At 46.2% G+C, this 571637-nt stretch overlaps 5 protein-coding genes and 3 long non-coding RNA genes across 12 annotated transcripts; 4 read left to right on the top strand and 4 right to left on the bottom strand.

Annotated features, from left to right (window-relative positions):
• Nucleotides 1–81371: 81371 nt before the first annotated feature.
• Nucleotides 81372–151728, bottom strand: LOC311524783. 2 transcript variants are annotated; one of them, XR_014712618.1, is made up of 4 exons: nt 151619–151728; nt 145568–145774; nt 89929–90076; nt 81372–81742 (listed from the first exon to the last, which is right to left on the bottom strand). It is a non-coding gene; the product is annotated as an uncharacterized lncRNA (long non-coding RNA). The 2 variants fall into 2 exon arrangements; XR_014712619.1 differs by lacking the exon at nt 89929–90076.
• An 11039-nt stretch (nt 151729–162767) lies between these two features.
• Nucleotides 162768–164050, bottom strand: IER5 (immediate early response 5). The gene has a single exon (XM_084636071.1). It carries the CDS (start codon nt 164001–164003, stop codon nt 163449–163451), a length of 555 nt encoding a protein of 184 aa, XP_084492197.1. The 5' UTR covers nt 164004–164050; the 3' UTR covers nt 162768–163448.
• Nucleotides 164051–181014: 16964 nt separating this feature from the next.
• Nucleotides 181015–205764, top strand: STX6 (syntaxin 6). The gene is made up of 8 exons (XM_084637767.1): nt 181015–181175; nt 185669–185838; nt 186527–186621; nt 189813–189875; nt 191883–192005; nt 194601–194707; nt 195463–195557; nt 198257–205764. The coding sequence occupies exons 1-8, from the start codon at nt 181141–181143 to the stop codon at nt 198331–198333; spliced, it is 765 nt and encodes a 254-aa protein (XP_084493893.1). The 5' UTR covers nt 181015–181140; the 3' UTR covers nt 198334–205764.
• An 8972-nt stretch (nt 205765–214736) lies between these two features.
• On the bottom strand, nt 214737–252062 carry KIAA1614. 3 transcript variants are annotated; one of them, XM_084636562.1, is made up of 10 exons: nt 251731–252041; nt 245183–246202; nt 244424–244487; nt 234055–234198; nt 229930–231662; nt 228965–229133; nt 222951–223218; nt 220725–220849; nt 218822–219006; nt 214737–216006 (listed from the first exon to the last, which is right to left on the bottom strand). In XM_084636562.1, the coding sequence occupies exons 1-10, from the start codon at nt 251897–251899 to the stop codon at nt 215813–215815; spliced, it is 4071 nt and encodes a 1356-aa protein (XP_084492688.1). In that variant the 5' UTR covers nt 251900–252041; the 3' UTR covers nt 214737–215812. The 3 variants fall into 3 exon arrangements, with proteins under 3 accessions (XP_084492688.1, XP_084492689.1, XP_084492690.1); XM_084636563.1 differs by lacking the exon at nt 251731–252041 and adding an exon at nt 249768–249892; XM_084636564.1 differs by lacking the exon at nt 220725–220849 and having other exon boundaries at nt 215871–216006; nt 251731–252062.
• Nucleotides 252063–252225: 163 nt separating this feature from the next.
• Nucleotides 252226–261933, top strand: LOC311524916. The gene is made up of 4 exons (XR_014712645.1): nt 252226–252746; nt 253190–254260; nt 257851–259335; nt 260311–261933. It is a non-coding gene; the product is annotated as an uncharacterized lncRNA (long non-coding RNA).
• A 7409-nt stretch (nt 261934–269342) lies between these two features.
• Nucleotides 269343–507516, bottom strand: XPR1 (xenotropic and polytropic retrovirus receptor 1). Of its 2 annotated transcripts, none has more exons than XM_084637868.1 (15): nt 507224–507516; nt 495219–495270; nt 363017–363118; nt 351145–351368; nt 345384–345533; nt 344943–345026; nt 344275–344356; nt 332330–332517; nt 329658–329837; nt 325319–325484; nt 323221–323415; nt 294604–294770; nt 282215–282354; nt 281076–281244; nt 269343–280012 (listed from the first exon to the last, which is right to left on the bottom strand). In XM_084637868.1, the coding sequence occupies exons 1-15, from the start codon at nt 507290–507292 to the stop codon at nt 279998–280000; spliced, it is 1983 nt and encodes a 660-aa protein (XP_084493994.1). In that variant the 5' UTR covers nt 507293–507516; the 3' UTR covers nt 269343–279997. The 2 variants fall into 2 exon arrangements, with proteins under 2 accessions (XP_084493994.1, XP_084493993.1); XM_084637867.1 differs by having other exon boundaries at nt 281023–281244; nt 507224–507514.
• On the top strand, nt 384542–392775 carry LOC311524636 (endogenous retrovirus group V member 2 Env polyprotein-like). The gene is made up of 2 exons (XM_084635932.1): nt 384542–385093; nt 390316–392775. Exon 2 carries the CDS (start codon nt 391089–391091, stop codon nt 391989–391991), a length of 903 nt encoding a protein of 300 aa, XP_084492058.1. The 5' UTR covers nt 384542–385093; nt 390316–391088; the 3' UTR covers nt 391992–392775.
• Nucleotides 450229–461297, top strand: LOC311525107. The gene is made up of 3 exons (XR_014712684.1): nt 450229–450303; nt 451424–451542; nt 460742–461297. It is a non-coding gene; the product is annotated as an uncharacterized lncRNA (long non-coding RNA).
• Nucleotides 507517–571637: the final 64121 nt, after the last annotated feature.

The raw sequence follows: 571637 nt of genomic DNA, 5'->3' as shown, positions 1-571637 counted from the left end.
TTCACAGAAATCTCATGAAAGGGGGAGAGAGAGAGAGAGAACGAACTCAGGGCTATTTCCAGGGGGAAAGAGGCCCATTTCTTAATGGTTGAAGGTATAGACCCATAATTGGTAAATTCAGTCTGTAGTTTCGATGTACTCCTGGATTCCTCACTGATGCTAAGCTCTTGCTTAGGAAGTATTACTTGCAGATGCTGCTGTCATCTCTAGTTGGCTAGGAGACTCGGTCCCATCCTGGCAGACAACAGATCTGGCCTCAATGATTCACACTTCCATCACCTCTCAGCTGGATTACAGCGATGCAGTATACGTGAGCATGAAGCCTTCAGTGCCTAGAAACTCCAACTAGTCCAGAACACAGCAGAATGTTCCCTGAACAACACTGGCTACCATGAGCACATCAGACCTGTCCTCTGCTCCCTACGCTGGCTTCCCACAGAATAATCTAATCAAGTTCAAGGTATCGGTCCTTATCTTCGAGGCCTGGGCTCAGGGCATCTAAAAGACCATCTAGATCTCTGGGATGAAGATAGTGGTCAACTACACTCCTCTAGCACAATGGAACTCTCTACAATAAGGGTAAAGCTCATCTGTGTAGGAGACAGGTCCTTCTCGGGAGCTGGCCTCAGACCGTGGAATAAACTCCCCCAGGAACTAAGGACTATCACAAACCTTATCACCTTCCACTCCAAGCGCAAGGTACATTTCCTTGACCTTGCCTTCTCTAACATAAATACAGAGCAATGTATCTAAAAAACCTCTACTGTAACAAGACAACTCCACTGCACACACTTTCCCCTGAGGGAGGGAGAGAGAACAAACAGCACATGACAGATGATAGTCACGATGCTTAAAGCGGTACTGGAAGGTGCCCAGATACTATGGTGATGAGTGCGGCGTAAGACCCTATATAGAAATCAGAGACAGCTCTCATCCAAACAATGTGACTGTTCGCATTTCCAAAGCAAAGATAGACGCATCTAGACCGGACGCCTTTTGAAAAGAGATGCTGAAGCTCAAACAGAAGGGATGGGTTTGCTGCAGGAATCCCTAGGGGAGATCTCCGGCCTGTGTTATGCAGGTCAGACTCTATGACCACAATGGTCCCGTCTGGCCTTGGAATCTATTAATTTTGTTCAAATTGCAAATACACTAAATGTGAGGTGGGAGAGGCAGAAAGGGTGTGAAACGCACAAAACGGCACCAGGTTCTTCTGGGTGAAGTTCTGTGCCACATTGTCAGTTTTGCTCAGCCTTGGGAAATGATGCGAATATTCCACCCTCCTCCCTTTCTGAGCCACATGCAGGCTGCTCCCACACACCATCCCCAGGCTGATTCCCTATGTTTTCCCAAGGCTATTCTCCCACACCCCTACTGGGGCAACCCAGGCCTCTGCCCCATGCCCTTCCTGGGCCACTCGCTACTCCAGCTCTTTTCCATGATCACTCTGCTCCCCAATACTCCCTTCTCCAGCTGCTCCAAACCTACCCCAAATAGCATCTAGATTCCCATGTCCCCTCCTCCTCAACTGCCCCTGTTCTCTCCAATGCCCTTCCCCAAGTGATCGGAGACTCTGCCCTCCCCCTCTCAGAGACGGAGGATAGAAGACAGCTCTCTCCGTAATACATACCAAGCTCCAGATTCAAGAGAATCAATGTTAAGAATATCAAAACATGAAATTATCTCATCTTTCTTTTAAGAATAACTGTTAAACAACCCCACTATTATTTATACAAATGTATGTCAAGGAAATCAGCCCTCCACCTCAGGCACAGTACCACGGGGAGAGCAGGCGGCTGCAAGGAACCAGGCCTTTCTCTTCAGCAAAGCAATTACTGGAGCAGACAGGGATGGCTGCAGGGAGATTAACCCTCAGCCACCTTCTCAAGTCAGAGTTGAAATGATCCCTGTGAGGCTGTTGGAGGAGACACAGGGACAGTCTGGGTTGCATTGTCCTATGTGCAGGACACATCGATCAAGGACTCCTTATCCTCAGGCCCGGATGGTGAGGTGTCTCAGCGCCTGACTGGGCTTGGGATGCGGCTGAAGGTGAATGCAGACAAGAGGAAGGGGGTCAAGGAACGTTCTTGAAGACGGCTCCTGCCCTGGCGATGGACGGGGTCTGTCCACCCTTTGTCCAAGAGGTTGGTATCTTGAGGGTGCTTTGTAATCCCCTTCTGCTGCTGGAATCTCCGGTGGCATTATTGGCTGTAAGAGCCAATTGGCACACGGCAAGAAAGCTGCAGGTATCTATCTCAGCACAGCTCTCCATGTCTGTGCGACTCTTAGAATGTATTACTGCTCTGTCCAGGGCCACCCTTCATTTAATAGCCCCAGCTTTTGCAGAATGTGGCTGCCTGACGGTCCTCAGCACTTACTTTGGCTTCCTATTTGGCTTTGGGTACAATTCCAGGCTTAGGCATTGATCTACAAACCCTTCTTCATGGCTGGGGTCCTGGATGTCTGAGACACCTCTTGGCATGACCTGGCCCAGTGCTGCCCTGTACGGACACCGCTGTGTTGAGATTGGACCCAACAACTTCTGTGGGTCCCACGTGCTTCTAAGCCAACTGGGGCTGGGTAGAGTGTAGTCACTGTTCCTAGCTCTGGGACTTTAGGGTGCACGCTCAGACTCAGACCTCTCGAGACATGGGACGCCACGATCCAGCTGTCCTAGAATCCAAAACCAGTGCCTCAGGCCTCCCAAGCCCCACAGTCACTTACACAAGCTCCCCTAGCGTACCACTCAGCTGTGGGCACTCTGGCTTCTACTTTAACCTCTTCAGCATTAACATGGCAGGAAAGCAAGGAACATAAGCTTAACAAAAGGGTTTCTTAACCACAGTCACTTTACTCTTAACAAGCACTAGAGAGTTTCAGACCTTAGAGTTGCACCCAACCCTACTCTGAACTCACTACTTCTATGAATCCAAGGTTTGTCAGACATACTCTGGGCAAGGTGGGCTGGTGCCAAAATAGGGATCTGCGTTCCATCTATCAATCCACCACAGTTCAGGAACCCCATTGCTGCAAATCCATCCACTATGTCCCGCATATTGCAGAGAGTCGCAGTCCTGCGTAGCAAGAAACGATTAACAGCCCTGCATATTTGCATGACAACGGCTGCCACAGTGGATTTTCCAACTCCAAAATGATTTCTCACTGGACCAGTTGCAATCCAGTGTTGTAAGTTTCCACAGTGTGATCGCCACTCGCTTCTCCACTGTCAGTGCAGCTCTCATTCTGGTATCCTGGCACTGGAGGGCTGGGGTGAGCTCAGTGCACAGAACCAGGAATGTGGCCTTCCACATCCAAAAGTTCAGCAGCCACTGCTTATCAGCCCCAACCTGCATTACAATGTGATCCCACCAATCAGTGCTCATTCCTCGGGCCCAGAAGCAGCTTTCCACCATCTGCAGCTGCCCGGTGAATGCCACGAATCACCTTGAATTGGTTCTCACTATCTCCCACAGCAATCTATCATCCTCCAAGAAATAGTCATGTTCCCTGCTGATGCGATTCTTCTTCCAGCTCTGCAAATACCAGAGAACGATGAGTCCTGTGCTTGAAATGCTCATGACAATGGTGCAGAGCTGTGCAGGCTCCATGCTTCTGTCAGAAATGGTGGACCGCATGGGTTCATGAGATTTTTTTAAAAAGGCATAAAAATAATAGGATACGGATGACATTATGGGATGGAGAAAGTTGCATGCTGGGAACTTGACCTCTTGCTCCCAGTCACCCCTAAGCAACTCGCTTCCACCCCATCATGCATTGTTAAAACTTCCCAAAGGACAGTGCACTGGACGGTGGTGGGTTGCACACTTGGATACCTACCCATAGTGCACCGCACTGTGCATTGACCCAAGCATGACTGATAGATACGTGCAGCACTGATGCAAGGAGCTAAGTATGCACACGCACAGGCGATATACTAACTGCATCGGCTTTATGCTGATGTAACTTGTGTTGGACAAAGTTTGTAGTGTAGACATGGGCCATGACAGATACAGGGAAGCAGAAAAGAAGGATTGTTCTCCCTGTTTTACGGAGGGAGAACTGAGGCATAAAGAATCATTGCCCAAGGTATGTCAGAGCCAGAAATTGAACCCAGATCCTGAGTCCCAGTCCGGTGCCATGAGCCACAAGACCAGCCTTCCTCTCTATCTTTCAGAAAGAATGTCATGATCTCGAGAAATAAAAGTCAGCTCCAGCAGGGGTGGAGTACCAAGACAGAGATAGCTCCATCAGAGGCAGGGAAATCCCCCTCCCACTCCCTTCAGCTTGAGTTTTAACAAGGTTCTCCCTGGAGCCCCTCCAGCATGTCACTGGAGATGCAAGTGTTATTCAGATCACAAGCTCTTCACTGGACCATCTGTGCCTTGTCCTGTGCCATGCAGACTGCGGACACTTTAATAACGTGCCATGTATGTAAACACCTGCCCAAAATAGCCCTGCATCTTCCCAAGCTGCTCCCGTAACCATTTGCACTGGGAGAGGGAGCTCCACTGTGGGACAGCCTGCAATTCCCTGTGAAGTCTTAGCTCTGCACTCCAAGCTGACAGCTTGCACATGTAGGATATAGAATATGGAACATCATTTTACATGCAGCGGCAATGAGGAGAGCAGAAATTCATGGTTTAATAAAGCAGTACGTGACAGAGCATGTTCTTCACATTTCACATCCTGAGTACTGTTCCTCCTGGCTGCTCTAAATCCATCTTAACATCTTCGCCCACTGCTGCTGGAAGCAGCTGGGCCTGGCATAGAGGCAAGCTTCTCCATAGCAGTGCTCCTGCACCATTCCCCACAGTGACTCCTGCTGGAAGAAGCTGGGACTGCAATAGGGATGAGCTCCTACAGAGTCAGTGCTCCTGCACTGTTCCCAGCCGCGACTCCTGCTGGAAGAGACTGGGGCTGTAGTTGCTGTGACCTACTCTCCTTTAGATTGCAATACATTTGCGGAAAGAGCTATTGATCTTGGGTGGGATCTTCAAAAGTGCCTCAGTGACTTTCAGCGATAATGGGACTTGTGCTCCTATGTTAGTCACCTGCCTCATCCCAGGAGCAACAGCAGAAACGGAAAAGAGCCAGAAGAAGAAGAAAAAAAGACATGACTGGAGGCATGTTTTTGTAGGAGGAGCTTCCGTGCAAGGAGTGTAAGAGTAAGACTAAGAGTATTTCATTTGGAAAGGAGAAAACAAAAATAGATAAAAGACATAATAGTTAATGAACAGCCTAGAACAGGGGCTCTCAACCTTTTTCTTTCTGAGCCCACCCCCACCCCAACATGCTATAAAAACACCACCACCCACCTGTGCCACAACTGGTTTTTCTGCATACCCGGTAGAGAAAAAGCCAGGGCTGGTCTTAGCGGGGAGCGCACAGGGCAATTGCCCAGGGCTCCATGCCGTGAGAGGTCCCATGAAGCTAAATTGCTTGGGCTTCAGCTTCAGCCCCAGGCGACGGGACTCAGGCTCCAGCTTTCTGCCCTGGGATCCAGTGAATCTAACTGCCCTGCTTGCTGCTTTATTTTGGCAGAACCCCTGAAACCTGATCGCGGCCTCCAAGGGTTCCCTGGATCCCTGGTTGAGAACCACTGGCATAGAGAAACCCAGTCAGGAGTTACTGTTTACACTTTCCCATAATATGTAAACAAGAGAGGCATTCAGAAAGCAGCTAATTTCTATAAGGAACTTACATTTCATATATGACCTGTGGAACTCACTGCCATATGATATTATTGAGGCAAAGAGCTTAATAAAACTTTGGTTATAAAGTATAGTTATAGCCATGTTGGTCCCAAGATATTAGTGAGACCAGGTAGGTGAGGTAATACCTTTTATTGGACCAGCTTGGTGAGTGAGACAAGCTTTCAAGCCACACAGAGCTCTTCTTCAGGTCTGGGAAAGGTACTGCGAGCCTCACAGCTAAGTGCAAAGTGGAACAGATTTTTTAGCATAAGTAGTTAGCACATAGCATAGATGCTGACTCCATGGGTGCTCTGGGGCTGGAGCACCTACGCGGAAAGTCACCTAGTAGGTGGTGTCGGAGAGTTGTCAATTGGCCTGGTTAATTGGCCTGGTTAAGGTAATCATCACGGTTAAGGACTACAATGGCACCTCCTTTATTGCTGATTCAATCACTATCTGGTGGTTTGATTTCAGGGCAGTGAAGAGATTATGGTGGATGTGATGTTTGTTAAGGATTTTTCAGTCAGTTTTCTTCCCAAAGCAGTCAGTGTAATGATCAAGGGTGTGGTTTCATCCACTAACCCTCTCCTTTTGTCCTATGACTTCAGAGATGTTAACAGGCCACTCTGCCTTGAATAGTCTCTTATGCTATGTGCTAACTACTTATGCTAAACAGTTTATTCCACTTTGCATTTAGCTATGACACTCAGAGTACCTTTCTTGGGCCTTGTCTACACTGGCAAGTTTCTGCAGAGTAAAGCAGCTTTCTGTGTTGTAACTCCCAAGGTGTACACACGGCCAAGCCACTTAGTGCGCAGAAACTGCACAGTTGCTGCGCTGTAAAAACCCACTCCGATGAGAGGCGTCGAGCTTTCTGTGCCGGGACTACACGCCGCGGTGTCAGTGTAAACACCATGGTCAATTACAGCGCTGCGACTGGCCTCCAGGAGGTGTCCCACAATGCCTGTTCTTGCTGCTGCACCTAATTTGCATTTGGGGAGAGGAGGCTGTCCAGTCCCAGCTGCGCTCCAGACGTAGGAATTATGATACCTACAAACAGATTTCACAATGCAGGACAGAAAGTGGTGATGACCGGGACACACTGCAGTGCAGAATCAAAGTGAAGGAGCTGCGGAACGCCTACCACAAGGTGCAGGAGGCAAACGGCCGTTCTGGTGCTGCGCCCACGAGCTGCCAGTTCTACAAAGAGCTGGCCGTGCTACTCAGTGGTGACCCCAACTCCACTGCCAAGGCCACTGTGGATATTTTGGTGGCTCACATGCCAGTCGAGAGTGGACCAAGCCAAGAGGAGGAAATCTTGGATGAGGAGTGGGAGGGAGACCCAGAGGCAGAGGATGACTTGGAGTCAGAGATGCATGCAGCCAGGAGCTCTTTTCTACCCTGAGGAGCCTAGCCAGGCACAGCAAGTGGATACTGGCGAAGCGCAAACAGGAGAGGAGGCCCCTGGTAAGTGGATTTGATTTTGGGAATCACTGAAGCGAGCTGTTGGGGGCAGGAGGGTTGCAGGAAGCAGGCTTGTCTCCCACCACATGCCTAGTCTGAGTGGCGGATCAGGCTGTTGATTGATTCCCTCACTTCACGAGAATCTGCCTCAGAGATCTCCAGGAAACTCTCGTGGAGATACAGGGCAATCCGCTGCCACAGGTTCTTTGGCAGAGCTGCTTTGTTTCTTGCCCCATTAATGGTAACTTTCCTGCACCACTGTGCTGTCATGGGTGTGTGTGTGGACCAGGGGAGGGCGAAGGGGAACCATTGCTGCACACAGGCAAGCCGCATAAGGGCCAGGGCAGAAGCTGCAGTCTTGGAGATTCCCTGCTCACCCTCAGCAGCAAGATATGTCCATAATGAACACAGCCTGTGGAAAATGTAGGGATGGGAATGATTACCAGACCCCACCTACACCCCCAAGAGCCACGTGCCCAATGTACGGTAGGGCCCGGGAAGACTGATTTACTCTGCCCCAGAGACTACTCACCATTTGGGGGGTCTTGTGGCTCATGTGTGCTTCCCTGGGGTCAGCCAATTAGTGACAAGTGTGTGAATACTGGCTGTGTTTTAAATCACTGAATCAATGTTATGTGTATTGCAAACAATTCTGCTTATGTAAAATGTTGCGTTTTGGCTTCACAGAGATGACCTTGGGAGCCCAACCTCCCTCTTTGTTATCGCCAGCTGAATGGCTGCGCAGAATTCGAAAGCGGCCAAGAAGGAGGACTTTGTGTGTGATGTAATGATGCACTCTGTGGCCAAAAAACAGGAATTGAAGGAGTGGCAGGACAGCAAGAAGAGGGACCGAAAGGAGAATGCAGCACGCCAGAATGAAGCCACAGAGCAGCTCTTCAGCATTATGGAGTGCCAAGTGGACACGCTCCAGCCGATACTAGCACTGCAAACCGAGCAGCTCCACACCCGCCCTCCCCTGCAGCCGCTGTCGCAAAACTCTTTCCCATGTGCCCCCCAGACACCGCCAACACATTCTTATCAACCTCCTGGCTCCAGTCTGTACCTGCGGCATTCCAGTCCTCCCCCCGTCACAGTCCAGCACTATGGACTCCCACTACCCACTGCACTCAACACCCATCCCTCTGCAGTTTAGCCCTACTGAAGTACAGCACCCGCTGCACTGTATTCCAAAGGAGAAGGTGGGATATGACTGTGACGGGTTCAGTCACAAAGATCCCGTTGGGACTGTCACCTGATGTGCTGAAATTACCTCCGAGCCTGTTTTCCCTGCCAGCTTGGGACTGCCAGAACCCTGTCTTGTTGAGCCAAACATGCTAGCCTGCTGCAACACAGACCCAGGGTCCAGTCCACGCCCCCAAAGCTGCAGACTTAACTGAAAACAGCTCAGCAGGTTACCTCTTCAGCACCCAGACACCCAGTTCCCAATGGGATCCAAACCCCAAATAAATCTGTTTTATTCTGTATGAAGCTTATACAGGGTAAATTCATAAATTGTCCACCCTGTATAACACTGATAGAGAGATATGCACAGCTGTTTGCTCCCCCAAGTATTAATCAGTTGCTTTGGTTTTATTAATAAACAAAAATGGTTTTATTAAGTATAAAAAGTAGGATTTAAGTGCTTTCAAGTAATAACAGACAGAACAAAGTAAGTCACCAAACAAATAAAGCAAAAACACGCAAATTTAAGCCTAATACATTAAGAAACTGATTACAGGTAATATCTCACCCTCAGAGATGTTCGAATAAGCTTTTTTCACAGACTAGACTCCTTTCTAGTCTGGGCCCAATCCTTTCCCCGGTACAGTCCTTGTTAGTTCCAGCAGACATCTCAGGTGGTAAGCAGGGGTTTTCTCATGAGTGGTTGCCCCCTTTGTCCTGCTCCACCCCCTTTTATAGCTCTGGCACAAGACAGGAATCTTTTGTCCCTCTGGGACCCCACCCTTCCTTCTAAATGGAAAAGTACCAGATTTAAGATGGATTCCAGTATCATATGACAGGTTCACGTCCTGTAAGACCCCCATCCTCCATTCTTCCTGGGCTGGCCCACACATACACAGGAAGGTTTGCAAGTAAAACAGAGCCATTTACAGCTGATTGATTCTGAAGCACCCTTAATGGCTTCCACTTAATATGTTTACATCAGTGATACAAGTTTATATCTTACTCTCCTAACTCCAGACATAGAACTAATACATGCAAACAAATAGGATGACCACACTCAGTAGATTATAAGCTTTGTAATGATACCTTACGAGAGACCTTTTGCATAAAACATATTCCAGTTACATCATATTCATAAGCATATTTTCACAAAGCATATGGAGTGCAACATCACAATGATCCCTGGACATTCACAAATCTTTAGCCGTGCCGGGACCTCACCTCCTCCTGGGACCTTCCCTTCCCCCCAACCCTCAGTGCTGATGTGTTTGTTTGTCTCTCTCCTCGGGTTGTTGTTTTTAAATAAAAGAATTGTGCTGTGTCAAGGTTCCTCCCCCACTCTGAACTCTAGGGTACAGATGTGGGGACCTGCATGAAAAACCTCCTAAGCTTATCTTTACCAGCTTAGGTCAAAACTTCCCCAAGGTACAAAATATTACCCCCGTTATCCTTGGAATGGCCGCTACCACCACCAAACTAATACTGGTTACTGGGGAAGAGCTGTTTGGACGCGTCCTTCCCCCCAAAATACTTCCCAAAACCTTGCACCCCACTTCCTGGACAAGGTTTGGTAAAAAGCCTCACCAATTTGTCTAGGTGACTACAGACCCAGACCCTTGGATCTTAAGAACAATGAACAATCCTCCCAACACTTGCACCCCCCCTTTCCTGGGAAATGTTGGATAAAAAGCCTCACCAATTTGCATAGGTGACCACAAACCCAAACCCTTGGATCTGAGAACAATGAAAAAGCATTCAGTGTTTTACAAGAAGACTTTTAATAAAAAATAGAAGTAAATAGAAATAAAGAAATCCCCCCTGTAAAATCAGGATGGTATATATCTTACAGGGTAATTAGATTCAAAAACATAGAGAACCCCTCTAGGCAAAACCTTAAGTTACAAAAAAGATACACAGACAGAAATAGTTATTCTATTCAGCACAATTCTTTTCTCAGCCATTTAAAGAAATCATAATCTAACACATACCTAGCTAGATTACTTACTAAAAGTTCTAAGACTCCATTCCTGTTCTGTCCCCGGCCAAGACGACTACAGACAGACACACAAACCCTTTGTTTCTCTCCCTCCTCCCAGCTTTTGAAAGTATCTTGTCTCCTCATTGGTCATTTTGGTCAGGTGCCAGCGAGGTTACCTTTAGCTTCTTAACCCTTTACAGGTGAGAGGAGCTTTCCCCTGGCCAGGAGGGATTTCAAAGGGGTTTACCCTTCCCTTTATATTTATGACACGCCCCCCAAATCTCAGCTAGGGTGAAACACTGGCTGGGATTTCTTCCTGGAGCTCTAGAAAAAACAGAGTTAATAAGACACATGCATCTCTAAATATACTACCAAGTACATAAAGACTAACAATATTTTCCACATCTCAAGGACGATTTTAACCAGTTGATTCTGGGAAACTTTCACGGGAGAGTGCATCAGCCACTTTGTTAGAAGCTCCTGAGATGTGTTGGATGTCGAAATCAAAATCTTGGAGAGCTAAACTCCACCGAAGAAGTTTTTTGTTAGTTTCTTTGAGGGTGTGAAGCCACTTTAGTGCAGCATGGTCGGTTTGCAGGTGGAAACGCCGTCCCCAAACATATGGGCGTAGCTTTTCCAGAGCGTAGACAATGGCATAACATTCTTTTTCAGTGACTGACCAGTTGCTTTCCCTCTCAGACAGTTTTTTGCTGAGAAACACTACAGGGTGGAATTCTTGATCAGGTCCTTTCTGCATTAAAACTGCTCCCACACCACGCTCGGATGCATCTGTGGTTACTAGGAACGGTTTGTCAAAGTCTGGGGCCCTTAGTACAGGGTCAGACATGAGTGTCGCTTTAAGCTTGTTAAAGGCCTTCTGACACTTTCCGGTCCACTGAACAGCATTTGGCTGTTTCTTTTTGGTTAGGTCTGTCAGTGGGGCAGCAATTTGGCTGTAGTGCGGTACAAATCATCTGTAATAACCGGCCAAGCCTAAGAAGGATTGAACCTGTTTCTTTGACCTTGGGACAGGCCACTTTTGGATAGCATCCACTTTGGCCTGTAGGGGGCTGATAGTTCCTTGACCCACCTGGTGTCCAAGGTAAGTCACTCTGTTTAGGCCTATTTGACACTTCTTAGCCTTAACAGTTAGTCCTGCCTCCCTTATGCGCTCAAGGACTTTTTGTAGATGTTCCAGGTGGTCTGCCCAGGAATCCGAAAATATGGCCACATCGTCAAGGTAGGCGACTGCATATTCTCCTAATCCCGCTAGGAGACTATCTACAAGTCTTTGGAAAGTGGCGGGTGCATTTCGCAGCCCGAAAGGGAGTACATTAAATTCATACAGCCCGAGATGTGTGATGAAGGCTGACCTTTCCTTGGCAGATTCATCTAGCGGTACCTGCCAGTACCCCTTGGTTAAGTCCAAGGTAGAGATGAACTGGGCCCGTCCCAGTTTCTCTAATAGTTCATCAGTGCGTGGCATTGGATAGTTGTCTGGGCGAGTTACAGCATTTAGCTTACGGTAGTCCACGCAAAAACGTATTTCCCCATCTGGTTTGGGAACTAGAACCACTGGAGATGCCCATGCACTTTCAGAGGGGCGGATTACACCCATCTGTAACATATCCTGGATCTCCCGTTCTATAGCAGTTTTAGCTTGAGGAGACACCCGGTAAGGTTGGACCCTAATTGGGTGAGCATTACCTGTGTCAATGGAGTGGTATGCCCGTTCAGTCAGTCCTGGGGTGGCTGAGAACGTTGGCGCGTAGCTAGTGCACAGCTCCTGGATCTGCTGTCGCTGCATACGCCCAAGGGTCATGGAGAGGTTCACCTCTTCCACACCACCAGCACATTTCCCTTCGTAGTAGACACCTTCAGGCCACTCAGCGTCGTCTCCTCCCTGGGCTGTAAACTGACAAACCTTTAATTCTCTGGAATAAAAGGGCTTTAGAGAATTAATATGATACACCTTAGGTTTTCGGTTGGAGGTGGGGAATGCTATGAGATAATTAACAGCTCCCAGGCGCTCCTGGACCACGAATGGCCCTTCCCACGATGCTTCCATTTTATGGGCCTGGAGCGCCTTTAAGACCATGACCTGGTCTCCTACTTTGAAGGAACGCTCTCTGGCATGTTTATCATACCAGGCTTTTTGCTCTTTTTGAGCATCCTGTAAGTTTTCTCTAGCAAGGGCTAAAGAGGTTCGGAGGGTGTTTTGTAGGTTGGTTACAAAGTCCAGAATGTTAGTTCCTGGAGAAGGTGTAAATCCCTCCCATTGCTGCTTCACCAACTGCAATGGCCCCTTAACCTCACGGCCATATACAAGTTCAAATGGGGAAAACCCTAAACTGGGATGTGGTACAGCTCTGTAGGCAAAGAGCAACTGCTGCAATACTAGGTCCCAATCATTGGAGTGCTCATTTACGAATTTACGTATCATGGCCCCCAAAGTTCCATTAAACTTCTCCACCATGCCATTTGTTTGATGATGGTAAGGAGTGGCAACCAAGTGATTTACCCCATGAGCTTCCCAAAGGTTTTTCATAGTTCCTGCCAGGAAATTAGTCCCTGCATCTGTGAGGATGTCGGAGGGCCAACCTACCCTGGCAAAAATGTCTGCTAGTGCCTGGCACACACTTTTAGCCCTGGTGTTGCTTAGAGCTACTGCTTCCGGCCATCGGGTGGCAAAATCCATGAAAGTCAGTATGTACTGCTTTCCTCTGGGTGTCTTTTTCGGAAAAGGACCCAGAATATCCACAGCTACTCGCTGAAATGGAACTTCAATGATGGGGAGTGGCTGGAGAGGAGCTTTGACCTGGTCTTGGGGTTTTCCCACTCTTTGGCACACCTCACAAGACTGGACATAGGTAGAAACATCCTTGCCCATTCCCTCCCAGTGGAATGACCCCCCCAAACGGTCTTTGGTCCTGTTCACCCCAGCATGGCCACTAGGGTGATCATGGGCTAAGCTCAAGAGCTTGGCCCGGTATTTAGTTGGAACTACCAACTGTCTCTGAGGATGCCAGTCTTCCTGGTGTCCCCCAGAAAGAGTTTCCTTGTATAAAAGTCCTCTTTCTACAACAAACCTGGATCGATTAGAAGAGCTGAGAGGCGGTGGGTTGCTCCGTGCCGCCGTCCAAGCTCTCTGGAGGCTTTCATCTGCTTCCTGTTCGGTCTGGAACTGTTCCCTTGATGCTGGAGACATCAGTTCCTCATGGGATTGTGGACCTAGGCTTGGTCCCTCTGGAAGCGATATAGGGGATGGAGCTGTTTCTGTTGACTGTGAACCGCTCTCCGCTGGTGTACTATGTTGGGATTCAGGCTCCGGCTGAGCCTCTTGTGTAGGGTTATCGGCTGCTGCCAGTTCAGGTTCGGTGGGGCCCTCTGGTGTTGAGGTTGCAAGTACTGGATTCAGTGCTGACACGGGGTCTGGTGTTGGTTGTTCGGCTGGTTCCGGTTCTGGGACTGGTTCCATCTGGGTGTCTGGGACTGGATCCACTACTGCTGTTGCAGACATTGGCCTGGGGTCCAGGTCCATCACCTCTGACTGGGTCCTGATAGAAGTTTCCGGAACAGAGCTAGGCCTCACGGCTTGTTTAGCCTGGTTGCGGGTGACCATTCCCACCCTCTTGGCCTGCTTCACATGATTGGCCAAGTCTTCCCCCAACAGCATGGGGATGGGATAATCATCATAGACTGCAAAAGTCCACATTCCTGACCAGCCCTTGTACTGGACAGGCAACTTGGCTGTAGGCAAATTGAAAGAGTTGGACTTGAAGGGTTGAATCGTCACTTGGATCTCTGGGTTGATTAAATTGGGGTCCACTAAGGAAGCATGGATAGCTGACACTTGTGCTCCGGTGTCCCTCCACGCGGTGACCTTCTTCCCACCCACACTCACAGTTTCCCTCCGCTCCAAGGGTATCTGGGAGGTATCTGGGCCTGTGGACCTCTGGTGTGATTCCGGTGCAATGAACTGTAATCTGTTGGGGTTCTTGGGGCAGTTGGCCTTTACATGCCCCAGCTCGTTACACTTAAAACATCGTCCAGCTGACGGGTCACTGGGGCGAGGAGGGTTGCTGGAGAACGGGGTGGTGGGACGATAAGGGGTCTGGAGGGTTCTTTGGGAGGTAGGTGGGGCTTTGGGCGGCCCCCGGTAATAGGGTGTGGTCTGGGGTGGTCCCTTCTGGTCTCCGCTCCAACTGCGACCAGTTTTCTTCTTCTCTGCCACCTCCACCCATCTGGCTCCAATCTCTCCTGCCTCAATTACAGTTTTGGGTTTCCCATCTAGGATGTATCTTTCTATTTCCTCAGGAACACCCTCTAAGAATTGTTCCATTTGCATTAGGAAGGGCAAATTTACTGGAGATTCAACATTTGCTCCTGATATCCAGGCATCCCAATGTTTTACAATGTGGTAGGCATGTCGGGTAAATGACATGTCTGGTTTCCACCTTAGGGCTCTGAACCTCCGACGAGACTGCTCGGGTGTTATCCCCATTCTGACTCTCGCCTTGGATTTAAACAGTTCATACTTGTTCATGTGTTCTTTAGGCATTTCAGCTGCCACCTCAGCTAAGGGTCCACTGAGCTGCGGCCTCAGCTCTACCATGTATTGGTCAGTAGAGATGTTGTACCCAAGGCAGGCCCTTTCGAAGTTTTCTAAGAAGGCCTCAGTATCATCACCTGCCTTGTAGGTGGGGAACTTTCTGGGATGGGAAGTGGTACCTGGAGAAGGATTGCTAGGGTTTGTTGGTATATTCTGCTGGGCCTTTATCCTCTCCATCTCCTCCACATGCTTCCTCTCTTTTTCCCTCTCCTCCTCCACATGCTTCCTTGCCTCCATTTCCCTCTTGTGGGCAGCCTCTTGGTGTTGTTCTGCCTCCCTTTCTTGTTCCTTCTTCAGCTGCATGAGTTCTATCTGTCTTTCATGTTCCCTTTGTTTTTCCTCAGCCTGAAATTTGGCTAATTCCAGCTGTAGTCGAGCTGAGGATTTGGCCATTCTAACCTCTCTGTTTTTAACTAACTTTACACCCGAGGTTTAGAAATAAACAAACAAAACTTGGCTGTAAAATTTTGCTGTGCTGGAATAGAATACCTAGTCTCTGATAGTGATTGTCAGCCTACAGAAAAAGACAATTCCCTTGTCTCTGCTCTGGGCCCAAATTAAAGCAAAAAACCTCCAACTACTTGGAAACCTGCTTACCCAGCCCAAAGAAGAAAAAAATTTCTTTTCAAACCTGTGCTCCTTGTAAAACAAAAAAACAAAAAAAAAATCAAAATCCTAAAAAAAAACCCTGCCACTTTTGTCTCCAGGCAAATGGGTAGAGCACACACCCCCTATTTACTTTTAGGAAGAAAAGAAAAAAAAAAAAAACCTCTGGGTTGGAAGACTGTGAATTTCCCTGCAGGAGTTAAGTACCCTGCCTCCAGGCAAGAAAACCTGCAATTCACAAGATAATCCCCTTTTGTCTCTGCTTGGCCACAAAGCAGAGAGAAACCAAGCTGCTTTCAGTTTCAAAGCTGCCTTCTGGACTTCCTAAAAATTCCTTTTTAAAATCTGTATTTCTAGTTCAAAAAATCTCAACTGGATCTCAAAATGATTTCAGGTTAATCCCACCACTGTGCCACCATGTCAAGGTTCCTCCCCCACTCTGAACTCTAGGGTACAGATGTGGGGACCTGCATGAAAAACCTCCTAAGCTTATCTTTACCAGCTTAGGTCAAAACTTCCCCAAGGTACAAAATATTACCCCCGTTATCCTTGGAATGGCCGCTACCACCACCAAACTAATACTGGTTACTGGGGAAGAGCTGTTTGGACGCGTCCTTCCCCCCAAAATACTTCCCAAAACCTTGCACCCCACTTCCTGGACAAGGTTTGGTAAAAAGCCTCACCAATTTGTCTAGGTGACTACAGACCCAGACCCTTGGATCTTAAGAACAATGAACAATCCTCCCAACACTTGCACCCCCCCTTTCCTGGGAAATGTTGGATAAAAAGCCTCACCAATTTGCATAGGTGACCACAAACCCAAACCCTTGGATCTGAGAACAATGAAAAAGCATTCAGTGTTTTACAAGAAGACTTTTAATAAAAAATAGAAGTAAATAGAAATAAAGAAATCCCCCCTGTAAAATCAGGATGGTATATATCTTACAGGGTAATTAGATTCAAAAACATAGAGAACCCCTCTAGGCAAAACCTTAAGTTACAAAAAAGATACACAGACAGAAATAGTTATTCTATTCAGCACAATTCTTTTCTCAGCCATTTAAAGAAATCATAATCTAACACATACCTAGCTAGATTACTTACTAAAAGTTCTAAGACTCCATTCCTGTTCTGTCCCCGGCCAAGACGACTACAGACAGACACACAAACCCTTTGTTTCTCTCCCTCCTCCCAGCTTTTGAAAGTATCTTGTCTCCTCATTGGTCATTTTGGTCAGGTGCCAGCGAGGTTACCTTTAGCTTCTTAACCCTTTACAGGTGAGAGGAGCTTTCCCCTGGCCAGGAGGGATTTCAAAGGGGTTTACCCTTCCCTTTATATTTATGACATGCTGGTTTGGAAGCAATCTTTATTCTATTAATTGAAAGCAAACAAAGCTTTGCAAAGCAACAGACAATTATCTTAAACCTTCATATTGCATCGTCTGCACCAATCACAATCACCTCCTAGCATTACAACCACTGCACTCCCAAGCAACAAATATTAGTGGCTTTCAGCTTCAAATTGCTGCCTCAAGGCATCCCTGATCCTTATGGCCCCAGGCTGTGCCCCTCTAATAGCCCTGGTCTCTGGCTGTTCAAATTCAGCCTCCAGGCACTGAACCTCAATGGTCCAGCCCTGAGTGAAGCTTTCACCCTTCCCTTTACAAATATTATGGAATGTACAGGACCTTGGTTGCAACAATGATCTATACGGTCACAGATCATGTCAATAACATTAGAATGTGTGTGTCATGCACCTTTCCAGACCAGCCTGTGTTAATGTCAGTGAAACGCCACGGTGATCCACAAGCACCTGGAGAACCATTGAGAAATACCCCTTCCGAGTAATGTACTTCGTGATTAGGGGGTGTGGTGCCAGAATTGGAATGTGTGTGCCATCTATCGCCCCTCCGCAGTTAGGGAAGCCCATTTGTGCAAAGCCATCCACAACGTCACGCAAGTTGCCCAGAGTCACAGTCTTTCGGAGCAGGATGCAATTAATGGCCCTGCACACTTCTGCCAACACAAGTCCAACGGTCGACTTTCCCACTGCAAACTGGTTAGCGACCGATCAGTAGCAGTCTGAAGTAGCCAGCTTCCACAGTGCAATTGCCACGTGCTTCTCTAGTGACAGGGCAGCTCTCATTCTCGTGTCCTTGTGCCACAGGGCTGGGGCGAGCTCATCACACATTCCCATGAATGTGGCTTCTTTCCTTATCCAAAAGTTCTGCAGCCACTGCTCATCATCCCAGACGTGCATGACGATGTGCTTGTTTCCTGAGCCCAAAAGTGGCCTTCCACTGTGGTCAGCACCTCCGTGAATGCCACAAGCAATCTCGTGTCGTAGCTACTATGCGTGGCGAGATCAATGTAGCACTCCTCTTGCCTTTGTAGTTTAAGGAATAACTCCACTGCCGTTCGTGAGGTGTTGGTCAGAGCGAGCAGCATAGTGGTCAGCAGTTCGGGATCCATTCCCGCAGCCCAAAAGAGGCAGGGTGTGCAGTACACAAACCGTTGAAAGATGGTGCCAAATGCGGACGGAAGCACAGGGATTGCTGGGATGTGAAGCAATGCATCACGGGGCATTGGCACAGGACCCAGGATGCCCCATGTCCCCCTCAGCCTTCCCACAACTCTTAGCGGCAGAAGAGGTAGAGAGGCTCTGTGGGATAGCTGCCCAGAGTGCACAGCTCCGAATACCACTGCAAGTGCTGCAAGTGTGAACACGCTATTGCACAGGCAGCTGACAGGGTGAACACACAACAGTGGTTTCCCTTCAGCGCTCTCTGAGCGGTGCTGTAACTGCCAGCACTGTAACTCTGCCAGTGTAGACATGCCCTTAGACCTGAAGAAGAGCTGTGTGTGGCTTGAAAGCTGGTCTCTCTCACCAAAGTGAAAGCTGTCCATTAAAAAGATATTACCTCCCCCACTTTGCATCTCTGAAGTTTTGGGTGGTGTTATTGTTGGGGGGTGTTTGTAGAATAAAAGGGAAAGATGGGATGAGGAGCATGAGGAAAAGAATCTAGCAGTGCCTTCCAACCATGCAGGCCTGCTCACCAGTCACCAAGGTAGGATGGCAGAAGGTACATGGTCTCGATTCCCAATTCTGAACATGTAGACGCAGGCTCTGATCCAGTGTGATCTTCAGGGCAGGGGCTGTGTTGGGGTGTGTATGGACAGCACCTAACAGGGTGAGCACTACCAGAATACCCCCACTACTAATAATCCCTCCTAATGGCACTCGTTCAAGATGGTTTCACTCTGTTGTATTTCCCCAGCCTCTGTGTTCAAGACAACAGTCATCAGCAAGACCTCCCATCTGGCAACATACTCATACTCCACAATCCCTCTGTGCTACTAGCTGCTGAGGTCCTGCCGATCCAGAGCTGACTACCCTCCCACACCAGACATGTACTGTATTTATTTTAAAGCCGCTACACCCCCTGCTAGATTCATTTCTAGGAAGATCCAAGCAAAAACCCACAAAATTAAAAAAGAACACCTGCCCCATGGAATTACTACCTAGCTATAACACCCCTAAGGAACTGGGCAGGGAGGGTATTTGTAATACTTTGCACTAGTATAGTACTTTCCAGAGGATCAATTTTTACACATCAGTGAATCGAGCCTTGAAACTTCTATGTATTGTAGCTACTATTATCCACATTTCACCAAGGGGGGAAACTGGGGCACAGATCTGTTAAGTAGCTTGCCCAAGGGCACAAAACAGAGCCAGGAGAAACCAGATTTTCTGTCTGATAGCCCTCTGCCTTAAGCACAAGGCCAACCTTCCTCTCCCATTGTGATCCACAAGCCAAGAGGAGGTGGGATGTATACGCTTCAAGAACTTTGACAACATAAGACAGGGGCCCAGAGAACTGTAGGTTCTAATCCACGCTAAAATAATACTTTATCATGTGATCTTTGGTAAGTCTGTGAAGTCCCCCTGATATCCCCAAATACAATAGCTCCCTGCAAACAGACAACAATGTTTTAGGCCTTTCTTTCTGGCTTTTCCTACTCACGGTTCATACCCATTGAGCTTGCTCACTGCTCTTTTCACTTTGTTTTCCTCTCCTGCAGTTTGCTGTATCGTTACCAAAATAATCAATCATAATAATGATGAAACCCTTATTTAACCTGGGGGAAGCCATTGAGAATGAGTCCTCCTTGCCATTAGTGCCTTGGCCAAGGTGACTCACAAGCCACAATGTGCATCTCTCATTACTCAATAGACCTATGAAGGCAATTATAAGATCTTGCAAACATCAAATTCAAAGCATAGGGAGTCATAGCACCCCAGAGAGGTTAAAACAATGGGATCCTTTAAAGATAAATTACAAAGGAAGACATGGTTTTGCCCTTTAATCCTCCTTTATTATGCACAAAGGCTGGCTCAAAGGGTCTTATTGTCTGCTCCCAATTATTTTTTTTAATTTGCATTAGAAACAACAGATCCTTATTTCTCCTTTTCTGGAGACCCTTGGTCACAGCTGTAGGACCCAATTCATGATGTCACACCCGGCTGCAACCTACATTACCTAGAAAGCGTCGTATCTTACACTTCCTGGAGGCTTTACTCGCCGGCACAGGGAGGATAGGTTGATTCCTTCCCCTTCCCCCCCGCACTGCCCCCTGCAGCCCTGGGCCCTTCCAGTGGGGTGGAGACAGAAGGAGCTGCAGCTTCATGAGGCAGGATTAATCATGGCCTCCAAATCTTGCAAGGCATCTGCCTCCTCCAGCAGAGAGAGAGAGACATGAGGATCAGCTGGTTTTAATGTACAAGCCAAACCATTTCTTTTTAAACACCGAGGCCACCTTTATACATCATTAAACAGCAACTAAAGGGAAGAACAACAAGCTGGCTTAATTTTGTAGTTTGCCTTTAAGCTTTTCCTTAACTTTTAGGTTGTGGCTCAAAAGGCGCTTGCTCCTGTTAATTCTCCCAACAACTTTTCCCAGTTCTCACTCATGCTAAGGCCCCTTCACACAACTCCGGCAGCACAAAGGGGCCTTAAAGTGAATGTAACTATAATTGACACTGGCCAGAATGGTGTAAATGGGCCCTAGTATCAATGTGAATCTGGCTTGATACCATCCCTCCTAAAATGCTATTCCCAGTGCTGCCCAGCACTTGGGTGACTTTCATGCGCTTTGGCCCAGTGCTGACCATTGGCTGCTCAGCCTTTACTCACTGCCCAGCTCTAGCATTCTGCAGTTCCCTAACCTGTCACCTCCAGCAGCCTTCTCCTAGAATCCCCCACGCTTCCAAACACTTGGGTGACCTCTGAACACAGGACAGCCCCCTTACTTCCAGCACTCACGGCCAAGGTGAGGCTGTACTGGTTGCACTGTACCCAGTTTCATTGCACGATTGAACTGTTGTGGGCTGTTCGGCACTTTTGTTTGTTCATTCTGCACTTTCAGAATGCTGGGAGGCTGGGAGGCCTGCAATGGTTTTCTAATGTTATTTCACTGCTCCTTTGTCTAGGAAGAGATTGGTTTGGTTGCAATCAATGTCAGTGTTTGAATGCACAGGAAAACGGGGTGAGTCAAAGTTGTAGCTAAAGGCTTTTAAAAAACAACAAATCCCATATAAAAGCAGTAGCAAATAAACTTCTGTGTCTACTACAACACAACACAGCATCACATTTCCCCATGCAGGTCACCATGCAATGCAAGGATGTGGGTGCATACAGCATCCTTTATTTCCCTTGCTCACCTAGACCTGGACGCGGTGATGCCAGCTGCACTTTCTGGGTGCCTGTACCAAGCCCAACAGCATCCTGAGCCACTCCATGCAAAACTTCTCAGTCTTATCCTTGCAGATGTTGTGCAGCACCACAATCATATGGACAGCATTGACCCTGCTGGCATCTTTCAGCCTGCCAAATGCACGCTCCACCAACATCCTGCAACTGCTAACCATGCACTGCAGTGCCTTCTTCCAGGCTTGTGAGCTCAGGGTACAGTTTCACGAGTCACAGAAGGAGAGGGTAAACACTGTCACCGAAAATAAAGCAGGCAGAGATACACCATTGATAACCATGTCATTTAGAGGGAATACCATTCCTATTTGTCCAAACAGGTAAACACCACTTCTCCTCAGCTCAGCACCCTAGTGTCCTGCACCTGGCCAGGACTTTTCACATCGGTGTTGCCGGCACCCAGTGCCGAGAGGCTGAACAACAGCTTGAGTGGTTCGTTACCCGGTGTGCTACACCCAATAATCACAACGGGGTGGAGAAGCAGAAAAGTTTATTTGCAGCTGCAAAAAGGTACAGGGAGAATAAAATCTCAAATCCTGCACAACAGAACAGGAAGTTACACAGGCTTTTATACATCCTTTTTCCTAGCATATTTATCCAATAGCAAGCTGCCCCAAGTATCCATATAGCCAGCCAATCCAGTTCCCAGCTAGTTCCCTGATTCTCTGTAGCATTTGTTAAACTATACATAAAGCTGCTTTATTCAGCATTGTTCTTCCATATCTCCCCTGTTTGGCCTTGCTTAGTTTCAGGCAGTCTGACTCTGCAACATACTGTTGCAGATTCTCAGCATAACTGCTGTGTGTGCCTCCAGGCGGGGGGGCCAAGGACACTTGGGCCTAGTACGCAGAGCTGCTGCGAATGCCTCCAGGCAGGAGGGGGGGCCAAGGACACCTGGGCCTAGTGCGAGGGGGCTTCATCGACACTCGTGGTCTTCCATCCCCTCGAGTTACCTAGTGGCCATGCCCCAGTGTCCCCAACATCGGTGTTCATGAATCTGTCCCTGAGCTCTGAGCAAGACCTGCAGAACCATCAAGCAGTATCCACTGCACTCCATATATTCACGTGTGCCTTATGGCAGGCAAGCTATGGGCATTTGAGTGCCTTCAATGGGCCACAGTGCAGTCTGGGAAGGCCATTCCCTCAAAGCCAGCTGTTGTTTCAGGCACATTAATTATGTCCACCACTTGTGGGCAAATCACAGTATTAATTGTCTCACAAACCCTCCCTACCCCAGCGCCAACAGGTGATTTGCTAACACTAAATTGTTTAGCCGCAGCCCTATAGCAATCTAAAGTTGCCCACTTCCCAATGGCAATAACATTCCGCTGTTCACACCCTACACACTACTGTAATAATCTTTGTGCAAAATGTGCCTTGTAAGGTATCATTTGAAAACGTATAATTTGTTGGTCAGTGTCGTCCCGATAAAATGTGTGTGGCGGCAATGGTGAAGTTGCAAGATTCCCCGGCATATTAAGAATCTACATTCAAAATTGATGTAGCACCAAACTGGTCAGACAGGCCTGTCTTGAACAAAGGAGTGTATGTTTGCCTTAATTTGCATTTAAGCAGTAAAACAAACAAAGGAAAAACAAAGGAAGCTCAAACAGGTGGGGGGGGGGGGAAAAACAGCAGGGAAAATCCTTCCACATAGACTCTGTATCTCTTCTTTCCCAGCTGGAAATGTTTTTGAAGAGCAGGACTAAAACGATGAAAAGCAGAGGCAAACACCCCAAGACACCCTCACCTGCTTCCCCAATCTGTCTCTGGCATCACACCTAACTAAGACAACAAAGGAAAACAGCCATTGGACTTTGGGGGAAGGGTCCTGACCTCCAGGAGTTCTGGAGCCACTGCTGAGCATGCCAGGTCTGCAGGACGATGCGATGCCACACTGCTGGGCTTTCTCTCCTGCATCAGAAGCACCGGTCTACATCTGGGAAATCTGCAGCTATGGCAACAAGTATCAGGTGTTTCAATTGTACTAGGGATGAGCTCCCCTCCGAGACCCACCACGGGCTTCCAAAGGATGAAAACTGTCACAGAAACGTCTGCCACTGTTTCTCAGACCCTCTAGCTGTATCCTGTAAAACAGGAACAGCTCTTCCACTGGCACTGGATCCATGGTTTGGCTCCAACTGGATGGACAGAAGCCAGGAGTGTGCAAAGCCTGAAGTTCCTCAGCTAGAGGCATTGGAGGACTAAGAACACTTCTACACAGGGGCTTCAGAAGGACAGACAAGTTTTCCCACAATACATGCTGAAAACCCCACTACAGCAGCTCCAGCTAGTAAGACCCAGAGAACCCTGGCATACACCCTCAGAAATCCTACCAGCAGACATGTGTCACTGCAGCTCCAGTGTGGACGTGGCTACAGGTCATACATGACTCTGCAACATGGATGCTGTGAGGTTGCCTTGGCAAGCATGGGTTTGTATGCACAGGAGCATGGACACAGGTATGCTCTGCGGTGCAGATATGCCCAAAGTCAGAGACTCCCTGTTTATTTGTATTAGGGTAGTGCCTAAAGAAGCAAAGATGAGATCAAGGCCCAAGTGTGCTAGAAACAAGTAGTATGAGATTGTCTCTGCCCTGACAACATTACAGCCTAAGTACACAAGGCCAAGGGGAAATACAGGCTCAGAGAGATGAAGTGATTTGCTCAAGCCTCAAGGTCACCCAGGAGGCTAGTGTCAGAGCCAAATTAGAACCTGGATCTCCTGAGCCCCTGCCCAGTGCCCTGTGCACTAGACCACACTGCCTCTCTCCTTACCGACTTTTCTGTCATCCCCACCCCTGCCATTTCTCTCTCTCTCTCTCACTGTAACTCCCCATCTTCCCTGCTTGTGCCATTTAACAGGTATGAATAGGGAATTCTTCTTGGCTGTCACACAAACACAAAGAGTTCAGCCTCTGAAAGAGTTTCCCTGATCCCACTTCATCGCTCAGCTGTACTCAGTATGAAAGGGGAAGAAAATAACTATAAATAACTATTTAAGAGGTGCTAAAAGGAACATTTTGACAACCCTGTTTTATCTGCAAATATGAACAAATGAGCTAAGTTCAACGTCTAATATGAAGAGACCGCAGCTGGCTCTGTATCCATCTATGGCACCATCTACCCGCATTTGACCTGGGCCAGGAATTCTAGTCAGAGTAGCTTCTAGAGTCCTAGGACCTTTGCTCCCATTACACAGCGGCACGAAGTGGCCGAGCCCTTTTGAAAACGCACCCACTTCATGCAGGTGCCTAAATGGGAACAGAGCTCTTCAGAAAACCATTAGGAGCGGAGGGGTGTTGAGACCTTTTTGAAAATCTGGCTTCATTTAGGTAGCTAAATGGGATTGCAGCTCTTCTGAGACCCATTGGGAGCTGCTGGACACTGCTGAGCCCTTCTGAGCATCTGGCTACTTCATTTAGGTAGCTAAATGGCATTGGAGCTCTTCAGAAAAAGGTGCTGACCACGCAGACACAACCTGCTGCAGGAGGTGGCAGTCGGGGATGACCATGCAAGCAGGAAGACTGGCATTTGCAGACAGAGAGGGGGCGGGGATGATTGTATTTCCCAGATGAACACGTTGATTTTTACTGCTCCAGAACACAGAACAGTTGGACTCTGTGCAGCGTGAATACAGAAAGCATGCCACTTACATGCTTACAGTCACAGCCATGGTTCATTAGGATCATGAAGACTGGGACAGGAATGACACTATAGTTATTGCAGACTGCACTGACTATTCCCATTAAAAAGGTCCGAATGTGTGTTCATTAGAGTAAATGTCTATAGAAGGAACAAGAGCTTGATCTCCCTCTGCCCCCCATGTGCATTTCATGCTGCACCTAAGACATAACATCAAAGTTTCAATTTCATAGAGTTTAAGGCCAGAAGGGACCATTAGATAATCTAGTCTGATCGATCTCCTGTGTATCACAGGCCATTAAATTTCACACAGTGGCTCCTGTACTGAGCCCAATCACTTGGGCTGGACTAAAGCATTTCAGTCCTCAGGAGACTAACTTGTTGTGTGCCAAAGAAAAAGAACAGGAGAGACCAAAGTGCCACCAATGCCCATGTCAGTGCAATGGCAGGGAATTGATTAGTTGGCACATTCCCAGATGATCCCAGCAGGCCAATCATGCCCCATGCTGCAGAGGAGAAAAGCCCAAAGGTCCCTGCTAATCTGACCTGGGGGAAAATAGCTGAGTCTCTTAGTTACAGGAACTTCTACCAAACAAAAAGGACTGTTTCCTGAACGGCCCACATGCACGTCTGCTCCATCACTGTCCAGCCAATTCCCCTTCCCCAACGTGTGGAAAGAACAGAGCCCAGACGACATGCTAAGTCTTCCTGGGTATTTTGTGGACATCTGAGTTTCTCCGGCATTAGACTGCTCCATACATATGCAAATCACTGCACACAGGTCTACACGCTGCCCTCACAGCACCATCAACAAAAAGCTTACCACAGAGATCATGAACTGAGGGTAGCAGAGGTTACTACACACCAATTAGAGGACCAGACAAGAGTGCTTAGTGAAAGCACAGACTCTGCCCACTGCCCGCTTAATGCCTCGGTGCCTGGGCACCAACAAATAGACATATTTTCTAGGGAAAGACAAGTGACTAGATATCCCAGTTTCCCCATCCCCACCCCTCAGAAAAGAGGCATGACCCTTCAGACCTGACTAATCCATGTGGACACACACAACACCACAACACCCACGGGACCCGCAGTTCTGTACACCAGTGGAGCTAGGCAGCCTCCCTGGGTGCCCAGGGTTCTGGGGCTTCCTGTGCCCTGTGTTATACTGAACAGGTGGTTGGTTAGTGCCCTGGCACTGTTTATGACAGGAGCTCACGCTAATTGCAAGTGGATCCATTCGTCTCAGCCTGTCAAGGCTGTCAAAGGCAGACTGGCACCCAGCCCTCCTCTGATGAGCCCTCCCAATCATTCCTCTGATGAAAAGCCCTGTATTTACTCATGATGGTCTTTCCCAAACACGTTACCTATGCCATGACCACAGCCCACTACTCACCATTTACATCTGTTCCCCTCCACGCACACACCCCAATCTTCTCTTGGTGGTTTCCCGGGGCTTGCACCACAGAAGGCATGTGAGGCTGTGCTTCCGTAGCTGAAAGGAGCAGGCAGTGTGGTCTAGTGATTAGAGCAAGAGACCAGGGGACCAAGATCCCTGGGTTTTATTTGCCATTGTTTTCTCTGGTTTGCTGTGCAACTTTGGGTAAGTCACATAACTGCTCTGTGCGACTGTTTCCCCATCTACAAAGTGGGGATGACAACACTCACCCCACCTGCGCGAAGGCATGGAAGGTGCTAAGCATTAGTTACTGTTATTAAAACTGTGGACAAATATTGATGTCATCACATGCCTCAAGACTATTTGGTGCTTTTCTTAAAGCTCCAGCTGTTGGAATTAGAAGAATCTCAACTTTCTTTTAAACCAAAAGTTTCTAGCCCTCTTGGTTGCAGAGAAAAGCTGGAAAATATGATCTGAGAGTTCTCTCGAAGCCCAGAAACCAAAGGAGATGAACCCACTCTTTAATATTTTTATCTCATGACTTTTTGACCCCTGGGATTGGTGACAGCTATTACTTTTCTAGCACAGAACAAGCTTTAACAAGTCCCTCATTTGTCCATTCCCTCTCTGCTGGGTGGTAACTTCTCTGGCCTCTCCTCCACCCTTACATTTGATCTGTAACCTGAAGACTGGAGGGTGCAACTCACAGTCCTACATTCATTAGCAGGCTATAGGAAATGCCTTGGAGTATTCAGCTTTCAGATGAGGTCTTTTTTGTGGGTTGCTTGGCTCTTACAGCCTAGCATCACTTCTTCTACCAGTTCACTGGTGTGAAGCCCTAACATACAGGTCACAAGGGAGGTAGCTGAGTACGGGACACCAGCTAGTGTGTCAGCAAAATCTGTGTTGGCACCATGTGTAACAAGTGATTTCAAAAGGGGGTGGTCATTAGACCATAGTTAATTTGCTATGGACTAGATAATAGCAGAGCAGAGGAATAATGCTCCTGCTCAGCCTACCTAGATATTAGGCACAGAACTAGCCTGGTGTGAAGCCCCTGTGCTCGAGGTCTTCTCCGAATAAGCAATCAGCTAGGGATGGGACAAAGCCTGTGACAATCAGTGAGAATTTTATGTTTTCTTCTAGGTCATTGATAAATATGTTAAAAAGCGTAGGGCCAAAAATCAAGCCCTGAAAGACCCCACTGGAAAAAAACACCCACTCGATGATTCCCCTTTTACAGTTACATTTTGAGACCAGTCAGCTAGCTAGTTTTTAAATCCATTTAATGTGTGCCATGTTGATTTTTACATAGTTCTAGTTTACTAATCAAAATGTTATGCGGCACTAAGTCATAAATGCCTTACGGCATAAGTCTAAGCATACTACATCAACACTATTAACTTCATCAACCAACTTGTAGTCTCATCAAAGAAGATATCAAGTTAGACAAGAGCTATTTTCTATAAACCCATGTTGATTTGTATTAATTATTTTACACTCCCTTAATTCTTTATTAATCAAGTGCTATATCAGATATTCCATTATTTTGCTGAGAATAAATGTTACACTGAGAGGCCTATAATTACCCAGGTCATCATTAGCACAACATTAGCTTTCTTCCAGTCCTCTGTAATTTCCCCCATGTTCCAAGACTTAGTGAAAATCAACACTAACCATACAGAGAGCTCTTTGGCTAGTTCTTAAAACTTTGGTATGTCAGTTATCTGGATCTGCTGATTTTAAAATGTCTAACTTTATTAGCTGTTTAATATCCTCCTGGGTGAGTAATGGAATGGGAAGTATTCAATGTCATCAGACTTTTTTCTAATTACAGAACAGAAATATTTATTGCCTTAACTCCGCTCTCTATAGATTTCTCCTTGTGTCCTTTTACTTCCCTCATCAATTTTCTACAGTTCCTAGCTTCTAATTCATAATCATTATCTACTATCCCTTTTCCCCATTTGTTTATATATAAACATTTTATAGCTGTTTCTACATTCCCCTCTAATCCAAGTAGGGTTTTTAATCAGTGTAGCCTTTTCTCACTTGTGACTTTTGGGGCATCTAGTAAAATATTCTTAAATAGTTCCCAATTATCATTAACATTTTTCTGTTTAAATTCTCTCTCTCCGCTGATTTGACTCATAATTGTTTCCATCTTTGTGAAACTGGCCCTTTTAAAACACCATGTATACAAATTACTGGTTTGGACTTTATTCTGATAGTATACAACAAACATCGTAAAGTAATGACCAATTGCATCTAAGCTACCACTAATTTCTGGTTCTGTGGTCAACTCCTATTTACCTGTCAAGACAAGGCCTAACGTAGAATGCCTCCATGCTGGAAGCAAAACTTTTTGACTTATGAAATTGTCATATATAATGTTTAGAAATTCTAAGGATGTTTTAGTACAGGCAACATGAGACCTCTGGCATGTCACTCAAATTGAAGCACCCCATAATAATTCAGCTTTTTTTACTACACATTATGGATAGGTGCGTTAGGAGCTGATTATCCTTGTCTCTTGTGCAATTTGGGGTTCTGCAGCAGACACCAACTAGCACCCCATCTTGCCCTTTAAGTGTTAGGACACCAATCCATAAATATTCAAGATAATTTGCTTCTGAGTTGTCAATGACTTGGAACCACGTAATGTCATTTTTGACAGCGTGCCACTCTCCCTCGCCTTTTGCCTTGCTCTAACCACTGATTTTAACATTCTAGTCATGCAAATCTTCCCACTAGGTTTCAGTAATATCAACTAGGTTGTATTTATGCTCATTATGAGCAATTTCAGTTCCTCTTGTTTATTACCAGGCTCCTCACATTGGTGCAGGCGATTAAAGAATTTCTTCTCTTCACATCTCTGATTTGAGTAAATGATCACATTTACTAATTTTGTTCTCAATATCTTGGCTTTGTGCTAAATGAGCACTCATCTGATTCCCCTTTTCACCCTCCCCTTTCGTTGTTAATTTAATGTCCTCTTGACTAGTCTAGCCAGCCTGTCCCCTACACGATTTGTTCCCCTTCTACTGAGATGGAGGCTGTGCATTTTACGGCTGGAAGTTGAAGCTAGACAAATTCAGACTCAAAATAAGACACAAATGCTTAACAGTGAAAGAACTTAACCCTTGGAACAACTGACAGGTTTATAGATATTCTCTAGTTCAACCAGGAATTAATTTAGAGAAGATGGATGGCCTGCGTTATGCAGGAGGTCAGACTAGATGATCACAAAGGTCCCCTTCTGGCCTTGGAATCTACAAATCTGTCTTGGCTAAAAAGCGGCAAACAACATACAAATGTGAATCTTGTTCAGCTCCCCTTGCACAGTATGGCACATGGCAGGCACAATACAACTGATGCATGCAGGCCAAGCCCAGCAGCTGAAAGAGAGCGGGTCATTTGGAGATGTGGCAACGGGAAATGTACCTGCCTGGCCTCCCCGATTAGTGTTCAAGAAGCACCTGGCAATTGTAAAGTAAAACTGGCCCAAGCAATGGGACATGAAGCCCAGAAAGCCAGGTCACAGCTGGCTGAGCACAATGGGTGTGCATGCCTCACGGATCTAGCAGTGCCTCAACACTGTATCACAAACCTGGCAGCTTGGTCTTGGCTGTCTGTGTTTGTGGGCTGTACTCATCTCATACTGCTGCATGAGGCACTGCTTTGTACTACGCATCTGAATCCATTGCTATGCTAAGAAAGGTATGCAGTACGTAATCATCAACAGCTGGAGGAAGAAAATGGCGCATTCCCTGTAGAGCTGTGTACTCTACCCTATTATCCTCACTACCTACTGGACACTTGCTTGTCATAGGCTGTGGACCAGCAAGACCAGCATGCTACTGGCATAAGATTTGTTATGACCCACATGGTGCTGTATTAAGCTGCCCTCTGTGCAAATTCACCCTCCTTTATGAGTCTCTTACACCAACCCTTGCCTCTTACCTTCCATATACAGACCGAAGATCTGTCCCTCTCTTGTCTTCCATTTCCCACCATGGTGAAGATGCTACAACACTTGCACATCTCACCCTCTTCACAAGGTCCCCAAACATCCGCCACTACTAACTATGCCACTATCAGCCACAAAGGCAAGGCTGTCAAGCAGAACTGATTCAATTGACCCTGGCCACACTTCTCGATTAGAGCTGGTCAAAATTTGCCACATCCTGAGCATAATGTTTTTCCCTGGAAAAAATAAAAATAAATCAAATTTGATAGAATCCCTCCCCCATTCCCTCCAAAAATAGGATATTCTGGTTTTCCAACCAGCTAGAAAGTTGGTCAAAAAATTTTGACAATAAAACTTTGATGAAGCTTCAGAGCGTCAACAATTATTTCAATTTTATGGGAGGAAAGAGTGATACATTTTGAAAAATTCCCACAATTTTTATCCTTTCCCCCCTGACCAGCTCAACTCTCTATACATACAAAATCACCCCTAGTCTGCCTTCCAGTGTGGGTCTGAGCCTAAGGCATCCAGGCAGAACCAGGTATCTACCCTACTTCCCTCCACTCTGTGAATATTAGCCACAGATCAAAGATTCAACCAGCTTCCCACTCTGTAAGCTGCACACTCTGACCTTACCAGCTGCACACGCAGGATAAGAGGGACTTGACCTGCTGGCAGCATATGCCTTCTGAATTGTTCACTTTTTCAGACATTTGCGAGGTAGCTGTAATGATAATCCTGGACACAAAGCAATCTCACATGCTACAAAGGCAGCCTGGTACGCCAGAATACAGGGGGAGAGCAAAGGTTGTTTATGAAACTTTAACTTTTGAGTTCTACATGTTATGACTTTGCGCTTATTATAAATATGAATATTTTTATGAGTTAATTGATGTATTTAAAACTTAACTCTGCTTTGCTAAGGTTTTTGAGTGAGAGCCTAGTTATCTAAGATACTTATCTAGCCCCCATCAGCGCAGTATCTGAGCACCTTGTAATACTTACTGCCTTTGTCCTCACAACAGGTAGGGAAGCATTAGCTCTATTTTGCAGATGGGGAACCAAGGCACAGAGAGATTTGCCCAAGGATGTGGCAGAGCAAGGTCTCCTAAGTCCCAGGTGAGCACTCTAACCACTAGGCCATCCTTCCTCTGCTCCTGAGCCTGCAAAGCTTCTGTTCATAGTTCTCCCATTGAAATCGATGCCCCTTTCCCAACATGGAGAGTTCACAGAAACAGGCCCTAGGATTCTACATACAGCACAAGTGGGTTTTTCAAAAGCATTCAGCTTTGGCCAAACTCTGCTTCTATGGAAGTCAATGGGAATTTTACCATGGGAACAAGGTTAGGCCAGTGCGGAGTGCTTTTGAAAACCCACCCTGCACTCTCCCGGGAGACAAAGATTACATATGTGCAGCCTGCTGGGAACCGGTGACAAATCTCCTTTATTCCACCCTGGGCTACTGGCGTACGCAAATGAAAAATAAAAAGTCAAAAAGCAGAGACGAGATAATAAAGCATTTCCTATCATTTCCATTGCTATTTAAGTAGGAAAAGAGCCTCTGCTGGGAAACCATCATGCCATCTTTAAGAAAACCCATGCTTCTGAGAGTGCCACTCACACAGGAGTTAGAAGAAAAACTTATAATAGCGGATTATCAACATGCTTCCTTTACAAAGAACACCACTAGCTGAGTTTCCTTGCTGCTGCATTCATATGTAGCATTTATTTTAGCAACTAGTTATTTTAACAGCCAAGAAGTAAAATACGTTACATACATTTCTTTGGTCAGAACAGAGGTACAAGACTCAGTGCGAACATGAAACCCTCCCAGACTGCAGTCAAACAGAGCACTGACAGGACACAAGCATGCCACACAAGCATCAAACATCAAACAGTGAAGGGGTACGGAGACCGCTTGCTATGATTGCTGTGCATTGAGCCCCCGGGGCACCCATCCAGCTGTTTCATTTGGAAGGAATGTTGTGGTGGTAGCTTTAGGGAGACAAGTGTCCCAGCTAAATTCTAACTGTTCCACCTGCATTCGCTGGTCATTGTAGCGGTGGGGTGAAAGAGCACGCTCCACTTCTTGACCTGAACTGTTGTGTAGTGTTGCTGTTAAACATCTGCTGTGCCTCACCCCAGAGATGGCTGCATATTACTTGGCGGTAAGGTGATCCCTTTAAATCAGACACAGTTCATCCTTAACTACGGAGCCATGATCACTATCTCTGTGACACTCTACAAATCCACTTGTCAAGTGCATGGGGATTTTTTAGGAGAAAGGCACTAAAATAATGACTGACGGACTATTATTAAGGACAAAGGGCTGAGAGCTCCAAGCTCCAACTGACATCGGCATCTTGTAGGATCAGGCTCTAGGGAGCTTTACATATCCAAGGTACCACATAAGAGAAGCTGACAGAGGCAGCATGGGGGTGACACAGCAGTAACCATGAAAGAAGTAAAGTGGGTGCCATTAAGAAATGAGTGCTATTCACATGGCAGTACTCATCTCTACTGCGGAAGTTGGAGGATCCTCTATATATAGAATGGAAATGCTACAAATCCCAGAAATAAATTTTGCTTCTGCAGGTGGTAACTATCAAAGAGCCAGTTCTCCCGTGCATTCTGGCCCCGGCAGAAAGGGGGTTGGAACAACCCCCAGAGAGCACCCCCAATGTAACGGGGTTACCAGAGCAGTGAAGAGCTGGAAGAACAGCACTCCTCTGCCGCTCCACCCAGTCTCCATCACATGGGGTGCTTCAGATGTGGGCATAGAGAGGGGGAACTTGGCTGGAGCCCAGTGTTTCTTGCCGCAATTACCATGAAAGGGGCTGTTGCAGCAGAGCATAAGTTAGAGCAGCCCAGAGGCACCTTTAATTTACTCCAAGGGTCCATCAGCCCTTTGATGGCTCTGGGTATCTCACATCTCAGTATTACTGCACTGTCCTCTTCTCTGGCCTTGACTAATGCCCTCTTGCCCACACTTGTATGTAGAGCCCCGTGTTTTCTGCAAACGTGAAATAGCATGAAACAAAACAAAGCAGAACGTAAAAACCAACACAAAATGAAAAACGCCGCCAGGCACCACAGCAACTGCCTCTACTGCCCCCCAGGACTGCCTGGGCTCAGCTCCCCGCTCTGAGCCATACCACCTCAGAATGGCAGCGCTGCTCAGGTTTGGCCCACCCACCCCTCTGTCCTGATGGTGAGTGGTGGCTAGGCCCACGCTGAGCAGCTCCGCGACCCAATGTGCCAAGTCGTAACACCTACTGCAAGAAGCAGAGTCCAGCCAATTCCTCGGGACAGGAGCCACATGCACCGCTGCTGCAGGGTGAGTGCAGAGAGGACTTGCTCTGCACACCCAAGGCCTACAACCCCATGGAGAAAGGACCCAACCCACCCCCCCGGGGTGTTGAACTAGTGGGGGGGTTGGGGTCCAGTGAGGGAGGGGGAATATATAAGGGGTGTTAGGATATAGATATTCAGGCCTGTCTGTAAAGGCCTGTACTCTAAGAATTTAGGTGTATTCTTATCACTTGGCTAGTGATAGAGGTATAAAAGAAAGAATCAAAACCACTGTCTGCCGGTGTAAGGGCCTTCTCTTACTGTGACAGTTTGTGGCCCTGTGCTTAGGCTCAGGCCTTTGGCTAAGCAGCAGAGGCAGCCATAAGCTGGGAAGCGAACGGTCACATCCTCACATTCCAAACTAGTCACATTGAAATAAGGTGCTATTGGGCTGTCAGGCACTATCAGGACAGGATTGTATTCCTATCACCTCCAGAGAAAGGGAAGTGCCTAGAAAATGTAAAAGGAAACTTAGTTTGATAGCATCCTGTCTGGCAAGAACTCACTTATCAATAGCTGGGATGTGAAATCCTCACTTCTGTATTGTTTTGTCATTATAGTTCCCACTTTGCTGTTGTTTGTCTGTATAATCTCTGTCTGGTTCTGTGATTGTTCCTGTCTGCTGTATAATTAATTTTGCTGGGTGTAAACTAATTGAGGTGGTGGGATATAATTGGTTACATAATCATGTTACAATATGTTAGGATTGGTTAGTTAAATTTCAGGAAAATGATTGGTTAAGGTATAGCTAAGCAGAACTCAAGTTTTACTATATAATCTGTAGTCAATGAGGAAGTGACTGGGTGTGGGTGGGGGTGGGCATGTGGGTATGTGAGATGGGAACAGGGAATGGGGGTAAGAAAATTGGAATCATGTTTTGCTAAAGGGGGAGATGGGAACAGGGAATGGGGGTAAGAAAATTGGAATCATGTTTTGCTAAAGGGGGAAATGGGAACAGGGAATGGGAGTAAGGAAGTTGGAATCATGTTTGGCTAAAGGGGGAAATGGGAACAGGGACACAGGTGTAAGGCTCTGTGGTGTCAGAGCTGGAAAGGAGGATACTAAGGAAGGAAACTGGAATCATGCTTGCTGGAAGTTCACCCCAATAAACATCGAATTGTTTGCACCTTTGGACTTCGGGTATTGTTGCTCTCTGTTCATGCGAGAAGGACTAGGGAAGTAAGTGGGTGAAGGAATAAGCCCCCTAACAAGGGGTATAGAGGTGTCGTCCCTTGGACTAGTGGTATGGCTGGGGCACTGGAGCTCAATGGGGAGGGAATATTTAAGGGAGGGAGGGGAAGGGGAGACGTTTCTTGGGCTAATTGGGGCTGGGGACTCAGTGGAAGAGGGGGGAATACATAAATGGGGTGGGAGCATCAGGAAGGGGCCCCTGGGGATATAGAGCGGGGAGACTGGGGGGGGGGGGGACAAGAGGACGAAGCAGAAGGGGTTGGGAAGATCCGTGGTATCCCATGGGGTTTGTATCACTGAGTGGGCATGGAGAAGTGCAGGGTTTTTAAATTATTAATATCAATGGTATAAAAAGAAATAAAAACATTTTAGTGGATTCAATGAAACAAACGATTCCTGGAGAATAAAGTGACAAACTGTTAAAAGAAAAATCAGAAGAATTCCCTGGGGTTCTATTCAGATTCATCCAACATGCTGCTGCAATGGTCATTTTCCTGGTCTGTCGTTTTGATCACGTCACCTTTGCAGTCTATAGAGATGATGCTTGCTTACGTTAAATAGAAATGTGCTGAAATACAAGTAGAGAGCCGGCCTTTAGGCCTAAAGTTTAGGCTTCATATTAATTGCAGTTAAATTATTAGCATGAGTAAATAGAGGTATCAATAGAAGTGACTCAAGGCATAACCTTGGGTCATATAGTAAATAATAATAATAAGGCCAAATAAAATATGGGTGGAGTAAAGTGAGATCATTTAGAAGCAAGTTGGAGATAAGTTGGGACACAACCCCAGGCCATGTTGTAAACATGCTTTGGTTTCCACTGCTTTTAGAAAGCATTGGGGGGGAATTTTTGGATGTTCTGAAATACTGGTAATTGCAGAATTTGTATTGATGCTAATGATAATCAGAATGATGTTTGATGTTAATAGCCAATAAAGAAGTAGAAGATATTAGGGTCTGGGAATACAGAAGATGAAGTATGGTAGCAGAAATACAGATATGGTAAAAAGGTAGGCTAAATGCTAAGAGGAATTATAATTGATTGTCAAAGGGTAGAATGCTTATTTTAGATTAGCACACTTACCCACCATCAAGATACTGTTAGGGAAAGGACTGTATACCCATTCTTCTCATCCAGGAACTGAGCACCCTGGATGCAACATTTCCTCTTGGACCATGAATACAAATGCAGAGTGTGGCTATGCTGTAATCCCTGTTGTCTTTACCTTATTATTTTATTTTAAATAAAAGTCGTTAATGCTATCATTCATTGGGACATTCACCGTCCTCCACAAAATTAGATGATCAGTAACCACCTTGGAGACTTGGTTCTATTCCTTATCTTTAAACTATGACTAGGGACACATGAATCTAGGTTACCCCTTCTCTTTGCATCCCTTCGCTGGCTCCCTCACCTCTGTTGCACCAAACGTAAACTACTTGCCTTCACTTTCAAGGCTCTTCAAGGCCTATCCCTGCCCCACCTATCGTCTCTCACTCAAATGTCGACTCCCACCTCTGATCGGCCCATGATACGAGCCTCCATCGCCCACTTGCTAAATTTTCAAACTATCTTTGTGCTTTCTCCTGCCCCCCAATTCTTGTACTGAGCACGGCTTGGCTGGAACGGTGAACCTGGATCTTTAAGTGGTACTCACTGTATTATGTGATGTTCACTCTCCATTGCTCACCGACAGTAATAAACCCTTTGAGTTACCTACACCTCCCCAGCAATGTCCTCCCAGCTCCACCTAGAATCATCATCATAGACCCCAATGAGCGATTAACCCTCAAGCTCCTAGATCATCCCAACTACCCCGGTAAAAGTCTGAAGGAACATTTACAAGTGACACACAGGGTATGTCTGTACTGCAATCACAGGCTGCAACTGCAGCTCAAGCTGACTTACCTGAGCTAGCTTTAATCTGGCTGGGGTACCAGCACTTGTGAAGTTCTGGCAGTGCACGCTTCAGGGCGGGCTGTGCAAACCCACCTGGACCCCAGGGTAATTATTCCTGGGGCAAGCCCCAGCTGAAGCTCACACTGCCGGGAGCTAGATTAAAGCTAGCTTGGGGATGACAGGATAGACACATCCGAACTGGCATTGCAGGAGCTAGCTGCGCTCCAGTAAAGAATTTCCACCCCACAATAACGCTGCCTGGTGGCCATCATCACTTCACCTTCGCACACAACTCAATTTGGCATCTGGCATTTCCAGACACAGCCAGGAAGCTACTCTTGCCACTCGCTCCCCGCCGGGCAGAGTTAGGTTAGGAAAGGAAAATGTTCCATCTTGTGAAACCAAAGGACTGCTCGTCACTTGCACAATCCTTCTTCATCACGGACAAAATCATCACAGCCTCCGTGGTGGCCACATCATTCAGATTCTCTCAAGCCCTGTGGAGAGACTGGCTTTCCTGGGATCAGCAAACAGGAACTGCAGCCACGTGGGGGAGTTCAAGGGCACTTGGACTTATTGTTGGAGGTCTGCAAAACTAGCCAAGTCTGGGAGCCCTTTGCACCGCATAATTTAAACCATTTTGTAATAAATCCTAATTCAAGGGAAGCCAACCCTATTCTCCACAGATTCTTATACAGCTGTCATTCCCACAGCATCTGAGAGCCTTCCAGTAGCACTGTGACGTGACTAACACCTGTCACATACGATTAACATCCTGCACCATGTATAAGAGGAATCAGACACACACACACACCCTCAGCAGTCTAGGCAGACAGGAGTGAGTGGCCTACCTATAGCATTCATACTGTAGCTATTTTTTCCATTAGAATTTCTCTTCCCCTCTCTGCTCCCTCACACCTGCTTGCCACAGTCTCTCCTAAGCATATCCACAGGGACCTGATTCGCAGTTACTCCCTTCCTGCTCTGGGGTCAGGAGGATTAAGGTGGCTTTGAAAACCACTTTTGCACTCTTCATACTCTGGGGCAGTGCAGGGGCCTACCCAGCCCCAGTGTAAGTTAGAGCAGCCTTAAGACTGCTCTAACTTTCTACTCAAGGTTGTGGGACGCAGAGTGTGACTTGCCATAGTGCGCTGCACTCAAGTCATGTCCCCAACACACCCTGATGTGCCCCCATGCCAGGACCTTGGTGGAGGTCTGGTTTAGAACTGGCCAGGAGGTATTCTCTGGAAGCTACTTACACCCATTTTAAAGCCCCTTTATGCTACCAACTCTCAGAACTTTACTTCAAGTCTCACAATGTTCAACATGCTTCTTAAAGCCCCAGCTTCTGGAGTCAGGTGACTGGGTGAGCATCTCTGCTTTCATTAAAAAAAATTTTTTTTAAAGTTACTAGCCCTCCTGGTTTGTGGCGAAGAGATTGAAAGCATGACCCAAACACATTCTAAAGGCTCAGAAACCAGAAAGCAAAGCAAGAGCGTTGTTAGTTTGAAAGAATATCAGATTTCAGGGGGGCCTGACTCAGGATTTTTGAACACTAGGAGTTAGCAATACTGGGAGTGTAACTGTGAATTGGCCCCTTAATGTTGAAACTTTGAACTCACATAATAAGGGGGTGTTGAAATCAGGTGTTAACCCATTCCCCATCAACAAGCAAGGAGACTAGCCCAAACTGTGTAGATAACCCAGCCCTCCAGAAACGCACTCAACACGCTTAGAGACAGCTTCTTATAAATAATAGTGCTGGGAATCAGCCCCGGCTTATGGGAGGTTATTTGTCTTCTTCTCCCTATAGTACACACTAATAGGCTGTGGCGGGCCTGGTGATTTAGCGGCAGTGGTACAGTAGAGGATGGGGGACAGTTAGAGTTTCATGCTTGAGCCAGTGCTGTGAAGGTGGCAGCTTCAGGGCTCTGCATGGGAGAAGGCTGGGGTCCTCGCTCCCTCCTACTGTTTGTTACATTCATGGTGTCCTGTTGCAGGTAGATGGTAACCACTTCAGGGCAGTGACCATCTCTCTCTATATATATGTTTGCACGGCACCTTCTAACACAATAGAGTCCTGATCCAGTCTGGGGCCTTAGGATGCTATGTAATACAAACGTTAACAAGGTAATGCTCTGAGAAGCTGCCGCTCATCCCTGAGGAAGAGAAGGTGGGGAAGGATTGGCTGCGTAGGGGAACGAGGCTCTGGCTGGAGAACTAGAGAATGAAGCCAAAAAAAGTCAGTTACTTGAAAGGCTTTGTGGAGTTCAAGCCGCTTTGTCCCAGGAGATTGGCTTACTTAAGGAGCTGGTAATAGGGTATGAAAGCTTTCAACTGCTCTTAAACTCCTACAAGGTCAGTGGTGACAGAAAGCAGCCGTTCCTCATCTGGTCTCTGTGAAAGGAGTTGGCAACTTCAGTACAGCTTCACCTCAGAACAAAAAAGCAACAAGTCCAATTGGCAGAGACTCCCTTGCTGTCAGCCTCCACAGAGAGGCTAGGGGTTGACTGAATGTGGAGTCTTAACTGTTATGTTCACAGCACACACAGAGAAATTAGATAAAAAGAGAAACACTTTTGCGGGCAGTGGCAACGTAACATGATTTTATTTCTGAGAATTCGGACCACCACCACACAAGAACCCAAAAACAGAAAGAGAGAGAAAACAGGCTGCTCCCTAAAGCAACAAGCCACAACTCACCCCACCTGGCTTTAAGCTGGTTCTTTTCACAATGACTCTGATATCACACTTTGCTACAGAGCTCCTAGCCTGCAAACAGGACCGCCCCCTTCCCCCGCCCCATACACACGAGCAATTCCAAAACACTCCTCAACATACCACATTAAGCTGCCCTCTCCACCACAACACATGGTACCTCAGTCCAGGACAAGGTCGAAGCCCACTGGCAAAGGGTAGGAAATTTGTCCTGTGGCTGCCAGCCAGATCATACCTGCCTTGTGCAGAGAGGACATTGGCTTCAGTGGCCCTCAGTCTGACACCTTTCAAAATACAACCTTCTCTCCTGGTCTGGACAGCATAAGAGAAGCCATATTCTAGGGCTGATGGCTTGCAAACTACAGAGAAACCAGTTTAACTTAAACCAGTGCAAAACTCTACATAGATACTCTTATTTCGGGTTAGATTAAGCTTGTAAGGAATCAATTTAAGCTAAATCAACATGAGCCACTCAAATTGAAGTAATGGTGTGTACACAGGGCTACACACTGGTTTCCCCAAATCACTGTAAGAACACACTTTTATGTAATGGGACTGTTGCCCCCTTACTAACATTCAGTGGGGGTGTTTTGGTTGGCTAGCTCCCAGTACTAAAAGGGGAAGGGTCTATGGGAAACCAGGACCCTGAGACTGACAGTCCCCAGGAACAATGGGGACAGTCCAATGCTCTGGGTCAGCCTGAATGACAGGGTGGGCAGGCTAATCAGAGAGTCAGGAGACCAGGGAGTTTCTGTCCTCCATGTGAGCTGGATTTCCCTGGGTCAGACAGAGTGGGGCCGAGCTAATGAGAAAGGCGGGGCCCAAACTAAGCTGGGGAGCAGAGCTGTGCCAGATCCAGAGGGACCAGAAAAGCAGCCCAGAGAGAGCAGACCCTGTCCTGGGAGCAGAGCTGCGGCCCCAAAGCCAGAGGCACAGCCCAGAGAGAGCAGACTTGCCCTGGGAGGAGAGCTGCAGCAACCAGAGCCAGAGGGGCCAGAAAAGCAGCCCAGGAAGCAGGTCAGTGCTGGGAACAGAGTCACAGAAGCAGCCTGCAGAGCAGACTTGCCCTGGGAGGAGAGCTGCAGCAACCAGAGCCAGAGGGGCCAGAAAAGCAGCCCAGGAAGCAGGCCAGTGCTGGGAGCAGAGTCACAGAAGCAGCCTGCAGAGCAGACCTGTGCTGGGAGCAGAGCTACAGCAACCAGAGCCAGAGGGGCCAAAGAAGCAGCCCAGAGAGCTGGAGGCAGAGCAGCAGCAGCAGCGCAGAGACCAAGTGGTGCAGCTGGGGCTGGAGCAGCCCGGAGCTGGGTGCAGTGAGCAGCTGGGGAGACCGAGGGGGACCCTGGGCAGCAGGCCCAGCACAGGGAGACGCCTCAGCCAAGAGGCTCTGCAGGCCAGGCTTGGATCGTAACCCCGACAGGGCGTGGGTGATACTGGGAAGAAGGGTCCTACCACTTAGAGCCTGAGAGCGTGTGGCCACCACCAGAGCAAGTGTCCAACCCCACAGCATCCCTGCAGCACAGCCAGGGCCTGAGAAGGCGGCCTGGGACTTACAAGGAACAGACTGTGAACTGCCCGGATGTTCCAGAGACACTGTTTGTGATGTTCCCTGCCACCGAGCGGGTTGATGTGTTTCCTTTAACCGTTCCCATTTTTCCTTATTCTTTTTAAAATTAATTGTTGATTAAATAACTTGCATTTGCTTTAACTTGTATGTAATGGTCAGTGGGTCAGAGAAGTGCCCAGTGCAGAGAGAGTACCCCAGAGTGGGGACACCCTAGCCCCTGTCCTAGGTGACCACAGCAGGGTTGGGGGTTGAGCCCCCCAGGAATCCTGGGCCCAGCCTTGTTGGGGTTACGAGGACTCTGCCAGACGGGAGAGTGGAAGGGGAGTCCTCAAGGGCAGGGAGGCCACTGGGTAAAGGAAGTGGGAGCGAGGACACAGATCCTTTCGCTAGCCCACTTCACCGGGGTAGTGCAGAAGCCGGGAAAGTTCCCCGCAATAGCAGGACTATTCCCCCGCTTACATTTAGTTACACCAGCGTAAGTCTGTGTATTAGACAAGGCCTTAATCTCCTTGTACCTCAGCTTCACCTATCCATAAAATGGGCACATTAATACTTCCCAATCTGCCAGGGTGGCAGGAGGCTCTCTTCACTTTGGAGAGTGCTCAGAGATCCTTGGAGGGAAAATACCCTGGAAGTGCCATCTATTACAGAACAAGGGGGTGGGGGACTCCCTGTCTGGTCTAGTCTACACAGAATTTGTTGCCCTGCATGTTAGGCCTAGGGCCAGATTTTCAGAAGTTCCCAAGCAGGTTAGGATGCCTAAATCCCAATGGCAGTCAGACACCTAGCCTGCTTAGGTACTTTCAAAAATCCCACTGGGCACCCATCTACATCTTTAGGCATTGAAATACCTTTGTAAATGTGGCCCTAAGTTCTTCGCCCCTCTGAATCAAGGCACCAGCCCCCCCTTTCATTGACAAGGGCTCTATGCTGCACTAAAACGCTGGGCATGGCTCTGCAAGCACGCTCAGCTGTTACAGACAGTTTCATGCAGGGAAGTTGTTTGTGTCCCAGTCATGCTCCCTGGGGGATGCTTTCAGCATTATAGATGACAGGATCAGGAGAAGAAAGATCCTGCGTATGAGAAACGTCTAAAATTAAAATGGAGAATGTGGCCTTTGGGGAAAGATTCCTAGATAATTAAAGCATTAATTCAGACTTCAGCTTTGCTTAGACAAGGCTAGTGCCAAGAAATTCCACCTGAAAAAATCTGCAATTCTAAGCAAGGCTACGGACGCTGAACAGCAGCTCCACACACTGTGGGATAGGCCGAATCCAGCATCCCCCCACCACATTGATAGCTATGGGAAATTCCTGCCAGTTCAGAACTGAGGTCCCCCAGAGGGGCAGTGTGGGAAAAGCTCAGACTGAATGAGTCTGGAGAATGGATTTCCCTTCCCCCCCAGGAGAAAGGCTCTGTTGGATTGCTGTCTGTTGATACAACAGCAAGAAGAGCAGACGGGATGAAGGGAAATGGGGAACGTATGAATCCCATGCTCCACAGCCCCGCCCACACTCTACTAGCTTCAGCATATACAGCGCGGTTTGTGACCACATGACAATTCCAAAACCATGTTTCAGCCGTGCCATACGCTGAGTGAGTCGTGCTGAGTGCTGGAGAAGTAGCGTCTCAGATATTCTTTGACACGCCATGTGTCTAACCCACTGCTCAGAGTGCATTATGAATATCCCTCTGAGCGTGCTCCACAGAAGATACAAATCTGCTACAGCCACTAGCTTGGGGATTCGGTCCTTTAGCCCAAGCTGTAGAGGCTCACTCTTTAGCTCTGGAAATCCTGGGCTCAGACCCTGGGAATGACCAAGGATATGGCCTTCAGATGTCCACCCACAAAAAGGCTCCCAATGGCATTCAGCCGATCACAGCTCCTGCGAGCCTAATGACCAGGTGGTCTTCCATTATGGCAAGTTCCACATGGTGCATCCATCACAGCCTGTCGTAACACGGACGAGGCTTGAGAGAGTGATCCTTTCAGGTCCTAGTGACAAAACAGACTGGGAAGCTCAGTACTTAATGAACATTGGGCAGTAGGCTCCCTTGTTTGAGAAGAGGTAATGTTTACTGTACAAGAGCTATTGGAGAGCAGGGATCTAGCACAGAGCTAATGTCCAGGACTGTCCTTTGTGACTGAATGCATCTACAACCCAGTGCATTAACTTAACCAACTAGGATACCAAAGAAAACAGGTGACAGTTTTCAACTTAATAATCCCCCTGATGACACGAATATTTTTCTGCATGAGTAAAACATAAAAATGGCAAAAACTAAGTCACGACACTCACAAATAAGTCAAATGAGATATGCACATAGCTACGTTTCGTCAATTAGCTGTAAGCAACCACTAGAATAAAAATCACTGAGCGTCGAAGTTCCAAACCCTGGGGAGCCAGCCCCAGGCCTACAAATAACCACCCTGTATGAATGTGTGACTTTTTTTTGGAAAGAGTCTGCGTTCTTCTTAATGCGCCTGAACAGAACAGCCACAATTGCGCCACGCTCTTCTAGGACTGAGAAAAGCAATACTATGGGACTGTTACATCTGCAGAGATAGAACGCCCATGGGTTGCATGGACGTGGCACGAGCACAGAATCAGACACATTACAGATAGGAAAAGCATCAGGCTATAGTAATCAGAGCTGGCATTTACTGACCTCAAAGCCACTGCTGAGTCCCCCTGCTACAGAGAAGCAGAAGGGTAAAGGAGAAGACTAGCTTTCACTTAAAAATCACAGCGATGGGCTTGAATTTCAAAGGTTCTGTGCACCCACAAGGCCAGGGGCAGCTCTAGCCCCTTTCCTTGTGAGGGCAGCCCTGGAAACCAATGGATCACTAGGGCTGAAAGCCCCATATTGATTTTTCTTGGTAATCACAGGTTATCCAATCTCCCCTCCAGCAGCCTCAGATGGAATTTAGCATCCATTGCACCTATGGTCAGAGGTCTCTCGATATTTGGGAGGACTCATGATCAGTTGCTGGCTGACAGAGGCGATTCTGTAGACCGATTCTGAAGGTGGCTCCTCTACTAAGTGGCCATTGACCTCTGGCCAGAAGGAGGGCCCAATACAATAGTAGGGTCCAGTGAAGTAACCACAGGACTGAGAACAAGGTCCCCTGCATTCCAGTCTTTATTCCAATGCAGACTCCCTCTGGAGCCTTGGTAAAGTCACTGATCCTTTCTGCCTTAGTTTTCCCATCCTGTAAGAATAGTTCCTTTCCGCTACAGGGAGCGGTGATGAGCTGTTAGTATCAGTAAAGTGCTGTAATTCACTGGAACATGCTCAAAACCCTACACTGCCTGTAGGCCTTGTGTCCCCATTCGTAAAGCGAGGAGCATGATACACACCTCCTTTGTAAAGCACTTTGACATCTGAAGAGGAGACACTATAATAAAAGCTAGGTATTACCGTCGTCCCTGAGTTTAATTGGACAATGCTCCCTTGCAATGCTTTTATAACGTTGGCAATTGCATATAGGCCCTCATAAGATATAAGCAATAGAGCTGTGCAGAGGATGGAAATCCTGTTTTGTGGAGGGTTTCAAAATTTCGACATTATGAGGAGGAACAAAACTTTGTAAAATTCTAAATTCTCTGCAAAAGAAATTGCTTGGGGTTGACTGAAACATTTAGTTTCAACAAACTGAAGCATTTCATTTCAATTTCAGTTTATTTCATAAGAAAATATAAAAAATTCTGAACGCAGAGTCATTTCAAAATGAAATCAAAATGGAAATTTTCAGTGTTGTCAGAACGTTTTTCTCCTGATTTCTCTTCCCAACAAAATTTCAGCAAAACTGACAATTTCACAGAGCATTTTGATTTTGATAGAACCACATTCTGCAAAGGAAAATGGTTCCATCAAAGATCTTTGGACCTGCTCAAAGCATAACCTAAAGATTAGAACTGGTTGAGCATTCCACAAAATGAAATTTTGCCAAAATATGCTGTTTCCTCTAAATGGAAACATTTTGCAGAGATGTATTATTTCAATGAAGTTTGGTTCAATCCCTGCTCTGCCCGATTCAAGCGATCAGAGATGAATCGGTCAGAGCAAGGACTTGAACCTGGGTCTCCCATAGCCTAGGCAAGTGGCCTAACCACCAGTGCTAAATACCCACACACAAGAAACCCAGATTTTGAACCGAAAATGGACATTTTGACACAATTTTGTTGTTGCAAAAATGTTCAAAAGCTTCCAGTTTTATTCCAATGAGAAACAAACACATTTCGAAACTTCAAAAATTGCCACAAAATAGAATTCTTGTCCTCCCCTCATCTCTAAAGATCTCCAGCACTCCGCACTTTGCAGTCAAGCATGGGGTGCATCCCAAAGGATCATCTCACTAGCCCCCCTTAGGCTGGCCCCAGGCATACTGATGCAATAAGGAAGGAATCAGTTCTCTCCAAGGAAGGAGGGACAAAAAATGACTTTGCAGCCCTACCCAAAATAGGCTAGGGCCAGTCCTGATCATTATGCTCTGGGAACATCCCCTCTGGACTGCTGTCTTGGGCTTTGAAACAACCTCAGTAGAGACAGCCCCTAGGAAATCCATCTCAAGTCAAATGCAAAGGCCAGTGCCTTAGCCTAACTCTGCTCCCACTGAGAACAGTGTGGCTCACACTGATTTCCTCAGGAGCAGAGTTAGGCCAACATGGCATGTTCCTAAAAATCCCACCCTTACAAGAGTTTAGGGCCTCACTCAAAGCCCAAGACTCCCGTTGACTTCAGTGGGTTTTGGATCAGGCTCTCGTGAGTGCTGCGTAGCTAGGATATCCACGCAGTGCAGACATGACCAATAAAGCTGCTAGCAACATTACTATTCAATCTACGCACTTTGATTTAAGGAGCTCCCAGTATGACTGGGGACACAGTCATTCAGTCCATCCCTCGGGGGCCAGAATCACTCCTTTACTAAACCTCTTCCCCAGGGCTTTGCCCAATCGATTTGTAAGTGGCTCAGACGATGGGGCTTGCACCACTGCCTTTGCAGAGCCTATTTCACAGTCTAATAGGTTTCACCATTAAGAAATACTTCAGCCTACATTTGTTTCACTCAATTGCATCCCACTAGATGGAGAGGGGTTGAAAGAAATTCCCGCTCCCAGCCACAGGAATTACACTGTTATTCCATAATCACAGATACACACAGAATAGAGCAGCAGCATTTTCAATGTCATCGAGAGAGGAATTTTCAAGAATGCCCAGCACCAATCCAACTCTGCTCCCACTGAAGTCAATGGGAATTTTCCTATTGTTGCAAATTTTCCCATTGACTCCAATGGGAGCAGCTGATGCTGAATGCTTTGGAAATTCCCACCCCGAAAGGGCCATGGACCATGCCCCAAGGATCTCACAATCTAAAGGAGACAAACCTAGAACACTCAGGCAGGCAAGGCATGGTGATATGGGACAGAAGGAGGAGGATTAACGCAAGTGACACTGCAGCATTAATAGAGTCAGAATATTGTAGGCTAGGTGCTAATGATTTTTAGCGTAGACTAAGGCAGGGTGAGAGGGGAGGACTATGTCGCCCAGGATCGGACATCAGCCGTGGAAAGGAAGGTGACAGAAATGCGTTTGCAGGAGGAGAGCAAGGCCGTTGGGTGCCCAGCCAGAGAGATGTCAACCCAGCCACAGCGTGCAGCATGAAAAGAAAGGCACAAAGGCAACAGCAAGAGGAGACAAAGGGAGCAAAGGTGAGATCAGACAGAGCGCAAGGTGGGAGAGTAACTGGAGAGGAGAGAAGAGAGACAGCACTGAGCAGAGCATCAAAGACCAGGATGTCAGGCAGAAAGAGACAAGGAGCCAGTTCAGGAACTGGAGGTAGGGTGATGTTGTTGGAGCTCAGGGCAAGTCTACACCACAGCACTGTGCCAGAGCAGCTGCACCAATGCACCTGTGCCACTATGGCACGTCCGGTGAAGACACACTGTGCCGATGGGACAGCACTCTCCCGTCAGCGTAATTACTCCACCTCCACGAGAGGCAGAAGCTATGCCGACAGGAGAGTGTCTCCTGCTGACATAGCACCAGTGTGGACAGTGCTTAGGTTGCTGTAAGCTGAGTCGCTCCGGGGAGTGTCTTTTTCACACCTCCGAGCGATGGAAGTTACATCGATTTAAGCGGTAATGTTGACCTGCCCTCTGAGATACTAGTTCAACTGCTGGAAGTTGCATGGGCTGAAGAGGCTGAGCCAAGGAGGCTCCCCGGGAACTGGTTACTCAAGCCCAGGCAAGAGAGGACTATGGGAAAGGACAGGGACAAATCAAAGTTAACCACAAGGTTGGAGGTTTTCATGGCAGAGGAGGATACTGGCCACAATCTTGCAGTGGTGGAGGTGATGGTGGAAAGAAGGGCTGCAGGTAGCATGTGGATGCTGAACTAGGCACTGTGGAAGAGCCCACGCAGTGCCTGTGTTTCAAAACTAAACTCTAAAAGCAACTTTCGGAGCAAATGACACATTTGCAAATAGCTGAAGAAAGCGGCAGAACACAGAGCTAGACATTAGCGTGCATCACCGGAGCTGTGTTTTGTAAACATTTTTCAGGCTGCTTAGTAAGTCGCTAAACTTCAAACACAAGCAGCGCTCTTCTGATGTGTCTGAGATAAAAAGGGGGGGCTAATAGGAGACAAAATGCAGAGTGGCACTATGAAAACCATACAAAGACACTGCTTGCCCACTCACTGGGGGCACGGAAGGGTGTGGCGCTAACCCAGCGGCTCCTGAAAAACCTAAGCTTTTATTTTTAAATGAAGTTTCCCACCCTGTCTCTGCTCCACTGAGACAGCAAGATCTTTGGGGCAGGGTGTATCATGCACAGCAGCACCCTCCACTCTGAGTTCATTCCCCATTTCTCTCTTGGCTGCATGGGTTGGGGGACCATATGCCCCATTGTGGATGGGACAGTCCCTTTTTTAAGCCCCGTCCCAGCTGTCCTGACTTTTGGCAAAAGTGGGCATTTGTCCTGTTTGCTCTTGCCCACTTGCTCTGCCCGTCCTCACCACTGCCTGCCCCCCTCCCTGACTTCCTGCATAGGAGAGTCGCTAAAGGCTCTACAGATGCTGCTCTGTTCCTTTGTGGCCTGCAATCCAGGTCTCTGCCCAGAGATATAAAGGTACTCGATGTCCACTTACTTCCCTGCACAGCTCCTTCCCTGCATCGCCTACCATGATGGGCCTCAATTGGAACCTCCAGGCACTACTGTAGTACAACTAATGACTAGTCCGAGCCCTTTGGGTTGTTTGGAAGGATTCCTGCAGGTGACCTGGCATGACACTGCCTTATGAAGTCTTCAGGCAGCTGGAAATAACAGTGAGGTACAATCTGCCTCCAGGCATCTCTGGGGTACATTAAACATGTATTTCTGCAGCCTCCCATCGCCATAATATCTGTAGCCGGAGCAAAAAGACCCAGCTCTGCAAGCTCAAAGGCTGCAGTGGAACATTCAGCTTCTATGTGGCTCAGCCAGTGGAGGGTGACAGAGCCGGGCTGAGTACCACAGGGCCCACCGCACTGAGCAGCAGGTGACATTGGGAAACAAATGTTACCGACAGTCTTTTCCGTCTTGGAGGCAGAGCAGATGGTTGGATTCATTCAAACACACGCGTGCATCCTGGAAGTGCCAGCAGCCCTTAGGCCACCTGACAATGGCCTTCAAATATAACTCTCAGCACTTGGTGACCGACAGGGCAGTGCAGATTACCGCCATTAGAAGAGCCAGGCTTGTTATCCAACCCAAACCCCTTGTGCAGCCAGGGTGCTCTGCTGAGCGGGGGAATGTGCCACGAGCAGCAATTCCTTAAGCTGGCTGAGGCGTGGCATTGGCAAGTTTGCCCTGATGATAGTATCCAATCCTGGGCTACTAGAGTGCTTGGTGGGAGCAAAACGACAATGGGGTATAAAGTGGTGGGGTGGAGTGGTGGGACTCAGAGCGCTGACAAAGAAAGCCTTCCCACCATGGGGGAATTGGGTGGCTTTTAACCTTACATGACTTACAGTCTTGGCTAATTAGATCTGGGCTGTAGCTGCAGAGCAGAGCACAGATGGTTGGTGGGGACAGCTTAGTCATTTTAGCTGAACATGAATTACAGACCAGTCAGCCTAACTTTGATACCTGGAGAGACACTGGAACAAATTATTAAACAATCAGTTTGTGAAGTCCTGGAGGACACTAGGGTTCTAAGGAATAACCAGCATGGACCTGTCCCAAACAAATCTTGCCAAACCAACCTAATTTCCTTCTTTGACAGGGTTATTGACCTAATGGATGGATGGGGGGGGGGGAGCAGCAGATGTGATACATCTCAATTTTAGAAAGGCTTTTGACAGTGTCCCACATGTTATTCTCATAAACAAACTAGGGAAATGTGGTCTTGATGAAATTACTATAAAATGGGTGCACAACTGGTTGAAAAACTGTACTCAAAAGGTAATCATCAATGGTTTGCTGTCAGACTGGCAGGATGTATCTAGTGCAGTTCCCAGGGGTCAGTCCTGGATCTGGTACTATTCTATATTTTCATTAATGACTTGGATAATGGAGTGGAGAACATTTTTATAAAATTTGCAGATGACACCCAGCTGGGAGGGGTTACAAGCACTTTGGAGGACAGGATTAGAATTCAAAATGACCTTGACAAACTGGAGAATTAGTATAAAATGAACAAGATGAAATTCAATACAGACAAGAGCAAAGTACTTCATTTAAGAAGGAAAAAAATCAAATGCACAACTACAAAATGGGGAAGAACTGGCTAGGATTTTAGTGCTGCTGAAAAGGATGTGGGGTTTATAGTGGATCACAAATTGAATATAAGTCATCAATGTGGTGCAGTTGCAAAAAAGGTTAATATTCTGGGGTGTATTAACAGGAGTGTCATATGTAAGGCAAAGGAGGTAATTGTCCTGCTCTTGTCAGCACTGGTGTGGCCTCAGCTGGAGTACTGTGTCCAGTTCTAGGCACCACACTTTAAGAAAGACATGGCAAATTGAAGAGAGTCCAGAGGAGAGCAACAAAAATGATAAAAGGTTTAGAAAACATGACCTATGAGGAAAGGTTTAAAAAAACTGGCATGTTTAGTCTTAAGAAAAGATGACTGAGGAGGGGAACCTGATAACAATCTTCAAATTTGTTAAGTGCTGCTATAAAGAGGACAGTGAACAATTGTTCTCCATGTCCACTGAAGGTAGGACAAGAAATAATGGGTTTCATCTGCAGCAAGGGAGGTTTAGGTTACATATTAGGAAAACCTTGCTAACTAGAAGGGTGGTTAAGCTCTGAACTAGGTTTCCAAGGGAGGTTGTGGAATCCCCATCGTTGGCGGTTTTTAAGAGGAAGTTGTACAAACCCCTGTCAGGGATGGTCTAGGTTTACTTGGTCCTGCCTCAGCGCAGAGGGCTGGACTAGATAAACTCTTACGGTCCTTTCCAGCCCTACATTTCTATGATTCTGTGGGGAAGCAGATGGTGGGAAAATCCACAGATCTAAAGAGAAAAAAAAAATCACATGGCAAGGAAAATATAGACTATACACAAGTGACGACAAGCCAGTGAATGAACTCTGAGTTACACGCGAAACAGGCAGCCTCAGAAGTTGGGAAAGATACATGCACAGTGCAACCAGGTTTAAAAACGGGTTGCGGTGGGAGGGGGGTGGTTGGCAGGATCATGAAAATTAGGGACAATAGCACCTTGGTATATAAACTAGAAGTCACAGTGGTTGGTGGGTGGGTGGGTGGGGGTATCTGTCCCAGCTGGTGCAGTTACCTTTACATGGCAAATATAAACCCCCATGAGGAGAGGTGAAGCAAGACCTTGGGGGTGGAAAGAGGGGGAGAGGGCAAAAAGGTAGGTAATAGGAAAGAGACAAGAGAAAAAGAGGGCTCAGAGGAAACGCAGATGCAAAGGATCGCTGACATCAGCAAGATTGTGAGATGGTAACTGGGGGCAGGATTTGATCCCAAACTGGACAAACAGAAGAGAGAGAGAGAGGAGCGGTGGCAGTGAAGTGGGGGCAGGGCTGCAAATGTCCTCGTTTAGCTCATGGGAAGCACTCGGATACCATGATGATGAGGGCCAGGGAAGTACCAGGAAAGACAAAGTCAGAGAAAGCTAAGAGAAGATATTCCTCAACAGAGCCAAATATGGGCTTACCCAAGGGTGGAGCACAATGAAGCTCAAGAGAAATGGAGAGTGAATGGCTGAGCAAGAGGAGGAGAGAGACAGAGATGAGCCCTGCAGTGAGGGAAAGAGGCCAGGTGCCTGGGCTATGGCAGAGGATTTCCTACACCTGTCTGAACTGTTGAGTATGGTAGAAGCTGAGATAGGAGAAGCTACAGACGCAGCTCTTTTTACACTAACCTCTACCCGCTTGGGGTAAGGAGGGAATTTCCCCCAGGAACGTGTTATTGCACAATGGCCCATGCGGAGGATTTTACAGCTTTCTCTGAAGCATCTAGTACAGAGACAATTTACCATTTGCACAGCAATTCCCATATTCTTAACCTCCAGCAGAGGGCAACCATCTAGAGCTAGCAACTGCCCTCATGCTCCACTAAATGCCAGCTCAGGCAGGGGTAACAGGTGCCATAGGCCATAAGGTTCCATGTCCTCCTTTCCAAAGCAGCCGAGTCTGTCCAATACAAATAATATTCACATCCAAGCTAACATGATCCATTAAGATGGAGGCAAGGTTGAGAGTCCATACAGTAACTTAAGAGTAAAAACCATCACAGGGAAGTTGAAATTATCCCCAAACCGAACATTAGGGAAAAAAATCCAGAAATTCAGAGTTCAGGTTACACTTAAAAGAAATCCAAGCACGTTCATATAAGAAATGCACAATGAAGGCACCCAGATAACCCTCCCGCTGTCCTGTAGCTGTGCCAGGGACTCACAATACAATTGTGATTAAGACATTTTAGAATTTGTGGCTTCTGTGCATGGTTTTTTCCCTTGGGATTTCCTCGTTTATTAAAGTTATTAAACGTTGCAGACATGAACACTGAAGAAGAAACCTAGAGTGAAAACTGCTATCTGATACTTCTAATGAAGACTTATAACATTAACTTTCAATCAACTTTTAACTTTTAAGGCCAGATTCATCACTGACACCTGAGCAGTCCAAAGCAGCCCAAGCAACTGGTGAATCTGGCCCCGCCTTTGCAGCTGACTGATTGGCTGAGAGGGCTGTATTAATGAAACAGGCAAAATGTGAAGGGAGGTGTGGGGGGGGCGGCCCACTCCCTGAGTCCCAATCTTTCTGTGCTGTGAGGGTTCCTTATGTGCCCCTGCCTCAGTCCCTCAAAGAGTGCTCCCTTGATGTACAGGGGAGCTAAACCAGCAGTGGTATGGCAAGTCTCTCATGCACTGATCCCCAGACTAGCATGCAGCCATACAACCTGTAAAGAGCATGGACAGCTGGGCCAAGCAGTCGACCAATGAGAATTCTGGACATGTGTCCAATCTCCCTCCCACCAATGAGTCACTACAACCAACGGAATCAGTCATGCAACATAGTTGTAGAGGAAGAGTAATGATGGTTGCGTTATCTCTGATTTCACAATGCCCCCACTTAAGAACTATCTGAATTGCTGAGCTGAGCTTGTCTGTAGCCTATTAATCATAGCAATTAGATCCAACAATCATTAATAACTTCACTTAATTACAACCTAAATTTCTTCAAATATAGTCTGTGCACAAGATTTCAATTAACTCTAACTATATGGAAAGTGAAGGGTCTGCATTCGTCCCTTGTTAAGATCATTCTGGATAAAGAAAAGACTGGCAAATGTTAAATTTCTTCAGGGATCGAAATCCATTAATTTTAACTCAAACTAATTGCAGGATTTACCACAAAATTCATTCTGGACTCAAAGGGCAAGCACTGTAAATTTGAGGCAACACTGTAGTTTTCATGCATAACAAAGAGATTGAATCCCTGATTTGAATGCAAAACAGAACTCATTCTTAACTCTGGAGTTGTGACCAACACCTCCATATTATCACATGGAGGGGCATCTCTCAGTTAACCCATGCTCATGTCACTTTCACCTCACACAGGGCACCAGGCCCAGCTGTTACAAGGTCACAGACCCAGGGTAGCGAACACACTTGCTTTAACTGCCACAGCTCATATTTCCTTCTCAACTTTCGGCTACAAGGGAGCAGCCAGCCTGCTGTTTCTTTCCTTATTGGGAATGGGCCATCCCTGAACCCCCAGACATGCAAATTTCCCAGGGCTGCTTGCAGATCACTGGGTGACAGGGCCTGCTGCAATGTAACTGAGTGCTCCGCTGGCTAGGATTTAGTTGATTATCCTTCACAAATGAAATCTGGAGCCGTCACCATTAGTCTCTTTCCGTTGCCTCACACGTTTATCAGTTTCACAAAGCTATCTGACCAGGCACCCTGGTAAGGAAGGTTGCACTGGCATTAATAGGGAGCTTTGTTCCAGACACGATGCAGGGAGACTACTCAAAGTGCTGGAGATTTCAACTGGCACCCAGGACTGGATTAACCTTTTGTGGGCCCGGCGCCAAACATATTTTGTGGGCCCCCATGGAGGCAATGGAGCATGGCGCAGGGAGGTCAGTCCCCGGAGCGAGGGGCCAGCCAGAGGCAATGGGGCATGGCATGGCATGGCAGGGGTGGTCCTGCTCCACCCAATGCGAGGGCACTATTTACAAACCGGCAGTTGTCAGACACACAGTGGCCCACCCGGCCCTGTGCTGCCAGCATGCCCCTTCCCTCGGGAGTGGACTTATGCCACACCACACAGCTCCCCCCCCCCCACACACACACACCCAACACCCCCCGACTCCCTATGGCCAGAGGCCCCCTGGACCCACTATGCCCAGCACCCCCCCAGACCCACCCACAAATGCACAGCGCCCTGCACGACACCACCCCTGCCCTGCACGCCTCTGCTCACAGCCCCACCACAACTGCCCAGCACCCCCCACAGAACCCGCCCTCCCTAGTTCCCCAACATACAGAGATCCTCCCCGCCCCTTCACAGCCCAGCACACCCCCATACTCCCCACAGACCCACTCCTGCAAGCCCTGCCTCCCGGCCGTACTCACCAGCCATGCTGGGAGGCGACTGTGTCTGCCGGACTAAGCCGGCAGCGCAGCCGGGGCTGGTCCCAGGGCCAGGAATCGCTCCGTCCCCTCAGGAGTGGCACGATCAGCCAGGCCAGGACCTGCCCCGGCTGGGGTCCCTCAAGACGCACTTGCCTGGAAGGGCCCAGCCAAGCCCTCCACACTATTCCCTCCCCCCTGCACCCCCCTCCTCACACACACACACTCGCTGAGACAGACCAGGCTTCTGCACCAGTCCGAGGCAGCTCAGCTCCGGGGAGACAGGTGGGGCCCCACAGGTGGCGGGAAGCAGAGACTGCCTGGAGCCGGAGGTGCACTGGAGTCCGGCCGGGGGCTGAGAGGAGCACAGGGTGGGGCCAGGGGGTGAAGAGGAGTTCTCAGCCAGCCAGCAGGCAGGCTGAGAGGAGCAAGTGGTGGGTGGGGGAAGCCAGTAGGATCTCGGGGTACAGTACAAGCGGAGCAGGCCGGGGCCCCTTCTGAGTATGGGCCCGGCTCCATGGAGCCACTGTAAACCCGGCACTGCTGTCACCACCAGGGGACTACAGTGATGAAGCACAAGCTGCTAGCAACCCATTGGCACTGCCAGGACACTGCTGTGAGGAAGCTCACACAATGTCTCAGCTATCCCTGGATAATAAAAGCATGCAGACAGCATTGGTGACAATGAGCTCTCTTTTTCCCTGCAGTGTAGTGACAACACCGAGAAGAGGGGACACAGGGCAACACAAAATATTTTGCTGAACCAAAAGACTTCCTTAGAAATATTAGCCTTGGCTTAATTAGCTTTCCCTGTGCACTCATCTGAGAGGGAGAAGTCTCATTATCTGCCCAGTGCTGCCTACATCTCAGCACTTTAAGGAACCCCTTCTGGCTGGTTTCAGACTTATTTATAGGCACCAATCCTCTGTGACCTCTGAGAAGAGATTAAGCCCAAGCCCTTCAAAGGATTTAGACAATCTTGAGTTTTCTTGCCACCTTGCCAAGTTAGGAGAAAGGGAAACCAGCCTTATCGGGGGGCAGAATTAAAGTTACACAGGCTACCTTAATTCTGACCAAGCCTAACTTCGGAGCACTTGGACTCCACAGCCTTAATGACATCCTTTTCCTGAATATTTTGTGTGTGTGTTTTAAGGGGAATTTCTAAGGTATGCTCATTTAAAAAAAAAAATTCCATGTGCCTCTATTTACTAGACAGCAATAGACGGCTGAAGCTCAGGACTCCTTGGTCCTGTTTTGGACAGGGAGTGGTCTAGTCAGGACTCAGCATTGGGCATATTTGTTTAGATGATATTTTGAAAAAAATACAGTATTCAATTTAGACTGCTTTCAGAGGCGGACTGCAGTAACCCAGCAACAGCACCAAAGGTAACACTCTTCCTGCGCTTGGTTAAAGTGTCATGTCAGATTTAATGACCACTCACAATCAGGACTTTGGTTCTAGGTCTCATCTGAAAGAGGGCAGCTCTAGCCTCAGTGGCCCCTGGCACTATGCCGGGGCACCGGCTCAACGCTGACTCAGAGAGTTAGATGCTGAGTCAATCCCCACCTACCCAACACCATGGGCCATATCCTGGAACAACTGAACGATTCCTGAGAACTTTTAGAAGGCGTGCCCTTCTTCCCACACAAGCTGGCACCAGACAACACATGTTCTTATCATCTGGTCCTAAGAATCGGCCTTCAAACCTGCTTCAGGAAATAATCTCAGGCTGTAGCCATGGGCTATCTCCCAGCAAGCTTTCAACCTGGCTCCCATCCTCAGCATCCTGCTGCATGGACACAAGTTACACTCCTCTCCGCCTTTGGGGAAGTTATATTCTTTCACTAACTTAATCAGGGGCAGCTTAGCCGAGGAGGCACCTGTCTGGTCAGCCAGCATCTCAGCATAAAGGGGGGGAAAGACAGCCTTAATCTGCACCAGAGTAATCGTGAACCAGAGGGAAGCAGGTGAAGAGAGTAGAGGGCATGGAGATCCCAAAGCCAGAATCTGGCCTCCGACAGTCCCTTCTCCCCCCACCCTAAATGTACTGCTCCTGCAAACTGTGCTCATTTCTCAGCCTGCCATGGAGCTCAGCGGTTGCTCCCTGGGCAGAAGGCCTCACAGCTGCAACTAATGGTATGTTTTGACATCTCTGAAATACTCCAGCACTTCATTTCAGCCGCAGGGAATAAGGAAGAAGGAGGGACATGATGGTGAGGAGCCAAGCCAGAAATGACAGAGGGGAGGGGTTGCAGCAAGAGCAACGAGCACAACAGAAATAAATGTGCCAGGGATGTAGGGTTTGGCCAAAAGAGAGGAAAGGGCTGGAGGCAGGGGGCTAGGACCCTAATGGCATGTAGGACACTAACTTCACTCTTGCAGATTAAACACACTTCCAGTAATCCACAACTTGTGCAATGCAGCTCCATCCAACTTGGATGAGATCATGGACCCTGGAAACCAGAGCCACGTGGCTGCTGCACTAATTACCAGAGTGAATCCTCTTCCCAGCAGAAAGATCCCTCCAGCATCGAGAAACAGCGCTACCTGGAACAGCCGCCAGCCCCGTTTCTAACACTCAGCCTGGCAGGGAAACGGGGGAAGGGAGGGTGCTAGAAACATCCCTCCAAGCCTGCACCCCTCCATCTCTGCAATGATTCAGAGTTTCTCTCTCAGAAGCGCAGTAGGAATGGAGTGGGAGGGGGGCTGAGGAAGGTAATTAACAAGCATCTTCCCATTGTTAAAACAGTATCTCCGGTTCCAGGGGGCCAGCCACAGCCACAGCCCAGGCCTTCCGCAGAGAAGCAAACCAAGTATCCTGGCCACCTGCTGAGCAGACGACTGCTGCCATCTGTCACACCAGCAGCATGAGGGAGAAGAGCAGAAAGAGCATTCTGAAGGCTCTGGCTCCTGTCAGCCCCTCACGCTGGGGTTAAGATGTTTCTTGTGCACTCAAGGGGCCTGTGGTGGGCAGGAAGGGCTGGGGGAAAGTCACCAGATCTGCAGACTGAGTCTGGTTTCTCTCTGTATTTGCAGCAGGAGTGAATCGGAAGGGACACTGGCAAAGCTACCCATGGAGATGCCTCTCCCCTACTCTCCCCACCACAGTCAGTGGAGCCAGGCCTCCAAACCAGCTCCCTTCCCACCTGCACCCAGGCCGCAGATCAGTTGTTCCAAGCCCCGCCCCCACCCTGCACATGCCCCCAACCGCAGCCCGTGGGCCAGGGGTTCCAAGCTACCCCCATAAACACCCCACCCCAACCACAGCCCCTGGGCAGGGATTCCAAACTCCGCCCCACACGCGCACACACCCCCCTGACGGCAGCTCATTGGCCAGGGTTTCCAAGCCCTCTGCTCACACACACACACACACTCTCACACGTGTCCACAGCGAGGCGTTCCAAGCACCCCACACACACACACACAACACACAACCACAGCCCGTGGGCCAGGCGTTCCAAGGCGCCTGTATATACACACACACACACACACACAAAACCCATGGGTCAGGGGTTCCAATCCCTCCACACATGCACGCACACGCACACACACACACACACCCCGTGGGCCAGGGGTTCCAAGTCTCTCACATATGCACACACGTCCCTGACTGCAGTCCATGGGCAAGGGCTTCTCTGCGCACATAAACACGCACACACCACCACGACCACAGCCCGTGGGCCAGAGGTTCCAAGTCTGTTCCTCTCTCTCTCTCTCTCTCACACACACACACACACACACACACACGACTGCAGTCAGTGGGTCAGGGGTTCCATCCCCTGCTGGTGGAGGCCCCACACCCTAGCTGGTGGATGTCCCCTCAGCCCATAGCCAATAGCCTTAAGGCTAAACTGCTGGATCCTCCTAGACATTAAGCAGTGGGTCCTTGCTGGTAAAGCCCCTGGATACAGATCAGAAGGTGCCTTGGTTCAATCTATGGATGTAGTTCATGGGGACAGAAAAGTGAGGGGAACTTTGGCTCCAGGCACCTGGCCTGAGCCAAAGAGCTTGGTTCGTTGGGGGGGCGGCGGGGGTCATTAATTGTTTTATCTTTTCAGCTGTCACTATAGTCATCATTGTTGCTGTGAGTGAGTGATTCACACCAGTGTATGAAAAGCCTGTGACTCACTGTACTGGATTCAGTGGGTGGGCTGCATTGACTCAACCACTCGGGGGGAGCAGGAGAGAAGAGGGACCACAAAGTCATAATCAATGGAAGAGTTTTATTCACGTTGAATAAGAACTGACACTTGCCCACAGTCTCTGCTGTGCAGGGTTCAATCCACAATGCCTAATGTGTGCCTTCCTTCACAGGGAGCAGAGGGGGGCCAACAGACAGGAAGCAAGGCAGCAGAGACCCATCAACACTACACACAATAGCAGGCTCCAGCTCTTGCTTTTAATAGCACCTGGCCAGGACATAATACAGTTTGGTCTCGTGTGTGGGGATAGGACCCAAATCACATTATAACCAAATTGCTGGACTGTGCTGCACCCCAGACCTTCACCAGGGTTGGAGTCCAATTCCTTAATGTGGAGCATGCTCAGGGCAGAAGAAGAAGAAACCCGCCAATGACAGAAGCAGGGTGATCAGAGTGAGTCAATCACTAGCAGTACGGGACGTAAAGAGCCATGGGAACGTACAACACCCCCCAACATGAAAACAGGAGGAGGCCAGCTTGGAGATGGTGGTAACTGGCATAGCTCTCTCTTCCTCTGCGGAGAGGGTGCAGAGACCAGAGGCAATCACACTCCCTGGGACAGACCCTACTGACCACTCCTTCTGGAGGCCTCCAGCAAGCAACGCATAGTTCTCCCTTTGGCTGGGGGATAAGCAAACTGGCCAAGGAACTTTGGGTATTCATCTCCTGGGCAGTGCTGCCAGGGAGGCCATCCTGCACAGCATCCATGTGGCCAGAAGGCACTATGAGAACAACTGGAGGACTGCAGGTAGCTGGCCTGAAGCTACAGCTGGTTTGGGCAAGATGACAGGTAGCAGATCTAGGCTGCCCTGGCACAGAGCAGCTACTTTGCAACAGGTTTCAGAGTAGCAGCCGTGTTAGTCTGTATCCGCAAAAAGAAAAGGAGTACTTGTGGCACCTTAGAGACTAAAAATTTATTTGAGCATAAGCTTTTGTGAGCTACAGCCCACTTCATCGGCTGCATTCAGTGGAAAATACAGTGGGGAGATTTATATACGCAGAGAACATGAAACAATGGGTGTTACCATACACACAACTCTACACAAAGGATACTAGGAGGCGGCAGTGGAAGGGAATGTCTCTAAAAGAAGCTATGGATTCTGTTAAGGAGAATCATTACTCAGCTGGCAGCCAGTATTCCAAGGATTCAAGAGCCGTAATGCTCCAGATCCTGCCAAAGATGACTCCTGATGGCAAGGCTGCAAGTTCATGTCCCATCCAACAGATAGCACCTTTGGCAGCACAATGCCTCTTTAACCCCATGCTGGAACAATAGTCAGTACCAGCTCAGAGAGTGTCATCCACTTCCTACAGCTCAGAGAGTGTCATCCACTTCCTTCCTAACTTGCTCCAGCTTGTGAACTAGGAGGCAATCACAGCCCCAGGTGGCATGGTGCATCTTGGAATGTAACATAGGCCAAGATCTTACGAACCACAATATCCAACTCCTGCAAGCCAAGAAGAGTCCATTCAGTGTCTTTCAGAAAGGAAAGAATTGGCTTCCTTATAGTGAACGCTGCAGTTGAGCCAGGTCACAGCACTTTAAGGCGGGGACAACATTTGCCAGACACGCACTCAGGATAATGCTCAAGAGCCAAGAGAGCTGCAGAAGCAAGACAAACAACACAGTGCTACAACTTGGAGCCAATCATTCATCACTCTGCAACCAATGAGTCTTGAATGGCCCCAGGCAGAGCTCCATTTGTTAGCTGCAGTAGGACCCAGCCTCACTCAGACCAAACAGAAATGCAAACTCATTTGGCAAGGGAGCAATGTGTATGATGATTACAGGGTCATCGCTCCAAGGGCATGCAGGTGGAGCAGCGAGGGAAGTGACATGTCATAAAGACATGCATTTTATAGGGGGGAAATCAGGGAGGCAAGCTTTCTAAAGGAAAGGAGATACGGTACATTACAGAGGCCTCAGGTGTGGGGAGAAGGACAGAACCAAGACTTGTTTGAGCAAGGCCAGCAGGCTAACCAACCGATGGGCAATGGACATGACCCTGGACAGCTGTGGCCCAAGTAGGCTTTCAAAACACCTTTGGAAGGGGGAACAAGGTTTCCAAGGGCCCCCCATAGGGAGAAGGGGAACACAAATGGAAGCAGCAGTCGTGGGTCACAAGAACACACAGCCACACACTAGCAGGGAACTGAGCCAAGTGGCCAAGCTAGAGAAACAAGGAAGCTGTGGAATATAGAGCAGCATCACTAACGAAGAGTCAAGCTAATGGAGAGAGAGAATCAGTGTGCCAATTGGGTCTGGAGCTGCTTCACTGAAGTGCATCCAAGCCAGAGGAGTAGAGGAGCTGTGCACCAGGAGGGGCCAGAGCTGTACCCTATGGAGCAGCCAAGCCAAAGTAGTAAAGGGAGTTGGGGGGCTGCACTAATAGGGCGCAACCCCAAGTCACCAAAGGGCAGCCAAGAGAGAAGAGCAAGGGTAGGATGGCACAATCCCACTTTGAGACAAGAGCAGGAGTGCTGGAACTAGGGGCACTGCGGCAGCAATCCCTGGCTTGAAGAGGTTTCCATCACAGACAACAGGTTTTACAGTTTTGTTCAATGACTCTCAGCACCCCCACTATAAACACTGGTCCAACACCACTGGACCAGAGGCACCAATGGGTCAAATCTAAGCCTTCAGCATATTAAGACCAACAGCCTCACAAAAGACCCTCGCAGACCCCCACCATATAAACAATGAGGATTCCTTTGCATGGCCATTGGCCCAAGCATGGAGAGAGGTGAATGGAAGCCTCATTTCTGCAGCCCCAATGAATGGGGTCCACAAACATGTAACTAGAAAAGGAGGACTTGTGGCACCTTAGAGACTAACCCATTTATTTGAGCATGAGCTTTCGTGAGCGACGGCTCGCTCCATCGGATGCACGAAAGCTCATGCTCACATAAATGGGTTAGTCGCTCAGGTGCCACAAGTCCGCCTGTTCTCTTTGCGGATACAGACCAACGCGGCTTCTGCTCTGAGCCCTGTACATGAAACCCGAGGAGTTTGGCACCCATAAAGAAGGAGCTAGTACACTCTGCCTGCATGGAAGGGGAGCGACCAGAATTGCTCTGATGGAAATAGCCTCAAATTGCCTTAAAAAAAACAAGCCAAGGCAAGATAAATCCAACAACACAGAGCTCACCACTTTCCCCATCTCCAGCCTCCTTCATCTTGCAGTCCCAATGAATGGCATCTTGCCCCTCTCCTTCTCCTGAGCCTCTGCCCACTTAGTCAAAGCTCATTTAAGGAACGAAAGGATCCACCTTAAAGTAACTGAATAGCCTCAGGATGCACAAAGGCTACCTTAATAAAAACTTTCTTGAGCCAGAGCTTTTCCTGTGCACAGCAAAGCCCCAAAGGTGCAGAGAATTCTCCTGTGAAGAAGTTCCTCTTCCAACTTCAAAGCCACCTAAGTGCAGTGTAAATCCCCTGTAGTGGAATGTGGAGACATTGGTGGGGAGGGAGGAGAGAGAATATACACAAAAACACACACAGACACAGTCGCGTGCAGAAGATCCATCAGAGAGGAGAGTTGTAAGTGACAACACAGTACTTTGCTTTAGACCAGGCTCCCGTCGCATGGTTTGTATTAGGCAGCAACATACAGACCCAGAGCCCAGAGCACTGCCATAAGGACAGATAACACAAAGCCTTGCAAAATTTTCAGCAGAGACTAAATCTCTTCCTGAGATAAAAGCAAAGAGGCACGCATTCTCCAGAGAGGATTTTTTTTTAAGTATATATATAAATATGTTTTTAAAAGGGTGTGGGGTAGTTGGAGAGCAGAACACCAGCAATTCCCCCCCAACAGGTAGCAGCACTTGACAGAGTCTGGCTCCAGTCTAAGGTTCCCTGTGCTAGGTAGGAATGCAAGATGCCAAAAAAAAACCACACAGCATTATCTACTTTTAGAAAGCTACTGAGAAACACCAGCCATACAAACAGCAAGCAAAAGCAAGAGCTTACCTTGTATTAAATGCATGGCTCCTGCACTTAAGCTGGGAGAGGTTATGATACTATTCCAGAGACATTATTTGTAATATGAAGAGAAAAGAAGACAGAGGAGGGGGGAAGAGAAGGGGGGAGGGAGAGACACAAGAAGAGGAGGGGGAGAAGGAGAGAATGAAAAAGAGGAATGAGAAGGAAGGGGGGGGATAAAAGAATGATTTTTTTTAAAGGGGGAAAAATAGAGACAGTTAAAATCTGTCTCCTGCCCACACAGTGGAAAAGAAATTTCTGACAATCAGAAAAAGAACTCACACATATACCAGAGGGGGCAGACGGGGAATAACAAAGCAGAAATAGCGAGTGGAGCTAAATCAAAACAGAAAAAGAAATGTCCAGGCATATCAAACACACACACACGCGCACACACACACACACAAAAGACTGGGGAAAGGCTTGGCCCATTTTGCATAATTAGAGTTGTAAACAGCCACGTGCCTGAGAATTCAGGTCAGCACTGTTGTTAAGAGTTCAGCACCCTGTAACTTACTCTTTAGCTGTAGTCGACAAAAAAACAAACAATTGTAATATTCCAAAACCGCATCTACCTCCCATCTCTGCAGAGAGGAACCAATACACCGCACATGCTCCAGTCTCGCTCTGCCACCTCTGACTGGGATTTGTGACAGGCTGCTGAGTTATTGATCAGGGCACTGCCGGGAGGAAGTTCTCCAGGACGGGGGAGTCGGGATGGGCAACCTGTGTGTGAAGGAGATCATGCATGGCTGCCAAAATTCTCATGTCATTAAATTCTCTTTACAGGCTGGATTTCTTTGCAGTCCAGTTACCTATTGGTTTTTAATGTGCCCATGACCTGGTTTTCAAAGGCACTAAAAATCCACAGCACTGGACACCTCTGTAAATCGAGCCAGTATAGTCACATGCTAAGTGCCACATCATAAATCAGAAAAGCATAATCCCATTCAAATGGCCCACACTTCCCACCCCTCACATGTCTACACCAAGTTTTTTAATGAGAATCCTACCTGATGATCATTTCTACCTCAACCAACCACTGAAGCATGGCTCGGAACCACAAGGCGGAAGGTGGGGAGAATCAGGAGGTCCGTTTTTTGGGCCAATCAGTGAGATCAGCAACGGGGCTGGAAGACACCAGTGATGTTTTGCTTTCACAGCCAAGAATTATCCATATCCCATTTTTCAACAGCCCGGAGTCCAGGAGAAGGAGACAGGGTTGAATAAAAAAACTCCAGGTTGAGTTCAGCCCTAATTAACAATAAAGAGTTATAAGATAAATTAATTAAATGGATTCTTGTGTAAAAGGCTCCTTGAACCTGGGAAATATTCACCCCCAATTTCAGCGGAATCTAGAAGGAAAAAAAAAAAGTGTGGAAGGGTCTATGCAAAGCATTCCAGATTGAAATCCATGTCATTCCATTAGGCATTCCTCTCCCAGTCCCACATGGGACAGGCAGACACACCAAGAGAGAAGCTAAGGGTTATTCCTGGTCTTTTCTCCTCTTTGCTAAAATAAACAATCCTGAAATATCTGAATGTCAGTACAAATAGCATTCCTCTTCTCCTCCCAGGAGATCAAGCACCAATCCAGGCTTAGGGTTCATTAGGGAGAGATATGGAATAATCTATGGTTAAATGAACATGAAACTGAATTCGTCCCTTAGCTCAAGGAAAGGGTGGCCTTCCCAGGTCATGGTCTACTGAAGGAACAGCATGAGGATACTCAGAACTGAGCTACTATAACTCATGGCTTCCCCAGCTCCATCCTTGCCACGCAGCCATCTGGACAAAGGCAGATTTAAGGTATATATTTTTCAAGGGCACAACACCCAGAATGAAGTTTCCATATTAAAAGTTTCCAACTAGAAGCCCAGGCTTGATGCTGTGACTGCATGTAACTGCAATCAATGGTCCATGCTGTGAGGTAGGTCATCAGCAAGTACAGCTGTTAGCAACAATTTTCTGAATGCTGTCACTCAAAGTGAGGGCAGAGAATGGAGAATTTGATGGGTGGACTCAGTCCCACATGCTCTGTTAACTAGAACCTTCATTATGTCCCCTTCAATGGCACCAAGAGAGACAGCCCTGTTTACCCAGGGAGTGAGGGAAGAAAAGGCATCAACAGAGAGTCACTTGGTATCCTGCTTGAGTTGTGCCAGATACATCATGAGGAATTTCAGTCCGGTTCCTAGCAAAAAGGGGTTTTGCCTCTCAAAAACCACTGCTAGATTCTGCCAACTTAGCCAAAGAGGCCAAGGACTTGATGTGCATGGTGGCTGAACTCCCTTCTCACAGTACAGAGGTGAACTGAGTGGGCACCTTGTGGCTGCCCACCCCGTGGGTCCTAGAGAGCTCGGACACAGAGCTGTCAAACCAGCAGCTTTCAGCAATACTAAATTCACTTGAGAAACCAGCTGATTGGAGTGAAGAATTTCAACACTAAGGACATTGGCTTCGAAATCACCAAGAGAACAACAGTCAGGCCTTCCCGCTCCCGCCCAAACAACCAAGCATCTGTCCCATAGGCCCATGCTGGAGCAACAAATCCTCTCCACCTCTAGCCCCATGATAGGATGGTCCCAGGGCATCCCTGCTTGATGGGTATTTGTGGGTGGGTGGGGAGTCCACAGCCCCTATGATACTCATGTGCTCTCCCAAATATGCACAGTTCAGCCACTCACCTCATTCCCTACCACACTCAAAACCCACCAACCAATTAGAGCAAGGTGGAGTCCTTCCAAACAGCACCACACAATATGGGTTTGGTCCTTATCCCTCACACTCCAGCAACGGCTTCTGTCCCTGCCCTTTTCCTCCAGACAGAGGGGCTGGAGCAAGGCGGCTGGGAGGTCCCTTGAAAAGTACCCTTCTTCCCCATGCGCCAGCGTGCATCCCTGAACGCACACGTTTGGAGGGCAGGGGGATTGAAGGAAGGTTCTCTAACTATGTCGAGCTCGCTGGCGAGGCCTTTCCCTGCACTTCTCTGCTGTGTCTGAAGCCACTCCCGATGCCACTCCCGACAGCAAATGCCTTTCAATAGCCTAGCAAATGCTCCATTCCACAGACTGTGCCACCTAAAGTGACTTCTTTAATGGGAGCAGCAGCTCTGAAGAAAAGGCCCGGTTTAATAATTCAGACAGCATGGATTCCATTTAGTAGCCATGGCAACCAGCTTGCTGACATCCAATTGTAAGCAGGACATTATTAGAAGGGGAAAGGGAAAAAAAGAAAGAGCGTGCACACATGCACACACTATCAGGCATCATAAACTTTCCAATGACATATTGGCACAGGCAGCCTCTGCCAGCATTATTAATCCTATTCAGATTTCACACCTTCCTTGTTTTTGCTGATTGCTTGCAACTAATGTCACAAAAGTGCCTCAGCTCCCAGAAGGCATCAGCCTGTGTGACATCCTCTCCTTGTTTGGCTTTTGTCTTGCTTAAAGAAAATAAGAATTGCTTGGAGGAATTTGTACAATCTCAGGAGAGCCACTAGATCCAAATCAAGATCGCTGCCCAGACAAAATGGGGGACAAAGTTGTGCACACGAAGTACGCCCAAATCCACATGCCAGCTAAACATGGTGAGGCATATTGCAAGGCAAAAAAGTCACACATGCATAGCCAGGCATAATAGTGCCTGCATAGAAATGCCCACTGCCCAGGAGGTCACACATCCGTTTGCACATCGATTCACGCAGCAGACCTCTTTGCAGACAATCCGGCAAGTTAGGGATGTTGGGAAGGCTGACAGGCCGACAATATAATTGAGATGTAATTACTGTTTTGTTTTTAAAGATACCCCCGGAGAGTGAAACATCAGCCTTTGTAAATCTGGCAGTCTGACACTTCCTGCTCAGGAGAGCAAAGCGGGCTGGGAAAGTGGTTTGAGCAGGCAAGTGGGCTGTCTAGCTGAAAAGCCAGGATTTTAAACAGTTGAGTTCTTTTAGAGGGATTGTCAGGTTTTGGAGGATCCAGAGGTGGGTTTTTTTTTACCCATAATATTATGGGTATGTTCCATTTTGACACTGTCCCTTTAAAACCTTCAGCTGTAAATCTGAATGAAACTAGGAGAAGGAAAATCCTGTAGACAAGTGTTCTGTTCAAATGCTGCCGTCAGAATTCTGTGTTTCATTCACACACACAAAATGAATATGCTCCCATGCAAATGCAATTCCACTTGTAGGCTTCTCGGAGACATGGCAATCGTACGAAATGAAGAGAGCCACCCATTCAGACAGCAAGCAAATTGAATAAAAGCCCGTATACCCACATTTGGGGCACAACACATGCAAACACTGCACATACCCAGCTCATTAATATTATGACAGATTCATTCAGAAGTACAGTACACAGCACAGTGAATGACTAACAAACCTATACCAAACCATAGAGTCCACACACCCCTTTGGACACACATGAGAAAACAAATAGTGCCCACATATATGCACAAACAAAACCTGATAGGTTCAGACTTTACATGTGTAGCACAGAGGCAGAATTACATACACATCCTATCTGCAGCCATGCATATCAACATAATATGTGGAACAGCACATCCACACACACTTTAATGCGCTTTATTACTACAGTTCACACTTTGCAGACTAAGCCACCAGTTTCCATATATACACACCCAACACTAAGAAGTATGCACAGAGTATGTGAGTATGCACAATTTCAGCATCCTCAGGAAAGTTGGGAACATACACATTCCAACATACACGTACATGCCATAAACCCTACTTATACATACAAGAGGACAGCTGGCACACAAGAATCTTGTACTGCCCCCCTGCCCAAATGGCCTGCCCAATGGCACTGCCTACGCACAACTCAAAGGAACCCCAACATGGCACCCATGCTGTGTGTATACAACACAACCTACTCCCCCTCACTGACATGCTCAGGATTTTTATTTTTTATTTATTTTATTTTTGCTGTTGCTCAGGGACGATGGATGCCTTGGATTATGATGTTTCCATGGTTACCTTTTGTGGTGGGAGCTGGGGTAATTGAGCTCTTGGGGTTCACTATTCAGCACTCTTGCTCTCTCTGCATTTCATCACAGATCAGCTCTGCTCTTCTAGGTATAAGCCATGCCAGTGTGAATTCCAGCCCTTACCTGCTCTATGGGAGCAGAGCAAACCAGGGTTCTTCCCCAGGGCTCCATTAAGAGTATAATTTGCCAACTCCTCAGGGAAGCAGATGTTAATGGGCATTACAGGGAAGGGATTCTATACACACCGAAAGGAAGGTGACTCCACATCCACAGAGAGAGAGGAAAAAAGAGTCTACTCCCACTAACTCAGCTAAGGATAGACTGGAATGAAACACGGGAAGATGTAGTCATATCAGTGCTGACAACTGAGCATTGAGACTGCATTAGTCTCTTGGGAACAAATCACAAAACACACACTCGCCCACATGCTGGAGTCTCTCCACAGCAGTCTGCCAGTCTGGCGTTCCCAGGATTTTAACTAGAGCTTATTTATTATTTGTATTATTGTAGCATCTACAGGCCTTCACCATGCACCAGGACCCCACTGTGCTAAGCACTGTACAGACAAGATGGACTTATGGTGCAAAGTTCAGGTCTCCTCCCTGTTTCCCACATCTGCTCCTTGAGGAACTGGGCTTTTGCCATCTTCTCCTGTATCAACAGGTGGTATTGCAAGTAACCCTTGGTTTCCTTGCGTCCTCCATTTCCAGAACATAAGGTTGTGATTGTGCAACAGGGATAACCATGCTCACTGCTAACAGGCTTCCAGCTGGTGCAGTCAGTTATCAGGTGGACTGACCTGGACAATGGTTAGATAGGTTTATCACAGTGATGGTTTTCCCCATCTCTTCCAGTTTTACCTTGGTTAGTCTTGAGTGACTGAGGTCTTGTGGAAGTAAAGTCTCCATTTTCCCTTTAGCAACTGTGCAGAGAATGCCACACACATCATACTATTGTTCTTGTAAGATCCAGCGTTGTTAGAAATGGGTCGTTATCATCACAAGTCAACGGATTTTATCATCCTATCTTTAAGGGATTTTTCTATGTGGCTCTCTCGGCCATCCCATTACTCTTGGGGTGATTTTGGCAAGGAGATGATGAGCTGTGGTAGGATTTTCTGATGTGCCTCACTTGTGAGGACATCTACCTCTTGCCAATCATGGGAACCTCCTACATTCCGTGCCTTTCAAATCATAATTTGATCCTGGGAAACACCATTCTTCTGCATGTGTTGGGTATTTCTGAAGCCACCATCAATATAGAAATCACCATCAATTAACAATAAATCCATGTCTTTGTCAAATGGAAATCAGTCACCTTCTTGGCTTTGCCAGGGTTACCCTGTGATTTTGTGATCCTGTATATTCTTGTTTGCTCTTTATGGAAACAATTGGATGGATAACAATCAACTACTGATACTGTTCTATCACTTGTCCTAGGCAAGGACAAAATAGCTCTTGCCCGTTGCTTATGTTTTTCAGCACAGAAATCACAACTATGTGTTATAATGAGCATTTCTTTTCTCTGGAACAAGCCTTCTTTCTCCTTTTCATAAAGCATTGCCCCCTCATCAATTTATTTCCAAGATGGATTAAGTTTCTGGCTCTAGCTCTGCTTTTTTTTGAGGGCATCCTTGTAAAATTATTAATTTCAGAATATTCAAAGCAGGATTGTGTCTGTGATTTGAAATGCTGCTAATTTTGAAGTAGCAGCAGGATGAGTTTCACTTCCTGAATTTCATATTCATCAAAGTCTCTTTCAAGGTGATCTATTTGCGGTTGTGCTAAGGGAATCCAGTCTGTTTCCATATATATATTTTAATATCTGAGAGAAAAGATACAGGTAAAAACTGACGACAAGCCATTTGAAAATTTGTTCTTAGGGGAAAAAAAACACATCTATCTTTATCTTTAGCATAGCTTAGAATCCAGTGCACAATGATGATGCTGAAGCTGCAAAGATATGGGGTATGTGATTTTCTTCTCACATCAGTGCAAAACTGTAAAAGAGAAGCAGACCCTGGCACCTGTTATATCCTCCACTGGTGTAAATCACTGTACTTCCATTGGAGAGAGGATCTGGCCCATAATTTCCATAAGTAATATAAATAGGTTAAAGATTTCCATATAGTTTCAACACCTTGTAATGCCTCAGAAACCTGTGAAATTAGTCACTGACTACTCAGGAGCAGAACAAAGAGAATGCCTTTTAGTACAAATGTATATTATCTAAATGCTGTATTCAAATACTTGTTAAAGCTGTGTCTTTTATTGCTATTTGCATTTCATACCACTTGAGTTCATAAAAAAATTATAACAAACATCCTTTGTGGAAAATTTTCATTTTGGTTGAAGTTTTCCAGTTTTCCTCCAAATAAAGCAAACCAACAAAATTTGGGGGTTTGTTCCATTTTTTAAAAATCATTTTGATTTTCAAAAATCAGGAATTTTTACTGAAATGTCTATTTAAAAAAATCCAAAAACAGTTTTAAAAACTAAAGGAGACTTTGCTGTTCTTTTGGGTTTTCATCAAAAAAACAAAAAGTTTTCATGGGAATTATTTTTAAATGAAAGATTTGCCGAGAAAAATTGGTATTTTTGACCAGCTGTAAATCCTAAGGAATATTTTCATTTCTGAAAACTTGGTTGCCACTTCAACAGTTTAGTCAATCAATACTTATATTTTAGGACTTCATTTAAAAATCACCTGGCTCAATGCATATCAATATTTAACTTGGCTTTTGGATTCCAATTGAAAAATTAACCCAGCCTGTAGGATGGTCTTACTTTTCAGTAACTCCCAGCTTTACTGTAATATCAAGTTTAGTTAATTTATCACATATGGCAAATGGAATATTTCTTTTAGTTGATGGATCACAGAAATTACAGATTTGTCTATTTTAATATAGCATTCATCTTTCAGACATCATAGGCCTTGGCAGATATCCAAGAATGTCCCTAATGTACTCTTTATGTGATTCTCTTACATTTACAGCAAACATTCATTTGCTTCATGGCATGGCAATTTTAATTCTAACACAGATAACTTTCCAAACAGCAGATATGCTAAGTCACTGGTTTTGAAAAGGTTGTGCTAGCAAATCCCACTAGGTACTTTACCTTGTACAGTTGGTCTATGTCCTGATTACAAAACAAGCTTTATTTTAGATTTCTGATCTGTTTCCTTAGCCTTAGCATTATATATTTGCCTTGCACTAATTTTGCATTGTGCTCCAGTATCCAGTTTAAAGGCTACAACTCTGCCATTAAGCGTTGAAGCTGCACTTGCCAATTAGACACTGTGACTAGGCCTACAAAGAGATCTGCAACATTGCCTGGCTGTGCTCCAACCACTTTGAAATGCCTGGATTTAAGCATACAACACACCTTTGATTATATTTCTAGCTGCATTTGACATATTTGACCAAATTCTGAGCAATTTCTTGGCTTGCGTCTCCTCCCCGCATCTAGTGCGGGAGAAATTGTTGCCAGAAGCCATTTATTCCTATTCTGATTATTATTTTGTTTTCCATCCTTTCTAGTTTTAGATATTTGAAATGATGCCACATGAAAAATGCACATTATGTATGAGATCACAGAGACCACAACTGCACTTTATTAGTAAATTAGTAATTTCACTCTGTAAAGGTCTCTGGATCAGGTTACATTAGCTTCTTGAAACAGCCTGCCCCTTGCAAAGCCATGTCACATTCCATGTTCTGACAGGATCGGGACAGATGGCTATAGGAGAGTAATTCTTTTTTTATAGGAGAGTAATTTTTTTATTTGCATAACGCACTTACAAAACAAAACAACAGCATATGCAATGTGTAACACAGCAACCAATCACAATTGTTTTCTCATTAGCTTCAGAGGAGGGAAGTGTTTAAGCTTGCCTGGGCCCAGAGCGGGGGGCTTCCTCGACTCTTGTGGTCTTCCACCCTTCCAAGTTACCTGGTGGTCCAGAGCGAGGGGGCTTCATCGACTCTCAAGGTCTGCCACCCCCTAGAGTTACCTGGCACCACGCCCAAGTGTCACCAACAATTCCCTCCTCTGAAAGCACCCAACAAAAGGGGCAGGCTGTGGGGTGGACAACCCGGGAGGGGGGGGGAAAAGGACCCCTCTAAGGTGGTGGTGTCCGCAGTACCCCACGTGTGAAAGGGCCCCTCTAAGGGTGGTGGTGTCCACAGCAGCAATGGCTGGGGTTGGGGTCCCTTACTCTCTCCCCCAATCAAAGGGTCAAAACAAAGGGAGCCGGACGGGGACACCGAGCAAAGAGACTCAGACAGCACTCACTGCTCCTCAAAAGCATCAAGGGAGTCGGTGGACGCCGCCCAGAGGAACTCTGCCCGGATACGTGAACGGACCGAGGATTGGAAAATGGCCCCACAGTCACAGGAAACTCCATCAGCCAACCTCCTCTCTCTGGTTTTATAGATGGCCGTTTTAGCCAGGACCAGGAGGAGGTTAACTAGGAGATCCCGTGACTTTGTGAGGCCACGGATGGGGAGTGCATAAATAAAAAGGTGAGGGGAAAAATGCAACCAAAAACGTAATAAAAGATTTGTGAGGAGCCGGAACAGGGGCTGCAGCCTGGTGCACTCTAAATATACGTGCGCCAGGGTTTCCCTCACACCGCAAAAGGGGCAAGTATCTGGGATGGGGTTGAACCGTGCCAAGTACGTGCCCGTGCTCATAGCTCTGTAAAGGAGCCGCCAACTGATGTCCCCGACAGGCCTCGGAACCAAGGTGGAATATAAGCTGGCCCACCGGGGCTGCTCACCCTCCAAAGGTGGCAGGTCTCGCCACTTTGTGTCGGAGCGGGACACTAGGGTGAGGGTGTGAAGGGTGTGGAGCACGAGAGCGTATAGATGTTTCCTTGGAACGGTTTGGAAGCATACCGGCTGCAGTTCATGCAGCCAGCTCACCATAAAGGGGTGAGCGGGTCGATTGGGTCTACGGGGCAGAGGTCCAATTAAAAGGTCCGGCAGGCATGGGGTAGAGGGTGGGTGGGGCGTGCCCTCGAGCAGGACCCGATCAAGGTAAGCTCTAGCAGTGGGCGGCAAAGCGGCCTTCACCTCCTGAAGTACGCGCCGGGGGGTACGAGGTCTGGAGACCCCCATGCGCCGAGCGAGCATCAGGGGATCCAGCCAGTCTCCCCGGTCAGAGTCCAGGAGGTCTCCGACTCCTGTGACTTCTGCCAGGATCAAGCTCTGACGCACCGAGCGGGACTTCGCCACCTACACAAGGAGCTGAGGGTTGTGTAGCAGGGGCTCCGCGAGGAGATCTGCCCCCTCGGTGGTCGCCACGGACCTGGTCATTAAAAACAGTTTCCAAGTCCAGAGGAGGTCATGGTAGAAGACCAGCAGCCCAGAGTGGTCTCACAGAAGACCTCCCGGACAGAGATAAAAGAGCTGCCGGTCATATCGGAGCCCTCGGATGTGGCGCAGGATGGCGTGTGCCGGTATGCTCCACGCCGAACTGCCTGCACCATAAAGGAGCCTCTGTAGGGCCTGGAGGCGGAAGACGCAGACCTGCGTGTGCAGACACTTCAGGCCCTGTCCTCCTTCCTTCAGGGGTAGATGAAGAACCCCTACAGGGGCCCAGTGCATTCCTGACCAAAAGAACCCCAGAATCGATGTCCGGAGGTTGGTCAGGAAACCCGGGACCAGGACCAGGGTGTTGAGCCGGTACCAGAGCTTGGACAGGACTAGTTGATTAAGCACCAGCGCTCTCCCACGAAGGGAGAGACATCGGAGTAGTCCCGTCCATTTCCGGAGCCACTCTATCACCCCACCCTCTAAATTTTCCCAGTTCTCGGGCGGAGAGGGATGCGTGGCAGAAAGGTAAACGCCGAGGTAGAGCAGCGGACCCGTGCTCCACCGGATGGTCTGAAGCGTGGGTGGGAGGGAGCTTGCCTGCCACCAGTCTCCTACCGCCAAGCCAGAGCTCTTGACCCAGTTGACCTGGGCAGAGGAGGCTGCCGAATAGATGGCCTGTCAAGCCTCCACCCGCGCCAAGTCGCCCGAGTCCTGGACCACAAGAAGCACATCATCAGCGTATGCCGACAAGACCAGCCGCAGCTCCGGCTCTCGCAGCACCAACCCTGTCAACCTCCTGCGGAGGAGGCAGAGGAAGGGCTCGATCGCCAGAGCCTACAGCTGGCCCTAGAGGGGGCACCCCTGCTGTACTCCTCGCCCGAAGCTGACCAGTTCAGTCAGGGTCCAGTTGAGCTGAACCAGATACTCTGCGGAGGCGTACAGCACCCAGAGAAAACCCACAAACTGGGGTCCGAAGCCAAACGCCCGCAGAGTGCTCAGGAGGTACCCGGGTTCCACCCTATCGAACGCCTTCTCCTGATCTAGGGACCGGAGGGCGAATGACAGACGGTCTCTGTGCCTGAGTTCCAAAAGGTCCCAAACCAGAAATAGGTTATCAAAGATACTGCGGTCCGGGATGGTGTAGGTCTGGTCTGGGTGGATCATGTCCACCAGCACAGACCCTAGCCGCAGCGAAATTGCTTTCGCTACGATTTTGTAGTCCATGCTGAGGAGTGAGACGGGACGCCAATTTTGTAAATCACGGAGGTCCCCCTTCTTCGGCAATAAGGCGAGCACAGCTCGCCTGCATGAAAGAGAGAGGAACCCGCTCTGCAGAGACTCGGCCCAGACGGTGACTAGGTCTGGGCCAAGGACGTCCCAAAACATGCGGTACAACTCCACGGTCAGCCCATCCATGCCTGGAGACTTATTAGTGGGCATACGACGGAGGTATTCCGAGAACTCGGCTAGATTGAGAGGCAACTCTAGCCGATCTCGGTTGCTCGCGCTGACCGTAGGGAGCTCCTCCCAAAGCACTCTGCAAGCGCTAGGGTCGGTCGAATCCAGGAAGAAAAGACTTGTGTAGAAGGCTCGGGCCCTACTGCACATCTCCACCGGTTCCATGAGGGGGGTGCCGTCTTCTGCCAGAAGGTAGGTGACGTGTTTCTTGGCCCCCCTCGTTTTCTCCAGGGCATAGAAGAAGCGGGAGCCATGATCCATCTCCCGAAGGAGGCGGATGCAGGATCGAACAAAGGCAACCCGGGTCTGATGGTCCTCAAGGGCCCGGAGCTCCTCCCGCTTCTCCCGGCACGCTCTGCAGAGGAGCAGGTCCTTGGGGCTGGCGGCCAGATGCCTCTCCAGCTCTAAGACCTCCCGTTCCAACTGCTCTATCACCGCATTTCTCCGTCGGCTGGTGCCCCGGGTGTAGTCGCGGCAGAAAAGCCAGGCGCGCACCTTCCCCAGGTCCCACCATCGCCGCACCGAGGGAAAGGCACGCCGCTACCCTCGCCAGGCCAGCCAGAATTCCTGGAAGGACATCACAAAGCCCTCATCCTCCAACAGGCTGTTGTTAAAATGCCAATAGGCCAGCCCCAGCCTCTCCGCACAGAGGGAGGCTGTCATCGTGGCTAGGTGATGGTCAGAAAATGGGGCCAGCCAAATGCTGGAGGAGTGGGCTCGTGAGAGATGGAAGCATGATAAATAAATGCGGTCCAATTGGGAGTGGTTCGACCGATGGGCTTCCACCCAGACAAAGGTGAACATGGAAGTGTCATCCGGGTGGTGGTCACGCCAGATGTCCACTAGGGAGTGATGTTCAACTATCTCCTGGAGGGTGTCCACGGTGGCCAGGCTCTGCTCGGTCCCCGAGAGGTCTCGTTTCTCGAGGGTGGTATTAAAATCCCCTCCCAGGACGAGGCACTCGTGAGAATCTAAGGTGCCGAGGAAGGCGGACGCCTGCTGATAGAATTGCAGCCACTCCGGGCCCAATGTAGGGGCATAGACGTTAATGAGGTTAACCACGAGCCCCTCTATACAGACCCAGAGATGCAGCAGGTGACCCGGCACGGCAACCCCTAGCACCTCGGGCCGTAGGTCGGGGGAGAACAGGGTCGCCGCTCCAGCCTGCCGAACCGTGGAATGGCTAAAGTAGACCCTGTCCCCCCACTCCAGTTGCCAACTGTCTTCGGCGGTTGGATCCGTATGGGTCTCCTGCAGGAAAATCACAGAGTACCCTCCCTCCCGAAGGAAGGAGAGCATCTGGGACCTGCGGAGAGCCATCCTACAACCCCGGGTGTTCAACGTTGCGATGGTGAGAGGTGTCATGGGGAGGGCCGGGGGGGATCCTCACTAGCAGGGACGCTCGTATCCCCCAGTGGGCCGTGCAACAGTCCTTGACCTGTCCCGTAGATGAGTAATTGGTCACGGAAGATGCGGACCCGCCAGTAGGCCATGGCATCCTGTTTCCCCGTCCCTTTACCTTCCCCCATGAGGGCCCTTATGGCCCGGAGGATTTGAAAAAAGTCCCACCATCGCTGGAGAGCAAGCTGTACCTTGTTGCGGGAGCCACGGACATCCTCTAAAAACTTCCACAGCTCTCCTTGCAGCTCATGGGGGGGGGGGGTTACGATTTCCCGGTTGTTCCCCAGCGGGGCCCTTGGTGCAGCCCCGTGGCCCACTAAAATGGGCAAGCAGGGTGCGGACCCCCGACAGGGTGCCTGATGGGCTGGACCTTCTAGGTCCTCCTCAAGCCCTCGGGCGATAGGGGGTGGTGGAGGGAAAATAGCAGCCCCTAATGGGTCGGGGCAGGAGAACGCAAAGGCCGCTCCCTGGGGGTCATCAGTTGGAAAAGGGAAGGAGACAGCTCCGGGGGCGGCGATAACATTGCAGGAGGTAGACTGGATAGGGATAGGGGCAGGGGCAGAGGCGAGGTTCTGGGTTTTGGGAGGCAAGCAGCTGGATGGTGGCACCTCCCGATCAGGCTCGAGGGTTAAGGGGGTGGGGAGGCAGCTCTCAGTGACACCGGGCATGGGCTCTATGGTGGATTTAGCGGCCACAGCATCAGGAGGTGGATTATCTTCTGTTGGGCCCCCCCCCGGGAAGGAAGTCGATTGCTCCGCACCAACAGGGGGTGCCCCTGGCGACTCGTGTCCCGGCCACGGGGCACCGGCTGTCACCTGAGCAGGCTCGGTGGTCGTCAGCGGGGTGCCATCAGCGGCTGGGTCGATGAAGGAGTCTAGGGGCTCTTCAGAGGTGGGAGCAGAAGCAGCAGTTAGGGGGAGGGAGCATGGGGAAAAGAGGGGTGGAGTGATGTCACCCAAATCGAGGTTTGCTGGCAAAAAGTCGTCCTCCCCCTGGGCGACCGGGGTCAGATCTAGGGCCTCGATCTCCTCAAACATGGAGGAGAGGAGACTTTCCATCGCCCCGGGGTTCTCCTCGCTGGCACCCACCACAACGGTTGCCTCGGGGTTCACGGGGGCTTCGGGTAGTGTCAGAACAAGAGGGGCTTCCTTGAGGCTCTTGGAGGGGAGGGTCTCCCGTGGAGGGGAGACACTACCCTCCGGTGCTACCACGTCTTTCCCGGCTGACACCGGTGGATGGGACGCACTCGTGGGCAAATCGGAAGGCTCGGCATCGGTGCCCCCCTTCCTGGTCTTCCGGGGGGCCTCTGCCTTGGGTAGATGAGGCGGAGCTCGAGCCTTACGCTTGCCTTGCTTCCCCTGGACTAGGGCCTAGCCCTCCATGGCATCATCTGGGGGCTGGTTAGCAGGGGTCATGTCAGAGGGTAAAGGCGATGGCTCAGGGACTTGGGGCGGGGGCGGCGGCATAAGGGAGGGAGGATTCTCCCTGGGGCAGGCTCTCTCCTGTGCCTGGTGGTATCTCTGCCACACCCTCCTCCATAGGCCCCGCCAGATTGTCAGCAGCGAGGGCGGGGCTCTCCCGCTCGTCTGGGCATTGTAGGGGAGGTGCCCCTTGGGTCTGAGCAGGAGAAGTGGTGGTCCGAAGAGGAGGGGGGGCGGGTTCGGGTATCGGGCGGCCAGGGGCATTGGCAATGACGAGGCCAATGTCCTGGCAGGTCTCGGGGATCCCAGGTGCCCCTCCTTGCGGGCTAAGGGGCAGTCCCTCCGGACATGCCCTGATGCCTGGCAGAGGTAGCACTGGGCTTCCCCCATGGAGAAATACACCCGGTAACAGGCCCCCTGGTGGGGGACTAGGAAGGACCCCTCGAGCGCCTCTCCGTCACACGCCGCCGACGGCGGTAGAAGTTGCACTTGCCGGCGGAAGGAAAAGATGTGACGGAGGGTGGGGTCCTTGCAGCCCAACGGGAGAGGGCTGATGACAGAAACAGGTTTCTCCAGGGTGGAAAGGGCGGGTAACAGGGCAGCACTGGGGAGAAAAGGAGGGACAGAGGTCAGGACCAGGCGGACACCCAGGTCCTCTAGTGGCTCTAGGGGGACAAACACCCCCCCCAACCGCCAGGCCCCTCTCCACCGCCTCCTGGGCGGCAGCCTCTGATGCTAAGAAGAAGACGACCTTCCCATACATTTTGGAGGCTGCCACAATGGCCGAGGGCCCCACCACCCTCGCCAACGCCTGCACGTAGGTCTCCACGTGGGGCGAGGCGGGCACCAGGAGGCATCGGACACCGTGCTTCCTTGTCATGGTGGAGAAGGGGCCCCGGCCGCTGTTGATGGTGGCGCTGTTGATGGTGTGCAGGAGAGATGACGAGGCGGCAGGCGGGGGGGCTGCTGCCGCCTGGGCATACATCCTGGGGGGTGAGGGAGGGACACCCGCAGAGCTGGTGGATGGGGTAGTGGGGAAGGACACCGTGGTCAGTGGGGGTGGCCCCTGCCATGGAGGGCCTGGTGGTGTTACCGGGGCCCTTCCCCTTCTTCTTGCCCTGGCCTTTCCTGCCGGCTGGGGGGGCTCCCCTAGAGTCTGGGGAGGCGGTGGGCATGGCAGCGACGGAGGTCAGCCTGGTGCCCTCCATTGCCGATGCCCCAGCGGGGGTGGTGGCAGGTGGTTAACAGGAGTTGGGGTCAGGTAAAAAGGGACAGATTGTGGGATGGGCAGTTCAGGGGGGGCATATGAACCACCGTACGCTTGTCCAGAGAGTCCTGTTTGGTTGGCTGGTGCCTCTGGCCCACACGGTGGAATCAGGCCAAGCAGCTAAGTCCAGAGGCAGATGTTAAACAGCCAGCAATGACGATGGAGGGGGCAGTGAGGAAGATCGTAGTGTGAGGGTTGGGAGGACACAGATGGATTGGGGGGCAGCTCCATGCCACACCCCCTGTGTCCCTACAAACACAGTCAAGACACAGTCAAGGCCTCCCCCCAAACAAGAGCACAGTTCAAAAGTTACTCAGTCTTGGACCCCCTCCATGGCGATTTGTAAGTTCCCCGGGTGGTGTTCCTCCGGTAGACAGCTGTTTCTCTTTCTCTCTGTTCTGGGCTTTCTCCATAGCTGTAAAATTCCAGGGATGCCGGAAAAGATGATAAAAGTTCCTGTCAGCCAAATACGGGTCCACAAACAAACAGCAAGCGGCTGGGTCTGGGTCCCTCCACTCCCCCCCTCCAGGGAGCGGGTCAGCAGGCTCCCCCTCTCTCAGGGGGGGTTTCAGCTGGAGCGGCAGCAGCGTCCAAGGGCGGGGGGGGGGCGGCTAACAGCTGGCCAGCACTCTAGCAACAGCAGAGAAAGAAAAAAAACAACAAAAAGAAAAGAAATGGGGGAGAGCATCTGGCCCGGTCAGGGGGGGAAGCCGAAAGCAGGGGCAAAAAGCAAGGAAAGCCCAGGCCAGAGGGCAGCAGCAGGAGAGCAGGCTAAGTAGGTCCCTTTTCCCTGGGTAAGGTAACAGGGAAGGTTCCAGAACAATCAGGAACCTTCTGGAGACAATTAAGACAGGAAGAAAAGGAGTACTTGTGGCACCTTAGAGACTAACCAATTTATTTGAGCATGAGCTTTCGTGAGCCACAGCTCACTTCATCGGATGCATACTGTGGAAACTGCAGAAGACATTATATATGCACAGAGACCATGAAACAATACCTCCTCCCACCCCACTCTCCTGCTGGTAATAGCTTATCTAAAGTGTTCATCAAGTTGGGCCATTTCCAGCACAAATCCAGGTTTCCTCACCCTCCGCCCCCCCGACACAAACTCACTCTCCTGCTGGTAATAGCCCATCCAAAGTGACCACTCTCTTTACAATGTGTATGATAATCAAGGTGGGCCATTTCCACCACAAATCCAGGTTTTCTCACCCCCTCACCCCCCTCCAAAAACCACACACACAAACTCACTCTCCTGCTGGTAATAGCTCATCCAAAGCGACCACTCTCCCTACAATGTGCATGATAATCAAGGTGGGCCATTTCCAGCACAAATACAGGTTTTCTCACCCCCCCACCCCCATACACACACAAACTCACTTGATAATCAAGGTGGGCCATTTCCAGCACAAATACAGGTTTTCTCACCCCCCCACCCCCATACACACACAAACTCACTCTCCTGCTGGTAATAGCTCATCCAAAGTGACCACTCTCCCTACAATGTGCATGATAATCAAGGTGGGCCATTTCCAGCACAAATCCAAGTTTAACCAGAACGTCGGGGGGAGGGGTAGAAAAAAACAAGGGGAAATAGGCTACCTTGCATAATGACTTAGCCACTCCCAGTCTCTATTTAAGTCTAAATTAATAGTATCCAATTTGCAAATGAATTCCAATTCAGCAGTTTCTCGCTGGAGTCTGGATTTGAAGTTTTTTTGTTGTAAGATAGCGACCTTCATGTCTGTGACCAGAGAGATTGAAGTGTTCTCCAACTGGTTTATGAATGTTATAATTCTTGACATCTGATTTGTGTCCATTTATTCTTTTACGTAGAGATTGTCCAGTTTGACCAATGTACATGGCAGAGGGGCATTGCTGGCACATGATGGCATATATCACATTGGTGGATGTGCAGGTGAACGAGCCTCTGATAGTGTGGCTGATGTTATTAGGCCCTTTGATGGTGTCCCCCGAATAGATATGTGGGCACAGTTGGCAACAGGCTTTGTTGCAAGGATAGGTTCCTGGGTTAGTGGTTCTGTTATGTGGTATGTGGTTGTTGGTGAGTATTTGCTTCAGGTTGGGGGGCTGTCTGTAGGCAAGGACTGGCCTGTCTCCCAAGATTTGTGAGAGTGTTGGGTCATCCTTCAGGATAGTTGTAGATCCTTAATATTGTGTTAGAGGGGTTTTAGTTGCGGGCTGAAGGTGACGGCTAGTGGCGTTCTGTTATTTTCTTTGTTAGGCCTGTCCTGTAGTAGGTGACTTCTGGGAACTCTTCTGGCTCTATCAATCTGTTTCTTCACTTCCGCAGGTGGGTATTGTAGTTGTAAGAATGCTTGATAGAGATCTTGTAGGTGTTTCGTCTCTGTCTGAGGGGTTGGAGCAAATGCGGTTGTATCGCAGAGCTTGGCTGTAGACGATGGATCGTGTGGTGTGGTCAGGGTGAAAGATGGAGGCATGTAGGTAGGAATAGCGGTCAGTAGGTTTCCGGTATAGGGTGGTGTTTATGTGACCATTGTTTATTAGCACTGTAGTGTCCAGGAAGTGGATCTCTTGTGTGGACTGGACCAGGCTGAGGTTGATGGTGGGATGGAAATTGTTGAAATCATGGTGGAATTCCTCAAGGGCTTCTTTTCCATGGGTCCAGATGATGAAGATGTCATCAATATAGTGCAAGTAGAGTAGGGGCGTTAGGGGACGAGAGCTGAGGAAGCGTTGTTCTAAGTCAGCCATAAAAATGTTGGCATACTGTGGGGCCATGCGGGTACCCATAGCAGTGCCGCTGATCTGAAGGTATACATTGTTCCCAAATGTAAAATAGTTATGGGTAAGGACAAAGTCACAAAGTTCAGCCACCAGGTTAGCCGTGACATTATCGGGGATAGTGTTCTTGACGGCTTGTAGTCCATCTTTGTGTGGAATGTTGGTGTAGAGGGCTTCTACATCCATAGTGGCCAAGATGGTGTTATCAGGAAGATCACCGATGGATTGTAGTTTCCTCAGGAAGTCAGTGGTGTCTCGAAGGTAGCTGGGAGTGCTGGTAGCGTAGGGCCTGAGGAGGGAGTCTACATAGCCAGACAATCCTGCTGTCAGGGTGCCAATGCCTGAGATGATGGGGCGCCCAGGATTTCCAGGTTTATGGATCTTGGGTAGTAGATAGAATATCCCAGGTCGGGGTTCCAGGGGTGTGTCTGTGCGGATTTGATCTTGTGCTTTTTCAGGAAGTTTCTTGAGCAAATGCTGTAGTTGCTTTTGGTAACTCTCAGTGGGATCATAGGGTAATGGCTTGTAGAAAGTGGTGTTGGAGAGCTGCCGAGCAGCCTCTTGTTCATATTTTGATCTATTCATGATGACAACGGCACCTCCTTTGTCAGCCTTTTTGATTATGATGTCAGAGTTGTTTCTGAGGCTGTGGATGGCATTGTGTTCTGCACGGCTGAGGTTATGGGGCAAGTGATGCTGCTTTTCCACAATTTCAGCCTGTGCACGTTGGCGGAAGCACTCTATGTAGAAGTCCAGTCTGCTGTTTTGACCTTCAGGAAGAGACAGGCTGATTAGAACACCTGCAGCTAATCAAGAAGCTGCTAGAATCAATTAAGGCAGGCTAATCAGAGCACCTGAGTTTTAAAAAGTAGCTCACTTCAGTTTGTGGTGTGCGTGTGAGGACCTGGGAGCAAGAGGCATTAAGAGCTGAGAGTGAGAATGTGGACTGTTGGAGGACTGAGGTGTACAAGCATTATCAGACACCAGGAGGAAGGTCCTGTGGTGAGGATAAAGAAGGTGTTGGGAGGAGGCCATGGAGAAGTAGCCCAGGGAGTTGTAGCTGTTGCACAGCTGTTCCAGGAGGCACTCTAGACAGCTGCATACCACAGGGCCCTGGGCTGGAACCCGGAGTAGAGGGCAGGCCCAGGTTCCCCCCAAACCTCCCAACTCCTGGTCAGACACAGGAGGAGTTGACCTGGACTGTGGGTTCAGAAAAATTGCCAAGCTGAGGGCTGCTGTGAAGCTCCAAGGTGAGCAAATCCGCCAATAAGCGTAAGACCCACCGAGGTAGAGCAGGAACTTTGTCACAGTGTTCACTCAGCTTTTAATAAGATATCTCAAAGTCCTCCCAGATTCAGCAACTGGCTCATATTGCCCTGGCCTATGTGAGTGGGTTTGCTCAGCAGGTGGCCTAGTTACCCTGCTGGTGAGCCTAGCAGGAAGACAGGGAGTCTGCAATCAGGACTCTGGCCCAGAGAGTTGGAGTTGATGGTTCGGGCTGTTTTAATTCTTTAATTCTGAAGGAATCCAACAGAAGCATCTTGACACTAGAAGGGGAGGCCTGTTATGGAATCTTGTTTATTGTTTTTAGGTCTAAATTCTTACAGTCCACTAGGCCATGGGGAAGCCTCTTGACCTGATGTGGCAAGCTGCTCTGCGCAGGCTGACCCCTGCACAGAGCCCTGGAGGAGTGCAGGGGAAAGGCCTGTGCTGACCTACTTGCCACGTTGGGGCCTTTGTTAGCTGGGGCCCAGCATTCAAATACAATGAGCCAGCCAGCACAAAAATCAGGAGATGAAAAACCTGGGTCTGTGCAGCAGCAGGTGTGCATGGGGTTGGGGGGAGCATTACTGGCCTCCCCTTCTGGGGGGAAGCTACTGGCCCCCAACGTGTGTGTGATCGTTTCAGGTTCAAAATTCAACTGAAGGGAAGATGCAACAATGCAGCTTTCCTCGCTGGCTGCTCGGAGAATGCCCCTTCCTTCCCTTCTTGGGGCTGCTACTATTCTGTTCCTCTCCATCCCCCACCACTGTCTTCCTCCCTGCCCACTCTCCTCACCGTTGTCCCTCCACACTCTCCTGCGGCACCATGCTCCGTACATTCATGGTCTCCTACCCTCACATTTGCCCCCTCTGTCCCCCCCCCACAATTACCCTAAAGTCCCTTCGCCTCCCTCAGGCACTCCCCATTTCCCTCTCCCCTGCTCATCTCTCACAGAAGGGAAAGCTCTACATGTTCATGCTCTAGCCATATCATCTAGAAATGTTGTCCCCTGGCAAAGAGTGAGACACACATTAGCCTTCAAATAAATGGAGTCTGTGACTGGATTTTCCTATGATCTTCCAGAAGATCCATTTCCCTGCCTTGAAAAATCCTCCTAAAATCATCATTATTACATAGTTGGGGTAATTTTTTAAGCGTACCTGCCAGGTCACAGTTCTGTAAGCACACGTACAATAAAATCAGCTACAAATCCTTGTCAATCAGCCATTCAAGTACTGAGAACTAGTTGTAATCACCCGGCCACCCAAAGGGTATGTCTACACTGTAATAAACTCCTGGCACTGAGCCTGGGTCAATTGACTCTGATTTGTGGGACTCTGGCTGTGGGGCTAAGAATTGCAGTGTAGACATTGGCGCGCAGGCTGGAGGTAGCTCAGACTCCGATTCACCCTGCTTGCGGGGTTTTACAGCCCAGGCTCCAGCCTGAGCCCGAATGTTCACACACTGCAATTTTTATCCCCCGCAGCTGGAGCCTCATGAGCCCAAGTCAGCTGACCCGGGCCAGCCACAGCCATGTATCTATTGTAGCATTGGTGTACCATTAGGGTCTTTCCTCCCCCTCATAGACTCATAGACTTTAAGGTCTGAAGGGACCATTATGATAGTCTAGTCTGACCTGCACAACGCAGGCCACAGAACCTCATCCTCCCACTCCTGTAATAAACCCCTAACCTAACCCTCTTGACTGCCTGGGGGAATAGATAAACCCTACAGCATGCTCTGAAAGTCAGACTTGGGCATTGCTCGTGTGACAACTAGACCGATGAGGTGAAAAAACAGAGGACTGTGAAGGGCCCTAACACACAGACAAGAAAGGCCCATTCTTCAGACAAGGAAAGGGGCCAAATAAAGGAACTTAAGGTAAAAACTCAGTCTGGAGCAGAAAGCTCAGCATTCGGGATCTATCCGAGAGGCCAAACCACAGCTTTGATTTTGATCGGTTTGGACGTTGTTGTGGTCTGATGCCTGGTCTGCTGAATTATATTAAATGCACACTTTGATCTGTGTCTTTTCTCCCAGTCTTCGTCTGTCTCATCTGCTTAGACTGCAAGTTCTTCAGGATAGGGACTGTCTCTTGCTATTATTATTATAACAGCGCTATGTCTGTGCAGAGCCTACCCCAGTCAGGTCCGTTGTTGGGAGACCACTGGCTGAAGAGGACATCTTGCACTGAATCAACATACAGACTGAATCCCACTTTTTGCCTAGGAGGAGGAGTTCAGTCCAGTTCACGAACTATGTGGGATATTGAAGGAACAGCTTGGGGAAGCTCAGGACTGAGCGAACACAGTCACGGGATTTCTCTACTGTCCACTGGAATTGCCACTTTAACACCACATTCCAACTTCAGTCAGTGGGAGCCCAATTGTATTCCTCTCTTCCCCACACACAAAACCTGTCTCCTCCACTGTTACTACCATAGCTCAGTGCTTTCTGATTTACCCCTAGGTTTCTCCAAGTGCCCTTAGTGTACCTACACCTAAATCCTCCCACGGGAATGCACCTCTGGGGAAGAAATCCTTCAGTTAAAGCACCATGCCCAGGTCCCGCCATGCACTCCAAGGCCCTGCAGTCTGATTCATTAGTCATTCTGTTCAAGTTTGGGCTCTCACACACGGGAAAAGAAAAATTAAACAAATAAGAATTTCTTTTCAATTAATTAGCTTCCTCTTGGAAGCAGTGCACTTTCTATAGCACTCCCCCCAGCCCCTAGCAGCAGGTAGCTTGGAACTTGTTGAAATCATACTAGAGTAAGCCTCTTGAGTGGCTTCATTTGGCTGCTGTGCATTAAAAAGGCCTGATTATTATCTCATAGATTTTTCAGCCAGAACGTGATCATCTAGTCTGATGATCATCTAGTCGTGATCATCTAGTCTGACCTCCTGTATGACACACACCATAGGACTTCCCTGAATTCATTTCTGCTTCAAGCTGCGGTTGAATTCGAGCACATCTTTTTCAAAAACATCCAATCTCGATTTTAAAATTTCCACTGAGGGAAAATCCACCGCAACCCTTGGTAAACGGATCCAATAGTTGATTAACTTTATTGTTAAAAATTTACACCTTACTTCTAGTCTGAATTTGTCTAGCTTCAACTTCCAGCCACTGGAACTTGTTACACCTTTGTGCGCTAGACTGAAGATTCCTCTATAATTAAATTTCTGTTCCCCATGGAGGTACTTATAGCCTGCGATCAAGTCACCCCTTAAACTTTCTCTTTGTTAAGATAACCAGATTGAATTCATTGAGTCTCCCACTAAGATATGTTTTCTAATCCTTTAACCATTCTGTGACTCTTCATTGAAACCTCTCCTACTTATCAACATCCTTCTTGAATTGTGTACAGCAGAACTGAACCCTATCTTCCTGAAGTCAGGGCACTAAAAAGGGGTAAGATAACCTCCTTACCCCTACTCAAGGACTCCATTAGCCCTTTTGGCCACACCGTTACACAGGGAGGGGGGCTCATGTTTAGCTGAGAAGCACCAAGACCTCAAGTCTCTCTTCCCACAATAGAGTCCTTCTGTGATACATGTGGCAATTTCCTGCAATATCTTACTGCATTAAGATTATGTATCATTGTGGGCTGTATGTAATTCCATGGGGGAGGGTCACTACAGCCCTCCAGGAATTAAGAACAATGCAGAGTGATTAGGCAAATTCACTCAGGCTGTAACACCTCCAGTGAAGTACCCCCACCTGGGGATGCTCACCTATACTAATTCAAACTGGGTTTTCCAAAGATCAATAGACAAAGAAAGAAAAGGAGTACTTGTGGCACCTTAGAGACTAACCAATTTATTAGTCTCTAAGGTGCCACAAGTACTCCTTTTCTTTTTGCGAATACAGACTAACACGGCTGTTACTCTGAAACTAGACAAAGAAAGGACATTTGGATAAATAGCCTGAGTTTAAACTGTCTCAGGGCCTTCATTCTGATCCAGCAAACAGACGGGACCTTCTGTCCCCGGGAGGACCCAATCCTTAGAGAAGGGTTGGAAGGACTGACTCCGACCAGAGCCCTTGCTGGAGTTGTGGGGTTCTCTGGTGAGCTTCTTAGCCTACATATAGATACTTTTATTGTTTTTAAATGTGTTTTCTCTGTAATGCTTTTCGCTTAAGAATTAACGTGATTGCTTAGAAAAAGCTATGTGGTAACTTAAAACCGTGACCAATTACCCTTCGAAGAGAAAGCAAAGCACAGACACTGGCCTGTCAAGTCTGTCTGTGTGAGGATATCACAGCCTAGGCAGGGCACTGTGCAACCTGGAAAAACTCCGGTCAGGAGGGAGAGAGACAAGCAACTCCACCCAAGAGAGGTGACAGCTGAGGAGCTAGGAGCCTGAAGCAGGTGCCCTTGCTAGACCACAAGAGGAAAAGATAGGTGCATTTTCCCTGAACTGTGACACCCATCCTGTAAACATGGCCTACCTTTTTTGTTCTTGGCTATCTAACTTTACATTTGGCAGTATTAAAAAACATATTGTTTGCTTGCGCCCAGCTTACCAAGAGATTCAGATTGCTCTGTAACCGTGACCTGTCCTCTTCCTTATTTACTGCTCCCCCAATATGTGTCTCACCTGTACACTTTGCTGGAGATGATTTTGCACTTTCTTTAATAATAAAGAAATAGGACAAAATAGCTAAAGAGCATAGGGCCAAGAACCAATCCCTACAAAATCCCACTTGGTGATTCCTATTTACAATTACATTTTGAGACCTGTCAGCTGGCTTTGAATCCACTTAATGCATGCCACATTGATTTTATATCATTCTAGTTTCTTAATTAAAATGTTGTGCATTACTAAGTCAAATGCCTTACAGAAGTCTAAGTATATTACATCAAACACTATTACCTTTATCAGCAATCAGAGGAGTTTCTTACTCCTTAGACTACAGTCACTCTCCCTCTCTCTCTCTTTGGCCCAATGAATAGTTAAGTATTTGTGCAGAGTGGAGTAGCTTCCACAGGAGAGACAGATGCCCACCCCAGAATAGTCTGGTTGGTAGGGCATTCACCGGGGAAGGGGCAGACTGGGGTTAAAGTCCCTGCTCCAGAGTAGGGGATTCAAACCTAGGTCTCCCATACCCTAGAGGCAGTGCCCTATCCACTGGGCTAAAAGTGAAGCCATGAACCCTGAACCCCCTCTTCAGGCGTTCAAACAAACTCCCCCTGCCCACGCCAGCCTCTCCAAGCCCATCATCAGAAGCAAGCTCCCCACACACCAGGACACACCAACTAAAAGCAGCACCTAATCCTGCCAGAACAGCAGATGCAAAACCTGCAGACATACCTCCACTGCTACAATCAACACCCCCCACAACACACCTTTCAAGATCCATGGGTCCCACACATGCCTATCACAACATGAGGTGTACCTCCTCCAATGCACTAACCACCCCAGTAACAATTATGTGGCTGAAACCAGACAGTCACTGTGCTCTAGTCTAGAATGAACTCACACAGGAAAATAAGACATAAACACCAAATCACCTGTGGGTCAACAGTTGTCACAAAACAATCACTCCATATCCGACCTCTCAGTCCTCATCCTCAAAGGAAACCTGCACACCACCTTCAAAAGACAAGCCTGGGAGCTTAAATTCATAACTTTGCTAGGTACTAAAAATCATGAACTGAACAGAGACACTGGATTTATGGCTTATTACAATAATATATAACCCACTAACAGCCCTTACCTCTGCCCAGCTACCTTCCTCCCCTCTTCTCCCCCCCCCACCTCCCACTTCCTTTCCCCCCTATGACTGGAGGGGTGTTAATGGCCCACTTCTTGAACAGCTCCTTGAAATAGGTGTTGACTACTTATGCAAAACAACCTGTTCCATCTTGCATTTAGCTGACACTCCGAGTAAGTTGTTTCCCAGACCTGAAGAAGAGAAGCTTGGTGTAAGCTTTAAAGCTTGTCTCTCTCGCCAACAGAAGTTGGTCCAATACATGATATTACCTCACTCACATGGCCTCTCTAACATAAATAGCTGCTGTTAACATCCTCTTTAGCTACTGTTGGAATGGAAAAGTATTTCTTCATCATCTGATATTGAACTTTGCTAATCACCTCTCGTGCCATACGAAAGAAGAATAATCTGATACAAATAAATCATCTGGCAATAAATTTTGCAAATATAGAACAGACATTTTTGTTTAACACTTTTACCTTGCCTGCGTTATTAAGAAGTCAGTGGGAGTTATACATGTGCAGCTGATGGGATAACTGGATTCCAAACTTCCCTGTTCTACTGCCAAGTATTGGGGAAGTTCATTTCCATGGGGCTTTTTATTTTTTTAATAATGGCCTGCCATTGCTCACATGCCTATTTCTCCCCTGATAGACTCATAGTTTAAACCTACAAGTGATTTGTGCCCCATGCTGCAGAGGGTCTCTGCCAATCTGATCCTGGGGGAAATTCCTTCCCGACCCCAAAGACACCAGACCAAGATACTGTTGCAAACAACATTCTAGTATGTATTAGCCGGAGTGTTGTAAGCAAGATACAAAAAGTAATTCGTCCGCTCGCCTCTGTGCTGATTAGGCCTTAATTGGAGTATTGTGTCCAGTTCTGGGTGCCACATTTCGGGAAAAATGTGGACAAATTGGAGAAAGTCCAGAGAAGAGCCACAAAAATGATTAAAGATCTAGAAAATATGACCTATGAGGGAAGATTGAAAAAAAATTGGGTTTGTTTAGTCTGGAAAAGAGAAGACTGAGAGGGGACATGATAACAGTTTTCAAGTACATATAAGGTTGTTACAAGGAGAAGGGAGAAAGATGGTTCTTCTTAACCTGTGAGGACAGGACAAGAAGCAATGGGCTTAAATTGCAGCAAAGGAAGTTTAGGTTGGACATTAGGAAAAACTTCCTAACTGTCAGGGTAGTTAAGCACTGAAATAAATTGCCTAGGGAGGTTGTGGAATCTCCATCACTGGAGATTTTTAAGAGCAGGTTAGACAAGCACCTGTCAGGGATGGTCTAGACTCTAGATAATACTTAGTCCTGCCGTGAGTGCAGGGGACTGAACTAGATGACCTCTTGAGGTCCCTTTCAGTCCTATGATTCTATGTGGGCAAGATCCACCAGCCACCTTCTTCTCCTTATCAGCGAACTGGAAGCACCAGCTAAGACTAAAGTATTTATAGGGATTTCACTGGCACTCAGTCACAATATTAAAGCTTCAGCAAGTTCCCTCTGCAAATCAGAGCTTTTCTACCTTCTACTTATAAGCTGATTCCTTGCAGCAGCAAGGCTAGAAGTTGATTCTTTCTGCACTGGGTGTCATTGATAAAGTAATTGAAAAGTAGCTTGGTACCTGACCCTGTCCCACAGAAGTCAATGGGATCTTTACCAATGATTTCAGCCCTTAATGCTGTCCAATAGGTGCAGTCACACAGGAGGAATTGAGGATTAGGAATACTAAAGGCACTGGGCGGGTACCTTAGGGTAATTCAGAAAGCTCTGAATGGTGAGGGTGTTATTACTACATAGTGGCTAGTTCAAACTGGAGCGTGACGAGTCCTGGGCTGGAGCGGTAGTGGAAAGGGAGCCCTCTACGGCGAGTGGGATGGTATTTCTAAACCTGTGGCAGATGGGTTGGGGGAGTGGGCCAGCGAGGGTGAAAAGCAGCATGACCCCACCCAGATCCACCTTCCCACCTCTCTCTCTCCCCAACACACATGGGCTTCTCCTCATCTTCCTTCCCTTTTCCAAGGGAGCTGGCTGTTGGGAGCTGCTCTTGCAGGGCTGCCAGTGCCGCTCATCTGTCGGTGGCGAGCAGCCCAGCCTCCTGGGGAGCGCAGGAACCTAGCCACACAGAGAGAACAATATTTATAAAACAGAAGAATTTTTCTGTTTCAATAGGAATCCCCCGCGCCCCGGAGAGGGGACAACCAGAAGAAGAAAAATGGCAGCGGAGAGGAAAACGGAGAAAATTTGCAATGGTGCTGAGCCATGGAGCGAGGGACACCAACGGGAGGCTGGGGATGGGAGCCACTGCCCTACACACTGTAGAAAGACTCCAGGAGCTACTCAGCAACCTCCCCCATGCAATTAGATCTCTTCCCTCCTGACCCCTGATTCCCATTTTGCCACAGACGTCCCTTATAAATCTGTACATGATCAGCTAACGTGGACAGGTATCAGCATTCACTCCTGGAAAATTTCAGACACTCTACTAGTCTGGCACTCAACTTTCAACACCTGCAGAGCCCATGGAGTTTCAGTGGCTTGAAAGACTCACTTTCTTTCCACAAGCATTCTTCTCACCCTGCCCCAGACCCAGCAGAGCAAGCTAGAGAGGTTGAGCTGAACCTTGCCCCAAGAGAGCAGTGTTTAGGGGCACGTAGCACTATATGCAGCTCAGTAGCCACAGTCTGAGTATCACTGCCCTAAATGCTTCCATTCCTCATTCACACAAGAGACTGCAGTTCAATACGCCCAGGGGTTTAGTGGGCAGTGCCTAATTCACCCCTTTTGATGCCCCTGGGTTTGGCAGTCAGAATTTAATTCATCTGCTTTGATGCTGAAGGATGTAGCAGACAGAATCCTTTCACCCACAATCCTGAACACCAAAGGAGCATGAATCTCATTCCCCTGGTATTGTTGCCTAGGAATTTATGGATAGATCCTTGTTCACTCATGAGATGCTGGCCCAACTGTTTGGGACTTTCCCCATCACTTCATTATAGTTACTGTCTGTGGCAATGAAAGCAGTCTGGCTGTGGAGGACCCTCAGAAGCATTCTCCTTCCCACACTACAGCAGGCAGACTGCAAGCCCTTTATTCTCTGACTGGAGCTTAAATAACTCTGGCCTGCTTCGCACCACTGCATTATTCCAGCTTTATGCTGGCGTAAGATGAAATCAGTGGAGTTTCACTGGCGTAGGTCTGGCATAAGGCAGAGAGGAATCAGGCCCTGGATTCTCAGAATAAGCCGTTTAAAAGAAAAATCGCATGGAAAAGGGTGAACTGAAAAACCATGTGAATGTCAGATACAGACATGGAATCCTCCAGGCATTTGTTCAGCTCAGGGTTCTATATATCACACACACACATGAAGAAGCAAAGCTGCAGCCAGAGGCTCTGGATTCTCTCTTCTTGTTATGTTACCTAGAGCCCGTGTGACCTGGGCAAGTCACTCGTGTCTCAATTTCCTTATGCACAGAATGGGAAGAGTACCGACCTTCCCAGCTGTGCTGTGAGCCTTAACCCATTCATGTTTATAATGTGCTCTGAAATAATCATACGAAGAACATGATGCGCCCTAAAGGGCATTCCAACTGAGGTCTGACTCGACTGCTCATTTCCTCCACTCTGTGCTGAAGCCACCAGAAATGTCTTGGTAATACACACAGCAGTGTGGTGAACATCCAGTGTCACCCCTCTGCAGCTGCTTGGAAATGGCTTGAGTATTAGCCCTGGTCTACACTACGAGTTTAGGTCTAATTTAGCAGCGTTAGATCGATTTAACCCTGTACCCGTCCACATGACGAAGCCATTTTTGTCGACTTAAAGGGCTCTTAAAATCAATTTCTGTACTCCTCCCCAATGAGGGGATTAGCACTGAAATCGACATTGCTGGGTCGAATTTGGGGTAGTGTGGACGCAATTCAATGGTATTGGCCTCCGGAAGCTATCCCAGAGTGCTCCATTGTGAATGCTCTGGACAGCACTGTCAACTCAGATGCATTAGCCAGGTACACAGGAAAAGTACCGGGAAACTTTTGAATTTCATTTCCTGTTTGGCCAGCGTGGCGAGCTCATCCGCAGAGGTGACCATGCAGAGCTCATCAGCACATGTGACCATGCAGTCCCAGAATCACAAACAAGCTCCAGCATGGACCGAACTGGAGGTACTGGATCTGATCAGTGTATGGGGAGACAAATCCGTGCTATCAGAACTCCAAAAGATGAAATGCCAAAATATTTGAAAAAAAATCTCCAAGGGCATGAAGGACAGAGGCTATCACAGGGACCCGCAGCAGTGCTGTGTGAAACTTAAGGAGCTCAGGCAAGCCTACCAAAAATTCAAAGAGGCAAACGACCACTCCAGGTCAGACCGCTAGACATGCCACTTCTATGATGAGCTGCATGCAATTCGAGGGGGTGCCCCTAACACTACCCCACCCCTGTGCATGGACTCCTGCAAGGGGGAAGTCTCACACAATAGGGATAAGGATTTTGGGGAAGAGGAAGATGAGGAGGAGGAGGATGAAACTGTTCTCCCCGACAGCCAGGAACTGTTTATCACCCTGTAGCCAATACCCTCCCAAGGCGGGCTCCTGGTCCTTGAAGGCGGAGAAGACACCTCTGGTGAGTGTACCTTTGTAAATACAATACATGGTTTAAAAGCAAGTGTGTTTAATGATTAATTTGCCCTGAAGACTTGGGATGCATTTGCGGCCAGTACAGCTACTGGAAAAGTCTGTTAACTTGTCTGGGGATGGATCAGAAATCCTCCAGGGACATCTCAATGAAGTTCTCCTGGAGGTACTCCCAAAGCCTTTGCAAAAGGTTTCTGGGGAGGGCAGCCTTATTCCATCCTCCATGGTAGGACACTTTACCACACCGGGCCAGTAGCACATAGTCTGGAATCATTGCATAACAAAGCATGGCAGCATATGGTCCAGGTGTTTGCTGGCATTCAAGCAACATCCGTTCTTTATCTCTGTGTTATCCTCAGGAGAGTGATATCATTCATGTTCACCTGTTGAAATAGGGGAATTTTATTAAGGAGGCATTCAGAGGTGGCCATTCCTGCTGGGCTGTTTGCCTGTGGCTGAAAAGAAATTATCTCCGCTGTTAGCCATACGGTGTGGGGAGGGGTGAAGCGATCATCCCAGAGAATTACGGGGTGGGGTGGGGTGGGAGGGGTGCATGCACAACCTTGTACCGAAAGCACATGTGCTATGTAATGTTAGCAGCTTGGTTCACTGTGAGAGAGTCTACCCATTGTTCTCTAAAATGTGTCTTTTTAAATACCACTCTCCTTTTTTTCCCTCCCGCAGCTGCAAATGTTTCAACGCTCACCCTATCATCTCCGTCCCAGAGGCTAACGCAGATAAGAAGGCGAAAAAAATGCACTCACGATGAAATGTTCTCTGAGCTCATGCACTCCACCCTCCTCCCCAAGTTCCATAGCCTCCTCACCCAGACGCCCAAGAACTTGGGGGCGGTGCCTCTGGGCACCCAACCACTCCACCCCAGGAGGACTGCCCAAGCAACAAAAGGCTAGCATTCAATAAGTTTTGAAGTGCAGTGTGGCCTTGTCCTTCCCTCCTCCCCCACCCCACCCCATGCTTCCCTCCTCCCCCACCCCTCCCGGGCTACCTTGGCAATTATCCCTCTATTTGTGTGACGAATTAATAAAGAATGCATGAATTTGAAACAATGACTTTATTGCCTCTGCAAGTGGTGATTAAAGGGGGAGGTCGTATGGCTTACAGGGAAGTAGAGTGAACCAAGGGGGCAGGTTTTCATCAAGGATAAACAAACAGAACTGTCACACCATAGTCTGGCCACTCATGAAACTGTTTTTCAAAGCTTCTTTGATGTGCAGCGCACCCTGCTGTTCTCTTCTAACTGCCCTGGTGTCTGGCTGTGCATAATCAGCAGCCAGGCAATTTGCATCAACCTCCCACCCCACCATAAACGTCTCCCCCTTACTCTCACAGGTATTGTGGAGCACACAGTAATCAGTAATAACAATGGGAATGTTGGTTGCACTGAGGTCTAACTGAGTCAGTAAACTTCACCAGCATGCTTTTAAACGTCCAAATGCACATTCTACCACCATTTTGCATGTGCTCAGCCTATAGTTGAACAACTCCTGACTACTGTCCAGGGTGCCTGTGTATGGCTTCTTGAGCCATGGCATTAAGGGGTAGGCTGGGTCCCCAAGGAGAACTATAAGCATTTCAACATCCCCAATGGTTATTTTCTGGTCTGGAAAGTAAGTCCCTTCCTGCAGCTGTTCAAACAGACCAGAATTCCTGAAGATGCGAGTGTCATGTACCTTTCCCGGCCATCCCATGCTGATGATGGTGAAATGTCCCTTGTGATCCACCAGTGCTTGCAGCACCATTGAAAGTACCCCTTTCGATTTAATGTACTGGCTGCCAAGGTGGTCTGGTCCCAAGATGGGGCGACAGAAGGAACGCATATCCCTACCACAGTTAGAGAATCCCATTGCAGCAAAGCTGCACTTTCTCACACTATGACCTGCATATTTCCCAGAGTCACTACCCTTGATAGCAGCAGCTCAGTGACTGTGTTGGGTACTTGGATCACAGCAGCCCCACACAGTAGATTTGCCCACTCCAAATTGATTCCCAACTGACCGGTAGCTGTCTGTCGTTGCAAGCTTCCAGAGGGCTATCGCCACTTGCTTATGAACTGTGAGGGCTGCTCTCATCTTGGTATTCCTGCACTTCAGGGCAGAGGAAAGCAAGTCACAAAGTTCCATGAAAGTGCCCTTACGCATGCGAAACTTTTGCAGCCACTGGGAATCATCCCAGACCTGCAACACTATGTGGTCCCACCAGTCTGTGCTTGTTACCCAGGCCCAGAATCGGCATTCCACGGCATGAGCCTGCCCCATTGCCACCAGGATGTCCAAATTGCTGGGGCCTGTACTTTGAGAGAAGTCTGTGTCCGTGTCCTCATCACTCTCGTCACCATGCTGCCGTCACCTCCTCGTCTGCTTTTGCAGGTTCTGGTTCTGAACATACTGCAGGATAACGAGCGAGGTGTTTACAATTCTCATAACTGCCATGGTGATCTGAGCAGGCTCCATGCTTGCCGTGGTATGGCATCTGCAGGAGAGTAGAGTTGCAGCGGAAGCGGTGGCTGACGATGGATGCCACGAGAATAGATATTTATAGAGAACGATGAGAGGATCTGAAAGGTGGATTCAGAAGAGCAGAGTTACAGTGGAAGCAGGAGCCCATGACAGCCAACATGGAGAAATTCACTATTGAGACAAGAGCAGGAGAGCAGAGTTGCAGCGGAAGCGGTGGTTCAATGACGACGGTTAGCAGTCCTACTGCACCGTCTGCAGAAAGCAGTATGGCATCCGCATGGGAAAAAAGGCACAAAACGATTGTCTGCCATTGCTTTCATGGAAGGAGATGCGACTGATGACATGTACCCAAAAATCACCCGTGACAATGTTTTTGCCCCATCAGGCATTGGGAGCTTAACCCAGAATTCCAATGGGTGGCAGAGACTGCAGGAACTGTGGGATAGCTACCCACAGTGCAACGCTCCAAAAGTTGATGCTAGCCACGGTACTGTGGATGCACTCCGCCGACTTAATGTGCTTAGTGGGGACACACACACAATCGACTGTATAAAATAACTTCCTAAAAAATCGACTTCTATAAATTTGACCTCATTTCATAGTGTAGACATTCCCTTAGTGTAAAAAAAATAACCATGCTCTTTTCTGTCTCTCTTACGGTTTCATACTGCAACCTGTTACCATTGCAGCTGAGTGCCTTCCACATACAATGGATAGTAAGAGCAGAGCTTCTAGTGGACTTCATAGAGCCTTTGGCAACACTGTTAGCAGTGAGCTAGACAACACATTCTGACGAGTCTATAACAAGCCTTCTGAACCAGTACAGGAAAGTCTCCTCTCCACTTCACTAGGAACCAAGCCATTTTCAACAGGTAGCTGAGGCCAGTTGCTAGTGGCCCCAGCGTGCTTCAGGCCTTTAGTTATTACTGTAATATTTAATGAACAATAATCCAACATATTATAGTTTAGTTGAGTCCCAAAGTTTATCCTCCTGCTAACACATGAAGGCAGCCTTTAACTAGAAGGATTCAAACGCATCTAGGTGAGAAACAAAAGGAATATTTCTCACAATCAACAGCTTGTTGGGTTTTTTTTTTTAAGAGACTATAAAGCTGAGACAGCTGGGAATTCTGGCCTCTGAGCAGCCTGATCCCTCTGGGGGAGTGTAGGGGATGCCTCTGAGCTGCAGTTAAAGGAAAATGTCTCATACTTAGGGGCTGAACTCAAGTATGTATGCAACCATAGGTGCCGACTCCGTGGGTGCTCTGAGGCTGGAGCACCCACGGGGGGGGGGGTGCAGAGCACCCACCGGCAGCCCCCCTATCAGCACCTCCCCCTTCCCCCTCACAGTGTTTCCTGCCTGCCAGCAGGCCCTGCCAATCAACTCCTCCCCCTCCCTCCCTCCCGCCACAATTAGCTGTTTCGCAGTGTGCAGGAGGCTGCGGGGGCAGAGGGAGGAGCAAGGACACAGCACGCTTGGGGAAGGGGGCAGAACTGGGCAGGAAGAAGCAGGGTGGGGGTGGAACAGGGGCAGGAAGAGGCGGGGCAGGGGTGGAGTGGGGGTGGAAAGAGGTGGGATGGGGCCTAGGGGGAAGGGGTGGAGTGGAGTGGGGGTGGGGATAGGGCAGAGCCGGGGGTCGAGCACCCCCGGCACTTTGGAAAGTTGGCACCTGTGTATGCAACCCCACCCCCCGCCTTCCCAAAGTGCGCTTGACTGGTCTTCAAAAAACAACCTGGACACAGAAAGCCCAGAAGGCGATTGGGGAAGCCAAGTTTTAGTTCCTCCCAAATTAATAGATTCCAAGGCCAGAAGGGACCCCTGTGATCATCTAGCCTGACCTTCTGGATAACACAGGCAACAGAATTTCCCCAAAGTAATTCTTAGAGCAGCTTTTAGAAAAAGCTCCAGTCTTGATTTAAACATTGTCAGTGATGGAGAATCCACCGTGACCCTGGGTAAATTATTCCAATGGTTAATTCCTCTCACTGTTAAAAACGTATGTCCTATTTCTAGTCTGAATTTGTCTAGCTTCAGCTTCCAGCCATTGGATCATGTTAGACCTTTCGCTGCTAGAGCGAGGAGCCCATAATTAAATATTTACTCCCCATGGAGTTACATATAGACTATAATCAAGTTGCTCTTCAACCCTCTCTTAGCTAGGGATAGTTCCTCCAGTAGTGAGGAGACCTGTCACAGAGTCAGGGGTTCCCCATAAGATTAAAGTCTCATTCACTCTTGCAGCACAGAATGGGACCAAACCACACTCCCAAAGCATCAGTGTTCCTGTCTACATTCCAATCATGAACAGTGCTAGCTGTGTCCAGAGACTAGCATGCTGTCATTTATGGGCCATTTGCTTACTTAGAGGAGCAGCGAGGAAAACAATCACCATGACAAGGAGATTGCAGTGATTTTACTGCACAGGCTACATTCCACATTCCCCGCAAAGCAAGAGCGGACGTTCCCAATGCTTAAAACTAATCCTCAAGCCACTCACATTAAACCTCTCCATATCCTAAACCTCAGCTATTCTAAATAGCTCTTATCCTTGTACTTAGCAGAACTATTTATAATGTGATTTAAGCTCTTCCAGAAATGGCTGTCAGGCACCATATCTAGGAGAGCTGGGATATCTCTGAGACAGCTCTTATCAGGTTTAATTCAGTTCACCCAGTATGTCAGTTGAAATGAGATCCCAAGGGGACTGGTAAAGAGCCTTTCCCATCCAGATTGTTGGTTTGAATCCAGTCAGGAGGGAAATTGTTACCTTCAAGGGGCTGTTTGGTGGCATGGGTGAAATGCATGAGTGGTTTCCTCAATCCACTTCCCAGTGGATACAATCAGGACCACCAGTGGCCTCTTTGCTGGTAGTCTTTCAGGTCAAGGACTGAATGGGCATGAGATGACTAAGGCTCACTGGTGGGTGAAGGTTGGGGAAGCTCGCACGGCCAATGCCTATGCTGCTGCACCTGTCTTGTGAATAAGCCACACTACAAAACCCAGAGCTGTCAATCCAGCTCCTTTCATAAATACTCAACAAAAATGAATGCCACTGAGCTGGTGCCTAATGTTCAACGTAAAGAGCCCCCTGGTTCTTCTAGCCACAAGGGCACTGGAAGACCTAAGTGGTCTGAGTCCATGCTCTCGCAGAGGAAATCTTAAGTGTTTTCACTCACATATTGGGAGAGATGATCTCATTCGTAGGCAGTCTGAATGAGAGCCATGAAGCAGGCCCAAGAAAGGCATGACGTAATACACTTCTGAGCCATAATTTAGAAGTGCAGACCTAGCTTGAAAGTTATACTGGCACAGCTATAGTGGTCAGGGGGTGAAAGAAACACACTCCTAAGTAACACAGCTGTGCTGGCAAACCCCCCAGTGTTGACGCAGCTATGCTGGCGAAGAGCGTTTGTGACACAGCTAGTGTCGTTCAGGGAGGTGGTGTTCCTACAGCAACAAAAAGACACCTACTGTCGGTGTTTGCTGTGTCTACACTAGGGGGCTATGCCAGCATAGGCTGTGCAGTGTAAACAGAGCCTCAGTTATGTGTAAGGTCAGATCTAGACTTAGATGGCTGTGTCCCACCCCTGTAAAGTAGCTATCATTCAACTTCCAGAAACATTCAGCTTGTAAGCTAAAGGGTTTCTTCACTGGATTGCTGCTGGAAAGTGGGTATTTTTAAAATATCTGAGCCAACTTCCCTTCAGCTAGTTTGCAGTGATGGGATGATTAAAAAAGCTTCTTCAGTCCAGACAAAAAACAGACAGACCAACCTCTCTTTTCCCCAGCGATAACTTGAGGAGACAGAGCATGTGCCGTAGAGAATCCTGCTAAAGCAGTTACTTACACAAAGAACAAACCAATGCAGAGGTCAACAATAACCCAACTTTATATTACCTTTTATGGGATTGGCCATCTCTTATGGAAACAAATCAAGGGTTGTGTGTTTTATTTAGACTGAATCAAGCAGTCTGTAGGATTAAATGCACAGAAATGAATCATAATCCAGGCCATCTCTCCTCCTCCCTCTCAGCCCCTTCCAGTGTCCTCAAGTGTGTAATCCATCTACTCACTCTTGCTCTGTTCATTTGCCTTAGATAGAACAAAGCAGGTCTGAGCACCATTTTAAATACACGTCACCTCTCATACGGATGTCACCAAAATGGTATCTTGGTAAGTGGAGCACAAAGAGGAGTTTGTTAATGTGCAGCTCTCTCTGAAGTCATGCTTATGAGAAGGCCATGCAAGGCTTTTGATACTGACTCACATTAACTTCTCATAAGCAAACTAGGGAAATATAGCTTAGACAAATTAAGCCTCCAAGTGGGTTGGAGGAGAACAAAAGTCAGTAGCTCCCCTCTTTATGCAGTGAGTGAGGTTCAATATTTTTAAAAAAGCACATACTGCCAGAGCATTCATATTTTAAGAGCCCCTTGGCCCATGCAAATTGTTTGCCTTTGTGCTCAGTGGTACGGAGTGACTAGAACTAATTCTGATTCACCAACTATACTTCACTCATTGCGGTGACTTGTACATGCTATGAACAGGTCTGCAAGAGTATTCCAAGAGAAAGCTGCACTGTACCATTGAGCGCAAAAAGGCCTTGTACGTGTTAGCTAACTAAAACCTGAGAATGCTGCTCTAAGAGGACTTCTTTGCTCATTCCACATTGTTCGAGACAGAAGGATGCTGTCAGGTTCAAAATAGAGTAAGCTTTTTAAAAGAATTGAGACAATACTCCTGTGAATAGCTACTCACCAGTGTAGCAAGGGGTTCACAAACTGGACTCTGGGTAGGAACAGACCATAAGGCTAACAATCCCATAAACTTTATTTTCATTCTCCAAAAGAATGACACACCTGACTTCTGGGTAGGAAAAAGGTAGTTTCTGTACTAAGCAGTACTGTATTTAGAATTACCACTAGTGGGCACTCCACACACCGGGAGCTGGATTCCCCTCTCACAAATTGGTATATAACTCCATGAAGTCAGATTGGAGTGAGATCATGTGTGCACAGGTCCTGATTCTGATAACAGGAGCGTGTGTCCTATTTACAAGGTGATTGATTCTAGGGCTGAACAACATACTCCAGCCTGTGGCTGTGGTATTTTTATCAAGTTCAGAAGATAAATGCCTACAGATTCCTTAGTGAAGGACTTGGTTAGCAACGAGCTGATGAGAACAACTCAAGTTGTTGTAGTGCATATTTTAAGTGAAATTTTCGAATGTTAAATCTAAGAAAGATAATACAAACCCCTAGAGTGGGCCACAAAACTGCAGAAAAATAGACTTGCTTTTAAGAAGTTAACCCATTTTGTGCCCTCCTTTCTCCACCCCTTCATAGGAATTGCTATACTGAATCCATCTAGTCCAGTATCCTGGTTGACAGTGACTAGCACCAGAGAGAAAACTCTGCAGCAGGCAGCTATGAAATGAACCTGCTTCCAGAGAAAATTCCCTCCAATTATTGACTTAAGCCTTGAAGCGTGAGGGTCTAAAGTCCATCTCCAAAACTCTTGGGTGAGTTTTGTTTTTAATTATTGCTGTTCTAACTTGGGTTATTTTTAATCCACATGAATGTCTAACCTCTATCTGAACCTTGCAAAGCTCTCGCCTTCAGGGATGTCTTTTGGCAGTGAGTTCCACAGGCTCCTCTCCCCAGACTGCACTACAGTATATTTGTTTCCGCTGTGTTTCAAAACTAATCTGGAGAGCTGGTTGGAAAACTTCAAACCTTTAGAAATTTTGACAAGGCGAAAAAAGGTTACTGTGCCATTTTTCAACCAGCTTTGATTTCACAGGGAGAGACTGGGATCAACTGATGAAAACACACTGGAGATGGTAATAAAGTCAATAGGAGAATTCCCATCAGATTAAGAGGGAGCCGGAATAAACATGGACACTGGAAGAGAATCAAGGCCAGGGTTGTATTGGGTTGGGGGGTGGGGAGTAGGCTGTAATCTTAACTTTAAGAACATTTTTTCTTTCAATTTCACAGCCTTAATTTTCTGTGCTATTTGGTATTTCCCCCACTTCTCTTGCATGTTAACACTGGTGTCTTGCTTTTGCTGAAGGGAAACAGAAGCTGCAGAGGCATATTTGTTGCTGGGAAACAGTTCAAAAAAATCCTGGCTAGATGAACCAAACAGAACACAGGGATGATGGTAGCCCATCAGCATAGATTTACATGGTTATGGACAAATTGCTCCCTGATTATGCAAACTTCTGCACTCTGATTGGCTGACTACTGTTATTAGCTAGTCCCAGCATAGGAATTTGCATATTCTACATTTAGCATTAAGCATACAGTGATTATGCAAATCAGACCAACAGAACCAATAAACAAATAGGAAATGATAGGTCAAGATCCCTACACTAACCAGGATTTTCACCTTATTAAACACTTTACATAAGAACGGCCATACTGAATCAGACCATCTGGCCATCTAGCCCAGCATCCTTTCTCCCAACAATGGCCAGCACAGATCTTTATTTTAAATTTCACAAATGTTTTGATTCATATTAAGTTTTGTTGGACTTGCTTCCCCCACTATATTTTGGGCCTATCCTTCATGACAGTGTTTGGTTTTGTATGGTTGAGATTAAAAAAAAAATGGGATGAAGTAATGACTAGATCTGTGTGAATAATCATCTTTTTGGTTTGTTAGCAATTCTGAAGTTGGAAAAAAATTCATTTGGGGGCAAACCAAAAATAAGATTTTTTTAAACCTTCTTACAAATCAAAGTAAAAAATGTTTAGTAACTGAACCAAAGTATCTAGCTTTGAGCATTTTTAAAATGTTTGATTAATTTGATTTTAAAACAAAGTACATTTTGAAAGCAAAAGTCCCTTCACATTGGGAAAGAAAAAAAACAGGAAAAAAAACCCAGACATTTTTTAGAAAATGTCCAGACATTCGACCCCTCCCATCCCCCCCCAAAAAACAATTCCGCAAAAACACTAATTCACAAAAGGTTTCAGTGTTGATGAATCTGCATTTTTTATCAAAAAGTTTTGTACTAAGGATACCACCCACCTCTAGCAACGAGCTAAGTAAAACCTCCTAGAAAAATTATTTCTGTCCTTTGGGGTAGAGGAGAATTCAGTGTAGTTCTCAATGTTTTGTAACAAAACATAGTGCAAAACACAGGCTGTTTGTCCCACACAGAAATTTGCTTGTCTCTTTCCTGTCCCTAATGGTGGTGCCCAATGTTCTGACCATTTTGGAATTCATGAAGCTGCATAGTTCTGGAACGTTCTAATCCGCTTCAGTCTCTTCTCAAAGGAATCCAAAAGTCACTATGACCATCAGCTCCAGGTTACCTTCCCCCACCCACTTTGTAGTTAAGGGACTTTTCTCTCTTCCCCATCTGGAGCTCGTGAGGTATCTGTGGAGTCCTGGAATGGCACATGGAGTTGATGCAGTGTCAGCTGCTATCTTTGAGTCACATTTGCACCCTTCATCTGACTTTAAGGTCAGAAGGGACCAGACTAGATGATTACTGTGACTTCCTGCACATTGCAGGCCACAGAACCTCACCCACCCATTCCTGTAACAGGCCCCTAACCTCTGGCTGCGTTACTGAAATCCTCAAATCATGGTTTAAAGATTTCAAATTACAGAGAATCCACCATTGACACTAGTTTATTCCTGCAAGTGACCTGTGCCCCACGCTGCAAAGGAAGGGGAAACCCACAACAGGGTCTCTGCCAATCTGGCCTGGGGGAAAATTCCTTCTGACCCCAAATATGGTGATCAGTTAGATCCTGAGCATGTGGGCAAGACCCACCAGCCAGACACCTGGGAAAGAATTCTCTATAGTAACTCACCCCCCTTCATCCTGGTCATTGGAGATATCTGCAGCTCACACTCGCACATCAGCTACATGCCTTTGTAGTAGTCTCATCATACCATCCCCTCCATAAACTTACCTTGAAATGAAGAGCAGACCACTGGCTGAAAACCATACTTTGCAGGAACAGGGAGACGAAGGAAGTATCATTGCCTGAACGCGTGTTATCTGCAGGACCAGATCCTCTGCATGCCCAGGATGCAGAGTAGAGGCACCAACAACATTCAGCTTTGTCAAATCTCCATTTTATCTATACTACTTCTTAAGTTCATGTAATTTATGTAATTCGGGGTATGAAAATGATACCACCCTGAGCAACATAAGTTACATTGACTTAATGCACTATCCACACCACACTATGTCAGCGGGAGACACTCTCCCATCGGCATAGCGTGTCTTCACCAATGGTGCTGCAGCTGCACTGATGTAGTGTGGTGGTGCAGACATGCCCTGAGTGCCCAACTTGGTGCCTAGTACCCATCAGCATGCCCAAGAATTGCCCTCTGAAAATTCTCCTAGTTGAGTTGTTCAAGATCGCACAGGGAGTTTATGGCAGAGCCAACAATAGTCCCAGTCCAGCACACTAACCATTGGACCATCCTTCCCTTATTCCAAGGCTGTATTCCCTCGGGGACTCAGTGTCCTTTGAGCCACTTGACTGCCTCAATCCTTCCTGGATGCCACAGCTGTTTATGTTACAGTAGGGCAGGTCTCAGATGAGTCGACCCCTCCCTCAGGATAGCCATTTCCTATACTGACTTTTACCTGCCAGTGTAAACTGTCCCTGTGTAATCCTTGTCAGTTTTGCCTACCCACATTCAAAGCATTCCTGCTGGCTGTCTTTTGCCATGGCATGCTACAGTACATACATGCCAAACAGCCAATGGCCTGTTGAGGGGACAGCAACTTATTCTTGAGCCACAGTGTTGATTTTTGGGAAAAAGCTAGTCAGGATCCAGGACTAAGACCTTAAAATGTAGGCCCTGCTGAGACAGGCTGCTGTTTTGCAGAGTAGCTGGGTGTTCTTTCCCTGCCCCCAATCCCTGTGTGGAGCATGTTAGGACCAGATGGGTTTCTGCTGCATCATGTTTTCTGTGTGTTCACCTCAGTTCCTAACCTTCCGTTGAAGAGTTTTTTGTGGAGAGAACTTTCTCCTGACTGTAACTTGTATTATTACCTCATTAAAGCAAGAATCCATCACTGCAGTTTAATAGTTCAGATTGCTAAATAAAGGGTCCAGTGCAAAAGGAAGTTTCAAAAGCACTGGGAACTCTATTTCATTACACTATGTGAAGAGAGCTGGTATCTCCCATTGAGAGCTGCCATCTCACCAATACTTGGCACCAGAGCATTCAGCTGGATGATGGTGTTTTAGAGAAATGAAATGTAGCTCAGCCAAAAGATTTCCAGGGATGGAACTTTCCTGACATCAGCTTTGAAACCATCCTCTCTTAACTAGCCGCATTTCCTGCCCTATAACCCAGGGTATTCAGAGTGATAGACAGGAAATTGACCTGTTTTGTCAGTGCTTTATTGCACATAATATTTGTAGATGATTTGCTTATTATACTTTGTGTAACTACAAACACAAATGAGAACCAAAAACAAAACTAATGAAACCCACACACCAATTGATGCCAGCCAGAGGCGTACTAATTCCAGAAATAAATAATGCGTTTGCATTGAGCCCTACTTAACAGTTACATTATCTCCTTGGAGGAAAATAACTGGACACTCGATTACTCTTTTTAGAGAAAGACAGGCTTCTAGTTAGGCTACAGAGGTGGGCTCAGCTCCTGGCTCTGCTGCAAACTCCTTGTGGGACCCACCCTGGGCAAGTCACCGAGGTGCTTTTGAAAATTTTACCTTTAAACTCTTTGGCTCTCAATTCCCTTCAAAAAAACAAACAAAACACAGGTACTAATTCTTACTCTCTCACCCTTTTTCTATTTGTCTATTTAGATTTCCATGTCTTCAGGGCAGGAACTGTCTGACACTTTGTCTGTACAGCACCTAGCACAGAGCCCCCAGTCTCAGCTGAGATCTCTAGGCATGACCCTAATACAAATAATATTTTTGCAGAAGATGCTAACAGCTCTGATTTGAGCTTACTGTGTGCCAAAGTGGCTAGATTCATTTTTCTTTCACTAAATACGTGAAAAGTCATAATGCAACTTAGTTCAAAATTCTTGGCATTGAAGGATACGTCACCTCCCAGCACAGGCTACCCCAAACATACTGCTACCACACAGCTATCATATGGTTAAATTAGCGTTTTCACCCAGAAGGCATCAGTCTGGTATTGTTTAGCTACTTTCCTTTTCTGTTCTCTTCTGTAAAACTTACTGAAAGCACATGATTCCCTTCTCTCTCACTACTGGCCCAAGGTGACCTATCCAGGACATGATTCCCCTCTCTCCGAGGGGAGGGGGAAACCACACACAACAAGTTAGGTTTCCAAATGTTATTTGTCAGATCAGACCAACACAGTTGTAAAAAAAGCAATCGAGAGATGGAGGTGGGGTGGAGAGAGCAGAAAGCAGTTTATTGTGGACTTTGCCCCAGGGTCACCCAGGGCCAGGCACATCCTCAGCTGGTATACGTTGACATAGCTCCATTGCTCTGAGAATGGAAATACCAGAAACAAAAGTATTTCAGCTTGTCTGAGGCTCCCTAAGGGTGTGGGGGTAAGAGCCAGGGTCTCATGAAAGCTAGGTTCAGTTCCCATTCTGCCACAGACTGACTGTCTTTAGAAAAGACACTTAATCATGCTGTTCCTCAGTTTCCCCTATCTGTACAATGGGGACATCATCTTTTGTCTCTCATCTCCCACTCTGTGTGTGCAGCCCCTAGCACAAGGGGGTCCTGATCCCAGTTGGGGCCTCAAGGTGCTAGCATAATACAAACAAAGGGATGATAATAAGAGAACTGGAGGAAAATGGGAAAGAATATGTACTGAATTGAAGTATGAATCATTCCCTCTGCATTGGCTGCTTCCTATTTTCCCCCCCTTCTCCCCACTCCCCATTAAATTTGGTTCTTCCTTTAGACAAAGCTGAAGAAAATATTCCTTTTCCTTTCTATCTGTCATTTGGTTAACACCAGAGGGTATTTTCCCCTGTGCTTCTGCTGATGTCAGTGAAGCTACTGAAAAGGCACCTATAAGGTAACACTTCTAAAAATCTGACTTAAGTCCCATTTTCTGTAGTGACTCTGGCTACTTAGGCATCGAAGTCTCATTGGAAGTCACCCCTGGATGGCTTTGAAGCTGCAGAGTTTGCATTTAGCTTGGCTCTTTGCTCACCTCCTGGCTGGTGCACCAGCCTCAGTGTCGGACAGCAGCCCAGCTCTAGCTGTAAAAGTTACTAGCTGACAGCAAATGCATTGCACCCGGCTGAACACTGTTGACAGGCTTGTGTGTGTCCCCTTCCTTAGGGCTAGACTGTCTCCCCTATGAGAGGGCGGAGAACATGCTTAAAAACTGGAAGCAGGTCTTTAGTCTGAGATTTGCAGAGCCACCCAAGGCCTGGGCTCTCAGCTAGGGAGTCATGTACCCCCAGAACTCCCCCATACCCTGCCTTTCACATAGGGCTAGATGGGAGGGAGGCCCTGGCTAGATCCCACCCTAGAAGAGGTCGAATGCCACTAGCCATGGGATCTGAATGCCCAGCTCCCATTAGTTTTAATGGGCACTGAGCACCCACTGATCTAGGAAAAATCTCAGCCTTAGAATCCAACAAGACATTCCCGACCTGGCTTATAACCAATCTGGCATCTAAATGCCCTGAAAGCCTCTCTAAAACATCGTGGGGGAGGGCACTGCATCCCTTTAAGAGCCCTTGGGACTCATTTGCACAACCAAGAGCCTCTGCTCTCTTGTGCTGTCTCCTGTCTGTGCAGCCTTTGCGCCCTGGGGAGTGCACATCCCTCTTGACTGCAGGGAGCATCTCGCTGGGCAGAGCTGTAATTATGATTAGTTGAGAGGATTAGGTTGGCCAGCCTCCCAGGGGGTCTCTCGTGTCCCCTTCAGCAGCACATGGCAACTTCTCCCCCGCCCCTCCCGTCTCTCCCCCCACGCACCCCCCCCCATGATTTACCTTGGCTGCAAAATTGACTGCTCAAGCCCAGAGCTAATTAGTTCCTACTAGAAAAAAAAAAACAAAAACCACCAAGCCAAGTGGGACACTCTGGAGCAGCAAAGAGACTGAAACACACACACCATAAAACATGCCATGCTGTAACCAGACAGGCAGCAATGAAACAAGCCCCTCACGCACCACCTACATCCTGGCCTACCCTTAATGATTTTGCCCAGAGCCCAGACAGCGCTACATCAGCTTAGACTCCCTCCAGATTTAACATGCTATGTGGGTATGAGTCTAAGGCCATGTCTACACTACAAAATTAAGTCAGCATACAGCTGCCCCAGTAATTACATTGCTTGTGCATGTCTGTGCTTGGCCTCTTCTGTTGGTGCGCATCCTCGCCAGGAGCGCTTGTATCAATCCTACTGTCAATGTGGGGCACCATGGGACAGCTCCTGAAAGCCAATAACAAATCGGCATAAGCAATGCAGTGTCTATGCTGACACTGCGTTGACCTAACTACAGCAACTGTGTCTCTATGCTGCTCATGGAGGTGGAGTTATTAAGTCAGCACAGTTGGGCACTTACCTTGTCAGGAGTGAAATTTAAGTGTCGACCTAACTACGGAAGCGTCCACACAAGGCAGCTTATGTTGACCCAACTCTGTAGTGTAGGTCAGACCTGAGTAACGGACAACCTCCTCCTCACCCATCACCTCTGACTTTAGTCCACTGGGTGTGAAGGAGTCTATGCCACCAGAAGATTAAACATTAGCAAATGTTGACCATATCTTTAAGAAGAGGCAGTGGGATGATGCTGGTTGCTACAGACCAGTGAGCTGTTTTCAGTGCCAAGGAAATTGGTTGAAATTATAATTAAAATAGAATTTTAAAAGACCTAGAGCAGAGGTTATGAAGAGGTCTTCTAGGGGGTACATCAACTCACCTAGATAGTTGCTTAGTTTTACAACAGGCAACATAAAAAGCACTTGTAAAGTCAGTATAAACAAATTTTGTACGGATAATGACTTATTTACACTACTCTATATACTATACATTTCAGTGTAAATACAATATTTATATTCCAGTTGATTTCATAATTATATGCTAAAAATGAGAAAGTCAACAACTTTTTAGTGAGAGTGTGCTGTGACACTTTTGTAATTTTATGTCTGATTTTGTAAGCAAGTAGTTTTTAAATGAGGTGAAACTTGGGGGTACACAAGACAAATCAGATGCCTGAAAGGGGTACAGTAGTCTGGAAAGGTTGAGAGCCACTGACCTAGAAGAATGTATGGTAGTGATAAACCCACAGGACTTCTGTCAAGGAAATTCATGCCCCACTAATCTACTGGAACATTATAGCATGTCAGCAAGAGAGTGGCTAAAGAACTGGTTGGTATAATTTACTTGATCTTTCTAGAAGCTGTTGATAAAGTCCCCCATGAGAGGCTGTTCAGGAAACCTAGTAGGTATGTAGTGAGAGGTAAGTTACAATCATCGATCAGAAACTGGCTAAGAGACCAAGAACAAAGACTAGGAATAAATGGTCAATTTTCAGCATGATCAGTGTTTAACATTGGGGGGCCCCCCCCAAGGTGCCACACTGCAGCTGGTGTTGTGTCTGTTAAGAATCTGGAAAAGCTGGTGAAAATTAATTGTCCTCTGTAGATTTTTTAGGATAGTCAAAAAGACTGAGAAACTCCAGAGTCAAAGGTAGGTGAAGGGCAGCATGATGGCAGACAAAATTCACTGACAACAAATGCAAGGCAATGCACATCAAAAGAAATAATTTGAATTTGCTGGGTTTTACATTTATTAGAACCATTTAGGAAAGAAATCTGAGTCCCATTGCCGACAGTTCAATGAAAACCCCCTGAGCAGAGTGAAACAGCGATCAAAAAGAAGAGCCAACCAAGCCGTCGGGAGTGGGAAAAGACAAAAGGGTGCGATTCTCAGAAGCGGGTCAGCCTAATTCCGCTCTCACTGAAGCCAATGGGAGCTGGGTTAGGCCAACGCGGAGTCCTTTTGAAAATCCTACTCTTCAAAAATTATTCTGCTGCCATTCTGCAGATCAATGGGATGCCCTCTCCCGGCCCTCTGTGTTCAGGTCTGCTCTTCTCATAAGAGGCTAGTTCAGAAAAGGGGCCGGGGGTGGGCGGGGGTTTCCAGAGACAAGCAACAAATCAATTAGCAGCATGGGAAAAGCTTCCATATGAAGAGAGATTGAATGGGAGGCACTGTTTAGGTTCAGACAGGAGACAAGAGGGGACATGAGAGGTCTACAGAGCTATGAACGATATGGAGAAGGTAAACCAGGCATGCCTGTTTACCCTCTCTCACAATGGGGGGAAAAAAAATCCCACACCCATTCAAAATACTGAAAGGCAATAAATTAAAGACTAATAAAAGGATTTTTTTCAAAACATATAATTAACCTGCAGAGCTCATAGATTGCCACAAGCTATAATTGAGGGCAAGAGCTCCCAAGGATTCAAAAAAAAATTTTATATTCATAATGCAAACACTCCCACTAGATAGTAGAGCCACACTAGACAATAGATTGGATAAAAAAATATGAAGATAAGCTCTCATGTTTCAGGGCACAAGCCAATCACTAGCTGCCAGGGGGAGGAAAAAGTTTCCCCTAGAAGTATATTATTCCATAATTGTTTCTTGTACTTTCCTGTGAAGCATTCAACAGCTACACAGACCACTGGTCTGAGCCCATATGGTAATTCCTTGGCACCCAGCTAGTGGGAGCTGTAAGGCAGAATGGTGGAGGCTAGACCCATTTCAGACCAGTGAGGGGGAAGACTGGCAGACAAGCCATCCAATATCTACATTATTTTATAGGTAAGAAACTGGGTATTTAAAAAAAACAAACAAACCATAAATAAAGACTTGCCTAGTTCAAAATTCAGGTAGTATCGATACAGATCCTCCCCCTTTCTAATGACACTTTCACAGCATTATAGCGACTAGCTGAACTGTACCCTTCAGCACAGGCCTCTACACGTGGAGTTAGAGCACAAATGTCATTAGCGGGTAGCAGTCCTGTTGGGATCCTGGAAGTGGGTGGGCAGAAGTCAGCCCACTGCTAAAGGGCCTCCCCCAGCCTAAGGGGAGGATCCACAAGGTCCAGCCTCTCAGTTAATTACAGGGAGCAACAAAAGATATAACAGGGACAGGAGTGAGGTCACAGGGCTAAACAAAGGGAACCTGACAGGGACACTGAGCAGAGAACCCCAGACAGCACTCACAGCTCCTTAAAGGTGTTAAGGGAGCCAGCGGATGCCACCCAGAGGGACTCTGCCTAGACACATGAGCAGACAGAGTCAGAAATCGGTCCCACAGTCACAGGAAACCCCATCAGCCAACCTCCTCTCCCTGGTCTTGTAGATGGCTGTCACGAGGCAGGACTCACCCCTGCAGTGCCTCCTGCTGGTCTCTCAGGGAATTAGCTCTTCCAGCCTCCAGAGCACCCTCTGCAGGCTGGTGTCTCGCTGCCACTGGCCCCCATGACTCTCCCAGACCCCAGTGCCCCTTTTACCCAGGATACTGCTCCCTGGCAGTACCCCTAGCCTCTGGGTCTCCCCTCCACAGGGAACCCCCACCCACTATCCCCACCTCACCCTTTGGCTACTGCCAGTCACCATTAAGCCCCCACATACTGCAGTGGGTAAGCCAATCATCACAGGCAAGGGGGGTTTGGACCTGCTGCCTCTCCCTACCCGTAGGCTGCCCTGTTACAACCCCAGTACTCTGTCTCAGGCCATCTGCCAGGCCTGCAGCTTTTCCAGTCTGGAGCCTCCCAGCTCCTCTAGCCTTCCCCAGCCCTGTTTCCCCTCAGGTACACTGGTGCACTCCCCAGCAGCCAGACCCATCTCCCCCCACAGCTAGAGGAAACTCTGTCTGCTCCTGGCCCACTGCCCTCTTATAAGGGCCAGCTGAGCCCTGACTGGAGCATGGCCACAGCTGAGCCTGCTTCCCCCAATCTGCCTGGGAACTGCTTGCTCCCAGCCATAGCCGTCTCCTGGGCCGTTTTAAGCCCTTTAAGGCAAGAGCAGGTGACCACCCCGCTACAATGGCCATTTTGGCCAGTGCTAGGAGGAGGTTGACAAGGTGGTCCTGCAACTTTGTGGGGCCAAGGATAGAGAGTGTGCAGATAAGGAGGTGAGAGGAAAAGTGCAGCCAAAAATGCAATAGGCTATCTAAGAGGAGCCGGAACAGGGGCTCCAACCTGGAACACTCCAGATACACATGTGCCAGGGTCTCCCTCACGCCGCAGAAGGGGCAGGTGTCTGGGACGGGGGTAGCAGGTAGTAGTTGTAGGCTGTTATCCTTGAGTGCAGCAATCACTAACTATTCTCAGTCCTGCTAGTTCTCCAATCATTTTAGTCTCTATCAGGACCAACAGGCCAGACATGAGTTGAGATTCTAAGGCAGGGGTGGCCAACCTGTGGCTCCAGAGCTGCATGCGGCTCTTCAGAAGTTAATATGCAGCTCCTTGCATGGGCACCGACTCCGAGGCTGGAGCTACAGCAGCCAACTTTCCAGTGTGCCAGGGGGTGCTCACTGCTCAACCCCTAGCTCTGCCACAGGCCCTGCCCCCACTCCACCTCTTCCTGCCCCCTCCCCTGAGCCTGCCATGCCCTCACTCCTCCCCCTCCGAGCCTCCTGCACGCCACAAAACAGATGATTGGGAGGTGCGGGGAGGGAGGGGAAGGCGCTGATCGGGGGGGGGGGGGGCTGCCAGTGGGCGAAAGGCACTGGGAGTGTGGGGAAGGGGGGGGGCTGCTGACGTATTACTGTGGCTCTTTGGCAATGTACATTGGTAAATTCTGGCTCCTTCTCAGGCTCAGGTTGGCCACCCCTGTTCTAAGGTAAAACCACCCCTTGCAAGTGTTCTTTATCAATCATGAAGCAGGCAAAAAAAGGGCACAGACCCATTTCCTCACTTCACAGATCACCTTTAAAAATAAGCCTTGTTGCATTTATTAACAAAGGGGGAAGGGGAATTGCATACAGCTGGAGGCAGACACATCACAGCAACACACAGCAGGGAGGAGTCTTGGGACAACTTTGTCCCAAATGGAGACTGCCTGTGGCTGTCATTTTCTGTGTATTAGAACAGGCATGTGGCGCCTCACATGGCTCTTTGTAGAACAGAGACATGGGATCTAATTCTCATTTACACTAGAGCCTCTGTGAGCACCCCGGCAGTGTAATGGGACCTTACGCCCATTTTCAGGCCAGAAACACACAAAGGGACCTTACTGCGACCAACAACCAAGAAGCCCCTAGACCCTATAACAACAACACCCTTCCTTCTTCTCCACTGTATTCTGACAGCCCACAGACATTCACCCTGCTGGAGGGATGCACTAGATGGGAGTGCAAGGCCCTCAGAGCAAGGCTATTGCCCCATGTAAACAATTCTCACTCTCTTGGTGTTTTGCAACACACTTCAGCATTCTCCTCTCGGCTCCAGTGGCAGCCTCTGGCTCCTTTTCTCTCCTGTGCTGTAACAGCACTGAAGTTTGTCTGTGTCAGTTCACAGATTCAGGCACCGCTGCATTTTCTCATTCTCCCTTCCTTATTTGGGCTGACTGCAGTTCTCCCTCTTCCTCTTGCCGTGGCGCATTCAGCCTCAGAGCGGCATTGCTTGGCCTGATTCTTTTGGCCTGTCACAGCAGGTCGGACTCACGGACCTACATTAAAGGTCACCTTTCAGACAGTATTATCTCTGAGTGGCTGGAAAAGCATCTGGAGCACTGCTTATTTTCCCCTTTCTCTAGCCACCAGCTAAACGCCTTTGTCCTCGCAGGTGCTACCTGTGTTTCTGTAACTTCCACTCTCCCCTGGAGACCCAGACAATACTTTTAAAAACATGGCACCAACAGATCCCATTGATTCTCTACTAACCTTTAGATGGCTAGGGTTTAACCCCTCACAGTAGGTCACTGAATGATCAGTCTTTGCTCAAAGTCTACATTGCCAAATCCAAACACACTGTCAGGGGCACAGTGAGAGAAAGCTGCCTAAACTATTGTCTGGTGTCTGATCTTAAACCCTCCCCACCACCAACTTCTCACGTCATTTAGCACCCGGGTGAGTAGAAAAACATAGGGAGGAAAATTGTAAAAATCTGTGATACATTTGCTTGATTCTTTGCAAAGCTGAGACTTGGAGACTGGCTAAGCAGAGGGATTGATAATAACCCACTGATATTGTGGGTTTGTATTGGTTAGTCTCTAAGGTGCCACAAGTACTCCTTTTCTTTTAGTCCAGGACTGACGTAGCCAAAAGCTATTACTATTGGCTGTCTGATCTATATGAAATGTAGTCTCAGTTCAGGACCCAGTGGACAAGAATCCACTTCAAACAACCACCACTGTAGTTGGCAGCCTTGTGCTTTGGCAGGGGAGAGATGAATGTGGACAGAGATTCAGATACCCTCTGACTCCTAAAGTCACTTGCCCTGCTAACCAAGTTGAAGCATTCTGGAGGTGCAGCACAAAGAGAACTTCCCCCACAAACCACATTTGCAGTATACTGTGACTGTTATGCACTTCTCAGTACTCAAAGTCCAATTGCTGCAGTGTATTGTGTTTGCTAGAGCTGTGTGTACAGAATTTTTCAGTTTGCTAGCAAATCCAGAACATCTAAAAAAAATTGATTTGTGTAGATCCAAAAAACTGAATTTTTAAAGTTGTTTGGCAAAGTGAAACGTTAAAAAAAATAATTTGGGGAAGATAAAATGTTTCATTTTGATTTTGAGGAGTTTTTATGTTTAATTTTTTTAAAAATTAAACTGAAGGAAATTTCTAAACTAAGAATCATTTTGAAAACATGGAAAGGAAACATTTCAAGTTTGGGGGAAATTTTTTTTTCCCAAACCACAACAATTCAGCCACACAAACACAAATTCTTTAAATGTTTCAGACCACCCAAATCTGCATTTTTCACTGGAAAAAATTTTAGTTGAAAAATTTTGCCCAGATCTAGGTGTTTGCCTTAAAATGTCATAAAAAAGCACACACATACAAAATCAGCTGCAGCCAGGAGTCTCTGTGAAGCTCCTGTACGTCAGACAGTTCAACGGATGGTTAAGCTTAAATCTAGACCAGTGGTTCCCAAACTGGGGTTTGTAAATCCCTGGGGGTTCGTGAAATGTTACAGGGAGTTCTCCGGAAAAAACTCCCTCATGGCAGACAGAGCTGTCCCTGGGGACCCTGGGCAGCACGGCGCCAGCAGCCTGGAGCCCCTGGACTTCCAAGAGCTGGGCGGATCAAAGCAAGCATATCTATCACACTGAGGAGATTTAAACTTCAAGACATCCGATGAAGTGAGCAGTAGCTCACAAAAGCTTATGCTCAAATAAATTGGTTAGTCTCTAAGGTGCCACAAGTACTCCTTTTCTTTTTGCGGATACAGACTAACACGGCTGTTACTCTGAGACTCCTTATAATAAATGGAAAGGGAGGTGGATATTTTTTGCTGTTTTTAAAATTAAATAGGCAACTAGTAGTGTTTTTAAAATTATTATGAAGAGCAAGTTTAAGCTTTGTTGTAACGTGCGTTGTTTGCCTGGACTGCTCAAGACCTGAATGCTTGTGTAGGAGGAACTCTTTGAGTTGGCTTCTTAAATACCTAAATACTGTTTCTCGTCTGATACTCCTTGATGAAACATAGGAGACTTGTCTTATAACAGGCTTATTCTAAGTGATACAAGCTACGAAAGTGAGATCTTGGAAGAATGTTGCTGTTTTCATAATGTAATAAAAATACTGTAATGATAATAATTGATAATAAATAGTGTGTAATAAGCATGTCATAAAAACAAATGTTATATTTCCAAGATCACTGCTTTCATAATTTATACTCAGGTAAAGGAGAAAATCCCTGGAAATATTTATTTTTAGGAGGGGGTTTGCAAGACTTGACATTTTTGTGAAAGGGGTTCACAGGTTGTTAAAGTTTGGGAACCACTGATATAGACCCAGCCTTTCACTTCCCCAGAGGGGCTAGGCAAAGCAGCAATGTCTACTGGGACTCGGTGGGTGAGGAGCAGGCCCTGACACTGCTATGCAAGGCGATGTGTAAAGCTGACTGCAGAAGCAAAGGGGAGCAGGGAGCAGTATGCCTAGCTTCCATTGCACCTGCAGCCGAAGAGGAGAAAAACTCCCAAGCAGAGAGAACCTAGATCTTCTCCTAGCCTAGGCACTGGGGCAGGAATCCCTGCTTCAGGAGTTGCTACATGGGAATAGAAATTATCAGTCATTGTCTCCAGCATGCTGGCTCTGACTCCATGTGCTTCACTACTCCTGAGGGTATTTGGCACCAAAAAATTAAAAATTCTACGCACAATATTTTAAAATTCTGCATATTTTATTTGTCAATAAATAAATGTGGAGGTGCCAGCATGGCATTGGGGTGCACAGACCACTGGCTGCACAGAGGTGGGAGATCACTGTGCAGCTTCCCCACAGAACACGGACTCAGCAGTGAGGCTGCACCCAACCCTGGCACAGCACAAATACCAGGCCTGCCCCAAAAACACCCCACGGCCCTGCCCCTCTCTGCCAAGTGCATCAGGTGTGGGCAGGCAGGCTCAGAAAGGCAGGATACAAGTGAGGAGGGGCTTAGTGTGGGGGGATCCACGTGTGGGGTAAGAAGGTTCTGCATGGGGCAATCTGGGTGTGGGTGGCTCAGTGGGGGATCCAGGTGCAGGGGGGATCTGGATGCACAGGGGCTTGTTGGGGGGTTTCTGGGTGCAACGGTAATGGGACCTGCAGGGGGGTCCAGGTGAAGGTGGTTGGGGCTCAGCGGGGGAATGTCTGGGTGTGGGGGGGATAGAGATCGGCAGGGAGGTTTGGGATTCAGGGTCTCAGTAGTGGGTTCCAGGTGCTGGGAGAGTGGGGCTCAGTAGGGTGGTGATCCAGGTGCAGATGGTTGGGGCTCAGTACAGTGGGAGATCTAGGTGCAGGTGGCTCATTGGGGTGGTCCAGGTGCAGGGGGGAAGGGGGCTTATCGGGGGGGTTCTGGGTGGAGGGGGGGTGAGGCTTGGTGGGAGGGTCCTAGTATGAGGGGGTCTGAATGTGTGGGAGTTGGGCAGATAGGGGAGCAGCTCCCTGTATAGTAATCCCTCCCCCTGCAGCTGAGGAACAATGGGTGCAGGAAGCACAGGGGGATGGAATTTGCAGAGCTTCCTACAGTCGGGGGAGAAATCTGGGGGTGGGTCTGACACAGCCCTGGATGCTGTGCACGGAAAGAGAAAGTCCAGTCCTCCCCAGCCCAACCAGAACTAGCGGCTGAGCCCAGCGCAGGGTAGGAGCCATAAGCTGGGTCTTCCCCAGTCCCTCCCTGTACCCCACAGTGATTTACCTCTCCGTCAGCTGCGCTAGGCACCTGAAATATACTGCTGGGGTCATATGACTGCCCTTGGCTTCCCCATCAGAAAGTCACTTTTCTGTAGGGAAGCAAAAAAATCTGCTGAGGACATAAATTCTGTGCATGCACAGTGGCACAGAATTCCCCCAGGAGTAGCTTCCCAGAAGGGTGTAAGACCTGGGCTAGTGCACAACCCTTTCACATAAAGAGAACACGATTTCATGCCATCCATTCAGGCCAGCCCAAGCCATGTCACCACACAGGCAAGCGGTATGGTGCTTCTACCACTAATGCTTGCAGTGTCAGCATTCATCTGGCCAGCAACAGTGTAAGCTTCCTCCATAGTTACAGTCAACAAGCCAGGCAGGGCTATTATGCCCCCCCTCCCAACCATTGTACAGATGGGGAACTGAGGCCCAGAGAGACTAAATGACTCAAAGTCACAAAGGAAATCTGTGGTGGAGCAGGGAATTGAGCCCTGGTCACCCAGCTCTATACTAGCACCCTAACCACTGGGCCATCCCACCTCTCCTTGCCCCCTGGGGCGTGGCGGGAGGAGAACCTGTGGTGACAGGTTTTGTGATTACACCTGTCCACTAAGAATGGCCTGAGGCCAGTAACTCCTTTCCCATAGTGTCAGTCACTGTGCAGCTATCAGATGCTAACAACGGATTCCTGTCAATCTGGTGGACTCAGTGAACAGTAAGTGAAAGGCAGGGCCCCTGAAGCATCACCCCTGTCCCCCCTCAGAGCAGAACAGTTTTACCCTGGGGACTTCAGAGAAAGAGGAAAGTGGAAAGGAGCTGGAATGATAGTTGGGTGGAATGAGCTATTTGCTGCTTGGAAAGGAGGAGAGAATCATTAATTTCAATAAAATCATTCTAGGTCTGCAGGTTAGTTCTATTACTTAAGAGATGGCAGAGGGTAATTTATTGATCAAAGGAGTAAATGTTGCTGAACAATTACAATTAATTCTTTGCCTCCGTGCTCACAAAAGGGACAGATGGAAAGGGGATGGGAGGGATGCCAGGAAACGGGGATGGAAGAAAAGCTGAAGGACCACAGAACGAACGAGTGAGAAATGAGCCTGAAGAACGATGAGACTCCTGGACCAGAAAGGGCCCATCCCCCAGAGTGGATAAAGGTTACTAGTGAAGCAGTGGTACTGAGGGAGAGCTCGCAGCAGGCATATTTCAGCTTTTCGTGGAAATTGTCCAGGTAGCAATGGACTGTAGAGCATGAGGTGTGACCATAAGCAGAAGAATGGTCAGACCGAGCTCTTGGTTACAGCCAGGCAACAGTATTGAAGGCAGAGGGGATCTGCTTGGGCAAGAGAATTGGACGCACTGAGTTCTGCTGAGGTAAACGTTGATCAGAATATCTAGAACGGTTAATCCCGGGAAAACACAGGTCTTGATCCGAAGGCATTCACTGAACCAGGAAGCTGAAAATCTCTTTACCCAGCTTGGAACTCGGCCAGGAAAACAAGGATTCCACCACCACCTTTCCTCCCGCCAATGCTGTCACGGGCCTTTTGTCTACTCATCAATAACTGACTCATAAGAATTCAGAGCCCAGTTTTTACCCCTGACCTGAAGGGGCGCCCTTTATCAGCACTGCACCCTCTAGTGCAGTGCCTCACAACCTTTCCAGACCACTGTACCCCTTTTCAGGAGTCTGATTTGCCATGCATACCCCCCAAGTTTCACCTCACTTAAAAACTACTTGTTGACAAAATCAGATATAAAAATACAAAAGTGTCACAGCACACACTCACTGAAAAGTTGCTAACTTTCTCATTTTTACCATATAATTATAAAATAAATCAATTGGAATATAAATATGGTATTTACATCTCCATGTATAGTATATAGAGCAGTATAAACAAGTCATTGTCTCTATGAAATTTTAGTTTGTGCTGACTTCACTAGTGCTTTTTCTGTAGCCTGTTGTAAAACTAGGCATATATCTAGATGCGCTGACATACCCCTTGGAAGACCTCTGCGTATCCCCGAGGGCACACGTACCTCTGGTTGAAAATCACTGTTCAAGTGCCACGCTGGGACCCTGGTTCAGCACAGACTCCAGGAGGAGGTGCTAGACCTGCTGAAGCTCTTGGGTTGTTCCTTGGAGGGCTCCCATCCTCCTACTCACCAGGCCCAGCCTTGCAACATCTCACCAGGTCCACAGCCTGGGGGTGGGATATGGGACCTCTAGTCACATGCAACTGCTGACTCTCCTCGGTCTCAGCCCAAAGGTTCCACCCACAAATCACCGGGGGAGCTAAAACATGTGAAGGGCTCTCCCTCCTCTAGGAGGGTGCAGCGTATTCTCCTTTTTCCAAAACCCTGTCCTCCGAACTACTGCCTTATCCAAATCCGCTCCTTGGCCCCCAGCATGAGATGGATAAATGCCCTCTGCAGTCGGTGCTGGGGAACAAGGAGGGGATTGGGCTCATGCAGAGGTTCAGATAATAGAGCACAGGTCCTGGCCAGGACAACGAGGAGGACAAGCCCCCCAGCTGTGGGAGACGCCTCCCCACTCCTGAATGGCTCCTGCAGCAGCACATGGAGCTCTCTGCAGCCCCACTGTCATGGGGTGAGTAAGTGGGACAGTGACCCCTGAACCCTTCAGGCACAAGGTGTGGAGAGGAGGCTGAGGTCCTGGAAAGGCTGAGCAGAAGCCCCCAGCCAGAACTCTGTTCTGCCCTGCAGGGATCGGGAGTCACTGGCCCTGCGGCAGTACAGACCTGTCGTCATGGGAGTGTATGAGAGGGGCAGAGCAGAGACTCCCCGGCCAGGACTGCAAGGAGGAGGATGACCCCCCCCAGCCACTGCTGAATGGTTCCTGCCCTCTCAGTTATCCAAATAAAATCCATGGCCCCCATGCTTTTTGGATAGCCAGCAATATACTGTACAAGTATTTTTACAAAGGAGTATGTTCAGGGTTTGGTGTCCTGTGTCCTGAATGCCCACCTCCCAGCCTGGTTAGTGGGGGAATTCAGCACATAGATCCATGCCACCTTCACAATGGTGAGCACCTTTGTACTTCGCTTTTAAGACCCATGAAGGTGGGCAAGGCCACTAAATCTATGTCTGACGGCAAAAGAAAGCGAGCTCCTCCTGGCCTCTCCCTGCCAAACTGAGCCAGATCTCTACTGGGGCGAGGTGTTGCCACACCTGTTAGTTTTGGTCTCCTACTGGACATGTCCTGTGAGAGATAGGAAGTTTTAAGGAAAAGCTCAGTGAACTAAAAGCTGGAAAGCAGAGAGCCCTGCCTTCCCTGACAGTGTCTTTCACAGAAGCTGGGGCGTTGGGAAAGTTAGGAGCAGATCAGAGGCGGTTCACAGACTGGTAGGAATGGGGATGAATGGCTCTGCCAAGTAAGAGCCACTGCAGGTGGCCAAAGTCCCTGGCAGCAGAAAGCTTCCGCGGGCAGTGAGGGGAGAAGTAATTCCTCAGCACGCAGAGAGAAGATGCTGGTTTTTCAGCAGGCCAGCTGCAGAGGGGCGGGAGAGCGAATGGATTGAAATGACTTCAGTCAATGATGAGATGTGAGCAGAGCAGTTATTTTTCATGCCGTCGCTGTTGCCTGCAGTGTCATGATTCTAGCGCAGGCCCCTTCCCACCAGAGCTGGTGCATGAGCCAGATGGGGGACCCGTCTCCGAAGCAGAGCTCGAGGCTGGTGTCAGGTCTGCATGGCATCGCCATCGAGGAGGAGCAAGCGGTGGCATTGCCTCAGGCACGGCTGACCCAGGATTGGCCGCCAGGGCTTAAGGGACGGGCACTGAATGATTCAGAGACCCACACCAGTGGCAGCCAGACCCCTATTGCCCGGCCGCGCTTTGGCAGATCCCCTGCCTGCTTTGGAGAGGGCCCTGGTGGCACCTCACACACTGACAGCTGTGGCCAGGGCTCTCCAACACCCCACAGCCAGCCGGTCCTGCCTGTTGCTACCAAGCAATGGGCTGTGTATGAAATTTCCTTGTGCCCCTGGCGCAGCCATCACCTTCCTCTCACGTCCCTCCCCCAGGTCCTTGGCACACCCCATCCAGGACTCCTCCTGCCTCCCTTCGGAGCCTGTCAGTGTGGCTCCTTGATCAGCTTGATAGCACTGCACCAGGCAAAGCACCCCCTGCTGCAGCCACTGGGCTCTTAGCCTCTGCTGAGGTGGGGTCTTCAGACTGTGGGCTGCAGCCCCACCTGGTGGCAGTTCGGTGAAACACACATCCCAGTGCTGAAAGCCCAACTCCAGCTGGTCATTGCTAAAATCCACCTGTTCCCATTCACGGTGATGCTTCCAAAAAAACAAACAAACCAACAACACCAAAAAAGCCACCACTGGGCAGAAATCGCTGTACTCTGGGCTGGAGAAGGCTGCACTAGCTGCTGTTACCTGGGAGGGAAGGGTCTAACCTGGCTCCTGGCCCATGCTCCGGATGGCAGGAGGCTGTCTGGAAACAGGCGCGTGACCCAACTCCGGGCATTCAGACTGTTCCCCAGTGTATTCTTCTGCAGCCATGAAGGCGGACCATTTTTAAAAGGCAATATATACAATGGATTAGCCCCCAGGAAGATTGCACCATCCGAGCAGACCTGCAACGGCCTCCTTGTGCATTGTGGGCATTTCCCAACCAGAGATTATTCTGCTCACACCTACTGGGCCTGTTGATGAGCTCATCTACACCAGTTCAGTGCCATGGAGTTACTTCTGGCGTTCACTGCTGTAAGCAAGGAGACTCAGCCCCACGTATTCCATAGGCCCAATGCTCCTGTCTCCTTGGCAGCCGAAGCAGACTAAGGTGGATACAGTTTGGGTGTATATGGGGGATATCAGCTCTACAGCATGTGCCCCATTCCCAATAGCCTGGACCCAATCTGTAGCAAATCTTTGCAGCCAGGGCCCAGCAACGGGGGAGGGAATGTGTCAGGGGAGCAGCCACTCTCCACAGCATACTCCCCCTCAGAACTGCCCAGTACCCTCTGGGGTATAGCTGTGTTGGCTCTCATGCTGCTGTGAAAAGCATTCACTCCGGTCCACAGCTCTAAATCTAGTCAGGAAGCAGCTGGCACAGAACTGGGTAGGCAGGTGTCACAGCAGTGAGAGATGCTGCAGTCACTGGCCAGTGCTAAGCCATCAATGGATTGCAGGGGTGGGAGGGGGCTAGATGCACATCCTTGTACTGGGGTATGGTGTATTGAAATCTGTGTTCAAATTACAAGCCATCACTTTAACTTGTAAGGGGTTCTTGGTCCTGCTTTCAGGTCCAGGAGCTCTGTAGGGCAGCCTATGATCTGGGTCTTGTGCAGTCACTCTGCAAAGAGCCAGCCTCGAGTAAGGTGGGGTGAGTGGCCTTAGGGAGTGGCCTGCTTTGTCACTGTTTTGGTTCTGGATTCTAAGCAGCATTATGGCACAGCCCTCCAGACAGAGCATTTGTGATATCTAACTGCACTGCGTATTTGCCATGAAACAGAACCCTGGGCTCTGTAGGTTCCTGACTGCCAGGCTGGACATGACTTGTCCAGGAGGGCAGCCATAAGGACTCCCTGGAGCATGTCCAGCCTCTCCAAGGTCTCCATCACCTCGGCAGCCAAGCCCCACTGGCATGGGAGCCACACAAGGTCACTTTCCTCCTCCAGGAGATGTCCTGCCAGAGGGGACAATTCCACCTTTGGGTTTCAAACCCCCTGCTTTAACTGGATGCTTGATTGGAGACAGCCTTTACTGTAAGACCTCATGTGCTGCTGCTGTCTCCGCACCCCCATACATCACCCGGTGGGTTGCTGTGGAAGTGGCTGTTACACCGAACTGTCTAGAAGCCACACAAGGGCCGTGTCCCATTAGACAAGGTGCTGTACAGACGCTCAGTGAACGTCGCCACCCCCAAAGAGCTAAATGAAGGAGGGCAGAAAGGGAAACAGATGCATAGAGAGGGGAAGACACTTGCCCAAACAGTTCAGCAGCAGAGCCCGGGCTCCAGGCCTACTGACCCCCAGTCCAATGACCTAGCCACTAGACCATGCTGCCTCCTTCCATTACTGTTACTAGATTATAGTAGCACAACACACAGACACTCACTTTAGTGACCCTGACTTTTGCCTTATATTGGGGTGCCCAATCCTTGCCCCTCAAGGGCCCTCTTAACAGCTTCTCAGTTGCCCCTCATGTCTGCACTGTCAGTCAATCTGAGCCATATTCAGACTATTGGAGATAGGATATTGATAAAATTGAGAGGGGTTTATGCTCTGACCAGAGTGATTTAATTTAAAATGGTAGAGGATGGGGCAGGACAGATAATCTAAGTGGCCAAAGTGGATTGAGTAGAAATCCCTAATGTTTATACATAGGGTCGTCAGAGTTTGATTTTTTTATTGTGTGTAATTTTGATGGATAAAATTTATGTTTATTTTCTCCCTCCCACCCCAATTTTTATTGATTTAATTGTTCCACAGTTTCATACCAAGACATCTGATCTTGGCAGTGCTAAACGCAGGGGAGGCTGTACTTGTCGGGCGAAGAAGAAACCCCCATTTGATTACTGTAGGTGGATTTTTGGGGCCAATTTCTGTGCGTAAGGTGAAACTGACATTTAATGACAGTTAACAATATAAATCGAATCTTACCATGCCTATTTATATTGTTTATATTCAGCCCCCAACTGAGAGGGAGGCAACTGTACAGCTTAAATGCAACCAGCGTGACAATTTTTTTTATACCTGGAAATACAAGAATATTATTTACTACATACCAAATGCAATACATTAAAATGATTTGGGAACCACAAAAATCAAGTACTTTGGTAAGTTCAGATGCTAGAGGGTGGCAATGTAAAAGCACAGCTCCTGTAGCTTGGAAAGGCGGTGCTGGGTTTATTATGAATAAAGCTGCATTTATACTACGGCGCCTTTCATTCTGAAGGAGCCCGTGTTTATAGAGCTACATGAAAGGCTAAGTCGCCCACTGCTGAAATGGAGCCAGCTCTGGGGTTGATCACAGCAGCCAGCTAGTGTCAGCAACAGTTTTTCCTGGAGTAAAAGTAAAGGAACATCTTTGCCAATGAAACTACAGGGGTGTATGGCTGGGAGGGGCAGGGAAAGTATTTTAGTTAGGCAGGATGTAATTACCCAGACTGGAATTAATCCAGGACTCTGGGGCTCGTAATGCAATATTATTTGTAAAATCACCATTAAACAGTGCCTGAAAATAAAAGGCAAATAATCCCTTAGAGCTGTTCATTCCTTGTTCAGAGAGCTGGAATACTGTCTGTTATTAATATAGCACTGCAGGGGGACACAGTAGTATACAATAGATTGCGTGTACCCAACAAATAAAAGAACCCCTGCTCAGAACGTGCTGTGCAATCCAGAGGCACAAGAGGGGTGCAGTGCAATGCAGAGACCGACCATGCAGGCAATATGAATGTCCAAGATGTCCTGGACAAAGTTTAGGTCTCAACAGCCTGGGCCCAACCCTGCCTTCCCTTACCTGGGTGCTGTGCCCATTCACGTCTAAGACCGTTCCACTGATGTCACTGAAATTTGCCAGATATTTACCGTAAGCATCCCAGGCTGCAGACAGCACAAATATCAGTTCACTGCATAAACATGTACAACGCCAACAGGACCAGACCAGACATACTACAGTAGCCCAGCCAGTTGCCTGCCCCAGTTAGTAGCCCTATGCCAGATGCATCAGAGGAATCAGGCAGTAAAGAACCAAGACACACCAACGGGCAGATTTTCCAGAGAGCTTAAGTGCTCAGCGCCCACAGTTGGGTCCACTTGTCCAAAGAGCTCAGCACGTGACGTGCAGCCAAGCATTGCTGAAGATCCAGCCTCTCACTTTGGTGCCTACGTTGATACCAAGGTGTTTTGAAAGACTGGCGACCTCATACACCTAGATGAGCATTCAGTGCTTTCCACGGCCAAGGTATAAAACATCTCTTCCCCCCCACCCAGGTTTGCCTGAGCGTAAGGGTTCTAGTGTAACTGCAGGAGCTATTCCTCAGGTGCTACTTTACATTTACAGAGAGACACCCTGCAACCAGGTTACTCCATTCCCATAGACCCATGAGGAGTTGACTAACAAGGGACTAAAAAGAAAAAAGAAATCTGCAGTCACAGCTTCATGAGCAGACGTGTTAATTGGGTCAGCACAAGAATAGTGCCCTGTCCATGCTCTCAGTAGCTGTGCAGTGATAAAAACAAGGAAAAGCTTATTTCAGTCAGACACGCAGAGACCATTGTGGGGAGCAGCCAGCTGGGCAGAGTAAGAGAGGGTATTTTTCTTCTTTGTGACTTTTCAGAGCAGAGCTGTACTTTCATGTCCCATGGACCACAAACCACCTTGACAAGGCTCAGTCCCCCATCAGTGAAACAGAGCTGGCTCTGGGGTGGAACGCAGCACCACCATATCGGCCCCCCTCCTTTACCCGCAAAATCTGTATATGCCACCTCCATGTTTCCAAAATGATTCCAACCCATCAGCTATTGCACAAGGAACACAGTAAAGAAGACAGGCCACACGGGTCACTTCTCATCACAAAGCAGAGTCCTTGTTCTTAGCTCCAGTTCATACTGGAAATGCCATCAGCTACCAGATTGTTTTCACAGATTTCCTTCCATGGTCAGCCACGCAAGGACCTGCTGACCTGAACACAAACTCTACTAATGATCAGCCAAGATAGAGTGGAGTCCAGAAACGCACCTTATAGCAACCATTCCACCAAGTCAAAGCATCTGATCTACTTCTCTCACCTCCGGAAGAGTCCAGTGAGCTGGCCAGTGTGGATGGAATCCACATTGCTCAGCTGCACGCCGCAAGCCTGGTGCTGTTACAGGCTAAGAGCTTGATCCAGCACAGCGCACTCAAGCATATGCTTTGCTTTAAAGGCCGAAATGACATTCCTCATGTAGTCTCTAAGGTGCCACCAGTACTCCTTTTCTTTTTGCGAATACAGACTAACACAGCTGCTACTCTGAATTCCTCATGTATGTGACTCCAGTCACTGCGCTCCCTGGCATCAGGTTATGGCACTGCAGGGGTCTTCACGTCTAGAGACCTCTGCTGATCACCTCCTTGGCCTATTTCTGTCTAGGACTTAGCCCTACAGTTAAGTCACATCTGGGCCAGGCCCCTTCCATGGCATCAAAAGTCCAGCTAGCAGTCCAGACACCCCCACAGGAGATGTGCTCACCCCTCTCTGACTGCTCTTCAGTCCTATCCTCTAGGCTCTGCCCCATCCTGGGCTCAGCAGTCCTTGGGCTGGAACTCCAGCCGACTGAACTGGCCCCTCTCTCCAGGAATTCCACCCCGACTCTTTCACAGCTGGAGTTACTAATGGTGATTACAGCACCAGAGCAGGCTCAGCTGGGGATTAACTGTTCGGTCACAGGCAAGGCTGAGTCCAAATCCCCTTCTAGGGCCAGACAGGTTGTGCCAGCGCAAGTGAATACACACTGGATCAGGGACCCAGGGCTCAGCACTTGGCAGGACTGAATCCTAACAGGGAGCTTTTCTTTTGGCTCCAAGCAGCCAGAGCTTCTGTTCTGGCAGCAGGAGCAGCTCTATCCCCAAATGCCTTTGTGAATTCTGAGCGCCCCTTCTTTGAGATGTGTTGCTCATGTCCATTCCACAACCCGCCCTCCTTCCCCACTGTCGGTTTCCGGCAAGAAGGAGCTGAGGGGTTTGGGGAGCTGGTGGCGCCCCTTATACTGCGCCATGCGGGCGCTACTCCAGAGGGCGCCACAGCCAGTCCCCTGTGGATACTGCTGAGGAGAAAACATGTGCCGAGCACACACACCTAATATGGAATGGACACGAGCAACACATCTCGAAGAACACCAGTTACGGAAAAGGTTACTTTCTTTTCTTCTTTGAGTGGTTGCTCATGCCCATTCCACATTAGGGGACTCCAAAGCAGTACCCCTGGAGGTGGGTAGGAATTCATGGATATGTAGATTGCAAGACAGCTTTGCTGAACCCAGCGTTGTCTCTGGCCTGCTGAGCGATGGCATAATGAGCGGTAAACGTGCGAACAGAGGACCCCGTTGTGGCTCTGCAGATGTTTTGGATAGGGATGTGCACCAGGAAGGCTGCCAAAGATGCCTGCGCTCTCGTTGAGTGGGCACTGATAATTGGCAGCCATGGAACCCCCGCCAGGTCATAACAGGTCCTTACGCACGAGGTAATCCAATTGGAAATCCTCTGCTAGGACACTGGGTGACCCTTCATCCTATCTGCTGTAGTGATGAAGAGTTGAGTCGATTTTCGGAAAGGCTTGGTACTCTCTAAGTAGAACGTCAAGGCCCTCCGGATGTCCAGGACATGAAGATGCCTCTCCTAACTGGTCTTGTGTGGTTTGGGACAGAACACAGGGAGGAAGATGTCCTAGTTCATATGTAAGGTGGAGACCACCTTTGGCAGGAAGGCCAGGAGAGGCAGCAACTGAATCTTATCTTTGTAGAAGACCATGTATAGAGATTCTGAGGTCAAGACTTTAATTTCAGAGACCCGTCTTGCTGACATCACCACCACCAGGGATGCAACCTTCCATGACAGGTGGGAAAAGGAGCAGGAACCCTGGGGCTCAAAGGGCGGGCTGGTGAGCCTAGAGAGGACCAATTTAAGATCCACTGCAGGACAGGAGTCTGTACCTGCCGGAAGAGTCTCTCAAGCCCTCTCAAGAATCTGACTGTCATGTCATGGGAAAACACAGTCTATCCCTGGATCAGCGGATGAAAAGTGAAGATGGCCACTAGATGCATTCTAATGGAAGAGTGTGCCAGGCCCTGGTTCCTCAAATGGAGCAGGCAGTCCAGGACAGCCTGTATGGAAGAATGCGAGGGAGAGATACCAGGCTCGGATGCTCAGTGGAAAAACCTCATCTACTCGGCCAGGTAAGTCAATCTGGTTGAGGGCTTCCTACTCCCCAGGGGGACCTGTTGGACTCCTTCCAAACAGGTCCATTCTTCTGGGTTCAGCCATGCAGCATCCATGCCGAGAGGTGGAGGGACTCAAGATTGGGGTGTAGGAGCTGGCCATGGTCCTGTGATAGCAGGTCCGGGGGGTTGGGCAGGGGCCAGGGAGGGGCCACTGACAAGCTCATGAGCATACTGAACCAATGTTGGCGAGGGCACACTGGGGCAATCACAACAACCTGTGCTTTGTCTCTCAGTCTTTGCCAGGACCCTGCCAATGAGTGGAATCGGAGGGAACGGGTGTGACGTTGCACTCCATATGCTTTATGGAAATATGCTTATGAATATGACATAACTGGAATATGCTTTACACTAAATACCCCATGTATGGTGTCATTAGAAAGCTTGTAATCTACTAAGTGTGTTCATCCTATTTGTTTGTGCATATTATTTCTATATCTCGAGTTAGGAGAATAAGATATAAACTTGTATCACTGATGTAAACATATTAAGTGGAGGCCATTAAGGGTGCTCCAGAAACAATCAGTTGTAAATGGTCTTAGTTACTTGAAAGCCTTCCCATGTACAGGTGGGCCAGCCCATAGGGAATGGAGACTAGAGGTCTTACAGGGACATGTGACCATGTCACCTGATAATGAAATCCATCTTAAATCTGGTACTTTTTCATTTAGAAGGAGGGGTAGGGACCCGAGAGACACAAGATTCATGCCTTGTGCTAATGCTATAAAAGGGGGTGGAACAGGACAAAAGTGGCTGCCAGTCATGAGAAAACCCCTGCTTACCACCTGAAATATCTGCTGGAACTAACAAGGACTGTACCGGGGGAAAGGATTGGGCCTAGACTAGGAAGGAGTCCAGTCTTCAGGGAGAAGGAGGGAAAGACATTTGGAGAACACAGGAAAGGATGGATCCAGGGAAGAGTCTGGTAGGTCGCCCTCGGGCACACCCTCAAAATGACTGTTTGGCCCCCTGCCTATTACCAATCGAGCCCTTGTAGCCCTTGGCTCGTTTATGGGCTGGTCCTGCCGAGGCTGACTTCTCTGGCCCTCAGGCTGCTGCAGTTTGAACTGTTTACGTGCTGAGGCTGGGATATAGAGACCCAGGCTTTTTAGAGGGGTGCAGGAGTTCTTGAGGCCATGCAATTTGCTGTCTGTTTGCTCCACAAATAGGGCCCAGCCATCAAAGGGTAGGTCCTGAATTGACTGCTGGGCCTCGGTGGACAGCCCAGAGAGGAGCAGCCAAGAGGGTCACCGCATGGAGATAGCAGAAGCCATGGGGTGGGCAGCAGTGTCCACATCGTCTGATGCCAACTGCAGGGCCACCCTGGCCACGGTCATGCCCTCATCAAGGATCGCTCGGAACTCCTTCTTGGAAGCCACGTGGAGTGACCCTCCGAACTTGGCCATGGCTTGCCACAAAGAATCATAGAATCATAGAATATCAGGGTTGGAAGGGACCTCAGGAGGTCATCTAGTCCAACCCCCTGCTCAAAAGCAGGACCAATCCCCAATTAAATCATCCCAGCCAGGGCTTTGTCAAGCCTGACCTTAAAAACTTCTGAGGAAGGAGATTCCACCACCTCCCTAGGTAACGCATTCCAGTGTTTCACCACCCTCCTAGTGAAAAAGTTTTTCCTAATATCCAACCTAAACCTCTCCCACTGCAACTTGAGACCATTACTCCTTGTCCTGTCCTCTTCTACCACTGAGAATAGTCTAGAACCATCCTCTCTGGAACCACCTATCAAATCCCCCCTCATTCTTCTCTTCTGCAGACTAAACAATCCCAGTTCCCTCAGCCTCTCCTCATAAGTCATGTGTTCCAGACCCCTAATCATTTTTGTTGCCCTTCGCTGGACTCTTTCCAATTTATCCACATCCTTCTTGTAGTGTGGGGCCCAAAACTGGACACAGTACTCCACATGAGGCCTCACCAATGTCGAATAGAGGGGGACGATTACATCCCTCAATCTGCTCGCTATGCCCCTACTTATACATCCCAAAATGCCATTGGCCTTCTTGGCAACAAGGGCACACTGCTGACTCATATCCAGCTTCTCGTCCACTGTCACCCCTAGGTCCTTTTCCGCAGAACTGTTGCCTACCCATTCGGTCCCTAGTCTGTAGCTGTGCATTGGGTTCTTCCGTCCTAAGTGCAGGACCCTGCACTTATCCTTATTGAACCTCATCAGATTTCTTTTGGCCCAATCCTCCAATTTGTCTAGGTCCCTCTGTATCCTATCCCTGCCCTCCAGCGTATCTACCACTCCTCCCAGTTTAGTATCATCCGCAAATTTGCTGAAAGTGCAATCCACACCATCCTCCAGATCATTTATGAAGATATTGAACAAAACCAGCCCCAGGACCGACCCCTGGGGCACTCCACTTGACACCGGCTGCCAACTAGACATGGAGCCATTGATCACTACCCGTTGAGCCCGACAATCTAGCCAACTTTCTACCCACCTTATAGTGCATTCATCCAGCCTGTACTTCTTTAACTTGCTGACAAGAATACTGTGGGAATACATATTGAAGTCATACCATCCAAGGAGGGCTTGGTGGTTGGCCACTCTCAGCTGAAGGCTGGAAGACAATATACCTTATGTCATAAATATAAAGGGATGGGTAAACACCTTTAAAATCCCTCCTGGCCAAAGGAAAAACCCTTTCACCTGTAAAGGGTTAAGAAGATAGGATAACCTCGCTGGCACCTGACCAAAATAACCAATGAGGAGACAAGATACTTTCAAAAACTGGAGGGTGGGGAGAAACAAAGGTTCTCTCTGTCTGTGTGATGCTTTTGCTGGGAACAGAAAAGGAATGGAGTCTTAGAACTTAGTAAGTAATCTAGCTAGATATGCGCTAGATTCTGTTTTGTTTAAATGGCTGAGAAAATAAGCTGTGCTGAAGGGAATGCATATTTCTGTTTTTGTGTCTTTTTGTAACTTAAGGTTTTGCCTAGAGGGATTCTCTATGTTTTGAATCTGATTACCCTGTAAGGTATTTACCATCCTGATTTTACAGAGGTGATTCTTTTACTTTTTTTCTTCAATTAAAATTCTTCTTTTAAGAACCTGATTGCTTTTTCATTGTTCTTAAGATCCAAGGGTTTGGGTCTGAGTTCACCTATGCAAATTGGTGAGGATTTTTATTAAGCCTTCCCCAGGAAAGTGGGTGTAGGGTTTGGGAGGATTTTGGGGGGGAAAGAAGTTTCCAAGCGGGCTCTTTCCCGGTTATATATTTGTTAGATGCTTGGTGGTGGCAGCAATAAAGTCCAAGGGCAAAAGGTAAAATAGTTTGTACCTTGGGGAAGTTTTAACCCAAGCTGGTAAAAATAAGCTTAGGGGGTTTTCATGCAGATCCCCACATCTGTACCCTAGAGTTCAGAATGGGGAAGGAACCTTGACACCTTATGTCCGAAAAGATCCACACTCCTCAAGTTTTTATTTTTGGGGGTGGCCCTGGGTTGTCCCTGCCTCTCCTTGTGGTTAACCACCTCGACCACAAGGGAATTGGGGCTGAGTGGGAGTATAAGTACTCATGCCCTTTGGTTGGCACAAAGTACTTGCTTTCAGCCCTTTTAGAGATAGGGGCCAGGGAGGAGGGGGTCTGCCACAGGGCATTAGTGATCTTAGAAACCCCTTCACGAAGGCGTAGAGGGAGCCACCCTGGCAGGAGCCGAGGAACAGAGAACATCAAACAGAGAGTCCGAGAGCTCTTCCGATTCCTCTGCCTGAAGCTCCAGGTTAGAAGCAACCCTCTTCAAAAATTCTTGGTGTGCCTTGGCATCATCCTGAGGAACTGGGTGAGGGGGCCCCGTGATAACTTTGTCTGGCAACGATGAAGATTGTGCCGGTGCCGCAGGAACCTCCATGTTCATTGGTGGTCCATCAGCTTGCGTCTCTGGGCCCTCCGAGACCTGCAGGGTCTTACCCCCCTGAAGTCTCCAGCACCAGAGGGGGACAGGACACCAAGGCCTCTGTCCTCTCCAAGGCTCCCAAAACCAATTGGGCAGCCTGTGAAGGCTGGGTGAACCCCCAAGGGTTTCACGGGTACCATGGCACCAGTCACTGCGCTTCGAGTCATGGGACAGATTTCGGTGCTGATAATGTAGCCGGCACCATCAGTAATGGGGCTTGTCCCACAGTCAGGGAACCTTGCTCTGAGCAGGAGCTACCAGCAGAGTGGTCGGTCCCGAGCAACCAGGATTGGGCTGAGCGGTGGTTCTTATCTGACCTGTGCCGGTTGCTGCGTCCCAAAGCCGACCTGTCCAAAGGAGACTGTCTTGGTTAGGCTCTCAGGCACTGACGGCATTCAGCGGCTCTGCATCGGATACCCAGCAATCTATGCCTCACGCTACTCAACTGGTACCGGGACGTTGAACGGGACCAGGAGCTACTATGAGCCAATTGCAGGGAGGATTGTCCTGAGTAGGGCGACCTCCTTCTTGGAGACGGGTGATGATGGCCCAGCGATTGGCAGTCTCTGGTGCCCGATCAGTCCTGGGCCCTTGAAGATGATCAGGGCCGGTTCTGGAGTTCTTGCTGGTTGGCATGTGTCTCTGCACCAATCTACCAGCGAGGTATACCTCGAGTCCCTTGATAGGTGCCCCTGGTGCGGGGACCAAAGAGGGCTCCACTGAGCCTGCCTCTCCCATTCTGAGGTGTGATGGCTGCGGGCAAGTGAATGCTGGCGGGATGTCCCTCTTGATGGGGAATGGTGCCGCTGAGGTGGGGACACACACATAGGTCCCAACGTGGGTTTTAGGAGAGGGTGAAGGCGGCACCGGGAGCATCAGGATCTCCTGAGCTGCTTGAAGGGCTTCAGGCATCGATGGCACCTGAAGCTGGCCGGGGCCTGCACCACTATCTGGAGTCGCATGCAAGGCATGGGATGGTCTGCACCACTCGACTTGAGCTGGGGCCTGACTTCCTGAGGGAGATGTTGAGATGCCCGACACAGGTCTTGTCTCGCCCACTGCCCTCTCCTTTCCCTTGTGGGAGGTAGGGCATCTTCCCCTCACCGTCTTTTTTGGCTTCTTGACCATAGCCATGGAGGGAGACCAGTGCTGGCACATGGACTGCAGCAGGGGAGCACTGTGCACAGAGTACATACGCAAGTGGCTCACCCATGCCACCCCCCATGCCATGGCTACACAGCTATTGTGACTCGAGCTAGCTTTGATCTAGCTCCATCAAAGCTCATTTGGCTAACCATACAAGAGTTGCAATCACACATCCTGATTGCAGGGTAGACATACCCTCAGTGGCATGAGGAGCACAGCCAGATCTAGACTATGGTTTCTAGGGGCAGAATATTGCCCTGGCCCAGCTCCAGGTTCAGCAAAGGTTTCAGCCATACCCCACAAAGATAAAACAGACCTGGAGGAACCGGGGAGACTCACAAGGGCTCTTTGCTACCACCTGGTCCCCTGCCTAGCTGACTAACCATGAGCTACTGAGACAAAGGACTCCTGGGCAAAAGCTAACACACCACATCTTCTAAGGGAAATGCCAGTGCCATGGATCCATAAGGGGGAGAGGAAGCCAGTGTTTCTATCACTGGTACTTCAGTGTAGCACAAGCCCCATTAACAGACACTGCCTGTCCTGAGAATTTCCCTGGCTCAGGGATCATTACACATCGCTACCGACTGTCTTGCAGTGCCTCCTTCTCAGCTACGCTGCTGCCTATTAGCTGCCATGGCTGGGCTTTACTAGGTTACTGGTACAGAGCATTGTTCTGCATAAAAGGACGATGCTCCCCAACCAGGGCAGAACATACTCCCGACAAGGAGGTAAACAGGAGACCCTGGCTGGCATTCTGGGTGCCATCCATTATTCCATGTACTCAGGCCCCTACCCAATGAGCTAAAAAGGGCAACTCTGTTAGTTCAGCTCTTGGAGCCCTTGGATTAGCTACAGCTTGCAGTTCTGACTAGTGCTCCTGCTGCAGGTAAGGGGACTGAAGCAACTCCAGCCTATCCCTCCTTTCAGGTATTCATAAATAGCTCAACGCTTCACCCCCCAGGGTGAAATTAGCCAGACCTGACCTCTGCCTGCAAGTGATATTTTTTCTGACTGAAAACAGGTCAGCTGTGTCTGAGCCTAGGGAGTCAGAGGGGGAATCAATGTCACTAGTGTGTAGTTATTAACACCTTGGCATCCAAAGTGGCTGGGGTAGCAGTTTAGCAGGGAGATGCCTTTATTAAGGATAAGTGCCAATGAATATCACAGTGAAAATGGGCTGGGATTGATCTGAATTATAAAACAGGCAGGTGAGAGGAGAAGGGAATCCCATTGTGCACACATGCAATACATTTTTAACAGCAGGGTTTTTAAATGTAACCAATATTAAGCCTGCGGGCTCTTTGTTACATAGTGTGGCCTCTAGAGAGGGAACGAAGTTTGTGTGGCTGCTACTGGTCTGTGCTAGCAGCTGTGCTCCTGTTTCTTAAGCAGTAGAGATGAATTCTTTTAGTCATAGCTGGCAGCTTTAGTCCCCATCGCTGACCCAGCCAGGGTCATTGTTACAAGTAATGGCCTGTACAGGGATTTGGAACTGATGTTGACCCCCCATGAGCAGGGGCATCTCCACATAAACAACGTTAGGCAGATAGATCAGCCTACTGTCCTACCTGGCAGCTGGGCCTGGCTCCAGAGAGGCACACACTGACAGAGGCTGGGATCCTTAGGGCTCCGTCTCAATCAGCAGGGTTTTCTAAGGTGTGCATTGAGGATTCAGCCACCAGAAAGTGCCGAGTGCCCTCAATTGGCACAAAACTGTTACTTTTTGGTAATACACAAAGATTCCCAGTGCCAGGTTCTGCAGATTTCTAGGGCCCAGTGCACACAACCAATGTAAGCGGTCAGAGGGAGAACCAAGCCTATTGGCTCGTTTAGAAAATGAGAATGCCATCCATAGTCTAACCACTAAGCAACAAGAAATTACCTGCTCTGCCCACAGAAGCAGAAGATACAAAGATTGCATATGCAGGATGCAACAAATATACAAGAATGTCCTGAACAAGGCCTGATTCTTTTCCAAGTGATCTGTTCCTGTCTTGCATTGTCTACGTATGTTCTTGGCACTGTTGGCAGCAGGGGTGTGGAATGGGGAAAGCTCTATAAATAACCTTGTGTAAGCCAACAAGGAATGTTCTGATGTGGGACTCCTGTCTCCCACCTCTTCTAAGAGAGCGATCCTTGTGTATTACATTATAGCAGATGGCTTTTTATCTGATGCGCCGCTTCAGATGTCCACTAGAGGGCTTTGTTGTACAAGAAAACAAAAGTCTATTATTGGAGCTGAAATTTCAATATGCTTTTGGCTACAGCACCAAGTATCTCATACACTTGCTGTGCATCTCTTTGCATTTAAGGTTTAGTAGGTAAGCAGCAGCTGAAGGGGCCCCCCGAAGCACAAACGCAGCATGGGGCTTAAGAGTGGATAGAAAAAACTAAAAAGCAACTAATTCACCCAAGGAGACAGCATAGAAGATCTAAGAAAAAGACTGAGAAACAAAGAGAGAAAAAAAAAAATCAATGGGCTATTCCCTGCAAACCAGCATCCACCTAATCCAGCATCCTGCCTCAGCTGGTAACCAACACCTTGTGCATGGGGACAGGACACCCACAATGTACTTGGCTAGTTATGAGGTACCAAAGAGGGAAAGTTTCCTCCTGACCCCAGCTGCTGAGATAAGTTTATGCCCTGAAGCATGTGGATTGTTAGTCTTTAGATTTTTATCTTCCCTGGTAACACTAGGTGCTATTCTTCATATAATAGTATTGTTTTTAAGAAGAATAGGTATTTGCCTCAACAACTGCCAATGGCAGCAAGTCCCACATTAACTACACACTGTGTGAAATCTGTTAATTTGAGGTACTGGAGCATCCCTTCCCCACTGGCCAGTCCAGTGCTTAGGCTTTGGAAAAGGATAAATAATGGTATACTATTGCCACTCCCTCATCTGCAGCATTTAAGCTAAGGGTTTCCTGCTATCGCAGTGCTTCAGTGGTATTACCATAAATGGTTTGTTTTTGAAGCATCTGCAAGGTAATTTCAGGGTGACCTACGCCCCAGTGGCCTCAGGAAATCTAGCCAGACTTCCAGCCCCTCTGTGTGCAGCTGCCACACCAGCTGGAGTGGCTCAGAGGACATTCTCAGGCACACGATGAGTCTGCAGCGACAAGCGGCCTTCCCGGTTCTTCCCAGAAGGGGTCAGCATGGTAATGAGTTCAGGGATGAAAACCATTCAGAGTGGCGATAGGTTCCATTCCCAACAGTCACCTTCGACCAAAAGCTACCGTCCAGGGCAATTTAACTGCACAGTCAGCTTGCTCTACTCTCGGGTGCTGGTATTGCTACTTTGATAGCTGAATGGATGTCACCAAGATGCATGGGCACAGCCCAAACAAAACAGGTTGTTACTGCTGGTTCTGTAAAGGTCATGGTGTTTCGGTGCTGCTGATCAAGGGTGGGACCGTTTTCCTTGATATGCAAGGCCTGGAAATTAAAAGAAGCTGTGTTGTTGGTTACCACATCACGCAGAGAGAGAAAACTTTCCTAGCAGCTGGATTTCCCTGCGAGACGCGCTCAGTGTCAACTTTCCAGAAGGAATCTTGCGTAAAACCTGGCTCTCAAGCACAGAACTGGCCCAGGGAAGGATGCAAATGCATCGTGGCTAAGAAGCTCATGCACAACACTCTCCAAGGCTAAAAAAGAAGCATACAAGCTTACCTCCTGCAATCTTATCTGGCCTCCATCTCCGTAGTATCTGAGCATCATGTATTTAGTCTCTCACCACCTTTGGGAGGTGCTAGTATCCTCATTTTACAGATAAGGATTGAGGCACAGACAACTAAGTGACCTGCCCACAGTCACACAGAGAAGCTGTGGTGGAACCAGGAATTGCACCAAGAGCTTCTGAGTCCCAGTGTAGTGCCCTAACCAATACAAAAGCATGTTCTCCCGGTGATATAAGTCATCTGTGCGTCTCCCTCCCCAGGCTCCACAGCATTTTCTTGAGTGACAGCTGCTACCAAGTGGGCTTTTTGAGTCTCTATTCACTGATTTTCTAGGGAGACTAACTGACTGGACCTTTTACACTGCTTTTCATTTACATTCTCTTCAGCGTTTAAAAAGAGATCCAAATCATTCTGAGAGGAGTTTTGGTGGTAAAGTCCTCAGGTCCAGGTTAACCGTCATACATGAAGCCAATGGGGATGCACCTGCTTGTGCCAGCGGCCTCTGTTATTTATATTACAGCAGCACCTAGGCAAATTTAAGTGCATTTGTTTGGGTAACTATCGACTCCCGGGTGGAATGAGCGACTGCTGGAAGCAGAACCTTTAAACCAACCCCCTCCCCCCACACTGCAGTGTTCTCACTATGATGGATCTTTAACCACTCCTGATTTTGGTTTTGTAAGACCCAAAGCACAACCCATCTCCAGTTGGTCCATCCAGGCTGTTATCTTAGGATACCAGCCCTTTACAGACAGGTATCAGCATGCAGCCAGCAGAGGGGACAGGAGCGAGGACAGAGGGGGTCAGATTATGATATAGCAAGAAATGACGACAGGCTGTAGAGCCAGCGAGCTGCAGGAGGAAGTGGTAGCTTCCCTTTCAAAGTCATGCTGCTGTACTTCCCCCTGCAGCTGAACTCCACTGGGCAACCCTGAAGCTGAAGTTAGGCTAAGGAGCCAGACTAGGAGCTGGTGTAAGTATCCCAATTCAGTTCCTTAAGAATGAGGGGGAGAGAGAAGAGGGCCCAGGGGGGCAGCCACAGCCTACTGACTGGCAGTTCTGCTTTCTTTTTCTTGCATTCATTGCAGGTGCCCCCTGACGCTGGGTGAACTGGTGCAGGATATGTGCTCAGCTCAATACCCTCAGAGGATAAGATCTGTCTGTACTTTGCAATCAAGTCAGGTGTCCTCTGGCAGGGACCCCAGATGGAATACCTTGTGGCAAAAGGGGATTCTCCTTCAGACCTTTATTGAGGATTCTCCACCCTTCCACCAAGAAAAGCAGATTCTGCCCCGTCCCCCTCTGCTAGAGCCCCAGCATGCAGACATTCAGACACTCTGGGGAAGGTTTGAGCATAAATTCAGAGCCATCAAAATTCCCCGGCTTTCTAACCTCCCAGGAAGAAAGTCCAGGGGAAATGAAAGCGATCCTCCAACTCGAGCCAAGCATGGGGGATTTCTCAGCTGGCAGCCCTGGTGACCAACTCTGAGGTTAGTGCTGGTGGGAAAGCACCAGCCTAGCTCAGTACCCACATCCTGGTCCTGTATGCTTCTACACTCACTATCTGGATTTGGAGAAGCCATGGTCAGTTCCCAGGTAGTGTCCTCAGCAGCTGCTGCTATCAGTCCTGCCACTTTCTTGACTCCCTGTCTTGTAAGCAGCCTTGGGAACCAGGACATGAGGATCTGACCACAAATGCAGGCAAAGGAAACACAGGCACCAAACAAACAGGAGACACTTCTCTGCTCTGTCAGGGAATTGCTGCTAATACCTCATGGGCCACTAACAAAAACAGGCCAGCCACTAGTAGGGCTCATGCCCACTCCTCCCATCCTCCCCATTTGCCTCTCACCTTCCTGAACTTAGCACCTTTGTTACCATCTTTCAGATGGAACGTAAACCCAAGGTTGTGACTGTGGTATGATTTATGACCCAGGAAGGCTCTTCTGGCGACCCACCCTACTAGCAAAGATAAGAAGCCTGCAAAAAAACTATTAAGTTCTGCCAAGAAGTACTGGCAGATGCAGCTTGTTAATTGCACCGGGATAGGAGAGAGGTAAGGCATGATTCACTGTGCCAGGGAAGTAGGAGCAGAAACAAGGTGATCTTGCAGGATACCCTATGTAAGCTTGGGAAAACTCAGGCTGAAGTTAATATTCTGTTGTTATCTGACTCACCAATCATATCAGCCCCAAGAAAGGGAGCATTTGAACCAACTCATGCACGTTTTATTTAGTCATGTTCACATCTGCCTGATAGGTTTCCCCCTTCCAGTACCACCACCTTACCCCTTTAATTGTCAGCACCTTTCCAGGACCGCTGTGTGGCTTCCTCCTCTGCTTGGCTAGATGAGATATAGGGTCTGTTTTAGGAGAGATCCTGCAGGGGGCAGCAGCATGTGCCTTAAAAATTACTTGGTTTGAATGCCGGAAAGATGCAATCTCAAATCCAGAACATCAATGCCAGTAGGGAGCTGTGGAGGAATATGCACTGTGCAATCCCAGAAACAGAACCTGGTAGATGACAGGAGGACCAAACCAAATGGCAGCAGCATTCATCAACACAACTAGATCTATCACCTAAGTTCATGCCTCCTAAAGCTCAACTCTCCTAGCCCCCTCCTGGGAAAGTGCCCAAGGATTGGAGAAGTCATCCACAGATCCAACAGCTTCTAATGAGAAGCTGGGGTGAGAGAGAGGCCACCAAAGCTTGACATGGGGCAGGGTTGTGAAGAGTCATTCAGGTCACCCCTGAAGGCATGGGACATCTTATTATTGCTGGCTTGACAGCCCTGGAGATCTCAGTCCTCTCTTTAGCCACAGGACAGATAAAACATGGGCAGCAGCTCTGCAAGCATCTCTATCATCACTCAAACCAAACCTACAGGAACCACCTTTAAGCCTTAGAAGATCTTTCACGCCTCAAGACCATGGAGAATTGATCTCCCTGCTGAGAAGCCAGGGCTCCAGCTGGTGCTACTGGTTGCTGGTCAGTGAAGGGGCCACCTGGCTTTCTGAACTGGATCAAGACTCTCAACTCTCAACAACAAGACTCCCACAGGCCATAAAACAACCCATATGCATTGATGACTTTTGCCCACTACTGACCTGGGCTGCTGCTGCTGAACTTTTCTATAGTCCATTACCAATCCCATCAAGACACCTGCAGCTATTACTAATGTCAGGCATCCCTAATGTAAAAGAGGACAGCTGAGATGCTGAAACTTGGATCTTCTGGGCTCTGCTCCCCTCACCCCCGCTACAGCCAGAATAGGCACCAAAAGACTTGCGGCAGAGGACAGCCACACAAAGGGGTTGTTGTATACGTATGAGCATGAGGCTGGTTATAAATGCATGAGACATGTGAAAGATACACGTGACATCATGGCTGTGTGTTCATCTGTCAACTACTATCTAAGGACTCCTGAGAATTCAGCTCCCACTGTCAGGCCATCAACCTTTGGCTCAGCAGTTCTGCATCAGGTGCAGAGACAGCGGCCAATTTGCCCATTCCTGGGCACCTAGGAGCCTGCATTTTATCCTGCGGCCACAGGGGGATGCGTCGAGCACCATCTGGATTCCTGCTTTGTGCTTCTCTTTGCACCCTCTCCCCATCCCCCCTAGTCACACTCTGATGCTGCTAGCAGAAGCTGTCACCCACTCGCCGCCTCCTCACCCCCACCCACCTCGCAGCTGTGTGCAGCAGATTAAAGGGGGCTGGCTCAAGGTTTAATCAGAGTTCATTCCAGGTGGGGACAAGATTTCAGCTCAGGTTCTCCTACCAGGAAATAAACCCACTGCCCTTTCCAAGTGGGGTCAAGAATCCAGTTCTGGCTCCCCGCCTGCTGCTTCCTGGTGTGATTCAGATGCTGTGCAAACACTTGCATCTGAGACAGCCACTGGGAAACCTGCAGATGGGCTCCTTGTCCCTCTCTGGGAAGGGCCTGGAACACGTCCATTTGTGGGCCAGGAGAAAAGAGGGATGGGGAAGATTAGCAAAAGGTTCAAATCTGCCCCCCTGGACCCCAGCTCAAGTGCAGATTCCATAGAAGGATCACAGCATGCACTGGACAGGACCGTCCTGCCGTTGGCAATGCAGTGCTGCCACGAGTCAGGTGTTCCAAAATCAGGAGACGGGGCCTGGCAAAATCATGGGACTGACTTAAAAATCATGAGGTTTGTGGGTTTGTTTTTAAAATGTATTTTGGGTCTTTTCCATCAGTCTTCTGGTGCTGAAGCCTTTAAAGGTGTCCCCTTTTTCAAGCTTTTCTGTGCAACCATGAGTGGTAGAAACTGCCGCCTTTTTAAATAGCTGCAACTCTGACATAATCAGATATTAGCCATTGATTGCAAAGTGCTTTACTCCGGTGAGTAAGGCATCTTATCACCACCCCACAGAGGCACCGACATGGCAGAGCTGTAAACAGAGCCCAGATCTCCTGCGTCCCAGCCCCATGCTCAGTCCCCGAGAGCACAGCTGCCCCATTTAGCCGGAGTACTTTAACACTCACATCTCTCTCCCTAGAGAAGGAGTTGGAGAGATCACATGGCCTGGCATCCCCATGCCTATCAATGGGTGTCTTTTTCACCTCATTATCTATGGGGACTATTTATTTTTACAACCCTTCCCTCCCAGTGTCTGCCATTGAGCCAGCTGCTCCCTCCCCTGGCACATCCTGGACAGCACCTTCAGTCTTGCTGTGACCTCTGACCTACGTGGCAATACCTTCTGGTATTCTCTCTGCACTACTCTGTCTTCTTCTTGATTATTCAAATCAAGACCAGACAGACAGTCACTGCCTGGCCGTCAAACGGGGACAATACATCACAGCCTCTCAGCCAGTGCAAATTAGTGCGGGGACATGGATGAGCTGAGCGCATTGTGCTCAGAGGGGTGAATCCATGCAGCAATGGAGACCAGGGGGAGAGGCTCAGATGATGTCTTCGCTACCAAAAAAGGTGGATTTGCATAGCGAGGTAACTAATGCGCATGAGCTACCTCACCGCAAAATCTTATCAGAGATGACGTGTGGGCAGATTTTACCCCCATGTAGCTAGGAGAGCTCAAAATCCACTTTCTCGTCCCCAGCTCGCCCCAGCTCGCAAGTGGATTTGATGTGAGATTACACCACAGACTGGGCAGGACTGGCCTGAATTGTTACCATAGCGCCAACCACAAGTGATCCACAATGAGGGCCGGAAAATCATGAAATTGGCTGCAGTATGAACTCCACCCTAACTACAGTGCAGTAAAAGCTACAGATGCCTGGTCTCCACATGGCTTTGACAGTAAGGTAGCTAATGGGTGTTAGTTATCCGACTGTAAACTCCACCTTTTTTTTGGCCTTGAAGCCATAGCCCAAGAAGGAATCCTTTCACCAGTGTGTTGGCGGGTGGGTAGATCCCACTGCACTCTAAGGCTTCCTAGCGTTGTCCTATGGAAGCCAAGGGGTAAAATGCTAGAGTGGCTCTTGAATCTTCTCAGGCAGCAGTATCTAATGAAGAAAGAGCTGCAGGGGAAGAGCAGTGTCAGCAGTCAGGCTGGGGAGGCTGTATCCTAGAAATGGGGATCAAACCCATCCTGGGGGAAGTGAACAGAGAGGGTTGGTGCCTCGGCTATCCAGCTTCTCAGAGGAGCCATTACCACAATGAAAGGTCTTTGAGTGGGGAGAGATGCTGCTTCCACATCTCCATTTCCAGCATGTGTAATATCCAAGGGGCAAAGGAAACACAGATTAAAATGCGGGAAGGATCCCAAGGACGTGGACACAAAATCTCTGTGTCCCCACATACTGCTTTCTGTACAGAGTGATGGAGGAGATTCTGTGACTCTCTAGTGGAGTTTTTAACCAAGTCTCTTTGGATGCGATTTCTGCCCCTTTGATGTTTGTTTTCCATGAATATACAAGTGGAGCAGCAAGACTGCCCACTGACTGCAGAAATTAAGTAAATGGCACGAGATATTTGCAGCTATTTATAATCACACATTCACAGAAATGATCTGATTCCCAGATATATGCCCCTCCCTTAAGGAAGAGGAACACAACCCTGTGGCCCACAAGTCCAATCAAAACAAAACACATTTTAAAAAAAACAAAAAACCAGCACACATTCAATTTGAGCTACAGCCCAAGGATTAGTCTCAAAAAATATGCCAATTAATGTCATTAATTCAAAAGTCATAATTCACACCCACAAAGAACTGTGATGTGCAAAGACCACCCAGGTCAGCAACAGCAGCAGCAGCTGATGGAAATAAGCTTTCAAGAAGAGTTAGATAACTATGCTACCAGCACTCCCAGCTACCTTCGAGACACCACTGACTTCCTGAGGAAACTACAATCCATCGGTGATCTTCCAGGAAACACCATCCTGGCCACTATGGATGTAGAAGCCCTTTACACCAACATTCCACACAAAGATGGACTACAAGCCGTCAGGAACAGTATCCCCGATAATGTCACGGCAAACCTGGTGGCTGAAGTTTGTGACTTTGTCCTCACCCATAACTATTTCACATTTGGGGACAACGTATACCTTCAAATGAGCGGCACTGCTATGGGTACCCGCATGGCCCCACAGTATGCCAACATTTTTATGGCTGACTTAGAACAACGCTTCCTCAGCTCTCGTCCCCTAACGCCCCTACTCTACTTGCACTATATTGATGACATCTTCATCATCTGGACCCATGGAAAAGAAGCCTTGAGGAATTCCACCATGATTTCAACAATTTCCATCCCACCATCAACCTCAGCCTGGTCCAGTCCACACAAGAGATCCACTTCCTGGACACTACGGTGCTAATAAGCGATGGTCACATAAACACCACCCTATACCAGAAACCTACTGACCGCTATTCCTACCTACATGCCTCCAGCTTTCACCCAGATCACACCACACGATCCGTTGTCTACAGCCAAGCTCTATGATACAACCGCATTTGCTCCAACCCCTCAGACAGAGACAAACACCTACAAGATCTCTATTAAGCATTCTTACAACTACAATACCCACCTGCTGAAGTGAAGAAACAGATTGACAGAGCAGGAAGAGTACCCAGAAGTCACCTACTACAGGACAGGCCCAACAAAGAAAATAACAGAACGCCACTAGCCATCACCTTCAGCCCCCAACTAAAACCTCTCCAACGCATCATCAGGGATCTACAACCTATCCTGAAGGACGACCCATCACTCTCACAGATCTTGGGAGACAGGCCAGTCCTTGCTTACAGACAGCCCCCCAACCTGAAGCAAATACTCACCAGCAACCACATACCACACAACAGAACCACTAACCTGGGAACCAATCCTTGCAACAAAGCCCATTGCCAACTGTGTCCACATATCTATTCAGTGAACACCATCATAGGCCCTAATCACATCAGCCACACTACCAGGGGCTCGTTCACCTGCACATCTACCAATGTGATATATGCCATCATGTGCCAGCAAAGCCCCTCTACCGTGTACTTTGGCCAAACCGGACAGTCTCTACGCAAAAGAATAAATGGACACAAATCAGATGTCAAGAATTATAACATTCATAAACCAGTTGGAGAACACTTCAATCTCTCCGGTCACTCAATTACAGACCTAAAAGTCACAATATTACAACAAAAAGACTTCAAAAACAGACTCCAACAAGAGACTGCTGAATTGGAATTAATTTGCAAAGTGGATACAATTAACTTAGGCTTGAATAGAGACTGGGAGTGGATGGGTCATTACACAAAGTAAAACTATTTCCCCCTGTTTATTACCACCACCACCATCATCTCCCCCCCCCCCCGCCACTGTTCCTCAGACGTTCTTGTCAACTGCTGGAAATGGCCCACCTTGATTATCACTACAAAAGGTTTTCTTCCCCCCTCCCCGCTCTCCTGCTGGTATTAGCTCATCTTAAGTGATCACTCTCCTTACAGTTTTCAGAGTAACAGCCATGTTAGTCTGTATTCGCAAAAAAAAAGGAGTACTTGTGGCACCTTAGAGACTAACCAATTTATTTGAGCATAAGCTTTCGTGAGCTACAGCTCACTTCATCGGATGCATACTGTGGAAACACAACACTCCTTACAGTGTTTATGATAACACCCATTGTTTCATGTTCTCTGTGTATATAAATCTCCCCACTGTATTTTCCACTGAATGCATCCAATGAAGTGAGCTGTAGCTCACAAAAGCTTATGCTCAAATAAATTTGTTAGTCTCTAAGGGGCCACAAGTACTCCTTTTCTTTTTAGATAACTGTGTAAGCAGAGTCAGGATGAGCTCTACCCTGACATCTGGTGGCAAGTCATGGTGGGTTGTGGAAAAGAACTTCAGGGGCTGATCTCATTTGCATAGGCACACCCACCCTGCCTAGATGGTCACTTTGGCTGCTGTAGGATCCCCAGTTTCTCTGTTATTGGGGCAGGAATAAACTTATTATCCTGATTATGTGAATCAAGGACAGTGGAACTGTACTTGGCCTCTTGTTACAATGGGATGACTCACCATCAACTAAGCAGCACTTGCTAGGCAAGGGTCATGGGTTCCAAAACCTAAAGAATAGAGAGAGAGGCTGGGAACAGGTATTAATACTTGGTGGTATGGGCCTCCTGGTGAGGGTCTTACATGCTGATTGCACTTTCTCCACTTTGGAATATCAGAGATAATTTTGATTCCGTTAGGAGTCTAGTTACAGGCTGCTGAGCTGAATTCACTTTGGACCAATGATGCACCAGCACTGATGCTCCCCTGCTACGAGCTGAAATCACAAAAGAGCTAAACTTACTAAGAGCTGAAATCACTGAGTGTTGTGTTAAGTAGTGGGGGAGCCTGAAGATATATTGCGGAGCAGTTTGCGGGACAGCTGGCAGAGCAGAGCGATTCGTGGGATGGCTAGCGGAGTAGAGTCCCATGGAGAGGTGGGGCAATCAGCTTTGGACCACGTAAGGTGCCCCTTAACCCCCCCCCCCCCATCTCCACGCAGATTGGGAGGTAAAACTCTGCAGATAAACTTTTGAACTCTGGGGCTGCCCTGACCAGGGACAGAGACTTTTGGGTTGTTGGACTTTTGGGACTTTGGGTTGCTGGACTCAAGAACCAAAGGGAAAGGATACGCCCTGATTTGCTTGGGGTGGGGTTTTTGCTCAGGGGTTGTGTTATGAATCCTGTTGGTGGTGTTTCCCCAACATATTGATTGATTGATTCTCTCTTATTAAAAGGCTTTTGCTACACTCAGACTCTGTGCTTGCGAGAGGGGAAGTATTGCCTCTTGGAGGCGCCCAGCGGCGGTGGTATATATTTGTCCCAGGTCACTGGGTGGGGGCTCAAGCCGGTTTTGCATTGTGTTATTGGAATGGAACCCCTAGATACTGAACCTGGCCCTTGTTGCTGCCAACTCTGATGGGCAGAAGGGTTACAACAGTATGAAGGAAGTATAAATGCTTATCAAAGGGAGATGGCCCCGCAGTGGTATTACCTCTGTCTGTGGGCCTGTCTCCTCACCAGAGCTAAGCAGAGCCAGGCTAAGCTTCGCTGGTAGATGGATTGGGCAGGGGCCACTTGAGAAAACCCAGGCTGCTGCAGGAAGCTGTGTTGGTGATTCAATAGGTGGTACTCTTCCTTCTGTGTCAGAACAGATCCATGGTGGAAGAGTACACTGTGCTGCAAACCGCAGTCCTGGCTCCTGCAGCGAGAACAAGGAAAAGGGTTAAGATACCATGAAAGGTCCTGCAGCAGTTTTTTCAGCTGTACAGGTGTTAGGCTTTCCCTCCCCATACACACACTACCCCATCTTCTAACAAAATGCCAGCATGGGTAATTTACAGCTCTCTGGATTCCCCCTGCAGTTTCAATGGGATGCAATATCCCTTTTTCACTTCCTGTCCTAAACTGTTGAATAGTTGCTGCCTTCCATCCCCGAGGTGGCTGCATTTCACAGACTGTTGAATCCCTTGGGACATGATTTGGGGTGAAAGTGCTATCTCAATATAAGGCTTCTTAGGAGGGATACCTCATCCCTCATTGTGTATGATCTTCAGCACTGGATCAGTGTGTGTGGGCAAGCCAAGCCAGCCAGAGGTCTGGTGACAAGAGGAACAACTGCTATAGGAGATACAAATGGAGATAAACAATGAGTCAATAGCCTGGAGGTTTCTGGAGCACTGACCTCAGAGACTGGGACCTCACCCCTAGCAGCCTGGACAGTTATCCCAAAACCAAAATGTCACACTGCAAGAGAAACAAATCTCAGTGCCCCTTTCAAATGACTGGGGTTTGAAAAAGGAGGAAGGGAGCAGTTCACAAAAAGGAGATACTGACAGAGTCTAAGCTGAAAGGTACGCAAAGTGAGGGATGGGGAAGAAAGCCAGAGAGAAGGGATACAGAAAACAGATCCAGACTGAGACAGACAGGGAAGACTGTCTGAACTTTACCCTGTAGGCTCATATCAGCCCAAGCAGCTAGTGGCTGGGAATAAAGCCATATGACAGCTGCGTCCTGTCCTGTGTAAAATGAACTAGTCTCACTCCGGTTCCTAATGGACAGGTGTCCATACTCCACGTGGCACTAATTGGCCCCCTAGTTGACATTCTCAGCAGAAGTGGCTATGCAATCAATGGGACACAGAGAGGGAACCAGTCCCTAGAACAGGTCCCTCCACTTGGAACAGGAAGGAGACAGGTTGTGGGGGAAGCTGCTGCTGCTGCCCATGCTGTCCCTTGCTCTGTGGATAAGGAACTGCAGGGCTTTCAATTCGGCCCCTTTCATCAGCAGCGATTTCACCAACGTGAGCATGACACTTACAAATTGTCCTATAGGTGATGTCACTGTGAATAAATCACACTGCAGACATCACTGTGCCTTGGCTCAGCATGGCCTGGCCACTCAGTTCCACTTGGGACCAGTCACAGTCTCCACCGGCCACATGAAAACAGGCCGCTCAGGGGCCTCCCTGCACCCATGTCCATATTTAAAGAGCCAGCGGCTCAAGCAGCCTTGGCTGCAGGGCCTGTTACCGAGTGGACAGCCAGCTGGGGCTAGACTTTGGCTCTGCATGAGGCCAGTTTGAGGTTTGACTTTCAGTCACAAGGAAAAATAAATTCCCCACTCCTACTCCTCCTCTTGCTGCTGCTAGACCCTTCCTTCCTTCCCTCGCGCCCTCCCTTCCTGCAGAAATTGCTCTGCGGGGCCTTCCTGCGGACGCAGCTCCTCCCAGCTTCTCTGCGGCCAAGGGCATCCACGGTCAAATATTCCCTTTCTGAACAAACAGCATGATTGGGTGGAGGAGGTGGGACAGGAGAACAGAGAGCAGCTCTTCAGAGCAGTGCAAGCCAGAACTCAGCCTCAGGGGTGCAGAGCAGCCGGGGAATAGCTCTTCTCATTAGTGTCTTGCTGAGCCAGGGGGCCAGCAGCCACCTCCTCCGAGGCACCAGATGTACCCTAGGAAGCTTAGCTCGCTAGCACAGCCCTTTCCGCCCCGGGATGGGCCGCTGGCATAGTATGAGGGAGATTAGCCTGCTGTGGCTTTAATTGCTTTCTCTCTGCATTCTGTGCTCTTCTCACTGCAGTAAGTGGGGATCACTGAGAGACAGACAGTTCTGGCAGGGGGCAAGAGATGGAGCTCAGGAATGAGGGGAGAGACAGAGCTGACTGTGGGGAAGGGGGAGTCTAGAAATGAGACAGAGGGGGAGGAAGGGTTCTGGAAGGACTAAACAAAGAAAGTAGTAGTATATGGGAGAGGGCAACAGCAGTAATGGGACCAAGAGGAGAGAGCCCTGGAAGAAGAGAATTTCAAGGAGCATGAGAATAAGCGTGTCACCAGAAAGACAGCAAGGAATCAGTATGGGTTACCAAAACCTCACCCATATTCACTGCCAACTCAGCCACCTTGGGCTGAGAGTCTCCTATCCCAGGATCAGGGCACCAGCTGCAGCCACTCTTTTGAGCTGTCTTAGCTCCTCCCCCCCCCCCCCCGCATTGTGCCTAGCAGGGAAACAGTCACTTGTTTATGTTTTGCTTCGCAGCCGCTTGCTCCTGGCCTGCGATAGAATTTCACCCTGGGAGGGTGCCATTGGAATCTCCCCTGAATTGAAAATAGCAGCACCGTTACCATGGAAACAAAACAGCTACTCCTTCCCCAGGCCTGGTCTCTCCCTCCCTCCTGCCAGCACAGCAGGCTGCTTTCTTCTCCAGCTGTCACACAAGTTAGTCTCTAAGGTGCCACAAGTACTCCTTTTCTTTTTGCAAGTTACCCTGGTAACACATGGCAGGCAAGGGCTGCTCATAAACCCAACCAGTGACTCCTCTGGCTGCAGGTCCGGCTGCACTCCCATGTTCTGGATATGACAGCCCAAGGTTGATGTCAGCATGCTGCTCAGAGCCGCAAGGGCGGCTGCATGGAGAGCCCAGGCTAGGGAAGGGCACGGCGCTGCATGGGCATATGCAGGAAATCCTCTGTTCAGCCTTGGCCCTGAGCTCTCAAAAGTGGAAGGGAGTTAACACCGTGATAATATTTCCACCGGCTCCACCTAATCCTCCCTTTCTGCCTGGCGTGGGAACAAGGCAAGGAGAGTCCTGTCCAGGGTGCCGCTAGCAATACAAAATGTGCACACAAGCTAGCAAATCTCTGTCGGCCTGCCCCCTCCAGCAGCGACCCCACACACTCCCAGGGCCAGCATAGTCATGGCACTAACCCAACGAGAGCAGCGAGAGACTTAGAGGTGTGGTCTGTGCCCAGACACGAGAGTCTGAAACTCACAAGCTCTACTCCTTACTGACACTACTTCCCGCTGTGGCCTTGGCCAAGTCACCTAACCCAGCCCCATCTGCGTCTCCATCCGTAGACTAGGGATAATGGGCCAAATTCCCTTCCACTGTAATGGAGGTACAGCAGGGATCATCTTGGCCCAGTAACACCTCCCTCCCCATGGCAGATCACCCCCGTCTGCCCCTAGCACTTTCACACTTTATCCCATGCTGTTCCAGCAAGAGAGAAGAGCACCCAAACTCCACGTAGCCACCCCCTTATCCTCATTCAAATCCTTCTTCCAAACTCATCTCTTCCATACAATGCATTCCAGAAACTGCAATTGGCTAATAGCCAGGCAGGGGTGAATTGTGACAGTTGCTCCTAATTGTGACAGTTACTAGCACCCTATTAGTCCTTTGTAATATTGTCTCCCTCGTACCCTTTTCCCGCTCCCAATCCAGCCTGCTTGTTTGTTGCATCCACCTATAATGTCTTGTCTTTTAGATTATAAAAATCTTTGGGATAGGGAGAGACGATCATCTAGTACAATGGGGCCCTGCTCTGGCTGGCCTCTGGTCACTACTGCAATCTCAATGTAAAATCATCACATTTTGCTCTTACATAACACCTTCCAGCAGAACATCGCGCAGTGCTTTGCAAAGGGGAATCATTGTTATTGTCATTTGGTAGATAAATGGGGACAGAAGAAAACAAAGTGACGATCCCAAGGTCACAGTGAGTTGGGGTGAAACTTACAACTACTGACTTCTGGTCAGTCCCTTGCTCCAGCTACTAGACTTTGTGCCTCTAACTAGCGCAGCGTTAAGTCCAAAGACCAAAAATAAGTGCTCCTGACAACCATAACAACTACCGCCCTCAGCAAACAAAGTATGCATCAAGAACTAGGATCTGTGCACCTGGGTCCAGAGCCTCAAAAGGTATTTAGGCACCTAATTCCCATTGAAATCAATGGGAGTTAAGCACATCAGTACCACTGAGGCCCAGGATCCCTGTCTACACTAATGTGTGCTGTGATTATTGGAGCTACACAATTATCCTAAGATCAATTTTAAAAGGAAGTGAAAGTTCATATGTTACAATAATCTTGAAAAACAAGTCCAGCTGTTTATAATGATGAAGTTTGTAATAGGTGCAAAAACCAATCAGACAGAGAAATCGTATTAGTCTGAACAAAGTGGCCTAGTGATATAAATCGAGGACTGTGGTGAAATTATAGTTGGTAAACAAGAAAATGTGGGAAGCAAGTTAACTATGCTAAGTTTGGCCTTACAAAAATGGGTTTAATTGATGGACAATATAATGAAGATAAAATATCCCACCCACTTTTACTCCTTTTGGGGGCTTTTGAAAAAAGAAAAAAAAAAAGACTTTAAGAAAAAAAAATCTTCCCCCCAGCTCTGCAACTCATCTAAAGGACTTTCTTCCTAAGAGGAACTTTGTTTTCACCTACGAGTGCTGAAAGTCATCACATTATCGTGACATCCAGTCTTCAGCCCACCAGTGGGGACGACTAATTACCAGCACCACAAAGGCAGGTAAGATTTTATTCCCTTCCCGTGCTGTGTTATTTCCTGACCCACTGTTTCTTTCCTCTTATCCTCTCACTCTCTTCGCTTTCCATCAAATCCTGATGTCGTTTATTCTGCATTCATCCAAACCTGCCCTGTCTAAGGAGAATGGATCCAACCAGATGACAGCCCTGACCAGATCGTAACTAACCAGGGTCCAAGCAGCAAGTCCTGTGGTTGACTTCCAAGCCAAAGCATCCTCTCATAACTAACCAGCGGTACAGTATGCCAAAAACATCAACAAAAGCCACATTTCATCTATCTTATCTCTCTTCCACCTTGTGTCTGTCTGTTAAGAATAGGATAAGTTGAAAGCTCTCCACACAGCAGGACTGAGAGTAAAATTAACTTTTTCCTTTTCATCAAAAAAGGTTGTTCCGAAAATAAGAGACCTGATATCAAAGTCTCCTTTTGGAGTCAAACTAAGCTCTGACTGTGCAAAACAATCATTCAATCACAGTTTCAATAGAAACGCTTCTTTTTATATCTTGTTATTTCTTGTGTTTAATCAATAATCTTTCAATTTGAATTCATACTTGTGTTTACCAAGTAATGGAGTAAAGCAAGGGCTTGTTCAAAAATAACCCCCAACCCATCTGTCAAGACGGATTCCCCACTCTGGCACTTTGAGTGCAGAAGGTGGGGGCCCGCAAGGATTCTAAAAATTAATACTGGCTACTCCAGGCTTGTATTAAACTCCCGAGGTTACAGCTTTTCTCTGACCTTGGATGGATAGATGCTGCCACCCCCCCACCCCCCAAGTGCAAAAACCCCTGTTAGAACCAGGAAGGCACACTTGGGAATTCCTTCCTGTGGGATACCCTCAAGCCCTTTCACCCCTCCTCCAGGAAATAGCAGAGAAAGAAAACAAAGGAAATCAGCTGTTGCCACCAGCTAATTAAACAACATGTACACACTTCTTAGGGACACAAAAATCCAATTCTGTTCTTAAAAAAACAGTCAATTTTATAAAAAACAAAAAGAAAAAATACATCTGGAATTTAGGTTTTCTGCTAGGTTTAAAAAACACCCAATTACAGGGATTAAGTATCCAGGTAGCTTCTTGAGGTCCCGCTTAAAGGTTACAAGTGAAACAAAAGCACCTGGGATTAGCACAGAGGAGTCCACAAGCCATAAAGAAATGAGAGAGAAACCTAATCACATCTTCCTAGACATTTCCTGATCTACTTACATCTCTGGGGATTTAAATTAGTAGTTTTTAGGTATGATCTGATGATTTCCATACATGTCCCAAAGCTTTTTACAGCATAGTTCCAGCCCTGTCTTTGCTCTCTGGGAGAACACCACAGACAGATAAAGGGGAAAGTCCACCCCCCCCCCCCCGCCATTTTAAAAGGTTCTAGCCTTCCCATTGGTTTTTTTGGTCAGGTGCCCACTCCCTTCCTTTTACCAATGGACTTTTTTTAACTCTTTACAGATAAAGCAAGTAGAGAACAGCTACAAACAGGGATTTTATAGCTAACCAGCTGGCTGGGTGTCCATAAAAGGGAGCCCCATCCCCTTCATTTATCACACCATCTATCGCTGTTTAATGTTGGACAGAGAAAGTTAGTTTATAAACACCCTTAACTCTTTAACCTTTGAGATCAATAACCATACAACATGTCTCAGATCAGTGCTGCTTATATGAATACTAGCTGAGTATACAACTGTATACCACAGTTGTATACTCAGAAGTAAGCTGCACCATAAACAAACTAAGACCAGAGAAAAACTTCTTACTAGTGCGCTATGGCAAGGAGATACAGCCCCGACTCCTGACAGTTTCCCAGAACATCTGAACTGGGATCCCAGGGTTCCCAAACTCCAAAAACTTGAAGGGGACCCTTCCCTCACTCTGAACAAAGTGCCATATATACTGAAACATACCAAAGCAGCAAGGTATCTAAGGGTATGTCTACACTTACATTTTATAGCACTCTAACTTGCTGGCTTAGGGGGGTGAAAAATCACCCCCCTGAGCACAGCAAGCCTGAGGGCTTTGAAGCACTAGCGTAGACAGGCTCTGAGTGCTGGCAGCCGCGCTCCCAGCACTCGGAGCTGATCCCCTCGTGGAGGTGGGTTACCAGGGGCGCTGGGGGAGCTCTCTCCCAGTGCTCATGCACGACCACTTGCACTTCAAAGAGCTGCTGTGGGAGCGTTCCCATGGCAGCGCTTTGAAGTTTCCAGTGTAGACCTACCCTAAGGGTAAAAGTAAAAGGATCATGGAAAAGTAAGTTAACCTGGGGAAAGGCTACACTGTCTATGCACCACCAAACCAAATACCCACCAAACAGCAGTAGAGGATTTGTAAATCAATATCAGCTAGGCTGGGGGATTAGGGCTGTTATACAAGGAGACATTTTCCATGCAGCAAAAATAAGACTTTAGCAGAGATCAGAGAATCACAGTGGTGATTTGAACCAAGTCAGAAGAAGAGAACTACATTCTAGTTACTAATACCACAATGGCATTTAGGCTCCTAACTTTTTTCAGTGGGATCTGGGCTTAAGAGCAAATGAGGCCTGAGCTCTGCACAAGTTGGGGTTTTCTTCCTTTTACAGTTGTGAGTGACTTGCTAGTCAAGTACTGGGTTACCAAACATCTCTGCCACTGCACCCACATCCTCACCCATATCATCTCCAGGGCTGGGTCCCCATTCAGCCTTTGTCAACAAACAGCAGAAACCCCTACTGTTCCAGTCATAGACAGACGGCTTTGCATTTGCTCAGACCATGGGAGGGATAGAAGAAATTGTGCGCTGGGAATATGTCCCCAAACTCCTGGCAGTTTAAAGGAAAACTCCCCAACTGGCTAGGGAGCATTTGAGAGAGAAAACTGTCAGATACTAAGAAACATTGGCAAAAGCGACCAAGTCACTTGGGAGCCTAATTCCCATTTTCAGACATGACTTAGTCACTTCAAAGGCCGGGTTTCCTGAAAGTCAATGGGACTTCAGCTCCTAAGCCACTTTGGCACTTTCAAAAATGGCACCCAATGTTCCTACTAGATCCCCAGGACAGCCATCTAAACCAGTGGTGGGAATTTTCTGAAAGAACCACCACCACTCACACTTGTGCTACATCTGGTTTGGTGATACAGCTCCGTGTCCACTCAGGATGAGGACAAGACCTAAACTGGGCTTTGAACTATCGTCGTCTGCAGACCACCACCACCCTGAAACTAGCAAGCTTAACACAGTCGGAAAGCACAGTAACTCGCGATCAGCAGGAGCCCAGTGGCAGAGAACTGGATGACACATACATTTAGAGAAAGGGCAGATACAGGGAGGGTGGGGGGTTGGCAGGGAGATAACAGGTTTAAAGGGCATACGAAAATTTGTTCCCAAATTTGGTGACTGAAGATTGATTGGGTTTTCCCCTCTAAGAAAGTCAGTCACTTTCTACCCTGTCTTTAGTGGCTGCTGAATGTGAAGCAAGTTTGCGAGAGGGGGGTGTGGAAGTCTGCATTCTCCCTGGCCTGCCTTGCTCTGTTGTCTGGAGCTTTTTATTTGTGTGGTAGGGAAGGAGCGGGAAACTGCAGCAAGCCCTCAAACCCAGGAGGAAGGAGGTGGTCAGGAGAGGAGGTGTCCTCTGAGCCTTTGCTTCTTATTTCTGGGAAGTTGAAGAGGGAACTGTCCCTGGCTGCAGGGAAACAAACTGCACATTCCAAACTCTGTTCAAGCGCAGGGAGGCTATTGGCTCAGTCTTCCCACTTTCTCTGCGCCTACTCTTTCCTGTCCTTATGTGCCTCTGATTGTTAATCCTTTCAGGCTGCTCTCCAGATTTCTGTGAGTGATACTCTGCCCTGTTCTCCCCATCTTACTCTGATTGGCTACACTTCCTCTCCTATTTCATCTGCCTCTACATCTCTTTCTTTTCTATTCTCTTCCCAGCTCTCTGTTCAGGGCCTTGTGCTTCCCCTTGCTCACTATTCACCTTATCTGCATCTCTGCCCTCCCTCTTCCTACACAACTGTTGTCTCACTCTTTGAGATTAACTCAGTCATTTTGTTGATGTGACTTTAATGTAAGCCTCACCAAAACAAAACAAAAAAACAGAGGACCAGGAAGAACTGCTGAACTTACAAGAGGAAAAGACCAGAATCCATTACAATCTTACTGACTGCACTCCCCACCACTCTGGTATTACATTAAGACAGCAGTTATGGACTTGAGGAAGAGATTACTGGGGAAGTTCTGACCTGTGTTATGCAGGAGGACAGACTAGACTAACAAAACAGTCTCTTCTGGCCTTAAAGTCTATGAATTATGGTGATAGAGACCCTAGAAAATACTGGGTAGAGCTATTAGAGATGGGCCCAATCTGCACATGTCAGAGCCTTGGGTCCCCTGGATCCTGGACACCCGGCTGTCCACAGATGTTCAGCTCTAGGGTTTGGGCTCAGCTTGGAGAGAGGAGTCATTTCCAACATTCAGATCCAGATCTCAGTGTGGATTAAGAACTACTTGGAGCAGTGGGGAAATGAATCTGGGACTCAGGTCCATCTTTAGCTATTTATAGAAGCATTTCTTCCTTCTGCTTTGCTCAGCTGCCTTGCTGAGTGGAATAGAATGCTTCATTGTCCTCCTCCCCATTGCTGCGTGCAAAGCTCTCTTGTGCATTGGACACGCCTGAACCTGTCCTGAGGCTTGGATTAATCCCCTACAACCTCAGAGAGGACAGCACAGGTCAGACACAGTCGGCTGAGGGAAGGAGGAGGTGGAGGAAGTTTTTTTCCCCCAGGAAACCACACAGGTTCCTAACCAGAACCCTGAATGTGAACAACAGACGGCCATGCCTGTTTCTCTTAGACTGTTAATACTGCTGGCAAAAGCCCAAAGCCTGCACAGCCTCAACATGCTAATGAGTCCATAGGAAGGGGAGGAAACTTACAGTCCTTATGACACAGCTATAACCTTCCCCATGGGGAGACTCTAATCAGCTTCATTCAGTAGGGAGACAATTCTATTATTCTCTCCAGTGTTACAGGGCACCCTGATAAACAGCACAGAGGCAAATGACACTAGCGTCCCAGCTGGCTGTGCTGGGAGGCAGCCTTTGCTGCTGGCACTAACTGCCAAGGCTCCTGGAGAGATGTAGCACATCTCAGGGCTATTTCTGCAGCATAAAGGAGAGGGTTAAATGGTTTAGGGAGAGGGTTAATTGTCTCAAAAATAAAGATGTCAATGTAGAGACAAGGCTGAGTCAAGGAAATCTGGTGCCCTAGACTCATCGTGACTTGGGGATCCTCTGTAGCTCCCCACACCACACCCATTCCCCTCCCCTAGACAGGAGCAGGTATCTTTTCCCCCACCCCACCCCACCCTGCAAAGAGGCAAGTGTGCACACCCAGGGGGCCCACCAGAACTCACTCCAGCAACGTGGGTTGGCCCACTGCTTGCCTCTCCAGCTGTCCATATAGCTCCTGCTGCAGTGGCATTGGCAGCCCCCATGCCCCATTAGCAGGCCTTAGAGATAACACCCCATTGAGATATATGGGCAAATTTCCCCAGCCCAGCTACTGTTCCAGGCTGCCTGCAGACTCAGGCATCTGAAGCTACGCAAGTCATGTTTTCAGGCTTTTCTCCATCATGGCAGCTGGATTTTTGTTTTTAAATGAAAGCTGAGAGTCTGCCTTTATCATAACTCCAGGGGCTGGAGCCCTAGGCATGAGTCTAGAATACCCACCTCTTGATCAAGCCTTGGATAGAGGTAGAAATAGAAGATGTTCTAGCTATGCATTGGGCAGCATGGATGCACTCATTCTGCTCCACCCTCACACTGTTGAAAGACCTGCACCATCCTGCCACCTATTCTACACACCTGTAGCTGTAAAGATGGAGACAAAGCAGGGCAGAAGACCAGGAGCAGTAACTTTACAAGAGCAGGTACCCTGTGTATTTCCACTATACAGGGAGGGACCCATCCAGTTTTCCATTCCAAAACCTTTATTTTCTGCAGTTTCTACCACAGCTGTAGAAAATATTCACTCCAGACTGGAACTTGGCACCTTGCAAAAAGAAAAGGGAGGCGCTGTTCTGGTTTCCCCAAGGGTGTTACATTTTTTTTTTAAACAAACACCTGCCTAAACACAAGTCAAAACAGCTCCCTCCGTCTGGTCCAAATCAAAAAATAGTTTGGAAGTGAAGTGATCCATGTTGTGACCCAGATTGACAATAGCCAGGAAATTCCAAATTAAGGCCAAGCGTGTCTGCCCTGAACTCACCCCACGTATGTTGAGACTAAATATCTTGGAAGCCGTGAATTCGTTCTAAGTGGGAGGCCTGGAAAACTCCCCTTCCTCCCCCCGAGCTATCTATTCACTGTCCTTTCTTCCATGACTTCTTGGGCAAGGAATGCACTTTTTCGTCCTCCTCGTTCTCCCTGAAGTTTGCATTACTATTTGGGAAATACATTAGCACAGTTTCAGACTACAGCTCCAAGACTCGTCTACAGTTGTCCCTCTCCGAGAAGTAACAAAATCACACCCCACACCAAAAAAAAAACCAAAACAAAAACAAAACAAAAAAACCACACACCACCACCACCGCAGACTTTGGATAGGAGAGGTCAGCAGAAACGTGAAGTAAGAGACCCAGAACTCAACTGGAGTTTTTTGGATTTGCTAACCAGAGAAGTGTGTCATTTCATTCTCTCTCTGCTCACCCAAAGCCAGTTTATCTACTTCTAGCTCCGCAGTGATGGTGGTCACATCTTCTTGCTGGTCTGGATCTGACCCCAACTTCTAGGGTTTACTGGCCCAGTTCAGTCTAGCACTAGTACTCCCAGGACTAGGTCCCTCACCCCCTTGAACAGCTGGGTCCCCTAAATGGCTGATGACACTTCCAAGGTAGAGTCTGCCATCTCACCTGCTTACGGTCATGTCAAAAGTGAGGAACTCCCAGGTCAGGTGCCACTTCTGCTTCCAAAACAGGGCTCTTTCCACCCAATGCTCATGGCCCCACTGCTGAGCTTCCTGTACCCCAACTGGCAGTAGCCTTTCCATGACTGCAGAGTCTGTGCATGTCCTTCAGAGAAAAGAGAATCTCACCCTAGTCTTCTGAAAGCCCTGTCAGCAAACCGAACCCTACCCCTCCCTGCCTACTTTCCCCTCTTTCCATTAGCAACCCTCCCTGTACCATCAGATTCTTTCCCAATGAGCTTGTGTGTCCCCCTCAGAGCATCAGCAAGAGCCTGAGGCCAAGGCTGGGGAGGAGAAGAGCTCTCTCCTCTCTGCCCTAAAGAGCTCCAGGAGCCAGCAGGGAAAGTATTAGCCAGCTCTATTGCCAGGGTGGTTTCAGGCAAACAACATACCCCAACATAACACAGGGCTTAAAAGGAGGGTGTAAATATTTGAGAGAGAGGAAATTCTCCCCTCTACCCAGGTTAACTAACATCTCTATAGCATCAGAGGGATACACAGTACCATACAGTCAGGCAAGCCTGACAGAGCTGGGAGAGATCAGGTCCTTCCCCTACAGTCAACCCTTAGAATCTATACAGGGGTCGTATGGAAGGTTTTTATAAAGCACCAGCAGCTCCTCTTCCCCTCTCCCTCCCCCCCAAAATGCAGGGAACTTTTTCAAGCCCCTCCGCACATGCTTTTTCCCCCCTTCTCCATTAAGGCACCAGCCTGCTATTTAAACCTCTCTAGTGTTTTCCTCTCAATGCCCAAGTGTTACTGCCTCTCCAGCTCTCCCTGAAGTGGGCAACAACCAGCTGCTGCTCTCTAGGCAAGGGAGTGGCTGCATCAAGAATGCAGCCCCTGGAGGTTTCTCTCCCTCCCTCCGAGCAGCTCTCTAGATTCCAGAGTGCTGAGACATGTCCCAAGGAGATGCTGCAGCAATGAGTCTAGGCTCTCTGGGGCAGCAAAAAGGATGTGTAAGCAGGGTCATCTTGGGGCATGTTCTTCCAGGGAACCCCTGGAGTGTGCCAAATGGGAGAACACACATTAAAAGCCAAATCCAGTGTCCCTTTTCACCTCCCCTCCACCCAGGCCTGTTTTGTCCACTGTCTTGGATGGGAACACTGTCTGGCATCCGCTGAGATACATCTTTATCTTTAAAGGATGAGATGATTCACAGTATTAATGCTCCCTTACCATTAAATGCATTTTTAAATGATTTCCTCTCTCCTAAAGGCATCCGTATTTAGAGCAATAGCTCATACACCAGGGTGGATAATTCATTAACAATTACTGTATAGGAAAGGTGAAAGCAAATGCATTCCCCCTTCTCTCAGGATTCATCTCCTCCATAGGAGGATGACTTCACACCCCATTCCAGCACAGTTTTCTCAAGTTATTACCACCCTCTTCTCACCTTAAGTGAAAGGATTTGAAAAGCACCTTCCACTCAGGCCCTCAAAGCCTTTAAAAACACTGATTAAACCTCATAGCAGCTCTGCCAGGTCAGTACTACAGCTAGGGAAACTGAGACAGGGTGCTGAAAAGGTCACATACAAGTCCATGCAGAGATGGGAACAGAACAGATCTCCTGATGCCCTGCCCTGCTTTAGCTAGTCTTCATTCTTCTTAATAGTTCAACGTTCATTGCTATTATAGGAAGGCAAGGATTCTGCCATATTACTATTATGTCATACCATTCTAGGCCTTGTTAAGTACTTTCCATAAGACTCTTGCTATCTTTCAAGTGATGGAAGATTTTATTTGTATCTGGTTTACCTATGTACTTCTTTCCTCAATGGGCATTTGCACAGAAGTCATGTTTCTTCTTCTCCAGCCTCAATTCTGTTTGAGCCATCACCTTCACCTCTAGTGCAAACTAAATTCATTGCCATCAACAGAAGTAAGTGTCAAGAAGAAGAATCAGAACAGATGAATTAAGGAACATAGGCCCAGAGCCTCAGATTTCAATGGGAGTTTGGCACCTAAATAACTTGAAAGGCCTAGGCCACAGTTCCTTTTTATATGCCAGCATCCACAGTAACAAGAAAATAAAAGGTATCGGAAAATCTGATGTAGAGGGGTTTCTAGATACAGTGGACTATTTGCCATGAGGCTTCAGTGAGTCTTTAATATCTCTTCGACATGGGCCTGCTGTTTCCTAGACCATCACTATTCTTATTGTTTGCACCAGTTTCCATAGAAGTGAGCTGATGCTTTAGGAAGGTGCAAAGGATTTGCTAGAGAAGTTTGTACATTGCTGCATAGATCACAAGTCCAGCAGTAACAGGAAGCTTAAGTTCTCTGGGGGGGGGGGGGGGGCGGCGAAGAGAGAAAGAGTTACACTTCTCCAGAAGCTATATAAAGCTAGTCTTTAAATATCCTTGAACTGAAACATTCACTGAAAATACATGGCTTCACGCTTGAGGCAGTGCTATGTGTCAGAGTGCACCAACAGCACGACGAGCAACTATAGTTTATCTGACCCCTCCAGAGCCATAACTAAAGAACAGCCTCTCTTTCACTAGGATGTCCCACTCTTATGGTTTTGTCTAACAAGCACAGCCATTAAATAAACCTCACCAAGAAAAACAATCTCTGCTGCACTCAGGCTTCCTGGTACATTTGTTTCCAGGCACTGGTGAAACAAACTTCACTTGTAAATACACTGTCTTGTTTCCCTTATACCACTAAGTTCAACTATTCTTCCTACTCACATCCTGGTTGGTGGGGATGCTGGTTAGCTGCTGCCCCTTGCCCCACATGTGGATGCATTTAATTATGCTTGGATTAGCCAAATGCTCAGTCACATCTATGAAACCCCACTGAAGTCAGTTAGTTGCATGGTATAACCCAGGAGATAGTTCTGGGAGCAGCTTGTGAAGTTGGATTGTGCCCTTTTTCCATAAGGAGACCACTCGTCACTTGATAAAGGAGAAATCACACATTCAGATGTGAACTGGATGGCTCACTGCAGTCAGAAGCAGATTTGTGATATATACCAGAATGGCCTTTAGTGCTGGTATTTCAGATGCTGCCAACCACCAAGCTATTTTGTTGGACACCAATTACACAACTCCTCTTTGGACATTAGCTATACAACCAATGCCAAGCACTCTGTTGAAAGGATGTTATGGCTTCTCTACAATGTAGACAGGCATTCAGTGCCTTCTGCCCAGCTGTAACATCAGACCTTCCTTCCTTCACTGGCTTTTAAATACAGAAACCCCCCACCCCTTGGGTGATGTGATTTTTTCCTGATTAACTCCATGTGTGGATGCTTATTCCAGAGTAGGAGTATCCACAGAGAGTTAAGCAGGAACAGCTCCGTGCCTACACAGGACAATATTTTAGAGATGCTCCAAGCTGTTTGGGAACAGCTTTCCAAAGAGCAGAATCAGGAAGTAGGCGGACTGAAATCTACTCATTCAAGATTTGAATAGAATCCTGACTGGAGAGACAATGATCATCTTATGATCCACCCTTCTGCTCAAGAACAGGGCCCTCTCTCAGCCCAAAACTTTCCTCAGTGAAACCATGGGAAGGGAGCAGCAAGAGAGGGTTCTCATGGGCACATCCCCAAAAAAGTGTCATAAATTAAAGGATTAAAGTCTCCCTGAATCCAGCTCTCTTCTCCCCACCAAGCTCAGTTCTTTTTTCACCTCTGCTAGTTGGTAGCCCTTTTCAATAGAGGACTGAAGACTTTGATTGAAGGTGAACTGAAAAGGGAAAGGTGTGGGGGAGGAAGGGAGGGCCTTGGACCTTTTTTCTGGACGCAAGACGTTGTGAAAGGTTTCCCCCTCCCCAAAAAAAGTTAGTTATATTAAGAATTGAGTTTGTATCTATCAGCCTGTGTAGTTCAAGCCATACATAACAAAGTATCACAACAGTGAAACTATATTGAGATTAAAGTTAAAAAGTACTTGACCCAGAAAACAGTTGGAGAAAATCTGTCATTGTTAAAGGTAACATGCAAAGTCGGTGTTGTGTTTTGAAACCAGAGCAAGATGGGCCCCAATGGTTTTTTCTCCCCAAAGGCAAGAATTTTCCCTCTCCTGGTTGTCTAATACCCTAGAAGTGCCAAGTCTGGTCCTTACATGGTTTTGCTAGAGGACTTGGGGGCTTCAGGGCTTTTTTTTTTTTAAGTCTCAAAACAGTGAGTCTTTATCAGATGCATCACTTATCCAAAACATTAAGGAATGTCTATTTAACTACATCCACACAAAAAGTAATTATCTAGACGGCCACAAAAATCCCTTCTCTTAATTGCTCAACTTTCACTCGTGATATCAATTCACTAGTTGTCCAGTCTTCCCAGACAGACAAGAACTTACTTTGTATTTTTAAAAGAGGGGAGATAAAAAGATGTTTCAGGCTGTTTTGATATAAACCAGCAGCAAAACAGGAAGGCAAACTCATTTCCACCCACATTTGCATGTTATTTTTAAGTATTAAATCTTCATTTATCAATTACAGGCTGAAAAGACTCCCATTACTAAGACCAACAAATCTTCCAGCAAAACAGGACTTTCTTTTGAAAAATTCTCTATGCATTATGAAATAAGGTTACACACCCATTTTCTCCCTCTGCAAGTCACCTTTAATTGTAACCTGAACATACTTTAGCTATACATTTTAAGGGCTTTTGTTATTTCCATTTTAAGTAGTACTGAAGCAGTACTCAGAACTATAGAGAAGGGCTGTTCTACAGAAGTACTGTAAGCACTCACAATTGGTGTCTACCACAGAAGTGGGTGAGCATGTTCTGAGGAATAGGAACCAGGGGCGGGGGCGGAGGAGAGAGAAAGAGGAGGAAACGATTACTTGAGTAGGTTAAGTCAGATATCCCTACCGAACACTAAGAACTGACAGCAAAATTTGACAGCTATATAGAACGTTATGTGAGAAAATTCAAGTTTGGGAGTAGTCGTCTAAGCACCGTTTTGGCATAGAGCAACTGTTCTCAATGCAGTGAGGTAGGAGGTGCTAAGTAACAATTTTGCACATTGACTATTTTCTGAATAAGAGCTCAAACTGCTCCAGCCCCATCCCATTCACGAGTACATTACTAAAAGTCTCTGGACCAATAAGCATATATTATATATAAGAAGAACTCGAGATCCATTCAGCACTTCCTCCTCAAACCTCACTAAAGTCAGGGGGCAGTTTGCCTAAGTACAGCGCTGAACAGGGAACAGAATGCAGCAAGAGGTAATTCAAATGACTCAGTCAACTCTTGGGAGGGGTTTTCATCATCTTCCCGTAACAGAAGGTTCCTTTATACACAGTTCACAGAGGAGTTGGAACCAAAACCACCCCTCTAGCTGTGCAGGGTGGATACAGGCCACAGCCACATAACCACACCCATTCCATTGCTATCTACCCAGCCCTCAACCTCCCTCTCCAGCCAAGCGGCTACAGAAATAGGACTACACTTAAACAGCTGCAAAATATTTAATACGTGTTACACACGTAGAGTTACAGTTATACAAAAACAAAACACATCAGTGGAGGAGAGAATACTGTACAAGAGCCCCAGCACATCCCCAAGCCTTTATAAAACAAAGGCCAGGAGTGACCAAGCCTCCTCCAAAAGGAACAATGACTGTCAGTCTGTAAACTTTTTGTTCACTAAGTTAATCATTTTAAAGCACCATGTAAAAGTTCCGACTTCCAGCTTGTCAAAATATAAGCTTCCAATCAACTTTACTCTCTCCCAGCTTAAAGTATTATCTGGGGGAGTCCTCCAAATGTTCAGGATGGAAATAGCCTGTGGAAGATTTCACCCTGCGGGCAGGATGTTCGGGCTGGGGAGACATGAAAGGGGATTTCCGGCAGGAAAGGCGCCACATGGGAGGGCAAAGAGTCGCACAGGCAAAGCCCTAGGTGGGAAAGAGCGCGGGGGAGGAGATCGCGGCATGTCCGTGTGCGGGGAAGGGAGAAGTGAAGTGCTGCTGCTGGCCCGGTCAGTTCCCAGGGCGGCGGGGCAAGGCCCAAAAGTCCCCAGCGTGTCTCAGAGCTTCCTGCCTGCTTTGAGGGAAGCCAGTGCCGGCCCCCCGCCCGTCGGTGCCGCGGGGCAGGGGCGGCCGCGCAGAGCGGCCAGTCCGCGGCGGGGCTCAGAAGGCCACGATGGCCGTGCTCCAGGGGTTGAGGCTCCGCAGCACCGGCTGCTCGCAGCAGACCTGCCCCGGCTCGCTCGCCTCCGCCGCGCCGCGCTCCTTGCCCAGCAGCCCCGAGAAGCCGGAGCCGAAGATGCTGATGAGGCTGGCCACGTTGCCGGTCTCCATGTCCTCCTGCGGCGGGGGCGGCTCCGCCTCACGCCGCGGCTTCTTCCCCGGGGAGCCCGCCGCCTGGCCCCGCTCAGCTGCGCTCCGCTTGCGAGGGGACTCGGCCGGGCACTCCGCCCGGCCCCGCGCCGCCGCCGCCTCCGAGTCCAGCGGGCGGCAGCCCCGCCGCAGCCTCTCGCAGTCCGGGGGCGGCGGCGGCCCCGGGCGGGGCGGCAGGGGGCACTCGCCGCCGGGCTCGCCCAGGTAGACCCGGCGGGCGCTGCGCAGCACCAGCGACACCAGCAGGTTCTTGTGCAGCTTGAGGCCGCCGCGCTGGCCCCGCGCGCTGTAGATCTTGCCCAGCGAGATGCTGACGATGCGATGCGCCTCCAGCCGGAACTCCATGGCGGCGCTGGCCCCCCGCCCGCTCGCGCGCTGCCCGCTCGCGCCGCCGTCTGAAGCTAGCCCAAGCGCCAGGACCGCTTTATATAGCGCCTCCGCCGTCGGCCAATCAGAGCACCCCGCCGGTTGCGCTAACAGCCGACTGGTCCCCCTCCACGGTCCTCCACGCGCCCGCTCTGGCCAATGGAGAGGGAGGGAAAGGGTTCGAACGCTAGCCCCGCGGAGAGGGCTCTTAAAGGGGCAATGATAGAGCAGGTGGGGAGCCCATGACCGGCAACAGCCGACCCTGCGCGGGTCGGGCGAGGGGGCGCGCTGGCTGTGCAGAGCGGCTGCCACCATCCCTGCAGTGCCGCAGCCTCGGATCCTGTCCCAGACACCTTGTCAGGCGGCTGGTCCCGAGTCTCCTCTCGTTCACCCCCTCGATGTTCATGCAGCAACAACCGCACTGTCTGCTGGGGGGGTGCGAGGAGAGCTTGGGCCAGCAGTTTGCCACTGGGAAACTGCAGGCTGGCCAGTGCAATCAGGAGAGCAGTTTGGGCTGAGCACGTGCAAGCCCCCAGGACTCATCTCAGGCATGGAACATACTGCACCTCTGCCTCGCAGATCTTCCAGTGAGTCCTGTCCCTTCCCCCCTTCCAGAGTCAAAAACACAAGGTGAAAGGGAAGGGGGAAAAGAGAGAGGCTGTTTGGCTGAGAAAAAGGAAAAGGAGGCTCTCTCTCACCCTTCCAGGCACAACTGGATGCTCACCAAAGCAGCCCCACCCCCTGTGATGGCATGGGCAAGCCCCAGCCCTTACCCCACCTGGCAGAAGTCCCAGATTTCCTTGTGCTCATTTGTGTAAATTTGGTGCTGCTGAAAACTGCCATATTCCAACGGAGGTTATCTATCGGTCTGTCCACACTGCAATTGGAGGTGTGATTGCAGCTTGCTTAGACATACCCAGAAATTTCAACACTAGAGTTCGGCGTGAGTCAGATTTCTGGAATGGCACTAGCGGAAAAGAAGGAGTAGGAAAGACCAATTCCAACGGCATCCTCCTCCTGAGCAAATGAGTAGAACATGGCCTGGTCATCTCGAACTCCCTCTTTAGACAAAGTGAGAAGTAAAAGATCAACCTGGAGACACTCTTGCTCCAGGCACTGGTACCTTCTTGACTACATTATCGTCAGAGCTCGAGATTGAAAGGATGTCCACTTCACAAGGGCCACACATGGAACCGATAACTGTTGAACAGACCACCACCTTGTTAGATCCATCATGAATTTCCAGATCATGTCAAGGCATTGTAATCATGCAAAATCAGTACGAAAGAAATTTAATCATCAAGTCTCTTCAAGATATAGTGACTTGGGAGAAAATTCAGCAGTGTCTTCAAGAGAGGTTCTTTAACATGCCTTGTGTGGTCATGGCGTGGTGATGGGAGAGAGATCTCCCAGTGCCCTAAAAAAAACACCTCCACAAAGGGCATAGCTACCAGTGCTGGAAGCGCGGCTCCCAGTGCTGGTGCACTGTCTACACTGGCGCTGAAACTTGCTGTGCTCAGGGGGGTGTTTTTCCACACTCCTGAGTGAGAAAGTTGCAGCGCTGTAAATTGCCAGTGTAGACAAGCCCTTACTAGATCCCCTCTGGAGGAAGACTCACCAAGCTGCAGCAGCTAGCTGTGGGAGCCTGCAGGAATGGTCAGAACAGGGACAGGAAGAGGCAGGAGGGTGGACACTAAGACCCGTGGGTGCCCCAAATTTTCGGGTGCCCTACGCAGCCACATATGCTGCGTATGCGTAGGGACGGCCCTGTGTATCCTCTTAAACTGATCGCTTCCCCTTGCTGAGGAAATATTGCTGGAATTGTAGTGCGGTTTCACACCATCCTGCAGGACAACCAACATAATCTTCGTTGCCCACCAAATCCAGGAAGTCTCAGGAGCAAAATCAGGACCTGCACTTGGCCTTCATTGATTTGACAATGGCCATCAACTCCATCAATTGTGAAGCCCTCTGGAGGGTGCTGTCCAGACGGTTGCCCTCCAAAATTTATTAAGGTCCTAAGGCTTCTTCACAATCAGATGACTGCCACCATTCTCTGTAATGGCTTGTAGACGGACCCTTTCATCATCAAAACTGCCAGATTCTCGCCTCCCAAAACAAACCCTCTACTCTCAGCTCACGTATGGTCAGAGATCTTGTGGTGGTCAGAGGAAATACACTTTAAGCGTAGCTTTGTCGTATCTCAAGAAAACTGATGTGGACATCACAAACTGGAGGAGCAAGCCACAAACCGAACTCACTGGCATCACAGCCTCCATCAGGCAGTGGACTGCTTCAAGAAAAGGTGCCTTGTTCTCAAAGCTGAAAAGAGAGAGAGGAGAAAGAAAAAAGTTTCTCCTACCAGGCAGCTGACCCACCAGGAAATGTCTGTACCTATTGCAGGTGGATCTGTGGTTCCAGAATCAGACTCCTGAGTCATCTCAGGCATCCATCTGTAAATCCATGGCAGAGATTGTCCTCAAATCGAGGACCCACCAGTGATGAGACATACCCTATGCTGGCTTTAATCTAGCTAGTGGAGCTAAAAATAGCTGTGAAGATGCAGCAGCACAGGCTGTAACAGACAGCTCGGCACTCTGAGTACATACTCACATTGCTAGCCCATGCCGCAGACAGAGACGGATTAACTCAGAGGCTAATAAGACTATAGCCTTAGGCCCTCCGATTTTTAGGTCCTACTGTAGGCCCTCCATTCCATATTGAAGGAACAGCTGAGTGACAGTAGCGGGGCCACTGGAAATTTTTTGTCTCATTAGACATTACTTGGTACAAATTAATCCATCAACAATGAATTCAGTTTATGGTGGTTGTGATTTTGTCTTTGTGGGCTAAGTAAGTGTTTGTGGGCCCAAGCAATATTGAACTTTGCACACAGTAGGCCTACACTGGACAATAGACACCATGTCGAAGAAAGGAGGATGGCAGAAATTGAAGGAGGCCAAAGAAAGATGGGAAAAACAAGATGTAGTGCTGAAAGGTACTCCTACTCCTTCTCTCCTAGTGTTTTTTCCTCCTACTAAGTCTGGTGGTGAGGAAGTTGTGGCGAATACCAGCCCAAGTGAATCCACTGAGCCTGCGCCTGATGAAAAGGAGCAGCCTCCTGTGACTTCTCTAGCTGCAGTCTCACCCCACTCCTCTGAAGACTTTCCCAGTGACAGTAATACAAAAATATCCTTCTCCAATGATCCAGGCAAGTGGGACATGACTTCTCAAGATCTCATTGCATATTAGACTGAGAAGGGCCCACAGAAACTCCAGACTCTAAATGCCAACTTTTCATTGACAAAGCGAGAGTACACCAATCAGAATTGTTATCTGACCAAATCAATGTTTGAATATGTGAAGCCTAACAAACAGATTGGCAAGCGAGAATGGCTCATCTATTCGACTTCTAAGCAGAAAATGTACGGTTTTTACTGCTTCTGTTTTCTGATACCAAAAAGTGGGGAATGTTTTCCGAAGGCTTCAGTGATTGGAAGAATACTGCATACATTACCAATCATGCAATGAGTGAGCAGCATACATTGTCAGTTAGCAGCTACAATGCTCAAAAGAAAGTTAGCGGCACAATTGATACCCAAATGGAAACCAGTTTTTGGAAGCTTGTGCTTATTGGAAGAACATTCTCAGACGCATAGTTGAAACCATAGCTTTTCTTGCTGAGCGTGGTCTGCCATTACGTGACACAGATGAGACTGTTGGATCGAAACACAATGACAATTACCTTGGCGTACTAGAGCTAATCGCTAAGTTCAACCCTTTCTTAGCTCAGCACGTCAATGGAAAAGGCCATACATCATATCTACCAAAGACTATTTGTGATGAATTCATTGCACTGCTGGCAAAGAAGACGCTATCAGCCATTGTAGATGAGATCAAAGATGTGGGATATTCTTCAGTGTCCATCGACTCAACACTGGATGTGTCACATGTCAGCTGACTGTCATCTTGCATTATGACAGGTTTCAGAGGAGCAGCCGTGTTAGTCTGTATCCGCAAAAAGAAAAGGAGTACTTGTGGCATCTTAGAGACTCTAAGGTGCCACAAGTACTCCTTTTCTTTTTTACAGAACTCTGCTCTTTTCACATTCTGTCCTAACTCTCTCACCTGCTATTTGTGACAAATCACACTTAATCAGCATTACTTGTCCCACTCTTGGGGTTTTACAAATGACTCTGATTTCTCATGCTAGTGAGAGACAGACAGAAGGGGAACTGCAGTTTTCTGAGGCTTTTCAGACTTGTCCCTGGATTCCTAAGCATTTTTTCCCACCCTCGAGTGCCACCCTCACCAACATATGAAGGCTATAAATGGAGCCAGCTGGGGGTAGGAATAGCAACATCTGTGGACTGAAATGCAGTGGACAAGGAAAGCTTTTCAGAGGAACAGAGTGGAGAATTAGCGTAATTATTCAGCTGAAAATGAGGGACTTGTCCTTCCTACATAGGCAGATGTGGCAGTGATGGAATTTCTCTATGATAACATATGTGAACTCCCATTTATTTACTGAATTCATTTCCATTCTTTTGGTTGTGTTCCCACCCTTCCAACCCACAAAATGTCAGCTTTTGCGTGCCAGTGACTCCTGTCCTGAGAGCTGATGTTCACTGGCAATAGGAACTGCCACCAAATTCTGGCTTTCTGAAGGTGCAGTTGATTCTGACAGTAATAAAAACCAAGGGAGGAATAAGCCATAAATCATCAGAAAGCATCTTACACTGGAGGAGTTAACAAAAGACCCTCAACTTCATGTTCTCCTCTAGCTCATCAACTCTATATTTAAAGTCCAAAATACTGCTCTATGAGATTTTCCTCCTGAAAACAATGGAACCGTCTCCTAAACAAAGCACAGTTCATGGTTTGGCATCCAATTTTCCCCCTTTCCACAAGACTGCCACAATTCCCCCTCCCCATTAGTATAACATCATAGCCTCAAAATGGGCAATTTGTGACATCTACAATGGTACACAAACTCTTTTGTGACTTGAAAATTATTTCTATCTCTTTTGTGCCTCCAGCCCTTCTTGAGTTATGGAGAAGCTCACTGTCACATGAGTTCTATGCCCCACACGTGGTCTCTGGCAAACTGGGAGGGAGAAGAAATCAGGATAATAGTAGAGAAAAATGATAGTCTAAAGGAAAAGAATTGGCTCAAATTCCCAGACCCACAGAATCTGATCCCCTGCCTTGGAAAGGCTACAGTTCTATGGTGTAAGTACTTGAGTCAGGGTTTAATTAGCAAAGCTGATTCTAGGCCTGGATGTTTGGGGTTTGCGTTGCTGCTGTTTATAACAGCCTTATTTGTCTGTCTGTGACACATTGAAATAAGTCCACGATGTGACATCATGCTATGCAGTCACAAACTAATTTACATTTTTTTGGTGACACCACGAGTCACATTCAGATTCTGGAACTTGCAGGATCTGAGGCTGTGATGTCATTCAAAGAGATGATTCCAGTTAGAATAATTAGACTTGATTTTATAGTCTTTATTCAGGTAAAATTCCTGTATGATTTCCTGATGCCATATACCTGACATATGATGCAGTTAGTGTTGGTAGGAATGTGGTTCTTTTACCCCAGAATCCCTAAGATGGCTGGAGAAGACTTTTAGTGGCACCTTCACCTGGGTAAAGGCCACTGGATCCAGCCCTTATTATTTACTGACTCATTTTATTTGTCACCAAGTGATTCCCCAAAAGACCTTAAGGGTATGTCTACACCGCAATTAGACATCTGCCATGGCTGGCCCAGGCCAGCTGACTGGGCTTGCAGGGCTTGGGCTAAGAGGCTTTTTAATTGCGGACATTTGGGGCTGGGCTGCAGGGTCCACAGCCCGGGCTCCAGCGCAAGCCTGAAGTCTACACCACAATTAAACAGCCTCTTAGCCCAAGTCAGCTGATGTGGGCCAGCCGTGGGTGTCTAATTGTAGTGAGACATACCCCAACATGAGTCAAGATTAGAGAAGGGCCAAGACTTCAATATAAACTTCCCCAGCCCTTGAAGCTGGAGCCACATCCAACAGTGATAAGCTGCCAACATTTTAAGAAGCGGCTCCCACAGATATTTCCTGCCTCAGTGAGCAATGAAAGTGATATTCCCTGGGGAAAGAGCCCTCCCCTTCATGCAACTCCCTCAACCAATTTTTGGTCACCAAGTATAACCAATTTCTGTCTACAACTATCACATGACTAAGTACAAAGCAAGATTTTGGAGAAGGTTAGTGAGATGATTGTGTGGGATACCTGCCAAACTGAACTGACTCATCTCCTATAAAAACTGTATGTGGTGTAAAATGAAAAGGAGTACTCTCCGGATACAGACTAACATGGCTGCTACTCTGAAACCTGTATGTGGTGTGTGAACATGGGGAGAAATCTTTAGGTTCCACCTCCAGCGTCTTGCTGCAGAAGCTGAGCCCAGCTACCCGTTCCTTTCAGCCTTAGCAAACAGTTTGTGTGGGTACACATTTTACTTCCCAAGAAAAAGAGCTCAAGCCTTCCTTTTACAAAACAAATAGTAAACTGTGATCCTTTACAAGGACCAAAGGTCAACTCTATTAATAAGGGGCTTGGCATAAGCTCCATCTTGATTATCAGTGCCCCTGAACTTTGCAGCTTGGGACTCTCTCTACTCATGTTTCTGCTATAGATTCAGTTTCTGGGCCCAATTCACCTCTGCCTTGCATCTTTGTTAGTCATTGACACTTTTGGAAGGCAGCTGCTGATTTGCCTGGGCACATATAAGGTAAGCACGTGATTTCAATTAGTGTATAGGGCCATTTTCATCCCGGGTTTAATTTGACTGGCTTCAGAGAAGCTACACCAGAGATTTATTTATACCACTGACTTTACTGACTCATTTCATTTGACATCAGATGTTATCAGCTTCCTCACTGGAGAGAAGAGACGAGAGGAGAGGAGAAAAAGGGAAGGAGCACAAGGAGCAACTTGCCTCTGATGGCCCAACAGGCCATGTGCAGGGCAACAAAAAAGTGGAGGAAGCTAGTAAGCAGTGATCCTGCCCTCATGGGAAAAGCTGACAGGTATTTGGAGGGAAAGCACCATCTATTGCTTCAGAGCAGGAGATGCAGAGACAGATGATTAGGTTCCTGGACAGGTATTCTCAGTTTTACCACAGATTTGTTGTGTGACCTTGGGCTAGTCACTAAGCTATATTTTCAAAAGTGGGCACTGATTTTGTGTGTCAAGTTGGACACTCAAAAATTAAGGTATCCTAAGTCAGCGGCCACTTTTGAAAATGTTGGTCTTAACTTCTTTGCCTGCTTCTCCATTTCTAAAATAGTCATAACATCACCAGTCACATAGAGGGGAAAGGCAAAATTAATCACTGCTCATAAAGCGCTGTGAGATCCTTGCATGGAAAGTGCTACATAAGTCTCAACTATCATATAGCCTTAAATTTAATCCTTTTCTTTTTGCTTTATATTTCCAGTGTCACCTATCTCCATAGAACTAAATCACAGCTGCCCAGTGCTTGGACAAACCCTGTTTTGAGCCTGCACAAAGGCTCTCCCAATTCTACTACAGCATATGTCATGATCCTAAATGGGTCCTGCACTTTAAGACTTCACAAAATAAAAGGGTTTTACTTTAAACATGCCCTTCCCACAACTCTATGACATCTGCAAGCCAGGCAAGAAGGCAGAGGGGAATAGCACTCAAGGAAACAGTCCAGTCCTCCTTAAAACTATGGATGTGATTGCCCTTTTAAGAAGGCCAATATTTTGGTCTCAGGGCTTTTCTTTCATTCTCAGGCTGATGTAATGCAGTAAGTTTCAGACAGAGTCACATGGTGGCTTTTGAGGTCAGAGCCTGGGTGGCTTTGTTGTCTGTCTGCCTGTCTCTGGGATTGTGGTTGTATGTGTGTGAGAAGTCTCTCTCTGCTTTGATTAGTGGGAATGTGTGTGGGTGTTTCTTTCTGGGCAGTGATAGGTTTTAGAGTGTTTCTGTGCTTCATAGCCTGTGCCACGATTGGTTTAGCGTGTGCTGTGTCTCTGGATGTGTCAGGGTCTTTCTTTGAACTTGGACTGGTTAGATAGGGTGCACCTCTGTGCTGAACGTCTCAGTGTTATCCTCATAGCTGTGGTTGATTACAAAGTATGTCTGTTGTTTGTGACTGTGTGCCAGTGTGTGATGTTCTGTGTCTCTCTCCCCGCCTGGAAAGGGGGTATTCCCCGCTTCCTCACAGGTCACAGAGGGATAGGAAAAGGAGGCGGAGGAAAGGGTGTGACTATGCACTCTAATCTCTGCATGTGATCTAAGGGGTCTGGAAGGGGTTGACAAACAATTAAGAATCCTCCAGCTCAGCTGCTGTTTCCCAAAATAGCTCCTCGACAGGGGGAGGAGGAAGGGCTCTCAGACAAAGGTGGCCTTTTTGCAAGCGACGTCGAAATCGTTGCAGCAGGAGATGATGGAGAAAGAAAACCTAAAAGATTAAATCAGCAGGGAGTCACAGCCCTGCCTGGAAGGAAAAACAATACAAGATAAAAGAAACTCGGACAGGACACAGCTTGCGGTGTAAATAACAACTAAAGAGGGCTAGCCACATCACTGATTTTTGTTGTTGTTTAAATTTGCGTTCATCATCCAGTGAAGGAGACCGTAGCGTGCCCCTCATGAGGCTCATTGAGAATTCATGACATCTAGGGTAACCAGACAGCAAGTGTGAAAAATCAGGATGCGGGGTGGGGGGTAATAGGAGCCCATATAAGAAAAAGGCCCAAAAATCGGGACTGTCCCTATAAAATCAGGACATCTGGTCACCCTAATGACATCGCCTTTTGGCTGGAAAACACACCATCAAACCAGGCCCTTCCTACTTTCTCGCACACACAAACACACACAGAGAGCCCTCCCCCTTGCTAATACCACTTCCTCTCAACCAGCATTAGGCTACTCTAGCATATGTGGGCTGCTGGTATTTTTAACATAGCCTCAATTAGATATGCAAATACCCATGGCAGCCAGTGACCAATCTATACTAGGATGCCCAGTGTTGTTGTTAACACCCGGAAAGCTGAACCTGTGCTGTTAGCAACTATGAAGTGTAAGAAAATGTCCATAGCAGGTAGATAGGGCCACACATACATTAATACAATCAAGGAGCATAGAAGCATTGGTTCTTTTTGATTCTTTGGCTCAGTTTAAGTCTACCAATCTACACATACTCTCTCTGGGGACTATATCCCACTATTGCAGGGAGGTGGGCATGAAATAGGTCTCTGTCATCTCAAACTGCAGCAGTCCTGTCCTGATAAACGATGCTTCAAAGCTCCTATCCATTTTGCACATGCTTTATTTATTTTTAAATGCAAGGTTACAATGACTCAGACCCTTCTAAAAATGAAACAAAAAGGGACCGCTGCTTAACAGAGTCTAGAATGATTTTCAATTACAACATCTACATAGATTTACTAAACTGGTACAGATTTAAACTAGAATTACAAATACATAAATAAAAACCTACACCAAAAGGTTAGGAAGTTACTGGCTCAGCTTCTGAATACAATCTAGTGTTAATATATCAGGGTTGGGGTGCAGGGGTATGAGGGCTCCAGCTGGGGGTGTGGTCTCCAGGATGGGGCTAGGGATGAGGGGCTCAGGGCTGGGATGCAGGGGGTGAGGGCTCCGGCAGCGGGCGCGGGCTCTGGGGTGGGGGCGGGAACGATGGGTTTGAGATGCAGGAGGGTGCTTCAGGACTATGGCAGGGAGAGAGGACTCCCCCAGCTCTCTCTGGTCAACTTAGCGTGCCCCTCATGAGGCTCATTGAGTATTCATGACATAAATCTGTTTTATATTTTACCTAAACCAGTGTACTTTGCTTGAAGTGCTGGGGAAATCCTTGCTCAGTGTACAAAAGCTGGTGCATGTCCTCTCCACACTGAGTGAGTGGCGGACTGGGTAGTAAACTTACACCGGTCAGGCTTTTGACCAGGGCTAGGTGGTACAGCTCTGGAGTCCTAGGTTGGGGATGTGTGGGGAATTGGTTGGAGCCTCTCTGTTGTTGGTTCATGAGCGGCTGGGAGAAGCATTCATGTAACATAACTGGGTGCACAGGCACCCACTTTGTCATTTCCTGGGGGGTGCTCGACCCCCGCTCTCCCCCAGGCCATGCCCCCACTCCAACCCTTCCCTCAAGCCTTACCACCACGCTGTCTCCTCCCTCAAGCACAGCCTGCCCTCACTTTGCCTCCTCCCTCCAGCGCCTCCTGCATGCTGCTGAACAGCTGACTGTGGCAGGCCGGAAGGCGCTGGGAGGGAGGGGGACAAGCTGATTGGTGGGGCCACTGGTGGGTGCTGAGCACCCACTATTTTCTTCCTGTGGTTACTCCAGCCCCGGAGCAGCCACAGAGTCGGCGCCTATGGCTGGGTGTGTCCCTGTCTGTTGATGTTTGTGTAAATGCAGTACCTGGAGAGGTTTGCAGCTTGTCACAACATCACAGTGTGAGAGGGAGCCCAGGTTGATAAGCCAGAGGGCTCAGTGGTACCGCAGTTCCAGGTTGCACCCCGGGAAAACTCATCATAGTTGTCTTGGCTGGTTATACCAGATTCTTATTAGCCAAAATTTCAAGGCAAAAGAGAAAGATAGGGAATGAAAAATGACCTATTAGGGAAGGGGTGACAGCAGGAATCTCAGGTGCAGGTGTTGTTCAGGATTTAGTAGAACCAGATAGAGATAGGATGGTGATGTTACTGAGTTGCTTCTCGCTGGCCCAGTCTGGTCAGGGTATCTTTCAGGATCAGGCAGTGAAAGCAGAGCCTGAGATTCTGGAAAGTGATGTCGGTGTTATCGGCCATGATGGTGAAGCTTGCTTATTCTCACATTTCAATACATTTCAGGCATCTTGTCCTGCAGTAATTCAATAATTTTATTCATGTAATGAATCCAATTGCCAAATGGGAGACCAGAGCAATTCAAGAACAGAAGAAAGCTGTGGACAACAGCATAGAAATGGGCCTGTGAAAGGGCAGGAACCCTGGACAGGGTGTGTTCAAGTCCTGAAGAGATAAAAGCTGAAAACTGAAATGGCAAGTATCCGTCCCCTTGGCAAAACACACACACACAAAGAATTCCCCTCTTTCCCCCTCCCCACCAACCAAAAGTCTTGTTTTGTTTAGGGCTCTCCCCTAGGCTTTAATTTGACTGGTTTGACACATGTTAAAGGCACAACTCTTTGCCTAGATTAGACCTTTACACGTTAGCTAACATGTTCACATATCACTCTAAAATCTTATTCTAAACAAGGTCAAAAATTCCCTCAGAATCACTGCCCACCAAAGCCCTCAAACAACCCCACCACACACACACAAACTTGCTGAGTTTCTTCCCTACAAATAAGGAGTTTACAGTTACCTCTCAGGAACAATGTCTGCAGGTGCACCACTGCTCATAACTGTATTTAACATCTGTATAATTCAAAGAAAGGGACAGAACTAAATAAATTCTTTAGAAGCATCATCATACAAGGTACAACTTACGGGAGCAACTTGAGCTGATCTATTTCCAGATAACAGATCTAATCACATCCAAAGAGAAACTGGACCTAAATCCTGAAGAGGAGCAGCAGCAGTACATATTTAATAGCGTTTAGCAGGAGGTAAAGAATTAAACACTTGTTGTAGCAACCAGGCAAGGGACTAACAAACTTCAACAGGACTTTATTTTTAAAGTGGAAACCTCTTTACCAAGCTGCTGCTGCATCCTCGGTAGCTCTCATTCAGCCTCCTCAACTCCCCCACCTCCTTCCTGTTTCCTGTCTTTTCAGACTCCCAACAGCCAGTGCTCCCAGTTCTAATAATTACAACCAGCATCTAAACACCACATTCCCTCATCTCTTAAGAAACTCTCCCAATTAAAATAAACGTTGTTCTAACCACAGGAACAAAAATGAAACAAGACACTTTAGTGTTGGCAGAAATATTACACTGAAAACACTGTAGATACTACATAACATAGTCTCTAGGCCAGGCAGGTGGTGGTCTGGGTCTAACAGGCCGTCTCTCAAGCCCCGGTGCAATGTCTTGTTGGTTGATACTACGGTGAAGTCATCCAATGCAGACTGGGTGTTGGCATAATGTCCTCTTGGTGCATAGGCAGGTGCAAGATAAGAAGCATTCCATACCCACCCATCAGAAAGTCCATAGGTGTAAGGTCCCTTCTTCTCTATGATTTTAAGAGGAGCTGTAAATTTATGGTCCCATTTGCGTAAAATTCCAGGTTTTCGTATTTCAGCGAAGGAACCACACTCAAACTTTGGTTCCTTAGCACCCCACTGCTTGTCTGTGAAAGCCTTATACTTTGCTTGGTTCTGTTCAACTGTTTTTCTCACATCATCCTCGGTTGGGGCATCAGGTTGTGCCTTTAACAATCCAGCAATGTTCAGTTTAGTATTCATCTGTTTCCCATGCAGTAACTCAGCCGGTGATCTTTACGTTGTGGCTTGTCGTGTAGCCCGGTATGCTTGCAAGAAATCAGTAGTGAAGGTTATCCACAATCGCTCTTCCAGTTTAGCCGTTTGCAAACTCTCTTTCAAACTTCTGTTAAACCGTTCCATTTCCCCATTGGCTTGAGGGTAATATAGGGATGACCTTCTGTGTAAAATGTTCCTCTCTGCTAGAAAAGTTTCAAACTCCAGGGAAGTAAATTGACTACCATTATCTGAAACCAGTTCTTTGGGGTTACCTTCCCTGCTAAAAACTGAAGAGAGGAACTTAATTACTTTTGCAGAAGAGATTTGCAATGTAAACACTACCTCATGCCATTTACTGAAATAGTCTATTGAAGTGATAGCATAACGGCAGTCACTTGGAGCAGTATCAAAGAGTTCTACAATGTCAGTCGCCAATTTTTCCCATGCAGATACAGGAAGAGGAACAGGCTGTAATGGAGGGGTACATGTCACTGCTGTCTTATCATGCATTTGGCAAGTGACACAGGATTTTATGAGTGCTTCAGCTTGAGAGTCCATCCCTGGCCACCAATACAGATCCCGTAGTCGTTGTTTGGTTCTGACAGTTCCTTGATGAGTATCGTGTGCCAGGTGTATGAGTTTTGACTATAATTCTTCTGGCACAAGTAGCCAGTGTGTACCTCGTAGCACACAGCCATCAAGCAAAGAAAGTTCATCCTGAACTCTAAAATATGGCAGCAAAACTGGGTCAAGGTTTTTAGGGTTACTGGGCCATCTCTTTGTCAGAAATTCCCGTTGTTTTTGTTGAATTGGACACGCTGAACGAGCACCTTGAAATTGTTCTCTTGTAACTGCAGTAAGAGTGCTTGTAATAAGCGCAACTACTACATCCTCCAGTGGGCCATCTGGTGAAGGCAAAGGCAGGCGACAAAGGCAATCAACTACCACATTTTTGTTTCCAGGCTTATATTCTGGTTCATAATTGAAAGAGAGTAGTGTTAGGATATAGATATTCAGGCCTCTCTGAAGCAGCTGTATGCCAACGTAAATTAGGTCAACTTAATTGTATAGTTTTCAGAGTAGCAGTCGTGTTAGTCTGTATTGTAACTGCATGCACCTGTTGATTGAACTGGCTGCTGTGACATACTTTAGCAAAATGCCCAATCTTTTTGCAATGAATTGCACTAAGCTACTTTTGCCGGACATCCTGTGTAGCTTGCAAACTTCTGTTAAACCGTTCCATTTCCCCATTGGCGTGAGGGTAATATAGGGATGACCTTCTGTGTAAAATGTTGCAAGGTGTTGTGGGGATCCACAGCGAAAGCATGCTTTTACTGTATTTTAAATTTGCTGATTCAGTGGTTTTTCATTAGTTTTCCACTTGTAATAGTTTGTCTGCAGCGATAGTAAACTTTTCTGCAAAGGAGTCACAGCCTGGACTGTGCCTCCTGTATCCATGCTCATTATTTTGGCTTTGCTGTAGCTGACTCAATCTGAGTAGCAATGGTTATTGCTTTTTCTAGTGTAAGTTGTGATTCTAGAAGTATGCATTCTCTTACATGAAGCATGGTTTTTTTCTCAATGAGCTAGTCTCTAATCATCACATTTGCCATATTTCCAAAGTCACAAGTTACAATCAGACTCCTCAGGGAAGGAACATACTGCATTGTAGTCTCCCCTGTTTTCTGCTCACGCTGGCAAAATCTGTAGCGATTAGCTACTACATTCACTTTTGGCACAAAAAAGTTCTTTAATGCAGAGAGTGCAGTCTCATATTTATCATCTGGAAGGGGAAAAGTGTAAAATATCCTTCTGCTCCAAGGCAGTGGATTAGCAGAGCACGCTTTCTTACTGCAGAAATCTCTGTAGCACTCATTGCAAGCAGATAAGTCTCAAACATATGGATCCAGGCAGTAAAAGCAATTGGAGGCTCAACTGGGCTTTCCAGAAAGGGTGCAGGTGGGTTCAGAGGCAGATGATCCATCGTCGTCGCCAAAATGTTGTGGCAATCAGGCAAGCTACTAACAAACTTCAACAGGACTACATTTTTAAAGTGGAAACCTCTTTACCAAGCTGATGCTGCACCCTCAGTAGCTCTCACTCAGCCTCCTCAACTCCCCCCGCCTTCCTGTTTCCTGTCCTGTCACACTCCCAACAGCCAGTGCTCCCAGTTCTAATAATTACAAGCAGCATCTATACACCACAACACTATATGCACTATATTACAAATAAGTGACTAGTGTTGCTTGAAGAGAAAGTGTAACCTTTTGATATTGGTTCACCATTTCGATATTGTGTTTAGCATCAAAATACGGTGTGTATAAGTTTTAAGGCTCTCAACCGAAATGTTAAAAAATTCTGTTTAACATTCTGAAAATAAGGATGCATTTAAAAATTAATGTGGAATTAATTTGGAAATTAATATATACTATACTTTTTTAGGTCAAAGTTTTGAATGCAATGGCATAATTGGACATAACTGGCGGGTTTACAGCAAATTGATAGGAACAAAAGACTAATATAAGTATATTTATCAATGTTACATTGGACTACATTACTTCAGGCAACTTTCCTCTTAACAGATGACCTCTGTATTTAAATTCTTTCCCACAATGCCTTGTAACAGCTGAGAGCCCTGAACAGAGCACGTTCAGTGCAGCTGACATGTATCCATAGATTAGTGTAACAAATAACCAAAAGGTTGCATGTTGCACCACAAAAACATAATCTATGTTTTTAAAATATAAAATGTTTTTAAGGATGTTTCCTCACTGTGTGAATTAAATAAATCACATGAATAAAATGATACAGATTGCAAAATTAGTTTATTTAGTTCATACAGTGAGGAAGCATCCTGAAAAACAGTATGCCATTTATGACACAACACAGAAATAACACAGGGATTGCACATTTTGGTAATGGGGACAGGTGTGGTGGTGACCCCATCTATGATCTTCCCAAATGTAACGAATGCAGCTCCATATATATATATATATATCCACACACACAGGTACATGCTCATTCCCTAAGAGCACCCTCCCTGACCATACACACAGTGCTGCCACGCACACAGTGAATGCATCTTCTTCTGTCCAGTTACTGCCAGCTGCGCCCTCTCTACCTTGCTACTGTTTCTCTATTGTCCTCCTAGGTCCCAGAAACTCTCTGCAGCTGCTGCTGCTCTGGGCCTTTTGCTCCTCTACCTCACTCTTGTCCAAGGAGCAGAGAGAGACCTGTGAGAGGAGCTGTGTAGGAGCCAACAAGAGATTTAAGATAAGAAGGGGCATGGAGTGGAACCATTTTTTCACAAGGAGATAAGAGTAAGCAGAAAGAGCCCAGCAAATCCAGCTCCACTCACTCTTCCCCTTCCTGTTTTGGAACTAACATGTCAGCTCGGAACTTCCCCTCTTGCCTGCCCCCAAACTAAAAACAAACCCCAAAAAACCCTTCCTGGCTCTGGGGCAGCTCCCCTTGTTTCCGCCCAGGCCTCTCTTTGCTCCTGAGGGAGGGGTTGGGGAGCAGGGTTCCAAAAGTGCAGGCAAACTTGGTTCTGTAGACAACCAGCTGGGAATGCAGTGACACAGGACAAAGAGGCTGAGCGGGCCCAACACAGGATGTACTTATTCAATGCAGTACTGTTGAGAGCTCTGCCTGGAGAACACTGTGGGGTTGGCAAAAAAGGAGACTTTCACCTCTTAAACGCTACTGAGCCATGTGCTACTGGCTGTTTGCAGACGTTTATAACTGGCCAAATTTGGGTGGATTTTCACAGGGATAGTAAAAGGCAACCCCCTGAACCCAGGGCTCTCTCTTCTCCCATGTTGAGTCCCTACGCCAACACGTCAGGGCACTAGAACTAACGCAAGCTATGGCTGTGCGGGTGTTTTTGTTTTTAAAGGTTTCAGAGTAGCAGCCGTGTTAATCTGTATCCGCAAAGAGAAAAGGAGGACTTGTGGCACCTTAGAGACTAACCAATTTATGTGAGCATAAGCTTTCGTGAGCTACAGCCCACATGGGCTTGAGCTCACGAAAGCTTATGCTCACATAAATTGGTTAGTCTCTAAGGTGCCACAAGTCCTCCTTTTCTTTTTTAAGCATTGTCAAAGCAACCTTGTTGCCAGGCTCTAACTGGAGGCTGGGAAACGCACGTCTGCCCTCAACAGGGGACTCCAGGAGCTGCCCTGGGGACGGGGCTTCAAAGGACACTTACGCCTCCCCTCAGCCTGAGGGCTCGAGGCGGCGGCGGCAGCCCCCCGTCGTACAGGGCGGGGGGAAGTACCCGTCGCGTGATGCCCCTACCCCACTCTGGGGGGGAGGGGAAGGGGGGGAAACGCGCTCTCCTGTGTCACGTGCCAGAGCACTACCCCTCGCGCCCATTGCCCACTAAAGAACGCTCTCGCCTGTCACGTGACAGCGGAAGCCCCTCCTCGCGGAAACGGCGACAAGGCCACTGGGGCGCAAACCTCCGTCACGTGACGGTGGAGTGGGCGGGATCCCCGGAGTGGGGAGGGGATTGCGGCTCTCTGGGCTCGCCTCGGTCTTCTCATCTTTTCACACGGGGCGCGGGGTGGGGCGGGAGAGGAAGGCCGGAGCTTGCGCCGCCGCCGCGGCAGGGACTGTGACGCGCCTCCTCCGCCGCGGGCGGCGCTGGTGCAGCTGGCCATGTCCATGGAGGACCCCTTCTTTGTGGTGAAAGGGTGAGTGGGGGAGGGGCAGTGGAGGTGGGGGGCAGGGTAAATAGGGGGGCAGAGTTAATGTTGGGGGGTGAGTGGCGGTGGGGGGCAGGGTTAATGAGGGGGTAACTGGCAGAGGCAGGGTTAAAGTTGAGGGGGTGGGGTGAGTGGAGGCGGGGGGCAGGGTTAATGTTGGGTGAGTGGCGGTGGGGGGCAGGGTTAATGTTGAGGGGGTGGGGTGAGTGGCGGTGGGGGGCAGGGTTAATGTTGAGGGGGTGGGGTGAGTGGCGGTGGGGGGCAGGGTTAATGTTGAGGGAGTGGGGTGAGTGGCGGTGGGGGGCAGGGTTAATGTTGAGGGGGTGGGGTGAGTGGAGGTGGGGGCAGGGTTAATGTTGAGGGGTGGGGTGAGTGGCGGTGGGGGGCAGGGTTAATGTTGAGGGGTGGGGTGAGTGGCGGTGGGGGGCAGGGTTAATGTTGAGGGGGTGGGGTGAGTGGCGGTGGGGGGCAGGGTTAATGTTGAGGGGGTGGGGTGAGTGGCGGTGGGGGGCAGGGTTAATGTTGAGGGGGTGGGGTGAGTGGATGTGGGGGCAGGGTTAATGTTGAGGGGGTGGGGTGAGTGGCGGTGGGGGGCAGGGTTAATGTTGAGGGGGTGGGGTGAGTGGCGGTGGGGGGCAGGGTTAATGTTGAGGGGGTGGGGTGAGTGGCGGTGGGGGGCAGGGTTAATGTTGGGTGAGTGGGGTAACTGGCAGAGGTAGGGTTAATGAGGGGGTGATTGGCAGGGAGTGGTGTGGGGGGACTAGTGGCAGGTTAGTAGAGAAGATGGGAGAGATCAGTGGAGGTGAATAGGAAGGGGGGGCATAGGTTGCAGGACATGTGAGAATCTCTGGGGCAGAGGAATTCCCTTTTTTTTACCCCCCACTCCCATGGAATCTCCCACTACTCAGTCTTTCTATCCAAGGAGAAATGAACTCCTTGCAAGTGCTTCTGGCTCTACTTGCCTCAGGCTCTGCCCCAAGTGTGTATGTGGGATGTGTGATCACATTTCCAGCACCTGATTTGCTGCCATTGAGGTACAATGGACTATGCCATAGTCCACCAGGGGTTGTATGTACTTGAGTAAAATTGCCAATTAAAATAGGAGTAGCTAATGTTTGTGAAAGCTAGTCTACATTTCCCAAATATTTTTTCCAGGAGACAAGTGTTTGTGATGTCTTTTAGTCTAGGCTGAGCAATAGCGTATACCAGAAATGTTTAACATAGAGCAAATGTGTGGGGTCTGTCCAGACTAGCCTTTACAAACCTGTTACCTATCTTGAGTTAATAGGCAATCAGTTAAACTTAGGGTGGTAAAAAAATCTCCTACATACACAAACAATAGTGGCTAGAGAATGAGATGGGGTGGGGGGTGGAGTATTTCTTCACTGTAGAGTTAACTCAGGTGATCATTATTTGGGTGTGACCACTTGAGTTGGCCTAGCTCTAGTTAGAGCAGCAAAACTCTACAGTCCTGTGACCCTAGGCAGGCATTTTGAGGGGAAAACAGCTTTACACATTTTGGAACCCAGCCTACTGCTGAGAGAGAGGGGACTGGCTCATGAGTTGCCAGTTCATTGTGAGCGTATAGTATTCTCACAAGCATGGCATTGAAGCGTTTGCATGCATTTATTGTACCTATGGCTGGCCTTGCATAGAGAGAATATTTTGCTTGAGCTGGGTGAAGACTGATGGGTTGGGGGGGGAAATCCTCTATCCCAGTGGCTCTCAACCAGGAGTATGCATACCTATGGAGGTGCACAGAGGTCTTCCAGGGGTACATCAATTCATTTAGATATTTGCCTAGTTTTACAACAGGCAACATAAAAAGCACTAATAAAATCAGTACAAACTAAAATTTCATATGACTTGTTGATACATCAGTGTATACTATACACTGAAATGTAAGTATATTTATATTCCAATTGACTTTTTTATAATTATGATCATGAGAAAGTAAGAGACTTTTTCGGTAATAGTGTGCTGTGACACTTGTATATTTAGGTCTGATTTTTGTAAGCAAATAGTTTTCAAGTGAGGTGAAACCTGAGGTACACAGGACAAATCAGACTCCCGAAAGGGGTACGGTAGTCTGGAAAGGTTGAGAGCCACTGTTCTATCCCAAGGAGACAAGTAGGCAGATGAAAGGAACAGGGTCTTTGAGTTCAGGAGATGTTAGAGGGATATAATTAGTATGATGTTAGTCGAGTGGGGCAGTGGCTCACTGGCTTCATGAATGCTGAGGGCCAAAGATCACAAATTGGGGATAATGTTCAAAAAATTGGAAAGAGGGAGATCAATATTTAGGGGGAGCTGCTGGCATAGGGCAATATTGTCTAAGAGCCATTGATGTGGCATGACTTGTATGTGGTTGCAAAGAGTTTGGGCTTGAGGAGGTTAAACAAGCTGAAAACTTGCACTGGAAAATTTTATCTTAAAGTCCTAACAAGCTGAACAGAGTTCAGGGATGGTTGAGAGTTACACAGGGAAGCAGAGGAAAAAACAGTTGTGAATATGGTAAGAGGTGGGGAGAGGGTAAGAGTTCACCAATGTGGAGCGTGAAAGTGAAACTTGCTTCAAGGATGAAATGGTGTTATGGGAGAGAAAACAAAATGCTCTGGGTTGGGAACTGGGCTATGTCCAGGCAAACTTTACAGAGTCTGTCTAGGAGTGTGGAGACTTTCTCCTGCTGTGTGGAAGGAGGAGATATAGCTTCTCGCATGCTGTCCCCTCAGATGACATTAATTCTGCTTTTGTCCTCTTCAAATTTAACTCTGAGGATAACTCAGCTCATCATCTTTAACTAGATTTTTCCTTTATGTGTAACTCTTCTCATCTATGAACATCCAGCCTTACTTGAAATTTCCACTTGTTGGTACTTTCCAAATATGTTTGGGTACAAAATAAAGAAACCCAAACTGCCATTAACAAAGTTTACTTATAACTGAGGGAAACAAACAAGTTGTACTGTATCCTTAGTCAAAGCTATTGTATTTAGTGCCCCAAAATATGCTAGGCCATTTGATAGGTGACAAATAAGGGGAGGAGGAGAAGGGATGTGCCTCTTACGCAGGGGTGGGCAAACTTTGTGGCCTGAGAGCCACATACGGGTATGGCAATTGTATGGTGGGCCATGAATGCTCACGAAATTGGGGGTGGGAGTGAGGGCTCCGGCTAGGGGTGCGGGCTCTGGGTTGGGGCCAGGGATGAGGGGTTGGGTTGCAGGCTGGGGCTGGAGCAGAGGGGTTCAGAGTATGGGAGGGGGCTCCAGGCTGGGGGATGGGGCATGGGAGGAGGTCAGGGTCCAGACTTCAGGCAGTGCTTACCTCAGGCAGCTATGCGGAGGCACGGTGCTGATAGCTCTGCAGTTCTAGGCCAATGGGAGCTGCAGAGCTGGCGCTTGGAGTGGGGGCAGTGTGCGGATACCCCTGGCTGTCCCTATATATAGGAGCCAGAGGGGGAACATGTCGCTGCTTCCAAGAGCCACGCAGACCCACTGCACTCATGGAAAGGGGCAAGCCCCTGACCCCACGCCCCGGCGGGAGCTTGAGGGCCGGATTAAAAGGTCTGACAAGCAGGACATGGCCCGCAGGTCGTAGTTTGCCCACCCCTGCTCTTATGACTGGTCATGCCTGTCATGTGCTGACTTCCCATTAATTTGAATGGATATTCCACAGGAATAAGGCTAGCAGTATTTGCTGGTAGATATTTGCTACTTGTTAAGTGATAGTCACAGTGCCATCAACAAAGTGTGCATTTCCACAATATAAGTTGAATGCATTTTTCCACAGAGCTTGCGGCAACAGCAAAGGCAGTTCAGTTTAGTAAAATAGCATATCTGAATGGTAATATTGAAATCACCAGGGTCACACTGAATACAATCCATGTAAAATCTCTAGGGGGACAATTGCTGCAATTCTTATGGCCTTTGTTGTGAGGTGAAATTATTGTAGTAGGGGAGAGCATACATATGCACTTGATACTAGTGTTACCTAGGCACGTCTCAGTCCTGGAATGAAAGATGCAATAGAAATGCAAAATGTAGGCTGGTTCCTCCAACCAGAGAAGATTATAGCCAATGTAACTACTAGGGCAATGCGTGAAGATTCTGTTGTATGGGAGCAATTGTCTGAAGGCTTGGGTCCCTTCAATAATTGGGATTGCTGTGACAGAATTTCATAATGTGGTCATTTCTACCACTATGGGAGGAGATGAGATGTTGACTGTTTCACATCCACTGTATGTGAAGAATCTTTCATTTTCAAAAGAAGGGAGGTTTGGAGGAAGAAGTTTTGGGGATTATTGATGCAGGCAGGTTTACAGTGAAAATTAGTGACAACAGCTCCCTGCTCAGGGTTTGTCTACATGGAGAAAAGACTGGCATAACTAATAGATTAGTCAATTTCCCCATTTGGACAAGCCTTTAGTCTTGACCAGAGAATACATGCTAATTATCCTTTACCTTCTCCCCTTCTCAATTGCAGGGAGGTACAAAAAGCGGTGAACACAGCTCAGGGGCTGTTCCAGAGATGGACGGAGCTCCTGCAAGATCCCTCCACAGCTACAAGAGAAGAAATTGACTGGACCACCAATGAGCTCAGGAATAACCTGCGGAGCATTGAGTGGGACCTGGAAGACTTGGATGAAACTATTAATATCCTTTCTATAGGGCTGCTTCAGTCCTTTGGATAAATCAGATATGGACCTACATAATAGCTAGCCAAGAGATCATTATGGCTCTTGAGTAGTTCAGTTTCAAATATGCATCACACTTGATATAAATTTCTCATTGGAGTTACTATTTGCATTAGACTTCACTATGTACAGTTTAGTTTAGACAACCAAGTCAGTTGTATCCCAACTTTACTCAAATTTCGAATAATAACTTAAAGTACTTTCAGGGAAAAGCATTCCTTATGTTTTCCTCCCCAATAAGATGCAGTTTAAAATTAAATGTTCTGTTTGCTAAAGCCCCTTCTGTTGGATACATTTATTTCATGCAATCAAGCTTATATTAGATTAGCATCCTCCCAAAATCATCATTCTCCTTCATTTTAAGTTCAAACTTCTGAAAGTGCTACACAGTACGGATCAGAGAACCCAAATAGTCGAGGGAGACTCTATGCTGATATGTGTCCTGTAGAATGCATTCTGACCACACTTTTTTCTTTTACGTGGTTGTGATAGGAACAGTCTATCTAGTACTTTACTAATCAAAGTTTTGGAAAGGTCCAGTTACACTTATGAATTGTAGCAGTTGGGGAGCCCTTTCCAGGCAGCCAGGATATCTAGATCTTCATAAATGCTGAATACCAGTTAAATTATTTCCTTGACTTATTTACGCATTGTTGAAGCAAATCCTCGGAAATTCAACCTTGATGCAACAGAGCTGGGTGTAAGAAAAGCCTTCATCACAAGCACACGGCAGGTGGTCAGGGTAAGGAGTTTGGCTGCTTGTTTGTGGAGGGGATTTTCAGTGATAGTGTGTAAAAGCCCATGGCCACTTCAAAGTACTGGAGATTAGTTTCCAGTGTCAGTCTAATATCAAACTGTTACCTGATTTCTCACTACCCTCATTTTCAGTATAATCCCTTTGATAAGGATTCCCAAGCTGTGGTCTGTGAAGCACTTGCTTGCAGTCTGCAAAGAGCTGGTTGGATTGTACTACTGGCTCTCCTCACTTCCAGCTGCTTCTACAAGTGTCCAGTTTCCTCTTTGCAATGAACAATCTGGAACCTATAGAAGCATCTAGAAATGAAGAATCAGCATAACTGCCTCTACTACAGTAAGAGGCAGAGAGGAAATGAGTCTAGCTTTGAATGCTGTTTTAATTGTGCTGTGCATAGCTGAAGTGCAAACTTTCAAAGATTCAAATCAAAATCAACTTTCACTGAACTGTTCAAAAGCAAGTCATGCTATTTACATGCCAGACGTCAATTTCCTACCCTCAGCTGTTCTGGTATTACAGCTGTTAAAGGTTACTAGTGTTTAGTTTAGTTGTGTGTGTGCGGGGAGGGGGTTCACCAATGTCTTAGCTCTTGCTTGGATTTTGGGCAGATGCACATCTGGAAAATTTTGACCTAAAATCACTTTCAGAAAGCTTTAAATACAGTAACTCCTCACTTAATGTTGTAGTTATATTCCTGAAAAATGCTACTTTAAGTGAAATGATGTTAAGTGAATCCAATTCCCCCATAAGAATTAATGTAAATAGTGGGGGTTGGGTTCCAGGGAAATTTTTTTTGCCAGACAAAAGACTATATTTTTGTGTGTGTGTGTATATGTGTGTTTAAAACACAGTGTAAGTTTTAAACAAATAAATAAATACTGTACACAGCAATGATGATTGTGAAGCTTGGTTGAGGTGGTGAAGTCAGAGGGTGGGATATTGCCCAGGGAATGCCTTACTGCTAAATGATGAACTAGCACTCGGCTGAGCCCTCAAGGGTTAACACGTTGTTAATGTAGCCTCACACTGTACAAGGCAGCACGAATGGAGGGAGGGGAGACAGCACGGCAGACAGAGACACACACCCTGTGTGTGAGAGAGAGGAGACATGCCGACCCCACTCTAAGTACACTGCCTGTTTAAGTAGTTCGATCAGCAAGTTGAGACAGCAGCTGCTGCCAGCGATCTCCCTCCGTCCTGAGTCCTGTCGTGTGTCCCCCCCAGCTCTGTGGAGATGGGGTAGAGGAGCAGAGGCAAGGGGGACACCCTGACATTAGCACACACACCTCTTGCACAGCATGCAGGAGGCTCTGGGGAGTAGCTCCAAGGCAGAGGGCAGGAGCAGCACATGGAAGTGCAGGGAGGGACAGCTGAACTGCCTGGCTATTGATAGCCTGCTGGGCAGCTGCTGCACAGGGAACTTAGGGGAGCTGATGTGGGGGCTGCGGGTCCACCCTGGTTCCAAGCCCCCACCAGCTAGCTCCAATTGGCTGCTTTTTCTGCAAGCAGTGGACAAAGCAGGCAGCTGCCAAACAACGACATTATAAGGGAGCACTGCACAACTTTAAACGAGCATGTTCTCTAACTGATCAGCAACGTAACAACGTTAACCGGGATGACATTAAGTGAGGAGTTACTGTAACTGAAAAAGTTAGAATGGAAATGCAGTCTTAACTATAATGGGAGCAGCAGTGATTACTATAAGTATGGAGAAAAGGTCAGCTGGGTTGAGTTGGGCCTGAATGAGTAGGATAGATTCATATGTGGTTGGGAGTGATTTTAACAACCACAAGGTAATTGAAGGAGAGGGGAAACTTCAGTGTTTGAGAGAGTATTAACATCTGATAAGTGAATGCTTGTTAAATTCTCTCAATTGGATTTAAGATTTTTTCCCCATTAGTTAATATTTTAATGCAAATCTTAATTTCTGCTGGTTCTGACAAGAGTCTTAGTTTATATTCATAGCAAGCCACCAAACTGTGTTCTTACTGGGAACAGAGTTCTTATCCTATTTGCAGTATTGTTATCTAGCTACAGTTCTTCCTGAAGTAGAAGCCTGCTTTCTAGGGAACTAATCCTGAAACTTCCTGATAAAGGTAATGGATCCATGCTTACATGGCTGCCTTTATATAGTCTGGTTTTTTTTTATCTTGAGTAAATCAGGTAAATTCACACTGTCCCCTCTTGTCCAGGCTGAAGTCTGACTAATGTGAAAATAACCCAGCTCAAGAACACCTCTAAACATAAATCACTAGCATGGTCTTATTTTTGAGCAATGCTTTTTATTTTTAATTCTTAGGCATTTTAATTTACATAGTTGACTCTAAAGCTTTAGTTAACATTTCTAACAGATTTACTAGAATGCTCCCTTGTGAAAAGTAATTCTTTGGGGAGGTCCCAGATTATTTAGGATATCTTATGTGGCTTTTATCAGTCACTGTCTGGAGCAAGAATGCACTGGGTATTCTGGTGATATCAGACATTTGTGCCAGCCTTGAGATTATCATCCACTTTAGTTATCATATTTGGCCACTACTTCACTTTTATATATTCATGGTAGTACGGGATCTCACTTTCAGTATAGACTGTTCTGAATGTAACTTCTAAGACTTCAAAGTAATCTGCTGTCAAAGTGGCTTTCATCTAAGGAGCTCAAAGTGCTCATTGGTTAAAGAAGACTTCCATGCACTTGTATAGTGACTTAAGAAAGAATGATACCCATTTTATAGAGGAGAAATTCAAACACAGAAAGTGGCTTGTCCAAAGTGGCAAGTCCTTCATGGGGGTGGGGGGGAAATGCCCGAGACCTAACTTCAAACAGCTAGAACACAGTCCTTCATGCACACCACTTAAGAGAGAATATTTTTTTCAATCAGCTACACAAATCAAACATTGTTACAGCAGTGGAGAATGGGGAGGAGCAAAACCAGTAGTAAATCACTAACATTTTCAAAATATTTTGCCAGAAGGGTTTCTAGTATTCATTAACATTTTCCTTAGCATTAGGGCAACTGTTAATTATAATATTAGTCTTCCTGGATTTTTAAAAGCACATGCCTGTAAGTAAAGGGCTTTTTGGTCCTCCATAAAACTTGCTATGTATGTTTAATTATGCCAATTTGCTAAAATAATGGCTATCATTTAAAATTTGATCATATACCTTTTACTTGAATAAACAGGAAATGAAGGATCAGATGTCAAACTCATCTGTGCAGGCACTGGCTGAGAGAAAAAACAGGAAGGTGAGAACCAATAGCAGACTGTTGGCTGAAGTGGACACAAGAATCTTTCGAGATGGTTGATAACTCCTTGTAGTTCAAGTATAGTAGCTGCTGACTTAAGCTACATGTTAGATGAAAGTACACTGACTTGCAAAGGGGCTCATGTACCTTAAGGTAGAGTACATTGGTATTAAACAAAATAAACGCCTGTTTAAACACCTTACTGCCAGCATGCATCTTGTTATCCTGTTTCCATCAGAAGTTTTGATTACAAAAAACAAAAAAACTAATATCTTTCTTAAACTGGAAGAGCATGCATTTTGCTGGCCTGTGATCTTTTTGTGGCTAGTAACCAGTGAGAACACTTATTCTTGCAGGCACAGTTTGCTCTGGTTACTTTCCAAACCTTTCACACAAGGTAGTAAGTTATTACTCAGTGGTTTTTGCCTCGGACTGCTTATACTCCATCCAGTCTTGCATTGCTCCTAGGAGGGAGGAGAATATCCCCATTTCTCAGAGGAGGAATCTGAGGCTGGAGAGGTTGTGACTTTTTTTTTTTTAATTTCTCTGTCACCCCGCCATGCCCCCTGGTGAGTTTCTGATCTAGGACTGTAATTCTAGCATTCATGGCTTCTAATCCTATGTTTACCAATATCTATTTGACTATGTAAACATAGCAAAGCCTCATTATAGTAAGAGTCAGGAACGGGTTGAGGTAAAGGATGTGGTTATCAACTTTTACCTCCCCCTCCCGGCTCAGGTTACAGGCTCTCAGGTATCCCATCCCCAGTGAAACTCCCCTGCCACATTCCCAGGTCAACATTCCCCCCTCCCTGCTGCGTCACATCGTCTGGGCTTGTAATGTAAGTAGACATGACTTACTTGTAACTCTCTCCTGCTAGTGTAATTGCAGAGTGACCTCCAGAGCTGCCTCTACTGAAGTGTCTGCATGCATCCATCACTTAATACAGTAGATACATTTCTGACTTTTCAGTAGATTCATCAGTGTCAAATGAATCAAATTTCCAAACAGGCTGGCGAGGAGAAGGCAGGCCTGATCCTTGATTATTATATGGTTAATGCAACTTCTTAGTCAACATTTAAAGTATAGTCATGACTCACTTATGTCCTCCCTTAAAGCTTTATTTAGACTTCTCCTTGCTTCATTTCCCTACTTCCCCTGTATCTGGACGTTGCCAGGAGTAATAATGCAGCTGAGATAGAACAGCATGACCCAATGCTAGCACTGGTAACGCCTGAAGGAAGCTACTGGATTCTGCAGTTTATTTTTGGAGTTCCTTTCTTCCCCCAACCCCTTTTCAGTCTAAAGGAAGTTATGACAGCAGTGACCAGTAGCAAGTCATTGCTGAGACATTAGTGTCATGCTGTGAGTGAGTTCTGAATGCTGCCTTTTTAGAAAAAGTTGTTTGACAATCTGGAATATACGTATAAGGTTGCAAGTTCACTTAACACTCATACCATGTTAAATAACACAAGGATTGCCACCCCTGGATCAGAAAGTCCTAGCCAAAACTAATTTCTTAGTCACTGGAAAGAACCAGCAATGTACTCAACCTTTTTGGGGACAGTGTTTATTCCTTGTTGGGTTATTGCTTGTCTTCTGTTTTCCCCCCCTCCCTGACCTTCTGTTCCATGCTCACACTTTATCTGCCACCTGTTAACCTTCTTTCAGGGCCTGGTCCTCTTCTCTCTCCTCACCAAGTGGGTCCAGCTGTTCTCACTGCACTGTTCTTCATATTTGTTCCTTCTCTTCAGCTGCCCAACTGCAGCAGTCACAGAACCTTCTGACCAGCATTCCATCCATTCTCCTGTTAAAGGGCCAGCAACTACAGCTGGAATATAGATGGAAGGAAAGTGACCTGCTGTATATACTCTGAGTTGGGTAACATGGGGTACTACTTAATATTCTTTCGTGCTTCCACTTGGAACTTGGTTTTAGGGGTGAGGTGACGTGACCATATATTGGAGTGTCTTACTGATTAAATTCTCCTGTGTGTATGTATACAGGCACTGCTGGGAGAAAGTGGAGGTCAGAGTTGGAGCTCTGGATCCGATAAATATCGCGGTTTGGATCGTGAGCTGCAGTTAGCCAATTCACACTTCATTGAGGAGCAGCAGGCTCAGCAGCAGGTATAGTATTTCCTGCATATAGTGCATGTGGATCCCTTGCTAACAGGCATGTAAGGAGATGGTGGTACTGGCAGGAATAGCCAAAAGTCTTCAAACATCTAGCATACATTGAGCCATCTTCTGTGCTCAATACAATGAGGGCCCATTTGTTTTCAATATTGTTTGCCTACGTACCTGTTGTAGGCACCTAAATATTGACTGTTGTGCTTAAGGTGGTTTTGGTGTGTAAGTTTTGGGACACAAACCTTAAAGTTTAGGGCTTGGATGTATAGGTCTGTGTAGGAGACAACTAAAAGATATAGCCCATCTGGAAGCTGCCACATGCTGATGAAATCCTTTGTGAAGCATAGAACCATAAGGGGATAGGGAGAATACCTGATTCTGCCAGATTCCTCCATTCCAGTTCAAAAAATGACTCTGCTTTTACACATATCTTGAATAAAGGTTCGTGTAGGGCTGATGCAATAAATACTCCCCTTGATATTGCTGCATTGACTTTTCTTCATCTCTCAAAGAAGAAACATGCATTTATTCCTAACTGGACCCTTCACTGTAAAATCCGTGCACCAAATTATAGTGCTGACTTGTATTAAATTGATCTGTAATGAACTCCGATCTTAGCCTCTCTCTCCTTTTGATGTCTGCTTGTAGCTTCTATTGCACTAAGACTTTTTGTGTGTGGGGGGGGGGGAGAGAAGATGGATTTTCCATTTTCCCCTAAAGACAGCTTGGCTTAGACTTATTCTGATCACCTGTAGGAAGAAGACTTGAGATCAGAGATCCTCCACTGAGACTGACTATAGATGCTGAGAATTCACACGCAGGCATGGACAATTTCAGCTTTTCCCATAAGAGCAGGTGCCACTGAACTGAAATGTTTTTTGAGTTAGTGAGGCCCCATCCCCTTCAGAATTTGTACTATGTTCATCACCTTATCTGAGCGCTGTGATTTAGTGTATTAAAGATTAGGACCAGAACCTTGAATTAGCTGAGGAGCCAGTGTGGGATACAAACCACTAGTATTATAGGCTCTGCCTGCTTAAGATAGTCTAATCAAGATGGATGTAACAGCATACAACATCTCTAAGGTGATGTAATGGTTACAGCTAAGTAAAATAAAATAAGCTAGCTCTATGGACTATTGTCTACTTCTTTGTGCTTTTGACAATACATTTGATTTAATAGAAAATCAATCATTAGCACTGCTAGAAACCATTGTAGGGTAGCTTACTTTGACTGCTGCAAGCTCATTTGGAGAATTGTCTGGACAGTGCTCAAGTTTATATGTGGTTGTCCACCCAAGCATAGGTTCTTAGAAGAAATAAAGTGAGATATTGGTAACATTCTCCACAAAGTATCTCCTAACAAACAAACTTTTCACTCTTTAAGTGATTGAATAATCCCAACTAATACTGACCTTGTAAAGGGCAGCTGATAGCTAGATCCTTAGAGTGTGTTTGTGCAGCAAAGGCAAATGGTATAGTCTCACTGAACAACTGTTTCTTTAGTGGATTCAAAGCAGAGGTGGCAATTCCCTAGGAAAAATTAGTTTAGGACAGGGTGCTGGTAAATGCTGGCTTAAGTGTCCAGGAAGTTCAGCAACCATAGAGCAAATTTTTTCATACTGGGGATACATCCATTCAAAACAGGGATATCCACAACATCAAAGTTGGTCTGCTGCTACAGAATGCTGCATGACTTAATGGACCTGGACAGGTAGTCTGCAGCTCCATGCTTCTGATTGCTCAGTGCTTCAAGCCTGCCACTCTGCATTCTTGTCATTTTCATATCATCTGTTTTCAGCTTGTCATTTCTGTTTTCAGTATTACATAGCTTCCTTGAGAAAATACCAAATCAAAATGTATACAGCCATTCCAGTGTTCAGTAGCATAATTACATTATTAATCACAACAATTTAACTTATTTATAAAGCCCTAAATCTGCCTTAAGTAACCACACCTTGAATATGTAAGTTTTTAATAGAAAATGCCTTAAACTGGAACTAACTAATGTTTTACTAATGTAAAACACACCTTTGGTAAATACCTTGTCATCCCTGATTCAGTCATATCCGATCATTTTAGTGGCTAGTTTTGTACTTGTGCTGACTCTGCAATGCGATCTGGATTCTGTTCCATCATATTCATCATCCGAATTGCAACTAAGTTCTGGTCTCTTCCACCCATTAAAGGTAATGGGATTGCACAAATATCACATCAGGCCTGCAGTAGCTTACAGAACTGTTCTACTGGTGATATGCAAGATGGCAAGAACCCATCTTGATTCTAAGCCCGCATTGAATTTGCAAGGCTGATAGGGAACAATTCCATTTTACTTGTCAAGTGAACACTTGATAAGGAGTTACTGGGACAAATGCAGAACCCCATCATGCTGCTTTGACAGTAATTCTTCAAGGTTGACCAACACTAAGTATTCCTCTGAATTACAGGACTAGTCACTAGAAGTTCAAGCCTATTTCTAAACTCTACTTGTCCAAATTGGCAAGGCAGCAGGCATGTGTCAAAGCATTGGGCTCTGAACCAGTTGCAACTGGGTTGGATTTTAATTGCTTGTTTCCCTTCTCTCTGGCACCAGTTGATCGTGGAGCAGCAGGATGAGCAATTGGAGCTGGTCTCTGGCAGCATTGGGGTGCTGAAGAACATGAGCCAACGCATTGGTGGGGAGCTGGAGGAACAAGCAGTGTGAGTGCTGAGAAACAACCCCAAGCTGTAGGAGTTCTCAGGAATAAGACATGGGGAAGGGCTGGTGAGAACACTAAAATGTAACTATTGGTGTTCCTGTGACGAGAAAGGACAAGAGCTGTATATCATTGGCTGACTGTGGCTTTGGAATGATCTTGCCAGCCCAGTTAGTGACACAGAGGAGATCCCAAATTCTTGACAGTGATGAAACAGCTCCAGACAGGTTTTAGTAACTTTCCTACAGCATTTAAAACCAAAATGGAAGGCTACTTAACAGTCATTCCAAATCACATTCCCTCATGATACATAATTTACATTAAGCACTACACGTAAGCGACAAAGCTTTTAACAATGTGACATTTTGGACTTTAAATGGTTTTAAGCCTAAACATGTTTTGCTAATTTTGGATCAAGTGTTTATCAGCTACTACTCACCTTGCAGAGATCACCAGAGCCAGCTTATATACTGACTTCACACATCAGGGAAAGCACGTAGAAAATTAGTCCAAATGAGTTCTCATTTACCACCAGAGTAAAACTGCTGGTTGAGCAAATTTTTTCTTTGACACTATCAAATAAGATCCTAAAATGTGTTTTTGTACTTTGCCTGGGGATTGGGTTATTTTTTGTAGGTGTGTGACAGTCTTGTGTGTGCGTGTAGTGAAGTCCTTGAGATACATCACTAACTAATCAGTACACTGGATAAGTTGCTTAGGTTGTTTACCTGACACAGGTCCCCTCTTCTTTGTCCCCAGGATGTTGGATGACTTCTCTCATGAGTTAGACAACACTCAGTCACGGCTCGATAATGTTATGAAGAAGCTTGCAAAAGTGTCCCACATGACCAGTGGTAGGTGGCAGAAAATGGGATCTGACTTCTAAACCAGGGAATGAAAGCTACATTAGTCTGAGGTCTGGAATGTGCTGTGTTGTCTCCTGGAGCTGGGACTAGTGTCTAGTAGTTTCTCTTAAATAGTATGTTTTTTGAGAGTATGGCAAGACAGGAAGCAGTTCATTGTATAAATAGGGAAAGATACTCTTATGCTACTTGAGCGTAGAGCCTGGCAATTTATAGTTCATGCTGGGACTGTCCTTTTTTTAGCCTATTCATCAGCCTTTTTTCACCTGCAGATTTTTTTTTCTATTTATGCAACCTGCGTGGTGAGAGAATGTACCTTGGGACTGCAATTGTAATAGCTTTTGCATCATTCCACTTTCAGTTTTACTGTAGGTTCCTGCAAGCTTGGGGCATGCTTAAGCATGAAGCAAGCTAGAGAACTTCAGTTAAACCCCACGTGAGCAGGTGGCTTTTTCTTGCTGTAAAGTCCAAGCAGTAGCTGCCCACAATGTACTCCTAGTGTGGAGTTTGGCTTTATGGAGTTTTTTTTGTGAATGAAACAAAACCCAGTTTTATCTTCACTCCAGGCTTGGAAACCACACCCAGCCACAAGAATGCTAGTGTCTGCCACCACCCAAAGGCTGTGCATAGTAAAACTCAAAGGTGCCAAAGCAAATAGCTTAATTCTGGAGCGTGTGAGAGGAGGGAGAGATTATTGAAGGTTTCTAGTATTTTATTGGATTGGTTGCCAAAAAACACCTCAAATCTACCAATGTCACCTCAGCACTCATATGTGTCTTGAATGCCTGAAGCCAATGGTGAGCTCATGCATCCAGCTGGTGAGATTCTCACCTGAGAACTGAAAGACTTCAGGTTAGTTTCTCTAAAATGCAACAGGAAATGAATAAGAAATACTCTAAATCTTATTGTGGAATTCATGCTCCAACTCTTTCCCTGTACCTCGATGTTTAGAATAAAGATTCCAAGAACAAACTTAGTTTAACTCTTAGCTTTACACTGTAACAGTGTCAGATGAAAAGCTCCTTGCCAGCAGTAGGAGGAAAGATGGTGTCTGGGCAGGCGTAACCTCCAAGGGGGGAAAAAGAAAAAAAAAAAAAAAAAAAAAAAGCACTACTTGAACCCTGAGAGGGGGTCCCAGAGCTGACAGGATGCCAAGGGTAATAAAAACAGGAAGTATGATTGATTGTGTAGGCTGCCTTCTGACTTCCAGGAAGTGTCACTCCCCAGAGTCGTTTTCATTTATAAACACCGTGTGTGCGCTTTGTAGTAGTCTACCTAAATGTATTATCTTCTCTTTCATGGTTGCTTCATGTATTTCTGGAAGCAGTAGGTATATTCCATGAGTCAGATAGAAGAAAAGTACTGTTAGTGTCAGTTGCCCAGTTATCTGACTGCTACATTGGGGATCCATTGAACACCACCACCTGGTAACCTTGCAGAATTGATGTTCTGTGGGTCACTGTCCACAGGCAGTAAGCATCACAGAATCACATGGTGGGAAGTGCTTTCTGCCATATACAAACTGCATCTGAAATCAAACTGTTGGATTAATGCAGCATTTGGGTTAGTCCTGCTGGTGAATATTTAGCAGTACAGACAGCTGGCAAACCACTCACTTCGGTGTGTGTGTCCCCCAGACACTGGTTTAATGATCAGAAAATAAACTTCAGTTTCCTTCAATTGTTAAAGACTGACATTTTTAGAAAAGATGGCTTGTGACAGAGTTTCTATTAGTACCTGCATCCTAAACGAAGGATCCAGCGCTGGCAAAGTTGGGGCCTGTGGGTCTCCATTAATGCAGCTTTGCTAACTGTAACAATAATGGAAGTTTATGGTGTGAGCATGGTTAGATGAGTGATGCAAACAGCTCTGTCTACAGCTTCCACCATTGCTACTACTTGTGGAACTGCACTAGGGGTGAAGTATGGGCCTAGCTTTGCCAACGCAGATATAGCCTGCGGGGAGCACCAACAGGGAGGTGACCATCTTTCCTTCATCCTTTAAAAGTGCATTGCATAACACAGACTTCTTTCCAGGGCTTTGACAAATTCTGCTTCTAAAACTCCACCCTTCTCCCTCCATTAAGCTGCAGCTCTAGTGTCAACTGTGTGGTCACCATCCAGATCCCCTCAGGATCTTGCTGAAGCCCCCAACAAAGAAGGAAGTTAGGACCAGATGTTTTTAAGGCCAGGGGGTAGGTGAAAATAGAGAAACCAAGGTAGTCTTGACACCTTTTAAAGGAGATTTAACTTCTTTCTACGGAGTGTTACTTTAAAGGTCAGTCTCGCCTTCCTAGTGGTAGCCATTCTTTTGCTGAAATTTCCAGCGTCCAAAAAGCCCTTAGGTGGTGGTGAGGGGAGCTTTTGTGCAAAATCTTCAAGAAGCAATGCAGGGCATAATGTGTGTATATGGTGCAAAGTGATCAAAGGGTGGGAGCTGTGCTGAACAACATATGGCTGGTGCACCTTCACTTCCAGTTGTAATACTGCTGAGATGACATCTGGCTCTTGGGATTCTCCTAATGAGAGTCTGGGTGAATTGTTCCATATGTAGATCTAGTTTAAAGGGCTTCCATCAAACTTTCCTTTCTTTCTGGCTTAAATTATGTCCTCAATAGTGCAATGGAGGAAGCTTTCTTCCTCTTCCCCTCCCCATGGACGTAGAAAACTAATGTTTCCTTTTTCTTCCAGATCGACGGCAGTGGTGTGCAATCATCATTCTCTTTGTTATCTTACTGGTGGTGCTTATCCTGTTTTTTGTGCTGTGATGAACTAACCTCCCTTGGACTCGTTCCCCCCGCCTCAAAAAAAAAAAAATGGGGAAATGAAACTTAGTTACTGTTTCCCTCCACTCTGAGATTCCTGTCATGAAAACTTACATCTGGACCTTACTGTTCTCTTCTGTGGACTAACACTTATGGCATGACTCTTGCAACTACTTCGTCCGATTCTAAGCCTCATCAGCTTGCCTGAGGGGAAAATGGAGGATGGATGTGATCCCAAATTCTTCTGTACCTGGGACATACTGCTGTGTGGACAACAGGCCCGCTTCTCCCTCACCGTCCCATATGGAGTGGCCTAGAAGGGAAAAGGCAATTCAGAAGGAGTTTACCACTGTTAATATTTCCATCCATTACAGGTGTGAACCATATGAAGCCTGGAAACATCCGAAGCTGCCACATATTCCCCTTTCCCTTGTTAAATGCCCCTCTTGTCAGATTTAGACATAGAATAATAGTTCCTTGGGACAGTATTTCATTGACTACTGGAAGCTGACCACCAGCCAACAGTGCAGCACTTCCAAGCGAATAAAAGTTGGTCACTAGGAAGGAAAGGCAGCAGCGGAGGAGTAGTGTTGATGTCAGTAAATGCATTACTTTATACTCTGGCTATCTTCACTCCAGTGCAAAGCTATAGAAGACAGATGTGCGGAGATAAAGATTGCTTTTAAGAGTGCAGACACATTCTGCTTTTGAAAATACTAAGTGTTAGGAGAAGCAAGGTCTTGGACCCTATGGGATTAATAGAAGGGGAGATATGGCTCATAACTGCTGACATGAAATCTAATGTGGACTTGAGTCTGTACCTAACAAGTGGGGACTGTTGCAGACAGGCTACTGGCACTGTGCTCGACTGGTCTCCTAACAGCGTATTGATTTGACTCTACACAGTTAAGTAAGTAGCTGGAACATGTTAGAAAGAATCATGAGCAAAGCAGACTTCCAGGACATCTCAGCAGAATCTTACATACTGTCTATTCGTGAACCTTGAAAAGACTGAGCTGCCCTGCCTGAGGCAGCTGCCGTTAACTGCGGCGCTTTAACTTCTTTTACTGCAAGCCAAAAGCTGACTGACAGACTTTAGGTTGAGGGTGAACTTTTTCGAAAACTCTTCAAATCTCGATTATACAAGCCTCAAGCCCGCTGAGTGATGTGCAACTGAATGACTGCCTCTGTGTAACTGCTGTTACTGTTTGGCAAGTGATTTGTCAACTTTTAAAACACAATATTTTGATAAATAAACTTCAAAGATATTTAATATTAATGATATGGGCCATATTCTCTCCTTGGATATGTCACAGCCATTGACTAATTAATTTATACATGCACAGGGTAGAATATGGCCCAGAGCGTGTACCCTAAATGCTTACTAATGCACCTAAAAATAGGGGGAGTCTTAATTTTTCCTGAGCCAGTATTTTTTAAAAATGTTAAGCACCTGTTGGGACAAGCAAAAAGCCAGAAAATGCAAAGTTAAGGGAGAGACTCCAGGTCATTATTATTTCCCCAATCCTTATGCTGCCTTTGAATTGCCTGGCACTCCAGTTTTGTTTCACAAGATTGTTATTTAACCTAGTTTTGTCACAGTGAATTGGAAATTAGGTTTAACGAGTCACTGTTTTATTTAAAAGTGTTGCTAAAAGCTATCAGTACCAAAACTTGGCCTAGAAGGGCTTAACCTGGCAACACAGGTGTGGGGACAAATAAATCCAAATAACTATACTGCAAAACTAATCAAAGAAAAATTGGAAAGGGGAGGAGGGGGACTTCTTAAATTGCTGCTCCTGCCCTTCTGACTCCGATTAATTTAGAAAAGTTTAATGCAACCAGGCTTTTCTTTCAAAAAGAATTGCCCTTGTCAAGGCCAAAAATTGGGAGTTAATTAGTGCCCATGCACAGCAAATCTTGATAGCTAAAACTGCATGCTGCTCAAATATAAGCCCATTCAGTGGGTTCCTTCCTCAGGATACCCTTGAAAGTGAGATTTCAGTTTTAATGAGATATTTCTTTGTTAAACACAGAAGTAGACTTTAATCCTAACTAAACTTGCTGTTGCGTGGCAATATTCTGGCTCTCAGACTAAATTACAATAACCCACCTATGTCAAGAAAATTGAATTTGTATACAGAATACTTAAGTTGTAACATGGAAAGTAAGCATGTACTATATGCCTTCTAACTCCTGCAGGATTAGGGATAACTGCCCCTAACTTTTGGATGACAGGCTGTCACCCTTCAATGGGACATGTGTTTGCTTAATGTGCCCTTTATCTTTATTTTGGGGAGCATTTACCAAACAGGCCTTCTATATTTTAAAAAAAAAATCTTGCAGATCACCTTTAACTGGGGATTTGTCTATACTAGCATGTTAATACAGATTAAGGTAGATTGCAAATTTAAAGCACAATAGCTGTTTCTGAGTAACTCCATGGGTCGACCCTTATTCTGGAACAAGAATGCCTTGTTGCTGTTTAGCTTAACCCACTTGGAAACTAGACAAACCCTGAAACATTCCTTGATTTAATTTGTCAGAAATAAGTTAAATTTATCATTGGTGTGTTAAATACATGCTTTGCTTCCTTTAGGATCTGTTATACTCTTGCTGTGCATATTGGAAGCTAAGTAGACTTTATCCATTATAATCGCACTTGCATTTAATATTTCTTCCAGAGTAACTTTTCAGTTGGAGATCCAGGAAGCTAACTATGTAACTCCCATTAGGTTTAATAGGAATCTGTGTGGACCTGACCCTGTATCTTTCCATACTTGGCACTTCAGTGTTGCTGTTACAAAGGGGATTTGGGTATGTGCACCCATTGCTGCTGTGTCTTGTCACTGGAGACTATACTAACCTGTTTGTTTTATATTTGGAACAGCATCCTGTGAAATGACTAACTTTAGACACATCAGAAAACTTGAGCCTAGATAGAAAAACCAGGAGAGACATTTTCAGTAGGGAAAGGAAGACTTTCCACTTCTAATTCTATTTAACTTCCTGACACTGTAATTTCAGTGTAGGGCTCAGTGCTAGTTGTTCATTGTAGAATGTGGGAAAAGAGAGATCTTTTCACTGGTAGTTGCACACTCTGTTCCCCATTTAAATTACAATATGCTCTCTTGTGTGTTCTCCAAGAATTCTTAATTAAATGAGTTGTACAGAACTGCTCCTACACGTAAAGAAATTTTAGACTATAACATGTTACCAGAAGCCTATTAAACTGCTGTGCTTAAGTATGTCTGTCTAGATGGTGCTGCTAGTTAGCAAATTCAGTGGCTTTAGTCCTATTCTGCCTTGCTCCTTTTGCCTTTTCATTTAATTGTCATAAATAATGGACTGTGGGTTAAATGATGGGTTTTTTGATGATAATCCTTTGTTAGAAGTGTAAATATATATATATAGAGAGAGAGAGAGAGAGTCTGCTATAACATGACATTTGAAAGTAGAGACTGCATCTGCAAACATATTCCAGACTGGTGCACTGTACGCAGCATTAATCAAAATGCAGCACCTTTTGAACTCTGAGAAAGATCCCTGTACAGAATCTGGACCAAATTACCAATGTGATGTTTTCATCTTGGTGTGTCGAGCCTGGGCAGTTGGAACATTTATAGGGGCCACACGGAGCTGTAATGAAGAGGTTGCCGGTAGCTGTCTGTAGAGTTTGACGTCTTAATGCTGTAGTGGAGCTAGGTGGCCTCTGAGGAAGCTCTTTGACCATCCCTTATGGTTGAGCACTGTGAAAGATCTGTTTATACTTGAGCACTGTGGAATCGAAAATGGCTAGCTGTGGCTTATTTTCATACTGTAAAAGCTGCTGTTCTTCCTCCATTTCGGAGAGCTGTTAAAACTGTCGGTTGTGTTGTAATTGACTGTCTAGTTCCTCTTTGAGGAAAGTTCATCTCCAATTTTATATTTGGGACAGACACATTTCATTGTGTTGGGCTCCACATTGTAAGAGAGGTGGCTACTGTGCTCTGAGTCTTACTCTTCACACCTGGATTTCCATTCTGCAATCTGAGCAGGGAGTTCTTATGCTTGGTTGAATTGTGGTGGCTCTTTGGTGTTAGCTGGTGACGATTTGGGAAACCACGCACATGGTAGTCCTTGCTAAGTATCACCATATTGTAACCTTGTAAACACTGTCAAGGGAGATGTGGTCAATCACTGCTGTAACTGAAATCTGTTCTTCTGCTATTTTCCTTTCTTCAGGTTAGTGGCAGGCTACCAAAAAATTTATTTTAGTAATGCTGTTTATAAGGGGAGCCACTTACTGCATTCTCTTATGGGCAGGGGAGGATAGATTGTACTTCCCGTGACCCTACTAGCCCCTCCTGTCCCTCCCTCCATACAGGTTTTTAAAGGAACTACTCTATCATCTGGGACCCAGTACCCATGAGTGCAATGAGTTAAATGCAGATTTGTACTCTGCTATATGCATCCCAGCCTAAGTGGACTCGGGAGGTGTATAGTACAGTACTTGCACTGTACAAATGGGAGTAGAAGCCCGGTGAGCAGTGTTGCAGTTGGTTGGTAATGAGATGGTGGATGAGTTTCCCTTTCCCTATTTTCCCTCCTCCATGACCATACTTCAGTTCCATGTAAGCTTGTTCCAAGGTGGCTTCTGCCTTGTCATTCATTATTGAGAGAGCAGTCTCACATGTGCTAAGAGAACCACAGTCCATTGACTGTCCAGCAGCATTAGATGTTTATGCTATTATTTAAATGTTATCTTTCATTAAAATCTCTGTTTGCAGACATGCTTTGAGAACTGCTGCCTTAATGCACTAGTTTACTGTGGTGGGGTTGCAGCTTATTTTATACAGAGGATAACAGCATGGTGGCGGGGCCCGTTGCAGCGTACAGCCCCATAACTTTAAAGGAACTCTGCTCTTTATTTCAGGATTAGCAGATCTTCCATCTTTACTATAGAAAGATCTTTGCACAAAGCTGAAACTTTTTTAACCCGCAGGGTGAAGTTAAAGTGGTAGTGAGATGGCTTAAACTGTCTCTCACTACAGTTCAGGTTTCAAGCATGTCTCGCTAACAGTTTCCAGCAAAAAGCGGGAAGGCAAGGCTTGATTTTTTCTGATGTAAAGGCAAAAAATGGTTTGGGGTAGGGGGCACTTTGTAGCTGTCTTTCTGATTCACTCCAAAGGAGCAATACAAGAGCACAAATACTACCCCGTTGGTGAAGAAACCCTAGTCTAGGCACATGGGGGTGATGGATTATTTCAGCCCTAGAAATAGTTTTGTTAAAAGTGTCAATTTGGATTGAAGACTGTTGTAACTCAAAGGCTTCTACCACAACTCTGCTAGGCCTTGTGCCAAATTAAGGCGTATAGTAAAACATTGATTCAGCTCCTACATTCTTGTGTGTGTTAAGTAGGAATAGACTGATGGAGGCTTGACTATGGCAGTCAAGGGCCTAGTGCTATCCCCAGAAGAGTCTTTGAGCCAAAGTATTTGAGTGACTTCAAAATATTGATAGACAAGCCACCTGTCATGTAGAGGAGGTTGAAATTACTATCTGCTTTCTCTTTCCCCTCCAGTAGGAGGCAAAACCTAACCTAACCTATCCTTCATCCCCATGATTACCCTGGAATCATGGTACAGTAAAAGCCCTACAGCATAGAGTAGGCAGGCCTGGCAAGTACATTTCAGGGGGGGGGCTAGGTATACCAATCATGATGCTGCAGGACCAAATGTTTGGATTATTCCACAGCACTATGGAAAAACTCAGAGCTTTATATCCACCTTCTTGTCAACTTTTCCTCCCTTGGTATTCACCCTTTTTTGTCAACTGTTGAAAATAGGCCACTTCCACCTTAATTGAAGTAGCGCATTAGCACTGACCCCCCGGGTAAGGCAACTCCCATCTTTTCATGTGCTGTGTATTTATACCTGCCTACTGTATTTTCCACTCCATGCATCTGATGAAGTGGGTTTTAGCCCACAAAAGCTTATGCCCAAATCAATGTGTTATTTTCTAAGGTGCCACAAGGATTCCTCATTGTTTTTGCTGATACAGACTAACACGGCTGCCACTCTGAAACTCATCTCCCACAGTGCAAGTCCATTCCTCTAACATGCTTGGTGGACTAAGTTGGGAATCCCTTCTTACTGCTTCATGCCCCCTCCCAGGCTCAGATACAGCTGGTGCAGTGCAGTACACATGACAACAAACAGTCAGCTGCGCAGCCATTGCTTGTTTTTGCTAACAGTCATTCATCCAAACCACTGTTCCATTGTTTCAGTATTTAAATGCACCAGGGATCTCTAACAGTGCTGTCCTGTGCTAATGCTGCAACATGAAGCCACTGCTTGTTCCATTTGGATGCACGGGCTGCTCTCCATGGTGATGCTCATAAGGACACAGTGCATCTGGGGGGATTTTGTGAAAAGCTCTGACTTACCACAATGCAAAACTTTCCTTTACTCTTTCCCTCTTCCTGTCCTCAGCGTGGCAGCGAATGTTGCAGTAATCGATTACCCACCCTCTGCTGCTATTCCATTGAGTGTTTTAGATGACAGTAGAACTGCTACTCTGATCTGGGAGCAACACAGGCATGAGTGGAAAATACAGCTATGGAATATTTGCCTGGTGTTGAAGTGATTGTGTTGTGAACTCTGGTGTGTTGACTGTTGCTATGGGTTTCTGCACCAGAAAATCCTGACTCAAGTTCCTAGTAGCCACCCATGAGATATGGAGCAAAGGGACAGCTAGGTGATGGAAGGGGAGATAAGGGTTTGGCTACGCAAAAACCGGAATCTGTTTTAGGGTGAAGTTATGAACTGATCTTCAGTGGGGAGTGAATTTGGTGGTTAATTATGTAGAAAAGTTATTTAAATAGATACAATCAGGGAAAAAGCAGTTTTCCCCTTATGTTCCAGAAGCCAGTTACCACCAAGGAACATAAGGGTCAAGACTCAAGGGGACTGCAGTGGAGTGGGAGGCAAAGCTAGGCCTGGAAAACTTACAGTTGTCTCTTCTGGTGATTCTTTACCCAGGTGTATACGTGTTTTAGCACTCATGAGCCACATGCTGTGTTGCTGCAACACAGGAAAGCAGCTGGTCTGTGCCTGGGTGGGAGAGCCTGCTGTCTGTTTCCCCTGAAATATTCGGTGAGGATCGACAGCAGTTCATTCCTGTAGAGTACAGTGTGATTAAGCCATAGCAACTGTTCCCACGAAACAAAATGTGATAAGTCACAGCTTAGTAGGAGCTGTGGGAGAGTAAGGACTCTGGGCAATAGTGTAAAGCCTGTGAGAAACATTTTAAATAATGAGCTGCAGTAGCCATCTAAGGAAACGGTATTACTCTGAAATATCAACAACTGTTTACTTCTGCTGTTGGAATCATGTTACGGTTGTGCAAAGAGTCTTCATCCTTCTACAGTATTAAAGTAGAGATTCACTGAACACCTGTCTCATCTATTTTTCCCCCCATCGGTTTGGGTGAATGGTTTGGCAGTGTAGGCCACCCCACAAACCAACCCCAAAGGGGAAATGATTGGCAAGCACACACAGCATTGTTGGTATATTATCTTGCCCCGTGTAGAGCACAGGAGTTGCTTTCATCTGTGCCCTTTCTGGGTAAGGGGTATTGAAATCCCTGACTGTAATTGACACAGCCTGCAATGATGAAAAGTTTAAGAAGCCAATACCGCCCCTGTGATTCACAGTAGATGGAGAAGTCGCTGAGCACAGACATTGAAGTAGATGAACACCAGCCATAGGATGTGTGCCCTCATACTGAGAACTTTCCACAAGACAGCCTTTCTGCTCTTCACCAGTTTTCACCACAAGCCTTACTTCACGAAAGCTAGACACCTGAAAACAGTGCATCTATTTTACCAATCACAGTAATTCCTCTCAATGGCAGCTAATCAGCCCCAAGAAGCAATTAGACAAAGTTGAGCCTATACTGGCATGGCCAGCTGAGTCAGCCAGCAAGGTCCTGCTAATGGATGCAAGATCAGGTGCCTCAGCCATGTTCTTATTAGTGAGTGGCCATGAATTAAGCAGCAGGAGCCAAAGAGCAGGGCCACTGCTTGCCCTTTCCCTGTGCTGCTGCCAAACCACAGAGACAGAAACCAAGGGTAGGTCTACACTGCACTAAAGACACCCCCAGCTGGTCTGTGGCAGCTGGCCCAGGCTCAGACTGCAGGGCTATAAAATTGCAGTGTACACATCCGGGCTGGAGTCAAGGTTCTGGGACCTTCCCAGAGCCCAGGTTCCAGCCTGAGTCAGCTGACACGGTCAGCTGTGGGTGTTTTAATACAGTGTAGACATAACCCAACTGTCTGCCACAGCCCTACATTTGGCAAATGCCCTTTTGCCACCTAATTTCCCCCACACACACACGCGTCAAGGATGTGGGAGTGCCATTCCTGGGGCCGAGCTCCCTTCACCTTCCAGATCCCCAGTGCTTGAGCACTGCTCCAGTCTGCCATTGTAGCTACATCAGCAGTGAAGAGTTGGGACTGCCATAGCCGGGAACTGGAGTAACCAGCAAAACAAAGGCATCTCTTGCTTCATTTACATGGGTACTGAGGATGGAATGTGGTTCCCTGAGACCCCTGTAGGCCTAGGATTCCCAGCTAGTGAATGCGAGAGCTGTCACCACACTTTCCCTGTCCCTGTTTGCTGGGCAAGCTGTTCCCACTGATTATTTGGACCAAGTAGGCAGGAGCTTGTATAAAATGGCCCTGTCACAGCAAGTGCAGCCAACAGGCCTAATTTTGACAGTGGCAGCTAGTTTTTTTAAACAAGTGACTTAATTGCCCATGAAAAGTTCCACTTTTTGCTCTCCCTGACAACTGGAACCCTCCATTCACACAACAGATGCAGCACTGGCAAGAGCAATGCAGGCTCAGGGGCTGTAGTGAAGGGGACCATACAAGCACCTGAATAAACAGAGAGAAGCCTTCCTATACAGGGCCTCAGCTCTGACAGAACAGTGCAATCTCCATGCCCAAAAGCCTGTGGCTTGGGCTGGGAGTGCTACCAAAGAAGCTAATACCAATGGCTCCTACGCTGTGGAGACCTGGCTAATGCTGGCAGTAAGCCCTCCCGTTCGTCTCACCTCTGTCATCACAATGTCAATGGATGGCACCAGCTTTGGGCAGCTACTAAACTAGTTTGTATTTCAGCAAGCCACCTCCCAGGAGAAATGCTCTGTTTCCCGTTACTAATCCCCTGAATCATCTCATTTCCCTCCGTCAAAACAGCTGGTCATTTTAAGAAGTTGAACACTTCCCCAGAGCCCTCTGGATGGAGAGATTCTGCCTGCAGAATTTGTGCTAAGTGGTTACTGCAAATTGCCTGGTTCAGCAATAGTTCATTTTACCTCCACTTTCCTTGCTTGAGTCCATGGAGATGATGGTGTCTTCACGTATGGGCCTGGTACGCACTTTGCACTGGGGATCTTCCAGTCCCATTGGCAGCATCACAATCCAAGTGACCAATTGCCAAACAGAGCCTGAAATTGAAGTAGTGGGGAAGTTATTTCCTGCCCGTTGGAGCCAGTTGACCTTCTCTGAAATTGCAGTGAGGTCTTTGCCAAGTGGGGTTTTGCCAAAACAGCCATCTGTGAGCAGGTGCTAGCAGGCTGGGGGTGGGGGGAGGAGCATAGTGCCAGGTCTCCTGTAGAAAACACTGCTGAGGGGAGATGGGAGGTGTCAGCAACTCCTGTCAAAGGTTCTGCTGCTCGGGCAGTAGCTAGCAGCCCCCCCTCAACAACAGAGCTCCGGTGGAGGGCAAAAGGCAGGAGAAGAAGGGATTATGCCATCACAGCCCTCTCCCCTGAAAAACCCACAGGTCTGGTTGTGAGCACTAAGGAGAGAGGGGGCAGTGCACTGATCCCTTAGCAATAGCCACAGCCTAGCTTGGAAATTCAAAACTGAAGCGTTTCCTCACTGAGCACATGTGCTAGTTTGTCATTGTAGGGTCCCTAATGCTGCCACTGCTGGCTTCCTCCGACAGTGAGGGGAGACAAAGAATTAAGGAGAAGAAAGTAGGTTATGTCTGGGTCTTTCCATTCTTCACTTTAACAGCCAGAGCATGAGCACCCCAGGAGCGAGTTGGAGCAAGCGTAGGCTTTCTGGATTGAGCGTAAAGATGCAGTGATGGGCATGCTGCTTTGTGCCAGAAGCAGATGTTTCTCTTCCACCCTCTGACACAGCCATGGTCCCTCTTACAGCTGATGAAAGGACAACAGCTATCTGAGGGCAGAATTTGGTGTAGTGGGGGGGATGGCCCAGCGTTTGGCTCTCACATTACCTGGTTCATGGGGCCTTTTGCTGGAATTAGGGCCACTTGTCCCCCACCAGCCTCTCCAACCCATGGGGACAGAACCAAACTCACCTGATTTGACCTTGTCCAGCCTATCCAATAGTAGGTGATGTATCTTTCTGCCGAGTCAGCCATCGCACCACAAACTTCTGCCTCTCCCGCTTCGCTTCCCACCTGTTGAAGGGAAGCCTGATGGAAGAAACTCCAGTGAAACAAACAGACACAGATGCCTGCATGTGGCTCACTCCAACACAGGGATGGGCGTTTTATGTAGGAGTAATGAAGCTGGGGGATTACATAGATCACCGAGCGCACCGCACAGTCACAGTATGGTTATAGGCTATCGGTCCTGACGAGAGGCAGAAGAGATCACGTTAGTGAATTTCTCTTTTTGCGTGTCTCCCACTTCACCATATGGGGTCCTGTTCAAATTCGCTGTAGCAGCCTTAAAAATGCTCTCGAATTTTACTTTGATTCCAACAGCATGACTGGCTCCCAACTACGGAGCATGGAACCCAGAGCGGAGGAACCACCAAGCCATACTGCTTCCAGGTGAGCTGGGGAACCACATCAGGGAGTGGGCTGGAGATTCTCCCCCAGCACCTAAAGAGTTTGCTAGAGATGGGCCTGAAGCTAAGTCTGGATCCAAATCCAAACCTGAACTTTCAGTAAAGTGGGGAAAGGTGTTTGGATCCAGGGATTTGGGCCCCAGTCGAGCATCCAGTGCCCAAAATGGTGACAAGTCAATTCACCCCCACAAACCAAGAGTGAGATTCTTTACATTCGAATTTACTTTTCAGTGTTTAATGCCCTTTGCTTTTTGGGGTTCAGCTTAGCAAGTGAGGTCACACTGGTTACCGATCACATGCGCTGGCCCCATGCTGCAACGTCTGGGATGCAAACTCTGCTGAGGATAATTTTAAAAGAATTCCCATGGGATTGACTTGTTTTGAATAAAAGCTGCCCTGTTAGCCTTTCCTCAGACCTAGATTTGGGGGCACATTTAGGTTGACCACCAGTGGTTTTGTTTTGCAGAACAATGGAACTTACACTGCCCAGTGCTTTCTAAGGGGAAGTCGGCATTCTCAGCCTTACTTTGCATCAAGAGGCAGGTTCCTGTTTATTATCAGTGATGCCAACTCTTAATTTTAGCACCAGTCTCACGCTTTTTGGTGGTGCTCTTAATAAAGCCCCAGCTCTTGGCGTTAGTTATGACAGGAGGATCTCAGCATAAGGATTTTTTTAGCCCTCGCAGCTGAAGACAAAAGCTTGACATGATGAAATCGAAAGATTCAGAAAACAGAAGACAAATCAAAAGAATCCAGAACTTTAAAAAAAAAATCTCACAATTTCTAAACATCCAGGGTTGGCAATCCTGGTGCCATCAAGACACCAGCACTTTCAGTAATTTGCTTTGCTGTGTAGTTAGATGTACTGATCAGAATCTTGTCTCTACCGTGCAAACAGTCACTGGCCCGATGGTGCATTCCACAAGGGGAATCGCGAAGGAGGACACACGGTACAGGCTTGAAGAAATAGTTTTCCAGAACTGCTGTGATCTCTCCCACATGGAGCACAGCTCCAGCCTGCCACTCACAGGGCCTTTATTTAGGTTAGGATTTTTAAGATGCCGCTAATCTGATTTGCCTGCTAGTATTTTGTTTTTCTTTCAGTTTCTTTTTTTCTAAAGGCCAGTTTCAGATTCACCCCAGAGGTGGCATTTGAAGGGGGTGGCCCCCTCTGGCTGGGGATTTTATAGCAGCATGATGTTGCTTGAGAGAGAGAGAGGGAGGTTATTTGTTATACTTCACAGGCGCTTTCTTTAAAAGAAAAGCTCTGCAAGCAGCTAAGATCCCTCCCCCTGGGTGAAGAACAGCCAGGCAATCTGTCCAGACACCCTGGGATCATTAGCATTGAAATATAAACTCTCTGGGGGATGAAGAACAAAAGCCGAATTACTCATCCAAGGAGCGGGGGCGGCGCTGGGCGAAAGGAAGGCGGCTGGAAGAGCTGTAGCTGGGCAGGTGTCTTCGTTCCTTGGCTGCTGGCCCAGCGCCATTTGGGGCCTGCAGTGGGTGTGAGCGGGGCACAGAGGCTTGCTGCTGCCACAGGGGGCCCTCCTGCCTCCGGAGCAACAGAGGCGGCGTGGCGGGGGTGTGTGTGTGCTTGAACTGAACTGGTTCTTTCCAGCTGCCATGGAGGCAGGAAATGCCAGCTGTGCCCAGGCTCCTTGGGGCTGCATGGAAAGCTGGCACAGAACAGAGGGTACAGGGCCCAGTTTTCTAGAGCAGCAGGAGAAGAGCTCCAATTGTAAGAGGGCTGGCAAAGGGGAGCAGTCACGCAGCGGGGAGGGGGCTGATGCCCCCTCTGCAGCTGGGAGAGACAGTAGCCTCCAGCCAGTCACTGCATCCATGCATGGGCTAAGCCTTACACACACACACACACACACACCCCCGACACCTCTCTGGCTGTACTGCATTTGTCCCCATGGTACCCCTGCACCATCAGCACAGCACGATGTCCAGATCATTGCACTCCCCACCCCAGCAGCCTCTGCCTCCTCTGCTTCCCATAGGATTAGCCGGCCTGCTCAGGGAGGACCATGCTTGCTCCCTTTGGCCCCAGCTGCTAAGCGGGGCTTGGCATCCAGCCCTGCTGCATTGGGATCCATGATAAAAGGCTCTAATGGGGTCACTGGCACTTCCAAAGTGCCCTGAGACAATGGAGGGGCAGCATGGCCCAGCGTCAGGAACAGCTGATTTCTAATCTTCACTCTGCCACTGCCATCCTGGATAGTCCCACACAAATCGCTTTGCCTCTGTGTCCCACTTTCCTCATCTGCCAGTTACAAGCGGCCACACTTACACCGCCTCCCAGGGTGTCTGGGCAGCACTTCGAAAGCATAACATTTGACCTAAGTGCTAGGGAACAGTATTTTTGCAGGGGGCTGTCCCACAAGGGGCTGGAAACACTGGCTCTTTGGCCCCCCGTAGCTGACAGCGCTTCCTGTGTGTGTGTAGGAGAGAACTGGGTAGCTGCTGCTGACACACAACCACCCAGGCTGCCTCTCCTTGCCATGAGGGAAGAGAACAGGGGCGATGCTGTTCCCATTCTTCCCATGCTCTCCCCCCGCAGGGCTGTCTGCAGGCTGGAACAAATCCAGAACTGCGCTCCTGCTGGCTTTGGCTAGCTTTCCCACCATAGCGTGGGTTGCCTACACATGTATGGAGAGCACCCGCAGGGTTTACTTCTGGGACACGTCGCAGCCAGCTCGCTCTCTCTGACATATATTCACTAGGAGTGACTATCAGCCTGTGCCAAAATAAACCCAGTGTTAACCAACCTCAACTAGCCCATCCCAGTGGCTAGCGAAGGATGTTCCACTCCTCAGTTATAAGCACTTGAGGCAGGCTGCACGTTTCACCCCTAAGCGCCTACTGACATATCAGCGAAGCCGAGGCTCTGCTGCGCTGAAGCCTCCTCCGTGTAGCTCCACACGTCTCGTAACGAGACCTTAGCTTGTCTGCCATTCCAGTGACTCTGCACCTGGGTTCCCACCGTCTGTCGTCCTCTCACAGGTGAGACTGGCAGCCCCTGGAAAGGTGACCTGCAGTGGAAAAAAGAAATGGGCTGGTCGTGCCCTTCTTTGCGAGGGATAAAGCAAGCATGAAAATGTTTTTCCTCCCTAAAAGAGGGGTGGTGGCATCAGAAATGCAAGGCTTTCCGTCCCTGGAATGGTGCGAAGGGCTGGAGACTCGGTGGGGTTCACAGCACCAGCACAGACAAAAGCTGAGCAATTAAGAGGGGTGGCATTCCATTTGTTTGTGGCCACACCTGTCCAGTCCTCAGGGAAAAGGACGTCACTGTTAACGATTCATCCCCTATACCCCGCTCTCCCATACCGGACCTCCAGGAAAAAATCCAGACGCTGCCTCCCTGTTGTTCCTGAGGGGGGGGGGGGAAATCTAGATGCAATGAAAGAGGCACAAAGCCCATTTTAAAATATTTCCCTTTGCAGGTCACCTAAAACCAATTGGCCAGGCTGGGAAAGCACAGCTGCGAGGACACGGTTCATGGTCGAGCAGCTGTTGCCACACAGAAGCCAGAATGGCTGCCTGCATAAACCACTCAGCTCAGCTCACCAGCCGAGGGAGCGGTAGAGTTAAATCAGGCGGCCTTCTACAGATAAAGAGCCACATAGCGTTTCCTTTTAAGAGGCAGCACCTGGAGCCCAGGGCTATCCATCTGCTGCCCACAGCCATCCGGCTGTGACTCTAATGGCCGTCTCCCTTGTGCTAATCATAATTTTTTTTTGGAGGGCAGAGATGAATGGCTCTTACTGCCTCCTCTGTGGTGGGAGCAGAGAGGAGCTGCGGGCACTGTTTCGCCATCGGTTTTATTACAGTTATTTAATACATACATACAGTGAAGGTGCCAGATCAGCTGGGCCCTGCATTCAGCAACAGAGCAGCACAAGTCCTCCCCACCCACGGGGCTTCAGCCCTGATCCAGGCGGGCAACATCTAAGGTGAAGAGGGGAGTGCAGCACTCAGGCTCAGCCCGCTGTTGGCCTCTCTCCCTGAGGCAAGTTGTGGCAATGGAGGTGTGATGGGGAAGCTTGTACAGCATGAACTGGCCGAGCCCACAAACCAGCCAGCCGGTGGAAACATGTTTCAGCCATTATCAATCTGGGCCCAGGGTGAACTGCCCTTCTGAAGTGAAAAGCATCATGTCCCCTCCCCTCTGCTACAGGGAAAGATGTTAACTGGCAACTGGAACGTGCTGCCTGCAGAGAGTGGGGTGGGGAGGGCTGGACCCAGCTGTTCAGTCTGGCAGTGTTGCCTGCTCCCCGGTCACAAGGTTAGTTAAAACCACTAGCAGTGAGGAGGGGCAAAAGTGACCTCCTGGGAGAGCAAAGACCCAAGCCATGATGGAGAGTGAAAGCCAAGGAACACCTAGGAGAGCCAGGGCGTGAGTGTATATCAGACAGAGCATGCTCCCGGTGCAGAGGCTACTAGAGGCAGAGGTGGGAGGGAAGCAAAGATAAGGTTGGAATGAGCAATTTGCTGAGAACTTCCCCTTTTCCCAAGTTCTCCACTTTACCAGCAAAAGTCCCTCCCTGTGCATCCTCTTACAAACCTCTCCTTTCCTTGCTTTCCACTACCAGCTCCCTCTCCTGGGCTGGCTCCTCCGTCCCTCTGGCCCTGCTTTTAAGCATCATCATGTTAGATTAGGTCACAGTTTACCGACCGTAGCCCTTTCTTCACTCTGGCCGCCTTCCCATGTCTCATCCTATGCAGTCCCAGGGACCGTATTTTGCTGGTTCTAGTGTCTCAAGCAGAACCGTCACACCCGCGCACGACTAGTAACACCGCTAAGGTCCTTGCACGATGTGTGTCCCCCATTTTGCGCTCAGCAGGCTGGGAGGTCTCCAAGCCCCCAGCTTGCATTCCCTCTGCCCACAGCACATTGAGCTGCCAGATCAGCAGCCTGTCATCCGGCCTTTCTCTGGGACTTGCCCCAGTTCTGGTAGGACTCTGGTTTCTCGACATTAACTGTGTCGATTTGCCAGACTAACCTCAGATAGGGAGCTCACTGCGCAGCACTGAGCACTGCAGGCAAGTCTGCTTGTTCCTAAGCAGACTCACCCCACAACCCACATCCCCCTTTAAGTGACTTAACCTTCCTGCTGCTCCAGCCCCATAACTGGGTTGCAGCCCTCCCATCCAGACTCAGCCATCCTGTTCCCCCCTTCCCCCAGACCTACGGATCCCAGCCTCCCATCCACCCAGTGAACCGGGGACCCTCCCCAGCTGTGGGATGGCTTTCTTTGACAGATGCTGAGACTGGCTGCTCCTCCCTCCTGCCCATCTCCTTGTCCCTCCCAGCATGCATATCCCGACCAACACCAACTACCTTCCCCCTCAAAATTTACCTACATGCCCCTCTTAGGGCACTGGATACCTGGCAGCACCGTACCCCATCAGCAAGCATGGTCCTGACCTGGCCACCCTCAGAGCACTACCTGCAAACACTAACAGGCCTGTTTCCCGTCCCCCACTCACACACCTGCTCCAATAACTCAGTTACAGGGTGTGGAGAGTTTCCATCAGAGATTTTTAATAACTTAAGAGAAACACAATGATGAACGTACAGAGGTTTCCAACACTGGTTAAACAAGTCCCTAGCCAGACTGAACAGGTCCCAGCAGCACATCCAACAGGTCCCTGGGCTCTATGTCCTGCCCTTTATTTCACCAGCATGAGTTAGCCCAGGAATGACCTTGGCCTTCATCTCAGGCTGGCACCAAGGAGCCAGTGGGAAAGCTCTGTGGCTCAGTGACATGACGCCACCGGAGAGGGACTGACTGCACCCGGGGCACAAAGGCAGACCTGCCAAGAGGGTGGCGCTGCATGGCAGCTGGGGGCTCTTGCTGCACAGCTGACAGGCCGGCACTCAGAGCTGAAGATGCTGGCGCTGCCAGGCCCCCACCACGGGAGCCTCTGATGGATATGCTGATCAGGCAGCGCCCCCTCCTGTTTGGCCACTGGGAACAGCAGGGACCGAGCTGGCAGGTCATGGATCCTTCCTGCATTGCCTGCAGTCACTGTTCGGTGGATGAGGGCAGAAAATAAAACCCCCATCTGCCCCAAGCTGACAAATGTTGGGGAACAAAATATTGCACAAAAAGTCTGGCCCCTGAACGCTACTCAGCAGGTCTGGGTGCAGACCCCCGGCCATTAACACTCACCGCAGGGGAGCCGAGTGGCCCCGGCAAAGCAGCAGCACCCGTTATTTCTCCTGGCCTAGCATGCACGAGCTGCTCGGTGCACCAGCCCGCCCAACAGAGACAGACCGAGGCCGTGCAGCAGACATCGCCCTGACAGTCCCTTGGCCTCGGACAGGGATCCGCGTTGTCCATCACAACTTTGCACATGCTCACTACTTAGCACAGAAAGGTCCCAGATGTGGCATCAGGCATCATTCCAGTCACGAAGGCATCTCCTAGCAGCGGGAGTTGGGCTCCGTGCCAAGGACAGTGTCCCCACAGCGCCCCATTAGGCAGCAGGGGCATCACCCACATGCAGGTCTCGCCTTGTTCAGCGAGACCACTGAACACTGCATAGCATCGTGCTTCTTGGGTGCAACTCAGCAGGATCCTGGCCTCTCCATGCTACCGCCTGGTGGGTCTCTGCTTGAGCACTCGGATGGATAGGGTGTTGGCCCGTAACAGCAGTTCGTTGATGTGGGCCAGGCCAAGCCTGGTGACCTTGGCACCGTTCACCTCCAGGATCTCGTCCCCCACTCCAAGAAGCCCTGCGTATAGCTTGGCTGTGCTGGCATCTGCCATCTCCTGGACGTAAATACCTGCAAAGCAAACAGAGACCCCACTCAGTGCCCCAGTTATGCAGAGAGGAAGGTGCAGCTTCCTAGGACTAGGATCCCTGCACCAACTCCTACCCTTCTTCTCAGCTCCTGCAGTTGCTGATGTTGCACACTGCAAACAGACCATTGCTTAGGTCACTTTGGCCCAGCTGCTCTTCCTTTGTGAGTATTAGGTACAACTCTCCAGTCTCCATCTGGTCAGAACCAGGCAGACGTTTCAGGCCAGCTCTCCAGAGAGCAGGGGATGAAGGCAAACCTAGAGTTATGCTGGAAGACCAACTGGGAAAGCTCTGCGATCAGACCAGTTAAGAGAATGAAAATTCTCACTGTGGCATTTCACTAAGGTGGAGAGCCAAATCAGCGCACACAGGGATATTCTTCAACTTATAAGACATTTAGGGCAAGGACTCACTCCTCCTATGTTTGTACATTGGCCAGCACAATGGGGCCCACCTGGGACCTTTGGACAGCACAACGATCAAAAACTATCAGCTCGGCACACATATTCCCTGCACGTGCGACTGACACCCGCTGCTTCGAATTTCTGACCTTCCTGTTTGCTCCAAGTTTCACAGCGTGCCAGACTGTGAAAGGTCAGGATCTGGAGTGGTCCAAGACCCCATGGTGCACCAAGCCACAGAGGGATCCGGATAGGCTGCAAGTTCACTAAAAACCTTTGGCCCACACTGCTCCAATGGTGAGCGCTTGCAGTCAGAGAGGGGTTCAGTTTTCATGCTTGCTCAACTGATGGCCTCTGAAGCAACACTGCCAATAAGGATGCCTGCTGGGGCACTGAAATCACACGTCTACTAGTGACGGGACCACAGCCACCACTCACTGCACATCGGCCGCCAAACCACCCTGTCTCTGTAATTTGGGCTGAATTTGGAAGCAGCGACAAAGGTACAGACCTCCACCCCTCATTACCAGCACCAGGCAAGCCCTCATGTTCATTTCTTAAGGTAGGACAGGGATGCTGAGAGGGGCTTAGGCCACAAACCACAGGACCATCACTGGCCGTCCATCCCTGCCTGCAGGCCACCTGTTGGCCATTCCTTGCTGCTACACCACAGCAAATGCCGATGTGAGTCGCCAGCTGTCCGTACGGGGCGGGGCATCTCCCCTGGGCAAATAAACATCAAACGTGCAGCGCAGTGGGAAAAGCAAGCAGCAAAACACACGCACAACAGATGGGAAAAGAGAAGGCCGCGCCTGCCAAGAGCTGCAGTGCATTCACCCACAGCACTCACATCTGCACAGTCCCAGCTCCGCGCCAGTCTGTAAGAGGAACTCCGCCATGGTTAGGGGGTTCCGAGCCTGTGAGTCACGACCACCCTGCCAAACGGGAGAGGGGTCCTGGTGTGGAACAGGCTGAGACTCACTGGCCCTCTTTAAAGAGCTCTTCAGCCATTGGGCATATGTAAGTCCTTAATAGCCAACTTTCCTTCTCTTCCCCCAAGGGGCTCTGAACGGCTATCCTTGTTCTGAGTCTCAGCTGCGGCGATGCAGAAGGAACTACCCCCGGAGCCCAGGATGGTCGGGCTAGAGGCACCCAGCAGGGCTGCTCGCTGGACCGGCTCTGTGGATAAACCGAGGAGTCGGGGCTGCAGAGCGGTCATGGCAATAAATTCACTAAACGTCTTCAGTGGAACATAGTATCCCAAGTCAAGGCTGGTTAAATCAAACACCAGCCTCCTCCTGGAGCCCACCTACCTGATGCCAGGAGTCAGATGCACTGCAGCACTGCCAGGAGCCTGGCTGGGAAGAACCCTGGAATGTCTGGAGTCAGTCAGGCCCTGAGCCTTACCCGCATCAGGGGGCTCTTCTCTGTTTGGAATGGGGCGATAACAAAGGGCTAGCCTGAGGCTGGTGGAGGTCCCAGAGCCCGCTACTGCCTGAGGGCTGCTTTCCAGGATGGCACTCCAGGGCTCCATGGGGATTTGCAGAAACAACTGGCCCTGGACACAGGCGCTTTCCCCCACCCCGGCAGAGGAGGTTGAGGATGAGAGATCTAGATGGGGTGTTTTGGGAGCCACTACTGCTGACAAGCTAACAGCCCAGGAACTGCCAGGCTGAGTCAGCCCAGGGGACCATCCAGTGCGTGCCCAGTGTTCTACACGGGCCAGCAACAGCTGCTTTTCAGGAAGGTGCAAGACCCCTTGCAGCAGGCTAAGGCAGCCACCTCGACCGCCCTGGGCTGCCATGTCCCAGGGGTGATGCTCATGGGACGCCAGAAGCAGGATGCTGCTACAGAGGCCCCACTTATGGAATTTGCTCCCATCCAAAACATTCCTAAGCCTGAGACTGGCTGCCCGTAGGTCACACTGCTGTCTTTGTCCAGGTTCCCTGCAGCCAGGGCCAGCAATCCTGAGTATTGAGCCGACAGACTGGCTTCTCTCCACCTCTTGTCCCATAAAGCTGCAGGGGGTCATGGTGTCATTGCTCCCCACCCCAGGAATGACAATTGCTCCCAGTCCAAGCTGGGTAACATACACAGGCACCGAACATTATCGCCTATGTACGACACACCACAGAAAAAGCCCAGCTCCCTTCCAGCAGTAAAGAATTAACACACGCCATTCTCAAAGCTGGGCCACAGCACAAACAGGAGACCGACCCAAAGGGGAGACAAGCCAGGGGTTTCAGCCTGGCACACACACCAGGCAGGCGGGGACTAACAGCACTAAGCAGGTGCTGAGAAAGGGGTATTTTTAAGGTCTCAAGAAGCTGCAACAAACCCTAAAAGCTACTCGATGGTGCTCCCATAAAGCCCCATGTGACTATTCAGAGCAGGTACCTGTGTCAGGTCGACCATTCCCTGAGGAGACACGGAACCCAAAAGTGCCCTGTGGAGGGCGCTGCAGCTCCAGCTGGCTGGTTCCATCCGGGAAGACTTCTACCACTCGCCCGACTGTTCGCACCAAGTTGGGGGCGCCAATGTCCTCCACGCTGAGGGAACGCCGGGGCAGAGCACCCACTTTCCTGGAGAGAGAAGGGAATGAGCCAGAGGGAACATTACTGCTGTGTGGCGCAAAGAACCCACCACCCTTGGAGCAAGGAGGTGTAATATCTCAGCTACTGGAAGTAAAGGGCTGAGGCCTAGAGCTTCAGACAGATCCTTCATCTTAGGGTCACAGGTTCAAGTCCAGCGTGCACTCTAAGGAGCCTGAGGCAAGTGGTTGAAGTGTTACTACCTAATAAGGACATCCCCTTGGTTCTCCTGCTTCAAGGTAAAGGAGACCCCAATCTTACCAAGGGGAGTTCAGGGGAGACTCCTGAAAATTAGAAATGGAAGAGACCTGCAGCATTAGATCCTCTAAGCCCATCCCTCAGGAGCCCAGGTGTGGTTGTCTCCCTCTCTGCCCACTGACTCCAGGCCTTTGTTCAATCCGGTTTCAAATGGCTCCAGCAATGGGGCTCCCGTCACTTCCCCATAGGCTAGCAGGTCACGCACTTACAAAGTTTTCCCTGATATTCACCTGGGTTTCCCTTTCCTTCATTTCATCTCATCTCTCTTCATTAGACCCTCCTACCCACAACGGACCAATCCAATCAGCGCTCACACTAACAAGCAGCTGCTTCCGAATCCGAGTTCTGCGTCTGCCGTTCTCCACTGCTCCCAGAATGGAGGTTTTAGCAATCTAGGCATGAAGTGTGCAAGGCCTTCCTGGAGCCAGCTCCTCAGGGGTAACTTGCCCTTTGGAGGCAGTTAGGCAGAATTCCAAGCAGGTGCAAGGTCTTTCAGACTGTCTGGACCTAGGGTCCTGTCTGTTCTGCCCAGACGTTAAAAATCCAGCAGCACATTTTGCAAGTATAAGAGTCTCCCCCGCTGTGCCTGGCTCAAGCATCCCCCATGCCGTCAGTACTGTGCTATCCGCCAGCATCCAGCCCGGAGGTGACTGCACTGTGGTGGTGAAGTAATTTCTATGGCATTTAATGTGCCTTGGGGTACAAGTGCTGCATCTACCTCTCCTCCCACTCAGAGTATCATATCCCTCTTCAGCCCCCTTTGCTGGCGTCCCCTGCCAGCCCTTTGGCATCACAGCGACAGTCTGTCTTCCTGGTCACCCCTCCGAGGCCCTGCCTGCATCTCCACTTTTATTTCCCCCTGTTCATGCCCCCTCACCCAATCTCCTAGAGGGCTTCTAGGCCCCTCTTGCTCTTTCCCCGGACGTCACAGTACCCAGTGGAGATGGAGCCCTGGCATGGGCCAGCCAAAAGACACTCCTCCCAGCACTCCTGTGTATCACCCTTATTACACTGGCACCTTCCAAGCTGCCCCATGCACCAGGAACTCCTCCCTCAACACATTCAGACCCCCTACAGACAGGCCCAAGCTTGGCTCCTTACCAGAACCTCCCCAGAAAGAACCGCACACAACCCAGTGTACCTGAAATAAAGTGATGTCCACACTGGTTTGCAACAGAACTGCTCAGTGTGCAAGGATCCTATCTCACGCCAGACTTTGTGCAGCACCAAGCACGCAGCCAGAGCTCAATAATCAATTATTGACTACTGCACTGGCATTACCACTAGTAGAATAAACTTGTATTACAGACTAACGTAGAACACTATCACCCAGCACCAGCTGCAACCTGCATCGCAGATCGGTAGCGTCAGTGTTCTCAGAACAATTACACATCAGCAGAGATCTGGAGTGGGGTGAACTGGGAGCGCCCCTGGCCCTCCCACATTCCTACCTGTCAGCTGCTTTGCTTTCCCCTGGCTTGCCCTCCAGATAAAAGCTGGAACGGTCAGACTTGCCCAGGAGAGAATGCAGGCTCTGTACTGAAGAGGCTTTCCTCAGTTGGCAGAAGGGTGACACCTAGTGGGAGAATGAGAGTACTGAAAACCAGAAGTAGTTCTTGGGGAAAATCCAAGCAAAAGTGTCTTTTGCCAGAAGGGGATGCTCAGGGACCTCCCAAGAGACCAGCATTTTAAACCCCAAATCCTCTTGAACCCTCTGAAAACCATAAAAGTCAACAGAGGAAGAAAAAAAATCCCTGTTTCTTTCATCTCCCCAGCATCACTGTATTAACAGAAATGTACTAACAGGAGTGTCAGATAGAAGAACCTGGGAGGTACTTGTCCCGCTCTACTTGGCACTGGTGTGGTCTCAGCTGGAGTACTGTGTCCAGTTCTAGGCACGACACTTCAGGAAAGATAGGGATAAACAGAGAGTCCGGAGAAGAGCAACAAAAATGATAAAGGTTTAGAAAACCCAACCTCTGGGGAAAGGTTAAAAAACTGGACATGTTTAGTCCTGAGAAAAGGGTGGGGACCTGATAACAGTCTTCAAATATATTATGGTCTGTTGTACAGAGGACTGTGATCAATTGTTCTCCATGTCCACTGAAGGTAGGACAAGAAGTAATGGGCTTAATCTGCAGCAAGGGAGCTTTAGGTTAGATATTAGGAAAACTTTCTAACTATAAGGACAGTGAAGCTCTGGCATAGGCTTCCAAGGGAGGCCATGGAATCCCCGTCATTGGAGGTTTATAAGAACAGGCTGGACAAACACCTGTAAGGGATGGTCTAGGTTTCTTTGGCCCTGCCTGCCTCAGTGCAGAGGGCTGGACTAGATGACCTCTCGAGGTCCCTTCTGACCCTACATTTCTATGAATCTATGCTCAATGCCTTCCAAAGAAGCACTGGGCTGTCTTGCTTTTATAATCACAAGTAAGCATAGAGTTAATGACGTTTGAAGACAACTCTGACACCTTCCAGGTTAGCTCAGAAACTGTGCACCCCTGAAGGAGTCCGATGAAGCCTGCTCTCATAAAATTCCCTAAGCCACCCTGGACTGCTCAGCGCTTGTTGGGAGCAATGTTACACAGGGCCCCAGTGGGACCGGAGGGGCTTTGGGCCAATTGCTTTAGCAAAGGGACTTCAGTTTTGGATCAGTATCTCGACTCCCTATAATTAAAGGCTGCAAACAGATTAGGTTATAGACCACCCACCCGGCTCCAGTGCCCTCCTGGGCCTGGGTATGTCTGACCCTGAAAAGGCCCAATCAGCCAGGACTATGCAGAAAGTGAGACTGAACCCAACCTGAGTGACCTATGCACACCCGCACGAGCACACACACACGAGCACCCTCTGTTGTCTGTTCCCCACCCCCACTACACTCTTCCATCTTCTTCTACCTTGTTCTGTTACACTTCCCCAGCTCTTCTCATCCCCTCTGCTATGCCTGGGGCACAGGTTCAGCTGTGCTGACCAATTTTCTTGTAAGCCTCACTCCGCAGTCTGGCGCACAACACAGTGGAGCAGAGGCAGACTGGCAGGACGTGAACAGACAGGGGTGAGCTTAAGGATGCTAGTGCAGCGCGCTCTCAGTCAGTTCAAGCTGCAGCAGCCCGCATACTCTTCAAAGGAAATAACAGAGTATGTCAGACTTAAATAGTACATCTCTGCAGCGTGGTCTAGTGGGTAAAGCACTGGACTAGGACTCAGGAGACGTAGGTTCTATTCCTGGCTCTACCACTGACGGACTGGCTGATCTTGGTTAAGTCCCTTCTCCCTCTGTGCCTCAGTTTCCCCATCTGTAAAATGAGGATAATGATACTGCACTCCTTTGTAAAGTGCTTTGGGATCCAGTGGTGCAGGTTGCTGTAAAACCTAGGGATTATGATGATTTAGCGTTGTTCTTCCACAGATCTCAATGAGCTTCCTCTAGGAAGGAGGGTAAGCGTCCTAACTCCCATTTTACATAAGGGAACACTGAGGCACAGAGAAGTAAAGTGACTTGCCCATGGTCACAGAGCTGGAAATCACACCCAGCACAGGATTGTTCTCTACTACGCTATATTCCCCAGCGCTCTGTCTAGTCTAAGCCACGCACAGACCTTGTGTTCCACCTCCATTGTAAAGGATCTCACAACTGCCAGACCTGCAACATGTACAGAGTCGCGCTTGGGACTCACCAGGCGCAGTGATTGCAGGGAAGGTGCTTTCTTCAAATTAGAGCAGTCAGTGGCATCTGCCGTGGCTTCTGGGGATGGAGCCAGGTTTGGCGCCTCGGGGGGAATCTGATCCATGCTGTAGCACCGGAACCTGCCCAGTTTCTGCTTGGTGCTCTGGCTGAGGGTGCAGAAGAACTTTTTCAGCCCTGATCCAGAAGAGCCCCCTCCTTTCCTGCTTGCTGCAGCGGCCGACGGCTTCTTTGGCTCTGGGTGGGCATCCAGTGGTTTGCTAAAAGACAAGGGGTTTCCATTTCAATAGAGATGTCAGAGGTTGCAGCCAGGCCCAGAGCAAACACTGTATTAGATTCCAATAAGAGAGAACAGCAGGTGAGAGTTTGTTTTACTAAGAGCATCAACAACTTCAAGTGGCACGGCAGAATCCTGCAGCAAAGACACATGCACACAGGGCCCGGTGGATGTATTTGGTGGCCTGTGTGAAATGACTTGACGGGTCCCGTTCTTAATAAGCTGGTGTCCATATCCTCAAAGCCACCGAGTACAAATGGCACCTTCCTGGCCATCTCAGCGGAGAGGCAGAACTTTCTTCTCATGTGGCAGAGCCAGCAAGACACAGCAGCACGGAGAAAGCCTACACAGCCACTGTCCATGTGTTCTGACAGGGAAGGACTTTCACCAGCACTACATTCTCTAAAACCCAAGAAGAGCAGCTGTAGACGTTCCCAGTGTGGCAATGTAAAAAATACAGAGTAAAAAGGTTTCAGAGTAGCAGCCGTGTTGGTCTGTATTCGCAAAAAGAAAAGGAGTACTTGTGGCACCTTAGAGACTAACCAATTTATTTGAGCATAAGCTTTCGTGAGCTACAGCTCACTTCATCGGATGCATACTACAGTACGCATCCGATGAAGTGAGCTGTAGCTCACAGTACGCATCCGATGAAGTGAGCTGTAGCTCACGAACGCTTATGCTCAAATAAATTGGTTAGTCTCTAAGGTGCCACAAGTCCTCCTTTTCTTTTAGGGTAAAAAGGAAATAAAGTGGCTCCTCTGAGTGACAGTGAATGGAAAAATCCCTTAGCGTGGCTTTGGTGCACATACTCTAGCTATGAAAACAATGTCAGCACCTGGTTTCTGCTGGGTGTCTACACAGGGGTGAGAATTATGCATGATCAAAATTTAAAACAAATACATGAATGGGTAGAAACCATAAGCCACCAGATTCTTCAGCCTCAAACCTGCAGCTTGGGGAACAGAAGTGGAGCACACACAAAATTGCTAGTGAAAAGAAATCCTTGAGGTTTGTGTCCATTCTTTCTCTGGCTTTTAAGCCCTGTAAACTATTCAGTTCCTAAAAACTGGCTGGGGTGGTAGTGGGGAGGTTAACTTATATGAGAATCAGCTCTGGGAAACCCAGAGAAAAACACAAGGTTTATTAAAAGGCAAGTGTATTTCAAAGTAAACGTTATAAACTAGACTGTTAACTTGCCATGAGTAAAACATCCAGACTTCCCTCGTGAGAAAGATCGCAAGGACTAATGGAGAATATTGTACAAGGTAAGAATAAATTGCACACAAATAATCTGCATTAAAACAACATTATATTACAGCTGCAAAGTAAAACACTCAAAAATTAGGAATTGGCAGAATACATATTGCCTGGGCAACCTCGATTTGGCTCCATTGTGCACACTTAATTACTGGGTCACATGCTCTTTCGTCCTGGGGCCCCGCCTCATTCCGCACACAGGATGGGCGGTGTTCATTTAACTAGCACCTATTCGACATTTTGTTTTAGCCTCACTGTTCAGTGAGTGTCTCCAGGCCTTATTTACTCCAAACTGTTCAAACCCTGGTCTGAAGACAGAATTAGTAAGTTCCTCATGGGCTCTCTACAGTGCTCATCACTGCAGTATCAGAGTGCTTTACAGACGCTAATTGGGTTTTTTTCACGACAGCCCTGTGAGATGAGGTGGTATTATTCCCATTTTACAGACAGGGGACAGACACAGAGAGCAAAATGAGGCAGAGAGATTAAGGTCAAAGGCGTCCACTAATTTTGGGTGCCAAATTTGAGACCCCTAGGACCTGATTTTTCAGAGGACTTGGTGTTCTATGGCACTTCATATGTTCACAGCACAGCTCCTGTTGACTCCAGATGCAGCTGAGAGTGCTCAGCCCTTCTGCAAATCAGCCCCCAGGGTCTCACGTTGGGCACCCAGAGAACTAGGAACACACAATTAGTGACCATCTGTGAAAAGCTCGGATTAAGTCAGTGTTTCTCCACCTTTTCAAGTTGGCAAACCCTTGTTCAAAGTCAGATATTTTCACAATCCCCCTCCTTTTATCAGAGTAAAAATGTAGCCGTAACAACAAGGATCATTTCATCTCTGTGTTTTGAGAGATACAGAGATCTTGACCTTGAAGGGTAAGAGTGTGTGGGGAGTAAGATTGTCTTTGCTTTAGGCTGTAATAAAAGAGTCAATGCCACACACCCCCACTCCTCCCCACGATTGCCTTTCAGGACTCTTCCCACTCTCCTAGGGGCTGTGGCCAGTGTTCCCTCTAATTTTTTACATTCATGTGCGGAATTAATTTTGTTATGTGCACCAATATGGACATGATGTGTGACATCACCTTCGTATTGGTGCACGTAACAAAATTCATGTGGTGGGGCCGAGGGGTTCCGAGTGTGGGAGGAGGTTCAGGGCTGGGGCAGAGCATTGGGATGTGGGGGGCTGAGGGCTCTGAAGTGGGGCTGGGGATGAGGGGCTTGGGGTGTGGGAGGAGACTGAGGGCTGGGGCAGAGGGTTGGGGTACAGGGGGTGGGCTCTGGGGTGGGGCCAGGGATGAGGGGGTTGGGGTGCAGGCTGCCCTGGGGCTGCGGTGGGAAGAGATGACTCCCCCCCAGCCCTCTCTTGAGGCAGCAGCTCTTGGCCAGGGGAGAGGTGCCTCTCCCCAGCTGCAGCAGTTCCAGCAGGCTGGGCTGAGGGAGGGGTTCCTCTCCCCAGCAGCTCCGGCGGACCTGGGCCGGGCTGAGGGAAGGGCTCCTCCCCTGGCCGAGGCAGGTCCACGCTGGGGCCGGCAGGGAGAGGCGCCTCTCCCTAGTCGTGGCAGCTCTGGCGGGACTGGGCTGGGCCAAGGGAGGGGCTCCTCCCCCGGGCGCAGCAGGTCCGCACTAGGGCAGGTGGAGAGGGGTGCCTCTCCCCACTGCAGCCCTGAGCCCCTGCGCGGGGCTTAATAGGCTTAATAGGCCCTGCGCAGCCACACAGCTTAGAGGGAACTTAGACCCATCGGTTGAGGAACACTGAATTCACTTGCCCAGCGTCACATAGGAACTCTTTGGCAGAGGAAGGGATAGAATCCAATTCTCCAGGACATTATTCAACTGCCTTAACCATAAGACCATCCTCTCTTCCTCATTCACTACACACCTTCCAACATCACTATACAATTAGGATTCACCCCCAGAAGCAGGTTGATCCTGTGCATTAAACAAGTCAAGGGTCCTGTGGAAACAGTAGTATGGAATCATGTAACTAAAGACTAACATAACGCATGCGCACAAGGGGGCCACATTAAGATTGCTTTAATTCTGGAATTTCTAACTTTTGAGTCCTTGACTTTAAACTTGAATAACATTCTTTTAACATACTTTGTGTGTGTAATTTCCTAGGTTCTAGAAAACAAACCAAAAAACCAAATTCTATCACACAGAGTCACACAGACACCCGCACAGTTCATCAGCAGGGTTGGAACCTTTAGATTCACATCACAGATCTCTGCCATTTAAGCTAACAGAGTAACTGATAGCAGTAGTAGGTTGTCATCCTCTCTGCAGACTAGAGGCAGAGGACATGCACTTTGCCAGGGGGTTTCACAGATATTTGCTGACATCAAAGCAAATTCCCATCCGGGCTGTGGATGGGAGAGTGCTCTATTTGTCAGACCCTTCTGTTTGACCCCCCACGCTTAACCCCTTCTGCCCCATCCCTTACAGCCTGTCTGTGTTCTGTTCCCCGCCCCAGCTCCTGGTCCCAATTCCCTTCTCCTCATAGCCAGTCCCAGTCTCCATTCCTCAGACTTCTCATCCACATCCCAGTCTCCTTGCACAGCATGTCTCAGTTTCCCACTCCCAGCTCCTCAACTTATCTGTTTCTCCCCAACCCATTTGGCCTCCAGTCATCCCCCACCCCCACCGCCCTGTGCACTGGTCCCAGTCTTCCTCCCAGGCTCCTCATCCAAACTCAGTCTCCCCAAGCCTGACCCCTCCGCAGGTCCTTGTCCCAGTGTTTCCCCTCTTTGACCCTTTGCCCAGCCACAGGCAGATCAGAATGATCCCCGAGCTACTGGACGAGAGAAAAGCCAGGTTTTCAGTGACGTTGAACACGTGCCTCGCACGGTGACTTCCCCTGGAGTTATGGCTGGTCAGCATCTGGGGGGGGGAATCCCAGAGTGCAGCCCCCATCACCACAGACCAAGGTCACTGAGTCAGTGCCAGATGGGAATACAACCCATATGTCCTAACACCCTGTCATCAAAGCTCAGCTATAAGCCCCTTAGTGATGACTGTGATGCTGCTGTAGCCATGTTGGTCCCAGGATAATAGACTAGGTGATGGTGACATTTCAGTGGGAACTGCTAAGAATACACCTCCCTGCGCAGACCACACCCATCATGCATGCCTGATAGCACCTGGATTAACCTGCAAGCAACCCAACACCTGGGTGGGATTCCGGGACTATTCACAAAGGTCTGTGGCAGTCCCTGTTGACAGACAGCAATGAATGGAAGCAGTATGGGTACATGCAGGGAGAGGTGGCCTCTCCTAGGGGCAGGCAGGCGTGTGAGTAAGACTATCACTGTGCTTTAAATTGCCGTTGCTACAAGAGACCACCATAGTTTGGCTCCAGTTTCCTACCCCACACCAGGGTGGGCTGTTCAAACTGTGGAAAGACCCGCAGGTAAGTTTCAAACTCTCCCAGGCCTGAAGGAGCAACACTGGCCGTTAAACTAAGTGGCAGAAACTACAATTTGGGGAGGAGTGGTAGAGAACAAAGAAAAACATTTGGGATGGAAGAAGCTGGGAAGATCCTTTCGTTAAAGGGCACAAAGAAAAGGGCAAAGACACAGCAGTACCAGCACTGGGGGCACTGAAAACCTCTCGATGCTGAACAGAGATTCATTTGGGTCTACAATGAACACCATGACTCGGGATCAGGTACAACTAACCCCTTCATGTCTTCACTGAAGGATTATTTGTTTCTAGTGTTCTGGGATGTGGACGGGAAGGGGGGAAATGCATGCTGGCTGGGGGGTATTTTGGGAAGCGGCAGCAGCAGCTTTTGGGGGAAGTCACAGTGGGGAACAGGAAGTTTCTGGCCAGCTCTAGGGAGGGGCTGACAGAGGAGGAGAGATGGGCAGGTAGGTGGATGGGAGAGTAGAAGCAGCAGGGGAAGGTTTAATACTGGCAGGCTGGCTCCCCACCAATTAGCAGCTACAGCTGTGCCAGCCGGCCAACCAATAAGCCGTGCTATCCTGCTAGCAGCAGCTGGGGAAACAAAGAGCCAGGGATGCGGAAAGGGGCTGCAGATCTGGAGGATGGAAAGTATGCTGACCCCCTCTGGTCAAACAGCTGTTCTCAACTCCCTCTGAAGGGGGACCAGAGGATGACAGACATTTACATAGGCACAGTGCCTCATTACCAGCAGACAGGTCCATCTTAGGCCTGGGGACCTAACTGCCACACCCCTGCCTGCTTTGACAACCCCACTGCCAGGCGGAGCTGCCAGCGCATGGGTTGCCAGTCTCTCTCTTCTGTTTGCCACCTCTGTGGTCACAAGCATCGCTCTGCATACCAGGCACAACACAAGCCCACCCATAGACCCCGAGGGTCGTTACTTGCAGCCACAGAAGGAGCCGTGCAGGTTACAGATGCAGGAGTCAGCCCAATGCCCAGCCGCTCAGAGCCCTTCCACTGATGTGGTTACAGAGCAGGGAGCTTGCTGTATATTTACTCACCTCCCTTCCATGAACCGCTTTGCTTGCTCTGACCCAGACACTGGCACTTCCCCACTGGGTAATGGACCGGCCTGGGGGGGGTCGGTCTCCTCAGCTGCCAAGGAGAGGGTGATGCCAGCTGAGCAGACGGCACTGGGAGCGGCAGAGGGAGCAGCTGCTGAGGATGGACCTATCATGACAGCAACAGAGTCAGAGACGAGCATGCATTGGCTGGTTCAGAAACAGGACAGGAAGGCGAGTCTGACCCAGTTATTGGAGTCAGCCGGGACGCAGACCTCACTCAGCCGGACCCACTGTACTGCAGGAGCAGGGATAGTTTTCATTACTCTTCCTAGATCCCCATTGAAATGGAGCTGCCAGGACCTCAAGTGACACTTGACACCTTTTAATTTGGAGGGTCTAGTCTCTCCCCAGATACCCATTCCCGAAGCCTCTCCTGCCCCGCAGACGGTAGCTCCCATCTCAGCTGGCTGAGCAGACTCATGCCATACACCTGGGACTCTCCCTTCACCTGGATGACAGTAACCCCGCTCTGCCCCCTCCAGTTCTTTAACATCTGTCCTGGATTGGGCAGCATTCATCGCCATTCCCATATTAGCCAGCCTCACCTGCCCCCCCCTCCCCGAGTCTTATCCCCAAGCACAGCAAATGTGTGATCCTGGCACTGCAGCCTGATGACCAGCAAGTTCAGGTGTTGATGAACTGCCAGAGGGGGGCAAGTTCTACCAGTGAAGAATCTCTGCTCCAAGAGCCCGCTGCTTCCCTTGCTGCAGAGTTCAGATCTCGAGACTGTCTGCAGGAGCACCAGAGCTCACTTACCTGTCCCGAGAGCAGGCAGGGACGTGGCCAGGTCTCCAATCAGACAATGCTTACAAGACCCCAATGGGAAGCCAGCTCAGTGCACGGAGCATAGGCATAACACAGCCATGTCACTATGGAGGCCAGCAGCAATAAGCCCATCTTACCTTTACTCTCTCCCAAGGAAGTAGGCAAATTCTGGACACTCGCAGCCCGCTCTCCATGGCTCAGAGCCACGCCAGCAGCCTGGCCATCATGCTGACGCTTCGCCCGTGTGTTGTTGCAGTTATTGGTGGACAAGGCCAGGAGTCGGCCCTTGGAAAGCACTTTCGGGCTGTGCTGGCTTTCCTGCTCCTCCACAGACCCACGCTTGCCTGGAGGAGATGTGGGCCGAGTCACCAGGTCACTGGTCTGGTCCAGGTGCCCAGTTTCATGGCCTGTCAGCCTGTAACTACCCATCAGGAAAGCCTTCCTGTAAGGCACAGGGGAGGAAGCTTTCCCAGTCAGCGGCGGGGCGGGGACCCGAGCCAGCAAGTTGTAGCCTGGTGCCCGCTGCTTTGATTGTTGTTGGGAGATGCCTGTTGCCGGGCTGGGTTGGCTTAACTTGTTGGCTGGCTGAGGGTCGGGCGCAGAGCTTTCCAGTGTGCCTCTTTTGCTTGGGATTGACGGGGCTGATGGCTGACCCTGGGCAGGGGGTGGAGGATGGACGTGCCCTTGCTGGACGGGGCCGAGCACTGCATCACACCAGCCACTGTTCTTCCCAGCCAGCCCAGGTGCAGCTGGGAGTTGGCCACCTTTGGAAAGTGCTTCCACCCCATTGGCTGTTGGCTTGGTCACCTGACCCTCTTTTAGCACCAGGGTGTCCTTCAAGCTGGAGTTTCTTTCCTCACTGATGTTCTCGCTGATGACAGCCCTGCCAGTACCAAGCGCGTTGTCAGAGACCCTGGCCCCTCCACTGCCGCCATTTACCCTGCACTCCTCCTGCCCCGCCTTCCGGCCCCTCATGTCCTTCTCCGGAGCACCAGTTCCCCTAGGAGCTTGGTGCCCGCCAGGCCAGCGGCCTCTGGCATCCTGATAACCCTTGGGGTGGGAGTTCCCTGGCCCAGCCTCTTCACTGTCAGTCCTGCAGCTGTCAGACGTGTCGGTACTGTCTAAAGCTGAGTCCACGTCGTCTATATATGTGACGGCCCCGATGTACGTCTCCTTGATCCGCTCCGTGTGAACGCGCTGCCGGGAGGGGAGAATCCAGAGGGGAGACCCCCTCGGGCCCAAAGTCCTTCCTCTCGCTTCCTGCTGGGAAGTGCTTGGCTCCCCACTTTCAGTCCCAGTGCTGATTATTTTATTTTCCTGAGTTACGCTGTGGCCCTCCAATAGGGGCTTAACAGTCTGATCAGCCCTGTCGTCCATGTTCTGATTAACTGCTGAGCCGCTGAGGTAGGAGCCACAGGTTCTGCACTTCCCCTCTGCACTCAGCACAGTGGGCTCAGCCTTCTCAGAGCACCCCCTGCTGGCCTGGTGCGCAGATGTCCCTGCAGCCTGCCCACAGTTCTGCTGCTCCTTGCCGGCTTTACTGACCCCGCTCTCCTTGCGGTGGAAGTCCCCGTTGATGTAATCTGAAAGATCTGGCTTGGAGACCAGTGGGCTCTGGCCCAGAGTCAAGAGGACTGAGTCCAAGACCCGCTTCTGACGCAGTTGCAACCTCTCCAAATAGCGAACTTCGGCATCCCGGAGAGACTCGTCCTCAAAGCGGACACGGGATGGGGACAGCCCTCGCTTCCTGGGCTGCCCACAGCAGGATTCCCCGCTGGAGGAGTCACTCAGGTTCCCACTGGCCTGGGCCTCCCCATCCCTCAGAGCGTAGCTCTTCTTCAGATCCAGAGCAGTGCTCCCGCCGGCATCCCTAACATAGCAACACAAGGACAGAGAGGACGGTTATGGAGTCGCCAACCAGTCACTTCTCCCCTTTTATGCCTGCAGGGGAGTCCTGCCACTCTAGCATACTCTGGGTATACAAATGGCTCCACCCTGTGGAATGGATCCTTGTCCATCTGAGTGATTCCAGGATCCAGGGTCAGGACTCGTGCCTCGCCCAGCCCACCTCCCTTTCCCCAGGAGGCAACTACATCCACCTTAAATCACCCCCTTTTGGAGCAAGTTTCCCTCCTTTGCTACCAGGAGCCAAGGGGATAAGTCCAGTGCCCCTGGTGAAAATCCCACTGAAACCATGACAGAAAATCTTAAGGGACCAATGGGTTTTGGGGCTAAAGGCCAATGGGGTGCAAACTCAGTCCAGCTGCTGTTCAGATCAGTAAATCAATCTGTGATAAGTACAGAGGAGAGTAGGGGCACCAGCACAATATGAACAGATAGGATAGATATGGGGGTGCCCTACAGGCCGGGCTAGGCAGCAATATGCAGGGGATCTGTGTTTGTTTTTATGCCTGGATCTAGACTCTGCTGGCCTAGGGAGGTGTATGGGGGGGGAGGGGAAGCACACTGGGCCCTCAGGAAAAGTAGTCCTGACACATGGCTCAACACTGACCTCTTCAACAGATAAGGGAGCGGTGTGGCCAGGCTCCCTCAGAGGTGACTGGGACAACAGGCTTGAAGGATTAAGATTATAAAGGAGGAAAGTGGGAGGGCCTTTGGCACGAATTTGGCTTGGGCCATTTCAAACACAACACGCCCACCACCACCACCCATGAGAGAAGAAAGTGGCGGGGGGGGGAGGGGGGAGGAGGGGGAGAGACGCTGAGCTGCCTTGTGCATCAGAAATCAAGATTTCCTTAGTGATAAGCTGTTACCATACCGGGGGAGGGGGGTGGGTTAACTGCCCCTAGAGCTGTCTTTGGGCAGAGTAACAGAATCTGCAGCAGCTGGGGTGGGATTTCACCCAAACCGTGTATGCAAATAAGAACAGAGCCACACTTATCAATTCACAGATGTCAGTCTGAACTCTAAAGCAGTATCGCTGATCTTCCACTGACAGCACGGAGAATGAACATGTCACGCCTGGTTAGCCTGCTTTTCCCTTCCCAGCTCCCTTCACTAGCTTAGTCTTGAGTCCTATATGCAATAGTCTTCAGCGAGCATGAGGGATTTTCCACCCTCCACCTCATGGTTAAAGCGATTCAATTAACCCCTATTCACTTTCACTCAGGAGGAGGCACGGAGCTGACCAGCAGAATCTCCCAAGCCCACATCACTTGTGAGGGATTGTTAACAGACACACACGAGTTATCTATAATCCGAGGTGGGTTTGTTGCAGGGTGACTCTCTCTATTGCTATGTATTTATTAGAGCTGGTTAGAAGATTTTGGATAAAACTCTCAAAATACACTATTGATTTCAACAAAGTTTTCAGTAGTAAGGTTTCGGCGGCCCAGGGTGGACTCTGCGGTCACCTTAAGAGAGACGTGAATCAAAAACCTAACTTTTCACTCAGAAAACAGACATTTCAGCTCCATTTCCATTTTGTGAAAACATGTCAAAGGGTTTGTTTTTGTTCTAGTGTGGAACAAAACCAAACAAATTTTGAAACCTCACAAGCCAAAACTGTCATTCTCCGCCGCTCTTGAGTTTATTTTACTCTGGGAGACCTTTCTGTATCATTGGTGAAATCAACTGATCTCAGGGAGCCAAGAACTTGCAGTCGGTGCCTCTGTCATCATAAAATGAAACAATGACACCCCATTCAAATCCTCTAGAGTCAACACTCGTGTGTGATCCGTTGTATGTGTCTATCTGGTACGCATGGAGCATGCGTACGGTGAAAGTGTAACAGGCTTCTGCTGTACATGTGATATTTGTTTATGTGGTGTAGTGGACTACAGCAGTGTCTCTGAACCCTTTTGATACCAGGAACCGGCTTGCTGCCTTTTGAAACTGTGTCAGGGAGATCTCACGGATGGCGCCAGTCCACAGACTGGTAGTTGAGAAATACTGGGCTACAGAATGCCTACAGTGTGTCTGCATCTACATGAAAGCAGGGGTGCTGGAACAATTTGTATAGTGGGGGTGCTGAGAGCCATTGAACCAAACTGTAAACCCTGTATATGATGGAAACTACTTCAAGCTAGAGGTTAGGCAGCACCCCTAGCTCTCTAGTTCCAGCACCTATGCGTGAGAGCGAGGATCACAGTCTGGTTCTATTTCCATACACGCTTAAGAGTGCGAGCAAGGCAGGAAAGCAGAAGAATCCTGCAGGAAGACTGGCAATAGAAACAGGACTCCCTCCCCCTCCCCCCGGCATTCCCTGGAGCTATGACGGACATTTGAGGCATTGCACTCACCGCCTGGCCTGGGGAACAGCAGGAAGGATGTCGTGGCTGGCTCGGAGAGGGTTCGTCCTGGCCTTCATGCGGGCTCTTTGCAGCAGCTGCTTGGCCTGCTCATGCCTGGGGCTCAGCTCAAGCTCCTGAGTGGGAACAAAGGCCCTGCAGCCAGGCCAGTGGGGAGCAAGGCGGGGGGATTAGAAAAAAATAACAAGGATTAGAAGTGGTTTAACAGTGACGAGGACGTTGCGGCTCTCTCTGCCTGGAAAAACAACCCACGGTCCATCCTCAGACCCACTGCAGGCCTGCAAGCCAGCACTAGAGGGCAGCCTACGCCATCAATCGGAGAAGCCAGGGCTCTCATAAGCCAGGCATGGGCGCCTGCGTCCAAAGACACAGTGATAGACCTGGCCAGAGACAGGAGGAGGAAGGACGGGAGCATTCCGTAAGCAGCCTTACAAGTGGATGCAGCAGCTCTCAGGGGCCTAAGCCAGGTTGAGGCCAAATATCCTGAAAACCTGAACAAGGAGCCCACCTTCAGCCACATTAAATACACCCTCATGGTTTCCACACCGGCTCAATTTGACCTTTACTTAAAGGCAAACTTCTATTCAGTGACTGGTTTTTGCTGGTCCCTCTGGTGGCTATTTACCAATGGGCCAGAGCTGAAGAGGGCCTGCTGGCCCACCCATCCCCTCTGCCAGTACGGGGCTGCGACTGCTAAATTCCCAGCATAAATGTACTCGCAGTAGAAGGTTGCAATGCAATACGACTGTTTTTAAGAGTTCAGAACAATTACACACAAGAACACAAAAGCAGATCCATAAAGCAGGCTGCCCTCCTAGAACAGAGGCACAACCCCCCACATCTTGCTCTAGACTGGCTGGCTGAGCGGGATCTGGACCTAGCAGCACATATTCTAAGAGACCCCTACTCTGCAGGCAGGAAAGCCCCTGAAATTTAAAGGGACAGTGTGTCATTTTTACACCACTTTCAATGCACCACAGCACCCTGCAAAAGGATCTCTTGCATAAGTCCCCTTAAATATTTGGAAATAGCAAAGCAGAAGCCCTCCAGGGACAGAGTTGCTGGTATTTCTGCAGTTTTGCATGCCCATCACACTCCACAGCTTCAGCTGCATGGTAGATTTACCCAAAAAACAGCAGAATGCTGCACTGTAAGTCAAAGTGAAAATACTTCTCTCTGCTTTCACTCTGTAGATCTCAAAGGGAATATTACCCCCATTTTACAGATGGGGAAACTGAGGCACAGATAATTGAAATGACTTGCCCAAGGTCACCAACCAGGTCAGCAGCAGACGTGGGAGTTGAACCCAGGTATCTTGAGTCCCAATCCCCTCTGCACAGGACCACACTGCCACTATAGCAATAGTCTGTAAACTACGGGGATGACTGGCTTAGCAGAAACAAAATGATGCAACAGGGAGTAAGGATTGTGCAACAGGAGGGACTCTTTCTAATAGGAACTAAATGAAGGTAGCAGAAGCAAAAAGAGCAACAGGCAGGTTCTCAGCCTGAAATCAACCTGGCACTCCCCACCTTGTCTCTCTGCAGCAGCCCTGCTTACAGCCCATTCCTGCAACATCTGTGCAAAGTGAAGAGGAAGGAGAGCTGAAGTTAACCCCTTGTGCACTGGAGACCATGTAGAGGCCCTGCAGCCAGCTGTCGGGCAGTCCCTCCCCAACTTGCTTTCCCCCAGAGTTCAGCTACTCTGTTCCCTGGGAGCTTTTCTCTTTCTAGGAGCACCCTCCTCTCACTGACCTCTGGTAGTCTTATCTCATCCTGGTGCTCATTGGCCAATTAGCTGCCAGTCACCTAGAGAGTTCACAAATTACAGAGCATAGAATAGAATATCATGGTTGGAAGGGACCTCAGAAGGTCATCTAGTCCAACCCCCTGCTCAAATCAGGACCAATCCCCAATTTTTGACCCAGATCCTTAAATGGCACCCTCAAGGATTGAACTCACAAGCCTGGGTTTAGCAGGCCAACGCTCAATCTCTCTGGTCACTTGATTACAGACCTAAAAGTCGCAATATTACAACCAAAAGACTTCAAAAACAGACTCCAATGAGAGACTGCTGAATTGGAATTAATTTGCAAACTGGATACAATTAACTTAGGCTTGAATAGAGACTGGGAGTGGATGGGTCATTACACAAAGTAAAACTATTTCCCCATGTTTATTCCCCACCACCACCACTGTTCCTCAGACATTCTTGTCAACTGCTGGAAATGGCCCACCTTGATTATCACTACAAAAGTTTTTTTTCTCCCCCCCCCGCCTCCGCCCCGCTCTTCTGCTGGTATTAGCTCATCTTAAGTGATCACTCTCCTTACAGTGTGTATGATAACACCCATTGTTTCGTGTTCTCTGTGTATATAAATCTCCCCACTGTATTTTCCACTGAATGCATCCGATGAAGTGAGCTGTAGCTCATGAAAGCTTATGCTCAAATAAATTGATTAGTCTCTAAGGTGCCACAAGTACTCCTTTTCTTTTTGTAAATACAGACTAACACGGCTGCTACTCTGAAACTAGTCTACCTAGTTTCCCCCACCGAGATCTGCCCATGCATCTTAGTCCTCACATGTAGCACCCCCTCCTATCCCAGTCAGTTCTGCCAATGCATCTCAGCCCGGACCATTTGTTTCCTTCAACAGCTTCCTTCCCTCCCTTCCCTGCCCCCGCATGGTCCCACATGGTATTGGGGAAAGTCCCTTGGTGGTCAGCGCGGCAGGCGCAGGGTGCAGCTGTCCACCTGGGAGGTGCTGTTACCCAGTGGGAATACTTGACCCCAATTCTCCGAGAGTCACACTGGCTCCCTGTCCACTTCCAGGTGCAGTCCAGGGATTGGCCTTGATCTGCAGAGCCTTCAGTGGTTTGGGTCCTGGCTGTCCGAGACACTCCTTTCTCTCCGCATGCCACACAGCAGTTGAGGCTCTTGAATGAACAGTCCCTAAGTTTAAGTCAGGAGGCTGGTGCATTCTCCAGGGGCTCTGGAACTTATTCCCTGGCTGGGTTAACAAGGCCCAAGTTCGTTGCCCTGTGGCCAGAGGCGGCAGGTTTGTATAATTTTTGGTGGTGCCCAGAACAGGCCCAAATCCCGCCCGCACCCCCCACACCTGCCTAACGCTCTGGGAGGGAGTTTGGGTACTGTGTGGGCTCTGGGCTGGAGTGCAGGAGGGGGTGTAGAAGGGGGCTTGGAGTGCTGGGTGTAGGCTCTGGGAGGGGGTTTGGGTGCAGGCTCTGGGCTGGGACAGAGGGTTGGGGTGCTGGAGGGAGTGTGGGGCTGGGCCGGGGATGAGGATTTTGGGGTGTATCAGGCAGGTTGCCTTGGGGCTGGTGGCCAGAGAGGACGACTTGCCCCAGCCCTCTCCCTGCTGGCAGCAGTGAGCTCCCTGGCCCCCCGGCATGACACTCACCCAAGCCCCACTAGGCTGAAGCTCAGAAGGTCCAGCCAGGATACGCCCCCCCGGAGTCACTTGCCAGGAGGGGCTGCCATGCGCTTCCTCCCTCCTCAGCGCCTGCCCCGGCGCTGCTCCCTTGAGTCTGGAAGCAGCCGTTGAGGGAGCGCAGCACGGAGCTGCAGGGGGCAGCCCAGGACAGGCAGGGACACTTGGGGGAGGCGGGCAGGTCAGCAGGCACGGCCAGGGGATTCTCCAGGGAAGGCATGCAGGGGCAGCAGACGGGGCTGGGGAAGAGACCTGGCCCCAAACACTGATGGATCCAGGCCTGCCGGGGCCCTGAATTTGATGGAGCCCAGGCACCATGGGTCCATACAACTCGCCCCCCTGCCTGTGGCCCATTTCTCTTCCCTGTACAGGTTGGGAGGGAATTGTCCAGTTTTCTGGGAGGCCGTTGTGCCTGTGTTTTTAGCAAGCGCTACGTACTGCAGAGCCAGTGCACAGGGGAGTTACTTTGCAAAACAATGCAGTACACAGAAATACATGGCACTTTCTTCCTCTGTGCACATCTGACTCCCCTTCCCCCCCCTTGACCCCCATCTCCCCCTCCAGCTTCAGCCCTGCTGCTTAGCCTCTCCGGCTAAACTGCTGATGCCATTCCCACCCTCACCCCATTCCACTGAGAAATGTCAGGTGCTAAGATTCCCAAGAACAGCTGGGTGAGCCACAAAGCCTGCCGGGGCCTCAGCTTGCAGATTTAACTGAGCCAGGAAGCACTTTGATGCTCTAGTGGTGGGTGCTCTAGACAGCCGTAAGACACCTCTCAGAGATGGCTGTTCAGCCCTCAGAGGAGAGGAAAGGGGTAGGTGTGTCCCCCTTTGTGTCAGCAAGGCCTGGAGTGTAACCCATCAGTGGCAAAGACAATGATCATGTGTCTCGGGGAAAAGGGAGGAGAGCAACGCCTTATGCCCCACTAAAGGTTGTTCCACCACAAAGGTTCTTTGCCTACCAAAACATTGAGGGGGCGCTTGGTTCCTAGCTCACCAGCAAGCGTCATTAGCACCCCCTTCTAATGCTGCATCCGGCTGCTCCAGACACATGCTGGGGTCTGACTGGGGTCAGGGATAGGGATGTAGCAGCACATCCACATCTTCCCAGGTAGGTGCACAGCAGCTTCTCCCCCAACCCCCCGATCTGAGAGCGCAAAAGGGGCATTCAGTCTCTTGGGACTTGAACCTGTCCAGCTAAGTGAGCCCCTTATAGGCAGGGGAAAAGTGTTCCCAATGGCAGGCAGCCCCACAAGTGGGAGAGGGCACTGGGGGATGTTCAGTGGCAAAGAATGAGGGGAAGAGGAAGACGAGTTTACCAGCAGAGTACCCTCCCACACAGTCCATTAACCATGTGGCTAATTGCTTACAGGGCCCAGACACGTGGCAGACTAGGCTGCTAGCAATGGTGGCACATAGTCAGGGTTGAGTGGTCATTACCCACATGCTATGCAGACATGAGTTATGTTCTCAGCTCACCAGGCCCCTAGCCACTTAGTGCTCTGGGGCTGACACCCCTAACATTTCCTTCCGTTCGATTTTGGCTTCAGATTGTCTCCCCTAAAATCACTGCCCCCGGGCCCAGAACTCACAGGCCTACAGGCAAATATGGCCTGGAGCGCCATGGTGAGACGACACCAGCATGAACGGGAGAGAGGACAGAGTCAGGCTGCTTAGTGCCATGTGCTAAGAGAGCAGAATTACACTGTCCCACCGATGGGAGAGACTGGCCCTGTCCAGAGGCTGCCTCCTCCCAGTTCACTAAAGCAGTGTAGAGGGACGCCAGGGAACACCTGAGAGTGCTCTGGGCGCTGTTCCCATTTCTGCCCTGCTCTGACTCAGAAGCGATCACCCAACAGCCAGCGCCTACCATGCCAGGAAGGTCCCCATCACATCAAATGGCCACTCTGTCCTTGAAGCATGGGACTATGGGTAGAGTGTAACAATTCCCAGAATCCTCGGCAGAAACGGAAGGGGCTTTGAAAAATAGCCATTGTCCTTGGGATAGCTGCCCAGAATGCACTCCTAGCATATACAGTGTTAAAGGCAGAGGGTATGGGGTGGGGGGGCACAAAACCATGGCTGGCATGGAAAAAAAGCAGCTGTGTGGGCCTACACCAAATGTCAATTTTAACTAGCTGAGCAGATACCCATGATGTCCCAGGCTAGCAGGACCCTTCAATGAATGCACTAAACTCAGATTTATGGTCAAGAGCTAGCAGGTTTGTTGAATGCATCCAGCCTCATCCTCTGCTCACACTCTCCTGGAAGGCCCTGCATTGGATGTAGGACCCAGGGTGAATTCTTCAGGGCCTCTCTCTCATGTCCTGGCCAAGACCCTGGAGAGGGATCAACCAGCTTTGAAGAAAAGCGACACTAGCTACACCCAAGCCAGAACTCAAACACTTCACTAGCCTAGAGGCACCGGATTTCTGTCAGTTCCGCAGGAACCAGCATAGCAGGAGCCACACGTAATGAACTCAGTCACATTGCAGACTCTGCCCAGAAGCAACAGCCTAAATCCACTTGGAATCAGAAAACAAGTTCCCAACTGTAATCAGAACTACAGGCTCCAGTCCCTGGGCACTCAAACCACAACTGGAGTATTACTAAGAAGAAGAGGAGTACTAGTGGCACCTTAGAGACTAACCAATTTATTTGAACATAAGCTTTCATGAGCTACAGCTCACTTCATCGGATGCATTCAGTGGAAAAAAAAGAAGCTTATGCTCAAATAAATTGGTTAGTCTCTAAGGTGCCACAAGTACTCCTTTTCTTTTTGCGAATACAGACTAACACGGCTGCTACTCTGAAACCTGGAGTATTACTGGATCTGTAGTGCAGCCCCTTCTTCCTCCTCCCCCCTGCCAGGGATAGCACTGCAATCTCTCAACTGCAAGAGGGTATGCAGCTGCCCCTCCCCCCACAGCTGTCACACTGCAATGCAGCTCCCTTTTCTCCCCCATAGGGATCCATCACAATCCCTCCAATGCAGCCAGCTGCCTGGGGAATAATCCAAGACGTTCTCAACAGCGGCTGTACTAGGATATGCATGTTAAATCTCACCCCCAAAGGAACGGGATCCCAGTATCTTGGGGACAGTAAGCTCCAAGCTTTCCTTCCTGCTACCTAGTTAAGCTGCTGCACTCAGGACAATCCCCAGAATGGCACGCTCTGCCTGTCCCCACCCACTCCCCAGTTCCCCTGTACATTTCACTGCCCTGGGGAAAAATCGCTCCCCATTCTTCCACTTCAGATGGTCTCCAATCTGCCCCCTGCTCTGTCCTGCCCCACATGTGATCCACAGGCTATTCCAGAGCACAGACTTTCCCTCCTGGCTGCTGCCATAATCCCCATCCCCATTACAGTAATTGGCTCAGGCAGTCACTTCAGAGAATCTCAGATTAACCCTTTCGTGCCCAGGGTTTCCTAGGGGAAGGCAGGCGTGTGAAACATGACAGCGTGCGACTCGCTTCAGAGCAAGACGCACATTCCGTGGGCACATCGTGCTTCCTGCTGATTAACGGGTGGATTTGTCCTACCCGTGGCTCCTTTCCATCACTTGCAGCCTCTATAGCGGGATGGGGCTACCCACACAGACCACTCCAGAGCTGGAGCTAGCGTATGCAGGGAGCACATTATACCCACCTCTGCAGTGGATTCCAGATGGTTTCCCACTGCCATTCAAGGCACTGACTGGATGTATGAGGCTTTTTATAGCTTGGGCCCTTGTATCTTAGGGCTTGTCTACACAGGGGCTAAACTGGATGAAGTCCAGTTAATCCAGCTTGAAAATACTTGCGTACCCTAACTGTGCATCTGTTGCAAATTCTGGAATCCTCTTTCAAAGTGAGCTACGTTAAGTGTGAATTGAGTTAGTTCAATCTACTGTTCCTGTGTACGCAATGCTGCTATGCACTACTTTGGCAGTCCTCCAACTGCTATCCCACACGGCCTTGTGGGTGATGATTACTGACCTCTCTGTTTATCAGTGCGTCCATTTGCTCCTGGATTCACATACATCAGCTTTGCTGCGGTATTACTTCAGAAACCCTGCAACATGCCTCGAGCAGCTGCTTCGAGCTATGCTGAGATGCAAGATCTCATTGCCATCCAGGGAGAAGCATAGGTGCAGGAATAATTGCCACCCAGGGAGAAGCGTAGGTGCAGGCCAGCCACCAGAATAAAGATCTGTGCACGGACATTGCTGGGCAGATGTCTTCAAGGGGTCACAACCAGGACTCCTACCAGGGCAAGCTCAAGAGCAAACAGGCAGAGGCCATTAAGGATGCAGTGAGATCCAGTGGCTTCAGAACTAGCTTGAGAATGATGAGAAAAGTGAGGTTCCCTTCCCAGTTCAGTCACTGATGTGCTGTGACACCTTTTGGCAAGTCACTTCATGGCTATGTGCGTTTGTTTCCCCATCCGTAAAAGGGGGATAACAAATCTCCTTTGCTCTGAGCGTGCAGACTGCTCAGTATTATTCCCCATTTGTAATGGTCTATCTCCATTCTTTGTTAAACTGGAGAACACAATGGAGCAGAATCCCTTGACTTACATAAAATGTTTTGGATGAAGGGAGAGTCAGGACACCATCAAGTCTTGTCCATTTCCCTAGCTAGCAGAGACACCCACTAATGTGACATTCTCTCTCATTAAGTGCATGCTGAATTCCTCCCTGTTCCCAACACTGATCTGCGAGATGCCTCCAGCGCTGCCCTGAGCCAGCCATTCCACAAGCTCACTCACCCGCCCCATGAAACCTGTCAGGTCTCTTATCACTCATGACATCCCCACCAGCTGAAGGCCCAGATCATACAGTGAACTCAATCAGCAGATCCCTCCCACCTTTGATGACCAGAGCATCATCCTGCACAGTACTACAGCTGGGCAGCTGCTCAGCTGCCTCAGGTGAGGCCAAACAGAGTCTCTCCTGTCCTCCCGCACACAAGCCTGACACAGCTGGAAGTCTCAGACTCTAGGATCTCTTTCTCATTTTTAGTCCATATCCCTAAGGTTTATCATTACTTCAATGAGATTATAGGTTCCCACCTGCACAATCTGCACTAGCCCATGGGGAGATTTAAGTCCAATTCCCTCCCAACCACAAGCAGTTACAACTTTCCCAGACCTTCTGTGCATGTTAACCCCTTCGAGCCTTTGATCGTTTGGGTCAACCTCTTCCTGGAGATCGTGCGGAGCACAAGGCCTACAATCAGGCCCAGATCTTGGGCAAGCTGAGGGCCATATTTCCAGAGTCTGGCCTCTGCGGATGCACTTTAAAGCCTGTACACACAAATTTTGAGCTCTAGCACTTGGTGTCTTACAAGTGTGATCTCCTAAAGGATAGTGCTTAAAAACCACTTGGATTGGTGATTTGCATGTGCACAGATGAACATGGAGGCAGAATGGCCTGGGTAGGGCACAGCACTGTGATCAAGAGACCTGGGTTCCATTGCTGGGTGATCTAGGGCAAGACTCTCCTCTCCCCGGCCTGTTTCTCTATTGCTGCAAAGCGCTACGAGAGGTACGCAGATACAATGGGGATGAGGGCCAGCAGCACAGATGGATGGACAGAGACAAGCTTGAGGCCCTATTGAACATTTGACCCAGTATCTAAAAGGGGATTCACATTCACCTCCTCCTCCCTCTCTTGTGCACACACACACATCCTAACCTCAAAAGCCTTCCTGCTGACCATGTTTGTTCCTCCAACAGCTAGGCCTGAGCTGCCACCCCAGGAGCCAAAGTCACTCAAAGAGATGCATATCTGAATTGAGCAGCACTGGCTCCTCATCAGGTTTCCCTGGCAAGCCCCCCTGAGCGATAGCCAGCGTAGGTAAAGCTAGTTTTAATGACAGGCCTGCACAGAACACACTGCCATGCTCTGCTGAGAGCTCCCTTTCTTCAGAGGAAACTCATGCCCTCCATGAACAGCTGGACCCACCCCTTGTAAAACACACATGGGACTCTGCAGCAGTATAGCATTTGGGGCTATTCTGGGCTCCAGTTGGGAAGAAGTCATCCTGTAATGCAGCAGCCCCAGAGTTTATAATGAACTAATACAGGTTGGTGCTAACGGGAACCTAGAATTAACTGCTCTTCCAGACTTTACTCCTTTTAGCCTTCTGTTTAGATGTGTGTGTTATTTTTTCTTGTTCAAGTGTGTGGTGTACTGCAAAATGTTACAATTACACACTATCACTTTAAATCGTAAGGGGTTTCCTGCTCCTGCTTGAAGGCTGAGGGGTGCTACAAGGAAGTGTGTGATTTGAACATAGCAGCAGTCAATCAGCAGCCAGCCACCCTGCAGTAAGGGACGAGATGTGCTTCTCTGTCTTAGGGCGCAGCCTGTTTTGTCTCTCTGCTTTTGGGTTCTTGGGTGCTCCTGTTCTGAAGTTTGGAAATAAAGTCGTGTTATGTTAAAAGCTTCCAGCAAGAGTACTGTATGTTTCTATCTGCTCCTCTCCGTGTGTATGCCGGGAAACAAAGCGCAGCAAAAGCAATTCCCACCCTTGGTTCAGCGGTGCCAGGCTTCCAATCATCTATGGACAGGGGCCGCTGGCAGGGAACGCTGCACATTTAGCGATTGCTATTTTGAGAGAACTGGGTGCTGGGGACAGTTGCCTGACTCATGGCCCTGCAGACTGGAGCTCTCCATAGAACCTCAGAGTGGGCTGAACACAAGCAGCTGCGGGGCCAGCTTCCTCCATGCTGGCCTGGGAGAGTGCCTTCGTTCTGGCCTTTTGTGTGTGAGGGGGAAAGGCCATCTCTAAGGGGGAGGAGGAAGTTCAGGGACCAGACAGACAGAGACCCACCAGGGATTGCCTGCTAGTTTTAAAAATACATAGGGTGGGGGGGAAGGGAGAAGGGGCTATCTTCACTTCCTTCCCACAGTGTTCTCAGCTGTTACCTGTACCCTTCTGAGTCCTGCAGCGAGACCCCGGAGTCCCAGTCCAGGTCATTCACCAGCAGCTCTGTAACCCAGAACAGAGACACATATCGAGTCGCACACCTCAGCAACACGTAAAGCAGGGGGTGTGAAAGTGACCCTCCTCTTCTGTTCACCAGAGATCCCATTCACCTGGAAACCAACCTCAGAGCTCATTCCCCAAAGCCAATCCTTTCCTTCTAGACTGTAAAACCGTGGGATTGTATGTGTATGTAACTCAAATACTGGAGAAACACTTAACAGAAAAGCTGTCTTTGTTAAAGATTCAATTTTGAGCTGGGAACACTTGCAAACCACATTTGAAGCCTCCAGCCAGGCCTGCCATTCCTCATTTTTAAGCTACATTGATAAGGCCCTGAATTTAAGTGACCACACAAAGAACATGCACTGATTTAATTAAAGTGGTAGCATTTTTTTGTGGAGAAAGGGCGTGTGATTAAAAAAAAAAAAAAAAGAAAGCAAAAACCCTCAAGTCCCGTCCCCCCCCACCCCTTATTTCAGGCCGTCTTTTCCAAAACAGCAAAAATGGGCAATGGTGTCAACGCCAATTTGTTGTGCTTTCTTTGCAGGATATCTGTAAGTAACGGCGAGTGAGACAATGTAAATCAGAGTGGACAACAGGGGTAGGTATTGCATGGCCCAACTGAGGTGTGTGGCAGAGCTGTGACACTCCCCCTGCCCATCACACACTCTTGAGATGCTCCAGCATCAAATACCCACCTTGAGCAGCTCCATCCTTCGCTAGCGTGAGCGCTTTCCTCACTTGGCGACGAGGCTCCAGAGGAGAGCGGTTCTGCCTTGATAGGCTCAGCATCTCCTGCAGCACGGCCCGGTTCCTCTCCACCTGCTCAGCCAGAGACAGCCCGCTGGTGGCACTCGCAGCGCTGCCAAGGCTATCCCAGCTCTCTGTCCTCCACAGCTGCCCTGAAGGGGCTAACCCCTCGCACAGATTGTCCTTGGGAGTCGTGGGGAGGTTCTCTGAGTCCGTAGCCTGGGCCAGCTCTTCTCCAAAGGGGGCTGGTTTGCTATGGTCTTCAAGGGAAGATTTCTGGCTGCTTGTAGCAGGATTCCTAGAGGAGCTGGTGCCCCAAAGCCCATTTGGGGAGCCCCTTTGGGCCCTGTTTTCTGAGTAGTAGTCAGCATTCTCCAGAATGTTCCTGCCTGGGCTTGGGAGCCTCCAGAGCTCCTCAGCTGAACCGCAGCCCAAGGCACTGCCTCCTCCCACTGTCCTATGCGCCTTCAGAGCTTCCACGTTGTTGGCGTAAAGGTCTGCAGCCACAGTCCCCCTGGCAACGTGCCCAAAGTCCACATCATCATGGCTGTCTAGCAGCACATCCGTCAGGTAGGTGCGGATCTGAGCCCCGGGCTCCACCACCGCATCTTGGGGGACCCCCTCCACCACTGACAGACTTGGCGTGAGCTTCCCTTTCCTGACCTTGGGCTTCTTCGGAGAGGCCCGTTCTTGGGACACCACTTCTCCCTGCTTAACGGTCAACCTCTTCTCCTTCAGAGCCTTCACCTTGCTCTCCAGAATAGAGCGAGCGGCCCTGCCCGGTTCCCCTCGCAGCCCTGCTGGCTCCAAAGCCGCTCTGACAGGCTGGTCGGTGCTGGACTCGGCGCTCTCAGCGGAGAAGTTCCTTCTACTGGCATTCCTGCCGTGCTGCTTCATGCCCTTCATGGCTCTTCTCTTCTCCATAGGTGAGTTCCCCTCCATGCCAGCCTTCTGCCTCCCGGGGGCCCCTGCAGAGAAAACAAATAGCAGTAAGGGCAGAACTCAACTGGACTGTAAAGGGAGCTCTCTGCAGCACCACAGCTGGATGGGCCTGCACACCCTCCTCTCCAGGAACTCCTTTTCCCATCGCCCCAGCTAATAACATTGGCCAGCTCCACACAGCCTCTTGCCAAAGGTCTCTAAGCATTCCATACAATTATTTACACTGCAGTAGCCCCTAGGAGAGGGGTGGGTAAACTTTTTAGCCCGAGGGACACATCTGGGTATGGAAATTGTATGGTGGGCCATGAATGCTCATGAAATTGGGGTTGGGGTGCAGGAGGGGGGTGAAGGCTCTGGCTGGGGGTTGGGGAGGAGAGGGAGGGCTCCGGCTGGGGGTGCAGGCTCTGGGGGATGAGGGTTTTGGGGTGCAGGAGGAGGCTCCGGGCTGGGACCGAGGGGTTCAGAGGACAGGAGGTGGATCAGGGCTGAGGTAGGGGGTTGGGGCCCGGGAGGGGATCAGGGGTACAGGTGATGCTTACCTCAAGCAGCTCCTGGAAGCAGTGGCATTTCCCCCTCCAGCTCCTACGCAGAGGCATGACCAGGCAGCTCTAGTCTGCACACTGCCTCGTTCATAGGTGCCACCCCTGCAGCTCCCATTGGCTGCAGTTCCTGGCCAACAGGAGCTGCGGGGGCGGTGCTTGGGGCAGGGGCAGTGCGCGGTGCCCCCTGGCTGCCCCTAAATGTAGGAGTCAGAGTGGGGACATGCCGCTGCTTCCGGGAACTGCAGCACACGGACACAAGGCAAGCTCCAGACCCCGCTCCCCAGCAGGAGCTTGAGGGCCAGATTAAATCAGCTGGCGGGCCGGATGCGGCCCATGGGTTGTAGTTTGCCCACTCTTGCCCTAGAAGATCCAGTCATGGACCAGGGCCCCACTGGGCTAGGTGCTGCGCAGACAGAACAAAAAGATGGTCCCTGCCCCAGTAAGCGTAGATGTTTATTGATTATCCCTGTGTCAAGGAAGGGCAAATAGAGAGACCAAGCAACTTGCCCAAGTTCACAGCATCCCTGGGACCAGAAGTCAGGAATCCCCGCTCTTAGGCCCCTGGTCCCACTACGAGCCAACAGGCCCTCCTCACAGTTGTGGGCAGTTCTTGGGTACAACCATCATTGCAGGCAGAAATTCACCCGGCGTCGCCATTTCACTCTTTTATGCTTTCCATCGCAATCCTATGTAATGAGAGTGGAGCGCTGCTTTCGGATTAGTTACTGCACTAGGCTGAAGCAGGGAGGAAGCGACAAGTACTGTGAACTGAATTCTGTCTATGGCAATGGGCACCTCAATTTTCCTGGTCTTCAGACACACTAAACAAGTAATTCTCTCTGCATTTATCTCATCTCCCTGTATAAATGGTTTAGAATAGCAGTAAGGGCCTCCAGACTGGGCACTTCCTGACAGTTATAAGTTAAAATATCTATTTGCATTTATCTAGTACATTCCATCAGAGGACTCTTAAAGGGCTTTGCAAAGGCAGTTGAGTATTATCATCCCCATTTTAGAGCTAGGGAAACTGAGGCACAGAGCAATTAAGTGCATGACATAGGCAGATCAGTGACAACACTGAGATAGAACTCAGGGGTCCTGACTTGCAATCCCCAGCCTAGCTTCTAGGTCATGCTGCTCTCCTCAGGCAGTGAACCAGCTGGTCATTAAGAGCCACTGAGTCACTATTGACTCAGAACTGCCGAGTTAGGAAAGTGAGCAGCCTGAATGAAGTTTTGGGGGAAGTTTAAGACCCACCCCCAACTCAGCTCACCCAGCCTCATGCTACTGTTAGTGTCAGCACATAGCAAGGGCTCCTCCACTCCCAAATCTGTCTGTAGCATCAGAGGGAACATTGGTGTTTTTCAAAAGGTGTGGATCAGCCTCCAGAAGACTGGTTTCTAATGCTGAGTTCGCGAGGCTGGGCTGGTAATCTTCCGAGATTTCAGCTACATCCTGCTTTCAGTTGGCTGCCAGGGAAAGAACTTTGCTTTTGGCATTCTGGCAACTCCTCTCCCAGAACCCTGGAGCTGGGCAGAGGGGCAGGGAAGCAATGAGCCAGGAGAAGAGCAAGAGAAGATATTCCCAGGCAGCATGGGTCAGTTCTGCATGGGTTTGGAGCAGAGGCTGGGTGAGCATGTTAATTCCAACCGCACCAGCATGGTCATTCCCTACAGTCAAAGACCTTGTTCTCGGCATCACAACTGGACAGCGTGCGCAGTTCCTGGCTGGGAAAGTCAGGGTCCCAGGCGAGGTCAGTTGGACTCCAGTGTAGAGATCTGAGCCCCTCCGCTACAAAATAAGTTTAAATTACTATTTTTAAGTGAATCCAGGTGCGACCCTTTGTATTGCTGCATTGTGGGGACTGGTATTTAAAAATACATAGATGCACCCCAGGCTAGATGGATCCTGACACCCAATGTTCTCCTAGGTTTCCTACTAGGACAGTGGACAAGCTCTCTCTGTGGCCCCTCCCCTCACCACAAGTCAAGTTTGAGGATAAGAGTGAGCAGGTTCAGGCATTCACCTAAGGCTGAGACAGACATGAGAAGAGTGGGCACAAAGGTGAGGGCTGGAGCAGAATTCTCTCCCATCCAGGAGACCATCTGGCTTTGGGGGCCAGGGGGGGGGACGGTGGATCAGCAAGTGACATGAAACATTCTCCTGGACTCTCCAGGAGGTCACGGGGAAAGAGACTTCAAACACGAGGGAAGGGGAAAACCTGGATCAAAAGAACTATACATCCTCTGGAGCTGTTTCCAGACCTGAGCCTCACAGCAAACTGTTCAGAAGAGAGAGAGCCGCTGCCATCTCCACTTACCACATGGCTCTCCACATGGCCTTGGCTGGGATGTAGCAATTGGATGCTGTCGAGGAGCAGTGGCCAAGCCCAGCCCTCCCTGCTACACAGAGTCATAAGAACAGGCATATTTAGTGCCTTCCTTAAACCCAAGTAGCTGGCTCTGAACACTTGGGAGTTGCCCTACATCCCATTTTAAAATGGTAACGACTTGGCCCTTCTGTAGCACCTTCCATCTGAGGATCTCAAAGCCCTTCGCAAACTTTAACCCATCCTCACTGCATTCCCTCAAAGGCAGGGGAGTATTCTCACCCCCATGTGACAGATGAGGTCTATGAAGCCAGAGAAGCTAAGGCCCAGACTTTCAAAACTGACTAGTAATGGGGATGTCCAACCTGAAGCATTGTGAAGATCCTGATTTTCAGAAAGCGTGGAAAATCAGGTTCCTTTAAGGTGTCTCAAGGTGGGCAAACAAAAATGGAGGCACCCAAAATCATCAGTCACCTTTGAAAACCTTGGCCGAAGTGACTTTCCCAAGGTCACACAGCAAGTCAGTAGCAGAGTCAGGAATAGAACCCAGGAGTCCAAGGAATCACCCTCCACCCAGGTCACTGCAGGCTGATGGTCCTGCAGTCCATTGCCTTTGTGTTGCTGTGGTATTCCACTGATGTGCCAACACCCGCCTGGAATGTAACGCTGTGCTACACTGAGTATCCAGGCAGCACTGCACACGTGCTTTGATCAGCCTACCTGGCACATTAAGCAGCAGTGAAGCGGTTAAAGATGTTACACATGTCCGGATGGGAAAAAACTGGATGGACACATTTCAACATGTTAGCCAGGGAATCTTCCAAGAACAAAAAAGAAGCCGAAACTTTTTTTTCACCTCCAAGTTCAGCAGCAGATGTTTCACTACTTAGGGTTTGTCTACAGGGGGAAAAAATGGTATAAACTAAGATGTAAATTTAAACCAATATAGGTTTCAGAGTAACAGCTGTGTTAGTCTGTATTCGCAAAAAGAAAAGGAGTACTTGTGGCACCTTAGAGACTAACCAATTTATTTGAGCATGAGCTTTCGTGAGCTACAGCTCACTTCATCAGATGCATGCCGTGGAAACTGCAGCAGACTTTATATATACACAGAGAATATGAAAAAATACCTCCTCCCACCCCATTTTCCAGCTGGTAATAGCTTATCTAAAGTGATCATCAGGTGGGCCATTTCCAGCACAAATCCAGGTTTTCTCACCCTCCACCCCCCCACACAAATTCACTCTCCTGCTGGTGATAGCCCATCCAAAGTGACAACTCTTTACACAATGTGCATGATAATAAAGTTGGGCCATTTCCTGCACAAATCCAGGTTCTCTCACCCCCTCACCCCCCTCCCAAAAAGTGTGTGTGGTTTTTGGGAGGGGGGTGAGGGGGTGAGAGAACCTGGATTTGTGCAGGAAATGGCCCAACTTTATTATCATGCACATTGTGTAAAGAGTTGTCACTTTGGATGGGCTATCACCAGCAGGAGAGTGAATTTGTGTGGGGGGGTGGAGGGTGAGAAAACCTGGATTTGTGCTGGAAATGGCCCACCTGATGATCACTTTAGATAAGCTATTACCAGCTGGACAATGGGGTGGGAGGAGGTATTTTTTCATATTCTCTGTGTATATATAAAGTCTGCTGCAGTTTCCACGGCATGCATCTGATGAAGTGAGCTGTAGCTCACGAAAGCTCATGCTCAAATAAATTGGTTAGTCTCTAAGGTGCCACAAGTACTCCTTTTCTTTAAACCAATATAGTTACCCTCTCACCACATGTAGATGCTCTTATACTGGTATAAAAGAGCTTTTTGTGGTTTAGCTTAACCTTCTTCCCAAGCAAGAAACTAAACCAAAAACAGGCCTTCTTCCAAATGTTCACATGGCGGCTGGGGGAGTTATATTGGTACAACTATATTGGTATAATATAAAATTTCCCCATGTAGACAAGCCCTTGGAGTCCCAATGACTCATTCAGAAATACGTATCTTAAAAAAACAGACTGGAAGAATCTTACGCAGAAGCCATAGGAGACAAGAGCCTAAAATCACAGCTTGCCTGAGTATAGCTCTAAGTGTTCACTTGTGACAGTATTGTGTGGTCCAGTCACATGGAGGTGTCAAAGGGAGGTCAGGGTACGCACAGCTGAGATGCCCAAATCAATTAGTTGTAATGCAGTCATGCCCTGCTGTGCTAGGTGCTGTACAAATGCAGTGAGAGGCAGCCCCTGCCCCTAGAACTGACAGTCTAACTAGACGAGACACAGAGTAAGGTGAAAGGGAGGGTTATTTACCTGCATCTCTCAGTGGGGGAACTAAGGCAGAGAGATGCAGTAATCTGCTCACCATCACAGTCAGCCTATAGCAGAGCCGGGAACTGGACCCAGATCTCCTGAGTCCCAGTTCAGTGCCTTAAACCAAGACCACTCTTCCTGTCCTGTGGCACTGGGGGTAATAGTGGAGCGCTCAGATAATACGTGGGTCTCCGAATGCGCCACACCAGCTGAGCCTGGACTCCACAGAGATGCATCACAGTCACCCCCAGCTGCATCCTCCACTGAAAATACCCACTCCCAGCCCCGTATAACCTCCTTTGAGGCCTGAGATTCAACCATCCTAGCCGGACAGAGGGAGTGGGATAACTACAGAGGAATCCCCGTTCTCCACTTTCATACTCACCAAGCCTTCCTGAGTCAGCTGGAAACGGTCTGCTGCTTCTGTGTGGGACGCGGGAGCTCTCCCCACAACTCCGTGGTGGGGAGAATCTCCTCCCCAACCTCCATCCAGGCTCCAGGTTACACCATGGGACAGAAGTGTCTGCGAACCAGCTGCCAGGGGTGCCGGCCATGCTCCATGTCCCCGAGACTGGATCCTGGAGGCCCCATCCGCAAGGCGGGAGCTACTCCTCAAGGCAGGGCCGGGCAGAGGCTAGTCCGCTCTCCCTGGCCCTCTTCACTTATTTTTCTTTCCTATGCAGCACTGCTGGGACGATCATGGGAGGGAGGCAGGAAAGAGAGCACCCCTCCCACCCCCAGATGTTAACCTTTTATAGCTGCACCGTTACAACTACCAGGCAGCAGGGAGGGAGCAGAACTGCACTCAGGAGAGACATACACCAAATATGAGGGGCAGCTTGAGTGCTCTTTTGGGGGGGGAAATCACAGCAGGACCCCAGCTGGGGAGAGGAGTCAGCACAGGGATCACAGCAGGACCCTAGCCAAGGGGGAAGGGGAAATCAGTGCAGGGAACCGCAGCAGGACCCCAGCAGGGGTGAGGGAGCAAGTCTGCACATGGGATCACAGCAGGACCCCAGCTGGAGGGGAAAGAGGGGGAGGGGAATCAGCACAGGACCAACTGGCTCAGCACAAAGCTCACAGCACGACCCTGGCTAGGCCTCTCTCTGCCACGACTCCCACGGTTTAAATGCGGTGGAGTTTTCCTAGCAATCCAGCTAGAGCAAGGGCTGGAAACCGAGAGGCAGGAAAACAAAAACCAAACCAAAACCTTTGCCAGCAGCGCCCAAGTTCACTGCCTGGGTGACTCCCCTCCGCAGCTGGGGTGTCCCCCGCCCCCCTTCTCCCCTCCCTCCAGTGACCCAGCTGTGCAAGCTGAGAGAGCCTGTGGAGCTGGCCCTGCGCATACCAGGGCACCCAAGCAAACAACATGCTAACCACAGGAACCGCTGGCTATAAAAGGTAAGACATGTTTGGAGGGGCCCACGGTGTCGCCATGGCTACCCACTTGCTTGGCCAGAGGGGAGGGGTGGGAACCCACCCCATTGGCTGCGCAGCCCCGGCTAGCAGAGGCGGGAGGGTGGAATTCTACACCCCGTGGGGAGCGGCTCAGTCCCAACTTGGAGGGAAGTTGCGAGGGAGGCTGGAGGGCGGGAAGAAGGAAGGGGGAGAAGAGGGGAGGGGAGGTGGTGGAAGCTTGGCCGCCTTTGGCTGCTAGTCAGGAATGTCCCTTGTTTAGTCTCCATTTTTGGAGGCGGCTGGTTAGAACTGAGACCCACGGGCGGGTAAACCAGCCCTGGGAGAGCCGCACGACCTCTCTGGCAAGCAGGGGGAGTTGTGTGGGCCTTTCAAAGGGGCGGGGGGAGAGGCAAGCTCTGACTGCACGTTGCTTTATCAATCCCTAGGCTGGGGACCCAGCCCCCAGGGCCAGTCAATCCTGGACGTTCTTCAAACCATGGACCAGACGCAAACCTGGAGGAGCCACATTCTGCTGAGAACTGGACTGAAATTCACCATCTACCTTCGCTCCACCCTAGCCTCCTAGTCCCAGGCCTGGCTGTGTGCACAGCTAGGGCATGTTAGATGTGTATTCACTCTGTCCATGCATGTCACTCACACGCCCTGGAAAGCTAGGATGGGATTGGAAGACCAATCTTGTAGAGAAGGCACTGGGCTGGGTTCAATTCCTGCCTAAAGACTCCACATGTGACCTTGGGCAAGTCACTTAGGTCAAGAATTTCAGAAGTCGTTAGTGATTTTGGGTACCCCAACTTCAGACAACTTAAAAGGGGCCTGATAGTGAGACAGGTCCAGAGCACCCACCTCTGAAAGTCAGGCCCCTTTCCAGGCATCTCAAGTTGGGCACCCAGAAACTGAGGCAATCAAAAATCATTAAGCATTTGGGTCTTAATCTCTCGGTCTCTCAGCCTTCTACCTGTAAAGGGGGGGGGAAGATAACAATACCACCTCTCCCCCACCTTGTCTCTTTCTGGTCTCAACAAACTAAGGTCTTTGGGGCATGAATTATCATTAGCATGAGTCTGCACAGGACATAGCAAGGTGGGGTCCAGATCTCCATTTTGGCCTCTAGGGGTTATTTCTGAAAATAAATAGTATTATTATAAATATATTATTCTTTCATACATCAAGATTTGAGGAGCAAAACCCAGGGAATCAATGCACAGCATTACCCCCACCGGCCCTTTGTCCTAAGTGACATCAACACACAAGACCTGAAATCCAGGCACAAATCTGAGGGTGCTTTTATGGTTCCTTGCTGTCAAATACTGACAGCAAAATCACTTGTGATAATTGGGAAGCTGTCGAGGTCTGGGAGAATGTAACCCTTAGCAAGGAAATGATTCCCACTTCATATCAGGCTTCTTTCTTAGCTGTATTTTGCCTGTGGGTTTGGGCTGTGCACTGTAAAAGCCAGCACCGCGTGTCCATGGGACCATCATACCAGATGTGACAAGGTGGGAATTTTCTGTAATATTTTTATGATGCCTATGTGTGCCTCAGTGTCCTTCTGTACTTTGCATTGCTACCCAGTGCGGGTAAAAGAGTTAAGTCTGCTCTTGGAGTGGTACAGGAGACACTGTGTGTGCCTATCACCAGGTTTCTGGAGGCAGACTGAGTGGCTCATTAAAAGACTGGCCAAGGCCAAACCACACCAATGGAAAAATCCAAGTGGACAACGGAAACCCCATTGACCAGGACATTGACACCCAGCAATCAACAGCCAAGAGGAAAGCAGTTCCCCCCTCCCGCACCTCTCAGCAGAGGCCAGCTCGAGAACAGAGGACTGAGTAGTGACAGGAAGGAAGGGGAGAGTTAGCCCCCTGGAGAGACATGGCTCTCACCAGGGTCAGACAAAGGGAGAGAGTCAGAGCCCAGAATGGTCCCCAACCCCAGCAGCTTGGCTAGTGGATTGCTCTGTCTTGGCCAGATGGACTATGCTTTACCCTTTAGTGGTCCATGTGACCTAAGGAATTCCAGTGCTGTGTCCCAGCTGACTAATAAACCCTGCTATGGTTTGGAAAGGCTGCCAGGTGTCACTGCAAATACCTACTGAGGTGCCTGTGTCTCTGAAGAGTGGCCAACCCTCCAACCAGGAGTCTGTCTCTGTTGGCCTCACTGGGCCGAGCTCAGGTGTGAGGCAGGAGTGCTGAAGCCCAGAGGCTCAGTCCTGGAGGCAGTGAGGGCATGTGGCCTACCCTGAAGGAAGAATAGGAGCTGTTAGGGTCTGGCAGGCAAAGCCTGTGGATCCATGACACTATAGCAACCTCCTGCTGTGCCTCAGGGATGAGCCACCCAGGGCCAGATCATGTATGGGAGCAGCTCAAACTTCAGACGTGTTTCATGTACAATTGCAGCTGGTGTCATTCCCTGTTGGGGAGGTGCCCGGCCTGCACAGGAGCAGCACAGCTCTTCCCACAAGAGAGATGCCTTCAGGATCATTTCCCGTCTCTCTGGCCAACTTATTTCAGATTAAGAAGATCAACAAGCACAACCAAAAGCAGAGAGACTCCATGAGTGAGAGAGAGAGAGCAAGCATAGTATCTAGCTCCTCTCCGCAACAGGCTGCAGCCACATAGCCTCCCAAGTGGCCAGCTGACAATGCAGAGAACAGTATCCTTTGCAGATTTAAAGATGCAGTACATGGAAAACAAAGGCATTGCAGTATGTATGCCACAGCTCCCTTTTTAACTCAGATCTACAACTTCCTTCTCTCTTCACAAACAAAACACCTGCCCACACTGCATGGGCACCTCATTCACAGTCATACCCCTCCTTTTCTTTAGCCCCAGTGACCTGCTTTCTATCACCACCACCTGCAGGTCCAAGAAATCACCCAAAGTGCCTGACCACTAGCGGGAGCGTGTGCATAACCCTGGCTATCGTTCCATCTTGCACAGTCGCTGACTCCTATTGAATAGAAGGAGCAGTCTTCTCCCTTGGGTGCCATTTTGGCAGCGGGGAAAATGCCATGTCTACATCATAGGGTATCTCTACATAGCAATGCAAGACCTGTGGCACTGGGTCAGCTGACTTGGGATCACAGGGCACGGGCTGCCGGACTAAAAATAGCAGCATAGACAAGGCTCAGGCTGGAGCCCAGGCTCTGAGACCCTCCCCAGTCCCCACAAGGAGATTCCTCCAGCCCGAGCCCCACTGGGACTCGCCACTGTGGGTGTTTAGACGTTGCTGTGTAGACCTTGCTGTGTAGACGTTCCGACATTGTCCTGCTAACTCCCCAGCTGGCTTTTTATTCCCTCTGCCCCCTCTCCCCACTGGAATGCTCGTGTCAGTAAAAGGACATGCTGCCTACTGACTAAACCACAAAGTCTCTGTGCAATTACACTTCCGGAAGCTGTTCAGCAGGACTGGAGACCAGTATAAAAGTGACCCAATCAAGTCAAAGCAAAGAGCAAGGCACGTTCTGTTCCTCCAGGTGTGAAAAGCTAACAAAGCAAGAATGGCGTCATGATGGCCCTTCACCTCCAAGCTCCTTCCAGTATCAGGCCCCAGCACAAGGGCACCCAGCCTGTTTCCCCTTTCTTCTGCTCATGAAAGTAACATGCAGTTTCTCAGTGTCCGATACAAAGTCCACCTCCAGGCACAATTTATTCACATACACCAGTGCAGTAATTCCCCCCAAACCTTGTAATATTAAACAATCCTCCAGTTCCCACAGTAAACATCTAAGATACAGCAGGTTTCAGATTAACAGCCGTGTTAGTCTGTATTTGCAAAAAGAAAAGGAGTACTTGTGGCACCTCAGAGACTAACCAATTTATTTGAGCATAAGCTTTCGTGAGCTACAGCTCACTTCATCGGATGCTGTAGCTCACGAAAGCTTATGCTCAAATAAATTGGTTAGTCCCTAATGTGCCACAAGTACTCCTTTTCTTTTTAAGATACAGCAGTTCTTCCATCCCCCTCTCCAGGGACCTCACCTCCTGCTCACCCACCCAACAGTCAATACCAGCACTTTGTTCCCAGTTCCTTTTACCCCTGATCTCCAGACCTCCTTGCCTGAGAGCGAGCCATCTTCCCACTGCCCTTCACTCAGGTCTTCACCCCAATGACTCCCTCCTGCAGCCTTCCACTCCTCCAGGCCTCCCTACTTGTGAGTCCTACCCCCGCTCAGGGAAACCCACCCTCCCAAAACCACACTCTCTTGCTTCCAGGCGCAGCTTTCCCTGGCCTAGCTAGGGCCACTTCCCTGAGCCTTCTGCTCAGAAGGGGTCCCTAAGCTTTGGTCAATTCTTACCAGCAGCCCTGTTCCAGCTCCCATTCAAATTCACCTCTCTTCCCCAAGTCTCCCATAGCTCTCTCCCAAGCAACTCCTGCCCTTCCTCTCTCTCCCCCCTTCTCCAGCAGCAGCTCTCACCTGCCCTTCCTGTGTCCGACTCTTACATTCTGAGAGACTGACTCACCTGTCCCGGTCTCCTTCCCTCTAGCACTCAGGTGCCCTCTCTCAAGCCTAATTGGGGGTCAACTGACTAGTCACAGGTGTATTGGCCTCTTCCCACTTGAGAGGGCTAGTGTTACTCTGGTTATTGGCAATATGGGGAGGAGGTGGGGAATGATGCAGCCAGCCTGCCCTAGAGCTAGGTTATATTGTCAGCAAAGCCTCAGGGAACCTTAGCCCAGCTCACACTTTGGTCACATGGAATGCAAATATCCCCAGGTGGTTTATAGCAAGAGTGCTATACATAGAAGGTGGGATAGCAGTATTGCCAGCTCTGAAAGTTCAAGCATCAGGAGTCAGGCTTCCCCAGATCCAAAGATTCCAAGAAATAATAAATCTGGGGTTTGTTCTGAGCCTTTGCGGGTCGTGTTTTCAAGTTTTTCTCTGCAATCATGAGGGCTAGAAACTTACTTGTATTAAAAATTATAAAAGCTGAGATTATCATGTGGTCATTGGACTCCAGGAGCTGCAGCTTTAAGGGAAATACCAAATATCATACGAGTTGGCAATACCCAACTAAGCCAAAGCAAGGGGAGTTTGGGTTCAGAAACTGGGTGTCTGATTTTGCACTCTCTCTGTTTTCTGTAGGATACTGATGTGCCAGTGAGCAAAGAGATGGGGGAGGAAAGACCGTCCTTCCATCCATGTCCTCTGCACTGCTCTGCAGGGAACAGCCTTTAGTTTTGCACACTGGGCTTCCCAAGCTAAGGCCGCATCTGCAAATTGTGCAAGAGGAAAAGTTACTGGGCCCTTCTCCAAGCATACCAGCTGGCCACGACAGAATGAGGCCAGCATGTCCATCTCTCAGCAGAGGCAGCAGCAGCCAGTGCTAGAACTGAATGGAGTTCAATGAAGAATCAGCCTTGTTCTGCGCTTTCATTTAAAGGATTTACTGAGCGGGAGAGAGAACTGGAATTATTGACGCTGACAGGATGGAAGCTGTTTTCTAGGATCATCTTCCCCATTCTTGCATACCCAGATCCCAGAATGCAGCCTACTGTGGTGTTGGGAACACAGGAGCTCCAAGCCATGCTGGCGCACAAGACATGCACATACAGAGCGACAGCTGTTTTCCTTCACAAGGTCTTGCTTCCTGGTATTTGTGTTCAGAGCTGTGGATCATCTGCCTATCAGGAAGAATTCACACTTGGGTTGATAGACCCAAATCCTGCCTTGATTTCTTCAGGGAAATAAGAGTGACCCCCTAGTAAAACAGCTTTTGATATACTTTCATCACTCCTCAAGTGCAGCTCCTAAAGTGCGGTTCCCACTAAGGGAGTGAAATTTGTTTCTCTGGGAAGCCTGGACGCAGGACACACAGGGGCAGAACTGCCGTCATGGACTACAGAACACCAAAGGTAATTTGCAACAAGCACCCAAAAAGTTAACTGCTCCCTATTTCTGGAAAGGGAATTTGCAAGACCAAGGTAAACAAGTCAGGACAATCACATTAAACAGCCAAAAAACAGTGGTTAACAGTTACAGCACAGAAAGAGACCTATCAATGGGACGCTGAAATTCATCTTCCCCTTTCTTACTAAGAGACCCCAACATCCAGATGTGCCTGGCTGACTCACACCAAGGTTTAACTGAAGCTCCTCCCACCCCTAAAGGCCCCAGGTCAGGAAATGCCTGGCCAGCTCACTCTCACCAGGCTGCATATCCCTGCCTTACAGAAGCAGACTGAAGACAGATGGCTGTTTTCCTGGAGAGCAGGAGTCTGGTGCAGTGCCTGGGATCAGTGGCACTAGAGAGACTGCGGCTGAGAACAAGAGCAGAGGGGTAAAGCTGGCACTTATATCCATGCAGGACATATGTACCCTAGACACACACCCCTCCTCCACAAGCCCAGCCGTGTGTTACCTTTTCAGGCAGTCGCAGTGGCGTGTCACACTCTCTTCCCATTGCACATCACACCAGCGGGGCACTTGGGCTTGAAGTACCTTAGTTCATCAGTCTCCCCTTTATACCATGTGGCACTTGGCTCCTAAGAATAGAGGCAAAAGAGAACGGGAACAGCTCCAACAGGCCTGGGGCAGCCCCAATGGGTTTCACAGTGTCAACGTGCTTTAAGTAAGTATGATTCTTACCTGAATGCTCTTAGGCAGCCATCCCAGTCCAAACCAGTTACCACCTTACTGACTGTGCTCGGGGATGAATGGGGAGAGCGGAGCGGGGGGGGTGGGGGTGGGCTGGCAGGCCTCTCTGAGTAAAATGGAAGCCAGCCCTGGTTCTGCCTCACTCCTTTCCTGCTGCAGCTATGCAGGGCAGCTGCTCTCAGGCTGCTGGTTTAAACTGCAGCTTTTGATATTCATGATTGGTTTCATAATCCCGATCGAAAGGAAATGACCAGGATTACAGAATTGTTTTAATCCCCCCCTGCCCCATACACAGCTGCAGCTGTCAGCGCGAGTTGCAGAAATCAGTTTTATCTCCTTAAAACGGTTCTAACCATCAGCTCCTTCTGAGCAGCCCCTGCGAGCCAGCGAAGGGGCCAGCTCCCAGCTCTCATGCCTCGCAGACGTGGAACATTTCCATTTCCACGGCTCGCCCTGATTTGCCAGTCTCATCACGCTGGAGAAAAGACCAAGGTTAGATTCCTCAGTAGAGTCTGGAGTTGCTCTCTTCTGGACTGAGAATACACTGATAGGGGCCAATGGGGAGTATTACTGCGCTCCAAGTAAACTCCCCATGATGGAGTCTCAGTCAGCATTGACTGGACAGTAATGCATTGTGTAGGAGCCGTTTCTCCTTAGTATTGCTCACCATCGCGACCAACAGCAACAGCTATAAGGTTGCTGGCATCTTAACCGCTGGTTCATCCAAAGCTGTGGTGAGCACAGTTGGACAACATTGATTAAAACACGGGTATCCATTCTGTACTGTTGCTTCTATGCTATAACAAGTGGGACTGGAGAAAAAGACCCGGGTTTCAGGAGTGTCCTAGATTAGCGTGGGGCCAGAGGCTCAGGAACTTAAGTGTGGGGCTGGCTACCCAGAGGCAAAGAGCAGAGCCTCACATGTAACTGATCTATGCTTCTTTTACAGCTCCTCCTGCTTCCCGCTTCCCTTGCTGCTGAGGACACCGTTCCTGCTGTCGAACCTGCGCAGGGTTCGTTTCCGTGGGAAATGTGGAAAAGCACCATGTTGGCAAAGTTCAGTTGTGATGGAGGCTGAACTCCCTTCTGCCCCGGCCAGCAGTTGGTGTCAGTGGGTCAGGACCTGAAACAGTTTTCCTGCGCAGTTGCTCGCTGCCTGCCTGGTTAACGTTCTCTCTGACACCCTGGGCCTGCGTTGGTTCCTGCAGAGGAGTCATTCCCTTTTCGGAAGGAGCCCTGAGAAATGGTCACCTTGGATGAGAACATGGATTCTAGCACCAAAGACCCCAAATGTCAATCAGCTGCTACAGCGGCCAAGCTGCACAAGTGCCACCTTCACCCAAGTGCTGGGAGTGGAGCTTCACCAGAATACATGACCCCAGGACCCGCAGAAAGCTGTATGTCACATATGGAGTTGGCCAGTCAAAACACCGCTTTGGGCGCTCTGAGGTCAATTCCCAATAGCTACAAAAAGGAGAAAGGGATTTTGCAGAGTGATCTGAACAGGAGTGAACATCAGTGTAGCTCTTCTGTCACATCCTCAAAATCCTCCTTGCCTGGCCACCAGGACTCTACAATCTGCACATCACCCTCCTGGCGTCTCCTTCTGACGCTTCACCCTCATCACATTACCTTTGTTCCTCATTCAGACAGAAATTGTTCTGGGGAAGTTCTCTGGCCTGTGAGATGCAGGAGATCAGACCAGAGGATCACAATAGTCCCTTTCACCCTTAGGATCTATGATTCGGCAACATTTAATAACTCATTCTGGTGCATGAGTACATGAGAGAATAGGATTTCTCTGCCCCTCTGATAACACAGAGCTGACCAAACAGCAAGAAAGTCAGAAAGGATTTAAGCAAGAGGGCAGGCTGAACTTGCAATGCAGTATAGGGAGGGGTTACATTTTGGAGGGAAGGAGGTGACCAGGCTGACCAGGTCATGCTAGTGTGTATTCAGGTTAATTCAACTGTGTATTAGATCAAAGCGACTGTAAATATATAAGTGTTTTGGATGTTTAAACTTCATAAAACTAATGGAAGTTTACTTATATTGTTTTCACTTATCTATTCCTGTCATAATGTAATAGCAAACATTTACATGGCAAATACCCTTGCAACTAAATTACCCTTCAAAGAAATCTTGTGAAATGCTAACAAAGAAAATGCTAATTTCACAGCAGGTGGCCACTATGTGTGTGGCTGGAGGTCAAAAGTACCTTCCTCATTTGCTGTCATTAAAGGAAAAACCCACATGGGTAGAGAGACAGTCAGCTTGTCTTCTGTGAGAAGAAGATATAAATATGGATTCAAAGAAAGATCCTTTATCTCTGGACTGTTTGAATTCTAACAGGGCAGAATAACTGAAAGAGAAGATGGAGATCCACAGAATTATTCTGGGCAGCCATGGAAAAGACTTCTGGGAAACTGGCAGTCTATTACATCACTGCCACCATTTGGAGTTACAAACTGTGATTTATCTGTAGATATATTTTACCTGATTTAACCTTTCAATAACTCTCATTCTTTTTTTCTTAGCTAATAAGCCTATAGTTAGTTTACTATGCAATTGGCTGCCAGTGTTGTCTTTGGCATAAGGTCTGGAGTACCAATTGATCTGGGGTGAGTGACTGGTCTCTTGGGACTGGGAGTAACCTGATGTGATGTGATTTTAAGTTTAAATAACCTTTTATCACAAAGTTCAGTTTGTCTGGGTGACAAGATAGACTGGAGACGCTATGGGGACTGTCTGTGACTCCAGGGTAAGACTGGTATAGTGATCCAGGAGTTCACATTTGTTACTGGCTTGGTGAAATCTAATTACAGAACATACCACCAGCTTAGCGTGTCTGCCCTGAGATAGGCACTCCTAGCTGTGAGCCACTCCGGACAGTGTGAGAGGGTATTGGACTGTAGACTAGGTATGTAGTTTTGAAGACCATATTGTGTATATGCAGACAGGTCAATATTGAAAGTTGGGGTCTAAGCTCTTTTGTATATTGGTTCTAACATGGTTTGCATCTAATCCACAACACCTGGAGTAAAGGTGCCCCTTGCAAGCAGTTCATAATCTAGCCCCCAGGCTTTGGTTAACACCTTACAGTTACACAATATTGTGCTGCTTTGCAGTCTGGCATTGTCTTATTCCTGTACTTTCCTTTTGACTTCAGGTCCAGGAGAATGTCCACCACCCAGCTACAGCAGAAACCTGCATGCTGTCTATCCTTTATCACTTCTCAGAAAGCCAGTCGGCTGGGGCAAGTCCAGTGCCTCCTCCTACCAGGCAGAGGCCCAGCCAGGGAGCTTCTCTGGGATGCTGTCAGCAAGCAGTCAACTGACCTTGCATCAATGCTCCACCTGCCGACCAAATGGTCTGGCATCTCCCAAATCCGCCCCCCACTGCACCTGTGAGGCCCCTCTCACTCAGCCCTCCCAGACTTCATGCTTGGGGTCACAGGTCAAGCCTTTACCCAAAGCAATAATCAGACACCACTTAGCACTCACCATTGATTCCAACAGCTGAGGATAAAGGCTGGCCATAACTTAGTTCACTGCTTCAGTATCAAGGTGATAGGAACCTTCTGCAAAGGAGAGCGCGACTGCCATTCCCATAACACGGCACCATAGAGGAAGAGGCAAAGAGTCACTTCCTGCTAACACTGAACAAGAATAAAGGAAAATGCTGATTATCCATAAAGTTGCAGTGCTTCCACTAGAACCTTCTGCAACCTCTCCTGCATGGCTCCTGCTCTGGAGCTACAGAAAGAGGAGACATCCTCAAACACTCCTCCCCAAAGCAGTACAGGGCAACAGGGGGACGCCTTTCTTGGCACCGTAGTCAGAGGCACGCCGCTGGAGAAGAGCAGAAGTCAGCCTTAAGAGTCGAGTCAAATGGAGGACAAACAGGGAAAGTTTGCCCAGTTGTTCTCTCAGGAGGCAAGAGCCTAGCTTAGTTTCCTGCTGTGCCGCATGCAGTTAGCAGCGGGGAGAAATCAGTGGAGTTCGCAAAGGTGCTGATTGCACTGGGCACTGGATGGAGACAAACACAGTTACCTCTCCTTCCATTCATTATGCAAGAGGCTTCAATTGTTCTTGAGCCTTTGGACTGAGAGGACTTAGGGATTCTTAATAAGGCTTATCCATCGGCCAGCCACACTGCCTCCCATTCCCTTTCCTCCTAATCACCGCGCTGACCTGGAGGGACCCACTGAGTCCTAGAACGAGGAGGAATTTGTTCTTGGGTTTCTGGCTGTAATTCTGTTTCCAGCACAAAAACTTGTCCTTGCCCACTGGGGAATTCATTCCCTTAGCTAGCTCTTTGCCTCTCCCAAGCACAGTACTTGACTCTAGCCACAGGGGGACCTGATGCTAACTAACTGAGCTGAATCATGCCAGACCTACGTTTGAGCTCTAAAATCTAAGCACAAGCTCTTTGTTAAGAGAGCTGACCCTTGGTCCCGAGAACCTTGGCTTTTGACTTTAAAAGCAAAACAAAACACAAAGTCTCTTGCCTTTTTCCTTGCAAAGATAGCCCTGAAAGCCCGGACTAATGTAAACCAGTTGCTGAAGCCGAAGGGAATATACATCTGGGCTCCCTTTCTGCAGCAAGAGGAAAAGGGGGACCACGCAATTCCTCCCCCAGTCACTTGCTTTATGTAAAAGGACTGATTTGTGTTCAGAGTGTATCTGGAAGAATCGTCTCACTGACCATTTCCAAAGCCCTTCACCCATGCCTGTGCATAATGGTGCATTACTCATGTGCCAAAGGCGTGGTTCCCAGTGGGTAAGTCATTGTCCAATACAGCATGGCCGACTGCAAGAGATGAAAAAATCCTGAGTCAGACCCCCAACATCAAGAGATTAAAAAAAAGACTATTGTGATTTTTAGACTGTTGACTTTTGAACTCCCTCTGCCCATCCCCAGTGCACGCAGGTTCACGTATGTATGTGTGAACAGCAGAACCCTGTTTATTTGATGTAATCAGGACTGGGCCAGATCAAATAATCAAAAATTTGGATAATCCGGAGAACGGGAAAGTGTGAAGCTGCCACGCTGTCTAGTGGCCACAGGAGAGCTCACCCACTTCTGGACCCGTGTGCGCTGGTTGTTCGGTTAATACAGAGAGCTGGATAAATGGGGTTCTATTGTATGTGTGTGCATTGTTTAGTGTTGCCCACTTGCCTAAACTTATTAAGGAAGGCAATTTTGGCCCTGCTGCAGGAGCATTCACCCTACATCTGTCCCCTGCTCAGCAATTAACCCTGCCCCTATCAGATCAGCATCCCCCTCCCCCAGCCTCCATCAGTTTACTCTTCCAGCCCCTAACCCCTCAGAGGCCCCATCCAGTCATGGCTGCTCATGGGAGAGGATGGGGAGAGGTAGCAGGGCCGCCCTGAGCTGCCTGGCCATTTAGCTTTGGGTTGCCATGGGGACGGGGAGAGAGCTCTGCCTGCAGCCACTCTGTCTATTCTGCCCCAGGAGGCAGAAAATGAGGCAGGCAGCCCCATTCGCTCACGTTCGCTAGCGGGCTGGGGCTTCTCACGTCATGGCCGGGCTGGTGCCAGCCTCTGTCAAAACCCCGTCACTCAGGAAAAGAATCACGAGGACTGGCAGCACTGCGAACAGGATGGAGAGCGGCTCGCGGGAGTCTCTCAGTCTCTCAGACCCCAAGGCATCAGGTGCCTTTGACAGGTGATGAAATGGTGTCAGCCTGAGTCTTCAGAGGGTTTCCCTCTTCTTACTAATGTGACCTCTGTCTTGGTGAGCTTCAGCCAGGCACTAGGATAGTGGGGAAACAGACTCTTAGCCCCAGATGTGATTGACGGGCAGCTGCAGCTTGAGCTCTCTTTGGTGGCTGTGGGTATCTGGTTATTCTCTCTGCAGATAAAGAAGGATGTTCCCAGCATTTGTTTCTCCTCAGCCACTGAGGGATTGCATGAGGACAGAGGCACCTGCCGACTCCTTTCACCAGTGAGGCAGGCGTGTCAGCACACTGGACTGGGATGGGGCGGTTGGCTTTCCTGGCCAGGGCCAGGGCTGCACACGAGCAGAGACAGTCACTGAGGAAAGTAAGCAGGGTGACAATTGGATGACTTTTTGGAGGGGGGAGGCTTGGAGGGCGGGGGAAGGAAATCACACATGGACAGTTTTGGGGCTGTGGGCTCAAAGGCCCCCCCACCCATTCCCACTCTGCCCATGAGGCACAGGGGGAGGGAATGGCAGCACCAGCAGGCAGAGGGGATATAGCTCTTTAAGGATATCCCTCAACAGCAACAGAGACTCCCCTGAGCAGCTGGAGCTGCTCCCTTGCTGCTTGGCCTGTGAGGAGGGGAGGAAAGGAAAGACTGAAGCACAACGATGTGGGGAAACCCTGGGGAAGGAGGACAGCAGAAGAAACGGCTGCAGCAGGGGCAAGGGAGAAAACCACGGAGATGAGGAGAGGGGAAGGTGAAAGGGGCAGAGAAGCCACTGGGGAGAGGCTGTGTCAGGAGAAGCAGTGTTAGTAAAGGGGTAATTTTTCTAACCAGCCGGCAGGCTGGAGGTGCTAATGGCTTTCATGCACAGTGTGGTGCAGTCTGCATTTGCTTAGGGCTCCTCTCTATTTCACCTTTCTTAGAAGTGCAGGAGTCCTCTGGCAGCTGGAGGCTTCATAGTCCCACCACAGCTCCATGGCTGATTTGGAAAATTGTCTGTTGCACAAATGTTTAGTGTTGACAGCTCTGCAGTACTGTATTTCCAGAGACAAACCCCGGGAGCTACAGCTCACTACACTTTGTAAGGAAAAAGCTTGGGCGTTATGTTAAAGGAGAGGACATGGAGGATTAAATAACCGCATGGATGCAGGTAGGGAAGGTTGTTTAATTAGCCATCTCGAAGGCTGATGTAATATACAAGGGCGAGTCAGTGACTGGAGAATATCAAAGCATAGGCAAGATTCCACATCCTGAATGGATGAAAATATAATGAAAATGGGCTGCAGATAGAAAACTTGCTTAAATTAAGAGCCATTTTCTAAGAGGAAAGGAATGGGTATCGACAGGCTCAGTTCTAGGCTTTCTGTTCATTCTCTCTTATCTGGAAGTGCCTTCAATGAAAGAGTTCTTGTTATTTGCTTTTCTCCAGTTTTAGGAAAATCTAGTGGGGCTCTGCTGGAATCGCTACTAGGCCCAATGCTATTCAACATGCTTATCAGCGACCTGAAGTAAACAATCACTGAAGATAAAATGTGTGGATGACAACGACTGGTGGAGTGGTAGGTAATGATGAAGAGAGGGCAGCCATACAGAGTGATGTGGATTGCTTGGGTAAGCTGGGTCTGTTCAAACAAAATGCATTTTAATATGGCCAAATGCAAAGTTGCACAGTTAGGAACAAGGAACGCAGGGGCCACACTTAAAGAATGTGGGACTGTATTCGAGAAGAATGACTGAAAAGGAGCTAGGGGTCATAGTGCATGAACAACTCAACATGAGCTCCCAGTGCGATGCTGTGGCAAAAAGGGCTAATGTGATCCTTGGATGTATAGACTGGAGTAGTGAAGACGACTTGATTAGTGTCTAAGCACCTTCACGGAGGGAACATAACAGATACCAAAGGGCCCTTTAATCTAACTGAGCACAGCAAGAACCAATGGCTGGAAATTGAAGCCACAGAAATTCAAATTAGAAATAAGGCACCAATTTGTAAACAATGAGGGTAATTAACCATTGGAACCAACTACCAAGGTAAATAGCATATTCTCCATTTCTTGGAGTCTTCAGATCAGAACTGGGCACTTCTGGAAGACATGATTTAACCCAACACAAGTTATGCTTTACTCAAACCACAAATTATTGGAATAAACTGGGTGAAATTTCATGGCCTGCAATATACAGGAGGTCAGACTAGGTGATCTAATGGTCCCCTCCGGTCAAACTCTGAGTCTATGAAATATTTTATCTTGGGCAAGTTTAACCTGGGTAAAAATTCAAAACCTGTGATGCAGTCCTGCCCCATTTGAAGTCAATGGCAAAACTCCCATTGATTTCACTGGGACCGGAAGTCAATAAGGCAACTCAGTCACAGAACTAATTTTTGCAAAGAGTAACAGTCATGCAGAATAAGGAACCAGAGAAAGCAACTGATGCAAAATAAGCTTAGGTTAAATTAAAGAAAGATACCTGGATTTGTTTCTGGAAAAAAGATTGATTGAGGAATATGATAGGAGGGGATTATAAACCAGTGTTGGACCAGATGGCCTTTTTCTCTTAAAATGGTTTGCGGTCTAATATTATCCTGTTCACGCACTCAATGACTTATCTTTGTTTCTGTGGCTCTGACCTGTGACTGATTAGTCATGGGCAAGCCTCCCAAGCTTATTTCAGATAGACACCCAAAACTTAAGCTTCCGTCTTTGGTCTGGAAGTCTGTTGGGATGTGGTTCTCATGAGGTTCTCCATCCCAGTTTCAGTTAGGCTAAAAATACCACAAGAACACTGGTATTGCAGGTATATGGTACTTCATTTCTTCTGCCTGAAACCAGAAAGTGCAGAAGTAGGCAAGTATTTAGGACAAAGGAGCAAACTTTCAGTTCTTTCATTTCATCAGGTTTGGGCTCCGTTAGGCTTTTAGTCACAAAGGTCCTATTCAGTGCTTGTTTCAATTTGAACCAGTTCATCAATCCCAGTGACCAAGTCCCTTTTACTTTTAGCAAATATCATAGATTCATAGATACTAAGGTCAGAAGGGACCATTGTGATCTAGTCTGACCTCCTGCACAACGCAGGCCACAGAATTTCACCCACCCACTCCTGCGAAAAACCTCACCTATGTCTGAGCTACAGAAGTCCTCAAATCGTGGTTTAAAGACTTCAAGGAGCAGAGAATCCTCCAGCAAGTGACCCGTGCCCCATGCTACAGAGGAAGGTGAAAAACCTTCAGGGCCTCTTCCAATCTGCCCTGGAGGAAAATTCCTTCCCTACCCCAAATATGGCAAATCAGCTGAACCCTGGGCAGATGGGCAAGATTCACCAGCCAGATACTACCGAAAATTCTTTCATGAGTGGAAGATTTCCACAAGCTGCTTCTGCTTCTTATGACAAATACATCTTATTGCTCAGCTTCCAATTTAGACCGTCTGCTCCTTGGCGTAGGGCTCGTCTGCCTAAAGAGCACCAGGCACACCACATGACCGTAGAACTAGCAAGACAATGTTTAGTAAATAGACCCCAACTATATTTTCATTCTATTTGTGTCCAAACTTTTTTCTTTTTAAAACGAATTTCCTACAACATGTGGCAGAATGTGGTTACACATTCCAGGAAATCTGGAAGAAGTCCTCCCTAACATCTGGGCCAAACCATCCCTTCCATAGCTTCCAACTATTACACTAATCCTATGAAGCAGAATTAATTACCAAGATCCTGGCCTTTTATAGAACATAGAAATATAGAGCTGGAAAAGACCTTGAGAGGGTATCTGGTCCTGCCACCGCTGCTGAGGCAGGACAAAGTAAACCTAGACCAGAGATTCTCAAACTGTGGTCCACGGACCACCAGTGGTCCACGAGCTCCATTCAGGGTGTCCGCAGAGAGTTCCCTCTAAGGTGCATGCCTGGGCGGCTGCACACGAGAGAATGAAGGGCCACCCACCTAATTAGCTCCACTAATTAGGTGCCTGGACCCTGGAGAAGATGTACATGTAAGGTGAGGTGGTGGCCTTGGGGGGAATAGGGAGTAAGTGGGAGGAGGCAGCAGGGTGAGAAGACGGGTGAGGGGAATTTGGGATGTACAGGGCTGTGGTGGCCAGAGAAAGATTTTCCCCCAGCTCCAGGGCTGTGGCTGCCGGGGAGAGATGGCCCCCTTTCCCAGCCCCAGCTCTGTGGCTGCTGTGGCAGGGGAGAGACCCACCCCCGTCCTTCCCAGCCCCAGCTCGGGGACTGCTGCGGTGGGGCAGAGAGGGCACATCCTTTGCTTTAGAAAGGTTAAACTACTGATGTTAAAATATGAGTTGTGTGCTTTTATTTGTAGATTAAAAACACGTTAATTACTACTAAGGTTTTCTTATATAGCGCTTTTGTCCAAAGTGCTTTACAATAGTTAGCTAACGGTACAAACAACATTTGGAAAGATCATTAAGTGGTCTATGAAAAAAAAGTTTCAGAACCACTGACCTAGACCGTCCTGGAGAGGTGTTTGTCTAACTGGTTCTTAAAAACCTTCAATGACTAAGATTCCACAAACTCCCTTGGAAGTTCTTCACGATCCTTGTAGTTAGAAACTTTTCCCTAATATATACCTTAAATCTCCTTTGCTGCAGATTAAGCCTATTACTTTTTATCCTATCTTCAGTGGACATGCAGAACAATTAACCATCCTCCTCCTTAGAACAGCCCTTATCACATTTGAAGAATTATCAGGTCCCTCTCAGTCTTCTTTTCTTAAGACTAAACATGGCCAGTTCTTTAAGTTTTCTCCCATAGGTCAGATTTTCGAAACTGTTTATCATTTTCGTTGATCTCCTCTGGACTCTAATTTATTCACACCTTTCTTAAAGTGTGGCACCCAGAACTGGACACAGGACTCCAGCTGAGGCCTGACCAGCCTGAGTAGAGCAGGTTGGTTACATCCTGTGTCTTACATACAACACTTCTGTTAATACGTCCCAAAACAGTTGCCTTTTTCACAATTGCATCACATTGACTCATTCCATTTGTGATCCATCATAATCACTAGATCCTTTTCAGCAGTATTACCACCTAACCAGTTATTCCCTATTTTGTAGCCGTGCATTTGATTTTTCCTGGTCTTTATTGAATTTTATCTTGTTGATTTCAGACCAGCTCTCCAATTTATCAAGGTTGTTTTGAATTTTAAGCCTGTTCTCCAAAGTGCTAGCAGCCCCTCCCAGCTTGGGATCATCTGTAAATTCCATAAGCATACTCTGCACTCCATTATTCAAATCATTAATGAAAATATTGAATAGTACCAGACCCAGAACAGACCACTGCATGACTCCACTAGACACGTCCGCCCAGTTTGACAGCAAACTATTGATAATTATTCTTTGAGTATGGTCTTTCAAGCAATTTTGCACCCACCTTAAAGTAATTTAAGCTAAACCACATTTCCTTAGTTTGCTTATGAGAATATCATGTGGGACTGTCAGAAGCCTTACTAAACATCAAGAAATATCACATCTACAGCTTCCCCTCATCTATTAAGTTAGTAACCCTGTCAAAGAAGGAAATTAAGATGGATTTGTCAAGAACATATCATGCCAAACTGATGCTGGGTATTACTTGTAACCCTTTTATAGTCTAGGTGCTTACTAATTGCTTGCTTAATTTGTTCCAGTATCTTTCCAGGTATCGAAGCTAGGCTGGCTGAGTGGTCTCTAGTTCCATGGATTCTCTTTGTTCTCCTTTTTAAAGATAGGTACTACATATTTGCCCTTCTCCAGTCCTCTGGGACCTCATCCATTGTCCTTGAATTCTCAAATATAATTGCTAACAATTATGAGATTGCTGCAGTGTTACTTACATACCTTAAGGTGAATTTCATCAGGTCCTGCTGACTTGATTACATCTAACTTCTCTAAATATTCTTTAAGCAGTTCTTTCCATATTTTGGCTTGCATTCCTTCCCCCGTTAATATTAATTGTCTTGCTCCTAATGTACTTAATAGAACTTCTTCTTGTACAAAAGAATACCACAAGCATGTAGGGACAAAATCAGAAAGTCCAGGTGTAACTCATTTTGTGCCATAGACTTTAAGTATATATTTTCCTGTTGCAACAACTAACACTGATCACTTTTCTCCCCTCTTCTAAATAAAGCTGAAATTCTTCCTACATTTCAGACCTTAATCCCTAATTAAGCAACCTAGCAAAAAATCTAATACTTAGTTGGAACTGGGCACTGTGATGACCATCTTCATATTATTTCTCTCCACCTTCCCTATTCAAACTACATTTCTTCATCTGCCTTATTCCACTGTTATAGGGCATCCTGCCCTGTAACACCGCCTGCTGGCAAAGTTTGGTGCTGCAGGTATTCCCTGCCTCAATTTATTCCCCTCACCAGGGTTTCCTGTCTGTCCCAGGGAGCCACATGGCTCAGCCCTCTGGCTGGGTCAAAGTTCACCCTCCTTCCAGGGTAACAAAACTCCAAACAAACAAAATGTTCTTCTGCCCTGCTTGGGCTTCTCTTCAGCCCACCCTCCAGGCTGAAGTCCCAGTCCCTTCTGCCTTACCATTAAGTCTCTCTGGCTGTTGGAGAGACCTTTATTCCAAGGCTGACGTCGTCCTTAGAGTCCCTGTCACAGTCTTAGCCCCTCTGGGCTACCTTTCCATTTTCCCTGCTCTGGGGTAGAGCACTGACTCCCAGGCTACATCCCTGGAGTCCTTCCAGACCCTACTTCAGGGCCTTCCACAAAAGCCCAACTTGTTCCCTGTGGTTCCTCTTCGAAACTGAGTTTCTCAGCCCTTTTATGAGACTGATTAAACAAGGTTGGCTAGCCCCAGACCTCCTAGCCCTTAAAGTGTAACCATCCTGTTACTAACTTGCATTCATTTTATGGAGATTTTGTTGTTTCTCCCTACATGCATCCTTCGGGGCTTTTCACTCTTATGATTATCCAAGAATCCACTGTTTCCATTGACCCACAATCACCACCTAACAGGCTCTGGATGAGATACAAGCCAGGTGGCATTGGTTTGTTGTTATACTCTATCCTTAAGACAGACAAAAAGCATGGTCACTAACTGGACCATTAAAATATAGATTGTACATACTTTAATGTCTGTTCGAAGATGCAAGACATTTGACCATGTGTCCTTCTCTAGAGTGGCAGAACTACTGTGATCCATAGATTTCTGATCCTAAGAATACAGAGGGTGACAATCTGCCACAGGTTCTGTACAGAAGAGTGCGTGTGGGGTCTGTGTACAATTACTGACAGGTACACAAGACACCTACACAATGTCAATTTATTGTTCAGGATGCACTTTTTGCGGAATCCTAAGATAGTGCCAGGCACTTCTTCAGTAGGAACTGACCTGTTACAGACAATGGTTGTTAGCAATAGATCTCCTTGAAGTGGTGCAGAAAACAGCTTAATTGTAGCTGGTTACCAGGGTAGCTGATTTCAGAAGTATTATGGAAAGCATTCTTGAGACTGGGCAGATGAGGCTCCGTATTGGTGTAAGGCTCAAATTAAACTGGCCCTTTATATCCATATGACTTGCTATGCCTCTTTCTCCTTTTTCCTTCATGCAGGGGCAGACTTTCACACCCACAAAGCTTGTAGCCACAGGCCTTCTGATCTGTGGGACCTTTTAAATGTCGATGTGATCTTAACTGATTATTTTCAAACATTTCTAGCCATTTCTGTTGCCTTCAAAATGTAAAGCACAGGAGTTGTAAATGTTAGGGTTTGGTTTTTTGTTTGTTTTTTTAAAGTCACAAGCTATTCACAGTCCCCCATACAGCTACTCAGGACCAACATTTGCAGCCTGCAAATCTTTAGCTTCAGACCTCCTTTTCTCTTTAAAGAGACCCCAATAAACAAACTTGCCATCCTTCCCAGAAACCCAGCCCCATCACAGTTTGGCTTGTAAGTCTACAGGTGAGTTAAGCAAGTAATGGCAGTGTCAATGTTCAGAAATGAAAAGGTCATCAGCCCAGAGAGGAAAAAGGACACACACACACACCCCACACCAGTGACAAAGGAGCCATGCAATCATTGGAAAACAAAGAGCTTGTAATAATGAAAAAAGGACAGATTTAGTAACCAATCACTTTTTTTCCTTTTAAAAACACATAACCACAGTTGACTTTGTTTTATACAACCACCTAGAAACTATGAAACAGTACCACATTGTGCATTTTTTTAAAACCTACTTATCAAGAAGGGTATTCCACACTTAAAAAATGTTATATCCATTTGGGAAGGAAAAAGGAGACAGCTAATAGCGCAGTCACAGATACATCATGAGTCCAAGCAAGCGGCAATTCTTTGTCCTCACCTTGTCCACTTAGCCAAAAGAAGAGTGGAGAAGGAGATAGCAAAAGAGAAAGGAGGAAAGAAAGAAAGCACCCACAGAGGACTAATCACATTCCATAGTTACTTTTGACATCTACAGCTCAGGGCTTCATAGAATAATCATCATTTAGACCAACACAGCAGGGGTGAGGGGTGTACAGAAAGATGGGAGTGAGGCAAGGATAAATTTCTGAAGCAGCAAATACATTTCTACCCCAGGTCCCTTCCAAATACTGTTTATTTGATAGAAGGATTGACAAGATAGTAAGGAAGTTGACAGCCACAAAGTGTTACAGGCTGAAGAGATTCACTGTCTGTACTGAAGGGCTCATACAATTTTGTTTTAAGAACTCAAAAGGATTATATTTTATGGCCTTATTACAGCCCCAGGATTTCCAGTAAGTCCCCTGACCACCAACACACTGATGCTACTGTGAGATGTACACAGACCAGAGCAACCTCACACTTGTCTGGGCTGCAGGGACGAGGAACTGGTCCCAGGATTTACCCAATATTAAAGGCCCCTTTCCCCCAGAGAAATCCGCATTTCTTGTGTCACTCTGGTGATTTTCCCATTAAGTTGTGGTGGGGACTGAAATCCCATGGGTAAACTAGAGTAGCAGTTTGATCCAGTTCTGGGTTAAATCCCTGTTGTGGCAGGTCTACATATTTGCCCCAAAGTATGCAGAATCATTTTTGGGACCCAAGTCACACAGATGTCATGATGTTACAGAGGCGGGGTTTGATTTAACGATCTACAATTGAGAGTCTGATTACATCTGAAGTTAGTATAATGATTCTCCACCCTTCCACAAGGAGTCCTGATCCCCTCTTTTTCAGTGAGCAAAATAAATCAGTAGCCTTCCAGAAATAATGCTTAAGGCAGAACAGCTCTCTCACGCTTGGAGTGACTCAGAACTGCAGTGGAAGCGATAAAAGTGTGTGTGTGGGGGGGAGGAATTGGGCTGGTGTGAAGCCCTGACCTAAGCACTATAGTTCAGACACTCAATCCACTTCCTAGTCAAGTTGGTCTTGTGCTCAGCAGAGCTAAAGTCAGCTAAACTCTTCAAGGTAGGCCTTGCTAAATCACCAAAATGGGCAAGAGATTTTCAAACTTGGGTGCCTAAAATTAGGCACTTAAAAGAGAGTCATCTGGTTTGCAGAAACAATGACCAACAAGCTGTGACTGCTCAGCACCTTGGAAAATCAGGCCCCTTTTATTCAGATGCCCAAACGTGGACTCAGATGCCTCACTTGGGGTATTCAAGTTTGAAAATTTTGGCCCTGATCCCCATCATTCCTTGAGGATTCATGGTAAACCACCCCCAGGATATTACACAGGCACAACTAGTGCAGCAGCCCAAAATAATGAATCCTCCATCCCCCTTTGCAGACACATTGCTGTGAAGATGTGTGATCCCAGACACAGAAGCCTCCTATGGGCAATACAGAAAACTATGAAGCCCAGTGCATTCTTCCTCTCCCCTTTGTCCAAAGGCAAAGACTGAAGGATAAATTCTGAGAGGAGGCATGTCTTGAACAGATGATTCCTTGCACAAGGCTGGCAGACATATGGAGGGGAGAAGAAGGAAAGAGAATTTGTTCATTTTGGCCTGTAGGAAGCAGCAGCTAAGGGGTACCTGGACGAATCAGAGCAGCCAACAGGAGGTGACAGAATAGTAGCATGAAGAGCTTCCTTTTTCAGAGGATGGCTCAGTCTCACTGCACCACAGCGGGAACTTCTGCCTGTAGTTCTATGCAGAAAGCTTCTATCTCTTCCTCTGTATTGCTCTTCATAACATGATATAAACAGTGATACTGAAGAAACAGAGGAAGTAGGATAGGGGAAGGCACAGGGCAAGCAAATTTGCCTCCAAAATGTATCTGAATTTCAGAAGTATGAATATATTGAGACATTCAGGATACAGCCATAAGAAAGCAGGAGAATATGAAGGGAAAGGTAGCAGTAAAGTTAGTAGAGAATGAGCCTGATAGGCACGCTCTCCCCCACTTCACTAAGCTTTGCTCTGTGAAGTTCTATGCAGAGAATCCACTGTTTTTTTTTTTTTTTTCTTTTCTTCTTCTTCCAGTTGCCTTCCTCCGCTTGGATGAAATTCATCTATGGAACACAGCAAAGGGATTCTGGCCTATCAGGAAAGTATAGAAAAAGATCTACGATTTGTGATGAGCACATGCCAGTGATCAAAATGTCATTTTCATATAGTACAGTCAGAAGCTGGAGGAAAGTCCCAGGGAATTAGAGATCAGTGGGGATTCACAGTGGTCAATATCTCGACAGCCTGGGAACAGATCTGCCTGATTAACATTGCCTGACAATCCCCATGCAACTTTAGATGTCTGGGAGGGATGGAGATCCCTTTGAACAGGGAATGAATGTGGCCAATTGGAACTTCTAAACTACAGGGGTGGGGGAAAATCTCCATTTAAAAAAAACCATCCAGTGGTGAGACAAATACCATCCACTCTAAGCTCAGGTGAATACAAAGCAGAACCACTGGGTAGGTCTCAATTCCAGCAGAAGAGCACCCTTTAAGATATCAAATAAGGGAAGGAGAGAACCCAGAGAGATCAAAGGAAACGCAAACATAGGTGCTATAAAATAGGAAGATGATGGGCATTTTCCAACTTTTGCTTAACAAAGTTGAGAACAGGTTCGTGGCTCTCCTGCTATCCCATCTGAGAGTTTGAGGCAATCCACTAGATAAAAAACCCAGTTCCTGTTCTCCTTTCACTGCGCAGTCTGCATTTAGTAATACTAGTCTTCTACAGCAGTATTTTTACAAATACCCATTCTGTTATATTTGCAAAGGTCATTCATGAAGTGTGACCACCAGAGAGAAGACATCTTCTCTCATTTTCTCATTTTGCAGACCACACAGCAGGAGAGGTGGTTATATTTCTTTCACTAGTTGCCCTGCTCGATTATATCTCATTTAACTGGCCAGATATCACTGTGTGTTCAGAGATGGAACCAGACAGGTTTTGAGAACTAACTCCGGAGTGGAGCTATATTCTGAATGGCTCAGAAATCAATCTGTGTAGTCACAGAATACAAAACCTTGCAGCACCAGGCAGTACAGTGATTCTGGAAACTGGGTTCTTTTGGAGCATGATGCTGGGGGGGTCAGGGATCCTGACCCAAGTGTACAGACACCTTCATTACACAGGCTGTCTTCGTGGTCATAAAACAGGCATTTTTACACCAAGTTAGCTAACATCAATTAGTTGTCTCACTGTAAAAAAACCCAACTTTTTTGGCAGGAAAAACATAGCCCAAAACAGAGTGCTCTTCTGCAGGGTGGGAAGAGGAAGAAGGTGAGAGCAGTATACTGACAAACAGAACAAAATTCTCTCTTCCTCCAGAGTTTTGATACGTTGCAGAAAAAAACTGACCAAGATCTCAGTTCTTATTGACTCGATCCTTCCGTGGGTTTAAATTTTAAGCCAATCGGCTCACGCAGTGCCACTCATGTCAGAGGCAGACTGACCAAAACACGTCCGATTCTCCTAGCTGAGCTCAGAAACTCATTCACAATGTTTCTCCTGCTTCTACTTGTTCCGTGATACTTTAAGAGCTCTCTGTACCAAGTTCTAAAATATTTTCAGGTGCCCTAATTGCCGCAATGATACTTTCCATTCCTTTGACAAGAGAGTGCTATCAGTAAGCCCCAACCCTTCCCTTTTTAAAGCAATGCGTCCTTAAGTAATGACACTATTAGTTCAGGTTGTGCCCCTTGCTTTGGCTGCTACTCTTTTTAAACTGCCCACTGGCATGCATGGCATCGCTATTCTCTGACAGTTTTAGTTGCTGATGATATTCCAATTGTTATTAGCTGGAGTATCATAGTTACCTCCCAGGAGAATGAGCTCTCTGTTTCGTGTGGAATCAAACACTGTGAATACAGCAAAAAGCACTGAAATGCAAAATAGTGGACTGAAATACTTTAGAGAGCTTTCCATCTCAAACTCCACTTCCTGCTGGACAGGTGCATCTGTCAGCGTCTGAACAAGAAGCATCAGTGAGTCAAGATCAGGGGAGTCAGACTCCTGGGCACCAAAAGGGTCAACAACAGAATTCTGGGTTAGTCTGTATTGTTCAGATTTTTCTCACCAGAATGGGCTGGTGCTGAAATAGCAGCTAGCCCTGGTCACGTTGGTGGAGAAATAACAATACACAAATCATCTATTCCACCGGAATGACACTATCACTTTCAGTAGATCAGTGGTAGTGCTGAGGCCTTTCCTGGCAGCTCAGCAAAGTTCCTTGATAAGTTCAGGGTGCAATATGACAGTGCTGATAATTGAGATAATGCTTACTCTGTCAAGGGGCACCAGTTCACTACCACCAATGTATGATAAAGTTATTTTGCCCTATTTAAGCTAAATGAATACAATTACGTTTCCTTCTTCAATTCCTCTGGGCAAGAGGCACAATGGGCAAACTAAGAAAAAGCAGCACACCAGCCATATGGAAGAAGTCATATGATTGGCTAAAGAAAGAAAAATTATTTAACAGCAGCTGAGCAGGGATTCCTAGCATCTGACTGCTAGAAATGTAAATACAAAACAAGGGACAGAAGTCAAAAATGGTTCCTACTTAGTTGAGGGTGTTCATCTGCCACTTGGAGTCTGAACAATAACTGTATATACCTAGCTACTGGAACTGCCAAGGAACTAAGAGAGTACTTGGGATACATGGAAGAGTGGTTAAAAACAAGGACACAGAGCAGCAAAAACAGTGACCATGCCCATAAGAAAAAGATGCAAAGTCTTCAACAGTCCCTGCTGTAAAGTTGAGCCTTGGGTTAAGGATAGGATTAAAGGGAACTGAAGCAACTTCCCCCAGTCCCTGGTGTTAACCTTACACGCAATAAAGCAAGGCACAAATAAGATTTTATTAATATTAAACATTGAAGTTTTCTGCAAGCATTAAAGCCGGCAGTGGTGTAGGGCATGGCCCTCTCAAACACTCATGCTGCTCTCTAAGAGGGGGGGTGGTGATATCAAAATATACAAAGCTTATTAAGCTGGCCTTATCATTTCTACTGAAATTGCTAAGCAGTATGATGTCCTTAAACCCTAGCCTGCTGAGTATGATCATTCACACTCCAGTGCAAGACTGACCTACCACTTAACTGGTTTTAGATTACACTGAGGAGAGGGTGCAAAGGACGGGAAAGAAACAAAGCAACCTGAAGGTGTGCTCAGGAAGTGACTGGTAGAGAACACTTTGCCAAAGCCTGGCAAGACACATAAAATAAAATGTCATTAAAGACTTCTAATTTAATACCAACTTCCCTACCCTATGGCCAACACACAACCACCTCCTTGCCCCACAGCAAACTGGGTCAGGGGTGCCAATTCTCTGAAGTGTAGCCACCTATGAATCAAAACATGTAACAACGCCCCCCTCCCAGACATGGGAAAGATCATGTCCTCATCTCATCCACTTTTATTTTTGCTGTAGTTAGCGGAGGCAGAACAATGGGAAAGCTCCTATTTAACGGGGTGGACAGTACTCTCACCTTATCTCATGAAGATTAAGGCTTTGAAAAAACAGTTGTTAACCTAAACACCAACTCCCCTTTTTTTGCCTGGGTGTTTGGCCTTGTGGCAAGATTTATTACAACTCTCTTTTAAAACAAATTCTCAGAATCATTTGCATCTTTGCATGGCCACATGGAAAGATGACCATGAACCGGTATGTGAAACATGCTCAGGCTTCTGAAGCAGCAGCAGCAACTAAAACCAGAAAGAAAAACTTTGGTTTATAAATAAAACTAAACTGAAGAGAAAAAGGGTCAAACTGGTGCAAATTATCTCATGAAAGAGGTATTCGCAGGGCATAACCCTCACAAAAGCGATCCAGATCTACATCCCCCTGCCTTGTTTTACTGTTATCGCCTTCATTGCACAGGACTCAAAAAATCATTCTCATATGGTTAAGTTTCATAAATAATGTGAAAACTGTAAGCAACAAATACATCGTATTTCCAAAAAAATTATAAGAAAAATTACATCAAATTAAAAAGTAGCTTCGTGAATGAAGGTACTGCTCTAAGTGCACTTTACCGGCAAGTGCAGCCAGTGCCTCAGCGCTGGATATGAAGGAAAGAAAAAAACAAAACACAAATTTAAAAACCCAAGTCCGGTTTAAACCAGTCGAAACTGGGCCAAGCAGAAGCAGAGTATATTCTCAGTGCTGTCCCATCAGGGAGTCCCTATGATGCTTGTTCTTCATCCAGATAGGGTTTTGTGTCCTTGTTGTGATTGTAAACAATTCTTAGATACTTCTTTCCTTAACTGTCCTCTGATTGGCAAAACGAAGTAAATATTTATTTTAAAAGTAGAAAATGAAAATTAAACCAGAAGAAAAGAAACACAGTGAGCTTGTTGGAGTCCATAGGATCCGGTCCGGAAGAGCTCGGAAAATGTGTTCAGTGTTTTCTCCTGTTTTCAGCTGGAACTGTACCAGAGGTTGGATTGGTCTGGGAAAGGGTAGTAGAGCAAGAAAATAAGGGATGTGGAACTAGAATCTGTGGACGTTTCATGTGTTTGCTTCGTCATCTGTGTCCTCGATCAATATCTTGGTGTCACGAGGCTTGGATCTGGGAAAAAACAAACAAGCAAACAAAAATACTCACTGAGGGGAAGGAAGACATTACTAGAATATACAGATAAGATAAATACACTCTGTCAAACATATTCCCTACACAGGTAATGTCTGGGCCAGCAGACTACTATAGACGTGGTAATTCATACTCTCCCCTCCCGCCCAGGATGGGAAGATCACCCTATAAAAATACAGAGGGATGACTGATACCTTTCTTCCTCCCATGCTCACCTTTCTGATACAGCTAAATTCAGCAGGTTAACAGTGCCCTCCACTGGTTAGTTACAATACAGCAAACAAGGGACACAAAATGTAAACAAATTTTTTGAGGCTGGGAATGAAACTAGAATAACCTTTATCACAGGCACTGACTTTTGTTTTTGCCGGTGGATGCTTTTGAGGAAATATGTGTGTGTGTGTGTGTGTGTGTGTGTGTGGGGCAATCTGCCAGTTTTGGGGGGTGGCTATTTTCAGCATATTTATACACTTTTTTTCATAGTCTAGTTATTGAATGCGTCTATCATTGGTATCTTTACTATTTTAGCAAAAAGAATGAGGAGGACTTGTGGCACCTTAGAGACTAACACATTTATTTGGGCATAAGCTTTTGTGGGCTAAAGCCCACTTCATCAGATGCATACAGTGGAAAATACAATAGGAAGATTTTTATATAAATCTGTCACTGTGCTTCACACACACACAGCTTATCTTATGACATACCTTGCTGAGGGATAAACTGTGTCTTAAATGTGTTTATCTAAACAGAACTCTGTACCTGACAAAAGTTCACTTGGTTAGTCAACCTTACTGAACAAAGCACACAGATTCAATGCTACAGAGACTTGGCGTGAGAGGGTAAAAATTCCAATGTATTTATTTACTAGCCAGGTCAGTCCTCTCTTTTCAAACTATTTAGAGTTATGTCTCCAACATGGCACTTCAAACACTTATTAATAAATTAATCCCTTCAAATTTTGTTGTGCAAGAGGACAAAGCAATACATACTGTGAAGAAAGATTAGGTCGGCGCAGGGACACGCTCTGGCTACGCTTCCACACCTTGTTCTTCTGGCGGTTTCGGACACCATCTTCCTGGTCCATCATCTGCTCTAGTAGCGTCTGATCATCAGCATTCATTGGTGCCACTGAGATGTCCCGGACAGCACGGAACTCACCACAGTTGTTCAGATGCTCATTCTCCAGACGGAAGAAATTCCACACAAACCGCCTGGAAGGAGAGAGGGAAGGAGAAAAGGAATAATATAAAAACTAAGTACTGCTTTCACAGCTCTCACCAATTTTTGGCAAAGCAGTGATGCAGCCCCATAGATGCTACTGCGTACACTTCAAGGATTACACATAGCCCCTGTGAGGGCAAGGCCCTGTAAATTTACAGGTTGGAGAGAAGTAAATGGCCAGGAAGGTGAATGACTAACAAGGAGCAACCTGCTATATTACTTCACAGCAATAGATTGATGGACTTTTCCAGGGAAGCAAACAGTTTTGGTGGAATCATTCATAGTTTTAACAGCGAGGATTACCCCAGCATGGCTGGTGTCAAGGTAGCCCAAGGATTATCAATTAGGAAAAATAAATACAAATAAAACCCCCCACACAGTGAGATTCAAAAGCAAGCTGTTTTGCTCATCTCAAGCAGACGTGATTCCTGATATAACACAAAAAAGCAGACAGCATTAATGCTCTGGAAGTGCCTGATCACAATAAGAATTCCATTTTTTAATCATTTGCAAAAGCAGAAGGGATTTGGGAAAATTTGTAAATTTAGCCTTGAAGTGACATTTCAATAATTTTTACCAGTGAAAATGCTTAAAATGTGAGCTTGCTAAATTCCTGCAATAAACTCAGGCAAGACCTTGGCCCCTAGCAAATACAACACAGTGAGGTAGAACCCAGGTCTCAGGCCTGCCTACAGTCAGACCTATGTGTTTTCAGAGGTCTCTGAATCCCAGATGGGTCAGTGAAAAATTCCATAGCACTCTTTCAGCCAGCAATTTGCTCAGCTTAGTGCATATTCTGAGTCTTGGCGCTTTGTGTTTTCATCAGTTTGTGGCTTTTCAAACAACAGCTCCAGGAGCCTGTGGAAAGCCAGGGACTTCCCCGCCTTTCTGGTGTTATTGGTTGTAAAACAAAAGGGATATACCAGCAGTTTGAAATACTGTTTAGCTGAGCCACCTTACCGGAAAACCTCGAGTGGTGCAAAGACAGTAGAGATGATGTCCCCAGCATAAGGAAAGATTTGCATGGAAGTGAGGGAGATCTGGATGGTCCAGGCAAAGCGCAGGATTACATCCTCCACAATGGCACAATAGTAATATGCCTGAGAAACAAAGAGCAAAATAGGACAGGTCAGCTTACTTGTTCAACACAGAGCAAGGATACCTGCCAAATGACCAAGGAGAAGCAGAGCCAATCCCATCACTAACTTTCACGTTTATGGGATTAATTCTTCAATACCATTTGTACAACCACTGATGGCTGTGGGCTTCATGCAGAGAAAATACAACACACAGAGGTTAAACTTGGCACTCTCTTCCATCTTCCTTCTCCAGATAGAAGACTCTGGGACCCTAAAATAAGATTTTCTAGTAAGGTAGAGATGATCACCAGAGCTAGACACATGCCATATTAAGTATAATATATATGATTGCCAGTATTTAAGTCTCCCAGTTACCTAAGGTTTGTCTACACAAGAGATTTATACTGATTTAACTAAATCTGTTTTGAAAGTAATTTAATTAAATCAATACAGCCCTCTTGTGGAAACACTTATTCACCAATTCCTGACCAATTTAAGTTAAATCAATCTATAGCTTCTTAAACTGAAATAAAGCATCCACATAAGTGTTGCATTGATTTGACTAAATCAGTTTCTAAACTGATTTAGACATGGGCAAACTTCCCCATATGAGAACCAGGCCTAAATTTATTTCTTGTTATTTCTTGTTTTTACCCTGGTTCTCCTTCTGCAGCTAACGTTTGTATAGCAATTGTTCATTTACCTGTAAGAGACTTAAGAGTTTTTTTCACCAGGTTTTTAGTTTTATTGTACTTTTACTTGGTTTTGATTTAAAACAAAACTGTCTCCAATCACAGATTCACCAGGTAGTGGAACAGAGAAATACGGAAAAGATTTCTTACAAATATAACACCTCAGAATTTCTAACATCGGGTTGCAATAGCTGCATGAGCACCTACAAAGACCAGATTAAAAAATGACAGGTTTCAGAGTAACAGCCGTGTTAGTCTGTATTCGCAAAAAGAAAAGGAGTACTTGTGGCACCTTAGAGACTAACCAATTTATTTGAGCATAAGCTTTCGTGAGCTACAGCTCACTTCATCGGATGCATACTGTGGAAACTGCAGAAGACATTATATACACAGAGACCATGAAACAATACCTCCTCCCACCCCACTCTCCTGCTGGTAATAGCTTATCTAAAGTGATCACTCTCCTTACAATGTGTATGATAATCAAGGTGGGCCATTTCCAGCATAAATCCAAGTTTAACCCCCAGACGTTCTGGTTAAACTTGGATTTATGCTGGAAATGGCCCACCTTGATTATCATACACATTGTAAGGAGAGTGGTCAGTTTGGATGAGCTATTACCAGCAAGAGAGTGAGTTTGTGTGTGTGTGTTTTGGGGGGTGGGGGGGTGAGAAAATCTGGATTTGTGCTGGAAATGGCCCACCTTGATTTTCATACACATTGTAGGGAGAGTGGTCACTTTGGATAAGCTATTACCAGCAGGAGAGTGAGTTTGTGTGTGTGGTTTTTGGAAAAAGCGGGGGGGGGTGAGAAAACCTGGATATTTGCTGGAAATGGCCCACCTTGATTATCATACATGTTGTAAAGACAGTGGTCATTTTGGATGGGCTATTACCAGCAGGAGAGTGAGTTTGTGGGGGTCGGGGGCAGAGGGTGAGAAAACCTGGATTTGTGCTGGAAATGGCCCAACTTGATTATCATACACATTGTAAGGAGAGTGATCACTTTAGATAAGCTATTACCAGCAGGAGAGTGGGGTGGGAGGAGGTATTGTTTCATGGTCTCTGTGTATATAATGTCTTCTGCAGTTTCCACAGTATGCATCCGATGAAGTGAGCTGTAGCTCACGAAAGCTTATGCTCAAATAAATTGGTTAGTCTCTAAGGTGCCACAAGTACTCCTTTTCTTTTTGAAGATTAAAAAACAGATTTTTGGGAGTTCATAAAGTGCTCATTTCAAAATGTAAGGAAAGGGCTTTATCTTTTTTTTTTTTTTTTTTAAGAAGTTTACAAATTTTTCTGAACCAATTTTATTCCTTTATATTTTAAGACAAATTACATACAGGCCTTGGTCCTCAATATACCCAAGTACCGAATATAACTGCTGTATTCTACTTGTGGGATTACTTGCATATCACCCTTTGCTCTAACAACCTGTAATATTCAGGAACCATGGTGAAAGATCAATAAATACTTCCTGTCCTAGTTTGCATGGGATTTGAGACAGAACTTTAGACTGTGACAGGGTCAGGCCAGATGGCTACAGGAGAGTGATCCTATTGGGATCTGGGAAGTGGGTGGGCAAAGCCCGCACACTGCTAAAGGATCCCCCCCTCAGCTTAAGAGGGGGATCCACAGGACCTGGACACCAAATAAATCCGGGGGACAACGAATGAAATAACAGGGACAGGAGCGTGGTCAAAGGGTCAAATGAAGGGAACCGGATGGGGACACCGAGCAGAGAACCCCAGACAGCGCCCACTGCTCCTCAAAGGTGTCAAGGGAGTCAGTGGATGCCGCCCAGAGGAACTCTGCCTGGACACGTGAACGGACCAAGGATCGGAAATAGGCCCCACAGTCACAGGAGACTCAATCGGCCAACCTCCTCATTCTGGTTTTATAGATGGCCATTTTAGCTAGGGCCAAGAGAAGGTTGACCAGGAGATCCCATGACTTTGTGGGGCCACGGATAGGGAGTGCATCAATAAGAAGGTGAGGGGAAAAGTGCAACCAGAACTGTAATAAAATATTGGTGAGGAGCCGAAATAAGGACTGCAGCCTGGCACACTCCAAATATGTGTGTGCCACGGTTTCCCTCACGCCGCAAAAGGGGCAGGTGTTGGGATAGGGGTGAACCGCGCCAAGAACACGCCTGTGCTCATGGCTCCGTGAAGGAGCTGCCAACTGATATCCCCCACAGGCATCGGGACCAAGGTGGAATATAGGCTGGCCCACCGGGGCTCCTCACCCTCCAAAGGTGGCAGGAGGTCCCGCCATTTTGTATCGGGGCGGGACACAAGGGTGAGGGTGTGAAGGATGTGGAGCACGATCGTGTATAGATGTTTCCTTGGTGCGGTCTGGAAGCAGACCGGCTGCAGCTCGTGCAGCCAGCTCACAGTGAAGGGGTGGGTGGGTCGGTTGGGTCCACGGGGCAGAAACCCAATGAAAAGGTCCGGCGGGCCTGGGGTGGAGGGTGGATGGGGCGCGCCCTTGTGCAGGACCCCGTCAAGGTAATCCCGAGCATTGGGTGGCAAAGCGGCCTTCACTTCCTGAAGTACGCGCCGGGGAGTACGAGGTCTGGAGAGCCCCATGCGCTGAGCGAGCATCAGGGGATCCAGCCAGTCTCCCCGGTCGTAGTCCAGGAGGTCTCCGACCCTTGTGACTTCTGCCAGGACCAACCTCTGGCACACCAACGGGGACTCCGCCACCTGCATGCGGAGCTGGGGGTTGTGTAGCAGGGGCTCGCAAGGAGATCTTCCCCCACGGAGGCTGCCACAGACCTGGTCGCTGTAAACAGTTTCCAGGTCCGGAGGAGGTCCTGGTAGAAGACCAGCAGCCCAGAGAGGTCTCGCGGAAGACCTCTTGGATGGAGCTAAAGGAACTGCTGGTCATATCAGAGCCCTCGGAAGCGGCGCAGGAAGGCGTGCGCCAGTATGCTCCACGCTGGACTACCTGCACCATAAAGGAGCCTCTGCAGGGCCTGGAGGCGGAAGACATGGACCTGAGTGTGGAGACACTTCAGGCCCTGCCCCCCCTCCTCCAGGGGTAGATGGAGAACCCCTGCAGAGACCCAGTGCAGTCCTGACCAGAAGAACTCCAGAATCGATGTCTGGAGGTTGGCCAGGAAACCTGGGGCCGGGACCAAGGTGTTGAGCCAGTACCAGAGCATGGACAGGACTAGTTGATTAAGCACCAGTGCCCTCCCTCGAAGGGAGAGGCACCGGAGTAGACCTGTCCATTTCCGGAGCCGCTCTATCACCCCCCCTCTAAATTGTGCCAGTTCTCCGGCAGAGAGGGATGTGTGGCAGAAAGGTAAACGCCGAGATAAAGCAGCGGACTCGCGCTCCACCGGATGGCCTGAAGCACGGGTGGGAGGGAGCTCACCTGCCACCAGTCTCCTACCACCAAGCCAGAGCTCTTGACCCAGTTGACTTGGGCGGAAGAGGCTGCCTAGTAGATGGCCTGGCAAGCCTCCACCTGCACTAAGCCGCCGGGGTCCTGGACCACAAGGAGCACATCGTCAGCGTATGCCGACAGGACCAGCCTCAGCTCCGGCTCCCACAGCACCAAACCCGTCAACCTCCTGCGGAGGAGGCAGAGGAAGGGCTTGATCGCCACAGCGTACAGCTGGCCCGGGAGTACGGCACCCCTGCCATACTCCTCGCCCGAAGCTGACCGGTTCGGTCAGGGTCCAGTTGAGCCTGACCAGACACTCTGTGGAGGTGTACAGCACCTGGAGAAAACCCACAAACTGGGGTCGGAAGCCAAACGCTCGCAGAGTGCTCAGGAGATACCCGTAGTCTACCCTGTCGAAAGCCTTCTCCTGATCCAGGGACAGGAGGGTGAACGACAGACCATCCCTCGACCCGAGTTCCAAGAGATGCCGGGCCAGATACAGGTTGTCGAAGATGGTGTGGCCCAGGACGGTGTAGGTCTGGTCTGGGTGGACCACGTCCGCCTGCATGGACCCTAGCCGCAGCGAGATGGCTTTCGCTACAACATTGTAGTCCGTGCTGAGGAGCGAGACAATACGCCAATTTCGTAAATCGCAGAGGTCCCCCTTCTTCGGCAATAAGGTGAGAACAGCACGAAAGAGGGAGGACCCCGCTCTGCAAAGACTTGGCCCAGACGGTGACTAGGTCTGGGCGGAGGATGTCCCAGAACACGCGGTAGAACTCCACGGTCAGCCCGTCCATGCCTGGAGATTTATTGGTGGGCATGCGGTGGAGGGCTTCCGAGAACTCGGCCAGAGTGAGAGGCAGCTCTAGCCAGTCTCGGTCACCCGTGCAGACTGTCGGGAATTCGTCCCAGAGCACTCCGCAAGCGTTAGGATCGGTCAGGTCCGGGGAGAAAAGGCCTGCGTAGAAGGCCCTGGCCCTCCCGCACATCTCCACCGGATCCGTGAGAGGGGTGCCGTCCTCTGCTAGGAGGCAGGTGATGTGTTTCTTGGCCCCCCTCTTTTTCTCCAGGGTGTAGAAGAAGCGGGAGCCGTGATCCATCTCCCGAAGGAGGCGGATGCAGGATCGAACAAAGGCACCCTGGGCCTGATTGTCCTCAAGGGCCTGGAGCTCCTCCCGCTTCTTCCGGCACGCCCCGCAGAGGGATGGATCCTCGCGGCTGGCGGCCAGATGCCTCTCCAGCTCTAAGACCTCCCGTTCCAACTGCCCTATTGCCGCATCCCTCCGTTGGCTGGCGCCCCGGGTGTAATCATGGCAGAAGAGCCAGGCGCGCACCTTCCCCAGGTCCCACCACCGCCGTGTCGAGAGAAAGGCACGCTACTGCCCTCGCCAGGCCAGCCAGAACTCCCGGAAGGACGCCATGAAGCCCACTCCTCCAACAAGCTGTTGTTAAAATGCCAATAGGCCGGCCCAGGCCTCTCTGCGCAGAGAGAGGCTGTCACGGTGGCTAAATGATGATCGGAGAATGGGGCTGGCTGAATGCTGAAGAAGTGGGCCCGTGAAAAGTAGAAGTGTGATAAATAAATGCAGTCCAACCAGGAGTGGTGCGACCGATGGGCCTCCACCCGGACAAAGGTGAACATTGAGACGTCATCCAGGTGGCGGTCGCGCCAGACGTCCACCAGGGAGTGATGGTCTACTATCTCCCGGAAGACGTCCGCTGCAGCCGGGCACTGCTCGGTCCCTGAGCGGTCCCGCTCCTCGAGGGCAGTATTAAAGTCCCCGCCCAGGACCAGGCACTAGCGAGGATCCAAGGTGCCGAGGAAGGCAGACGCCTGCTGAAAGAAACGCAGCCGCTCCGGGCCCAATGTCGGGGCATAGACGTTAACAAGGTTGACCACGAGCCCCTCCATACGGGCCCAGAGGTGCAGCAGGCAGCCCGGCACAGCCTCAGCAACCCCCAGCACCTCGGGCTGTAGGCCGGGGGAGAACAGGGTCGCCACTCCAGCTCTGCGAACTGTGAGATGGCTAAAGTAGACCCTGTCCCCCCAGTCCAGCCGCCAGTTGTCTTCGGCAGCCAGATCCATATGGGTCTCCTACAGGAAAACCACTGAGTACCCCCCTCCCGAAGGAAGGAGAGCACCTGGCACCTGCGGAGACCCATCCTACAGCCCTGGGTGTTCAATGTTGCGATGGTGAGAGGTGCCATGAGGAGGGCTGGGTGGGGATCCTCGCCAGCAGGGATGCTTGCAGCTCCCAACGGACCGCGCAACAATCCGTGACCCGTAGGTGAGTAAGGAGTCACGGAAGTAGCGGACCCGCTGGTAGGCCACGGTGGCCTGCTTCCTGGTCCTTTTACCCTCCCCCATGAGGGCCCTTGAGGCCCGGAGGATTTGATGGAGTCCCCCCATCGCTGGAGAGCGAGCTGCACCTTGTTATGGGAGCCACGGACGTCCTCAAGGAACTCCCGCAGCTCCTCTTACAGTGTATGGGGGGCCGGGGTCACTAGACCCTGGCTATCCTTTGGAGGGACCCACGACACAGCCCTGACGTGGCGCCTGATGGGCTGGCGCCATGCGGCTTCCCTCAAACCCTGGCTCAAGTGGGGGTGGCGGAGGGAAGATAGAAGCCCCTGGTGAGTAGGGACAGGGAAAGACAGAGGCCGCTCCCTGGGGGCTATCCTCTGGGAGTGAGGAAATGACGGCCCCAGGGGCGGCAATGGCATCACGGGAGGTGGAGGGCATAGGGACAGGGTTGGCATCAGGGGCAGGGCAGGGATCCAATGTAGGAGCAGGGCAGGGGTCGGGAGCAGAATCAGGGAGAGGGGCAGAGGCAGGATCCTGGGCCCCAGTAGCCAGGCCGCTGGAAAATGGCCCCTCTCAGGCAAGCTCAGGGATCTGGAGGGAGGGAAGGGGGCCCTCCATGATGCCGGGCTGTGGCTCGATGGCCGGCGTAGTAGCCACGGCATTGAAAGGTGGACAGTCTTCAGTGGGGTCCCCGCCCAGGAAGGAGGTCGGTTGCCCCACGCCCACGAGGGACATCGCGTGGGGCTCGGGTCCCAGCCGCATGGCACTGGCCGTCATCTCGATAGGCTCGGCGGCCAACAGCAGGGTGCCACCCACGGCCAGGCAGATGGAGGAGCCCAGGGAACCCTCGGAGGTGGGAGCGGAAACAGCAGTTAGGGGGAGGGAGCATGGAGAAGGGGGGGGCCAGGGTGAGGTCGCTCAGATCGAGGCCCGCTGGTAGAGGGTCGTCCTCCCCCTGGGTGACCGTGGTCAGACCCAGGGCCTCGATCTCCTTGTAGATAGAAGGGAGCTCTCCTTCCACCACCCCGGAGTTCTCCCCACCAGTGCCTGAAGCGACGCTCGCCTCGGGGCTCACAGGGGCTCCATCGGGGCCTTGGAGGGGAGGGACTCCAATGGAGGCGTGGTACTGCTCTCCCGTGCTGCCAAGCCTTCCCCAGCCAGTACTGGTGGATGGAACGCATCTGCGGGCAAGGCAGAAGGCTCGGCATCGGTGCCCCCCTTTCTGGTCTTCTGGGGGGCTTCCGTATCGGTGGAAAGGAGCGGAGCTCGAGCCTTTCGCTTGCCCCGCTTCCCCTGGACTAGGGCCCAGCCCTCCATGGCATCATCTGGGGGCCGGCTAACAGGGGTTGGGTCGGGGGGCAGGGGCGATAGCTCAGGGACTGTGGGAGGCTGCGGTGGGGCGGCATGAGGGAGGGAAGATTCCCCCTGGGGAGGGCACTCTCCCATGCTTGGCGGTATCCCTGCTGCACCCTCCTCTAGGGGCCCCGCCAGATTGCAGGCAGCAGAGGCAGGCCTCTCCCACTCGTCTGGGCGTGCTGGGGGAAGTACCCCTTGGGCCCGAGTGGGAGCACTGGTGGACTGAGAAGGAGGAGGGGTGGCGCCGGGCAGCCTGGGGCACCGGCAATGACAGGGCCGGCACCCTGCTGGGGCTTGGGAGTCCCGGTTGCCCCCCCTTGCCGGGCCAGGGGGCAGTCCCTCCAGACGTGCCCCATCGCCCAGCAGAGATAGCACCGGGCCTCCCCTGTGGAATAATGCACCCGGTAATGGGCCCCCTGGTAGGAGACCAGGAATGACCCCTCGAGCACCTCTGTCACGTGCCGCCGGCGGCGGTAGAAGCTGCACTTGCTGGCGGAACGAGAGGATGTGATGGAAGGCGGGGTCTTTGCAGCCCAACGGGAAAGGGCTGACAAAGGAGATGGGTTTCCCAAGGGTAGAGAGGGCGGGTAACAGGGCGGCATAGGGAAGAAAGGGAGGGACAGAGGTCAGGACCGGGCGGACGCCCAAGTCCTCTAGCAGCTCCAGGGGGACAAACCCCACCCCCGCTGCCAGGCCCTTCTCCACCGCCTCCTGGGCGGCGGCCTCCGATGCTAAGAAGACGACGACCTTGCCATACATTTTGGAGGCTGCCACAATGGCCGTGGGCCCCACCACCCTCGCCAACGCCTGCACATAGGTCTCCACATGGGGTGACGTGGGCACCAGGAGGCAACGGACGTCGTGCTTCCTGGTCATGGTGGGAAAGGGGTCCCAGCCGCTATAGATGGTAGCGGAGGCGGTGGGTGGGAGAGATGGCGTAGCGGCAGGCGGGGGGGCTGCTGCCACCTGGGCGTATGCCCTGGGTGCCGGGGGAGGGGCACCCACAGAGCTGGTGGAGGGAACAGCAGGGAGGGATGCCACGGATAGTGGTGGGGCTGTGGCAGTGGGGGTGCCCCTGCCATGGAGGGCCTGGTCTTTTTAGCAGGGCCCTTCCTCTTCTTACCCTGGCCCTTCCTGCCGGCTGGGGGGGCTCCCCCCGAATCTGAGGGGGCCAGGGACGTGGCAGCAGCGGAGGTCACCCCGGTGCCCGCCGCTGCCAGCACCCCAGCGGGGGCGGTGGCAGGTGGTTTGGCAGCGGCGGTTGAGGTAGAGGCTTGTGGGGGTAATGGAGGGTCAGGTGGGGGAGGGGCAGCTGGGGCTGCTGGAGGAGCCCCACCCACTGTGTCCCCCACCATAATGAGCAGGGAGGGAGGGAAAAACACCAGAGAGAGAGGAGGGGAAGGGGGAGACAGGTCGACCACTCCTCCCCGCTAAGCTGCAGGCAGGGGAGGAGGGCGTCAAAAGGGGTGGGCTGGACAGGGGGGCTATCAAGCGTTCGTGGGGGGCAGCCACTGACTCAGGATGGGAATCTGGCTCCTCTAGCTGCACTAGGGGAGGGGGATCATAACATTAGGGGGGTGCAGTGAGACGGGGCAAACTCAAACGGGGAAGAGCACAAGCACGTGGGAGGGGGCATGGGCACACTGAGTAAGGGGCCAATCAGGGCAGGGGAACCACGTGGGGAGAGGGGGAGAACCAGGCTGGAGGTAGGACAGGGAACCAAGGGGCTAGCAACAGAGGCTGGGGCGGGGCAAACAAACAAAAGCCGCAGAGGGAAAACGGCGAGGCAGGCAAACAAACTGAAGCTAGCAAGGTGCTGGGGTAAAGGGGGGGGGCAAAAGGCTGCAAGGGGCAAAATGGGGCAGGTAGCAAGGGACAAAGCTGAGGGCTTGCTGAAGGTGGTCAGTTTAAGGGGGTGGGGGCATGTGCGCTCACGTGCGCTTGCACAAGAGTCAGTATGGGCTGGCTGCTGCTTCAGGCCCAAAAACGTGGAGAAATGGCACGGCCAGCCAAGCAAGCAGCAGAGTCCCAGAGGCAGGAGCTTGAGGCAGATGGTGAGTGTCCACTGGGGGTGGTGGAGGGGGCAGCGACGACAGTGGTGGTGGGGGACTGGGGGGACACACGGATGGACTTGGGGGGCAGGCTCCACGCCACACCCCATGTCCCCACAAACACACTCAAAACCCCCACCACAAGAGCACAGTTCAAAAATTACTCAGCCTTAAGGCCCCCTCCACAGTGGTCTGCAGAGTCCCTGTGCGCTCCCCCAGCAGCAGATAGCCTCTTTCCCTCCTCCTTCGGGGTCCAGCAGCTCCCAGGCAGCAAAGGCAGCAGCAGCTCCAGGCAGCAGCCCGGTGGCCAGGCAGGCAGATAGGACCCCTCACAGGTGTGATGATGGTTGTGTCTGCAGCAGCAACGGCTGGGGCCCCTCACTCCCCACTTCTGGGGAGCGGGCCAGCAGGCCCCCCCGCAAGGGGCTGCAGTTGGAGCAGTAGCAGCACCCGAGGGTGGGGGGGGGTCCAGCAGCCGGCCAGCAACCAGGTAGCAGAGAAGGGGGATGGTTTCTGGCCCAGCCAGGGGAGCAGCTGGAGCAGCAACAGCAGTAGCAGCAGGGAGAGCCCAGGGCCTAGGAGCAGCAGCCCTCTCCCTCCTCCTCCCTCCAGGCCAGAGGGCTACAGGAGAGTGATCAAAGGCAGATATATTAGCCCCAGGTTAAGCAGGTCCCTTTTACCTGGGTAAGGGAACAGGGAAGGTTTCAGAACAATCAGGAACCTTCTGGAGACAATTAAGACTGACAGGCTGATTAGAACACCTGCAGCCAATCAAGAAGCTGCTAGAATCAATTAAGGCAGGCTAATCAGGGCACCTGGATTTAAAAAGGAGCTCACTTCAGTTTGTGGTGTGTGTGTGAGGAGCTGGGAGCAAGAGGCGCTAGGAGCTGAGAGTGAGAATGCATACTGTTGGAGGACTGAGGAGTACAAGCATCATCAGACACCAGGAGGAAGGTCCTATGGTGAGGATAAAGAAGGTGTTGGGAGGAGGCCATGGGGAAGAAGCCCAGGGAGTTGTAGCTGTTGCACAACTGTTCCAGGAGGCACTCTAAACAGCTGCATACCACAGGTCCCTGGGCTGGAACCCAGAGTAGAGGGCAGGCCCAGGTTCCCCCCAAAACCTCCCAACTCCTGGTCAGACACAGGAGGAGTTGACCTGGATTGTGGGTTCATGAAAATGGCCAAACTCAGGGCTGCTGTGAAGCTCCAAGGCGAGCAAATCCGCCAATAAGCACAAGATCCACCAAGGTAGAGGAGGAACTTTGTCACAAGACCTTTTATGTCTTCCTGCCTCTGCTTTTCAATAGTGGGAGGAAAGGGGGCAACCATCTACAAATAACTGAAGGGTGTAAACATTAATGAGAAAGGAATTACTTAGGATGGTATAACTGGGAATATAACAAGGATCAACAAGATGAAATTAAAAGGCAAGTTTAGGTCCTGATGGATACCGCTAAGCACAATTCTCCAGCTTCAGTGTGCTGGGCCCATGCACACCTGAGTGAAATACACATCTGCAACCACTGGGGGAGCAAACAGCTAAGCATATCTCTCTATCAGTGTTATCGAGGGCAGACAATTTATGAATTTACCCTGAATAAGCTTTATACTGAGTAAAACAGATTTGGGGTTTGGTTCCCATTTGGAACTGGGTGTCTGGGTGCTGGAGAGGTAACCTGCTGAGCTCTTTTTAGTTAAGCCTGCAGCTTTGGGGGCACAGACCAGACCCTGGGTCTGTGTTGCAGCAGGCTAGCATGTCTGGCTCAACAAGACAGGGTTCTGGAAGTCCCAAGCTGGCAGGGAAAACGGGCTCAGAGGTAATGTCAGCACATCAGGTGACAGTCCCAAGGGGGTCTCTGTGACTGAACCCATCACAATGGGTATTACTTTTTTGGTCTCTGTAGGGCACTGGCTTCCTCCGGGTCTGGGACTTGCATCCAGCTGCCCCCTTCCCCTAAGCCCCCACCCCGTTCCACCTCTTCCCGCCCCTGGCTCTGCCTCAGACTCCAACCCCCACTACTTCTCCCAAGTCCCCACCCTGCCCCTTCCTGCCCATTTCCATCCTCTCCCCTAAGTGTGTTCCCCCCAGCACCTCCAGCATACTGCGAAACAGCTGACTGCGGCAGGTGGTAGGCACTGGGAGGAAGGGGAAGGAGTTGATCGGCAGGGTCGCTGGTGGGCGGGAGACACTGTGGAGGAAGGGGAAGGGAGAAGCTGGCTGCCAGTGGGTGCTAAGCATCCTTTAATTTTTTTCCTGTGATTTTTTCCAGAGTCAGCACCTATGGCTTTCAATAATCATAAAAAAGATGGGACTGTCTGTTTGGTAATGGACAGATTATACTGTCAGAACTTCTGACACACTGCATTTAAGACACTCCAGCAACTAATCAGAATGTGCCTTTAATCCCAAGTGTTTTGTTAAAACATTGGCAGACCCTCCCCAAAATGACAAAAGGCTGTGTACTCACTTTCTGTGGGTAGACGATCTCTTCCCGAAGGAAGGTATTTTCACCAGCATTCTTGTCAAAGAGACCCCAGTCCATCTTCAGGTCCCAAATAAGAGTGTAGCAGGAGCTGATTAAATAGAAGACAATCCACAGGTAGAAGAACACTTGGGTGTCACTGTGGTTTTGAGCTGTAAGAGAGAAACAACAGCATGACTCTGCATAATTTTAAACATTTCTTATAGCAGCACCAAAACTGACTACCAAAACTCCACATGACTGATGGTAGTTCCCCTTTTAACCAAGCTCCCTGTCCCACCAGGCTAAATAAACTCTCTGAAAGCCTTATCAGAGGCATCTTTAAGTTACAGTTTGAATTCCTCCTCAAGCTCACTTCAATATCTTGTGCTTGATATGGAAATAATTGTTTAAATTTGCCTTGTTTGGGAAACTTGCTAGTTTGTAGGTATATTATTGTAAATAAGTTCTTTCACTCCAGCATAGGACTGACTATATTGATTCCTCAACCCTACTGTATTCTCTTATCTTTTATATTTGTCACACTCTTAATACTCTTCTAGGGAAGAAAATAAATTGTACTGTTTATTTTGTTTTTGAATTAGTACCTAAATTTGGGCTCATAAAGAGTTCATAAAAATAAAACATGTTATTGGATTGTACAGCTGAGACTTTTGCACCATCTTGCTATCAGGTGTCATTTTGCACAGTGACTGCAACTGCTTATTCATTGATTCTTTACTAACAAACCCAATAAAAATGTTCCCAATATAAAAGTGACTCTACAATAATATAACAAACTGTGATGGTGCATTTTCCAGCTATGTGGCTTTAAAACAATAAAAATTCCTAGAGCTGCCTCCTGATCACAAAAATGGCAATAGTTCAATTTGTCTTCTTTCTTATTATTTTCATTTTCATTTTAATAGTTGTGATATTAACTATTGTGTATATATGTGAGGTGTAACAATACAATTACTAGGGGTGAAAATGAGAGGTATAGTGTAATAGTACATTCATTCCATTATACCTTTCAGACTTTTGGGACATGATGTGCAGGATATAAGTCAAATACACACTCATCCTCTTCACAACACCCCCCCCAACCTACCTACTAAAGCCTATCTGCAGTGGAGTCTAAAATTAATAGCACAAAAGTATATAAAAGTGATATTCTTCAGTCTTTTGCTTAGACTAGCTTTCTTGCTTTTGTGTAAAATAAGAAACATTTGTGAAGCATTTTTCATACTCCTAACAATTTTAAATTAATCTTCAGCCAACAAGGCTTTCCAGGAGACACCAAGGGGCAGGTTTGGTAACATCCCCTCCTCACCACTTCAGAAGGTATCACAGGCTCCACTAACTGGAGGCACGCAGAAAAAATTCCTCAACCTAGCAGATGAAGTGCCAAGGTGCAACTAATATTGGTGCGACTTACTGCCTTCCCCTCTCCATGCTTCCAAAGTCTGATTCACCCAGAGTAAGGCAAATGGGTGAGTCTATAGTGCAGATTTTGAATGTTACGAACTACAGCCCAGATCAACCTTTACATGGGAACAGTCCATATCAGAAGTGGCTGCAAGCTCCGCCTTAGAGTTTCCATTGCATTATTCCAGAATGAGACCATGACTTAAAGCAGTTGCTCCTCTGCCATGTACATTGGCCAAACCGGACAATCTCTACGCAAAAGAATAAATGGACACAAATCTGACATTAGGAATTATAATGTTCAAAAACCAGTAGAACACCACTTCAACCTCTCTGGTTACTCAATAACAGACTTAAAAGTGGCAATTCTTCAACAAAAAAACTTCAAAAACAGACTCCAACGTGAAACTACAGACCTGGAATTAATTTGCAAACTGGACACCATCAAATTAGGCCTGAATAAAGACTGGGAGTTGATGGGTCATTACAAAAACTAATTTCTCCATACTAATTTTCTCTTACTGTTACTCACACCTTCTTGTCAACTGCCTGAAATGGGCCACCCTCATTACTACTATAAAAATGATTTTTCCTCCCTTGGTATTCTACTATTAATTGAATTGTCTCATTAGATTGACCTCGCACTTGGTAAAGCTAGTCCAATCTTTTCATGTACTATGTGTATATATATACACAACTGCTACTGTATTTTCCACTCCATGCATCTGATGAAGTGGGTTCTAGCTCATGAAAGCTTATGCCCAAATAAATTTGCTTGTCTCTAAGGTGCCACAAGGACTCTTTTTTTTTTTTTTTTTTTTTTTTAAAAGCAGTTGGTCCACCAAGATCTGTAGGGACCAGGGCCAAATATGCTGAGATTGTGCATTCAAACAGGTTCTCAGCTATGTTTAGTCCCCCCGCCCCAACTGGATACCAAGGGTCAGCCTACGCAAGGCTTCCCCACAGCTTTGGGGAGTAGAAAGTAGTAATGCTTTTGGGATTATTATTTATGCAGGTTTTTATTGTGACACCAATTTAACCATAAATTGCTTTATTAAATCCAAAGGCCAAATGGTATAATTGCTATAAACATGCCCAAAAACCTAAATAAGCTATTTACTACATCCATAACAAAACATTGATAAAAGAAAAGTAGTACTTGTGGCATCTGAGAGACTAAAAAGTTATTGGTTTCAGAGTAACAGCCGTGTTAGTCTGTATTCGCAAAAAGAAAAGGAGTACTTGTGGCACCTTAGAGACTAAACAATTTATTTGAGCATAAGCTTTCGTGAGCTACAGCTCACTTCATCGGATGCATCTTTTTTTTCTAAAAAAGTTATTAGAGCATAAGTCTCTCAGGTGCTACAAGTACTCCTTTTCTTTTTACAGATACAGACTAACACGGCTGCTACTCTGAAAACATTGGTAAGTATTAGATCAAAGTACTTACAAATGGGCTAAACTCAGGGATGCTTAGACCTATATTGGTCAGCTCCAACTTGGTCAGGCAGGTATCAGCAATGAACCCTTTACAAGTTTACTTTTTTATACCCTTTAACAAACAAGTGATGTCACTGCCAACTACTGACTCCAGCTAAAAACCAATTTGAGACAGTTCACCCTTATTTCTAGCCTTAATCCAGATAAGATTTATAACCTTCTTTCTCCCCAAAGACTTTCCTTTCTATCTCTTTCCCTCCTTTTCATTGACCAACAGTTCTTCTGTTGCACTTGGGTTCACGTAGGCCCTAATTTTTGAGATAACATTAGCATGTGGGTTGGGAAGGTCTATGTTAGCTCTTAAGACAGATTTGCTTTGTCTTGTTTAAAACCATCTGCAGTCACCCCTATCAGTCAGAGGCCTTCTTTTTAGAAACTTCCCCTTATTTCATTAGCTATTCTTTGAACCAGACATCCTCTCTACTTCATTCCTTCTGGCCTTATAACTCATTACTTTCAAGGCCTCTCTTTTACTTGCTAATTAGGGCCTTTCTTTACACTACATTTCTTTAACCAAACTAAAGCTAACTTTAATTCTCTAATTTTATATTTATTCTACAGATGCCATGGAGAAAACATTCTTCAGACAAGCCCTCTTTTCATATACAGAGCTTGAGCCATGCAGTGCACTTCCAGGATTGCATTTGTAAGATGCAAGGAAGGGGAGACAATGCCACAGAGCTATTCTGTACTCCCAAACTGCCTTTGGAACCCTCTGATCATGGAGGGGGATGATCTGGCCTTAGATTTCTATTTCTCAGAAATAACATAGAATTGCACCAAGTCCGTGAAGCTAGAGCTGATGAAACTGCACCTAAGCAGACAGTTGCACAGCAAGGTGATGTCAAGTTTTAATGTTGCTTAAAGCTAAATTGCCTTAAGAAGAGTTACTGAGGTCAATTATTGAGAGAAAAGGAGTATAGGAGAGAATTCAATTAAAAACTCTTGGTGCATTAGCAATCAAGCTAAAAGGGATGTGCTAATTTCCAGTTACTCATCCTGGCTTCTGTTCCCTTTCTCTCCCCACCCCTAGGAGTATTCTTTTCAGTGGCACTATGGATCAATCTGCATACTTTCCCCTCCCCCATTTTCTTTCTATATCATTGATTGTGTAAGGTGTTTTGCTCCTGAAAATTTCATTACAAATACAAATCATTCCCCAGTATCAGACTTCAAACAAAAACAGTCTATTGTCCTCACTCTGCCTTTTGGTCTCTTCTCTTAATCATTTGTCCTCCTTTCCACTTCTATTTCTCTCTCTTCCCCATGATTCTGTTTGACACCCTCCTTCCGTCTCATGTGTTCTCATTGGTATTCAGGTGGTGTAACCGAGAGATTACTGCTCTAGGCAAGCAATTATATCTCAATCTCCACTGGCTAGTCCTAGTGGCCCTCTTCAATGCTGCACGGAAGGTTGGAAAAAAATCAAGACATTGATATTCTGCCCAGAGATTCCATCTACTATATGCCTGCCACTTCGACAGAAATAATACATGCTGGGTATGTTTATAGTAATGTCAGGGTCTATTTAAACAAAAACAGTTTCACCCAGCGGTACTTCTTCACATAACGAAGTGCTGGAAACTGCCAGAAAGCTGTTAGGAAGACAGAGATTCAGGAAGAGACAGTGTCCTAGAACCTGCTCCCTCATCTCTCACTTCTCCTGATATTATGGAAAAGATGGATTCCATTACCTCCCTTGGACTGCAGACCCTTTTTGGCCTGATGAAGCCTTCCATCAGCCCAAGGCAGGAACACGTAAGAGACAACTCTCCACCTGCCATAACTCAAACACGGGACACAGACAATTTGGGAAAAGACTAAAAACAAGGGTCAAGAAGAAAATTCGTGCCACAAGCTTAAAACAAAGATCAGGAGTGATGGTCTTTTGGTGGAACACAGGTAGAATTTGGGTGCAATTTGGCTCCTATGGGGCACAAAAAGGCAGCTCCACTGACACATCGCCCCTAAGGTCCATTGGAGAGAAGTAGCAGAGCCTTCCCCCTGCCCCTTTTGCTGCAGATCTCAGGAACTCTGCAGGACAGGGGCATTTGAAGTTTCTGCGATGGAGTGGAGAAAAGGGCTCTCAGTCTCAAATGTAAAAGGGGGACAGTCTGCTTTTACCAATAGAGAGGCCCTGTATAGCATTTCTGCTAGAAATCAAAACTTCTGCTGCTTGTCACCTACAGAAATACTGAAACCACCTTCAAGAGAGCTCAAAGATGGGAAGTGAGACCTGGAGAAGCAAGTCAGGCAGCCTGGAGACCCTTTGACTTAGAAGCTCTGGAGGGCAACAACACAGAGAGCATCCCCTGACCACAATGAGTTGCTCAAATATGCATGCTTGAAGAGGTAAATGGCACAGGAAACAGTTTAGCATTTCAGCATATAAAGCTGTAAGAACATCGTTGTTAGGGGGCTTATTCCTTCACCCACTCACTTCCCTGGTCCTTCTCGCATGAACAGAGAGCAACAATACCCGAAGTCCAAAGGTGCAAACAATTCGATGTTTATTGGGGTGAGCTTCCAGCAAGCATGATTTCAGTTTCCTTCCTTAGTATCCTCCTTCCCAGCTCTGACACCACAGAGCCTTACACCTGTGTCCCTGTTCCCATTCCTGCCCTTAGCCAAACATGATTCCAATTTCCCCAGCCCCATTCCCTGTTCCCATTTCCCCTTTTAGCAAAACATGATTCCAATTTCCTTACCCCTATTCCCTGTTCCCATCTCCCACCCCCACTCCCCCCCACACCCACCAAAGCAAAAATCTAATCCCCCAGAGCCATCCCAAGGCTCAGTGTTCCCATCAATCGTGCCTGAAACGCTGTATTTCTATGGATCTTCCCATTAGCAAAACTGCAACTTCTGTAAAGCCAAGGGTTGCCCAATCTCTCAGTGCCATGTAGCAGCACTTGTGTTACCTGCCTCCTTTTGCTGTGGAAAGTTAAGGAAATGTGTGTTAAAAATACACACAGAAAATGAGAAACACAAATATCCTGAAATCTAAAAGCACCTCAAGGGACACAGGATATCTGACTAGCATTTTGAGAGAATAATAAAATATCTGCAAATTATAACTCATTCTAAACACAGACCAAAAAAAAGGGCCATTTTCCACTGCAGAGCCACACAGTTAATACCACAGTGAATGTAGTTAATATTGACTTTGCTTTAGTGAATGCTATTTGTTTACCCTCCTGAATTATCCTGCAGAATGTAAACACTATATTTTATTCAATGCCATCCATGGGTTACAGAAGAACTGGCTCGGAATACAATGGCCATGGATAAGCATTCCTCGTGCATTTGCCATTGCAGCTAGCTGTGGTTTCTGCTGATGGTGAAAACTGTGATAAAAGCAGCAAGAAGTCTGGGGTTATCAGAAAACCTTCTAAATCTAAGGTAAGCACTGCTGCATGGTACAAGACTGACTGCTGTAAGACTTCTGCCACCTGCTTGAATTAAAAGCCTTCAATCATCAAGAGGTGCCAAACTTGACCTGGTGTAAGTGTAAGGATAAGGCCTTTGTCTGTAGCCATATTGAAAGGCCTAAAGCCTAGGTCTTTGTCTGCAGCCAGGTTAAAAGAGCAGCAGCCATTAGCTGAGAAGCAGGAAGTCATATCCTCACATTTCATCTAAATTACATTAAAACAATGTAATATCAGGCTGTTAAGAAGGAGACCCCATCCTAATGGCACCAACTATCACCAGATAAAGAAACAGATCTTAAGGTGGTTAAAGAAAACTTAGTTTGATAGCATTCTGTCTGTCAAGAAATAATTTATCAATACTTGTGGTTGTGAAATCCTCATTTCTTTATTGTTTTGTTATTATGGTCCCCACTTCCCTATTGTTTGTCTGTATAATCTCTGTCCGGTTCTTTAATTTTTTTCTGTCTGTTACATAATTAATTTTGCTATGTGTAAATTAATTAAGGTGGTAGGGTAGGATTGGTTAGAGAATTTTGTTACAATGCCAGGATTGGTTAGTAAAATTTTTAGTATAATGATTGGTTAAAGTATAGCAAAGCCAGGCTCAAGTTTCACTATATATAAACTGGGGTCCAAAAGGATGTTCTTTGGGGGAACCAGCTCCAGGACACAGCCCCAAGAACAGAGTTGCCAAACCTCAACACTCTGACAATGACACCGTGCAGAAACTGGAGTCCCCCAGATGGACCTGATCCTGACTGGCCATCAAGAAAAGTTCATGTGTCTTACTGGGAGTGGCGAGCATTGTATGTGTAGCGTGTGCATTCTGGTTTTGGTGATTGTTAATAAATAGAGAATATTACTGTATAGGGCTCTTTCACTCCGAAAAGACCCTGTAAACCTACAAAAGATTAAGCCCTGAGTCCACAGGGAAAGTGTGTTTGCTCTGAGTCCACAGGGAGGTGTTTGCCCAGAGCCCACAGAGGAGTAAAGTTAGGTGTCTTTCGCTGGAGCCCTAGGAACTGGTAAAGGTGGGTGCCCTAGAGGGTGAGTAACAGATAATTTTTATGCAGGTAACAAAGGTAGATTATTAGGATTTCCACTGTAAATTTGAGCAGAACCAGAACTATAGTGTCACAATCCAAAATAAAAAGCTCATTTGCAATATACTAGGGACTGGATATACAAAACCCATCCTAAGTTAACTACTGACTAGTTAGCCACTGAATGGCATGCCTCCATTAAACCATCTATTCCATAATGCAATGGGGTGAATGTGACAAGCAGAAATGACTCATCTACTTGAGAACCACTGTCAGAATCACAGCTAATGCAACCCACAAGTGCATTTATGGTCAATCCTTAACTATCTGAGATCAGTTTTATGGATCTCATAACAAACAGGCATATTGGTGAGGAAATGGTAGGAAAGTACTAGCTCAGCACAAGGGGATACCTGTCTCTGTTCAGCACTGACCAATGGCAGTGCTTCCACACAAAAATGGACTTTGCTGCTTTTGCCCACAAACCAAACATTCCTATGTAGTTTATAGGCTGTACTCCTTTTTATCTCACTGGTATGCTCTGTAAAATACGAGCATTTTACATTGCAAACATCTTCTCTGTAAGATCCTGCAAATCTTTTTCTACAGTTCCAAGGCACAATTTATTACAATATAGCAAGATGCATTGCAATTTCCAGGAGACCATTCTTATTAGCTCTCTTGCAGGCTTGCTGTGTGATTCTGGGAAAGTCATTTAGCTTCTTTGTGCATCAGATTCTGTACAATGGGGATAATCCTAATTTATCTTTGTAAAGCATTGTTATGCTTGGATGAAAAGTACTATGTAAGTGTGGGTTATCTTTGGTGGGGTAGAACAAACATTTGTGTAGGTTATTTTAAGCCTTCACAATTATTTTGCAACTTATGTCTATAAAAGAGCATTTCTTCCAACTATGTTAATTACAGCGAAGAGAGAATAAGATGCTGCAATATCTGTCACATTTGATTTGATCTCTCTTCCAGTGACTTCTCAAGCACCTCTATGAAGTGTGATCTACTGGTGTTCAGCTTGTTCCTTGGGGAGGATGTATTTACCAGTCCATCCACTTTTCAGAATGATGATCAGGTCTTACTAATTAGAAGTAAACATTGTGGTGAACCAGCACCTCTACTGGGAATGCAAATTTAAGGTTTGTGGATAGATGCAATAATCAATTACACCACAGAGTTTCGGAAGAGCTTTGAAACCCCAAAATAAAGAATCCCACAGAAATAACACCACAACATCCAATTAACCAAATAAAAATTATTTAAATATAGGGTTGTATTTTTTCTTAGAGTGTTGCAGCACCTCGTAAAACTGCAGTTGTGTATTTGAAAGGAAAGCTACTTACTTGTGATATAGTAAACTGCTCTTCTTAAAGAGTTACATAAAAATCAGACCTTTCCAACCCTAATTGCCCATGAAATGAAAGATCAGCAGATCATCCTTTCTGCTCACATATTTTTCATTAATACTCTCACTTAGCTGGTCACCATTAACTGAAGACAATATTAAGCAATATAAACAGTATTATTCCGCTGCTCTTGAAATTACGGCTATTAAAATTCATCTGCCTTAAGAGGGCGAGCTTTAGGACCAACAAGAATCAATACGGACAGGAGGATACAGAGGTATCTTCTTCTCCATCATCTGGGTTCTGTCACTGTAAAGTGTCCTATTTGATCACGCTGACAGACCTATAAAATTTGGGAAAGTTTCTTTGTCCATATCCAAGCTGTGCTGTCATTCAGGATGCAGTGGCAGTTCCCGAGACACTACTTATGAATGTCTCTGGCAGAGGTTTTCTCTACCAAGTATATACTGCAGCCTCAGTCATCTCACTTTTTCCATTTGAACAGTATATGTTGTGGACAAGTGAAACCTGCAGGCTCCCTGAACAGATGTGAACACTTAGAAGATCCTGCTGTAGCCTGAACAAAATCCTGCTGCCTTGTTGCTCATCCTCTCCAGTTCTACTCTTAAGACTCTTTAGCACAACGTCACCAGAAATGGTGACCAAACCGGTAGAGACCTAGCAATTTGGTTTTCAGAAGTCATGCTAGCTAGTCTACAGTCCTAGTGACGACAGCATTGTCAAAGCTGTTGCTAGGTCAAAAGACATAACGTTTCCCTATGGCAATGTCTCAGATTCTCCACTAATGACATTAACACTGCTCTGAGTGAGAGGATCAGAAAGACTAGCTAATGAACACAACTCGTTACGTAAGCCCCCCTGGGCATGGGAGAACTGGGTTTCAGACAAAATCCATCCTTGCTCACAGCAATTATTGTGCGACACATTATGGATTTTGGCTCCAAATTACCCCTCCCTTCCGACCCAGGTGGAGTTGCAAGTATCCTGCATTACAATGAACCAGATGAAAGGAACAAGTACCAAAAAAGAAGTTAGTAAATCTTATCACAAAGTATATATTACTCCAAGAGGTCACTAACTTCTGCATCAGGCACTAGCGATAACATAAATCAATCTCTGATTTATCTGAGTACTAACAGTTCTAAATAGAAGGGAAGATACAAGACAGACAGATGGGAGGCCTTGGAAAACAGGATTACGGGGACAGCAAGTCAAGGAACAGGATCTCACAAGTGCAGTTGACTAGGTTTTTTTTTTATTAAAAATGGTCTAGGATGAAAATGTGATCTGAAGAGAATGTTTTCTAATTTTTATCCTTTTCTTAGTAATGGCATCCTTCCAGTTCTCCCAGCCCCCCAGCATATACACGAAATAATCCTCAGTTTGGGATATCAGTTATTGTGTAGGAGAACACCTTGCTTTCTTTAGAAACTGTTCTCTGTACAGATAATAAAGAAAATATCAAAGCCATTATACAAAACCATGGTATGCCCACACTTCGAATTCTGTGTGCAGTTCTGATAGCCGTATCTCAAAAAAGTTGTGCTAGAATTGGAAAAGCTACAGAGAAGGACAACTAAAATTATTAAGGGTATGGAACAGCTTCCATATGAGGAGAGATTAAAAAGACTGGAACTGTTCAACTTCAAAAAGAGATGACAAAGTGGGGGATCTAACAGAGGTCTATATAATGATTAACCGTGTGGAGAAAGTGCATAGGGAAGTGTTATTAACGTAAGAAAAAAAGGTGACTTACCTTCTTGTAACTGTTGTTCTTCGAGATGTGTTGTTCACGTCCATTCCACATTAGGTGTGCGCGCGTCGTGTGCACGAGCATCAGAAACTTTTTCCTTAGCGGCTCCCGTCGGGTGAGCCGTGCATATATACCCCTGCCGCCCGACCCCCTCCAGTTCCTGCTTGCTGGCGACTCCGACAGAGAGGTAGGAGGGTGGGTGGTGGAATGGACGTGAACAACACATCTCGAAGAACAACAGTTATGAGAAGGTAAGTAACAGTTTTTTCTTTGAGTGTTTGTTCATGTTCATTCCACATTAGGTGAATCACAAGCTTACCTCTGGAGGAGGGTAGGAGTCACGGAACAACTGATTGGAGGACCGCTCTGCCAACTGCTGCGTCCTCTCTGGCCTGCTGGTTGACCGCGTAGTAGGTCGTGAAGGTGTGCACAGAGGACCAAGTGGCTGCTCTGCAGATCTCCTGGATCGGGACCTGTGCCAGGAAAGCTGTGGAAGTCGCTTGTGCCCTGGTCGAGTGGGCCGTGACTGCCGGGGCCAGAACACCTGCGAGCTCATAGCACACCCGGATGCAGCTTGTAATCCAAGATCTGTTGCGCCAACACCAGGAGACCTTTCATCCTCTCAGCTACGGCCACGAACAGCTGTGCTGATTTACTAAAGGGTTTGGTGCACTCCAAATAGAACGCCAGCGCTCGACAGACATCCAGAGTGTGTAGGCTGCGGTGACTTGGGTCAGATGGGGTTTTGAAAAAAACACCTGAAGACAAATGTCCTGGCCTAAATGGAATTGTGAGACCACCTTAGGGAGGAACTTGGGGTGCGGTCGGAGCTGCATCTTATCCTTGTGAAACACTGTATACGGTGACTCAGAGGTGAGAGCCCTCAGCTCAGACACCCTTCTGGCTGAGGTAATGGCCACTAGAAATGCCACCTTCCAGGAAAGGTGGAGGAAGGAGCGGGTAGTGAGGGGCTCAAATGGTGGTCCCATGAGCTTAGAGAGGACCAAGTTAAGGTTCCAAGGATGAACTGGGGGGCATGAGTACGGAAACATCCTCTCCAATCCTTTAAGGACTGTCCCACCACTGTGTGGGAAAACACCGAGCCCCCCGAAAACCCTGGATGGAAGGTGAGATGGCTGTCAGGTGGACTGAGTGAGGACAGGGCCAGCTGCTGCTGCTTGAGGTGCAGGAGGTACTCGAGGATGGCTTGCACCGGGGCCTGGCGCGGCTGCACCTGTCGGGGCTCACACCAAGACGAGAACCTTTTCCACTTGGCCACATAGGTATCCCTGGTAGAGGGCTTCCTACTGCCAAGCAGGATCTGCTACACAGGAAGGGAGCACTGGCTCTCCAAGGCGTTCAGCCACAGAGCTTCCACACCGTCAAGTGTAGTGATTGCAGGTCGGGGTGGAGAAGCTGCCTGCCGTCCTGCGTGATGAGGTCCCGATGTAGGGGCAGGACTACCGGGGCTTCCACTGACAGCTCTAGGACCGTTGTGTACCAGTGCTGGCGGGGCCACGCCAGGGCGATGAGGACCACCGCCGCCCTATTCCTGCGTACCTTGAGCAGGACCTTATGTACCAAGGAGAGCTGGGGAAAAGCATACATCAAGCCCCCTCCCCACGGGATCACAAACGCATCTGTGACTGAGCCCGGGCTGTGGCCCTGGAACGAGCAGAACCGCGGGCACTGGGCGTTGGCCCTGGTGGCAAACAGGTCTACCTAGGGAAACCCCCACCTGCGGAAGAGCAAAAGCACAACGTCCGCTCTGAGCGTCCACTCGTGAGTGAGATATGACCTGCTGAGGTAGTCCGCCAGCTTGTTTCGCACCCCTGGGAGATACGACACCTTGAGGTGAATGGCGTGGGCTACACAGAAGTCCCAGAGGAGGAGAGCCTCGCGACAGAGGGGCGAGGAACGGGCCCACCCTGCTTATTTATATAAAACATGGCAGTAGTGTTGTCTGTCAGAACTGTCACACTGTGACCACTCAGAGTGGTGTGAAAGGTCTGGCAGGTGAGACGAACCGCCCTGAGCTCCTTCACGTTGATATGGAGCGACCGCTCTGCTCCGGACCACAAGCCCTCAGGTCCCCCAGGTGAGCCCCCCCATCCGTGGTCTGACGCATCCGTCACCAGCGTCAGGTCCGGTTGTGGGGCAGCAAAGGGGATGCCTTCGCAAACCACAGGCTGGGACTGCCACCACATCCCTTGGGGCTGTCACCACCAAGTCCAGGGGGTCCCTGCCTGGGCGGTACACCCGAGCAAATCACGCCTGCAGAGTCCTGAGTCTCAGTCTGGCATGTGTGACCATGTGCGTGCATACATGCATGCTGCCATGTGGCCCAGGAGCCGCAGGCAGCATGTGACTGTTGTCATTGGAAACTGGCACAGGGAGGCCACCGCTTGCTGGATAGCCCGGAACTGGGATACCGGAAGGCTTGCCCTGGCCTGCACCGCATCCAGGACCGCCCCTATGAATTTCACTTTCTGTGTGGGCACGAGAGTGGACTTGGGGACGTTGACCAGGAGCCCCAGCTCGCGGAACAATCTCAGGGCCACCTCCACTTGGCCCTGCACTTCCGCTTCGGATTGACCGGTCAGGAGCCAGTCATCGAGGTATGGGTAAACGTGGACCCTCTGCCTCCGTAAGAAGGCCACCACCACTGCCATGCATTTTGCGAACACCCTTGGGGCCGCAGCTAGACCAAACAGGAGAACCGCAAACTGGTCATGTTCTTGGCCCACGGTGAAGCGCAGGAACCACCGATGTGCTGGGTGGATGGCAATATGAAAGTACGCGTCCTTCATGTCGAGGGCTGTGTAGCAGCCTCCCAGATCCAGGGAAGGGATGATAGTGCCCAGAGAGACCATGCAGAACCGGGCCTTGACCAGGAACTTGTTGAGCCCGTGCAGGTCTAGGATGGGGCGAAGGCCCCCTTTGGCCTTGGGGATGAGGAAGTACCGGGAGTAGAAACCTTTCCCCCTTAGGCCATGCGGCACTGCCTCTACAACCCCCGCCTCCAGCAGCGAGCGAACCTCCTCCTCTAGGAGTTGCTCGTGAGAGGGGTCCCTGCAGAGGGACGGGGAAGGGGGGTGGGAGGGAAGAGAATTGCTGCAAGTACCCGTTCCGTGCGTAAGACCCAACAGTCCGACATAATGCTGGACCATGCACGGAAGAAACAGGCCAGGCAGTTCAGGAAACAAGTGGACGGATCCGGTGACTGGTCTGATACACTGTCCTCGAGCGCACCTTCAAAAGCCTGGCTTAGTGCCCAGCTGGGATTTATGCTGACCGTGGTTTTAACCCAGCGCATTATTGTTGTTATTATTGTGCTGTTGCCTGTTATCCCTGCCTCGCCTACGGTAAGGTTCATGCCTATGATGAGGCTGGTACTGGCGCTGAGGGGGAGGCTGCGGCTTAAAGGGCTTCCTCTGCGTCACCAGGGTGTGCATACCCAGTGACTTAAGTGTAGCCCTTGAGTCCTTGAGGCTATGCAGCCTTGCGTCCATCTGGTCCGAAAAGAGCGCTGACCCTTCAAAGGGAGGTCCTGAAGAAGGCCTGACTCCTGCAGCCACGCCGAGTGCCTCATGACCACCCCCGACGCGATTGTTCTGTCCGCCACGCCTGCTGAATCCAGGGAGGCCTGGAGAGAGGTCTTAGCTACTGCCTTGCCCTCGTCCACCAGGGCCGTAAACTCCTGTTGGGAATCTTGTGGGAGGTTGTCCTTAAACTTACCCACTGCTGCCCAGGAGTTAAAATTACGCCTGTTGAGGATGGCCTGTTGGTTAGCGATCCTCAACTGAAGGCCCCTTGACGAGTACACCTTTCTGCCAAAAAGGTCCAGGCGTTTTGACTCCTTGGCCTTAGGTGCCAGGGCCTGTTGTCCATGGCACTCCCTTTCACTCAACGCAGAGACCACCAGGGAGCACAGACTTGGGTGGCAGAACAGGACTTTGTAGCCCTTTGATGGGGCAAAGTACTTATGCTCCACACCTTTAGCCGTTGGAGCGCTGGAGGCCGGGGTCTGCCATATAGTCTTATGATTCGACTGGATGGTCTTAATGAGTGGGAGCGCTATTCTAGATGGACCTTTGGGGCTCAAAATGTCTACCATGGGGTCCTCCTGCTCAACCATCTCCTCGGTCTGTAACCCCAAGTTCTGGGCGACCCTACGCAATAGCTCCTGGTGGGCTCTGTAGTCTATGGGTGGAGGGCCGGACACCGCTGTTCCCGCCAGCACCTCATCCGGGGATGACGAGGAGGTTAGCAGCTGCTCAACCCCCTCTGGCTGGTCCTCCTGCTCCCCTTCTCCCATGGGAGGGGCCTCCGGCTCGGGCCAGGGCGGGAGACCTCAGGGCGGCACCAGACTCAGTGCTAGTCTCTCCGGTTTATCCTGGGGGGATGCTGGAGGCCTGGATACTGTAGCTTCCGGTGCCATCGGGCGTTGGTGCGGGGACCGGGACTGCTGTACTGAGTAGTTCGCCTTGGTGCTGTTGATAGGCCCAAGGAGTCTAGAAGGGCCAATGACCTGGTGGCCCCCATTGGGGGTGCCACCCTGTCTGAGGGTCCTTGCTGTCCAGAGCACAGTGCGAGTAACTAACGGCCGGAGTTGGTGCTGGACTGCAGTGACGCTGATTGCAAAGGCCATGGCAGTGCTGACGATCTGTGCCGGCGGGTGGCTGACGAGTGGCTCCTAATGGAACGGGAGCGAAACCGGTACTGATATCCCCGGGACCGGCACCGGTGTTCTCAGGACCGGGATCGGCATCTGCGGGAGTCCTCCGGCGAGGGCCGTCTCAACTCCTCCCGGTGCCTGTCTCTAATCGGTGCCGGAGAGCGTTGTGCCTCTTCCGTGACTTCCTCGCACCAACCCACTCCCGGTACCGCGACTTCCTTCTGAGCTGTGGGTAACTGGGAGTTAGCAGATGTGGAGCTCGACCGGGACCAACTCCGGGGCAATGCCGGGACGGTGTCCTCGAACGGCACACCATTGCCGGCTTACCCCTCGACGGCACCCGTGGCATGGGTGCAGAAGGATTCTCCCTGTACGGGAGGGGGCTCGTCGCCGACAGCTCAGTGAGGTCCTTTGCCACCTCAAAGGTGCCAGGCGTGGAGGGCTGATCCATTAAGTCGTCGAGCCCATCGTCCGCACTGGGCTCACTTAGGCCTGGGCTTGGGGTGCTGAAGCCACCGGTGCCAGCGCCGGTGCAGCAGCCTTCCCGCTCTTATCGGTGCTCGGGGCCTTGGAAGGCGCCGGCCTCCTCTGCGGGGAACGTCCACGCCTTCCTTTGGGCTGCACCATGGGCCGCACCGGGGAGGACAAACGGTGCTGGGGCCTAGTCTGGCGCTTTGGGACTGGCAGCTTTCAGCGTTTAGCCGATGTCGGGTCTCCCGACGGCTCCGGGGCACTACGCACTGAGGAAGCCAGAGCCGGCATTGGGCGCTCCGGGCCCGGTGGCTGCAATGCGGCCTCCATCAACAACTGCTTTAAACAAAAGTCTCTTTCTTTCTCTGTTCTTGGCTTGAACACCTTGCAAATTTTACAACGCTCAATTTGATGTTCTTCCCCCAGGCAACACAGACATGAGCCGTGGGGGTCACTAACTGGCGTAAGCTTGCGGCATGTGGCGCAAGCCTTAAACCCGTGGGCCTGCGGCATGCCCCGCGGCCTGAGGTGGGTGCTGGAAACCTCCAAGCACCTAATCACTTAAGCGTCCGCAACAAAGGTATGCTAACTAACTGATAACAGCGATCTATGAGAAAGGCTAAGGGACTGCTCTCATCCAATAGAGAGGTTGTTCCAATGCCGTCACAGACAGTAGGAAGGAACTGGAGGGGGTCGGGCGGCAAGGGTATATATGCACTGTGCAGTGGTGCCACTCAGGGGCCCCGCCAGGAGCCGCTATGGGAAAAAGTTTGACGCTCATGCGTGCAACGCGCGCATACCTAATGTGGAATGGACGTGAACAAGCACTCGAAAACTACTATGGGTCACCCAATGAAATTAATAGGCAGTAGCTTTAAAACAAACAAAAGGAAGTACTACTTCAGACAACACACAGTCAACTTGTGGATGCCATGGGATGTTGTGAAGGAGAAAAGTATAACTGGGTTAAAAAAAAATTAAATAAGTTCATGAAGTCAAGATGGTCAGGGATGCAACACCTTGTTTAATCTTAGACAAGCTGAAACCGCATAACAAGGGATGGGTCACTCAGAATTGGCCTATACTGTTAATCTCCTCTGAAGCATCTGGCACTGGCCACTGTCAGAAGACAGGATACTGGCTTTGACGGACCACTGGTCTGATCCAGTATGGCTGATCTTATGAATGGCTCTCCTATTTCTCCCCCAACCTACTACCATCATATACTGCTATGCCTGGATAGGGCCTGAATTTAATACAACGCTATCCATCAGTTAATGTATTGAATTAGGCTTGCTAACCTCCTGTGAACTACAGAATGCAATTTGGGATACCTCAGAATCCATCGCATGCAGAAGCAGCCAAAGCAAGGACCTTCAGACATTCACAGAACTTCCTACAGTTTTAACTGGACTTTCTCTACTCTGTGTAGATTGTTTGTCTGTTCCAGCCCCTGAACCTTGTGGTCAGGTAGGTGAGCTCCCCAGCCTATTAGGGAGGCATCCATCATTAGAGTCAGCATTGGTGGCAGCTGTACAAATGGAATGCCTGCTCAGACACTGGATGAGCCTTTCCACCAGTCCAGGAACTGCAGAGAACTATGATAGCAGTTTGGTTAGTCTGTCCCTGTTCAAGGACTAGACAGAATTGAGCCACATCTGAAGACACCTCATGAACATCCGGGCACATGGGGTGACAAAGGTGCATGCTGCCATATGAGCTAGCAGCTGGAAGAAGTCCCTGGCCAATGTTTGGGGGCTGGCCTGTCCTGTCTCTGAGACTTGTGAGGGTGGTGAGTCTCTGTAGTGGGAGGAGCAACCTCACTAGAACTGCGGCAAGGTCGGTACTGATAAACTTTGGTCACTATACTGGGGTCAGTGTCAATTTTTGTAAGTTGAGCTGTAGGCCCAGCTGTGCAAATGTGCACATGATCATCTGGGTGGCTCGTTAGGCACCCTTGAATGAGGGAGCCCTGAGGAGGCAGTCATCTAAGTAGGTAACAATGCCCAACGTTCGTAGGTGTGCTGCTACGATGGAGAGAAGCTTGGAAAATACCCTGGGTGCGGACGAGAGGCTAAATGGGAGCACTCTATACTGATAATGGTTCTGCCCAAAGGTAAACCATAGGAATCTCCTATGAGATGGTCATATCGAGATGAGGAAGTAGGCATCTTGTAGGTCGAGGGCCAAAAACCAATCTCCTTGCTCTAGAGCTGAAATAATGGCTACTAGCATGACCATCTTGAACTTTTGCATCTTCATGTATTTGTTTAATGCCCTTAGATCTAGAATGGGCCTCCAACCTCCCTTTGCCTGGGAGATCAGGAAATAATGGGATAAAACCCTTTGCCCTTGAGTTGCACCAGGACTGGTTCTGTGACCCCTAGGCATAACAGATGATCTATTTCCTGATGAAGTAGGTTTCCTGTGAGAAGGGTTCCTGAAGAGGGATGGGGAAGGAGGGTGGGAATGGGGCATGAACTGAATGGCATAACCCTTTGAAATACTCTCCAAGACCCATATGTCGGAGATCGTATTTTCCCAATTGCAGTGAAAGAAGACCAGGCAACTTCCGAAGGGGCGTGACAGGTGTGTAGAGGGCAGCTGATGTTGCAAGATACAATTGTTCAGGCCCTCGACCAACCTGCCAAAAGTGCTTAGATGAGGCGGTCTGAGAGGTTGTGGATTGGGGTGCTGACTGCTTCTGCGTTTGAACCCTCAGCCTCTTATGCTGCAGCTCATAATAGTGCTGAGACAGAGAGTACTAAGGAGGTTGTGACCTGTGCTGTGGCTGAGGGCTCTCTCTTCTCTTCTGTCCCGCAGCATAGATTCCCCAGGGAGTGTAATGTGGCCTGGGAATCCTTCAAGGTGTGGAGAGAAGAGTTTGTTTTCTCTGCAAAGAGCTTGGGCCCTTCAAACGGAAGATCTTCCACTGTCCCCTGCACTCTTTGGGCAACCTGAAAAGATGTAGCCAAGAAGCCCACCTCATTACCACTGCTGTAGAGACTGAATTGGCTGTTATATTGGCTGCACCTGTGCCATCTGTAGCGCTGGTTCTGGCTATTAACTGACCATCTCTGACAATGGCCTGAAACCACTCCTTTTGCATTTCTGGCAAATGTTCCAGAAACGCATGGAGTTTCCCATAATTAATAAAATCATATTTGACCACGACAGCTTGGTAGTTCATGACTCTAAACTGCAACATCAGTGACGAATACGCCTTCCTTCCCAAGAGATCTAGCTTCTTCCAGTCCTGACCGTATGAGGTTGATTTGGTGTGATGTTACTTGCTTTGTGCATTAACCGCATCCACTATGATGACGGAGTTGGGTTGCAGATGTTAAAACAGGAAGTCTACCTCTTTGGGAGGGATGTAGTATTTTTTGTTGGCTCTGTTGCAGATTGGTGCGATGGAGGCTGGTGTCTGCCAGATGACTTTGGCAGGATCTAGAATCGCCTCATTAATTGGGAGGGCAATTCTGGACAAGGAGGAGGTGTGCAAAATATCCACCAGCTTGTAATGTGTATCTGTCCCCTCCTGTAGGGGAATCTGCAGCTCACCCACCACCCTCTTTCTAAAAGCCTGCAAGTTCTTAAAATCATCAGCTAGTGACGGCAGGGGGTGGACATTACAGCCTCATCTGGTGGAGACAAGCAGAAGTTTGCTGAAGGGGTGGCCTCCCCTTCTAGTCCTCCTTCCTGTTCTGCAAAAGCTTCCTCCTCCCCTGGCTCAGGAGCTCCTGACAGCAAGGCTGTAGACCATTGGGTGGACTCTCTCTGAGACACAATGGATGGCCGTGACATGTAGGATGTGTATGTCGCCCAAGGATCCCAATACAGCCGTTGGGGTGGAGGGTGGGGGTAGAAGCTCAGACATAGGTGAGAGGTTTATCGCAGGAGTGCATGGGTGAGATTCTGTGGCCTGCATCGTGCAGGTGGTCAGACTAGATGATCATCTGTAGTAACTCAGATCCCACCCCATCTAACATCCCATCACAGACCATTGGGCCTATTTACCACGAATATTTAAAGATTAATTAATTGCCAAAATCATGTTATCCCATCATACCATCTCCTCCATAAACATATCGAGTTTAATAGGTCTTTTGCCCCCCCTGCTTTCCTTGGAAAGCTATTCCAGAACTTCACTCCTCTGATGGTTAGAAACCTTTGTCTAATTTCAAGTCTAAACTTCCCAATGGCCAGTTTATATCCATTTGTTCTTGTGTCCATATTGGTCCTGAGCTTAAATAATTCCTCTCCCTCTCCGGTGTTTATCCCTCTGATATATTTATAGAGAGCAATCATATCTCCCCTCCACCTTCTTTTGGTTAGGCTAAACAAGCCAAGCTCCTTGAGTCTCCTTTCATAAGACAGGTTTTCCATTCCTCGGATCATCCTAGTAGCCCTTCTCTGTACCTGTTCCAGTTTGAATTCATCCTTCTTAAACATCCTTCTTAAACATCCTTCTTAATCCTAATTAAAATTATTAATCCCTAAATGCATGACCTTACACTTCTCACTATTCAATTTCATCCTATTAGTATTACTCCAGTTTACAAGGTCATCCAGATCTTCCTGTATGGTATCCCGGTCTCACAAAGCTGGGAGGTATTGCCAATTTAGAGAATCATCTGCAAACTTTATTAGCACACTCCCACTTTTTGTGCTGAGGTCAGTAATAAAAAGATTAAATATGATTGGTCCCAAAATCAATCCCTGAGGAACTCCACTGGTAACCTCCCTCCAGCCTGATAGCTCACCTTGCTTGCTGTAACAGCACTGCTAAAGCACTTGTTTTCTTTGAGCCAGTGTTAATTGCTCACAGGTTTTCAGGAAAAGGGAACAAAAGACCCAAAACAGGCCAGTGGCTCAAATATTATTTCTCATGTAATTGCTGGAAGTTAGCTGGTGTGGCTGGGGAACAAAGCAGTGTGTTGCCTTAACAGGAGCCTTGAAGGGAAATCACAGCTGATATAAAGCCCCCTGGGAAAATTTTTGATTCCTGGTTGGTCACCTCATGGCAGTTTCCATCACTCTCTTCTGGCCCCACCCTGTGAGGTAAATGTTACGACTGAGCACAGAACATCCCCAGTTTGAGGGGTGGTGGCACCATAGATTTATCTATCGCTTTTCATCTGAGAATGGAGAACCTGCCACACCACTCAGAGCGTCCTGCCTCTGGTAGTGCCCCTGTCTGATGAGACCCTCCCTCCCCCAAGGCTCACCACTGTGCAATGCTGCAGGTGGCCAACGCCTTCCTGCCTGACCGCTGGGGTGCCCAGCATATGCTCTGTAGCAGGAGATTTGATTCGCCTCAATCTTATCTTTTCTAATGACAAGCGTAATTAATGCTGCCATAGCTAATATCAGTAACAGGATGTCAATAACAGGATGTGACTTCATGGCAGTGAATTCCACAGGGTGACTAAGTGCTACATAAAGGAATATTTCCTTTGATTTGTTTTTAAATTATTGGCCATTAATTTAATTGAGTGACCTGGTCTGTTCCATACCTCATCTGAATCCTCAGCTCCTCTCCATACCAGGCTAAAGAAGTCCTAGCTTCTGCAATTGCTCGTCTTGGCGAGATCACCGGCGGTATGGATTGAAAGCCTGTCTTTGGTCACCAGATAGGCAATACTCTTGCCCTACTTTCATGAAGCTGCAGGAATGAAAGGACATGCCCTAAAAATTGCTCAGGTCTTAGACCAAACCCAGAAGGTCAACACTCCCTGCACCTCCAAAGCCCTCAGCTAAAGAGTTATGCAAGGCTCAGTCCTAGCTTTGTATAGGCGTGCCAGCAGTACCCAGCCCTATATCTCACCTCTCCCGCAAAGATAGATGTCACAATGTTCTAGCTTTCCCAGTGCCTATCCAAAACCAGCACCTGGATAGAAGAGCAGCTGGCTGAAGCTTAACCTAGGCAAGAATGAGGCAAGGATGGTAGCAAGAGGGAAATGCTTTGAAGAGCCTCCCATTCCTATAGTCTCACCCACGATCTGGGGCATCTGGCCTCAGATTAAATTGGTCTGCCACTTACAAGCCCTTTTGGACTTCTCAGTGCTACAGGATGCCCAGCTAGCTGTGGTGGCAAAGAATGCCCCCTTCCCTGTGTCTGGCCAGAAGATTGTGCCCCAAGCTATGGAACACAGACCTGGCTATAGTGATATGCACGTTTGTGATCTCTAGGCTTGAGTAGGGTAATTTAATGTGCCTAGGAATGAAGCCACAGGCCCTAAAAAAGCTCCAGATGGTGTAAAGCACAGCAGCCCATCTGCTTAGCACCAGAAGTCACTCTGGTGCTCAGCTCTCTGCATGGGCTCATTATAGAATGGGAGTCCAGTTCAAGGTCTGTCTGGCCCACCTTCTTTTGGTTAGGTTAAACAAGCCAAGCTCCTTGAGTCTCCTTTCATAAGACAGGTTTTCCATTCCTCAGATCATCCTAGTAACCCTTCACTGTACCTGTTCAAGTTTGAATTCATCCTTCTTAAACACAGGAGACCAGAACTGCACACAATATTCCAGATGAGGTCTCACCAGTGCCTTGTATAACAGTACTAACACCTCCTTATCTCTACTGGAAATACCTCGCCTGATGCATCCCAAGACTGCATTAGCTTTTTTCATGGCCATATCACATTGGCGGCTCATGGTCATCCTGTGGTCAACCAATACTCCAAGGTTCTTCTCCTCCTCCGTTACTTCTAATTGATGCGTCCCAGCTTATAACTAAAATACTTGTTATTAATCCCTACATGCATGACTTATGCTTTTCACGATTAAATTTCATCCTATTACTATTACTCTAGTTTACAAGGTCATCCAGATCCTCCTGTATGATATCCCGGTCCTTCTCTAAATTGGCAATACCTCCCAGCTTTGTATCATCCGCAAACTTTATTAGCACACTCCCACTTTTTGTGCCGAGGTCAGTAATAAAAAGATTAAATAAGATTGGTCCCAAAACCGATCCCTGAGGAACTGCACTGGTAACCTCCCTCCAGCCTGACAGTTCACCTTTCAGTATGACCCGCTGTAGTCTCCCTTTCAACCAATTCCTTATCCATCTTTCAATTTTTATATTGATCCCCATCTTTTCCAATTTAACTAATAATTCCCCATGTGGCACGGTATCAAACTCCCTACTGAAATCTAGGTAAATTAGATCCACTGTGTTTCTTTTGTCTAAAAAATCTCTTACTTTCTCAAAGAAGGAGATCAGGTTGGTTTGTCACGATTTACCTTTTGTAAAACCATGTTGTATTTTGTCCCATTTACCATTGACTTCAATGTCCTTAACTACTTTCTCCTTCAAAATTTTTTCCAAGACGTTGCATACTACAGTTGTCAAACTAACAGGCTTGTAGTTACCCGGATCACCTTTTTTCCTTTCTTAAAAATAGGAACTATGTTAGCAATTCTCCAATCATATGGTACAACCCCTGAGTTTACAGATTCATTAAAAATTCTTGCTAATGGGCTTGCAATTTCATGTGCCAATTCCTTTAATATTCTTGGATGAAGATTATCTGGACCCCCCGATTTAGTCCCATTAAACTGTTAGAGTTTCGCTTCTACCTCAGATATGGTAATATCTACCTCCATATCCTCATTCCCATTTGTCATGCTACCATTATCCCTAACATCCTCATTAGTCTTATTAAAGATTGAGGCAAAGTATTTGTTTAGATATTGGGCCATGCCTAGATTATCCTTAACCTCCACTCCATCCTCAGTGTTTAGCGGTCCCACTTCTTCTTTCTTTGTTTTCTTCTTATTTATAAGGCTATAGAACCTTTTACTATTGGTTTTAATTCCCTTTGCAAGGTCCAACTCTACTTGACTTTTAGTCTCTCTCTCTTTATCCCTACTTGTTCTGACCTCAATAAGGTAGCTTTCCTTGCTGATCCCTCCCGTCTTCCACTCCCTGTATGCTTTTCGCTTTTTCTTAATCACCTCTCTGAGATGCTTGCTCATCCAGCTTGGTCTACAACTCCTGCCTCTGAATTTTTTCCCCTTTCTTGGGATGTAGGCTTCCGATAGCTTCTGCAGCTTTGACTTGAAGTAATCCCAGGCCTCCTCTGCCTTTCAATCCATAAGTTCTTCAGTCCAATCCATTTCCCTAACTAATTTCCTTAATTTTTGAAAGTCAGCCCTTTTGAAATCAAAAACCTTTGTTGCAGATTTATTTTTGTTCATCCTTCCGTTCAGTTTGAACTGAATTAGCTCATGATCACTTGAACCAAGGTTGTCCCCTACAACCATTTCTGGGAGAGTCCCATATCCCTCAGAAATGCTCCCTCTGTCACCAGCTAAAGCTGAGATCTCACAAGAACAGGGCACTGAAGTTAACACTCCTCCTTATGGAGAAGGCATTTCAGTCTCCAGGGTATGTGCTGACTTTGGATCATCATCAGAGCCTTCAACTTCGAAGGGGGTAGAGTTGCCGAAAAGACCAGCACATTCCCCCTGCAAAGGCTCGAGAAAAAGGGCTCCAAGCTCCCAAGCTGAGTCGTTGGCCAGCCGAGAGTTTCCCCAGAGCGACTGGGCAACTCAGCAATTTGACCTAGTTTCCCTTTTTTGTAGGATTTTGAGTTTCTTCTTCCATTTAAATTTTTTTTTTTAAACTTGAAAGAACTTAGTGTCTTCTAAATGCCCCTGGAAGAGGGTGGGAAACAAACTGAAATTCTTTCTTTTTTTTTTTTTTAAAAACACAAGGGGTAAAAAGAAAACACTAACTTTTAAGGAGAACAAAAGAAAAAAACAATTACTATATATGCTAATGATGCAGATAAGGAAGGACAACTGCTCACTCCTCGCTCCCTTGCAGGCCAAGAGTGATTGAGAAGGAACTGAGTGCGGTTCACCTGCACAGTGTTGGATAGCCTTGAGGTAGACTATGAGGGAGGGAGAGCGCACGTGCAGGCTGAACAGACACTGCTACCTAAAATCTCTGATTTGAGGCACAGGGGCGCACTGATAGGGACACTCCTTAAAGAAGTGTCTGGTATTAACAGGGTGTGGCCAGAAGGCTGTAGTAACTTCTTCACCAGAGCCGAGCAGAGACAGCTGGGCCCTGAGGTCCTTTGATAAAGGGTTGGGGAACACCAGGTTGCATGGAAGAGAAGAGCCGTCGGGGCAAGAGGGAAGGAACATGGCTGGAGAGAGGTGAGATTGGAAAACTGGAGTGAGAACAGTTTCTGCCCATCCTCAGCTGTGGCCCATTTCTGTTTTTCAAAAATCAAATAACCTTAAATGACAGTATTATCTTCTCAATTCACCTCCCCTATGCCAAGGATGAGACGATGTGTTCTAGGGTAGCCCTTGTTTAAACTAGCAATCTGAACAGGCCCTGTCTCTATGATATGTAAACACCTCATTATGACCAAGTGTCAGATTTGAAGAGAGACGTAAAATTATACACAGTAGCAATGAAACCTGCCGTCAGTGATATTGGTACAGGTGCAAAATTCAAGGGGACTAAGAAGAGCTCCAACTTATATTAAACAGGCATATTTTACAAGCACGTATTTTTGAGCTTGCCCCCAACCAATTTCCTCCCTCTTCATAAGAGTGACTATTTTGGAACGCCCTTAATGGTGAAAAACTTAATCAGTCCTCCTGAATGAAGGTATGGCAGGTTCACATCAGAAGCATTAATTGCAAGCCTTACATCCTAGATTTGTTGTTTGATTGCCTAGCTTAGGAGCAAGGGATTTTAATTAGACTGCAGCCTCAGACTGGGAAAAGCAGAAGAAAAAAAACCCACTAGGGGAATATCTTAACTATTAGGGGGAATAGTCTTTGTGGAGGTGACGGTGGGAGACAGACAGAGGAGTCAAACATGACGGCTATCAGCCGTGACAAAGTCTACTACTTAACACCCCCCAAGAGAAGCATGCATATACCTTTGGATACAAAATACATTCATGAATATTGTTTGACTTTCAGTCTTCAGACAGCTTGTACTAATACATCGTTATACGCCATCTACATTGCTCAAGGCTTGTGTTTTATTTGTATTATTTCCCAGATGCCAGTCCACTTCCAACTAGCACCAACTCTTGGCACCAGCAAGGTTTTCTATTAAACCTGGTGTCCACCTGAAGGAAACATCCTACTAGGACAGCTAGAAGGAAGCTTTGTATATTTTTCTGATTTCTCTATCAATCGCCTTGACCATACACATGGATGAGTAACTACCTCACAAGTGTATATTGTTGCTAATTTCTGTAGATACAGCAGACATCTATTTCAGTGGAAAATATAAAGCTTTGGACTGACATGGGACTTGGGGGAGAAAGAACAATGAAAGACAGGGTGACTGCCTGAAGTGCAGGAGCTAAAAGCTTTTTCCTTCACAACAAGAGCAGAATCAAGTAATAATTGCAGTTTCCACGGAGATAGGGAACTTGAGGGATCAGAAAGCTCAATTGGCAGTGAAATGGGTTGGAAACAACTCCCCACCAGCTTGAGAAGGAAAAGGGATAAAAATATACATGAAACCCAGAGGAGGCTTTTTCCTAGCACAAGACACACTCCCCTACCTTCCTAAATAATGGACCAGCTCTGTTCAGTTTGATCTCTGACAGTAGCCCTTGAATACCAAGGAACTGGTAACTACTACATAAAGTAGGAGCTCAGTCCATTTCCTTACACATCTAGAGAGTCAAAAATTAGTGTCTATTCACAGAAAGAAAAGGATGGGAAATTTCTTAGTGTTTCAGAATTTTCTTTCTGAAGGGGAAAGAGACGGCCTCATTATCACTAGTAACCTTTGACCCTCCCCTTAAAATTCTCCAAGGACTACGTTTAAGCCCCATTATAATTACACTGAATAGATCAACAATTTCAAATGAAATTTTGAAATGCCTCTCTCACGATGGTAGACAGCGTGCAGTACAATGCACAGTACAGTGCTGTTGATTAAAAAATTGCATTCCCCCACCCAAAAGAAAACATTTCATATTCATATGAATGGGAAACTGAGTTCTCAATTCCCACTCTTGGGGACAAATCCTACTACTTTTAAATAGATCACTATACTTTATTATGAAGGAAAATTGAAGAAAATGAACTGAACTGATGAAAGTTTATCTGAGCCTGCATCATACTATACATGAATCAATGCTACAGACTGGTCCTATTTCACTGAGGAGTCATCAGTTGCAGTGGAAGATTCAATCAGTGCCAAAAGTGGGATGAACTGATATCAAAGTTATCAATGCATTTTTTAAAACAATGTTATTTACTGTAATTCAATCCACAGTGCCTCAATTCTGCTGTATTCTCTTACCTTTTATAGCAGTCACCCTTTTAATAAGAGGTGAGGTAAGAATGTAATTTGTACTATCCATAATTAGAGCCTTGCGCGGATACAAAAATGCGTATCCGCACATGATCCACAAAAGTTGTCGGTGGATATCTGAATCCGCAGATGCAGATATCCATGGATTTGCAAGGCTCTAATTTACAGCTCCATAGTTCACCATGCAGCAGTGACCAGTGGTGCTGGAACCCGGGGGGCCAGGGCACTTCCACTTTTCACCAGGGCAGACCCTGCCCCCTTCACTTCTTCCCCGCAAGATGAGAAGTGACCCCTGCCGGGGAACCTGGGCAGCAGTGGGGAGCTGCAGCGGACCCTCAACCTGCCTATTGTGGTGGTGGTGGTGGGAAGAGGGGGGTTGCACAACGGTGGCTCAGAGCAGCCCCTGGCTTGTGTCCCCACCCGGCTGATGGCAGGTTGAGGGTCTGCAACTCCGCACCAGCTCCCTGCCCTGCTCCAGCCACGGTGTGGGGGCCTTGAAGCTGCAGCCCACCCATGATAAGAGCCGGGCGGGCAACTGTGAGGAGCCAGCATGCAGTTGCAGACTCTCTACCTGCCCTGGGGAACGTAGGGGCGGTGGGGACACAGGCTGGGGGCTGCTCGGGCCCCCCACCCAGGGCAGGTGGAGGGCCGCTGCGGCTCCCCACAGCTGCCCGCCTGGCTCTTATCATGGCCAAGCTGCAGCTCCGAAGCCCCCGCCGCCAGCCAGAGCCAGATCGGGGAGAGCCATGTGGGTAGTTGTGAGGAGCCGGGGTCCCTCCACTTGCCCTTGGTGGGAGACCTGGGGGCTGGTAGGGGGCTGCTTTCAGTCCCATCCCATTCTGGGCAGGAGGGCGAGCTCCCCAGCCCCCCACTTTTAGGAAGGCTCCAGTGCCCTTGACAGTGATGCAGGGCTCTGCCAAGCCCCCAACCGCCGCCCACTTCTCCCCGGACACCGCTTGCCCCACCACCTGCTCCTTCCCCCACCATCCCTCGTTCCCCACTCTGGGTAGGAAGGCTACACTCCTGGGCCCTTGCGTGTCGCGCCACCCTCCGAGGGGGGAGGGGTTGGAAGCTCAGACACCCCTAGGCAGCTGCAGGAGCAGTAATGCATGCAGACCAGTCCCAGGCAGAGAGTGTCGATAACTACTCTCCCCCTCATAGCACAGGGTCCTTGCTGCCTGCTAATTTAAATCACACACCATACCTCTTTTAAAATGGCACTAGGCTCACTCCCTTCTAGGAGTTGTAGTTTACCTCCTCCGTCCAAGCAAGCTGGGGACTACAACTACCAGAATACCCAGTGGGCTATACCCGCTGCTGTGCAATTCAGAGAGCGGAGCTGGAGCCTGGGGGCTGGGTAACAGCAGCAGCTACTCCATTCTGGTGAATCTGTTATGGTCAGAGCCCTGTGTGGATATACAATTTGTATCTGCATCTGAGCGGCTATCCAAAAAAGTGGTCCATGGATTAAAGCAGATACCCATGGATTTGCAGGGCTCTATCCATAATCCTGTTTTCTCTCTATAAACGTTAGCACCACTGTGAGAAAAGATGACTGAGGAGCAGAAACTGACAAAAGACAGCAGGAGGTTCTGCAAAGTTTTGTGAAATAACTAAATCCAATACCTTTGTGAGTGCTGTAAAGGGCTGCAAATGTCACCATGAAGAAGGTGGTGGAGTATTTGCCAGCATTAACCAGATGAGGAAAGGCCCGTTTGGTGTCACGGTAACGGCGCAGGCACTGGATAAAACGCAACCAAGCAGGGATGCACTGGACAACTGCTCGCACACCGTAGGAGTAGCTGTTACAAATCTGATCACCTACAAGAGAAGAGATGTTTCAGTGGACATGGAAACAAAATACTTAATTTCTTCTCTCATTCCCTTCCAATTGTTTCACTTCCTCTACCTTCCTTGAAGTGATGAGTGAAACTAAGCTTTTGGAAGCAGCAATTGTAATATCCTAAGCAACGGTGCAATTCACAATGCTTTGCACTTGCATCTATATTTAGCATCTCAACATTTTCAATCCCACAACCAGGTGTTTCAGTCAAGGAAAGGTGATCCAAACCCCTTTCCTTCAATAACAGGAGAGATCACTGCTCGGGTTTAAAGAGAGACAGCTGAAACAACACACTGCAGTTAGAAAATTTTAAAACCTAGTATTGTTACACATAGCAAGTAAGATTACTATCAATGAAAGCATAGGGGAAAAAATCTTTTGTTTTATTTTATTTACTTTGTGCATTTGATAGCACCGTGTATACTTAATTTCAATGTTTCTCCTGTTTGTGTGGATCTCGCCATGTAGATTTCAAGTTGAATGTGTCCCTTTAATTATAACTATCAACCGATTTGAGTTGGTTTCCTAATATGGTCACATCACCAATTAGCATAAGAAAATCCCATTTTTAGGGGTGCAATGATTTTTGCCAATAAGTAACGGGGAAAAGGCAGAAAAATCGACGAGTTAAGTGTAAATTCCAAAGTCTGTTACATTCTTACACAAGTGAATATCTAGTCATTTATGGCTTAATTTCCAAAATGTGCTCAGCACTCCTGAAAAACATCAGGTGATCAATATACAGAATTTGTTCACTCCCTCAGATCGATCAATCAGTATTTCTTCCAGGGGAAACTGTGTTCTTATTCCACTTTTTAGTTTGATGCAGAAAACTTTAGTATACACAGTTTTTTGTTTTAAACAGTTTAATTTAATTCTAATGCTTACAGGGAAAAGACCCTCAGAATGCAGCCTTAATACAACCAGGTGGAAGGTTCTGAAGTAGGCAAGACTGGAGGAATAGAAAGTAATGCTAATGTATGCAGAAAACAGGCTTCAAGTTCTCTCAATATATGCTGAAGGCCCACTGTCAAAATGATTTGTCAGTGGTTACTGGTTAAAATGGAAAGACAATGACTGTGGACTCGTCCAGAGGCATAAGATAATGTTTTGCCATGGGGAAGACCAGAGTTAAAATTTAGATATCGTCTCTTGCTCTCCAAGCTAGTAATGATGTGGAGGCAGTGTGCATAGCCCTTGTCTCTCTCAATGCCAACTGTAATTGAATAATGAATGGCACCAATGAGCTCTGAGAAAGTTCCTGCCATTCCATCCAGAAGAAAAGACAACATTGAAACATAGGACCTGGAAGAAATAGTCTGGAAAGCACAGATCAAACAGAAAGGAACCCACACAATTGTATTAGGAATATGGAAGACCCTCAGGAGAAGAGCCCTTAGGGGAAAAAATCCTCATGAGACTATTTCCCCATAAACCCTGAATGCTTGGTAATCAGCTTTGCAATGCTTCTATGAATCACTAACACTAAGCAGCAACAAAAGGCTAATTGTGATTGCATGGTTGGAAAAGAGTCTGAAAAACTGCCAGCCAAGCCTGGAAAACTGCTGTGTCTTTCCTCTGCCAAAGAACACCTCAAAATCTTGGCAAACAAGTTTTGAAAAACACAGGTCATCCCAGTCACAGAAGCAGGTTATACCAGACGAATGGATTGGAAAATAGGGCAGTAAGGGATGGGAGAATAAAATTTCTAGGGCTGTGTTTTATGATGGGATGAGTTTCCTATGTCACTGGGAGAATTTTTGCTAAAGGACAGAAAGATAATCTGCCTATTGAAATGTTCAGTTTGTATCAATGTTCCTGGACTATTGGGCAAAGTGTTCATACATATTTGTTACCATCACATCTTCATCACTACTATACCTGTATCTGCCAACAGTCCGGCACTGTTGTCCCACTGGAGCTCAAAGCTGTAGAAACAGATCATGTACTCCAGGTCCATAAGTATCACAGCCAAGCTGTTGAGCTGATCGGCCAGCCAGAAATCTGCGAAGCCTACCTTATGGAAGGGGGCTGTGAACACCCGGAACTGGGAATTAAAACAGCATGAAGTTAGCATGAAAGATATTAATAGAGCAGACTGACAGTACAGTGGCAGGAGATGAGACTGTGCTGAATTAACATGAAATATCACACTGCTCCCCCCAAAGATCTGCCATTTCATCACTCCTCCTGGCATAGAACTTCCCCGTCGCTCACAAGAACTGAGCATAACATTTCCTCTTTCAGACATCCATTTCCTCCCCTTGTGTTCAGTTATTCACAGCCTTTCCCTTCTGGCTGGCCTGAGTTTTTTAATCTCTTCAAAGCGAGAGCCAAGATTCTCCAAAGAAACTCACAATCCCCACTTAAGAGTGTGCTATGTAACCAATCTTTCCCAATCTATGACACTGACAATAGCTTCTGACCCCTCCTCCCCAGTATTTCCACCATAACCACTTGCACATCTTAGTATGCTTCTTCCCCATTCCACACCAGACACCCACTAGGTCCAGGACCACTATCTTGGCCTCTAATCTGACCTTGACTGAGATTCGTATACCAACCCCTAAGACCATGTGTCTGCAGTGTTCAACCTTAATGTAGGGCCCCCAAATCCCTCAAGAGTTTAAAGGGTTACATTAAAAAAGCAGAGGAAATTTTAACTGTCAAATATTAATCAGACTCCCTCTCCATCCCAGCCTACTTTCCCTCCAAGGCTTGACAGCAGTTACACTCCTTTCAAAGCAGGCAATGTTCATGCTCCGTTACCTTTGATTACAACTGACCCTGACTGGTTAGTTATAGTAACTAAAAGATAACACCAGTATTGTCCTGCAGTTCAGACATTTATGAAGCTTTCTATTAAGAAAACACTGGGTAAAACTGATCTGTAGAGGAGTAAAAGGTTTCTACTATTAATATGCAGGGCAGACACTGGAAGAAAACAGAACACAGCACATCAGGGCTTTGCTCAAGTCTCTCCACTGGCTCCTAGTCAGTTTCTGATGCCAGTTTAAGACTTTGGTCCTAATCTTCAAAGCAATGAATGGATCAAGCCACAGCTACTTTAAAGACTACATTTCAGTGTGTGAACTAGAGACACAGCTGTGTTCCTCTAGGACAATGCACATCACAAAGCCCAAGAAGAAGCACATGAGAGTTAGGGACAATCGTTCTCAGCTGAAGGGTTCAGCTATGTGGCAATACTGGCATCTGATCTGGAGGCCTGTGCTAGGTAAATGGGTGAATCAAGCACCACGTCGCTGCTCTACATATCTCAGGTAAACTGCTCGAGCCCTAGCAGAATGAGCTCTAATATGGCCAGGAGGGATCTTTCCTGGCTAACTCATAAAAAATTCTTATGTAGTCAGAACCCCTCTTTGATAATATCTGGGTGAACATAAATTGCCCCTATAGCTATTCTTTCATGTGGTCTGTTTGCTTTTTGGCCTTACATATAGTTAAATGTACTGTATTATTTTGCAACATTAAGGTCATCTTGCATTTTGTGAGCCATCTCTCCTTAAGAGACCTCAAGCCTGTAGGTGTCAGTTCACTATGCCTTACTGAGTTCACAGCCAAAGTGCTATTATACACAAAGTTTTTGTTCTTTCACTATATCAGTTTAGACAGAGAGGTGATTAATTCACTACAACCTCTAGCATGGACACAGGTACACCCATATAAAGATGCTTATAACATACAGCAAATTTCAATAAATTTGGACAGAAATAAAGAAAAACTATTCTGATGCAAATGCCATACCAATGTCACTGTTCACACAATGGGTGGATTATACCACAATCTATTTCTAAATAGATATAGTGAAAGCGGTAAAAAAGTTGTGTATACCAGCCCAGAGAGTTGTCCAAAGGCACAGAATATACTGGATGAAGCTAATGAAATACATAGTTTTGAATTTGTACCCAAGATAAATAAATGGGACTAAGTGTCTATTGTTAGTGTCAAAATGGGCAATGAGATTTGTGCATTAGAAACCTTTTGTATAAGTGGCTTCTCTCCTTTAGATTCCAATTAGTCACAAGGGGCAAGCTTTTCTGATTCACGTAGATGTGTCAACCTCCAAGGTTTCTTACAAAGAAAACTATTAACTAGATTGCACCTGTGAACTCTGGTTATTGCAGTAATAATTGCAGAAGTTGCTTTTTTATATTTTAATAGTTTTGCTAGCTCAATTCATTTCATTATTGTGTTATCTCCGCTTGCCACCATCACTCCCAATGTAGTCCATCAACTAGTCTTTGTTCATTAACTTACACACAGCAGTTGCAATGCTTAATGTGAAGCAAAATGTGCAATCTGTCTGCTAAGAAGCTGTGCAGGTAACCTGCCATGCATGAATCAGAGCTTGTTATTTCAGTGATGGGGGACTACAGGGGGGAAAAAAGTCTCATTTACTACCTTATGGGCACAACTGTGTGAGGTCCTTTGACTTTGTGCAGAATTTCCAAAGCTGCTGTCATTGCGAAGACTTCGAGTGCTTCCTTTCTAGCTCTATCATGCCAATATGTTTCACTGTGCCTATCCTAGTGGTGCCACAATAATGCTATAATTGAGAGACTGGAACCCACACAATCACTCCCCACAGAAATAAAACCAATTATAGTTCCTTTTATGGAAAAAAGTGTTGTATTCCCTTCAAGAACTAATATTGGTCTGGAAAACCCCGCCTTTGTGTCAGAGTGAAATATAACTAGTTTATGTTGCAGAGCATCTGGAGGTGAGAGATGTCTTCTGTTCCTCAACGGAAGGCAAAAACTGAACCAGGATGGACCCTAATAAACTCCCTGCTAATTTATTTCCAATGGGGATGGAGTGTGGGAGGGGGAGGCTGGAGACTAGCCTAGCTTCCCTCAGATAAGGCGGCAGTAATACAGGTGGCCAGGCTAGGGACTGAAGAAAGGAGGGGAGGAGAAAGGAGCAAGATTGCATCTGAAAAAGCACTTGTGAGTAAGAGAGAGGGTGATCTGTTGAATGATGAAAGGGAAAAGGAAAAGAAGGGAGCATAAAAGGAGCAGGGACTCAGCATGTTAAAACTATTAGAAAATTGAACCCTTAAAGATTAAAATAAGATGTATATAAACAAAATCTGAATACACTTAATGTCTACTTGTATATGCATATACATGTTCATGCTGAAAACCAATTTTATGTCTTATCTTTGAATTGTTCCAGATAGCACCATTTAAAAAATATTTAGCAAGTGTTAGCAAAATAATTCCACAGAGGAGGATACTCCAGGACCCACCTATACGGCCTTAATCCTCCCTCCTGCAAATCACTCAGTATTTTTACAGTGCAAATTGAGCAAAAAATTATTTAGCCAGAAAATTTCAAGTCTTCTAAGAAGCCCAGACAGAACCCAAGCCTTCACAGCAGTAACAGCAAGAGTGAAAAGATGACAGAATCAATCTGATTAAAAGTAATGAAAATTAAAGGGTGTGTGGGCATATGGTGTGGCGGCAGGGGTATATGCATTCTGGGAAAAACTGGAAAGAGATCCCTGGGTCAAGATGGCTGAAAACTACTGGTTTGATGTTTACATTTATAATCTTAATATTGCATTAGCATATGTTTCCATTCATTTTTTACAGATTTTTGTTACTAGGGAAACAATAGCCAATACTAAAATATTAATCTCTCTCATTCAGAACAAGTATAGAAAAGAAATGTTGAAAAAGTAGTTTCAACTAGTTATTATAAAAGGAAAGTTACCTCAGCTATAGTCTGCCACCCATGAATACTCTATTTGAGTATTGGCCCATTTTCAGTTTGGGCAAACAGCATTCTGTCAGTTTTGCTTTGCAGCCCTTTGTAATGTTACCCAAACTACTTTGCTAGGGAAGAGATACAGTGAGCATGACTGAGACATGAGGAAAGCTATATGGTACATTTGTATGTGCATGCATACACCACATATGCTTATTTTTGTGTGTGTGTACATACCCTTGGTATGAAGAGCATAACAGAAATAGTACAAAGACTGAGAGTAACTTCTGTAACTCTATGCTCAACAAATACACATCTAATTCTTTACGCACGGACTTGCTTGAGTACTATTGAATCAAAGCATGCATAAAATTGTGTGGCCTACACTTCCAAGTCTGAAAATTAGTGATGTATTTGGACACACTTCAACTACTTAAGTTCAATTAGCCACATCAGTTTCTCTTGAATTTGTACGAGGTTCCAGACTTACCAACAGTTTGAGCAGCCAAAACCGGGACTTGTAATACAAAGTTTTGGTGGGGTTGATGAGGAAAAGCAACATGAATCCATACAAGATGAGTGGGTTCACCTGCATAGGGACATGGGTGAATTTGCCATATATACATGCCAGCAGGCTCAAGCACCACAACATCCCAAGGAATCCAGCAATCTAATAAAAGATGGAGGAGAGAAACGAAGTTAAGAAAATTCTGAATTCCATATTATAGAGCCCAAGGAAGAGTTGCTTTCATCACTATAATCAAATCAGTAAAAAGAAAAGGAGTGCTTGTGGCACCTTAGAGACTAACCAATTTATTTGAGCATAAGCTTTCGTGAGCTACAGCTCACTTCATCGGATGCATACTGCAGAAGACATTATATACACAGAGACCATGAAACAATACCTCCTCCCACCCCACTCTCCTGCTGGTAATAGCTCATCCAAAGTGACCACTCTCCCTACAATGTGCATGATAATCAAGGTGGGCCATTTCCAGCACAAATCCAGGTTCTGTCTGTCCCAGAAGTCACCTACTACAGGACAGGCCTAACAAAGAAAATAACAGAACGCCACTAGCCGTCACCTTCAGCCCCCAACCAAAACCCCTCCAACGCATTATTAAGGATCTACAACCTATCCTGAAGGATGACCCAACACTCTCACAAATCTTGGAAGATAGGCCAGTCCTTGCCTACAGACAGCCCCCCAACCTGAAGCAAATACTCACCAACAACCACATACCACACAACAGAACCACTAACCCAGGAACCTATCCTTGCAACAAAGCCCGTTGCCAACTGTGCCCACGTATCTATTCAGGGGACACCATCACAGGGCCTAATAACATCAGCCACACTATCAGAGGCTCGTTCACCTGCACATTCCACAAATGTGATATATGCCATCATGAGCCAGCAATGCCCCTCTGCCATGTACATTGGTCAAACTGGACAGTCTCTACGCAAAAGAATAAATGGACACAAATCAGATGTCAAGAATTATAACATTCATAAACCAGTCGGAGAACACTTCAATCTCTCTGGTCACGCAATTACAGACATGAAGGTCGCTATCTTACAACAAAAAAACTTCAAATCCAGACTCCAGAGAGAAACTGCTGAATTGGAATTCATTTGCAAATTGGATACTATTAATTTAGGCTTAAATAGAGACTGGGAGTGGCTAAGTCATTATGCAAGGTAGCCTATTTTCCCTTGTTTTTTCCTACCCCTCCCCCACCCCCCCAGACGTTCTGGTTAAACTTGGATTTATGCTGGAAATGGCCCACCTTGATTATCATACACATTGTAAGGGGAGCGGTCAGTTTGGATGAGCTATTGCCAGCAGGAGAGTGAGTCTGTGTGTGTGTGTTGGGGGGGGGAAGCTGAGAAAACCTGGATTTGTGCTGGAAATGGCCCACCTTGATTATCATGCACATTGTAGGGAAAGTGGTCACTTTGGATGAGCTATTACCAGCAGGAGAGTGAGTTTGTGTGTGTGTGTTTTTTGGGGGTGGTGGTGGTGAGAAAACCTGGATTTGTGCTGGAAATGGCCCACCTTGATTTTCATACACATTGTAAGGAGAGTGGTCTCTTTGGATAAGCTATTACCAGCAGGAGAGTGAGTTTGTGTGTGTGGTTTTTGGAAAAGGGGGGGGGGGGCGAGAAAAACTGGATTTGTGCTGGAAATGGCCCACCTTAATTTTCATACACATTGTAAGGAGAGTGATCACTTTAGATAAGCTATTACCAGCAGGAGAGTGGGGTGGGAGGAGGTATTGTTTCATGGTCTCTGTGTATATGTCGTCTTCTGCAGTTTCCACAGTATGCATCCGATGAAGTGAGCTGTAGCTCACGAAAGCTTATGCTCAAATAAATTGGTTAGTCTCTAAGGTGCCACAAGTACTCCTTTTCTTTTTGCGAATACAGACTAACACGGCTGTTACTCTGAAAGAAATCAGTAACACATCAGTAACCTCCTTTTCTTGACTTAAGAACATCCTACAGGGTCAGACCACAGGGCCATCTAGTCCAGTAGCCTGTCTTCTGACAGTGGCCAATGCCAGGTGCTTCAGAGGGAATGAACAGAACAGGAATCATCAAGTGATCCATCGCCTGTCACCCATTCCCAGCTTCTGGCAAACAGAGGCTAGAGACACCATCCCTGCCTATCCTGGCTAATAGCCATTGATGGACCTATCCTCTATGAATTTATCTAGTTCTTTTTTGAACCCTGTTATAATCTTGGCCTTCACAACAATCTCTGGCAAAGAATTCTACGGGCCGACTGTGGTTTGGGTGAAGAAATACTTCCTTTTGTTTGTTTTAAACTTGCTGCCTATTAATTTCATTTGGTGACCTCTAGTTCCTGGGTTATGAGAAGGTGTAAGTAACACTTCCTTATTTAATTTCTCCACACCAGTCATGATTTTGTAGACCTCTACCATATCCCCTCCTTAGTCGTGTCTTTTCCAAGCTGAAAAGTCCCAGGCTTATTTATCTCTCCGCATATGGAGGCAGCTCCATACTTCTAATCATTTTTGTTGGCCTTTCCTGAACCTTCTCTCGATAGTTATGTTACCATTCATTCCAAGGAAACAGGATGATTTATTCTGCTGATGTTTAAAATGCACCGTGGCTCTTGTGGCTTGTTATGCTTACCTCAAAGAGATGCTGATGGGATAAATTGCTGCGGGGATTGAGTTCAAAGATGAGGACATGATTCACTCCAGCCTGCCTCCAGCCATATGTATTGATGCCCAGGAGGAAGAGGAATTCTATCAGGAGAAAGCCACCTCGATAGATTCTCACCAGTGGCCACACATTTGGTCCCTCTATAAAAAACACACCTGCCAGAGAGAATTTAAGTGCATAATCATATCATACATGCCATGTTGCAGGCCAAAACAATTCTCTGCTTCTTTATGCTGATCCTAAGGTAAAGAGCAGATAATATACATACCCCACAAGAAAGGGGTAGTACTCTTAATCCAGAGCCTCATAGTCTAGCTAGTAGAACACAGTGGGGAGACAAGACCCTTTGCCCTAAATCCAGATTGAAGTTCTGACTCGCTTTGTTCTTGGGGATGGGAGAAGATCTGTCACTTGACCTCAGCCAAACAAGAGAAGTTGCATGTGGTGGTCTGAGTTTCCTCTTTTTTGCCAAATGATCAAAGTTAAGCTTTATTTGGTATTAAACAGTACACCTGTCTTCCCAAGCCTCACCTCATAAGTAAAATTTAAGATGGTCAAACATCAGGGATTCATAGATTATTACACCAGAAGGAACCACTTTGATCATCTAATATAACTCCTACTGAATAGCACAGGCCATAGGACTTCCCCAAATTAATTCCTTTTTGATCTAGAGCAGATCTTTTAGAAAAAACCCATTCAATCTTAGGTTTCCAGTGATGGAGAATCCACCACAATCCAGGGTAAATTGTTCCAATGGTTAACTGTCCTCACTGTATTTTAAGTCTCCTTTTACCCCAATTTGTTTCTGCCCCAGCTTAGAAGAAAATATTACATTTTTGTATGACTACTTCTGAACATGCCAGTGATTACTAGCTCTGCTCCATCTCCCACTCAGGCCATCAACAACATCCTACTCCCTTACTGGTAGGCATCATGTGAAACTGAAGCATTGGTACCAGCAGGAATTGTAACTAGAAGAAGCTGAACATTCTTCCAAGTTTGTGGTTAAACAAAAAAATTCTCAAAGCCTCATTTTTTCTCTGCAAATGGAGGAACAAATATTTTAGCCTCAGACCAAGCCAATGAAATACAATACACACTATTTAAACCAGGGCTAAATCTGTCTATTCACTAAATTCAACACACTGTAGTGAGGTTGGTGAAATGCAGATTGCCATTTGAGGTGCAGTAAAAACACATGGGTCTTCAAAAGCTTGTAGGACTGAACAAAGGGAGCAATCAACTCTTTAAACTAGAAGCTTTATCTTTGTCCAGCCCAGGCAACCTTGTAAAATTTTACCCTCTTGATTGCCCAAGGCAAGGTTTGTTACTGATGGGTGAGTTAAATTGGTTTTTTTAATCAATTTCAGTTTCATTGAATATTCCCTTCTCCCTCCTGCTCCTTCCCAATCTTTTATTTATTTATTTATTTAATAGAAAGGCTGGACAGGAGCACCCAATTTAACTGCTCTGTGTCAATTAATTTTTTTCCACCGCACCGTCTTATTCAATTCCTCTCTAAACTAAATAGCACCAATCTTTTCAGTCTCTCCACATGAAATGGTCTCTAATCATTTTCATTCATCTGGCCGACATTCATATTGCTTGGAATTACTGAGATAGAAATTATGGATAAGGAGGAATTATACAAATATTGTCCCTTAGCATTATCGCTCTTGGATATAAATTTAAACAGGTTTCAGGTAACACAGAGCCAAATCAGCAGAAGTCTAATTAGCATACAAAAGGATTTTACTAAAAATGTCCTGAAGAGGGTGACAGCTAAGTTAGTTTATGGTAGGAACAGTGAAAATATACATCTGAACTTTATTTTGAGCCAGGGGCATGCAAGATCAGGGGGTTGCTTGCAAATAAAGGGAAGAAACAATTACACATAGAAAGGGACAGACAGTGGATATCAACCTGTTTGCTCTGGGCAAAGCAGACCCAAAAGTATTGAACTGGAAACACTATGAAGAATTATGATGGAGCATCATGAGAATAAATTACACTTATCAATTCTTGGTAAAAGGCAAGGATGAGTGGGGATCTTGCCCCATTAGGTGTACCAGAGCTAGGACAGAACCTGAGAACCACAAGTGGGAGAGAGTTTGAGGGGTCTATTTGTTAAGTCTTAAAAAAATCTAATTGCCATGCAAAATTACAGCACCATATAAATAGTGAAAATTGTTATGCATCAGTTTTCACCATTATTTTCTGTATAATTTCAGTTGGCCTAGGAGTCAGTCTCTGCCTGTATTGAAGAAGGGACGACAAGTCTGACAACAAATCAAGAACAGTTTATTGGAGGTCTAACCAAAAACCACTTTCAACCGTTTCCTTTTTATTTCCAGTGTTATGGATGATTCTGCTCATGAAAATGAAGCACTATTAGGACTGGCCTGAACTAGATAGTGTTGTGGGCTGATAACATGTAAAATCCTCCCTATATTGCTCTGTCAATGCACTCTAAGCTTGACCTGCAACTCTGTTGTTACTGCAGTTCTGACTTCTCGAGAAGAGACGGTCCTTTATGGCAAAATATGTAGCACCAGTACGGATAGAAGATTGTTTCTACATTGGTGAGAACATATTCATACACTTGGGGAGCACCATCAACCAGGATGGTGGAGCAAGCCAGGATATCCGGAACAAAATCAATAAAGCCAGGAACACCTTCAGGAGCTTAAATACAGTCTGGAAATCATCAAAATACAACACAAAAATCAAACTCAGAATTTATCAGAGTTCCGTACTTTCAACATTCAAGAATGCTGGGGAATGAGAAAGTATGACATGTCTAAACTGTCTTCATTCCATACAACCTGCCTCAGAAAAATCCTCCGTATCTTTTGGCCCAGAACAATCTCAAACCAAGATCTATTGACACAGTGCAGCCAAGAGGATACGAGCACCATCAGTGCCAGGAGGCAGTGGAGATGGATTGGCAGCGCGCTTCAGATAGAAACTGATTCCATCACCAGAGTAGCAATAATATGGACACCTGAAGGCAAGCAAAAACGAGTCCACCCGAAAACATGGCAAAGAGCTGTGGAAGCCAAGTTGAAAAACCTGGGGCACAGCTGGGGAACCATTGAAAAAACCTGCCAGAAACAGAGAAGTGGAGGATCTTCGTTGCTGCCCTAAACGCCAGAGGCGTAATGGGAACATGATGATGATGTAGCACTTTTGTGGTGTGTGTAAATGAAGACTAGTATAAGAGCACCATGATAGTGTTTACTGGTTACCCCCAGATTTCTATGGTCAAAGAGTGAGTTGAAAGGCTTGCCTTACTAACCTGCTATTCACCTCGCTCTAATACTTCAGGTCAGACCAATTACTAAAGTCAATAACACCACATATTTAGCTGTTACACCTTCATCAACTGACACTTAGTAGGCAAGTTAAAGCTATGGTACAAGAGGCATTCAATATGTTAACAGATGAGAGGTTCTCTCTGTTCTGATGCCCCCAAGGGGGTCACAACCTGCTTCAGTTCTTTTCTGTTCAGGTTCTGATATTGCATTTATCAACATGCAATCATGGGTCTCTCTCTTAGAAATCCTGTTCAAATATGTTGCGAAATGGAAGTAATTAGAGTCAGGGTTTTTCTCCTCCCCAGGAACCTCCTATCATTTGAATGCTCTAGCTTTATCCCTGTACTCTGAAAATGGTACAAACTATGAATTAGCAACTTCACTTCACTAATGTATTAACAAGTTCCATATTCACTAACATCTTATGAAAGATGCTAATATAGAAAAGCTAACACCACATGGATATTTCATGGTATCCAAATACACTGGTCTGTCCTATTACCACCTTCCATATTTTTACAAGTGAAGATGATCCTTGCTATAGTAAGAAAATTTGCTTGTCATGAGGCATCGTGTAAAACTGTACTTGTTAATAAGTAACAAACCATACCCCTGCTTCAATGTACTTTCAAAGCCATACAGGCTCTCAGGAGCTATAAAACATTAGATACTGCAGCAAACAAGATGTGACATGGAAAGGGGTCATGCCCCCATAGGAGTTAGTGAAGGACAGTCTACCCTATTAAAAAGACACTCTCTGGTTCCACTTGCGATAGCTGCAACCATTGTGAACTCCAGGTTACTCAAAAACCCAGCTCTCCAGATGCTGTTGATTTTTTAAAAATCAGACGGTACTGGTTAGTGTGTTTTGTAATTGAACTTCCAAGTTCTAATGCCTGCCCTGAGGAATTACAAATTTATAGCCTTGACATCTTGTTTATACCAAGTAGACTCACAAAACACTTTGGAAAATGTCAGCAAAGGAGCAATTTTTAAAATTAACTTTATAGCTGCAAATACCCATACAACTTTTATTTTCCCAACATTTGTAGAAACTCACAGGTTTCAGGTCATGTCTCCTGATGGAAGCACACTAATTCACATCAGTTTTGGTGCATATTTTTGACGATGAGGATTGTGGTCATGAATTCATTACTACCATTATAATGATTTTTCATTGTGAACATTGAAAATACACCAATTTCACATCTCAAGATAAATACAAACACACGGTTGGCTTTAATGGTAGTCCCAGCTCTCACAGAGATCAAATATGCAAGCTATAGACAGAAATGTGAAGACAATGCATGAAGTTGCATAAACACACACACTAAAAGAGACCCCTTGACACACAGAGGGTGGTAATAAGAGGAGGTTACTTACCTGAAACTGGAGGTTCTTGGAAACGTGTGGTTCCTATTTGTATTCCAAATATGAGTGCACATGCCCACCATGCACCAGAGCCAGAAGGTCTTCTTAGCAGTATCCCTTGACCCACATGTGCATCGTGCATCCCCTTGTGCTTGCAGCTGAGGGTACAATAGGCCAGGTGGATCAATGCTTCTCCAGTGACCCTTTTTCCAGTGAGTAGTCCAGTCCACAGCAGAGGGGATGGAAGATGGGTATTGGAATACAAATAGGGGCCACACCTCTCAAAGAACCTCTGGTTACAGGTAATTAACCTCTTCCTCCTCTTCAAGTGATGGTCCCTATGTGTGTTCCAAACATGGGTGAGTAGCAAGAAGTGATCAGTCTGGAGGTAGGTGCAAGGATGCGAGAGGAACTGCAGTCTGTAGTATGGCATGGCCCACTGCAGCATCCACAGCTGCCCCTTGGGTGACGGCATAGTGGGATGTGAATGTGTGTTGCTGCATGACAGATGTCTTGCCACGAGATGTCTGTTAGGCAGGCCAACCTGGCTGCTTGCACTGAGTGTGCTGTGACACCATCATGTGACAGTACATTGGATAGATTCACTGGGAAGAGAGGATTCAGCCCTTGGATTCGTCGGCAATGGTTACAAATATTTTCATTGATGCACAAACGGTGCGGGTCCTGTGGAGGCAGAATGCCAGTGCAAGGTGGACAACAAGGGAGTGCAGGATCCTGTCCGCATGAGACAGAAGACAGGTAGATGGACACACTGATTGAGGTGGAACGCTGACATGACCTTGGTAAGGAACTTAGGGTGTAGCTGTAAAGAAACTATCCTTGTGGAATATGGTACACCTCTACCCTGATATAACGCGACCCGATATACTGCGGGTTCGCATACAACGCAGTAAAGCTCCAACACGCTGCTCTGAGTTGGATAAGGGGCAGAGGGTCTCAGGGGTGGTCAGGGGCTCCCCCACCAGAGTCTGGGAGGCAGGAGCTCTGGGGGGGCACTTTTGGGGGCCCTGCAGTCCCAGAGTGGCCCAGGGGATTAGCGGGGGGCCGGGAGCAGCCCACTCCGCTTCCCTCCCCCCAGCCCCAGCTATATCACTTGGGGGAGGGGGCTTGGGGGAAGGGATCCCCCCCCCCCCCCGGCAGAAGCGGAGCAGCCCGGCCCCAACCCGCTCCACTCTGCCAGCTCCCAGCTGTGGCGTTCCGCTTCCCGCTGGAGGTGAGTGCGGGACCTTTCCCCAACCCCCCCGCAAGAGACACGGCTGGGTCTGGGGCAAGGAAAGCAGAGCGGGCTGGGGCCGCGTCGCTCCGCTTCCCGCCGCAGGTGAGTATGGGGTGGGGTGTCCTTTTTCCAATCTCTCTGCACTCACCAGCGGCGGGAAGTAGAGCAGCCCAGCCCCAGCCTGCTCTACTCTGCCAGCTCCCAACTGCAGTGCTCCGCTTCCTGCTGCCGGTGAGTATGGGGGGAGCGTCCTTTCCCCAACCTCCCCACTCACCGGCGGCGGGAAGCAGAGCGGGCTGGGGACACATTGCTCCACTTCCTGCCGCTGCCAGTGAGTGCCTGTCAGAGGGCGAAGGGTGTGGATAAGGGTCAGAACAGTCAGGAGACGGGGGGTTGGGTAGGGGGTGGGGTCGTCTCTGGAGGGGGCAGTGTGACAGGGTCAGGCCAGATGGCTACAAGAGAGTGGTCGAAGGTAGATACATTAGTTCCAGGTTAAGCAGGTCCCTTTTCCCTGGGTAAGAGAACAGGGACTATTCCAGAACACTCAGGAACTTTCTAGAACTAATTGAGGTAGGCAGGCTAATTAGGACACCTGTAGCCAATTGGAAGCTGCTAGAATTAATTAAGGCTAATCAGGACACCTGGTTTAAAAAGGCTGTCACTCCGGTTAGTGAGGTGTGCACATAAGGAGCTGGGAGTAAGAGGATGTGCTGCTGGAGGACTGAGGAGTACAAGCATTAACAGACATCAGGAGGAAGGTCCTGTGGTGAGGACAAAGAAGGTGTTGGGAGGAGGCCAAGGGGAAATAGCCCAGGGAATTGTAGCTGTCGTGCAGCTGTTCCAGAAGACACTCTAGAGAGCTGCAATCCACAGGGCCCTGGGCTGGAACCTGGGGTAGAGGGCGGGTCCAGGTTCCCCCCAAACCTCCCAACTCCTGACCCAACACAGGAGCTTCCACCAGAGGTGAAGGTCTCTGAGCTGGTCCCCGACCCACATGGTGGATCAGCAGAAACTGCGGGGATTGTTCTTACTCTTTTTTCCCCATGCTGGCCAGTGATGAGGTTATCTGAGTGAACGGCAGATTTGAGCCATGAAAGTGGCCAAACTGAGGGCTGCCATAAATCTCTGAGGTGAGCAAAATCTGCCAATAAGCGCAGGACCCACCAAGGTAGAGGAAGAACTTTGTCACTGCGGTCAGGGAACAAGGAACGGGGGGGAGGGGGGAGGCGAGTTTGATAGAACGCTGTCTCACCTAGAACGCGGTGAGATTTTTTTGTCTCCCGAGAACAGTGTTATGTCGGCGTAGAGGTGTGTGTGTGGGGGGGGTCAGCCATCATGGCCCCCAGTTCACTGACTTGTCTAGCTGAGATAATGGCCACTAAGAACATTACTTTCATGGAGAGATGGGAGAGGGAGCATGTTGCCAGTGGCTCGAAGGGTGGCTTTGTGAGGGTGGAGAGAACAAGATTCAGGTCCCAAGGGGCTGTGGGCTTGAGGACTAGTGGGAAAGTATTGAGACCACCTTTCATGAAAGAGATGGTGATAGGGTGCATAAACATGGAGGCACCATCCATAGGAAGAGGGGGAAGAAAAACATTAAGTGCTGCCAAGTGGACACGTATAGAGCTGAGAGCAAGGCCTGATATTTTGACATTGAGAAGGTAATCGAGGATGACAGATACGGATATCATACTCAGTGGATGGTGATGGCAGTGAGCCCATGAGGTGAATCCTTTCCATTCAGCTTGGTAAAAAGCCCCAGTGGATGCCCTTCTGCATGATAAGGATGTGTTGCACTTGGGTGGAGCATGCTCTGTCTACTCCTGAATCCCATCCAAAAACCAGACTGTGAGGTGAAGAGGGCCTGGATGGGGATACAGGAACCAGCCCCAATCTTGTGTAAGGAGGGCACAAAGACAGAGTGGCGTGCGGGTAGAGTCTCTGAGAAGGTCCATGAATCAAAACTGACAGGGCCAGAATGGGACTATGAGTATTATAGTAGTGCAGTCCTAGTGGATACTGCATAGCACTTGTGGGAGGAGGGGAATGGGGGGAAGGCATAGCGGAGGGGAGAAGAACATCACCCTATGAGTCCTCTGATGGCTCCCCTGAAACAATAAAGGGGCAACTTGCGGTTCTTGGGGGTAGGCGAAGAGACCCAAGCATGGGATGCTCCACTTCTGGAAGAGCTATCAAAAGGTTGCACTAGCAATTCTCACTTGTGGTTGAGGTACAGAATCCTGCTGAGCACGCCGGACAGGGAATTTTGGGAACCCAGGAGGTATGTCATTTGGAGCTTGAATTCACTAGCTTGTTAAGTTAGGTGTTAGTGGTGTTTGACCTTTTATTTTATAGTAACCAATTCTGATGTGTGTGCCTCGTTACTGATAATCACTTAAAATCTATCTTTCTGTAGTTAAACTTATTTTATTGCTTTATCTAAACCAGTGTGGTTTTGCATTGAAGTGTTTGGGAAACTTCATTTGGGATAACAGGACCTGTGTGTATCATTTTATATTACGAAAATGACAGACTTTATATGAGCTTCTATTGTCCAGGAGAGGCTGGGCAGTACAAGAAGCACCTATCTAGGGAAAGTCTGGGACGAGGAGTTTGCTGGTGCTGCCCTGCAGTATGATTAATGAGTGGCAGGCTATAGCACCCATATAGTATAACTGGGAGTGATTTACGTGCTGGAGGCTGTGTGGGGGTAGGCCAGGAGTGGTTGCTCTCACAGTGATGCAGTGTAAAAGGCAACCCAGGTTGGAAAATTGAGGGAACACAGCTGTCCATAAGTCCAGACTGTACCCTGTGTAATGTCACAACATCGACATGGAAGTAGGTGTCCTTCATGTCGAGAGCCAGGAACCAGGCCTGGTTTGGGAGGAATAGGACAACAGATGCCATTGTCATCATACAGAATTTGGATTTTCTGATATAGGTGGTTGAGAAGGAGGTAGCACCCTCCACCCTTCTTTGGGATGAGGAACTACGGGGAGTAGAAGCCTCTCCCCATATACAGAGGTGCTACATACTCTATAGAGCCTTTTTTAAGAAGAGCATCTGCTTCTTGTTGGACAATGCACTGATGAGATGTTACCCCAGTTGTGGGCGAACAGGGCAAGACAGTCCCCAAAGACAACATGGGGCACCATGGGTGGCAATGAGGAAGACTCACAGTTCTCAACCAACGCGTCACAACTGGGGCCTTGGTAGTTGGTGGGAGAGGGTCGAGGAGGCGGCCGTGGCTGAGACTTGGAAGCACGGCCACTGGAACCCTGCTGCCTGCATGGGGCATCCTGTTATTGTTGGTAGTAGGCCGGGTAGCGCATGTGTGGGTTCGGACAGAACTGTTGGCACTATTGCCTGCTCCACTGAGCTGGGGTATAGATCCCTAGGGATTGCAACATGGCCCTGGAGTCCTTCAGTGAGCGAAGGGACTCGTCCGTCTTTGCATAGAACATTTTGTCCTCTTCAAAGAAGAGGTCCTCGATAGTAGTTTTGCCTCCCAAGGAAAGCCGGATGACTGTAGCCATGAGTCACAAGTGCATGACTATTCCTATTGCAAGGGAGTGAGAGGATGTGTCTTCCACATCAACCACTGCCTGGAGGCCCATCTCGGCAACTAGGCATCCCCTCATCCACCAGTACCTGAAATTGCTGCTGTTGGTCTGGTGGCAGTTTGTCCCAGAACTCTGCTAGCCGCACATCGTTATTAAAATATTTGGCTAGCAGAGCCTGATAGTTCATTATGTGAAATTGTAAGGCTGCCGCAGAATACACCTCTCTCCCCAACAGGTCCATACGTTTAGCCGTGCAATCTGCAGGTGTCGATTTCTGCAGGTGCTGGCATGCCCGTTCAGCAGCCGCGTGGATGACAAGAGACCTGAAGGGTGGGTGGGAGAAAAGAAAATCTGCTCCCAGACAAAATACCTCAGCTCTGCCCTCTTAGGAGCGGGGGCACATGAGGAAGGGTGTATGACACTGCGTGCACTGGACTGAGAATGGCCTCGTTAATACTGAATGAGGCCCTGAAGCTGGAGAATGTCCAGGAGCTCTTCAAGCAGCGTGGAGGTGGTGGTGGGATGGGTGATGCAGGCATCAATGAACAGTCCAGACGGGCACCATCGGATCCTTCTTGCACCAGGCTTTTCCCTCCCCACCCAGGGAAGCTTGGGCACTGGTGTGGTGGTCTCTGCATGCAACGTCTCACCAAACCTTGACTGGTTTGGGGAGGAAACGCTGTGTTTATGAGCAGTCTGCTGCAGGGACCTGCTCTTGTGCCCGTGAGAGTACTTCTTACTCTCACACCTCGGCTCATCCTTCATCAGTGATACTGCTGGATCTGGGGCATGAGAAGTGGTCAGAAGGGCACTCACCACCAGTGATGGTCGCTCTACCAGCGATTCTGACGGTCCCAGATCCAAATGCACATGCAGCCGCATTGACTCCTGAACCAGGAACTTACAGAGGCAGAGTTCCTGAGCTTCTTGGGTATGAAGTGGGAACAACTGGCAGATAGAGCAACACGCCGTGATGTCAACCTCACGGAGGCAACAGAAACACCTCTGGTGCTTGTTGCTCACAGAGAAGGGCCATGGTCAGGATATACAGTTCTTGAACCCCAGCATGCGGGGCACAGTCCCCAGGGAGAGGGGAGACAGTCCCCAAATGCAGGTGACTAATACTAACTACTACTAACTCTAACAATATTATATACAACTATCTAACAGCAGAACAACTACTATGTACAGAAAAAACAGATGAAATCATTTTCTTAGTAAAAACTAAGAGCACGAAGGAACAGTGGGTCCCAACTCAGGCCACATGACAGTAAGAGGGAACTGAAGAGGCATCGACCCGCATGGCCTACTATATCCTCTGCTGCAAGCAAGCACAAAGGACACTGCTAAGAGGACCTTCTGGCATATGGCACGCATTCACACCCACATTTGGAATACATACAGGGACCATCACTCAAAGAAAAAAATTGCATCTATCAGAAAAATAAGGAAAGCAATTCAGCAAACAGCTTCCAAAGCACAAACATTTTATCCTGAAGATGACTTAATTCAATTTTAAAAATACCTGATTAAAAACTCTTTTAAATTGAATACATGGGCTTTCCCTAGTGCAAAGAGATATCGGTTGATTTGCTAGCTGTTTCTTTTGCATTATTTAAACAGACTACCCCTCCACTGGAGACAAAAATCAGGCCTTTTCGTATGCAACTGAAAAAGCTCCTTGCAACAAGGCAGAATTCCCGCTCTAGCCTGATTTCTACGGTTGATGGTTGTGTGTAATGTACCACAATAAGTAAGGGGGTTTTACGTTGATGAGAGGAAGCAAACCAATATAAATACAAAGCGCAGGTGATGTGAGGATTGATTGCCTTTTTGTGCACTTGTTAAAATTTACCAACAAAGCAATATACCATCAGGTCAGCCCAATAGGGACCTGGCACTGAAATCCCAGAAATTTCAGTAAGAAACTTTTTAAAAGGATGAAATTGCATGGCATAATGCTGCTTGAAACTGGACCCTCAGTCTGTGAACCTACAGTTTTACAGCAGGCAATACCAATTCCTTCTTCCAGTGAATAAGTAATATACAAAATATGAATCCTAAGAGCACCCCAGGAGAGATAAAATGGATGTAACGGTCAATGACAGAAGGTCCAGAGGACACAGAGGTGACAACATTTGCATGAGATTCCACTAAGAATAGAAGTAAGAAGTCAGTATAACTACAGCATGTTACAAAAGTATTACTTACATATGTAACATGGGAAAGGTATTACATATCATCGGGTATAACCAGTAGCTGACTTGATTGGTTTGACCGAGACTACCAAGCCTTCTTACCAGCAATGTTCTGACAAATTCAACCTTGTTACTACTACTCATTCAACACTTATAAGGTAATAAAAGCAAACCGAGAATCAGGCTCTGGGGGGTCATTTGGATCCAAGATAAGGATACCTACCTGAAAGTATGACAGTGATGTTTAGCACAATGAATATGCCACAGAACAAGCCAACCCTGAAAGTGGTCCATGCTGGTGCAGGCTGTAAATAGAACAATAGTTGGCTTAAGGGCACAATACTAATTTATCTGCAATGCACATTCATTTTCAGAATAAATGTCATACCAATTAATGTAGCATTCTACCCTATATTCTAATATCTCCTTCCCCTGTAAGATGAAGTTTCTTAAATCCTATAAGTACAACATAGCACTTGCCTAGAGCATTATGCAATGTCAGAACAGAGAGCCCAAGTGTATTAATGTCTTCTGAGAAATCTGCCAGGTCTTTACACCAGCATTCCAACACAGAAGAGCACAGCCAGAACTATCTATACCAACAGTAAGTTTGAAAGGCTAACATTTATTTCCCCATATTATTCACCTCTCCACCATTACTTTGCCTTAATACATTAGCCCTTGCAAAGCCATTTTCAAATTTTCTGAGACTAAAGTAGGTTACCTTTTCTAACCACCAAATAATTTAAGGTGCTGGTCATCTCTCATGACAGGTAGAAACACCCATTCCAATATATTTGCACTTTTACATTCTGCTGAGGGGCTGAAATGTAATTTGACACATCAGCTAACCTGAGAGGAAAACAGGAACTATGGAATTTAAATTCTCACCTGAGCAGCTCCCAAGGGTGGGACACGTAAACGCTTCATGGCCTTCTGTCTGTCTCCATCTTCTAACTCATTGGTCACCACAGTCTATGGGCATAAATCACAAGAATTGAAAGCAGGGGTCTACCCAGTGAAAGAGAAAGTGACTGAGTGACGACTCATAATAATGATGTAATTGATGTGTAATGTATTACTCTTAACCATCACTGTAATTTCACATAGTGAAAGTTAGCAGCTGAAACCAGTGTACACATAAACCCACAAACTACAAGTGATCAATGCCAGAAATTAATGGCTCTTTCAAATCAATTAATAGTTGCATTGGTAATTAAGGCATTTATTCACAAGACAGTACAGGAGCTCAGGGTTATTACTGGTGAAGGGAGAGAAGAGCATAGTTTCTCTATATAAAGTGGAAGTAATACACAGTTCAGCATTCTCTACCTCTGTTTCAGAGATGAGCTGGTTGATTTTCTTGCAAGTATAGAATGGTGCCACCTCCACATGGGCCACCCGCCAGTCTGCACCCCGGGGTGTCTCCAGGATCTTGTCATGCTTCTTCAGGATCTTACGGAATCCTGTGAAATTCAGGTTCTAGAAACAAGAAAAAAAACAACACTTTTTTTAGTCTCAGCTAACAATGAAGAACGTTGAAATCTGGTAATATTCCAGTGGTAGCGGAGAAGGAACAGTCAATAAGGGTTGTTAATTAGAGATCCTTTTGTATAAATATTTCAGGAGGGTTGTTTGATCTATAGAGCTATTAAATAAAGGAATAAATATTTATTCAAAAAATAATAGTAAGACTGTATGGATGGAGAGCATGAAAAATATGAAATTATTTGTAGAGAACTTAAGTCTAATACCTTATTCAGTCTCATGAGAGTAACGTATGCAATACCAGCATTAGTCTCTAAGGTGCCACAAGTACTCCTTTTCTTTTTGCGAATACAGACTAACATGGCTGCTACTGTGAAACCTATTAAAATAGAGTTAATCAAAAAAAGACAATGTATATTCAGAGAAAAGGGTTGTGTCAATACCATCCAATATACTCATTTGCACAGATGTTTCAAAGGTTCAAAAGCAGCAGATGACCTGAGAGTGCTAACCCACACACAAAATTACACCCTTTTTTTTTGCTTAGAAATAAAACAGATGTTTATATATAAAACAAGAACACAATTAAGAGCAAATCTGTAGAACGAAAGTGATCACAATTAACTATAATAAAGCATGAGATAAAATGGACTAGACACAGAAGAATATCAACATAACACACTGAACCTTGTGGAACATACATTTTTTTACTCTGCAAAGTGAAGTTGCTGCCACCTCTCCTTCCCTGACCAGACAGGCAACCTTCTGGATGAAAATTCAATGTAGATAGCTGAGCTTTGGCTATACTGAGCATTTTTCCCACAGTAATTTTGACTCTGATGGTCTGTTTGTACGGTCTCAGGTAACAGTAGCTCATTCAAGTATGTCCTGTGTACCATATCACAGTTTGCCTATATACTGACAGTTATTTTGAGCTCTTAACTGAAATTTATACATACAGAAAGTTGAAAGAGGGTAATTTTGTAAGAACAAAGTTGCTTTTAGCTTCATCCTCTTATCCAGGCGTCCACTGCCCAGGCATCACACCTACTTGTCTTTTGGGGATTTTTTTCCCTTTCTTTCTTTCGGATAGGGAAGGCTACAGATTCCTAGTTCCTTCATTTTAAAACCAAGATTGACCACATTAATACTAGAGACTACACAGCAGTACAGCATAACACACTCAATAAGATATATCCTTGTCAAGAAAAATTAGAAAGCATTTTACATGTCATGGCAATTAAATCCAGCCAAGTGTGTTCCTATAACAGGATTTTGCATTATGTGAATAGAAAACAAGTCTGAGCTTGAAGTCAAAGGGAGCTGAGAATATTTAGGATCTGTTCAAGATCAGGCCCACAGTAATTAGTTGAAAAAAAGAGGGTTAATATCAGAGGTATGTGTAAGCCAAGATTCATTAGTTTAAATATTTTTAAATACAAAGTAATGGAAAAGCTCATTATAGCAACTAGGAGTAGACTGAAGACTGCTATGATCAAGCATATTTGAAATACGGTGGTATCTAACTATGCAAAGAAATCACCAAGAGCACTTCATATTCCAGTCAGCTTAGTCAGCCTATTACCAGCTATACAGATAGACCAGAAAGGAATTTTATTTTTTTGTTTATAAAAACAAGCCCATGGACTAGATTTGAAAGAAAAATACAGAGAATGGCAGAATTCAATGCCTTTGGGAGCGGCTCCAACTACTCTACTGAAATGATTTTCAATCTAATTATGCCTGGAGTGATTTAATATCAGACCCTCATTGTGCAGTAGGTAAGGAAGGGACAGGGAGATGGGAATAGGAAGCCAATGCATTAATGATCTGCATTACCGCAGACAAGAGAGACTTTAATTACTTCCTATTGGAAAAATCCAGCATTTCACCCCTGGGACAGCAGAGCCTTGTTTCATAAAGTTGAAATGAAAAAATGTAACAAAATGATAATTTTGGTCACAGATTTTACTGTTGCCCTGAACTGACTAATGTTATTTGCTGGTGTGAGTAATCAGCTTATCTCAGGAAGAACAGCCCAATATTTTTTACAACATCTACCCTAGAGTTCTTCTTACAGTGGAGCTTCCTCTTCTGACAGTATAAGTTCCATGATTCCAAAGCTGTGCGCTAAAGAAGTTAAACACTGTTAAATGGTAGTTTCAATGAAGGACTTTTGCAGTGATACAAATACAAAAGCAAAAACTCAGAAATAATTTACTTAGCCTGAAATTCTGTATTTTTCTTACTACTGAAGATAATCCTGTTTTTGAATAGAAGCTCTCTCCTCCAAACTCAGCTTCTATTTCTATTAGATACTAAAGTGAAGTCCATAAGCCTAAATTAAATATCAGTTTACCAACATATAAATGACTAATATCACAAAACCACAGTGACAACTTACATTATGCAATATTATGCAAAATCACGTAGGAGGAGAGAATGGGCTCAGAGAGAAAGTGCTTGCTTGTACGTAATGTCTGTTAATTAGAAAATTCAGGATCTCATGCAAGTCAAATACATGTAGGTTGAACTAGGATATATTGATGTTTTTAGCCTTGCCATTCTTCCACCGTAACAGTGGATTTTAATACTCCCTCCTATTATATCTTGCTCACTAGGTTCTTTTCTCAGTTTGCTCTTTTCAGAAACCCATTATCTTTGTGCTGCTGCACTGTGTAAAGGCACTGCTTTCTATGATGAATTCATCAGTTTGTGGTTACTAATTCCAAGATTTCCCCTTTTATGTTCACATTCTTATATCTGTTCCTCTATTAGTGAGATCTAAGTGGTAGTTTTACTATTTGGGTCACAACCTTGTTTTTTAATTGAGGAATCTTTGATGATGATAAATGTTTGGCTGACACCCACACATAACTGGGCAGTTAATGACTCCATGGGTATGTATCCTGCAGTTTTAAGTAGCTTTAGAATTGGTGCATGAATTTTTTGTTGTTGTTCTACTGCAGTCTGTAAAAGATATCTACTGTTTCATCTTAATTCTTCCTTCTTTGTAACCCAACTCAAAAAGCTTCACCACTATACAAACTGTAGCTTGAGAGAATTGTAAATATATTTGACATAATGCCACCCACCTTCACTTCACGTTCTATTTCTTCTATGCAGATTAGTACAATCTACGTTAACATTCCAATTATGAGATTCTTCCCACCTGGTTTCATTTATGCCTAAGCAGGTAACTGCCGTAATTTATTAACTCATCTAGTGCTTTCCACACTGCCTGCGTTTGTGTTCAGACACTTTTTCACACATGTAACTCTTTGTCCTTTGTTTTAGAACAACTTCATCTGTTTTTCTCACTTTCCAACTTAGTGTAAAACCCTCAAAGATGCCCTGCCAGTTTTGGATGCAAATGGGTCTGCATAAGTGGAGACTTCCAAATCCAAATAGGCTCAGAGTTTATACCAATGTTTAGAAAATATAAAATTATCTTCTCTTTGGCACATTTACTAGTTGGTCTCTATCATCAGTGACTCCTTCCTTCCTTCCTTCGTCATTGTCATAAATATAAAGGGAAGGATAAACCCCTTTAAAATCCCTCCTGGCCAGAGGAAAAATCCTCTCACCTGTAAAGGGTTAAGAAGCTAAAGGTAACCTCGCTGGCACCTGACCAAAATGACCAATGAGGAGACAAGATACTTTCAAAAGCTGGGAGGAGGGAGAGAAACAAAGGGTCTGTGTCTCTCTGTTGGTATGCTGCTTTTGCTGGGGATAGACCAGGACTGGAGTCTTAGAACTTTTAGTAAGTAATCTAGCTAGGTATGCGTTAGATTATGATTTCTTTAAATGGCTGAAAAAAGAATTGTGCTGAATAGAATGACTATTTCTGTCTGCGTGTCTTTTTTGTAACTTAAGGTTTTGCCTAGAAAGATTCTCTATGTTTTGAATCTAATTACCCTGTAAGGTACCTACCATCCTGATTTTACAGGGGTGATTCCTTTACTCCTATTTACTTCTATTTCTATTAAAAGTCTTCTTGTAAGAAAACTGAATGCTTTTTCATTGTTCTCAGATCCAAGGGTTTGGGTCTGTGGTCACCTATGCAAATTGGTGAGGATTTTTACCAAACCTTTCCCAGAAGTGGGGTGCAAGGGTTGGGAGGATTTTGGGGGGAAAGACGTGTCCAAACTACGTTTCCCAGTAAACCCAGTTAGAGTTTGGTAGTGGCAGTGGTTATTCCAAGGACAAAAGATAAAATTAATTTATACCTTGGGGAAGTTTTAACCTAAGCTGGTAAAAGTAAGCTTAGGAGGTTTTCATGCAGGTCCCCACATCTGTACCCTAGAGTTCAGAGTGGGGGAGGAACCTTGATAGTCATGGTATCTAAAGGAATCATTTGCACTGTCCTCATCTTACCAGGCCACAGAAGAGATTCCTGATAATAAAGTCCAAGAGCCTAGTATTCTTTTTTAAAAAGAAATAAAAGGAAAAAGTGGCCAACCTGGCTTCACCAGGAAGTGAGCAAAAATCTGAGGTTACTCTGTCTACTTCAGGGTTGTGAACTAGCTGCCATTGCTGTAAGTAACTGAGTGCTTCCAGTAGTACTAGAAGCCTGTATCAGCTTACAGGCCAATTTGCAACTTGCTTTAACACTAGCCTGGACCAAGATTTTCCAACCTGGGAACCTAAAGTAAAGCAATTAAATCCATGTTTAGGGATCTAAATACATTATCTAATTTGGGAAATACTGAGTACCAGCAAACCCACTGAACTCTAGGGGAGCTGCAAATCCTCTGAAAAATCAAACTACTAAAGCCTTGTCTATACTATGGAACTTCACAAATTAATTCCCAATGGCAGGATTCGGTTTGGTAAAATTCCCTAGCATAAATTATTTAGGTGACTATAGAAGGATGTAGGTGCTTTCTTTTAGGCACCCAAGTTTGAATAGCTAGTTAAATTCACAGGCTAAAAAAAAATTGGTTATGAAATTTTCAGTGTCACACACATTACATACAATATGACACTTGAAGAAACAATTTTTAAAGTATTAAATGTCAAAAACAAATTAGTGCACATTATGAGCCATTATTCTACAACGAGGTAAAGTAAAAAAAACCATCAATTAAATTAAATTATTGGAACACAAATCAGTCTTTACAACCATTACAATCCCATTTTTCAGTGCTACAAATCTAAATATGCCTAATATTTAATTTTTATACTTGCCTCCAGGCTAACAATTTTTATGCCAAGTTGCATCCCACAGAATTTAACAGAAAAGTTAGAAACTCCTGAAAAGGCGGGTTTTAAAAGAGAAAATGTTGATGCAGTCAGTTACAATGAGGTGAACGACACTACTATGGTAACACAAAGAAAGAAACTAAATGTATAAACATCCTCATACTTCTTTCAAAATTTTAAGGTATAACAGTTTCTTTCCAGACTCTCAAATCTGGCTTTACATAGAACAGAACATGAACAAGTATATGGCCTCAGAGTTATAGTAGTGACCTATTTACTCTCCCATTCTCAGTCTCAATGTTCTGGCATCTGATTGCAACAAGATGAAGAAATCCAATGACTAAGAATGGCATGAGCACTTAGGGCTCATGGGAAAACTGTGCCATTCTTTTCTTCGTACCTGATAGTTCTGCAGTAAGATGAGGCTGAGGTAGAACTCACTGAAGGCCAGTTTTAGGTCTCTGATGTTCCTATGCTGAACACGCTCCTCATGGGACAGGTGGAAGACTGCCTTTCTGCGCTGCCGCACTGTGGTAAGACCACTAGTTTCTTTCTGTGCATCCAAAGATGACTGTAGTTCATTCTGAAGGGTAGCGGACCTGCGCTGAGCTTCGGCAAGCTTTTCTGTCAGCAAGGAAAAGAAAGTGTCAAATACCACAAATGGAGCGGGTAGCAACTTGTCTATGAAGGCTGAAATAACTTATTAACATTGTGTATATTGCCAAGTGCTTTTGCGGGGGACAGGGTGTTGAGTGGAAGCATTAATTGTGTGACTTAGGGCTTGTGCACATGAGAAGTTATGGCATGGCAAGCCAGGGAGTGACTCTACAGTGCACTAGGCTTGTCACTCTGTAGAGTCACACACTGGCTTGTTGCGCAGTAACTTGCTGTGTAGAGAAGCCCTTACACCACTAATCCCTAAAATTAATTAAAAATAGAAATAAATAAGGTTGCATTTCTTTCCAATCATTTTACAAGTATTTTATAATCAATTAAAACTCAAATATCCCAAGAAACTGGTAAATATTACCCACTTTTTACAGGTGGTCCAACAGAGAAGTTAAATGACTTTCCCTCGATTATGCATCACAGCAGTAACAGAACTAGGAATGGTACCCAGGTCTCCAGACTTCCAGTCCTGTGCTTTAACTTCTAGACAATGCTCCCTCCAGGAACACAAATATTTGCCATTGACAAAAGGAATCACAGCTGACAGCCTCTCCTGACCTCTACCCATAAGTGTGTGCATTATTTATAGCTCCTATCAGCCAAAACTCCTGACATGGTGTTATTCCAGTATCATAGCTGGAGGCAGGCAGGCAATCGACCTTCCTATCCTTCCTGCAAAGCAAGATCACCTTGATCGATCAGTTCATCAGCACTCACAGAGAGAGTGCCAGTCACAACATGTCATTTGTGTTGTTCTAGCCAGTCCTTCAGCCACGCACTGGCTAGGCTGTCAGTGGCACCAGACCCCCAAACTGACATAGTATACCGCAGCCCAGAACCCCTGAGCAATCTGTCAGTCTCAGCCTCCCAAGTAGCTGGGGTTACAGGATCATGCCAGCACGCCAGACATGCAAAGCAAGATATGGCATAAAATACCAAACTGATTTATAAGATACCAGTGGTTGAACTTTCACTTTTTCTCTTGTCAAGAGTGTGACATCAAACATCCTTAAGGGCAGAGTAAGATGCTCTTGCTTATTGGTTCTCACATCCTAAGAAGGCATTAAGTAACACTCATAACAAGAACAAAAGCTTGTTAGCTAGTATTATGAAACCTGATATCAGTTGGTAAGGCACTTTAGGTTTCTTTGTACCTGTTGTTGGACCGGAAAATGTAACCTTTAATGTGGTCATAAAGAAATCAAAGAAAAAACAATGGGGTTAAATTAATCTGATGTATGGAAGAGCTCCGAAGAGAAATTTTACTTTTGTCAAGTTACATGCAACAGACAAATGTGGATTCTACTGCAATGAGAGATTATGATACCAACACATGCAACAGTTTAAAAATACAAACAGTCTACAATCGGACAAATCAGAAACTGAAAAGAGTCACTTATGTGGTCACCTAATTCTCCCTTCCCGGCAATTCAGGTTCACACTCTGTACCACACTGCTCAGTGTTTTGCCAGTTTAGCTTTAAAGGGACAGTCAACTTGAATTTTTTTCAAACAGGCTTTTTAAAAATGAATTTTCTAAAGAAACAACCTATACTTAGTTTGTCCTGAATTTTTTAAAAATCCTTTTAAAAACTGCTCCTTGGCCTATTTTTAGAAGAGTCTTTTGGCAGGCGTCAAAGCACCACCACTAAATAAAGTCGCTTTCCCCCCTTGTTTCTGTGCAACCACCCACCAATGACTTACTTCTTTACTCACTCAGTTTCAACTTTTCTGCACCCGTTACTGGTAAATATTGCAGAGCCAGGGGATTGGTATGTATCCTCAACACTGAAATCGATGGCAGACAAAGTGCAGACAAATGCACAAACTACAACAGGATTTTCACCTGTTGTCTCTTACAACTGTAGTAATATAATATGTGATTTGTAACAGTAAGTACACAAATTTGAGATGGAAATATTATTTTCATGTTAATTGTGCCCCCTTAAGTGATTGTACAATTAGGCATCTGCTATGAGGCTATTCCACAATCCATTAGCTCTCGGTCTGTTTTTTTTAATATTCAACCTAAATTTTCTCTTTAATATTAATGTTATACCCCCTCCTGTACCATGCAAAGTTTCTCTCTGCATTAATCTTCAAATCTTTGGAGTGTAATTTCTGCCTTTAGTCGGTTTCAGTTATTGTAGCTATTCTAAATCTTGCTTCACTCAATCCCACTAGCCCCCTCACTCACTTTTAGAGTTCCTTTGAAATGCCTCCCCTCTGTCAACACCTTTCTAGTATTGAAAAGCCCAGAACTATGTGCCATGAGAAATCATAAAACTTTTCTGAAAAGACCACTAAAATCCTCATATCACAGAAACCGCCAGCCCTGTCCATATCTGAGTAATCTTATCAGTGAAATATAATGAAAAAAATCTCTACTCAGAATACAAGGGGGACATCCTGGATCTACCCAACTGTCTCGTGGAACAGTTTCAGTGATTAGGACTTTGCAAAGGCTAAAGTCACAGTAAAGAAACTTGAGCATTATCTTTCTGAAAAAACTGCTGTTCCTAGAGCTCTTGGATGTCCACACTAGAGCTGTTACCAATATCTAATTGATTGCCAATTAACTCAAAGTAGTTAACAAGTTTGTAAAAGGCTAAATGTCATCTAAAACGCCACATCTTAAAATGTTTGCTCCAGGTTAAAATAAAACTAGGGAAGACAAGTCCAGTGACAGCTGAGGTACATCACAAGAGCCAAGAAAGGGTAAACTGAACTATTAGGAGGAAGAAATTTTAAGTCAGACTCTTATTAAAGATGTTTATTCTTGTTAACACCTATTGTACTTAAATGACTAAACACCATTTTGAATAAAAATGCCTTTGTTAAATATAAAAAAACCCTTTTAACAGGAGTTCTAACATCTTAATTTAAACACACACCTCAGATCACCCAGTGGTTCTCTGAAATTGTATACTATTTAAGGTTAAAAAAAAAAAAGGCAGGAAACTCCCCTGAAGAGCTGACATTACAAGCCTTTCTTTCTTTATATATGTAATAAAGAAACAAAAAAGAGCAAAAGCCCAATTTCTTAAAAATCCTTTGCAAGTCACTTAAAAGTGGTTGGAAAATTCTGCTTTGTTGAAGACAATAACTAGCCTCTTTGCATTTTTATTCTGGGAGCCCATGGAAGGCTGTAGGGATTTAAATAACCCATCAATGAATCTTACACCTTATTAAATACCATTTTATTACTTTGACATGTACAGAATGAAAATAAGGCAAATATATTATGTTGCTATTGCTTTTTAAATCATCTACAGAATTGCTTAAGGCACATGCAAAGCAGAAAAGAAATAAATTTTTTAACCTACAGCAAGCCTTGCCAAAGTCCTTGGTGGAACTGCATTCTCTTTTGCAACACACAATATGACTTCAACTTTGTTGCTTTTAGTGACTTTTAAGCAATTTGCTACACAGAGGGTCAGAAAAAGTACATATTTAGAAATGGAAAACAGCCTCCAGGAGTTTACTGCACACTACATGCCCTGGTGTCCACTGACTGCAGAACCAAAGTGAAATTTCAGGGACAAAGGTTGAAGGGAAAAAAAGTGATAACTTCTGGGGCAATTGCCAAATTCCGTCTCCATCAATCATATTCTTAGACTCACCCATTACTTCCAGACTTGGCACAAGACCTCTCAAAAAGACAGGTTGACTGCTATCCATCTGTATGTGTGTGTCGCTGACTATGCAACTAGATATTCTATACAAACAGAAAGGGTGGGGGGGCAGGGGCGGAAGAGGGGCCAGCAACCAGTCCGTGGGTAAGATGTCTGCAGTAAAGAGCAAGCCAACAAATCCTCCTCTAGAGAGTGATCAAGAAGCATTCTCTGAAGACAAAAGTTTATCGTCTTGTGCAAAACTGGGAAAACAGGAGTATAAATTTCATGGGTTAAAGACAGAATGTTCCCCTGATATATCACTCCAAACAAGGATCTCGAAGGCCACTACATCAAAGAGTCAGCAGTAAAAACATGCCCCATTTCACTTCTGTTCACAGAGCTGGACTTAGGCCCTGTCTACATGAGCTGTTTTAACTGTTTGAAAATGTTACCTAGGGTACACACAGTGCCCAATCATATACCCATACTTATGTTCAAAAATTATGCCATTTACATTTAAGTGGGTACTCTACAACACAGTTTCTACTAATATGATTAAAAAAATGTGTTCACAGTATATAAATTTTGTTCAGAACTGAAGCTGGCAAACTAAACATGGGTGTACCTGGCATGGGTTCTACTCCCAATTTATACAGTCTCTTATTTAGAAATCTCCATTTGTTCCATGTTTTAAACTCTGCATCCATTTTTTTTTTTTACCTACTAAGTTAAAGCCCAATTTTCCTAAACTCAGTAATAAAGCCTTTCTACTATTATCATATGAAAAGAAACAGTTACTAACCTATCCATAACTGTTGTTCTTCAAGGTGTTTTGCTCAGGTCCATTTCACGGTAGGCACCATTGCGCACCATTGCTGGAAATGTATCCTCAGTGGTATTCGCCAGGCTGACTCTAGCACCCTCCAGTGTCAAACCCTTTTGTGCCGACGGTATAAGGGGCACTGCTGGCACTGCACCCCCTCAGTGCTCCAACAGAGAGGTGGAAGGGTGGGTTGTGGAATGGACATGAGCAAAACATCTTGAAGAAAAAACGTTACAGAAAGGTTAGTGACAGTTATTGATTCTTTGAGTGCTTGCTCATGTCCATTCCATTTTAGGTGACTCGCAAGCAGTACCCAAGAAGGTGGGCTTGGAGTTCATGGACATGCAGATTGCAACACTGCTCTCCCAAACCAGGCGTCATCTCAAGCCTGTTGGGTGATGGCATAGTGGGAAGAAAAGTTATGCAGAGATGACCAAGTTGCGCCTCCGCAGATGTCTTAGATTGGGATCTGGGCCAGAAATGCTGCTGAAGAGGCCTGAGCTCTTGTGGAATGAGCAGTCAAGATGGCCGGAGGTGGAATGTTCACCTGCTCGTAGCATGCCCGAATATAGGAGATTATAGGATGAGATTCTCTGAGGTGAAACCAGGTAGGGCTTTCATCCTCTCTGCTATTGCCATCAAGAGAAGTGGATGTGTGGAACAGTTTAGTCCTCTCGATATAGAAGGGCGGGCAGACCTAAACCCAGTGAGCGAAGCCACCACTCTTCTGAATTCTTGTGCGGCTTTGGGAAGAAATTGGCAGGAAAATGGCTTGGTTGCTAAGGAACTGCGAGACAACCTTTGGCAGGAAGGCCGGATGGGGACACTGCTGGAGCTTGTTCTTGAACACCACCTTATACGATGGTTCTGATGTAAGGGCCCTGATTCCGGAGACCCTTCTGGCTGTAGTAATCACTATCAGAAAAGTGACCTTCCAGGAGAGAAGCAGCAGAGGGGCCACAATGCTAGCAGCTCAAAGGGATGGCCTGTGAGTTTTGATAGGCCTAGGTTTAAATCTCATGGATAAAACCTCTCCAACCCTTTAAGAAAGTGAATTGTCATATTGTGAGAGAAAACTGACCTATCGCCCACTGGTGGGTGGAAGGCCAAAATTGCTGCTAGGTGCATCTTGATAGATGTGAGGGCCAGGCCTTACTGTTTTAGGTGGAGCAGTTAATCCAGAACAGATTGAAGGGAAGACCAAGTCAGAGAGAGGCCTCATTGGGATGACCATATTGAGAAACTCTTCCACATGGCAAGATAAGTAGCCCTAATAGATGGCTTCCTACTCCCCAGCAAGACCTTGTGAACTTGTTCCAAACAGGCTTACTCCTCCAAGTTCAGCCATGGAGCTTCTATGCAGTCAGGTGAAGGGTCCCAAAGTTTGGGTGGAGTAAACAGCCCTGCTCCTGTGAGATCAGGTCCAGGCAGAGCGAGAGCAACAGCAGAGGTACTACTGATAAGTCTAGCAGTGTGCCAAACCAGTGCTGGGGGCGGCCACCCCGGGGGCCATAAGAATAACTCTTGCCTCGTCCCACTTGATTTTCAGAAGGACCCCGTGAACCAGAAGAACTGAAGGAAATGTGTAGAATGGGAGCTCTGTCCACTGAAGCAGCAAGGCATCTGAAAGTAAGCCAGGCTGTGCAGGTGCAGCAAGCAAAACTGATGGCATTTCTTGTTCTGCTTGGTTGCATACATGTCTCCCTGGAGAGATGAACCTGGTGACCTCTGGGTGACCACTCATGATAAGAGGAGAAACATCTGCTGACTGACTGGCCAGGGCGTTCCGGGCTCCCAGAAGATGGGAAGCCTCAAGGTGGATGGAGTGCTATACACAGAATTCCCAGATGGAGGGCCTCCTGACACAGGGCAGAGGAGCATGCTCCTCCCTGCTTTCTGATGTAGAACATGGCCGCTGTGTTGTCCATCGGTACTTGTACTACTTCACCTGTGATCTGGGGGAGAAACACTTGGCAAGCTAAGTGGACCGCTCTGAACTCCCTCTCATTTATGTGCAGGAGGAGCTCTTCCTGTCCTGAGGGAATCAAGATGGCCTCCCCAACCCAGGTCTGAACCGTCCAACACTAAGGACACTGACAGCTGGGTGGGAGTGGGTGGGCAACAAAGGGGGCACCCCACTGCCGATCGGAGGTCCTTCCACCAGTCAAGGGAGGTAAGGACCGGGGGCTGGAACACTAAGCACTGAGTCCAAGTGGTGCCTGTTCGGTGAGCTAACCACTTCTGCATGAGCCTGAGGCACAGCCCTGTGTGCCATACTATGTAAGTGCATGTAGCCAAGTGTCCCAGGAGCTTGCAGCAAATCCATGTTTTTGTGATTGGGTGAGCCCTGACCCTGGATATCAGGTCTGACATGGTCTGGAATCAAGCCTCTAGAAGGAAGGCTCTGGCCTATGTTGAGTCTAGCACTGCCCTAATAAACTGCATTCTCTGTACTGGAATGAGAGTTGACATTTGTTCGTTATCAACTGGCTCAGTGCTTGGAAGGTGGTTTGGACCAGGGTGATGTTCTTTACTAGAGCCTCTCAGTGACCCTCGCTCAGTCAGTCATTGAGGTATGGGTAGGTTTGAATGCCTTGTCGTTTGAGGCAGACCACCACCACCGCCATGCATTTTGTAAAAACCGGGGGGCTGCGGACAGGCCAAGAGAGAGAATGGTGAATTGATAATGAGTCTGGTTTACTATAAACCTAAGGAATCTTCTGTGGCCATGGAAGATGGAGATATGAAAGTAAGCATCCTTCAAGTTGAGGGCAGTGTACCAGTCACCTGGATCCAGGGAGGGGATAATGGAGGCCAGGGAGACCATGTGGAACCTCAGTTTATTGAGATATCTGTTGAGGCGACACATGTCCAGGATGAGGCGAAGACCCCCTTTGGGATTAGAAAAATATAGGGAGTAAAACCCCTTCCCTCTCAAGTTTTGAGGCACCTCTTCCACAGACCCAGCCCATTTGAGGGTTTGCATCTCCTGGGCTAGGAGTTGCTCATGAGAAGGGATCCTGAAGATGGACAGAGATGGAGGATGGAAAGCAGGAATAGATGAAAACTGAAGGGTATAACCATTCACCATTATTGTTTAGCACCCAGCTGTCCAATGTAATGAGGAACCACACCAGGCTGAAATGGGAAAATCAGTCCAAAAACAACAGGGAAGAGGAGGAAGACGCCTGTACCAGAGGAGGGGCTTCCTCTCTTCGTCAGCCTTGATGGGGCCCACATCTTGTGTATCGGTACCAGAGTCAGGGTCCAGTGCCAAGCGGTGTGGGAGTCTGCCTCTCAGAAGCAATCGAGTATGACTGGTGGGACAACAGACCCTGTACCAGGGGAAACCCCCATGGGATCCATCTGGCCAGTTACCAGCAGAGGGACCCACACGTAATATGAGTATAGGTGGCAGCCCTTGGGATGGGTTTAGGGCTTCACTTCAGAATCTGACGAAGAGTCCTCCCGAGGTGAGCACGTGGGAGCGGTACCCCTCACTTCTGCTGTTTGGTGGTGAGGGTCTGGGAAATGATGCCAGACCAGGAATGATCTCGTAAAAGTAAGGTCGGCTTACACCTGTAAGGTACTGAAGGTCCCAGTGCTGGGAAGGAACTCTGAGCACATTGCTCTCTCCTGGTCATGCTCATCATAGCTGGCGGTTGTCTCATCAGAGTCGGTGGTACTAGGAGCAGTATTAAGTCCCTGACTGCTGCAAAGACCTTGGGGTAGAAGGCACCATAATTCCGCTGGTGCTGCAATGACTTCCTGGTGCCGGCAGGGGGTCCCGCACCAGACTCAACATCCCTCTGGGCAGAGTTGACGGTGCCACCATGGGACATGGGGTTGAGGAGTGACCCAACACAGGTCACACTCTACTGCCGTCCACTTCTTTTCCTTTCTTCAGCACCGGAGAGCAAACTCTCTCAGAGCACTGCTTTTTGTGTTTTTTCCTCAGCACCAGAGATGGAGAACCATGCCAGGAAATGCACAGTGCCAAAGGGGCGCTTCACACCAAGGCTGAAGTGCTCAGAGCCAAATCTGAGTGGCTTGGCTCTAACACCTGTCTAAAAGCAGTTTCCATGAGGATAGCCCTCAGTCTAACCTCTTTGTCTTTCTCTGAATAAGGCTTAAAGTCCCAACAAATCTGACATAAATCTTACGTAAGCCTCTCCCAGACACTTCAGACAACTGGAGTGTGGGTCACTCACAGGCATAGGCTTGCCACAGAAGGCACAAGGTTTGAAGCCCTGGGCATGCCCGGAACCAGGGGAGAAGGGAACCCCTCTATGATAAAGGAGGGGATCTAACTATCTACACAAGTATTATTCACAATATTTACACTACAATTATACTAAGAATATAATACACTAAGATACAGAGAAGAAAACCACTGGAAAATGCCTTGCCAAAGCAAGAAGAGTTGTTCCAACAACCGTCATGGACGGCAAAAAGAAACTCAGGAGGTGTGGGCTGGCAGCACCCCTTATATCAGCGTATAAGCATGCGGCACCAGAGGGCACTAGAGCTGGCCCAGCCTATACCAGTGAGAAAAATCTCTGGCAATGGTGCACGCAGTGCATTCACACCTAACGTGGAATGGACATGAGCAAGCACTTGAAGAAGAGACTTAATTTGCTAACAGTTAAGATTTTTAAGTGCTGGTCCAAGAAACAAATGGTTAGACATATTTAAAAACAAAAAACTCAAACATTAAAAAACAGGAGTCCGCTAAGATTAACTTCAACATTCTGTCACCATACCTAACACATTATCCTTTAACTCATGGACTTGTATTGGAATTCTCTGTCATTTTTTGTTGCCTCTAATGAGGTGGTCTTCCTCCATACATTTGGTAACTTTTAAAAAATATATATTATAATTTAGAAAAGGAGTACTTGTGGCACCTTAGAGACTAACCAATTTATCTGAGCATAAGCTTTCGTGAGCTACAGCTCACTTCATTGGATGCATACTGTGGAAAGTGTAGAAGATCTTTGGACATCTCCGACTCAAGGAATATTTCCAACATACCTCTGAACAACATACTAATCCACAGAGACCTCCCTACCAACACTACAAAAAGAAGGATTCCAAGTGGACTCCTTCTGAAGGTCGAAACAGCAGACTGGACTTCTACATAGATTGACAAAGTGACAAGTCTAAAATGGTGTCTGAAGGAGTTTTGGTTACTGCTGTTACTTTTGAATCATAGAATATCAGGATTGGAAGGGACCTCAGGAGGTCATCTAGTCCAACCCCCTGCTCAAAGCAGGACCAATCCCCAATTTTTGCCCCAGATCCCTAAATGGCCCCCTCAAGGATTGAACTCACAACCCTGGGTTTAGCAGAGCATATTTTAGATGACTAAACAAAACAAATTAAGAAAAATATTTTAGGTTTTTTCGGTGTTACTTTTTTGCATTTAACAGTGCCCGGATACACGAGTTTCACTTTTGTTTCATGTACTAACATGAAAATATAACATTCATGCACACTACTCTGGAGATGAGGGGTAGAGAACTCAACTGCATGTTCTTCCCTAGGCATAGAAGGAAGGGATAAAACAAAGCAGCAGTTGCTGTTTTAGTATGAATAGATGATCCTGTGAAATAAGGTTCAAACCAGAATGATCCCACTAATGGGGTCTTTTACATCAATGGGATATGCTCCTTTAAGGGGTCACCCACCCTGACCCCTTCCCAGCCAGGACTTTTCCACCAGGTCAAGGTAGTGCAATTTGACCATGCAATGAAGGTAGTTTTTGTAAGTCGAGGCATAAGAATCCTAGTGGGCTAAGAAGGGTGAGAGTGAGACGTTTCTTTTGGAAGCACAGAGTTACGTTTAAGGTGCATTGAGAGTGAAGGTGGCAGTCACTTTCTGAGGACACACTTTGTTATCTGCTTTCCCATTTTAAGTCTGAAGCTAGGGAGCTGGTCTGAAGGGGAAGGAGGGTGGCAGCAGCAGGATGAAAGGAGTTTTCATGGGGCTTGAGAGAAGCAGCAGCCATGTATGGGACAGGGAATTTCCTCCATGGAGCCAACAGAGCAGGGACAATCAACAGAGAAGAAGAGACTACTTCCCTACATGGAATCTGGGCAGAGGGCAGCAGCAGTGAACAATTACTGACATTTGAGTTTTATTAATTATTATTTCCCTCATAGCCCAGCCTCTGGTGCTTCCCTCAATGAAGTCATCCCCGGTGCTTATCACAATGTTTAGAGGCATAAATTCAATATTATGTATTCACTTCTCGATTAAATCAGAGCAACTGACAGACTAACAGGAGGCACCCTAAACTTTGTTATACAAAGTTTTAGTAACTGACAAAATGCTAAGAAAAACTATGGCAAATATGAATAAATCATATTCATATATAAATTGCTCCCCCCCCCCATGAAACCCATTTCCAACATTTCCAAAACAGGATGGAAACTGGTCCAAAATCTGACAGCATGTTACTATAATACCACTGTTGCAAAGTCTTTTCTAGAATTATTATTACACAAATGACAGACTCCGAGCTATCAGTTTTAATCTTTATTTCCAGTTTATTTATACATTACGAGAAACTTCACTCCAGTGGACATTTCAAAATGCTATACTAACAAAAATGGGTATAACGTTCATGGAAGAAACACAGCAATTATAACACCTTTGCTAGGTTTCTTCATTTTTCAGTCCCATCAACTCTAATAAATTTGAACAGAAACAGAAGCACAGTTTACATTGCTGCATAATGTATTTGCCAGATACCTGCCATTGGCTATAGGGTTGTGTGCATCAGGAAGTTGCACTGGTTTAACAAACTGTTTTTTTAAACCTATCTAGTTCATCTGGCACAAAAGGCTGTTGGATACACTCATATTTTTGTTTAAGCATGGCATATTCTGGTTTGGCTTAAGTCTATTTCTAACCGAGCTAAACTGAAATATGACACTCAGACCAAACAGGACCATCCACACAGCTTTTTTGGAACAGATTTAGTTATATCATTTTAAATTCACACCTTAAGCTAAAGCAGCTTTCTTACATAGACACACCCTATGATTTTCTGATGGTAGACCTTCAGGAATGTTATAGTTATTCTGTGGGTTTGGAAGTCTTAGATCTTTGTGTGCTATACCTTCCACTAATTCTATTAGAGGTAGATAAGCAACTTACCTGAATAAAAAGTGTTGATTTTGGCAAGTTCCTTCTCACAGGTTTGGAAGAACTTCTCCTCAAACTTGGCAAAATACCTCTTCACCGTGTCCTCATCTGTGACTGTGAAACAAGAAGAAAAAGTTTATAGTAAGAGAATAAGGAAAGAGGGTTATGAAATCACCTGCCAATGTTAATTTTGGTCTCTCTTGGTGGCAAATGTGAAAATATTTCTCCAGAGAACTAGCCATCTTCCCTGTAATAATTGGCAGAATGTCAGGAAATATCAAATCCAAATACTCCTTGAGGGGACATAACCCTCACTTGACTGGAACGTTTTTTGTTCTCTTATTCCAAATCTTTGCTGCAATGGAGTTTAACAATGCCCAAAATCTAGCAGGGAGAGGAAGGAGGAAGATTAATCAAGATGAGTAATGACACACAAGGTGCAGCTACTGAGGGCACAAAGACATATCACCTCAATTTCACTATTGAGTTCACTTTCCTGCCTAAACACTGCTGTAGGTTTCATGCACTCTCATCCTGGTCCCTAAACCAACTTTCTGTACAGAAGCTGCACCTCTAGCAACAGATCAGATGAAAAGACTGCTCTTTTACTCTAGGAATTCAGGCTGGACTTTGTGTTAGCCCATAAAGGAAACAAATTTAAGGGTGAGTTAGAGGTCGACTGGTAAGATTCTGGTTTATAAATTTTTATTTGGCGCAAACTCAATCTAAACATGTATTACTGATTTCTTTGGTAAAAACAGTGAAGTAAGAAATGGGGCTCTAAAATATGGGACTTTTTGCAAACAGATAAGAAAAAAAGCCAACTGCCCAATAATCTTAGTGTAAAATAGAACATCTTCCTGTTCTATTTTACTTTACTTGCACTCTTACATATATTTGTCTAAAACTATTTTTGCTCCCCCATCAGTGCATAAGACACAAGTCTTCTAATACAAACTTGTCCAAAGTGTTTAATAAAACACAGGGGTTATTCCCAAGTTTAGTGCACCTGAAAGCCTAGGCGCAGCAGTCACAGAAGCAGTATGGTAAATGCTTTGTGGTTCATACTTTAAGTACTATATTCCTGTCATTGTTTTACCATTACATTCCTTCATTTTTGAGGGGTCTAACTTCAGTTTGCATTGTGTTGGAATTGTATACAAGTTCTCAGCCCAGAAGAGATGCTGGTTTTACTTTAAAAAAAAAAAAAAAACCCAATTGAGCATTTACATTTATACTGAGTCTGCAAAACTCAGTATAAATGGAACACTAATTTGTGTTTAAAACAGAAGTCTCAGACTCTTACATAGAGGGCCAAATTAAATTTTTTGTTATAATCCATGGGTTCTAAAAGAATCACCCCCCCTTCATATCTGTTAGAATCCCCACACCTTCATACCACCCAGAAATCTTGTGTCTCTAAAAATATTTTCCAGTCATGCAGGGAAAAGCAGTACTGTACCTTCCCCTTGACTTCTAAAGACTTCCTCTTTACACTCCTGGTATTTTACTACTTCTCTCCCCATCATATTTTCCCTCAATATGTTGCTCAACTTTTCCCATCCTCGTCAGATCTTTTTCTCTGGTTCACTCTATTGTGCTGTTGCAGCAGACTTCCAAATAAAACTCGCACAATGTTTCATTTTGAAACCAAAGATTCAATTTCACTTTCACGTGACAGCTCAGTGGTGTCCTTCAAAACAATTCACTGTGGCCAGCCACATATTTCAGAGTCTGAGGTGAAGAGTTCCATGCTATGGAAATGACAGTACATAACTTCAAAGAAGCCATTTTAAGGACTCATTTATAAAACCTCTTCACATTTTGTATTGACATGCAGCAATAAGAAAGGAACAGTTTTGTCTCATCTCAGTCTCTCTGCAGTCTAAGGACTAGAAGAGGAAAACAAACCTTGAAAATAAAGCTGTGCTAAGAAATTCTAAAAATCATATAATCATGAAGGCAGGTCAGAATTTAGACACAAAAAATGGTTGTGTCAAGTGAAAGGAAGGCTATACAAATGCCGCAAAAAATATTTACTAATTATTAAACATTTTCCTTTAAACTCCATTTTACAGGCTTCTGACTGGAGTGGATGCCAGAGTCTTAAAAATCAGATTTTTTTTCTAGTAACAAACTGTTTCCTTTCAGTTCAGTTCCTTACTGCAGCTCAGTAATTTAGCTGCAATAATAGACTAATTCTGCCCAAGGCTATTCCATATTTATTGTTTTTGAAGCTGAACAGGACAAGGTTTTCTGCCATGTGAAAGCCATGATGCCAGAAGTTGCCCTTGGATTAAGAAGCTCCATGACAACAGAAGCTGCTTTTACAAGGCACTATAGCTGCCAAAAAGGACCAGCAGCCACTTTCCTTTATGCTTTTTCTACACCCCTAATGGGTTTTTTGTTCTCGTCCCCATGGTGCCGCCATGAATCTGGTTGAAGATGAAACTCTGATCAGTATAACCACCTCTCAATTGTATCCCACAGCTTTACAGAAAATTGTATGGATTTCCACGTTTCCAATTCAGAGAAAGTAAGTGGGAAAAGCCATTCTCACTTGCAAAACCAAAAGTAAAAGAGAAACCTATGCAACTTCTGACACGCCTACACTTTTCAGTTTCTTGCACTTTGAGCTCAGACAGCAGCTGAGAGATGAAAAAAAGCATGATGGATATTAGTGTACAAATTCCCTTCACATACATCAGGGGTGGCCAACCTGTGGCTATGGAGCCACATTCAGCTCTTCAGAAGTTAATATGTGGCTCCTTGTATAGGCACTGACTCCAGGGCTGGAGGTAGAGGTGCCAACTTTCCAATGTGCCAGGGGGTGCTCACTGCTCAACCCCTGGATCTGTCACAGGCCCTGCCCCCACTCCACCCCTTCCTGCCCCCTCCTCTGAGCCTGCCATGCCCTCGCTCTTCCCCCTCCCTGAGCCTCCTGCATGCCATGAAACAGCTGATTGGGAGGTAAAGGGCGCGAGGGGTTGCGGGGAAGGGGAGGGGTTGCGGGGGAGGGGAGGGGCTGGGAGCCGGGCAGAGCTGATGGGGCGCTGCTGACATATTACTGTGGCTCTGTGGCAATGTATATTGGTAAATTCTGGCTCCTTCTCAGGCTCAGGTTGGCCACTGACATACGTTTATTGTTGGAGTTAAAATATTTTCAAGCAATTAGTTTAATGGCTTGTGTTCTGGCAGCTGTACTGTAATCATTGTAGCAACTAATTGTGAGAGAAGCAAACAGCTCTGCTCTATCAGATAGAGCCAGAAGAGTTCCCAGAAGTCACCTACTACAGGACAGGCCTAACAAAGAAAATAACAGAACGCCACTAGCCGTCACCTTCAGCCCCCAACTAAAACCCCTCCAACGCATTATTAAAGATCTACAACCTATCCTGAAGGATGACCCAACACTCTCACAAATCTTGGGAGATAGGCCAGTCCTTGCCTACAGACAGCCCCCCAACCTGAAGCAAATACTCACCAACAACCACATACCACACAACAGAACCACTATCCCAGGAACCTATCCTTGCAACAAAGCCCGTTGCCAACTGTGCCCACATATCTATTCAGGGGACACCATCACAGGGCCTAATAACATCAGCCACACTATCAGAGGCTCGTTCACCTGCACATCCACCAATGTGATATATGCCATCATGTGCCAGCAATGCCCCTCTGCCACGTACATTGGTCAAACTGGACAGTCTCTACGTAAAAGAATAAATGGACACAAATCAGATGTCAAGAATTATAGCATTCATAAACCAGTTGGAGAACACTTCAATCTCTCTGGTCACGCGATTACAGACATGAAAGTTGCGATATTACAACAAAAAAACTTCAAATCCAGACTCCAGCGAGAAACTGTTGAATTGGAATTCATTTGCAAATTGGATACAATTAACTTAGGCTTGAAAAGAGACTGGGAGTGGCTAAGTCATTGTGCAAGGTAACCTATTTCCCCTTGTTTTTTCTCCCCCCTCAGATGTTCTTGTTAAACGCTGGTTTTGTGCTGGAAATGGCCCACCTTGATTATCATACACATTGTAAGGAGAGTGATCACTTTAGATAAGCTATTACCAGCAGGAGAGTGGGGTGGGGGGAGGTATTTTTCATGCTTTGTGTGTATAAAAAGATCTTCTACACTTTCCACAGTATGCATCCGATGAAGTGAGCTGTAGCTCACGAAAGCTTATGCTCAAATAAATTGGTTAGTCTCTAAGGTGCCACAAGTACTCCTTTTCTTTTTGCGAATACAGACTAACACGGCTGTTACTCTGAAACCTGTCATTATGCTACACATAAATATCTCCACGGTATTCTATATTTCTAATGCTTTTCTAATAGGTGTTTGCAACACAAAGAAGGACAGGAGAGTCATTTTTGTAAGCTTTTAATGCTTGTTCGGGTTATCATATACACATTTTACACGCTGCAATATTTTTAAACTTAAGAGGATTATTGTTTAGCACCAATATGTTAAGTAAAGATATAAACATCTTACGATTCAAGTGACGCAAACTACTAAAACTTTGCCAATGGTTACCATGTCATCAGAATCTATTGATATGTACATAGCCTAATAAGGTCAGTTTCCTGTACAATATTCTCCATAGGTTAGGTCCAAAGAGCAATCTATGCAAAAAAATTACTTATGACACATTAAAGATAAAGGCGGAGGGAAGAAAAGTTTGTCCCAAAGACTGAAAAAAGAATACATTTCTCCACTTCCCCAACCTGAATGGTCTAGGTAGAACAAATGCTTCCTCAAACCAGAAGTAACCCCTTTTTTCTCCTCCTAGTTTTGAACTGCCTTTTAAAAAAAAAAAAATCCCCACATCCCTAGCTCCTAACATCAAATAGTGGTGCCCTGCAAATCTGTTGCAAAGGTCAAAAACTCATCTAATTTATGCTTGAAACGCAAACATTTTGTAATATCCCTGCCTCAGTAAATATGCAGGATACACACAGTTCAGTTTCACTTTATTATTTTTGGTTTATTATAAAAATTCATTAATGTTCTTCATTTTAAGTTGCTAATTACTCAGATTGGAATCTCTACCCATTCTTCCTTTTAAATGAATGTAAAAAGCAACAGTGATGATGCACACAGTTACCATGAGACTTGAACCTGCTAGTCACCACTGCAGAACCACTGGCTGGGTAGCAAATGAGCGTGGGGAGTTAGAGCACTTTCGGTTTCCAAGTAGAGCCCTGCGTGGGACTATTTTAAATCCTGCTCCCACCCACTCCGCTATTATGGCAGCAGGTCCCGCAGGACCCTGGTCCTACTGCATGGTTGTACACTAGTCCCACACAGAGCTCTACGTCCAAGCACACTACAAAATGAAGAGTGCTTGAGAGCCTCAAAGCTGCTGCCTTTGAAGCTGCCTTGCTCTGTACAATTAGCCATATTTCAAAACCAGAGATGCACCAGGTATCAAACCACATTCCCTTCACACTAAGATGCACCATCCTTCCCTTCATACTAACAAAGTAACCACAAGACATCATAGCAATAGCTGAAAAATATTAAATATCACTTAAGATGGGAATCAAACAACAAGTCAGAAAAAACAATGAGTTTTGAAAAGGATATGAAAAGCCAGAGTACTGCTCTTGGGAAGACTTCTGATGACATTCTTGCACATCTCAACCCAGCATAAACATGCTAGAATCTCCTGGAAAGTTCTGGATTGCGGATCTGAACTTTCCAAATATGATCTAACAATTTTAAGTTCAACTTTTGGGCAAAAATTAGAGCGTATCCCTCAAAACAGATCTTACAAATTCATGATATGATCACAAACTGACAGCTACTTCTTTATAAATGGTTTACACAGCACATTCAAGGCAAAGCATAATGAAAATCCATCACAGCATAAAGACTGGGTAATCTTTTTCTGAAAGTTGTATCTATTGGTATTTTCTATGCCTTTCCAGATCACAAATGAAAGTAGTGAAATCTGATGGGTAGCACAGATCATCTTAACCCACAACCTAAGTCAGCTCTACCAATTACTTTAATACACATGGGATTACCATATTAAAATTGTACAAGAAACAAAGAGGAAAAGTTAAAAAAAGCAGAGCATAGACATGCTCCAGAACAAACATTGTAGCTTGGTGCAACACAAGCTCTCGGTTGACACAAGGAATTTATAACACTATAACCTGTTTCATGCAGCCTCAGCATTAACAAATTCAGATGAAACATGCTGGAAAGGACAGAGTTTGGAACCTCACAAGTATATGTTCTTTCTTCTTTAATTTGTCTATTTTCCCTTGAATACTTTCACACCACCACAAGAAAGCTCCCCTTAAATACCCTAAAAACAATTCAACTTAAGAAAATTTCAAAAATATTATTTGCCATTTTATCCCCAAAGGGCCCCAGAAGAATAAACCTGAACAGTCATTTTTTGGAACTGTATTGACAGGGTGTGACGGGTTCCCCCGGGGTACCACCTACAATTGGGGTACCACTGAGCCCTCTGACCCACCAGCCTGGGTGCCCTCTCACACTGGGGTGCTATGACAAGCTGCAAACCTGCTCGCGGTCTTACGCTTCCTCCAGCATTAACATACGTAGGGACACACCCAGCTGCAGTTACATGTAGACTCTCTGACAAGCCACTGCATAAACCAACAATAGGTGTAGCCCATAGGATTATTTTGCTAGTTGTTATATCCTACTAAACCAGCCAGCAGTATCAATTAATATGTTTCTTTTTCTGAAATTAATCCATTTTATTCTTATACTTTATCAGTATTAATTCCTTGGAATTTAGGATGTGTTTCAGCATGTGTTTCCTAATAAGTTTTGTTGAAATGCAAGAAGCCTACCGGCCTGTAAAATCTGGTAAGATCTACTATATAGCAAAAAGTATAATCAGTTATGAATATGTCAGCATAAAAGATGGCAACCTTTGGCACAGATAAGAATGGTCCCTGAACTTTGGGGAACCAAAGGGAGGAACTATCCACATCACATCACAGGTTTATCCAGCATCTACAACCAGTTGGTAACCGCAGGGTACACCACAACTTGGAGGTCACTAAAAGAGCCTAGGTTGGCAGTTTTAGAGTGAGATAATCCTTATTTATTTAGAAAGTCTCAGCTTGTGCAGTACAGTATAACTACTCAACATTCCAGCACCATCGTGCAATTGGGCATGCCAGGAGTGAGGCTGGTCCTTCACCTCCTATTACCGGGTCCTCAAGGAAGGGTGTGAGTATGTTAGGTTAAGGTACTTATAATAGAAATGTTACCACCACGAGTTTTGGAATTCTTTTACTGTTTTGCAGTTATAAGTTTCATAGCATTTATTATTCTTATGTTAATTTCAATAAAGTTTTTATTAATTTGGTATTGTCCTCAGTGTACATGCTCTTGCCAAGCACCCAGAGAGTCTTCCCCTGATATAGAACTCTCTGAGCTCTTGAACTCTGTATTCTGAATTGGATAAGAACCTACAAAAGTTCTGGTTGGATGCGATCAATGGCAAGCCATAACAGCTAATCCATCAAATTCAGGTCTACATAGGCTACAGCCAAAATATCCACTAGCTTTCCAGCTTAGGACCCCAGAGCTGTACCGTCCTGCCCTAGTCCATACCCCAACCAGTACGAATTTATTATCCAATTCACCTCCCCCTCAATGTGGAGAGAAAATGCAATGACCCTGTATTAAACCAAGGTGAGATTTCCAAGGACTTCACTCCAAACTTACTGGATTAGATTAAAACATAAAATAAATTTATTAACTACAAAAGACAGATTAAGTGATTATAAGTGATAGCACACAGATTAAAGCAGATTACCTAGTAAATAAACAAAACTGCAAGCTAAGATTAAGGTACTAGAAAGATAGCATATAAAGTAGCAAAATTCTCACCCTGGCTGATGATACAAGCAGGCTGGCAGATTCTCAAGGTAAAAGGTGCACTTGCTTTACAGCTTGGAATCCCCAGGTTTTTCATACACAGGCTAGAAATTCTGTTAGCCTGGGTCCAGCACTTCCCCCCAGTTCAGTCTTTGTTCCTCAGGTGTTTCCAGGAATCTTTTTGTGTGGGGAGTGAAGAATCACAGATGTCACTCCCTGCCTTATATAGCTTTAGCATATGGCGGGAACCTTTTGTCCCAAACTCAGTTTGTGAAAAAAACATTGAAATCCCAAGACGGAGTGTAGAGTCATTTGGCCTGGTTACATGCCCTTCCATACCTTGCTGAGTCATAGCAGCCATTACTTACGGCTGTCTGAAACGTTCACAGGAAGGTTAAGTTCTTCCAGGGTCCCTTGTCTTTGCTGATGGGCCATCAGCACTGTCTGGCTTCTTCACAGATGTACCAGAAAGGCTAGTTGTGGGTGTCACCCAGAGTAAGCATGATTGAAATACAGCTACATAGTCAATAGTCCTAATTTTAGATTAAAAATGATACATTCATACAAAATGATAATCATATTCAGCGATTCATAACTTTTCAAATGACACCTCACATGACCTGTCTTGCATAAAATGCATCATAATTATGCTATAATCATATTGTAATAATATCACTATGTCAAGAATATGGGGTGAAGTATCACACAGGGCCTAGGGAGTTATGACTTACTCTCCAAGTTAAGATAGATTTACCTATTTGTTGTTACATACTGTATGGAAAAGACAATCCAAAAGATATACTAGAAGGGAAAGACAGCTTCCTGATTATCAGATAACTATTATGACATCCATTGATACCTAGGGATATCCATAATGGTTAAACAAAATGTAATGTGAAGCACTTGTCTCCTGTATCTGGCCATCATATCTGTTAGCAACTACTTCCTCTAACTCCCACACCATCTAAACATAAAACAATAAAAATGTGCATAACTGGAAGCCACCAACAAAGTGAGTCCTAAATAAGAAGGGAAATCTGGTACCTTGGTGTTCAGAAACCACAACAGTCACAATTCAGAGCAACTGCATGTGATCAGTCCTCTACACAGGGTTTCTTCTGTGGCTACAGATTCATAACACATTTTTCTTAGAACAAGCATGCCCATGAATAGGTCTTCCAACTTCCCAAGAAAGACTGGGGCCTCCCTTGAACAGAAGCTCCTGTCTGTTTGCTGGATCGGAAAGCAGACCCCCTCAGGCTATTTATCTTAAAGTCCTTTCTTTGCCTGCTTCTATCTAGAGACTCCAGTTTAAACTAGTATATGCAAGCCCTTCCTGGGGTGGTACCTCTCAACAGGTGTTACAACCTGAGTGAATTTACCTAATCATCCCTCAACTGTTCTAAATTCCTGGAGGACTGATCCCCCTCCCCATGGAATTACATACAATCCTTGGCCCACAATGAAACAAACTTTATACAGTAAAAACAACTAGGAGTCCGGTGGCACCTTAAAGACGAACAGATTTATTTGGCCAAAAGCTTTCATGGGTAAAAAAACCCTGTTTATGCCCAAATAAATCTGTTCGCCTTTAAGGTGCCACCGGACTCCTAGTTGTTTTTGTGGATACAGACTAACAAGGCTCCCCTCTGATACTTAATACAAGAAGATCTCCCAAAGACACTGCAGGAAATTGCCATATCTGACACACTGGGTACAATATAAAGACAAATAGAAAAGTTTAAGGAAAGAAGGCAGGCAGGCCACATAATGTTAAAATTCTTCCTTAAAAAAGGAAAAGCAAAAGGTAATTTTTATTAGCTTAGCACTGAAAGCTGCTTTAAAAAGTTAGTATTAGCTGGCTGCAGTTGCCTGAATTTAGAATCGTAAGTGTGTAGGAGAATGGGTTGCTTTGGTGCTGGCTCTATTCAAAATCTTCAATTATAACAGTTCTCTCATTGAAGCAGGCACTCAAAAGGGAACAAATGGACAACCACAATGTGCCCATTGCCATTCCCAATAGAGGCAGAGTGGGGATGTAAACTACTCCTTTGCCTGATCAAACAGATATGAAAAGAAGCGAAAAGATAGCTGGACTGGCAATTGCTTCAGAGCAGATAAGACATCTCTAAGCTTCTGAGAGTTTTCTTCCCCAGCTCCCAGACTAACTGGCCCCAGATTTGACGTTTTATTTGAACCTCATTAAATTGCTGTTTGAATTCCGCAGATTGTCAGAATTATAATTTAACTTCACTGTTCTATTTCCATTTTCTATCCTCAGTGCTTGTCCATTACACGGATGTGATGCTTAACATCTGCACAACATTGCCTTCCAAGTATTATTTATTATATTAATACTCCTGGTCAGGCTACTAATTGAGGGCCATGTGGTGCTTAAGACTCAAGGGACAGTTGAGAAAAAAACCTATTTTGGGGCAGGGGGGCGGGAAAAATAGATGAAAGAAATGTAACATGGTCAGGAATTTGTGTTGTACGTACTGGAATTTTGCAGCGCAATGCTAAAATAGCATCAGGGAAACTGCTAAACATGCTACATAGTGATGGCACCCAGTGAAATATTTTCAGTAACCAAACCAGCCTCCATGTCTTTTCAAAAGGGAAAACAAATGGTGATTTATGTGCTTGTTAAAGGTGTTCTACTCACCTAAACTGAAGATGTTAGTGACACCACATTTTTAAGTGTTAACACACAGTCAACAAAAACCAGCCGAAAATTTTGTATATTTGCTATTACAACACACACCTTAGAATGATTTACCTAAATGAAAGACTAGAGAATTATTTTTTCAGTTTTTCTTTATGCAATTGTCAGCACTTTAGGTTTTTCTAGAGTAGAGTTTGTGGTCCTGTTTAAACTCAAGTTAAAACAAAAATCAATTAACTGAAATTGAAACAGGACCAAAAGCTCTGGTATAGACATACCTTTTGTGTGTTGTTAATTTCACTGAATAACCAATAACACAGTGGACAGTTTCTCCACTTAGTGAGGCTCAGAATGGGATGGTATGCGGCACTCCAGCACCTGTCTCAAGCTGCTATCTTGTTCACCAGACCCTCAGCTTTAAAAATGAAAGTCATTAGCTGATATAGGTGCAAAAAATAAAAAGCTCAAAAAAGTGAACAAAGTTCAACAAATGCAAAGATAGCTGTGTGAGCATGGAAAAAGAGATGGGATAAGTGTGATTTACCCCATTCATTTCAGAGAGGTATCAATTCAGATGGCCAGTGATGATAATAAAATGTCAGCACTGTTATTTTATTCCTTAAGGAAGAAAAGAGGAGTATCACAGATCTGCAGTTTACTGAGAGTGACATCTCATTTTGGCACCACAGGTGAGAGGCATTTGGGAGACAAAAAACTTATTAATGGGGAGAGCGGGGGGAGAAAAGAGCCAAGCCCTATGACCCTAACAGAGCCAATGTACATATTCAAGTTCCACTGAAGGGAAGCCACGTAAGAATTCATGATCATACTTTACCATCTACACAACATAGTCTGAGCAGTGTTTCATTTTGGCAATTGACATGATCAGTGATTTTGTAGGTAGAGCTTGGGAAAATATCACCACTTTCCCCACCCTTCCCCAGTTTGATCCTTGTACCACACAACAACAAGGAAAAGAAAAAACACTCATAAAAAAAAATTAAAAAAAAGGAAAATGGTGTTACTAAGCAGACGAAACTCTGGGAAAGGATAGTTCCCAATTTTTTAAAATTAACTAGCATTCAAATTGCAAGTGTCCCTTCACTAAATTCACCCTACCTCCCATTTTCTCTCAACCAGATGAAATGCATGCAAGTCCAACAGAAGCCACTCTTGATACAAGCCAATAATGTGTCAGTTACTATAACCTAATAACTACCATGCTTCCTGACCTTTTAGCAGCGTGATATGTAAATATACGCTTCATAAAAATGAAAAGACATTCCAATCTTGTAGCTGATCCCCTTAGGATAGTCTTTCTAATCAATGACTGAAGAAATTACCATAGATGCTGGGAACTGCTGCAGCAAAACAATTAAAATAAACTCAAATATTCCAATGTTTAATATAATAGAGGTCACTCACTTTAAAAGTCACAAACAGTACTCCTCCTTTCCCTCTTCTTCTATCCCCCATACATTTACTAGGGAATTTTAACAAATGCTTTATTCTATGGCATTATGACCTCTGCACATTAATACTGATTACATTTCAAAGAAACGATTCAATCAGATAAGAGAAACAATTTTTCAAAGTGATGATTTTCCTACTGCAGCTTTGAGTTGTAAGTATGTGTATACACATATATTGACAAAATATGTATATGAAACCTTGGTTCAATTTTATAAAACCAAGAGTTTATTTTCATATTTCTGACAGGAGATTAAGCTTTATAATAAACTGCTGCTTGTACTCCTTTGGTTAGGACTTCCATTTTTAAAAAGTCTTATTTTCAGGGTTTTATTATTCGGCAATAAGAGCTCCCTACTAGCTGAAGAGGCAGAATCTCTGGCATGTTAAAATGAAACACAGGATAGAAAACCAATAAAGGTAATCACATTTTGATCTAGATGGATTGTGGTAAACAGAGTATATTTATTTATTTTTTTAAGTGCTGTATGATGATTGTGGAGGAGACAGATGTTTTTCCTTCCACTACTATATTGGCAACATCCCATGCAACAGAGCAGTTCTAAGTCAATGTACCTGAACTGCCAGTAACTAAAAGCAGATTCCTTGCAGGAAGAAATATCTGACTATTTCTCTGAAGATACATCAGTTGGATTTAGGTTGAATTGACTGCTTCAGTGAGGAGAGGTTTTTTTCCCCTTCTGGATACAGCAAAGTGTTGGTGGTTGAGTTTTGGCCAGCTCTGGTCTTTGAGGTCCCAGGTGAACTCTGGCAAGATTGTCTTGTCACTCCACCCTGTCAGCAGGTGCTGCTCCCTTGCAGGGAGTAGAGAGTTAGATAATGCTCATTAGAAACAAACCTGAATAAAAGGGTGAAGTTAATAGTTCTTTCAGAGAGGGAGCAAGGATCGGGACAACAGGGTCCTAAGGAAAGACTCCTAGGAACATAATGTAAGAACGGCCATACTGGGTCAGACCGAAGGTCCATCTAGCCTAATATCCTGTCTTCCGACAGTGGCCAATGCCTGGTGCCCCAGAGGGAATGAAGAGAACAGGAAATCAAGTGATCCTGTCAACCATTCCCAGCTTCTGGCAAACAGAGGCTAGGGACACCATCCCTGCCCATCCTGGCTAAGAGCCATTGAGTAATCAAGGATGTGGAAGAGGTCCTAAAACAGGTTTATTTCATCTGATCTACACTATAAGATTGGTGGAGGTGCTTGATCTTTTGATCGAGAGCACGCCAATTAGTGATGGGGTTGCTCTTCTATCTCAGTTTGCCTGAGATAGTTACAGGAACTAAAGTCTGTGAAAAAGATCCACATCTACACTTAAAAGCTTACAGCAGCACAGCTGTACTGATACAGCTGTGACACTGTAAGAGCACTCGTGTAGCCACGTTATGCCGATGGGAGAGAGCCCTCCCATTGGCATAGTAAAACCAGCTCAATGAGCAGCAGTAGCTATGTTGGCGGGAGAGTATCTCCCACCTACATAGCGCTGTGCACATGATCACTTATACTGGCAAAAACTTATGTCTCTTAGGGGAGTGTTTTTTCATACCCGAGTGACAAAAGTTTTGCCGACATAAGTGCTAGTGTAGACACGGCCTTAGCAACAGCACTCACTCCTTCAATTAATGGCTGAGAAAGCTCATAACCCACACCCAAATCCCCCAGTAAGTCCTCTGGCAAAAACAACATTTAAGGTACATAGAAGAAAATGGTTTTAAGGCCTTCATTATACAGAATAAAGCAGCACACACTTACACTTGGCAGGTCCTCTTTAGAGTCCTAAGTCAGTTTTCTTCTTTCCAGGGACCCCAAAAGTGCTAAAGACTAAACTACAAAGTTACCCTGAAAAGTTTCAGAGTAACAGCCGTGTTAGTCTGTATTCGCAAAAAGAAAAGGAGTACTTGTGGCACCTTAGAGACTAACCAATTTATTAGAGCATAAGCTTTCGTGAGCTACAGCTCACTTCATCAGATGCATATCGTGGAAACTGCAGCAGACTTTATATATACACAGAGAATATGAAAAGTGTTACTTGACACATAATGTGGGGGGATTGGGGTGGGAGCGGGGCAAAGGAAGTGTTCAGCAAAACTAGACCAGACTAAAGCATTAGAATCAAATACATTAAAAGCAAGAGGCAGATCACGAACTGGGTAGGCCCATTACTCAATGAGGGGGGAAAATAGTAACAGAAAATGTGGAAATGGCAGAGGTGCTTATTTGTTTCATTCTTCACCAAGAAGGTTGGTGGTGACTGCACGTCTAACATAGTGAATGCCAGTGAAAATAAGGTAGGATCAGATGCTAAAATAGGAAAAGAACAAGTTAGAAATTACTTAGACAAATTAGATGTCTTCAAGTCACCAGGGCCTGATGAAATGCATCCTAGAATACTCAAGGAGCTGACTGAGGAGCTATCCGAGCCATTAGCAATTATCTTTGAAAAGTCATGGAAGACTGGAGAATGCCAGAAGACTGGAAAAGGGCAAATATAGTGCCAATCTAGAAAAAGGGAAACAAGGACAACCTGGGGAATTACAGACCAGTGAGCTTAACTTCTGTCTCCAGAAAGATAATGGAGCAAATAATCAAGCAATTAATTTGCAATTATCTAGAAAATAATGTGATAAATAACAGTCAGCGATGGATCTGTCAAGAACAAATCAGGTCAAACCAACCTGATAGCTTTCTTTGACAGGGTAACAAGCCTTGTGGATCAGGGGGAGCGGTATATCTTGACTTTAGTAAAGCTTTTGATATGGTCTCGCAAGACCTTCTCATAAACAAACTAGGGCAATGCAACCTAGATGGAGCTACTATAAGATGGGTGCAAAACTGGTTGGAAAACCTTTCCCAGAGAGTAGTTATCAGTGGTTCATGGTCAGGCTGGAACAGCATAACGAGTGGGGTCCCGCGGGGATCAGTTCTGGTCTGGTTCTGTTCAATATCTTCATCAATGATTTAGATAATGACAGAGCAGCGTTTCCTAAACTGTGTTCCGTAGAACACTGGTGTTCCACACGATGTGAATAGGTGTTCTGTGAAAGAATCTAGAATTTAATTTAGACTCTTGCACTTGATTTTTGTACTACTTTATACGCGCTTTCCAGTTAGAAATGGTTAGTTCAAGTTATTTTAAATTTGTATTTTTGCTTTGTTTTATAAAATAAAATATATTTGAGCATAAATAACACAATTTTTTATTTGAAAACCAAACGACTACAAAATAATATTATACGTGTTCCGTAATAGGCTAAAAAGTGTTCCGTGGCCAAAAAAGTTTGGGAAACACTGACAGACAGTACACATATAAAGTTTGCGGACGATACCAAGCTGAGCGGGGTTGCAAGTGGACAAACTGGAGAAATGGTCTGAAGTAAACAGGATGAAATTCAATAAGGACAAATGCAAAGAACTCCACTTAGGAAGGAACAATCACTTGCACACATACAAAATGGGAAAAGACTGCCTAGGAAAAGGAAAAGGGATCTGTGGAAAGGGATCTGGGGGTCACAGTGAATCACAAGTTAAATACAAGTCAACAGTGTAACACTGTTGCAAAAAAATAAAATAAAATAAAATAAAATAAAATAAAATAAAATAAAATAAAATAAAAAGTGAACATCATTCTGGAATGTATTAACAGGAGTGTTGTAAGCAAGACACGAGAAGTAATTCTTCCGCTCTACTCCGCACTGATTAGGCCTCAACTGGAGTATTGTGTCCAGTTCTGGATGCCACACTTTGGAAAAGATGTGGGCAAATTGGAGAAAGTCTAGAGAAGAGCAACAAAAATGATTAAGGGTCTAGAAAATGTGACTTATGAGGGAAGATTGAAAATATTGGGTTTGTTTAGTCTAGAGAAGAAAAGAGAGGGGACATGATACAAGTTTTCAAGTACATAAAAGGTTGTTACAAGGACAAGGGAGAAAAATTGTTCTTAACCTCCTAGGGTAGGACAAGCAGCAATGGATTTAAATTGCAGCAAGGGAGATTTAGGTTGGACATTAGGAAAAACTTCTTAACTGCCAGAGTGGTTAAGCACTGGAATAAATTGCCTAGGAAGGTTGTGGAATCTCCATCACTGGAGATTTTTAAGAGCAGGTTGGACAAATACCCGTCAGGGATGGTCTAGATAATACTTAGTCCTGTCATAAGTGCAGGGGACTGGAGTAGGTGACCTTGAGGTCCCTTCCAGTCCTATGATTTATGATTAGCACGAAGGTGTCTACTAAAGTTCTCAACCTAATTACTAGTTAAACAAGATGAAAACCTCAATCTTTAGTCCTCTGTCTAAGCAAGCTGCTGCCAGCTTCTCTTTTAGTACTCCAGTAGGATACGTGCCTTCATCTCTATTCGCCTGTGTGGCTGACTCCATGTGAAGTCTTCCTTACTATATTGTAAATGACTTCATCCTTAGTCCAGACACCAACAGACTAGAAAAATTGCAACAGAAATCAATATTTTTTCTCCCAATAGATTAATATAATTATTTTATTTATGTACAAAAATATTTTCATTTTCTAAAGGAAAAATTCCTTAAGTACACAAATATTATGCATAAAAAGGGAACTGAGCAGCACAGAAGAACTAACTGCAATGCACAGATCTTTAAAAAAGAAAGTCTTCCAGCCACCATTTATCTGAAGATAAATGGATAAATATCACGATTTTAAAAATATTTTTAGGTCATATCAGATTTTTATTTACATGCTGCGAGTTCTTTACTTTCTTCTCATTTTACTGTCAACTACTGAAGTGGATGTTCTGTATTTGTTTAATTAATCTCTAAATTGTTGCCAAAAGCTCAGATTTTAAAAATTCTTTTTTCCTCTAAGACGTTTCACACTTCTATACTGGCCTCTACATTGTCCAAGCAACATGAGAACTTGCCTAAGAAGTTTTGCACTTAATGCTCATCTATACTTAAAGAAACAAGTCCAGGGCACCATTAATATCCTTGCTGGGAGAACACTATAAACTCATACGAAAAGGCGATAAGTAAGTCATCATACTATATTTGCAATGAACACTCTTCCAATATATTGAATTTCCTTGCAGAATCAGGACCTACAGCAGTTTCATACAATTCAAACATACCCCACCACACCAGCAATAGTGTTTAAAAAGCAGCATTTATAATTCAATTCATTATAAATTTTTAATCTAAAGATACAATAGCAGAAATTTTCAAGTCCTTTCTATATAGCCTCGATCTGATTTAGGTTTTTGAAATATTAAGCGATTTAAATCATTACTTAAAATCACTTCACCCCGCTGAAGACACATTTTACATGTGAACTTCAACTATTGCTCTCCAATTCTCCAACCTGTGGTTGAATACAGTTCAGAAAACTAAAGCAACAAATCCTATTTATCTCTATATGGAGACAATTCTCACTGGACCACAAGACACTGGGATACTGCACATTCAGATGCATTCGATGAAGTGAGCTGTAGTCACGAAAGCTTATGCTCAAATAAATTGGTTAGTCTCTAAGGTGCCACAAGTACTCCTTTTCTTTTTGCGAATACAGACCAACACGGCTGTTACTCTGAAATAAGGCCATACTGACTCACAAACCAGTTATGCTAAACCAGTTCAAGTGTGTGTCTAGGCTGTACCATAAAATGTCATTTACAGGCAAATTAATGTGTCTTGTATGAGCTTGTAGGATGTTTACATTAATGTCATTATAATGCTTTGAACAAGTGGAACGCTCATCAATATTAAATTCAGTTCACAGCCTGAAGACAGATGTTTAAACCTAAAGTTGAGACAAAAAACTGTAAATTGAGAACACTAAATAAGGCATGGCAGGGGAGAAGTACTGCCACATTTGGCAGGGAGGGAGCCTGGAATATTTCAGCAATTTCAGTTTAAAGCTATTGATGCTATAGACCTTTATTATGAAGAAGGATGGATCTTATTTTTGAAATAGACTTAACAGGGTGGTAAATTCAGAAAAAAATTAGTTTGCCTGACTCTGAGTTTTGCCATTTTTGTTTATTCATAAATTGGATGAAGAAGGAGCAACTTCTACTAATTAGCATCTTGATTTGCCCTGTGAACAGGAGAAGAATTTTCTTCCTAACCCCACCTATCCAAAACTCACCATTTCCTTTGCTTAGGCTTAAGGTTGCTCAAGTGCAAATTCTACCAAAACAATCACTACAAGTCAAAGAAATCCCAGTCTAGATAACATTAATTAATGCCTTATAGATATGCATGTACTGACAAGTTATATCCATTATATTTCTACATGTAAGCATATGAGGTCAGAATTAAGGCTGTGACATCCACGGTTAAATGACAACAGTAAAGATGCATAAGTCCAGTCTATACTACAGATTTCACCATTGTAACCATCACTGGAGCTATATTCACGGTGAATTATGTCTACAAACTTTGCTAGTGTAGACGAAGTCATTGTGTTTAAACAAGAGTATTAAACTGTGTTTGCCACATGTAGGCAAAAGCCTCTAGATTAGATCCTCTTTGTCCATAGGTTATTTATTTCTCTAAATGATTCTGTCAAAATCGCTAAAGGAGTTCAAGTGCCTCTCCATACCACCTTCAAAGTGCCTTCTCCTTCCTGAAGTGGGCAAGCTGTAGCAGTATACACCCAGCTTGTGATCTCAGCCAGTCAAAACTACCCCAAAACACAGGGGTATTTCATGGAGTTGTTGTCACCGGTTCTTTTCCTTGTAGAAGAGTCATAGTTAGGAACTGCCATTTCAAATTAAACTACTGGCCCATCTAGATAAGCATCCTGTTTCCAGCAGTGGCCAATACTAGATAATTCACCTAATCAGAGTTGCAGAGTTATGACATGAAGGGAGTGGGAATAAAAAACCCTTACTACCTGAGGCACATAGTTTCATTTCCCTTAGATTATTATATTAAACTTCTATAATCACAGAGGTTTATAGCGCTCATAAAATTATCCAGTCCTTCTTAAAAACAACATAATACTATAACGTGTCTCATTGGCTTCCTGCAACATTACATTCTACAGACTAACAATACGCTGCATAAATTATTTCCTTTTGTTTGTTAAATTTAATCTTTGTTTCATAATAAATTCCTTTTCCAAACTAAGTAATCCCAATCTTTGTAAAATCTTCTATGTAAATTCTACCATGTTTCCAACTATTTGTCATTTCTTTAGACCTTTTCAGTCTCTGCCATATTTATTTTGAGATCAGGCAACTAAAACAGACCACAGTACTCAAGTTGTGAGAGTACTATTGCAACAATTTTCCATCTGTGGTCCATGGACCACTTATTGATGGTGTGTGAAGAGTTGGTTGCATGGTGTTGGCTTTCATCCAGATTGCAGCCTGCCTTAAAATACAGCTAAAATGTATTAGGAAAATATTTAATATTACTTTAATTAAACAATTGTCATAGCTTCAAAAAATAACAAAACATAATTGTGTATGAGAGGGGAGGCAGTCCCTGAGAATCTCTGTAGATAAGTCTGCAAAATAACCTCATGTGTTCAGTTAACAACATTCTGAAATATTCAGAAAAGTCAGAAATGCTTGTTCTCTACCCAACAGAGAAGTCGTTCAGTCATTTGAGCGAGTGTGAAAAAGTCATGACTCTTTTCTTTAATAGCCCTATAGCTGAAACATCTGGGGTTTGAAAATTGTGATTTAGCATGGAAATAGTCCTGTCATAGGAGTAGTGCATGGCCCCATTCTAGAAAAACCTAATCATTTGGCCAAATTACAAGCTGTGGAAAATTAAGCATGGAGCCTGGCCAGTACTTAATTTTCAAAGCTCAATAAGTGTGCATTTAATTCAATCCTCAGAATGTCTCCCACCTAACCAGAATGTGCTTTACCAGGATCTGGGAAAAAGGATCCTCCCCCCCACAAAGTCTAGGTGGAATGCATAGGATTAGGAGCCAAGAAACAGGAATTCTAGTTCCACCCTTTTCCTCCCAAGATGACTAATTCTTTGCCCTTCACAAACTTGAAGTAGTGAGGTCTCATTAACACCAACTCTTGTAAAATGAAATATAGTTATTCCCACTTTACAGACAGTGGAGCACAAAGAGAAGTGATGGTTATGTTCACATAGACCGTTTTTGGAGGAGTTCATAACTCTGGTCTTTGATTTGTGAGATCATGCAAGTGTTGCCAACTCAATTTTACCATGAGTCTTTCAGTGTTTTTCTTAAAGACCTGGCTCCTGGAGACAATCAATTGCATGAGATTCTGTTTCCATTAATGACACGTTTCAGAGTAGCAGCCGCGTTAGTCTGTATTCGCAAAAAGAAAAGGAGTACTTGTGGCACCTTAGAGACTAACCAATTTATTTGAGCATAAGCTTTCGTGAGCTACAGCTCACTTCATCGGAAAGCTTTCGTGAGCTACAGCTCACTTCATCGGATGCTCCGATGAAGTGAGCTGTAGCTCACGAAAGCTTATGCTCAAATAAATTGGTTAGTCTCTAAGGTGCCACAAGTACTCTTTTTCTTTTTGTTTCCATTAAAACAGTTCCAGCCCTCTCAGTTGTGGAAAAAGGCTCAGAAAACATGAGCTGGGTGCTTCCTAAACACTCAGAAACCAGAAGGTAAAAGAACAAACTCCAACTATTATTGTTATTAAAAACCCGTGATTTGAGGTGTGCTTGGGGTTGGCAATACTGCGTGATCCTTAGAACCTCTACAGCAAATTGTTTCAAGTCTCTGTGTGGAAATTCTTAAATGTGGCTGGTAATGTTTACCCATCTTTGCAAAGCTCAAACATCTAAACATGAAAGTATACTATGTAGGTGCAAAGTAGCATTAACCATTTTGTACAGGGGATAATTAAGAGATAGACTGACTATTCGGGAGGAACCATGGTGATTACAAAGAGTTTCCATTACAAGTTTATGTATATGTATTGTCACCCACTTTGCCTCTCTATGTTGCTAATCAGCTTTGCAAAGCATTGGCTAAACCGATATATAGCTACAAAAGAGCTATGATACTATTCCATAGTTTTTGGGACACATCTGTCCAGCTTTACCCACCCAAACACCTCCTTTATCTAAGGGAAATGTGTTCAGGGCTAGGAGGCAAAAGGGCTCAAGTTCCCTTTTCTCATCTTCCCGTTTCAGGCGAAGATTTGCTCAGGCCTCACAAAGGCGACAGAATTTTAAAATCTGCAGTATACTAAGGAGCAGCACATGGTTTTGTTGCAGGGAAAATTACTTTTTCAGTCAGCCAAGTTATCAGCAATTGAAGGTCAGGTAGTGAGTGATCAGGCACAAGAGATTCTGGCTAAACTTATTAAGTACACAAAAAGGATGTGCTGTGCATGTATTTGTCAGATGTGTAAACTCACTCTTTAGCTCGCCTTCCTGCCCCCTTCGTCCTAACAAGCATATGATAAAGAAAAGAACCAGAAAACAACCCTATAATCATGTAAAGCGAGGCTTCTGTCTTTTTTCTATGCTTCTCCGTCTTCTCTCAGATTATGGGTAGAAGGAATGTGAACTGTGTGTAACCTGTACTCCCCGTTTTGGGGAAAGAATTCCTTATACAGATAAGCCTCCATGTTCATACCTACCCCAGAACTTCAAACAGACTGGGTTAACCGGCTTGAACTGGAAGAGATATCACACTGTATGTTGAACCAGGCTATAAAAGCCCATCTCTGTTCTTTGTTCGGGGCTTCACCATTTTCCTCTGTAAAGGAATTGGTGAGCCCTTCAGCTGTCATACTCGCTAGCATTAAAGGGTCTCACTTTATCAAAGAGCCAAGACTCTGTGTTTTGTTTGGCTAATACAGAAGTCCAGGGAAGGCTACCCTCCTAACCCTAGACGGGAAGGGAAACCTTTTTCCCTAACAATTTGGGGGCTCGTCCGGGATTGCCGCTTCTCTGGACCGGTGGACGGTCAGGACTCTGAATCCTTCTTGCCGGCACCTGGGTTGCTTTAACCCTGAAGGCTTCCTGTCTCGCTTCCACCCGCCACTTCGGCAAAATAAGGCATCCCTAAAGGCACTAGGGTCCGGACCTATTGGTGAACACCGGCCGGTGGGAACTTGGTGAGTTCTGAATTTTTCCTTTGTGATTGTCTAGATAACAGCCGGGGGTTCCGTCTTTAGGAAAAGATGGGCGGGGGGTCCAGTAGAACTGTTGATCCTTCTATGCCTCTGGGCTATATGTTAAAACATTATGATAGGGATATCAAGGCCTTACAATCGGATGGCAACAAAGCTTTGTAAAGTTTATATTTCTGTGTCAAGGTCCCTGGGTGGGAATGACGCAAGACGACCCGGAACCAGGAAATCGCTGGCCGGGGGAGGGAACATTTGAGTTACATAACATTGTTCAATTACGAAAAGTATTGTATGATTTGCAACCGCGGCAACTTAAGTATTCTGATGTATGGATAAGGGAGGCCGAACAGCGCAAAAGCGCCAGTGTAACTACTAGTTTACGTCCTGAGGTAGAAAAACTTAAAGCCATGCGGCCCCCACCCTACAATCCAGAATCTAGTAATGCTGACTGGAAGCTAAAAGCGTTAAAGTCTATTTATCCCCAACTCCCACTGAAAGAAGCAGGGGACCCTATATCATTGGAAGAATGTACCTGGCTATCGGGTGGGGTACCGCAGCCTGACCCCGATGCACCCACGCCCCCGAACGGGGAGAGGAGCGGCCCCATTCTCCCGCTAGCTACCGATATCCCCACAACCGACACAGAGCTGGGGGATGATCCGGAGGCTGGCACCTCTACCGGGGGTTGGCATGTCCTGATCCGCGACACCCCAGTGATGCGACCCCTGCAAAGACCCGGTCTCATAGTTCTCTAGGCACACCTAAGGCGAAAGTTACTGGAGCTGCAATAGCTAGTGCAGTCCAAATGCCTATGTGACAACTGCCGAGCGGTAGAGGGGGGACACAGATGGTGTATGTCCCTTTTACCAGCACGGATCTAATGAATTGGTCATCTACTTTTCCCTCATTTCGACAGTGTCCAGAAGAATTTATTAAAAAGTTGAAGGGTATTTTCACAATGTATAATTGTAATTATGATGATGTGGAGATGATTTTGAATCAAGTGCTAAGTCAGGGTGAGAAGGAAACGGTGTATAAGAAAGCTAGAGAGGTGGTGCAAGGCAGGGCAGCTTATCCGCAAGAGAAACCTGAAATGGATTGGGATGTTCCGGAGACCGTTCAAGAGTGGGATAAAATGAGAAAGCGAATCTTAGAAGCATTAGAGGATATGTCTAAGCCTGTGTATGACTGGGGAAAGGTAGATGCATGTGTTCAAAAGCATGATGAGCACCCAGGGGAATTCTTCCACTGCTTTTGTAAGGTTTTGAAAAACCACGGCGGCTTAGATCCAACCTCCCCTGTAGCAAAAACACAAGTGATAGGCCAGTATGTAAAAAACTTATTACCATTCGCTCGGAAGTATGTGTGTAGTCAACCAGCTTATGAAAACAAAACACTGGAGGAGGTGGTGGGGTTAGCAGCCCATGCCTGGAGGAATAGGAAGGAATTAGACACTAAGAGGTCCGAAAAGCTCCTTAATCTGCAGTTGCAAGGTTTCCAAGACGGCTCTCGGGACGAGATGCAAGCCATAGGAGGGGAGGCTTTTGGGGACGAGGTGGAAGAGGAGGCAGCTCTACCCAGGGATGGGGACCACAAGGTCAGAACTTCCAGCCACGGCCCGGGAGGGCAGGGCCAGATGAGTGCCGGTGGTGCCGACAAAAAGGACACTGGGCTGCCCAGTGCCCAAATTACCCCCTCCAGTCAGCTGACCCTCTTATGCAAGCCTACCAGAGGGTACAGGAAAGGGGGGGAGAAAAAGGGAGTACTGATTGAAAGCTAGCCACCCACAATGCTTCGTCCCCCTCGCCAGGAACCCCCTCCACTTCTTGGACAGTGCAGTTGGATGCAAACCACCCGGAACTTCCAGTTGTGGTGGGAGGAAAAACTTACTCAATGTTAATTGACACTGGGGCAGATAGAAGTACTCTACAGGACCCCAACCTTCCTACCACTTCTGCCACCGTAAAAGCTATAGGCGTTGGTGGCACCGTGTGCGCCCTTCCTCTAACTGCGGAGCAAGCGGTCCAGCTTGGCCCGTTATCAGAGGATCATAGCTTTTTAATTGCAACTTCCTGTCCTGCAAATCTATTAGGCAGAGATTTGTTATGTAAACTACGAGCAACTATAACTTGCAGCCCGGAGGGGCTATATCTCTCAGTCCCTACTTCTGTCCCTGAAGCTACGGTAATGGCATTGTTAGCCACTAATGCCACCACAATTACACCCACTGCCCCCCTTGTCCCTGCTGAGTTATCTGATATTCCTGAAGCATTGTGGGCCTCGGTGTCCACTGAAACTGGACTTTTAAAGTCAGCAGAACCAGTTTATATCACTTACCGTACAGACATCCCTCTGCCCCGAAAAATGCAAAATCAATTGCCTAAAGAGGCCATAGAGAGCATTCGGCCAGTCCTACAACAGCTTTTAACTCAAGGAATCATTAAAGAGGCTACCAGCCCTTGCAATACACCTATTCTTCCTGTTAAGAAACCCAAGCCTGGCCCCGATAGCAAACCAGTTTACCGTTTCGTGCATGACCTCCGACTGATTAATGCTATTGTGATCCTGAGAGCTCCAGTTGTTCCCAATCCAGCAACTATTTTAACTGCTATTCCCCCAGGAGCTACTTATTTTACTGTGATTGATCTGTCTTCAGCATTTTTAAGCATCCCTGTGCACCCAGACTCACAGTTCCTATTTGCCTTTACCTTTGACGGATGTCAATACGTATGGACCCACCTCCCTCAGGGCTACAGGGAGAGCCCTACCATCTTCAGCCAGTATTTAAAGCGAGATCTGGACTCTATTTTGTTGACTATGGGTTCTACTTTGATTCAATACGTTGATGATCTGTTATTGTGCTCTACAGCCAAGACTGCCTGTGTACAAGACACTCAAATCCTTCTTTTTGCATTGGCTGAAAAAGGTCACAAGGTGGCACTCTCCAAGCTACAGTTTGCCCAACCCGAGGTGGAATATTTAGGGCATCGTATTTCATATGCCTCTACTGCACTTACTCAGGACAGGATTGAAAGCGTTCTGAGTATGCCGAGGCCTACCACTAAAAAACAACTCCGCCAGTTACTGGGAGCAAGTGGCTATTGTAGAGCCTGGATTCCGGCTTATGCGGAGTTAGTGCACCCCCTCACCAATTTGCTGTTGGATTCCGTTCCCGAACCCCTGCCATGGACGACTCTACACAACAATGCCCTTACCACGCTCAAACAAGCATTAACTTCTGCACCAGCCCTGGGCAGACCGGATTACGCAAAGCCTTTCACCTTGTTTTGCCATGAACAATCTGGCACGGCCTCTGGTGTGCTAACTCAGCCCTTTGGGCCTGGCCAGCGACCGGTGGCTTATTTTTCAGTCCTTCTTGACCCAGTGGCTCAGGGTCTTCCGCCCTGTCTCTGCGCTGTTGCGGCTGCCGCTGTATTGGTTGAAAAAGCTTCGGGACTTACCTTGGGCCACCTTCTTCTAGTTCAAGTGCCTCATGCCGTTGCAGCGCTTCTTAATCGTGGATCCACGCAGCACCTCACAGCAGCCAGATTGACCAGGTACGAGTTGGCCTTGCTCGCCAATCAGGCTGTTACCCTACGCCGCTGCAAAGTCCTGAATCCTGCAACCGTTTTGCCTCTGCCTGAGGACGGGGAACCTCATAATTGCCTCCACTTGGTGGATTTGATCTCCACGCCTCGTCCTGACCTCTCTGATATTCCATTACAGAATCCTGACCTCCAATTGTTTTGTGACGGCTCCACCTGTCGGGACGAGTTTGGGGCCTTACGAGTTGGCTATGTAATTGTTACCCTGATGGCAACGCTTGAAGCGCATGCCTTACCTACACAAAAGTCAGCGCAAGCAGCAGAACTCGTGGCACTTGTTAGGGCCTGTCAATTAGCTGAAAACAAAACTGTGGCCATCTATACTGACTCCAAATATGCCTTTTCAGTATGCCACTCTACTGGACAACTTTGGAAACATCGTGGGTTCCTTACCTCCAGTGGCTCTCAGATTTCCCATGTTGCCTTGATTTCAGCCTTGTTAGAGGCTATTCAACTTCCTGCAGCTGTTTCGGTTACGCACTGTAAGGGCCACTCCCGCGCCTCGGATGAGGTTTCCAAGGGAAATGCTGAAGCCGATTCGGCGGCCCGTCATGCTGCCCTCTGTGGGGCTCCAGCCCCTTTTCCTTTTTTGGCACCCCTGCTACTGCAACCAGTGACGCCAGCCATTTTGCTCTCTGCCCAGCAGACGACGCCCCCGGCCGAAGTTAGCCGTTGGAAATCCATTGGATGCCACCTAAATGAGGACAACCTCTATGTCAGCCTGGACGGTCGTCCAGTTCTCCCAAGACAACTCCTCCCTCAGGTTTCCCAGGCACTCCACCTGGCCTCGCACCTGGGAAAGTGGGGATTAGTGGCTCAAATGGAGAAGTTGTTTTTTTGCTCCGGGGGTCCATGCAGCTGCGAAGACCATCACTGCACAGTGTGAATTGTGTTAATGGTATAATCATCAAGGAGCAATCAAACCACAAGTTATGGGACATTGCAAACTGCCTGAGTACCCATTTGCTGTGGTCCAGATGGACTTCATGGACTTATCACCAGTGACAGGACTAAAACACTTGCTTGCCCTGGTTGACCTTTTTTCAGGGTGGGTTGAGGTTTTCCCCACTCGAAGGGCAGATGCAGTATCCATAGCAAAGCGTCTCCTCAAGGATATTGTTCCCCGCTTTGGGATAGTGACTCGTTTGGAAAGTGACCAAGGCCGCCATTTCACTTCCCAAATTATTCAACACTTAGCGAAGGCCCTCGGCATAAAACAGGCCTTGCATACCCCCTATCATCCACAAAGTTCAGGAAAAGCAGAAAGGGTGAATGGGCTGATAAAAACCCAATTAGCAAAGCTATGCGAGCAGACTGGATTAAAGTGGCCTGAAGTGTTACCCATAGTATTAACCAATCTTTGTAATACACCCCATAGGAAGCATTTGTTGACACCGTTCGACATTCTATTTGGCCGACCCTTGCCGATTCCTCTAACCAGTGTAGATGGGTTTGCCCCAGCGAAAACTTCATTAATGGCTGGGCAAGATAAGTTGGCGGGTTATTGTCGCATGTTGCAAGATGCATTGAGTGATGTGTGGGCCAGAGTAAAAGATGCCCAACCTTCACCGCTTGATACTTGTGCGCACTCTCTTTTTCCAGGTGACTTTGTCTGTGTTAAAATCCATCGAAGGAAGCATTGCCTGGAACCAAGGTGGTCGGCCCCGGCCCAAGTCCTTCTGACTACTCCAACTGCAGTGAAGGTCCAGGGCACCGATAGATGGGTGCACTGCAGCCACTGTAAAAAGGTTCCTGCTCCAACATCCCCAATGACTGCCATCACGACTGCCGCTTCTACATGAACTGTGTACCGGTCGGTCAGCAGAATCAGAAGCAGTTACAGAACTCTGGAGCATTAGTTATACTGTTACAAATATTGTATTAATATTATTTTTTTTTGTGTTGTTAGTAGCTGGTAGTGTTTATAATGTATGCATGGCTATGGGCGTTAACCTGGACCTCTGCCCTGGGGGGTTGGGATGAAAATACGTTTCTACAATTAGCCCAAAATTTAACCAACGCATGGAATGTTAGTGATTGTTGGGTGTGTTCCCACTTCTCCTCCCATTCACTGCAAGGGTTCCCCATTTTGCCGGTTCCAGCGCTCCTCGATTCTTGGCAAAATGGTTCGGCGTGGTACGGCCAAAAGGAAAAAAGGGGAAGGGGACCCACAGATTTTAGGACCTGGATCCCAAACTATCGCCCAGACTTGCTTGTTAAGGCCCCCTTGTGCGTAGAGAAAAGGTCGCTACGCTCCCGAGGTAAAACTACTCTGGAAAAATACCCAAAAACCCACTGTGAGAAAATTCTAATTTTGGGAAAAAATGCAAGCACTACTCTTTTGCTGTATCCCAATGGTACTGAGGTAGCCAACTATGCCCATGCTGGAGGCTATGTGGGGTACATTCTCATACAACTCAATTTACTGGTCTTACATTATGGAAATTGGGGGAATAGGACCCAATCCTGATGATGCTGCATCCCTGGTGGGACGATTGCAGGATGTTTCTCAGAACTCAGGGGGCAATAAAGGCAACTATAGCATAGTATTAGGAGATCACCATTTATGGTGGGTTTGTGGTACTTGGGCAGGAAAAACTTTGCCCCCAAAGTGGTTAGGAAGATGCATGGTGGCCTTCGCCTGGCCAGGAGGGATGCATCATAGAGACTTAATAGAAATCAAAGACACAACTCGACGAACCCATCGAGATACCAGTTATAATCCTATTGTCAAGGAAGGCAGTGCAGGCATGCGAGCCTTCCGTAATCTTTTTCCGTGGGTGAGGGTGGGCCAACTTGAATACGCTCTAAAAAATATGTTAGCCGAAATGGAAATATTTACTAACGCCACTCGAGATGCAATCCAAGCCTTGCAAGAAGAAATAAGCTCACTAGCCCGTTACAGTATGCAAAACAGGTTGGCCCTGGATCAGCTTTTAAGTGCGCAGGGAGGGGTGTGCACATTTCTCAATGCCACATGCTGCCTTTATGTGAATCAAAGCAGACGCATAGTCATGGATACTAATATAATTGCAAAAGTGTCAGCCTTCTTTCATAAGCAGGCCTATATTTCTCCCAGTGTGGGCTTTGACTTATGGGGCTGGCTCACCAGCTGGCTGCCTAACTTTGGATGGCTAAAAACCTTGTTTGTGTATGGAGTGGGATTCCTTATGATTGTGGGTCTGCTGTGTGTCCAGTTGTTGTGCCCTCTTCCACTGGGTATGTACCAAAGCCATGAGCCCAGCAAAGATGATATATATAAAAAGAGGTGGTGTTAACCAAGATGAAAAGCACATGAACATGTTAAACAATGAATAATGAGCCATGTAAGATAATTATCTTCAGGCTCAAAGGGGGGAACTGATAAAGAAAAGAACCAGAAAACAACCCTATAATCATGTAAAGCTAGGCTTCTGTCTTTTTTCTATGCTTCTCTGTCTTCTCTCTAAGGTTATGGGTAGAAGGAATGTGAACTGTGTGTAACCTGCACTCCCCGTTTTGGGGAAAGAATTCCTTATACAGATAAGCCTCCATGTTCATACCTACCCCAGAACTTCAAACAGACTGGGTTAACCGGCTTGAACTGGAAGAGATATCACACTGTATGTTGAACCAGGCTATAAAAGCCCATCTCTGTTCTTTGTTCGGGGCTTCACCATTTTCCTCTGTAAAGGAACTGGTGAGCCCTTCAGCTGTCGTACTCACTAGCATTAAAGGGCCTCACTTTATCAAAGAGCCAAGACTCTGTGTTTTGTTTGGCTAATACAGAAGTCCAGGGAAGGCTACCCTCCTAACCCTAGACAGGAAGGGAAACCTTTTTCCCTAACACATACACTTTTGGACAACTGGAAACCCAGCAGAGTTAGGAAGGGAAAGAAGATATGTAATTAGTGTTTGGACTATAAAATGTCTATATATGTATTCCTAGTCACAACAAGTAGACGTTATGTTTGAACTAGTTGAAGGGTCAATGCCTGCTAGATTATTTTGCCATATGTTTACTTTAGATTTTCCCAAATGCTATCTTGTTTTCCTAATTACAGGTATTTTGCAAGTGTATAGTTGGGATAATTTCCTGAGATCTGGAGATTCCTGAGTTAAAATTTAAAATATGATTTATTATATTTCATAAAAAATTTTCAGTGGTTGTCTAAGAGCACCAAAACTTTTGCAAAAAATCTATTAAGTTCCATACAAAAGTTTTGAGAAAATTAAGGTAGCAAAGCACTCTGGGAGTGGGTGCATTCAATTGTTTTCTCTAAGGGAAAAAAAATTCTCTAGCATATAGGATGCCCCAGGGGAGTGAGGGGGAGTAAGGGAGATTGACTGAAGAAACTGATGGAATAATTGAGGCTGTTGAAAAACTCAGGCTGCATGGTTTGGGAAATGATATCTTTCCAATCTTGCCTTCTGCCAAATTACAGAGCACATACAACTCTGAAGGTAAGGCACAGAAATGAAAACATCACTACCAGGGAACTAAAGATTAGTGATTAGAGGTCCACCAATGCAAAAGGGTGCTTTTAAAATTCCTCCTCCAGACATAAGTATGTTGGGGGGAAGGGAGATGGGAATAGGAAGGTTAATAGACATTGTCTCCTGGGAAAGTCTTCAATTAATAGCGAGGGCAACCAGAAAGACAAGATAGATGATGCAGAACCAACTATTGTCTCCCCTTATGGAATGAAAGCGAACACATTGTACAAAGACAAGTCTATTTTAAACAGGTTATTGATGGCTTAATTTCCCTCTAGGGAGTGAACATTATTCAAATTCATTTTTCCTTTTTTATTTTAACAGCTATTAAGAAAAAACAGTTAGCAAGAAGGTAATAAGCAAGCAATTATCAGATGAAGGGAAACAGGTTTCCAAGGTATCACAGTGAAATACAGAGCCCACAAATGGCATTGTGCAAGACTCCAGTGAAATTTCACAGTCAAATCACGTTCAGGTTTAGCTTTTAGACTTCTCACCAAGCAGAGAACATAAAAGCTTTTTACCCCTCATGGGCATTTACACCAATGTTCGTCTAATTATTCTGCATCATTTAAGATACAGTTTTTTCCATTTAAATGATACATGCCTAATTCAAAGATCAGCAGACAAGTATTAACACTGTTGCTTATCTGTTAGAGATAATTCTCCTACTTAGGTTCTTAAAGAGCACCCTTCATCAGGTATTTGAGTGCCACACAAAATTACAAAGTCTACACTAGATTATGTTTCCTCTCTCCAGTCTGCAAAGACTGAACTCTTCCCTGCCCCACTACTTTCAAAGAAAGTTCTCAAAGTATGTGTGACAATACTGTGACACATTCAAGGTAGCTGGAGTCTTCTCTAATTCGGAGAGGTCACAGAATTTCCAAATTTCCCCAAGGAACATCCCTTACCCGGCTGTATTTTCAATCCTAGAACTAAAGGGCCAATTTGAAACCCAAGTAGTAGTTTTACTAGTTCCGCTCTGAATTTGTGAAATCTTTGGTGTCATTCGAATTTGTGGAAGAAGTAAGATGTTGTCTAAGTGTCCTTGCTTTAAGAGATGGTCTTTCAATTGGATAGATTTATGAAAGCCTATGTCCACTACAACTTTTAAACTGAGCTACTGTGTTCAAACCTTGTTAGAGAAATCATTTTAAGTTTAAAACAAAAATTAAGTGAGGACAAGGCTTCAGCTTGTTTGTTGGTCTGCCTTCCAAAAGCCAACCTTTTGATGCACAGCATAATTCCCAAATCAGAAAGTCCAGAAGTTTGGTATCTTGTCCCTGGAGCATCTCCGCAGAATAGGAACCTGAGCATTACTACTGTTAGTCTCTAAGGTGCCACAAGTCCTCCTTTTCTTTTTGCAGATACAGAACAACACGGCTGCTACTCTGAATACTGCTTTCAAGAGGATCTTTACAGCCCAAATGAAAAGAAAGATTTAAAGTAGAGTCATGTTTTCCCATCGCACAAGGCTCAGTCCCTAGCACTCTGCTGGCACTTTATAAATAACAAGGCAAGAAATCCATTCAGTTATTGCCATTGCTTGTACAACAAAAAGTCTGATGAAAAGGGACTACATAAGCCGAATGGTGTATTCCTCCCAGCAAGAAAGGTACATTTTGTTTCCCAAAACAACTTCTAAACAAAACATTCTTGGACAAAGTAGCCTCATTTCCTGAAGTAACCTCAATTTCTTATTTTTACTCTTCCTAAAATCCGTGCACCACTAAAATGTCAAATCTAACAATATTCATTTAGTTCTGTATTTTATTGCTGATAATTGTAAAAACTAGAATCAGATGTCTCACCCACATGAAGGGCTACTCAAATGGGGACTGTCACAAATATAAAGGGAAGGGTAACCACCTTTCTGTATACAGTGCTATAAAATCCCTCCTGGCCAGAGGCAAAACCTTTTCACCTGTAAAGGGTTAAGAAACTAAGGTAACCCCGCTGGCACCTGACCCAAAATGGCCAATGAGGGGACAAGATTCTTTCAAATCTGGAGGGGGGGGACGGGACACAAAAGGTTTGATCTGTCTGTGTGCTGCTTTTGCCAGGAACAGATCAGGAATGCAGCCTTACAACTCCTGTAAAGTTCGTAAGTAAGTAATCTAGCCAGAAAATGCGTTAGATTTTCTTTTGTTTAATGGCTGGTAAAATAAGATGTGCTGGACGGAATGTATATTCCTGTTTTTGTGTCTTTTTGTAACTTAAGGTTTTGCCTAGAGGGATTCTCTATGTTATGAATCTGATTACCCTGTAAGGTATTTACCATCCTGATTTTACAGAGGTGATTCTTTTACCTTTTCTTTAATTAAAATTCTTCTTTTAAGAACCTGATTGATTTTTCATTGTTCTTTTGTTCCAAGGGTTTGGATCTGTGTTCACCTGTACAAATTGGTGAGGATTCTTATCAAGCCTTCCCCAGGAAAGGGGGTGTAGAGCTTGCAGGGATATTTTGGGGGAAGACGTCTCCAAGTGCGCTCTTTGCCTGGTCTTTGTATAAGACGCTTGGTGGTGGCAGCATACGGTTCAAGGACAAGGCAAAGTTTGTACCTTGGGCAAGTTTTTAACCTAAGCTGGTAAGAATAAGCTTAGGGGGTCTTTCAGGCACATCCCCACATCTGTACCCTAGAGTTCAGAGTGGGGAAGGAACCTTGACAGGGACAAATGGTGAAATCTCTCTCTAAATCTGAGCAATTCAAAAAGGAAGTAAAATGATACATTCCCAGATACAAGTACTTTAAGGTGGAGTGAAAGTTCAAAGTACTTATCAGTGATTCAGAGTAAAATACATTCTCAGGGTATGTCTACACTACCCACTGGATCGGCGGTCAACGATCGATCCAGAGGGGATCTAATCTAGACATGACAAATCAATCCCCGAGCGCTCTCCCATCGACTCCTGTACTCCACCGCTGCGAGAGGCGCAGGCGGAGTCGACGGGGGAGCGGCAGCAGTTGACTCACTGCAGTGAAGATAATGCTTTTGTTCTGAATAAACAGTACTTTGCTACATGGAAGCTGGCTAGTTAACCCTGTCTTTGCTCCTGAGAGAAAAGGACTGCAGATGCTGAACTGAAGTCAGACCTACTGCTCAGGAACATAACTACAATGTCAAGCGACTCCTTCCATTTTTCAGGAACATAACATTGTAGTTATGTTCCTGAAAAATGTGACTAAGCAAAACGATGTTAAGCAAATCCAATTTCCCCATAAGAATTAATATAAATGGGGGTGGGGGGGGTTAGGTTCCAGGGAATTTTTTTTCACCAAACAAAGAACTTATATATATATACACACACACACACAGAGTATATGTTTTAAACAAACAATTTAATACTGTACACAGCAATGATGATTGTGAAGCTTGGTTGAAGTGGTGAAGTTAGAGGGTGGAAGAAGGTGGGATATTTCCCAGGGAATGCCTTATTGCTAAATGATGAACTAGCATTTGGCTGAGCCCTCAAGGGTTAACACATTGTTAATGTAGCCTCGCACTCTAGAAACACTAGAACGAAAGCACAGGCGTCATAACTTGTTCTGAAGATAAGATTAGAGGTTACCAGAAAAAAATTAAAGAGCTCCATGCACAGATTAAATTTATCCATGTTTACCTGATATTTTCCTTTCTTCGAGTAACGAAGTCTACAGATCCATTACAATGTGTACTTCAGCTTGTTTACACCTTGGGGGCATAACCAGACCCGTCAATCACTGGCTGTTGGGGAATGCCAAGCCCTGGATGTCAATTTCCTTCTCTGTTCTGGATGATCCATTTGTCTTCAGAGTGGGACAGATACATGAACTTTATTATTTTAAGAAAGGAAATGTTCAGGTAAGCATGGATAAATTTTTCCTATTCTTCTTCATGGTAACACCCACCAGTTCATCATAATGGGATTTTCATGGCAGTGTGTCAAGCAGGATCATCCTTTAAAATATGAACATCCAAAATGTTAATTATAAATATTTCCATCTATCCGTGGTCACTAAAGCATGGAGAGGACTTCTGCCAAAAGAAAGGAAATGACACTGGCTAAGATTAGTTGACCAATGTGCAGAACTTGGTGAGCTAATGGCTCTCTAGCAGTTCTCAAAACAGACGACATGACTAACTCTGCCCTGAGAAATTGTCAGTTCTCCTAAGGACTGAACTTTGATGCTTAACAGAAGGAGGAATCTTATTGAATTACTCAGGAAATGAATGCTATGACAGGAAATAATAATCTATCTGAATTATTAGTACCATGCAGCATATCATTAGAAAAAACTCCCAACTTCAAATAAAAAAATTCATCTGTTGGAAACAGTAGCCATTGTGAGGCCTACTCAAATGACAGGAAATATACCGACACCTTCTACGGGGGATTCAATCTGGATAGTGCTGTAAGGAACAGAATGAGGTTCCGAGGTCATGGTCTATGACCTTGAGAAGTTGGAAGACTGAAGCCCTAAGGAAGCATTTAAAATTAGGATGTGTACAAAACTTCCAGCAAAATGGTCAAGTCTCTAAAATTATATTCCGAATATGTTCAAGAAAAGGAACACTCATACACCCATAATAAAGCCCTACTGTGCTTATAGCTATTCAAGGCTATCTTTTGCTAGTTTAACATGGTAGTTAATCGAAGGACTTTGCACAAGCCAGAATAATGAGTTCTACTTGTTAACTTCTCTTCTGGGGTCCATGAGAGCAATCACTTCATCCAGCCATTAATTTTAAACCTATCTGGTCCCAGATGGAAGACTGGTCTTGCAATAGCAGTCCTCTTCTGTGAGATAGACACATCCAGTTATCCAAAACTAGGTAAACAAACCTAACAAACACAGCCTCTTCAGCCAGAGAGTCATTAACAGTACTTCTGCCCAGCTGCCATTCCTAACTTTTGTATTTTCCTGGGGAGTGGTGGAAAAGATGGGAAGACATAGCAGGGACTCTGGCCAGATTTGAAAGTTGTCATTCACCACCTCAAATCCTGGGTCCTGACACAGACAGGCTACAACACCCACCAAATTCATTTTCTATAAGTGAGATTGTGGGTGTAGGAGCCACTCTGCTAGTCTGATTTCTGCCATATAAGTTTTGGTGTTCATCTCACCTTTGATGGGCAGTGTGCACAGAGTAGAACCCTTTGCTCTACGCTGGACAGGAAAAGCTCTCTGGAGTATAGCTGATTGTATTCTTCCCAATTATCATGAAACCCTATCAGGCATGTTGAGTGTTGCGACCAGAACAGATCTCTGATCCATGGAAGGAGCAGTGCTCCAAGATCTCACTTGAAGCATTGTGCGGATGTTGAGCTCGTTCTTTCTCTGGAAACCATTCCCTGAGTTAAAGTGGGAGGGCCCCTTCAAAAATATCTGATTTTCCAGTTGTGGGAGTGGAGAATATACAATTGGAGATAGATCTCTGTCAATGAATGAGACAGGGAGCGATATGGAGGGGACACCCAGAATTACTGAACAGGTCTATGAACTCTGGATCATAGAAGCATGCCTCTTTATAAGATCAGAACTCCCAATAACTCCCATCGGAAGAATCCAATGTACCGCTACAGACTAGGGACCGAATGGCTCGGCAGCAGTTCTGCAGAAAAGGACCTAGGGGTTACAGTGGACGAGAAGCTGGATATGAGTCAACAGCGTGCCCTTGTTGCCAAGAAGGCCAATGGCATTTTGGGATGTATAAGTAGGGGCATTGCCAGCAGATCGAGGGACGTGATCGTTCCCCTCTATTCAACACTGGTGAGGCCTCATCTGGAGTACTGTGTCCGGTTTTGGGCCCCACACTACAAGAAGGATGTGGAAAAATTAGAAAGAGTCCAGCTGAGGGCAACAAAAATGATTAGGGGACTGGAACACATGACTTATGAGGAGAGGCTGAGGGAACTGGGGATGTTTAGTCTATGGAAGAGAAGAATGAGGGGGGATTTGATAGCTGCTTCCAACTACCTGAAAGGGGGTTCCAAAGAGGATGGCTCTAGACTGCTCTCAGTGGTAGCAGATGACAGAACAAGGAGTAATGGTCTCAAGTTGCAGTGGGGGAGGTTTAGGTTGGATATTAGGAAAAACTTTTTCACTAGGAGGATGGTGAAACACTGGAATACGTTACCTAGGGAGGTGGTGGAATCTCCTTCCTTAGAAGTTTTTAAGGTCAGGCTTGACAAAGCCCTGGCTGGGATGATTTAATTGGGGATCGGTCCTGCTTTGAACAGGGGGTTGGACTAGATGACCTCCTGAGGTCCCTTCCAACCCTGATATTCTATGAATAAGCTCTAATAAGAGTTGGATTTTTCTGTGACACTTCACTTGTGTTCCATTATGGCCATCTTCATCTTCTGTTAACTGTCTTCTGAGTTGATACCTTGTACCTGATAGTATTCATTCTCAGACTAGGCCTGACTGATATCCCTGGCAGCATGTGTCTATCCTGAATCCAAGATACTCCAGCTATGTCTCTGTACAGAACTATGATCAGAAAAATTGTCCAGGAAGAGAGAAGTGAGTTTCCTTCTTCCCTAAAACTAATATTATTGCTACCATGACCCAGGAGATCAATCCTGTGAGCACACAAGATCAAATATTGTAGTAATGATCAAACACTACCACCCATGTGCAAAATTTAAGATTAGTCCAAGGGTGATAAAATGGTAATGCTTTGAAGACAAGCCTCCTCAGGAACTTCAGACGTTTCAGACAGGACCTTGGTCTGCTTGCTCCCGATTCTCCAAGAACGGGGTGCAGATTGCAATGCTCTGATCTGAAGTCGAAGATGGCTGATTTAATTCACATCAGGCCTTTTCATTGGTTGCTGAGACTGGAAATGAGACAAACCTGTTCTTGTGGACCCATACAAGAATTTCAGGTTATCCTCTTGAGACCATGTACTCTAAACTTCATTTGATCAAAGCTATACGTAGCTTTTTCATTCCCAAATTGAGAGGGCCTGGCATCAATCAGGGGTCAAAGTCCAGGAAGGGTTGGTTGGGAGACCTGCAGGTAGCTGTGAGGCAATACAGGACAGATACTGACATTACACTTGTTCTAACTACTATTTGCAAATAGGTATTTTCTCCTGTTGTACTTCATGGACTGGTTCATTTTCCTATATTCCTTTATACAGTGTCTGGCAGGAGTCAGGATTGTAGGTTGACTTGTGTGTTGAATCTAAATGGCTTTGCATAAAGGGTCTCATGGTATCACTAAGGTAGCTGGGAATTGATTTGTCTGAGCGTTAGATCCCAAAGACCAAAGCCCCAAATACCTGCACAGAACAGATTTGAATCCCACTTAATTTTTCTTTCCAGGCAGAAGCCTTTCTTTATGCCATGCAGTCTTTAGGATGAGAGGGACCATGCTTGCAATACTATCCATCCATGTTACCATTGCTTGTGAAAACATGCAGAGGCCCTGAGGGTGCCAGGCAACAGTTCATATTAATTTATTTTGTTGACCTGATGCCTTCTGAGAGTTTTCATGCCCCAAGGAAGGGGCTGAGATGATGCCTGCTGTGACTTGGCTGACTTGTCGAGGTCCACTGTAAAGTGAAAATCACCCCCACTTGGAAATGCTGAGTCCCTAACCACTGAGGAAAATAGACATGTTTATCTTCAGCAGTGACATCGTTAAATTTTGATTGGTGCATACTGAGGAACCTTCTGGCTTTATAAAATGGAGGCTGGGGTAGAAAAAGAATTGGTAGGCAAAGATGGCCCCTCACTGCGTGCAGGTTCTTCCCACATCTAGGCTGTTGTCCCTCTTATCACTCCATAGCCATTTGCTTGATGGAGGTGGCAGCCAAGCATGGCTACTTGCAACAGAAGTTGGGAATGACAGCTCAATAGTTACGGCACGGTGACCCACAGTGGCAACTGGGGATGACAGCCCAATAATTTCGCAATGATTTAGGTGCGTCAAGAAATCTCTATTAGACCTTTCCAGAGTGCACGAGGAGTAATATACAGGTTGTCTTGGGCAGCTACAGACAAGTGGAGTTTCACAATATTCCACACTCTCTTGCCTGACAATCTCCTTTAAAATATACTTACTATTTGATTCTCTAACACTGACTGGACAGCTAGTCTTTAACCTCTAACAAAAAAGAATTTCCTTTGCGGGCGGGAGGGAGTGTACACAGCTAAAGGAGTCAACCCATGTCTTTAGCCTGGTCTTTTCTACACTGATCTGCCATGCTGTGAGGGTGATCAGGAGAACCTGGCATTGACAATTATCCCCCATGCTGTAGTAGTATGAAGATGAGCTGAGGAAACAGCACTGATTTTATTATTCATTCATTTCCCCTTTGGGAGTTTGTCCCTATAAGCCTGTTGCAGAGGTGGAAAGAACATTGGATTCAAAGACTGTTCTGGAAATAGTTCAATTGGCTAGTGATCCCCCTGTCCTCAAAGAGGTAGGGCTTAGCTGTCTTTTCTCCCACAAAAGTCCCTTCTGGGTGTCTCAAGGAAGGCACTGACCTGGGGCTCAAAAGTGAAAAACTACTTCACCTGTACAGTCAGCCAAGCTTCGATAAGGGGGTGAAGCAGGAAAGATGGACCTTTCCTTTTGCTCTGGCTTTTCTCAGCCTAGCTTGTTCCCTGTAGCCTACAATGTCACCACCTGCTGCGAAAGCCTCAGACGGAGGCGGCAAAGCTGAGGGGGCAATGCCCAAAAACCAAATGCAGCCCTGGACATGGATGGGAATTGAGAGAAATTATTAAATTGAATTGTTAGTCTATACATTTGAAATAAAGTTTGGAATTTTCCTCAGGAAAGCCCTGCAGCATGGAGGTCTGGCTGAGTCACCGGCCCCTTGGAAGGCAGAACAAACAAGGGATATTCACGATGCAAGACATCCCCCTGCTGCCAGTGCCTGACAGGTCTGGTTCTGCCCCCAAGCAGCAAGCTGAAATGCTTATTGAAAAGGGTCAATGGACCTTAGCATAAAAGAGAAATTCAAACATACAAACAAAGCAAGATGGTCTTGGCAGATTTTAACAGTCAGGATGGTGCAGTAGGAGAGGGTATTAATCTATAACGAAGCCAGGATTCAAACCATGTACGGTTTTGTATATTGAAGCCAATATCACAAACAAAATACAGGAAAATTGGAAGGTAGTGCTGTCTAGGAGGCACAGGTGTAACATGCTCCATGCCAGAGAAATCTCTAACAAGCAGGTAGAAAGCTGCTTTTATATTGTCAGAGTGGCTTCAATGGTATCTCCAGGTGCATGGTTCATTGCAATCATTCCATCATTAGATAAAGATCTGTGTGGTGAGGTCCCCATCCAAGAGGAAAATTTGTAAGCTCCTTGCACTCAGCAACTGAAGACTAACTACTCCAAAGCAGAAAAATGAAAAATATTGTTGCATTCTGGGCAATTCCTCTATTTCCTCACAGTAGGAGATTTAGCTTCAATCAAGGAATGGAGTAGAAAAGGAGCGGGGGGGGGGGGGGGGAACAGTGCCTAAGCAATGTGTCAGCTTTTATGGGGCATGCAATATGGGAAGTCTACAAAAGAAGGGTGACTGGGAGCAAAACCTGTGCTCTCTCATTTGTTGCCACTTTCCTGTTCGACAAATGAGAAGAGAACATTGATGGCTGTCACACCACATAATTATTTTTATTTGGATACAATGAGGTGCTCAGAGCCACATACATCAGGCCAGTACACAAAAGCTTTAGCTGTCAATTATGCCAATGCACTATAAACTACAGCTTGCTATGTCTGTACTTTGAAACTTCTCTGCAAATAAATCTAAATCCTGATTTGTAACACCTGGTGCTATTTCAGTCCTGAGCCTCTCCTGAGAACAGGGATACCACTATTCTAACTTGACAAATCTGAGCAGGTACAGGGGCTTTAATCAATTCTACCAGAAAACCAAACTTTTTTCTTGACTTATGTCATAAGAGATTTGAATTAAGCTCTCCAGAAGCAAAAAACTAGAATATTAACCCATTCTACCATCTAGTTTCTACATTTCCGTTTGGGAAGCAGTCCGAGTTGTAACTGTCTTAGTTTTCCCAGTTTCCTCCCCTTTTTGTTTCCTCGCCATTTTATTAATTTGCATTCTCTGAGGAAAAAAAAGTTATTCGGGCTGAAAAATGCCTCTACACCAGATTGATTACAATGACAGCATGGGAGTCCGACAGTCTAGCATTCCTGCGATGAGCTTACCAAATAATGCATCGTTTTATAATGCAGGGCAGCGTAAGTACTCAACTAATTCTTTTCCTTTTTGCCCAATATATTAATTAAAGTATGTGGGAGCATGAACATGCTGAAGATAGAAAAAGCAATTATAATTAAGGCTACCAGTTGGTCACATAGGTCAAGGATTCTGTGATTTTATGTGACCTCTGCAACTTCAGCCCCAGGCAGTGGGGATCAGGTTCTCGGCCCCAGCTCCCCTCCACAGGGCTCTGGCTTCCATGATTTATTATTGTTTATTGCCTGCCTCCTCTCTGTGACTTTTACTAAAAATACCTGTGACAAAAATCTTAGCCTTAGTTATAACCAACTTCAAAACTTCCAATAAATTCAAAAAGAAGCCAATTCTCCTGGTCCACATAATAAATACTAGCAACAGCAAAAACAACAGTTCCCCTACTATACTATGTTATACCTCAGTCTTGTTCTCCAGAGTTGACAGTCAGGTAGTTTTCACAAGCAGTAGTTTTCTTTATAGAGAAATTTTGCATTAAATATTACAAAGAACAGCACATAACACAAAAGGGATACTCTTTCTGAATCACACTTGGAGATCATCCAAAAGCATACCAGTGTGCCTGCCCTGAGCTAATACATTTGTGAACACGTGTGAGGGCAGATATCAATCCAAAGGGAATGCCTTTTCAAGGCAAAGCTCAGAGGTTTTCTATAACATGAACAGATTGGGACATGGAATTTGGGGATGGAGGTGGGACAAAGAAACTAATTATAACTAAGGCTACATTTTAGTCATGGGTATTTTTAGTAAAAGTCATGGACAGGTCACGGGAGATAAAGAAAAATTCACGGCCCAGGAGCGGTCCATGACTTTTACTAAAAATACTCATGGGTGGGGGGCCAGAGGTGCTCAGGACGGCAGTCCGGGGGTGCCGCAGGTGATGGGGGAGGTGGTCCAGAAGACCCCACTGACGGGGGAGCCAGGCAGCATGGTCAGGGACTCCCACTGTTGCCATGACCCCAGCTATTGCTGGGGGTTGGGTTGGCGGGGCTGGCAATGGTTCCCTACCTGGCTCCACGTCCCTGCAGCTCCTAGGTGGCAGAGGAATCAGGGAGCTCGGCAAACTACGCTGCTCCTGCCACAAGCACTGGCTGCCGCAGCTCCCACTGGCCAGGAACCACAGCCAATGGGAGCTGCGGGGGTGGGGCCTGCAAGTGCAGGCAGAGTGCAGTGTGGAGCTCCCCCAGCCCCTCCACTGCCTAGGAGTTGCAGGTCCATGGGAGTCGGGGAGCCCCCCACCCCAAGGTAAGCAACTCCCCCACCCCAAGGTAAGCAACTGCCCGCACTCCCCAACCCCCTACCCCTAGCCACCTCCCACACACTCAAACTGGTGCTGCTGGCCCAGGGGCTGCCTGACTCAGGCAGCCCCTGGGGCAGCACCAGCAGCTTCAGAAGTCTCAGAAACTCACAGAATCCGTGACTTCCATGACAGACTTGCAGCCTTAACTATAACCTCTCTCAGGATGTATCTGTATCTCAACAGCACTTGCCAACTGCAGGTGCTCCACAGAGGTTATAGGACCATACATGACACGGTTCTGTATTGTCACACTGATCTCAGGGCACATGTCCCCCCTCCCAGTGTTTGTGCATGTGTCAAAAACACCACCAACAGCAAATGCTGGGGGCAGAGGGGGGAAACACACTCTGGCTTAGGTTAAAATAATTAAAAAAGGTTGCAATATAGTAAGGGACCTAAATATACCCAATAACATTTAGAATTTGGAGCCAAAACTGAGTCAATGTGCTGTTCCAATTACTAAAACACCTGAAGGAAGGCCACTGGATTTTAAATATATTAAACTTATAAACAAAACCACCATTTACACAAGACCTACAGGTTTTGTACTGTGTGACTGCTACAGATCTAGAGGAATGAGAACAAGTAAAGGCACAAGCCCAGCGCTGCACTGAGACAAGGAAGTGAACAAAACAGGGCCACAATCAGTGTACCTTCTAATTTTTCCCACCCATGTGCGGAATGAATTTTGTTATGTGCACCATATGGAGGTGATGTGTGACCACGTCACCTTCGTATTGGTGCACATAACAAAATTCATGTGGTGGGGGTGGGGCCAAGGGGTTTGGAGTGTGGGAGGGGGCTCAGTTCCTGGGGAGACGGTTGGGTTGCAGGGGTGTGAGGGCTCCAGCTGGGGGTGCGAGGGCTCCAGCTGGGGGTGCGGGCTCTGGGGTGGGACCAGGGGTGAGGGACTCAGGGTTGGGGTAGAGGGTTGGGGTCTGAGGGCTCTGGGGTGTGGCCAGGGATGAGGGGTTCAGGGCTGAGGATGAGGGTTGGGGTGGGGGGAAGGCTCCGGCTGAGGCAGAGGGTTGGGGTGGGCTCTGGGGTGGGGCTACGGATGAGGGGTTTGGGGTACAGGAAGGTGCACCAGGGCTATGACGGGGAGAGAGGACTCCCCACAGCTCTCTCCCCCCACAGAAACACCTGGGCTGAGGAAGAGAGGCACCCTTTCCCCAGGCACAGCAGGTCCAGGTCGGGGCTGGCTTCGGGCCAGGAGAGGGGCACCACCTGTCCCCCGGCCACAGCAGGTCCGGGACTGAGTTGGGGACCAACGAGGGGTGCCCCAGCCACAGCAGGTCTGGGCCAGGGCTGGGTTCAGGGTGTCCCTCCCCCGGCCGGTCCAGATCAATGAGTGCCTGCGCGGTGCTGAAGAGGCTGCCATGCAGCTTACAGGGAACTTAGACTACAATGGTTGTGAATTTATTAAAGAAAAAGGTAAGATTTGGGCACAATATTTTTAAGTTTCTAAAGAGGATATTTCAAATAGATTTCTATTTACTTGTATCAAAAAACCCACCCAATAAATGATCTTCACATCATTTGCATCTTTGCAGAAGAGAGCCTGTCAAATCCAGGTCTAATTTAACACCACTGAGGAATCAAGTATTGGGATTCTCAGACCAGATTCTCTATTGCTGCTTTGAGACTACTAGTTCTTGGAAGGGAATAAAATTTCTGTTGGCAGAGTTTCAGCAACAGGCAGAAACCCACTTATCAGCCAACAGCAGGAATTACAGAATATTGTTTTGAGGGACATCAGAATACCCATAAGGCACAAAAATATAGCTACACAGACTCACAGTATTACTGACAAGTCAGTGATTTTGAGTGTCAGGGGTCATCAAATCAATCTGTTTCTTTTTAAGAACAAGATTAAAGAGACTGGTCCAATTGCTCAGGGTTGAGCTAACAGAGAAGCAATTGTATTTATTGTTTCAACAGCAAGTTACTCTTCCAAATGAACCTTTTAATGAATACACATTCTGGAGAGTCTATGAATTTACCAACAGATTTTTAATTGACATTTGAGAACAAATGGTTTTCTAACTACTACTTTACTGAGTGAATTCTACCTGGTAATTTAATTTCTGTAACTCCAGACACCAGAGAAGTTAAAGAAACAATGTAAAAATAAAGGGCCCACAACTTGGAGGAGTGGCATTTATGACAGAACTGCTTGTCTGTCACCTCCTCAGGGTGTATCTGCTAAAAGACACTTCCAAGAAGGTGAGGATGTCTGTCTAACCTAACCTACCCATGTTTGAGGAAAACATGAAATGACAACCACCAGGTGATTGCCTTGCAGATCTCCAAACAGGATGCTCATCCTTCAGCGCAGCAGGAAACCTAGAATGAATTCCCATCCCTGGGGAAAAAAAGACACAGAAAAGTCTCAGAGCAGAGAGGTGGGGAGCGGCTCCAGCAGGGAGAATGGAGCGGGGAAAAAGCTACAGCAGCTTCCTCACTGCCTCCCCCGGGCCAGAGCTTTGAACTGCCACACGTAGCTAACTCCGCAGTGTGGACACAGCCTGCTTTCCACTGCAGCATGTAGCTACGTGTACCCTACACACTGCTGCCAGGAGTGTGAAGTGTAGACATACCCATAGATATTAACACAAGTATCTTCAATTACACTAAAGCTGCTCATAGCTTTCTGAAGCTGCAAAGGTTTCTTTTCCTTCTGTGGTTTCCCTCTCAGTTTTCATTGTTGCTATTCGCAAATCTGTGGGCAGGAGTGAAACTCACAAGAAACATGTCAATTGGGAAAGCAATAAGCAGCAGGAGAAACAGGTGCTGAAGCTATTTAATGATAATGGGACTTGGGATGGGCTTCAAATTTATCTGATAGCTTACAACCAGAGTCTGATACAACGGATGAGTTCAGACTCTTTCAGCATTCTACAAGTCTGATCCCTCACCTCCTGCTGTATGTAGGCAGATACAATATATGGAGAAGAAAAGCAGCTAGGAGTTGAGATGAGAGTTGAGGGGTAAGTAAGAGAAAGCAAATGGCACATGAAGTTGCAGATATGTATTCTACTGAAAGTGCAACAGATGTGTACTATGTAAAGACCCGTGAAATCTGTTACACATCAGGCTAAGCATTCCAATCTCAGTGGTATTCTAATCAAGTCCAAGACAGACTTGAGTACTAGGCACATGCCAGCTACTTGTCACTTCACTGGATTAACAATGAAATATTAAGTGGGGAGGAAGGAAACAAACCCTCCGAAAAAGTCTCAGGTAAAACTTCACATGACTTAAAGTAGTCTTTCGAAAGAAAGATCTTCAAAAGTAAAGGCCTTTGCATTTTCTGACTGTAAGGACACTCAGAATTCCCAGGTTTTTCTACCTACCTTGCACATCAGCTTAGTTGTACAAAGTAATCCTTCACCTTATTAATATACTTTTTTCACTTATATTTTCCACAGACCACATGCATGTTAAACTGAAATCCTATCAGTAAGTCTGAAATACTTGTCTGGCAATTTTTAGAAATGAAATGCCAAACTAGTGACAGCTCTGACCTATGATGGTATCATGGGCTCCGGGAAGGAAATCCCTAGGGGAAACTGATAAGCCTGTAGCTAAGCACTATAAAATCTTGTCAGATTTTCTGTCATTGGGGCTGCATCAGCAAGACACGTGACCGACAGTTCGATTTCAGAACATGAGAGAATGTGGAGAGTAACACAGGGGAGGCACTCATCCAAACCCCAAAATTAGCACTGTACGGGGGGTGGGCTCCTGAAGCTACTCAGAAACCTGTTGACAAAAATCATGTCAGTTCCTTACTTCTGCTTGAGAAAGCTATGAGCAGCAGTTAAGACAAACACTGGAATTAACAAGTGAGGATGACCCCATAAAACCTGAGTCTTAGGCAGAAGAGAGGAGAGTGCACCCTTTCACATCCAGGAGTCATAGCTGAAAAAAGGCAAGTGGCAGGAACCCCTACCCTCCCAGTCAGGACACTTTGGCAAGAAGAAATAGCTCTTTTTTCTTTCCAGTGACCAGAGATAGTGGGGGTTTGAAATTATGTACCCAATAACCAGGGGCAAGTACAACAGATTGAACCCAGAGCAGGGTACAGTTTGGCACCCTAGTAGGAATTCCATTCCATTATCTCTCCATTTCTAGTAGCTGGAAATAATGTGGCTGTGGTAATAATGTGGCATGTTTCCCACAACCAAACCATCTTTTGCAGCAATCTCTGACTGAAAGACATATCCCCTTCTGACTAACGCATGCCTAGTATATTTTTGAGATTCAGAAATCATCCTTGACATTTTGCTTTCTATGACCCATAGATTATGTATAGGCAGCTAAACTTTTTATATCTAATCATACAGCACCATAAATGTGCAAAATATGTGACATGTCCTTGTCATGAAGGCTGAGAAAGCCAAGTTGCATGAGAAAACTTCAGTCATCACGAGGGACACAATGGCTAGTAAGAAAACCATTAAGATTAATATAGGAAGGTGCCAAAGGTGACAGCTAACAAGAACTCCACGTGCTACTATACTTGCTCATTCTTAGTAAGACAGAGATTCATATTCCAGGAACAACACCTCTCATTTTAAGTGTTGGAGAAAATTTTATGAGGCCAGTAAACTCATTCCCCAAACATGCTTTTTCCTTGCTGTACTTTTGATCCAGTTTACAACTATATGTTTTAGAAATTTCAACACAGCAAGTGAAGACCAGCTTCTAAACTACAGTTTAGGCTAACTTCACATCTGCAAAAATGCATTGACAAATGGTGCATACTTGCATTTGCCCCAATGACCGTAACAGAGAAATTGTACAGAAACAATCAACCCATCTGGTTCTTCAACTCTGTTTTTATCCTCTGAGTCTGCAGATAAACTGGCTGCTCACCAGGAAAAAGCATTCAAAAAGAGGATTGCACTGATTATCTAAATGATGGCTTGCAGGTCCACGTACCTCAGAAAACACTAAGGTGACAGCATTAGATACAGCAGTCAACAGCTTACTCTGTCCAAGAGATCACACTAAAGAATCCATTAAGACCATGTAACGTGATTGCACTCACCTCTCGCGAGCGCCCCCGGCCAAATACGTGTGCCTGCACACTCACACTGTTTGTGGTGGTTCTTCGCTCACTCAGCCCTCCAGCCAAATCATATACAGTCTGTATGTGTGATAAAAGCAAAGCAAACTCCTTTCGGGTACAAGTCCAACAGGGGCCTCTCTCAGTGCCCTCTATAATGCCTCTCTGTTTGTCTCTGCTCCGAAATACAGCGGTGCCCCAGGGCTCCTTCCCTGGAGGCAATGTCTTCGCCCTCTCAAGAGACTTTCTGGACACAGCTCTTCAGCTGGGTCACTACAGTTCAGTTCCTCTTCTGGGGTGCCTTAATGTCCAGGCCACTTCCTCCAGTGACTAATGAGGGGTTGGGGGTGGGGGAGACTGGGCCTGTCCATTACTCCAGGTCCCAGCCAAGGGACCCTGTAGATAGCAGCTGTTGCTGTATCCCTTTAAGTCGCACTGCACTCTAATTCTCTGGGCCACTTCCCCACAGTCCTGTGCCGTCTTCACCTTTACCACAGTGCCTTGTCCTGATGGAGTCCCCGCAACCAGCTCAGGGCTCCTTTTCACTCTCCTTGGCTTCTGGCAGCACTATCTTGTCCGAGATCCTACAGCTGTACCCGGCCAACCACACACCATCCACACTCCTCCAACTCTAGCAAGGGGAACTGAACTTGTTCTGGCCCTGCAGCTCTTCTGATACTAGCCTGCTGGGCCCTGATTGGCTGCTTCCCACACAGCCACTCTTGGCAGCCTGAGGGAGCTCTCCCTCTACTGCCCTTTCCTGGGGCAGGGTGTGGCAGGACCACAAGGCCTCCAGCAGGGGGCCTCATGATCTAGTGCACCCCCTCACAGACCAACATGCCTAGGAAATTGCAGAGGTACAGTTTCAGACGCAAGACAGGGAGCAAATATTACTCCCCAAGCTGTGGAAGACCATTAGTTCTCATTTCTTATCTCAAATTAAATGCATTCTCCAGAACACAACAGAACAGCAATAACATTAATAAACTTTCAGTTCCATACTGTCACTCCATGCTTGTGTTCCAGTGGACCAGTATCAAGTCACAAAACTGGACACATTTACTCATCTCAAATACACTGCAAAGCTGCTACAAAACTTAACATCCACCACGAACATGTACTCGGGAAAGGTACAATCAAACACAGCTGTAGTTGTTGGAATGAGGGTGGCACAGCAGCACTCAGAGGCTAGAGATGGGGCTCCCAAGCCTGGAGATGGTGGTGGATATCAGTTAGGAGGGGGATGAGTTCAGAGCCAGAAGCATTTTCCAAAGGGGGGGGGGGGCGGCTGCAGAAGTTTGAAGGGAGAGGGTTCAGAGCCAAGCGGATGGTACTGAGCAGTGCAGAAGCTGGATGGGAGAAGGAGGTGTTCTCTGCTTGGGGAAGGAGTTATTCACAGGGGCTCACCTCCCAAAACACTATCCACCCGCCCCCACCTCCATGCAACACTACCCGAACAAAAGCAGCCAAGAAGCTCAAGGAAGAACAGGAGTAGTCGAGAAACAGTCAGGAGGCTCTGGGTGGAGGGAAGAGACAGAAAGCTCCTCTCTTCCAGGAAGCAAAGAGTGACTTTGTGCTCATTAACTACCTACTAGCAGAGGCTGATAAGATGTAGTCCCTCCAACACTCCCTTTCTTCCCAACAGCTGAATGGGGTGCTTGGCTTCTCAGGATTGCCCCTACATTCAATATCATGAGCTACGGATATTCAAAGGCATCTTTTGGCACTAGTCCAGTACTAAATGATGTAATTTCCTTACTAATGCAATTTTCAATTCCTGATAAAATTGAGCACAAACCCAGCAGTCATGGAACTGTGACTTTTGAAGTACTTTGATTTCTACAGGGTTTTATTTATAAAAAAAGACACTAGGTCAGTATCATTTTTGGCTCTGCAAAATAGCCAATGGTGAAAATTTAAACCAAAAGCGAACAGAAAGGAAACAGTAATATTCAGTGTGGAAGTAAAGAGTTCTGTTCATCTTGAATTTGAAATTTCAGGTGGCCTGCAGAAGGCTGAAACAGAAGCTGTTAGCTCGTATTGCTAACTAAAAGTACTGCACTGACAGCCACAGGAGGAGGAAGAAAAGGAAAAAGAGGAGTCAGGAAAGTGTTGGAGAGGCAAAAATTCCTTGTGACAACTTTATCATGTTTTGCCATGAACCACATAAGACCAAAGAGCATCTTAAAAATGGAAGTGACACCTACTCTGCTAATCAAGTGTATTTCTCTCTATATTGTCTCAAAACTGGGAAGGAAGCTGTGATGTTGCACCCCATAATTCTTTATGGAAATATGCTTATGAATGTAAATATGACATAACTGGAATATGTTTCATGCTACATATGCCATGTAACATTTCTGCAAAGGTTATGATCTACTGAATATATTCATCCTATTTGAATGCATGTATCATTTTTTTATTCAAAGTTATGAATATTGGCTGTGTACTTGTTTGATTTTAAGTAGCCTTAGTAAGGCATTTGGGCAGCTTCTTTAGAAAGGAATTTGCAAGTTAAGTGCCCAATCAAGAACACTTAATGGACAATGGATCTTGAAAGGCTCCAATCCACATAAGAAGTCTACCTGAGGACGTTCAAGCTGGCATGTGAACAATGGCTGCTACCTGTAAGTTCTGAGTCATGCATGGACATGTGACTTGCCCATGTGACTCCAAAACTCCATTTTGTAGCTGGAATTCTACACAGGGGGAGGGAGGACGGCCACCCACAAGAGGAAGTCCATTTTCTCTTCAGCTGGCTCAAGAGATAGCCTCTCCACCCCCAAAGGATACCTGAAAGACACTGGAACAAAGAACAGTAACCACAAGGGGTGTGAGTGATTTCTGGACCCAGACTAGAAGGAGGCTAGTCTGTAAAAGAGGCTTATTGGAACACCTCTGAGGGTGAGACTTTATCTGTATTCAGCTACTCACTGTATTAAGCATAGGCTTGCGTGTTTTATTTTATTTTGCTTGGTAATTCACTTTGTTCTGGCTGTTTTTACTTGGAACCACTTAAATCGTACTTTTTGTATTTAACAAAATTACTTTTTACTTATTAACCCAGAGTATGTATTAATACGGGGGGGGGACACGACATGACACACAACTGTGCATCTCTCTCTATAGTGTTATAGAGAGCGAACAATTTATGAGTTTACCCTGTATAAGCTTTATACAGAGTAAAACAGATTTATTTGGGGTTTGGTCCCCACTGGGAGTTGGGCATCTGAGTGTTGGAGACAGGAACACTTCTTAAGCTGTTTTTCAGTTAAGCCTGCAGCTTGTGGGACATTGTTCAGACCTGGGTCTGGGTTTGCAGCAGGCTAGCATGTCTGGCTCAAACCAGGCAGGGCACTAAAGTCCCAAGCTGCCAGGGAAACAGGCTCAGGGGTAGTTTCAGCCCATCACTTGGCAGTTCCCAAGGGGTTTCTGTGATTTCAGCCCATCGCAGACAACTGATACCACTATTTAGTCAATTTGGACCGCCAAACTAACCAAATCTCTCTAGACAAACCTGTCTTTTCAGTACCATCTAGAATACCAAGCTACATTTCTAAAGCTGCCAGCACCCTGTTTTCAGCACCTTCATCAAGACTGTTTTATCCACAGTCACCTCCATCTTTGATACTAATGTGGCTTCCGTAGTTTAAAATAAGTGCAAGAATGACAGTTAACAGCAACAATCTTCAAATCACTGAAAGTAAAATATTCCTTAAAGAAACAGTTTTATTATTAATTTTAACTCCCTCAAACTCCAAAATCTGTTTTCTCACCTTTGGTATCTCAGGAGAAAGTTGCATGAAATGAAGAAATAATTTGAAAAAATTCTCCAAACCCCCTTATCGAGGATCACTTAAAACTGTCAATTAAATCTAAACATGGTCATAAGATGCACCAGAAGAGGATACCAGATGTGAAGCTCCTGGACTATGGGAACCTATCATGGGAATTGAGCATATTCTAGTGTGTGGGTGGGTGGGTGGGGGGGGGGGGGGAAGAAGGGGAAAGGAGTAGAAACTGAAGCAATCCAATGTTTCAAAGTTACCAAAATTAAAAGGATTGAAAGTTGTTAGTTACATACTAGTACGTTACGTGATTAAAAATTTAGGAATAAACTGGGATGATAGACAAACTACCATCTTTTACACCAGTATTTATGGAACAAGTTACAAGGGGAAGAAGACTGACGCAAGGAACAGGTGTCCAAGGGATATCTAGATCATTTTCTTGAAAGTTAGGGCAATTGAAAAGGAAAACGGAGGTAGGTGAGAATAAGTTACGCTTAGAAAGGAAAAAGTCATGTTTAGTTTGATGTCTCCTTTGTCATAGAATTACCCTAGCTCTCAACACATCAAGCGCACAAATATAAAATTTAATGGCTTACAATATATCCTTCAAAAAAGTACTGGATACATTTTGGTGCTCATAAAAGTAAGGAACTAATCGCCAGTCAGAACACAGGTTCTCAATCTGGTATTCATGACAATCCTTTCTTTTTTGTAAATGGTTAACTAATAAATCGGGTCCTCAAGCTTTTTCCTGTTATAACATGGTGTCACAGTATGGAAAACGTTGAGCTAGAGAACATAGTGCAGGTGAGTACTGAGTAAGTTTCTCCACACTATCTGCCAGTGCACTTAAATTTTTAATTTCAACTTCAAATAGATTGCCAACAGTACAATTGGATCTAGATTATGGATAAATTGAGATTACCATACCAGTCTCTTGTACCTCACTGTGAATTTAAAACTAAGTCTCCAGAGGTTGCAATTAAAAGGATTCATAGATGGCAAGCATACCAGAAAGGATGACACCATATCATAGACCGCCTAGGTCCACGTAAAGACCCATGTGACTGATTTGGTACACACAATACCACTGGGAGCTACCTTTATATTGTCTGCAGTTATCAACCAGTAAATTAATATGCAAGTTTCTTCTGTAAGGAGAAGGGGTTTTTTTTAGGCAGTTTACTTTTCTCCTAAATTTAAATTGGTCATGTTAGCTGACAACGGTTAAAAGCATATCCGAAACTATAAAAAGAGAAGCAGCAGTTTGAGTGTAAATGTAAATTGAACTTACCTGAACTTGCAAGGACGATACCCTGTTCTCATAATAGATCCCTATTTTTAAATTGTACAGACTAGCCCTGAATTAAATGGGAATACTCAATAAATTCAGATACAAGTGACCTATCTGGCACATCAACAAGTTTTCCTAAGTGGTGGCCCCTTTTAGAAATAAATTCAGTCTCTGACAACAATTATATACCATTACATTTATAAGGGAAAGGGGTTTAGATTTGTCTCCAGACACAAATATGAACAAGTCTGAGGTTTATTTGCAGCAGACCAGGAACTATTTCTGTGAATATTCTTTCAGGACATGTCAACAGAAGAGATAAGAGGTCAAATATGCTAAGGCATTTGTACCTATGTGCTACCAAAACACACAAACTGCTATGCTGTTGGGAACACTCTACCACTTCTGGATGACATCACAGTTACTGGCTGTTGTGTTGCTGGAAGCTGCAGCATGGAAACAGTGCTAGAACTTTCAGATTACTGGCAATCTACTTATTTTATTTATTTTTAAACTGCTCCAGTGGTTCAAATACTGATGATTCATGGTTTTGATATTATTCTGTTGAGTTGAAAAGAACATGTCTCATCCTTTGTGCTACCACACTGAGAAACTGAAAGAGAAGGAATGCCTCTCCTTTTCGTTCCATAGTGTCTCCCAAGATGACAAAAACTGTAGCATCACACAGGGAAAAAGTTATCACTCAACACGTTTCTGGGACACTTCAAGCATAGAGAAGCAAATCTATACCACCCTTTTCTGCCGCACAATTTCCATGAGCAGCAACTGCTTTATAAACTAAAATCTGCAGGAGAACTCTCAAACTATGAAAAACGATAACTAAAACAGCGGACACTTTTTTTTTTTTAATTTAGCTATAGCTCAATTTCCGGAATCTACTAGAATAAAGTTTGAGCCTCCTTTCCAAATTAAGTGATTAGGATTTTATTCAAATTTGTATCACTTAAAGTGTGACAGAACAAGTGAAGTATCACATTTGCTTCAGTTCAAGACAGAGGGCGCTATAGCTGTAATTTGGCAATATAAGGAAAAATGTTATTTTCGGATAGGGTGGCTACTTAAGCTCATCATAAGAAGTTTGATTTTAAAAGGTGGACTTTTCATCTTCAGCCATTTTGGATTTGTATTACTTCCAGCAGAACTTTTGTATCATTTTATGACTGATATTACCAAAAACTATATCCAACCAATTTAAAAAACACAGGAATTCTTTAGGAGTGGATTTGGATGTTTCAGATACGGATTTACTTTCAATTGTTAATTCACTTATTCCAGAATATAAAACAATTTTTGTTTTGGATACGGGGATTTTTCTCCTTTTCTAAAATACTAGATTTTCACACTAGAGTTTTATAAAATCAATGAGATTGGGAGGAAGACTATTTTATTTTTTGCTGTATAGCTACTTTATAAAATGCAATATTTTTATTCCAATGACTTTTTGAAAGTCACTGAAACTTGAATAGTACAGTAAGTACCTTGCTCTTGAAAATGAACAAGATGTGGTTTCTCCTAGGGTCTTTGCTTTGCCAAGTCATACACACTTATGCCACTGAGTTGGGGTTGCTGCCACCAATACACTGGTCTTTATTTTTAGAATAAAAATAAATAATAGAAAACAGTTGTCCCTCCCCTTGAAGCTATCACCAACAGTTTCTTTCTTCTACTTGAGAGCAGAGAGAGAAGAGATAAATCCTTCATTAAAACAAAAAACCTCAAAAGTTTCTTGTTGGGGTAAGTTTTAATATTCTGTCTCTGTGGGTCAAACAAAGAACATATTCCAAAATGGAAAGCATGAAAGTTAATTTACAATACCTCTTCTAGCTGTCTCAATGCCCTTGTCAGGGTTGAATTTTCATGTCCAATGGACCTTTGGGTCAGAGGTGATCTACTGCAATTGCAGAACTACAACCAGTACTTTGGAGATTGTTCACCTCCCCACACACAGAACGATCTTCACTAGTGTATTCACAGCATTGTGATGGAGATTGTAAGATCAACTTGTACATCAGCCGTTACTCACTTCTGATTCTGTGTCCCCCACGGTCAAAACCAGCTCTCTGCTGTAGCCATCGATGACTGCCCCCAATCATATGCCAGGTCCAGGTTTAGTTGTCTAAGCTACAAACAGATCTTATTGCAAGTTACAGAAGTAAAAGGAAACCATAAAATTACAAGTAAACAATATTGTGGAAGGCATTGCTAACCAAGCCTTAAGCTTTCATTACTCAGTACAGAAGCCGTATCTATGGTACTGCTGACAAAGTCCATATCTCAAAGCTTAAAATTATCTCCTTGTCCAGCTCAGTGCTGACTCACATGGCTCAAGTTTGGCTATGAATTTAATTGAATTCCTAGGTAGGTATAAATTCTTTGATGCAGAGAGGGGGCTTTACCCAGCTCAACACACCCATTGTGGTGAAACCTCATTCTAAATAATGAAAAAATATTTTTTTCTATTAAAGAATCAGTTTGATTAGATAGATGTCAATTTTATATGCTTTTATCCAATTATATAGCAGACAGCTTTCCTTTATATCAGTTTATGCTCAATTTCTTTGTCTTCCTGATACTGACACTATTCCTTTAGTAAGAGGGTATTTGGTTTCTGAAGACTGCTTTCTCCTCCTAGAATTGGGACCAGTATGTTGGTTTAGGTAATCTACATAAGATGTCATTAGCCCCTTTGGCAGTCCAACTTGTTCTGGGAGCATTTCAGTGCTCTGGCCAGGATTATAAAAGTCTATTATGAAGCACATTAGAACCCTAGATAATAAAGTTACCAGCACTTTTGCAGCAAGTATCAACCCATATGGAACAGGCTGCACATTATTCACAGGTCTGTTACACTGGCAGTCACTGCCACCTCTATCTTAGGTGTTACTAAAGTACCTTCTTGTCTGGAATATAGGTTTTGTATAGCCTATGAAGGCTTCAGTTATGTGTGGGGGGTGGCTGGCAAAAGGAATCTATTCCCAGGTTTTACCTTCATCTTTGCCAGGAAATGCAAGCTAGCCAAATTGGCTTCTTGCAAACTAATCCTGTGCCTTTTACTCCATGGGAACAGTGAAACCTAGAAGACCTTGGAACTTAGAAACTGCTGTAATCACTTCTGTGTTTCTTGGCCTCAAATCTGATTAAACTCTTCTGTAACTTCCTTGCAAATTGTGAACTCCAAACTAATTACAGATTTTATTTAAAAATCCATGATTAAGTCAGTTCCATTAGAAGCATTTGCACACTTCAATTCCATGGCACATGGTCAGGGAGGCTTCCCACAGTACTGATCCTAAGAACTGGAGGTCTGACATGCTAAAGAAAAAAAAAAAGTATTATCCCATCTACTAGTGCCCTCTGCATCATAACTCAAGAGCAGATTTCCTTACTGGCTAGCTTAACTGGCAAGCAGACACTTTCATTTCCTTGACAAAAATCTGTTTGGAAGCTTTGCCAACTTCCAACTGTGCCTTAAGCAAGAGAAAAATGCCCTGCAATCCTGTTAAAGAAACTCCAAAATTCTTTTGTAGTGAAACGTTGCATCCTCAAACAACGGACATGTCTACACTACAGACTTAAGTCGACTTACATTAGGTCAATTTACAGCTGAGGTCCATGCTAGACTCCTCCTATCAGTGGTGTGCATTCTCACTAGGAACGCTTCCACCAAGTGAAGAGGGGCAGTATGGGGGACTGAGAGCCAGGGCTCACAGATCCACACAGCTTCCCACTGGGTGGCCAGCTGCCTCTTTAGGCTTCTTGGATCCCTCAGCAGGGAGCCTCCGGGCAGGAGCCCGGCTGGGAGCAGGGAGCAGCCAGGCTCTAGCTGCCCAGTTTTCTTTAATTTCATGGCTCCAACTGTAGTGCAGACCAGGGCAATGATGCAAACTATCCATCTAAGGCCAAGTCTACACTTACAAGCTTACAGTGGCACAGCTGTAAGGGAGGTAGAAGAAATACCTGAAGTTGCTGATGTCCTACTTTACATGTATGTCCACAGAGATCATAGAATATCAGGGTTGGAAGGGACCTCAGGAGGTCATCTAGTCCAACCCCCTGCTCACAGCCGGACCAATCCCCAATTAAATCATCCCAGCCAGGGCTTTGTCAAGCCTGACCTTAAAAACTTCTAAGGAAGGAGATTCTACCACCTCCCTAGGTAACGCATTCCAGTGTTTCACCACCCTCCTAGTGAAAAAGTTTTTCCTAATATACAACCTAAACCTCCCTCACTGCAACTTGAGACCATTACTCCTTGTCCTCTTCTACCACTGAGAATAGTCTAGAACCATCCTCTCTGGAACCACCTCTCAGGTAGTTGAAAGCAGCTATCAAATCCCCCCTCATTCTTCTCTTCCATAGACTAAACATCCCCAGTTCCCTCAGCCTCTCCTCATAAGTCATGTGTTCCAGACCCCTAATCATTTTTGTTGCCCTTTGCTGGACTCTCTCCAATTTATCCACATCCTTCTCGTAGTGCGGGGCCCAAAACTGGACACAGTACTCCAAATGAGGCTTCACCAATGTCGAATAGAGGGGAACGATCACATCCCTCGATCTGCTGGCTATGCCCCTACTTATACATCCCAAAATGCCACTGGCCTTCTTGGCAACAAGGGCACGCTGCTGACTCATATTTCCTTGAGGAGAGAAGGGGAACAGAACCAAGGAGAATCAGAGCAGAGTTTGTGGTGTTTGATGTGCTTCTGGCCTTGTAAAGCAGAAACTAATTACCCACTTGACAGTAAGAAGGTTCTTGCTAACTGGCGTGACTACAGAACACCAGAAAATAGAAACCACCTTCTGATCTGTAAGGGGAGAGGAAAGGAAAGCCTTATTTCATGTAGTCAAAGTGCCGCCAAGAGGCAGTGTGCTAGAGGAATGCCTAAAGATTACCACCAACACCAGGCTCTTCAGAGAGCATCTGAGACAATTTTGCTGGGCACTGGAGTTTCTTTAATCTCCATTTGAAAAGCTGGAATGCAGGCGCACTCATTGCATGCACTGAGAAGGGAGCAGGAGGCTTTTTAGCAACATGTCAAAGGGGTGGATTAGACTTCCATTAGATTAGAATGGCCCCACTAGAGAAAGCACCACTGGGTAAAAGGAGTGGGGGTCCTTTCTGTCCAATTTATCTGCTGTGTTGCATGAAATACTTGTGCATCTGCTTAAAGCAGAGGGTAGATGATGGGAGGGCGGAGATCTTGAAATGTCAAGTCAGGCAAATTGGGCGATCTGCCTAGTGGAAATAGTGTTTATATCCACTGGTACATTAAACAAAATGAAAAAAATGCATTAAGCAGTTGAGTAGCGAGGCCACCCCAGAGTTTATTATATATTGACCTGTTGAAAGGGAACAGAACACTTAGTTTCCTAACTGGTACACAGAACGTTTTGTAAATGTTTAACTACTATATAGGAAGGGTTATAAAGCCAGCAGAGTACCAAAATAAATATATACAAATTTCACCAAGCAACTAGCTAAAATAGTTCTGTGATGTTCTACATGCACTTTAGGAATATGGAGTATGCCAGCACACAGATTGGTGCTTTTATGATGCAGAATTTGGAAGGAAAATTTAACCAGATTATGCTGATAGAGCCCTCTACGGGCTTGTCTACATGAACATTTAGTTCATGGCAAGCTTGGGTGTGAATCTACCCCATACTAGCCTACTGTGAACTAATTGCTTGTAAGGACCCTGCTGACATGAATTAACAGTTCATTAACATGATTAGTCCCATTTCAAACAGGACTAGATGAAAACGCATTACTGAACTGTTAACATGAGTTAACATGTTGGACAGTTAGTCCACAGCAGGTGAGTGCAGGGCAGTTTCACCCACTCAGCTTATTGCGAACTAACTGTTCAGGTAGCCAAGCCTTAGGATAAGTGCCAACCTCAGTTATGTACCTAAGGGTAAACACCAGAACACATAGCCTTAATAATTTGAACACTCCACACCTTCCTCAAAATGGAAATGAGCTTTTGTGTTTAAGAGCAACCTTAGAGAAAAATTAAACAATACTGAAAGCTACATTCCTTGAACTGGGTTTTCAGCAGAAACATCCCATTCACAGGATGATTATATATTATTGTTTCACAAGTTTATTTTTTATTAGAGCTGTCAATTAATCGCAGTTTACTCACGTGATTAAGTCAAAAAAATTTACGGTGATTAAAAATTTAATCACGATTAATTGCCGCTTTAATCACACGGTTAAACAGTAGAATAGCAATTGAAATTTATTAAATATTTTTCAATTTTTTCTACATTTTCAAATATATTGATTTCAATTACAACATAGAATACAAATTGTACAGTGCTCACTTTACATTATTTTTTATTACAAATATTTGCACTGTAAAAAAAACAAATAGTGCTTTTCAATTCACCTCATACAAGTACTGTAGTGCAATCTCTATCATGAAAGTGTAACTTACAAATGTAGATATTTTTTGTTACATAACTGCGCTCAAAAACAAAACAACGTAAAGCTTCAGAGCCTACAAGTCCACTCAGTCCTACTTCTTGTTCAGCCAATCACTCAGACAAACAAGTTTGTTTACATTTACAGGAGATAATGCAGCCCTCTTCTTATTTACAATGTCACAGAAAGTGAGAACAGGCATTCGCATGGGACTTTTGTAGCCAGCATTGCAAGGTATTCACATGCCAGATATGCTAAACATTCATCTGCCCCTTCGTGCTTTGGCCACCATTCCAGAGGACATGCCTCCATGCTGATGATGCTCATTAGAAAAATAATGCGTTAATTAAATTTGTGACTGAACTCCTTGGGGGAGAACTGTATGTTCCCTGCTCTGTTTTCCTGCATTCTGACATATATTTCATGTTATAGCAGTCTCGGATGATGACCCAGAACACGTTCATTTTAAGAACACTTTCACAGTTGATTTCAAAAAATGCAGAGGTACCAATGTGAGATTTCTAAAGATAGCTATAGCATTCGACCCAAGATTTAAGAATCTGAATTGCCTTCTAAAATCTGAGAGGGACGAGGCGTGGCGCATGCTTTCAGAAGTCTTAAAAGAGCAACACTCTCATGCAGAATCTACAGAACCTGAACCAACAAAAAAGAAAATCAACCTTCTGCTGGTGGCATCTGACTAAGATGATGAAAATGAACATGTGTTGGTCTGCACTGCTTTGAATCATTATCGAGCGGAACCTGTCATCAGCATAGATACATGTCCTCTGGAATGGTGGTTGAAGCATGAAGGGACATATGAATCATTAGCACATCTGGCACGTAAATATCTTGCAACGCCGGCTACAACAGTGCCATGGGAACACCTGTTCTCACTTTCAGGTGACATTGTAAACAAGAAGCAGACAGCATTATCACCGTCAAATGTAAACAAACTTGTCTGTCTGAGCTACTGGCCGAACAAGAAATAGGAATGAGTGGACTTGCAGCCTCTAAAATTTTAGATTTTATTTTTGAATGCATTTTTTGTACATAATTCTACATTTGTAAGTTCAACTTTCATGATAAAGAGATTGCACTACAGTACTTGTATTACGTGAATTAAAAAATACTATTTCTTTTGGTTTTTTACAGTGCAAATACTTGTAATCAAAAATAAATATGAAGTGAGTACTGTGCACTTTGTATTCTGTATTGTAATTGAAATCAATACATTTGAAAATGTAGAAAACATCAAAATATTTAAATAAATTGTATTCTATTGCCATTTAACAGTGCAATTAATTGCGCAATTAATTTTTTAATCGCTTGACAGCCCTATTTTTATATATAAATAAATTTGTTGAGTGTATAAACATAAATTCACAACCATCTCACTAAACCAGGGAGATCAGCAGGTTAATACTACATAAAAACACAGTCAGATCAAGCTGTGCACTAGAGCTGGTTGGAAATTTTTAATTAAAATTTTTCCAACAGAAAATGCTGTTTTGACCAAACTGAATTTTTCTGCAAGATCACAATTCTGATGATGTTCCTACAATAAATTTTTTCCCATAATAAAGAGTTTTTTGTTTTGGAAAACATTTAAAATTGTTTCAAAAAGAAAAAAACCTTTGTTTTGAAATCTGTGTTTATTTTTATATTTTATTACATGTCATTCTGCACTACTATTGACAAGTCACCATGTCAAGTCATGTCATTACAACAGTCAAAATATTTTTATTTAAAAAAAATGCAGTTGCTCAAAATGTTTTGATCTGTACTGAAATAGCAGTTTTTTTAAAATATAAAATAAAATATTTTAACTATGTTATATGACACTGTAATATGTTGTCATATGATGTACACTAGCACTGACATGTCATGAAATGTATATGTACAAGAAATTTCAAAACAACAAATTTGTTTTGAAATGAAATTTCAACTTTTTTTTTCCTCCAAAGCAGACCTCAATGATTTTTTTTTTTTTTGGAAATTTTTATTTTGTGGGAAATTTCAAAAATAATTTTTAATTCCAATTCAGAAATAAAAATTTTGAAATGTTGACACTTCCCACAAATGGAAATCCTAAGTTTCAATCAGCTCTACTGTGCGCTCTCATTGAATAAAACTTTCCGGCAAGTTATCTCTGTGTTGGCTCTTAGTAGGCTCACTGTTTTATGTTATCTGGAAAGGGGAACAACAGGGAGGGGAAAAGCCACAACGGAATTTATTTCTAGCGTCTTGACAGAGAGAGTGGCTAATAATATTTCCCTCAACAGGTGAACAGAATTTGTTTAGACTCCTCAGATACTGTTTTTTCAAGTGAAGCTCCTTAACCATGTCTAGAAATGGGTCTGGGGGTCTAAAAGTAACAGACATAACATTTTGCATCTTTTTGCATATTTTAAAAACAATTGCTTATTTTATCACCAATCTCATGAGAGACCAGCACCATATTTAAAAGACACCAAAACAGTAAAGAGCCTCTGTACAGATCTACCGGTGACTGAAGACCTTCAGCTCCTTAAGAGCCTTAAATGTTTGTGCCAAGTCAGAAATAGAAAAAAACCTGTTAGGAATAAGGCTATTATTTTCATATATGAAACCAAATGCTTCTTTTGGCTTCCATGCGATCTGTAGGAAACACTGTCAGAAAATATTTTCACCAGGTGATACACTGCTTACTCTGGCATAAGTTATTTGCGGAAATAAATATAACCGATAAAAACTCCTGCGGTTCCTGGGAGAGTGTGGGCAGAGAGCTCCGCGCACTGCCCTTGCCTCTGGGTACCTCCTCCAAAGCTCCCATTGGCCGCGGTTCCCCATTCCCAGCCAATGGGAGCTGCGAGGGTAGGTACCCACAGGCAAGGGCAGCACACAGAGACCTCTGCACCCCCTCCCCCAGGGACCACAGGGACATGTTGCCGTCCACAGCAATCCCACGGGCTGGATCCAAAGCCCTGACAGGCCAGATCCAGCCCACAGGCTGTAATTTGCTCACCCTGGTCTACACTGAAGTGCAGCAGTAGCACCACTGTAATGTTTTAAGTGTAAACAAGCTCTTAGTTAAGATGGTATACTACTTTCATAACCTCTGCATTACCTAAATAGTAAGGGAGCCTAACGAATTATTCAAGGAGTGGGAAGGCGACTCCATGCATCAAGGAAAGTGAGCATCAATAACTGGCAGTAACCTACAAGCCAGTTAGTAGTACATGGTAAAAACATACATTAATAACATTCCCAAGTCTCCCTAGGGCTTGGCTAATTGGTATGATCACTAGTGGTGTTCTTCACAGAAGCCCAGTTAGATGGTTTGCTAAGGTGGGAGAGGAAAGGACTGAGGAGAGGGAAGTGCTACTTTAATAAGCTTTTAAACGGTTAATACAACACAACCTAATTTATAAGCAGGTGCATTATTTCCCCAGAGGCCATCTTGACAAATTACAACATGCCACATGACACTGGCTTGTGACAAGCTAGGCAGAGGACATGAGCTTGCATTAATCTGTGCGTGCTTCTCTGAATCATAACTTCCTATCATATCAGTGAGTGCTAAGTAAGATAATGTTACCAGAAATCAGCCACAGCTCCTCTAGTTACTGTGAGCTCTTTAGCAGGTGCCTGATTAGGTCAATCAGGAGCATCTGTGCCTGTGTGTGATTATCGGTCTCAAATTCAAAGAGCTCTTTGTTGCAAAACGTGCATTTCTGGAGCAGTCATAGCCAAAAACATAACTCCAGCTTTCATCTCCTGAACCCACTAATTGACAGGTTTTTTACTGTTCTTTAAGTAACCAAACAAGGCAGGCAAAGATGATTTCACAGAAGTAGGCATTAGTGACATCTCACTAAAAGATAAATATGCTGGAACAGGTTTCAGAGTAACAGCCGTGTTAGTCTGTATTCGCAAAAAGAAAAGGAGTACTTGTGGCACCTTAGAGACTAACCAATTTATTTGAGCATAAGCTTTCGTGAGCTACAGCTCACTTCATCGGATGCATACCGTGGAAACTGCAGCAGACTTTATATATACACAGAGAATATGAAACAATACCTCCTCCCACCCCACTGTCCTGCTGGTAATAGCTTATCTAAAGTGATCATCAGGTGGGCCATTTCCAGCACAAATCCAGGTTTTCTCACCCTCCACCCCCCCACACAAATTCACTCTCCTGCTGGTGATAGCCCATCCAAAGTGACAACTCTTTACACAATGTGCATGACAATCAAGTTGGGCTATTTCCTGCACAAATCCAGGTTTTATGGGGGTGGGGGGGGATGTGAGAAAACCTGGATTTATGCAGGAAATAGCCCAACTTGATTGTCATGCACATTGTGTAAAGAGTCGTCACTTTGGATGGGCTATCACCAGCAGGAGAGTGAATTTGTGTGGGGGGGTGGAGGGTGAGAAAACCTGGATTTGTGCTGGAAATGGCCCACCTGATGATCACTTTAGATAAGCTATTACCAGCAGGACAGTGGGGTGGGAGGAGGTATTGTTTCATATTCTCTGTGTATATATAAAGTCTGCTGCAGTTTCCACGGTATGCATCCGATGAAGTGAGCTGTAGCTCACGAAAGCTTATGCTCAAATATGCTGGAACAGTGACCAACGAACAACCTGGTCCTTTATAATATTCTTTGTATGGGAAGGGGCTGGGAGGGTCAGTTGGGAGAACTGTGCTTTTACAAACAGTAGAAAGTGTCTCATTCACCAGCTACTGTAATAAAATGATTGACTTCTGTTTCTGAACCAGGAACATTTTAATAATTCATTCTAAAATTTGTTTTTGGAAATAGTTGGATTTGGTCTCGAGCAATGTTCTCTCTAATTTTTCCCATCCATGTGCAGAATTAATTTTGTGATATACACCAATATAGAGGTGACGTATGGTCGGGCAGAGGCATTCAGAGTGTGGGAGGGGGCTCAGGACTGGGGCAGAGGGCTCCAGGGGAGAGGGGGAGGGGGAAAGAGGTGTTGCAGGCTCTGGGGTGGGGCTGGGGTTGAGGGCTTTGGGGTACAGGCTGCCCCTGGGCTGCGGCAGGGAGAATGGACCACCCCCTCCTCCCAGCTCTCTTTCCCCAAACTCAGCAGCTCCGGGGTTAGGGCTGGGGGAGAGGCGCCTCTCTCCGCGGCAGAAGCTCCAGGGCAGGGAGGGAGGTGTCTCCCCTCACTGCACCACAGCCCCGGGATTAGGGGGGTTAAGTGCACAGCCTTTGGTGACCTCCTGTGTAGCTGCGCAGGCATGCACCTTAGCCTTAGTCTACACTAGGAGTTGAAGTCGAATTTAGCAGCGTTAAATCGATTTAACCCTGCACCCGTCCACACGACAAAGCCCTTTTTTTCAACTTCTTCGATTTCCTTACTCCACCCCTGACAAGGGGATTAGCGCTGAAATCGGCCTTGCCTGGTCAAATTTGGGGTACTGTGGATGCAATTAGATGGTATTGGCCTCCGGGAGCCATCCCGGAGTGCTCCATTGTGACCGCTCTGGACAGCACAGTCAACTCAGGTGCACTGGCCAGGTAGACAGGAAAAGGCCCGCGAACTTTTGAATTTCAATTTCCTGTTTGGCCAGCATGGCAAGCTGCAGGTGTGTGCAGAGCTCATCAGCAGAGGTGACCATGATGGAGTCCCAGAATCGCAAAAGAGCTCCAGCATGGACCGAACGGGAGGTACGGGATCTGATTGCTGTATGGGGAGAGGAATCTGTGCTATCAGAACTCCGTTCCAGTTTTCGAAATGCCAAAACATGTGTCAAAATCTCCCAGGGCATGAAGGACAGAGGCCATAACAGGGACCCAAAGCAGTGCTGCCTGAAACTTAAGTAACTGAGGCAAGCCTACCAGAAAACCAGAGAGGCGAATGGCCGCTCCGGGTCAGAGCCCAAAACATGCCACTTCTATGATAAGCTGCATGCCATTTTAGGAGGTTCAGCCACCACTACCCCAGCCATGTTGTTTGACTCCTTCAACGGAGATGGAGGCAACACGGAAGCAGGTTTTCGGGATGAGGAAGATGATGATGAAGAAGAAGAAGAACTTATAGATAGCTCACAGCAAGTAAGCGGAGAAACCGGTTTTCCTGAAAGCCAGGAACTGTTTCTCACCCTGGACCTGGAGCCAGTACCCCCCGAACCCACCCAAGGCTGCCTCCCGGAGTCGCCAGGTAGAGAAGGGACCTCTGGTGAGTGTACCTTTTAAAATAGAATACACGGTTTAAAAGCAAGCATGTTTAATGATTAATTTGCCCTGGCATTCGCGGCTCTCCTGGATGTACCCCCAAAGCCTTTGCAAAAGGTTTCTGGGGAGGGCAACCTTATTCCGTCCACCATGATAGGACACTTTACCACTCCAGGCCAGTAGCACAAACTCGGGAATCATTGTAGAACAAAGCATTACAGTGTATGTTTCCTGGCATTCAAGCAACATCCTTTCTTTATTTTTCTGTGTTATCCTCTGGAGAGTGATATCATTCATAGTCACCTGGTTGAAACAGGGTGCTTTTCTTAAGGGGACATTCAGAGGTGCCCGTTCCTGCCAGGCCTTTTGCCTGTGGCTAAACAGAAATGTTCCCCGCCATTAGCCACGGAGAGAGGTGAGGGGCTAGCCACGTGATGGGGAGAAGCAAAATGTGACCTTGGAACGAAAGCACATGTGCTATGTATGTAATGTTAACAGCAAGGTTTACCGTGAAAGAGTGTACCCATTGTTCTATAAAATGAGTCTTTTTAAATACCACTGTCCCTTTTTTTTTCCACCAGCTGCATGTGTTTCAAAGATCACAGGATCTTCTTCTTCCTAGAGGCTAGTGAAGATTAGAAGGCAAAAAAAACGCACTCACGATGAAATGTTCTCTGAGCTCATGCTGTCCTCCCACACTGACAGAGCACAGACGAATGCGTGGAGGCAGACAATGTCAGAGTGCAGGAAAGCACAAAATGACCGGGAGGAGAGGTGGCGGGCTGAAGAGAGTAAGTGGAGGGCTGAAGGGAGGGCTGAAGTTGACAGGTGGCGGCAGCGTGATGAGAGGAGGCAGGATTCAATGCTGAGGCTGCTGGAGGATCAAACTAATATGCTCCAGCTTATGGCTGAGCTGCAGGAAAGGCAGTTGGAGCACAGACCGTCGCTACAGTCCCTATGTAACCAACCTCTCTCCTCCCCAAGTTCCATAGCCTCCTCACCCAGACACCCAAGAACGCGGTGCTGGGGCCTGCAGCCACCCAGCCACTCCACCCCAGAGGATTGCCCAAGCAACAGAAGGCTGGCATTCAATAAGTTTTAAAGTTTTAAACTTTTAAAGTGCTATGTGGCCTTGTCCTTCCCTCTTCCACCACCCCTCCCAGTGCTTCTGTCCTCCACCACCCCTCCCGGGCTACCTTGGCAGTTATCCCCCTATTTGTGTGATGAATGAATAAAGAATGCATGAATGTGAAGCAATGACTTTATTGCCTCTGCAAATGGTGATCGAAGGGAGGAGGGGAGGATTGTTAGCTTACAGGGAAGTAGAGTGAACCAAGGGGTGTGGGGTTTCATCAAGGAGAAACAAACAGAACTTTCACACCGTAGCTTGGCCAGTCATGAAACTGGTTTTCAAAGCTTCTCTGATGAGCACCGCGCCCTCCTGTGCTCTTCTAACCACCCTGGTGTCTGGCTGCACGTAACCAGCGGCCAGGCGATTTGCCTCAACCTCCCACCCTGCCATAAACGTCTCCCCTTTACTCTCACAGATATTGTAGAGCACACAGCAAGCAGTAATAACAGTGGGAATATTGGTTTCGCTGAGGTCTAACCGAGTCAGTAAACTGCGCCAGCGCGCTTTTAAACGTCCAAATGCTCACTCTACCACCATTCTGCATGTGCTCAGACTGTAGTTGAACAGCTCCTGACTACTGTCCAGGCTGCCTGTGTATGGCTTCATGAGCCATGGCATTAAGGGTTAAGCTGGGTCCCCAAGGATAACTATAGGCATTTCAACATCCCCAACGGTTATTTTCTGGTCTGGGAACAAAGTCCCTTCCTGCAGCTTTTAAAACAGACCAGAGTTCCTGAAGACATGAGCGTCATGTACCTTTCCCGGCCATTCCACGTTGATGTTGGTGAAACGTTCCTTGTGATCCACCAGTGATTGCAGCACTATTGAAAAGTACCCCTTGCGGTTTATGTACTCGCCGGCTTGGTGCTCCGGTGCCAAGATAGGGATATGGGTTCTGTCTATGGCCCCACCACAGTTAGGGAATCCCATTGCAGCAAAGCCATCCACTATGACCTGCACATTTCCCAGGGTCACGACCCTTGATATCAGCAATCTTTGATTGCGTTGGCTACTTGCATCACAGCAGCCCCCACAGTAGATTTGCCCACTCCAAATTGATTCCCGACTGACCGGTAGCTGTCTGCAGTTGCAAGCTTCCAGAAGGCTATTGCCATTCGCTTCTCAGCTGTGAGGGCTGCTCTCATCTTGGCATTCATGTGCTTTAGGGTAGGGGAAAGCAAGTCACAAAGTTCCATGAAAGTGCCCTTACGCATGCGAAAGTTTCGCAGCCACTGGGAATCGTTCCAGACCTGCACCACTATGTGATCCCACCAGTCTGTGCTTATTTCCCTGGCCCAGAATCTGTGTTCCACCGCATGAACCTGCCCCATTAGCACCATGATGCCTAAATTGCCAGGGCCCGTGCTTTAGAGAGAAGTCTGTGTCCATGTCCTCATCACTCTTGTCACCGCACTAACGTCGCCTACTCGCCTGGTTTTGCTTTGCCAGGTTCTGGTGCTGCATATACTGCTGGATAATGGTGCGTGGTGTTTAATGTGCTCCTAATTGCCAAAATGATCTGAGCGGGCTCCCATGCTTGCCGTGGTATGGCGTCTGCACAGAAAAAAGGCACGGAACGACTGTCTGCCGTTGCTCTGACGGAGGGAGGGGCGACTGACGACATGGCTTACAGGGTTGCCTTACAGGGAATTAAAATCAACAAAGGGGGTGGCTTTACATCAAGGAGAAACAAAAACAACTGTCACAAAGAATGGCCCCCTCAAGGATTGAGCTCAAAACCCTGGGTTTAGCAGGCCAATGCTCAACCCACTAAGCTATCCCTCCCTCTGGTATTTCAGGCAGGACTGAATCTCCATTAAACTTTTCAAGGTGCCCCTGACAGACCTCACCAAAACAATTGTCGGCCGTTGATTTCACAGAGGGAGGGAAGGAGGGAGGAGCAAATGAATACAAAACAAATCTCGTCTATTTCTTGTTTTGATCCACTCCATCTATCTTTTACATCTTTGGCTGGCAGCAGACAGTGCAGTAGGACTGCAAGCCATCCACATCTCCTGGCTGCTCGGCAGAAGATGGTACAATAGGACTTCCTCCAGGACTAAAGAGAATGACCTGGTTGAGTCACTCCTAATTTAGTCCCTGCGCTCATGTCTGCCCTGGTGCTCCTGACCGACCTTACCGAGGAGGCCAGGAGCACCTCGGACACAATGAAGATGGTTTTCAGGCCTATTGCACCATCTGCTGCCACAAGGCAATGGTTTGCTGCTGCTGTGTAGCAATGCAGTACTGCATCTGCCAGCACCCAGGAGACATACGGTGACAGCGAGCTGAGCGGGCTCCATACTTGCCATGATATGGCGACTGCACAGGTAACTCAGGAAAAAAGGCGCGAAACGATTGTCTGCTGTTGCTTTCACAGACGGAGGGAGGGCCTGACGACATGTACCCAGAACCACCCGTGACAATGTTTTCTGCCCCATCAAGCATTGGGATCTCAACCCAGAATTCCAATGGGCAGCGGAGACTGCAGGAACTGTGGGATAGCTACGCACAGTGCAACACTCCAGAAGTCGACGCTAGCCTCGGTACTGTGGAAGCACTCCGCCGAGTTAATGCACTTAATGCACTTAGAGCATTTTGTGTGGGGACACACACAATTGACTATATAAAAACGATTTCTAAAAAACCAACCTCTATAAATTTGACCTAATTTTGTAGTGTAGACATACCCTCAGAGGGAATTTAGGTCTCTAGATAGTATTTACAAGGAAAAGGAAGTAAGGAAATTCACGTGTTAAAGAGAAACAACCACCAATGTCCAACTCAGTATGGACAACACACAAAAGACATATTTAATCTGGGTAATAAACCATATATTGCATACCAAGGATACAAGTTAGCAAGTACAAAGGATAGTTAATCTCTTGGAGTGTGAATTGGGTAATCAGGAAAGTGAGGGATGATGGGTTCTGTGTAAGCTAAACTACAGATTCACAGAACCCTTCACCAGCGTTGCACCTCAAACAGAAGCTACCAATATGACATGCACGTTCACTTGTAATATAAAGTAGGATTTTAAACAAGGCCTCCAGAGGAGAAAGAAATGGATTAAAGCTAGTGAAGGATACTACAGCAGCATCTTGTTTGCTTGCAATAGTTTGCAGTTCAAGGATTAAGGAAATGTTAATAACCCATAATCTCATCTGAAAATATGTTTGCACAGTACAACAAAAAAGACCTCAATTTGGAACATGGGATGAGAAATTGATTTGGCCCTAGTGAGTGATCTTTGCCATGAGTTTCTACAGACTTTAAGCATTTCTTTTTTAAAGTTTAATTTCTAGCTCTTATGGTTTTGAAGGACATTCCAAACATGAATGTTCTGGTATAATCTTCACAAGTCTGCAAACAGCTCCAGGGCCTCTGCAGCTGCTCATTGCTTTTTCCAAGCAACTGCATAATAAAATGAACACATCAATTGCAAAGGCAGGCAATGAAGTTACTCAGAGGAGGGTGCAAAGAACAGGCTGAAGAGGGATAGAAGCCCCTCCTATTCACTCATGAAATCCAGCAGTCTTTTAAGGCAAAAGAAACAGAAAGCACCTCCCTTCCAGCAACTAAAGGGAAAATAGAACTTCAAGTTTGAGAGACAGGACTAGCCAGCAGCTAATATGAAATATAATGCCACAAAGTATGACCCAGGATTAACTTTTTAATAAAATCCCAGAAAACTTCTCACGTCCAGCAACAGGGCTTCTCCACAGGGCATTTTCCCTGGATCTCACTGGTTGGTATGTCCCCATTTGCTATTTGTATCTATTTCTGGTAGCTTATACATTTTTAAAGTCCTGGTCAGAAGGGTGATAAGTCTTGAAGACAACTGAGCAGCAAAAGAAAATTCTTTCCAGAGTGAAGGGGAAAGAGGGACACAAGTCTTTTGAAAGCAAGCAGATATTTTTGACCTCTAATTCAAATGGAAGCCAAATGAGTTTGTGTTCTAGCTATAATACCGAAACAGACTTGCAGCTTAGAGTCACTGTTCTTGGGAGCTCCAAAGACTCATTGATATGGGAGGATATAGCTCACACTGAGGCAGCACTGAGCACTAGAGGAGTGACAGGAAATATTGGAATTCCAAGATATACAATTTGATTCAAGACGTATGCCACCTCCAGTTTTGGAAGAGTTATTTCTTGTAATTCCCTCATAGACTCCATGACTTTTAAAGAAACAAATCTTCAGTTAAACCCATCTATTTCCAAGTACAAAAAACAAAACAAAAACAGTGAAATTTAAGCATGTGCAAGGGAATGGCATTAACAAGTTAAAAAAAAAAAAAACTTACAGCACCTGGAGACTGCATTAGCAATCATCTAAGCTTACAACACATACAGAAAACACAACAAAATGAAGCATGAATAGAGTATTCAAAAGACAGGACTAAACACTGTTGGCACAATGCCTGCTCCAAATCAATTTTCCAGCAACACAAATGTTTCTTACAAGACTATGCTCAGCCTTAATCAAGAAAAGACCAATAAGATGCTGGATGAAGGGAAGAAATTACTGCCCCCTCCTTCCAAAGGTGGCATCGCTCCAGTCACCTAAATGTTGTGAAGCAGAACTGAACAGAATCAGATGATGTTCAATTCTGCATTTAACCTAGAAGACAAGATAGCATCCATCCATGATAATGAGTACGTTCTTCCACCTCCCACTTACTAAGAAATGTCACCCCTTCAACCAAGAGGAGGACCTGGATAAAGTGACAAGTTTTCATTACCCCAGACTGGTTTACTATAAATCACTATCTGAAACTAAGCCCTGGTCTACACTACGAGGTTAGGTCAATTTTAAAATGAATGTATCTACACAACCAACCCCGTCGACCTAAAGGCCTCATCGACCTAAAGGCCTCTTAAAATAGACTTCTGTATTCCTCCCCAGCAAGGGGAGTAGCGTTAAAATCGACCTTGCTGGGTCGAATTTCAGGTAGTGCACGCATAATTTGACGGTATTGGCCTCAGTGAACTATCCCAGAGTGCTCCAATGTGACCACACTGGGCAGCACTTTCAACTCCGATGCACTAGCCAGGTACACAGGAAAAGCCCCGGGAAATTTTGAATTTCATTTCCTGTTTAGTCAGCATGGTGAGCTCAGCAGCACAGGTGACCATGCAGTCCCCCCAGAATCGCAAATGAGCTCCAGCATGGACCGAAAGGGAGACACTGGATCTGATTGTTGTATGGGGAGAAGAATCTGTGCAGGCCGAATTCTGATCAAAAAGAAGAAATGTTAATATATATGACAAAATCACACAGGGCATGGTGGAGAGAGATTACAACAGGGGACACAGCAGTGCCACGTGAAAGTTAAGGAGCTCAGGCAAGCCTACCAAAAGACAAAGGAGGCAAATGGTTACTCTGGGTCAGAGCCCCATACATACCGCTTCTATGATCAGCTGCATGGCATTCTAGGGGGGGACCCTACCACTACCCTACCACTGTCTGTGGACACCTGCAAGGGGGGAGTCTCAAGCAACAGGGAGAAGGATTTTGTGGATGAGGAAGAGGAGGAGGAGAATGCACAGCAGGCAAGCAGTGAATCCGTTCTCCCCAGCAGCCAGGACCTTTTCATCACTCTGGAGCCAATACCCTCCCAAGGCGGGATCCCCGACCCTGAAGCCGGAGAAAGCAGCTCTGGTGAGTGCACATTTGTAACTACAGTACAGGGTTTCAAAGCAATTGTGTTTAATGTTTGATTTGCCCTGAAGAATTGGGATGCATTCGCAGCCAGTACAGCTACTGGAAAGGTTTAACAACGTGTCTGGGGATGGAGTGGGAATCCTCCAGGGACATATCCATGAAGCTCTCCTGGAGGTACTCTGAAAGCCTTTGCAGAACGTTTCTGGGGAGGGCTGCCTTATTTTGTCCTCCATGGTAGGACACTTTACCATGCCAAGCCAGTAGCAAGTAGTCTGGAATCATTGCAGCACAAAGCATGGTAGCGAATGGTCCTAGATTTTGGTCGCATTCAAGCAACTCAGGAGAGTGATATCATTCATGGTTACCTGGTTGAAATAGGGGAATCTGTGTAAGGGAACAGTAAAAGGACCCCGTTCATGCTGGGTTATTTGCACTTGGCTAAAAGGGATCATCTTGGAGAACAGCCATGCAGCAGGGGGAGGGGTGAAGGGATCATCCCAGAGAATAGCCATGCGGTGGGGTGGGGGAAGGTGTGTGCTGCACATCCACCTGAAAACTGCAGCCCCTCCTTTTAAATGTAAAGCCCAGCCGGCATTGCTTGCTATGGGAAAGGATGGCACTGCAGTTTGAAACTATTCCCACATGTTATGAAGGCGGAAGAAGCCAACCCCGCGTACCAAAAGGCTTACCATGGCTACCTAGAAACCGAATTCTGTTGCCCAGCCGTGTGTGACATGTCACCATACCGGCAGGCGCTCAATATAAAAGGCAAAAGGCGACCTTGTACCTAAAGCACATGTGCTGTGAATTGCTTGATTAACTGCAAAGAGTCTCCCTTTTGTTCTCAGAAATGTATCATCTTAAATTTTACTCTCCCTTTGTATCTCACTCCAGGTGCAAATGTTTCTATGCTCCTCCTATCATCTCCGTCCCTGAGGTTATCGCAGATTAGAAGGCGAAAAAAATGGCACTCGTGATGACATGTTTTCCGAGCTCATGCAGTCCTCCCGCACTGATAGGGCACAGCTTAATGCACGGAGCCATTCAGTGGCAGAGGCCAGAAAAGCATTAACTGAGTGCGAAGAGCAGAGGTAGGAGGCGATGCTGAGGCTAATGGAGGAGCAAACAGACATGATGAAGCATCTGTTGGAGCTGCAGGAAAGCCAACAAGAGCACAGCCCCCCGCTGCATCCATTGTATAACCACCTGCCCTCCTCCCCAAGTTCCATATCCTCCTCACCCAGATGCTCAAGAACATGGAGAGGTGAGGGGGGGAGGGAGAGGCTCCAGGCACCCAGCCACTCCACTCCAGAGGATGGCCCAAGCAACAGAAGGCTGTCATTCAGACCAACAGTTCTGATTTGTAGCGTGCCTACAATAAGCAATGTGGCCTTGTCCTTCCCTCCTCCCGCACCCCACCCCACCCAGGCTACCTTGTCAGTTATCTCACTGTTTTTTTAAATTAATAAAGAAAGAATGCATGGTTTCAAAACAATAGTTACTTTATTTCCTTTGCCAGCTGTGATCGAAGGGGGCTTACAGGGAATTAAAATCAACAAAGGGGGCGGGTATGCAGCAAGGAGAAACACACAGCTGTCACAGCATAGCCTGGCCAGTCATGAAACTGGTTTTCAAAGCTTCTCTGATTTGCAGAGCACCTAGCTGTGCTCTTGTAATCGCCCTGGTGTCTGGCTGCTCAAAATCGGCTGCCAGGCAATTTGCCTCAACCTCCCACCCCGCCATAAACGTCTCCCCCTTTCTCTCAAAGATATTGTGGAGCACACGCAAGCAGCAATAACAATGGGAAAGTTGGTTGCGTTAAAGTCTAACTTAGTTAGCGAACAGCACCAGTGAGCTTTTAAACGTCCAAAGGCACATTCTACCACCATTCTGCACTTGCTCAGCCTATAGTTGAACAGCTCCTGACTACTGTCCAGGCTGCCTGTGTACAGCTTCATGAGCCATGGGAGCAAGGGATAGGCTGGGTCCCCAAGGATAACTGTTGGCATTTCAACATCCCCAACGGTAATTTTCTGGTCTGGGAAGTAAGTCCCTTCTTGCAGCTGCTCGAACAGCCTGGAGTTCCTAAAGATGTGAGCGACATGCAGCTTTCCCAGCCATCCCACACTGATGTCGGTGCAACGTCCCTTGTGATCCACCCATGCTTGCAGCGCCATTGAGAAGTACCCCTTGCGGTTTATATACTGGTTGGCAAGGTGGTCCAGTGCCAAGATAGGGATATGTGTTCAGTCTATCGCCCCACCACAGTTAGGGAACCCCACTGCAGCAAAGCCATCCACTATGACCTGCACATTTCCCAGAGTCACTACCCTTGATAGCAGAAGGTCAGTGACTGCACTGGCTACTTAGATCACAGCAGTCCCCTCAGTAGACTTGCCCGCTCCACATTGATTCCTGACTGACTGGTAGCAGTCAGGCGTTGCAAGCTTCCACAGGGCTATCACCACTTGCTTCTCAACCGTCACGGCAGCTCTCATCTTGGTACTCCTGTGCTTCAGGATGGGGGAAAGCAACTCAAAGTTCCACAAAAGTGGCCTTATTCATGCAAAAGTTTCGCAGCCACTGGGAATCATCCAATACCTGCAACACTATGGGGTCCCACCAGTCTGGGCTTGTTTGCCGGGCCCAGAATCGGCGTTCCACTGTATCAACCAGCCCCACTGCTGCCATGATGTCCCAATTGCCACATCCCATGCTTTCAGGAACGTCTGTGTCCATGTCCTCATCACAATCGTCCTCGTGCTGGCGTCTCTTAGCCCGGTTCCGCACATACCACAGGATAATGCATGAGGGGTTTACAATGCTCACAACGGCAGCGGTGAGCTGAGTGGGCTCCATGCTTGCCGTGATATGACCTCTGCACGGATAACCCAGGAAAAAAAGGCGTAAAATGATTGTCTGCCATTGCTTTCATGGAGGGAGGGAGGGAGGGAGGGGAGACTGACGACATGTACCCAAAACCACCCGAGACAATGTTTTTGCCTCATCAATCATTGGGAGCTTAACCCAGTATTCCAATGGGCAGCAGACACTACCCAGAGTGCACCACTCCGTAAGTCGAAGATAGCCACAGTATTGAGGACACACTCTGCTGACTTAATGCGCTTAGTGAGGACATACACAGGTTTCTAAAAATCGACTTCTATAAAATCAACCTAATTTCGTAGTGTAGACATACCCAAAGTAACAGCAATGCGAGGCTCCAGCTCATGCATACTGCAGCAACTCAGCTCCTCAATAGAATGGACCACTGAGAATATAATGCCCATTCTCCAATTCTTCCACTGACTTCCAGTCTGCTTCCATTGCTTAATCAAGGCCACAGTCCTGACTTGCAAGGGCAACAACTTCATCAGACCCAGCTATATCAGCTATTGTCTCCCTGTCCAGGGTTCATCAAAACAGCTACGTTCCTCTGGTACAGTACAACATAAAACGTCTATTATGAAATGGACAAGAGCTTGACAAAACTATCCTTGGTAGAAGAGGTTTGGCTGTGGAACCAGCTATTAAAGGAGCTAAAGTTAAATCCAGAGTCTAACCAACTACAGGGAATACTTCAAAACCCTCTTCCTCTTTGAAAAATTACCAAGATTAAAGGGGAAGGGTAAACAAAATAAAAGATTAACATTCCAAGCAAAGCCTTCTTTCCAGGGAAGGCAAAACAGGAGTTCTCTAGAGACCTCACAGAGATAATTTACTTAGGAAGCAATTAGATACTGTGATGTATGTTATAGAAAACCCAAAGATAGTTAAAAGCAGAGTGGAGTCACAGGATATTTCATAGAATCATAGAATATCAGGATTGGAAGGGACCTCAGGAGGTCATCTCGTCCAACCCCCTGCTCAAAGCAGGACCAATCCCTCAACTAAGTCATCCCAGCCAGGGCTTTGTCAAGCCTGACCTTAAAAACCTCTAAGGAAGGAGATTCCACCACCTCCCTAGGTAACGAATTCCATTGCTTCACCACCCTCCTAGTGAAAATGTTTTTCCTAATATCCAACCTAAACTTCTCCCACTGCAACTTGAGACCATTACTCCTTGTTCTGTCATCTGCTACCACTGACAACAGCCTAGATCAGGGGTCAGCAACTTTTCAGAAGTGGTGTGCCAAGTCTTCATTTATTCACTGTAATTTAAAGTTTCACGTGCCGGTAATACGTTTCAACGTTTTTAGAAGGTCTCACTCTATAAGTCTATATTATATAACTAAACTATTGAGGTATGCAAAATAAGATTTTTAAAATGTTTAAGAAGCTTCATTTGAAATTAAATTAAAATGCAGATCTTATCAGTTTCGTGTAATCCTTGCCCTTGCTTTTCCTTGCTAAGTTTTCCAATGTCTCCAGCCTGGCAGCGGGCTGAGTGGTGCCAGCAGCTGGGACCCTGGCTGGTAAGGGGCCAGTGGACAGAACCCCAGACCAGCAGCGGGCTTAGCGGCTCAGCCTACTGACGTCCATCCAGGCCGGCAGCAGGCTGGCAGGGGGCTGGCGGCCGGGATCCCAGGCCAGCAGCAGAGTGCCACTGAAAATCAGCTCATGTGCCGCCTTTGGCGTATGTGCAAAAGGCTGCTGACCCCTGGCCTATATCCATCCTCTTTGGAACCTCCCTTTCAGGTAGTTGAAAGCAGCTATCAAATCCCCCCTCGTTCTTCTCTTCTGCAGACTAACTTATCCCAGTTCCCTCAGCCTCTCCTCATAAGTCATGTGCTCCAGTCTCCTAATCATTTTTCTTGCCCTCTACTGGACACTTTCCAATTTTTTCACATCCTTCTGGTAGTGTGGTGCCCAAAACGGGACACCGTACTCCAGATGAGGCCTCACCAATGCCGAATAGAGGGGAATGATTATGTCCCTCGATCTGCTGGCAATGCTTCTACTTATATAGCCCAAAATGCCATTAGCCTTCCTGGCAACAAGGGCACACTGACTCGTATCCAGCTTCTCGTCCACTGTAACCCCTAGGTCCTTTTCTGCAGAACTGCTGCCGAACCAGTCTGTAGTCTGTAGCAGTGCATGGGATTCTTCCGTCCGAAGTGCAGGACTCTGCACTTGTCCTTGCTGAACCTCATCAGATTTCTTTTGGCCCAATCCTCTAATTTGTCTAGGGCCCTCTGTATCCTAACCCCACCCTCCAGCGTATCTACCACTCCTCCCAGTTTAGTGTCATCTGCAAACTTGCTGAGGGTGCAATCTATGCCATCTTCCAGATCGTTAAGGAAGATATTGAACAAAACCGGCCCCAGGACTGACCCGTGGGGCACTCTGCTTGATACCGGCTGCCAACTAGACATGGAGCCATTAATCATTACCCCTTGAGCCCAATGATCTAGCCAGCTTTCTATCCACCTTATAGTCCATTCATCCAGCCCATACTTCTTTAACTTGCTAGCAAGAATACTGTGGGAGACAGTACCAAAAGCTTTGCTAAAGTCAAGGAATAACACGTCCACTGCTTTCCCCTCATCCATAGAGCCACTTATCTTGTCATAGAAGGCAATTGTTGGATCATATTAAAGAAGTTCTGTATTAAAATCACAAATGAGTTTGATTCCCCAGAGTTTAAATTCCAGGGTATTACTAATTAAGAGGTCTCTTGGTTTTTGGTGCTGTTTCTCTCCCTCTATGTGTGAAACTTGCAAGCTGCTAATTGTGTTAGTACATTCTAAGACAGAGTCTGTTCTCAAAGCAATTCACAAGAGAGAGAGACTCAAAGCAATACTCTAACAACAGAAACAGCACCCAGAGACTCCCCACCCTTTTGTTATATTAACAATTGTGATTAAAATAGAGATAGAGGATGTATGTGGATGGATGCTTGGTGTGGATAATAACTGAATGATCAGGGAGGTGCCAGCCTAAGAATCCAGTGTCCATCGGCTGAAGAAGGCGTCAAGTGGAAATAACCAGAGGACCCCCCGGAGGGCAGACTGGAATCCACCCAACAGCCTCAAGGATGGGAGAACCAAAGAACAAGATAACATCTTGGAGCCGTCAGGAATGTGCTATCTGCTGATTGATTCAGCAACAGCATGATGAAGCAATTCCCATAGACTGGCATAGGAAGAAATTCCTATAAAAATAGACTCTAAAAAGTGAGAACTTTGGGGTCTGATTCTGCAAACCAACTTCCAGGAGCATCAGATGAGCATCTGACAAGGCCCTGCTCCCTCCTCATGTCCAGGCCACCTGGCCAGTGGCTTGGCATGAGCAACTCTAAGGCTGGTAACTATGATAACAACCTTGCAGAACCTGTATGTGTGTGGGTGTGTGTTTGTATGAATGAATGTGTGAATAAATATGAGATTGAATGGAATGTTATAACTATAACTAACTGCTTACTATGATTCTTTCTGTATTTACAATAAATGTGGTATTTTGCCTTTTCCCTTTAATAAGATCCTGCTGGTTTTTATTTTATTGGTACAACACAATTAGGTTCATCAGGCATGACTTGCGCTTGGTGAATCCATGCTGACTGTTCCTGATCACTTTCCTTTCATCAAAGTACTTCAAAATTGATTCCTTGAGGACCTACTCCATGATTTTCCAGGGACTGAGATGAGACTGACTGCCCTGTAATTCCCCAGATCCTCTTCCTTCCCTTTTTTAAAGATGGGCACTACATTAGCCTTTTTCCAATCATCCGGGACCTCGCCCCATCACCATGAGTTTTCAAAGATAATGGCCAATGGATCTGCAATCACATCCACCAACTCCTTTAACACCCTCGGATGCAGTGCATCTGCCCCCGTGGACTTGTGCTCGTCCAGCTTTTCTAAATAGTCCTGAACCACTTTCTCCACAGGAGGCTGGTCACCTCCTCCCCATACTGTGCTGCCCAGTGCAATAGTCTGGGAGCTGACCTTGTTCGTGAAGACAGAGGCAAAAAAAGCACTGAATACATTAGCTTTTTCTACATCCTCTGTCACTAGGTTGCCTCCCCCATTCAGTAAGGGGCCCACACTTTCCCTGACCTCCTTCTTGTTGCTAACATATCTGTAGAAACCCTTCTTGTTACTCTTAACATCCCTTGCTAGTTGTAACTTCCTTAAGGATAAACTGCTGAAACAGGCTGAGACTTACAGTATGTGTTCGATCAAGAGCCTGAAGTAGTCACAGGAGTTTATCATTTTACCTCCACAAAGTATGTTCAATTATATGAGATATTATACATATTACAAACTGAATGCTGAGAGAAACTTCAACCCTTACCTTGAGGCATTTTCTAAGCTTATTACCATGCTGTTTAGGTACTGTACACAGGTTATAGGTAAAGCCTTGTGTGTTCTGTTGCATGTGCCAAAGAACTGTACTCTAGAATTTAGGGTCAACTTTTATTTTTAAAAAATATGTTTCTAGATCTTCTAGTTCTGAAGCTAACCTTAAAAACATGAACCAAGTGTTAATCAATGCAATGATGCCTGCCTGAGTCTTTTAAGAGCCTGAAACAGTCCCTGAAACACATGACCCACACACCATTCCACTCAGTCATGGCCTAGTGGACTCCACAGAATTCATCATTTAGGCACAGAACATTTTGTTTTCTTTCTCTCGGCCCTGCTGGGACCTGCCTGCTTTGCACTCTAGGCTTTCCCACCAGGGGGAATTAATTAGATTACTGTGTATGTTCCCCTGCAGTGTCCCATGAAGCCAAGCTGCAAGGTATCAAAGAACTAGAGCTGGGTGTCCAGCTTCCAGTCAGGATGCACAGGGAACCAGAAATGCAGGTTGGTGAACTGAGCTACCTAGGGAACAGCACATCAGCCAAGGTCCACGAAAATAAACTGCTATGGCTTACAAGCTCCCGCCTTCCCTGGGACATATGGGTACTCTGAGCCAGGTCACTTTCGACAATGTCACAAGGAGCCAAGCCACCTGGAGAGCAGAGTAAAAAATCCCATCCTCAAAAACTTAAAAACTGATCAAATGTACATCAATGGGTATTTTCAGCCATTAGCCATTGTGTTTGTATAAGTAAGGGAAGAGAATGAAGAATATTTCATGTAATAAATTAATAGTGCCATAGATTTTAGATGTTGCTATGGAATTTGGTCCCATTGTGCAGCAGATTACATGGGGGCCTGGTTATAGATAGGAAAATCTATCCAGAAGGAACAGAAATCTCTGTTTTGTTCTTTGCCTTAGATAAGATTGTACTAAAATATTCTCAGGCAGGGTGAGAAGTTGTTTAGTGTAGTACACTGACACATGCTAGCTTTCTGACTGCACATCTGTGTCTTTTGTGGGCAACCATATGTTCCTTGATAAGGGTCTCACTCAGAGTATACCCTTTGATATGATCTACCAAAATTGCCAGGCCCACGTGCAAGACATTTTTTAGATGATTACTTGAGCTCAGTTGTAACCTCAGTACCACAGTTGGGCAATGAAAGAACAATTACAAAAATGCCAGTATATTTCAATCAAATAGCTACCTTCACTAGGACAAGACGGGTTCTAAAATTCAGTTAAACAATTTGTGTCACATAATTTATGTCATAATTCAAGCTAAATGAATCAAGGTGAAAAAAAGCTCCGATGCAGAACCCATTTGGAACCCTCAATATCTTAGAAGATCAAAGGAAAAAGGGATTTCTAATGCTGCATTTTCCCCCAAGATGCGTCAGCTAGGCTGTCAGTGAGCCAATGACAAACAGGACCCTTCCCTGCAGCCACTCAAAATCTTATACCTGAAAGAACTCTGTTCAAAGTCATTCTAAAGCCATTAAAATTACAGCTGTAACAAGACATTCATGCCTGTACTGAGCAAACAATACATTGTTCACATGTCTTGTTTTAGTTAAGCCTTGTTTTTTCATACACATACTTCACGTAAAAACAGTTGAAACAGGTGTGATTGAAAAGAGGAGGACTTCAGGAAGGTGCTGATTAAAAGCCACATGCTCAACAAAACGAAGCTCAGAAGAATTCAGTGATCAGTTAACTGTTTGACTGGAGTTAAGAGGCTGCAGTGTGATAACCTCTGAAAACTTAATACAATAGCAAACAATTTAAAATTTCTCCAAATGAATTTCTTTATCAGATGGTTTAAGATATTGGCTAGAAAGGATAGCAAATGAAGTGTATTTCTTGGACAGTTCCCCCCTCCCCCCCAGGGATGAGTAGGCTTCTTAATTGAATAGTTTTTCTCTCCCTGTGACAGAACTTACACCATTTCTTATCAGTACTACTGCTCTACCTCCATAATTCACCAGGGAAATGAGAGCAAGATAGCTAAATAACAGACAAAAATGCAAGCACAAAATGATCATTCCAATCTACCCAAACTCATTACCACATTCTTCAGCCTTGTGGAATTCAGTGTATAATACCATAAAAAGCTATTCTTATACAACTGTGCTGAGTGAACTACAATTATCTGATCAATGTTTTTGTACCATTTCTCAGAGGCATTTACTCCATTCTTCACTCCCAAACAAGTAGTGCTGTGGAACTAGTGCATACAGCCCCTTGGGAGGAGCATGTGACAAACTTTTCTGCCAACTCAAACAGTGTTGACTGGCTATTAGAAATATACAGCTAGCCCTCCGCTGGAAGCATGGCTAGGATCCTTCAGACAGTTTGGATTTCTTAGTGCCATGGGATTTTCTCCTTGAATTCAACATCGCTGCGGAGGACAACATAATAAGCCATGAATTTAGCACTCTATCCTATCAGCCCATTTAATTTTTATCTGTAGGGTTATAATGGAGCTGCTCTATCCACGGGTACTGTACCTAGGCAAAGGACCTGTGATATAAAGTAGAATTACATACTGGTGCATATGTCAATCAAGAAGTCTAAGTATTTGCACAACGAAGGTATTCTTCCTGTTCCCCCTTCCACACAATTTTTGTTAGCTGCAGTATTGTACATGATTTGAAGGCACAGCTGGAGTATTCTTATTTGATTACATTAAACTGTTATCCATTGCCCATTAGAGTTGCTGGAATGGTATTAAATAGTCATGCTGCTTTGAAACCATTAACAGAAGAAGTGACGACACATTACATGACTCTTCAAAGCAAACAAGATCATGTTACTATATGCCATCTCAGCTGGCTCAAATTCCAAAGGAGACATTCACAGATTCTCTCCAGACTTCATTTTTATTAATGAGGATTTTTAATGCTTCTGGGCATTGCTACCCTCAAAAACAACTTTTTAAAAGTGAGATGAAAATGAACAAGTTGATAAAGAATTTGGAGGCTTATTAAAGGACACGAAAACAAGTTTGCATCTCAAATTTAAAGGATGAACTGTCAGCTTGCAAATCATATTTGCCAATAAAGTAATATTTCTTTTATAGGTGCTTTAGTAAAATTATAACATGAGGACATGATATTTCTGCAACATTGTTTTTAAATCTTCTCTCCCATTCTTCAAAGCAGCTATGAATTACATTTGTACTTCAGCTCAGAAATTTCCATTCTCAGTTCAGTGCTTGTTCTGTGCTGGCAAAGTCACCAAAACAAGAAAGAAAAATAGGAAAATCTATCTGAACTTAGCACAAAAAAATTTCTTCTTCTAGTGGGAGAATCCACAGATCCATTACAATGGGTTTGATTCCTGCTCAAAGCGCCTTGGTGACAGATACCTGTCAATCACAGGAAGCTAAGAGCAGCTGCATCCCTGAAGCTTTCGCCAATAGACCTTATTCTTTTAAGTTTCGACAGGTTATTAAAAGAAATTCATAAGACCTACTGAAGAGCAAATTCAAATTTTACCACAACCACCAGAGAACATATATTGTGTATGTGTATACATATTTACACACACACAGCGCGCTCACAAGAACATGACACAGTTTAAGAGCCTCCCGCAGAACAATAATCCTGGTGCCACGTGGGTTGGATCTGCGGACTTTGCCACTGGGGCTGAGTTTCTAGGCCCATATTAAGACTTTTCTGTAGGGACTTAAAAAAAAAGTTCTGCCTCTGACTTGACTAGCTCCGTCACGCTAAATAGCCAAGCTCTATGCCTTACCAGGCCCTTGAAGATCCCATTGGTGGAATACTCTTTCAAGACTAAAAATGTATTATAAACAATACTCTATTTTAAATGATGCATCTCAAATATAATGTAGCTAAATTTAATTTCTTAAATTCTGTAAGTGGAATTTTGGTCCTTGAGAACAAATCCTTCTTGTAGAGGTGACATGATTGCAATGGTTGTTACCCGAACTGGATATGAGAACCAACACTTCCTTGGAGAACGTGGGGCCACCTGGGTTACTTCCGCTTTTTCTATTCAAATTGTGCTGGAGAGTACTGTTAACATAAAGACAGCCATGCTTTGACCACAGGAAGAAGTGAATGATCATAGCTACAGCCTATTAGCCTCTTTGCTTGGAAAAAGACTAGTATTTATCAGCTGCATGCCAGTAGGTCCACTGGTGGGCGGGTAACATAGGTTCCGACTCTCCACTCAAAGACCTTGGACTGTAGACTCAGCTCTCCCAGATCTATCCTTTTCCTGCTTAGCCAGATACTAAGATGCTTATTTCCTGTAAATGTATAGCACTTGAAAATACATAATTTATATATTTGGTCCTGGATGAAGAGAACAAAAAAGAAGATTACATGCTCATAGCATGGCTAAAGATTTGGTACTTCCTGCCTTGTTGATAAAAGCAACTGCCGAAGTGTTCAAGGCATCTGGTACACGTTCGCAGAGTAGGACTGGGGTTACAGCTCTTAAGACATATCTGATTGCTTTGAGCCTGAGCCAACTGATACTAAGTTGGAGGTCAGTTTATCTATGAATCTTACATGAAACTGTTCCTTGAATGAGTTTCCCTGCTTCTGAAGCCCTATGTGGGCTCTTTGAACTTTATAGATGTTCCTTAAGCTCCTGTTCCAGGGAGTGCCAGGGGAAGCCTTCAAAAGGAACAGATATTTTATTTCACTGAACCCCATAGCGAGCAAGACATTGTTACATAAGAAGCCACATGGCGCAGCCACCTTCTCTCACGGAATTCCATCATGAGAAAGGCAGGATTACATAAAAGCAAAACACCTTAAAGAGGGACAGGGAAATGGTCCCCTTACTGCCTGCTTGTTCCTCCACGTCAGGGCTGCTCACTCTCTTGCATCCCTCCATGGATGGCTCTTCGAAGGAGAGCAAGAAAGAAGCGGGGCATGCCCGTACAACAGTTCAATTAACCCAGGCATGTGTGTGTCCTTTCCTGCCAGCCTCTCTATTCTTCTGGTCTTAGAATCCAATAAGTTAAATATTAAAAATTTAAAGGATCTCTTGTTTTCCCTTGCTTTGAGCAAGTTGATGCAATTGACAGGTCTGCAATCTCTTAGAGGAAAAGCAAACAAGAATAAGACCCACTGTAATTGATCTGTGGACTTTTCCCTGTGAACTGAGAGTTCGGGGGGTTTTTTGTTTGTTTTGTTTTATTAATGCTGCAACCTATCTCCATCCCAAAACTCAAACTCCTTCATTTACAAGTCCCTCCACTCACCTTTTCATTCACTAGAGTAACAAATTATAAGCATGCATACCGTTCAATGCCTGGATTATACAAGATAAGCACGAACATGCTACAACAATAAAATACAGTGTGACCATGACATCTCAAATGTATTACAACTCAAAGTAATAATTTACCTTAATTTTGGTTATGGGGATAAGCCAGTCTGCCACAGCTCTGTTACAAAATTATAATTATACAATTGGTAGAGGCCAATAACAGTAATAGCTGTGTCAAAATTGAAGGTTATAAGAAGTAATGTGCTTGGGGCTCCTCACAATTAGTGGATCCCAACAACCATGCTTAAATATTCTACACCGATTGCTGCTTGTACAGACTTTTATTCCTGCACAATTGCATTTTAGATGTGTAATTCAATGAATTATATATTGGAAAACTTTAGTATCCTTCTTGGTAGTTCTGTTCCACACTGAAACAGAAGTCAGAATACCAAAATGGTACAATGATACAATGATGTGGCCCCAAAATGGTACAATGATGTCTCAGAACACTGTGGCAACTGCATAACAAATCTTACAACCATTACTGAAACAACTAGAAGGGTAGGACAATTAACAGGATACAGATTAGAGAGAGCTGAAATGCCACACAAATACAAACTGACTGCTCCTTTGTTGACCACAGACAATGAGGAGCCAAGACAATCGGAGGGTAACATTTATATCCTTACAAGTGATGGTGCACAATATCCAAGGCCTTACTCAGGCTCTAGCCTGGTGCTGCAGCCTTCTGGTGTCAAAATCCTCTGGAAGCTGTGGGAATTCCTGTGGTGTAGCCCTAAGAACCTAAAACCCAAGAGTAAGAATCTTGGTGGAAAGTATATTTAGGTAGGATGGATGCCAAAAACAGTATTGGATTCCTAAGCCACCATGGAGCTGGCTCAATTAGACGCCTGAATATTATCATCTTTTTCTTGTATTTTCTATTCACACTGGAACTGTATAGGTGAAGAGTTGAGTTTGTCAATTTTATTGTCAATTTCCAAGGCATTTTTGCCAACTTGTGGCCATGATCCCAGTATTTAAGCAGGCATGGACTTCAAAAACGTAATGTCACTCAAATTTACAGTAAGAATATCTACAGAGATTACAGTTCTGTCCATGGCAAGAACATGAGGCCTGCTGCAATAAGCCCTGTAACATGGTAATCCAAGTATTTTATTTCTGACAATATTTACTGTAATTAAACAGAAACTAAATATAGAGACGATTCACTGTGCTCTACCAATTAAGTGCATCAAAATTACTAGTTGGGATAATTAGGTAGACAAACTGGGCAGCTAAAGTTTTGAAGTTGGCACCAGGAGGAACATGACAACATAATATGCAGTAAGTGGTATACACAAAGATAAGGAGTATCCCAGACCAGAAAAAAGCCAACTATACAGTAAATGTCAGCAATGATGTATGCTATGCTTTACTAATTTAGTTTGGAATTTCAGAAACTACTTCTCAGAACCAAATGAAGGTGTTTTTGCACCGGCTGGCTGGAGCGACCCCAGCTGTGCTGGCGGATCCCAGCCCTGGACCCACGGTAGCGACCCCAGCCCCTCTCCCTTTCAAATTATATTGTTTAATCTGTTAACTTTTTAAATAATATTTACATCCCTTGTCACCAGGGCCTGATGAAATACATTCTAGAGATGTCAGCCTCAAACTTCCGTATACTTCAAAATGTAAGCCTTGCAAAAACCAAAGTTTAAGCTTGTGGCCAGGATGTGCTGCAACCAGATAACAATTTATGCTGACTCCTATGTACTTATCAACCCCAAAGTACCCACATTCAAAATCTAATTGGCCACCGAAAATAAATAGGCCTCAATTATACGAACAATTAACAATTGGACATAAAAAATTAAATTTGATACAACTAGGACAACCACATAACCAGTGTGGCCCACCCTGATTGGTTGGTCTGTTCTAAAACACGGCCGTCAGATCAGATAAAAAGAACAAAGACACGGGATTCTGTGTGTGTGTGTGTGTGTTTTCGGTACCCACACCCTCTGAACCGAAGGGACGTGCACTTCGACTGTTTGTACCTGACCAGTGCGGAAAGCAGCCGACAGAAGGGAAACACATTTTTGGATGAATGCAGGGTAAGTCTATGGAGTAAAGAAGTCGGGTCGCTCAAGCCAAATTGATCATAGCTGTATCGATACTGTAGCATAAAATCAGTAGTAGGTGGCTGATGCATAATAGCTTTGCATGTATTTGTGCTTGTCTTTTAAGTAGTCTGAGCAGATGCATGTGGTGCTGCCGTTCATCAGCTTTATTTTGCCTTTGAAATAGTTTGTCACCAGGAATACAGAGCTGGTGAATAATAGATTTATGTATGCTTGTTTTTGGGGCTTTTATTATAACCTGCCAGGACCATCAAATGTAGAGTCACTGTTCAGGAACTCGCAAATGGTCCACAATATTACATGAACTTGCGCTTGTTTTCAATACAGTCTGCCTTTTGTATTAATCCTTAGTGCTGGTCTTTGATTTTCCTTTTCTTGTTTTGTTTATGCTGTTATTATAGTCAAAAATCATTAAAAGCCTTTCTTGAGGAATAATTAGTAGTTCTTACTTATTTTATACAGACACCACTTAACCTCATTACATCTGTGTTGGGCGGTGGGAAGTAGCAAACACCCAGAGGTGAAATAGGGCCCCGAGGCGTGCCTCCTCCTTCCTTTATCTCCGCACCTAGGATGGAGTACTGCAGAAAGGGATATGGAGATCATAGTAGATCACAAGCTAAATATAAATCAACAGTATAACACTGTTGCAAAAAAAGCAAACATCATTTTGGGATATATTAGCAGGAGTGCTGTAAGCAAGAAATGAGAAAGTAATTCTTCCGCTTTACTGATTAGACGTCAGCTGGAGTACAATAACTCCTCACTTAACGTCAGCCCGGTTAACATTGTTTCATTATTACGTCGCGGCTCTATCAGAGAACATGCTCGTTTAAAGTTGCTCAGTGCTCCCTTATAACGTTGTTTGGCGGCTGCCTGCTTTGTCCACTGCTTTCAGGAAGAGCAACCCAATGGAGCTAGCCGGTGGGGGCTTGGAACCAGGGTGGGCCAGCAGGCCCCCTATCAGTTCGCCGTGCAGCAGCCACCCAGCCGGTGTGACAGGGCAAGGCCAGATGGCTATAGAAAAGTAGTGGGAGATAGATATATTAGCTCCAGGCTAAACAAATCCCTGGTATCAGGATAAGTGAAATGGCAGCTGTTCCAGGTCAATTAAGACACCTGGGGCCAATTAAGAACTTTCCAGAAGGCAGGGAGAAGGCTAGGTTGATTGGGACATCTGAAGCCAATCAGGGGCTGGCTGAAACTAGTTAAAAGCCTCCCAGTCAGTCAGTCAGGTGGCTGTGCATGTCAGGAGCTGTGGGAGGAAGTTGCACTGACTGAGCAGTACACACCATATAAGGCACAAGGAAGGAAGCCCTGAGGTAAGGGTGAAGTGGAGCTTGAGGAAGTGAGGGCTGCCGGGGGGGGAGTAGCCCTGGGAATTGTACATGCCATGTTTCTAAAAGGTCAGCTACCATAGCTGATACTATTAGGGTCACTGGGCTGGAGCTCGGAGTAGAGGGTGGGCCCGGGCTCCCCCCCCACACACACCTTTGCCCCCTGATTAATCATGGAGACTGGGAAACAACAAAGACTGTGCAAGGAAGGATAACTTCTCCTCACCTCCCTCGCTGGCTTAATAATAAAAATGGCACAGTAGACTGTGACCCTTGTCTCTAGAGAGAGAAGGGTTACGTGGAGGGTCACAGTGAGCCTCTGAGGCTAGCCAGACCCACAGAGGCAAGGACAGAGCTTTGTCACGCTGGCTATCATTGTCAGGCCGTTCAGATGTGTCCCCCTCCTCGCCCCTACTGCCATATGCTGCTCCTTCCCTCTGCCTTGGAGCTGCTCCTGGGAGCCTCCTGCTTGCTGTGCAGGGGGTGTGGGAGAAGAGGGATGCTAATGTCTGGGTGCCCCACCCCACACTCCTGTATCCCATCTCCACAAAGCAGGAAGGGACATGACAGGGCTCAGGACAGAGGGAGCTTGCCGGCAGCAGCTGCTGTCTCAACTTGCTGAACTACTTAAAAAGGCAGTGTACTTAGAGTGAGCTCAACATACTTAAAAGGGGCAATGCGCCTCTCTCTCTCTCTCACACACACACACCAGCCCTCCCCCAGCACTTTGGAAAGTGGAGCGAGTGGTGAGCTCCAGTGGGATAGCATGGGTTCATCATCACGTTCTGTTTCCACAGGGAATGTTTGCAGCCACTGCCATGTATCTATTGTGTCTCCTCCCTCCATTAGTGCAGCCTTGTAGAGAGTGTGAGGCTACATTAACAACAATATGTTAACCCTTGAGGGCTTAGCCAAGTACTAGTTCATCATTCAGCAGTAAGGCATTCCCTGGGAAATATCCCACCCTCTGACTCCACCACCTCAACAAAGCTTCATGATCATTGCTGTGTACAGTATTAAATTGTGTGTTTAAAACTTATACACTAAGCTTTGCTCCACAATGATCTGTGCTATGCCTCACTCATTTTCTCCCTTGTACTTGCAGAAGAACATGTTAATTTGCAATACTGGACTTCAACCACCTACACACAAAGATTTAAGATACAAGAATCCGTCACTTAAGGGAAGCAAGAAACTGCCATACAGATGCCATGAGGAAGAAAGGTAATAAAAGAATTTCATACTATTATTATGTTAGCGCTTCAATTTCACTATCCTATACAATGAATAGCTGTCTTCCAGGCTAAGAAAATTCATGAAAACAACCTCAAGACAGACTGTTTGGTTAATCAGAGCTTTGATTCTTGTAGGAAGTTACCTCCTGTGCTCAAGTGTTTCTATCTTTTAGAATGAGTCACCATAACTAAGGCTAAGATTTTGTCATGGATATTTTTAGTAAAAGTCACGGACAGATCACAGGCAATAAAGAAAAATTCACATGACCTGTCCGACTTACTAAAAATATCCATGATAAAATGGTAAGGGGCTAGACAACTGTGGGGGCTCAGAACTCCAGGGTCCCCCCGGCTGCCTGCCGCGGCGACCATGGGAGCTTGGGGACCCACTGCCTAAGGTGGCAGGGATACCTCAGAGTTCCCTACTGCTGTGGGAGGTGGCAGGACCCTGCAGCTCCCAGCCACCGGGGCTGAAGTCAAGGAGATCTTTGGAAGTCACGGATTCCATGACTTCCATGACTTCCATGACCTCCATGACAAAATCGTAGCCTTAATCATAAAGAATGCATGTGCTCTATGGAGCAGTTTTGGCCCATGGTTCACATCAGGTTAGCGGAGGAATGCATGCCCAGGTCAAAATCCAGTCCAACCTTGCACAATTCAGATCCTGGGATGCTATACACATTGCCCAATTATAAGAGCTCTTATATAATCAGTCACAAGAGTTCCTGCAAGTGGACAATGCTAGAAACTCTTGGAAAGAGGAAGATTACAGTGGTGGAAATTTAAGATAAATAGTTTGTGGGAAGAGTGGAAAGCAGTAGAGACGCATTTGGAGAGGTCAGCTACCAAGGAAAAGGAACAAAACAGGACTGGAAACACAAAGAACGTATCTACTGGAGATAGTGCTTGTCAAACAGAAGTGCTACATCCTGAAAAAGTGTTGCAGTTTCTAAAAAGTGGCAGAAGTATTAGTGAAGGGCTAAGTCACCTTACTTAAAGTACCATAAAATAAAAGATACCGCAAAAAAGACTTAAAACAAAACTCAGTTTTAAACTTTAGTTTTAAAATTCTATAACTTGTGTGTGACTGCTGGACGATTGTTCCCATTTGACAACTTTCTGATATTGAGCTTGCTTCCCTAACCCATGCCTCATACTATTGTCCACAATCACTCTGCTGCAGGTTCACCTTCAATGACAACACTTTATGCTGGCTGAGACCTCCACTATTCTAAAAAAAAAAAAAAAAAAAAAACAACCACCTAGGCTACATATTTTCTCAATCCTTATACTATAGCACTCTACATAATTTTACATTACAAATCACTATCTATATTTGCATGCCAATGATATTAAGGACTTAAGATTGTCATTTTGGGTACAGTTCAGGATGAACCACACATTTTCCTATGTGCCATGTTCACCAGCTACTCTCCTTATTGAATAGTTCTGGCAGATTTAATTAACCTTCAGTTTTTGCATAAATCCCAATTAAATGAGAAGGCTTTAGCCTTAAATACGTTTGCCTTAAATGTATTGCTTCACTAAGGAGTAATGATGGAATTAAAAGCCAATTCCTCGGGAAGAGGAGGAATATGACTGGAAAGTCTGACCAAAAATATTACTGATTTGTTTTTAAATAGAGCTGCAATACAATTTTTCCTCCACTTTACAATGAGTTTGCTGCAAAAATCCAGAGCAGTGGAGCTACTGTGTCCAGATGGGGTACTTTAAAAAGGGGAGCAATCTCTTTTCCAAACCTCATTTCCCCTCACCAACACCTTGCTAACCCGCTGGACAGAGAGCTCTATAACCTGTGTAATGGGTTGCCCCCCTTCAAGATGCCACCTGATGTGCTGAGATACTGCTGAGCCTGCCTGGGCACCCTTTTTACCTGTCTTTCTGAGGCAGGCCATTAAGCCTCCTCCAGCAGACACACAGGCAGGGCCACACCCAACTGCAGAACGACACAGACACTCAGATCAGCTCTGGGAAGACTCAGCTTAACGGCCTTGCCCCATCACTCAAGTGTCCACCTCCCTTCGAGTGCAGACCCAAAGGTATATTATGAAATCCACCTCCTCCCTCAATGTGGATGAAGGTATGCACAGCCTGTTACACCCCCACCCCATGACTTGCACAACCTGGGTTATATTATAAACAAGAAATAAGTTTATTAACTACAAAAGGTGAATTTTAAGTGACCATAAGAATCATAGAATATCAGGGTTGGAAGGGACCTCAGGAGGTCAACTAGTCCAACCCCCTGCTCAAAACAGGACCAATCCCCAATTTTTGCCCCGATCCCTAAATGGCCCCCTCAGGAATTGAACTCACAACCCTGGGTTTATCAGGCCAATGCTCAAACTATTGAGCTATCCCTCCCCCCAAAGATAACAGACAGAACAAAGCAGATTACTGAGCAAACAAAACAAAATATAAAGCTAAGCTCAATATACTTAACAGGTTACAAAATGTAATTTCTTACCCTAAATGTTATTTTAGGCAAGTTGCAAAGTTTCTGTAGCTTAGAGTTCCAGCTCTGTTTCTTTTCAGACTGGACCCCGGTCTCAGTCTGGACTCTTCCATTGCCTTCCCTTCAGGTGTCTTTAGCAGTCTTTCTTCTTGGGCAGACAGGCTATGGAGATGAGCCCTGTTTGCCTTCCTCCCCACCCTTACAGAAGGCGAGAATCCTTTGTTTCCCAAACTTGATCCCCCTTCCCATTAGTGGAAAGTTACAAGAAGTCCAAGATAATGTTTAGTACCAGGTGACAAGACCACCTGACTTAGTAGTGTCACAGTTATGTCCCAGGATGCCTCCCAGGAGGAAGAGAGATTAGTTAGTATCTTCACAGTCTTGTTGTTCCTTCCTAATGGCCCATCAAATCTGATGGCCTGCCGTCTGGTGGGTGGCTTCCCAATACACAACCAGTTGTAATTGTTACATAGCACATATTCCTAACTTTAGATACTGAAATTCTGCATGCATACAAATTGAATAATCACATTCAGTAAATCATAACCTTTCCAATGATATCTTACATGAGCCATCTTGCATAAAGTGCAGCTCAGTTATGTCAATATCCATATCATTAGCATATTTTCATAAAGAATGTGGAGTGTAACATCACACCCAGTATCAACTGTTTCTATTTTAAAAATCACAAGTAAGGCAGTTGTATGGATAGTATAATAAGGGAGGTTGTGCTGCTGTCACCTACTCTACCCAGATACTGATCAATCAGTGTACACCTGCTGGTTGGAGAATGATGCTTGACACTCCTTTTCATCACCTCCTTGTCTGAAGCATTCCTACGTAATAATGAAAAAGTGTTTTCCGCACTGCAGGAACACTTGTAAGGTTATAATCATGGAATTTATGAATAAAGGATACTCAGTGGAAAAAAAAGTTTAGATAGCACTAATTAGCATCGCTGAAAATTTCTCAGCTCTGTGGCTGACATCTGCCAATAATTACTGCAGAAGTGACTACAACTGTCACTTCAGACAATAAGCCAGTGGTCTGATTATGAAATTTACAGTTATTTAAACTCTAATGGAGACTACAATTTAGAATAAATGAAAACAAAAGAACATGGTTAAGCTTCAAAATGCAGATACATTGAAATATTTAGCACATGCAGGTACACAGGTTTTCTGTAGAAATACCCCAAATGTCCACATTCCATTAACTGAAACACATTTTAAGGTGCATTAGTAATAACCACCCTACATGTTTCAAACTAATGCATCATCTTATTTCATTATCTGGATTCCCCATACAGTAACATAACAGCCGCTGATACTGTGCTGTTCAAATACTTAGTATTTCAAAGAGTTGTGATTTCAACATGGTTTCCTTACTAATCAAGCTGTTTCAATTCCTGTTTTTCCTGTTCTAATGAGGCAGTGTAGAGATAAGTAAATAAGATATACTGAAACATACAGGCATGCAAATTTCAAGGTAACTAAATTCATGGAAACTGAAAGAGAAGCAAAAAGCTGTAGAGTTCCAATCCCTGAAATAGATGCTGACTCTGAAAACAGTTTAGTGATAAGCTTCCACTATTCAAAGGTTGGACCATACTGACTCAATAGCAATTACTAATACAAAAATTAGGAGTTTTAGTTCACTAAATACACAAGATCCAGTGACGGAAGTCTAGTGTGAAAGAATGGGCCATCTGTCTCCTACAGATTTATCAGGGTCATTTAGAACATGACTAATTCTTTGCTCAGAACCACATACTTCTGTGCCTTCAGCTGAACCAGACATTGGTCAGTTTATAGAGCTCATCTCTAAAATCCAGAGTGATTTAAACATGACTTTGGCTATGAGCAAGGGTAGGCAAGAAGAAATATCAGGTCATAGCAAAATAAGCCAATGGAACACCAAAATGCAATTTTTATAGCCTGGCTAGAGTGATCGGACAGCAAGAGTGAAAAACTGGGACGGGGTGGGGGGTAACCGTCGCCTATATATAGACACAGCCCCAAATATCAGGACCGTCCTGAAAAATCGGGACATCTGACCTAAGCCTGGTCAACCGATAAAAGGGTTTTCACTGACCAACACAGTGTAATGCAAAAGACCTAGATCCAGTTCCTGCCCTGAATCTCTTGCTTCCGAAACTAGCATAAATGACAGGGTGTGATGAACCCCTGATAAAAGAATCAAAAGCATTCCTCACAAGATCTGAATTCAGAAGTGGTACCAAAAGGCTCTGAAGAAATTCCTGTCTAGTCCTAGTTAGTCAGATAAAGGCTGGCTACGCCATGGGTCACCAGAATGGAAAGGAAGAGGCGTGGAAAGGAAGAGGCGTAGAAATGAAGACCCACAGGTTTCCAGACAGGGATGCAGAAAACATCCCCCCCTTGAAGGGGCGGCAGGGGTTGGAGGGAGATCACCTCAATATGCCCCTATCTAGATAGCAATTTTGCTCACCTCTGATAATTGCTTGAACTGTAAATCTTTGGGGGTAGGGGCCATCTCCTTTGTGTGTGTGTTTTCATTATCTGGTACAATGGGGCCCATGGCTTCTAGGCTCTATCACAATACAAATAATAAATCTAACTTTATTCAGATAAATAGTTGCGCTATATTTTCATTGTCTTCTTTCGTCCCTAGTCCCTATTAACTCCTAGCTGCTCTCAGTGACAAAGTGATGATCAAAAGTAGTTCAGTAGTAGTGTCACGTTAAGAGTAAGATTCACAGAAAGGCTCTGCCAAATCTTCAGACTTTAAAGGTATCATCCATCTAAAACATGTTACCAGCTATAAAAATGGAATAAATATTGGTTCAAGACACAGAACGCTTTCCATCTTTTCTGTAAAAAGAATTAATTTAACCTTTGCCATGTTATATGAAACAACTTTAGTACAAGATGACTTAAGAAAAGATGATCAAAAAATTTGTTAAGAAAGTGGCTCATACTTAATTATGATGCTCTGGTAGAATGCACTTTATAGCAAAGAGAAGTGGACAAGTGATCTCATGAAATCTGAATCTAAAAAAAGATGCACACTGGATAAGGAGTGCCTTCTAACTTCTTAAATACAAATCCCTACCTAAGAATCAAATTTGGGTTAGGAGACAGACAGTTCTTGGGCTTGAATCAGGGCCAAATAAAGAAAAGTCACAATCACAAACCCCTCCGGTACAAACAGCCTGTGAGCCTGCTCTCATGCACCTGGCCAAAGATAAGAACTTATCTCTCTGGGCATATGGTCGACAGAACTGAACAACCAAAATTCATCTTGTAAATGAACCCATTCTTTGAATTATCCACTTCATGTGGAAAATTAACCTCCAACAGGCTCAGCTTCTGGCACCACCACACACATCCAATAAGCTCTTTGAGTAACGACAACCACCAAGAAACTGCAGAAGAATAAGTTACTGCAATGCCTTTTCCAGCACACACATTACTCCAAGTATAACACAGTATTAAAAGTGACAGAGCTGGAAGTAGTACCCCAAGGGCATAGTACAGTTCACAGGTGTTGCATTAACCTCTTGCTAATTTTAGTACAGCAAGAAATGCATATTGTAGGACGGGCTGACAGCCTGCTTATTGCTATGTTTGGCCAACACTTCCATTATATGACCTTGTTTTCCGTTGCTTATGACTTTATCAAACTGACTACTGGACCTTAAATTTTCCCTGTTGGGTGTCTGCTTCAGGCTGACTATTTTGGAACATTTCAGCCAAAACAATTAAACCATTTCTGAGAACGAGCCTGGGGGAAAATAGATTTTTCAATGTTAAAAAATTCTAGCAACCTCTTCTTGGTAATGCTTTGAAGCAGGGATTTGAAATTTGTCAAAAGGCAGTTACTGGCTCAGGGATGTGCCTTTTGTCATCCCAGTGAAAATCCATCCAAATTTGGCCAAGCTGTAAACAGAGAAGGGGAGCGGGGTAGGAATCACAGTTTGTGCATGCTCAGTAGAAATTTGCTAGAGCTCAACTGATAAAAATCTCAGAAGATTCCATCCTCATGCTAACACAGCTTTAATTCAGCCCCCTCATGCACATTCATTACATGGATAAAAATTGATGATTTTTTTGAAAATTGAATTTTTTTAATTCACTTTTTTAAAATTTTGTTATTTAAATTATATCAAGTTTTTCTTTTTTAAAATAAACATTTTCCAATGAAATATGAATATAATACAAAATAGGTTAAGGCCTAAACTTCTTATAATCTCTTAAAATATTTAAATAAAAAATGCTTTTTAATTAAATTCCAATTACCATCCTAATGCAGCTTGACAAGAATGATGATCAGTTCATTACCTAGTAAAATAAGCAATATATCATTCACGATTTTCTAACATACTAGAGGTGTACAATTAATAAGAATCTGAAAATATTCAGCTATATAATTAAATATAGTTATAGTGTACCCTGCCAGGTAGCAAAAAGCTGTACCAAATCTAGTGTAAAGGCTCTATTTAGTTATAAATCAACCTGTTTTATTTGGTTATATCCATCAGTGAGAATACACCTTTCTTTACAAAATAACTGAAGTAGAAATGTTTCAGAGTAGCAGCTGTGTTAGTCTGTATTCACAAAAAGAAAAGGAGTACTTGTGGTACCTTAGAGATTAACAAATTTATTTGAGCATAAGCTTTCGTGAGCTACAGCTCACTTATGCTCAGATAAATTTGTTAGTCTCTGAAGTAGAAATGGGAAAGTTATTAAAATCAAAGATCTAAATAAAGGCTTTCTTCTTGGTAAATTTAATTCACCTTGATTTAAATCAAGCCACCCATCATTCCATTGAGTCTTTAATTAAATGGTTACATTGTTTTTCCCATTCTGCTAGAGGATGGCTCAGGGTTCAGTACTAAAGGAGGCTATTGTCTGTATGACCCCTGCCTTGTGTGCTGCAGAAGTTGGAAGCTGTGTAGCAAATGAGGGCTTGTCTACACTGGCACTTTACAGCACTGCAACTTTCTCAATCAGGGGTGTGAACCCCACCCCGAATGCTGCAAGTTTCAGCGCTGGTAGCTTCGCCCCACGTGAAGGTGGTTTTTTTAGAGCACTGGGAGAGCTCTCTCCTAGCACTGTGCTGCAACTACACAAGCCACGTTAAAGAGCTGCCGTCGCAGCATTTTAACGTTGCCACTGAAGACGTCCCCTGAGGCAGGGGATTGCAGAAAAAGAAAGGTCAGTGTTATGGTTAAGGCAGTTGAATGTCACTCTGGAGAAGAGAAAGTTTCTCACCTTGAAGTAACTGAGGTTCAAGATGTGTGTCCCTGTGGGTGCTCCACTCTAGGTGACCGTGTGTTCTGGCGCTGTTGATCGGAGGTCTTCGGTAGCAGTGCCTGGTTGGGACGCATGCACTCAGCTGCTGTCTTGCGATGTCGTTAGGGTCTGCCTAAGCACGCACGTCCTGCACCCCGTTCAGTTCCTTCTCTTCCGTAGAGTTGTCTGATTAGTACTCCAAAGTGGGGGGGGGGGAAGAGGATGGGTAGTGAAGCACCTACAGGGGACACACATCTCAAAGAACCTCAGTTACTGCAAGGTGAGTAACTTCCTCTTCTTCGACTGCTGTCCCTGCGGGTGCTCCACTCTAGGTGGACGTGAAGCAGTATCCATTATGGTTGGTGGGATTTTGGAGTTGTGTGAGGGACAACAGTAGACAGTACCATATGGCCGACTATGGTGTCTGCCATGGTATCCTGTAAGACAGCAATGTTTGGCAAACGTGTGGTCAGATGTTCATGTGGCCGCCTTGCATATGTCTGTAACAGGTACGTTGTGCAGGAAGGCAATGGATGTTGACATTGCTCTAGTAGAATGAGTCTTAACACCGTCTGGTGGTTGAACATTCTGGGTCTGAGAGCAGGATCTGATGCAAGCCGAGATCCACTTGGACAGCCTTTGCTTAGAGATAGCATCACCTTTGATCTCTCGGTAGTAGAAACAAATAGCCTAAGGAATTTACAAAATGGTTTAGTTCTGTCAAGATAGAATGCAAGAGCCCGTCGGACATCGAAGGTATGTAACGCAGCTTCCTGTGGAGTCGTGTGAGGCTTGGGATGGAATACAGGTAAGTATATTGGCTGGTTAAGGTGGAAGGTAGACACCACCGTGGGGAGGAATTGGGGAAGGGGGGGTTCGTATAGTAACCTTGTCTTTAGAGAAAATGGTGTAGGTAAGGTAGGCCTCATCCAGAACTTGGGCAATGCGCTTGCGTAGGTTTCTCAGGAGAGCCACTGTGGTCCTTGTCCCAGTAAGGCTAACTTGTCCGCGCCACTGTGCCGTGAGGGGTGGGGACCATTGCTGCACACAGGCAAGCTGCATATGGGCCAGGGCGCATTGCAGTAGAAGACCCCCCCTTGCTTCTGAGGTCACCCTCAGCAGCAAGGTATCTTCCAGGATGAACTCCTGTGGAAAATGGGGGGACAGTATTCAGTATAGGGGCCCCCTGCCGCTGTGGGCTCTCCCCAAGGCACACAAACTCAGAGGAAAGTACAGCCGTGAAACAATCAGTCACGCTTGACCCTGTGCTTACTCACCATTTTGGGGCTCCCGTGGGTTATGTACGCTCACTTTGGGATGGGCAAATTATGCTATTGTGTAGATTGTGCTTGCCCTTAAGTATGGGGGAAATCATTGCTCTGTCTGGTGTGAACAATGCTGCCTCTGTTAAGTGTTGCATTTTGCCTTTACAGATGCAACCTCGAGATCTCAGCCGTCCGTGTTATCACTGGCCGAAAGACTCCAAAGAATCAGAAAGAGGCCACGTAGAAGGAGGGAAGACATGTTGCATGAAGTAATGCAGCATTCAAGTAATGAAAATCAAAAAGTGCTGGAGTGGCGGGACAATGAAAGGAGGATCCGCCAGCAGAATGAGGAGCGCCGGTACAAAAGGGCAGTGCTCTGGCAGCAAAGCACGGATCGGCTGATAAGCATAATGGAGTGCCAAGCGGACTCTATCCAGGCGCTTGTAGCCATGCAGGCGGAGCACTACTGCTGCCCCCCCCCCAAGCCCTTGTCCCAAAACTCTTTCCCTTGTGTCCCAATGTCACCTCCAACCCACTATCCCCAACATCTGGGTTCTTACTGCCACCAGCTGCCTCCAACACCTGTAGCTTCACCACCCAGCCCTGAAAACTACAACCCTTACCCACTGCACTCAACCCCCATCACCATGCAGTATAGACATCCTGAAGTGCAGCACTCATTGCACAGCACTCCAGACAGGAAGGCTGAGTATGATAACAGGAAATATGCAAATCTTTTCAATAAATGGGTTTTTTGGCTTTGAAAATCATCTTTATTATTGCGTAAAGTAAAAGATACCTTAGCCCAGGAAACAGGCACTGCAAATCAGCATAGCAAACAGATTCCTGCTAACAATGGAACCACTGCACTTCACTCCTGTGCAGGGCACCAGACGTTACTGGTGGTTTTCAGCCTCAGATTGCTTCCTCAAGGCATCCCTAATCCTTGCAGCCCGGCGCTGGGCCCCTCTAATAGCCCTGCTCTCTGGTTGTTCAAATTCAGCCTCCAGGTGTTGAACCTCCGAGTTCCATGCCCGAGTGACTCTTTCACCATTCCCTTCACAAATGTTATGGAGGGTACAGCATGCAGATATAACCGCGGGGATGCCGTCATCGGCCAGGTCCAGCTTCCCATACAGAGAGCACCAACGGCCCTTTAAACGGCCAAAAGCACACTCCAGTGTCATTCTGCACCAGCTCAGCCTGTTGTTGAATGGCTCCTTGCTGCTGTCAAGGCTCCCTGTGTAGGGTTTCGTGAGCCACAGCATTAAAGGGTAAGCGGGTCTCCAAGGACCACAATGGGCATTTTGATTTCCCCTGCGGTGATTTTATGGTCTGGGAGAAAAGTCCCGGCTTGCAGCTTCCTGAACAGGTCAATGTTCTGAAAGATGCATGCGTCATGCACCTTTCCGGGCCAGCCTGCGTTCATGTCAATGAAACGCCCACGGTGATCCACAGGCACCTGGAGAACCATAGAGAAATACCCCTTCCAATTAACGTATTCTGAGGCTAGGTGGGCTGGTGCCAGAATTGGAATGTGTGTCCCATTTATTGCCCCTCCACAGTTAGGGAAACCCATTTGTGCAAAGCCAGCCACAGTATCATGCACGTTACCCAGAGTCACAGTTCTTCTGAACAGGATGCGATTAATGGCCCTGCAAATTTGCATCAACATGATTCCAACAGTCCACTTTCCCACTCCAAACTGGTTAGTGACCAAGCGGTAGCTGTTGGGAGTTGCCAGCTTCCAGATTGCAATAGCCACCCACTTCTCCACCAGCGGGGCAGCTCTCAATCTCGTGTCTTTGCGCTGCAGGGTGCGGGCAAGCTCAGCACACAGTCCCATGAAAGTGGCTTCTCGCATCCGAAAGTTCTGCGGCCACTGCTAGTCAGCCCAGACTTGCATGACTATGTGATCCAACCACTCAGTGGTTGTTTCCTGAGCCCAAAAGCGGCGTTCCACTGTGGTGAGCATGTCCGTGAATGTCACAAGCAAACTCGTGTCATATGTGTTACTCGAGTTGATATAATTGTCGGATCCCTCACTGTCACTTTGGATCATAAGGAATAACTTGACTGCCAAACGTGACGTGCTGGCGAGACTCGTCAGCATATTCCTCAGCAGTTTGGGCTCCATTCCCGCAGACCAAAAGGGAAGACAGAGCGCGCAGTACAAAAAACATTGAAAGATGGCGCCAAATGTGGACAGAAGCATAGGGATTGCTGGGATGCGAACCGATGCATCACGGGGCATTGGGACAGGACCCAGAATGCCCCTCACCCTTCGCCCCCTTCCCACAAGCCACAGTGCCAGAATGGGAAGAGGTGCTCTGGGGGATAGTTGCCCATAATGCACCGCTCCCATGCCACTGCAAGTGCCGCAAATGTGGCCATGCCAGTGCACTTGCAGCTGTCAGTGTGGACAGACTGCAGTGCTTTCCCTACTGTGCTCTCTGAAGGCGGGTTTAACTCAAAGCGCTCTACATCCGCAAGTGTAGCCATATCCTAAGAGACCTTTGCTTTTATTCCTGACCAGAGATGCAGGAGTCCAAAGAATGCAACTACCATGCCCACTTAAATCATACCTCATTGTCACAAATACCAACTTTCAACCAACTTTTAAGGAACATTAAATGTCAATTTGTGACAGCACAAAATCAATTTCATCAGTTCAGCAAGTTGGAAAATTAGCATATTTTTCATCTGTTTGATCCTATAAACAAAGTCTGAAATAAGGAATGCAAAACTTACTGAACAATTAAGATTAAAGTTGTGAGACTACTTACTCCCTCCCTCCTCATCCCCTCCCCACTGAATCCCCTAATGTTAGATCATTAAGCAAATCCTCAGGTCTGGAAGACAGAGATAAGCAACTTGGGCAAGTAGATGAACTCTAAAAAATTAACTTGTTTGAAGATCTTGAAGCAAAAAAGGAAGCAGTGACAGAAGCATTTCTTCTTTGAATGCTGCTGACTGGAGGCTGCCAAGATAGATAACAGCTGGCTTGTGTTGGAGGACAAATATTCAATATCCATCTGAGCTGGTACGGTCTCAGGAAGAAGTTTTGAAAAACTTCCTGGAAGCATGGAGGGAGGGAGGGACGGAGGGAGAGAGGGCAGAGAGGAAGCATCCTAAAGAATATCTTATTTATTGATTTAAAGAGAAAACAGAATCCTATGTACTTCTGTCAGACTTCTTTGCACAGCAGCACCAGTTCTCACTGTTCCCATCAGCGTTGCCCAGGTAGTCACATATACATACAGTACAATAATATTTCCAAATTTGCTATTGACAGTCTTACTGAAACTCAGAAGTTGTCACAGACTCCAAGTGAAGAATTTAACCAGCGCCTTATGCCCTAAATTACATTTGCTTAAAAAAAAGTTTGCATGTGCTATGGGATTTTAAAAAAGGGAGGGGGAAGATCTCTACAGAAGTAATGCACCTTACTCTAAGGCGGAAATAGAAAACAACTTCTTCACAGTTGCATTAAGAGATCCCACAACACTGTCTGGGAGAGAAGAATGGTTAACCAGTCTCCTGTCCAATTCATGTAATGAAAATGTCAAAACTGCAAGGAAATCATAAGATATTCGTAACCTCTAATTCATTTCCAGGACAAACTGAAGTTCAAGATGAAGAATACACTGTGGGATTCAAAAGAAAATATCAATATACGAGATGCACATATTTGAACTGTAGCAAAGGGAATATGGTAAAAGTGTATAAATATGGTCATTCCCAAAGTTCCATATAAAATTCCAGCTTCAAGTAGCTTCACAATCCAAAGCATTAACACAACGATATGCACAGCTTTCCATCAATATCTGAAGGCACTGGCTAGGAGTCTGTTTTATCTTAGGTTTCAGAGTAGCAGCCGCGTTAGTCTGTATCCGCAAAAAGAAAAGGAGGACTTGTGGCACCTTAGAGACTAACAAATTTGAACATAAGCTTTCGTGAGCTACAGCTCACTGCAGTCACCCTAACCTTGTACTTTACTCTTCTTTTAGGTTACACTGTATGTTTTGACTTTTAAAAGGTACAATTAAGGTGTTACCATAAATGCTAGTAAATGACTGAAATAAAGGTCAAATGCTTGTTTGCAGCACCCATTCCTTTTTATTTCATCTCACCACTGAACATTTGGGGGTGGGGGGCCTTAGACTAGCATTTGGAAAATCTATTGCTGCTATAGCATTTTAAGTGCAGACTAGCCCTCAGTGAAGCAACAGCTTTGTTAACTCTATTTACTGCTCCTGAATGCAAACAAAAGCTCAGCTGGAAAGGACTGGAGTTAGGCCTGGTCTACCTTACAGAGTTAGGTCAACGCAAGGCAGCTTACATCAGCCTAACTCTGTAAGCATCTACACAGTGTAGCTCCCACCGATGTAACTCGCCCACTACATTACACTTAGGTCGATGTAGTTAGGTCGATGCGGTGTCAGTGTAGACATTGCATTGCTTACATCAACTGCGGCTGCCTTTCAGAAGCTGTCCCACACTGACTGTTAAATTGGTGCAAACTCGCTTCTGGTGAGGATGTGCATCGCCAACACAAGAAGCATAGCATGGACATGCAAAAGCAATTCAATCACTGTGGTGGCTGTACGTCAACATAACGTAGGTCGATGTTTAGGCTACATCTACATTCTAGCAGGGATGGACGCGCTAGTGAAGACCCGCCAAATCGACAAAAGATCGCTCTCCAGTCAACCCCTGTACTCTACCCCCGATGAGAAGAGGAAGGTAAGTCGACAGGAAAGTTTCTCCCGTCGACCCCCCACGGTGTAGGCCCCGCGGCAACTCAGCCTAACGTACATTGACTCCAGCTACATTATTCATGTAGCTGGAGTTGCATAGCGTAGGTCGACGTACCGCGGTAGTGTAGACATAGCCTTAATTTTGTAATGTAGACTTGCCCTTAGACTAAAAATTCTTAATTCATGAGATTCACCCTATTTCTTTCGTAGAAGAAAAACATTTAATACACTTTCACCAGAATATGCAAATACAACTGCAAATTCAAATTAATCTACTAACTAATGATGTAGACAGTAGACTGGCACATTTCCTAAATTGATCTATTCCTCACAGAGGGAAGCTTCTTTTCTCAAAGATCAGGAATATCTTTGCAACCAGAAACCCGGAAGTAGTTTCTAAATACTGTAATAGTTTCCATTTCCCTGACTGAAAACACATACTCTTGAAGTTAAAATGAATGTCTATAATTTCTCAAAATGTGTCTATTGTATTTAAACAGTATCATAGTCCAGAAGCCTGTTTTAGAATAAGATGCCTGCAGCAATGATTTTAAAAGCAGCTCACATCAGCCCCCACGAACAGTCTTATCAGATGGAAACATACATCTGCTGACTTCTTTTTCCTTCACAGAAACAGTAGATTTAACAAGATCTTTGGCCTGAGTAGGTCTAGACAAGTTTTTCAGACTTGTATTTAAAATTGTAAGTCTAAATAAGTGACTGAATTTTCACAGGTGTCTACAGTTGCTATTAATTTCAACAGGAGCAAGAGACATTCAACACCTCTCCAAGTCAGACCACTTGCTTAGACACCTGCCAAGAGTGAGAAAGTTTTGGCTCCAATCTTTCAGCACTTCAAACAAGAACTGGCTGAAATCAGAGAACAGCCTGAAGTAATCACATATTGCATCTTGTCATTAGGTCTTCAGCCAAAAAAGGATAAAACATTAGTAGTCTCAAAATCTGTCAAGACTCATCTAAGGATTTAAGCCAGCACACCATTTATTTGGCATTTTTCTTTCAAAAAATACTGAATGTCTTTTAAAAAGTATACAAATTTAACAGTTAAAAATTTTTCTTTGCAGTATTGTTGTAACCATGTTGGTTCCATGATATGAGCGAGACAAGATAGGTAGGGAATATCTTTTAATGGACCAACTTCTGTTGGTGGAAGGTGCAAACTTTCGAGCTACACTGAGATCTTCAGATCTGGGAAAGGAAACCGAGTGTCTGAGCTAAACACAAGTTGGGACAGATTGTTAAACCTGAAATAAAGTAGGCAATTGGAGGGTTAGACTATTACACAAAGGATCTGAAATGGGCAATTAAGGGTAGCATGCAGTGTTGTGACATACAAATTGTAATGAGCCATAAAAATAGTGTCCCTGTTAAATCCATGACTTTTGTATCTACCAGAGTTACGAATTTAAGTTCCCAGGTTTGTCTTTTGAAGGTGTTGAGTGAGTTTCCCTTGAGAAATTTTTCTGATCGTCCAAGCCCTCAAGGGCTATGATGAATTGGAAAGTATTTTTAATGAATATGGTGTTTGCTTTGATTTAAAACCATAGCAATCTGTAACTGTGGAAACCTACAGAAAACAAAACAATGGCATAGATAAGACAGCCACAGGTACACACCTTCCAAGCAACAAAGACAATACTTAGGCCATTGGTGGGGAAGAGCTACCTGACTGACCCCCATCAGTTTACTCTAGAATGGTTTACTCTGCCCAAGGTTAAGCCTGGGATCAAAGGAAAAAACCTCAAAAACCCTAGAAAAGGGAAGGCATTTGGGCGAATTGGGAGATGCTACCCAGCTGTGAGAGTTAAAAGACAAAACTAGGAATGTAAATATCGATTAAAAAAGTTAATCGGTTAACCAATTAATATCGGTTAACCAGTTAACTGTTAACCGATGTCATTCCAGCAGCGGGCCAGCATGGGGTGGCAGGGGCCAGAATTCCACCGGCCGGGATCCTGCCGGTCTTGGCTGCTCCAGCCCGCCGGCGACCAGTCCGGCGTGCTCTGGCTGACATGGCTAGTCCTGGGAGTTAATGGTTAAGGTTAAGCCTAATGCTTACCTTTTACATCCCTAGACAAAACACACAGAATGAAGTGGAAACTGCAGAGCCTTTCTCCCCACCAGACATTGGGCTGAGGTGAATGGATAAAGATTTAAGAAATATCCATGTGTGCAGGCCTTTTATTGTTTATGCCCTCCGCCCTACATGCTTTGTACCTTTGAGGAATAAATAAATAATGCTTTGTTTTGAAGACTCCATTTCTGTCTTCTCAATACAAACTTATGTTGTCAGAGGCTCCTGAAGGGAAACTCTTATATGTGTAAAAACAGAGCTGCACCTGTGTCTAACACAGGGGCAGGCAAATTACAGCCCACAGGCTGGATCTGGCCCCTCAGGGCTTTGGATCCAGCCTGCGGGATTGCCCCCCCGGGTGCCACAGGCCCCGCGCCACTCTCTGAAGCAGCCGGCACCACGTCCCCGGGGACAGAGGGCTCCATGCGTTGCCCATATCCCCAGGCACTGCCCCCCGCAGCTCCCATTGGCCGGGAACGGGGAACCGTGGCCAATGGGAGCTTCGGGGGAGATACCTGGAGGCATGGCAAGGGCAGCACGTGGAGCCCTGTGGCCCCCCTGGGGCCACGCAGGGACATGGTTCTGGCCACTTCCCAGAGCGGAACGGTGTGGGGCGAGGGCAGGTAGCCTGCCCTGGCCCCGGTGCACACCACTGCCAACCCAGAGCCCAAACCCCTCCTGCACCCTGCTCCCCAACTCCCTGCCCTAAGCCCCCTGCCTGTACCTCCCACCCCTCTTACACCCCAACTCCCCGCCCTGAGCCCCTGTTGCATCCTGTACCCCTGTGCACCTCTCCTGTACCCTGCCCTGAGCCCCCTCCTGCACTCCGCACCCCTCCTGCACCCTAACCCCCTTCCCTGAGCCCGTTCCTGCACACCGTACCCCCTCCCACACCGCACACTCCTTCCCACACCCAAACCCCTTGCCCCGGACCTGCATACAATTTCCCTACCCAGATGTGGCCCTCAGCCCAAAAAGTTTGCCCACCCCTGGTCTAACATGTTGGGAACAGGGGTCTTCAGACCAGAGATCCAGTCTGAGAGTGATTGAACCATGTGCTTCCACCCACAGTGAAGTCCAAGAAGGCAGATGTGTCATCTAAGGGGTGCACTTGAGTCTAAAAGGGGTCTAAGAATCAGTTCACCTGGGAGGCTTGACAAGGGTCTTGGTAAATTATGCTATCCAGTAGAAGGTCCAACAAAAAACATGGAAAAGCTACAGGACTCTAGACCAAAAATAAAATAAATCCCCTACCCCAAATCCATTAATGCAATAAATCAATTGTCACAGTTCAGGGCAACTGTACCTGTATTCCCCAATAGATGATCTAGCAATGGCACCCATTTTTAGGCTTCTGGTTCCACAGCTGTCATCTCTCTTGGGTGAAAACCTGTATCTCTCACCCTCCTGACCATTGTCAGACGGTACAATTCCCTACCTACATGGAGTTCCCCAGCAAGTCAGACTGCCTGCAGGGTCTCAGCTTCGCTCAGTGGTTTGAGCATTGGCCTGCTAAACCCAGGGTTGTGAGTTCAATCCTTGAGAGGGCCATTTAGGGATCTGGGGCAAAAATTGGGGATTGGTCCTGCTTTGAGCAGGGGGTTGGACTAGATGACCTCCTGAGGTCCCTTCCAACCCTGATATTCTGTTATTCTAAAAACTTGTGGATGAGGGTGTAGGGAGGAGGGGTTTATATCTATTAGGAGCTGGGGAAACTTTTGGGAAAGGGGGAGCCTACACAACAAGGATGGGCTCCACCTAAACCAAAATGGAACCATATTGCTGGCATTTAAAATTAAAAAGGTCCTGGAGGAGTTTTTAAACCAAGGGCTGGGGAAAAGCCAACAGGAGCAGAGGAACACATGGTTCGGCCAGAGACATCCCTTAGCAGAAGATTTATTGGTGGAATGAGGATAATCAACGGGACACAGTAATACCAGGGTAAAAAAAAATATATCAGAAGGACAGAACTATACATGAAAGAAAGTGTAGAATCAAGTGAAGTAAAAACCTTAAATGAACCAAACTGTATTATAGAATCTCTATGGCAGGGAAACCACCACAGTGGCCCAACACTCTAGCATTTAATTTCAGAAAGGGGAACTACACAAAAATGAGGAAGTTAAACAAAAATTAAAAAGCTATACTGCCAAAAGTGAAATCCCTCCGAGCTGCATGGAAACTTTTAAAAAGACACCATAGTAGAGGCTCAACTTAAATGTATACCCCAAATTAAAAAACAAGGTAAGAACCAAAAAACTGCTGCCATGGCTAAACAGAGTAAAAAGCAGTGAGAGATAAAAAGGCATCCTTGAAAAAGTGGAAGTTAAATCCTAGTGAGGAAAATAGAAAAGAGCATAAACTGGCAAATGAAGTGTAAAAATACAATTAGGAAGGCCAAAAAAGAATTTGAACAACCTTTACCCAAAGACTCAAAAAATAACAGAAATTTCTTTTTAAGTACTTCAGACGCAGAAAACCTGTTAAACAACCAGTGGAGCCACTGGACAATTGAGATGCTAAAGGAGCACTCAAGAACGATAAGGCCATTGTGGAGAAACTAAATGAATTCTTTGCATTGGTCTTCACGGCTGAGGATGTGAGGGAGATTCTTAAACCTGAGCCATTTGTTTTAGGTGACAAATCTGAGGAACTGTCCCAGATTGAGGTATAATTAGAGAAGGTTTTGGAACAAACTGATAAATTAAACAGCAATAAGTCACCAGGACCAGATGGTATTCACCCAAGAGTTCTGAAGGAACTCAAATGTGAAATTGCAGGACTACTAACTGTCATCTGTAACCTACCATTTAAATCAGCTTCTGTACCAAATGACTGGAGGATAGCTAATGTGATGCCAATTTTTAAAAAGGGCTCCAGAGGTGACCCCAGCAATTACAGGCCAGTAAACCTGACTTCAGTACTGGGCAAACTGGTTGAAACTATAGTAAAGAACAATTGTCAGACACAGACCAACATAATTTGTTGGGGAAGAGTCAATATGTTTTTTGTAAAGGGAAATCATGCCTCACCAATCCACTAGAATTTTTTGAGGGGTCAACAAGCATGTGGACAAGGGGGATCCAGTGGATATAGTGTACTTTAGATTTTGAGAAAGCCTTTGACGAAGTCCCTCACAAAGACTCTTAAGCCAAGTAAGCGGTCATGGGATAAGAGGGAAGGTCCTCCCATGGATCAGTAACTGGTTAAAAGTTAGGGGGGGGAAGGGTAGGAATAAATTGTCAGTTTTCAGAATGGAGAGAGGTAAAGAGTGGTCTCCTCCAGGGGTCCGTACTGGGACCAGTCCTATTCAACATATTCATAAATGATCTGTAAAAAGGAATAAAACAGTGAGGTGGCAAAATTTATAGATGATACAAAACTACTCAAGATAGTTAAATCCCAGGTAGACTGCAAAGAGTTATGAAAGATCTCACAAAACTGACTGGGCAACAAAATGGCAGATGAAATTTAGTGTTGATAAATGCAAAGTAATACACATTGGAAAACATAATCCCAACCATACATATAAAATGATGGGGTATAAATTAGCTGTTACCACTCAAGAAAGATCTTGGGGTCATTGTGGATAGTTCTCTGAAAACATCCACTCAATGTGCAGCAGCAGCCAAAAAAGTAAACAGAATGTTGGGAATCATCAAGAAAGGGATAGATAAGACAAAAAATATCATATTGCTTCTGTATAAATCCATGGTACACCCACATATTGAATCCTGCATGCAGATGTAGTCGCCCCATCTCAAAAAAGATATATTGGAACTGGAAAAGTTTCAGAAAAGGGCAACAAAAATTATTAGGGGTATGGGACAGCTTCCATATAAAGAGATTAACAAGACTGACTTTTCAGCTTGGGAAAGAGACGACTAAGAGGGGGTGATATGGTAAAGGTCTATAAAATCATGACTGGTGTGGAGAAAGTAAATAAGGAAGTGTTATTTACTCCTTCTCATAACACAAGAATTAGGGGTCACCAAATGAAATTAATAGGCAGCAGGTTTAAAACAAGCAAAAGGAAGTATTTTTTCCCCACACAATGCACAGTCAACTTGTGGAACTCCTTGCCAGAGGATGTTGTGAAGGCCAAGACTATGGCCACGTCCACACTTACCAGGGATCGACGCTGCTGCGACCGATGCAGCGGGGGCCGATTTAGCGGGTCTAGTGAAGTCCCGCTAAATCAACTGTGGAGTGCTCTCCGGTCAACTCCGGTACTCCACCGAAACGAGAAGATTAAGTTAAGTTGATGGGACAGCGTCTCCTGTAGATGCAGCATGGTGTGGACACAGCAGTAAGTTGACCTAAGCTACCTTGACTCCAACTACATGAACAACATAGCTGAGTAGTGTAACTTAGGTCGACTTACCCTGGTAGTCGAGACAAGGCCTATAACAGGGTCAAAAAAGAACTATATAAGTTCACGGAGGATAAGTCCATCAATGGTTATTAGCCAGGATGGGCAAGGATGTTGTCCCTAGCTTCTGTTTGCCAGAAGCTGGGAACGGGTGACGGAATGGATCACTTGAACCTGCTCTGTTCATTCCCTCTGGGGCACCTGGCATTGGCCACTGTCAAAAGACAGGATACTGGGCTAGATGGACCTTTAGTCTGACCCCGTATGGCCATTCTTATGCCTAAGTAGACCTGCTTTGTTTTATCCTCCTCTGAAGCTATAAACAGTGTAACTGCCTACAGTGATAAGTTACCACACAAGCCTTCCTAAGCGAGCACATTTATTCTTAAAGTGAAAGTATTACAGAGAAAACATATTAAAAACAATAAAAAGCTAGACACATGCTAATGAGCTTACCAGAGATCACCCTCAACTCAAGGGCTCTGACAGGTGACCAGTCTTTCAAATCCAATCAAAGGATTTTTGGTTCATAAATTCATAACAGACATGCGCTCAGAATGAACACACATATGCATATGCACGACGAAGTGGGTATTCACTCACGAAAGCTTATGCTCCAATATGTCTGTTAGTCTACAAGGTGCCACAGGACTCTTTTCCGCTTTTACATATGCATAGGTTAGCCTTTCATTTATATAGCTTGGAACATTGATATTCAGAGACCCTGAACAGCTGATCAGTCAAACAGTGGTTCTCTCCTCAGGACACGCCCTCAAAAGGTTGGGTCCGGAGGTGGGAATTTGCATTTCTCTCCCCCTAGGTGTTTCTCAGGAAATCTACTGAACACCATACTGGGACAAGCCGCACATGCATATTTAACGTTGCAGAAAAAAGTACTGTATATACTCATTCATAAGCCAAATTTTTTTAGTAAAAAAGGGAAGCACCAGAGAAAGGGGTTGGCTTATGAACGGGTACAGAGAGGGAGAGATGGGACACAGCCCCTGCCCCCAACAGAAGGAGCAGACCACGGACGCGCCGCCCAGCCCGCCTCAGCAGGCCGCAGCGCCCGGCCCGCCTCCCTTGGCCCTCCCCAGATAAGGTGGGAAGGGATAGGATGGGGAGAGTGTGGGAGTCCCAGTCTAGGAGTGGGGTCATGTGGGGGGTGGTCACAGGGGTTACTTCTCTGAGCCCCAGTTTCTCTCCCCCCAAAAATTTCCCCATCAATTGCTGTCCCGGCCCATCAGAGTAAGCAGCTGGCACGCCGGGACACTTTGTATACTTAGGTTTACCTCCGTGCCTGCGGACTCTCAAGGTGAACAAACCATCTTGGCCCACCAGCAGCTTATCCTGATGGCCTGGGAGCCAAAGTTTGCCGGCCCCTGAATTATAGGGTTAGCTCATGAATGGGTCATAAAATTTTTTCATTTTTAACTTATCCATCTGCGCCGGGGGGGTTCAGCTTATAAACGAACCGGCTTATGATTGAGTATATAGGGGTAATATTTAATTATATTTGAAAAATAGCATCATTTATATGTTCAAAAGAGGGCAGAATTAAGGTTCTGTACGTAATTTTTCACTGCACAACTAAGATAACTGCTCATGATGTTGCTTGCTACTACTGTTCTGGTAATTGCTATTTGTTTAGCAAAATTGATTTCTTTGCCCAAGTTGCTTGATTGTTCTTGTCTATATTAATTGACGGTCTGCTCCCAACGTACCTATTGATTGTTCTTCACCAACCATTGTCATTACCTGCCACCAAGACACTCATCATACTTCTCCTGTTACTGTCTTTCCTCCCCTTTTACTTTCTCCCTTTCTACTGCTCCCCAACAGCTGTACCTTCTCACCTTCACATTCTCCCTTATTGCCACTTTCTCCTTCTTGCATCAACCCTCATGTTCCTTGCATTTCCCACCTCTATCCCTCTGGACTCTCCTTCAAACTTCACATCCATTCAGGCCTCCTCCCTCCCATTCCCCCCCCCCTTTAGAAACATCTCTTTATAAAGACAATTGCCATTCACAACCTTTCACCTCTTGCCCCTCTATCTCATGGCATGCATGGGAACCTGGATCCCTTCACTAGCTTCCTCTAACCATTCTGTTGGTGAGAGAAGTTGGCCCAATAAAAGGTCTCATCCACCTGTCTCTCTAATATCCTGGGACTGACATGGCTACACTGTCTAACCATTCTCTCTCTCTCTCTCACACACACCCGCCCCCTCAAGGAGTCCCCAAACGAATGCAGAGACGTTGTGCTTTTCATCTCCTTTTCCTGTCACTTCCAAACAGCCTTCTCTTCTCCCATTTCCTGCTCCTCCAAGCTATCTGCCATGAAGTGGAGGGGGAGACTCTAGTCTCCCCCTCCACTTCATGCAGCTTTCAGCCACTATTTCCATCCAACTTCTTCCCAACCACCTTCCTCTGATACCTGGCTCTCCCTCCCATTTCATCACTGGTGACTTCAAATTCCACATTAATATCCCATCTACCACCTCCTTCTTTGCCCTCATCTTGTTCAATCTCAAACCCTGAATTAACTTTCCCACTCACCAAAACAGACACTTCTCTAAGCCTTCTCTAAGCACTGTTCCTTCTCTGTTCTCTGAAAGTCAGAGTTCCTTCTCTGGCCTCCACCAAAACTCCTGTTATAGAATAATGAGTTCTCTCACTTGCTCTCTACCTCTATTCCTTCCTTCTACTTCTTCATACTCATCTAACCTCCCCTTTCCAACCTCTCACTGTTTTGCCTTGCTTTCTTCAAAACAAAAGCAAAGTCTAGAAGTCTCTCCAACCTAAAAGAAATATTTTATCCCACTTGCCTGCAAGACATTTCCTCAAATACCCATCTTACAACTCCATCATGGATTTCTGCCAGTCTATCTTTAACTCTATCCACTCTATAACTGCCCTCACCAAGATCTTGAATGACTTCTTCCTCGCTAAATTATGGATGTCTGTATTCTATCCTCATCTTTTGACCTGCTACCTGCATCTGACATGGTTGCTCTCACATAAACACATGTACCACCCATGTCTTCCCTTGGTTTTAGCAACTCTGTCCTCTCCTCCTACTTCTGATCACTCCTTTTAGCAGGTCCTTCTCTCCCAGCCCACCCCTTCTGTCGGGTTTTATCTAGATTAGAAGAGGTCAAGATTAAGTCACAGTTAACAACATGCGACCCAAGCACAGTGTTTTTCCTATTGTACATGCAGATTAATACCTCTAACCTTAATTCAGACAGTAAAAGGATTAAAATGGAAACTTCATGCAACCTTAACAACAGTGGTAGTTACTGCTGTACTACTATTTTTTATGACACTGGATGGTACATTGTATCTAATTTGAACTCCTCCCCTCTACCCAAGTGGGGTGACGGAGGAATAGCTGGCCTGCTCTTTCCTATTGGTTAGCCCCAAAAGAAGGCTAGGATTAACTCTGCATACTTGCATACTTCTATTCTCCTTTGTTGCTTGCTGCATCACTATGGAAAGAAAATTGTAGAATGCATCCAATGAAGTGAACTGTAGCTCACGAAAGCTTATGTTCAAATAAATTGGTTAGTCTCTAAGGTGCCACAAGTACTCCTTTTCTTTTTATGGATATAGACTAACAAGGCTGCTACTCTGAAATCTGTAGAAAACAGTTACTGCATTCTAAATAGCCAAGAAGCTCTATTATCAGCATAATCCAATCAGCAATTTGCTTTCCCAACCAACACTGGCCATATACTCAGTCTGTGCTAACCCTACCAAAGGAAGAAAATTCCAAGATACCAAAAAAAGCCATGTTAAAGGACATGCAGGTCTTTTGAAAACAAATTTGACCTTTGAATTGAAGCTATTTAACAAAGTAGGCTGCGATCGTCTCCAAGACAAATGTTAAGGTTACACAAAGTTCTCCCACCATCTTTGATGAATTTGAAAACTGAAGTTGTTTTGCACATGACAGAAATTGCAGGTGCAGTTTTAACCATTTCCAGATTTAAATGCCAGTCTACACTTCCACTTGCCAAACATCATTATTGATGTAGCGTAATTTCTAGAGAGCTTAGTTTGCCATGAATGACTTTTACCATCATAAAAACTAGAAAAAAACATGAACATGTGTAAATTGATGGATTCTTACTGGCTGAAAGCCCTCTATCCAGTCACAGGATTTCAGTACTTTTTCTTAAGACCTCGTTTTGTTTTTTTCAAAGTAAAACCATTTAACACACTTCCAATATATCTACCATGTCCTTTCCCCTTGACATGAGGTCTTTTGCAGTGGGCCTGTCTACTCTCTACAGCAGGGGTGACCAACCTGTGGCTCCGGAGCCACATGTGGCCCTTCAGAAGTTGTCTAGGTACCGACTCCAGGGCTGGAGCTACAGGCACCAACTTTCCAATGTGCCGGGGGTGCTCACTGCTCAACCCCTGGCTCTGCCACAGGCCCTGCCGCCACTCCACCCCTTCCTGCCCCCTCCCCTGAGCCTGCAGTGCCCTTGCTCCTCCCCCCTCTTTCCTCCCCCCCCAGAGCCTCCTGCATGCCACAAAACAGCTGATCAGGAGGTGTGGGGAGGGAGTGGGGGAGCTGATCGGTGTAGCTGCCGGTGGGCGGGAGGCGCTGGGAGTGGGGGAGCTGATGCGGGGCTGCTGATGCATTACTGTGGCTCTTTGGCAATGTACATTGTTGAATTCTAGCTCCTTCTCAGGCTCAGGCTGGCCACCCCTGCTCTATAGGATTAGACTCCACAGCTGCCAGGGAGTCAAGATGAGCCTCTGCTCTTCTCCTTCCTAAAATGCTGCTTACAGAGGTACACTATGCAAGCCGCAGAGTCGCACATACACTGGGTTCTTTCCTTTGACCTAAAGTCTCCTGCAGGAGCTTACCTACTCCCCACAGTCCCCTCCTCAACTGAGCTACTTGCTGGTTTTTATGAGGATACGGTGGTGATCTGTCTTGAAGATATCACCTGATCCTTGGCCTCTGAGCCTCAGATGGGAGGCAACTGATTAACCATAGATAGGACTAGACCCAATATCTACTATAAAGGCTGAATTCTTAATTAGGAAAATTACCCATGCCAGCAACAGCTACTTACTATTCAGATATGAAAGAAATCCATCTCCATGAAGACAGAAATCAAGTAATCTGATAGGCATCCAATTCTAGGTGTCACTTTTCAGAGGACTTGGTTAATGCCAAATTTCAGCACCAAATATTTTATGCTTAGCATTTTAAAAGCTTCCCTGTCCTCACTTACAAACCCCAAAATGCCTTTGGAGGTACAAAGAGTTAATAGTTTTTAGCCTGAGAACACCACACGGGCCTAAACTCAGACATTATGTATGCAGGTGCAATTCTGACTTCCATGGAGTTATGCCCATTTACACTTAGGGTATGGCTACACTTGCAGATGTAGAGCGCTTTGAGTTAAACCAGCCTTCGTAGAGCGCAATAGGGAAAGCGCTGCAATCGGTCCACATTGACAGCTTCAAGCACACTGGCATGGCCACATTTGTGGCACTTGCAGCGGCATTGGGAGCGATGCATTATGGGCAGCTATCCCAGCATGCAATTGACTCAACATGCTTTTCAAATGGGGGAGTGGGGTGGAGTGTGTTGTGTGTATGTGGGAGGAGAGAGAGTGCGTTGGGGGGGGGGGGCTGAAAGCATGTCAGCATGCTGTCTTGTAAGTTCAGACAGCAGCAGACCTCCCCTCTTCCCCGCCTCTCTCTCTCTCACACACACACACACACACAGCATTCCACAGTAACGGCTTGCTTTCCCTCAGAGCAGGCTGTCAGAAACAGAGCTTTCAAAGGGCATATCCGCATTCCTAGGCAAGTTCAAAACAATGAGAAGAGTGGCCACTTGACTTAAGGGGATTATGGGACATTTCCGGAGGCTGATCAGAGCGCAGTAATGCAACACCTCGTTCACACTAACCCCGGGGCGTTTCAGCCACTATGCAACAAGCGTTAATCTTCTTGCCGAGGTGGAGTACCAGGAGCGTTCTAGCCGTGGAGTCAGAGCACTCTACGTGCCTTGCCAGTGTGGACGGGGAGTGAGCTAGGGTGCCCGGGGCTGCTTTAATGCGCTCTAACTCACAAGTGTAGCCAAGACCTAAGTATGAATTTTGCCCATTGTCTTTAGATTAGGTTCCAAAGCATCACTGATGGATTACAGTTAACCTTTGTCAAGCTATGTGTGTCAGCTCCCAGCTTCTGAAAAGTATTACCTAATATAGTTATACATCATATTACACAATAAGCAGGGTCACCTAAGAATTAGAGCTAAGAATGAGAAGATAGACCAGTTATTCTGCACCTATCAGGCTAAACCATAGTCTTGCTGTGTGGCCCTAGGAAAGTCATTTGACTCCTTGCACTTCAGGTGAAAGTTAGATGAAGAGCAGCACTTTAGAGAAAGCAAAATGCCACATTTGAACAGAGTCTCCTATGTGAATGGATTTTTAGAAAAGAATATCTGGTAATTAAAACACCTGGATTTAAAGGAACAGCTCAGTATGACTGTCTAGCACAAAAGAGGAGACTTTCATCCCCTATTTAATTGCTAGGTTTTTATCCTTTTCAAGAAAAATACACTTGCTTTCTACAAAAGAGCCTGATCTGTGCAGGAGTCACAATCAGGATATTGATTCATATGGACAAAGCAAACAAAGAACTGTTTTTGTAAAAATACTGAAGTGTCCCAATGACTGATGCCCTACATCTTTTAGTAGCAGTTAAAAGTGAAGAGAAACTTCCCACTCCACAGGTGTCCATACTAAAATTATGACCCTCCATTAAAATGTCATTTGTTAAATATTATTCCAAGAGAATGAAAATACCGCTGCTAAAAAACCTTTATTCACATCTTGTCAACAGCCCTTAAGAGTATCTGTTCAGTTAGTCCTGCTTCAGAACTGGAATTTATCTCTTTTTGCTAGTTTACCTCGAAGGCAGGATCATCATTCTCCCAGTCTTTGATCAACTACAAATATTTTGTTTCAACAGACAGACTCACAACAGAATACTCAAATCATGAAAGAAGTCTACATCTTCCAAAATCCTCCTTCTGAAAAAACTGAGTGCTAAGATGCAAGATTTAAAATGCAGCCATAACAGAGCTGATTTCTGTGAAACATGTGAACCACAGAGCATTGTAAACTAAGTCTGCGTGTAGAGAACACTTTCCAAGATAGGCCACTTTTGACTACAGTCCAAACAGATTATTTGCCAGATGAGAACAAAAAATTAAAATAAGAAAAATAAAAGATACGTGCTTTATATTTAAAAGCACCTGCTCCAAGTACCAGGAAAATCATGGGTCTGCGTTCAGGATCATTTTACATAACTGGATAGAAAAAATGGGCTTCCTCTATCTGCTGACCCTCTCAGCAATAGTAAAGCTTTTCATACCTGAACCATGAACCTTCCCTTTTGTCTCATCAGCTATCTCTTCTGAGTGGGGCATAGGATAGGGATAAAGAATAAATACATAGGACTGCAAATGAAGTCATCCTCCCAGCTTTATTAGAGAGTTTGAGTAGTCATGCAAATATGATGCTCTTGCACTCTTTCAATATGGCAAATATTTAGACAAATTAATTTTTAACCCAAGTGTTATAAGAACTAAGTGATGTTTGTTTTACAGTAATCCAAAAACCACTAAGAGTACCAATTAGCTGCAGACGAATTGTCAGATACCATCCAAAATGTCACTATTTCTAAACAAGAACTGGAACCGAATTTAGCATAGAGAAACTCAGTCAGACAATATAAACCTTGAAAGACTAGTACCGAGAAGTCACCTACTACAGGACAGGCCCAACAAAGATAACAACAGAACGCCACTAGCCATCACCTTCAGCCCTCAACTAAAACCCCTCCAACGCATCATCAGGGATCTACAACCTATCCTGAAGGATGACCCATCACTCTCACAAATCTTGGGAGACAGGCCAGTCCTTGCCTGCAGACAGCCCTCCAACCTGAAGCAAATACTCACCAGCAACCACACACCACACCACAGAACCACTAACCCAGGAACCTATCCTGGCAACAAAGCCCGCTGCCAGCTATTCAGGGGACACCATCATAGGGCCTAATCACATCAGCCACACTATCAGAGGCTCATTCACCTGCACATCTACCAATGTGATAGATGCCATCATGTGCCAGCAATGCCCCTCTGCCATGTACATTGGTCAAACTGGACAGTCTCTACGCAAAAGAATAAATGGACACAAATCAGATGTCAAGAATTATAACATTCATAAACCAGTCGGAGAACACTTCAATCTCTCTGGTCACTCCATTACAGACCTAAAGGTCGCAATATTACAACAAAAAGACTTCAGAAACAGACTCCAATGAGAGACTGCTGAATTGGAATTAATTTGCAAACTGGACACAATTAACTTAGGCTTGAATAGAGACTGGGAGTGGATGGGTCATTACACAAAGTAAAATTATTTCCCCCATGTTTATTCCCCCCCCCCACCACTTCTCAGACGTTCCTGTTAACTGCTGGAAATGGCCCACCTTGATTATCACTACAAAAGATTTTCTCCCCCCTGGCTGGTAATAGCTGTCTTAAGTGATCACTCTCCTTACAGTGTGCATGATAACACCCATTTTTTCATGTTCTGTGTGTATATAAATCTCCTCACTGTATTTTCCACTGAATGCATCCAACGAAGTGAGCTGTAGCTCACGAAAGCCTATGCTCAAATTGGTTAGTCTCCAAGGTGCCACTAGTACTCCTTTTCTTTTTGCGAATACAGACTAATACAGCTGCTACTCTGAAACCTACAAAATATGAGTATTTTCAAGGGGACCCAGGACAAGTGTAGTACCTGAAACACCTTATTTTTTTTTCCCCAAGATTATTATATTACAAGTTGGTGTCCCTTTAGTATAACACAAGATTATTCAGCAATATCGTGGCACCGGAAACCAATTGCTTCAATTCTCCAGCTGCTTTTTGCTCTAGAAACCATGATAACTTTGTTTTCAAAGTACATTGTAACTTTACTAACATAATTGCAATACATTCAGAGGGGTGAACAAAGACTTGAAGCTTTAGAAAACTAGTCTAAAGTTATATATAAATCTTAGCCACTTGCTACATTTCAGAACAAAGTTAGCTGGAAAAAAACGTACAATTTTGAAAATTAAGTTTTACATTACAAACATGATTAAACAAAGGTACTACAAAACCAAGTGTTTAATCTGTAAAGCCACACAGTTAAGCCAAGCTGACAGCTAACATAGGGAACTCATGGCATCATTCAGTATTTGTAAAATCTTAGTTTCTTACAAAGGCGGCCCATGAGTTTAAGTTTGGCACAGAATCTTGTGTGTCTCACGCCACGTCCCCACCCCACAGTGGAGAATCACTTTCATTTGGTTGCTTTTGCACACAGGACTCACTCAACAATGACAGCAACAGACAAGTTAAACTGACAGCTTGGCTAATTTCACATTAGTTCTCCTTTGGGTCCACAGAGGAAGCTCTCTGTAAAATCAGCACAGGTGTAAGCCGCCACTGCTGCTACTGGGGGTTTATAGGCTAGGACAGGGGTAGGCAAAGTATGGCCCACATCCGGCCCGTCAGACCTTTTAATCCAGCCCTCGAGCTCCGGCCGGGGAGTGGGGTTGGGAGCTTTCCCTGCTCCAGTGCTCCAGCCGGGAAGCGGGGTCAGGGGCTTGCCTTGCTTTGCTCAGCTCCTGGAAGCAGGGGCAGCCAGGGGGTTCCGCATGCTGCCCCAGCCCCTGGTGCCGGCTCTGCAGCTCCCACTGGCTGGGAACTGCTTCAGGTAAGCGCCGCCCAAATCCTGCACCCCTGAACACTCCCCCCCCGCCCCCCTCCCCAGTGCCCCACCACCCTTCCCCAGCCCTGATCACCCTCCAAACCCTTTGATCCCAGCCTGGAGCACCCTCCTGCACCCCAAACCCCTCATCCCCAGCCCTACCCCAGAGTCTGCACCCCCAGCCAGAACCCTCATCCCTCCCATGAGCCCCAATCTCTGCCCCAGCCAGCCTTCCGTACAATTTTCATACCAAGATGTGGCCCTCAGGCTAGAATGTTTGCCCACCCCTGAGATAGGACAATGACAACACTAACATTAGTCTCTTCTCCCCACCTCAAGCAGCAGAGGATTGCATCTGTGCTTGTATTTGAGGACTGCAACTATCAATCCAATTAGGTGAAAGAAATAGTCTGGTCTGTAAAAGACAGCAATGACTCCACTTCTCCTCTATTAGCTCAATTTTAAGCTCTAAAGGTGATGGAGGCTGGAAGCATGAAGACTATGTTTTCAGCCTTTTGAAGGGTGAAGAAAGGTGTACAGTGGTTGTACAGCACTAGCTAATTGTTTACAAACATATTACCATTGAACGAGACCAGCCACCACAGAGCCATATGGCACAACTAAGTAGAGAAAAGGAAAGATTTGATGAGGAAAAGCGTGGCCAAGAATTAAAGGCTGATAAAGCTATTGCATCTCTTACCCCATGCCTTGATAAACATGTCAATCAATCCTGAAATTTCAGTGGGAAAGCCAACGCTTTTGGCACACCTTGACTAGATTAAGATAGGAAATCAGTGAAACACTTGAAATTATATCCTAAATGTGACCTATAGCCTTCCATAACAGTTAAACACTATAGGCTTCTTGAATTTATACCTATTCGTACTATTAGCAAAAGCTAGCTAAAAAGGCCAGAGCTTTCAAGCACTCAGTAGATTTTATATCAAGTTCTTCATTCTGGTGCTTCAGTGGTTAACAGCCAAGTTTTAACAAATAAGGAAAAACTCAGCTGGCAAAGAATTTCCTGCATCAGCAACTCCTGACAGACAGCTGGGTTGTACCAATCTCAACATTTGTGGCCCCAGAGAAATAATTCCATGTCTGACTAATTCATTAATGGAATTTGTGCTCTGGCAAGCTTGAACAGAGATCACGCACCTTCTGAGGTTTAGTTTCATTTGAGCTAGCCAGAGAGAAGATAACAACTGTTCAGAGTAGAACACTTCACTGAGATATGTGCACACCACCCTAGTTCAAGCAAATGAGCACAAAAGCAAGAATTAAATTGGTAGTTGGCTGAGAACTATAGGAATTCACAGGTGGAAGGGAAATTGTTATGGAACATTTTTAACTGGGGTAGGTTTGAGTTACAAAAATGAAAGCAGTAGATTTTCAAAGGCTTAAATGGCTTTCCTTGGGAGTTAGGCACCAAAAGTGACTTTGAAAATCTACCCCCAAAGACTAATTTACTATCTGCAGTAGCAACCAAATCTTCCATTTTAAAAAGTGATGGGTATATCTTAAGAGCACAGAGTCAAAGCACCAGCTGGGAAAGAACACCAGTGTCCACATGAATTCAGAAACATGAACCAGAAATCAACACCAGTCAAGTAAGTTCCATTCAGTAGTAAGCCTCGTCCAGAGTGTGGGGCTCAGCCGTAATTCCAGTTCTTGCCAGATAATTGTTTGCATGCAGACATGAACCCGATTGCCTTCTCTCAATTATCCCACTCTGATTTTAGGCTTTCCAAGAGATCATCATGAAGGACACTTGCCGAGCAAAATGGTTTTGGAACAGTGGCAAGCTCTCCCTATGGCTGATGCATACCTAGTGTTCATGCCTGATAAACAACATATGCAAAGCCAGTGGTGCTCACCAGCCAGCATAATTTGCATTTGCCAAACCAGATCTGACCACTGGTCCACCAAAATCTGGTATCCTACCTCTAACAGCCTACACATGAGGTTTCAGAGCCTGGCATAACATACCTCTCCCCCATTTCCCTAAAGCATATGGTCAATCCTTCAATGCTGTATATAGGACTCCAAAAGAGGAGATTTAGTTCTAGACCTGTATTTGTAACAATTAAATTTACCTTTTGAAGCACGAAATTTCCAGATTCACAACTCACCAAACTCACATTGGTTTAAAACTATAGCATCAGTAAAATAATCTGGTTGTTAAATGGGATACTCAAGGATTTTTGGGCCCAAACACAATCTCATGCAACAACTCTAGAAGATCACCCACATGCATACACAGTATAATCTATAAACATTGTTTGGGTCCGCAACAATCTATATATCACTGAGGACCACTGCGACATTGACAGACAGGTCAAATTGTATGTGACCCATAACAACTTACCAAGAGACACTGAAATGTAATCAAGACAATCTATTTGCATGTGAGTTTCAAAGAGATGGCCTAGACCAACAATCATTGACCATTTATTTGTAGTAATAGAAATCAAGAGTAGATGCTGAGTATATTTGTCTGTGTTTACCTGTATCTTGTTACAAGTTTAACAGTGTGATCTAATTAGCTGGTAGATGCTAAAATCCTGTTCCTGTCTTATAAGGCATCATTACTGCCTATTGACTCAAAGATCAAAGATGTAAGATACTACAGGAACTAATATTATTATTGATATCGTCTTCATCTTAATTTCTTTGCTATGATGAACTGCCTTGATAATTTGAATGGCTAATTGATTTATGTAAATGATGAAGCTAGTTTACTTGTGTATGCATAGGAAATAGAAGATTAGCTTCAAACCAACAATATACACTGCCTATTCTTTATCCAGGAAAGGTCCTGATGTGACGAGAGCTGTCAAGAGGCTTATCAGCTTGCTACAAGACTATAAAGAAAAAGCCCTGGGTCTGATCCTGCCATCTCAGGTCTGCTTAAACTTTGACAGGGAAGGTATAAGCCACAAGACTGAGGTATCCAGGTTTACTCTGGATTTAACCTGGAATTCTCATGGAAGAGAACAAACTGGATTGTTTATTGGACTATAACCTTTTAAACTGATTCCAGAAAGATTTTTACAAATCAGCAGCCTCACCATCTCTGCTATGAAACTGACCTAAAGACTTTTCATATATCTGTATGTTTATTGATCTCTTAACCACTGTAACTCTCTTCCTTTTTCTTTTCATTATTAAACCTTTAGTCTTTTAGATACTAAAGGATTGGCATCTGCATGATTATTGCATGACTACTGGAGAATATATGGTACTGTATTATAGAAGCTATTTTGTTACTGATTTGGTGACTCTAATTATTACCCCCTTTGGGGATTGTCTGCCCTATTGCTTACTCAAGGCAAACTGCAAGGATTCTCAGGGTGGCCCCTTCAGGCATCCAGCCACAACCACACAAACTTTTAAGAATTTTTAAATCATCCTTAAGAACACATTCTTGGGCTTAGGTGTGTAGTGTCCTTTCAAAGTATTAGACTCACTTCCAAAAATGGTTTCTTTCCTGTAGCTGCTCTTAGCCAAGGTAAAGCAGACCCAAATCCTGAGTTGCTCTCATTTTGAAGGCATTTGTTGTACTTTTATTGTTCAACAGAATAGCTGAACCGTGGTCCCAACTGTTTTCTCAGGCACCTAAAATTCCCGTTGATTTCAATGAGAGTTTTAGGTGTACAAAGAATGCAAGATCAGGCCCCACATTTATTTAATCAATTTCATTCCCCAACTTCCAGTTCTGAACATGAAAGATGAAAAGTAATTCTAGAGGTACTAAAACACTAGTGGAATTCCATTAATCAAATTGCACATCGGAACATCGGTCAACACTTACCTGCTACCCCACCTCACTGCATCACAGACATAGAAAGGATTCACCACCACTCAGAGAATTAGCATTACCAGACCTGAGTTTACTGGTCTATGATCACACAAAGGAGCCCCACTAAATATGGTTTGTCCTCTCAACACTGAATAAAAATTACAGAATAAAAATTTATTCTGTGAAGCATTTTCATCCATATCTGTACAAACAGTTCTTGTGTCTCTGCGCACTGAGCAACCTGCTAGGATTATCCTATCTAAGCAACAAAAGACTCCAAGTTTTATGGTAACAGTACCCATCCTTCTTTAAAGCCCCCTGGCAATGAATTGGCAGTTGAAGAATCTAGCTGGCATGGATCCACTCCAGTTTAGCAGAGGAGAGAAGACTGGACTGCTAGGCTACAGATAAGATGGCTGTCTTAGACAGCTGCATTAGGGACAGATGAAGTACTATAGGGAGTGATCTTTCAAGATGTCTTGAGCTTTGGCTACAGCCCTCAGAGCAAGTTTGCAATTATGGGACAGGATGGTTTCAAGGTCAACCATCTCATCCCCATTGCTCCTCTTTTCTGCTTCAAATCCACCCTGCCTCACAAACAGGATGGAAGCACTTATAAAATATGTTCAGAATTACTCCTATAATTGCTTTAACAGCATACTCCTAAAATCAAATTCAGCTACTTAGGACTTACAGTACTATAGTCTAGAATGCAGATAATTCAGCTCCTAATAAAAATCTGTATGCCTGGGGTTACATAATGCATGAAAAATCAATTGCATGCCATAATACACCAATACAAATGCAATTTTCCTTTTCCCGATCCACTGATTGCATCTCTTGTTAAAGTCACATAGCTAGTCAATTTCTCATCAGGAACCACAGACTGGCATTCAATCTCCTTGGTGATAAACTATGCTTCATCCTCTCAACAAAAGAGAAAATGAGACATTAAACACGTGACCTTACTGGGCCCCAATACTATTGATACCACCCCGTGCCCCCACAATGCTTGTATGGATGGCTGCTGCTCACAGGATTCTCTAAAGAAGTCTAATGGCCTGTCACAGTGCAGCATTTAAGAACCACTTTGCCAGCCATGTTATTGTACACCATAATGCTGAAGCTGCTTTGCACTCAAAGTGAATTCATACATTCTGACATAGCTACCTACCCTGTGGCTTTTGGCTACAGATAGAGATTTTGGAACATTTTCCTGATTGACAAGTCACTAACTTTTACGTTATTTCTTTGAAACTGTATGTAATGGTTAAAGCATCCATTATATTACAATGGAATTTCTTAAAGATTAAAGATCTTGTCAGCTGCGTTTGTAATTCTGATGATAAAATGCCATTAACTCAAGTGTCTGCAATTTGTGCAGCATATTAGATATTAACCTAGGTAATAAAAGTGGCTACCATGTCCAACAGTAACAGTGGAGCAATTTAAAGTCAGTCAGTCACTGGCTTTTTTAAATGAAGAATCATTGACTGAAGTCATACTGAGGCTTTGTAAAACTATTATAATCTGTGCTAATTTATTTTTAATTGAAAATTGCAGTAAGGTTATAAATGCTTTTTAAAAAATGCTATTACTGGTAGGATCTCTTATTTGACTTTGACAAAATTGTTATAGGCAAAAAAGCAAAATATTATAAGTGAAAGCCTTGATTCCGCAAAACATTTGAACAGATGTGTAACTTTACCTATTTGAAGAGTCCAGTGGACTTCAATGAGACTACTAAGGTGCTTAAAGTTAGGCATGTGCAAAATTAAACAAAATACAAAAACAGCCACTTTAGAAATTTAAGACTGTAAAACAGTCTTTTATTTACAAATAAATTTAAGAATAAAATTAAGAATTTTTAAATTCCGATTCATCTCAAGTAAAAAAAAAAAAGTCAAATTTTGACTCTATTGAGTCTGTGTTCTAAACTAAAAAGGCAGTTTTCATCATTAATTGAGATCTATTCATTAACTCCTATGTCAACTAAAACTATAAATATTCCTTTCTAAATTCACTATTACCTGGTCCTCCTTTTTATCCCTCATCCTTAAGCATATATGAGACAGGGAATAGGATCAGGAGTGATCTGACTTTTACTCTGCACATTGCCCTTGTTTGCTTTAAAAATATTTAATCTTAAAAAAAGTCATCCTCATGCTCTCATACAATCTTATTGTTATAACCAACACACAGTATGACCTTTAAGCAGATTAATGTAACAAAACTGAAGAGGGCTGCCTCAGAGGTATAATCATAGGGGAAATCCTTTGTTCCTCCACTGTATTATGCAGACACATCAGGATTCCATGGGGTGTTAGTGAAGTGAGTTGGCCATTTTTCCAAGGCATCTTACAAGCTATTCTTATCTGACAGAATACTATCTCATTTCAATGATTCTGCTCCTTCCCTGCCCACAGCACACATTTTGAAACCAAAAGAAACCAATTAAGTTTAATTCATATTGCATTATTCACTGAGGACAGCTGATCTCCTCTTAAGTCTTAATTGCATAATAATAGTTCAAGAATCACATTTTATATAAGGAATTACTGGAAACCCAGAGGCTACCTCATGGTAAAGGTGACTGTTAGCAATTTTTATTGCATATGGTACAAAAACCAGCCTGGTTTTGTGAATGTTCATGTATTGTTTCTCTATAACTGCAACTAAAAGTGTTCTGATTCTTTTCACCATTGGTCCTGTTAGACAGCCATTCCTTCATCAAAACATTGCTACCAACTATCCACCTTTGTGAAATGAGCTACACTGGAAAATGAATATTCTCTGGTCTACAACCCCCAATGCTGGTCACTAAAATGAAACTGGACATACACCTGTTAAATTATAAATGTTCACTAATTCCCTTAACCAGAGAAAAGGAAGTACCTTGCTGTTTTTGTTTTGTTTTCTGTTATTGTTGTTTTTAAAACACAAGGAGGTAAAAGAAGGGAAAAAAGAGCACAGTCTACGGTCTCTGATGTATTATCCAGTACCATTAATGAATAATCTATACCACTTCTGCAACCGGACTGATAAGCAGTTCACCAGACCTACTGCTCCCTGAACACAGTTTCTCAGTTGCCATTTCATATGGGACAGGCCAGCCTATTATGTCCAACTTTCACTACCACCGACTGTACTAAATACAGCTCTGATTGTCCCAGTTTTCACAGCTCTTATTTATTAACACCAGAAAGCTGGAAAAGAAAATGGATGTAAATGAATCATACCAAAGCAATAACCTGCCCCCTTCCCAACCTCAGACAGAGTTTTGTGCTTATATCACTTTGCATACCTAAGTCTCAATAATCAGTAACATCCAAGCCTTACTAAAGTGAACGCCTAAAAATTGTTTTGTCAACCACCTGGATGATTTCTATCACTAAATTACAAGGTCTAGATTACAGTTTTTCCCTCTTACTGCTGATAAATCCTTATTCTCCACACACAACACACACAATCCCTTGATCTTTTGAACTTCATATCTTTCCAACTCCTCAGTGTCTTCTAAGAAATCACACCCTGTTCACTAGCAAACTGTCACAAAGTACACCCAGGACCCATCCCTCACGAGCCGCCTTGGGGTTAGGTATTGAAATAACTACTTCTGCAGCCTCTTAACCATTTGTCTGGAACATGGCAAAGGAATTAGATTTGCTCCATATCCTATCACATTCAGCACTAAATATTTTTATCACCGCAATGGAGTCGACTAAGGAATACTATCAGGCCTTCATTTATTTTAATTGCAGGAATAAATCCAAGTCAGTTTACAAAGGGGTCTGATGATATTAACCCAAAATTAATCAATGGTATATTGCAAATGAAGATTAAAACCTTCTTATATGAGAATGAGTGTGTGTAATCATACCAACATGCCCTCAAACATTGGTATTCTCACATGGTTTGAGCCCCACTCCTGTCACTCTTCACATATAAAGCAAATTTTATATATATATATATATATATATATATATATATATATATATATATATATATAAGGTTTCAGAGTAACAGCCGTGTTAGTCTGTATTCCCAAAAAGAAAAGGAGTACTTGTGGCACCTTGGAGACTAACCAATTTATTTGAGCATAAGCTTTCGTGAGCTACAGCTCACTTCATCCGATGAAGTGAGCTGTAGCTCACGAAAGCTTATGCTCAAATAAATTGGTTAGTCTCCAAGGTGCCACAAGTACTCCTTTTCTTTTTATATATTTATATATATATAAAGATATATATATATAAAAGATACTATAGAGAAACCCTGTTACATTTGCTTCTTTCTACCTCCAGCCCCATTTTGCTGTAACATCATCCATTAGTTTTATTCTTAAGTATATATATTTCTTATATAATATATATTCTTATATTATACTTATGTAAGTATAAGTAAAATATATATGTATATAAAAAGCAAAATTAGAATATTTTCTAAACCCCATACACTGTTTAACCTTCTTATGTGTAGTAATCCTTGTTCAGAGAGGCAAAAGGAATGAAATTATGTCCTACTGAGATATAGGTTTATGGAATAAGTGGGAAAAACAGCTCATTTTAACAGATGTAAAATAATTTTAGAAGCAGGTTAAGTTTCAAAATCCCTAAGAATAACAAAAGATCCTGGGGAAAAATATTTAGAGTGGACCCTGTCCATTCAAGCAGATAATCAGAATGAATAATTTATAGGCATGCTTTCATCTTCACTACTGCTGAGAAGAGTTGCATTCTAAGGAGCTCAGGGAAATGCCGACACATCTGCTAACTAAGTGGAATAATCAGTAGGAGTCCAAGCCACGACAGTCCAGGAACCTGTCTTGTTGAGGGGACAAAGCTGACAGGAGACAACGGGGAAAGGCAGAGCACTACTCGCCCTACATGAGGCCAGTATTTCATGCCTTTGTCATAGGGTGCTTTTTGCCTCTGGGAAAAAAAAGCAAGGCATGATACCTGATTTTCACCACAAAACACCAGGAGCTGCTTCCCGAGTGCTTCCTCTCACAGCAAATCCATGGGTGCCAATTTCTACTGACTTCTTATACTCATGTCATAGTTTTGGTGGAAAACCTGTAATCTCACAAGGCTGAGAGCTGTGTAAAGCAGAAGGAGGAACAATCTTACAACAGCATCAATTCATCCAGTCTGAACTATTCATTATAAAAATATTACATGCTAATTTCTACTAATAGGGCAAATATGAAAGCCAAAGAATCCCCTGGTAGTTCAAGGAATTTCCTTTGCATAGCATGTAGGATTGGGAGACAATTACATATTATTTGTTTGCTTTTACTGGCTTATGTCCTGTATGTGAAAGTGTGGTTTAAGAAAGGTCAAACATAAATACTACTCAGAAGTTGCTTGGATAAGAGGAAGGTATACAAACAGCGTTGCTTTGATAAAGTGGAAGTCCACAAAGAAAGCTATTAAGAACATGCAGGGAACTGATGCAAGCCTAAAGGAAACTATGGGAACAAAAAATAACGAGACACAGGAAGAAATGGGATCTTTGAACAAATTTAGTTAAACTATGTATATGTGAGCAACTCTTCTGGAAGAGTGTGTGCAGGCCACTTGGTGTAATTCATGCAGAATTCAGGATACAGAAATGCATAATGCTGGTACTCTGCTGCTTCTACAAAAGGCTTGGGTGGTCAGGCACAGAACGACCTCGCCTCTTCCATCTTTCTTGCCTCCATCCAAAATAAGCAGAATGCAATATTCAATACAGGAAGAACCAAGGAATTATAAACACATCAACAAGGACAGGAGAATATTGGGACAATAACTTAAAATTTACAGGAAGTTGCACAAATTTTCCCCAGAGGTGGGTGGTGGTATGGGGAGGTGTGTTTTTGCACATTTTTGCAATACATTATTCTGGTCACTCACATCCCTGCTTTGTTATTTAAAATCAAATTGTCATAGTGTTCATAGCTTTAAAATGGAAACACAGATTTACACATGCAAAAGTCAGCTGAGCACAAAGCCAGTTAGCATCACTACACACCTGAGTAAGGTAGCAGAGTAGAAGATCTCCACTTTGACCTGGGCTCTGCCCATCACTCATCAGATCTCAGGCTTTTCCCCACCACCACCACCACCAAACTTTTTGAAAGTAGCAAGACTACAAGTAGTTTAAATTCTTTAAGTGCCACTTAGAAGTTAACATTGTTTGTCCATGACTGAACTGTGCAAAGAGACAGTAATGGGTACAAGGCTGTTGAAAACAGTTTATATTAGGTTTGTTTTTGTTTTTTTTGTGCTTAGCCTGAGCAGATCTTTGAGACTTTTGATTGCCCCCATTATTTACTGGGAGTGTTTTGGAGGTGATATGAAGCACTTATCACACCACACAACCCTTTGCGAAATGATACATATAGCAGCCTGTAGCAGCCGTTTAATAAAGCGTCTGTGCGAATACTTCACTGCACTTGTAACAGAGCAGGAGAAACACGGAAGTTAAGGGGAAAAATTCCTCGACTCTAAGGAAGCAAACAGACTCAATCTTCTCCTAGCTCAAGTGATATGACAAAGCCTTGACTAATAAACTAGTACTCCACATTAAGTCAAATCAAAGCTAATTAGATGTGTCCACGCAGGGGTCTGCACCAGTTTAACTAAGCACATTTTGATTTTGATTAAACCAGTACAATCTGCATTTAGACAAGGCCTTCAGTAGAGTGTTCATCCTGGACAATGGTTTGAATAATAGCGAAAAAGAAAATATGCACAATTCTGGCAAGCAAAGCATCTCTCATATATAGGCACTGTCAGAAAACCAACATCAAACAGCCACTACTGGGAAAAGAAATTGGTCATGGACTACTGCTGATCTGGCTCTTAAAAATCCAGGGAGGTTGCATCCATGATAGGAACTGGAAAGGTGTTCTGAACTTATTGTGCATGTAAACACAGTCCATCCTCCTGGTCCAACAATAGCATCCATGAGCAGGCTATGTAGAGCTCTTGTAACCAGAGTACAGGCAGATGACACTGCTTTTGAAGGGTTTATGTGCATCCCTTTGAAGAGTGATTTTGCCCAGCTCCAGAACTTGACCTAACATTTTCAATGTTTGTTAAAATACCTCAACTCCAACCAAACATTTCAGATGGACATACTAGATCAGGGGTTCTCAAACTGGGGGTCGTGAGGTTATTGCATGGGGGGTCACGAGCTGTCAGCCTCCACCCCAAACCCCACTTTGGATCCAGCATTTATAATGATGTTAAATATTTTTTAAAAGTGTTTTTAATTTATAGGGTGGGGGTGTCACACTCAGAGGCTTGCTATTTGAAAGGGGTCACCAGTACAAAAGTTTGAGAACAACTGTACTAGAGAATGCTAGTAATTAAGTCAGTGCTTCTCAACTTTGAGCACTGCCATGGCAGGAGGGCATAAGGGAAGAGGATAAAAGCAATGGAGACAGAGAGAGATACCTGATCTCCTGTCGCTACTAAAAACATACTCCAAAAGCTGCATTTCCTTGAATGTCACCTGCCTTCCTTCCCTGTTATCTCAGCAGCTCCTAATCCAGCTGGCCAAAGAAGCAGCACACATGTATATGAATGTAGGTTCAGGCAATAATCCTTGCAACCTGTTTCTCTTCTCCTGTAGTACGCAGCTCAGCCACAAGAGCACATGAGACCACAGACATCTCAAGAAGCATATTGGTGATAGGGAAGTCAGTAAAAGCACGGAAGCAAAATAAAGAATAGCAAAAGAGACTTTAAGTGAGAGCAACAAGGGTGGGGGTGGGGGGGGAGAAAATAATGGAAAAGGAATAGATAGAAAATGGAGAAAGAATTGAGCAAAAGAAGGGTCATATGGTGACAACGATGCTGATACTTGGGAAGAGGGACAGAAGGGAATTTCTTCCCACCAATCCATCACAAGGACTACTTCAACAAAAAAGAATGGAACCACTAACTTAAATGGCCCCATGCAGGCATTTGCTGTTGCTATTGTCTAACTGGAGATAGTTTTAGCAAAACTGAGTTAAAGTAGACTGCTTAGCTAATTATTTTATGCCATACAAAATTAGGTTCGTTTTTTACATTAACAATACCAGGATGTCACTTACCCCTTTTTACTGAAGAACTTTGACAAGCTCTTTAGAGGACATCATAGGAGACTGAAACAAGTTAAAGCTCTCCCATATCCTAACTAGAGGGACAATACACACACACACACACACACACACAGTTCCTTTTCCATTGGTACTTTAAATAAATATGTACAATATGCACAAAGACCACATATCTAGACACTATGCTAAAAGTGTCAAGAGAAAAAAGTTACAGCTCCCAAAGTTTAATTAACACATTAGCGCTAGCTTCCCACTACATCTTCTCCACATCCCTTACCTTGTTATTTTTAAATCCCTATTTACCAGGTAGTACACTAAACAGCTGTGAAGACCAAGGAAATACAAGGAGCTAATTAGAAGGAATGTAGGAGTAGACTGGTGAAGAGGAAAAAGAATGGAAAAAAATACATTTGACACTTGTGTTTTTCATTGTAGCCTTTTCCACAACAGGTGAATAGGTAAATTAGTACTGTGGAATGATAAGAAAAGATACCTGGGAGTTCTGATTTTAGAGAAAAACAGAAAATTCAAAGACCTTACTTAGTCTTCTGGAAGAGAAGAGAATGGAAAAATTAATCTTAAAATAATGAATAATGCATAGCGGTGATTAAATTTCCAGTGTACTCTAAGAAAGTGACCAAACAGTTGTTAGCAATGCCCCACCCTTCTTTCAACTGGTAATAACATCAGTTTAACTGCAAGCATAGATGGGATGGAATTGTTTGACACCATTACAGAAAACATGACCAAGATTAACCACTTGACCATATTAGCATGTTTTTCCTGGTTTATATATACCTAAAAAGGTGAATAAAGTCATAAACTGTATTAAAATAGGGATTAACATAGAAGTGCCATTATAGTTAATGATACATTCTCACCTTCGATATTGCATTCAGTTTTAGTCACCTAACTGCAAAAAAGGCAAAAAGATATGAGGAGGGTAACAAAACTAGCCGCTGGGGCAAGCAATTTAAAGATTAGGATTATTCTGTAGTTCTCTTACAAAGGAGATGAAAGATAAATGTAATGAGTTTCATCAAGAAAGTTAGTTTTATGGGTAAGCACTTGATTAACAAAGCCTACTCCTATAATGCAACCAGTTTAAAGCTGACAGAATTTTTTACATAACGTTATCAAGGGAACTCATTGCCAGTGAACAGATACAAATGGCTTAGTAAGAAAAATATTAAAATAATTCTACATTTATACAAATAAGAATGGCATCCCAATTGAACACAGGATAAATGTTAGAGGCTCACTTATGCTTCAGGGCACAAACTGGGATCAGAAAATTAACCCAAAGTGCAACATTGCAGAAATTAGACAGACACATTATGGCTATTTTATATGTTCCTGTCCAGCACTTCGTATTAGCCACTTCTGGGGATTGGAATTGTCATACCAGAACACAGTACTATTCTTAACTCAAGAAGGGGTCACTTCCACCACTGAATGATTGAGTGTTCATATACACAAGAAGAAAATAGCTGTTACAAGCCTCACACTATAGAAATATCCTTTTATTGTTCTAATGATTCAGTAAACAAAGCTTTAGAGAGCTGGAAAAGCAGAATTTTCTGCAGCCAAGATCTTGCTTCCCCTTTGGTCTATTAAGCCTGTCAGTTTCAGCAGATAGGCAAGGGGAAACTGTGCTTGGTACTCAACATCCAGTAATGCAAGTATGATTCAGGGTCACAGCTTGCTTACCTTCTATAGAAGGGGCCTGGTCCTGAGCTGCATACAGCATCTCCTTGAAAGCCTGCAGCAAACAGAAAAAATTAAACCAGTCAGCACAAAAGACTTAAGTCACTCTGATAAGCCTGTTTGAAAATGAGTAGCAGTTAAAGTCTAATTCCTCAAGACTGATATATAAAGCTATGGAATATGAGGTCACTGCAATTATACTTATTCCTGACAACAAAGGAAATACACAAACTACGTATTTACTAACAGCTTTGCCTAGAACCAGTTGCCTTGCTGTCTAAAAGACTACCCTGACAGCAGGTGTAAATATGCTCTTTTGGAAAAATATTTCCAATTAGGTAGGACAGGATTTTACTAGAGAGAAACCCGACAATACCAGAGATTTGGTGTGACGTAACAGGGATCTGTCATGGCAAAGGAAGAAAGAGCCTCAGGGCCTGCTTATCAGTATTGTGAACTACTGAAAAATATACACTTTTATTTAAAAAGTGAAAACCACATGACAAAAGAAATCATCATATTTCCCTTTTAGTCTTCTCTTGAAGTGGAGACTAAAAGAGGAAAACATTAGTTCAGATGAGGATCGTTAACCAGCACTCCAGAACCATAGTGTCTCATGCTCCAGAATTCAAGGGATCAAATAGCTCAGGAAACCCAGTACACTAGTTTTCTAGTACAGGAAGCAGTTTCACAAATCAAACTGGCAGAGGTCACACAGTTAAAGATATACTTTGGGCAATCCATTCAACTGCTACATGCACAACCTGGGTTCAAGAGTGGTATTCAAACATCCCAAAAACCTCATGTGTTCCAAGCCCAGCATGTCAGTTACAATCCTTTTTATATGATGATTTTCAGTTTGTTACTGAAGCAATACCAACAATTCAAGAGTGGGTTTTATAGTCTACACTCCTGCTTACTACGCAAGTGCAAATAAGAAAGAAACAGGATGAATAATGGTGAAGCCTAGACTGGTCATGCTGGACCCAGAAACCGCACCATTGCATATGTTAAGGCAAACAATGCCCACTATATAGCGTGCATGATGAATGTGAAAGTGGTAGAGATACAGTTGCTGTGCAAACCATAACTGAATTTTCAGATTTGTGAACCTATCAACATCTAAACCAGAGGTGGGCAAACTACGGCCCGCGGGCCACATCCCGCCTGCAGGACCAGGAGTCCTGCCCAGCTCCTGGCCGGGGAGGCTAGTCCCCGGCCCCTCCCCCTTCCCCTCAGCGCAACACAAAGCCAGCCCTCTAGCTCACCGCTCCTGCCAGGCAGTGTGGCTGGCTCCAGCATAGTAAGGGGGCGGAGGGGTCCCAGGGGGCAGACAGGGAGCAGTGGGCAGTTGGATGGGGCAGAGGTTCGGGCTGGGGGGAGTCAGGGAACGGGGGTCAGGGGCTGGATAGGGCATGGAAGTCAAAGGGGCCTGTCAGGGGGCGGGGGTGTGGATAGGGGGCGGGGAAGTCAGGGGACAAGGGAGTTGGATGGGTCGGGCGTTCTGTGGGGGTCAATCAGGGGACAGGGAGCGGTTGGATGGGGCAGAGGTTTTGGGGGGCCATCAGGGGACGGGAATGCGGGGGTTGGATAGGCATGGGAGTCCCGGGGGTCTGTCAGGGGTGTGGATAGGGGTCGGGGCAGTCAGGGGATAGGGAGAAGGGAGGGCTGGATGGGGGTGGGGTCCCTGGGGGGCAGTTAGGGGCAGGGGCCAGGCTGTTTGGGGTGGCACAGCCCTCCATACAGTTTCGGAACCCCGATGTGGCCCTCAGGCCAAAAAGTTTGCCCACCCCTGATCTAAACCATCATGTTTTAACAAGAATTGCATTGTCTGGTTCCATTTTAGGATATTTAAAGTGTCCAGCCTGTCCTTTTTGGCTATTATCCTAATCCATCCTGAGAACATGTTCTACAAACCTATTTCCTGCAACCAACAAGATACAAACCCCAATCCTTGAGCCGCATGCCAATTCTCCAAGATCAAGACACTGCAGCATAATTAGCAAATAGTAGTCAAGGAAAAAAGCAATCTGAGCAATAAGAGAGAAAATCAGAAGAACTGTGGTAACGGTGGTCATAATCTTGCAAAGTAAATACAAGGTCTAAAGGACACATCTTTATTTCAGGATACCACAAATGTCAAGTTAAACAGACAGTTTTAGCCATCTCCCAAAGGTCTGATTCCTGAATCCACACAGAGGTCTCAGCATGGGTCACTTGAATAACTGTGTTTTCCTTCTTAAGACATTGTTTACTCATCTTCTCCATGCCAGTCAACCTTCCCCCTCCACTGTTTTCTTTTTTAAACATTCCCAGGAAATACTTGGCATTTGAATCTGCTTCTCCACATGACTTGCTAGTTAGTTGCATATGACCTAAGTTCCACAGTCTATCAAGTGGCAAAAGTGTTCTTGTTTTTCCTCCTATTAATCTTTGCCTAGCTATAACTTTTTCCATGCACTAAAACATTCACACAGCCCATGAGAAATATAAAGTATAAGAAAAAAGGCTAGTTGAAATCTCCTTCTATAACAGGGGTGAGCAAACTTTTTGGCCCGAGGGCCACATCAGGGTTCCGAAACTATATGGAGGGCCAGGTACGGAAGGCTGTGCCTCCCCAAACATCTTGACCCCCATCCCAACCCACCCCCTCACACTTCCTGCCCCGACTGCCCTCCTCAGAACCCCCGACCCACCTGACCCCCCCGCTCCTTGTCCCCTGACCGCCCCCTCCCAGGACCCCCCACCCCTAGCCGTAATGAGTAATGAAACAAATGTAAACCAAATAATCCTTGCTACAGCAATATTAAATCTTCTCTAATAATCCAGGTGGGGGGGGAGGGTGGAGCATTACAGATTAATAAAAGGAGCCCCTACTGTATCTTTTCTCTTAGGCCTTGTCTACACAAGAGAATTTTACCAATAAAATTCAATCAGTTTAGAAGTTCATGAAGTTAAACCAGTGCAAGCCCGTTTTGTGTACAGTCAAGTCTGTCTGCATGCCTTATTACGATTTAGCTTGAGTTGATTCCTACCAATTTAAGCTCACGCAATAAAAGACACAAACCCTTTGAAATCTAGACATCTTTACTTTTTTCTTCCTGAGCAAATTAAATTGAGGCCCCAGAAAACTAAGTTGGATAGGAAAGGACGGTGACGACTAAAAACTACTAACCTCTAAAGGAGGTAATCTTTTTACAGTCACTTTACAACTGAATAAGGTGAAATCTTATTCACCTTATTCAGTTGTAGTGCTACTCTGCATGGCTCTGTCTACAGGGTACTGTTTCACATAAATCAGTGGTTCTCAACCTATTTACCACTGTGGGCCACATATGCAGCTCTCTGTGTGTTATGTGAGCCACAACCGCACAATATATTTACTACCTGTACGGCCCTGAGCCTGTCACATGGTCTACAGCCATGTGCTAATTGGGCCGCAAGTGGCCCGTGGGCTGAGAACCACTGACAGATCAAAAGTGACCCTGGAGGGGAAGCAACTCATGTCACTCAAACTTGTTGATTAAACCATACTGTTGGACTTCAAGTGGATTTGTTAGAAATAGAATAAAGGGAGTCACGTCTAGCATACTACTGGAAGGAGTGCATCCATGATGCAAAGCCTTACAAGGGAAGATGTGAAGTGGGGAAAAATAAAATGCTCCTCGGGTCTATAAGAGGAACCAAGAATGAAGAGTGCTTATATTCTTATTTGTTCAAGGAAGTCTAAATCCCTTTCTTGAGCTAGCTTGGATCCCATCTGGACTCAACTAGCTTTCACACTGCTAAGTATAAGGGGGATTTTTGGAAGTGAAAGGTTAAATTGATTTAGCATTAATAACTTAGCCCAAAATTCTTGGACAAGTTGCACTCATCATAAAGCTCAAAAGAGCATGAGGCTGGAAAATGCAGAATTTCTTTAAAATCTGTGAGACAAAGGTGTTCTAAAGGAATTTTAAAATCTGTAACATGTACGTATTTTCTATATCCATAGTTTCAAGATTAACCTCTAGAAAATATGCAGTGCAGTGAAAGATTTTAGATTATCAGCCTTGAAAACTGGGGGGGTACCAATTGTCAGTGGTACTGAACTGAAATATGTAAAAACTGGAAGCTGCATAGCAGCAGATTCAGTCACTGTTCACCTGGCCTATATAATTAAAAAGATCTAGAAGTGAAAGGCTCAATGCCCCTTTACCAATCACCTGAGCCACCCCATGCCAAGATTACAAACAGGGGTTTTCTTAAAATCAACTGAGGGGTGTTTGATTATTTTTAAACTTATCCTTGTTACGTCTAACACCTAAAATTACTAGATCAAAGGTTTTTTTTTTATACTTTGTGTTATTGACAGCAATTTTTATCTGCAGTCAGCTTACCCCATTTGGATCTCACACAAAGAAGAAAGAAAATCCTTTACAAAATAGGAAAAATAAGACAACAAAGCCAAAACTGACAGATTCAGAGGCAGGAGCTCAAATTAAAGTAAGTTTACTACACGCTTTTTTAAACTGACTAGATTTCAAATTATAACGTTCCTTAAGCATGTACACGGACAATCTAGAGCAGTGGTTCTCAACCTTTCTTTATCCAGAGATCCTTAAACTTAAACAGACAAATCTGCGGACCCCCAACCAGAGATGATGTGGGGGGAGGGGGTCACATCACATCCCCCTCCCAGATTTCTTGCCTTCCATGTGGCCCTGTTCTTTGAAGGGCTGAGGTAGCAGGGCACAGCAGTAGTGTATCTCCTTGGCTAGTTGCTGCCTGCTCATGGAGTCAATGGCTGAGAGCAAGCCCCTTCTGATGGCAGGGGGAGATCTCTCTTCTGCATGAGATTGCAATTTTTGGCTGCACCTATCCTCCTAACGCAGATAGGCTGGACAGCCCGCTGAGGTGAGTCAAGAGTGGAGGTGGCTCTACCTCCCTGAGTCCCACCAAACAGCATTGAAGCCCAGTCCTTGATAAATCCCGTGAAACCTGCTTGCGGACCCTGGGGTGCCGCAGGCCCCCTGTTGAGAACGAGTAATCTAGAGGAACAAATAATGAAATAAAAACAACAGGTGTGTGTCAAGAGGCAGAAAATTTAGGTCTAAAGTGAAATTGGCCCTGGCCCACCAGTTATGAAGTAGAAACTACATATTGAAAACCAATTCTTGCCAACCTCTCCTTCCCTTATATGGCTTAATCTCAAAGGGTAAAATTTTCACAAGTGCCTAATTTAGAAACTCACGTCCCATTTTCAAAAGGGACTCAGACACTTACAGCCTAAGTTCAACTGAAACCCAACTGAACTTAGGTCCTTTTGAGAATTTTACCCATAGTCTCCAATGGTATCAGTATCTCTTGTCCCAGTTGTTGTTTTCCTCCTTCTCACTTCCTAGATACTGCAATTTCAATCTAGCCCCTTTTCTTACTGGAGATGAACTGACAGAGCTACCAATGCAAAACTTTTCAAAAAAAAATAAGTCAACAACCTCCTCTCTTTGATATGATACAATGCACAAAAGAAAGGTTTTGGGGGCATGGAGCACCAAGGAAATTGGGCATGAAGAAAAAAATTTTGACTGAAAAAAATTATTAAACAAACAGGTAAGGAAATAGAACCTCACAGCTAGGTAACCAATTCAAATCCAATCCAGGTTAATTTTGGTTGACATGTGTTGCCATAAGCCTCAATCCAGTTTTTAGTGGACAGGTGTGTGCAGCACAACTGACATCTACGCTTGGCAATCTGAGCAGAGAAAACAAGGATTGAACAAACATGGAGAGACAGATGGTCTTACCTCTAGAGGGATCAGGGTTGAGGCATACTGGTGGACAAGCTTGATCTATCTCAGATACACCTGTACTGTGGATAAACAGATGTCCAGTGCTATCAGTCTAGAATTTTTCACCACACCTAAATGTACTTAATTATGTCATTAAATGTTTCTTAATAAAGAGCACCCCAGTTATCAGTACTGTATCTCAGATCCACTCAGTTCTTGGAATATGTTAGGGACAACTTTCTGTTACAGAAGGTGAAGGGAGTAACTAGAGGAATAGCAATTTTAGACTTGATTCTGACTAACAGGGAGGAACTGGCTGTGAATCTGAAGGCTGGAGGCAATTTGGTGAAAGTGATCATGAAACGATAGATTTCATGATTCTAAAGCAAGGAGAGCAGCAAAATAAGGCTAATGGACTTCAAAAAAAAGGAGACTTTAACAAACTTAGAACTGGTAAGTGACGTTCCACTGGAAGAAATCTAAGGGGAAAAGGAATTCAGGAAAGCTGGCAGTTTTGCTAAGAAACAATATTAAAGGTACAACAGCAAACTATCCAACGTGAAAAAAAGATAAGACAACTAGTAAGAGGCCGATAAGGTTTCACCATGAGCTCTTGAATGGCCTGAAAAATCAATAAGGAATCCTATAAAAAGCAGAAACATGAACAAACTGCATTGATGGAGTACAGAAGAATACCACAGGCATGCAGGGACAAAATCAGAAAGGCTAAGGCGCAAACTGAATTTTTGAATCAACGACAATAAGAAGAGGTTCTATAAATACATACATTAGGAGCAAGAGAAAGACAAAGGGAAGTATAGGTCCATGTCTTAGTGAGGAAGGAGTGCTAACAACATATCAAGAAGGCGAAGGTGCTTAATGCCTATTTTGTATTCATTAAAAAGGTTAACTGTGACCAGATAATTAACACAATTAATATTAACAAGAGGGAAGGAACAAGCCAAAATAGGAAAAAAACAGGTTAAATAATATTTAGATAACTTAGATGTATCCAGATCAGCAGGGTGCGCCTGATGAAATTCATCCAAGGGCACTTAAGGAACTAGCTGAAGCAATTTCAGAACTATTAGCAACTATATTTAAGAACGCATGTAGGGCTGGTGAGGTCCCAGAGGACTAGAGAAAGGCAAACAACGTACCTATCTTTAAAAAGGGGAACAAAGAAAAACCAGAGAACTATAGATCAGTCAGCCTAACTTCAATATCTGGAAAGATACTGGAACAACTGATTAAACAATAAATGTATAAACACCTAGAGGATAACAGGGTAATAAGTAATAGCCAGCATGGATTTGTCATGAACAACTTATGCCAAACCAATCTAATTTCCTTCTTTGAGAGGGTTACTAGCCTAGTGAATAAGGGGGAAAACAGTAGATATGATACACCTTGATTTTAGTAAGGTTTTTAACAGTCCCACTTGACATTCTCATAAGCAATCTAGGGAAATGAGATTTATAGTAAATTATTAATAGGTGGGTGCATAACTTGTTGAAAGACCATACTTGAAGAGTAGCTATCAATGGTTCACTGTCAAACTAGAAGGATGTGTCCAGTGGGATCCACTAGGGGTCTGTCCTGGTCCAGTACTATTCAATATTTTAATTAATTACTTGGATAATGGAGTGGAGAGTATGTTTATAACATTTCCAGGTGACATTAAATTGGGAGGGCTTGCTACCCGTCAGAATTGAAAATGATTTTGACAAATTGGTCTGAAATCAACATGATGAAATTCAATAAAGACAAATGCGAAGTACTACACTTAGGAAGAAAAAAAAAATCATATGCACAGCTACAAAATGGAGAATAAGTGGTTATGCAGTAGCATAGCTGGAAAAAAATCTGGGAGTTATCGTTGCTCACAAAGTGAACATGAGTCAACAATGTAATGTGGCTGCAGAAAACGCTTATTCATTCTGGGGTCCCAGGAGTGTCATGTGTAAGACACGGGAGGTTACTGTCCCACTCTACTTGGAACTAGTGAGACCCCCAACTAGAGTACTGTGTCTAGTTCTAGGAGCCACTCTTGAGGAAAGATGTGGACAAACTGGAGAGTGTCCAGAGGAGAGCAATAACAATTATAAAAGCTGTAGAAAATCTCACCTACAAGGAAAGACCAACAAAACCGGCCATGTTTAGCCTTGAGAAAAGACAACTTGGGTGGGTGAGGGGGGGGGGGAGAAACTGATAATCTTCAAATATGTTACATTGGTATGTTATATGTGTTATATCAGCTGTTATAAAGAGGACAGTTATCAACGGTTTTCCATATTCAATAAAGGTAGGACAAGAAGTAATTGGCTTAATCTACAGCAAGGGAGATTTAGGTTAGACAGTAGGAAAAATGTTCTACCTGTAATTTAAGCACTGGAATAGACTTCCAAGGGAGGCTGTGGAATCTTGTCATTGGAGGCATTTAAGAACAGGTTAGAAAAGCACCAGCCAGGGATAGTCTAGGTTTACTTGGTCCTGTCTTAGTGCAGGAGGCTGGAGCAGGTCTCTCGAGCAACCTCCTAGCCCTAAATTTCTATGAAGGCTCATTCAGGATACATCTTCATTTTCTGTTTTTTGTATCTCTTATAGAAAATATCTATCAGAGGCAAGATGCAACATTAATCTGATATTTTTAGAAAACAAAGATCCACTTGAAATTTTTAGCCACCACTTGGTTACATAATTTTCTAAATTACTCATTGAACTTGCAACTTTGTTCTCAAACTAAACTTCAGCCATTTTTAGTAAGAGGATCGTTAACTGGTATTCAGATACAAGGACTAAATCCTTTGGAACTGGGGAACAAATAGAAGAGGTAGGATTGGACAAAACAGCAGACATTAATATTACTCTGCTACCCCACTTCAAGTTGTTTCAGCTTCTATGAGCCAAACTAAGACAAATACATGATTTTAGAACTCTTTTCCTTTCAAAAATTCTCTTATCAATTTATTTCTACTGTGAATATTAAGATGCGAAGTCCCCCAGAAAAAACAAGAGCTCAAGTAGCAGGGAATGGATTTTTTTTTAAATCAGCCATTACCATTTCAGACAAAGTTGTTGCTGGTCATGAGTTTCCTAAAGTTCTCTGTTGTCTATCACTCATTTCAAGTTGGGGAGAAATGAGACATATCACGAGCAGCAACAACTGTTACTGAAGTCTCTAAAAACAATTTTATCCATGTATGCACCTGAAAAAAACAGACTTGATCTCCATCAGGTCAAAACGGAAACTTCCAACAAATCCCATGAACCAGATTTCAAACTACGTAATCAGCAAGACCTTTTGAAAGTTGTGATAGCTAATACAAGACTGTTTTGAAAGCACTGAAACACTGAAAGATGATATTGAAAGAAAGAGCCTCCCTAAACTCGGAAAGAATGAAAATGCAGAGTTTGTGCAAACACAAAAAAATACAAATTCCAATAACAAACATCACTGAAGGCACTAACAAAGAAGAATTCAAAATAGGCTATCGTATCACTGAGCGTGAAAACACAAGCATCTGAATGAGGAAAGATATCATACTAGGATATTAACATTTATTCACTCTAGAGTCTAAATTCGGGAAGATGCACATAAGAGTAGCTTCACTAACTTGCCTACCAGTCTTACCTGAAATATATATGAAGAACAAAAGTAGATTTTCCAGTAGTGTCAGTGTTAGCACTGAAGCATTAGTAATTTATTCCTGCAAAGCTTTGAGTAACAAAGGATGTTAGCGTTCAGAAGACTTCATGCCAAATACTGCCATGAATATCTGTGCAGAAATCCAACTGATAGATGTATTTGCACGCACAAAGACCACTGGAATAATTTAGTCCATTTTTTTGTTTCTTTTGCAAATATTATGCTGGATAATAATTTTATGGGATTCTTGCTACTTGGTTAAAATAGATTTCAAGAAACCCTGAGGACTGATATATACTGCAAAGCATTATTTTAGATGTACTCAAACCTTTAAGGTTTAATAAATTTTAAATGCTGAACCTTTCTGTATTGCCTTTCCCATTTGTTCTTTTAAAAAACAACATTCTATACCCCAATTTAGGATTAGTCAAGGGATAATTTTACTGCTTTCATCATAAATTGATGTAATAAAATCTGAAGAAAAATAAAAGCTATTTTCTGCAAATAATCCATGATTAATAGAGCAGAACCTTACGTGAATTGTGTTCATGAAGATTAAGAGTCTGCAACTTAAGTGGATTAATCCTAAAATCAAGTATGAAGCAGACATATACAAAGCAAATTTCCCCAGAAGGCCTCACTAACCTTAAAAAATTAAGAAACTGTTGCTATAAAAACCATAATGTTCTCAGGCATTCAGGTAGATTTTTATATTCACCACAGCTGTCCCTTCAGTTCTGATCTTTAGGAGCCATACTTCACTGAGAGGCAACTCTGAGTCAAAGAGGTTATATATTCCAAGCCTCCACATGTAGAGAACTGACAGTGGTGCTGAAAATCACTTGCTCACAAGAAGCTGTAAAAACACCACCAAATTTAATAAGAACCGTAATCTGGGCTCTTGCCAGCGTCCCAGAACTGAAAGAACATAAAACAATACAGAATTACGCATAACTCTATACTACAGTTCCATAGCCTCTATATTTCTAAATTACATAAAGTTACCATAAAAAGAAAATACTACAAGGGAGAAGTAATTCTCAGCCTCCCGCATACCATCAATCACATATTTTATATTATCACTGGTTTCTCCTAATAATCCCCACTAAATGTTTTTAAATAACTTATTTATTCCTCAAGCTCCTAAACCCAGCTCATCTGCTATCAGAGAGATTATATGCAAAAATTCAATGCTGCCCCTTAATGTTACAGCTATTACTTCAAATTGCTTTTACTCAAGCTCTATGGATGGCGTGAGCTCCAGTCTCATTCTTAACATGTCCCTATGTGTATAAACATATTGACTTTGCACTGTGTTCCTGTTGAGTATATAAATGGAAACCGCTGGATGCTAGATAATGTTGCTGAACACAAAAATAATCTCTTGGATCCAAGTGGTTATACGGCAAATTATCAGTATTTATTTAATACAACCCTTAGAGCTCATTGGGTATTTTTCGGGTTACAGTCCTTCACTCAAATATATGCAACCAAAAAATATACAGCAATGTTTATTTTTTAAAAGTATTGATGCCATATAAAGGCTTAGTTATTTAAATGGCCATGACAGCTATTTGTTTCCTCCAAGCCTCAAAAATCAAAAAACAATCACAGTCCAAGTTTCAAATTTATGGACAAAAGCTACACCAGCAAAGACATTTTAAATATTTTGTATAATTGTAACATTTTATTTTATATATTTGGAAACAGAAGTCTTTCAGAGCATGCTCCTAGGCTATCTCCATGTCAAGTTTCAATCCAGTTAAGAGAGCCCCACGGTATGCTGTAGCTCACGAAAGCTCATGCTCAAATAAATTGGTTAGTCTCTAAGGTGCCACAAGTACTCCTTTTCTTTTTGCGAATACAGACTAACACGGCTATTACTCTGAAACCTGGATAGACATTTACCACACTGATCAGGGCTGGGGTGAACAGGGACGAGAGTGATGGAAAGCCAGATTACCTGAGAGTTGCCAAAAAGAGATTCGGGCTGATAACAGGCAGGGTGACTGATAGGAGGCCGATCAGAAAACATTTCCAGCAGGGCACAGGGGATGATGGGATGAAAGGAGAGCCCTCTGGGCTGGGAGAACCCCAGAAGCAGAGGGCGTGACATGGGATGCTAGCGGAGAGCCACGCCAAGGGAGGAAATGCTGGATTCGGGGTTCCCTTTGCGAAAGCCCTGGCAGGAGGGCATAGGGTGACTGAGACGCCTCGACAGGCTAAGGGATGGGGAAGTGAGGTGATAGGGAGCTGCCCCGGTGAAAGCCCCCGGGAGAGGCTCTGGGATAAGGAGCCGCTCCTGATCAGAGAGAACCCGGGGCAGTCACCTCCGCGATGACCGGGACCCTCCCTCAGGCACACCAGCGGCCGGGGATCACACAGCTGGCAGGCAGCCGAGGGGGCCGGGTCGCTGCTGGGGGCCGCGCCGCTGAGCCCAGCTCCTTCTCACAGCTCGCTCGGCGGCGAGGCCCTGGCTCCCCGCTGCGGGGCGCCTGGAGCCCCCCCGCCCCCCGCCCCGGCGGCAGCGCTGCTCCCGGCGCCCCGCCCGCCCCTCGGGGCTGAGCGCGCCGGCCCGGCCCGCGTACCTCATACTGGATGTACTGCTTCCGCCACTCGGGCGTGATGTGCGCGGAGAGGTGCTCGGCGAACTTCATCCTGCCGCCCCTACCCGGCCTCCGCCGCGCTCACTCGGCTGCCCCGGAGCCGGCTCCGCGGGACCCTGCGCTGGCTGGTGCTAGCGGGCCGGTGCTGCTGCCCCCGCCGCCGCGCATGGGCCCCGCTCCTCGCTCCCGCCGCCCGCACTGCGTCCCCTCCTCCCCGCCCGGCTCGGGTCTCCTCAGCGCTGCCCTGCCGCCCACTGCGGCCCCGCCGCAGCCGCCGCCATCTTTCCCTCTTCGCTCCCCCCCCCGTTCCCCCTACCGCCGGCAGGACGTCATCGCCATGGTAACCACCGCCCACCTCCTACGCCGCAGCGCGGAGACCGGCCGGGGGCGGGGCCTAGAGCCAGGGGGCGGGGCAGAAGTAACAGCGAGCCCCACCCTCTCCGGTACAAACGTGGCTTGAAAGCGAGGAGCGCGGAGAAGCCTTTGGGGGCGGAGCTTTTCCCCCTTCGCTCCGCCCACTCTCCACCCCCGGTCAATGCGGCAAGAGGGTGTTGTGGACGTCGGGGCCGTACAGCTGGGCACAGTCGTGCCAGGCAGGTGCTAGAAGGCAGGGAATGCTGCTGCAGGCCAATGGTGGTAACTCCTCCTCCAAGAATGGACTGGTTGGCACTGCACAGCGCACGAGGGTGATGAGATGCTTCAGTTGAGAAAGGGAGGTTGCACGGTTTTGGACAGTGTGAGCTAGTAGCTAGTGCCAGACTGGGTTACATGTAAGCAGGAGTCCCTGGTTTGGCCAGTATGAGTGGGCTGGGGACAGTGGACCGAACATGAGACAAACAAAGGTCACCCCGTTCCCATTAGCCGGTGTGGAGGGCAGGCTTGGGTCATGGGATGAGCCACCATCATAGTGCAGACGGCTACCTATGCCATAGTGTCTGTGCATGGCGAAAGTGGGAACCCCCTACCGGTATATTATGCCTAGGACTGTACTGAACATTATGCTAGACCAGAATGGACTTTTGAGACACACAGTATCAAGTGGTTTTCCTGAGGAATCTCTATGGGGAGGAGAATGCAAATTCCTCACCCTCTTGGTTATGCAAAATCCCAGCCTTCTGAAGCTATACCCTGCGGAGGGCTGATTACTGATTCCCACAGTCTCAAGATCCAATGCTCAAGCTGTATAAAGGAAAGAGTAACCTATTCAGAGTTTGTTAGTTCTGAGGTAGGGTATTCTGAACTTGTAACCACGGAAAAACCCCTTGGTGGGGTTTGAAGGAGTGACTTCTATCAGAATCCTTGTTGGAGTTGAGGGCTAATCTCCGGTAAGCTTGTTGGCATGACTGTACATTCTTTTATTGTTTTTAATATGCTTTCTCTATAATGCTTTCACCTTAAAAATAAATGTGCTTGCTTATAAGAAGTTGTGTGGTAACTTGTGACTGTTAGCAATTACAGCTATTCATAGCCTTTGAAGAGAAAGGAAAGTGCAGACCCTGACTTGTTTAGGCAGTCTGGCTTGCTGGGAGTATCACAGTGTAGGAAGGGAACTGTGCAGTCTGGGGGGAAAAAACCCTGGTCGGAAGGGAGAGAGATGCAGATCTCTGACCAAAAAAGGTGGCAACTGAGGAGCCTAGAATGGGTGCCCTCAAGACACCACAAAAGGGGAATACAGGTACTGTTGTCCTGAACTGTGACAAAAAAAACAAATCAAACCTCCTGCATTTAAGTGCTGTTTTCTTTTACCTAAAAAATTATATTAACTTGCTACAATCATCTATAAAAACAAATATTTCCTCCTAGTAAATTTACATGCACAGTGATTAATGAGGTTTTTTGTCATCAAGAGAAGAAAGCAGTATAAGTCATATTTGGTTTGAGCATTGGCCTGCTAAACCCAGGGTTGTGAGCTCAATCCTTGAGGGGGCCCTTTAGGGATCGGGCCAAAAATTGGGGATTGGTCCTGCTTTGAGCAGGGAGTTGGACTAGATGACCTCCTGAGGTCCCTTCCAACCCTGATATTCTATATTTGCATAGTCTCTGCTGGTTAACTGAACAGCTAGTAGTTCACTACTAACATGGAAAACTTCAGTCTTAAATCAGCTTTTCCTTTAAAAATACAGTATACTTTGGAGAGCCAGTTTGTTCTGTGATATAGCAATAGTTAACAGTCATCTTTGCTCCTAGGCGTATTTCCTCCACTTTGACACTGACTCACTCTGGAATCTCTAGCAAATCATTTAACCTTTCCATTACTTACCAGCTTTATAGGGTGTTGCACGACTTAATTAATGGTTGTAAAGTTCTTCAGAGCCTTGAGTGAAAGGTTCTATGTAAATGCAGAAATTATAAGCATATTATTGAACATACCCGAGTAAGCTGTATATTATAGTAACAAACCCACATCCTGGAGCATTATTGAATTTTATATGACCGTGAGCAGAAAAGTACTTTATCTTCAAATTTCTTTTCATATTTCATGTACAGCAAGGTGCTGCTCTCTCTCTGGTCCTAATTCGTCATTCTGTCTGAGCTGAGCTTGGCACTTAGAACGGGGGGCTGTGTGCCTAGCCCCAAAGTTAGTTACAGCAGCTTTGGGATGGCTATAACTTGAGTTCTGAGTGCAGTAGCTTCCTATGGATTGGGGTCCCAGGCCATCCAGCATTTGGCAAGTAGGCTGGTAGCTTTAGCAGGACCCAGGGCTAGACTACAAGTGCAAGCAGATTAGCTCTAGATGATCTTCACTTTGCTGGTTCCAGTCTCACAGTGGGTAAGGTGACCAGATAGCAAGTGTCAAAAATCATGACTGGGAGTGGGGGGTAATAGGTGCCTATATAGGAAAAAGCCCCCAAAATTGGGACTGTCCCTATAAAATCAGGACATCTCGTCACCCTAACAGTGGGAGACCAAGTGGGGTGAGGGCAGAGCCACTGTTCCTTGTTCTACCTGTCCAGGGAGGTGAGTTGGAAGGGGACAATGTATCTCTGAATGCTGGGAATGCCCTGTTATTTTTACAAAATCCAGCCTTTTGTCTTGCTTTTGTGAACCCTGTAAATTGGCCATCTGAAGCAGCTGAGCTCATGCAATTGATGACAAGTGGGCTGAGCACACAAGCCTCAAGGACCCACCTCACCCCTGCATGTTGACATCTCCTCCCACACCCACCTTCCAAAGCACACACCACACCCCCACATCACCTCCACAAAAGTTGCTGAAGCAGCCTTCCTCCACACAACTCCTCATAGTCAAATCCACAGAGTGACAGGAAAAGAGAGGGAGGGGCTGTTGGGCTAAGGAGACAAGCCTTTGTCCCTCACCCTCCCTCCTAGGCATAACCCCCAAAAGTGCTGCCCCCCCCCCATGCATCATCACTCCTACCCCATTTGAAAGGTGTCTTGGCTTTTTAATTTGAAAATATGGTCATCCTAGGTGAATTCTCCTGCCCACCCCTGTTGCACCAAAGAAAGCCTATAGAAGGAGTGAGGTCAGGACCATTCTTCTAGCCCTTTCTAGCCTGGGGAGGAGGATGAAGAGCCTCCCTGGGTACCCTCCAATCCATGCAGCACTAGTGTGAATCAGTAGGGGTGGGGTACATGCATGAGAGGGAAAGAGCATGTGTGTGAGATGGGGAGAGCTGTGTGTGAGTGTGAGAAAGGAGTATTGGGGCTATTGGGCGGGGAACAGATTCAGAATAAGGGAGGAGACAGATGGAAAGAATGAAAGAATATGCAGGAAGGAGGAAGATAGAAGAGAATGGTGGATGAGGGAAATTAGAATGAGGGATAAGACACTGCAGAAAAATGGAGGAAAAGGAAAGTTGGAGTGAAGGAACAGAAATAGTAAAGGAGGAGGAAGAAAACCAAGGGAAAGAGTGAATTAATTAAATATCTTTAATGCCCAAGCATTACAATAGACAAATACTTAATACTTGTGCAGATCATAGACGTCTACCACAACTGCCTTCAATTTACCAAAGCTGTTTGTGTGTGATTGTGACCGAATGTACTGCTGTAGTCACATGCAACACACTATTGTAATAATCTCTGTACAAAATATGCCTTGTGCAATATCATTTGAAAACGAACAACTCACTGGTCAATAATATGGTGAAATGTGTGTAGCAACATTATAATGTAAAGCTATGAACATAAACAAAAATTATGACTGAAATTTGTTTACCAGACAAGTCTGGGGAGGGGGGTAAACCTGTTCCTCAGAGACAAAGGGCAAACTGACACCTCTAGTCAGTTGTCATCAAAGTCGATTGGCTATCACCGGTCTAGTGGCCATTCCTTGGCAACAGAAGGAGACAGGAACAGATTGATTTGCATTTTAATAAACAACATGGAACCTCTTTCACCCCGAGACTCCATGTTTCCATCCTCACAGTGAGAGCAAACTTTACCTATTCGCTCTTTCTTTCCTTTCCCTTTCACCTGAGAAGACAAAGGAACCAGCTTTTGGACTTCGGGAAGGGTCCCGATTTGAGAATTTGGTCAGCCCTGTTGCTCTGAACTTTAAGAAGAAGTGAGAATTTCACCTTGAACCAAGCCTAGTTTGTTAAAGTTCTAGCACTAGAAAATGTTTTATCTTTATTTCCTTTGTACTCATTTCTGACTTTAATGCCTTTATACTTGTACTCACTTAAATAAATTTGTTTTGTTCTTTAATCAAATCCAGTGCTGAGTTTAAACTGAATTGTTTGGTAACTCCAATTAAAGTAGCAAACTGTTGTACACTGATCTCTTACAGGGGCAATGGACCTCTAATATTTGAACTGTCCAGGAGAGGGCTTGACAGTGCAACACACATATTTTGGGGGAAAATTGGGACTGGGAATATGCTGGGATCTCCCTGTATCTAGTAACCAAGCCTGCTCAAAGCTGGAGTGTGGCTAGTGTGTTGTTGATAAACTGTTGGGGTCAGAGTTGTTGGACCAGGGCTGCAGCTATACACAGACACTCAGGGTGTGACTTGCATGCTTGCAAGCTGTGTGTGGGCAGCCCAGTTTGGGAGCTATAGCAGCAAAGCATTGTGAGGCCTCCCCAAGGTTACAGGGCAGATGCTGAAACTGACACAGCCCCTCACTGGTCTGGATTGCACCCTGGGATGATATAGTAACGACACAGATTGCGCACAAAGGGCTCTGGTAAATCGAGGGGAGTTCTGCTACGTGTTTGAGAACCATGCCAAAGACTCTGTCTGGGCTGCTTCTGCCTACCTCTCTGGCATTTGGAGAAAAATGATTAGGACTTGAGAGGAGCAGGGAAGCAGTTGATTCAAGCAGGATAAAGTGTGTCAGGGTAGTGGAAGGTCTATATGGGAAGAAGTGTCACTGTGTTGTCAGCCGGTCAAAGGATAACTCAGTCCTGCCCTTAGAATGGAGAGGATATGGGAAACAGCCTTTTGATCCCTCCTGACCAAAGAGAAGATAACAAGGAAAGCCCAAAGTCCAAGCCGAGAGCAATCCCTGTGTGTACAAAGGCACTGGCGGCCTGCAAAATACAAATATTCAAAGACTATGAAGCTCCCAATACGGGATGCATTAAAACACTGAGGTCCAGACCCTCGGTCCCGCCCTCCCCATCCAGTTGCTTTGCAATGCTCAGGCAGCACAAAGCAGACAGAAAACAGCCCTAGGGAGTAACTAGCCTGAGCTGCTTGCATAAGGGAATCCCTGGGTTGTGTAATACCAGTGTAGCAGCTCAGTGCCACCTGCTTCCCACTCTCTACCTGCAGCAGAGGGTGCATATCCGGGGCAGACCAAGCACTGAGAGGTATATGGCTGGAGTACATGGTGCACCAGCTTTCTTGGGCCAGCGGACCCGTCATTGGGACTGTTGCTGCTGGTGTAATTTACATCTGCTCTAAGTTGTTCCAAGGGCTAAACAAGCCCGGCTACTTCTCAGATCAAGGGAGATAAAATGATGGCGTAGGGCATAGTTCAGGCAGACCCAAGGATCTGGGCCACTTAGTCAATTGTCAGAATAAATATTAATGGCACTAGAGGCAGGATGTGGTCAGAATTCAGTTCCTGAGATGACCCTGTCTCCCCTGCTGATAGGGGTTGAGAGTGCTGTGGTGAACCGAATGCTCATCCCTGAAGGAGGATAGAGGGCATCCCCCTTGAGTGATCCTCTCCAGCTAACCCATGAGCCTGGTGGACAGGTTCCATAGGGAAGAGCATCAATCTCTTCTTGGTCTAAGGGATAGACTGGCCTGATACACTGATCTACAAGAAGAGCTGTTACAGCTCAAAAATTCTCTCCCAAGAAAAAGGGGGGGTGGGGGGAGAAGAAAAGGTATGAAGTAGCACGGCAATCAGAGGTGGATTAAGGCCTAGGCACTGCACCCATGTCAAGGGTCCCAGTTCCTGGAGTCCTGTGGTTACTTATTATCTTAGTTTTTCAATCCTGAGAGCATTCTGCACCAAAAAATTAAACATTCTTCACACAGTATTTTAAAATTCTGCAAATTTCTGCAAATTTTATTTGTTAAATAAATGTGGAGGTTCCAGCATGGCATTGGGGAGCACAGGCCACTGGCTGCACAGAGGTGGGAGATCACTGTGCAGCTCCCCCCAGGACACAGACTCAGCGGTGAGGCTGCATCCAACCCCGACACAGCACAAGGACCAGGCCTGCCCCAGAAACACCCAAGGGCCCTGCCTCTCCATGCCAGGTGCACCAGGTGTGGGCAGAAAGGCTCAGCAAGGCAGGATTCAAGTGCGGAGGGATTTAGTGTGGGAGGATCCAGGTGTGGTTAGAGAGGGTTCTGTGTGGGGCAATTTGGGTGTGGGCAGCTCAGTGCGGGATCTGGATGCACAGGGGCTTGTTGTGGGGTTCTGGTGCAAGGGTAATGGGACTCTGCAGCGGGGTCCAGCTGAAAGTGTTTGGGGCTCAGTGGGGGGAGTCAAGGTGGAGGGGGATAGAGCTTGATGAGGGGGTCTGGGTGTGGGGAGCATAGTGGGGGGGGGTCCAGATCCTGGGGGAGTAGGGCTCAGTGGAGTGGAGTGGGGATCCAGGTGCAGCTGGTTGGGGCTTGGTAGGGTGGGGATCCAGATGCAGGTGACTCATTGGGGTGGTCCAGGTACAGACAGAGTGGAGCTTGTCAGGGGCGGTTCTGGGGGCAGAGTGGGGAGTGAGGCCTGGCAGGAGGGTCTGGGTATGAGGCGGTCTGAATGCATGGGGGTGGGTAGATGGGGGAACTGCTCCCTGTACAGTGACTCCTCCCCCTGCAGCTGAGGAGTAATGGGTACAGGAAGCATGGGGAAGCAGTTTGCAGAGCTTTGGGGGAGAAATCTGGGGGTGGGTCTGACCTGGCCATGGATGCCATGTGGAGGAACAGGAAGTCCTGTCCTCTCCAGCCCAGCCAGTCCTAGCAGCTGAACCCAGCACAGGGAAGAAGCTACCAGCCTCCCAGTCCCATCTCCTACCCCACTGTGATTTCCCTCTCTGTCCGCTGCCCTAGGCACCCGAAACATACTGCTGGGGAGGGTCATATTACCACTCTTGTGGCTTCCCTTTGCTTCCCCGTCAGAAAGACATTTTTCTGCAAGGAAGCAAAGAAATCGGCGGGGGAATCATAGAATCTCAGGGTTGGAAGGGACCTCAGGAGGTCATCTAGCCCAACCCCCTGCTCAAAGCAGGACCCATCCGCATAAATTCTGTGCATGCGCAGTGGTTGCAGAATTCCTCCAGGACTGGAATAGTTTTTGTTAAAAACAAACAAAAAAGCAAGTTTCGAGCCCATAGTGTACAGAAATGCTTGAAAACTAGAGTTGGTCCAAAATAAATAAATAGCCTTTTTCCAAAAATAAAAATGTTCATGAAAAAATGTTGTGCTTCCAAATGTCCCATTTTCCATCAAGCTCACAAATAAAAAAGATTCAGTTTCCATTTTCTCCTTTCTTCCCCCCCCTTTTTCCAGTGGCAAAATAGGAAATGGTTTGGAAGGGGCAGGGGAAGAAGTGCAGGTGGAGGAGGGTGAGAAAACACTTCCAATAAAAATATGAAAAAATTGAATAGTTAAAAAAATTGTTCCTTTTTGAAATCCGTAGAATGAAGGGGGGGAAAGGGGGGCTTCCTTCACAATGATTTTTACCATTTTATCTCCAGTTTTATTGCAAAGGTGAGCAGAGTGTATCCGAGGGAGCACCATCAAGCGGACTCTGCAGAGAGCCTGAAACAATAACTCTGAAAGGACAAACTCTGAAAGGTGTGAACTGCACCATGAATCCCAGTGGGGTGTTAAATCCAAGACCCACTGCTCTAGCACAGAGAGAACCGTGTGTGTGACAGGAGAGGAGGACCCAGCCCCAAGCCATACAGATAAACCCTGTGTCATGTGCAGGTAGGCTGGCCCTCTGATCCAAGCTGGGTTCTACCTTGCCCAGGACTCGGCAGCTAGCTCTCAGCCTCACTGATGAGCTGGTGATGGAAGGGCTAATGAGTGACTGCAGCTGGATGTCATTGGGCTTAATTAGACAGACTGCCCCCAGCTATGGTGGTAAAGTAATGAGAGCACCAGTTTGGAGAGAGGTGCCTGAGGAACTGAGGCTAAGGCACTCACAGGATGGGTGGGAAAGAATACCCCTGAGTTAGAGCCTGCAACAGGAGAAAGGAACCTATGGGGAGCAGTGTAGGCTCCTGTGGGGGAGAGATAGGGCCTACAGGGGACTGGGACATCCTCTGAGATAAACTGCTGGAGTTCCTGGCAAAGGGAAGCAATGGGGGAAAAGCAGTTTAAGGGGATCTCTCTAGGGGCCCGGACATGGAGGATTTCACTTGTCCCTGAGAGGGACAGAGGAATTATAAGCCTGGATGCTGTTTGTGAACTCTAAGTTGGACTGTTAGTGTCACTTACCCCATAAGGGGAGTGAACTGTTCTGTGACCTGGCTGGAGGGATGAGCTACAGAAAACCCAGAGAGAGAGAAGATGCTAGCTAGGACTGGCCATTATGGGGCCAAGGAAGTGGCTACCAAGGAGGGTGCAATAGGTCAAGTCCCCTGCAAGGATGTGTCCAGGCCTAATGGGGGCCTGAGAGGTGAGGATGTGTGCTCTTACTCCCTGAGTGCTGGAGAGTCAGTATTAGGGAACCCTCCTGCCCCTTTCTGGTGAGGACAGGGTACATTGTTGCCATCCCTGCTGTTCTGGAGGAGTGGGAGATGCTTCTTTCACTCCTAAGGGAGGAGAAGCTGGCCCTCTCCCATTGCTGTCCTAAGCAGGGAGGGGGCAGTTCCACAGGAATGAAGCCACATTTCATGGTTTACCTAGTGCCCTGGATTGCCTTAATTCCCCCTCCCCTGCCAGGGGAATCTGGCTGCTGAAGTGTTATGCTGATGTAAATTTGCAGTACTACCAACCCCAAGCATTCAAAAGTCACTAATCAAACCTGCCCCTCCCCGCAATCATAATATTGGCTTAATAATCCTGCGATGTTTGGAACAATAAACTTTACATAATTTTTCTTTGCTTTTAGGCTACTGAACATTTAGGGTGCAGTTGGGTCCAGTGGTGCTGAAACAATTTTTATAATGAATGAATATTCAGTCCAGGGGTGCTGACAGTGGAAACCATGTAGTTGAGTTGTAACTACTACTTCAAGGCAGGGGGTATGACAGCACCCCTAGTTTCGGCACCTATGCTTGGGTCATGTTCTCAAAACTCTTGGCAACCATGAGGGCTAGAAACTTGCAGTAGTTTTTAATGAAAGCGGAGATTCTCATGTAATGTGATTCCAGCTACTGGGGCTTTAAGTAAAATGCCAAATAATGTGAGACTCCGGATTAAATCACAGCAGTTGGAATGCTGCATTGGTTAGGAGATAATTATAGGGGTTGATTGGAGGCTCAGGAGCCATTTAAAGTGCAGCTATATTCCAAACTGTAGTGGACACTTACTTAGAGGCCAGTCCTGCTCCCCCTGAACAACATCAGACCTTCAATCGGCAGAACTCATTTGATATGATTTTGCAGCATGTTATTACAGGATCAGTGTCCTGATTTGTGAGCATACATCTTTACATGGAGACTTACCCAGCAGCAACAGCAGATCATTTGGTGACAACATTCTTGGTCACTGATGCCATCTCTTAATTATGTTTGGAGAAAACCATTTAATTAACGGAGATTTAGTGCCCTTCAATAGGAACTTCAGACTCAGCAACCCAAGCAGCGCTGACCTTAAAAAGACCTAAACACTTATCACAACTAGACATACATTTAATGGGTCACTGGGTTTTAATATATTACCTTTGCAAATGTAAAATTATATCAGATAAAATCATCTAGGACCTAATTCTGCTCCCACTGAGGTCAGCAGCAATGACTTCGATGGGAGAAGGCCCTCGTGATACACTGCTGCAGTTTCAGTCCTTTGGACACAATATGGTGCTTGGAGGAAACAATGTGCAACTGAACATGGAGATAATGATCTGTGTGAGACAAATCATCTCTTCTAATGTGTTGTATGCATTACATGAAATCTATCATGTAAATTGATGCTTGTCATAAATTTGTCACTTCTCATCCTATCTTGTGTATTTCATGGTACCGAAAATAATTAGGGCCTGATTTTCCATTGCTAGGAATCTTGTGTAGCCATGTACACTAATGCAATGTGGGTGTCAAATGCTGTGATAAACACATCTAGGAGTACTGTAGGTGACTACACCAGATGGAATAGAATCAAACTCTTACTACTTATACTATTAAAATATGCAATAACTTGGGTGACATTAAATATCCAGGTTTCAGAGTAGCAGCCGTGTTAGTCTGTATTCGCAAAAAGAAAAGGAGTACTTGTGGCACCTTAGAGACTAGCACATTTATTTGAGCATAAGCTTTCGTGAGCTACAGCTCACTTCATCGGATGCATGCAGTGGAAAATACAGTGGGGAGATTTTATATACACAGAGAACATGAAACAATGGGTGTTATCATACACACTGTAACAAGAGTGATCAGGTAAGGTGAGCTATTACCAGCAGGAGAGTGGGGCGAGGGAAGGGGGATGGAAACCTTTTGTTGTGATAATCAAGGTGGGCTATTTCCAGCAGTTGACAAGAACGTGGGGGGGAGGGGAAATAAACATGGGGAAATAGTTTTACTTTGTGTAATGACACATCCACTCCCAGTCTTTATTCAAGCCTAAGTTAATTGCATCCAGTTTGCAAATTAATTCCAATTCAGCAGTCTCTTGTTGGAGTCTGTTTTTGAAGTTTTTTTGTTGAAGAATTGCCACTTTTAAGTCTGTAATCGAGTGACCAAAGAGTGGTGTCCCCTGAATAGATATGTGGAACCTGAAGCAACTACTCACCAGCAACCACACAAAAACACAACACACAAAAACACTAACGCAGGAACCTATCCTTGCAACAAAGCCCATTGCCAACTGTGTCCACATATCTATTCAGGGGACACCATCATAAGGCCTAATCACATCAGCCACACTATCAGAGTCTCGTTCACCTGCACATCTACCAATGTGATATATGCCCTCATGTGCCAGCAATGCCCCTCTTCCATGTACATTGGCCAAACTGGACAGTCTCTATGTAAAAGAATAAATGGACACAAATCAGACGTCAAGAATTATAACATTCAAAAACTAGTTGGAGAACACTTCAATCTCTTTGGTCACTCGATTACAGACCTAAAAGTGGCAATTCTTCAACAAAAAAACTTCAAAAACAGACTCCAACGAGAGACTGCTGAATTGGAATTAATTTGCAAACTGGATACAATTAACTTCAGCTTGAATAAAGACTGGGGGTGGATCTGTCATTACACAAAGTAAAACTATTTCCCCATGTTTATTCCCCCTCTCCCACTGTTCCTCAGATGTTCTTGTCAACTGCTGGAAATAGCCCACCTTGATTATCACTACAGAAGGTTTCCCCCCCTTCCCCCAACCCTGCTCTCCTGCTGGTAATAGCTCACCTTACCTGATCACTCTTGCTACAGTGTGTATGGTAACACCCATTGTTTCATGTTCTCTGTGTATATAAAATCTCTCCACTGTATTTTCCACTGCATGCATCCGATGAAGTGAGCTGTAGCTCACGAAAGCTTATGCTCAAATAAATTTGTTAGTTTCTAGGTGCCATTAAATATCCAGTCATCCAAAAAACTGACTTCCACATCAATTCAATTTTTCCCCTGGCATGACTTTAATAATAATGTTGAGCCATACTGAGGCTTTGCTGCACACTTCTAAATATTTTACAACTTTCACTCAATCCCACACCCCTAATGAATATGGGAAAGAAAGGGCAATATTAAAAGAAGGTTTAAGGACCAAATCTTATGGGCCTTGTGGGCTCTCTGAAGGGGGGGGGGGGAGCTCTGCAGTGGTCTGACTGACCTGTCAGGCCAATATGGTAGGGAATACAAAAGGGAAGTGGAATGTTTAGCTGTACCTACAGTTTCCAGGCCTGTGTTTTCTTAGCAGGTTACTGCGGTCAAATGGTTTAATTTTATGCTATATATAGAATTAAGCAATGACCCCCAAACCCCTGAACTTTGGGAAAGCTCAGATCTGATTCTGGACATTGCAGCTTGGCCCACCTCACGAGGTTTCCTATATTTATACCAAAGGATCCTGATTCTCAGTGACTCCATTCCTGCACTTGTGCAGATAGGTTGGGAGGTGGGTCAAAAATGGATTTAAGCTATCTTTGTGTTCCTTGTATTCTGTGGCTGTAGAGGGACTTGCCTAGCCCCTCTCATAAGTTAGAGCAGCCTCGGGGCTATTGATACCTATATTCTGAATCCCATGGTCCCATCTGAGCCCAGCCCCTACCAGCCATAGTGCAGTACATTTCTATCATGTCCCCACCAGCCAGGGAGGCTCCCTCCAGGGGGAAATTTTTGTCAAGGGGGCATTTCTGTCCATTTGAAGCCCCTTTCATGCTGCCTGAGTGGTATGAAGGGCCTCAGTAGAATCTGGCCCTTACACTTTTCTTATTCCATTTCTTTTTCCAGTAAAAGGTTTCCAGTGTAATTTTCAGTCATACTCTGCTTTAAAAAAAAAAAATCGTGTGTTTTAAAACCCAACAAGGAAAAGGCAGGAGTAGGCTTTCTGCCAGTGCAGTCTGGCACTTGCTTTTGTCCAGAGCATATAGAATAACTTATAAATAGAATGGGGTTTTAAAATAATTACACTTGGAAAGATTCTGCATGGCTCAGGAGGAAACACTTTTTAAAAGAGCTGTTTTAGAAACATCTTTGAGGAGGAATGTTTGCTTTCCTGCCTCTGCAGAATTCATAAACCCATTAAGGGGCTGATTTTCGAAAGGGGGGAACAATGGAACACACCCACAGAAACCTATCTTTGGGCCCTTCTAATTAAATAGGTAATGCACCCCTGCCACATGGACCTGGCCTTTAAGACACCTAGATATATAAAGGACAGGTAATTTTAGAGGCACAAATACTTGTCTCCTGATCCCCATGCCTCACAACCAGAGTGCAAGGAAGTGAACACACTAAAGCTATACAGACCATTGCTCAAAAACCCTTTTAACTCTCCTATGTGTTAGAATCCTGGGGTACAACCTCTTCTTCTCCCCCAACAAAATATGAGTGGTTAATTAAGGTTTTTTTAAAGGCCTGATTCTGAGAGATTTTGAACACCTGCTACTCCTAATGAAGGAGTCGAGACAGCACAACCACAGCCTGAGTCAAATGAAAGGTATTCCCAAGTAATTACCCACCAATTTATAAAGCTGCATGTGTGCAGCCTCCCATGTAGCTCTTGGTCCTGGAAAGATATATGGAGGCATTTTGGAGAAAGTGACAGAGGGATCAGAGAAGGTGAAGTAACTATTCTCTATATCCCCAAAAGACTTTACCTGCTGAGACAATCATTTCTCAACTTGAAGTAAGGAGCAGGTGTTTAAGAGATACAGATTGGAAGGAGGGGAAATAATAATAGAATCATAGAATATCAGAGTTGGAAGGGACCTCAGGAGATCATCTTGTCCAACCCCCTGCTCAAAGCAGGACCAATCCTCAATTTTTGCCCCAGATCCCTAAATGGCCCCCTCAAGGATTGAACTCACAACCCTGGGTTTAGCAGGTCAATGCTCAAACCACTGAGCTATCCCTCCCCCCCAACCAGTACTTTATTAAAACCAGTACTTTATTAAAAGTACTGGTTTATTAAACCCCCCCAACCAGTTTATTAAAACCAGTACTTTATTAAAAGCGTACATCTTTTACAGGGAAATGTTAAAAGTTTTTTTCCCAGTATTCCACTCTTCACCCAAACATTTTTGACTTTGTAGTGGACAGATATCTTTCTATCTTACCATAATAAAAACAGGTCATTCTTGATCTTGGCCAGGAATTACAAGAGGATTTAGCAAATCATAACACAAGGCGTTGTCCTGTCTGCAATGATCAATTTGACAGCAGCTTTAGGCTTCCTACTACAGATGCTATGTAGACTGCTATAAGGGACACTCCTGGCATTACCCAGTCAGCTGCTAGCCAAGCCATTATACACTTTTTCAATATTATTCTGAAGAAATGTGATCTATATATTAGATTTCCCATGCCCAGCAGCACAAAATGCACAAATCGTTTGACAGAGTGAAAGGGAGCTTATTGATTTCATGTGCACTCTCCCTCCCCCTTGGGCACCTGCTGAGGGTGTGATGGGGAACATCATAAACAGGAAGGCCTTTCATTCCCCAGTACACAGGCAGTGCACAATGTCAGATCAGGAATGTCCTAACCCAATTGTGAAATTGGAGTGAAAATTACAGATGCAGACTTTGCAAACAGTGGCTAAGTTAACTATGTCACAGTTCAGGGCAACTGTACCTCTATTCCCCTGTGTGATCCACCAAGGGTGCCCACTCAGAATTCTGGCTCCCCAGCCATCACCTCTCCTGAGTATAGCTGGGGATTGGTCCTGCTTTGAGCAGGGGGTTGGACTAGATGACCTCCTGAGGTTCCTTCCAACCCTGATATTCTATGATTCTATGAGTAGAGACATGAGTCTCTCCCTCTCGAGTGGAGTATTTCCAGACTGTACAGTTCCCCCTCTACTCTGTGATTCCCCAGCAAGTCAGACTGCCTAAGCAGTCCTCAGAGACTATAAACAGTGTAACTGCTGATGGCCCCCCAGTGACTCCTGCCCCATCCACCAGCACCTCACTCTCTGTCCCCTGCCCCATCCAACCACCCCTTCTCCCTGACCACTCCCAGACCCACCACCCCAACTGCCCCCTGCCACCCCATCTAACCCCCCTCTCCTTCCTGATTGCACCCGCCCCCCCCCCCCCCGCCTCGGGACCCCTGCTCCCATTCTACCCTCTTGTTCCCTGCCATCTGACCGCCCCAACCCCTATCCACACCCCCGGCCCCTGACCACCCCCCAAACTCCCCTGCCCTCTATCCACCCATCCCCGCTCCCCGCCCCCTTACTGCGCTGCCTGGAGCCAGCCACACCACCACGCAGCTCAGAGCAGCAGGTCAGGCCGGGCACAGCAGCTGCGCTGCCCCAGGCGCTCGCAGCCCCGCCACCAGCACAGTGAGCTGAGGCTGCGGGGGAGGGGAAACAGCGGGGGAGGGGCTGGGGGCTAGTCTCCCAGGCCAGGAGCTCAGGGGCCAGGCAGGAGGGTCCCATGGGCCAGATGTGCCCTCTGTCCCGGGGTCTACTCCCATAACTGGCAGGTAGCAAAGAGCATCATAGGCAAGGCTGGAGGACTGAGAAATAAATCCTTTCTTTGCAGCCCAGTTCCCATATCTGCTCTTTGAATTAGGGTCTTGTGTGTAGACACACTTGGTTGGCAATGACTACAAGTAGTAATGAGAAGTCTTGGCTTATGATAATGACAGAACTCATTTTAAATCCCCACGCCCCTGCAGAGCTAAAGTATAATGAGGCTCATAACAGTATAAATGATAGTATAGAACGGTGGTTCTCAAACTTCATGGCACTGTGACCCCCCCCCCTTCTGACAATAAAAATTACTACATGACCCCAGGAGTGGGGAGTGAAGCCCGAGCCCACCCCAGCCCCACTGCTCCGGGCTGTGGGTGGGGGGCAAAGCTGAAGCCCAAGGGCTTCTGCCCTGGGCAGAAGGCATGTAACCTTAGCCCCCTTTCCAGGGCTGAAGTTCTGGGGCTTCGGCCCTCGGTGGTGGGGCTCAGGCTTTGGCTTCAGCCTCGGCCCTAGGCCCCAGCAAGTCAAACACCATCTTTGGTGACACTATTAAAATGAGGTTGCAACCCACTCTGGGGGGTCCCGACCCACAGTTTGAGATGCCCTGGTATAGAAACGTGGAATTTTAGCTTTCTAGATCATTAATATGAAACCCTCAAATACTAAGATACTTCTTCCATGGACTAGAAACTAAATGTAGCTGTCATCTGTAGAATACCCCTACATGTAGCGGGAGAGAAAGCATGTTCTAGGGCAGTGGTCCCCAAACTTTTCACAATCGCAGCCCCCCTTATCCCTGTGTCCACCCCCCACCCCACCCCCGAGCCAGGGCTGGGAGCGGGCTGTGGCTCTGGGGGACAGGGGGAGGAAGCAAGCAGGGATAAGAGGACTGCAGCTGGGGGCCAGTCTGGGGCCAGGAATGGAGCTGCGGCCACGGGCTGGGGCTGGAAGCAGAGCTGGGGTTGGACCGAGGGGTGGAAGTAACATGGAGGGGATTGTGAGGAAACATAGGAGCTCCTTGCCAAGAAGAGGATCAGAAGAAACTAATGTCCCTGAGGCAAGTCTCACACTCTCTCTGGACAACTGGCATTGGGGGAGATGAAGGTGAGGCACAAGCAGGAGTCCCAGCAACTTCACGTTGAGAAGCAACCAGCAGAGGTACCAATCAGATGCTGCAGCTGTGTAACTTCTCAGTACCACTGTGCAAGGTGCCATCTAAGCACATACGTTTGCTCAGCTGCCCTGGTTATGGGCACAGTATAGGAACATGGGAATGTAGGAGTCACTGGGTGAAATTGGCTGGTGTGTATTAATGCAGGAGCCTGGACTTGATAAGCATAATGGTCCCTTCTGTCTTTAAAAATCTATAATTTGTGAACCCAGATAGATACATAGATATATGTATTCGGTACATATTTACTTCTTTCTGCTGGGCATGCATACATGCGGGATAGAGAGCAAAGGCATGCCCTCCTCCTTCCACAAGCAGCGGGGTAGAACCTCTATTTAGTGTTCAACACAGCACTAAGAAAGGGCACTAGGTATCACTGTGGCCCACACATGACAGCCCTCAAGGGCATGACCTGGTATCTGAGGATTTTCCATCCCAATGCACGCTAATACATGTACTGCAGTCAGCAGCATGCATTCCATGGGGGTGCCTTCTGCAGTGGTGAAGTGTGGCCCTGTGCGCAGAGCCCCAGGCCCTCCTGGCCTGTAGGATTCTCGCAGCAGAAGATGCCCTGGGAACCATCTCTTTTCCTCTTTCCTCACCACCCTGAGCTCCAGCAGGCGCAGCCCATGGGGCTGGAGCCCCAATACCCTCATCCCCGCTGGGCAGAAGCCAGAGACGACGCGGGGGGGGGGGGGAGGGAAGGGGCATGTAGAGTCACGTGTCCCCCACCCCCTGGATTTTGGCTAGGGTTTGCAGGCCTTGGTCGGTTACATGGTGCTGCAGGGTCCCCTCCCTGCACAGCAGCTGCTGGAGCTGGAAAGCTGGGAGCTACAGCCAGCCATGGGGAGAGGCAGCAGCAAACAGTTGGGAGGTGCAGGGAAAGCTGCAGCCCTGGGCTATAGAGTCAGGCAATTAAATATCCCACAAAATACAAGCCACGCATCCTAAGTTGAAGCATGATTATTCAACACTCAAGACACAGACATGTACATGTAGGCCAAAAATAACAGCATCCCCAGTATTCCTTGCAAAGTTCCCCTGCAGCTTATGTTTTAGGGAAGTGGTGTCTGTCTCTAATCTTGAGATTATGACAATGAACAGGCTAGTCTTTAGCAGGGGGTGACTCATGCAAGCATATGCACAGCCGCAGACACAAGGTCACAGCACTCATCATCTCCTCATTACTCACGTTCTTTCTCTGTCTGTCTCAGGTCACATGGGCATTTTGTCTGGAAATCCAGCTGTGGAGCAATTATTGATCAGAAAAATTTAGTTGACAAAGTAGGGAAGTTGTACTTGAAGACACTCAGATCACTCATTTCAGCAAATATGTTATCCTGAACAAATTTCTTTCCTTCTCTGCACACATATCCCCTCAGCTGACTCTCCATAAATCTATAATCCCGTTTCATTCATTCATCAGGTCTGACCCTCCTTACCTCTGTTTGGAGCTCATAACATGAGATGACTGTGATTTCCTTTTCCCCAACCTATGGGGCCTGTTCTAGGATGTGGACCCATGTTTGACATCAAGGGTCAGACACAGTTTTCTTCACCACCACCCAAATGGCGTTGGAAAAAGTCATCCAGCTGTAGACAGAGCCAACTGAATTGAAACCTGTTGTAGCCAAGCATGGGCAAATTCTATGGGCCTTGTCTACACTAGGAAAATCAGGACCCATAATTCACTGAGAGTAGTAGAGATGATGGATACTGTAGTGTAAAGAGTGCTGGTGTTATTACAATTGTGTCACCTAACCTTGCTCCAAGCAGGACTAGACGACACAATGACAAGTTGCCTGAGCTCCGTCTACAATACAGCTCAGCTGCCACCATTGCTACTATTGTTTGAGCTGTACTGGTGGTGAATTACAGCCTGGCTGTATCAGGGGTTGACCATGTTTCTTACAATAGGTATTGAACTTGGTTTTGCCCTTTCTTCACTAGTGTGAGGAATGGGATTTTAAAAAAATACATTTTCCTGTTTTTAATCTATATAAAGTAAAATGCAAAATTGTCTTGTGTGAGAAGAATATAAACTACTCAGTCAGGTAAAACACAAACTTTTACAAGCTAAAGAGAGGCAAAGAATTCTAAAGTTAGCAAAGAAACAGGAACACCTTATCACCTTCCCTGAGCCACAAGACCATTTTAATTTGTTCCAGGAGGAGCTCCACCCCGGAGAATGGACAAAGGTAAAGCCTCATGCTAAAAAGGCTTCTTACAGTCTCTCCCTCCCACCTTTCTGCCTGAAAAAGAAGCACCTGAATTGGCCTTCATCCCCTCAACGTGACTTACTAGGAGCTGAAAGCTAAATGTTCCTTTGCTGCTGTCTGTCCATTCAAACTGTTTTATGCGTTTCATTCTGTGATTCTCAGCCCATCTGGATTCTCCTTTCTTTCAGTGAACATATCAGTGCTCCACTCACCTCTTATCATTTTTAAAATGCTTGCAAGAGTCACTGCAGCTTCTACACTCAGTTATATCAGTGGGACTTCACCAAAGCCCAGGAGGTAGCACCAATGCAGCCAGAACCAGACTTTGTCATACCGTCTTTTAATACATTTTCTGCAGATTAACAGCTGGTTTGGTGCCAGTCTGCCTTCAGGGACTCCTCCCCTCCCAGCCTCATCATTTACTTTTGAAATCTTTTAGTTTACTTTTTAGGCATGCTCAGTGGAGTCCTTATTGACATCCTAATTTAGCAATCTTCCAGAGAGGGTGTGTTCACACCATGTATTTTAGAGAGGAAGGAGTAGAGTGGAAGCACAGGTAATCAGCATCTAAAAGGGAATATATTTTCTCTTCTGAATGAAGGTCGGGATGCACAGGTGCAGAGTTCTGGGAGCTCATGGAACCTACGGGAGGAAGCACCTATGTAACTGTACCTTCCATAGCCAGCTCCGGCAGAGCTGGGAAACCTAACACACATTTTGTCAGGGCTTAAATGACCTGTGAGTCATTTTGCAGATCATAAAGAAAACAACAGAAATCAGTGCAACTAGCCCAGTTTATCAAAAGTGGTTTAGATATTTCAGTCATTAAGCAGCAACAGGTACAATTAAAAAAGCAAAGTCTGATGCCATTAGTCTTTAAAATGTCATTTAGCTTTATTTTCCAAGAAAAATGATAAGAAAAGTGCTTAGAGAGAGATAAACTATTAAGTGTCGTAACAAATTCAAGGTGGCTGTAACCAGCAGGGAGAAACCAGCTCCTGTCTGGTGTGTCAAGTACTTCCCCAAAAAGAAGATTTTATTTCTTGATGGACAGCTTGAAATACAAACTGCTCTGCTTTCTGCTCACCCCTGGTTGGTAGCACTTTTCCAAAGGCTCCTTACTTCTGTTGATAGACTTTTCCAGCAGCTAAGGGTGGATGTAACAGAATTCACCCCTGTGCTCACCCTCTATGCACTGTTGTAATAATGTCTGTACAAGCAAAAAGAAAAGGAGTACTTGTGGCACCTTAGAGACTAACCAATTTATTTGAGCATAAGCTTTTGTCAGCTAGAGCTCACTTCATCAGATGCATGTAGCTGACGAAAGCTTATGCTCAAATAAATTGGTTAGTCTCTAAGGTGCCACAAGTCCTCCTTTTCTTTTTGCGAATACAGACTAACACGGCTGCTACTCTGAAACCTGTCTGTACAAGGTATGTCTTCTAAGGTATCATTTAAAAACTCATGATTTGCTGATCAATAATATCATGGAAAATGCACATAGCAGCATTATAGGTGAAGTTATAAACAGAAGATGAAATCAGGGCTAGATGTATGTTTTCTAGATAAATCTGGGGAGTAGCCAAACCAGTTTCTCAGAGACAAAGGGCAAGCTGATGCCTCAGCCAGATGTAAACAAGGCTGATGGACTATTACCTACGAAGTGGCCATTCTTTGGCAGGAAAGAGGGTTGGGGCAAAATTCTACATCTTGGCAAAGAAACAGCATGGAGTTCCTTCCACACCAACTGGCTGTTGCCTTGCTCCCAGCTGGAAATACTTCTCAAAGGGGGGCAGGACTATAAAAAGAAAGGGCAGACACACCAAGCCACCCTTCCTGCCCTCCCTGCCCATTGCATTCTCTGCACCTAAAAAGACAAAGGAAGCAGCTGTTGGACTCTGGAGGAAGGGTCCTGACCTTAGAGTTTGGTCCGTAATTTTCTGGAGCATGTGGTGAAAAACTTTGGTTGCATCTAATAAAGTTTGTTAAGTCAGGCATTAGTAAGCATTTTATCATTATTTTTCTTCTAACCATTTCTGATCCTTATGCCTCCTTCCTTGCGTAAGCAGAGTCAGAATGAGTTCTACCCTGTCAGGCAACGGCACAGACAGCTGCACAGGAGCCAGCAAACAGAGCTGTAAAGAGGGGAGTTTGAGTGGGAGTTTGTCTTGTGGTGCATGTTTGGGGTTTGTTTTTGCTGTGGGTGGTGGGTTTTGGTGTGGTTTGTGTTTCCCAGATTAACAGGATTTAGGTGGGAAGACTATGACAGATACAGAGGCAGCAGTGGGAGTGACTCATGTCGTGGAAGACACAATGAAGATGGCTGGATGTGGAAGCTGCGGTATGTACATGATCCTGGAGGGGGTACCTGGTAAGAGTTTTGTCTGCATGAAATGCCGTCTGATAGAGCTGATGCAGGAAAAGATCCGAGGTTTGGAGATGCAGGTGGAAAGTCTGGTTGAGTTTAGGAAGGTGTTTGAGCAGATTATGGAGCAAAGACATGAAGTATCTGAAGGGAAAAGCTCAGACTTGCAGATGGAAGCAGGACTGAAGAATTCTGAGGGGAGACTGCTGGGTGAGGAAAGTGGACAGTGGGAGCATGTGACTAAAAGAACCAGGCAGAGGAAAAGATGGCTAGTGAAGGAGAAATAGAGTTCAAGAACAGGTTTGCAGAGTTGGAAAATGAAGAAGGGGCTCAGCAAGTAGTCACTGAAGGTGGAAGGGCAAGGAAGAAGAGAAGAGCGGCTAGCCCTATAGGAAAAGGGGAAGAGTCAATGGAGACAACACCAAATATGAGCCCCAGGAGGATACAGGATGGGCTGAAAAGGATTACAAGGGAGAATAGGAATGGAAAGAACTTGCAGCCAGAGGGAACAGGGGATAAACTGGAGAATAGCACCGTCACCAGGAAAAGGCAGGTCTAATGTGATCGGGGACTCTTTACTGAGAAGAATAGACAGGCCTGTAACCAGAGCTGATCCAGAGAATAGAAGGGTATGCTGTCTTCCAGGTGCTAAGATACGGGATGTAGACCTGAGGTTGAAAAGGATCCTAAAGGGAGCAGGAAGGAATCCCCTAATTATCCTTCATGTGGGAACAAATGATACGGCTAGATTCTCGCTGGAAAGTATTAAGGGAGACTATGCTAGGCTGGGGAAGACGCTTAAGGAAATCGAGGCTCAGGTAATCTTTAGTGGGATTCTGCCTGTTCCTAGAGAAGGGCAACAAAGGTTTGACAAGATTATGACTATCAACAGATGGCTTAGGCAGCGGTGCTATAAGGAGGGCTTTGGGATGTATGGCCACTGGGAGGCATTCATGGACAGAGGACAATTCTCTCGGGATGGACTTCATCTGAGTAGGGAAGGAAATAGACTTCTAGGATGGAGACTGGTACAACTGATTAAGAGAGCTTTAAACTAGGAATTTGGGGGAGATGGTTGGGAGATGTCCAGGTAATCTCCACGCTGGATTTTCGCATTGAGAGGGAAGAAAACGAAGTAAGAAAGGATACAGCCATGGGTAGGAGAATGTATATAAGGAGCAAGGGCAGTGTGGATACCAGTCTAATAGGTTATACTGGCTGTAGAATGACCGTGCCTAATAGGGTACAGAATGTGAGCGAGGCCAAACAGCAAAAATTAAGATGTTTGTACACCAATGCGAGGAGCCTAGGTAACAAAATGGAGGAACTAGAGCTACTGATGCAGGAAGTGAAACCAGATATTATAGGGATAACAGAAACATGGTGGAATAGTAGTCATGACTGGACTACAGGTATTGAAGGGTATGTGCTGTTTAGGAAAGACCGAAATAAAGGTAAAGGTGGTGGAGTAGCATTGTATATCAATGATGAGGTAGAATGTAAAGAAATAAGAAGCGATAGAATGGATAAGACAGAGTCCGTCTGTCAAAAAATAAAATTGGGGAAGAAAACTATTAGAGCCTCCCCTGGGATAGTGCTTGGGGTGTACTATAGACCGCCGGGATCTAATTTGGATATGGATAGAGCCCTTTTTAATGTTTTTAATAAAGTAAATACTAACGGAAACTGTGTGATCATGGGAGACTTTAACTTTCCAGATATAAACTGGAGGACGAGTGCTAGTAATAATAATAGGGCTCAGATTTTCCTAGATTCGATAGCTGATGGATTCCTTCATCAAGTAGTTGCTGAACCGACTAGAGGGGATGCCATTTTAGATTTGGTTTTGGTGAGTAGTGAGGACCTCATAGAAGAAATGCTTGTAGGGGATAATCTTGGTTCAAGTGATCATGAGCTAATTCAGTTCAAACTGAACGGAAAGATTAACAAAAATAAATCTGCAACTAGGGTTTATGATTTCAAAAGGGCTGACTTTCAAAAATTAAGGAAATTAGTTAGGGAAGTGGATTGGACTGAAGAACTTATGGATCTAAAGGTAGAGGAGGCCTGGGATTACTTTAAATCAAAGCTGCAGAAGCTATCGGAAGCCTGCATCCCAAGAAAGCGGAAAAAATTCAGAGGCAGGAGTTGTAGACCAAGCTGGATGAGCAAGCATCTTAGAGAGGTGATTAAGAAAAAGCAGAAAGCATACAGGGAGTGGAAGATGGGAGGGATCAGCAAGGAAAGCTACCTTATTGAGGTCAGAACATGTAGGGATAAAATGAGACAGGCTAAAAGTCAAGTAGAGTTGGACCTTGCAAAGGGAATTAAAACCAATAGTAAAAGGTTCTATAGCCATATAAATAAGAAGAAAACAAAGAAAGAAGAAGTGGGACCGCTAAATGCTGAGGATGGAGTGGAGGTCAAGGATAATCTAGGCATGGCCCAATATCTAAATAAATACTTTGCCTCAGTCTTTAATAAGCTAAAGAGGATCTTAGGAATAATGGTAGCATGACAAATGGGAATGAAAATATGGAGGTAGATATTACCATATCTGAGGTAGAAGTAAAAAGAAAAGGAGTACTTGTGGCACATTAGAGATTGGTTAGTCTCTAAGGTGCCACAAGTACTCCTTTTCTTTTTGCGAATACAGACTAACACGGCTGTTACTCTGAAACCTGAGGTAGAAGTGAAACTAGAACAGCTTAATGGGACTAAATCGGGGGGCCCAGATAATCTTCATCCAAGAATATTAAAGGAATTGGCACATGAAATTGCAAGCCCATTAGCAAGAATTTTTAATGAATCTGTAAACTCAGGGGTTGTACCGTATGATTGGAGAATTGCTAACATAGGTCCTATTTTTAAGAAAGGGGAAAAAAGTGATCCAGGTAACTACAGGCCTGTTAGTTTGACATCTGTAGTATGCAACATCTTGGAAAAACTTTTGAAGGAGAAAGTAGTTAAGGACATTGAAGTCAATGGTAAATGGGACAAAATACAACATGGTTTTACAAAGATAGATCGTGCCAAACCAACCTGATCTCCTTCTTTGAGAAAGTAACAGATTTTTTTAGACAAAGGAAACGCAGTGGATCTAATTTACCTAGATTTCAGTAAGGCGTTTGGTACGGTGCCACATGGGGAATTCTTAGTTAAATTGGAAAAGATGGGGATCAATATGAAAATTGAAAGGTGGATAAGGAATTGGTTAAAAGGGAGACTGCAGTGGGTCCTACTGAAGGGTGAACTGTCAGGCTGGAGGGAGGTTACCAGTGGAATTCCTCAAGGATCAGTTTTGGGACCAATCTTATTTAATCTTTTCATTCCTGACCTCGGCACAAAAAGTAGGAGTGTGCTAATAAAGTTTGTGGATGATACAAAGCTGGGAGGTATTGCCAATTTAGAGAAGGACCGGGATATCATACAGGAGGATCTGGATGACCTTGTAAACTGGAGTAATAGGATGAAATTTAATAGTGAGAAGTGTAAGGTTATGCATTTAGGGATTAATAACAAGAATTTTAGTTACAAACTGGGACACATCAATTAGAAGTAACGGAGGAGAAGGACCTTGGAGTATTGGTTCATCACAGGATGACTATGAGCCACCAATGTGATATGACCGTGAAAAAAGCTAATGCGGTCTTGGGATGCATCAGGAGAGCTATTTCCAGTAGAGATAAGGAGGTTTTAATCCCGTTATACAAGGCACTGGTGAGACCTCATCTGGAATATTGTGTGCAGTTCTGGTCTCCTGTGTTTAAGAAGGATGAATTCAAACTTGAACAGGTACAGAGAAGGGCTACTAGGATGATCCGAGGAATGGAAAACTTGTCTTATGAAAGGAGACTCAAGGAGCTTGGCTTGTTTAGCCTAACCAAAAGAAGGTGGAGGGGAGATATGATTGCTCTCTATAAATATATCAGAGGGATAAATACCGGAGAGGGAGAGGAATTATTTAAGCTCAGTACCAATGTGGACACAAGAACAAATGGATATAAACTGGCCATCGGGAAGTTTAGACTTGAAATTAGACGAAGGTTTCTAACCATCAGAGAAGTGAAGTTTTGGAATAGCCTTCCAAGGGAAGCAGTGGGGGCAAAAGATCTATCTGGCTTTAAGACTAAACTTGATAAGTTTATGGAGGAGATGGTATGATGGGATAACATGATTTTGGCAATTAATTGATCTTTAAATATTCATGGTAAATAGGCCCAATGGCCTGTGATGGGATGTTAGATGGGGTGGGATCTGAGTTTCCCAGGAAAGAATTTTCTGTAGTATCTGGATGGTGAATCTTGCCCATATGCTCAGGGTTTAGCTGATCGCCATATTTGGGGTCGGGAAGGAATTTTCCTCCAGGGCAGATTGGAAGAGGCCCTGGAGGTTTTTCACCTTCCTCTGTAGCATGGGGCACGGGTCACTTGCTGGAGGATTCTCTGCTCCTTGAAGTCTTTAAACCACGATTTGAGGACTTCAATAGCTCAGACATAGGTGAGAGGTTTTTCTCAGGAGTGGGTGGGTGAGATTCTGTGGCCTGCGTTGTGCAGGAGGACTGGGGCTATGTTAGGGGTCACTCTGCACTATAACCAAGGCTGGTGAGAACCAAGGTGTGGCTGACTGGCTACAGCTCACAAGCAGACATAGCTCGGACTGACTTACATGCTGGAGGCTGTTTGTGAGCAGTCCAGGTTGGTGGCTACAGCAGCAAGGCATTGTAAAGGGCACCCCGGGTTACAGGGCATTGGTAACACAGTCTCCCATTAGTCTGGATTGTACCCTGGTATGTCACAATGCAACTTAGAGGAAGACCTATTCTGCTGTAGTTATAGCAGTGCAGCCCCCATAGTGTGGGTGCAGTTATACCAGTATAAAGGTGCTTTATATTGGTATAGCTGTTCCAGTATGGGAAGGGGAATAAGTGATACTGGCATGAAGCATCTTTATGCCAACATAACTGCATCCACACTATGGATTGTTCTGCTACAATTATTTTCGTAACATATCACACTCCTAACTGACATCGATATAGTGGTAAAAATGTTAAATGTAGACTAGGCCTAAAGCCTGGTCTACACTAGAAAATTAGGTTGGTTTAACTGTCAGTCAGCGGTATGAAAAATTTACCCTCCGAGTGGCATACTTGAGCCAACCTAAGTCCCTGTGTAGACGGTGCTAGGTCATCAGAAGAATTCTTCCATTGACCTCGTTACTGCCTTTTGGGGAGGTAGATTACCTATGCCAGCAGGAGAACCCCTCCCATTGGCGTAGGTAGTGTCTACATTGAAGCGTTACACCACCGCAGCTGTGCTGCTATAGCGTTTTAAGTGTAGACAAGTCCTAAGCGTTTGGTAATTATGGCAGAAATCTTCAAAGCTGCCTAAAGGATTTGGGTGCCAAATCCCCTGGTTAGTTTGCAAATCTCACCCTATATCTTTGGCAAGGCAGTAGAGATCTCAGTTTACATGTTCTGTATTTTTAATATGTTCCGATCAATAAAGATATTCACATCACAAATGATTGCATAAAAGCCATTTATAGTCTTATGTTGCGAGGTCTGTGTTAGGAACACCAAAACAATAAACAGTACTGCAAGAATTCACTCTGGCCTTGTCACTTGAGCTCCAAACATTGATGGACGTGTTTATAACTTTATGTAGTTCCATTCAAGCCAAGCAGCTGCTCCCTGACTCTTCAAATCAATGCAACTACTTGTGTGTAAAGTTAAGCATGTGCTTAAGTATTTTCAGAAGTGGTGCCTTTGATTTATTTCAAGTTTGTTTGAAGATTTCTGCTGGACCTCACTGTTTGAAAAATGTAGGCCCAACTTCTGCTCTCAAACTGCTATTCCCATATGGATTCTTATTGACTTTAGTGGGACTATGTGTGGGCTCCATTATCTGACCACATGCAACAGGACTGAGCTTTATTTAGGTGCCTAAATATGGATTTAGGAGCCTAATGTCAGTCTTCTATTTTTGAAAATCTTGGTGGGAATGGGCTCGGTACAGCAGGTTTAAGCTAATCAGATAGCTCAGTGATTTGAGCATTGGCCTGCTAAACCCAGGGTTGTGAGTTCAATCCTTGAGGGGGCCATTTAGGGATCTGGGGCAAAAAAAATTGGGGATTGGTCCTGCTTTGAGCAGGGGGTTGGACTAGATGACCTCCTGAGGTCCCTTCCAACCCTGATATTCTATGATTTAAAGTAAGATGCTTGGCAAATTAAAAGTCCTACATGTGTTCTTGCTGAGATTCTCTTAGGCCCAGAGATATCAATAGTCTGCTTCCCAGCTGGATTTCCTAGAGCTGTTGTAGACCGACCCTAACAGGAAGTGACAGTCATACTATAACTGTGTAGCGTTTACATTTACTTTGATCCAATTATATAGAAAACCGTGTGAGATTCTTAGCTTGCCCATGACAAAATGAAATTCCCACTCTATAAAAACTATTTTTTTGCACTGAAAATCACATGAATGAGGAAAGACTATTGATTGAAAATGGCTTGATTATAGCAGGTTCTGGAGGGATCACCACTAGCAGTCAGATGCCACAGCCTCTTTGCTGAGTGTTGCATCAAGGGTGCCAGTTGTCATGGTGATTTATATGATCTGGATCCATGTCCACTCGGAATTAGACTCAGATCAGATGCTCATTTCACATAGGTCACTGAACAGTCATCAGATGGTAATGACACTCATTCATTACTTGTTCCAATCCATTCCTGGTCGGTAATGTGGAGATGAAAGGCTCAGTATCCCATTACCAATTTCCTGAGCCATCCTGCCCCAACAGTACCTAGATGTTCCAGGAAATACAGAAGTGTGAATAGTTCACTATAATGTCCCTGTGTATAGCATAACATGGGTTATGCTGACACATACTCCACTAATCTTCTTCCATGGAGTTAAAAGGTGAATGCTTCTTTTTAGACTTGCAGTATTTTGTCAGCTGAACTTGTTCTGCCTTGGGATGACAGTCTGTAAGTAAAACTCAAGAGAGAGCAACTTATATCAGCAACTATGTAATTGTTACTGCAGACAGTTGCAATTATAATCACTAGTTTTCTTTTTCTCCTGCTAGGGGGGAGGCAAAATCAGGCCTAGTTGCTCTAGTCATGTTTGAGAGGAAAAGAAACTAGGAATGGTTAATTGTGAACCTGAAGTAGCTGGCTACATGTGGTACTTGAGGAGGATGTTTATTCATTGGACTGACTTGTTCTTGAGACATGGGATGAACAGCTGTTCTTGTAAAACTTCAGAATAAGGGAGGGGAGACTGACTATCCTGTACCCTGGTGGGGAGCTGGCCCAAGCATTGCAGTAGCAGACCATCAGGATGAGATGCCCTACATGGAATTGACTGGTGATTGTCCTGTAAAAGCTGACTACCCCAGATGATTATCAGTGAGGCACTAATTTGGGGCTGAGAGGTCCCTAGTGTGCTATTGTGGAGGTGTGTTCGGACACCCAGAGTGTGTTGCAAGGCGGTCAATGTGTCAGAGGTCATTGAGGGATTCAGGATCTATTGATGGAAACCATGTGTCTGGGTGACTTTTGCCAGGGCTCCTAAAACCATTCCCGGCTGACACAAATCCAAAGCGACACCGATTCAGTGTCAGCAGGTACAGGTAGGTGTTGGAATGTGCTTTGGGGAGACTGAAAGCAAGATAAGGGATGCCTGTTGACCTGCAATGACAATGCAGTGACTAGCATAGTCATTATTAGTATCTGTCTGCTGCATAAATGTGTGAAAGCAAGGGGGAGGTTCTTCCTGCCTAGAGGAGCGTGGAGGCAGCAGGTCATGTGGCAACCTTTGCCCAGGTGGACAGAAAGGATGTTGCAACTGAGGTTATTACTTACATTAGCCCAGCCTCCAAGTCAGACATGTTGTGTGCACACACTTTCAGGGTGGTGCTTGGCAACTGGGAGATGAGTTTTACCGTGGGTGACCAGATGTCCTGATTTTATAGGGACAGTCCTGATTTTTGTGTCTTTTTCTTATATAGGCTCCTATTACTTACACACACACACACACACACCCATCCCCTGTCCCGATTTTTCACACTTGCTGTCTGGTCACCCTAGTTTTACCATTGTTATTTCAGGAGAGATTTTATGATATTGGATTTATATACTTTGGATGGGTTCTGCATTGCTCTTTCCGTGTGGCTGGTGCTTTGCGCTCATTGCGGTGAGGAAGTTAATGGTTGAAGTGAGTTGATATTTTATTGATATTTAAAAAAAAAATTGATGTGCTAATACACACTTTTTTTTTCCAGGTCCTACTTTATTATACACAAACATACAGCCCAACTGTGATAGCAAACCCAAGTGACAGATACACCTGCAGAGTAATACAGTGCATCTCCTTGGGATTCCAGTTTTCCTTGCCCTGCTCCAATAAAGGGGTTGAATGTGAGGGAGTCAAAGAATATCGTCACCTGTGCAACAGTCTTCCAAACCCCAGTGTATGGGCTGAAAATGTCAGGCTGGAGTTTTCTGTCCACCAGTCTCATTTCCCACTCACTCCAGAAATAGTCTGGTGCCAGTTCTCCTGGACTGGTCCCATCTTTCAGAAGTAGCCCTCATTTTGTGCTGGCCCATGTGGTCTGAGTCCCAGTTCATATGTTTGTGCATATGCAGGGAAAGGTCTCCCTTGCTTTTTCTGGACCTCAGCTGGAGTGCTATGGCCATCCCAGAATAGGCATGGAGGCCCAGCTTGGTGAGTCATTCCACTGCTGGGCCTCCGTGCCTATTCTGGGACACATGTAGCTCTCCACTTCTGCCTGGTTCTTACACAGGTAAAGAACACTGCTTGTGTATTCCTCTCCATTCCCCATGCACAACCACCTGAGAATCAGGCAGAATTTGGCCTGTTATTGCTATTACAAAATATTTCAATAGCTTGGTAAATTTACACAGAGCTTTAAAAAGACATATTCCTTGGCCAGGGCCTTGCTGTACATCAAGCTGTGCATGGAGGGACCTGCTGTACAAGGATCTCTAATTTCTACAAGAAGAGTGGGGAGTACCTGTCTCCACTGACCCAGGACACTTCCCTGCCCCCCAGATTTCCCATTGCACACAGTAAGCTCAGGCACTACAAAGCACAGCCGTTACAAAAATGTTTGCCATTTTAAAAACAGCCAAGTGCACAGTGTGCATTAATACAGCAAATCATTTTTCCGTGCAGGTCTAAAAATGTAACACAGACCCAACTGGAATCTATTCACAAAAATCATTATGGCTGTCGCTTGGGAGAACACCTTCTCTGAAAACCTGCCATTCTCTAAAGGGAAAAGCAGCTTTGAAATCCATTTTCAGCTGCAAGAAAGAACTGCAGACAATAACCCCACCTGGCTGCAGGACCTTTCAGCTGACTCCATTTTTGACCTTCTTCAATGGTTTTGTTTAGGTTTTCTGCAGCCAACACTGGATTTTTCTAGCTGCCGTTTTCCATCGTATGTGACTTGATTATAATTCATGGAAATGATTTTCCTGGTCACATATGAGATTGCAGGATAAGGTAAGTTGTGGATACATTCTCCACTGCTCAGGAAAAAACACATTTTACCCAGATCCACTCTCAGATACTGAAAACACATTTCCTGATCAGCAGCAAGTGCATTTAACTGTTAAAGCATTGGTCATATTCCAGAACATTTTACAGATGATAGTGAGTAAATTTGTCTGCAATGCTAATGGATGCCAGACACTTAGGGAAAATGTGCCCATTATTTTCTCCGCTAAAATTGTGAAGCTGTAGAATAGAGTGGAACCACTCAGAACCCAACCCCCACTTTTGTTACAAAGCCAACATGGCAAGCATTAGATGTGTACTGCTGTGACAGACATAGGGAGATGGAGTAGCTATGGGCACAACTATATGCGTAGCAAAATTCCAAATGCAAATCAGAGAGAGGCAAGCACACGCAGACCTGTCCTTGACTAATAAGCCTGGTGGTGATAGACAGTCACTTCTGAGCATCTGTTCGCTCCAAATCCCTGCATATGTGTGTAGTGAGGGTGTTTCAGCATCAGTGTGTCACTCTAAATCGAACAGTAGCTTGGCTTGTTATGAATTGTGATTCCAGTAAGTATCAATAGTTTATCAGACATTCTTACCTCTCGCCCAGCCACAAATACACAGTCCCAATACAGTGCTCAGATCCTGCTGCAGAACGCCACCTATTTCTTCTCTGATTATCTGCTGTGTGTGATCAAGCTAGGGGCTGCTCTGAAGTCTCTGTATTATGGAAGCTGGATTAGGAGGCTTTATTTCTTTCAAGGCAAATCCTGCCCCTGTGGCAGGCCTGAGGCAAAAGCAGAATCAGTGCAGCTCTGCTGCATGTGGGGCAAAATTTGGGGGTTTCCCACAGCAGGTATGGGCCTCTGTGTGCCACGGAACCCAAACCTTGGAGACTCCCTGTGTATTTGTATGGCTTTGGGTGTGGAAGAGAAGCTGGATGGAAGGGCAGGGGAGGTGCGCTAGTAGATCCAGTACACAGGTCCAAGAATGGCAGAGACTGTAGCAGAAGTGGGGCAGCTCTGCAGGCACTTCGCAATCTGGGAGGCGAATTCCTTCCCCCTTATCCCCATGGAACCCCTCTGCACCAAACCCAGCTACCTGAGCTCAGTTCAAGGGACAGGATTTCACTCTTGTTTGAATTGGGAGGAAGGTGAGCTGCTGGAACAGGGTTTAAGCTACAGTTTTGCACACAGTTTCATAAATCCTGCTGGAGACATTTCTGCTTTTGCAGTGTCTACTTGAAGGCCAAAGCTAGTAAGAGAAACTAAAATGTAGTCGACACTGTGAAAGTTTGCACCCATTTTCCAGCAAGGTGCAACTATACCATTGCTATCAGTGGGGGGTGCTGCCGTAGGGACAGGGCTCAGGAGTTCACCATCATGCCAAGAAATACTGTGCTGAGCAGGACTAGATGTCTGACATGATTAGAAACTGCCTGGGCCCTACCTTTACTACTGCTCCCACCATTATTGGCAATGGCACAGCTGCACCACTGCTAGAAAAATATGTAAGGGCCTGGCTATACTTGCAGATGTCGAGTGCTGTGAGTTAAATGACCCCTCGGAGAGCGCAGTAGGGAAAGCGCTGCAGTGTGTTCACACTGTCAGCTGCAAGTGCATGGGTGTGGCCACATTTGCGGCACTTACAGCGGCAGTGGAAGCTAAGCATAATGGGCAGCTGTGCTCTGTGGGATCTCTTCCCATTCTGGCGCTGTGGCTTGTGGGAAGGGGGAGAGAGGTCTGGGGCATTCTGTCCTGTCCCAACGCCCCGTGATGCATCGGTTTGCATCCCAGCAATACCTGTTCTTCAGTCCACATTTGGCGCCATCTTTCAACGTTTTTTGTACTGCGCGCTCTGTCTTCCCTTTCGGTCTGCGGGAATGGAGCCCGAAGTGCTGAGGAACATGCTGATGAGTCTTGCCAGCACGTCACGTTTGGCAGTCGAGTTACTCCTTAAGCTACAAACTGACAGTGAGGAGTCTGATGATGATGTCGACTCGCGTAACGCATATGACACGAGATGGCTTGTGGCATTAACGGACATGCTCACTGCCATGGAACATCGCTTTAGCTTGGGGAAACAAGCACTGAGTGCTGGGATCACATCGTCATGCAAGTCTGGGATGACTAGCAGTGTCTGCAGAACTTTCAGATGAGAAAAGCCACTTTCATGGGACTGTGTGCTGAGCTCGCCCCACCCTGCAGCGCAAGGACAAGAGATTGAGAGCTGCCCCGCCGGTGGAGAAGCGGGTGGCTATTACAATCTAGAAGCTGGCAACTCCAGACAGCTACCAATTGGTCGCTAACCAGTTTGGAGTGGGGAAGTCGACCGTTGAAATCATGTTGATGCAAGTTTGCAGGGCCATTAATTGCATCCTGCTCAGAAGAATCATGACTCTGAGTAACATGCATGATAGCGTGGCTGGCTTTGCACAAATGGGTTTCCCTAACTACAGAAGGGTGATAGATGGTACGCATATTCCAATTCTGGTACCTAACCCCTTCTGATTAACGTATTTGGAGGTATTTCTCTATAGTTCTCCAGGCACTTGTGGATTACCGTGGGTGTTTCATTGACATTAACGCAGGGTGGCCTGGAAAGGTACATGACAGACACATCTCTCGCAACACAGGCCTGTTCAGGAAGCTGCAAGCCAGGACTTTCTTCCAGACCAGAAGATCACTGTAGGGGAAGTCGAAATGCTCACTGTGATCCTTGGAGACCCCACTTACCCTTTAATGCCATGGGTCATGAAACCCTACATAGGGAGCCTTGACAGCAGCAAGGAGCGGTTCAAGGCTGAGTAGGTGCAGAATGTCTGTGGAGTGTGCTTTTGCCCGTTTAAAGGGCCACCAGCGCTGTCTGTATGAGAAGCTGGACCTGGCTGATTACAACATCCCCACGGTAATATCCGCGTGCTGTACCTTCCATAGCATTTGTGAAGTAAAGGGTGAAAGATTCACTCAGGCATGGAACTTGGAGGTTCAACACCTGAAGGCTGAATTTGAACAGAGACCAGGGCTATTAGAGGGGCTTAGCGCAGGGCTGCCGGGATTAGGGATGCCTCGAGGGAGTAATTTGAGGCTGAAAGCCACCAGTAATGTTTGGTGCCTGCACGGGAGTGAAGAGTGGTGGTTCCAATGTGAGTAGGAATCTGTGTTTGCTACGCTGACTTGTAGTGCCTGTTGCTTTCTTGGGCTAAGGTCTCTTTTACTTAATGCAACAATAAAGAATGTTTTCAAAGCCAAAAAATCCATTTATTTAAAAGAAAATGTATTTATTGAAAAGAAACGCAACTGCTTGGGAAACAGAAAGGGCAAGAGGGTGGGGTGGGGAATGGTTCAATCACAGATTTGTGTATGTCCTGTTCTTATACTCTGCCTTCCTGGCTGGAGCACTGTGCAATGAGTGCTGCACTTCAGGCTAGCTAAAATGCATGGTGATGTGGGTTGAGTGCAGTGGGTAAGGGTCATAGTTTGCAGGGCTGGGTGGTGAAGCTACAGGTGTTGGAGGCAGCTGGTAGCGATAAGAACCCGGATGTTGGGGAAAGTAAGTTGGAGGTGACATAGGGGCACAAGGGAAAGAGTTCTGGGAGAAGGGCTGTGGGGGTGAGCGGGGTTCGGTAGTGCTCCGCCTGCATTGCTACGAGCGCCTGTATCAAGTCCACTTGGCGCTCCATAATGCTTAGCAGCCGCTCCGTGCATTGGTGCCGGCAATCCACATTCTGCTGGCGGATCTTCCTTTCACTCTCCTGCCTCTCCTGCGCTTTTTGATTTTCATTAAGGGACTACTGCATTACTTCCTGCAACATGTCCTTTTTGGTTCTACCTGGCCACCTCCTAATTCTTTGGAGCCTTTCAGCCAGTGATAACACGGACGGCTGAGATCTCAAGGTTGCATCTGTAAAAAGGCAAAATGCAACACTTAACAGAGGCAGCATTGTTCACACCAGACAGAGCAATGATTCGGCCGTACTTAAAGACAAGCACAGTCTACACAATAGCAGAAATTGCCCATCCCAAAGTGAGCACATATAACCCACAGGAGCCCCAAAATGGTGAGTAAGCACAGGGGCAAGGGGGACCGACTGTTCCCCAGCTGTACTGTCCTCTGGGGTTTTGTGCCTTGGGGAGAGCCAATAGCTGCAAAGGGCCCCTATACTGAACTCTGTCCCCACATTTTCCACAGGATGAGTTTGTCCGGGAAGATCTCTCTATGCTGAGGATGACCTGGAAAGCAAGAGAGGGTCTTCTACTACAATGTGGTTCCCGCTCTGGCCCATATGCAGCTTGTCTGTGTGCAGCAATTGTCCCCGCAGCCTGTCATGGCATAGTGGTGTGGATATGTTAGCCTACCTGGGACAAGAAGCACAGTAGCTCTGCCAAGGAACCTGCACAAGCGGATTGCTCAGCTTCTGCATGAGACCTTTGCAGAGATCACTGAGGCAGATTACCACGATGTGAGAGAGCACATCAACGCCCTATTCCACATCTAGCCATGCATGCAGCCCTAACCCTCCTCCCCCCAAGAGCCTGCACCGAACAACTTCCTTCCCAAAATAAAAGCCACTTACCGGGCACCTCCTCTGGTGTTTTGTCTTTCCCCAAGCACCGGCTGCTGTGACTGCCTACCTTCCTCCTGGCTTGAGAACAGCTCCTGGCTGTATGCATCTAGGGATGCCAAGCTGTTCCCCTCCTCCTCAGCACCCTCACTTCTGCTTTCCTCCTCCTCCCCCTGACTTGTTGAATTGGACTCTGAAGTGTCCATGGTGGTCCTTGGAGTGGAGGTGGGGTCGCCCCCAAGTATTGCGTCCAGCTCTTTGTAGAAATGGCAGGTCGCAGGGGCACCGCTGGAGCAGTGGTTTGCCTCACGGGCTTTGCGTTAGGCATTCCGCAGCTCCTTAACTTTAACCCTGCACTGCAGTCCGTCCCAGTCATGGCCCCTTTCCATCATGTCCCTTGATATCAGCCCAAAGGTATCGTAATTCCTATGGCTGAGACTGGACAGCTTCCTCCCCCCAAATACTGATGAGGTCTAGCACCTCGCCATTGCTCCATACTGGGGATCGCCTGGTGCATGGAGGCAGGATCACCTGGAAAGATTTGCTTAGAGCACTCCACACCTGGCTGAGCAAAGACTAAGAGGATTTTCAAAATTCCCAGAGAATTTAAAGGGTGGCTCTGACAGTTGGTCACCTGAGGGCAGGGCAGTAGAGTTCAAAGTGATGACCAGAGTGGCTAGAACAGGCATTGTGGGACGCTTCTGGAGGCTGATCAGAGTGCATTAGCAGATCAGGGCATCCACACTGGTGACACAGCACTCCAGCCAGGGTGCAGCAAGCGTTATGCCTCTCATTGAGATGGTTTACCAGGAGTGCTCCAGCCACGGAATCCGGGCACTCTACGTGCTTTGCCAGTGTGGACGTGTCATGTTAGGGCGCCCCCAGGGCTGCTTTAATGTGCTCTACCTCACAAGTGTAGCCATGCAGAATGGAAGTGTGAGAAGTAATCCGTCAGCAAGAGCCCCCTCTGATATCAATGGCCCACATCCATTTTGCTGATGGTGATTCAGCAAGAGCTGTGGTTCTTGGGCTCATTCTGCTGACAAAGCATTTTGTAAGAGAGAAAAGGAATAACTGATCACTTCCCAATTCTGATATCCTGTGGCAGAAAGCTTCCTCCAGCCAAAGGATCTGTAGAGTTCTGTAGATTCCCTCCCAATAAGTGTGTTATGCATTCTCTCTATGCCTGAGCCCCAGGGCATGTGAGCTCTTGGCTACAAGGCAAAGAAAGCTCTTGCTTTTCACAGAATCACAGAATATCAGGGTTGGAAGGGACCTCAGGAGGTCATCTACTCCAACCCCCTGCTCAAAGCAGGACCAATCTCCAATTTTTGCCCCAGATCCCAAATGGCCCCCTCAAGGATTGAACTCACAAACCTGGGTTTAGCAGGCCAATGCTCAAACCACTGAGCTATCCCTCCCCCCAAAACAACAAAAAAGAAAATCAACCTTCTGCTGGTGGCATCTGACTCAGATGATGCAAATGAACATGCATCGGTCCACTCTGCTTTAGACTGTTATCGAGCAGAACCCATCATCAGCATGGATGTATGTCCTCTGGAATGATGGTCGAAGCATGAAGGGACATACGAATCTCCAGCACATCTGGCAAATAAATAACCTCCAACACCAGCTACAACAGTACCATGTGAACACCTGTTCTCACCCTCAGGTGACACCGCAAACAAGAAGCATTTTAACTCAAAGTTACTTGGCTGAGACAAAGTCATGGTCGCTGCAGTGTCAGCATAGACATTGCATTGCCTCGCCTCCATCAACTGTTACTGGCTTTTAAGAGCCATCCTACAGTGCCCCACACTGACAGAACAATCGACACACGCATTCCTGGTGAGGACACGTTCCACTGACACAAGGAGCCAAGTGTGTGCGCACACAAGCAAATGAATAGCTGCAGTGGCTTTATGCTGATGTAAATTAGGTTGACATGATTTTGTACTGCAGGCATGGCCTTAGGCACTAAGAAGTCTACCCCCTCTCCACCCTATTACTTTCAATGGGAAGCCCATACTGCTGCAGCTTCACTGCTATTTTTACTTGAGCTGGCTTTGATCTAACTAGATCAAAGTTAGTTTGGGTATGCTTACCCCCATGCAATCACACCTCCCGATTGCAATGTAGACACACTCTCTGGTTCCAAAGAGCAGGTATACCTAAGGGCATGGCTATACTTGCAAGTTAAAGCGCATTAAAGCAGCAGTCCACACTGGCAAGGCACGTAGAGTGTGCCAGTGTGGACGCCCTGGTCTATTAATGTGCTCTGATCGGCCTCTACTGCCCTGCCCTCTGGTGACCAACTGTCAGACCCGCCCTTCAAATTCTCTGGGAATTTTGAAAATCCTCTTCCTGTTTGCTCAGCCAGGCGTGGAGTGCTCTCAGTGTATCTTTCCAGGTGACCATGCCTCCACGCGCAAGGTGATACCCAGTATGGAGCCATGGCGAGATGCTGACCTCATCAGCGTTTGTGGGGAGGAAGCTGTCCCGTCCCAGCTGCGCTCCAGCCGGAGGAATTATGATACCTTTGGGCAGATATCAAGGGACATGATGGAAAAGGGCCAAGACCAGGACTCACTGCAGTGCAGGATTAAACTGAAGAAGCTGTGGAATGCCTACCACAAAGCCTGCAAGGCAAACTGCTGCTCCGGTGGTGCCCCTGCGACCTGCTGTTTCTACAAAGAGCTGGACACAATACTTGGGGGCAACACCACCTCCACTCCGAGGACCACCATGGACACTTCAGAGGCCAGTTCAACAAGGCAGGAGGAGGAGGAAAGCAGGAGTGAGGGTGCTGAGGAGGAGGGGGACAGCCCGGCATCTCTAGATGCATGCAGCCAGGAGTTGTTCTCAAGCCAGGAGGAAGGTAGCCAGTCGCAGCAGCCGGTGCTTGGGGAAGAACCAATACCAGAGGAGGTGCCCAGTAAGCAGATTTTATTTTGGGAAGGAAGTTATTTGGTGCGGGTTCTTGGGGTGAGGAGGGTTAGGGCTGCATGCATGCCTAGATGCGGAATGGGGCGTTGATGTGCTCTCTCACATCACGGTAATATGCCTCAGTGATCTCTGCAAAGGTCTCAGCCAAAACTTGGGCAGTGCGCTTGCGTAGGTTTCTCATGAGAGCCACTGTGGTCCTTGGCCCAGTAAGGCTAACTTGTCCGCGCCACTGTGCCGTGAGGGGCGGGGGGACCATTGCTGCACACGGGCCAGGACAGAAACCGCATTGTAGTAGAAGACCCTCTCTTGCTTTCCAGGTCATCCTCAGCATAGAGAGATCTTCCCGAACGAACTCATCCTGTAGAAAATGTGGGGACAGAGTTCAGTATAGGGGCCCTCTGCAGCTATTGGCTCTCCCCAAGGCACAGAACCCCAGAGGACAGTACAGCTGGGGAACAGTCGGTCCCCCTTGCCCCTGTGCTTACTCACCATTTTGGGGCTCCTGTGGGTTATATGTGCTCACTTTGGGATGGGCAATTTCTGCTCTTGTGTAGACTGTGCTTGTCTTTAAGTATGGGGGAATCATTGCTCTGTCTGGGGTGAACAATGCTGCCTCTGTTAAGTGTTGCATTTTGCCTTTTTACAGATGCAACCTTGAGATCTCAGCCGTCCGTGTTATCACTGGCCGAAAGACTCCAAAGAATTAGGAAGAGGCCACGTAGAAGCAAAGAGGACATGTTGCAGGAAGTCATGCAGTAGTCCCTTAATGAAAATCAAAGAGCGCAGGAGTGGCAGGAGAGTGAAGGGAGGGTCCACCAGCAGAATGTGGATCGCAGGCACCAACGCATGGAGCGGCTGCTAAGCATCATGGAGCGCCAAGCGGACTCAATAAAGGCCCTCGTAGCCATGCAGGTGGAGCACTACCATGCCTGCCACCTCCTGCAGCCCTTCTCCCAGAACTCTTTCCCTTGCGCCCCTATGTCACCTCCAACCCACGCTCCCCAACATCCTGGTTCTTACCGCCACCAGCTGCCTCCAACACCTGTGGCTTCACCACCCATGATGTTGGATCACAGAAAAACTTCTCCAGCTGCCCAGACTGTTTGGAGAGACTTAAGATGAGTGTGAGGCAGGTGAACAAAGTTGCCATGGAGTAGGAAGCACAACGTAGACTTCTCTTGCTGGATGGTTCCACGAGGAACCTGTGCAAGAACTGGAAGCCAGCGTAGCAGCGTGGACTTCAGGGTGCCAGTTGGAAGTCTCATAGCCACATTTAGCTGCATATTGATGAGTTCCATATGCAAGCTTCTTCCCCAGACAGGTGCACAGACTCAGCCGTGGAATAAACGAAAGCCAGCATTGCCATTCATAGTGTTAGCGCATCACAACCCCAGCTAGAACCTGCTCGCTTTTGGAGGATACTGAGGTGACTCTTTATTTTATGGCTCACCTGCTTCAGATGTTGTTAATAGGTAGGCTCCAAGTGAGAGTGACTCAAAGATAGTAGAGTTAGGATTGCGGGCGATTGCCTGGCTACAGAAGTTCATGTTTAGCATCCTTTTAGCTTCAGAATTGCTGAGATGGAAAGCTGACAACACTTTTGTTGATGGATTAGGTTTGAGCCAAAAAGTACCAAAAGTAATTTTCCATCCTCTTCAGATCAGCAGTAGGGATGTCTTCTGCTTCCTTGCAGTCTGTGTTGTTAGTGCCAGGTCATCAGCATAAATTAACTTGCAGCATGCTGTTTTGGGCACATCATTTATATATAAGTTAAAAAGGGATGGTACTAGCACTGATTCCTGTGGGAGGCTATCACATTCCAGGGTGCAATCCAGACCAATGAGGGGCTGTGTCACAACCTGCTCTGCAACCTGGGGTGCCTCACCATGCTTTGCTGCTGTAGCTCCCAGCCCAGGCCCCTCACAAACAGCCTGCAGGTCACACACCCTGAGTGTCGGTGTAAAACAGCAGCCTGCCAGCAACACTCCAGTCACAGTCTGGCTTCCACCAGCCTTGGTTACCACTTTCAGGGTGACTCCAACACACTCCAGTCCAGATTTTCCCCAAAAATGTGTGTTCTGCACTGTCCAGCCCTCTCCTGGACAGTTCAGATATTAGAGGTCCATTGCCCCTGTAAGGGATCAGTGTACAAGAGTTTGCTACTTTAATTGGAGTTACCAAACAATTCAGTGTAAACACAGCACTTGATTTGATTAAAGAATTAAAGAAACAAGTTTATTTAAGTTTTAAGTGAGTACAAGTATAAAGCATTAAAGTCAGAAATGGGTACAAGGGAAATAAAGATAAAATTTTAGCACTAGAAAATGTTTTAACAAACTAGACCTGGTTCAAGGTGAAATTCTTACTACTTCTTTAATGTTCCCAGCAACAGAGCTGGCCAAATTCTCAAGTCAGGACAGCTCCTTTGTCTTTTCAGGTGAAAGAGCGAGCAAGAGAGATACTTGGGAGAGAGAGAATACCCGTGGTGTTTTACCCCTCCCTTTTATAGTGCAGTCACCCTTTGAAATGAATTTTCCTGAGGGTTACTGCTAGATAAAATTCCTTCCAGCTGTGAGCAGGGAGACATGGGATTTCATAGTGAAAGAGGTTCCATATTGTTTCATTGTTACAGTGAAAATCGATCTATTCCTGCCCCCCTTTTTGGCCAAAGAATGGCCCCTTGACCGATGATTGCCAATAAACTTTGATGCCACCAGGTTAGTAGCATCAGCTTGTCCTTTGTCTTTAAGGAACTGGTTTACCTACTCCCCAGGCTTGTCTGCTAAACACATTTCAGTCATAACTTCAGCTTATGTTCATAACTTTACACATAATGTGGCTACACACATTTCACCATGATATTATTGACCAGTGACTTGTTTGTTTTCAAATGATATCTGTACAAAATATGCCTTGTGAGGTATTATTACAGTGATGTATAAGGTGTGAATACAGGGGTACATTTTGTCCCAGAGGCCATTGGGCAGACTCCACTTTTTGCTAACCTGACTTCTGAGATGGACATGGAACATTCTGTCCATTGTAAAACTCAGAGCTGAGGTTTTCAAAAAATTTGAATTTCAGAATAGTGGCGTTGGATCCAGAGCTGAACCGTCTCCTGCCCCTCCATAGTTCAGAGTGTTCTTACCTGAGGTTTTGGTTTACCCCATGTATAAAAGGGCATGTGCAAAACAGTAATCTGGATGCAGGTTCAATTTACGCCACTCCCACCGTTCATGGGCATTTGGATCTGAGAGTATAAATTGGGCCCTTCTTTAAAATCCCCACTACATTCTTCAGCACATTGTAAAAGTTTTAATGCATGTTACATTTTAAATCTAAGCTACTTGACAATGCTTAAATTAACCCCTCAAGCATTCAAATTCAAGCTGGGTTATTATATATATATATATATATATATATATATATATCCCCTGATCATTTTAGATAAGCTATTACCAGAAGGAGAGTGGGGTGGGGGGAGAGAAAACCTTTTGTAATGATAAACACGCATTTTTTCATGGTCTGTGTGTATAAAACCATCTTCTGTATTTTCCACAGTATGCATCCGATGAAGTGAATTGTAGCTCACAAAAGCTTATGCTCAAATAAATTGGTTAGTCTCTAAGGTGCCACAAGTACTCCTTTTCTTTATATCCAACTAGTGAGAGCCCACAAGTCAAAAGCAATTCTCACAGGGAATTCAGTAACTTTTCATCACTAGTCAAGAAACGGCTTTCAAGGCCAATATTTTTGCCAGTGTGCTGTCAATAAAGTCTTTGACTTTACTGTAGAGCCCTGTGAGCTGCCGAGTGATAAAGCCTAAAGCCAATCAATAGCAGAGCTGAGTTCAATAATGTGTCTGATTTACGCTCCCTCCCTAAAGCCTCCTTCTCTCCCAGCTTTTAGAAATGCAGGGTGAAATCCTGGCCCCACTAAAGACAATGGGAGCTTTGTTATAGACTTCAGTGGGGCCCGGATTTCACCCATAAGATTTAACTCCCCTGGCCACCTTCACAGATATTTCTTCCCAACTTTCAAGCAGTCTGGAATCCTGGGAATAATACATAAGATAGTAATTGCCTGGTCTGTTGACACCCAGACCTCTTATTCACAGGCTGGTCCACATCCCAAAAACCTCATGATGAAATTCCAATAAACTCTCAGGCAATTATATGAACATAAGAATGACCATACTGGGTCAGACCAAAGGTCCATCTAGCCCAGTATCCTGTCTTCCAACGGTAGCCAATACCAGGTGCTTCAGAGGGAAGCCCTCCTTCACCTTTCTGCTCCAGTCCAGTGGAGCCTGCGCAACCCTGACTGGCAGCAGCCCATTCTACTCCAACAAAGTCAGTTCCACTGCAAGTCCCGTCCTGCAGAATTAAACAGCTCTTGTGAATTTCAGATTTGTATCCAAACTTTTCCAGCATTTGAGGAATGTAGGGAAAGGCAGAGGGCAATGTGAAAGAGACAGGAGAGATGGGTGACAAGCAAGACAGGCAGGGGAAAGAACTAGAGAGCCAAGAAAGAGGCAAGGGAAAGAAGATTAGGGAAGGAGAGCAGGAGAGAGACATCATAGAAGGAGATTAGGAGCGACAATAGATAATGGATAATAGAACAGTTAGTAGAAGGGCATTTCTAAACCTGAGCAGCAAATCTGCAAGCAATCAGATTTCAGATGGTGAGTCAAGGACTTTTCAATATTTTTTAACCCTGGTTAAAATCTCTGGTTGATAAGTGTGAATGCAAGTGTAAGAATTTCCGTTCCCTGTGCTTGAGATATTTCCCCCAGGCCCCTGCTCTCCACACTTGCACTTGTGAACATGTATGCATTTCAAATTCCAGAACCAACGTTTCTCCGTATATGACATAGCCTGCTCAGCAAAACAAACGGATTGAAACAAAACAACCCTGAGCTCCTACCAATCTCTTCTTTTGTTTGTGGGGAAAAAATATAATAATAGTTTGGATCCTAGAAAGCCCTTCGGCTTTGCTTCCAGTCCGCTCTGGGTTTCAGATGAAAAAGTTCTCCACTCCCTTTTGGAAATGGGCAATGATAGATCTCCAGGATGACTGCTATGGCATTTAATTATACCAAGGTACTTTGTTCCTTTCTGCTCATCCCCCATCACTGTAGCCCTGCTAAGATCCTAGTGTTGGAAATCTTGACCCCACAGGCAAGACTTGCATTGAGGTCAGTGGGAGTTCTGACTGAAAAGGTTTGTACTAGCTAGCCCTGATTTTGCAGTATAGGAGAGTTGATCGCAGAGATTTTTAACCTGAAGGATTTCTGAGGTGACAGACAAATGGGAGAATTCTCCCTCTTCCAGACCCAGCCGTTCAGCAGAACTCCCAAATGAGAGCTTTGCCCCCTTGTTTTAAGGCCTCAGCTAAGTGGATCCCAGCTAGCATGGGGCATCTGGCCCTCTAATGTCTGAAGTGAAGAGGCTGTGGGAACCTGGGGTTTGAAGGAACCAGGATGGGTGATGTCTGTATTTTTGCCTCTGGGCCCCCAGACCTGGGCCATGCCTTCTCTTTTGCCTTGAGGGCAATTACAGAATTAGCGGGATTAAACATCTTCGTGAGTGCCTCTTGGCAAGAGACATTGACTTTATTTAATGCTCATACATAATTGCTCTAATCCTGTGTACTTGATAGCTTGGGGCCAAATTCTGCACTCATTGACCCTGATGTTAACATAGCTTTTTCCTTAAAGTCAGTGGAGTTAATCCAGATTTACATCACCAAAACTGAAAATAGAATGTGGTTCTTAATCTGCATTGCTTTCCACTGTACATCACAGGATTCTCTGAGAGACAGAGATAGATAGATAGATAGATAGAGAGAGAGAGAGAGAGAGAGAGAAAGGCTCTATCAAGCCTTTTATTGTGGTTTACAGCTGCCACTGGCTGCCTGCATATGAGGCAGGAGGGCAGGGCAGGTTCAGGACTAATCCTGTACCTTTGCCCTTCTCTTCACAAGACAGCTGTGAACGAGTATATAGTCATTTCCAAGCCTGGTATTGACATCCTTACTTAAGCAAAACTCCCATTGACTTGTACAGGATCTGCTCCCGCTCCTGTTGCAATCCACAGCAAGACACCCATGGATTTCAGTGGAAGAAAGGATCAGGCCCTTAGCACAGTTCTTTAAAGAAGACAGAAAGCTGGCATTAACTAAAAATGATTTAGCAAAGAAATACAGATAGGAAACAAAGGCACTTTCACCATGGAGACGAGACAGCACTCGTCCAAAGGCTGCGCACTTCAGTTAATATGCTGCTAGCAGTTTTCAAGCTGTTCAGAGGATTTGATCCTGCACTCCCTCGGCACACAGCCCCAAAGAGCAGTTCCTCTGACCAGCCAGGAGTTTAACTATCAGGGGGGTTGCTGGGGGGAAGGGGATGCTTTTCTAAGACTTCCTGGGTGATTTTTCAAAGGCGCTGAATGCTGGCTTAATTCTGCTCCCATTAAAGTCAAGGGTGGGGGGGGAAGAGGGGTGTTTGCACTGACTTGCTGTCTGGTTCTGCAAGTCCCACCTGTGAAGCTTAAGAACCTGATTCTGCGAGGGTCCTGCTGAGCATTCACCTCTCTTCTGAGGTCAGTGGGAGTGGAAGGAACTCAGCACCCCACAGAATCGGGCTCCCACTGACCTCAGTGCAACACTGAGACAGAGGGTGGACGCTACCAGCTGGAGGGAGTAAATGAATTTCTCATAGAGTTTCAGCACAGGAAAGTTGTACACATTACTGTCTGTTTATGGGTTGGATATTAACCGTGCACTTGGAGGAGCTATTACTTTATGTGTGTAAGTAGCTGAGCCAAGACAGGCTTTTCCCCATCCTGAGACCAAGAATGGCTCCCTCCTTTGAACAGGGAGGGAGGACAGGCTAGTTTTATTCCAGGATCGCATGTGGTCGGCACCATGCTTTCAGTCTTTGTAGCTAGAATACATAACAACATACACACCTGCATGCAGGCAGGGCATTCTCAGGAGTGGTGCCAGCACAAGCCTTTATTTTGGCCCCTGTATTTGTTACGCTCCTGTCCCATCCACCCTCCCAGTACTGAACAAAGACCTCCCCTAGCCTCGTCCTCCCTTCCACTATAGGCTAAAGGCTCCGTGCTCCTATCTAGCTTCTCCATATGAGCTAGACACCACCCCTCTTGATACGGGGCGGAGATCTACCTAATCACACCTGCCTTCCCAATAAGGCAGAGATTCCCTGCTCCCCTGTTACAGGATGATGCAGGATCTGCCACAGGACTGGAAGCCTCAGTCAGTCAGTTAACAGAACTAAGACCTGCTTCGAGAGAGACAGAGTACTTAACACGCCCCATGGCTCAGCACAGGCCTTCACTGCCTCTCCGAAGGAGCTTCATCTTCATGTACACTTCATAAATAGGGCAGAGACCGCCCCTGCTCCTTCCCACTCCCCCAGCTGAGGTCAGAGACTCAGTTACCTCCACCTCCACTCCCAGGGCAGGACAGAAACTGCTCTCTCCATATTTGCCCTTCCCATACAGGCTGGAACTCTGTCCCAGCCCCAACCTCAATATAAAATCTGGGTTTCCAAGTATCCCCAGGGCTCAGGAATTGGCCTGGTGACTAGTCATTAAACACAAGGGCAAGTCCCTTTCCAGTTCAGCATTTCAGCAAATACACAGTACCTGCAAACCACATTTGTTTAATGTGTTTAAAAACAAAGTATCAGACATTGCTATCTGCAGTGTAATTTCAGCTGACTGCGTCTGCCAGAATAGGAATGGATTTAAAAGGGAAGCAAGGAGACTATGTACTTGCACGGCAGTATGTGCTGTTCACACAGGGTTATAATCAGCACAGGAGTGGTGCAGACAGGTTGACCTTATGGCCTTGAGAATGCAGCCCTGAAGTGACAGAGGCATTTCAGAGGGGCAGGCAGGCACTGAAAATCCCAGCAATCCCCAATCCTCACCTCCATCCAAATGCCTAGTTGATATAATGCTCTGTATTCTGTATTTCATCCTCTCTGCTCCCCACGTCTGGTGGAACCCTTTCCCCCACATATCTAGGGAGCTGATGCTGTGAGTAGTTCTCAAGCACAACCGAAGCCCTTACTCTCTTTTAATACATAGGTTGTATGGGGTTCAGAGCTCTAATGGAAAGTGTAGACATAGTTAGGGTGACCAGATATCCCATTTTTAAAGGGACAGTCCCATTTTTTGGGACTTTTTCTTATATAGACACCTATTAACCCCCACCCCCTGTTCCATTTTTTCACACTTGCTATCTGGTCACTCTAGACACAATAATTTACATCCTCTGCCTTCTTGATGAGGGAGAATAGCAGGGTGGCACATGAACCCCCCCCCCTTGGGGAGGCTAGCCACACGGCCCGCCCCTTCCACCAGAGCCCTGAGAACCCCTCCCCCCGGTTGGAGGAGCCCCAGCCGAACTGCCCCAGGCCACTGGCTAGCACCCACACCAGGCTGCCAGCCGCCCACCAGCATCGGCCCTAGCGCTGGGCTGCTGACCTCCAGCCAGAGCTGAGCTCCCTCCGGCTTGGGGGAGAGGGCAAAGCAGGGGTGGGGCCAGGGCTTGGCTTAGGGGAGGCTTAGCCTCTGCTGGCCTATTATACCCGCCGCCCATGGAGAATACCAAAGCAAGGGGCACTCCACTGCACTGCACAGCACTACGGGATGCACAGTGTCACTCCTCTTAGAGGAAGTAAAGTGTGCCGTTGTCAGTCAGCACTTCGCATATGTGCTTGTTGACCTGGGGGCTGGCCATACTGCCTAGTCCACGTGCCCTTGGGGATGTGGCGGGAAGGCTGGCCCACTAGGGAGGGATTGACCCTTGCTGCTTGCATGGCTAGGAGACTCTCAGCAGGCTCTCTTCCCTCTCCTTGTGCTCCAGGTGAGGACAGTGAGCCCTCTGTCATGTTTTGATTGAGGTGGATTCTTTGCAAGCACTCTGACACCTGTGCTTTGTCCTGCATATAGAATGTTTCCCATGCATGGTGGGGGTAAGCTGACTAAACCGAGCATGAGATGTAGAGCCAGGAGCCCCCCCCAGTCTGTTCCTGGCTTTGACACTGTACTGGCCTACCCCACGTTTTGCAACAGCAAAGCTGCACTGCGCCATATCCTTAATGTAGATCTGGTGTTCTTTATTATTTGTATTACCTTAGTGCCTAGGAGCCCCAGTCACAGACCAGGACCCCAACGTGCCAGGCGCTGCACATACACAGAACAAAAAGACAGGTCCTGCCCCAAGGAGCTTACAATGTAAGTATAAAACAAGTGACAACTGATGGATACAGACACACTGACGGGAGTACAAGGAAACAATGAAACATATGACAAGCGATCATCTTGGCCACCACCAGGGAGTGTACTGGGGACCTCAAGAGAGAAAAGCACAAGTCTACAGCTTGTGCTAAAGAACCAGCTTCTCCAGCTGAGAGCTGTAACAGATCCACGCTTGGCAGATCGAGCACAGTGGGAACCTGTAACACACACTAACCAGTGGGTTATGGACATGCTGCAGTAGTGTAAAGAGTGTCTTGTAGCAGTGCAGCTTGCCTTGGTTTGAAGAATATGGCTACACCAGTACAAAAATCCCTGTGTAGGCTAACCCTCAGTCTTGGGCAAGTTACTGAATGTCTGTGCCTCGCTTTCCCCACCTGTAAAATGGGGATCTCACGCTGCATGTTCTTGGAGGTATTGTAAGGCTGCATGTGGAAATGTTTGGTAAGTGCTAAGTACTATTACTGAGAAGTACAGTAAGAAAAGGGAATTTTACTAGGACTCCTAAAGCATATAAAACACTCATTCTCTAAGGGGTGGCCATGATTTCTTTAGCTGTTACAGCTGGAGGTGTTCTGCCATTTGCTGGGGGTCCGGGGTGGAGAGGGAGATTGAATCAACAGCTGTGCTGAGGGAAAGGTTTCCATATTAAATGCATACCATGCTAAATATAAACCAACTTTTAGTCCACAATTGGCTAGGACCTTCCTTAAGAACTTGAGATGGAGCTGGGGGAACCTTCTGGTGGGCATTCCTGCTATCTGGGGGCAAACTATGTTTGCGCTCTCCCTCTCAGTGCTGTCAGTTTTGTCATTTGGCAAAGGAGACAAGGAACTAGCACCAGTGAAGCATTATTGGCTGGTTCGGGGGAAGCAGAAAAGATTTGTGGCAACTTCAGATATTTGGCTTTCATTCCAGAAAGCCATCCCACCCTCTCTCCAGCTTCCTCCTGTGGGTTCTTCTCCTCCTCTCTCAGTCTGCTGTGGTTCCTTATTTTGAGGTCTTGTGCAATCCTGTATTGCTGCTTATTTTCTACAACTTAATGCAACAGGAAATGCAGCTCTGCAAGGGAAACCCTGTCCAGAAATTACAGGTCAGCATGCCCAGCTTTGAAACTGGGCCAAAGAGACAGGCCAGCAAGATAACAGGAAAGCCAAGCTCGCTGGTACTTAGTAACACATTAAAGGAGAATACCGACACGGATGATTTACATTTGACTGTCTCCTATTAGTGGATTATTCATGGGACCTATTTCTGCTCTCACGCTGACGTAAACGGGAACTAACTCCATGGGCTTCAAGGCATTTACACTAGTGTAATTGACGGCAGAATTTTGCACAAATTGTTCAGTCCCTGAGCATAACACGCTTTTAAAGTCACAGCATTGCCAACTTCAAGCATTCAGAAATCATGAGTCAGGCCACAAAGAAGATAAATCTTCAAAATAAGGAGATTTTAAAAATTACAAATGTTGGGTTATTTTCATTTGCCTTCTTGCTTCTAAGCAATGAGGGTTCAAATGTTTTTCTCAGCAACAGTGTGGGCTAGAAACTTCCTTTCTCAAAAAATGAAAGCGGAGATTCTCACCAAAGCACATTCCCAGGAGCTGAAAAACATCAGTTGTTGCAAGGCCAACAATAACATTGTGTGAATGCTTGGCAGCACTGATAATAACTCTAAGAAATAACCCCTCTCTGAGAGCCTGTGTTCTGAGGGGTAGCTAGCAAATCACTCCAATGACCTATACCTAATATTCTCTCTTTTACTTTTGTTAATTCTAATTGATTCAGCTTTATTACGTGAGCTACCACTGAAAAGTTGCACACGCCCCACTAAAGTGGATAAAGAAACCTATTTCTTACTGGTTTTAGAGTAGCAGCCGCGTTAGTCGGTATTCGCAAAAAGAAAAGGAGTACTTGTGGCACCTTAATCTCCTTTTCTATTTCTTACTGTAACATACAGCTGTAAAAGGGAAGGTGAGCCAACAGCCTGCACCTCGACAGGACTTTTAAAGAAGCTGTGATAGTAGGACTGAAACAAGAATCTGAAGAATACAGGAGACAGAGTCAGACTTAAACTGCCCTCCAGTGGCAATCTGCTCAGGAAAGCTACACATGATTATACAACACCCCAGGACCCAGTTCATAGAGAGCTAGGACTGCTGCAGACTGCACAGGTTTCTTTGCACCGTTTTACCTGCCGAAGAAGAGCCCTGTGTAAATGCAAAAGCTTGTCTCTCTCAGTAAAAGAGATCACCTCCCCCACCTTGTTCTTGACCATGTCTCTGTGGAGAATTTTAAGTCTGAAAGTGAAAATCAAATACTGAAAGATTGTTTGCTCATCCCAGGACCTTGTGTGGCAGCACCACCCAGAGTTGGGAGTCTGCTCCTGGCTTTGCGCTAACAGAGCTGGGGTCTTATTGCTTAGGCCGTACTGGCACCTGATTGCAATCCTATTGCAGCCAACCTATCCAGGCTTGCAACAAATGAAGCAGGAGGGCAGACTGCTTGAGTGCCAGTGGGGAAGTCTCATGCCAAAGGTGATTGGGGTGACACAAAGATGTCTTAAGCTCTTGGGCCAGAGCTGTGTGGAAGGCAAAGAAAACTTCCTTTGCTTACATTGCAGCATACACAGAATCTGAGATGGGAAAATGGGGCCTGGTGGCAGATAACTTTGTTCTGCCTCATTGCTGTCACCTGGTGGCTTATCTGAGTCCCTCCTGCTATGAGGAAATGTCCTGTCATTCTGCAGATGAAATTACTCTGATTCATATTGAGCTATGGGTCTGTTGGACCAGAACAATACCTTGAGGAAACAAATGCCCAGTCTTCTCTAGTTCAGTGTTGGCTGGCTTTGCTCAGGGAGGCACAAGAGGGGTTGAGAGAACTCAGGATGTGGACCCATTTCCTTCCTGGCTGGTTAAGGCCAGTGGGGAAGTGTTGCCTCTGTTGTCAGAGACTAAGACTGTCAGTGCCTCCCTTAGGGATGACAGAATGCTAGCTGTCCTTAAGGAAACATTGAGGTGGCTGCTTCCCAATAAACTGTTGCTTGATGTTGATGATCTGTATCATTACAGAGAGGGAGCATGGCCTAGTGCATAGAGCACTGAACTGGGACTCAGGAAGAGAGATGGGTTCTAATTCCTGGCTCTGCCCCAACCTTGGGTGAATCTCTGTGGCTCTGTTTCACCTTTGTCTGTCTCATCTATTAAAGTGTAACTTCTTCAGGGCAGGGAATGTCTCTTGCCATCAGTCTGTACAGCATTCAGCACAATGGGGCCCTGATCTCAGTTGAAGCCTGTCAAGGTTCCTTCCCCACTCTGAACTCTAGGGTACAGATGTGGAGACCTGCATGAAAGACCCCCTAAGCTTATTCTTACCAGTTTATGTTAAAAACTTCCGCAAGGTACAAACTTTGCCTTGTCCTTGAACCATATGCTGCCACCACCAAGTGTCTTACACAAAGACCAGGGAAAGAGCGCACTTGGAGACGTCTTTCCCCCAAATATCCCCCCAAGCCCTACACCCGCTTTCCTGTGGAAGGCTTGATAAGAATCCTCACCAATTTGTACAGGTGAACACAGACCCAAACCCTTGGATCTTAAGAACAATGAAAAATCAATCAGGTTCTTAAAAGAAGAATTTTAATTAAAGAAAAGGTAAAAGAATCACCTCTGTAAAATCAGGATGGTAAATATCTTACAGGGTAATCAGTTTCAAAACATAAAGAATCCCTCTAGGCAAAACCTTAAGTTACAAAAAGACACAAAAACAGGAATATACATTCCATCCAACACAGCTTAGTTTACCAGCCATTAAACAAAAGGAAATCGAACGCATTTCTAGAGAGATTACTTACTAACTTTACAGGAGTTGTAAGGCTGCATTCCTGATCTGTTCCCGGCAAAAGCATTACACAGACAAACCAACCCTTTGTTCCCCCCTCCAGATTTGAAAGTATCTTGTCCTCTCATTGGTCATTTTGGGTCAGGTGCCAGCTAGGTTACCTTAGCTTCTTAACCCTTTACAGGTGAAAGGGTTTTGCCTCTGGCCAGGAGGGATTTTATAGCACTCTATACAGAAAGGTGGTTACCCTTCCCTTTATATTTATAGGGACAGAGCCTCTAGGTCAGTGTTTCTCAAATGCGGCCACCAAGGGCTTTTCTTGCAGCCACAGGGGCAATGGGGTGGGTGGGAAGAGGCGGGGGGAGGGGGCTGGAGCCCAAAGCCCTGTGGCCAGAGCCTGCCGCCCCTCTGCCCCGCCACCCCAGGGCTGAAGCCTAAAGCTTGAACCCCATCACCCCTGGGAAGGTGGGGAACTCACCAGCTACCTGGTCCTCCAGCATTGTGCCGCACTGCTGGCAGCCCCAGCAACCAACACCAAGGCGGTGCATCCAGGAGCAACAGGGAGGGGCCTCTACTCCCCTCCCCCCTGCCCTCCCTCCAATAACAGCCCAGGAGGCTGTGGCCACAAGAAAAGTCCCTAGTGGCTGCATTTGAGAAACGCTGAGCTAGTCCACCCTGTTTAATGGATCACTCCGCACTAACTCTTGGTCTTTTCTTATTCCATATACATTCTAACAATGTCCTCTGTATTCCTGCTAGGGTTTGATCTGAGACAGGGGTGGGCAAACTTTTTGGGCCAAGGGCTACATCTGGATGGGGAAATTGTATGCAGGGCTGGGGCAGAGGGGTTGGGGTGTGGGAGGGAGTGCAGGGTGTGGGAGGGGATGGGGTGTGCAGGAACGGGTTTAGGGCAAGGGATTGGGGCAGAGGAGGGGTGCAGGGTGTATGAGGGGGCTCAGGGAAGGGGGTTGGGGTGCAGAGTGCAGGAGGGGGCTCAGGACAGGGGCTTGGGGTACAGGAGGGGCGTGGGTGCAGCAGGGGGCTCAGGGCAGGGGATTGCGGTGCAGGAGGGGTGCAGGGTGTGACAGGGGGCTCAGGGCTGGGAGTTGGGGTGCAGGGTGCAGCAGGGGGCTCAGGGCAGGGAGTTGGGGTGCAGGAGGGGTGCGAGGTGCAGGCAGGGGGCTTAGGGCAGTGAGTTGGGGGGGCAGGGTGCAGGAGGGGTTGGGGTGCAGGCTCCAGCCCGGCGCCGCTTACCTAAAGCGGCTCCGGGGTGGCAGCAGCGTGCACCGGGGCCAGGGCAGACTCCACGTCCTGCCCTTGCCACGCCTCCAGGTACCTCCCCCGAAGCTCCCATTGGCCACAGTTCCCCGTTCCCAGCCAATGGGAGCTGTGGGGGGCAGTGCCTGGAGGCAAGGGCAACGCACAGAGCCCTCTGCCCCCTCCTGCCTCGGAGCCCCAGGTATGTGGTGCCTGCACAGGGCCTGTGGCACCATGGTGAGCAATGCAGCAGGCCAGATCCAAAGCCCTGAGGAGCCGGATCCGGCCTGCGGGTCATAGTTTGCCCACCCCTGATCTGGGCAAAAAGATTTTGAAACAGGAAAGATTTCCTTGGCAAAACATTCATCATGACTGAGGGTATTCTTCCCACGCAAGAAATTACATCCTTCTCCCAGCGCTCCAGATCTTTTTTCATTTACGGAGGCAGTGGTTTGATATTTAAATCATAGAGCTCTTCTAGGTTGTTTGAGAACTGAATTTCCAGGTGTGTGACAGAATTTGTTGCCCGTCTGCACCCAAATGTTATCTGGAGGAGTGACTCCTCAGAGTCTGACAAATTTATAGCGGACCTTTCGGATTTGACATAATTGACTTTAAATCAAGATGCTTTCCAAAAATCATGCATTTTTTTTAGAAACTAATTTTTAGGAAATGCTTGGTTTAGATAACAAAAATGTTACATCGTCTGCATATAAAGCTAGGTTCTGAAATGTGTACCTGCTAGCTTTATTCCTGTGATCGATTTTTCCTTGTCCTCTGTGCAAAAGACTTCATAGCCAGTGCAAAAAGGAAAGGAGACAATGGACTTTCCTGCCTGCCTAGTCCTTCTGGGTACTTCAGACAGGGGAGATTCATTGATTCCAAGGCCAGAAGGGACCACTGTGATCATGTAGTCTGACTTCCTGAATAAACGGGCCATAGTACTACCCCAAGGTAATTCCTAGCCATCTCGTTTAGAAAAACATCCAATCTTGATTTAGAAATTGCTAGTGATGGAGAATCCACCACAACCCTGGGTAAATTGTTCCAGTGTTTAATTACTCACAGTTTAAAATTTATGCCTTATTTCCAGTCTGAATTTGTCTAGCTTTAGCTTCCAGGCATTGGATTCTGTTATAGCTTTCGTTACTAGATTGAAGAGCCCATTTAACCCCATTAACTTGTGCAGCTGCTTTTGTACTGGTGCAAAGAGCAGTTATCCATTTAAGGAACAGGGGGCCAGTGTTCATGTGGGACAGGGCTTGAAACAAAACGTTCCACTCTATTCTATCAATGGCTTTCTCTGCAGCTAGTAATAACAAAATTAATGGATTTTTTTTAAATATGACATTATGGGCAATTCCAAGTACTCTCTGAATATTGTCCGACACTCATTTATCCTTAATGAATCCAGTTTCACCAGGGTTTGTAGAAAATGAGAGCACAGACTGCAACCAGCCAGTTAGTATTTTTGCTAAAATCTTTGTCATGGTTCAGCAGCGACACGGGTCTATAAGAGCTGCATAAGTTAAGGTCTTTTCCAACTTCTCGGAGAACAACAATAGTAGCTTCTTTCACAGGTTGTAGAAGTTCCTCCCACAACAGAATAGCATTGCTGGTACCTCCCCCAGGGACCCACTAGTCCCTTGTTAAATACTTTGTAACATTCCGCTGGAAAGCTAGGAGGTCCTGGAGTTTTACCGCTTTTCATACTTGCTACTGCCTCTAAAATTTCTTCTTCTGTATTTTTCTGTCTGAAGTTTTTAAGTTGTTCTTTGGCAAGCCTGTCCCTTCACTTATTTTTGAATAACTTCAGAGCGTGTAGTATCTGAGGTACAGAGGTTCTTATAATAAGCAGCAAAAGTGGCACATATTTCATGAGGGTGTGCAACTATCTTTTGGTGGAATAATACTTTGGAAGCTGCAATTTCTATTGACAAACGAAATGCTGGATTCATTTTATCCCTTCAGGTTAGCATATTACAAACTACTAACACGATCGTTTTAGGAAGGAGGTTCTGCGATTACAGCTAAACCAGCAGGAGGATCCGTGCTCTCTGCAACAAAAATGTCTTGTCTGGCATATGCCCCTTTGGTCAAATTTAACTCCTGAAAAGCAAATAGCCAAATAAGTTGTTGTGGCTGTGTGATGGGGTATCCACCCCACACAAGCCAGAGCAGGTTAAATTAGGTCAATTAACCTTACCTGCTGCACCTGGAGGAGAGCCAGGGATCAATAAAGCCTAATGGAAGACGAAGTTCAGATGGGAAAGAGCAGGTTGGGCTTGTATAAAGGGATGAAGCTGAGGGTGGGTGCTAGAGGAGAAGTAGTTTGTAGTCATTCCTTGGGAGAAGGGAGGTTTCTTTGGGGGTTACAGATCCTGGCAAGAAGTCAGAGGGGACATAGCTATAGTTACTCCCTGGGAGGAGGGGATTTTGGGCCAGTAAATAGGGGGGCAAGATGACAGAAAAGTGAAGTAAGAAGGAGTCCAGGGAAATAACAACAGGGTCTGGGGGCAAGCAAACTGTAGTTGCTGCTAGATATAGGGTTGCTGGGCTAGAAGCCAGAGTAGTGGGTAGGCCTGGGTTCCCCTACCATCTGCTAGGAAAGTAGTACAGGACCAGGCCTTGGAGCGGACGACTATCTAGAACAGCATGTGGACAGCTGATCCAGAGGAACTTTGAAATCCCTGAGGAGGAGGACTGTACAGTAACCTGGCCAGAGCACTGAGTCATGAAGAGGGAGTACTGTGAGTCCTGGAGAGTGAGGAGGGAATATGATGTGAGCAGCTATTGGAAGGGGGTGTCTGAGCTAATACCCAGACACAAGGAGGCACCCCAATGATAACTGAACTCCGTTGCAGGCTGCTACTGAATATGACGGGACCCCAGTGCTGGCTGAGCTGGCTGAAAGCAAAAGGCAAGGAGACAAAGCTGGCAGTGAGGTGGGATGAAGAGTGGATCAGCACTGGAGAAGGAAAGTGAAAGCTCATCCAAGGAGCACAGAGCCAGACAGCAGAGGGGAGTCAGAAGTGGTAACAGAAGAAAAATATTGTAATTTGCTAGCCTCTGTTATGTATTCATAAGGGCTCCCCAGTTGTCACCTCTGATCCCTATGAAGTACTCTGATGAGCTGCCTGGGGGATGCAAGGAGCTGTCCTCTGTATCATCAACCAGAGAACGAAGGCACTTTATGCCTGCAGAAAGAGACTGCCTGGGAGCCCTCATAAATACATTATAAAGCACCAGCCATCTCACGGCTGCCCTATAATATATTCATCGGCTCTGTTCTCACTCTGCACTTCGCCTCCCCCAGCCCCAGAGGACTGTGTAGAGTGCCGTCTCCTGCTCTCAGCTGGCACACAGGCCAGGCCCAGATGCCTCAGGCCCAAGCAGAGGCCTCCCAAGCCTAAAGGTTTTTTTAACGCTTTTAAATTTAATTAAAAATCGCCTTCCTCAGTCTGTTTGGAACAGCCCATTGGTCCAGAGGTTGCTGCCAACCGTCTAGCAATCTGGAAGTATGTTGGGGGAAAGTCCTTTAGCTCCTCAGTGATGGCCCTTGGGGAGCAGCCCAGCAGTTCCTTAGGGGCTGTCTGTTGGGAGTCAGCTAGCGGGACCCTTTGGAGAGATCCATTGGGTGCATGCTGGGTGCTGTGCAATCTGTGGAAGAGACTGGTTGCTCCCTGGGAGCTTCACTTCCTCATAGACAGTTAGAGATACATGTCTGTGTGTCTCACACAAGTGTAATGTTATCACCCACATGACCAGTGGGCTGGAGCCACTTTCCTGCCCGGTAGCTCTTCTCAAGGGATCGTAAGAGAACCAGCAGAACACTGTTCCAAGGGGGTACGCAGGTCACTGGAGAGGAATTTGTTCCATGTTTCCTTCTTGTGGAATGGATGGGTTGAAGATCAATTCCTCTCCCTCACACTGTGCTTTCCGTTATGGCACTGCTGTGACACTGGCATACAGATGGGTTCCACACACATGTGCTGCCATGGGAATATGTCACACATACAGCCAATGTCTCCACTATAGAGATGATGGACTGCAGTGCACTCAGTGACTTGACCTCAGTGAACAGGCACAGGAAGTTGAGGCCAGTGTGCTGGTGCAGGTGAGTATGTTGAGCTGCTGTACCTGACAGTCTCAGGAGCAGTTGCTCTGACAACAATGAAGCACCTAGCTTGCAAGCTGTCACCTGGTCCCTGACTCTTTGGGGTTCTAGAAGCTTTTTGGATCAATTAAACTCAAAACCCAAGTTCCTCCCTGAACTCTGCTTTGTGTGTTCCTTTGCTTTGCTGAAGTGAATTCAACTGTGGTCAAACTGACTCCAAAACAGGAGGGTCAGCAAGCAAACAAGGCAGCCTGGAAAGAATACAGCACTGGGAGCTACAGGCAACAAGAGGAGGAGAAATAATCATATGAAGTCCTGTGCCCAGGGAGAATAGAGGTTTTCGTCTGAAATGTTTTTTCAGTGAAAAATGGCTTTTCAGTCCTTTGTAAACTACAACTCCCCAAAATGTTCCAGTTTGAAAACTGAAAATTTTGAGGGTTTTTTGTTTGTTTTTTAATGAAAACCAAAAGACTTTTCAAGAAAAATGTCAGTGTTTTTACTGCAACTTTTTTGCTCAGAAACAAGAGATTTTCCAGTCAGCTCTGTTGCAAATATACAATGCGGGATTGTGACAGGGCTTACTCTATTCACTGTTCAGCAGTGCCTCCTTGTGGCTTTTCTGGGGAATTATCTGTGCCACCTAGTCTGCCATCCCTTCTTGTGGTTACTCAGCGTGTCATTCCACTCACTCACTCCCTCCATGGCCCCTCTCATGCACTGGGAACTGCAGCGCTTTCTTCTTCATGGCTTAGCAGCTCTGGGCTTTTACCCTCACAGCTTCTTCCCTGGACTGCTGCTTTCTCTGTCCTTACAGCTTCCTGTTCTTCCCCCTTGCATCCGGGAGTATGACTGAAGGCATCCCCCATGCAGCCTACCAACTTCCTCTCTCTAGAGATCCTGCCCAGCTCCTCCCCCAGCTGGACTTCATCAGCAATTAGGCCCTAGCATTCCCTGGGTTTCCACCCGGTGCAGCCTAAGGCTAACTGGTCTAATTTACACCTTCAGGCCTTGTGTGGGGTGGACACCGCATGACAAGGGTATAACCAAGTTGCAACATTGCATTAAATGACTTGATTTGCTCCTTAACAAGTGCCTTTAAAATTGTTTTTACATGTGACTATTGCTTGTTGCAGGGAAGTATGAAATGGGGACTGGGAGAGGAGATACCTCTTTGTACAGCACTCAGCAGAATGGGGCTGGCGTGCCTTTGGGTGCTACCATAATGTAAATATTTATTAACTGTAATAAGATCTCTATCTTAAAAAGCAGGGAAATGTCAGAGGAGCCCTGCTTTAGAAAAGGCAATGGCCAGTTTGGGAATTTGGGTATCAACTTTGCATTGAAAATTAATCTTCCATTTCTCAAAGATGATTCTGGCCTCTTCATAAAAGTGCTCAGTTAAATTATTATTGATCAGCTGCTAAGGAGTGAAAAGTTATAAAACAGAGTCAAGGGCATTACTCCAGGTGACCCTATCACTTCCAGATGTGTGCAATGCTCTGTGTATATTCATGGGAGCCAGGCTAAGTGTTGTCCTTTTGATGTGATGGACAACTGTTTGTCACTACAGCCAGATCTCAGACCTGTGTACATGTGTGCATATCAGAGAGAGAAAACTTAATAAGAAAGAGGAAAATAATTCAAATAAAATGTGATTTTTTTCTTTGACAGAGCCATAAGTATCAAACTCGGGCAAGAAAAGCTCTATGCCAGGGGTGGCCAGCCTGAGAAGGAGCCAGAATTTACCAATGTACGTTGACAAAGAGCCCCAGTAATATGTCAGCAGCCCCCACATCAGCTTCTGCCCTCCGCTCCCAGTGCCTCCCACCCACTGGCAGCCCTGCCAATCAGCGCCTCCCCCTCCCTTCCTGCATCTCCCTATAGTTGTTTTGGGGCATGCAGGAAACGCTGGGGGTGGGGGAGGAGAAGGGGGAGAAGCGAGGACATGGCAGGCTCAAAGGATGGGGTGGAGTGGGGACAGGGCCTGTAGCAGAACCAGGGGTTAAGCAGTGAACACCCCCCGGCCCATTGGAAAATTGCCACCCGTAGCTCCAGCCCCGGAGTTGGTGCCCAGACAAGTAGCCGCATGTTAACTTCTGAAGAGCCACATGTGGCTCCGGAGCCACAGGTTGGCCACTCCTGCTCTATGCCCATTTGTTACTGGACAAAGCATTAAAAGTGAAAAGTGGACACTACTGGATGTTTATCCAGACTTCAGTCCCACCCTGCCAGAAACACGTATGTGCCACGCCTGGCAGATCCTGCTCAGTTGAGGCCTAGGATTAGGATAGGAATGGGGGTCTTCAGGTCTGGACAGAGCTGGTTGTGGGAAGTTTATGAAGTGCCTGCCCCACAATGCCTAGCTCAAGCAAGAACAATTAGTTCTCCATTTTTTGAGAGGCCCAAATTTAAGTAAAATGTGAGTTCATACTGTGTCTATTTGCCATGATTTCACTACAAATAAATGATGGGGAGTGAGAGTTAGAGGGCCTAAAGTCAATGGTAAAGCTCCCAGTGGGTGAAAAGTCCTCTAGAGACTGGGGAATGCTGCTGAATTAATATGTCTGGTCCTCAGTGTGACCCAGTAGAATCTGCTCTTTAATTCTAAGTTTTGGTGTCATGGAACACAAAGGATATTTCCTGAATTTAAAAAGGAACCTTTCTAAGATATCAATAATTGTTTGACTTGCAGTCAATAGGAGTTGAGTGTGCGAGGAACACAGGGCCAGGCCCTCTCTATTCATTCCTTCAGCGCAGGTATCTTTATTCCATTCATACCAGGGAGTCAGATATGCCCAACATACAGTCCTAAAAAGGAAGGGTAGTCTTGTGGTTAAAGCCCTGGATTGGGACTCAGGAGACCTAGGTTCAGTTCTTAAGGCTACAACAGACTTCTTGTGTGACCTAAGGTAACTCAATCTCTCTGGGCCTCACTTCTCCATCTGTACAATGGAGATAATACTTTCTTTCTCCCATCCTTTGCCTGTCTTGTCTACATAGATTGTAAACTCTTTATCAGGACTCCAGATATGGAGGTACAGGTTCAAGTCAAAGCCTGGATAGGAGGGGACTCAAGAACATGGTCCAAGTTCAGTCTAGGGGGTTAAGGCCAGGAGCAGCAGTCTGTACCAGTATCATGTCATAGGATCAGGTCAGAGTTTAAGACGACGATGAGCCACACCAGGTGGCAGCCAAGTGAGCCAGCCAAAGCAGCGCTAGTATACCAGAGGCAAGGTCAGGTGTCAGGAGTGGGGCAGGGGACCAGGAACCAGGAGCAAGGCTTGGGTTAGGAATAAGGCAAGTTATCAGGAGTACATAGCAGGGTCTGTTTACAGCAGCAAGCCAGTGATCTGTCTAGTTGCACAGACTGCTTCCAGGTGATTTTCTTAGGCCGTAAATAGCATGCCTGTACCAACTTGGAATGCAGTTGCTATTTAACATCCTCCCCAGTTACTGATGGAACAGAAAGTACTTCATTATCACTATATGATATAAATATATCATTTTGCTTCTTTCTGAATACAGAACAGAAACCTTTATTGAATACTTCTGCCTTTTCTGTACTATAGTTAATTTTACCATCCTTGTCTAGTATCATACCTATATCGTTGCTAAGATTCCCCTTTTTTCGTGTTCCTGATATATTTTTAAATAATTCCTTCTTGTTGTCCTTAATCCTAAAGGCCACAATTTTTTTCATTGATACATTTAGCTTCCCTTATCAACTGTCTGCATTTCCGAGCTGCCAATTTATATTCATTTCTATCAGCTGATCTAGCTTTCCATTTGTTATATACTGTGTTTTTATTTTTTATTACTGCTCTTACCCACCATCTTAAGCAGGACGGTTGATTAACCAAATAAGCCTTCTTTTGTGACTGCGATGTTATTTTAAGAGTTTTTTTTTTTTCAAATGATCAATTTCCCAATTACCATCAACATTTTTATATTTAAATTTTTGCTCATGATTTCATTCAGCTTTGAGAAATTGGCCTTTTTTAAAGCACTAACAATGTGTATTACAGGTCAGAAATATACTCTGTTTGCACATAGCAGAAGGATTTAGATCGTGATCACTTGCACTTAAGCAACAATTAACTGAGATCTCCGTGATCAATTCATCTTTATCCACCAGATTGAGGTCTAATACAGAGTTACCTTTGGTTGGTTATAATACTTTTTGTGTTAGAAAGTTTCCATCTATAACTTTTAGAGGCTCCAAGGATGTTTCACCAGTGACAGGATGAGACTTCTAGCATACATCTCCAAGATTGAAATCTACACTGACCCATAAGCATATCAGTTTCTCTCTCTCTCTGAATGGTCAATAATTCCAAGGCAGGTAATGGTATATTTGATATTACGTGTAATGTAGTGGTTCACCATCTCCATCCTGGGTGTTTTTATTATAAAAGAGAATAACAAAAAAAAAAAAAAAAAAAAAAAAAAAAGGGGGGGGGGGGCAAATTAAGCTAACAGAAAGAAGTTAGCAGATTCATTCCCCCTCCGAGACCCCCTAAGCGAAAACCCTGTTTTGCACACGATCCTTTTCTACCAGTCAGTCCTCAGTCCTCCCCAGTGGTACTACTGCCACACCGTCCGGCTTGAAGTAGTAATAACAAACACCAAACACATAGTCTCCATGATCAGTACCTCCACTATAAAAATTGTTCCAGGCCCATGCTGTTCCCACTTGTCTGACTTTGTTCTAATAACAATCCCTAGTTCTACTCCCTCCAGAGTCCCAATGCTCTTAGTATTTGATCGGTAACATCCATTCATTTCCCCTTCAACATGCCTCAGAGCTGAAAAACCTCTCCCTTACCTTGTATCCTGTCCATGTGTCTGTCCATTTGCCACTGTGACGCTCTTCTGACGACTTCACAAGGGTCAGTGCCCTGATCTACAAACCACAATTTTTAAACGTGGTATCACCTAATTTTTAAAAATGTGGGAAGAGCCAGGCAGTCCCCAGCCCTTCCTGCTCTCCTCTCCCCCATGCTTCAGCTGGCCCCAGCTCCAGAACCATCACCAACTTGGCATCACAAAGGGGCTGAGGGTTTCCCAGACAACCAGGTAACAGGACAGTGGAACAACCTATCCAGGGGACTAACTGCACTGGCCTGATCTGAGCCTAACAGCCTCTCTGAGAGGATTTACCCCAGTCCTGCTGGTTTTCTCCTCCTAGTTGGGTTTCTGGGTGCTAAGGATCACCCAAAGCTGGAAGTTTGTCAGGGGACAGTTTGAGGAAAGTCTTGGGAAAGGTATGAGTGGTTTCAACCCATATGAGAGCTGTCGGATCCCTTGATATTCCAGTTATGCCTCATTTAAAACACAAAACCATTCCAGTGTCACCCAGTCCTGCCCACAGCATCCCCTACTATTCTAACTCCACTCCACTCCCCACCAAAAGTGTTATGTTACCTTAATTATAGGTTTTGCTATCCACTCTATATACACCATAGTGTAGTAAAGGATAAAGAGAAACAATAGCTGTACTACATATCTAATGGTGAGGGCAAATGACACTGCAGAGATCTGCAATCAATTATAGTTATCATGCTCCTCAGATGCTCTTTGCATGTTGATCTGTCTCTGGTAGGACTACTTCTAACATTTCAAACCTCTTAGTTCTGCTTCAAATGGCTGCCTTTTAAAAATCAACCTGACAAAAATATTTCCTTCTTGTTGTCCTTTTCCTCCACAGGTGGAATTTTCCTGGGTACGGAATGGCAATATTCAGTCTTCCTCTCGTGAGATGTTTAAGGTCTAATATCTCACACCCTGTTTAGATTAGAACTGAAGCTGTAGAGCACTGGAAAAGGGAGGTCCCTGGTGTTCAAGTGGAACAAGCAGCATGTCCTTCTAGCCCAGGTGTTCTCAAACTGGGGGTCATGATTAAAGTAACATAACACTCAGGAGGTCACGAAGTTATTACATGGGGGGTCGCGAGCTGTCAGCTTCCACCCCAGACTCCAAAATTTACAATAGTGTTAAATATTTTTTAAAAGTGTTTTTAATTTATAAGGGGGGGTTGCACTCAGAGGCTAGCTGTGTGAAAGGGGTCACCAGTACAAAAGTTTGAGAATTCCTGTTCTAGTCCCAGTAGATCCCAACATATCAGTACAAAGTCATGATAGCTATATATGTGTTAGTTATTAGAACTGGTTGAAATTTTTCATGTAGGAAGTTTTCCCGCCAAAAAGTAAGTTTTCCTCAAAAATGAAAATTTTCATAGGAAAATATAAATTCTGACCAAAAAATTAGTTTTCCTGTGGGAAATTTCAAAATAAAAATTTTCCTTTCAAATTTCCATTTTGAAACCAAATGGCCATTTTCATTTTGACTTAAAATGTTGTGTTTCACTTTTTCAGTTTAAAAAAATAAAATCCGATTTTGAGTCAAAATGTCGAGTTGAAATGAAAATTGTTAATTTGAATCAGTTCAAATCTTCCCCTGAGGCCACCAGCATTTTTTGACCAAATATTTTCTAACAAAGATTTTTTTGTTTAAAATTTCTCATGGGAAAAATTTTGGCTTTCTAACCAGCTCTACAATATGGATCATTTTTTAATATGTTATAATTTTTCTCTCCCTCTGAGCTCTGCACAGTTGGGGCCAAGATAAATAAGGCAGGTGGCTTTCCAGGTGGAAGGATACAAAATATAGCCCCAATGACAATTTTTAGAACATCCTGAAAATATTTCTAACATTTCTAAACATATGTGGCATCTACAGAAACTTTAATGGTGTGGAACAAAAGAAAGGTTAATGTGCATTCATTTGGATGGACCGGTGTATCTCACTGTCTTTGTTGCAAATGTTCAAACGTAAGTGTAGCCGTGTTAAGCAACAAAATTCATATTTAGGCCCCTGAAGAGAAGTGGCCTGATCACAGTGGCTCCCCTTGACTTCTGGCCATTTATTTTTCTATTTTGAGGCCTAAATATGGATCTACGTTTGAAAGTATGGGCGGAAGTGCCTTGCACAAGGTTTCACAGCAAAGTCTGTAGCAGCAGCAGATTAGAACCTGGTATCCATTGAGTCCTAATCCCCTGCTCTAACCATTAGTTACTTTGCCTCAAATAAGCATAGTAAAAAGATGCAGATGAAATCAGGACCCAGCTCTGATGCCATTTCAATAGTTCTGAACCATAAGCCATTTGTGTCTCCTCATCTGTTGAGTAACTGACAGAAGATCTCCTGGAGTTTCTTATCTGGTGCCAAATTGGCTTGAAAGATAATGTTGTTATCAGTCTCAACAACAATGGGGCCTGGAAGGGCTGTATCCTGGAGCATGACCAGAGACATGAACATCCTCCTCACTGAGAAGAGCAAACTTGCCATCCTGTGGGAGAAGCAGGAGGGCTTCCCCAAGCAGTGTGCCCCTATCTGGATGTTGGCCATG

Source organism: Lepidochelys olivacea (assembly GCF_965140295.1).
Source record: "Lepidochelys olivacea isolate rLepOli2 genome assembly, chromosome: 8".
NCBI lineage: Eukaryota > Metazoa > Chordata > Testudines > Cheloniidae > Lepidochelys > Lepidochelys olivacea.
Note: the sequence above shows the minus strand (reverse complement) of the source record. Positions and strands in the feature narration are given on the sequence as shown.

What these genes read in the sequence shown, in the direction of transcription:
- IER5 (XM_084636071.1), bottom strand. Translation starts at nt 164,003, where the DNA reads ATGGAGTTCCGGCTGGAGGCGCATCGCATCGTCAGCATCTCGCTGGGC.
- LOC311524636 (XM_084635932.1), top strand. Translation starts at nt 391,089, where the DNA reads ATGCCCATGCTGGAGGCTATGTGGGGTACATTCTCATACAACTCAATT.
- KIAA1614 (XM_084636562.1), bottom strand. Translation starts at nt 251,899, where the DNA reads ATGGCCGGCACCCCTGGCAGCTGGTTCGCAGACACTTCTGTCCCATGG. An exon ending in TTCCTTGGGAGAGAGTAAAG is followed by an intron (nt 229,134 to 229,929) that starts GTAAGATGGGCT and finishes CTGTCATGATAG; the next exon opens with GTCCATCCTCAGCAGCTGCT. An exon ending in CCCTGCAATCACTGCGCCTG is followed by an intron (nt 220,850 to 222,950) that starts GTGAGTCCCAAG and finishes TTCTCCCACTAG; the next exon opens with GTGTCACCCTTCTGCCAACT.
- STX6 (XM_084637767.1), top strand. Translation starts at nt 181,141, where the DNA reads ATGTCCATGGAGGACCCCTTCTTTGTGGTGAAAGG. An exon ending in CCCTTCTTTGTGGTGAAAGG is followed by an intron (nt 181,176 to 185,668) that starts GTGAGTGGGGGA and finishes TCTCAATTGCAG; the next exon opens with GGAGGTACAAAAAGCGGTGA. An exon ending in GCACACGGCAGGTGGTCAGG is followed by an intron (nt 186,622 to 189,812) that starts GTAAGGAGTTTG and finishes TTGAATAAACAG; the next exon opens with GAAATGAAGGATCAGATGTC.
- XPR1 (XM_084637867.1), bottom strand. Translation starts at nt 507,292, where the DNA reads ATGAAGTTCGCCGAGCACCTCTCCGCGCACATCACGCCCGAGTGGCGG. An exon ending in AATCAACACTTTTTATTCAG is followed by an intron (nt 351,369 to 363,016) that starts GTAAGTTGCTTA and finishes CCTTGCTGACAG; the next exon opens with AAAAGCTTGCCGAAGCTCAG. An exon ending in CGACCTAATCTTTCTTCACA is followed by an intron (nt 280,013 to 281,022) that starts GTATGTATTGCT and finishes GTTTTTTCCCAG; the next exon opens with ATCCAAGCCTCGTGACACCA.